Source organism: Phascolarctos cinereus, unplaced genomic scaffold (assembly GCF_003287225.1).
Source record: "Phascolarctos cinereus isolate Bilbo 61053 unplaced genomic scaffold, phaCin_HiC Scaffold_726;HRSCAF=1367, whole genome shotgun sequence".
Lineage (NCBI taxonomy): Eukaryota > Metazoa > Chordata > Mammalia > Diprotodontia > Phascolarctidae > Phascolarctos > Phascolarctos cinereus.
The window spans coordinates 305,902,718-306,479,433 of record NW_027556098.1 but is presented as its reverse complement, the minus strand read 5'-3'; the positions used below and the strand labels follow the sequence as shown (position 1 = coordinate 306,479,433).

Genomic DNA, 576,716 nt, shown 5'->3' with positions numbered 1-576,716 from the left:
GTCAGTTTGCTGGAAATATATTCCCTAATCTATTGTTAAATCTGGTGCTACTTCTAGGTGAAATTTGCTTTTTGATTCTTCCTACACATAGTAGAAATAATACTGTTTGTATAACATGGCATTAGAATAATAATGTTTGTATATAATAAATGTTGTATAACATGACATTGGAGGCCAGTGTATGTTGGCAGGGAGGAAATCTCCATCATTTTCCTCCTAGACTCCCTGAGAATTGTCCCTGACCCTATGACTGGGGCAAAACATTGACTGACAAACTATTTTCCTTCTCCTAAAAGAGAGGAAAGGCAGAATTCATGTTAATGATATGATGGTATGAATGGTCTGAGCAGGTAGATAAGTCAATAAATCAATTGGTAAACATTTATTAAGCTCTTGCTATGTGCCAGGCACTCTTCTAAGTTCTGAGGATGCAAAAATAGAAAGGTGGAACTGGATCTTTCAAGACAAATGAGTAGGAAGCTTTGGTTCAAGACAGTTGTGATGAGTTGGGACTAGTCTGACAAATGGACCTTGGGCCTTTTCTCTTCCCATTTTTTCTTTTTCCCCATGGCCGGTTTGAAAGGAAAACCAAGCCTGATGGGTAGAGCCAGAGTGTGGGAGGCTCTGAGGAGTAGCTGAGTCCATGAGGTTTGGGACTAGAAAGCAGTGATGATCCCTGCCCACCAACATAGTACCATATCTCCATCTGTGCTACCAGATATTCAACATATATCTAACATTAAGAAACTACTGCTAGATCTAGGGCCCTGGATCTAGAGAGACCTCAGCTCTAGATCCACAGGTCTCATCTAGACAGGGCTCCGTCCTGGGAGACACTGGCCTGTAATAAGAAGGGGGATTTGTCTCCCTTTTATCACACTCTTCAGTTCATTCATCCTTCACCCTGCTACCCCAAGGACAAACTATTTAAAGGTTAGGTTTCTACTCATGTCTAGAACTTCCCCAAAGGAGACAGTAGAAGGTATCCTCTAAATCAGATATGGGACATAGATTTAATTCTTATATAAAAAATGCTAAAACACAAAAGACTCTCATAAGTACATATCGGCAGTAGGACAAACTAAACAAGCAGGAGTGTACATTAGTGTTGTATCTGGCTAGAGAGATACTTAAAATCACACAAACATGAAATAGTGTGATTATCAGTTTTATATTTCATCTCTGCTCTGCACTGCCTTCCTCAAAATCCATGTCTTCTGTCAAGTCAAACCAGGAGTTGGGGATCTTTCTCTTCTTAGTGGTCATCTCTAGTGGAGAAACTCCCCATGTCAGCCAGTCAACTTTAATGAACTGGAAAACTGAGTGCCTTGAACAAGCTTGTCTCCAGCCTGGACATGTTCACTTTGGGGTTGATTATTTGGTCATCTATTTAGGAAACACAAATCAGAAAAGGGAGCCAGGGGGCCCAGTCCAAGTTCATCTGGTTGAGCACCCCTATTGCATGGGAGAAGTTGTGGGATAGGAGAAAAGAGCATTGCTATCCTTCTTACTTCTAACCCACTCCCCTATCCCTGGGAGGCCTTTGTGACGGAAAACACTACTTGCCTCACTAGAGAGTTGAGGAGACAATCCAGAATCTACCCTCGCCTTTTAACTGATGCAGGACCCTGCCCCTCCTGCCACTGTCATGGGTGAGGGGAGGATGATGCAGGGTTTGCATCATCATACCAAAATACCAAGGCCTTTCAGCACTGGGTCACTATACAGAGGGAAGAAGCCAGAAAGTTCATCATCTCTGACACACCCAATGTTGAATCCCACATGTTTCTGGTTCCCTGGAAGTTTCCAGGGGTGCTCCAGGTGCCCCTAGGATGGTCCTAAATATCTTCTGTAGACAGTTGGATGACATTGAAAGTTTTTGGTTGAATAGGTGAATGGCAAGATGAAAACGATGCTTGGGAAAGATTAGTTTAGTAGTTGTGTGACTGAAGTATGGAAGGACCAGAGAACAGATAGGAAATGCTTATAATAATCCAGGGTAACCAATTAAGTTTGTGGTTCATACCAAAAGGGTGGATTTATAGTCAGAGAACCTGTGTTCCACAACAGTGTGACATTAATTAAGCTACTTATCGGGCCTCATTTTCTTCATTTGTAAAAATGAGGCCATTGGACTAGATGACATTCTAAGGTCCCTTCTAGCTCTACATCTCTGAACCTTTTCCTGTTTTTCATCTGCTTTTTTTTTTTTTTGTCCATTTAACTGCTAATTAGCTAAGGAGAAGGGAAACTTAAACTCTCACTGATACATAGTGTTCTTGGCCATTAGTTCTGAAGGAAGGCTGAAATGGCTGGTAAAATGCAGTGGGAAATTACCTGTAAGCTTTAGTTCATGTACACCTGACCAAAATCCCTCCAAAAGAATGTGAGCTCCAGGAGCTGCTAGGTGGTGCAGTGGATGGAACACCGGCCCTGGATTCAGGAGGACCTGAGTTCAAATCTGGCCTCAGACACATAACACTTACTAGCTGTGTGACCCTGGGCAAGTCATTTAACCCCATTGCCTAACCAAAAAAAAAAAAAAAGAATGTGAGCTCCTTCCGGTCAGAAACTGATTTCTTTTTGTCTTTGTATCTTCAATTCCTAGCACAGTGCTTGGCATATGAGCGGTATTTAATTATTGCTTATTTCATTGAATTATTGCTTGTTTCATTGAAATGAGACTTACCAATGTAATGTACACTAGAAGTCCTCAAATACATAATACACTAGAAAATCCTTATTTCCCTCCTTTTGAGTTGACCTTTCCTGGAGGTTCAGAACACAGAAAACCAAGCTATCTACCCTTTTGTCTACCAAACCCTCTAGGCAGAGCCACACCTAAGTCATCCCAAACAGTTACAGGACACCATGCAAAGATTGGCTACAATTAGTCTTCTTTCTCTCATTTCAACACCTTTCACTTACTGGAAGATCTTTTAATCTAGGTTAAATGACCTCTGTCATTGGTTATGTAAATTCATTTCTCTGCTGCAGAAGTTGATGGGGTGGGGGAAGAAGGGCATGCCTTCTTGTGATTTGAGGGAGCGGAAGAGTAAATGAGAAGAGGGTTGTGGACACATGAAGCTTGAATATAAAGGTAGAGACAGGTGGCAGGAGCAGGAGATGACTATGCTTTAGAGGAAAACCTATCATTCAGCCCACGCTTGCTACATAGAATAAACCACGAGACCAACAGGGACCCAACTCCAGAGCTTGAGGGAGGCACAGGGGCTGACTCTGGGAGACAGAATGCCAGGCATCAGCTCCCTTTGCCCTGGTGAGCTGGTTCCCTTAGCCTTTATCTTCCTGAAGACACATTCAGCTTTGGGCACAGTTTCATTACAGCTGGGCAGCAGGGGGAGCTGACTAAAGCAGATTCAGGTCCATGGGGGAAGATGATGAACAAAATACCTTAGAGAAGAGTTGATTCAAGGGGCAGCTAGGTGGCACAGTGGATAGAGATCCAGCCTTGGAGTCAGGAGGACCTGAGTTCAGACACTTGACACTTACCAGCTGTGTGTCTCTGGGCAAGTCACTTAATCCTGATTGCCTCACCAAAAACAAATAAATAAATAAATAAAGATTAAAAAAATTGATTCTTCATCTTTCCTTCTTGAAATTGATATCAAATTAGTTATCTTGATGGAGGAAAAAAATCCTACAGGCTTCAAGCTCTTCATCTTTGCACCCATTTCAGATATTCCTTCCTGCCCATGACCAGTTGGAGCTGGGAGCTGCCAATCTGTTTATGCATAACTGGGCATCATGGGCCAGTCTAACTGGGGAAGCACAATTTCTTTCCCACAACCTTTCCCCTAGGGCTTTGCACTATGAATTGAAATCAAAGTAGAATCCTAAATTAGTTTAGATTCACAGAACATTCAGGCTAGAAGGGATCTTAATTTATAGGTCAGTCAGTCATCAAGCATCTATTAAACACCTCCTAGGTGCCAGGTACTGTACTATGTATTTGGAATACAAATGAAGAAAAGAAAGAAAGAAAGAAAGAAAGAAAGAAAGAAAGAAAGAAAGAAAGAAAGAAAGAAAGAAAGAAAGAAAGAAAGAAAGAAAGAAAGAAAGAAAGAAAGAAAGAAAGAAAGAAAGAAAGGAAGGAAGGAAGGAAGGAAGGAAGGAAGGAAGGAAGGAAGGAAGGAAGGAAGGAAGGAAGGAAGGAAGGAAGGGAAGGTAGTCCTTATTTTCAGTGAGTTCATAGGTGGGGAGGGGAAAGCAAAACATAAAAGGAAACTAGAAATGAGGAGGAGAAGGTGCCCACATAGGGTCGTGGTGGAGGGAAGAGTCCAAAGAGTCAGGAGCGGACCCAGACAAGAATGAAAGAGTAAACATAGCTGGCTTAGGCACTTCCTTAAAATCGAACCTTACCAATCAGATGAGGAAACTAATGCCCAGAAAGCCTAAATCCTTGCTAAAGGAGATCCAGCTAGAACTAGAACCCAGGAGTCCTGATTCTCCAGTGCTTTTCAATAGAATAGGATTCTTGGGCTTGTTCTTATTCTCCCTGTAGAATCTCTCCTGGGGGTATTTGCTTCTGCTTTACCACTGAATTCCTCCTGGGCACTCATCCTGTCTTCTTCTGTTCCTGCATGTTCCTCCATCCACCCATCCATGCTGAATCTCATACTTAGAATGGAATATCTCCTTTTCTTCTAGAAGCAACTCAGGACCTACCTCTTCCATAAACCCTTCCTTGGCTTGTAACCCTTGTGAAAGAACTTTCTTACTCCTCAGACTTATCATGGCACTCACTCTTTTGCACTTATTCTAATAGCTAGAAATTATATAGTGCTTCAAAGGTTGCAAAGTGCTTCACAAATTTGTCTCATTTAATCCTCACAACAACCCTGGAGGTAGGTGCTATTATTATCACATTTTGTGAATGAGGAAACTGAGGCAGAAAGGTTAAATGACTTGCCCAGATTACATAGCTAGTAAGTTTGAACACTGGGTCTTTCTGACTCCAGATCCAGCACTTTATCCATGTACTGACTGATAACATCCTAACCTGTACTTGTGCTATTAGATTGTAACTTCCTTGAGGACAAAGCCTGAGACTTAGTTATCTTGGTTCATTAACTGATCAATTAACAGTCATTCATTAAACATAGTATGTGGCTGCTTCTGTGTTTTACATGGTTTGTCAAATGTCATATCCGGTTGGTAAATGTTGGTTGAATTGAACTGACCCATAGAAGTTTTGGGGGAAAGGGGTTTGGCATGTCCAGGTTAAGTTGCAGCTAATTCGATTTAAATTAATGGATTTAGAATATGGACATTAAAAAAATCAACAAGCTGCCAGTAACCACTGACTATATTTAGAGGAGTCCTTAAGAGTCTTCCTGGGACCCCAGTGGTCTTTGCTGTGCGAGGGTTTATAGCCCACTGCTCATCAGAGTTATTTAACATTCATTTGCCCCAGGTAGCTTTTAAGGAGTACTTTACTTCAGCGAACTATGGGTAAAGCACAGATTCTAAGCTTAAATACTTCAGGGCCACTAGCTGGCTATCTTGGCTCCTGCTAAGGCCCTGTGATTAGATTTTCCCTGATAAGGTCAGGCTTATCCCTCTTTAGAGGTAGGTAGGTGGTACAATGCATAGAGTGCTGGACCTGGAGTCAGGAATATATAAGCTCAAATCCAGCTTCAGACACTTATTAGTCGTGTGGCCTTAAGCTCTGTTCAGTTTACTCAGCTTTAAAGTGGGGATAATAACGATACCTATCTCTCAAGGTTGCTGCAAGGATCTAATCAGAAATTTGTAAAGCAACTTAGCACAGTGTGGCACATAGTAGGTGATGTGTGTGTGTATGTGTATATATACACACACATATGTTTATATGTATGTATATGTATATACACTGATTCTCTTCTCACCCTTCTTCATTAGTTATGACTGAAACTACAAGCCTAGTCATTCTATTGAACCTAGTCAAAGGCCTGAACAAGACAGGCACTGTGCTCTCAGACTAATATAAAGTCTATTCTTTACTTCTCTCTATCTGAGGTTGAATTGTGGTCTATTATGTGAGATATTTTCTTTTACTTGAGGCTAAAATTTATGTAATTCCTTTCTAGACCCTTTCTGGGATGCCTGTGTTCCCCAAAACCCATCTCAGGTCTCTACCAAAGAAAGAACATGGGAGTTGAATGGGTCTGAGGCACTGCAGTTGAGGCCCCCAAGATCCTTTGGGTTTCGGTATGCAAATGAACAGTTGGGAGAAAGGCAAGAACAAAAGGCCAGGGAAGGGTCACTGGGAGGCTATAGCCTAGTACCTAGAATTCTTTTGTCCCAAAGCCTTTAACATGCAAGTGTGGCTAGCAACTCACTTCCCAAGGCTTTAAGCTGCCCTATAGTTACATAAAGACTTGAAACCCTTCTTTTCCTTCCCATATGAGATGCTACCCCATTCATGAAACCTGTCTTGATTCTCTCCATGAAAGGCAGATTACAAGCTTTGGAGGTAGGAAGGACCTTGGAGGTCCAACTCCCTTATTTTTAAGAGTTAAATGTTATCCATTTAACTTTAAGAAATCTATTTTCTCTTCCTCCCATGCCTACCCTCGTTGGGGAAAAAATAAAAACAAAATCCTTGTAATAAATATACATAGTCCAGGAAAACAAATTCCCTCATTGGCTATATCATGCATACACACACACACACACACATACCCACACACATATGTATATATCTGTATATGTATGTCTATATGTATATGTATATATGTACACACACATATACATATACATATATATGTACATACACACATATATGCACACAATACACATACTACACACATACACACACACACACGCACATATGCCTCATTCTGCCCCCTAAGTCCATCACCTCTGTGTCAGGGGATGAACAGTATGCTTCATCATCTCACTTCTGGAATCATGGATAGTCATTTCATTATTCGGAGTTCTTACAGCTTTCCAAGGTGTTTGTTTTTTTACAATGTTTTTAATGCATAAATTATTCTCCTTGTTCTGCTTATCCCATTCTTACTCAGGTTATATGTGTTCAAAATCGTTCCTTTTTCTAATAGTGATGCTATGGTATCAATTATTCTTCTCATTCTGCTCACTTCACTCTGGATCACTTCATGCAAGTTTTTCCATGTCTCTGACATCATTTGCTTCCTCATTTCTTACAACATAACAATAGTATTCCATCACATTCGTATACCACCATTATTTCTTCCAGCCATTCCCCAGGTGATGGGTGTACTTTTAGTTTCATTTTACAGATGAGGGAATGGAGGCCAGGTGGGATGAAGTGACTTTTCCAAGGTTACATAGATGGTGACAGAGCCAGGATTCACACCTCAACTATCTGACTTCCAAGCTATTTCTCATTCTACTACATAATTTGACCTCATATTATACTTACTTTTTGTACAAATTATATACAGAGATTATATTGTACTTATTTTTTGTGTGCCTAGAACAACGCCTAAACACAGTAATCTTTGCCTAATGAATATTGATTTGAGGCCACTCTATGCCTCTCTCTATACAAAGTAGATCTTGTTTGGAGTAAGAAAGAAAACCATATATTTTAAGAAAATATCAACATTTGGTCTCATGCTCATATTTATTGCAGAGAAGTAATATGGCTTTAATTAGTGGCTGAGCCACCCAGGGACACAAAAGCTGGTCTACTGATTGCATTTTTTCTGAATTACTAAAGTATTTTAAAAGTCAATTCTGGTAGGTGACATTACCTAGTTATGCTCTGAGCCTATAACATCTGGCAAAAATGAATAGATACCAAGCCTCACCTCAGTTCCTCCTCCCACCCTTCTTTCCCACAAAGTCCCAGGACAACATTATTCTGTTGTCTAAAGAGTTTTGATTTTCTTCCTGAAGGGCTAAAAACTCTTCTTTGTAAAGAAAGGTCCTAGAAAAGCCATTTAGAAGTGAAGGAGAATAACGGGGAATCTTAGCTCCTAATTTCGTTTCAGTATCCCCAGTGACCCTTGCTCCTTTTCCATTGACAAATGAAGAAATTGAGGTCCAAAGAAAAGAGCTACAGCCAAGCTCTTTTGATTCTAGATTGAATGTTCTTTTCCTTACACCACCACTGCCTTTGAGCTGGCAGGAGACCTATGTTTGTCATGGCTGTAGGGCTCAGTTGTTGAATCTGTATTTAAAAATAGAACCATCTCCGCTTTTCAAAGCCCAAGGAAAGGTTCCACCAAATGGGCTGGGTCTAATTATTTTCCTGCTAACTAAACCCCTTTTTAAATTAAATTAAAAAAAAATTAACAAGCATTTTTCTCTTCCACCAGCTCTTGTAACAAATATTGAAACCAGTCCAGTATCTTTGCCAAGAAAATCCCATGGACAGCATTGACGTGCCGTGGTCCAGAAAGTCATGAAAAGTAAGATATGACCGAACGACTGAACAACAAATGTGCCAGGTACCATACTGAGTGTCAGTATGCTATTTATTGCCCATCCCAAGGCTAAAACATCAGTGCAATACAGGAAGTAGATCTGAGTAAAGCATTTACCCACCCTGACCTCATGGAGCTTCTCACAAAGAGAAGACAACAGAAAAAAGGGAACTGAAAGAGGAGATGGGAGAAAAAACTGTATCAGTCTAGGGGCATGGTAGAGAAAGTTCTGTGAAGATGAGTCAGCAGCACAGCCTGTAGAGGGATAAAGACATCTTTGGCCCTGGCCAAGCTTGAAGACCTGCGAATTCTTTTGCAGGTTAAATGATCCCAGTTTCCTAGTGTCCACAAATTCAGATGCTAAGCTGTGCCCTGGACCTCTGCCAGCAGCCTTTGTTCTGCCTAAAATGAAGCTATGTTCCAGGGCTCAGTCTGAGGTCAACTTAATGAGGAGTATGACATCAGTTCCTGGTTCAGCAAAACAAAGTTATTTCTTAAATACCTGATTGATTTTTTCCCCATCCCACCTGAAAGCCCTGCACCATAGTGTACTTTAGAGATAACAAGATTAAGAAGAGGAGGCCCAGCTCTCTCTGCACTGTGAAAATGGAGTGCACTGGATACATAATCTATCCTCTCACACCAGCACAATGGAAAGAAAACTCTTCAGATGTGGAAACAGATCCTTCCTCTGAAGCATAGAAGATTACTGCTCTCAGTAGGCACTCTGAAGCAAAGATAATGATATAATTTGACATTCCCTACTCTTCAGGGAAGAGATTACGTATATAATAACCACCCACAAACGTCTAAGGGGACAAGTGAAGCCAAAAGGCTGGCGGAGCGGGTTCCACTTTAAATCGAAGGAGGCAAGCCTCTCGGTTAGGGACACACGATGCCTTTTGTATCTTACAGACAGTGAAGATGACAAAGTCAACCACCGATTTTTTTCTCTTCTATGACCTGCATCAAACATGGCCTCTCTTTTCCATTCAATGATCTCTTAGATGCTGGCTTGGCAAGACACTAGATAGAAAGGATTGTGGCATGTGTTTACCTTATGGGAGGGATACAGGCAGGTTTACAGACTCTCAGCCCAGGATTTGCTTCTCACTATGCTGGATGGGAGCTGCATAATTATTTTGCATAATGAAAATCCAGGCTGCTTCACCCACAGCTCAGCATGGCTCATCTGGTTTCAGGTGGGGATGACAATCTTGTGAGCCTCCTTTAGTCATGAATCATTTATCTTTGCTTAAGATGAGAGTGAATGCCTTTTCAGAAAACCTTCATCAGGTGTGTTAGGAGAGAGAGGCTCTGGGTTTTCATCTTCTTAATTAGATAGATGATTCTGGGCTCTGATTCATGGGTGGGTAAATGCTTTACTCAAATCTACTTCCTGTATTGCACTGATGGTTTAGCCTTGGGACAGGCAATAAATAGCAAAACACTCAAAACCTCTCAAGAGTTCAAGCTGTTCTTAATAAAGGCTCCTAGTAATGGGCCTTGTTGGCTGTTTCCTTCAGGAACCCTAAAGTCTCCAGCGCTGACTCATCGTGTCACCTGAGGTAACAGAAGAGCAGTCATGCCTGACGGATGGGAAGGCAGTGTTTATTCATACTCAATGTAATTTCCACACTTTGGTTGCTAGTTAAAATTCAAGGGGGAGAATTCTGAAAATAAATATCTAATACCTGGATATATATTAAAATAATAACTTTATTACCATGAGACCAAGATCAACAGTATAGAGTGAACATCACTGTAAGATACAGGCAGAATGTGCCGCCTCTCAAGTTTTTTTGATGTATTTCATAGTTGAGTTGAGGATCTCTATCCCATGAAGCTCTTCGAGCTGAACAGTGTGCCTGTAACAACCAGAATGCAAAAGTTCAGTTCCTGACCCAGGAAACCCTAGCCATTGTTCAGGCCAACTCCTGGCCCTCAAGAAGTTCAGCTACTACTGGACATCAGTGTATGAGGAAGAGGAATGGCCCTGTCATATTGAGAGTTCCAATGCTTTGAAAGGGAATGGAGCTTTCAGAGACTCAGTATTAAAAACAATCATGATGCCATTTCTGATTGACAGGGCCAGATGTGTCTGGCTGGTCAGAAGGGCACAGACAGAGACTGTCCCTCTCAGGAACCCCCAGCATGTGGCCACTTCTTAGTGGCCCTCCTCCTCCACTCTACTTGAGCTACACATCTTTGATCTTACCAAGACTTTGAAATTCCACTCCTTCATACAACTTCCTATTAATCCATTTCTTTCTCTAGAACTATTCTTTTTTTTTTTTTTGGCTGGGCAATGGGGTTAAATGACTTGCCCAGGTTCACACAGCTAGTAAGCATTATGTGTCTGAGGCCAGATTTGAACTCAAGTCCTCCTGAATCCAGGGCCGGTGCTCTATTCACTGTGCCACCTAGCTGCCCCTCTCTAGATTTATTCTTAGCCCTAATTGTAGCCTGTGACCCCTAGAGCCATTCCCTGTCTATACCACCCATACTAACTTCACTTGCTTCTCCATCTGACCTCCACCATATGATCTGTCCCTTTAGCATTTCACTAACCATTGTCCTAGAAGCCTGTGCCCCCTTGACTTTCTACTGTTCCTGACCTGCTAATCACCATTTTTGGCAGACTGATAACTTACCTAAAATTTATAGTCTTTGAGAGTTTCCTAGGACTCTGAGAGATTAAATGATTGCTTTTGGTTAAGTATGTGTCAGGGGCATGATTTGAATCCAGGTTTCCCTGACTCCAAGGCTAGCTCATGCTCTATTATGCCCCAAGGCCTCTCCGGGCTGTTTTCACTTACTCTACATTTATGGTGTAAAACATAACCTAGACCCTCACTGTTGCTCAATAACCTTCTATTCTTTTGTACCGACGTTCTTCCATTTTCCATGTTGCCTAATTTAAATTCAATTGAACACGTATTTATTAATGTGAAAAGGCATTGTCCAATTTTTTTTTCTTCTCTTCCCAAGTCCCATCTACTTCACCATCTTGAACATTGCTCAACCTGATATTTCTACTCCTTACCACCAATTCTCTCTTCAATCCTTTGTAACCTGGCTTCTATACCTACTACTAACTGTGTTCTCTTAGAGATTACCAATGACCTTATCACCCAGACCCAATGACCTGCTTCCATCCTCGACCATCTTGACTCTTCTGCAGCACTACTGACTACCCCTCTTTCTTTCTGCCGGTCATCTCCTACAATTCTGACCCATCTAAACTTTGCCTCTTTTCTGATTCCTTCTTCCCCTCTCAACCCCTCAACATGGTGTTGTTCCCTAATGTTCTGTCCTTGGCTCTTTTCTTTCTTTACATTCTCTCTTCTTTAGCAACTTCATTCCTTCCCATAGGATTTAGCCACCATCCCAGACTGCTAACTCCCCACATCTTTATTTATAGCCCTGACTTCTCTTCTGAATGTTGGATTCATATCTTCAAGTAACTACAGGCCTCTCTATTTGGATGGTCCACTGGAATCTGGCTCAAAGTATCCAAAAACCAAACTTATAATTCTTTATCCTAAACAAGCTCCTCCTTCTGACTTTACTCTTTATCTCTTAGTATTATCACCATTTACCCAGTCTCTTGTGTTAGAAACTTTCACGTTATATTTGCCTCTTCCTAACCTCCTATATCCTGTAATTTGCTATTTGCTCTTTGCAATATCTCTTGACTCCTCCACCCACTTTTCCCACTGCATTATCCTCCTGCAGGCCCTCATTACCACCCACCAGGAGTACTGCAATAGTCTTCCTACCTTCTCTCTGTCTCTCTGTCTGTCTCTCCTATCTACCTTTCATAATGCTGCCAAAATAATCATCCTGAAGCATAGATCTTATCATGTCAATTCTCTGGTCAAAGATCTTCAGTGGCTTCTTGCTGCCTACTGATTAAGATTTTTTCCCTTTGCTTGGCATTCAGTGCCCTCCATAATTTGGTACCATCCTATATTTCCAGGTTTCTCTCTATTATTCCCCATAAACACTTAATGCTCTAAGAAAACTGGATCATTTTCTGCCCCTTCCCTCCAGCCCCCAAATACACTTTCTTGCTCCCCTTGCTCCTGTTATTTTCCCATGCCTAGAATAATGTCTCTTGCCTTTCACTTCCAAGTCCCACTCATGCATTAAAGCCCCACTCAAATTTCATCTTCTTCATGAAACTATTGATGGTTCTCCCTATTTGTAATGATTTTTTCCAGCTCAAAACTCACAAAACACTTTACTTTGCTTCTCTCTGATACACTTACCATGTATTAGTATATTACAGTTATCTCTGTAAGAATCATTTGTTCCAAATGGACTAAGTCCCATGAGAACAGGGACCCCAACATGAATTCTGCAGCTCCCTTAATGTCTACTATGGTGCTCTGCACATAATAGATGCTTAGTAAGTGTTTGTTGAATTAAGTTGGCAAAAGAATTGAACTTTTATAAAAAAAAATCCCTATCTATATTTATACCTAATTAGTCAGGATCCCACACGACCCCCACATTCTCCGTGAAAGCAGTGCACTGCCACATATTCCCTTTGCCTCGGTGACCTGACGTTAATCTGGCTGGCTTATCTTGATACCTCTCAGACACCTGGTACCTTGGTTCAGCCGTGCACAGTTTTCCCAGAGCAATCCCCGCATTCAGCTGCACAGAAGCTTCCTTGGCATCCCCACCTGCGAGTTTTAACAAGATCTTTACGATATCAGACTTTAGCAGGGCAGAAGCGGCTCCAGGCACCTCTACACAATTACCAATGCAGAGAGCTGCATTCCCCACAATAATCTCATCTTCTGCCTCAAGCAGCTTGATCAAAAGACTAAACCCTATGGGAAAAGAAAAGAAAACAATGCCACCAATTTTCTTAATTTCCAAGGTTCCTTGAAGCACTACAATTCAATTGAGTTTTCTAGCTGTCTAAAGTTTAAAGTCTAAAGTCAGATGGAGAAATGGAGAACTACACAGCTAGGAGGACAGCAAAACAGGGAAGAGGCAGTAAACCCTCCACTCCATTAGTGCTAGGGAATCGGAAACAAGAACCCAAAGAAGGTACAACCATACAATGAATGGTACAGAAGAAATGAAGCGAGTAGTTTTGCTCAGCTTACAGAGCAAGACTTCAAATGTCAAAAGGACAGACCAGAACTCTGGAACTGGAAAGTGCTATTCTGCCTTCGAAATTAGACAGTAACTATTCCCCCAAGACACCTGAGTCAGGTACTCTGGGCACCTGCCCAATGAGCTGTTTGAGAGTAGGGACTATCTGGTTTTTGTTTTCATATTTACAAAGCCTGTGGCAGCGCTTTATACACAGCAGACACTTAATAAATGTTTGTTTAGCTGTATTGAGGTTATCAGTCTGGGAAATGTCACCCAGTGCTAGCCAAGAGAGAAAAGATCCTCTCTCTCATCCTGGACGTGTTACTCTGAACAGCAGCAATGACACAGACACAGCCAAGACAGACTCAACACTAACAGAAGTGCTTGTTTTTGCACCATTATTGGGTCCACGAATTAAAACAGGATATTTCAATTCTCCTGTGGAGCCAATCAGAATGTGCTTCAGAGACCTTTTCAGAAGACCCTATTCCCCTAGAATAAACATCCAAAAATCAATCAACAAGGATTTGAGTGCCTGCTAGGACTTAGGCACTGTCCTAGGTGGTAGAGATATAAAGACAAAAGGAAGCAGGCCCTGTCCTCAAGGAGCTTACCTTCTATTAGGGAAGACAACCTATGCCTATAGAATCATATACAAAACAGACAGGATTAAGTGTATGGGAAGGGGTCACAGCCAGCAGGGATGGGAAAAGGCTTTGTGTTAGAGGGCAGGTTCTGAGGATTAGCAAGAAGCACAGTTGAGCTGGACATTCAAGAAGAGGAATGTTTTAACAAGACTGGAAAAGGAGTTCAGGCTTAGGGTTGTGAAAAGTTTTAAAAACAAACAAAGGAGCTTATATTTAATCCTAGGGCCAAAAGGACACCAAATTTACTGAGTAGGAGAGTGACATGTTCGGGCCTGAATTAAAAAAATCCTTTTGGCAGCAGTGTGTAGGCTGGATTGGAGAGAGGGGATAATTTGAGGCAGCTGGTCCAATAGGAGGAGGCTATTGCCACAGTCTAGGGGAGAGGGGATGAAAGCCTGAGTTAGGGTAGTAGCTTGTGAGTAGCGAGAAGGGGACAGATGCAAGGGATGTTGCGGAAGAAGGAAGGACAAGATTTGACAGCTGACTGTACATGGGTGGTGGTGGTGGTGGTGGTAGTAAGGAGTCAAGGATAACACTGAAGATGCCAGCCTGTGCCCTCACCAGATACATAGAAGCTCAGAAGTTGGGTAGGTTGTCATCAGGGTAAACAAACATCTAACCATTGTTCCCTTCTCTGCTCTTATCATCTTCAACCTTGAATGGAGATATTCGGTAAAAATATTTGGAACACTATCTTTGCCAACAAGGATGAGCTGGAGGTGGGAAAGGTCCAATTTTGGAACAAATTTCCAGATGCAATCAGTGTAGGTGACTTTGGCATGAGTGATATGCAAATATCCCACACAGACTGCCACCACACCTTCTGGCAGCAGAGCCCACACAATGCTGTCTTTGGACTCTGGCCTTAACACGACTCTACAATTTGACTCAATCAGAAGACTGAGAAGCTGAAAACTGGAAAGTTCCAGTACAGGGAGGCACCACAGCAACTGTGTCCCAGAAGCATAGATGGCCCAACACAGAAATGTGCTGTTGGGATGGTTAGGCTAGAAGACACTACAGTGAATAGCTGTACCCAAGCATCCTGGGTAAGTAAGCAGCGTGCCCATCCTGACACACACGGGGCAAGTAAGAGGAACTGGAAGCAGAGTCCTCGCCTACAGCAGGGGCCTTCCTGGGTTTACATTCTATCAGCACAAATATGCTGAGAGTTACTATGGATGCCATCATGAGGTTGTCTCAGCTAGAGACCCCCTGCTATCAACAACCAGTCTGAAAAACCGTTACAAAGTTAAGGCCCGTCTCTTATCCGAGAGGATTTTCTCATTTACTGCATGCTGGATTATATTTTCCAAAGGCAAAGAAAGAATCTGTGTTAGGCCAATACAGTGAAATACTTCACAAACTATGCCAATGACAATTGGTGAAAAGACATTGTTTCTCAAATAAGAACTTGTCATTTCTGCTTTTTGCTTTGTGTCTCTCAGAGGAAGGAGGATCCCCAGCTCATTCTCCAGCACATATGTTCCACCTGTTTGTAGCTGAAGGACTAAATGCTCTCGTAGCCAAAGACAAACTAATACATTGCTCTGAAAACACTACAGAGTCCTGGGGAAGGTCTAAGGACATCACTGCTAGGTTTTTAACCACCCTTTAACTACAGTCCTCTTTAGGCTCCAATCCAAAGCAGCCTATGCCTATTACATATAAGGCACTGTGCTAGACTCCAGAGCTAGACCAACCTCTGAGACTCAGCCCCTCTCTATTTAAATTGTCACTTACTTTTATCCAGTCTTGTTACTTCTTCCCGAGCCTGGTAATAAATATTAGTACAGACAGCTAGGATCTTTATGGCATAGCGTGATGCAGTTTGGCCTCCAGCCTAGATTTTAGATTTTTTAAAAAAGCAGAAATAAGAATTTTTAAAAATACACATACAGCCCTATCATCTGATACTCACATAGTTTAACCTTGCCTGGAAATCCGAGTCAGCCAGACAGACTGCAGCAGCGGTTTACTGATATTTTATAAATGAGTGTTCTATGAGGTTCACATCCTCTAAAGAACAAAGCTTAGATGACTGACTGAATGAAACGTTCATTAAGTGCTTACTGGGTGCAAAGCATTGTACTAAGCAGTGGGGACACAAACAGAAAGTCAGTCTGACCCTGGTCTGAGGAGCTCCCATTCCAGTGGAGGAGATAACACACATGGAAGGCCTCATCTGCAAGTCACATGGAAAGGTCTTATGGTCCTAAGGTTGCACTGGCAAAAACAATGTTAATACCTCTTCCTTAATGGCATTTCCAAGGATAAAATCATCAGTTTTTGACACTGAAACACTTGACAGTCCCAAGGATTTTGGTGGCAAGACATTTCTTTTCTGGGTCTTGAGTTGCTGTGGCTTCTGCAGGAGCAGTGGTCAAGCCAGGCTGGAAGATTCGGGGTCTGAGGAGAGTTACATCATGGTGGTAGTGGTCATCTGACCTGCTTGGCACCTGCTGGCTCCTCTCTCTCCCTCAGGGTGCCCTGCTACCTTAGATCTGGTCAGTTTTAAAGTTCTCACCATCATCAACTCTAATATTCAAACCCAACCCTCTGAAATAGACATATGCCTGTTACGCAATGTTCACCCTGGCTAATTATCCCTGGGGAGGCTTCATAAGTGAACTGTTGAGAATAGAAGGAAGTTACCAAAGTGGCAGCCATATCTTACCCTAAAGAGAAAAATGACAAAGCCTTTCCCTGTAACATCCCCACTTGAGAGTGGCTGCTGTCTTACTAAGACTGTCAAGCTGACAGCTCTGCAGGGAGAACACCATGAACTTAAATCATTCCAAGAGGTGAAAACTGTCAAATCATCATCTCTCAAATTACAAAGCACAGCTTTTTAAAAAAGTGAGTGTGCATGCATGCACATGTGTGTATGTGTGTGTGTGTGTGTGTGTGTGTGTGTGTGTGTGTGTGTGTGTGAGAGAGAGAGAGAGAGAAAGAGACAAGGGGAAAGGGAGGAGGAAGGAGACAGGGAGGGAAGAAAGGGGGTAAGGAGAGAGAGGGAAGACAGTGGGGAAAAAAGTAGAGAGAAGAGAAAGAGGGGAGGTAAGAAGGGGGAAGTGTGTGTGTATACATATGTGTGTATGTATATATATAATACACACACATATATACATATATATGTAGAGAGATGCAAGATAGAAAGAAAGAAAGAGAGAGAGAGAGACAAGGAGAAAGAGGGAGGAGGGAGACAGGGAGGGGAGAAAGAGGGGGAAGGAAATAGAGGGAAGAGAATAGTGAAAAAAGTAGAGAGAGAGAAGAGAAAGAGGGGAGGGAGAAAAGAGAGAAGGGAGAAGTGTGTGTGTGTATACATATATATATATTTATATACACATATATACATAGAGAGATACAAGATAGAGAGAAAGAGAGAGACAGAGAGAAACAGGAGGAAGAGAAAGGGGGGAATATCTATATCTAGATATATTGAAAGAAGAGAGTAGAAGGTGGGGAGAAGAGAGAGAGAGAGAGAGAGACAGAGACAGAGAGAGACAGACAGAGACAGAAGACTGAGAGAAGAGAGAAGCTAAAAAGAGAGAGAGACTGAGAGCAAGATCAGGAGCTTCTGGAACATTCATAACAGATATATGGGAGTTAACATCTAAAAGTCAAAACTCAGCTTTCAAGAGTGGGGAAGAGAAAAGGAAATAGAATAAGCATTTATTAAGTACCTACTAGGGCAGCTAGATGATGCAGTGGCCAGAGCTCTGGGCCTGGAGTCAAGAAGACTCATGTTCCTGAGTTCAAATATGGCCTCAGACACTTATTAGCTGGGTAACCCTGGGCAAGTCACTCAATCCTGCTTGCTTCAGTTTCCTCATCTATAAAATGAGCTGGAGAAGGAAATGGCAAACCATTCTAGTATCTTTGACAAGAAAACCCCTGATGGGGCCATGAAGAGTCAAACATGACTGAAAAACAACAAGCACCTACTATGTGCCAGGCATAGTGCTAAGGACTTTACAAATATTTTTTCATTTGATCATTTGAGTGGTGGTCTACATTCAAAATCTGCCTTAATCTTCCCTTCCCTATACCCAAGAACAGCTCTTCTTCAATCTAATCCGCATCACCCAGAGATTTTTTATCAAACTTCTCACCTCAGTTGAGTGAGTAGGCTAGTACGACCAAAGACAGAATAGAAAGGGATATGGTACTAATTCATTGTGCTACCCTTTCAGTGCTAGCCCATGAATTACCCCAACTTCCCTTCTCATTTTCTCTTCCCTAGATTTACAATCTCAAGCATAAGAGTCCAGTATTGCCTCTGTCCTAAGGCATCCCTCTGCAGAGCAAATAATCTTTCAAAATAGTAAGTTGCTGGATATCATAATTTAATACTCTTCAAATGAGTAATAAGAAATATTTGTAAGGAAAAGTTATCAGCAGAACAGTACTGTGGCTATGAAGCACTGCTGAAGCTGATGGGAACCACCTTTTTAAAAGAGAGAGGCCACAGGATAACAGACGTAGATCTGGGAGGGGCCCGAGAGCTTATCCAGTATATTCCCTTCATTTTAATAATGAGAAAACTGATTGCTCAGGGTCACACAGGTAGTAAGTGGCAGGGCTGGTGATATACGCACCCAGGGTTTCCCACTGCACCGTGCTGTCACCCATTGCCTCTAGTTTAGGCTTGAGTGAAAAGTGGTTGCCAAGAGGGTCCACTGAATTGGCAGAGGGGTGTAGTGGATAGAGTGCTCAGTTTGGCCTCAGGAAGATGAGTTCAAATCCTGCTACTGACACTTACTAGCTGTAGGACCCAGGGCAAGTCATTTAACTTCCAAATGCTTCAGGTAACTCCACAACATGGATCTACTAAGTCACAGAGTTACATTGGTGGAGGGAGTTCCCACATTCAGGGTCTCCTCCACTGATGAATCAGAGAGCATTCATGTATAGAAGTGTGGGAGTTCCCAATTCCATTCATTCATTCATTCATTCAAGAAGCTTTTAATGAATATCTGCTTTCACAAGACACTGCACAGGACTGGGCAATATGGGAAGAATAGAGAATTAGTAGAAGACACCCTCAAGAAGTTCAGAACCTAAGAGTCGTGAAAAAGTAATGGCAAATTCACTGAAAAAAACCTATTGAAAAACAAAATGCTGCTACTAGTGCTAATGATAATAATAATTTTAGACTCCTAAAATAACATTTACAATAATAAAAACACAAATTATAACAATTAGACTCCATGAACTACAGGAAGTTTCAAACTAGTATTACCTTTAGAAACTTAATCATCGTCTTCATCACACCTGCTTTCACCGTCTCCTCAATGGCGGTCACAGAGGCTGAGAGGACCCGGCTCAGAACTCCAGCAGCTCTCTTAGGGAAAGAGAAAATGAAGCATGAGCAAGGGTTTTCTAGAAAAAAACCAGTGATGGCTTTTAAGAGTTAATGAAGCTCTGACTTCTTTCATTTGGCAGATAGTTCGGTAATGAAAAAGCAATCATTAGTGTTGGAATCAAAATATGCACCTATAAAAATCTAATAGCCACGTAATAGTTGGAGAATGCTATTCTTTTTAATAAAGCTGTAGGGAGGCAATTCCAAGACCTCAAAGATGCTTCCCAGCAGAGAGAAGCCCAGCATGGGCCACGGCTGGTAGCTGCTCAGCAGTTCCTAGTGTAGTTTTGCACATAGCCAGGGAGTCCAGTCCTGCAGAGAGGAAGACAAACTGTAGAGGGCATCACGAGGCTCCAGGGTCTATTAGTTATCATGCAACAGAATGGACTGCCATCCATTCTAGCAGAGGAAGAACATTACATGGGCAAAAACAGGGCCAAAAGTCATTAGTAAGTACATGTTTGGGAAGCTAGATGGTCTAGATGACGTTATAACCTCAAATCCTTAATCAGAATTTAGAGGAGGCAGCTCTCATTAAGGGATGCAAGCCAAAAGAGTTGTAGTTAGCAGTTTTGGTGTCTGGGGCAGGGACCGTGAAAACAATCTCAACTAAATGTTTAAGACAAATTCAGTTGGTGAGGGAGGAGAGACCATGAGACTTAAGGCTCCAATGGGAGAGATACCCTGGAACACTGTACCATGTAGCAGAGACAAGAGACTTTGAAACATCATGAGGTGACAACCGGGAAGGCAGTGGAGGGTTCTGGGCTCAGAAGGGACTCATCTGGGATGTGGCTGCTACTGTGGGGAAGAAACATGACATCTAGTTGTTGCCTAGTCTATCCAGTTACTGTAGCTACTAGCTGCTAAGCTCACTTAAGTGTTTCTGCATCTTAGAGTACAAATGGAAGGATCCTCTAAATTTCAGTGCCCAGAGACAGAGCCCTGGTTGCCCTGCCCTGTATGGCTCTATGTGCTAATTAGAGCCCCTTGGTAAAATTCCTGTTCAACTCTATGTGTGCCCAGAGCTGTTGGATTTTAGGCACTATATGCTCATATGTAGTGATTACTCAGTGATTCTCAGCGAGAAATCTAGAGAAACTTGAAAGACTCCCAGGACCATCTGAGAAGTGAATTGTCTGCTTGGGATAGCCCCGGATTTGGATGGTGGGCGTTTTGTTCTGTTCTCTGGGTCCCCTGGCTAGTGGCGCAGTTCTGAAGAGCCCCTGGAATTGCTGAGTTCTCCCAAGGTGAGTTTGAAGGAGCTAATCTTAACTGAAGGCTGAGAAGTTCCAGTGAAAACCTGGAAACAGCCAGCTTTCCTGGAAGGGTACCCTTGGTCAAGTCACTTAATTCCCTCCCCTCCCCTCCCCCCAGGCCTTAAGTTCTTTGCCTATAAAATGATGGAGCCTGGATTAGATGGCTTCTGAGCCCCCTTCCTAATGTCACATCAAGTCTCCTAAATGTATTTAGCCTGAGATATGATAAGAACACTTTGAAGTGACAACGTACAAGGCCCAGCCAAGTGTTTACTACACCCATGAAGCTGTCTAGAGATTGGGATACAGGGTGGCAAACATGCTCCTATTCTGTTCAGTGTGAGAAGATGACATGCTCTTGTGTGGTAGTAACATTCCTTTCCTGCTGAACTGTGTTAATTACAGGCCCATTCGAGCTTTCTTTTCCAAATCAGAACCAGTGGAAAAGGAAACTGAAACCATCCTACATAAACTGCTGCATATCACCCAAGCTAAACTGAGGTGAACGTACAAGCTTATGGAAGATGGGATTCCAGATCAGAAGAGTTAGCTAATCCACTAAGCCTGTCTCCATACCATACAAGGTAGACAGAACATTTTTAGAAGAGCCAGGACTAGCACCTACCTACTGGGGAATACAAAGGCCTTTAAAATAGTATGTTTTACTAATACAAATATTTTAATGCTAGAAAATTCTACTCTTCATAGCACAAATATATTGACATCATAGGGGACATGGTTTTTCAAAGTCTGTAACTGAGTTACACACAGGATACAAAAATGCCTAGACTAGGAATCCAATTCTGACTTGTCCCACACAGCCCAGGTATGGATACACACACACACACACACACACACACACACACACACACGTCAGATGTGCTTATTTTTATAATCTGGCTCATTTCCAAATCATACTAAAGCCTTTTATGGATTTCCTTAGGACAAACTTACTGTCAGGATTCCACCATCTTCACTGTTCAGCAGAGACACACACCTCCTGCTCACCTCTTCTGCTAAGACCTGGTATAACAAAGAGGATTCAATTGGTTTATTGATGCCATGGGTAAAAATAGAGACAATGCCTATCAGATCCGCCAGTAAAACAAAGCAGGGTGTGTGGGGGGATCACTAACGCTTTGGATGACAGAATTGGGATGCAAAAGGATCTCAATAGGTTAGAATGATAGGTTAAGTCAAATAGGATAAAATTTTAATATGGAAAAATACAAAGTCCTTAATTTAGGTTCATTTCAACAATATAGGGTGGTGGGAAGATGGCACAACAAGAATTCACTCAAAAAGATGAAGGAGTTTTAGTGGAGTGGAAGATCAACATTAGTCAACAGTGCGACACTTTAATCCTGCAGTGAATCTGTGGGGGCCCAGTGGCCCAGGTTACAACTCATCCCTACCTTCTTACTCCATGTCTTCCCATAAGTCCTCTGCAGAAGGTGCACCAAAAATGTGGAAGGCCTTCCTCTATGTATCTTGACACTGTGTGGACATCAGTCATCCCCTTCCTTCACTACATGACTGACTCACCTCCTTTACCAGGCCTACATGTCTCTGATGATGTTCTTTTCATTGCTTCTCCTGTTCTATTCGTGGGTAATACATTACAGCCTACTCACACCCGCCGTGAACCTCTCCACTGTCCCTTGTATGACCCCACAACTTCCATTCTTTGGAGACTAGTATTCCATGACATGGAGGAAGCATCAATGGAAGAACAGTCAAGTGGATTTATGAGTTCAGCAATACAGTTGTTCCCTCCAATAATGCAGACCACAGCCCACCTTTGCCTGCCCAGCCTCTGGGACTTTTACCCATGTCCTCCCATAAGTTTATAACGGGCTCCACCCAACTTGCTGGTTCCTTCTTCACTTTCCTCTGATATTGCAAAGATGCCAGCGGACAATGTTCCCTCTAAGCTGTGTAGGTACACAACTGTATGGTGACTGAGATGGTCCTATGAACACTGAATTATTATCACACAAGTGAAATTTTCTTTTAAATACCCTGCTGGTTCTAAGACACCATTTACATGACCATTTTTGTTTTCCTCTCCTGACACTCTACATACTCTAATTGGTTAATCAACTGCTATTGTATTGATACAGTTAGGTCACGTGATCCTGGCTGGCTGGGGGAAAGGGGCCTCTTAAGAATGAAATAATTGACTTTCCTATTTTCGAAGAGATGGGAAGGCCATGACTAGCTGGAACAATTGCTTTACTAAACTCATTTAGAGTAGGAAACCCAATATTATGTGAGGTAGACTCAAAGTCCTGTGTAGAGTGACGTCACCAACAGTACAAGAAAGGAAAAACATCCTTGTAAATAGTGACCACTGATGTGAATATTCTGATAAAATTGTACTAAATTTTACTGTATTATTTAGTTAATAAATAAAATCAATAGCATGCAGATTTTCAATTTTCATTAGAAATATTAGAATCATATATACTTAGAACCAAAACTTTTAAAATGCCATGAAATCATGAGCTTGTATAGAAATTTTCTGCTCCAAGCAATAACAGGTCCATGTGACTGTAAAAAAAATAAATAAATTAGAAGGAACATTGCCATGGGAGCACATGCCACATGGCTGGACTATATGCTTTTTGATCACACATTTCTTTGATGATATCCTTTACTCAAGTTCTTCTTTGCAGTTCCTCATTTATTGTGTACTGTAGCCTGCTCACATCCATCCTGTGCCTCCCCACTGTCCTCTTAATGATACTCACTCTTCAGTTTTTTTGGAGAAGATAGTAAACCATAACTTAGTGCCATTCAACGTGACCAAAAAATGTTGATTTTAAGAATATGGGCTTTCCATCAGATGGGGAATAGCTAAAAATGAGGTACATGACTATAATGGAATATTACTGTGCCATCAGAAATAAGGGATGTGAAGATTTTAGAGACACATAGGAGGCTTCATATGAAAAGAAATAAGAAGCCTGAAACAAGCAGAACAAGGACAACGATATAACATATAGCATGACTACAACAATCTGAATGGAAAGCACAAACACAGGCACAGAATCATTTATTGTGTATCAAAGCACTGTGCCAATGACCAAAGGTGGCCCCAGAGAAGAGGTACAGCCCTCCAGCCTTGGCAGAGGGAGGCAGCTATGGGCACAGACATCACACAGACTGTCAGACTCAGCTAATTTGTTAGTTTTGCTGAACTTTTTTTTTCTTTCTGTTTTATTTTGTGTTGCTGAGCAGAGGAAGAGGAAAGGATATATTTAGAAATAATGGTAATATAAAGGCAAAAGGTATTAACTTTTATAAAAAAAAAGATGAGTCTTTGTTTCTGAAAGAAATCTGGGGTCGATAAAATTCTGCAATTTCCTTAAGGCCATCTAGTCCACTCTCTTTTTGTCCTTTTGTTTAATTCTGGGCCAGGCTCATTATCTATTTTCACTATCTGGTGTGTGTGTGTGTGTTTGCACACACATGCGTGTGTGTGTGTGTGTGTGTGTGTGTGTGTGTATGTATACTCAGATTGTGAAGCAGCATGGCGGAGTTCATAAAGACCTAGCTTTGAAGTTAAGCTTTGGATTCCAGCTCTACCTTTGACATACACTGCTGTGCGACCCTGGACAAATCATTTAACCTCTCACTGCTCTAGGCAACTCTCGCAGACTATAAATTGCAGAGAAGGTGACAACTTGAGTTGTAGAGGGATTTTCCTCATCCAAAACTTCCTTATACGAATGAAATTATAGATCCAGTCCCTATCTCTGTCTATACTCATGCATAGACACACTGATGAACAGGATATGTAGATTGTCAATCTAAGTACATGTCATAATCTGAGCAATAAGGAATTTTTCACCCATTGTTTATTTCTTGTGTGGAAGATTAGGTCAAATACTGTTGTGCAGATGGCTTCCAGAAGGATCTGTCATGTTTCTGGACTTCATGCAGCCAGTAAAATGTTACCTACAACAAGAACTTCTGGAGGACCTTGGCATTCATAGGGATTCTCTCTTCAACTTGAGCATCTGTGCTGGCTTTTCATATCAGTGGTAAAAACTGTGTTGAACACTCATCTCCCCATTTTGTTTTGCTTGACATTAATGATCAGAGTTTACTGAATGAGCTTCTGTCTGTTATAGCTTTCAAGGAACCTTGAATAATTTTGGTATATAAATGGGGGATGCCTTGTTGGATGAGAGGCTGCATCTTGCTCTGCCAAATCAAATGTTTTGTGATCAAGAAACAACAGGCAGGATTGGCTATTGTATTCTCTACATCTTCAGGTGTCAAGCATTAAGCACTGACTACATGCCAGCCACTGTGTTAAGTGCTGGGCAATGGGAAAAGGATGGTCTGCTGTGCAACACCGCTTGAGAAAGCCTGACTACACCCTAACTACAGTCTCGTCAAGGATACTCTTGATGTAGATTATTTTCATAAAAACTTCATGTAAGTGGTAAAGCAGGCAGCACATAGGCCAGTGGTTCTTGGTGTTCTCTCATCTGCGTTTCTTTGGTATTAATAAAGTTCAGGTCTCTTCCATACCTCTTCATCTCCAGGCCCTGGGTGTTTTCATTGGCTGGCTCTTTGTTTGGAAGACTCTCCACCCTTAATTCCGCTAACTGACTTTCTTCACTACTCAGTTCAAATCCCACTTTCTCCATGAGACCTTTCTTGACTCTCTCATTTACACTGTTTATATCTTGTATATATTCAGTTGTTCATGTTGTCTCGCTCATTAGAATGTGAGGTACTTGAGGATGGGGACCATGTTTTTGCCATTCATCACATCCCCAGCTCCTAACACAGTACCTGGCACATAGAAAATGCTTAAGAAGTGCTTGCTGACTGACAGGCCATCTTGAAGAGCCTCGGTTTTCTTATTTGTAAAATGAGGGGGTCCCTTCTAGTTAGTTCTATGATTTCATGATTCATGTACCGGTAGACTGGATGACCTCTAACATCACTTCCAACTCAAATTTAATTTCTTAGTGAATCTAAATACAAATAAAAATATCATACCATATCTCAGTGAGGTGAGATATGGAGAGCTAGCATAACTTTCAATCAAATTCCCAATTTCCATTGCCAATACTAGATCAATTAATGGACAGTCACATAACATTCTTCTTCTGTCTTAGGAAACAAAAGAGACCTAATGTAATGGTATGTGTCTCAGGGACTGTATCTAGCTAATCTGGACAGAAGAATACTGTACCTCAGTTATAGATAGAGATTCCAGAGACAAATTCATCATGAGACCTAGGGTTGCATATATGGTTTCCCGAAACAGTTCATCTTTATTCTCATTCTCCTCACACTTCACCTTTAGAAAAAAAATAATTAAGATATGACCATTGTGCATTGTGCCTTCAGAGTCAATCTATACTCTTTTTAAAGTTTACATTTCTTAAGTGACTGGAATTGAGCACTTTTCCCCTAGAGCTAACAAATGATTTACCTAAATCTGTCCAGTGCCTTTTAAATTTAAGCTGCAAAATGAGATGTTTATATTTAAGGAGAATGATTGACAAGTGAATGGATGTTGAAGAGAAATTTATCTGGAAACCTTTTAAAAAAGAGATTCTAATAGAATAGACCCACTTAGCTTAGGTGACACATGGCTTAGGGGTAGAGGTGGGAAAGAAGGGGTGACCTTTTAAAGTTACATCAGCCCTTCACTAAGTCCATAAAAGACAATGAGATGCTTACGCCAAGACTTTCAGAGCTAGAGTACCAGGAAATTCCAGAGAAGGAAGAGGTAAATGGCCCCCACAGAGTTAACAGATTAGCTCCAAATAACAAACTTAATTTACCATGAGACCCAAGCATGCATCCCAGCATTCTCCACAATCAGACATCTGTTTCCTGATGACAGCATCAGTACTGAGGTTTCCCATGATGGCAATGCACTGGCGAAGAGTTGATGGATAGGCAATCTCAGGATTTTGCTTTAAGAAAAAAAAGAAGGAAGGAGAGAGAGAGTGACTTCTCAAAGATAAAGATAAGGATGCCACAGCAAACTATGATGGTCAATTTTCACATACTGATGAAAGGCCCAGGATTCAGAATGGATTCTGATTCTGCCTGAGGCCCTTCAGCAGAGTAGTAGCAGGAAGGTATGCATTTGTTGGGGAAGGAGGACAAATTTCCAAATGCTCTTTTAGGAAACAGCTGCTGTTACTCTATCCTCTGCCTCATCAACCCAAATGTGGTACAACTGTCCTACTGATGGGGCAGATTATTCAAATGAATTCAACAAATACTAAGTATACTGTATGCAGACTATTGTGTTAAATTCTGGAAGAAAATACAAAGTTTAAAAAAAAAACAAAGTTCCTGACCTCCTGAAACTTACAACCTATTAACACACACAGAGAGAAATACACATTACAGATAACTGTAACACACACAAAGATATCATGCAGGTATCAGAGATGTGCAAATCAAAGGGAGAAGTCCAAGGGGAAGGGCTGTTAGGGAAAGAGGACATCAGAGAGAGCTGGCTTTATGAAGGAGATGGCATTCAAACTGGGATTTAGGAGACAGGGAAGAATTCAACAGGTAAGAGACAGATGGAGAGATTCCAAGCATAGGGTAGAGCGCAAACCAAAATGGAGAGATGAAAAAGCAGGGGGCACATTTGGAGGGACAGAGAATAATCTGCTTGGGCTAGAGCAAAAATGTGAGGAGGAAACATGGATGTAGCAAGTAGGGTGGCCCCAGATTGTGGAAGGCACTGAATGAAAGCAAACAAGTTGAAACCTGTTTGAAACTTGTTGAAACTCAGGGGCAAGAGGAAGCCACTAAAGATTTTTGAAAACAGAAGAGATATGATTGGCTATCCACATAAGAAAGATTATTCTGGCAGGAGTGTAAAGGATGGAATGGAAGGGAAAACGCACAGAGATTGAAAGATCTATTATGAGTCCAAACAATGAGCTTAGCTTCGGGCATTCTGAATTTCAACTGTTGGTGGGATATCTAGGTGGAGATGTAGGCCTGGACAGTGGAAGATAACTTAGGGCTAGAGACAGAGATTTGGGAGTTATTCACATAGTGGGATTAATGAGGTTGCAAAGTAAGGGCATGCAGAGGGTAAAGGGAAGATAGAGTCTAGGACAGAAATCTTGAGGAATACACATTTAAAGGGGTGAGGAAGAGACCCAGGCACCACCACATCAGGCAGAGAAGAATCAGAGAAGTGAGCAACCAGGGAAGTTTGTCTTAAAGGAGTAAAGAATGGGTATTCAACAGCATCATAAAGGTCAAAGAGGCTTTTGGTGGCATGCTTTGCACGCTGCATTGATAGAGGTGTGTGAACAAGAGACTGATGGAAGCTGCTACATTCTCTCCACCTGCTACTTGAGAGGTATCCTCAGACCAGCTTTCTCTGCCCTGAGCTAACAAAACATGTCCATATGCCTCCTCCACCTGTCCCAACTGGAGCTGTTTTACCAAGGAAGGACTTGTGTAAATTCCAGCTGTGCACAAATCATTAATCAACTTGAGAGATAACAGGTCTCTGTTTGACAGTATAAATCATTTCTAAACAACTACTTTCATCCTTCTGTGTATGTTTGCTACCAGCAATAAAGATGAGACCTTGCTTACCAGTATGCTTATGAGTGTGAGAAGAGCACGTAGGTTGGTTTGTATCCAGGTTTTGAATCTGTTGGGAAAAATCAATTATTACTCTTATTTACACAATGTAAACTTCAAGATAAATCAATGTGGTCGATAACAGAACAACCAATTTTATCTTCTGACTCTATGCAATGGTATGCATTTTGCACATATCCTGTATACACTGGCAAAATACATCTCGTTTAGAATGTGCTTTTACATTTGTAAGTCTGGAAAACTGCCTTTGATATTAAACCACAGATCTTGGATGGAGGCTGTCCTAAGTAAAAGTTGCCAGAATGCTTACCCTCTGCAAGCTGCTTTATCCAATCTCTCACTGAGTCTATATGCTATGTGCAATGCAAACACAAGATGAAGTCCAAAGATGTTTACTCATCACAAGCCATTAGGGTAGCCCATGATGCAAATACCCTTCTGCTGTGATAGAACAGCTATTACACATTCCACACCTGTACCATCTAACCATCCTGTCTGCCACACTTCCTCCCAAGACAAGGGCTCAACTGTTTTGCATAAAGTGGGCATTTGAACTATCCATTCTAAGGTTCTCCTTAAAAAAAAAAAACAAAAAAAAAACCATGATAACAATGACAAGTTAGGGAAAATGCCATGAAAACCGAGGCCTAAGATCTGCATAATTTCCCATATTCCTCTAATCCTATTCAGGTAAAGGATATTTAAGTAAATGATGATGATTGTTACCATCTATTCCAGAGGTAGCAACAATCACTATTATTGCAGAGAAAGTGATTTTCTGAAGCCTACTGGTCTATCCTGAGTGACAGACATTACCTCAAGAACATTACAGTTACCTGTTCCCTTCTTTGAGGACCAAGCCACTGTGGTTTGAGGAAACTGGCCATCTGCCATGGAGATGTGTGTAGTTCACTACTGCAGGAAACTCCTAGAAGGAGTCATCACTTCCACTGACACTGTGATTATGAGAGTTTGCAGCCTGGTCCAACCTACCTGTTCTTACTGCTGGCTTAAAAATCATACAAAGACCAGAAATGAAAGAGAAAGGAATGGTCATTTGCAGAAGTAAAAATTACCTTTCCTCCAGGGCTAAATCAGTTAGCAGTTGCATTGCAGTTTGGGCCTCTTTCTCTTCTGAAATACTGACAAATGCCACAAAGGCTTGCAGCAACCTGTAAAAACCCACACATATTGTTGGCTCCTTGACCAATCTGTACCCCCAGAAACATGAACTGTTTGAGAGCAACCATGAAGGATGTAATTCATTTAGATTGTAGATATGTTACACTGAAATTTCTCTTATTTCTAGGCAGGTGAGCTTCTTACATAGCTTAAAGACACAAGACATGGTCCCATTTTTATTAATCTCCAGAGGATAAGAGCCCACTATTTCCTCGGAGTGGATTTCATGTTTCCTTAAAGGTCTTACTTAGTTATCTAAAATTCTTCTGCAATCTCTGGTACAGAAGATGGAAGTCAACGGATGTAACCAGCACAGGAGATGTGATTGCAACAGGAAGGGGAAACTAAGTTAGGGCACAATGTGAGGGCACACAGTTGATTCAAAGTGTTAACTTTTACCAAGCTTGGGTCCAGAGAAAATATAAGAAAATGGACCTCTCTTTTTTTTTTTTTGGGTGAGATGGGAGACTATGGGCAGAGAATGTTGTATCATCTGGTTTTGATGAACTATTTAAAAAAAAATCTTTGTTACCATGACAGGAAGCTCTCTGGATGGGGAAGCATATTCAAAAGTGGGTGTGATATTAAATCAAATGGGAAAAAAAGAAAAAGTAAGCAAGTATGCATGCAAGCAAAACATAATTCATCTACTATATTTTATAATTATATCTTGGTATTTTCTCAGAAGGTCTAGGTAATCAAGACAATTCATACATGTGATATTCATTTTTTAAAAAAATTATTTGTTAAGTGCTTCCTATGTGCCAGGCACAAAGGATGAAATAATCCTATAGACAGAAATCTTACATTTTAGTGAGGGAAACAAGTATATCTAAAATATAGAGCATAAATATAATGTGAATGAATACAAATACAGTTTTGTTGTTGAACCGTTTCAGTTGTGTTTGACTCTTTGTGACCCCATCTGGGGTTTTCTTGGCAAAGATACTGGAGCGGTTTGCCATTTCCTTCTCCAGCTCATTTCATAGATGAAGAAACTGAAGCAATAGGGTAAGTGACTTGCTCAGGATCACACAGCTAGCAAGTATCTCAGGACAGATTTGAACTCATGAGGATGAGTCTTCTTGATTCCAAGCCCAGTGTTCTACCCACTGTGCCAGCCAGCTGCCTATACAAATATATACCAAGTAATTTTTAAGAGAAGGTAACTTAGGAAGGAAGGCATTAACAGTTGCGAATCAGGAGAGGCTTCACGCAGAAAATGGTGCCTAAGGTTGCGCACTAATGGTGGAGAAAAGGAAAGCATGCATTCCAGGCACGTGGCACAGCTTGTGCAGCAGAGATGGGACATGGAGTTGTCATAGAGAGGAAGAGAGAAGACCAGTTAGGCCAAGCTGCAGTGTGTGGGAGGGGAGTAATGGCGAGTAAGGTTGGAAAGATAGGTAGGGATAATGAAAGTCATGAAGGGCTTTAAAATCTAAAGAGAGGAGTTTAAATGTAGGCTTTCTAAGTTCTGGGGGTCCAACCACTTAGATCTCTTTATAGGATTCATAATGCTCCCACCTCCAGAGTCCCACTTGTTTTCCAACCTGGAGCTATTCCCAAACAGTTTCATAAAGATGCCATGCTGTGAGTGTATATTATATTGCAGCAGCTGTCTTTGGGTCATAGTGGGGCAAATAGAAAGCTGATGCGAATATTCCAGTATGCCTTGAATTTGTCCAACACCCCAGGGCTCTGAACAATATAGCCTCCTGAGATGAAATGATAAGAATGCTACTCTAGTTTCTGTTGGCTCCTACTTCTCTCTTCAACCTCCCAAGTGAGGAAAAAGGTTTAGTGGATGGCATATCCTTCCCAAAGAGTGTCATCCACAGCGCAGAGTCTTGCCCTCTTTCTAAAAGTCTCATTTCATTATAGAGGTTCCATCACGTCTTTCCCTCGCTCTCTTTTTAATTGCACAACATTAAAAAGTAGAGCGGGCATAAAGGCAATAGACTGAGGTTTCTTTCACTAGCTAATGAGATGGTGGAGAACTCATGGGGTGATCATAGACTTCATTTTCCCCAACTCACTGGAAAAATTCAAATTGGAACTCAAGCAATGCTACAATTAATTAGGAGAGGGAAGTCTATGATAACTATTTATACATTTCCTGAAATTAAAAATGTGTTTTTGGAAATTTTATCAAATGGATCTGTGATTGCCTCGATCTGAGAGCTGCCTCCATTGGTGCAGAAACCAACCCTTCTTTGCCTGACCACCCTATGTGACTCTCCTCCATATCTTTCCATAATACATTCTTCAGTGACAATTTAAGAGTGAAGAAACAGGGCTCCTTTCCTTCTTCCTTCCACTATAATGTGGAATAGGAACTAGAAGCCCACCTCTTCACTTTGAAAGCTGTTCTCAGAAGGCACTGTGCTGTGAAGGGTCCTACAGCTGGATGCCAGGCTCAGGGTGGGGCTGAGCTCTCCCCTGTAAACTATATAAGCCAGGCCTGGGAGTTGAGGGTAAGAAGACCCACACTAACCTACTCTAAGCAACTTTGGTCTTTGCTTTCAGAGATCATTCAACCCAATCAAGTGAAAAGAAAATTAGACTTGAAGTCAGATGATCTAGCTCTAAATACTGGTTCTGATGCTTATTTAGGGATACAACTAAGAACACATACGTTATGGTGGCCCAGAAAGCTTATGAGTCCATGCAGTAACAGAAGCATGGTATTCAGAAATAAGGAAGTGATGCCCCCCTGAATTCTGCCTTGGTCAGATCACAGTCAATGGGATGTATTCAGTTCTGGCCACCACATTTTAGGAAGGGCACTTATTAGCCAAAGGCTGTCCAGGGGCAGGTAAGCAGGATGATAAAGGACAATGAGATCTTGCCATGAGCTGAAAGGAATTTGGGATGTTCATTCTGGAGAAGATTTGGGGGTGAGATAGGCATGACAGATATATTCAAATATCTGAAGGGTTGTCACACAGAAGACGTTAGATTTGTTTTGCTTGGTCCTTGTTCTGCTATGACATACACACAAATAAGTGTAATATGAGGTAGAATGTAATAAGGTAAAGACAATTTGAGGAGAGATGGAGAGAGAAAGAGAGGGAGAGAGAGAAACAGAGAGACAGATAAAGACACACACAGGGGGAGAGACAGAGACAGAGACAGAGACAGGTAGGGAGACAGATCATGAGACTAACAAGAGTCCAGGTAAAAGGTCTAAACTATAGTGATGGCTGTGCAGCAGTGAAAGGTGGACAGATGCAGGAGAGATTCTGGAGGCAGCCTTGACAAAGACAGGGGGAAAGTCAGATTCCTCTAAGGTTTTCTGTCTTGATGAATAGAAAGATTACGGTGCCATTAATAGAAATAGGGAGGGTGTGACAAGGGACAGGTTTTGAAGGGAAGATGAATTCAGTTTGGGAATACTGAGCGTGAGATGCCAGTAGGATATCCAGGTGGAGACGATGATGACATTTGTATAACATTTTTAAGATTTACAAATGGTGCACATGTATCATTTCATTTGAGCCTCCCAATCCAAATGTAGGACTAAAGCATAAGGGAGAGCTCAGGGGTAGAAACAGAAATCTGGGAGCAGTCTGTACAGAGATGACTGTGACCATGGGCATGGCTAAGCGCCAGGACAGAGCACATATAGAGAGAAGAAGAAGGGCTGAGTCTTGTGGAACACCTGCCCCAAGAAGCCAGGGAGGGGGGAGATGGACTAGAGAAGGAGACTGGAAAGGGCTGGCAGATGGGGAGACATGCAAAGCAATGTCCTAGTAGCTGTGGAAGTGAAGGGTGATAGGAGCAGCAGATGGTAAAGAAAAGTTGCAGACGAGGACTGAGAAAAGGGAACCATCATGGACTGGTAACCTGGGTGGGTTAGTTTTATGAAATATGCCCTGTCTGCCTCACAAGGCAGCTGGCCCCTCAAAGGTGAAGCAGTTCTATGTTGTCAATGACAAGGCAGAGCCTGGCCCCTTCCTCCCTTTCCAGTCTTCTTATGCATTATTTCTCTAGTCCAACTCTGAGCTCCCATCCTACTAGCCCACTCATAGTTCCACAGACACAACCCTGCATCTCTCATCTCCCTGCCTTTGCACTGGCCATGCCCCATGCCTGGCATGCTCTACCTCATCCCCTCCACCTCTTGTGATCCCTGCTTTCTTCCAAAACTTTGTTTAAGAGTCACTTCCCCAATACAAAGTTGTACTGATTGTGTACCTATTCCGTATGTACCCACAAGTTATGCTAGATAGAACATAACCTCCTTGGGGACAAGAAGTCCCATTTTCACTGCTGTCCTTATCTTAACATCTCTCAGCACAAGGCCTCACATGTAAAAAGTGCTTAATAAATGTTTAATGATTGCTAAGAGTTTAAAAGTAAGTTATTATTATTGTTACTGATATTTTTGTTGAGAAAACCCTCAGGACAGATTAAGTACGGTTTAAAGAATAACTCCTCACATATCTAGGGAAACTAAGGCTCTGGTGCTTTATTCTGGCCAGCAGAAAGTCTCTATCTCCTTACATGATGCCATGTGTGGAAGGGCCACATGTATGCTTTGTGTTAAAGAGTTTTCTTGGGAAAAATGACATAAAATGGTCTCTTCACTGAGGACTCTGGAGACACCCATGAGCATCAGAAATAAGACAGGGGCTACTCAGCACCCCAAACTCTAACTGTAGAGCCTCTATTCCAAAAGGATAAAAGTCAGCTATGGCTAGAGACCTTAGGAGGCCACTTATGTTCCCAGGGAGATGGAACAGATTGCATGATCTTACCTGGTCAGGTCTACATGGCTCAAGACTAAGATTCTTCCATTCTGAGTCTGGCATAACAGGAGCAGAAGTGACAAGCTGTGCTTCTGGATGGATGACACTTTTGAAGTGAGGAGGAAAGGCAGCAGGACATCCACGTCAGAATGGCTTAGTAAGAGGCGCTGATTCTCTTCTGTAAAACACAAAGTACAGCCTCATGCTCCAGATTTATATAAATCTAACCAACATTCCTGACACAGGAAGTCACCCCAAAGTACAGACTGCAGGAATGCCCCTTTTGCCCCTCCTCTGGCTGACTGTTGCCTAGGGCTAACTCCCAGCCTGCCTCAGGGCTGGTCCTGAGTGGGGTCAGCGGTAGTAGGACAACCAGGGACAGGGGGCAAGGGGCAGGAAGGAGGAGGAGGGAAGCCCACAGAGCTGCTCTTCTTTCAAACCCTCACTGTCATGGTGAGGCAATGGGCAAGGTTTTCCTGGAAGGGTCCCTAGTTCCACACTCCTTTTTTTATGCTTCTATCCCATGAGCAATGACCAAATCATGCATCAGTCCTAAATGGCAAAGCTTTATACTGGGACCGATGTAAGATGCATCTATATTCGGAGGAAAACCAAACTCAGGCCATCCTGAGCATTGTCCCAGGTGCTAAGGTAGAACTAGGAAGCCCTGGGGTGAAAAGCCAGGCAGTGTCTCTGAGTGTAGGGTTGAATGGGGCTAGGGACACTTCCCTTAAGCATGCATATTTTTGCTCCCTGACTGCCCTTTGTAAATGTTAAACTTCCTTAGGATACTTGAAAGGTCTGTGTGTTAAAGATTATATTCTCATAATTAATTAATCAACAAAGGATTCTGATGGAAACCTTCAAGAAGTGACTGAAATTATACTGTGATATTAATAGCTACTAAGTAAATCTAGAATTTTGGATTGATGTTTATGATTACATTTTAAATAAAATATTAATGTTTTATTGAATTAATGAATTAAATGGGGGAAAAGGTATCTACAATGCATTCTGCATGTGCTTGAGAGGTTATTTAGCCTTTGCTTAAAGATGTCCAGTGATGGTGAACTCACTTATCTTCCCTCCACCAACCACCATAAGATTCTAGAAATGGCCTTGTGGACACCATCCAACTTATTAATGTCCTTTCTAAAATGTGGCACCAGAACAGGGAATAACACCTCAGATATAATCTGGTCAGGGCACTATGTGGAGCAAGACCATCATTCTCCCTTTTTCCAGAAAACTTTTTTTTCTCCTTATATTGTCCTCACAGAATCTCAAAATTGGAAGGAATCTCAGGGACCCTCCAGATCAACCTGTCCTGAAGCATGCCCTCTATAACCCATCTGACTCTTCTCTTTTCCAGGTTAAACATTCCCAGTTCCTTCAATCTGTTCTCATATGGCATGATCTGGAGACCCTTAACCTTCCAGGGCACCCACTTCTGGATGCTTTCTAGTTAATCAATATGCTTCCTAAGATGTGGCATTCCAAACTAAACACAGTAATCTAGATATCACCTGAGCAGAGCCCCAATCCAAGGAACTCTCTCTCGCCCAACTTCTTTGGAATATTATGCTTCTTCTAACATAGTCTAATATCATCTCTGCACTCTCCAGGTTATTAGAGAATGGTGTTCTTTGAAAACACACACACACACACACACACACACACACACACACACACACACACGCGCGCAAACTTCAATCTGGAAACAAACAAGAAAAGAATTTGAAGAGGTAGAGCAGACTCCTGACCTGGGTTAGGAGGCCGAAGGGTGGGAAAATGTTACAAAGAGGAGGAAGGGGGGGATGACTTAAAACTTGGAGCTAGGTAACAAATCTGAGGCTCTTCTGGGAAAGCAGGGAGCTGGACCCTCCAAAGAGAAAGCGACTGCTCATCCTTCAAGGCATACTCACACAGATTCCCAGGTGTAGCAAGAGAAATATGACCCAGCAGTCAGAGGAGAAGAGACAAGGAGGGGACATTGGTGAATCCACTATATTCTACCCTGATCAGACCACATTTAGAATACACATGTATATTCAGGTCTGAGTACTGAAGAAATAAAAACATACAAGATAAATGAAAACATCCAAAAGAGGAGGAAAGCAAGTGGAGGAAGGCAAGGTCATTTTGATTTTCAAAGGAAGAGAATGGAGTCTACAAGCTAAGCAAGTTAGCTTAGCTTCTATTCTTGGGGAAATTACTGAATGTCTCATTAAAGTAATGGATAACGGAAATTTAGAAACCGAAGCTGTGTTTACAAAACAAGCTAGCCTGGCTATACCAAGAACACATTATTTCAGACTAGCCTCATTTCCTTTATTGACAGGGTTTCTGGATGGGTACAGGAGAATTTCCCCAGGTTTGAGCAAAGCATTTGAAAAAGTCTTGATAGTTGTGTAGAAGAGATGGGCAGATGTTGGGCCAGTATGCAATAAAAGAGTTAGATTCAGAACTGGATGAATGGCTGGACTGAATGGAATGAATTAGTCCTTAATGGTTCAGAGTCAGCTTGAGCGAACATCTCAAGTATAACATTCCAGAGCTCTGTGCTTGATCCTATGCTGTTTTACATTTTTTGCCAATGACTTGGATGATGGATAGAGGCCATGCTGATTGTATCTGCAGATGTCACATAGCTAGGAGGGACAGCTAATGCGATGGATGAGAGAGTTGGATCAAAAAGAGCTTGACAGGCTACATATACTACTGAGCCAGACTTACTAAGATGAAATTTAATAGGAGTAAATGTAAAATCCTGAATTCTGTAAGTCAGTGATGGCACAAGTACAAGATTGCCAAAGAGCAGTTCATTTGAAAAATATCTGAGATTGAGGCAGCATGAGTGAAATGCAAACTCCATTTAAGTCAATAGCATGATGTGGGGGAGAAAAAAGGCTTAGCGCCAGGAAAAAGGCAGAAGATAGATAGCCTCTCTGTTTTCAGCTCTGGTCAGATTGTGTCTAAAGCACTGGATTCAAGTCTACTGTTACATTTCAGGAAGCAAATTGTTAAGCTACAGGGCATCCAGAGGTGGCTAGAATGGAGCAGGGCCTTAAGATCATCAACTGGAACTGGAGATATTTAGCCCAGTGGAGAGAAGACTTAGGGGAAATTTCTGTTTGAAAGGTATCATGTAGAATAAGAAACAGACTTAATCGCTTGGCCCTAGAGGATAAACTAAGAGCAATAGGTAGAAATTACAAAGAGGCAAATTTGGGCTCAGTTAAGGAAAACTCTCTGACAATTACAACCATCACAAACTGGAATACTGGTGATTGTGATTCATATTCACTTTTATATATTAAATGTTTTTACACATTCAATATTCATCTAGTGGTCTAAGTAATAGGGAGAGGGGACAAGGAGGGAAGGGAATAAGCCTTTATTAAGTGCCTGCTATGTGCCAGGCCCTGTGCTAAGCGCTTTACAAATATTACCTCAGGTAGGCTGTAGGGGAAAATTTTTTTCAAAGTTCCCTTTCAACTCAACAAAAATAAAAACTGGTATCCAATGACTATGCCAGGCCCTAAAGAGTCAGTGTTATGGGTTCCTGGTGAGGCAGAGCCATTATAAGAAACGCAGCCCTCAGGCAGCATCATCACTTGCACAGAATTGGTGTTCCATAAATGTTTGCTGATACTAGTAATAATGATGATGACAATGGCATAATTCCTTTTAGGAAAGGATCTTCCTGTTTTTCTAGCTTTCCAGGACACCAAGTTCTACCCCTGAAGCTGCTTACTTAACCTTGACTCAGGAGCTAACTCTACTTTCAACAAGAATGTGACTTCCTGAGAGTAACCCAAAATAGGCAAAAAAAGAGAAAGAAATATGGAGAAATAGTTATGAACATTACTTAGATTTGTTGTATTTACATTATTAAATCCACTAATTTGGTAATGATACATTACTGAGACACAAAGAAATTCACCTCCCAAATTCTAATATGGAGAAGTGTAGCAAAACCAGGAAGGTTAATCAAATAACCTAATTGCTCAATTTTATTCATTAAATAGCATGTGAAGACCCTGGGGGGATGACCATACATCTAAGACAGCTGAAAATATACTGTGATTGTCAGTAAAAAGACACACTAGTCTTGAGAGATGGAAAAGGTCCCTAGCCCTGGAGCATGATGGGAAGACACTAATATAAAAGGACCAGAAGCATCTCCTAGATGACCAAAGCCATGAGGCCCTGAAAACAATCATATACATCATTCCGCCACACAGCTAGCTCCATGGCTGCCTTCTTTAGGGACCCCAAATGAACAGTGAGGCTACCACTGATTCTTGCTGCTTATCAGAACTGCAACTGAGCTCAACACTCAGACCTCTGAAGCACGGTCTGGTCTAGACACTTACCCTCCAGGTAGCAATTCTGCCAGACGCAGTCCTGGCCACATTCATGGCACTTTAGAAATAATTAAGGGTAATTATGTGGTCTTACCATTCCCATTGCATACTGCTTGCCAGAGTTTGAGAACAGCAGTACAAAGAACTTCTTCAATTTCATCTTTTCCTTCTGTGACAAAGCACCTGAATTAGGAAAATAAGGGAAATTAAAAGATTAAATCTGGAAACAGGCATTGTTTTCCTTTTCATCTGGTTCTTTTACCTCCAGGCTTCCTAAGTACAATGATTTGATGATCCAGAGTCAGCTCTGCTTTGACTAATCAGGTAACTTTTCCCAAAAATACTCTCAGAAATGAAGTAAGGAAAATGAAGATCAAAAAGTTGTTAACGTTACTTAGAAATGTTAGATTCTGACTAAAGTCACTAACTTGGTAAGAAAGCATTAAAAAAAAGACCATGGATTCTCGAGGCCTCATGGCCCAGCCTTAATAATGACTGAACTGAGAACCCCAACTTAGTGTTTCTCAAATTAGAAAGTAAAATTTATGGAAGAATTTGAGCTGGGATGGGGAAAAACTATTCTCCCAAGTGATGAGGAAGCTGCACATGGACCTATCAGTATATCCAGGCTGTCACAGAGTCCTATTCAGGTCAAATGGGATCTTCTGGTGCTTCTGAGATATATGGCTATGATTCTGCCTACAGCAGATGGCTAAGTCTAAAGAATAAACCGTACTGCATCAAGTTGTATAGGGCACAATTTCTCAAATAAAATACAACTGAAAAGAAGGTTGTGTCATTAATTAAAAGGCATTAACTCCTTCTTTTCAAGAAGAAATTACAATGGGACCAATCTAGACAATGTTGACATGACCATCTCATTGATTTCATCAATACTATTTGAGAGGTAAATAGTAATTGATATATAGATCAGAAATCTACAAATCTAATTATCTTTAAATATTGCAAATTAACTCTGCAAGAGAGAGAAGTGCCAATGCTCCTAAAACTCAGATTCTTTCCCATTTTGGGAGAAATTATTCTGTTTCTCTCTTCTGAAAGCAATTACTAGAGACCAAAGTACGAGAGGCACTCACTTCTCTGCTTAACAAAGATCCCAATATGGTTTGCTAGATAGCAAATTAAAGGCAATCCGATCCTCACATCAAGTTGCCGTGTGGTTATATTTTTTACTACTTTCTATGAAATTCACAAGTGATGATTTCTTTGCAAATAACAGCGTGCGTGTATTTTCATGCCCTGCTGTCCTTTCCACAAGTGAGTGCCCTTACCGCTTTATGACTCGTTGTCATTGATGATACTGAATCCATTGTGTGTTCTAAATAAAGTTTGTTCTGTGCCTAAAACAAATAAAAGATAATTGGGTCAGTTCTCTGAACATCTGGCTGATGGGTTGCTTCAAACATAGTCATGTGAATATGAATCAAAGTCACCAATGTAACACGTTTGGAATAAAAAAAGTACCTTCACATTGGTTAAAGAAAAGAAAAATTTATAGGAATCATATTATAGTAACATTATTTGTTAAAGAAAAACTGGAGATGAGTATTACAGATTTTCTGTACAATCTACCATTTCATAATCTTTAAAGGGTTTCCTGAAATCACTTAATAAAAAGTATCCAAGAAAAATTGGCAAATCCATCTGTTTTAAAAATATTTATTTAATAGGTGTTCTAAAAGTCTAGAGAACTCATACTCTTCATGGAGCTGAGTGGCAGGACAAGAAGGGATGCTAGAACATATTCAACACTGTATGCTAAAAGTAGGTCAAACACTCCATCTAGTTGAACAAATAGCTCTAGTTGGGAAGTGAAAACCATTTCAGCCTTCACACTAGCATTCACCATCCTGACGATAACACCTAAGCAGAAGTATAAGTCATGTCTACTTCTAACTGATTTCAGGCAACAACTGGAAAAACCTCAAACTTGGTGCTACAAACTCCTATACACTTTGGGCTCTGTCTTCTGTTATTCAACATTTTAGATATTTCTCCTTGATTAAATTTTTAAGTTCCTGGAGGGTAAGAGCTAAGTTTTATATATTTTTTATCATTTTCTACAGCAATTATAATCATTGAAAAAACAAATGAATTCACATCAAGTGAGCGAGGCAAGCCTGTGATAAAAGCTCTATTTTCCTGATATGTTTTCATATTATATAGGAGAGACAATGTGGTCTTGTGGAAATAGCACTGGAATTGGAGTTGTAAGGTCTGAGTTCAAATCCTGGATCTATCATTTATTACCTTGGTAAAATACTTAATCTCTCTAACTTGACCTGTAAGATGAGAATGTGGGGCAGCTAGATGGCTTAGTGGATATGGTGCTAGGCCTGGAGTCAGGTGCTGGGCCTCAGACCCTTACTAGCTGTGTGACCCTGAGTAAGTCACATAACCCTGTTTGCCTCAGTTTCCTCATCTGTAAAATGAGCTGGAGAAGGAAATGGCAAACCACTTTAGCATCTTTGCCAAGAAAAGCCCAAGTATGGTCATAGACTTGACCGAATAATACCAACAAAGATAAAAATAACAATTTTTATAATACCTTTTTTCCCAAAGAAAATTTTGTATATAATAAAAACAAGACAGAACACTAGAAACATAAGCTAACATAACATTTACGATGACACCTAAGATAGAAATCAGTCAAAAGAAAAGACTAAAAGAATATGTATCTTAAACTCACAATCTTTCATGAGTTCTGTAAGGAGCTGCATACCCCCTGTATAGAACAAAGGGATCTGATCAGGTTTAGAGAGGGCCTGGAGCAAGTTCTTGGTAGTCACTGCTGCTTCTTTTCCTGACTCCAGCTCTTGCAGGGCTAGCCTCTCTTGTAATTCTGCTTTTTCTCGTTGGTCTACTTTATTGATTGAGTCTTGGGAAAAACAATAACAAAAAAACTTTTTTTTTCCATTGGATCTTCTCCCATCCCTTCCTCCTACTCCCACAAGTGAGAAAGTCAGAAATAAAAAGAATACACATTTCTTTTCAATGAGAAGAATGGTTATTCCAAGAGAAGAAAAGTGAGACGAGGTGTATGCAATCAGAGGCTAAAGACATTGGAGAGGTTTCAAAGTAAAATTCAAGGTGACAAAGGGGAGACCAGAGAAGATTTTGATGGAGGATGGTGCAGTACAGGAAAGAAGATGATTCAACCACAAAGAACAGAGAGATGAACACAAGAGGAGCTGAATGTGTGAAACAGGTGAAATGGGCACACAGAGTTGATGCTACATCAAAAGATAAGACCAAACACAGGAAATAATAAAACACAAGGGGACGGGGCCATTGGGAACATTCTCACCCTTCACTTGTGTTTGCAATTTGGGATTTATTTCTAAGATCTTCTGGTAGCACTGCCTGGACTGGAAACAAGAAACAAGAACTTGCAGTGATGGGTAACGGTGATCACATGAAAGACCCGACTGAGGCCTCCCAGAGTTTCTTAATTATTTGCTTCTAGGCCCCTGCCCTCCCTCAGCCCAGGAGGCAGTCAGAGTATGCTCAGCATGGATTTGATATAACAGCCTATTTGTCTGCACTTCTGTGGAAGCTCTCCCCCAATCTGTGTGGTTCTGAGGATGCCTCGAGTAACTGAAGCAGAAACAATTACAAAATACACCAAAGGATGATGTGTAAAGGTCAGAGACACACGGGACCTCAGGGGCTATATGGGCCAGCCCTCTCATTTTACAGATAAGGCGACTGAGGCTAGGAGGGGGGAAGTGACTTTTCTGAGGGCACATGAGCAGTAAGTGGTAGAGCCAGGGTTCAAAGCTAGGTGACGTTTGTATAATTACCATAATAACAGTTCACATTTATATAGCATTGTTTGCACAGTGATTTTCCTACACTAACCCTATGAGATAGGAGGTGCATCATCTCCAATACGCAGTAAGGGAACTGACTCTCAGGGAGTTTAGATCAGTTGCCTAAGGCCATACACCTGGTAATCACCAGTTCTTCTGACTGCAAGCCTATTGCTGCTCCACTGCACCACCATGATGCCCTGGGGTTACATATAAGTCTAAGACATTAGCATTAGCCATGCTGATGTTTGTGCTAAGTGAGAAGGTACCTGGGTGCCTGAAACATTGAAGAATGTGCAAGCAGCAGGACAAAAAGAGCTGGAAGAATTACAAGCTTTCTTCTACAACTCCTCTAGGGGGCAATTATTTTCAATCCTATTATTCCCATTTCACATATGAGGAAAAGAGGAGGGAAATGACTTGCCCAGGGTCACCATGTTCATTTTTACCAGACCCAGGTCTCTTCTGATGCCTAAGTCAGTCCTCCTGTCGTGGCCTGACACCTTGCACTGTGCTAAGCAGCTGCTGAGAGAGCCTGGGAGACCAGCTACTAGGATGGTGTGCGATCGGGGCAAGAGCATTTTTGTAGCAGACTGGCAGATCTCCAGAGTAATCAAGAAAAGGCTACAAGGAGGGTAGTGGTCACTGCAGGCAATGTGTCCACAGTGATAGCAAGTGTGCAGGACAAGGAAAAGCACTAGTTTAGGGGGACTGCAGTTATTAGGAATAATTACCGCAAGGGGCTGCTTGAAGCAAAGTCCAGCCTGGGCCTGAGGGTAAAGCCTGAATAAACGAAGGAGAAAGGGCTCCAATTTCTTAGGGATTAAGAGAGCTGACACAGTATGCTAGTTCCAGCAGCATCACCAAAATGTCAGGGTCAAGAAATGAGCCAGCACATGTGGAGGTGCTGGCCAGGCACATAAGAACAAGGAGGAGAAGAGCTGTCCCCAGCGGAGACACAAGAGCAGCACTCCCAGGAGATACTGCAGAACAGCCCTGGCTTGCCTCATCCCTGACCCCTATCCAATGGACGTCAGTGCACCCCCGCCCCACCTTGACACACCTGGTCTAGTCCATGACTTCCTTTAGACTTTATTGTGTCTAAGATGCCCTGGCTCCTGACCTGGCTCGGCCTCTGGTTGATACTTTGGTTTGATCCCAGTGTGAACACTGCCCCATTCTCCCAAAGGTGTGTGTGGGGGGGAAGGGTGGTGATGGTGGTGGTGGTAGAGAGTCCCTCAGGCCCTGTGACTGCCCACTCCAGAAGTATTCTGTCAGCACCCCAAAAGGGGATAAAATGAAGATGACCCTATGGCCAGCTCCTGAGGAAAGCAGAGACTGGACCTATGATAACTTCATTGAGATAAGGAACTCAAAGGTCAAAAAACATCTGCCAACATAGGTTGCTACCTTCTCTTTAACTTAGAGTCTCAAAAAGTTACTGAGAGAACTGAGAGGTTAAGTAACTTGGTCAGGGTCACATCATCAGGATGTATCAGGCAGGACTTGAATTCTGGTCTTTTTGGCTCCAAAGCTGGCTCTCTATCTACCATGCCACACAATAGGTAGAAATAAGAATAATAATGAGAAATAAAACTGGAGGTGATTCTAAGAGCACAGTTATCATGCTAAGTCCTGGCAAAATGAGAAAACTAGGTGGTACAGCAGATAGAGCCCTGAGCCTGGAGCCAGGAAGACCTGAATTCAAATCTAGCCTCTGACACTTACTAGTTGTGTGACTCTAGGCAAGTCACTTCACTTCTGTTTGCCTCAGTTTCCTCAATGACAAAATGAAAATAATAATGGTACTTACCTTGCAAGATTGTTGTAGGATCAAATGAGATAATAATTGTAAAGTGCCTAGCACCATGCCTGGCACCATACATAAAGGCTTATTCCCTTCCCTCCAGAATGGAATTGAGTCATGAAGCTATGCACCTGTAGTTTTATCCGTCTGTATGTCTGTGTCCCAAAGTCTCTATAGAATGTGATGAAGGCTTTTAAAGCCTAACCATTCGACTACGTATCTGTTGTGCTGAACACCTTACTGGGAAAGAGTACAAGAGAGGAGTAATGGAGAAAGATCAAGGTTCTGAGGCCTTCAGAGGAAAAAGAGCTGAGTCCTTGGGTGGTATCAATAGAAAATAACCAGTGATAGAACCCTAGGAGGCCTGCTATTTGGGGATCCTCTGAGCTCATTTCCTTAGACAGCCAAATCCATAAACAGTCCCACAGCAGGAGATGAACTCAAGAAAGAACTCATAAAAGGAAGGAGCAAACATTTTTTTTTCTGTCCAAAAAGCAAGAGAGTTATTTACAAAGGGCGGTATTAAACGTCTGTCTGACATCTAAGTCACTTGGGTGGAACGTTGCCTATTTCATCCACTACCTTCTCTAAGAAGGACAGGCTTATGACCCCGGACTGAATGCATCACGTGCAAGCTCCTAGAACTTACCATGTTGTAGTTCTTCAGGGCCAGGTGGGCTTTCCCCATGTGGAAATAGGCTTTGGTGGAGTTTTCATCACACTGTACAAAAAAGAATGCTCAAATATGCTTCAGGATCCCCTAAGCCGTCACACAAGATATGAATAAGGACTGGACGTGTGATTTTGTCGATACAGGGAACCCCCAGACGAGCAAACCGTCTTTGTCAATGCATCTTTTCCTTGATTTGAGAGTGCTGGTGTTGCTCAGAGCACTGAAAGGTTGGATGTCACACAAGGTCAGGCAATTACTGAACGTCAGAAATATGGCTAAAACTCAGGTCTTTCAAGTTTTGGGGCCCTCCCGGGGCTCCTTAAACAGAGTTTAGGAAGTGCTGAAGGGGTCTCGAGTGGACAAAGTGTCAGAAGTCCTGCTCTATCCAACACTGCGTGCTGGCCCTCCAGCTATCTACTGCTGCTCAGTTGTGTCGTGTCCGACTCTTGATGATCCCGTGGACCACAGAATGCCGATACTGCCCACGGGGTCTTCTTGGCAAAGATGCTGGAGTGGTTTGCCATTTCCTTCTCCGTTGGAGTAAGACAAACAGGTTAAGTGACTTGCCCAGGGTCACATGGCTATTAAGTGTCTGGGGCAAGATTTGAACTCAGGACTTCCTGACTCCAGGCCTACTGCTCTATTCACTGAGCTATCTAGCTGACTCTTAAGCCATTAATTAACTTCTGATAATTGTCTGGCTTTTGCATAACTAAGATAAGTCAGTTTTTCAGTTCTATGGATAGCTACACTAAATCCAACAATTAAAGCTTATCTCGGTGTCTATAATCAGATTAGAGGCAGCTGGGTGGCACCTTGGATCTAGGCCTAGAGTCAGGAAGACTCTTCCTTTTCCTGAGTTCAAATCTGGCCTCAGACTCTTACTAGCTGTGTGACCCTAAGCAAGTCACTTAACCCTGTTTGCCACAGTTTCCTCATCTGTAGAATAAGCTGGAGAAAATGCCAAATCACTCCAGTATCTTTGTCAAGAAAACCCCAACTGGAGTCACAAAAAGTCAGACATGATTGAAATGACTGAGCAACAAGTGACCAAATTAACAATAATCAAATAATAGTTACAATTATTTTTGTAACTGAAATTTCTATGGCACCTGTGGGCTTACAGAGAACACTTCACATTCATAATGCCTGTATTTATCTTCGAACACAATGGCTCCCCCTAGTGTAGCTCCTGTGCAATGAGAATTGTCTCACTGGTATCAGAATCCTCAGCACCTAGCTGGATGCCTAACATATAGGAGGTGGGTTTCAAACCCAGGACTTCCTAGATTCCACATTCAGCACTCTTTACCCAAAACTACTCTGCTTCCAAATGCTGCCAGCAAGGAGCTCAGCCACACTGGGTAGCTCTCCACATTTAACAACATACCATTTTTCACTTTCAGGGCTTGGGACGACGCAAATGAGAAGCCTTTCTCTTAGAACAGAGCTGAAGTAGGGGTAGCAAAGTAAACAACCATCCAGGGCACAGAATCCAGGGAAAACAATGTGAGGCTGACCTTGGCTAAATGAAATCAGATTATCTGGTTTTGCCATCTTTAATTAGATCTCTGTCATCTGTGCTCTGGATTTCATACTATGCAGACATGCTTCATTGTCTCTTTTGTTGTGTTTTTAATTTGGTGATTTTAAAGAATGGATATTACTCCAAGGGAACATGCAAAAGCTGCTCTTAAAGAGCATACATAACATCAGTTACTGTTAGAGATATCACAGCACCTGTTAGTGTGGGGAAGTCAAGTGTTTTAAGAAGCATTCAAGCCCAAAGTGAAACAAGATTAGTATCACTGAAGAGGAAACTGGAAATGAAAACCGAAAAAAAAAAGGTGAATAACTGAGAAACTATTGCTGAAAAACAGTCTAATTAATCCTCAGAAAGTAAACAAAGACATTCAGAGGGACCTGGCAGCTGGAGGGGTTCTTACTGATTCCTCTACAACGCAGCAAGGAACAGGTAGGTGGTAAAGTGGATAGAGGGATGGGCCTGGAGTCAGTCAATCTAGCCTCAGACACTTACTAGCTGTGTGACTATGGGCAAGTCACATAACCTTGCTTGCCTCAGTTTCCTCACCTGTAAAATGAGGTAGAGAAGAAAATGGCAAACCACTCCAGAATCTTTGCCAAGAAAGATCCAGAGAAATCACAAAGAGTCAGACACAACTGAAATGACCAAACAATAACAGTGCAGCACAAGCTTCTTGAAGTTGGAAGAACAGTGGGAAGACCAATAAAAAACAAACACAAAAAAAAAATCTGCTGCTGATCACTGCTATGAAGAAAAAGTTTGTCATGGGCAAGACAATACAAAGACTGTACTTTAGATCACCTCCTCCTCTCTCTAATCTTCAACTCTTCCCTATCTATTGGTTCCTTCCCTACTGCCAAATATACCCAAGGCCCCCTCATCCTTTAAACTTAACTAGATCTGACCATCCCTTCAAGCTATTATCCTAAGTCTCTCCAAGCTTTCTCAGCTAAATTCTTAGAAAAAGTTAACCACACATATTGGTTCCACTTCTCTCCTCACCTCACTCACTCATGGTAGGTACTTAATAAATACTTGTTGATTAACTGCTAGATTAAAGATTTAGACCTTAATCTCTCTTAAGAATTAAATTTTTATCTTCTTAACCTCTCTACTGTATTGATAGTACTGACCACCCTCTCCTCCTGGATATTCTCTCTTCTCTTAGCTTTCATGTACTCCTCTTTCCAGGCTAACTACTCCTTCTCAGCCACACCCCCTGACCATGGGTTTTCCTCTAACTCTAGGGTCACTACTCTTACCTCTCATCTAGTCCTAGGCTTTCTACTGTTCTTTCTCTATGATCATTCTCTTAGTGCCCTCATCAGCTCCCACAGACTTAATTAGCATCTCTAGGTCAATGATTCCCATTGAGTCCCTCCCCTGAGCTTCTGTTATCACCAAATGTCTGTTGGATATGTCAAATTTTGTCCAAGAGTTATCTCAAACTCAACATGTCTGAAATAGGATTCATTATCTTTCCCCCAAACCCAATTCTCTTCCAAGTTTCTCTATTTCTTTCAAAGTCACACCATTCTTCCAATCCCCCAGGTTTATAACCATGACATATCCAACCAGTTGCCAAATCTTGCTGTTTCTATCTCTACATCATCTCTTTCATCTGACCCCTTCTATCTACTAAAAAAAGCCACCGCCTTAGTCCCAGCCTTCATCACCTCTCACCTAAGATTACTGAAACAGTCTCCTAATTGGTTTCTTTACCTCAAGTCTCCCTCCCCCCCACTTTAATCTATCCTCCACTCTTATGCCAAAGTGATTTTTCTTAAGTGTGGATCTAGCCACATGATTCCCCTACTCACTCAGTTTCATCAGTTTCCTACTGCCTCTAGAATCTAATATAAATTCTCTCTTCAGCTTTCAGAACCTTTCATAACTTGGCCCCAATCTTTCTTTCCAGGCTCATTACTCTTCCTCCCAGACAGACTGGGCTCTTCCAAGCTGCTCCTCGATTCTAGCCCTCCATGTCTTGTCTTTGTGTCCCTGTACTAGCCCCACGCCTGGCATGCACTCCCTCTTCACCTCCATCTGAAAGAATTCCTCTCTTCCATCAAAATGTGGATCCAATACCACCGTGTGTGTGTGTGTGTGTGTGTGTGTGTACACTAGCGTGCCCATGCGTGCACATGTGCACTCGCACATGTTTACTCTTGGAGAATATAGTAAGCTCCTTGCAAATAGGGATTGTTTCATTCATAGTATTTGTATCTCCAGCACCAAGTACAGTGCCTAGCACATACTAAGTACTTAATAAATACTTGTTGACTGATTATATTCTTTATAATTTCCTTTTTATCCTCCAAAAGTTTTCAAATGGCTTGAAAGCCTCTGAGGCATTTAACAAATTTAACTGCTATACTGTTTCAACCATCAGGCCTGGTTTGCCTTGGTCTCACCATTAATTATCCTGCATTTTAATTAACTATTTGGAAACAGGCCAATATATTCCATAGAATCAGCATGAAAATGAGATCCAAATAGAGAGAGAGGCCTGCTGGCCCAGAAAGAGTGCCTAGCCAAGAGAGAGTTCCCTAGAGGGAATGAAATCCATTCTGGCAAAAGTTGAATAGAACTCAGACTTTGAGGTTTGGTAATAGAATAGCCCAGGAAGGTTTCTTTACCTTCTTTCTTCTTATTTGGAAAAAAAAGAACCTATGACTTCAAAAAAGCAAGGGAATAGGTCAAAACTGAAGATGAGCTGCATTTGACAGTCCACCTTGGACAATTCTTATAACTCAACTACTGCACTTCAAAATATGAAAAAATCAAGCATTTTTATAGAATATATTATTTTTTTTTGAGGGAGTACCTTATATAAGCCACATCATCAAGGTTCTAATTTGCCCCCTTTGTTTGATTAACCAATCATCAAGTATTTGTTGAAACCTTAAGATGTGCCCAAAACTGTGCCAAGAATGTAAAAGTCTTATGCTGGGATCTGGAGTGGATATAATTTATTATCCTGTTGTTTCAGGATAAAATATAAATGCCTCTGTTCCTAAAGCCCTTCACAAGCTGGCCCCAGCCTACCCTTCCAGTGTCATTGAACATTACTCTCCTACTCACACTGTGATTCATACAAGCCCACCTAGTCCCTACTTTTTTCACAAACAGCAGCCCACCTCCCATCTCTACCCCTTGGCATTGCCCATCCCACATGCCTGGAATCACTCCCTCTTCCCTTCCCCTTCCAGAACCTCTTTTTATCTTCAAGGTCCAAATGAAAAAAAAAAACTTTAACATAAAGCCTTTCCTGATTCCCCCACTACTAAAGGCCTCTCTCCTCAACTATCTTATACTTTCCTACTTTGTATTTATTTGAATTTATTACTTTTATATTTATTCTGTATGTATTTATACATTTATTTGTTGTCTCCCCTATTCGAATGAAGGCTCCTTGAGAGTAAGGATTGCTTTATTCTTTCTATTTGTATCCTCAGTACCTAGGACAGGGCCTGGCACATGGCAGGTACTTAATAAATACTTGTTGATTGAATGATTGATTAAAGATTATTTAAATACCAAGTCACTTGAAATAAAATAACAGCAGGTGGGCATATCATTTCTTTATTAAAGGACCTTTTCAATTTCATCCTTCACTGCCTATTATGATAAATTCAGGATGATAAAAGAATTATAGAATTTCAGAATAAGAAAATACCACATACAGCAGCATTACGCCTAAAGCATGACAGGCAGAAGGGCTGAACAAAAGAAATTCTTTCTCCTGATTATTCTCCCCAAAACAGGGGGGTGGTATAGTAAATTTACAAATGATTAGGGCTAGAGAAAAAACACAGTCTTGTGGGGGAGAATGATACATGTGACATTTCAGAACACAACTGGGCTGGGCGCCCACAAAGGATTAGAGGGCCCACCTCCACAAACCCCACCCTGATAAGCTGGTTTCTTTCAGGTCAGCACAGGGCTGCCTAAACCAGATCTTGTCCAGGAATATTGCCATCTGGTAGAAGAGAGAGCATCCTCTTACCTTCAGAGCCCAATCACAATCCACCAGCGCTTTTTCGTATTCTTCCAGCTTTATGTAAGCCTGCAATGACATGAAGCTTGTGAGAGGCAGCACTGGGCAGTGCAGAATGAGCAGAGTATCTTTGAGACACAAATAGCCACTGAACCTCCGCAAAGAAAGGGCCCATCTCAAGGCCACCTCTGGACTGATTTCTACTGAATGGGACCAGAGAGTAGCAAAGGAAGCTAGAGCACAATTGTTTATCCTCTCCTCCAGAAAGCCTGAACCAAAATCGCAGAAACCAAGAGCTCCAGAAAGCTCAGTGGCCCCTATATGGAAGAGGACATCATCACCACCATGCTGGGATGCCAGGCCTCTTTAAGGATGCAGTAGCACTCATGAGTAAGGCTCCACTGTGGCAGGAATGCCCCCAACAGGAGAGACTCCTGGCTTCACTTTGTGGTGTTCTGGCTTACGGGGTTTCTTGGGAATAAAAATATGTTTTGCATTTCGATCCTCATCAGCATTTTAGGAACACTTAAGATTTCTGTGTATTTATTTAGTTCAAAGGAGCCATTGCCCTTCTCTCAGACTCCATTTCCTCATCTCTAAAAATGACAGGGTTGGATTAGAATTCAGTGGTGGGGAACCTGTGGCCTTGAGGCCACATGTGGCCCTCTAGGTCCTGAAGTGCAGCCCTTTGACTGAATCCAAACATCATAGAACAAATCCTCATAATAAAAGGATTTATTCTATAAAAATTGGACTCAGTCAAAAGGCCACACTTGAGGACCTAGAGGGCCACATGTGGCCTCAAGGCCACAGGTTCCCCAAACCTGGATTAGATAACCTCTAAATCATATTTTTTAGAATTTAATATACTGTCATTCTGTGACATTCCCCTCACTCTACCCCAAACACATCCCTCCCCAAACCACCAGGATGTAAGTAAAGCTTGGGCTGTGCAGCAACAGGATTGGGAAACACAACCTCACTGCTATCATTGCTATGATATGATTGTGCTCTCTAACATGTACATACATATGTTTGACACTTTTTCTTTGAAGAGTTCTCTATGAGCAGAGGAAATCAGAAATTATCCTTTTTTTCAAAGAAGGGGAGACTGAAGTATAAAGAGGTTAAGTGACTACTCTAGGGTCTGCCAGCAGGAGAATCAATACCAGAAGCCAGGTCTGCTGATAATTCAAATCACATGTAAAACATTTTGGAAACAGAAAGTGTATAAAGGGCAGCAAACATGAAAAAAGATAACCCCACAGATCATCCTAGCATGAACTAAGGGCAGGGTGTAGTGGAGGGGTGTTAAACAGTCAAGAACACTGATCAAGAATTGAGCACCAGCTTGCACTAATGAATTTCTGCAGTGCAGCTCTTTGGTCTGATGAAAAGGAAACTGAGATGCGGTGCTTCCATTCAGTTGGTTTATGGTCTAATTGAAGAAGCTGAATCTAGAGCTCTCTGTTCCATAAAGCACCCTCCATTTCTTCTGGTGTCTGCTGTTTCATTTAAAAGTCAGGGTACTCGAGGAAGAGGGGAGCATCTATCAGACACAGTGGTTATTATTCAGGATAGGGATTCTGAAAAAGCTCAATATAGGTTTTCCCAATATCATGACATGGTCTTTTCCTTTTCTATGCTTAGATTTTCTCATTCTGCACTGCTTCCTACATCTTAAATAGACATGTATTTTCCAAATGGCAATTAAACTCCAAATTTAAATTACACTAGCAATCTATTGATCATAACATTAGCACTAAAAGAAAAACAAAGTGATGAAAGGGTAAGTTTTCTCTTCAGCACAGAGCAACATAATTCAAAGGGCCCTTATTAAATGTTCTATAACACTGCGTGCACATTGGCAAGGAATTTTAAAAATAGTCAATGGTTCAAACAATTCCTAACACCAGGCTGTACAGTGTGTGTGTTTTATTTCTCTCTGAAGAAACGCTTCTTAGGATAAAATGGAAAAGGAGTTGTTTCCTCAAAGCTTTTCACCATTTTTCCTTATGTACATCATAATTTCAGAACATTTTTACACTTGATGAGATTCTTCAGTTATAAAAATTAAAGTACAGTACAGTAGTATCTCAATAATTTAATCAGAACTGATATTAGTCTACAATTGATGAATGGTCTGAATTAATTTTTTTAAACAATTGCAGTTTTGTTATTTTCTAATATCTGGCTTATGACACAGCACCCCTAGGCTTTAGTCTTATGTTACCTAGGTACACTCTCAGGGATGCTCCCCCAAATCAGCCTCTTTGGCTGTTGTCAGCCCAGGGAAATACTAGAATGGAACTTAAACAGCTCATCTGTAGGGCTTCCCAGATGTGGATTAAAAAGGTTCCCTGAAAGTTCAAAACCCTGGTGTCTTGAGGCCTCACTCTTGCTCCATATATCCAATCAGCACTAAAATCTTGTTGTTTCATCACCACAACATCTCTCTTCTACTTCCCCTTTTCTCCGACCCTACTCAAGGCCCTCGTCCCTTCCTACCCCACCTACTACAACAGCATCCTGATTGCTTTCTGCTTCCAGTCTCTTCCCATTTCAAACCATCCTCCACAAAGGAGCCAAAGTGAGTTTATCTACTCAATAAATTCCAGTGGCTCCCTATAGCCTGTAGGACCACAAATAAACTCCTCTGTTTGGCATTTCAAACTCTTTGCAACTAGCCTTTTCCTACCATCCCAGTCTTCCTCTTATTCTCTCCTCCTTTCCACACACATTATTTATTATTTACAGATGACAATTCCTCTATGATCTCCAGTCTCTTTCCACTGGCTGACCCCTATATAGAGAATGTTCTCTCTCTCTCTCTCTCTCTCTCTCTCCTCACCTCCACTTCTTGGAATCCCATATTTCTTTTAAGACTAAACTTAAAACTGATGTCCTGCAGGAGGCCTTTCCTGGTCTTCCTAGCTGTTGGTGCCTTCCCAAGTTTACTATGCCTCTACTTGGCATGAGTTTTTAATACACCTATGTATATACATATGTATACATATATATGTATGTACATACACACACACACACACACATATATACACATATATATGTATATGTATAGAGATATAAATATAGATATATATACACAAGTTGTCTCTACTATTAGAATGTAAATTTCTTGAGGGAAAGGACTATTTCAAATTTTGCCTTTATATCCCCAGTACTTAACAGTGAGTAGCACATAGTAAGAACTTAATACATGATTACTGATTGATTGAATTCACAAATCTGTTCCAGGACTGCCTTTATTTTACCACATGGAAAATGAAGAAAACACGTAATAGACTCATAGTGGCCTATAAACAGTCACTGTCATTTTTCTTCCTCTGTGGTTAGTTCCATCTTTCCTTAGGGTCCTAAAGCCTTCCAAATTCATAGCATTGCATGGTAGTTTAGACTCCTTTCAGAAAGAAAACAAACTTGGGGATACCAGAAAGACAACCCCTTTGCCACTCTAGTAAGTCAAACTTTTTTTGCCCCAGAGACTCCTACGGGTTCCCAACACTTTACTACTATTCTGTCACTTGAATTCTCCTCACTAGAAAAAAGAATTTGGGGTTGATAGCTAGGTTCTCCTCTTCCCCCTTCTTTCTGTTCTGTAAGGCAAAATTCACATCTGTTACTTCCCCATATCATGACTTTACTCCTTTGCAGTCTATCTAGCTATAGCTCAGAAAGGATGGGGGAAGGGACATGAGTTTGATTCTCTTTTCTCTCCAGGTGATATCCAGGAAATCTCTCACTAGAGGACTGGATTCCAGGATTCCTGAATTTTAGGTCACACTTAAATGGTGACTCCTGATGCTAGGGCAGGAAATTCCCCTTCTTTTGATAAAAAGCTACATTTGAGAATCACACTGTGCTAGAACTCTCTTCTCTGTCTAGGAAGCCAAGGTCTAGCAATTCTTACCACTAGGCAATATCATTCCCCTTTCCACAGCTGCCATATCTTGAGCTGACAGATTATGCCATTAGCTCTCTAAAACTGGAGCCAGGAACTTGGATCAAAGGAGGTGAAGACCATATATTAGACCTGAAAGAGAACTTAGAGGCCATTGAGTCCAACATCTTCTTTTTACAGGCAAGGAAACTGAGGCACAGAGTGGCTAAGGACTTGCTCAGGGTCACAGATCTAGTAAATTTACGAGGTGGAATTTGAGCCTAGGTTTTTATGACTCCCAAGTCCAGTGCTCCACCACTATGCCATGCTGGAGGCCAAGAACTGTCTTCTTGGCTTATGTGGGTGAAATGCACATATTTCTCATTCACCTCTGCTTCAAAGCAATAAATCAATCAAGAAGCATTTATGAATCATTTTTTATGGTCTAGGTGCTAGAGAGACACAAAGATGAAAATGAAACAGTCCCTGTCCTCAAGATGCTTAAATTCTACTGGAGGCGATAACATATAGATATATAAGTATATACTTTACAAAATTTATATAAAGTAACTTTGGGAGAAGGTACTAGTTGATAGGGAAATCAAAAAAGGCCTTAATGTAGGAAGTGGTATGTGAGCCAAACTTTGAATAAAATTAGGGATTCTAAGAGGCAGAGATGTGAATGGAGTGAATTCTAGGCATCAGGGAAAATCTTTGCAAAAGGCATGGTGGGAAGAAATAGAGAGTCACATGGGAGGAATGGCAAGGAAGGCAAATTTTGCTGGGATGAAGAGTGTGTGAAGGGGAGTAATTTATAATGAGGCTAGAAAAGCAGGCTGAAGTCAGGTTGTGAAGAACTCTAAAAGCTAAACTGAAGATTTGCATTTGATCCTAGAAGTAACAGGGAACAGAGGATGGTGGTACTCTCAAGAGAAACAGGGAAGTTCAAAGGAAGGATAGGTTTTTGGGGAAAGATAATGAGTTTTGGACACAATGAGTTTGAGATGCTTAAGGGACATTCAATAATAAATCTACAGTGGTAAGTACTTAATAGATAATTTTCATTTATTCATTCATTAATAATATGAGGTTGGAGCTCAGGAGAGAGTCTAGGAGTCATCTGCACAGAGGGACTGAATGCACTGGAGCTGATGAAGTCAAGGAAAGGAAAGGAAAGAGAGAGAGTAAGAGAGAGAGAAAGAGAGAGAGAGAGAGAAGAAAGCCTAAGATAAAGCCTTGTGGTAGACCCATAGCTAAGGATTGAGATGAAAACCCAGAAAAGGCAACTGAGAAGTAGCAACCAGACAAGTTGGGAAAGGAACAAGAGAAGGGAGTGCAATGAAAACTCAGAGCAAAAAGGGTTATCAATAATGTGAAATGCTGTAGAAAGAACAAGAGGGAAGCAGTATGGGAAAAGATCACTGGAGCTTGCTAGACTTGGGGTCATGAAGACCTACCTTAGAATCCTACCTTAGATACTCACCCAGCTATGTGACATTGGACAAGTCTTAATCTCTTTGGGTCTCATTTTCTTTATCTGTAAAAGGAAGGTGTTGGACTAGGTCCAAAGTTCTTTCCAGCACTAAATTTATGACTCTATGACTTGGCAACTAAGAGGTTACTGAAAACTGTTTCAGTTCAGTAATGGGATTGAAAACCAAGATGCAATCAGCCATTAATGAATGGAAGAGGAGAGGTATCTCCACCCACTCAGGTCTGTTCCTGCCTCTGTTGCTTTTTCAGGATCTCTCCAGGAAATACTGATGATAATAATAATAATAACAATGATAAGGGCTGAGTATAAAATGAAGTCTCCTTTCATAGGACAGTATGAAAAGGTTGCTCTTCTCTAAAGCCTATCCCATAAAAATCTGAGCCAGCCAATTCAACACTCATCAAGAAATATTCTCAGTCCTCCGAAGGAGGTGCCAGTGGACACACTCTCAACTTCCAAAGGAAGATACTTCCAAAGTTCCACATAAAAGTTTACCACACTATAAGATCATCTGGGAACTCCTCTGATCAACCCTCAATTAAAACAAAACAAAACAAAACAAAACCTAGGCTAAGAAAATGTTGGCAATTCTTTATAGATCTGCCTTAATGGTACATAAGAAAGTTTTGTAATTAGCACAGTAGTTATTTATAGACCAATAATACTTCAAAAGTACTTTAATATTTGAATTGAATTCTCTAGAGGTGGCTAGCCATTCCCCAACTGATTCAAATCAACAAGTATTTATTGTCAAACTACAACGTACCTAATTATTGTGCTAATTCAGCTATAAAAATATGCTGCCCTCTTTACATGATCCTCTCCAGGCAAAAAGTAGTTGGTTTCAAAGCACTTATAATTTCTTTGGGGAGGCAACCAGACACCACATCAGGGAGCAGGCTTCTGCTGTGCTGTCTCCATCCTTCATTTGCTTAAAAAACCCTTTGTTCAGAGATAAAGCAAAGGTAAATTTTAACCAAGCCTGTCTCTGAATTACTAAGGACATCTGAACTAATGAGATTATATTGTACTTTATATGGTTTCATTTATCATTGTCACTATAATATCGGTCTTTTCTACTTTCAGTATTTCCATCTCTTGTTTTCAGTGCTTTCCCCGTCTACTATATCAATTCCTTAGAGGGATTATTGAAGTGAGTGGAGGGGAGGAGGAAAAAGTGAGGAGGAGGGAAAGAGGAAGGGCTCCAGAAACTAAATCTCTGAGTAATTAGCTGCAGTCCCACTGGGTACAAGGTGATTCAGGATCTTAAACTAACAGGCAAGTGATCCTCTACAAGGTTAGGCTTCTTCCAAAAGCAGGCTTCTCATGATCACAGAATTCTTAGAAGGTAGAAGTCCCTTTCACCCTCCTCCTTATGATAGAAAAAAATACCAATTACTGCATAGGTCATCAGATAAATATATGCCTCACTGCCCTGATCTTCAGAAGATAAGTCTCAATTCTGTTGTCCATTCAGTGTCTTGCTCTCTTTCTAGAATCCATGCCTCTGAATATTAAGGCATGACCTTCTTTCCTATATCTCTTGGGAATTTTCTTTCCACTTTTCAACTTTATAAAATCCTCTATTTGCATCTTTCTGACTCATTTATTATGTATTATTTTATATTTTAGTTAGTATTGCATGTCTTATCCACGTAACAAACTGTAAGTTCCATGAAGTCAGGGACCATGTGCTATCTAAATTTTGTATCTTGCCTAGCACTTAGTAGTATTCAGCACACAGTAAGCATTTAAAAAAATACTTGCTGGATTGTTGTTTTGCTTTGTTTTGTTTTTTAAGGAGTGTGCTTTGCAGAACCCATTTCTATGACACACACAGCGCATCAAATAAAGAGGCCAGGTAGAGAGGCTGATCCTGGAGTTCTGGTTAACGCCCAAGTCACCAAACAAAAGGGCATGGGAGAGAGGGGGGATGGCATTACTTTGGCCTCTAGAGGAGGTTTCAATTTCTTGAATTCCCTGGAGTTAACTGACCTGGGCCCGGTTGGTGTAGAGCACTTTCATGTCCTTGAGCTTCTTCAGCCCCTCACTGTAGTGCTGGACAGCCATCCTATAATCACCTTTCAGAAAAGCTTCATTCCCTTTTTCTTTCAAGGCTATGAAAGCAAAGATCACAGACATAAGTTCTCATTTCAAACGGGAAAATCCTCCAGAACCTCACAACCTGCTGCCTAAACATACCTTCCTTCACAGGGAATAAAAGAGACTTGTCATTTCTTCCAACTCCTCTATGATTACATTATAATCTTATTTTATGCTCAAGGGTAATTTTCCTATACCCAACCCCAATTCGCTGGTTCCTCCCTATAAGGGTAAGTGTTCTTTTTGCTTCCACCCTGAGCATGCCACAAAGACCAAGTCTCCATCATCGAAAATGTTGAGGATTGTGGCGGCAGCTGGTAAATATGAGGCCATCGATACCTATGCCATGCAGCCACTGAGGACTTGGGATGACACTGAGTAGTGCCCTCCCACTAGATTCACATTTGTTTGCTCTACTCTCTCCCCTTCTCCCAAATCACTTCTTCTTTTATGGATTTTTTTTTTCTTTGCCTCTTCCTTCTTCTCTCCTCATGTCTTATGGCTGCTGGTGGTACCTGCTGGCATCATTTAGCTCTACTGATGGCATTTGGGATTAAACAAATTGCTGAGCCTTCCGGTTAACTCCAATGCCAACCTAGATGCTTTAGGGCTAAAGCTTTTGTTGTGGAGATGTGATCTAGGACAACAACGTCTTCTCACTCAGAGTAAGAAGGGCTCCTAGGGGCCAGCTCACCCCAACTGTCATCCCCACAAGATCCCCAGTAAACAAGTCATCTAGCTTTGGCTCAAAGACTTCAGGTAGGGAACCTACTACCTCCTGAAGCAGTCCATTTCATTTTTGGACAGCTTTAATTGTTAGGAAGTTTTTTCTCATATTGAATTTAAATCTGCCTCTCTGCCCCTTATACTCACTGCTCCTGGAGATCCGTTTGGGGGTGTCAAGCAGAGCTAGTGTACACCCTCTCCCACGTCACAACTCTGGAAGTCCTTGCAGGCAGGCATGAGGGGCCGCAAATATCTACTCTTCTTTGGGATTGAAGGAATGTTATACCTTCAACCAATCCTCTCACAATGGGATTACTCTCAATTTGTTAAGTGGGAGAAGAAAGTACCCTAAAAATGGGTTTTGCTGAGCAGCATCTTCTCCCATGAGCTTATTATAAGCCAGCACCTTCATGTTTGGGCCACACTTTGGTTTTCTGAAACTCTTTCTAATCTAACGATGCCCATCTCATGATGGCAAACCTCAACAACCATTACCATTTGCTAGGCTTTTGTTTTCTTTTCTTCTCTTGGCTCGTTCTCTGGCATCCTTCTCTAATACTTCCATGAAGCCATCTGACAGCAGAGGAGAGGGGTTTAAATGATTAAACTAAAAATGAGAACTCTATAATCACCCCTGTAGTTCAGAAAGAGAAGAAAGCTTCTGTGTAGCCAAGCTTTTTATGCAAAGACACGTGCACACACGCACACACACACACACACACACACACACACACACACACACACACACAGAGGCTTCTGAAGCCACCAAGCTGACATCTTCTTAATTTGACATTAAATGGTAAAGTATGTGATGTATTATTATACATGATGGCTATGACTGTGTGTCAGATTTGAATTATGCCTTTTAAAATAGTTTTTCTTTGGGGGAGAGACTTTTTTATTTCTTGCAGAATAATGAGCCTCTGAGCTGAGCAGCAAAAAGAAAGCCTAGATCCCTTGGGTAGCGAAGAAGTGGCACAAGAGGTGATATGCTAACAGGGTTCATTTTACAGAGGGCTGGCAAGGAAATAAGGGAAGAAAATTTCAGAGAGCTGGTAGGTCAATGTAAAATAGGCTGGAAGGTCACGAAATTAAGGCTAGGAGGGACCTCCAAGTCACTTAGTCCAACCTGACACTGAACAGCAATCACCTCGATGCTTACAACCAGTGTCTTCTTGAAGACATCTAGTGATGGTGATCCTACTAACAATGGGAAAGATTTTTGCCCACTCATAATTCCTGAGCTCATAAGGCTGTGATTTACAGTTCTTGAAGCTAGGTGAGACCAATAAAACTGTTGTGAATAAAACAAAACCTATTAGGAAGAGAGATACTGCTTTACCTGGGGTTGTGTCATCCACATTCTGCTTTGCCGGGTGGTTACATAGGTCACCAAAAAATGAAATAAAATAAAATAAAATTTCATGAGCTATATATGTAGCATAACAAAAAGGGAAGTCAAATCAGTTATGTAAACAGGACTACTTTGGGCCAAATTCAGTTTCCTGATTTGTGAAGGCTACTATCAAATATTGATGTGTCCACAATTTGCTTGGGATGACACAACTTATGAGATCAAATTATGAATTTGATTTCTATGAAAGAATTTTCTCCCAAGTAACAGCTCCAAGTTGTGGTCTGTTTGTAAGAGTTAAAGTCTCCCAAAAGTGAACCAAACCCAAATCACTAGTGGAATCAAGTTGATAAACAAAACACTGTGGCTTTAAGTATGGTTCCCAAGCACTATGTAGTCATAAAAAAACGAGCTAAATATTTACGCTTATTAAAATGAACCCAACATTCTTGTTAAAGATGAACAAAAAGATCAAAAAACCAAACCTCAGGGCTCAGACTTCCTTACTGTCAGGTCCATCTTGAGTTTGAGTGACATGAATAATTTTTTAGCTTCATCAGTGTTTGTGTCTCAGATCTATTATCTACCACTATTTATTTAATTTCATAATAGAAAGGAAACCTTCGTAGGGACTTGTGGAGGACTAATCACTGTTTTGTTCAAAGTGGTCCTGCATTCATCTTCCTTTTGGTCCTCCAGATGCTGCAGTCTCTTCTCTGCCTCATCCATGGCCCTCTCACGCACACTGAGGTCATCAGAATTCAGCTCCTGAACCAAAGTAGCTTAAGAGAAATTAGACACAAACCAATCAAACCAGGCACAACCAAATGGAAGAGAGCCTTCTCTATTAATAAAATGTTCTAGGGAGAGGGAATTCATAAAGACAAATTGAAAAGAATTCACAAGAGAAAAATAAGAATGAGTAAGTAATTCCAATAAGGAAAGAACAGGGGTTATTTAGCCTAGAGAAAGCTACAGGGGGGACCTAATTATGGTCTTTAAGGAAATAGTTATAATCTCTTATGAACCCATTCATACTTTTGGCTTATATCTCCTCTTGGAGGAAACTGTTTTTCCTCTTTTGTGTAGATTTCCTTTATTAAGTCTAAAAAGGACTTTCTCAAGCTTGAAGAAGTGACTGCTAGTTCTAAGAGAATGCAGAATAGCTTTGGCGCTTTGCACAATCAGTAGAGACTCTTAATAATCTTAATTGAGCTAAGTTGGGGGTATTTTGCCTGGAGGGTATTCTGTCCTTAGAATGGACAAGAATACCTGTTTAAGCCGTGACAGCCACATGAGTCCATGAGATAACTGTACATTTAATCTTCTGGCTCATGAGGGGAAAGTGTAGCCTATACTTTTATAGAAGTAAAAAGGAAATGAACATTCTCTCAAATAGCAGAATGCAAGATGTCAACAGCTGCAATCTTTGGATGACGTCCCCTAACAGGGTAATAGTCTTCTATCGTATAAGGTAGAGTGGGAAACCACGTATTCTTCTTGCCCTATTCTAGGTAGAAGGATCTTAAATATAGACAGAGCTAACATTAGAAGCCCAGTCACAGAATTAACAGCTTCTCTTGTACCAATTAACAGCCAGAAAATATTGCTCCCAAGCTACAATATCACTCAATTTCTCAATATCCCTTCAGTTTAAATTCAATTACAGGTTTTTTTTAAGTCATGAACCTGTCAGACAGCATAGTAACTAAGTCCAAGTAAACATTCCTTTTTAGCCACAACCACTCCCCAAAATAGAACTCAATTTGGTTATGATTTTCTAGTACTTACAGATTTCATCCACATTCTTGAGAAATTTCTCCCAGTCTCTTTCTTCTTCCTCTTTAGCCATTTTAGATCACAGTCCCTGAGGGGGCCAGCAACAAATGATGGAAATTAATAACAATAAAATGCTAAATGGAATCTGTCAGCCTTATTAGCTCTGAAAACTAAGAAGGGTCAAGTAGTTAGTAACACACCTTTGTGTCTATAAATGTCATGCATTACAGGAGGGTAATCTATTTCTTTTCAGCTGATGTTTAAGGCCAACCCGTACTCATCAATTGTGGATGCATCCAAAGAGCTATGAGTTCTCCCCTTGCTGGCAAAATTGCCACTGCTATAAGACCCCTGAAGGACCTCCAATCCACACTCCTTCAAAACCAACATGCCAAAGTAGTCTGTTCCATGTCAGGAACAAGAGACTCAGGTAGAAAGGCATGACAGAGAGGAGCTGATGGAGAGCCCTAGATGGAATAGAATTAGTGTGGAGGCCAGGCTCTGAGTCTGTCAGTTGAAGCATCTCTCTCAGTGGTGGCCTCCAGGAGGCAGGATGAGGTGGGGCTTCTATGGTAATGAGACTGGTATTCAGAAGCTGTTGACAATTTGCATCTAACTACTTACATGTACTAATAATAACTAAATGCAACCTGTGGTTTAGCTTGTTTCTAGGAGGGACAGAGAAGCTGCTAATTGAATGAAATGATCAGCATTTGCTGAAATAATTAATAATAACCCCCTTAATTCCAGTCTATATTTCTTAGGAGGCAGTATGTCAAGAAACCCGAATTTAGCTTGTCTCCTGGCTGTCACTAGTTCAAGATATGTGACCTTAGACAAATCACTTAACTTACCTACACTTCAAATACCTCATGTATAAAATGGGGATAATACATTCATTCCCAATTTCCATTCAGCTATCAAATTGATCTTCCTAAAGCACAGATCGGATCATGTTACCCTCCCCCCATAAACTTGAGTAGCTTCCTATCATTGTCAAGATCAAAAAAGCCCTTCATCACCTGGCTGCCTCCTACCATCCCAGACTGCTTACACTTTACCCCCCCCCCCCAAGTCATGAACTCTGGGATCTAGTGATATTGGCCTCCTGGTTGTTTGTCCTTCAGACAAAACTCTCTATCTCTCAACACTGAGTTTTCCCTTGGCTGTCCCTTGTGCCTGAAATTCTCTTCCTCCTCATCCTGGCTACCCTGAAGTCCCAACTAAAATGCCACCTTCCAGAAGCTTTTCCTTACCAATGCCTTTTAATGCCAGTCCTTTCCCTCTGTTGATTATCGCCACTTTACCCTGTATATAAATTGTTTGTACATAATTGCTTGCTTGTTGTCTCCCTTTGTATCCCCAGCGTTTAGCACGGTGCGTGGTATATAGCAGGTGCTTACTAAATGCTTGTTGGCTTGACTTTTGTGAGGAAAGCACTTTGTAAGTTTTAAAATGCTACATAAAAGATTAGCTAATAGGACAAAAAAGAAAAATGATAAATGTTGGAGGAGATGTGGGAAAACTAAGAAGATAATACACTGTTGGTGAACTGATCCAACCATTCTGGAGAGCAATTTGGAACTATGCCCAAAGGGCTATACAACTGTGCATACCCTTTGACACAGCAATACCACTGATAGGTCTATATCCTAAAGACATCCAAAAAAGGGAAAAGGGCCTATTTGTACAAAAATATTTATAGCAGCTTTTTGTGGTGATTAAGAATTGGAAATTGAGGAGATGCCCATCGACTGGGGAACGGATAAACAAACTGTGGTATATGGTTGTGATGGAAATCATTGTGCTATAAGAAATGATTAGCAGGATGATTTCAGAAAAACCTGGAAAAACTTACATGAACTGATGCAAAGTGAAGTGAGCAGAACCAGGAGAATGTTGTATACAGTAACAGCAATATCATATGATGAAGAACTGTGAATGACTTAGCTATTATCAACAATGCAATGATAGAAGACAATCCCAAAGGACTTATGATGAAGTATGCTATCTGCCTTCAGAACTGATACTGTCTGAATACAGACTGATGCATGCTATTTTTCTCTTTCTTTTAATTTGAGTCTTCTTGTACAAAATGACTAATGGAAATGTTTTACATGATTGCACATATATAAACTATATTGGATTGTTTACTGTCTCAGGGAGGGGGGAGGGGAAGGAGGGATAGAATTTAGAACTCAAAACTTTTTAAAAATGTTAAAAATTTGTTTTAATATATAATTTGGGAAAAATAAAATAACATTCTATATATGTTAGTGTCATATATCTTAGTTCAAAACACCAACACCAACCACTGATCAACTACCACCTATGAGCAAGTACACCCAGAAGCCTTGGAAACAGCAATAGTGTCTCCAACCACTGGTCCTCAGTCTGGGAACCAACCTCATTGGAGATGCAACCTGGCAACTGCTTCTGCTGGTGCTGAAGCTATGCCCTCTGCAAAAGGTGTACCTACTAAAGAATCAGAAAAGTAAGTCCTGGACACAAAGACCTAGGCACTGTTAGATGTCAAACAGTCCAATGTCAAAATCATATATGATTTCATAAGTTGAAACAATATTAAACTGGCAAAACCATCTGTTTGGCTACTGCTCCCTAAAGGCCATGGGACCTTTCCATCTGTCTTGAAGCTGAACTTTCCTATATGTGTTGTTTCTCCTGATAGGATATGAGCTCTTTGAGAGTATTCCCAGCTTTTAGCACTTTGCAGATAGTAAATGCTTTTTTCATTCATTCACTAACTGACTTTCTTAAATGTTACCTTCATTTGATCCTCACAACAATTCTCTGTAGTGAAATAGGTATGGCAGATAGAGAAGGTGAAGAGAACACACATTTGTATGACACCTACTATGTGTCAGTCACTGTGCTGTGCTTTTTACAGATATTATCTCATCTGACTCATAGATGGTGAAACTTTAAATGGAGAGTTGGACTTAGTGAATGAAGGTCAGATACAGCTGTGTGCGGCAGAGGCTTTACTGGCAAAGACTCAGTTACAAGGGCTCTCTCTGCCTAAGATATGGCATAAAGAACAAGAAAGGCAGACATTAGAATTTTATCTGCTGGCATGTCTGGATGGAAGGGGGCTTTGCTGGAGGCCCTTCTGACCCAGAAGTTCTCAAACAGTGTTCTTAACCTTTGTGTTATGGCCCCCCCAGACAGTCAATGGACAATCCCTTCTCATAATAATGTTTTTAAATGCATAAAGTAAAATGCAAAGGAAACTACTTAAGCACTTTTACACATGTAATCATATTTAAACCTCACAGGAAACTGAAGCTAAGAGGTTAAGAAACACATAGCTAGTAACTGCCTGAAGCAGGATTCGAACACAGGTCTTCCTAACTCCAAGTCCACCATTGTATCCACTGTGCCACAAAGCAGACTAAATTATATTGGAATAGTTATAAAAATATTTTTTTAAAAAACAAGTTCATGAAATCCAGGCTCAGACACTTAACACTTACTAGCTGTGAGATCCTGGGCAAGTCACTTAACCTCAACTGCCTCACCAAAAAAAAAAAGTTCATATTTTTAGCAATAATGTAATGATGATCAACTATGACTTTGCTACTTTAATCAAAACAATGATCCAAGACAATTAATTCCAAAATACCTATGAGCAAAAACGCTATGTATATCCAGAGAACTGATGATCTCTGAGTGCAGACTGAAGCATACTTTTTTCACTTCCTTTATTTTCCTTGCTTTTTTTTTCAACATGGCTAAGATGGAAATATATTTTGTATGACTTCACTTATACAATTAATATATTGCTTGTTTTCTCAATGGGTGGAGGAGGGGCTGGGGGAGAGAATTTGGAACTCCAAATTTTAAAAAAAAATCAATGTTAAAAATAAACAAAACCTTTTATTTTTAAAAGTTAATAGGCTCTCAGGTTAGGAATCCCTGCTCTATTACAAAGGTTATCCCTCTAGGTGACTTCCAAAAGTAGATCCCAGTCGAGCACACCTGGCTAGGTACCAAGTTTACGAGGTGAGGGCAGATGTGGGCCCCTGCACCCGCCGATGAGTTTTTTTTCCTACCCCAGGGCATTTCCAGATGTTTCAGCATAGTTTAGGCAGCAGCATCCCCAAGTTTCCAACTTAGCCAAACAAGGCCCTGGGAAGGCCCGGGCTGGAGGCTCAAAATCCCCGCCCCCATCCGCGTCCCTGTTGCCCCAGAAACCACTGGGCCGCTTTCCTCTCCCCTCCTCCCTCCCCACTCCCAAGTCCAAGCAACTGCCCAGGGGCCGGCCCCAGAGTCAGTGGCGGTCCCGTAGTATCCCACCTGTCTCAACCTGACCTCTGATGCTTTATCCTCTTGCCGTTCAACCCCAGGGTTCGGCACCTAGGAAGATGCCCGCCTACCCCTCTCCACAGACCTGAGGTGCCCACTACTCGGGCTAGAAATGGCGGTCGCCGGGTGGGAGAGCCGGGCAGCGATTGGCCAGCTGGAGGGAGGAAGGGGGGGGCCACAAGGGGACGGGGCGGGGATTGGTTAATGAGAAGGACGGGGTGGGGTGATTGGCCTTCGAGGGGGCGGGGTCAAACACTCAGGTGTGCTTTAGGCCCGGCACCGGAAAGGTGTACGGGCTGGCGGTGTTGAGGTTATGGGGCTTCCCCTCTAGCCGCGTGGCAGTGCCCTGAGGGGGTGGTGGTCGAAATATAGAGGAACCTGACGACGGGGGGGGGGGTGGGCAGGACACTAGCTGTGTGATCTTGGGCAAGTCAACCTGTGAGTGATGTTTGGGTGGAGGAATGAGAGGCAACTCTCAGAGAAGCACGAGGAAGGACACGAGAACAGGGTGGGAGAGGGGCAGCCTCTTCCCCCTCCTCCAAAAATGGCAGTCTCTATTCTTAAGGAGCTCCTTCGAACCAACCTCCCCCCTTCCCCCAGCAAGCCAACCTCCCTGGTTTTGTCCTAGATGTTGTCTAAGCATACTGAAATTGTTCTTTCCGAGATTATCAGTGATCTCTTTAAGAGTCAAATCTGATGGCCTCTTATCAATCATCATTCTTCACCTCTCTACAACATTTGACATTGTTGGTTATTCTCTCGGGGCTTTCCTGACACTCTCCTCTTTTGGGTCTCCTTTTGCCTGTCTGACCTACCTGAAGTCTCCTCTGCTGGATCATCACTTGTGTCGTCACACACATCCCCTTCCAAAAAAAAATTTAGGTATATCCTAATATTCTGTCTGGACCCTTTATTTGCATACACTTTCATTTATTGACCCCATTATCTCCTATGGGTTTAAATATTATCTCTAAGCAGATGACTTCCAGATTTATATATGTAAACGCAGTCTCTCCTCTGAGCTCCAGTTCTGCATCATTTTTGCTTTTCGGATACCTCAGATATGTCAGGTGTACTAAGTGCTTTTTAGGAATATCATCTCATTTGATACATTTTATAGGCGGTGAAGCTTGAAGCTGCTCCACTGACCTGGATATTTGAATGGGCATCTGGGTGTCCCGTAGGCATCCCAAACTCAACAGGTCAAAAACTAAACTTAAGTTTCCCCTCAACCCAAACCTTCTTGGAACTTTGATATTTCTGTTGAGGGCACCAGTATCCTTCTAGTCATCCACGTTCAAAACCTTAGCTTTGACTCCTCACTAACTCTCACCCCACATATTCAATCAGTTCCCAAGTCTTGTTGATTTTACATGAATGAATGAATGAGGGGGAAATTTTTGTCAAGTATTTACTATATGCAAAGTGCTGGGGAAGCAAAGAAAAAAAGCAAAGACACTTCTTGCCTGCAGAGAGCTTACATTCTAATGGGGGAGACTACATACAGGGGAGTAGTAGGCAAGGAGAGAATCTTTAGTTCTGAAAGTTACAGGGTTGGTGAGTGTGGGCATAGAGGAGTAGATCCATACCTGGACAGCTTTTCTCTTATGCATCCCCTGCTTTCTACTCTTGCAGCCATTGTCTCTCTCCCCGTTGCTGTAGCTTCTAATTAATATACCTTCTTCATATCGCTCTCCACCCCTTTGGATACCATCCTCCACACAGCTGCTAAAGTGCTAGGTCTGACTATGTCGTTCAGATGCTAATAGTTCTTTGCTGCCTTTAGGATCAGATTTTAACTCCTCTGTTAATATGGAAAGGCCTTCCAAACTGGACTCATGCCAGCCTTATTATCAGTCATTTAATTTCTCTAACTCTCTGGTTTGAGAACAGAAATTGTAAGAACAAATGAGGCCCTTCCTTTATCTGTTTTAATGGAGTGGAGGCACCCACTGTAGTTCGAAAGAAGGTGATAACTGATCATTTAATCCTCTAACCATAAAGAATGTGAACCAAGAGGTGGAGGGTACAGACTGAAGGAAGCGGCAGGTAGCCCAAAATAAAATGCTATATAAATGTCAGTTGTTGTTGGTATTATTGTGGTGGCATGATGGATAGAGAGTTGGTTTTGAGAGTCAGGAATATCTGAATTCAAATCCAGCCTCAGACACTTAACAAAACTGTCTGACCCTGGGCAAGTCACTTAACCTCTGTTTGCCTTGGTTTGCTCATCTGTAAAATGGGGATAATCATGGCACCTACCTCCCATGGTTGCTGAGAGGATCAAATGAGATAGCAATTTTAAAGTTCTTAGCACATAGCACTACACAGATGTTAGTTATTATTGTTATTATTATTCTGACATATGCTGTCTGTATGACCTTGGGCAAGTCACACCCTCTCAGGTGTTTACCCCAGGGGTGTCAAACTCAGAAATGGTGCCCCTAGATCATACATAAGGATCCCTGCTGGGCTTCATGTTGACTTAAAAAACCATATTAAAATTATCTCTGTTCTATTGTATTTTTATTAATTTTGTTAAATATTTCCCAATTTACATTTTAATATGTAATATTAAATATTGTTAAATTATTTATTAATTAAATATTACATCTCTAATACTATAAGCTGCAGAGAAGGTACATTGGAAAGGAGAATTTTCCTCACCAGGTAGTTCTCTGTACCGGTTCCATTTTCACTCCATCCCTGAGTGAAATTACTCTGAGATAGACATATACTCTAGCTATATTGAAAAAAGCTTTCTTGGAATGGGAGGCAGTCTGATCTGGGGTCCCTCTCCCTCACTAACAGGGGAGTTTGGGGAGGTCAAACCTTCATGTCAGCATATAGTAGGGGGGTTGTTCTGTTTTGTTTTGTTTTTTAAGACCATGGGTGTTGGGAGAGAACAGATATGATGTTTTATAATGTTCTCTTCACAAATGGACAGAAAACTGTAAGCTCCGTTTTGTAGCCCTCCAACCTATTCTTTGAAGATATTTTCTAAATCTGAAGGCCGTGGTTGCTACAAGAAATGGAATTCTAAGACCTAGGAAGCATGTTTCTGTTGGGTTGGGCAATCTTCTTGGGCTGAACAATTACCTAAGAGTTACCCGTCTCTATCTATACCCATTAAAACAGCTAGGTGGCACAGTGGATAAAGCTCCAGCCTTAGAGTCAGGAGGACCAGAGTTCAAAACCCGCCTCAGACACATGACACTTAACCCCAACTGCCTCACAAAAAAAGAAAAAAAAAAGATAATAATAAAAACTAATTAAAAAAATAGCACACAGGCAGCCCAGTCCCTTTCTTCCTCATGCTATAGTCTGATATACATTTATCTTTTTTCTCCAATACTTTGTCACTGTTACCTTCTCAAAATAAAACTGATGGGAAAAGATAAAGTGAGCCTAGGGGTATTTGTGTAGGCGGTTAATCACTGCTACTAGAGAGGCTTAGCCTGGTGGATCAGAGGTAGGACTAAAGCAATAGGTATCCATGCTCATTTCAGCACGAATAGGGTAAATCCCTGAAAGCAGAGTACCACCCGATTGCTTAAGGAAGGATGTACTGGATCAGATTGGAAAAACGGAGCAGGTTAAAGCTTCTGAACAAATCTGCACTGGGATCAGGCTGCTGCCTTTCTAGCCAGGAAAGATAGGGGGATTGTCTCAGAAACAAAACAAAAGACCACAAACTATGACCAGGGGTATTTGCAGGGGAATGTGATGTGGAAAGAACATTAGATTTTGACTTAAGTTACCTGGATTCAAATTACTTTTCTGACACTTCCTAGACGTGAGACTTTGGCCAAATCACTAAATAGCTTTAAACCTTCTTTCCATCACTTGTAAAATGTAGTCATCCTTGAACAGCTGACTTCCCAGGATTGCTATAATGAAAGGACATTTTATGCAGAGAACAAGAAAACCAAGTAAGCAGAGTAAGGAGAGAACATTCATAATGGTTTCCAAGATTCAGAATAGATGTTATGCAACAGAAGGCAAAGAATAAACAGCCCATTCTTTATCTGTATAGGCATACCTTGGAGATATTGCAGGCTCAGTTCCAGGCCACCGCAGGTAAGTGAGTATTGCAATAAAGTAAGTCACATGAAGTTTTTGGCTTCCCAATATATATAAAGGTTATGTTTATAATATACTGTAGTCTGTTAAGTGTACAATAATATTATATCTATAAAAACAATGTACATACCTTAGTTAAAAAATACTTTATTGATAAAAAAAAAATCTAACCATCAGCTGAGCCTTCAGTGAGCCATAATCTCTTTGCTGGTGGAGGGTTTTGCCTCCATGTTAATGGCTGCTAACTGCTCAGGGTCGCTATTGCTGAAGGTTTGGGGTGTCTGTGGCAATTTCTTAAAATTAGACAACAATGAGGTTTGCTGCATCAGTTCATTCTTCTTTTCACTCGAACACTTAGAAGCCATGGTAGGGTTATTAATTGGCCTAATTTCAATGTTGTTTTGTCTCAGGGTATAGGGAGGCCTGAGGAGAAAGAGATGTAGACATCACTAGGTACAATCAGAACACACACAACACTTATGGATTAAGTTCGATGTCTTATATAGGAGCAGTTAATGGTGCTCCAAAATAGTTAACAACAGCAACATCAAAGATCCATGATTACAGGTCACTATAACACATGTAATAATAATGACAAAGTTTGAAATATTGCAAGAATTACCAAAATGTGACAGAGACAAAATGTGAGCACATGCTATTGAAATATGACACCAATAGACTTGCTTGATATAGGGTTTTTGTTGAAAGGAAAATTCTTCATTTGGGCTTTCACCCTGATTAATGAGGCAAAACTCAGGACAAAGAGAATTAAAAGGATTTCATTATAAGTATGTCAAGGTAGCCACAAGTTGACAGGATGATCACTGGAGATCAATAGTGGCTTCAAGGTAGGGACAGCTTTTGTAGGTAACTTTAAGACAATTTGGAAAGATCCACCTCAGCAAAAGAGGTTGGGCTTTTCCATCTCAGTTCTTCACCAAGGTAGCAAGAATGTGACAATTTTCAGGTAGAGGTACATGACAACAAGCAGGTAATATGAAAGCTGCAGACTTGGTGTCTCTCCTTCCCCACCAGATCCTCCCCCAATTCTGGTTGATAAGCAGGGCTAGAAACAATGGGTAACTAAATCAATACAACTTTCAACAGTTGCCACAAACTTTCAATTTTTAAAAAATGCAATATTTGGGAAGAGCAAAAATGCAAAGCACAGTACAACAAGGTATGCCTGTACTGAGGATATAAAAGAAAACTGACTAAATTGTAATACGTGGGACTTCGGTTGGAGTCAGAAAGCAGTAGTTCTGAATGTGGTTCGTGAGGGTTCATTTGCCAGGACATCTGTGAAATGGTCCAAACTATAAGTCATAATAGGCAGCAAGATGCTGCGGTAGATACAAGACTGGGCCTGGAGTCAGACCAGAGTTTGAATTTGGCTTCAGACACTTACTAGCTGTGTGACCCTAGACAAGTCTTTCTTTTTGCCTCAGTTTCCATGACTGCAAAATGGGGGTAATAATAGCACTTACCTCTCAGGGTTTTGAGACTCTTAACAAGATAATGTTTGTAAAGCGCATAGTACAGTAGTGCCTGGCACACAGTAGATGTTTATTAAATGCTCACATCCTTCTTATGTGTATTTCTCGCTACAGATTTTAAATTTGTTGAAAGCAAAGAAAAATAAATACATTTAGGAGTCTGTTCTCATAATAATTTACCCATACAAAGGCTTCATAAGATTTTTTGTATTGTAATTAGCAGAGGCAAGTGGGATTGGAGGTCCATGAAGCCTTTTGACACGCTAAGTGGTCCACAAATCGAAAGGTTTGAAGATCCCTGACATAAGGAAGAACCCTGAAATAATTATATGACAGCAAAGGAATAGAGCAAAGTAACTTAGGAGAGAACTTAGGCATAAGTCTTATAGCATGAGGAGATAGAGATAGGTTACAAACTCCCACAAATAGATGGCATGAGATCACAGTATCTAAAGCATGAATTCGTAACCTGTTGTTTGTGAATTTGTTTTTAAATTATATTTTGATTACTATGTTTCCATATAATTGGTTTATTTTGTAATTCTAGGTCTGTTATTTAGTTCATTAAACAAGATTATAAGAAAAGGTCCATCCATAAGCTTTGCCAGACCAGCAAAGGTGTCCATGACACAAAAAAGCTTGAGAACATTAGATCTAAAGGAATAGGGAATCAGGGGAGCCTGTGAAATAGTATTATCTAGTAGTCTTAAACAAAGAAACTTCTGCTTCTCATCTAATTTTGTTGTTCTTTAGTTGTTTCAGTCATGTCTGACTCTTCATGTCCCCAGTTGGGGTTTTCTTGACGAAAATAATGGAGTAGTTTGCCATTTCTTTCTCCCATTCATTTTACAGATGAAGAAACTGAGGCAAACAGTTAAGTGATTTGCCCAGGGTCAGAAAGCTAGTAAGTGTCTGAGGCTGAATTTGAGCTCAAGAAGATGAATCTTCCAGAATCCAGGCCCAGTGCTCTATCTACTGCACCACCTAACTGCCTCTCATCTAACTAGAGAAGTTTGAATAGTCCTCCTGGAAGGCAAGGACTTTGAGACTAAATTATTCCCCAAACTATGGGGACTGATATTATTTCAAGACATTTTCACAGATACTTGACCACTGATGGATGTGTGATTTCCTCAAAGTGCGCACATTCTTCCAACAGTTGTCAAAATGTCTAATGTTTCCTCATTTACTTCAATCAAAACAATATATCTCAGCTGACTAAAGGCAGAAACAGAATCTGTCTTTTAGTAGGCCAGACATTAAAGAGATTTGCAAAAACATGTAAAACAATGCTACTCTTCTCACTATTTTTCTTTTGTTTTGGAAAGAATAGTTATTTTTCATAAACATACTATTCCTGTCCATATGGGATGAGTTTAGTATTATCTTTAAGTAAAGTAATGAATAAATATTTTAAAATTTTATCAGTTTTAATTTCTAATACAGTAAATATTGATAGATACGTAACCCATATAAACAAAATCACTTTGGGGTTCTCAATAATTTTTAAGAGTGTAAAAGGCTGGAAGGGACATCCTGAGACCAAAAAGTTTGAGAACTGATCTAGTCAAATCCCTTATTTTACAAATGAAGAAAATGAATTAAGGAAACACAGGTAATAAGTAACAGAGCTGCAATTTGAACCCAAGTCCTTTGCCTCCAGGTGCATTACTCTGTTCACTGCACCACAGATGCAGAGACCATGATTGCTGAGATCATCTCCAAGGCTCCAGAGGCTTCTTTCCTAGAAGAGAAGAGGAAGGGAAGCCAGAAAATTTTTATGGCCGGATGAAATCTCATTAGTATAAACCTACTTCATGATGGAGTAGTACTGCCACCCTGTGTACAGAATAACTATTGCATCTACAACTTAGCTAAATGAGAAACGTCGGGCCTTTTAAGAAAGGAAGAAAATATTATGCTTTTGTAATCTCTGGGGTAGGGTTTTGAGTGTTCCACATTCATTCACTTATTGTCACCCTGGATTTTTTTAATAATGAGCAAAATGATCCTAAACTGAGTTATGGCCTCTTGGAACTTCTAAAGAAGGGCCATAACTTAGGGGATCTTCAGTAAAATCCTTTTGTTTCTCAATGCCACCATCAAATTTATAGATAGAAAGTATACTACTTCACCAATCCTCCCAGAGTGTTAATGGAGAATAGCTAGTATTCACCTTTGTATCCCAGAATAATATAAATAATTCTACCCATTTATACTGGAGACAGGCTTTGAGATTTACGAGATATCATTAAGGAGGAATTATGATGCTTGGTCAGTTCTGAACAAGTAGGTAGTGATTACTTACTTGGAAGACAAGAACACAACCATCTAAGAAAAAGACCATATGAGTTCAAATCCAGCCTCAGACACTTGACACTTACTAGCTGTGTGACCCTGGGCAAGTCACTTAACCCTGACTGCCTCATCAAAAAGCAAAAAAAAACCACAACAAAACAAAACATGAAGATTTGTGGTCCTCATAGTTCAACCACCATGATGCCAGTGATGACAGCCAGGAATGGCAGACATTTGTGTTTGATGGACAAGGTTCTATGAGGCTAGGATTAGCAGGGATAAATAGCAAAGCAGAAAAGGCCAAGAAAGGAAATTCTGAAGGCCGTCTGAAGCCTTTTGGGAGCACCCTATCCAGAGTCATTCTCCTTTACAATGGATTCAATGATACAATGATACGTGGGATATTTGCTCAGTGTTGAATAACTACTTTAGGAGGAGACATCTGTTGAAAGCAATTAGTTGTCACCAACCTTTGGGAGGCAGTTCCTTATTGGAAGGTTGTTTTATTTTCAGAGACCTTTCTTGTGAATTCCTGTTTGTTTTTTCCAGCCATTCAATACAACTTTCTTTCAATTAATTGCGTGCTTATTTAGATATCAAGGTGTACTGATGCTTAGTTACCTGACCCATTTGTTGATGAGGGCCAGGGGTCGGCAATCACATGATCACTCATGAGGATGGTTATATGTTCTACCTAGTACCAAAGTGTCTTTTGGAGAACCCCACAGCTAGGTATCTCTATCCCTTAGCTGCACTGTTTAATGGGTAGTCTGAATGGATTTATTCTATTAATCTCTTGACTTGGTCCCCACTTGAGAGTCCCCATTGGAAGATTTACTCTCTTTCCTTCCCTGCATAGGGGTAGGGAACCTGCATCCTTGAGGCCACATATGGCCTTCTAGGTCCTTGGGTGTGGCCTTTTGACTGAGCCCAAGTTTTACAGAACAGATCCTGTTTTTTAAGCAGATTTTGTTCTGTGAAGTGTGGATTCAGTCAGAAGGCTGAACTTGAGGATCTAGAGGTCTACATGTGGCCTCGAGGCAACAGGTTCCCCTCCTGTGCTAGACCTTAATCATATAAGCATAGCATAATGAAGCTAACCACACAAGAATGGCTTGATTTTATATGTAGCAGGTTCTTAAACTTTTTGTGTATGTGTGTGCCATGTACCTCTTTGATAGTTCTGTAAAGCCAATGGACCTCTTCTTAGAATGCATAAAATAAAACACATAGAATTGCAAATAAAACCAATTATATTGAAATAAAGATATAACATTTTCCTATACAAGTCCAAGGACCTTTCAAAATCCATCCATGGAACAAAAGAATAAGATAGAATATATTAAAACAGTGACTAGGTAGAGCCAGATGATGAAGCAGGAAGAAGTATAGCCACACCCAGAGCAGCATAGCAATAGCCAGGAACTCAAAGAGGATGAAGATTTGCACCTGGGTAAGAGGAGATCCCAGACTCATATGAGGCATATTACTCATGGTTCAGGAGCAGGTACCAACTGGCAGCTTTGTTGTTTACTACTCAGTTCTAAGTCAGATCTAGGGTGGACTGATGAAGGGACCTTGCCTCAGGAGTGACATTTCCAGGTAGACAGCTGTCATAAGCCCTAGGCTGTTTACTGAGTAATAAGTTCAAAATCAAGCAGCAGCTGTGTGACTCTGACCCCCTGAATAAAGGTGGGCATCAGTTCCAACCTAGTCTCCAGACTAGTCTCAAGCCTCAATAGAATAACCAGAACAGACCAAAAGGGAGCCTACTGTTCTGTCACTCTGAACCTATAGAGCTTCCCAGCTGACTGACAGTTGTTGAGCCAAACGGTAGTTTATTGGAACTTCTAACCAGGGATAAGGTCACAGTAGTATTACTCAGACCCAAACCCAGGTCAGGAAGTTGGTGAGCTCAGACCAGGCGGGCAGTGATCAGGCTTTGTCCTGGTTCATACCACTTTAGGAGCACTGGAAGCTTGCAGATCCCAGCCTGACCTGTCCCTGAGATCCTGGAGTAACACAAGACTCAATACTCTAAAAAATCAGCAAAAGAACCCACACCCTACCCGTAAAAGTATGCAGAGCCCAGCCTTTACATATAGTCCAAATTTAATAAGTCGGCTGGAAAAATGAGGAAATACAAAAAGAATTCCACCATAAAGAACTATTACACTGATGTGGATGCCCAAGATACATACCCAAAATAACATGACTCCAAAATATCTATAGACAAGTGTTGGGGATCTTTAAGGATGTAGAGGGCCACAGGCTGTTCATGAGGTCTCACTGATGGGCGGAGGCCCCTCTCAGGTGACTGATCTATGGGCAAGTTGCCTGGTTCGGTGCTCCATTCTATGCATCTCTAACTTCCCTAGTTACTCATTAGTCATTAACAGTGTATTTGTGATTGGTAGTAGGTAAGTAGTAAGTAAGACTGTGCATGCACTGTCCTTGAGCACAGCATGGGTTATACGTTGCTGTAACTTGAGAAAGAGTTCCTGTTATTTTACTATATAAGTAAGTGCTTTGCTAAAAATAAATGGAGTTGCTGCCATCTTTTCTCCCGCCTCATTAATACGTGCTCAGAGTGAAAGATCAAGCTGGTCTTGATTCTTCAGGTGATTGGGAAATCCTAGGTCCTAGGTAGGCTCTGTAGCCGAGTGAACTAGTTGTGCACAACAGACAAGGCCTCATAAAACCCCCCCAAAACTCCACAGCTTATGTACAAGTCTAACCAGAATTTGTGAAAGAGATGAAGAGTTTTTAAAAAGAGGTAGAAATGGTTCTAAAAACCAAATGAGAGTGCTAGAGGAAAAAAATGGGAAAAGAGAGCTATGGAAGAAAGATTTGGAGAGGGATTTAGCAGGTTGGGACAGAGTACAAAGTCTTACCCAAGAAGATAACACAGTGAAAATTAGAATTGACCAAATAGAAGCTAATAATTTTATGAAACAAAAATATTAAGACAAAGTTAAAAGTGTGAAAAATAGAAGAAAGTGTAAAGTATCTTATAGCAAAAAAAAAAAATTCACCTGGAAAACAGATTGAGGTAAAAAAAAATTTAAGAATTATTAGGCTGTATGAAAACCATGAACAGAAAAAGAGACTAGACATCATACTCAAGAAATCACCAAAGGAAAATGCCTTGATCTCTTAGAACCAGTGCACAAAGTAAAAATAGAAAGAGTCCACTGGTCTCCTCTTGAAGTTGTTGTTCAATCATTTTTCATTTGTGTCTGACTCTTCCTGACCCCATTTGGGGTTTTCTTGGCAAAGATACTAGAATGGTTTGCCATTTCCTTCTCCAGCTCATTTTACGGAAGAGGAACTAAGGCAAACAGGGTTAAGAGACTTACCCAGGGTCACACAGCTAGTAAGTATCTGAGGCCAGATTTGAACTCAGAAGAACCATCTTCTTTTTTTTATTAGTATTAATTTATTTATTTTTAGTTTTCAACATTCACTTCCACAAGATTTTGAGTTCCAAATTTTCTCCCCATCTCACCTCTCCCCTCACCTGAAGATGGTGTGCATTCTGAATACTCCTTCCCCTAATCTGCCCTCCTTTCTATCACTCTCCCCTTCCCCTTCTATTTTCTTGTAGGGCAGTATAGATTTTTATACCCATTGCCTGTATATCTTATTTCCCAGTTGCATATGAAAAACAATTTTTAGCATTTGTTTTTAAAATTTTGGGTTCCAAATTTTCTCTCTTCCTTCCTCCCCACCCACCCTCATTGAGAAGGCAAGCAACTTGATACAGATTATACATGTGTAGTCATGCAAAACACTTCCATAGTAGTTATGTTGTGAAAAGCTAACCATATTTCCCTTCATCTTATCCTGCCCCCCCATTTATTCTATTCTCTCTTTTGACCCTGTCCCTCCTCAGAAGTGTTTGCTTCTGATTCCACCTCCCCCAATCTGCCCTCCCTTCTATCATCTCCCTGCTCCCTTATCTCCTTCCCCCCTATTTCCCTGTAGGGTAAGATAGATTTCCAAACCCATTTGAGTATGTATGTTATTCCCTCCTTAAACAAAATCCCATGAGAATAAGATTCACTCATTCCCTCTCACCTTCCCCCACTTTCCCTCCACTGTAAAAGCCTTTTCTTGTCTATTTTATGTGAGATAATTTACCCCATTCTACTTCTCCCTTTCTCCTTCTCCCAATATAATCCTCTCTCACCTCTTAATTTTATTCTCCAGATATCACCCCCTTTATCTTCAACTCACTCTGTGCCAGCTATCCATCTATCTATCCATCCATATAATTTTTTCCCTCCGACTACCCTAATGCTAACAAAGGTCTCATGAGTTATGAATGTCATCTTTCCATGTAGGAGTGTAACAGTTCTGTTCACCTTTTCATGCTTCTCTTGAGTCTTGTATTTGAAAGTCAAATTTTCTATTCAGCTCTGGTCTTTTCATCAAGAATGTTCAAAAGTCCTCTATTTTACTGAATGTCCAATTTTCCCCCTGAAGGATTACACTCAGTTTTGCTGGGTAGGTGATTCTTGGTTGTAATCCCATCTCCTTTGACCTCTGGAATATTATATTCCAAGACCTCCAGTCCCTTAATGTAGAAGCTGCTAAATCTTGTGTTAGTCTGATTGTTTCCACAATACTTGAATTGTTTCTTTCCAGTGGCTTGCAATATTTTCTTCTTGACCTGGAAACTCTGGAATTTGGCTATAATGTTCCTAGGAGTTTTCCTTTGGAGATCTTTTTTTTTTTTCCAGCCAAAGACAAGGTTTAGTAGAACATCATCAGGTCAGTTGTTTTTCCAATGAGATATCTCACATTGTCTTCTAGTTTTTCATTCTTTTGGTTGTGATTTATAGTGTCTTGATTTCTCATGTAGTAATTAGCTTCCATTTGTTCCATTCTAATTTTTAAAAAATTATTTTCCTCAGTGAGCTTTTGGACTTCCTTTTCCATTTGGCCAGTTCTGCTTTTTAAGGCATTCTTCTCCTCATTGGCTTTTTGGACCTCTTTTACCATTTGGGTTAGGCTATTTTGTAAGGTGTTATTTTCTTCAGTATTTTTTGCATCTCCTTTAGCAAGTTGTTGACTTGTTTTCATGATTTTCTTGCATCACTCTCATTCTCTCTTCCTAGTTTTTCCTCTACTTCTCTTACTTGCTTCTCAAAATCCTTTTTGAGCTCTTCCATGGCTTGAGACTGATTCATATTTTTCTTGGAGGCTTTGGATGTAGGAGCTTTGACTTTGTTGTCTTCTTCTGGTTGTATATTTTGATCTTTTTTGTCACCAAATTAAGATTCTATGGTCTGATTTTTTGCACTGTTTTCTTATGATCCCAGCCAGTTACTTGAGTCTTAAACTCTGCTCAGCTGTGGTCTTTTCATCGAGAATGCTTGGAGGAAAAAGTACTGAAAGCAGACAGACAGAAATAATTCAAGAACTGAAGAGCCATAGTTAGGATCTTTAGCAGCTTTAGCAGTCACCACTACAGAGAAATAGAGAATTTGGGGTATGATATTACAGAAAGCAAAATATCTAGGCTTACAACCAAGAATAACACCCAGTAAAACTGCATATAATCCTACAGGTGAAAATAGATCTTTAATGAAATAAGAACTCCCAAACATTCTCGATGAAAAGACCACAGCTGAGTAGAAATTTTGAGATGCAAATACATGACTCTAATGAAGCTTGAAATGATAAACATGAGTGAGCAATCAGAAGGAACTAAAAAAGGATAAACTAGTTGCATTCTAATATTGTCAGTCAGTCAAAAAGCATTTATTAAGTGCTTACTGTGTGTAAGGCACTTGTGCTAAGTGTTGGGAATACAAATAAATAAAAAAAAAAGTCTCTGCCCCCCACAGGATTTATATTCTAATGAAGAAAGATAACACATAAAAGAAAGCTAAAGGGGGAGTGTGGGGGAAATGCAGGGAAATGACTTGAGAAGTCTGGAGGAGTACAGCCTAATAACAAATAAAGATTTGGGGAGATTATACAGGCATTCCCTCAGAACTCTATCATCAAAGGTCATAGAGGATATCTAATTAAACAGAACCTGTGAGTGGTTCTGTTATGCTTGATGATTTTGAAAGAAGAATGGAAAAGAGAATGGTAGAAGAATACTAGTGGGAGGAGAAGAGAAAAGAAGGATGGGAAAAATTATATCACATAATTGGGGGTATGTAAGTAGAAGTCTATAAATAAAAAGGAAAGGGTGGGGGACATTTTGACGCTTGATCCTTAGTCTAATCTGAGCTCATCAAAGAAGGGGAGAATACCAGGAAGAATACATAGACAGAGTTGGGCACAGAAATACATTTTACTCAACAGAGAGACAGGAGGCAAAGGGGGAAAAGGAAAAGAAAGGATAAGAAGCAAGACAAATTAAGGGAGGGATTAGTCTTAAGCAAAACAAACTCATAAAGAGGGGATGAGAAACAGAGAAGGAAAAGTATAAGAAAATAGAATGGAGGGGAATACACAACGAATAACTGTGAATGCGAATGAGATGAACTCACCCAGAAAATGCAAGAGGATAGCAGAATACATCAGAAACCAGAATCCAACAATATGTTGTTTACAAGAAGCATACTTGAGACAGACATTTGTATACAGTGTGAAAATAAGCTAAAGCAGAATCTATTATACTTCAGCTGAAATTAAAGGAAAAAAAGATAGAGGCAGCAATTATGACCTCAGAGAAAGCAATAGCAAAAATTGGCCTAGATGAAAGAGAAAGAATAAAATATTTTGCTGGAAGGTACCTTAAACAATGAATTAATAGCAATACTAAACAAGCCATACATGATCTATCAAAAGAAAAAAAAAACCCAGGATCAGATGGATTTGCAAGTAAATTCTATCAAACATTTAAAGAATAATTAATTCAATAATACATAAACTTCGAAAAAAAATAATAAAAGGAAAACCCCTACCAAATTTGTTCGGTAAGCAAATATAGTTGTTCAGTCATTTCAGTCATATCCAACTCTTCATGATCCCATCTGGGGTTTTCTTGGCAAAGATACTGGAGCTGTTTCCATTTCCTTTTCCATCTCATTTTTATATATGAGGAACTGAGGCAAACAAGATTAAATGACTTGCCCAGGGTCACACAGCTAATAAGTATCCAAGGCCAGATTTGAATGCAAGAAGATGAGTATTCCTGACTTCAGGCCCAGCACTTTATCCACTGTGCCACCTTGCTATCTCCACAAAGCATTGCTGCCTAAACCATTGGGGGGAAAAAAACCTATAAAAATAAATTGTAGAGGAAAAAACACAGAAATAAACTATTAACCAATATGTTTAATAAATATTGAAGCAAAAATTTTAAGTAAAATATTAGCACTAAGACTACAGTAATATAAAGATTATACACTTTGACCAGGCTGAATTATACCAGGAATATAGGACTAGTTTAATATTAGGAAAATTACAAACATAATTGACCACATTAATAGTAAGAACAACAAAAATTATAACAATAGATGTGAAAAAAGCATTTGATAAGATACAACAATTCCTGTCAAAAACACTAGAAAGCATAGGAATAAATGTATCTTTCTTTACTACAATTAGCATCTATCTAAAAATAAGAGCCAGAATTATGTGTAATGTCAATAAACTAATAGCTTCTCCAATAAAATTAGGGATAAAAGAAAGATGTCCATTATTATCATTACTATTCAATATAGTGCTATAAATGCTAGCTATAGCAATAAGAAAAAGAAATTGAAGGAATAAGCATAGGCAAAGAGAAAACAATTATCATATTTTTGCTGATGACATGATTTCCTTAGAGAATCCTAGTAATTAAAAAACCCTAGTCAACTAAAACCCTAAAATAATGAACAATTTCAACAAAGTTGTAGAACATAAAATAAATACACATACATAAGTATTTTTGTATGTTATCCAAAAAAAAATCCACCAAGAAAAGATGAAAAGGGAAATTGCATCTGAAATTACTACAAAAAACATGAAATACTTGGGAGTCTACCTGCCAAGAGACACACAGGAACTATGTGAATACAATTATAAAATAGTCTTTATACAAATAAAGACATCTAATAATTGGAAAAAATATGAATTGCTCATTGGTAGGTTGAACCAACATAATAAAAATGACTACATTACTTAATTTACTTAATTTAGTTTTACTGAGTTCAGTTTACAATTAATTTCCTTATTGGGTGCCATCCCAATTAAACTACCAAAGGATTGCTATATAGAGCTAGAAAAAAAAACAACAAAATTCACCTGGAGGAATAGAAGATGAAAAATTTCGAGGAAATTAGTTTAAAAAGGCAGGGAGGGGAGAAGGCAATCTGACAGTACCAAATCTTGAACTATATTACAAAGCAATAATTGTCAGAACAATTAGGTGCTGGTTAAGAAACAGGTTGATCAGTGAAACAAATTAGACATGCAATATACAGAAGCACAGTAGCCTAATGTTATAAGCATACAGATCCAAGCTATTGTGACAAAAACTCATTATTCAACAAAAATTTTTGATAAAATTGGAAAACGGTCTGATAAAAACCATGTATAGATCAATATCTCAACACACTCCAAATGGGTACGTGACTTAGATATAAAGGGTGTCATCATAAACAAATTAAAGGATCAGGAAAGAAATTACCTGTCAGATCTATGGATGAAGAATAGTTCATGACTGAATAAGAAATGGAGAAGATCACAGAAGGTAAAATAGATAATTTTATTGCATAAATTATCAATTATTATTATTGTTGCATGCATTATATAACCAAAATTAGAAGAGAAGCAGGTAAATGGGGGAAAATCTTTCTAGCAAATTTTTCTGATACAAGTTTCAGGTCTAAGATATATAGAGAAATGATTGTAATTTACAGTGATAAGAGCTGTTCTCCAATTGATAAATGATTAAAGAATGTGAATAGGCAGTTTTTAGAGGAAAAAAATCCAAGCTATCAATAGCCATATAATAAAACACTCCAAATCATCAATAATTTGAGAAATATAAATTAAAACAACTCCAGGGTTCCATTTCCTACCTGTCAGATTGGAAAAGTTATCAAAAAAGGAGACAAATGGTAGAGGGTATGTGAGAAAGCACGCACCTTAACATACTGTTGGAGGAGCCATGCACTGGTCTAGTCATTCTGGATAGCAATTTGGAACTGTGCTTGAAAAGTTACTAGCCTGTGCATAATACCACTACTAGGTCTATGCTCCGAAAAGATCAATGAAAGAGGAAAACAATCCATAAACACAAAAATGCGCAAAAATGTTTAAACAGCTCTTTTGTGGTAACAAAGAATTAGAAACTGAGGGAGTGGCTAAACAAGTTACAGTATATGTATGTGATGCAATACTATTTTGTTGTAAGAAATGCGAAGGGAATGGTTTCAGAAAAACCTGAGAAGACTTATATGACCGGATACAGAGTGACGTGGATGGCACTAAGAGAGTGATTTATTCAATTAGCAACAAGATTGTAAAGACAAACAACTTTGAAAGACTTAAGAACTCTGATCAACAGAGTGACCTACCGCAGTTCCAGAGGATTCAAGACCAAACATGTTACCCATGTCCTCATGGAGAAGTGACAGACTCAGAGGATAATTTTGAAGCATTTGGTGGGGAAGGGCTTGGCCAATGTGTGAATTTGTTTTGCTGGACTATACGTCTTTGTGAAAAGGGTTTTGTTTTTATTGTTTTCTCCATTGGGATGTGGAAGTGGGAGGGAGGAATTGTTCACAAGCTTCCATGGCTTCAATGATCATTTCTATGCAGATGATGCTCATGTCTCTTGTTTCAGCCCTAGTCTCTTTCCTAAACTCTAGCCCTGCACTGCCACTTACTGTTGGTCAATTCTATCTGGGTGTCCCATGGTAGTTTCAAATTCAACATGTCCAAAATAGAACTAATTTATCCCTGAAACTTACCCCTTTTCCAAATTTCCCTATTTCTGTCAAGGGTATCATCATTCTTCTAGTTACCTGGTTTTACAACCTTTGTGTCATTCCTAATTCCTCAGTCTCACCCCACGTATCCAGTCAGTTACCAAATCCCATCAATTCTATCTCTAAAGTATCTAATGTATATGTCCTTTTTTCTCCACTCATATCCCCACCACACCAGCGGTCCCTCATTGCCTCTCACTGAGAATGTAGCATATTATAGGGGCATATGGGTCTCAGGGAAGACTAGTACCTCTGCTGTGAGGACTGCCAAGTCCTTTTCAGGGCTGCATTCTACCTTTGGTGTCCACTGGCCACCCAACTCTCACCTGTGGCTCTAAGCAAGCTGTAGCATGCTCAGTGGCCACACTCCAGCAAACCATCTCAGTCAATGGGCTAAACCAGGTTGAGAGCAACCAATGGGTCTCAAACCTGTCATTGAGTTAGGGAGGTGTTTAAGTTGGGAGGGGTGTTTACTCCAAGCATGTGAGGAATTCCCCAATGGAATAGGTGGATACGAATAATTTGCTCCATTGGCCATGAAGGCATTGGAAGCAGGCGCTATGGAGCACTTAGAGCTTGGTTAGACACTGAAGCCACCATGGTCATCCACTGCATCCCAAGTCATTGTCAGCTGTCCTGACTTTTGTCTTACCACTGGACTCTGATGACTCTAGAAGACAGAGCAAGACCAACAACTTGGTGCAACTCTGCCTCATTTAAATACAATTTATGTGTGATTCAAAAGACATCATTAAGGCAGCTAGGTGGCATAGGGGATAGAGCACCGGCCCTGGAGTCAGGAGGACCTGAGTTCAAATCTGGTCTCAAACACATAACACTTACTAGCTATGTGACTCTAGGCAAGTCACTTAACCCCAATTGCCTCACCAAAAAAGCAAAAAAAAAAATCATCCATACCATTTTACAATTTTTACCTTACTCAAAATCCTGTGGCAACAGTCAAGTGATGAAGCAGCAGGTGCAGATACACCAGAAGCTACAGTCACAACCCTGCACACAGGAGGTCCAGGCCATAGGGTCATCTTCTCACTAGACTGAAGCAGCAGTGGGATTTGGCAGCCCCCTGGATATCTGAACAGCCTTTTTAAAGGACTGCATTGCTCACCTCTTGCCATGAGGAAAGGGTGAGAAAAGGTGCCCTAAAAATCACTTTACCATGGCCAGCTTACCATGGCAGGTGGGATCCTACCCTGCAGTCAAAACACAAAAAAAGGTACAAAACTTTTGCAAAGATGATTACACTCACCATTGGTACCTAGAATGTGTGCACACTTATGGACAGCAAAAAATTCAGTAGACCTGCAAGACAGACATCTCTTGTTTTAAGAGAACTCAGCAGGTATCGCATCCAAATACTGAGTGAAATAAGGCTGACAAATGAAGGATAGCTTACTGAAGTGGGAGCTGAATACATGTTTTTCTGGAGTGACTACAGTGATGGGGAGCACTGTTAAACTGACATAGGTTTTGCAATCAAAACAATAAGGCAACAAGCTTGTATGCCTCCCAAAAGGAGCGAATGACAGATTAATGAAAATGCAATTGTCACTTGCAGGAAAGCACCATGCCACCATCATCAATGTATATACTCCCATCAAGACAAACCCTGATGACGTCAAAGAAAATTCTTTTGAAGACCTAAAGAACCTCATCATTACGTTCCAAAAGAGGACTAGCTTATAATTCTGGGTAACTTTAATGCCAGAGGAGGCATAGATTATCCGACGTGGCAGGGAGTCCTTGAGACGAATGGAGTTGGAAACAGCAACAGCAACAGTCACTTACTACTGGAGACTTGTGTGTCTCATGACCTCATCACCAACACTGTCTTCTGGTTGCCTAAACAGAATGTTTGTGGATATACTCTCACAGAAAACATTGGCATTTAATAGACCATGTCATCGTAAGAAGAAGAGACAGACAGGATGTGAGTGTGTTGAAGGTAATGTGTGGCACAGAGTGCTGGACCAATCATAGACTTATCCTCTCCAAGCCAAACATTTGAATTCAACAAAAGTGGTGGCTGCAAGCCAAAACAACTACTGGAAAACTTAATGTCAACAGATTAGAACACTTCTCTGAGCATGAACAGTTTGTTGCTAACTTGGAAGGAAAGCTGAGCCAACAGATGGCTGGCAACAACGGAGCAGAAAAGGAGTGGGCAGCTTTCAGAGATTTGATTACAGCACTGCATTTACTCATCTGGGCTGGAATATTCACAAACATCAAGATTGGTTTGATGAAAATGATGGGGAAATTAAGAAGCTGCTAAATGAAAAATGAGAACTCTACAGGGTTTACCAGCAGGATAGTTCATCCATCTCTAAGAAAGCAGTATTTAATTCCATCAACAGCAAAGTGCAAACAAAGCCTTAGGCAGATGCAGGATTCTTGGCTCAGTAAGAAGGCAGATGAAATTCAGTTTTAAGTTGATAGTAACAAGCCTTTTATGATGCCCTGAAGGCTACTTACGGCCCAAAGACCTATGGTGCATCTCAACAGCTCAGTGCTGATGGAGCCACATTAATTAGTGATAAGGACATGATCCTGGAGAGATGGGCCAAACATTTCCACAGTGTTCTCAATAGACCATCATCAACCAATGCTGAAGCCTGTGAACATCTTCCTCAGGTTGAAGCCAGTCCTCCTTTAGCCAAACTTCCAAATGAAGAAGAAGTTTTGAATGTCATTAGTCTCCTCTCTGATGGCAAAACACCTGGTGCTGACTCTATTCCAGCTCACATTTAAAAGGCAGGGGGTCCACTGATCATACAAAAGCTTACTGAAATCTTTCAGATTATATAGCAAGAGGAGGTTATTCCCTAAGAGTTCAAGGATGCTTCCATTATCCATCATTTTGAAGGAAAAGGAAATAGGCTGTCCTGTGACAATCATGGTGGGAGAAGGGGGGGTTCTTTCTCTTAATCATTGCTGTTAAGATTCTTGCCAGAGTCCTCCTTAATAGGCTGATCCTTCACCTGCTCATCTACCTGAGAGCCATAAAGGGTCAAGGAATAGTTGATGTGGTATTTGCTGCCCAACAATTCTAGGAGAAATGGCAGGAGCAGAACAGAGGTCTGTACACAATATTCCTCAATCCAACCAAAGCCCTTGATACTGTTGGTCATGAGGGCTTATGGAAGATCATGACAAGATTTGGTTGCCTGGAGTTCATCAGTATCATCCATTAGTTTCATGATGGCATGATGGCAAGAATTTTGGATAATGGACAATGCTCTAGCATTTTTCCAGTAACCAATGGAGTGACTGATAGTAACAATTCAAAGCACTTTTATGATGCTTTGAAGGCTATTTATGGGTCAAAGACCTATGGTGCCTCTCAGCTACTCAGTGTTGATGGAGCCATATTGATTAGTGATAAGGATATGATCCTAGATAGATGGGCTAAACACTTCAATAGTGTTCTCAACAGACCATCCTCAATCAATGCTTAAGCCATTGACTGTATACCTCAGGTTGAAGTCAATACCCCTCTGGCCAAACTTCCAACTGAAGAAGAGGTTTTGCAGCCTCTAAGACTGAGATGCAACAAAGTATGGATTGATTCTCTGCTGCTTGTACTAATTTTGGCTTAACAATTAACACCAAGAAAACACAGGCTCTCCACCAGCCAGCACCAGAGCATCCATTCATAGAATGATAGGTTACAGCAAATGGAGAAATTTTGAATACTGTGGATAAGTTCACTTACCTTGGCAGTATACTTTCCAGGGATATACACATAGATGATGAGGTTGATTCATGCATTGCTAGAACTAGCTCAGTTTTTGGGAGGCTCTGAAGGAAAGTGTGGAAGAGGAGAGGTATTAGACTGCCTAGCAAACTGAAGGTCTACAGAGCCATTGTGCTAACTTCACTGTTGTATGCCTGTGAAACCTGGACAATATACAAGCACCATTCCAGGAAATTGAACTGCTTACATTTGAATTGTCTTAGGAGGATTCTGATGTTCACCTGGTAAGATAAGGTACCAGGCACTGAGGTTCTTTCTTGAGCTAAACTGCCAGGCATTCAAACTCTAGTGCAGAAAGCACAACTTTGATGGGCTGGCCATGTTATTTGAATGCCAAATATATGTTTGCCTAAAAGACTATTTTACAGAGTACTCACACAAGGCAAGCACTGACACGGAGTTAAAAAGAAGTGATACAAGGACAGTCTCAAGTTCTCTCTGAAGAACTTTGGTATTGATTATGAGACATGGGAGGCACTGGCACAGGACCCAGTATGGCATGTCCACATCAAAGAAGGTGGTACGCTCTGTGGGCAAAGCAGAATTGCTGAAAAGAAACATGAGATTGGGCCAGCTAGGTGGTGCAATGGATAGAGCACCAGCCCTGGAGTCAGGAGGACCTGAGTTCAAATCTGGCCTCAGACACATAACACTTACTAGCTGTGTGGCCCTGGGCAAGTCACTTAACCCCACTGTGTAGCCAAAAAAAAAAAAGAAAGAAAAAAAAGAAACACGAGATGCACACGTTTAGAGCCATTTCCACTCCAAATGTTCACATGGACTATTTGTGCCCAACCTGTGGGAGCAGAGCCTTCCAAGCTCATATTGGTCTGATCAGCCACAATGGGGCACAATATACCTTGACCCCAAAGAGTGATGTCATTTTGGTCCTCTTTGAGCAGGAAGGAAAACCAACCAGCATACTATAGTGGACTGGACTTCTGAGTTAGAATCAGAAAGGCCTAGGTTCAAATCCTACCAAAGACATTAAGTACTCAATTTCTTTGTGCCTTAGTTTCATCACCTAAAAATGAGGAGGAATGAACTAGATGGCTTCTAAGGTACCGTCTAGATCTTGATCTATGATCCTATTTCAATAGCCTTCTAATTGGTCTCCCTGACTCAGTTCTTTCCCCATTCCAATCCATCTTACACACAGCTACCAACATGATTTTTTCCCTTAAGTACAGGTCTGAACATATAACTCCCCACTCAATAAAACTCATGACTCTATTACTTCTAGGATCAGACATAAATTCCTCTGGCTTTTAAAATTCTTTACCACCTGGCCCCTTTCTATCTTTCCCATTTTATAACACATTACTCACTTCCATTGATATCATACTCCGGCCATATTGGCCTAGCTTTACTGTAACTTTACCTAACACCTGATGCTCCATCTCTCACCTCCATGACTTTGTATTGCCTATACCTTATGCCTAGAATTCTCACTTGTCCTCACTTCCTTCTTTTAGAATCCTTGGCTTCTTTTTTTTAGGACTCCATTCAAAAGCCAAAGAGGCCTTTCCTAGTCCCATCAGCTACTTATACTTTCCCCTCTAGGGTTATGTTTTATTTACTCTATGTATCTTATCTATGCTTACTTATGTATATGTTGTCTCTCCCACAAGAATGTAAACTTCTTGAGGGCAAGGATGATTTTAAATTTTTCTTTGTATCACCAATACTTAGCATAGCACCTGGCATGTAATAAATGCTTAGTCAGTTGATCTATAGAATTAAGGAGTTGAACTAGATGACCTTTTAGGTCCCCTGTAGGTCTTAATCTGTGAACCTATGGTCCCAAACCCAGGCATTCCATGAATATGGGTCAGGTGCTCTGATCTCCTTACCTTCCATTGGGACCTAACAAATGTTCCCAAATACTGTTTCATTCCTGGGTTCCTAGAGGATTAATGCATAGTCGACTGAGGGACCCAAGGGCACTGATTTCTCCTGTGGTCGCTTTTCTCATTTCATTGTTCTGTTATTATCTGGCAATTCTGATCCTCCCCTCCAATTGCGTCCTGGTGCACCTATTTTATTGACTGTGTTATGTGGAGCCTTATCCATTCTTTACGGTTTGTTCATTGTAGTAGTTGATTCCCTGGGAGGCCCAGATGTGGAGAGATGACTATTTCCATGCCTTCCATTGCTCTTCCTAGCTCTTCATTCCTTGAATGTCTGCACAGTTGTACCATGCATAATTTTTACCCCAGACCTTTGATTCTTTTTGTAGTTTCTCTTGGTGGCCAAGCCAACCTTCAGAAGTCTGATGGGTAGGATTGACAAAACATAGTGCTCATGATGAGCCACCTGGGACTTAGACATAATCCCTGCTACCCTCGCTAGTTGAATTGTCATCAACACCCTGCCTGGAATAAAGTAACAATGAGGAATCAGGCAGATAAGAAATTCTCCAAAGTGAACCTAGGTCTTCATTGTCTTGTGACCTTGAACAAGCGACTTTTCCCCTTTATGCCTATTTTCCTCATCTGTTAGATGAAGGGAATTTGATGAAATGACCTGAAGTGGCCTCCAAGTCTCAGACTGTGAGCCCACGATCTTGGGAGAATCTTTGGCACGTAGGTTTTGTTCTGGGGGCTTTTTTGCCCCAGTCCTCTTTTCCTTGGCCTCGTTGTTTAGTCTTGGGATGTTTCTGCTTTATTTATTCTTTTTCTAACCCAAGCACTGTTTTCAAGTGTATACCTAATTTTTGGTAACCCCCAAAAGACTGCCTGTGTCAGGGAAGTTCAAGCAGAGAGTGGCACAGTGTCCTTCCTTATATTCAACATGTATGCTGCTCTTTTTGGGGGGGTAGGGCTAGGCAGTGGGGTTAAGTGACTTGCCCAGGGTCGCACAGTGTCAGGTGTTTGAGGCCAGATTTGAACTCAGGTCTTCCTGACTCCAAGGCCGGTGCTCTATCTATCGCACCACCTAGCTGCCACATGTGTGCTGCTCTTGAAGACTTAGTTGCCTCGGGTCTTTGTTAACCCATCCCCTCCCAGCTGGAATGATTTTGTAGGTAACCAAGTGCTTACAAGGTGCAGAATAGTCACCGGCCCTTTCATCTTTGCCTCAGGGATTCAGAGGACTGTCCTCTCCATCCCTTCTTCCTCCTTGCCCTGTCCCTCAATTTTTCCTTTTATAAGTAGAAAGTGAATTTCCAGGACTGGAAATTATCTATCTGGCATTTCCCCCCCCTCATTTCTTTTGGAGCTTGGCAGAGATAAGAGGCAAAACTCATTCCAAAATAGTAAGGAAAGGAAGGTCCCTTGTTTTCTGGAGCCCAAAGGGTAGGATTGCGTCAGGAAACCTGGTGCCATGCTTGCCCCCTCTTTCAGAATTGTTATACAGGCAGCCAGTAATGGAGGGCAACAGGGAGGGACTGCCCTTGTCACTTTTCTGCACTGCTCAGAACTGACCACTTGATGGCACCCTCAGATCACACTATGTGCTACCCAACTCCGCCCTCTGCCAGGTACACGTACCCTCTGATCGGAAAGAAAGCCCAGCATCTTTTTCCCCCTTTAAATTCTCCTTGCTTGCCTTTGGCCCCAGAGGAAACAGGATTGTAATAAGTAGAATAAAGGGTAGAATTCCGGGACTGGAACTAAGGATTGGACTACAACAATACACATTTTTTAAAATGTCAACAGGCCCACTTTTCACAGGCTATTCATTTTGTGACATCCCATATCATGTGTAATGTTGAAACCTCAGTTTTTTGCATAGAGATGGGCAATAGAAATGGAAGCAGAGGTGGGGATTTGGGGCACTTTGGAATAATTTTAGTTCTGAATGTGACCCCATGGGATTCAAATGACTGGCAGGGGGGCTGACCAGTTCGTTACAGAATAGAAGAACATCAGACGTGGGAGATTTCAGAGATCATACAATTAAACCTACACCAGAAATTGTCGCTGTTGTTCATTTGTCAGACTCTTCGTGATCCCATTTGGCATTTTCTTGGTAAAGATACTGGAGTGGTTTACCATTTCCTTCTCCAGCTTATTTTACAGATGTGGGTTAAGTGACTTGTCCAAGATCACACAGTTAGTAAGTATCTGAGGCCTAATCTGAACTCAGGTCTTCCTGACACCATGCCTGGTGCGCTACCCACTGCATTACCTAGCTGCCCCACATCTGAAAAGGAATTCCCTTATTACATTTCTCGTATGTACTCACCCAGACTCTGCTGGAAGACCTCCCAGTCTTGGGAAAATCACTATGGCTACCCTAGTTTCATCACCATGTAGGTTGCCTTCTTCCTCTGGATGTATTCCAACTTGTCAATATATTCCCTGATGTTCGATACCAAGAGCTGAATACAACACTCCAGATATGGTCTGGCCAGACCAGAGTTCCTTGGGATCTTTCTAATTCTGGGCTATATGTTTTCATTAAGACAGCATTCACTTTTTGCCTGCTATGTTACCCTATTGACTCACATTAAGCCTGTAGGCTACTAAAAACCCAAACCTTTAAAAAATGAACTGTTTAAGCACATCTCCTTTATCTTTTACTTGGGTAATTGGTTTTCTCGAACTCAGGTTTCAGATATTACATATATGCTTGCTATATTTTATTTTGTTAGATGTGGACCATCATTTTAACCTGTCAAGATCACTTTAAATTCTCATCCTGCCATCTAATGTTAACTTAGTTTTATCTGCAAATTCAATAAGTGTGCTTTCACCTAAATCATTCATAAAAATATTGCTCAGAATTCTACCCTGAAGAATATAAGCTCTGAAAAAAATAATTATGTTCTTATTATATTAAGAACCAGTTTTATATATAGGACCTACTTCCCCTCATTCAAAGCCAAGTCTCTCAAGGACATTTCTGACCCTGCCCAAAGAATTCACCCCCCACCCTCCATCCCACCCCCAACCATCTTATCTAGGTGGAATTCTTATCCCACCATCATTCTTTGTTCATTGCCTGGGTGGTGGTGGATTCCTTTTTATAGATTGCTGGAGGAAGAATGATCTAAGAGTAGGGATGTGATCAGTGTCGCCCAGTCCCTCATTAGAAAAAGCACACCCCTCATTATCATATTCTTTCTCTATTAATTGTTAACCAATCAGAGTTGATTTTCACTCTCAGGAATGCCCCCTTTTCCAAATCTATTTAAGCATTCAATATTCTCCAGGGGAAGTCTTTGATTGTCAAGAGAAATCACTGACCTCAATTTATTGATTATTTGCTAGCCATAATTAATAAATTGATTATTAATTACTCAGAAATGTTCTCTTGGACTTTTCATTCATCTCAGCTTCTTTAGGTTATTCACCTTCCTGTCCCACCTTTCACCCCCCATGTATCCAATCAGTTACCAATATTTGTCTATTTTACCTACACAACATGTTACCTTCTCTCCACTGCCCTTGGCCACCAACCTGGTTCTGTCCCTCATCACCTTTCATATGGAGTATTACAATAGCTTCCTAATTAGATTCCTGGGTTCCAGCTTTCTCTTCACCCATTTGTCTTCCTCACAAGTTCCAAAATGATGTTGCAAAAGTACAAGCCTGACCATGTCACTTTCTTAGGCAATATCATTTTCTATACATTCCATTTTTTACCTCATCACAATAATTGATGGTTATATCATCAGAATTTCCTTCTTCAGTGTTTCCTACCCTTTGCAGGCCTACTTCCCTTATATAATTCATGAAATGAATCCCTGACCAAAGGAGCTTATATTTTTGTGAGAAGAAAAAATACATACACATAAAAAGTAATTTCACTGAGGAGGTGCGTTATAGCAAAGACAAGAGGCAGGGAGGGGGGATGTCAGGAAAGGCCTCATGTAGGAGGTGCACTTGAATTAGACTTTAACTGAAGTTAGGGACTCTTAAGAGGTAGAAGTGAATCCTTTGGAGTCAGTCAGTAAACACTTATTAATTACCTAACTATGTGTCAGTCGTAGGGCTAAAGGGTAAGGATATAAAGAAAGGCAAAAGACAGACCCTGCCCTCGGGGAGCTCACAATCTAATCTAATTCTAGCTACAATGGACAGCCTGTGCAAAGTCCTGGAGGTGGCAGATGGAATGTTAGGTTTGAAGAACAACAAATAGGCCAATTTGATCTGAATGCAGAGTGGTTGATGGGAAGTATTGTGAAGTCAGTCTGGAAAATTAGGTTGGAGCCATAATTCGAAGAGCTTTCAGTGCAAAACAGAGGTTTTTTTTTTATTTTACCACAGAGACCAAAGGGTCCAATAGCAGTTTCTTGAGTGCAGTGGCTGATTTGGTCAGACCTGGGCTTTAGAAATATCAATTTGGCAGCTGTATACACGGAGGATGGATTGGAGAGGAGAGAGCTCGGTAGTAGGGAGACCAGTTCAATAGTCTTGGTAAGAGATGATGAAGTTAGACAGTGTCTGTGTGAATGGAGGGAAGGGGTTGAGATGCTGTGAAGGTAGAATGGGCAATAACACACAGCTTAATGAATGTCAGGGGCAGGGTTGAGGGAGCGATGTTCATCCCTCCTAACTCCCTACTTTCCACACCTCACTGATCCAGATATCACTGATATTGAAGTCAAATACGGATGAACTGAGGCAGAATTCAACTAGCACACTTTCTAGACTGGACTGACTCACCATAATACAGCAGTTTCTGTGCATTTTTACCAGGAAGTTAGCAACGTAAATGAGCTGAAAAGGAAGACAAAAATGAAGATTTTTTTTTTTGTGGTGGTCACCAACACAGACCCTTTCTGTAGATGGACTGCTGGCTTGTTCAGCCATGGTGGGAGATATCACAGCATTAGTGGGAGGCCTAGAGGTAATGGGCAGCTGTAGTTGGCATTTTAGAGTAAGTACAAAGTCCCTCAGCTCTTACCTGAGCAGGACTAGGAGCTCTACAAGGCTTACACTGGGGACAACTCCAGGGTATATTCTGTAAAGATGAAGTCTGCTGCAGGTAAATCCCTCCCTGGTTACCCTTCCTCAAACTTTCCTTCGCAGTCAGTCCTGGGGGGCAACATTAAGGGACAAGGAGGAAAGTGGTTTGCCAAGCAAAGCTGAGCTGCATAGGTACTCCAGATGGCTGAAAAGTATAATTATCCCTTTAATTGCCTCATTGAGTGGGCTTGGAGGAAGAGAGGCTAGGATGGATGGCAAATCTGTTACAGCTCTTGGCTCTCAGGCCTCCCCTTCACCTCTGTCTTTGGCAGGTGAATTTCTCCTGGCCTCAAAGTTTACCCGAGTCAGGGCTCATTCACAAAGACTTCTGCTTCTGGCCCTGTTCCCCTTGAGGTCACTGGGAATCTCACCTGCTCACAGCTGCTATTCTTTCAGGCTGGCTCATCACCAAGTAGCCTGGGAGGCTCCTCTGACCTTGTTTCAGTTTGTTCACCTTCATGGACTTTACATCCCAATTAATGCTGCTGTATGGACTCCACATACTGTCTCCCATCTTTATGAATTCACACAAACCGATATGTGAGCCACAATCCATCTTGCTGTTCCCATCTCTTTGTCCCATTCGTTCTTAACCTTCAGGACCTGTCACCAGTAAGGCATGGCGGCAGAGAATGGGAGTGGGAGTCGCGCCCTTCCCAGAAGCCATAGCGCGCAGGAACAGTGCTCAGAGCACCTCCTCCTTTTCTTATACAGGGACATTAATCTATTTAAATTTAAATTTAAATGAAGCAGGTTGTATTGACATTAAGTTTATAATAGGTAATCAGGAAAAAAGAAAATAGGAAGAAGGCTACAAGAATAAATGAGCACTGGGAAGGAGGTTTGGTTTATTCTGCTCATCTGAAGTCAGAGGCCACTATTAAATCAACTTTGAAAGTCAGGGGCACATGCCCTGAGTTTCTTCATTGAGGTCATAACCCCTGGAATGTGTATCCTCATGTAATGGAGTAATATCTAATAGTCAGTAGGCAGATATTGGGAGCTTATGGCTTTTTTTTTTCTGCCATGGTTTGCCTTGTTGACACTGCCCTACATTGAATTCTGATTCTGCCTCCCCTAGGATACAAAAATATAAGTAATGACTGTATCTCCCCTCCCCCTTCCCAGTTTGAGGGTTTTGCCCCAATTCATGTTTTCCTCAAAGGGCTAGACATTATGATTTCTGGGGTGCTCAGAGCCTCCCCTGCAAGGAACTCCTGCAAAAGAAGGGAGCAGAGAAGTTTAATTCCTGAGGCCAGAACTTCTTTACTAATTTAGCCTTTGAAATCACTTAAGAGTCCAGAGAAACTAAGAGGAATTTGTGAGTTCAGTCTTAGCATGTGCTTGTGCCCATGGTATGTATATGTGTATACGTGTGTGGAATAGACAGCTTTCTTCATGATATGGCTTTATCTGAGGGAGACTGAAGTCTCTCTCCTTCCCCTCTTCCCAGATACATATCTTTCCTGCTAGTCTGCCGTAGCCCATGAAATGCTGACCATTAGTCATTTCTTTGGGTCCGAAAGACCTCTGTTAAAATGCCAACATGTTTATATTTTTAAAAATATGTACATTTATATGTATTTAAAAGGAATAGCAAGTTGTACGTGATAGATTTGCAATTTCATGTGTAATTATCTTTTTTATTATATTATGCAAATGAAAATGCTTGTTTTACTCCATAACTTAAAAATAAAATAAATAAAAAATGCAGATGTGTTCTGGGGGAGGTATTGCACATTGAAGTAACATATGGCTGAGGCTTTCCAATTACCTAGTTATCATCTTAGAAAGGGAGCATGACACAAGGCAGCTATATGTCGGTGGAATAAGTCTGGAGCACAGGGTGCTGCCTGAGCACTATAAAAGAGGGAGAGGGTCGCTGACGACCGGGCCAGCAGGTGGTTAGAGGAACAAACAGGGAGGTGAAAGTGAGATGCCCCTAATGAATACCTGGGTCAGGCTGGCCGAGTTCCAGCTGAACACCTGGGCACAGCTTCTGCAAATGAGTTCCCTAGAACAGTCAGTTAATCATCAACTCAGCAGAGCACTCACTATTCTAGGTTATAGGGAGATAAAGATACAGTTGCTGCCTTTGAGGAGAAAATTCCTGTGTTTTTGAGGATATGTGCTCCTATTTCTCTGACAGCAGCAGTGGCAGCGGCGGCGGCAATAATAACCGACCTTTGGAAAAGGTAGGTGGAGCAGCAGATAGAGCGTCTGCTCTGGAATCAGGAGGACCTGAGTTCAAATTCCACCTCAGCCGCTTACTAACTGTGTGACCTTGAGCAAGTCACTTAACTCTAATTGCCTCCAACAAACAAAACAAAAAAGTAATGACTGACCTTCAACTTCACTGCCTTCCAGGTTCTAAGAAACTTTAAGCTCTATTATTCAGTTAGTGACACTTGAACTCTGATGTACTATGTTGCCAAAGTTGTTCTTTGAGCAAGCACAGCGTTTGACAAACATGCCCAGCAAACTTCAAACTGCTTCCCATCAGTACTTCAAGTACCCCCTTCCCCCTACGTTCCTTGGCCTTATATGCTCCCTTTTCCTCTGCCCCAGACTTGCCCTGTTCTCCCCATTTAGCTGGGGTTTCTGGTGCCACATGCAGGAGTCACATCTGTAAGCTGCCTCTTTTGCTATTGCTGGAAACCTGGGGCTTTGGGTTTAGTCTCTGGCCAGACTGCTCCTGATGCCTGACTATGTGAAGTGTCAGCATTAAATAATCTTTCCTCTTGGCCTCCACTGTCCAATTCCCCTTGCCTGTGTAAGACTGTTTCTTGGTATTCCTGGACAGGAGCTACAGGCAAAAGTTTGAAATAGGTTTGTTTTTGGATGCTTCTCATCTCCTTTTCCACAGCCTTTGTCCCATCTTGGACCCTTGCCATTCATCCCCTTAAGTTCCTATCTTCAATTAAATTCAATTCAACAAATATTTATTAAATATCTGCTATGTTCCCAGCACCATGACAGGTATTGAGGCTACAACGACAGAAATGGCATTCCTGTCTTCAAGAAGCTTACATTCTATAGGAGAGATATTAGGAGGCTATAGATGAGTATGAGAAAGGTAAGGAAAGGAGGGAGTGAAGGGGCCAAAGGAGCTGTCCAACCAGCCAGCCTGCTAGTGAATAAGCATTTATTAAATCCTACTGTGTGCCAGGCCTATTATGTGCTCTAGGAATATTTGAAGGAGAGAGTACTAATAGAGCTGGGAGGGGAGCAAGAATTAGGGAAGGCTTCATGGAGGACATAGTACGAGCTGAACATTGATGAAACATAAGGAATCTATATGTATGTATACACACACACACACACACACACACATAAGAATATATAAGAAATCTAAGAAGAAATGAGGAAAAGGTATAATGCATAGATTGAAGGCAGGAGACCAAAGGTTCACAGAATTTCAGAGGTTATCTACTCCAACCTGAATCTGAATGAGAAGTCCTCTCTAAAATATACCCAACAAATACAGCCTCTATTTGAATACCTCCAGCTCAAATTCTGGGGGATAGCGGCTTGGGTTGGAAGGTAGAGTGCCTAAAAGAGAATGTCTTTGTATCTTGTGCCTGTACTCCAGGCCTTGTTCTGCTGCTATTTTCATGTCTTTTCTGTGCCTGGAAAGGTATAATTCGATAGTAAATGCTAATGAGTGCTTATAGACTGAGTTATAGACTTATAAAATGCCTCTCCAGGGATATTTTCATTTTACAAGGGGATTCTTAGAGACTCAAAAGCCTTCCCAAAGATCCAGAGAAGAGATTCTCTAATGGTGGAATTTCTGGACCTTTGACAGGCTTACAGAGGAATGTTTTTAGAGGGTGCCCTTTAAATTATAACACAAAAGTCGAGATCCTTGCAGCTGATGTTTTCCTTCATCACTAACTGCTGGTGTGCCTACAGATGAAGCTGACTGAAGCCCTTCTCTCTGAATATCCCAGGTCAGTGGGGTGAACCTAGGCCTGGTCTTCATAGGCCTCCCCCGGACCTATGATTTTTTTGGTGTGGGAAACTCCTCTTTCAATTCAGATCACCCATTCTGCCACTTAGAAAGATTCCCAGGGGCACTGAGAGGTTAGGTGACTGGCCAGGAACATCCATTTATTGTGTGTTAGAAGCAGACTAGACCCTGGTCTTTAAACTCTCTGTTTATTTATATCAGACTGCCTCTCAATCTACAAGTTATACTGGAAAACTGATGTCTCTACATCCTGGGCATTCCTGGATCATCCTACCCTGAATGGCAACAGGCACATGGTTGAGATTCAAAGAACACGGTTAAATCCACAGTTGTGACCAAATTTGGTGTCTTCAGGCATCATTTTAATAGGGCCTTAGGGCAGGTACAGACCTATGGGTGTGCAATCACTCCTTGGGTGGTTTGGTTGAGGGCTAGAGGAAGGATGACCCAGAGTGGAAGAGCCCAGGAAATCCTATCCCAAACACAAAGCAAATCTTGTTGCAGAGAGAAGGTCTGTTCTGTCTGCCAGCAAAGGAGTGCATTTTACTCGCAGGATAAGGACCAGGGAGACACAGTAACAGAGAAACCCCAGACATAGTGCTTGAAAAGGAATCTTCTTCTGTTCCCCTGGAACTATCACGTGGGTACCTTCCTTTCTATAGGTAAGAGAACCATGGCTGGACCTTGAAACACAAAGACTCTGATTGTTGAATGAAGTTTTGCTGTCTGAGGGGATAAATGTTACCACCACCAGAAAGCTTGGGCATTTATGGTACAAAAATCTTTGCTGATGTAGGTACCCTCTTATCAATCCATATATTCAGTGGGGGTGGTGTCAGAACATATCCCAGGGACAACTGGAGTACATATCTAGGAAGATTTGCTGGCTTCTGCAGAAATCTTCACCTTTCACAACAGATGGAAATCAGCTGTTTCTGCCAAAGAGAGCCATATTTCAGACTTCATTCATGCAGAATTTCAAGCTAAAACAATTTTTTTTTCTTTTCTCTAAGTCCAGTTGGGTAAATGGGGATAAGCTTTGGGTAGTCAAAATAGGATTTGGGGTTGAGAGCTAGCTGACAGAGAGAGAGACTCTTTCATCTAACTCACTGTTAAAATTAAAAATTTTTAAATTAAATTAAAATTCACTTCAAGTACAGATCATTATTCTAATTAGCAGTAATGACTTTCTGCTTTCTTTTGTGGATGGGGAGGAAGTCAACTGATAGTACTATCAAGGAGTGGGAGAAGAATTAGAAACTATTATCCAGAGAAAAATGTATCTAACTTGTAAGAAAAATTCCTGTAAAACATTGGGTCTCACTAAGCCCCCTCATAAATACCTGAGCTGTTTCTTCATTTCATACATGAGAGAAAAAAATCAGGGTTTGACTGCAAAGACTTTTTTTTTTAATTTTTATTGAACACAAGTATTCTGACAGAATGCAAAGTCAAAATTCTCAGTTAGTACTCAGTATTTACACCAGTGAGAATGGAAATAAAGGTGGTGTCAATGTTTCACTTGGTAAAAAGTTTTATAACAAGAGAGAAGGCCCCAAAGTAGGGAATGCTGGGTAGGGATGTTAATGGAGTTCTGAAAACGACTATCCAAACAGCCTAGGGCGAAAACCTGGGATCTGGAAGGCTCCATAGAAAAGTGTGAAAATATAGTTCCACTTTGCAAGCTGCACACTCCAATACACCATGGTCCTTTCTGGATTTGTGTGGCCTGGGGTGTTGAGTGATTGCTCCACTGGTAGCATTTGACCACTGATGAGTGTTTATGTAAATACGTATGCATACACATACACATGTATAAACACACACATTGAAAAATGGATAAAGTTGGTCCCTCCTTCAAAGGATTAAGAAAAATTAAGACTAAGTTCATCCATTTAAAAAAAAATGGATAGCGTGGAAGTAAAGTAACTCCCTCTGACTTTAGAAGAATTAAAAAGGAACAGGAAAACAAAAACAAAAAAAGAAACTTTGAGAGGTGAGACATACTTATGTGTAACGGGAGAAGTAGATAATGACTGCTGTCATTTATGGGGCTGATGATAGGTAGATTCAGGGCCCCTGGTACCTCAGTTCTCCTGTATCAGAGGTCATTCTGAAAGCCAGCTGAGTGCTAAATATGCCTCCACCTGTTCCTAGCCATCAGAATGTGACTTCCACTTGCTCACTTTAATTAATAATCACCCTTTGAGGTATAGAATGGTGTTGGTCAAGTGGGCTAAAGCCTCAGCATCATAAGATGAGGGAATTGGTTCCCCTGGACAATTCTGATGTTGCAACATATTCCTCTGTGATCTCAGGGCAGGTCTGGGTCCTTCCTTCTTGACTCATAAGCCCTACTCTCTCAATCTGCTGGACATCTTATGCCTCTTTTACTACTGTTATTGTTTTCTGAAGGCCAGTGTATTTAAAATGTATATTTATGCAAGCCCTAGTGACAGGAACAGGCCAGGGTTGTGCATACAGGGGCCTCCATTTCCATCCCCAGGAGCTGAAAAAATGCAAAAAAATCCCACAACCCAACTGAAAAAAATAAAGAGCACCCCACATTTAGCAAATGATGAGAGCATTGTTTTTCACAGTTTGAAATCATAATCTAGCATTGCCACTGTTTAGACTACAGAATTGTATGTATACTGGAGAGTGTGGCTTTAATGGAACAGGCTCAGATGACAGTCTCACCACCCTAACCTCTTCCCTTATCATACCTTAGGAAAGGAATGCATGCCGGAGTATTGGTTTTTGTTTACTTATAATCACCATCATCATTATTATTTAATTTTCTTTGTTTAAAGGCTTCTGTTCCTTTTAAGAGTTATTTTATTTCCTGAATAATTTTCTGAACTATCTTCTACACCTTCCACAACCAAACTATGTTGAAGTTTTATTTCAATACTATGACAAAAACACGTTTCACACTAAAATATTCACGCATCCACAGTGCACAAGCTTGCAGTTCTAAAGTAGAATGAGAAAAAAAAAAAAGAAAAATTTCTATACAAAGGGCTGGTCTTACCCTTCTCCCCTCCCACCCCCTTTTAAAGTTCCTGTATGTCCCCCCCACTCAGTTCCTAATCCAGGAGAGTTGTATTATGAATCAAGACAGCAGATCTCACAGGTGCTGTCCAAGTGAACAGAAGGCCAATGTTGCTTTACTTCGACAGATTTCCAAAAAAAAGACAACAATTCCCTGAAGCACACATGCTCTTCCGCTCAAATCTAGATTTATGGGCTGAAAAGTAATTGTTTGCATATACCTTTTCATTTGGCTTTCTAAAAAAAAGGGGGGATGGTTGGGGTTAAAATGTGTTTGCCAAGACCAGCCCCAACTGTACAATCTCCGCCTCACTTAGCAAAACCTAGGGAGAGTCATCCAAGGAAAGGGCCAGAATGCCTGGAAAAGCAGTGTCTGTTTCTTGGATGTAGCTAGTGAGTAATCAGCAAGCAGCTTGGCCCCCCCAAAACCAAAAGCAAAGAGCCAGAGAAAATCTTGTTTGTACCCAGGTTAGCCAAAGGTAGAGAAAGAAAACAGAAGAAGTGGGGAACAGTTACTGTCTACATTCAGATTTTGAAAAGTCTCCCTGTGTCAAGCAAGTGTGCGAAGAACTTACTACCTCTAGACTGTATCCATTATGTTTAAAAAAAAAAGGTAGCTTTTTATGTGGACATTGAAACGCAAATCAAAATAAAACATTTCTTGATTTGTAAACACTGGAAAATAATGTTGGCAGAAAAAAAAAAGAAAAAAAGAAAGAAAAGAAAAGAAGTCTGAATACTGCAAATTGAAATCTACCCCCCAGAAGCTGCAATTTGGCATCCTTCCTACAAAACGAGTCTACGTGGGAACTGAATTCAGCTAGAAAGGGTGACACACTTTGCATACTGAACAAATACAAAGTGAACAGAAATTATAACTTATTTATGAGGCTTTACATAGTTCAAACTCGACTGAAAAGTATAAAAATAAATTGTGGACTTTGTTCATTCGGTTAGTCATCGTGCCTGAAGAAAGTACTTCTCTGAAGCTGCTCGGGTGCTAAATCCGAGAAAGCAAAGTATTGTCTTCCTAAACCTAGATTTGTTCTGAGCTTCCTAGATTCTTAACTCGGTGGGGTTTTTTGTCGTCTGTTGGATTGTTTTTGTTAATGATTTCAGGGAACGGAGTGTCCTAGTTTGGCTGTGGGTTCAACCTTTTTTTTTCTTTTTCTTTTAAATTTCCTTACAAGTGAATGCACAACAAAGGGATCCTTTTAACAAACCTACAAAAAGGAGATCCCAATTTGTTTACTTATTTGTCTGATTTTTTGATTTTTTTTAAAGGCAAAAGACACTAGAGGAATGAGATATGTGTGAGTGTGAGTGTGAGCGTGTGTGTGTGTGTGTGTGTGTGTGCGCGTGCACATGCACGCGAGTGTGATGCTAGAAATGTTCCGGGGAAGTGGTTCTGTCACTTTTTAATGTGATGTTTGCTTTTTAATTTCCCGTCACTGATCACGCTTTGCTCTCATTTCCGTTTGTTTGTGTGGCTTCGTTGGGGACCGTCTTGACTTCTGCTGGAGCTGGCTGGGTTTCTGTCTCCTGGGGTGCGGACTTTCCTTCTACTGGGGCTTTCCTGCAGAATGTTAAGAAAACAGAAGCAGTCAGTGGATGCTCAGGCAGCCCCCTTTCCCATTAGTAGGCAGCCAGGTCTCCCTAGGAAGTTCCAATTTGAGGACCAGCCCCTGTCCTGTTGAGGCTCTTAAGCTTAATGCCAAGGGTTCTTTCATCAGAAGGGATAGGCTAAAAAGGGGGGAAAATGCAGCCCATTTCTTAGACTGTTTATGTGGTCCCAAACAGCTGCCAACCCTGTGCCTTAGGGCTGGTGATGGTGCAATAATTCCTGGCCCTGAACCCATAGGTAGGAAGGAAGGGCTGAGTAATCAAAATGAAGACTCCTGCAGACTGACTTGAGGACACTGTGTTTGCCAGGAATCCTAGCACAGTTAACAATGCTGTGATGACCTTCCCACCCTTGGGAAAATACCCCTGTATCTCTGGGTAAGGACTGTTTGAGGGCTTTCCTGGGCCACCTGGCACCTGTGGTGCTGCTGTGTGTTCCTGGGAGGGCCTCATCAAAGGTCCTGGTTTGGCACGAGTGCACAGGGCCATTTGGTTCCTGTACACTAAGACGCTAAGCTCTTATGAACTGGTTTGCAGGGCTCACAGCTGCAGCCTGTGTTCACAACACTCGCTGCTCACCATAGGGACCTCTCCAAGGGCTAAGGCGGGGGGAATGAAAGTTCCCATGCTCCCCATCTCCAGGGCAAAGAAGATATACAAAGCATGAAGTTTGCAGACCTCAGGAGATCTCACAGGCACAAGAAGCAGAAGGGAGAGGCTTAAACATATTCCTGGGGCAAGATTCCACCACGGCCTAAGCTTGACCAACTATCCAGCACTTAAGCTGCATGTGGGGAAGAAAGCTCTCCCTGGCACACAATAGTACCACTGCAGCATCACAGTTACCTAACATTCTGTCCCACCCCCAAAGAACCAGGCATGGGAGGAAGAGCTCAGCCTGACAGTGATGAGATTAGGCTCTTGGGGGAAAAATGGAGATATCTGAATCTCTCTTTCTTGGCCTTTTTCCTTTCATAAGTGTGGCTTCTGGTCAGTTACCCAGGAGATGATAACCTCTTGTTGCCTGCTAGAGCCATGGGTGACCTGTTGGAGCACCTCATTCTGCTTCCCCAGAAGGCAGAAAAGAATTTGGAAACTTCTTGCTAGGATATCCCTTCCCCATCCAGGAAAAAGAGAAGCTACTTCCAAATAAAACATGATCAATGTGGCCTAATCAGTGATCAAGTGGCTGCCTTCCGGGGCCTCCCCATCTTTTCTCCAAACCCTTTGCCTCAGTCCGCTCTCTACGAGCTAGCTGACTGTTTCCTTCTCCCCTCCTCCCATAATGGACCGAGAAAATGCCAAGGTTAGTGGGAAGGCACATCTAACAGGAGGACACAGTACAGCACCGACGCACAACACCACAGGATATAATCGACAGCAGATTAAGAGAGGCCATACTCGGTCTTTGTTGGTGCAGGCGACACAGAGCTGTCTGCAGGGGAAGAAGCAAGCTCTGGGGCTTGCCCGCTCGCTGCGGGGGCGGGAGGAGCAGAACCCAGGGCTGCAAAGACATCCTTTGCAAGGTCAATCTCTGGGGTCTTGAAGGTCCCTTCGTCCATTTTAAAGTCCTCGCCCTGGGCGGGTTTTGCAGTGCTGACGGGGGCAGCTTCACTCTTCGGGCTAGTGAGGGTCGTGGCTGCCTCTGTCGGGCTCTTCACCGTGCTGGGCGGAGTGGGCTCCTGGTCTGGGCCTTTGGTGGCGGCTGGCTCCTGTTTGGCCTCGGAGGGCTCTGAAACAGCAGCCAGGGGACTAGTGGAATTGGTAGGGGTTGGAGCGGGGACTGCCTTATTCCCAGGTGGAGTCTTGGAGGCCTCTACCACATTGGTGGGGGCACTGGGGCTGAGGACAGCCCCCTGGGTGGCCAGAACACTAGAAGACAAATTGCTAGCTGCAGGAGTTGAGGTCGGGGTATCACTCAGGTCAACAAGGGGGGCAACTTTGGGGGCTGATGCAGGTGGTGGGGAGGAGGCAGACACTCCCGGGCCCTTAGAGGGAGTGGCCTGGCCAGCTGGCACTGAATTTGAATCCGGAATGGCTGTGGCCGGAGGGGCAATGCTAGAAGTCAGGGTTGTGGTCTCACTGGTGGGGCTGTTCTGAGCAGTGGCAAAAGTTTCGGTGATAGTGTCAGAGTTAGTGGTGATGGTGGTGACAGAAGGCAGCATGTCCTCAACAGTGGCTGTGGTGTCAGCTGGCAGCCTGTGGGGAGGACAGGAAGTAGAAGAGAATAGACAATGAAGCTGAGACATGACAGAAGAGCAGGCAGAGCAGAGCAGAGCCAAAGCCGAGGAGAGAGGGACATGAGTGGTAGGGCATGCTGTTATACACGCACACGCACACACACGCACACGGAAACAAGGAGAGCTGAGAGAGAGAGGAAGCACACCCCCAGGAGGGCGGGAGAGAAACAAGGAAGAGACGACAGGTGGCCGGAGAAAACGGGACCTACTTTTCCCCCACTAGGAGGAGAGGTAGTATTTCTTCTGCTCTGCCTTTCATCTCATCCTGCCGGCTCCCACTCCAGTAGACTAGGCTGGCTCCTGCTACTTTCTACATCAGGGTTTGGCTCATGGGGTGTCTGGGTTTTTCTTGATCTGCTTAGCTCTAAGAATGCTCCTCAAGTTACTAGCCAAGGCAGGCCCTGGAAGCTAGGTTTACCAGAGTGAGTAGGGGTCTGGCTGAGAACAGGGGAGGGGAAGACAGGGAGGAGGTAGCACAGCAGCACATCAGATACCTCTACTTATTGATTAGAAAAAACAAATCAGACACAGTCAGGTGTTGGAATCAAAGTAAACCAGGAAAACCCCTAACTGGCCCATGGCACCGACAGTTTTACAGCCCTGGAAACCAAATTCCATTTAGCCTCATGGCATCCCACACACCCACCAGGCAGCCACATGTATTAGCGTCTTGAGCGTTCCTTCCTGGAGGCTGTAATGGGGTCTCCAACTGTCTCAGTCCAGAAAAGCAGAAGAAATTTCCTCCAAGATTCAAATCAAGTGCTACCTTTGTCAGAAATGCCTTCCCATACCAAATTACCTTGTATTCATTTCAAATATGCTTGTTTATTCATGTGTTGTCTCCACCAATAGAATGTAAGTTCTTTGAATTCTCTCTTTTTTTTTTTTGAGAGCATTGACAAGGGTTTAACAGATCATTTCAAGCTACATTGTTAATTTGGACTCCTGAGTCAGACAGGCAGCTCTTGAGAAATCTAAATTATTAGTATATTCATTACACATATCATATTGATTAATGTGAAAATTGTAATGCCCTTCATACCTTTGTGCCCCTTTATCTCCTCTGACATTACCATCAGAAGGCAGGAATTATTTCACTTTTGCCTTTGTATCTCCAGGCTCAATGAATGTTTGATTGATTGGTGTAGCATTGGAGGGGTGCCTCAGATTCCTCATTGGGCAGCTGCTGGCAAACCAGCTCTCTCTACCCATCCAGAGCAACCCGCAGCTGACCTGAATTAACCTTCTCACACTTTCCTCTCTAAGGAGATTCAGGGGGTCACATTTAACATATTTAGGTAGGTGGTTTCTCAACCAAACTGCTCTTGAAGTTAAAAGTGTTTAACTTCCATCCTACTGAGAATTGCTGTTTTTAGTGTGCCTAGGAGTTGTCGTGGCAGATGGGTGAAGAGCAGGAAATCAGGAAGATTTTGGTCCTGTATTGGAACTCCAGACCCCACCCATGTTCCCCAGGTGCCCAGCCCACATACTCTGGCTCTGTCAGTGGTGTGGTCTCATTTGGCTCTGTGTGTTTCCCTCCATCATGGTTTGGGGTCCGCTCCTCTTCTGTCCGCACCTCTACTATGGGCTCCTTGGACTCATCCTTCCTGTAGAGAGAGATTGCCTGCTAGATCCCAAGGCACCCAGCATTTAGGGCTGGGTGAGAGGATTTTGATCCAGAGACTTGTTAGAGCTAGGGGGAACTGAGTTTCTCTCCTAGCTAGCTGAATTAGGTAATGATATTCTGAAAATGGGCTAGTGGGATCCCAATTTCCCTCTTTCTTTGCCCCTAGTCTAATCCAATGTATCTTTCTAACTTTGTGGGTGGACGGGCGGCATGGAGTTTCTGCTGACTGAAAAAGAGATTCTGTCTCTCCAGACCTTAGAGACAGGTGCTCCCTAGCCATGACTGATAAAGGCTATTCTCTCTTTCATCTTGGTTTCTCTACAATCTTTTCTCCTTATGCCTCTTCCTCAGAGTAGGGTAGTCTCTTCCATGTACTAGCTGTATGACCTTAGGCATACTTAACTTCTCTGGGGCTCAGTTTCCTCATCTGATAAATGGGGAAGGTCATTTCCATTTTAATGTTCCAAGACGGATCTGGAACAGGCCTTATTCACTCCACTTTCCAAAGAGGAAAATCTGAGGCTAGGAGAGGGTACATGACCTGTTCTCAGCTAAAGGAAAGCCCTTGTTAAGCCAGAGCCCTCTGGCAAGGTGGGTGTGGGTACTTACGAGAATGCAGCTTTGCCTTCCTCCATGTCTTTTCCTTTGGCTCCTGGGCCAGCTTTTCCACACAGGTTGACAGCAATGCACATAAGCAAGCCACACTTGTTCAGGAAGTAGCAGGTGATGTCCACAGCCACCAAGAGGAGGACAAAGATGACAATGAGGATGCCCACAATGGCACCGGTGCCCAGGCTGGTGGTGGGGCTGCCATTGGCTTGAGAGACCAATTGAGAGGTGGAAAAAGAAAAAAAAAATGGCTGATGGTTAATGGATGGTGAAAGCCAGAAGCCCCCCAACCCTGAAAATTAGTCCTGGTAGGGTCCATGTGACACATACAGGATACCAACTTTCAATGGTACCTTTGTCCTCTATTAGGTATTAGGTAGACATTATGACCTCCTTCTTATCATGTGTTAGGGAGGTCAGAATGGCATGACCTTATTTCACAAGGGCAAGGCTCAGATTCAGTGGGACCTAGCTATTTGGGAGTAGAGCTGAGATCAAAAGCCATATCTCCTGATTTGTTCTGTTTCCACCAACCAATTTTACTCAGCTTATTCCACTGTTAACTGTGGTTAAGACTGTTCTATCAATAACCCCTCAGACAGAGCCCTTACTCTACCACAGTTCAGTAGCCTTAGACTGGACTGTGTGACTGGGGGTGTAACGTTGAGCCTGTTGACTTAATCTCCGAGGCATCTGCTTGCTCACCCTGTGGGAACAGAGAGTGGACAAGGTGGAATCTGCTGAGCGCTACACAGTGCATTTCTTTGACTTCTTCCTGTGGGTACCGTTCAACACCTCGGGTATAACTAGGTCCCACAATAAGTTGTCCTTCTCCTGTTTAGGAAGAGCCCGTAGGATTTAGTAGCAGTAGCTTCTCCAGACCCTATGGTTTCCAAGGTTCCAAGGCTCTGAAGGTTTGAGGGGACAGGGGAGAGGCAGTGAGGGTTCTGTGAATACTCACCATTTGTGAACTCAGGCTTGGCTTGGCTCAGATTCCAGTGAAAGTGAATATGCTCACACACAGATGGAAGCACATGCTCCCATCAGGCAAAATACACATGCCTCAGTGGATGAACCCTCACTCACACACCTCATTCATTCCCAGGCACTCCTAGATTTGGCTAGGCTTGCCTCCAATGAGTCTGCTTCCCAAAGGCCTTTCACACTACTTGCCATTCATCCCTCTCCTCATCTTTGTAATCCCTTAAAAGCACAGATCAAATCCTATCTCCTACAGTCTGTCTTTTATCGCCCTGCTTGTTATCTCTTTAAATTACTTTGTATTATTCTTCATTTTATTTTTGATTAGACCCATTCACTTCATCAGTGTAGGTAGCACCTAGGGAGCCCTTTCTCTTCCCAAGCAGACTGATATCTGCTCTGCAATGTGTAGTATTAGGGAGGTGCCTGGAGTCCTTGAAGGTGGAGGGACTTGCCCAGGGAGGGTCACACAGTCAGCGTCAGAGGCACAAATATGTATGTGTGTGTGTGTGTGTGTGTATATATATATATATATATATATATATATATATATATATATATATATATATATATATATATATAGCGCACATATATACACACACACATACATATACACATATATACATACATATACACATACATACATATACATACATATATACATACATACATATATACACACACACGTATGTGTGTATGTGTTTTATATTTGCTTATCTTTGCACATGTAGAAAGAAAAACTCCAATAGAAAGAAAACTTTCAGGATTAGGACTTTTGTTTTTGCTTTTGTGCCCCCTATACCTAGCCAGATACTTCTTTGCATATATTAAGTGCTTAATGAATGTTTGGTGCATTGAATTCTAAACTCCTCAGGGCTTTGGTATCATACGTGTCATCAGAGAAATCCCCATCATTTACCTCTGAGGTCTTCTCTCTCCTGACTTCCTCACACTCTTCATTTTGACAATGTCAATATTTCGGTGCCTGGGAAAGCCTTGCCATCATGCCCAATTTCAACCTGACCTATTTGGGGAATGAGTCAATCAAGGAAGGAATAAAGACCATATAAGTTGACTCTGAATAAATGGTGATGGGTAGAAAAAGACAATGGAATTCAGAGAAGTAGAAAATACTTTCTAAGGAGGAAATTTTTTTTTTCTGGAAAAATTGTGGCTACAAACTTGCCTTCCTTGTCCCTACTGATCCATAGCTTCAAAGAATATGAGAGTTGGAAGTTTACTTGGAGTATATCCATTCAACCTGGTGTCTGAAGGAATCCATCCCCTCTATAACACCTATCCTTTATGTGAAGATTTCCAATGGTGGGGAACCCACTACTTCCCAAGTCACTTCATTTCATTTTTGGACAGCTCTAATCATAATTCCTGATATTAAATTGAAATCTGCCTCTCTCTGCCATTATTTATTTCTTCCCACAGGGCCAAGCAGAACACATTTTAAAAATCCTCTTCCATTTGATATACCTTCACATATCTGAAGAAACCTGCCCAGGTCAAGCCTGCTCCTTGGAAGGTGAGAGCGAGGCAGGGGCCAGGTCAGGAACTTCCTAGCAGCTGCAAATATTGCCATGGCCCTGCCTCAATCAACATTCCCAGCCCATTATACCTCTTCACACCTGTGCCAATATGCCCAGCGGTATTCCAGCCATCCATCACATAGGATAATGAAATGAACACATAGCCCATGGTACTTGGCACCAGAGGTGGGGGCATATATCTTCCCCTTTTAATGTGGTCAGAGGTCCTGTGGGGACTATTCAGTTCACAGCAGACTCCTCCACTCTGACTCTATAAGTGGTTTATCTGTGGACAGTCACATTACTTTCTCTCAGCTCAAAAATTTAACTTGTATATGAGCCACAAGCTCATTTCCCTAGAAATATGTCTCAGGGATATTGGCAAGAAACCCAACAGGACCTCCAGACACAACCTGCTTCTTAACCTCATAGCTGTAGGCAAATGTGTGTGGTCTTTGGAAATACATCCAGTGTGGCTGGGCTTTTTGCTGGGCATAACAGTGAAACCTGCCTTTCTCTTTACTTCCAGATGTTTCTTCTCTTCCCCTGAGTTTTCTCTATTTACCCAGTTCTTAAGACACCTCCCTCCCCACTACACACACTCCCACTCTTTCCCCTTACATGCCAGAGAAAGACTAGTTAAAGACCTTTCAGAGGCCTTCAGGGCCAAGAGTACAACTGTTGACACTCCTTATGACTCCTGCTACAGATAAGAGGGCATTCCTGGCTTTTTATCCTCTTTAACACCTATTACTGAAGATGCTTTTTAAGTAGTGTTAAGAATATTTGCAATTATTTCTTCTATGCCTTTATTTCCCATTTATTCTCAACTCCATTTTGAACCTGAATAAGAGAATGAAGTTGTGTAACCTACCTCACTGGCACTTAGGTAGGCCCTGGGACGGTTCTCTGTATGTGCAAATCACCCTGAGCTTGGGCCATTTTTCCATTAGCAGGGGGAATTTAGGGCATGGAGCTCTAAGTGACTGGCTGCTGTTAATGCCAAACACCCAGCTCAGACATCAGCCCCAGATGCCAGACACCAGTACAGACATCATTTTTTGAGAGAGACAAATAAAAGCTACTTTGGAAGGTGAGGGGTTGGTGTATTTTTTTTTCCTGTCCCCCCCACCCCCCGTGGTTGTTGGGGAAGTAAGGAGAGGATGTCTATTTTCTGCATTTGCTTGTGAAAACCATCAGCTCCAAAACTCAAAAATGAACACCATTTTAACTGGGTTGTATAACTTTGAAAACAGATTATTTGAAAAGTTATATTCTGAAACACTAAATGCCATTCACATCCCATGTGTAATGGCCCCCTGAGGTCAGTCTCTGATACGATGGCTGTTTGGAGGGGAATTTCCCTGTTGATATTAGAAAAGAGATAAGGACTGGCTTTGAGATGTCACTGATTTGAAAATTCTACTAGTGCAGGCTAGCCCTTGCTCTGTAGCTTATGGTCGAGAGCAGTGATATCTAACTCAAAATAGAAACAGGAACCACTAAACCCTACCTACTTAAGGATCCTTGAAAGCTACATATTGACTTAGATTTCAATTTTAACATTATTTATATTTTATTGTATGTTTACTCATTTTGTTAAATATTTTCCAATTCCATATTAATGTGGTTAAGCCAAACCAGAGAGTGTTACTGGTCCATGTTGGATACCTCTGGGCCGCAGCAGTGAGAGCTTAAGACCTGTCCAGAGCCACATAGCCAGTATGTGTAACAGGCAGGACTTGAACCTGGGTCTTCCTGGCTTTGAGGCCAACTCTCTATTCATTACCTATACTACCTTTCAAAATTTAAAAAAAAAAGCTATCTAATTTCTAGTAACTGTTGTCAACAGACCCCCATATCACTCCTCTTCCTTCCTCAATGAGTTCACGGTTTCAATTTTTTTCTGTTTCCCAACTACTGTCATACTAGGGGCTTCGACATACATATTAACTCTCCCTCCAACACCCTAGCCACTCAGTTCCTTGAGTTATTCAGTTCTCATCTTCCTCCAACCTACCTCAGCCACACACAAAGATGGTCATATCTTTGATCTTTCTAACACCTACAAATGTACCACCTCCATGTTCAAGAATTCTGAAATCCCCTTATCCAACCACAATCTACTGGCTTTTCACTCTCCTTTTGCTTTCCCTTACAAAACCCTACTCTTCATCCACAGTGTGACCTGCAATCCCTTGAGCCTTCAATTCTCTCCCAGGCCACCTTCCCTGCACCAGCCAATCTCTCTTCTTTTCTCTATCTTGACCCCTTGGAGAACCAATTCAATTCTATACTGTCCTCTTCTCTTAAATCCCCAGCCCACTTATCATATCACTGATTATGCCCTGCCAAGCTTCAGCCTTGGATTATTCCCACCATTCTCTTCCTTTCCCCCTACACATGTGCTGCTGAATAAAGGTGGAGAAAATCACACGACCCTTCTGACTGGGACCATTACAAAGTTATGGTACACAACCTCAGATGGGCCCCCACTGATGCTAGGCAATCCTACTATACTTACCTTATCAACTCACTATCCCACTGTCCACAGTGGATCTTCCAAACCTTTTCATCTCTCTTCAAACCTGTAGCTCCCTTTCCCTTGGTCCGCCCATCTAAAAATCTTGCCTTATATTTTACCAACATAAAACAAAAGAGTTGAAGTCGTTTGCCATGAGCTCCCTCTTCTCTCCCCTTTTCATCTCCTATTACTCAGATGCTTTTGCCACTATCTTCTCCTCCACTCCTGACTCATATAATGATGTGGTCTTACTCCTTACCAAGGCTAAACCCTCTATTTGTTCAAGTGATCCTATCCCATCTCATCTCCTCCAACAGATTTCCCCCCCTCGCTGTCATCTCCACTCTTTCACTTATTTTAAACCTTTCATTGTCTATTGGTTCATTCCCTAGTACCTACAAATATGCCCACGTCTTCCCCATCCTGAAAAAAACCCCCTCAATTGTTCCTTCAATCCCTATTAACTACCATCTTATTTCTCTTTGGCTCTTTGTAGCTAAGATCCCCCCAAAAGCCAACTATAAAGGGTATCTCCACTTTCTCTCTTCTTAACCCCTTACAGTCTGAACTTACAAACTTATTATTCACTAAAACAAAATTGCCAATGACCTCTTAGTTGCCAAATCCAACGGCCTTTTCTCAGTCCTCATTCTTCTTCATCTCTTTGCAGCCTTTGGCACTGTTGATCACTCCCTCCTCCTTAATATTCTCTTCTCTTTAGGTTTTCAGGACACCATTCTCTCCTGGTTTTCTTCCTACCTATCTGACCGATCCTTCTCTGTCTCCTTTATTATCCATGTCATGTCCTCTAACCATAGGTATCTCAAAAGGTTTTGTCCTGAGCCCTCTTCTCTTCTCCCTCTATAATATCTCACTTGGTGATCTCATCAGCATTCATGGATTTAATTACCATTTCTATCCTGACAAGTCTCAAATCTAGTTTTCCTGTCCCAATCTCTCTGCCTTCCTCCAGTCTTACATCTGCAACTGCCTTTCGGTCATCTCAAACTGGATGTCCATATATATCTTTAACTCAGTAATGTCCAAAACAGAACTCATTGTCTTTCTTCCTATACTCTCCCCAACTCCTATCTTCCCTGTTCCTGTATAGGGCAACACCATCCTCCCAGTCCCTTAGGCTGTCAATCTAGGAGTTGTCCTGGACTCCTCAACATCTCTCACTTTCCCACCCCATATCCAATCTGTTGCCAAGGACTGTTGATCTTGCCTTTTCAACATCTCTCAAATATTCCCCTTTCTCTCTTCTGACACTGCCCCCATTCACTCTGGTACCCGCCCTTATCACCTCATACCTTGACTACTGAAATAGCCTGCTGGTGGGTCTATCTACTTAATGCTTCTCCCCTCTCCAATCCAGTTTCTACTTAGCCACTAAAGTGGTTTTCCTAAAGCACAAGTTCAATCATGTCACCCCCCTACTCAACAAATTCCAATGGGTCTGTATTGCCTTCAGGATGAAACACAAAATGCTGCCTGGTGGTCAAAACTCTTCTCCTCCTACATTTCCAGTCTTCTTACACTTTACTCCTTGCCACATACTCTTTCATCTAGTGATACTGGTCTCCTGGCTCCATGGTACTCTACTCTCAGCTTTGGGCATTTTCTCTGGCTGTCCCCCAGGCCAGGAATGCTCTCCCTTCTCAAATTTGCCTACTGACTTCCCTGGCTTCCTTTAAGTTCCAACTAAAATGCTACATTCTCCAGGAAGTCTACCCCTACACTTTTAATTCTAGTGCCTTCCCCCTTAACTCTTATTTATCTTGTATATACCTTGCTTTGTATGTATTTGTTTGCATACTGTCTCTCCCTTTAGATTGTAAGCTCCTTGAAGGCAGAGAATGTCTTTTGCCTCTTTTTTTATCTGCAGTGCTTAGCTTGATGCCTGACACATAGTAGGTGCTTAATAAATTGTTACTGATTAATTAATTCCAAAAGTCCTGTCTCTGCCTATTCTTTTCCAAGTCCCAAAGGATTTCTGACACTACCTCCAGACCTCCCCTGCTCTCTAGGCCTGAGGCTGGGGCCCAAGGTGAGGTCTGGTGGCCTCTTTTGTCCTCTAAAAGATGGAGAATAATTGTTTCTATGGCATGAAGCTCGACCCTCACATATGTGCTCCTCTTAATGAGAACTGTTCTTTTTCTGAAGTGAAGCCCATACGGAGACAGAACTGGACACAGATGGATGAGGAGCACAGAGTGTTAAGAGAGAAGATGCCACTTGAGTTGAGTGCAGCAAGTCTGGCGGTTTAAAGGAGGTGCTAAGTTCCTCCAGCTGGAGAGAGAAAGCACTTGTGAAGGTCTGGCAATGAGAAGAGCTAGGTATAGAAGGCATCAGGCTGCAGATGAAACACCTAAAGGTCAGGATCTCAGGAGAATGTTGAGTCTACGAATGCTAGGTAGAAGAAAGCTTGTCCTATGTAAGATCTTACAAAAGGATGAAAATAATAGACCCATCTCCCTGTAGTGTCCCCTTCTAAGTATGACTTTGTGAAGCTTTGTGAGGTCTAAGTATTAAGGGAATCTAAGGGATCCTTTCTTTTATGAATTCCCTACTAATTGGAGAGTTTAGAATTGTACTCCAGAGTCAGGATTTCATGGGCCAGGACATCCTATCCTCTAGAAGTTGTTGCCTAGAGGAAACCAGTGTTTTCCTCCTTGAAATTAATTCAAAAAGACATCTACTTCTCTAAGTCATCAGGGCTTTAAAATGGAACCTGAAGGTGCACTTATTTAGTTTATGACTCCTTCCTTAGAGTCAGGGTGCTGTAGGTTTGTGACATTAGGGCAGGCAATACAACTGCTAGCAGCTGGGTGAAGGGCTGTGAAGAGCAGTCCCAGTCAACACAGGCAGAATGACTTCAGCCAGAAGCCTGGAACCTGGGAGTTGTTGTTTTAGCTCCATCTTAAATTCCTTCTGCTAATTTGGCTACTTTCCCTTGGACCTTTAAATGGAAATCATACTGATTGACCTGCAGGGTCAGAATGGAGGAGTCAGTAACAGTGGTGGGGAAGAGGGCTTGGTCTGCCAAAGAGAATACGTTAGACTTCCCTCTGAGCAATATCACTCCGTTAGGCTTCCATCATGGTGGGAAAACGGTCTAAGAAGTTTTGAAATTTGGTCTTCTAGGTCACCAGGAGCTTTTGCTCTGACACTGGGTGTTGCAAAGGCATTTAAAAAATTCTTTCCCATCAGGAACTAGAAGAGGCCCAGGAAACCATCAGTCCATACTAGCCATTAATTGACAGTGTTTTTGTTGGCTGTCCCTTTGGCCAGAACTTCACCCAGGTTACAAATGAGGTTCAATTTAAACAACAATCTTGGTATTATCTAGTGATCCAGAAATGCAGTTATACATGAGGAGAACCAGGGAACTAATGAAACTCTGTAGAAGACACAGCTCCAAAATAAACTCAAAACACACTGGGCAGTTCACATGAATTATTATTTCTTTTTAATAATGCAAGGGTGTAAACTTTATAAAGGCCTCACTGATTATCTACACAACAACATTAGCATTTCTTGTTAGTAGAAAAACATGATCCAAACCTGCCGTATAAATATTCCAAGAGTGAGCATGGGGGGCCTGGGGTTTGCCCAGTGTATTCAGCCCTGCTATAGAAAGCAAAGGCAGGGGCTGCATAGCCAGAAGGAAAGCACCCATTACTACAGGGCTCCCTTGGAGACAGTGATCCTAAGGACTCCTTGCAGGGTAGGTGGCAGGTGTGCTAATGTGGGGAAGCTAGAGCCTTCACCAAGGGGGTATATGTGTTTGAGGGGCTTGCTGAATGTGCTCTAAAGACGACAGCTTCTGGTGAAGGGTTCCAGTGAGATTACATATGCTGGTTAGAGTAGGCTTATAGGCTTGACCCTGAAGTCATTTCTGACAAGGTTCTGCCTGGCTCCAGGGGAATCCTGAGGAGCCATGGTGGCAATGGGAGCTAAGTTCTCCTCCCAACACTTAATTTACTTAAATGAACCAAAGAATCTTTACTGTCAGAGGTACCTGGAGAGACAGATGCACACATAACTCCCACAGCCAAGCAGGCAACTGGTTTTGAAATAAACATCTCCCTCCATGCCCATAATAGAAGAAATGACTCTTTCTTTCCCTGCTGGAAGGTATCTCTGGATTGCGTGCAACTAACAGCTCACCCCGCAAAATTCAGCATGTGCATGTATGGCGATGGGCCTGTTCAGATGGTTTTAGGTTTGTTGTTGGCCTAGAACACGCTGAAATCCATGTGGATTAAGCAGCAGCTAATTGTCTGAAGGGATAGTGAACGTGTGCCTGTGCACGTTTGCAAATAGCACCCACGGGTAGGGCTGGCCTAGCAGTAATTGGTGTGTGAGCTCTTACACGTGCACATCTGTTTCTGCAAACATGAGTTTGTACTGCAAATAGACAGAGGTGTGCTGGTAAATGTTTAACAAGCAGATGTCCCAAATCAAGACACACTTTGAAAGTTTAATCTGCATTTTGAACATTTTCTCCATGACTTTGTTAAGTCTGGACAATCAACGAAACAATAAATCAAGACCTGTTTTATAACATTTGCTGATTCCTGATGTGTAAATGCTCACACTGAAGATTTAACAACCAGCTCTTGTCTTGCTGGTTGGTATGGGCTAGCTCCAACACACCCTTGACTGCAGGCTGGCTATCTTTTTACATTTCTGTCTGCAAGTCTGCCTGCACTCTGAGTAATAATCCATGATCTCACATGGAGATGTTTAGAGATGGCTAAACAAACATGTAGGGGTCTGGCCACACTGGGGTGAATTTTATTAATCAAAAGTGCTGAGAATACTGAACAAGCCTTCATTTCAGGGGTTCATTTCTACAGTTTAACAGGCAGGCATCACTTGCCTTGTCCCTTGCCTTCTCCCCAGGGTATTGGGAGAAAGCACACTTCCCAGCAGGAGGGAGGGCCAAGGTAGACACACTCCCTGGGATACTACTCTGTGACAGAACATTAGAAATAAAAAAAAACCCCAAGACTTACTGGAGTAGCTCTGCTTAAAGGCAGTTTGAATAGCACGGGTTTGCTCAGGAAAGCCTGGCTGGCTACTAATCTGTTCATAGGTGATGATCACACTTGGGTTGAAGGGTCTTGGAGTCAGGGTTCTTCCTGGTTCTCTACCTTGCTTAGGGAAGCAGGGTGCTTCACTGTCTGGTTAGAACAGCTGTCTCTAGCCTGGGATACGGAGGTCTGCACTGAAAGCCATGGGTCACCGGAGGACAATAATGCCCAAACCACCGCTGCTCTCTGTTAATCTGTGATGTGCAGTGGGGGAGAGTCACCCAGCACATCAGGCTTTACAAAACTTTACAAAACTTCTGTGAAAATATCACAGCGGGGGCCCTGTCTTTAGTTCTAGTTCTACACTCCAGGCCTGGGGAGCTTCTCTGAGTGTTTCATGAGCTCCCTTCCATGTCTGGTCAGTTCAATCCAGTCTTTGCTGCATGATCAGAGAGATGACTTAATTGAGCTCATCAAGTTAGCAGGATGCTCAGGTGACCTCCCCCCCCCAAAGGCCTGTTCTCTTATTACTGGCACTTAAAGAAAAGCAAAGCCAAACTACTTGTTGTGGAAAGGGGCTAGGGATCGAATGAGAAACAAGAAGGGAAGCTATGGTGGTTCAAAAAAAGGTCTGTTGCACGTTTTAGGAAGACCTCAGAAAACTTCTCTTTGCAACATTATTTGTGTGAGAAAAATGTGGAATCAGTAACAGATATGCAAAAAATATATATAGACCAGCACAAAGTGGTTTTAAATATTGTACTTTCATATGATTTCTTTTTAGAAGGGTCAATGATGGATTTTTCTTTACATATATTAAGAAGGGGCAGATTCATTATAAGCAACACAAAACAATCTATTAATGGTAAAATTCCTTGAAATAAACCTTTTTCCTCATTGCAAAGCCTTCATCTTCCAAACAGAATGCTTGTTTGTGTTTATCGTGAGTGCTGTCCTGACATGGTCTTCCAAAGAGGGTATTATCCATTTTCATGCCTTGGTAGGAATTGAGCTTTTAAGCCAATTTGATTCCCCATCTGCCCCCCACCCCACCCCAAGTTTCTAACAGAGCAAAAGAAGAGTCACTGCAGAGAGAAGCAATGAGACAAAGGTATACGAGGCTGAGGAGCCACCCAAGGTTGCTGCAGGTGTCAAACAATGATTCCCCAGGGGGAGGTGGTTGTTTTTAAAACAAATGTTGGTGCATGTGGCAGTGGGGATGTCCAGTGACGTCCAGGGTGACATGTATGACGACAGACACAGGAAGGGAAGAGGGAAGAAGGAGGAGAGAGAGGGCAGAGACAGAAAGAGAAAAAATAGATAAAAAAGAAAAAAAAATTAGGTCAAATATAGAAAACATAAGAATTAAAGGTTAATATAACTTAGTAAATTAAAATGACAAAGGTTAGAGAAGAGTTCAGTGCAGTAACCACAACAAAAGGCCAGTTCAGAAGCTCAGCAAGGCCGGAAGCAGCACAGCAGGGTTAATTTGAGGGATTAGGGGTTAGCGAGCAAATGAAATTAAAATGATGAAACAGAAGGCTCCAAATGTAAAATGTAAGAATGTGATCAGCTGGTACTTTCATGGGCAGTGTTGTGTTTTATGGAGTTAAAGGCCTTTAGATATAGACAGTGCAACTACCAAGGCTCATAGCCTGTACTTAATACTTTCCACCTCCATGTGGCTGATTCAGGTAGAGATGCATTTTGGGTTTTGCATCGCATGTCATCACAAAATGCAGGTAGTACAGGTAAGGTGCTGTTTTACCTGGAAATCAACTCTTCCTATTGCAATAAACAAGTACTCTGGGAGACTCTAGAACTGTGAACTTCATCTGAGACTATTAAATTTGATCCAGATGAACCCTAGAACTCCCTTAAATGTTTCAATTGTCATTATCATACCATGAAGCAATAGGGCAACCAGAAAACTCAAATCCAGGAGCTAAGCTTCATTAAGGGTCCTCCTAGCACAGGAGAGGGAGATTATCAGAAGATGACTTAGTTGAGATATGGATCCCCACAACATCATCCAGGACCTATGAGGGTTGAGCTCAGCACAGTCAAGACTTGCCATCTGTGGAATCCATCTCACCAGGAAACACTTACATATTGAGTTACTGATTTTGTCTTAGATCCTCACTGTCAGATATATTTTCATTTCCCTGGGCACCCTGGTTTTGACAGAAGCCAAAGCTTCTCTACGATCCCAGAGCTGACACTGAACACCAAAACACTCTTCCAGCCCACCAATTTTACTAGTGACAGGGAAGATTCTACCCCCTGGCAATGTCTCTCACACAGAAATATGCCTTTCTGTTGTCAATTTTGGCTTCTGATGTTTCCACAGAATTTCACCATTCTGACTACCCAAATGCCTAGCAAAAGTCCAGCCAGAACATAGCTTCAGCATGGTTGAAACCTTAGACACTCATCCCAGGCTAGTGATTTCAAGGAAAGATCAACAAAGGAACCACAGAGAGAGAAGGGACTAAAGAAAAAAGTAGGATCAGATTCTGATCACTGTCCCATGCAGTTTTTTTTGGAAAATGTAACAAGAAGGCAATAAGAAAGCTATGCTGAAGTGTACCCTTATGACAAGTCTCTCAGAGTCTGGTTACCTTAGCACAGTCTGCAGAATTGTTACCACCCTGTTGTGCTTATATAAGCCCTCTTGTCTGGGTAGAGGTGAAGGCAATACATACAATGGAGGTCCACACACATTCTCCTGACACACACATTCATGCCACAAGCCATCTGTAGAAAACACTTGCCCAGCTGTTGAATCTGCCTGACCAGAGCTCCATTTACCCAGGTGGAGCCTCTTACCTCAGGCTGCCCAGATTTCAACTAGTCCTCCTCTCTCCAAGAGGGGGAGTCAAACCAACCAGGCCAACTGCCTCAATAAGCACCATGGACAGGGCAAGGAAGAAGAAGGATCAGATTTCTACAAAGAGAAAGATCAATTTGCTCTTGCATAAGAGAAATGAGGCAGAGCCTTGCTGGAACCCCTCTGCCTTGTCTTGTATGCCTCTCATCTGCCTCCCTTTTGTATCTGCGTGATCAATAAGTGATTGAAGTGATTTCTGAAATAGCCTTTCTGTTCTGTTGGAGTTTGGTCAAGGGGAGAGCGTTTGCCGCCTGAAAAAAAAAAAGGTAGCTAGGCCAGAGATCATAACTACTCTACTTCTCTATTTAGGCTTGTTTCTGGCTTCCTGGAGATAGGTCTGTCAGGTCTACAGAGCCAAATAAGGTTTCCTGGGAGAAGTGCTTCCACCCGGATATATTAGACCTGATTTAATTATTTTGAATTGACAGGGTTTGTGATGCAAATGTCTTATTCTTTGCTCTGTTTCCAATAGTTCAATTTTATCTTTTCTCCCCCTACATAACAACCATGGCAAAGGGAATTTTAATTATGTAAGCCATCTCTTTTTTCCCTTCATGCCATCAAAATAAATAATGCTTTGATCAAGATCGTGCAGGAAAAGGAAGTATCAAATAATTTCTGAAAACAGTCATGTGATCTTGGGACAGAACATCAGATGATGCATGACTGCACTTCTTCTGACCTGATTTTCACAAAGGATCCCACCTTTATTGACTTTCAAGCCTACAATGAAGCTACGGTTTTTTCTCATTTGAAAAGTCTCTTGGGTTATTTTGTTATAAACTCCTTGCATGCAAGGATTTTGTATTATTTCAAGTTTTTATCCCTAGGACCTATCATAGTGCCTAACACAGTAGGTATTTAATGAATATTTGTTGATTGACTTTGCATCAGATTGAGCAGTGAGACTGAAGTCAATCCTTCCACTCAGGATGAAACCATTCTCCCCAGGATGCCTAGACAAGCTTATCGGGAGGGCACTCAATGTATTTATTATATAGCTATGTACAAGGCAAAACTAAGCTTTGCATGGGCAACCGATTATGAGAATGGCTTTAAGCAAGCAAGTTGTCAGGGTTTGTTCAGGCACATTAGGGGATGCAGCACTTTTGCATTAATTCAAAGCAGGTCAAGAAGGGAAGCAGTGTTTTATACCTGGGATAGCTGTTGGCTGGGCAGAGGTCCTAAATACAAAATGGGCTGCCTTGGATTTCCCCTGCTGGTTCTCGGCCACCACAAAGACCTCATATTCCGCATTCCATTCCAGGGCTTTCAACATGACGTGATCACTGCCTGAGGGGAGTCTGATCTCAGGTTTCCACTCTGAAGACAGCTTCTGGGAGAAATGGGCAAAAAAGATGCAAGACAGTAGATAGCTTTAGTACTAGAAAGACAAACAGACAAGTGCAACTTTTAATTAGGTGGTACCTATTGGAACAAAAGAGTTAAAAAGGAGTGTGGTCTTTATTCTTTAAATTCTAAATATTGTTTGCAAATAAAATTAGCATCATGTGGCCAGCATCTGTGTTTTGACACCTACTCCCCTTCCATTCCTGCCACACACATACATACCGAGCTGTACTCTGGAATGCTGAGTGGGTACATGTAATGAGCATTGCGGGGAATGAAACAAATACCTTATTTCTCACTGAGTTTCTTTAGGCATATTCCTAGTCCTTGTCCAGGCTCACTATGATCCTTAAGTCACTTTGTGACTGACACATAAAAGTGTCTAGATTTCAAATATTTGAGATATAGAAACAAAACAATAACTCCACATTTCTCCCCAAAGAGATCCTTGATGGAAATGTTCCAATCTCTAGAAGTAAAATGGGGCAGAAAGGGCCCGCTTTTGATAAATTTTGTTTATAGGTTCTAGGACAGAGTTGCTCAGCATCTTCATGGAAAGGCTAGCCCCAGCTTAACAGAATTCATGGAACCCTTTTTCATTTGCCAACTAGGAGGTAATGATAGGTAGTTATATTCCCTTTCTCTTGGTGAATACTCTCCCTAGCCACATCCTATGGAACCACCAGTGGGTTCTGTGCTTGGGCAGGAAACTACGTGATCAGAATTGGTAAATATATTCCTCACACATCACAGTGCTGAAACAAGATTTGATGGTACGCAGAAGGGAATAGACACTTTACTCCATTGTATCATCTACCTCCTCAGAATTTTTTATTCTTAATAATGCATATTTCCCAGAAGGTATCATAATTTTATTTGCCCCACAGTACAGTAGTGGACACATAGTGTCTGATGAATACTCAAGGAGTAGACAAGTACTATTATTATGACCTGAAAACTGAAATTCAGGCAGGTTGACCTTTACCCTATAGCTCAGAGGTGTCACATATGAGATTGAACCAGATTAAAATGTAATTGGGAAATATTTAACAAAAATAAATAAAAACGTATAACATTATGCTTTAAAACTAAGTCATCATGCAGCCCATAGGGATCCTGATGTATGGATGAACGGCCCAATTTTACTTTGAGCTTGATACCACTCCTGAAGGTGTTAAGTAGAGAGGGACTTCATCTTACCACGAAACCATTTCTGTGAAACGATATCTTTGGAAATTCAGTGGCAGGCATTTTGTGTCTTTTGTTGTAGGAGATGACATGAAGAGAACACTAATTTTATTAGGGGCTAGTGAAGAAGAGCTTCAGCTAATTCCTTTTGTCAGCCAGACTTTGAATATGTCATTACACATTACACTGTCTTGCTTTAACATTGAATAAAACAGATTCATATCTACCTACCTACCTATCTATCTATCTATCTATCTATCTATCTATCTATCTATTTATCTGTCTATCTATCTAGATATGCCCATATATACCTGTATATTTTTTCTCTAGTAAACACCATTAATGTGCTGCCATGCCAAGACATGAAACATGACAATAAATGCAAATATGTGAGGAGCAGCTAGAATGGCAGACTCTTTCACTAAAGATGGAATTACACAGCAGAAATACCGGAATATCTCTGGGTTTCATGCAAATCTACTCAGCATGGCTATTATTTTGATGCCTTAAATAAGTGGACATCATCTTGAAAGAGACCCCAGAAGTCATTTAGTCTAATGTCCTCATTTGACAAATAAGAAGTGTCAAGTGACTTAGAATCATAGCTTTAGAGCTGGAAGGGACCTTAAGAGGTCATCTAGTCCAGGGATTCTTAAACTTTTCCCACCCCTTACCCTTTTCCTCTTTCAGCAGTGTTTGTTTGTGTTGTGTGGCCTGCGGGCAAGGTTGCTTGATGCAACAAGGGAGAGTGCTGCCAGAAACACCTTGGATTCCTTACGAGTTTGCTTTTTAATTACTTTTTGGTCATTGCATGTTCAGAAACCTTTTACTGTTGCCAGATAAGAAGATCTGATCTAGTTCCAACACCTCATTTTACATAAGAGGAAAGTGAGACCTTAGAGAGGTTAGGTGACTTGTCTGAGGCCACACAGGTGGTGTGTAGCCAAGCAGAGGTTGAAATCAGAAGTTCCAACTCCAAATCCTGCATTCTCGATCACCACATTGCTTTTGCTTAACAACATACAGTTAGCAATTAGAAGAGCTAGGATCCAAACCCGGCTTCTCTACCTCCAAATCTGATGCTTTTCTAACTGCATTAATGGTTCCTGATTCATCAGAGGATAAGGGATCAATGCTGACCAAATTCCCATTCTGTGGAAGATATGGGGTCGTTTAACCATTCTCAATCAGGAAGCAATAAGGAACTGTCAGCTTGCTATACTGTAGCTCTACACAATGCTTATAAGAGTGGCTTGCTAAGGTGGGGGGTGGGGTGGTGTTTCCTAGTTAAGGCTTAGATTGTTTAGCGGCTCACAGCCTACACTTCTTAACTCAGAAAACTGGAGTGACAGTCCACTTCCACATGCACTCCTCTTAGCTGAGAAGCACAAACACAGAGTTGCCTATTCTCTGTTCTCTTCCCAACCAGTTATGGGTTTCCTCAGTGATGTCTCAAAAGGCAAGGAAATCAGAAAATCCATTTTTGCTGCTCTAAAATCAATTAATCAATAGGCATTTATTAAGCACCTGTTACATACATGTCAGGCACTGGGCTTGGTGCTGGGGTACAAAGGCAAAAATGAAAAAGTCCCTGCCTTCAAGGCGCTTATATTTTATTGACATTCTATCAACACCTACTCTACTTCTTTACTCCTCCCTATACAAAGAAACCATAGGAAGAAGATACCTCTACTTTTCAAAGGCTGGCAGTTACCTAAGACTCAGTTATAGTTTGGGGCTAGGGATAGCCAGTACTACTATGCTGAAGCCAGAGTAAAAGCAGGAGGGTGGACTTCTAGTTGGCTAAGAAGTGGACAGATGTCTAGGATAGAGGGTAAACGAATGGGGGAAGGTGAAATTTGTGGCTATGTTCCATGATCCAAGGGAGACCAATTGGGGGCATCCTAAATAACAGAGTTCAGGCTATTTACATTATCTTAATAAATCTTAATAAATTATTGATAAAATAAACTATATTGCATAAAAAGAAAATAAAAATTTTGCTAAAAGTTTTGGGAGACGGTTTGAGTATTAAGATAACACATTTTGTAAAACAACCCTAACAGCTTTCTTGTCATTAAAGTTTCAAACTACGTAATCAACTAACTGATCAATCAATATTTATTAGACATTCATGATGTACTAGGCACATACAAAACACCGCAGGTATGAAGACAAAAACAACCCCTTTCTTCAAGAAGCTCGAGACATAGTCTAAAAATTTTAAATGCCTTAGAAATCCAAACCCACCCTATGATTCTTCCCCAATCCCCTGCATCTCCAGCAAGTCCTTTCCTAAAGCAAAACAAAAAAAAAAACCCTGTTTTATCTAAGGAGAGTATAACTTACTGATAAAGAAATCAGGAAAAGATGAAGGGAGAACACTCACCGCTCTGTACTTGACCAGATAGTGTCTGATAGGGGATCCTCCGTCGTCCTGTTTGATCAAGTTCACTTTAATAGAGTTCCCATCTTCTCCCATCTGCCCTTCCAGCTTGGGTGCACTGGGCTCTCCTGTATTAACCATTCAAATCAAATATAATTTGCAACCATGTAAGGGACATAAGACCCAGGCAAAGTGCACTGTAGCAACAGAGATGTTTCTGAGATTGAGTTGATTCCCCTCCCTGCCACCCTGTTTCTCAGAAATTCAAAAGGTTAAAAAACAATAGCTCCAAAAGCTCAAGTGCTATTGTAAATGCCACAGACTCAATCCAAAGAGAGGGTGAATTCTGGAAATGTTAGAGGGGACACTTGACTCTCTCAAGGATGTTTCCATTTGCTTGGGGTTGCTCTGCTGATTCAATTTCTACATATTTACATATTTTCAGAATCTGATTGTCCAAACAGCTTATTAAATTTCCAAATTTAATGTCCAAATACACTCCGGTAACTCCTAGAAGATACTGCTCCCCAGGGGGCCAGCTGGTTTGGTGCATCAAAAGGGAGGTCTATGGCTCTCAGCAGCCATAAGATTCAAGAACATAACAGCCTTGTTTCAACTCTACTTGGCAAAAGAAGCTGCATTCAGGGTATCACCTTTTCACTAAATGAATTTATGTTTTTAATTAATTTTACTAAAACCTAAGTTCCAAAATGGAAGAAACAGCTTATTTTGTCCTTCTTCCTTGGCCCAGACAAAAGAGTGATAATTCATGGTGTCTTATTTTAAGTGCTTATCATTAATGCCATTTGCTTTATAAGGATTGAGGGGAAAATACATTTGTCTTCTGCTCTTCTAAACAGAAAAAAATCAATGTGAATCTTTATTTGTAGTTAAAAGTTCAGTCTGTAGCCCTGTGAATCCCAGGTCTAGAAGAAATATAAGCTTGTATATAACAAATAAGAGGCTAAGGCATTGCTTCAGTGTATTTTTTTTTTGTTAAGATGTTAGTTTAGTCGAATAGAAACTATTTGATTAGTGAATACTGAAAGAAAAGAGGCAGGATAGCATCTGATGAAAGGTATCAAAATCAAGGTATGAAGCACCCGAGTTTTTTTTTTTGTCTTCCCAGAGAAAATTATTATGTTGCCCTTTACTTTCTGTCATTAACAGCACACTGATAGGCTCTGCACAAAGTGGGTATCCTTCAAGCAGGGTCATAACCATAAAAACCAAAGAGAAGTGCAAAGAATTAGACAGTTATCTAGCGGTGGACATCACTAGTGACATAATTAAGCCTTCCTACAATGTGTCTTCTCCCTATGTATGAAGTGACTGTTGGGCAGAGACATCACAAAAATGGTTCACCCAGTTTTAGCATGTCAAAAGGGTGGTTTTTGTTTTCGTTTTTACAATCTCTCTTTGCAGTATACTACACTCTCTCCTTAGGCTGATGGAAAGGAAATGAAAGAGAAGAATACATTGGAGAAGGGAAATAAAAGATAGAACAGAGGGAAAAAAACACAACTTAGAAGTCTGAGGCATGAGATACTTTGGAAAAGGCAATGCTTATTGTTTTAAATTTCCTTAATGGAAGCAGAAATTAAGAATTAAGTGGAAAAGTATAATGGATCTTTAGACAAAAGAAGGAAAAAAAACCTATGCTCTATTTCATCCACTATCTGGAAAACAGCCACAACTTTCTGGGGGAAAATATTTGGAAATTTTGGCTTGGACAGTACCAAATTGTGCTTGCTTATTTTGGGTGTATTCAGCAAGATTACTGGGTTCTATAGCACTGTTACAAAAATTTTATGCCAAACTGATGTAGTTTGGCACGAGTGACAAAGTACCTTTTAGAAATATAAAAGGGGGGTAGTGTAGACATACAGAATTTGTACATGCTAGAAGTGTAAAGAGTACAAAGTTGAGATCTGAAAGTCCTTTCATTTTCTTACAGAATGGAAATCATTCAATTCATCCACCCTCCTGAACTTAAAATCTCAACATTGACCATAATGAACAGGTCTTTGTTATAGGGGGGAGGATATTTTTAGCAGATGACTCCTGTGTTCCCTCATAATACACATCAAATAACCCCACACTGAAGAGTTTCTTCAGTTCTACCTTGATAAGGTGGATAGATATCAATCCATAGAGGCTGATCTTGCTACTCCTCTCTCATCATTTTCAATACTAACACTAACAGTGCAGGAATGCCAAGGTGGCTAAATCAATAAATGACAAGAAATCTTCCTCTGTGTTCTACCCTTTCAGGCTGGAACTAATATGTCTGCTTGGAAAATGCCTTTCTTGCAGAATTTTCTATTGATACTTTGCCTTTGCCTCCTGAGGGTGATAGGGGTAGGGGTGTACATAAATAGACCATTTACGGCCATTTACCTTCAGTAACTTACACTTACTATGTGCTGCCAATTACATCCAAATCACTATTCAACACACTGGGAAGGCAGTACAAAAATAATAAATCACGCAATCAATTTTGATGCCGTGTATACTAACTTCAACATGGCAAAAAGACCACCACCTTGATCTTTAATCCTCTACTTTCCACAGGGAAATTGACAATGGATTAAAATAAGCAGACATACAAATAAATGCCCTTGGATTGGTTACTGAAAAAGCTTTGAAGTGGCCCTATTCCATCCCCAAAGTTTCCTCTAAGATGCCTGTGAAAAACTTCCTCCAAAGCCCTTGATGGGAGGTGTTCCTTCATCTTCACTTATTGCAACAAAAATAAGACAAAAATAAAAAGATAAAACCGTTATGCAATATATTGATTTCATGTCATATTCATATAATTCTATATAACTGGTTATTGCATTACTGTTTAAATAATTTATATACAATTTAGAAAATTGTGTATACTAAACAAATAAATATTATTTAAAGTGAGTTAGGATTAGGTTTGAATATGAGGAATGGAAGTTCCCTGAGGGCAGGGGTTATTCTCATTCTTGTCTTTTCATCACCAGTGTCTGGCACATATAATGCTTGTTGGATTTAATTGACTTTGCTGTCGCCTCTATAGAAAGTCGAGCATTACGTCAGTAACGCAACACTCTATTATAAGAATATTTTTTTCAATGTGGAAATCAGATTATTCACTTGGTTTTTTCCAGACATTTAGACCTGTTTTTAAGAGCAGAGTCTTCCCATATGAAGGCTTGGGGGACAACAGGAAGCAAATTTTGATTTAGGTTTGTCCATCTCCAAATATTTATTTTGAATTTTTTTCTGTATATTATCATAATTGACCTCAAAGTACCTGTAGGCCCCTCCTTTGTGTTATAGACTAAATTCTCCTCTAAGCTCTGGGGATCAGTCAAGGGCTTGCATTTGAGGGCACAAGCCATAGCAAAATTTAGCACTTAGCATTCAGGAGGCAACTTACTGCTTTATTGCACACATTAGGAGGGGAAATTATTTAAAGGGGCCTAGGCATGCCATTCTCAGTCAACTACTCTGATTGAATTCATTATGGGTAATTTTAGAAAAACCAATATTATAATTATTTGTAAATGGAGGTTTGTGGTTCAGCTGCAATAGGCAGGTTGCTCCAAGAAAACCCCTGGGGTTAATTACACCCTCTGATTTAGCTTTAGCCATAGTCATAATTTTTCCCCAAAATATTGTATGTAAAGTGTTGTACCTCAAAAAATAAATGTTGTCACCAACAATTATATAGGTACCAGGCAATTCTAGTGTATTTTAACTTAATGTGAATCATGTACTGAAGGCAAAAAATACCAAGCAACCAATTACAGTGGCTAGTGGCAGGAATAACTGAAGGTAGGTCTTATGCAATTTTCTCTATAAACCATGATTTAGATTGACGTTATTTGTTCCCTAGGGTCTTAGGACTGGTCTTCCTCCTCAATTATGGTGCTTCTGTTACTTGAATAATCAACAAGGAAACTTATAGTGGAAAAAAAGACAACCCTTTCTCTTGCTTCTGTTCATTGAGGCTGTAGTGTCTAAAGATTATGAAATGTTGGAATCTTTTAATAAAAATTCCAGAATATGTGGAAGTTTCTGAGTGGCACGTGAAAATTTATGGAGAAATAAATGCTCAAAATTCTGGAAAAATGCCACACACTAAGAGCTAACTCTTCTTAATGAAGTATCACCAAGGTATCTAAGGACAATCTTTGCCCTTTCTTCCTCCATCTCTTTAATATTCTCTGTTGCCTCTGAAGGTTTTCTCTTAAAGTCGTTGGGTACAATTGTAGCTTCTGCTCAATTGTTATTGCTAAATTCTGTCAGACCATATCAATTCTGGCCCTCTGCTTGCTTTCATATTGTGAAAGCTCTCTCCTAGAAGACCAAATGTGAAGCAAAGCTGTGGACGGGGCCTCTATCATCTGTGTTTTTCTTTTTAAAAATGTATGATACTATAGGATTATCTGTATTTAAAATTCTATATGTTTTGTATAGCTGAAACTCAACCACTTCTTATGCATTACTTCTTGAGACTGGTTTAGATCTTGTGTACATATATTAGTATACACACATACATGTTTGGATATAAGTTATTAATTATGTACATATATACACATATCATTAAAAAGGTCAGTTTTGTTTCTCGAGGGTCAGATGTTATTCTGTTTCTTTTAAATGTATTACATCAAAGACCTTTCATTTCATCAATGGGAATTCCCTGAAAGGGTAAGTGATTTATACTTGGGGTCACACAACCACTCAAAGTCGATTTGTATCCAGGTCTTCTTAATGTAGACCCATCACTATATCCACTACACCATGATGCCTCTCCTTTCCCACATTTATTACTCTTCTCAATTTCCTCCCAGACCTGAAAGGTTGGATGGTCTTTACATGGGTCATCAACCTCTGCATGTGAGGCTCCGTCCCCACATCTCCCATTCTGACCTCAGATTTAACACTGACTTTGAACACCTCCTACTTTATTCTAATTCTTGGCCTCCCCAAAATCTCCCTAACATCTCCATACAGCTCCCTAATTTTTATATCTTGGGGATCAATGCAAAAGAGCATAGTGGTTATATAATCTAAGAATAGAGCAACAATTTCTTGTCTTCCAAATCAAATTTCTATGGTTTCTTTCTACCAAATGCCATGGATCTTGGCAATGCAGCCATTCTATTTTTTTAGAGGAGGCCAGAGACAAAATCAGAAAGTATGAGATTGGCATGGCCTCCCATTTAAAAAAAAAACACAACTAAGTAGAGATGCTTATCATCTCTGTGGACAACTTATTGAAGTGGTACAATCCACAAGCTCATTTCAATGCCAGCTTCTCTAGGAATTATGATGTGTGTGGGGAGAAAGGCAGCACAGAGTGCAAATTAAATGGAAACAAATGAACTCCGACAGACAGAACCGCAAAATACCAACTCTCTTCTCCTGGGTGTCATGAAAACACCAACAGATTAATTGATCAATTATCTTTGTTTCATCACCCTAAAAAGAAAATATGACCAGGAAGGTATGGCTTGCGGTTGTGGGGCTCATCCAAGCCGAGGAAGCTTTGACAGAAATAACCTCTATTCACCAACAATTAGCTCAGCTTCTGCTACCGAGCCAAGTTGTCTCTTAAGGAAGATTTGTGCACATTTTCAACAGTTTCATGGAAGTCAGATTAGTTATCAAGAAGCATAAGGCTCATGGGAAGCTAATTTTTAGTCATTACATTGAAGACCCCAGGGAAACTAGCAGAGCTTCCAAAAGCAGCTAGCAGCCCCAAGGATTCAGGATGTCTATTGCTGCTTTTTTTAATACTCCTTCATATTAACCTTACTACTAACCTACTAACCACTATTAGAGAGGTCCTTAGAAACAAAGAAATCATAACATAAGCCCTGGTGAAAAATATATGTTGGTCTGTCAGAGACTGTTGCAATCCAGACACACAGCTGTAAAGGGAAAAAAAGGAGGGTGGGATGGTTAGTGATGTTTCAATCTAAGAAGGAAGATTGGGTGTTAAGGCATTTAGGCGACCAGAACCAGAATTCCTAGCAAGAGTCAGTGTCAGTAACTGAAGAGAAAAAAATCATTATGAAGGGTTTGGAATGAATACATGCCCAGACATGCAGCTCACTTACAGGAAGAGTTCTGGAAAATTGAGAAGGTACATTACAACTACTTGTTACACACATGCTGGGGGAAATCCCATTTACACAGAGTCCTGGGGGGCTGCTTCATGCCCAGTCATTAGGAGGAACCAGATAGCAGATCCTCACCACTCTGACACTAGCTTCAGCACTTGAAGGATATATGACAGCATGAAGGGTAGGTATTTTCTGTGCAGATGTGGCCTGTGATCCTTGTATGCTATAATTTAGTAGATGGTCTTCATGAATTGTTGTTGTCTTCTGCCCCCGACAAATTTATTGCCGGGGGGTGGGGAGGAAGGCTTTGGCGATAAGGCCTCTTTGAATTTAGCTAAATTGATCCTCAGAAAATAAAAATAATAGTCCATGATGAGGCCTGCACACAAAACCTTTCCATCTTGGCAGAACCTGTAAGAGTTTGGCGTCCACCACCGTAGCCCTCAGGAAGCCAGGGCTGTCTAGCTACTACAGTGAGAAACTGGAGTACTCCTGTAGTGGAAGGGGCAGATGGGATATTGGGAGTAGGAATGCCCTGACCTAATAAAGGGAAATACCTATTTGCACTGTTTGGTTTTCTAATGCAAGCTTCTTTCTGTAGTCATATAGCATATGCTGAATATCTTTGACTTTAGGATATGACAAACCAGAAACCTTCAAAGTGTCAAACTTGTAGAATCAGGGACAAAGTGCCTGTGCCACTGACTATTCCCTGTCAGATTATAAATTGTGAGGGTAGGAATAAGGTGGCTTGGTGGATAGAGTGCTGGGCCTGGAGTGGGAAGACTTGAGTTCAAAACCAGCCTTAAACACTTCCTAGCTGTGTGATGCTGGGCAAGTCGCTTAACTGCTATCTGCCTCAGTTTCCTTAACCATAAAATGGAGATAATTACAGTCCCTACTCAGGGTTGTTGTGATGATGAGTTTTTTGTAAAGTATTTAGTAGCGTCCCTGATACATATTAAGTGCTATATAAATGCTAGTTATTATTTTTGCACTTTACCCAGACCTTAGCACAATACTTAGTAAGAAGTAGACACTTAACAGATACTTACTGAATGAATGATTTTTTTCCTATTTTAAATTTCTTTTTTTGCTCTGACAAGGCTAGGCAGTTTATTTGTTCCTTCTTGGTTCAAATCCTGCCCCTGACATATATTGGCTCTATGCTTCCTGGTTACACTCCTGGTCACTCAGCCTTTCTGTTCTCTGAGGAATTCTCAAGATTATAAGTTATAGAAAAGGTGCTAACCTGCACAGGTAATGAGTTCCCTATACCAATGAAATTATTGATCTAGTCCCTATTTACATCCCTTCTTTCATGAGTTTCTTCATTCATTCAACACATATTTCTTAAACATCAGCTTAAGGAACTCTGGGCACTGCTAAAGAGTCTGATGTATTTTAAGGAGAAAGCTTTTCCTTTTTTTTTTTTTTGACAGATTTAGGTAGGACTTTTCCTAAATTTTCATCAATGCTTAGCTGAAAAAGGGGAATTACTAGATTTACTAAGGTTTGTTTTTCCTCTTCTATAAATTATATGTTCTCCCTCAAATTTTCTATAAATTAATTGTTAAGGGCTACCTCACTACTCTGATACCAAACTGGATTTCAGATGACTGTTATAATTATTTAGTTTAATTGACTCCCTAAATTGCTATCAGGGCCCTTCCAAAACTTTTCTTCTGTACAACTTGGGCACATCCCCAACTCATCTCTTAAAGCACATGACTTTGCTTTCTATTTTCCAGAGGAGATGATAATCCGACCTTGTCATTGCTACATTCAAAAATATTCTATGGCTCCCTATTACTTCTAGGACAAAAATAAAACATTCTCAGACCTTCACAATTTGATTCCAATCCAATGTTTCCAGTCTTATTTTATATCCCCACCCTTTCACGTACTGTATTTTTCAAATAGAATACGAGCTGTTCCCTGAACTCTCTGTCTCCCACCTTCACACCTAAGCTGTTTTCCATGACTGGAATGCATTCTCTTCTGATTTTCACCTCTCCAAGTTCTTCTATTCCTTCAAGGTTCAGCTCAAGCAGAATCTCCTTCAAGAACGTTTTCCTGTCTCATTCTCAATGTTTGTCCTCCCTTATTCATGTTGGCACCTACCTCAGCTCTAATATAGGGCGCTTCACGTAGCAGGTGTTTGTTTAACACATGCTTCTTGAGTGAATGAATGCCATCCCCTGGAAGACAGCTGAAAAGATAGCTGCTCTCTCAAAGACAAGAGCAGGATCTGACGAGGACCAGGTAATCAAAGCTCTTGGTTTTTCCACAGAGTTCTCTATGTCTTTTAAAGTACTGGCTCAATTTTTTTAGATGGCTAATGCCAACTCTACTTCATGTTTCCAGGGTAACTTGCACATAGAACTTATCGAGCTTCCAAGATCTGGAACGAATTTCTCTTTAGGTACTATGGTACTTTTTTTCTCCTACAATATTCTTTGCTTTTTGCTGAATAATAGAGTGATACAGAAATAACAAAGGGGAAAAATACAAATGGCTTGCACAGTCTATTATTTAACAGCCTCTGGTCATGGCTAACACTCAAGGAAAAGGTCTAAGGCTTTTCACTGAGTACACCAGTCAGTAAGTAGAGGTGAACATAGGGGCCTAGGGAACTTCTGGTATAACTGATGATCAGTTTGTGGATAGAGAGTTATTGCAAAAGGTTTTGGCACAAGATTACAAAACTGCATGTGTGATTTCAGAATTTTGAAAATTTTAGGTTCATGGTATTTGTACTCTACAATGGTTTCACAGGTAGATCATATAGATCAGTGCTGAAAAGAATTCTTACAATGGCTTTTAAAATGGATTAGCTTAAATCCAATTGGATTTTCTCCTTACTGTTTGTTGGGAACATTTTATTTCTAAACACAATATAAATAACAAGTGTCTTCTCTATGGGAAATTAGATCAGTACCTATCCAAGTCCACCCAGTCAGGAATCTTGTAAATGGGATCAAATTAGGGCAAAGTCTTACACTATTTGGACAATACATTCACTATGTCTACAAAGCTGAAGCCATCACAGGAAAAAACACAATGGAGAGTTTTGTAACACACAGGGAATACAAAACACAGCACAACAAAACAAAACAGGAACAAAGACCACGTGAGACATGATGTCCATGCTTTTGTTCCTTGCAGATGTCGCCCAATCAGCTCTCAGAGAAGTGAGGTCAAACAGGGACCACTTTCATGCATGCAGCAATGCTGGGGGTTATTTGTGTTAGTTTTCTTTTGGTGACACACCCAGGCAACTTGCTTCCCAAGTTGCTGTTCAAGGCAAAGACTCTGTAGACACAGAGAGGGATGGAAACACCTGTGGATCTTCAGGGCAGGTCTGAAATTGGTGAATGCCAGGGAAAGCAATGGGGGGAGATTTTTCTTCTTCTTTCTTTTGGCGTTTCTACTGAAAATGTTTAATAAGGCTGCTATCGTAACAATATCAACTGATTATCTTGTGGCTGCTCAAAGCTTCATCAGGCTGTCCTTTTATTTCCTGTGATATCTGGTTAAATCATTTGCTTCTTGGTTAGACAGAGATCTCCACTAAAGGTAACTGCTAAGTGGGCTAGGCTAATTCTTTTCTCTGCCTAGGAGAGGCACACTTTTGAAAAGTGATACCTCCAGAGGGACAATCAAGTTGCTTTGAATTCCCTATACTTATATCTTAAGATGTTTTAGAAAATTAAAAAAAAAAGAGCCAGAATTTAATCTGCATGTGTTTCATGCTCAAATCATTCTTTCCGTCCTAGACAAAGTCCTCTTTTGGATCAGGGGAGTTTGAGGTGTAAGGGCCCTCAGAGGTCATCTAGTCCAACCTTTTAATTTTACAAATGAGGAAATGAAAACCTAAAGAGGTAATGTGGCTTTCATATAGTCTTGGAGGTAGAAATAGAGCCAGGGTTGGGACCCAAATCCAGGGCTCTTTCCAGTGCTGTACTGCCATTTCCTAAAATTTCCTGCTGATATGAGGTCGATTTTCAATTTTCAACAAAAAAAAATGCACAAATGTAGTTACTTTTAAAGTAATACCTGATCTTTTAGTACCTCCAGACAGAAACAATGATGATGATGATGATGAAGAGAATAATAATAAAATTATGGATATGAAACCAGGTAGTGAAAGTAAGAGCTTTTTACTATGTGCCTGGGACACTGTAAGGGCTTAATAAATGCTTGTTAAGACTGACTCGCTTGGTGGAGATCTTTTTATTCCAGAAGTGGGGTCACTCAAGCTTGGGTTCTAGGTTGTGGGTTATACCTGCCCTACCGTGAGTAGGAGTTGATGGTATCCAAATTCACTGGAATAGGGTGTAAGCCAAAGGCATCATGGCAGCAAGGAGAAATTCTGAATTCTGCATGCAGATTGAGGGCAGGGATGATGCCATCTTTGGGGAATTTGAGAGAGTGACCATCCCCAGGCCCCCAGTGGTGAGGGTCTGGTCCCAGGTTTATATTCCACGAATCAGAACAAAGAATTTTACCTTCTGTTCACCACCGTGGACGACATCGTCAGCACCATGCAAGCCACATGACAAAGTCACATGATACGCACGTACATGATTTGGTTGAAAGGAAAGTAGAGGAGGTCACATGGAAAATACAAAAAAATTAAAAAACTGATGTAAACAATGGGCAGGGAAAAATCAACCACAAAAATCACACACTGAATAAAAGGGGAAACCAAATTAAATCAGCAGCATATATCATATACATCCAGAAAGACAGTAAAAATTGCCTGGAAAGAGAAGAAAACTGTAAAACTATGGAAAGCGTTAATGGTTAAGGACATCACTAGGGGTTAGGCACAGCAGAAACACTGCTTATGGACACCACATCAAGGAAGAGCGAGTGAACTTTTATTGGGATGGAGAGATGTATTCCCACCAGGGTACGGATGTCAAGAGGCATTCCAGGAGACTGTTAAAGGAAAAGAGAGAAGCAAGACATTATTCAGAGATTTCAGCAGCATCCTCAACATCCTGGAGAAGAAACAGTCATGGGGACCATTCATTATTTATCAGTTTGGGAGAGGGGAACTCAAAACCTTTTAAGAAGTGGTTTACATTTCTCTTGATTCAAGTGGAGAATGGGGAAGAAGAATGTTTAATTTTACCTTGGTGATAACGGATGGTATGCTTGGAGAACCAGGAACAGGCCTGAAGTAAGGAGGGGAAGCTTTGCTTAGAATTCTAAATGGTTTTTAAAGTACCCTTGGTTCACTCTTTGCTCCCAAGATGGCGGATAGGCCATACTCCATGAGCTCCATAGGTTAGATCACGGGATCATAGAAAAGTGTTAGATCAAAAGCTTTAAGGCTGGAAGGCACTTCTGAGTACATCTAATCTCATCCCCTCTCTCATTGTACTGTGTGCTAAGTGATTTGTCCAAAGTCATATGTATAGTAATCAGTCATCGCAAGATTTGAACCCAGCTCATCTGACTCAGTCATCTGACCAAGCCAGTGTTCTTTTCACTGCACTGCATTTGTGAAAGTTAATGCACCAGGAACACATGGCTAAACATATTGGGTTTTATCAATAAGTAAAGCCCTTTAAATCTTTGTTCTTTGTCAGATTTTTTTTTCCTTTTTATTATCCACTAGCTTTATTGCCAGGGCTTTTCTTTGTATCTATAGTGCTCAGCACAGCGTCTGGCATACAGTAAATGTTTAATAAATCCTTCTTGACTGATCCCTTTCACCTTTTCATCTCTGCTGAAAAGACATCCATTTCTTTCTTTTCTATTTATACTTCCTTCTACTCTAGCAATCACTGGTCATTCTTTTGGTTGGCCTTCATAGTTTAGTATAGAGATGAAGGCCCTTCCATGCTTTTTTTAAAGAAACAATTTTGTGACTGTCTTCTTTGTATACAGACAACTAATATACATGTTTCTCACTTATAATCCTAAGATCCTAGGTTCCAAGACCCACATCAGACATAAAATGAAGTGGAAAGAAGGGAGTGGGTTCTTCCTCAAGGGTTCAAACTACAGCTTCTGTCAACACTCACTGTGAAAGGCTAGTAAGACAAAAATGCATTGTTCTTGTGTACTCTGTAAAGCAGAAATTTTACCCTCAGCTCAACTGAGTTGGCTGAGAATTTATTTAAACAAATACATGTGACTGTAGATAAAATGTTTGATATATGTTTTTAGATGAATGGCTATGTTGTCAAGTTCCCAATTCAATATTTATAATATGGAGGATGAAGGGAATGGATAGTTGCCCTTGGCTGAATTTATCCACATTCCACTATGTTCTGCTTATGAAGTGAAGCTGACATTTCCAAACACATTTCAAGCCTCAATTCCCTTCAGCATATACAGGCCATGGACAGTTTTTGCAATTTTATTTTGTAATGTGATGGCCATGGAAGAGAAGTATCCAAGTGGGTGGGGAGTTAGGCAGTCTAGGATAGAATTCTTGGTAAGTAGCATACTACCATTTTTAATTTAGATCAAAAGAGGAGACTTGAGTAAAGACATAGGCATAGTGACCATATTTCCCAACATGGTCTGATAAAAGGTATTCCAATGAAATAGTATCCTTAAAAGCACTCTTTCTTTACTTTGAAATCAAGACTTTTTAGGGAAGTCCAGTATGAATGGTTGCCACAGACCTAGGTCTGCTCCCTACTCCAATATTCTGTGACTCTGAGGGTCTCTGAGCTGAAGAAGATAGTTCCATTCATTCCCTGGTTCTCAGGAGCCAGGACTTATTAGAATACACAGTAAGACTGTCCTGAAAATTCAAATCACATTAGAGGACTGGAGGAGGGTACATCAAACTATTTGTGTCATCTTCTTTCATTTGGGTAACTACTAATTATAAAAGGTACCAAAGTATATATAAAAAAAGCAACAGAAAATAGCTTATCTATTCTCAAATCCCATTTTCTTCTATGTTTGCCTACAAGTATCCTTCTCTTCATTCCTAATAACTTCCTGTTGTTTGTTTGTTTTTAAATTTGTCTTCCCACCAGTGGCTATCATCATGTTAAGCTGTGATCTCTTTATTTTGGTACAATGTCTACCAGGAGTTACAATTCTGCGGGTCAAGTTGCTATAAAACATAAAAACGAGGAAGGTTACATTCATACAAAGTCTTGATACTACAAATATTTATCTTAGAACAGAAAAGGATGATTTGAACTTCTCCCTTCCCCCTAAAATGAAGGAAAAGCAGCAAATAAAATCAAGGCATTCCTTCTAAAAGGAAAATCTGGGTGCATTTCTTTTCTTCTAAGGAGAAAACATTTAACCTAAAATGATTCAGTATGTAATATGTAAAACAACTTGTACAAACTCAAGTGTAACATCTAGACTTCTATTACTTCATGACAGACACACATATTGAACTCAAATTAGAAAAGGACAGGAACAAAATCCTTTGCTGTAAGAAATGAAGGCTCTGTTAGTTGTATTCTTTACCCAAATGCAAAAAGCCATAGCCTGAATTCAGCAGAGATATAAACACACACACACACACACACACACACACACACACACACACACACTCATTGCTACTCTCTGCTCTGCTCTCTAGCAAAATGAAACATTTCTACTTCAAAAGCATCAGGAATTAAAATTCTGTGTAGTGCACACACAAGGAAAATGCTGAGAAAGGAGGCCGTAAGCCATGTTCTTGAGCAGAAAAGGAACAATTTCATGCAACACATCAAACCACAGAAATCTTCTTATTCTCTGTTCACATGGAATGGAAATCTTGAGGGTGAGGAGAGGGAAAGATACGTGCTTTATACCTCTAATTTTTTTGGCTTTTCACACTCAAGCATAAAACATATAGTCATATAAGAATGAATATGGTTTAATTTCACTCCACATTCACAGTTAATTTTTAAAACCACAGGTCTGCTATTTTTCTTATAGCTTATTCACTGCAATGCACACCCATGCTATCCTGTCAAGGAACCTACGTCCTCAACATCCAGGATCCTTTTATCATGTCATTATGAATAAATATGAGCTTGGAATAGAACATCACCAGTAAGACTTAGTCCCTACTAAAAGCTCAGCTGAAAGTTAAGGGATATGATCTGTGTATGCAAATACAAAAAGGTTTTTTAAAGTGTGGGGAATTCATGGTACTAAGATACATTATGATCCATCTATCTACTAAGATATCTACATCTTACTTACTAAGATAAGCCTTAGGGGAATTTCTTTAGAGACTTACTGGAGGTTAGTTACTTAGCTAGTGAACGTCAGAGGCTGGATTTGAACTCAGCTCTTCTTGACTCCAAGTCCAGCATTTTATCTACTATGGCCCAGTTGCCTCTATAATTTATATATACTTCAAATGCTAGCTATAATGACGATGAGGAGGAGGACATAAAATACTGTTCTTCTGTAAATATGAATATAGAGTTATTTCTACTTGTCCTCTGGACGTCCAAGTAGCTCGTGATCTTTGTGATGGTAAATAATATGAAAGCTCAAGAGGAGACGAAATATTTCTCCTGACCAATGTGAGGCTCCTTCCGAGCTCTGTTCCCATGCCCTGGACACAAAGAGACAACATGTCACCAGAAAGCAGCTATTCCTCGCTCCGTCCCGATTCTCACGTCACTTTCCACAAGATCTCATTTCTCCCCGATGCTTCCTTCCTTCCCTCTCATTTTAAAAACATTTTGCACTTGTTTTGGGGAGAAAACACCCCAGGAGGTGCTCTTCTTTTATCTCATCCCTTCTCTTGGGCCCTTCCTCTGTTCAGCCTGACAGTAAACATGGAATTGACATTTCATAGACAGGACATCCTTGTAATGATCAATCCATGCATTCCTTGCTTAAGGAGTGTTTGCCCCCTTGACAAAGGAGACAGAGCAGCATGCTTAGGTGACCATGCCAGGCTTAGAGTCTTCATGCAGTTATAACTTGCTGCTTAATGAATGAGTAAATTGGGGTGGGGTCTGCTCTCTGTCAAGTGACACTCAGAGGTCTGGTTGAGAGCAGCTATTTTGCGTACTCACTAGTTGGTTCAGCTGGAAGGGCAGGAGAAGGCCAGGTTGCTATGGGAACATGAAGGATAGATAGGACATAGAAAGGTGAAGCAAAGCATGGAGATAAATTATAGATTTGTTTACATATGCATATATGTGTGTGTGTGTTATGTGTTTAAAGGTATTGTAACAAGGTAAAGATGGTGACAGTTAAGGATAATTTTTCTTTCTTCTCCACAGGGAAGGATTTATAAATGTTGAATGGGTATTTTTTTTTTAATGGAAATTATTTAGGTATTTTAATGAAAAGGCCTGGAAGTGATAAGAAGAAAGTGTGAGGTGGTGGGATGAACCTAGCCAGGGGTGGGGCACCTGCGACCTCAAGTCCAAATGTGGCCTTCTAGGTCCTCAGGGCCACATCTGGCCTGGAGGCCATCTGTACCTAGACCAAGGTGAGAAGGGAAGAGGGGTTCCAAAGCAAGCCCTCCATTGTCTTCCCGTTCCTAAGCCCCCTACACGGTAGCAGACGAGCCAGTTTCTAACAGTCAAATGGTGGCCCCTTCCCTGGCACATCTGTGGCCTTCTGCAGTGGTACCAGGACACTACCATTATTGTGTACCTACCCTAATGGTCTGCTAACTTCTGCTTTTGCCCGAGGTGACACTTCAGAAATCACCGTGGTGGGAGCTCTAAAGTTAGCAGAGCAGTCTGCCCTTGATTCCCATGCTCTCAAGAGTAGCTGAACGAAAGCAATCATGATCATAAGATGCAGTGGAATCAGAGATGGGCAAGGCTCAGCTCGAGTGACTAGGAAATACTATTGATAGGTCTATTGGAACTCAGCTCAGGGTAGGCAAAATGGGGTTTGAAATCTTTAGACTCAACCATTACCACCACAGCATAACTCAGGAAGGAGCCGTTACTCCCATTTTACAGAAGAGGAAACTGATGCACACAGAAAGTAACTGGGGTGACTTATTTCTAAGTAACCTTATTGCCAGGCACAACTGTGTTCAAACACGAGGCCAGGTTCTCCTCTCCTACGCCACTGACACAAATATTACTGAGAATAGATGCATTTTTAGGTAAGACAAAACCTTTTTGACTCATTATCTACTTTTAAATTCTGTACCCAACAATGTTAATTAAAATACTGTATAAAAAAGCCACCCCCAAATGATTTTTTTTTCTGTTCTTCCTCTCCCCCCTACACCTCAGTACACGTTTTTCTTGGCTATTTTTTGGGGAGGGGAGGAAGTATTAGGCCAAGTTTCTCCTCCACATGTCAGTTCTGGCCTTACTCCACTGAGGATATGCTAAATACTACAATACAGTGGTGGTGTTAGAAACAGTGCAAGGGCTTCCTGCACAGAGCAGTGCATTTTAATTACTCTCTTCCTGAGAAAGCTCATTTCCTGTGACTCGGAGAAGCCTGATTCCTCTTTGTCACGAGGTTTGTTTCCCTCCAGCCCAACTTGTGGTATCTACCATCCAGATACCAACTGAGTTGAATCATTACCTGGCTAAGGAGATTACATGAGGCAGACTATTCTGCAGCTGGTGGAAAGCAACATGCAGAGAGACGGATGGGGGAAAACGATACTCACTGTCTGAGGCAGACAATGTAGCATGGAAGGAAGGACTAGCAGGAGTCACTACAGAAAGAGAGATGAAGGTAAAAAAGGGATGTCATTTCACCAGAATACACAGCTACAGTATGGAAGCCAGAAAGGCAAAACCCAGGGATGCCAGAATGAGCTAGGGAGGGGAAAAGAATAAGGATGTGCAGGAAAATAAAGCTAGTAACAACAAAAAGCGAGGGCCACAGTCTCACCGTCTTTAAACCAGAAAACCATGAGGGTGCCAGATCCTGTCACTTAGGTAAGAGGTTTCATTTGGGAACATCTGCTGGGGCCATAAGAATTCACCTAAACAAGAAGCCAACTTCATAGGAGCAGCTGTCACTGTAACAATATCGGGTTGAGGGGGAGGGAGGCGTACAGAAAATTACTTCAAAGCCAGTCTAGGATAGGTAGGGTTAAGGGGAAACAAGTTTTCAACAATTTGGTTCCTTGTTCGGGGTCAGGTCTTACATTCCTACTGAACTGAACTATAGGTTTCCTTCCTTTACATTTAAGGATTTGACTGATATAGCATTTGAAAAAGTTAAGCTATTTAATTTTTTTTTTTTATCATCAACTGGTAGACATTTAATGCCTATTTATTTTATTTCTTTATTTTTGGCTAGGCAATGGGGTTAAGTGACTTGCCCAGGGTCACATAGCTAGTAAGTGTCAAGTGTCTGAGGACAAATTTGAACTCAGGTCCTCCTGACTCCAGGGCCAGTGCTCTGTCCACTGCGCCACCTAGCTGCCCCTAATGTTTATTTTTTAATGGAATCATTGACAATGGACCACTTAGGTGTACACACATACCTCCACCTCCCCACTCTCTTAATAAACATCCCCATGCCAAACTTTGAATACTTGAATCGCCATGGGGTATATGACTTGTGATCTAAAAGATATTTCCCTAAACTTTCCCATAGAAAAAGAAGGTTGAGAAAGGTGGGAGGAAAGACAATCAACCTTGTGGTTTTTTTTTTTTTTGTTTTGTTTTTTAATGTGAGCAGTGTTCAGTAGCTTCCACATTTCAATGCTGAATATGTAAAGGATGTCCCACAAAATAACAAGTGGCTGAGCTCACTCTGGAAACTGGGTTTCAACTTGGACCAGGTAGAAGGAAAGGCCCATTAACATATAACCAACACATCTCACTGCTTTGATTAGATCAAGAAACTCATGATTTGGTCTTCATTGTACTTCCAGAGGTGGGCACCTCAACCATGAAATTAAAAATCCATTCAAATCAAAATAAGAAAAACAATTACCACAGTGTGGAATTTGAGATTTAGAAAACTCAGGCAAAAGTAAAAATTTTGGCTTCAATTACTGAGATAATTGCCTAAATGCTTGACTTAGGCGACATGCTAGATTTTTATGTGCTTTTACCACAACACCTTGCTCCGCATTTTGTTCTTATTTAAAACCATGCAATCTTGAGGGTACCATGTAAAGAGAAAACACTAAATTACAGTCATCCTGGATCTCCATCTCCATTATAGGAAACCATTTTTCCTGTTTTGGTCCTTAGCATAGCAGCAAGTGATGAGGTAGTATCCAGGCAATTAAATTCTAAAGGTTAGTGACTCAATCATGGGGGAAGACTTATTGACAAATTTTAACACCATCTCTTTAGTCCTGCTTTCTCTTTGCAACTCCAAAAAAGTAATTAGCCTCTTCTTAATCAAGGCTGGATCATGTGCTTTCAATCTAGAAAGAATTTGTTGGCACACAGATACTTGCTAAACACAAAACACAAACAGTACTCACAAAATGAGGCCCACTCCCAAAGCCAACGCTTTATTTAAGTGTTTGGAATGACCACCCCTTCTTCCCCCCACAGGTAAGAAATGTCTAGTAAACTGGTATTTCAGGAGGAGGATGGGTCTTGTTTAAGTATTTGTGGCCCTGGTAAATTTGATTTACCGGTATCCTGCAGAAGCTTCATTACTTTCTCATGGTAATGGAACAGAGGATTACAACAGAGAAGCCAAAATCAGTCACCTTGCTGAAGAACGTAGAATTAAAGCTGGAGACTTTAAAAGTCTTCTGTTCCAAGTGATTGGCTCAAGGTCACAAGAGTGACAAATCTGTGATTCAAACCCTAGTCCCTCATACTCAAAAAAGTTATTTGTGTGGCCAGGTCATCTTATGAATAGCAAAGACATTTGAAATCAATATTTTCTCATGAGACACGAAAATGCAAAAGGGTTATAGATTTAGAGTTGGTCATAATGTCCAACTCCATCATTTCACAGATTAGGAAAATGAGGCCAGAGAGATTAAAATATTTGCCCAAGCTCACACAGCACTGGCTTTAATAGAACATCTCCTAACCTACTGAATTCTGAGGTATCAGACAGAAAATTGGACCCTAGTCAAGATGTTAGACCCCACTTTTTTCTCTCAGAAAAATCCTGAGGCTTGGGTCCTGCCAGAGACTAATACCTTTACTGTAGAAAGGAATTATGCATCTGTATCTGTTTTTACTTTATCCTTTGGAGGACAGGTATGCCAGTGCTGTAATCTGGGTTAGTGTTCTATATTAAAGTCATTAGTGAAGTGGGCTCCTTGTGAGCGCCTCACCATCTTCTAAAGATGGCCTATGCATATATGATTTTGCTCACACTAGCTCACACAACCCTCTTGTTTTCCAAAAGAACTGAATTCAGTATGGTTCAGCCATTACTGAAATTCATTACTCCCTCCTAGAAAAAATATGTAGGGTTTCATTACAGTTAGGGGAACAATTACTTGTCTAATTTATTCTTCTTCAAGATAAGTGTGGATGGCAGCAGAATATTCCAGGGGTTAAGTTTTCTCCTAAGCTGAGTGTGAAAGGTAAGACACCTCCCTAAAGCACATCTTTAGTCCTGTTTTTCAGATATATCTCCTTTTTTCCACTCTGCCCCTCTTCAGGCCACTCCTTGCTCTGCTGACATGAAAAAGCATTCTCTTATCTCTATGACTGTGACTCTTGCAGTTTTCCTTTTAACTCTTTAGCCATAATTTTAAGATATGATTGAGGGAGATCCACTTTTATTACTCAGCTAATGGCCCTGAATCTAAAAGATATTTAATTCCTGCTGCCTCATCAATTTCATGGTCAACATGGACTGGGCAGCTGACCCCAACATTTTCTAAATCAGATTTTTGAAGACTTGAGCTATCAATGATCCATTTTCAACCCACTAGAAAAACTAAGAATTTAAATGTCTCTCCTTTTTATTTAAGAGTCTTTTAAAATTTAGTAAGTTATTTAAGAGTTTCACTTAATCAAGAACTGGACTAATTTTGGTTGGCATTTTTGTTTAAGATGGAAAATCAGACACAGTAAGTGATTTGGTATTAAGCCATGAACTACTGAACTAGTGATTCAGAAGAAGGTCTTACTCCTTTTTTGACATATCTGAGCCAGCATTCAGCCAAGAAGATGAAACCTAGGAATTTCATTTTAGGAACAGCCAACTCACCTGTCTATTTAGGAAAGATGGTTGCTGTCTGCCTCCCTCCCTCCCTCTCTCTCTGTCCCCCAAAAGTTGCTCTTAGACCCACTAATAGAATAAAATACCAATCTACAACCATTGTCAGTCAAATTTGACACCTCCTTCTCTTCCACTCTGGCTTCTTTCATATCTCTTTGTCTTAGGATCCACCCTGATGAGAGAGTGAATTTAACATTCACTAGAAATCTGAGGACATTCACACTTGCTACTGAGTTTTTGCTGTTGCTGCAATACTTTGGAATAAATGAAGACAGACTGGTCTGAAATCTTTAGGAGCACTAGCTTTAGCACCAGAGCTCGAGGTGTTTTTTGACGGTATTTCCTTTGGTATAGTTTTGTACTGAACTTCCTTCCTCTACTCTCTGGCATTCTGCTTCTATAGAAAGGGTAAACTCAACCTAGAGAGCAAGAGTGGGTTTATCTACATTACAGATTTCCCTCCTCAAGGTTTTCATTATAATTCTGGCATCTTGAAGAATAGGATGCCTTTCTCTTCCCTTGTCACCCTATGTGTTCTCTACTTAAATCTCACAGCATTAATAGGGATGGCCTTTCATTCCTGGTTGACCAGTGCTACCTAGATTGTAAAACACTGATGGCCATTTATTGCACAGCAGAAAGTCCTGGGATGACTAGAAACCAGAGAATAAAATTATTTGGAGCTGACAGTCCAAATTCCTAAATAACCACTTTCATAATGCTGTCCCCGTATCTTATGTTCTGTAATACACCATGCCCATAAAGTCAGGGCTGTATGCAGACAATTACACCTTTACAAATCCAGGTGTTGCATAAGCAGCTTCTCTTCCAACTGGATTTCTATTACCTTGAGTTGATGCCTCTTGGCTGCCATGAGATGGTCTATAGTAAATGATGTCACAACAAGTTCATTTTTCTCTCCTACAAGTGAACATGGAAATCTCCCCAGATCGCTATGACCTTTGGGTGACATACCAGGACAGGGCAAGAGAGAAGAAAAAACTGTGTTCTCTTTTCTGGACAATTAACTAACATTAGAAAGGGTAAAGATATGCTATTTGGTTATTCCTTATATTTTAAGACATCCTTCTGCAACACACGGCAGGTAAGCAGTGATTTTTGCCATAGAGAAACTCACGAGCAAAAAAAAAATACACATTAAAATACTGCATGCTCTAAAATGGGAATTGTTAGCCTCCTGGTATAACCAAGACAGTCACATTAACAGGAACACGATGGCTACACTAGTGTCAGTTTTGTTAGGACCTGGACAATATAATCTACTTCAGTTCCTACAGGGCAAAAAATGAAGTTTCGAGCTAAATTAAAAACTATGACAAACATATGTTAACATAATACTATGGAAACAGGCAGAGAGGTATGAAGAGGCACTTACGTGAAGGAGGGGTGTCTGCAATTTCCCACGGATGGAACACAGAAGAAAAGAAAAGACAAAAGACAGACCCAAGGGGAAAAAAAATAAAAGATGTAAAAGAGATGAATAGAATTGGCAGAGTGCATGGAGCTGGAAATCAAACTCATATCTGTGTTCAGTGGAAATCCAGCTAAAGATACAATTCTTGCAGAAAGAAGATATGGCAGGCTTTCTATTACTGTGCAGGGATGAGGTTGATTACTTCTGCAGTCTCAGGTATCAATCTAACGTAACTTCTGGCTTCACAGGAAAAGGACTTGACAGATTCCAATGGGTGTTCTCTAATTATAGCAGTCAGAGGGGGTGTCCTGGGAACTCTGAGACCATTCAAGAAAGGTCCAATTGGCAAGGAACATTTCCAGAGCTTGGGAGACCTCCAAGGCAAGGGTCTTTGTGTGAGGGAAAGGATACTATTCCAGTAGGATATTACCATAGCAAAGTGAGAAAATGTTTGGTGTTGAGGAAAAGAATAGTATATGGGTTTGTTTGTTTGTTTTTCTTTCTGTATTCCCTTGGGGAAACGAATAGAAGGAAATGCTAAAAGGAAACACTTAGTGAAGCCAGGAAGAATTAGGGATCCTAAGTCTTTGATGAAGGCTAAATGGAAGGAATATTGCACTAAATTATATTCCACTATTTATGGTCAGGTACAGGAGGGGAAGCTATTAAGGAGCAAGAGGGGGATACAACCATATCTTTTTTATTTGGCCATGACACTTTTTTTTTGCCCTTGTTCATATATGCCTCAAGGGTGTTTATTTTTGGGGCAAATTAGTATCCAGGTTGTATTTCAAAAACCTGAGAACTGATGGAGTCAGGTGGTAAGAACAATTTCTGGATAGCACTTAAATTTAATTGTGACTATGTTCACTCTTCAAATGGCAGGATATTTGAGATACATGTGATGTGTTAAGTTATAACTAGCAAACCCCAATGTGATGAGCTGTTTAATTTTTGTTTGTTTGTTTTACTGCTATGCTGCTGGATTTCCTCCCTGTCTGGCATTCAAACAAACTATACTAGCTAACATGACAACATTCCCTTGAGAGAGGGAGAAAATTACAGTAAGATGTGCATCCACAATCAATGTGGGCCAGAGAATTGAGAGGTGGGCCGCCATGAACAGGGAGATCTGAAAAAGAAACAGCTGTGGTCTTCACTGCCAATCAGGGTAGCTATTGCTCATAAGACAGCAAGTGTAACAGTGGGGAGGGAAGTGGGTGAGCTGGCTTTACTTACGGACTGGCTGTGTTTTGAACTCGGAGACCCCACTGATCTCCCCCAATCCCTTTCCATTGAGAGCAGACAGTCGGATGGCATAAGTTGTCTCAGGCTTCAGGCCCATGATGGTGATGATACCTTCCATGTTTGCTGTTGGGAGCACACGAGAGAAAAAAGGGGAGAAGGAAAGGATCACAAATGAACCAAGAGACATTTAACCAAATCATAACCCAGAGGAACAGGCCACAATATCACAGAAAACTCAGAGGAGAGTTTGAAAGTCTTAGCACTGTGGTTTGTTTTTTACTCTAACCCTGAGGTCATTCCAAATATGAAACTGAAAAAGGTTGATGAAGGTATCCGGGGTGGAATTATTCTTCTGTACAAAGTGGTTCGTAGTCTCTGGCTATTGACCTTATGCTTCCAAACTGTCTCACTTTCTTCTAAAGCCACTCTGATCCCACCCTGGGACTGCACATTCTTATAGGAAACAAAACTCACTTTACTATATATTAAGATGGAATCTGAAAGACATTAGAATTAGGAAGAGGTTTTATATATATGTATATACTTATACCCACATAAATGTATACATATATACATACACATACATGCATATATATATACTTTCCTCAATCATGCTAGCAGAGGACAGTGCTATCCTAAACAGATTATCTATCAATCAATTCATCAACATACATTTATGAAGTACCTACTATATGTTAGGCACTATGCTAAGTGCTAGGGATACAAAAAGAGGCAAAAGACAGTCTCTGCCCTCATGGAGTTTGCAATCTAATTGTACAATCTAAATGTGAAACAACATGCAAACAAATACATACAAGGCAAGCTATATACAGGATAAAGAGAAAATAATTAACACAGGGAATTAAGAGGGGCTGGGAAAGACTTCCTGCAGAAGGTGGGATTTTAGTTGGGACTTAAAGGAAGCCAGGGAGGTCAGTAGTCAAAGCAGTGGAAGGAAACCATTCCAGTAATAGGGGATAGCCAGAGAAAATGCCCAGGGCTGAGAGAGGGAGTGTGTTGTTTGTGGAACATCCAGGAGGTCAGTGTCACTGGACTGAAGAATACGTGCTGTGGAGTAAGGTGTAGGAAGACTGGAAAGGTAGGAGAGGGATAGGTTATGGAGGTTATGCCAAACAGAGCATTTTGCATTTGATCCTAGAGGCAATAGGAAGCCATTGGAGTTTATTGAGTAGGGGGGTAACATGATTAGACCTGAGCTTCAGGAAAATCACTTCAGTGGCTGAATGGAGGATGGATTGGAGTGGGAAGAGAATTGAAGCAGGCAGATCCACCATCAGGCTATTGAAACAATCCAGGGTGAGGTGATGAAGGCCTGCACCAGAGTGGTGGCAGTGTCAGAAGAGAGATGGGAGAGTATACTAGAGATGTTGCGAAGGTGAAACCTATAGGCCTTGTCAAGAGATTGGATATGAGAAGTTGGACAGTGAGGAATCCAGAATCCAAGGTTGTGAGCCTGAGAAACTGGGAGGATGGTGTTGTCCTCTACAGTAACAGAGAAAGTAGGAAGGAGGAGAGGGTTTAGGGGGAAAGTTCACCTAAAAAGTCATTTGGAAAACTTTATAGGACTGTATGTATGCTAGCCTCAGCAGATTTATCTTCTGCTGTGTGTGTGTCTAATATTAAAATAAAATTGCATTTGCTAAACTCATTATCTGATAATTGGATAATTGGTGGTAGCTGTGACTGTGCAGGACAGAAAGGGTTATGAATTTGTACCAGATATTTCACAAAGTAAACCCACAAGCATTGATCAAGCACCTATTCTGTGCCAGGCACTGGGGATACAAATACAAAAAATGGAACAATCTCTCCTTTCTAGGACCCTATGATATGAGGCAGGTAATGGAGAATGGGAAATAAGGCCAAGACTGTTTTGTTGCTGCCCTTGTATCTGGTGCCCAGCATACAGTAGGTTCTTTAAAAATGCTTGTGGGATTGAATGGTAATTACTTTTATAATTCCCATTTTACAAATGAAGAAACTGAAGCTTAGAAAATGAAGCAACTTGGAGGCGGAGCCAAGATGGTGGAGTGAAAGCAGTGACTTGCTTGAACTCTCCTCCAAACCCCTACAAATACTCATAAAAAATGGCTCTAAACAAATCCTGAAGCAGCAGAACCCACAAAAAGACAGAGTGAAACAAATTTCCAGCCCAAGACAACCTGGATGATTGATCAGAAAGGTGTATCGCGCCGGGCTGGGAGCGCAGCGCAGTGTGGGAGCGCAGGCCGCCGGGGAACCTGGAGCAGGCCTCAGAGGACTGAATCTCGGGAAGCTGTGGCGGTTTCCAGACTCCTCAATCTGCCAATGCTAAAGACAACTTAGAAGGTCAGTGGGAAAAGTCTGTTTCTGTTGGTGCTGAGAAAGGAAGGCGGGGTTTCAGCTCCATTCCCCAAAAGCCTGGCGCTGGGGGGGCAGCTGCTTCCCGAACTTCCAGCCCACAGACTGAGGGGGAATCCAGTGGCTGATCAGAGAGGGATCGCAGGGATCTCTTTGCCAGTGCTGAGGCAGGAATCTCTTACTTTGCCCGTGTTTGGATCTGGGCCACAGTTCTGGGCGGAGGTACTGGGGTGAGGAGGAGCGCTGGCTTGGTGGAGCTTGTAGTGATTGTGGAGAGGAGCCCCTCCTCACAGTTACAGGACAGAAAGGAGTACTTGTAGTCGCAGGCCAGGAAAGGAGTAAACACCTCGCCCCTTATCATACCACCTTGGAAGAACTGAAAATTTACAGGTCCCTACAAGTATCTCTGAAAACAGCTGCACAAAACCCCTGAAGCTTGGGACAGTATATTCTCCACATTGGAAGCAGACTCTTACCTTAACAAGAGTTTAAAACTCAAGTAATTGGCTGGGATCATGAGCAAGCAGCGCAAAAAGAGTCAGACTATATTATCTTACTTTGGTGAAAAAGAAGATCAAAATATACAACCAGAAGAAGACAACAAAGTCAAAGCTCCTACATCCAAAGCCTCCAAGAAAAATATGAATCAGTCCCAGGCCTTGGAAGAGCTCAAAAGGGATTTTGAGAAGCAAGTAAGGGAAGTAGAGGAAAAACTGTGAAAAGAAATGAGTTTGACGCAAGAAAATCATGAAAAACAAGTCAACAGCTTGCTAAAGGAGACCCAAAAAAATACTGAAGAAAATAACACCTTAAAAAATAGCCTAACCCAAATGGCAAAAGAGGTCCAAAAAGCCAATGAGGAGAAAAATGCCCTAAAAAGAAAAATTGGCCAAATGGAAAAGGAAGTCCAAAAGATTACTGAAGAAAATACTTCCTTAAAAATTAGAATAGAGCAATTGGAAGATAGTGACTTTATGAGAAATCAGACACAGTAGAACAAATCCAAAAGAATGAAAAATTAGAAAACAATGTGAAATATCTCATTGGAAAAACAACTGACCTGGAAAATAGATCCAGGAGAGAGAATTTAAAAATTATTGGACTATCTGAAAGCCATGATCAAAAAAAGAGCCTAGACATCATCTTTCAAGAAATTATCAAGGAAAACTGCCCTGATATAGTAGAACCAGAGGGCAAAATAGAAATTGAAAGAATCCACAGATCTCCTCCTGAAAGAGATCCCCAAAGGAAAACTCCTAGGATATTGATAGCAAATTCCAGAGTTCCCAGGTCAAGGAGAAAATATTACAAGCTGCCAGAAGGAAACAGTTCAAGTACTGTGGAAACACAATCAGGATAACACAAGATTTAGCAGCTTCTACATTAAAGGACTGCAGGGCATGGAATATAATATTCCAGAGGCAAAGGAGATAGGATTACAACCAAGAATCACCTACCCAGCAAAACTGAGTATAATCCTTCAGGGGAAAAAATGGTCATTCAGTGAAATAGAGGACTTTCAAGCATTCTTGATGAAAAGACCAGAGCTGAATAGAAAATTTGACTTTCAAATACAGGACTCAAGTGGAACATGAAGAGGTAAACAGGAAAGAGAAATCATAAGAGACTTATTAAGATTGAACTGTTTACATTCCTGCATGGAAAGATGATATTTATAACTCATGAGACCTTTGTCAGTATTAGGGTAGTTGGAGGAAAAAATTATATGTATGTATATGTAGATAGATAGATAGAGGGCACAGGGTGAGCTGAAGATTAAGGGGTCATATCTGGAGAATAAAATTAAGGGATGAGAGAGGATTATACTTGGAGAAGAAGAAAGGGAGAGGTAGAATGGGGTAAATTATCTCAAAAAAAACAGCAAAGAAAATTCTCTTGCAGTGGAAGGGGAAACAGGGGAAGGTGAGAGGGAATGAGGGAATCTTATTCTCATAGGATTTGGCTTAAGGAGGGAATAACATACACATTCAATTGGGTATGGAAATCTGTCTTACCCTACAGGAAAATAGGGGGAGAAGGGGACAAGAGAGCAGGGGGATGATAGAGAGGAGGGCAGATTGGGAAAGGGGGTAATCAGAAGTAAATACTTCTGAGGAGGACAGGGTCAAAAGAAAGAATAGAATAAATGGGAGGGCAGGATAGGATTAAGGGAAATAGAGTTAGTTTTTCACAACATGTCTGCTATGGACGTGTTTTGCATAACTGCACATGTACAACCTATATTGAGTTGCTTGCCTTTTCAATGAGGGTGGGTGGGGAGGGAGGAAGACAGAAAATTTGAAACCTAAAGTTTTAAAAACATGTTTTAAAAAAAATATTTTCACATGCTACTGGGAAATAAGAAATATAGGAAATGGGGTACAGAAGTCTATCCTGCCCTACAGGAAAACAGAAGGGGAAGGGGATAAGAGAAGGGGAGAGAGATAGAAGAGAGGACAGACTAGGGGAAGGGATATTCAGAATGCATGACATCTTGGGGTGGGGGAGGGGGGAGATGGGGTGAAAATTTGGAACTCAAAAACTTGTGGAAGTGAATGTTGAAAACTAAAAATAAACAAATTCATATTAAAAATAAATAAATAAATGAATGAAATATTAGAAAAAAAAAAAGAAAGAAAATGAAGCAACTCACCCAAGGTTACACAGGAAATGTCAGGGCCAGCTATGAACATGGATCTCCTAACCTCAAGGCTAATGCCTCCCAGGGCCTCTACTTATTGGCTTTCTATGTGCTTGAAGTGGGATCATAAAGGCCTGGTCCTGAGCACTGAAGCACTGTGAGGTATAGACCTGCATCAGGTTAGGCTTGTAACATCACTCTGATAGTATTCTGGAGAAAGTTACGGGGCTCCAAAGCAGAAGAACACAGGTTACGGCTATGGGGCAGTGGCATGGGTAACAAACAGCTCTAAGTGCTCTTCTGTCTGCATTGGGAATTAGGGACTAATCATCTGAGCAAGCCGCTGGGGCCTGGTGACTACAGAGAACATTTAAAGACTTGCCTCTCCCTTGACCGACATAGTATATAAAATTCTAGAAGCAGCAAATGATCTTACCTTCCTTGGCATCATACCACTTGAAATGCCACATCTCCTCACCCACAACTCTCCACTCAGCTTTGTATTTGAGGATGGGCACTCCACCTGTGGCCTCAGGCTCATCAAAGTGAACCTGTGCCGTGCTGGAATATGGCTCCACTTCGTCAATGGATGGTGAAGATGGAGTATCTGAGGAGAGGACAGAGCTGGTGTTATGGAGGACTCAGATTCCAACGAGATGCCAGGCCTGCATTGTACTACTGCCCATGGCTTCCATTAATCTGAGCTTTTCTTCTTACAGAATATTTTCTCCTTAAAGAGTGTGTTCCTCCTGACTTCATTACCAAGCCATTTTAAAAGCTAGCAACCCTCATGGTATGCAAACTCTGCCCCAACTTCTATAATACTCCATCCCTACTATCCCAAGGGTTCTAAAGCTTTACCTTCTCCTCTTAGGACCTCAGGGCTCTGCTTCTACTCCTAGCAAAAAGAGATCCTTCCTCCCCATTTCTAGTCATTTACCTTTCCTATCTTATTCATCCAAATAGCTCAAATACCTTTAAGATACAAGAGGGATCCTGTGATACTCACCTGCTTGGACAAGGATGAACTCTAAGGACTCTTGACCAATACGATTCACTGCAGTGCAATTGTAGTTTCCAAAGTCATTCTCAGAGTCAGGGGTCACCTTCAGAAGGAGGAAGGAAGGATCTGGGTTATCAGTGTATCATGGTACTGGCTACAGGCATTGCTGGTAATTGATTAGTTTTACCCTATATGGGGTCAGTTTTTTATAAAGCAAAATGCATTGGCTCCAGACTTAAATTAGAGCAGGGTAAAGAAAAGAGCCTGAGGGAGTCAGGACTTCTTTCCATATACATAGGGCTTGGGCCAGGTACCCCAGCCTTGACTGTGTGGCAGAGCTGACTCCAGAAATAGGATCCCTGTGGCTGACGTGGGTCATTTGGGGTCAAGCTCAGGCTTTTCTCTAACCTTACACTGGATGAGCAAGAGTGAGAATTTTTAGTTAGGCTGCATGTCTTCTTCTCCCTCCCTGACTCTTACCTCTAGATAGCTAGCGGAGGGGCTGTTGTATATCTTGATATTGCTGTAGTTGGAGCTTGGCAGCAGCTGCCCATCTCGGAACCAGGAGATGGTGGCGCTGGGATAGGCAAACACCTCACACGTGATGTTGACCTGGTTCCCTTCCCAGGTGTACACAGCCACGGGGCCCTGAAGCTTGGGGGCATCTGCAACAAATGAAGACGTCAACAGCCTGGCAAGTGACTCTCTCTTGGGGTAGTGGGGATAACTACTTGATAGCACCTAACATGAGAGCTGGGGCTTAATAAAAAGGCTTGGATTCAGGGCAGAACTGTCCATCTGAAGAGCGTGATTATTACTTATGTGACCATGAGAAGCAGCATAAACAGACTCAAAGGGAAGAGGGGTTAGTCAGGTATTTGTTTAGGGCTGGCAAAGAGCAAGCATCCTTCTATAACAGCCTGGACAATACATCCAGTCTCCTCCCCAGGATATCAGGAATGTCACCCAGAGATTAAAATGAACATGGTGTCAAAATCCTAGCAATGCTGAATTGTCCATTGCCTCTACGTCCTTGCCCGTCCCAAGCAGTTTCTCACATTGTACTTCGAGGTACATAGCCTGGGAATCCTGGCCAATGGTGTTGCTGGCTGTGCAGATATACTCTCCAGCGTCCGTGTACTGAATGCTCTTCAGTGTCATGATGACACCCGCACGTGGCTGCTTACCACAATATGCCCGTCCAGAGTCTGAGGGGAGGATAAGGGAGAGAGGGTCAGAAAGTGAACTGCATGAGGTGAGTGATAGTAAGAGGGGGGAAGGAAGGGAGAAGGGAGGGAGCAGTCTAAGAGGGTGGAGATTTCCCTCATTTTGATAAATTTTAGATCCTCTGACCCTCCCCCTGCTATCCCTATCCTAGTATGTCTGAGCTGCACATTAAGAAGTTATGGGACACTCAAGATGGCACAGTGTTTTGGGGAATCAGTGAGTATCAATCAGACTAAAACTGGGGATGGGAAGAGCTTCAGGAGAAGGAAAGGAAAAAGAGTCCTATGATCTGTCAATTTGGGTAAATAATGCTCAAGGCATTATAATTATAATAATAAGGTATTATAATACTCGAAAACATACCTCCCACTCTTCTCCCCTTTTTTGAGCGACTGTAAGCTCAATGAGGGCAAGGATTACTTTAGTTTTTCTCTTGGTATCCCCAGGGTATAGCACAGTGCCTAGCCCATAGTAAACAACAAATGCTTGTGGACTGATTTTCCAGTAGTATGCTCATCAATTTCAGTTCCAAAGCATCCTTCAATAGAAAATTATGACATGCCTAAAACTGCTAGGGAAAACCCCATCTTCACAAGATATTTCTGTTTTCTGTCCCCTTCATTTTTCTATCAAAATATTCATTTAGAATTTTTTTAAATGCTGAATGTAGGGCCTAGAGTGTAAGCAGCTCATCATAATATTCATAAGTAGCACATAGTCTTGGGCAAAGAACTGAAAATCCTAATCATCACCATACTCCTCCTTGGAAATGAGATGCTGCAATTAGTTTCTTAAGGTTCCGCAATTATAATTACAAGCCAATAAGAAAAAAAAAAGAGAATTATGCTCAGTCAGAGGATAGTGGGATAGTCCTGAGGGCTTTCTTCTTAAAGGTGTAAAAGGTCAAAATTATTTGGCACAAGTGGGTTTCTGGACATGCCACCTAAGTCTACATCATTAAAGAGGCTGGTATTCCGAAGTGGTGCTATTCTTGGGGTTAAGACAGCTTTCTGATTGGCTGTTACAATGTTTTGTTTGGAGCTTCTAGGAATGAAAGACTGTCCTGACTTTGGGGTCCCTTTGGTCTGCTTGCTTGAGAATGAGGGGGGTGGAGGTTTGGCCTTCAGCAGTTCAGTGTCACAGACTGTCTGCTATTCCCTTGAGCACAAAGGTTCAATGTAGCATACTGGCTTCAATTAGTGATTGAAACAGGAGTCTGATTCGGGGCCAGGATCCATTTTAGGGTTTCATATTCTCTTTGTAAAGAGAATGTCTCTAAAAGATACTGCAGTCAAAGAGATAAAGTATCTTCCACAGAAAAATGGAACATGGGGGTAAAACAATATAAAGAAAATCAGGGGATAAAGTTCAGGCTATCTGGTAAAAAAAAAAAAGGTTAAAAGTAACTTAAAATATAGTCTACTTGGCCTTCTTTCCTTTTCCCAACTTTCTCTGTATAAAAATTTCTTTAATTTCCTACCAACAGATCTTCTGGGTGTACCATATGAGGCAATTCTTAACAGGTAATAGTGATGAAAAAAAAAAAACCCAAGAGAGAAATGGCTATGAGGATTTGTATCCAATGCTTTCAGGTCTCCCTCAGAGAGGATACACAAAGATTTCAGTGCTTCTAGGTTTGTTTCCTGATGAAATGTTTTACTTGGACACCAGGACTAAGCCAGAGGTATATTATTATCCAAATATTTGGATGAGAAGGGAGGGAGAAGGATACGTCAAGGACATGGGAGGAAGGGTTATAACTATTCCTTCTCTCAAACCACTTTCCCATCTCACTTCCTACAAAGCATATGAAAACAAAGCATTCTAGGACCCCACATTATGGGAAAAAAATAGTTTTCTTCTACATTTTGGCCTCTGTCTTTAAACGAAACAAAATGGAGGGGAAGGGAAGAAGCAACACCCAAGTCCCTGGGGAATCATTCACCTGGAACACAATTATGCAAAGAATGAAATATGCTACCTAAGGGCTCTTCTGGAAAACCAAGGGTTCTGCTTTCTTTGGGGTTAAGAGACTGCCATTTATTTAAAATAATAATGCTTTTAGTCCCTCCCCCTCCCTTCACATCTCTACTCCCTTTCCCCCTTCCCCACCAGGCTCAGGAAAAAATGTCCAGGGTCAGGCAGAAGGAGATTTGTAGCTGTCCATAAGTGGCTAACAACTAACAACTCATTTTTCTTCTTTCCCATAATCCCAATAATTTCATGATTGAGGTAATAAATCATCCTGCATATGACAGCACTAAGCAATTCCTGTGGTCAAAGAGGGGAAGCATTTTAGAGAGGAAGTGCACTTAACCACACTCCTTTTGACAGAAAAGAAGGTATGATACAAAAAGAGGACACAACGAATTAGATACAACTATTGCAGCATGTACAAGTGCAGAAATGAATGTTAGTGCCTGGGAGAAGGCAGTAGATTCTAAATATTAAACAGCATTAAATATTTATTTTACCTATGATCTGAACAGGTCAGTCATGTGTCTGTATAGTTATCAATACATCTGAAAATCTAGGAGGATGAATGCGTGCAATTTAGCAAAGACAAGATTTAGAGTTTCCATAGACTGCATTCATAGGGGCTGAAATATCAAGAATATTCTGAAAAAAATGCCAGGGTTCTTTTTGTCATACATGGGTGAAATGGTAGCTGTTATAAAACCTTGACCCTCATTTGAAGCAATCGCCTTTTAGCCTGTACTGCATTAAGATAACAGTACCAATGAGAATGATAGATGTGCTCACAAGTTGGAACTTGGGGATGCAGCATTTGGAATATAATAACTAATACTTGTGTTCACTTTTAGAGCTGTCACAAAGGTCTCTCATAATAATAATGGGAATTTAATAGACATATTTGATTTTAGTATTGGAACTATATACCACATTTCCCCAATAGAAGTAAGAAGCTTCTTTGTGAATCACACATCAAAGCAAAGTAATTTTTTAAAAAAAAGTACACTTGTGTGAAAAATACAAAATTGGTAGCATCAAATTACCCTAGGTTCATGGATTTAATTTTTAAAAAAATAAGATAAATTTGTTGGTTTGGAAACACTTATATGGGTAAATACCTACCAAGATATGCCATTGCACTGTTTGGGGGATGAAATGTGATGCAATCGTTTTAATAAAAGATTTCTGGTAATAAGGGATATGAGCAACGAGATGAGTTGAGCTGGAAGGAACAAGGATAAGCCATCAGGTGACTGAACCATTATACTTTAAGATCCAAAGCCATCTCAGCCAGGAAAGAAGCAAAATGTTCTGTGATTTTAAAAGTGCTGGATCATGAATTGGGGAAATTAGTTTTTGTAAACTTGATTACTAGGATATAATTTCCCTGGCACACCAGGGGGATATGATAGTTTCAAAAATCATAGTCAGCTTTGGAAAACAAACCTTCTCCATCCACTTCCAACACAGCTTGCTTGCTCAACTCCAAATGACACTATTGTCAAGGAATTATCTAAGCTATTGACCTATTCTTTAATCAAACTAAATCACTAATTAGTTGAGTATATCTAATTATTGTAGTAATGTTGGGTTAAGTTATAATGCTTTCAAATGCTAAGAACTGGCTAGTGGTCAGATAAGCTATACCTCTTGCTTCTCTGGTCGAGTCCACGAAGCCTGGAGAGAACAGATATAAAACACAACAAGAAAGCAGTAAAATTTTACAACATGTTGCTTTAGGTAGTAGATGCATCACACTGCATTCCGTGCACATGCAGCTTCCTTTCAATTCAGGACTTTTTTTTTTTTTTGCCAAGGGCCCATTTTCAGTAGTGTGTTCACTTCCCGCTTTGTTTTTTAAGATTTTCTCATTCATTTAAAATTGAATAATCTTTGGAAAGCTAAAAAAATTCCATGATATGCTCTGCTCTTTTGAATTTTGTATCCACATATATGTATGTATGTATGTGGATAGGCACATAACACATTAAACTGCACATTCAGAACATCTATAAATATATCTTAGGGGTGCCATTAGACTGTGTCCAATAGTCCTGAACACACAATCCTGAGATATTTATAGAGTAGGTTTCCTCTCTTTTATTTTATTATATGATGTCACACAGACACAATAATAGTGTTGTGTGCTCATGTGTTGTACAACTTCTTGCATGCATTCTATCAAAAAAATTAAATTAATCCCATCTTATTATAAAAAAGGCAAGAACCAAAGAGAAGAGACATAGGAATGGGAATTATGTCATTCCTAAGACTGTGGGTCAGGATGCTTTGCAGATACCAATTAATGCTACAAAGAGGCTGTTAGGTTTTTCCTGGTGTCGCATGAATGGTAGACAGGCTCACAACAAGACTGTCTTTGGCAAGAAATGCTGGTTTCCATTTTGGAGTGAGCTGTTATCCCTAACAATGCCAACTCAGAAACACTAATGTTTGTATGTGGACTTCTATTCTACCAATATCTAAGTTCTTTGATTAATTTAGAACTTGGGGATCCACTTCACTTAGCCAGGAATCAAAAGTCACCTGCTAATATCACAGCAGCAGTGCTCTTTTTACTGGGTGGTATGGATGAATGAGTACCACTGATGTTCATACAGCAAAAAAAAAAAAAAAAGGAAAGAGATGAGAAACACAGAGATGGAGTCTGTGGAACGTCAGTTAGCAAATGTATTGAAAGCCCACTCTAGACAAGGAAGGCATTGTAGGCAGAATGAGAATGCTAATGTTGTGTTATTTTACATGATCTTGAAATGAAGCAGAAAAGGTGACCAGAGGAACATGCAGAGCCTGAAAAAACACACAATATAGTGTGTGAAAATATCAAACAAAATCACCAGTTCCACATCATTTGGAAGCTTATCTGTCACATGCTAGGGCTGGCTTTCTCAAAAACCTGTGTCTTAGTGCTATCTTTATGTGAGGTAGGCTTTCTATCTGATTCTCCTTGCACTGTTCTGCATCTTTACGAACTAGTGGCCACTAATTGTTTTTTTTTTTGAGGTAATTGGGTTTAAGTGACTTGAACTCAGGTCCTCCTGACTTCAGGGTCAGTACTGTATCCATTGTGCCATCTAGCTGCCCCAGTGGCCATTAATTGTAATAGTATCGTCTGATTTCTGCAGCTTGACCTACTCCCCACATACCTATATGGGATAATAGGCTATGCCTTGGTCTTGGTAAGACAATTGCAATATAGATGTGACCCATTTTAAGAAAATTTAAGTTGCAAATAGCCAAACTCACACATTTCGGTGTGAATTGTTTTATAATTGACATTGTAAAGGAATACATCTATGTGAGGTGACAAATTTAGGAAGAGACATACCATAATGTACCAGACCAAGACTGCTGAATAAATCAGCTCAGGTTGCTACAGGTAGTTCTTCCATGGTTTAAGAAAAAATATATAGTAAATTGGGCTGTTTTTTTATAATCATAGCTAGTTCATTTGTATTATTCAGATATAACCTTTTTTCCACCTAAATATTCAATTCATTAGAACAGTTTGGCTTCTGTCTTTTTTTTTTTCTTGCTCTATCCCTTCAGGAAAATTTTCTTTCCTGGTCTTGTTTCCCCACCTTTGTAATCCTTTTTAAGCAATGCAAATGATCAAGTAGGCTCTTAATGACAAAACTAATGACTTATTTTGAGATTCAGTTCAACTCTTCTGAGTGTTTGAAAAGACAATCAATCATTATTTGAACTCATCTTTGGTATCCTCCACTTTGGTTTTACTTCAGTGCCTCATCCTGGCATGGAGGTGATCCTGGCTCCACGAATGTTACTTACATTAGTGAAGGAAGTGCTAGCTCCTGTAGGTCCTACTAACCTGCAAAGGTTTTGACTATGGCTTGGGACCGCTTAGCTATGTCTGGAGAAGCTCATCAACAGGAAACTGGCCACCAGATGTTGAATGTTTTTTTTTCCATGAAAACTGGAACCCATGAAGACTATCCATTAGGCATTTTGCTTTAGGTAGACTTGAGTATCAGCACTGATTAAATCACTGATATTTCTAGATAATGAAGAAATCTGGCATGTAACACCATATATATTTCGAAACGTGGCAAAATTACAAATGGATCTGGATAGAAGGGGGTGTTATGAAGATGGTATGGAAACATCAACTTACAATGGAACTGAATTGTTGCAAAGGACCCCCTTTCTATACATGACCAGACTAACCATTATGAATATCAATTTAAACTGTGAGAGGTTGTCAGCGTGATCACTGAGGAATCAATTGCTAAACAGTGGATTCTGATCCAATAATCTTGATGATCCAAAACAAACTAATTGGTCTGTTATTTCAACTATTCTGATAAAAAAATCAACTTAATTAGTTGCAATTTGACTAAGTGACTGTCTGGAGATCAATCTGTAAACAAATCAATATACTAGAACCATTTATATGAAAAAAGATTGGGGCTTGCTTAATTCCAGGCTTGTGGCACTTCCATTAAGAAGGCATGAAGTATTTGATTAGGAAGTCATGGACTGCATGATTGTAACCTTAGCTTTTACTATCACTTAAGCTTGATAATAATTATGAGGCTTAACTCAGATGTGAAGCAACAAGACAAAGTTGGTCAGGATCTGGTGTGAAAAAGACTTGTGAGTCAAAGATTATTTCAACTGGCTCATACTGTAATTCACTTTATTAAAGAAAATATTTAATATTCCACTGAAGCAATCAGAATATTTAAAATCGCTATATGTATTAAACTCTTGTTTTTGCTATGTAATTTTTCCTTCTGGGAGAAACACTGGGTAAACTCATTTAAATGGTTTGGCTATATGTATATGTATATGTATATGTATATGTATATGTATATGTATATGTATATGTATATGTATATGTATATGTATATGTATATGTATATGTATATGTATATAGGTGTGTATACAAACATAGATGCGTATACATTACATACACATGTGTTTGCATTGGGATATATGGTATATATTATGTATATGTGTGTGCGTGCATATGTACACACATATACATAACAGAAATATGTGTATATGTGTTATATAACACATATATGTATACACACACATATACATATTCAGACTCAGTTTTCTCCTAGAGGGTCGAATTAGATGAACTTGGCTCCTTCTAAATATGAAATCCTATGATTTTATGATTCTTTCTCTTTCAGAAAAACTGTTTTTGTTTGTTGTCTTTAATACTTCTTTCCTTCTGACTTTTTTTCTTGTCTTTCTTCTTTCATCCATAGCTACATGGCTTTATTTCAAACACTGTTTAAGCCAGCTGTGTAGCTGTTGAAACCAATCTGGGAAAGGTAGAAGATACTTTGTTTAAGATGGGATTGAAGCCCATGAGTAGTAAGGAGATAGTAAGAGTATCCAGTTCCTTTAAATAAATCTATCTGTAGGCCTTCATGAATTCCATCCTGGGCTGCTGAAGAGTATAGGGATTACTGTCTACAATCTTTGAGAAATCATAAAGGATGAAAAAGATTTTGTAAAACAAAATTATGGTTTTTAAGAATTGAAAAATGGGAGACAATCTGAACTATAAACCGGCAAATTTGGTAATAAACTTAGCAAAATTTTAGAAAAAGATTATTATTGTTGTTGTTATTGTTATTATTTTATTTTATTTTTCGAGACTGGGTCTCCCTATCTCACCCAGGCTGGAAGTGAAGTGTAGATGCCAGATTTTGTATAGTCCTATTGAGATTCAGAACTCCTGAGCTCAAGTGATTCACCAGCCTCAGCCTCTTCAGTAGCAAGGATTATAGATATGCACCACCAGTCCTGGTTTAGAACAGATTGTTAAACAGATGGTTTGTGAGCATTTGGAAAATAAGGCAGTACTCATCAGGAGGCAGCACGGGTTCACTATGAACAAATCATGCCAAACTCATCTCATTTTCTTTTTTGATAGATCAGACAAATTCTGTATAAATATTGTATTTGAATTTCAGAAATGCATTAAGGAAAATTTGTCAAAATATCCTTGTAGACAAGATATAGAAAAGTGGGCCAGATGATAGTACAATTAGGTGGATGAGTGGCAGGTTAAATGACTGTACCTTAAAAGTGTTAATTAAAGGTATGCTATCAGCTTACGGAAGATCTCCAGGGATATGCCGTGCAATTTTATACTTGGTTCTGTCCTGTTCAACACTTTTATAAATTATTTAGTTGAAATTAGAGACATGTTTATCAAATTGACAAAATGCTGAAAGGGATAACTGTTATGGTGGATGTCAGAATCAAAATTTTAAAAGATGCTGACAATCTGTAATGATGGGCAGAAGCCAACAACACATGTAATAGGAATGAATATAAAGCCATACATCTGCATTGAAAAAAATCATCTGTACTAGCAGAGGAGGTAGAAAACTTGTCTTGATAGGACTTTATAAGAAAAAGATCATAAGCTCAATATAATCCTGTAGGGTGACTTGACAACTGAAAAAAAAAACCAAACAACAAAACTCATTCAATATTAAGTGTAGTGTCCAGAGTAATATAACAGTATTTCACTATACTATGCATTATACAAACACATTGGAAGTATTTTGTTCAGTTCAGGGCATCACATAATGCCCAGAAATATTAATGGGGAACTGTTGTTTTATCATGTCAGCTGTACCTGACTCTTTATGACCTCATTTACGGTTTTCTTGGCATTGATACTGGAGTGGCTTCTCATTTCCTTCTCCAGCTCATTTGACAGATGAGGAAACGGAGGCAAACAGGGTTAAGTGACTTGCCCAGGGTCACACAGCTAGTAAGCATCTGAGGGCCACATCAAGATGAGTCTCCCTGACTACAGTCCCAGCCCTCTATGCACTATGGCGCCACCTATCTGCTGCAATGGGGATGTTAGTCTGGAATACTTGAGACAATGGGGATATTAGAGTTGTTTTCAAACATCTCAAGGGATGAAACATTGTGACGACAAGTGGATTTATTCTGAGTTGCCTCAGAGGGGCATGGTAGAAGTGACAGGAAGGCAGATTTCAACTCAACCAGTAGGCTGCCTGATGACAGAATGTAAAGTAAATGTGAAGTAAGCTTATGAAGTTTCCATCGAAACTCTTCAAGGAGAGGCTGCGTGGTTATTTGATAGGAGCAATGAAGAAAGGATTCCTTATTTGTGCAAGATGTGAAACTAGTTGCTCTCTATGGTCCCTTCCAGTTTTTACTATTCTAAGGGGAGCTAGGTGGCATGGTTGCTAGGGTGCTGGGCCTAGAGTCAGAAAACCTTGCATTCAAATCCATCCTCAGACACTGAACTAGCTGTGTGGCCCTGGGTAAGTCACTTAAACCTGTTTGCCTCAGTTTCCTCATCAGTAAAATGAGCTGGAGAAGGAAATGAAAAACCACTCCAGTATTTTTGCCAAGAAACCCCAATCGGGGTCACGAAGAGTCCAACACGACTGAAATAGCTCAACAACAACAAATGCGCATAGCATTCTGTCTGATCCAGTCCTTAGTATGTTTCCAAGAAGCCTTCCTTGCTTACATAATGAGTAAAAATTAGGTCTTTTCATCTGCTTGGAACATGCCCCTGAATTTAATGAGGAAAACGTATCATCTTTTATAGAAACTCGAAAGACTACCAGTATTTGGTAATGTTTATATTATGTGGATAAAAGTAAAAAAAAATGAACTTTCACTTTGTCTGGAATTAAATCTGCTTAGACCATTCCTATTACAAGCAGAGACATGATAGCCCATATTTGAATTTTTTTAAATGTCGTCCATAAACAAGATTAAGCATCTTTCATCTGTGTCATTACTATATCATGTAAGGAATCTGACACTCTTCTCAAAGGTAGACATGTTAACAATACTATGTCATGATATTTAGGGGTTTAGAGAACTTCTAACAGTTACTAGTGTTACTTCCCATAAAAGTTAAGGCAATACATATTCAAATAAACTATCATAAAACTAGTGTTATTAGGGTACTCCTAATTATTCAACAGTAAGGAAGACTGGTAATATAAAATGATGAAATATGCTAAGTCACATCAAAAATGATTCCATACTATGCTCAAGGCATATATATGTGTCTCTCTATATTTTTTCATATTTAATGTTTACCCACCATGCTCACGGTTCTATATTGGGTACATGGTTTCTTGTCTCCACTCTACAGAAAACAGATTTACGTTTTTAATCCAGGACTGTCAGCTCATTAAATCAGGCAGCATGGACACAAATCTTAATGATTTTTCTGGTATGTCTTGGCCTATTAATGTATCTCTGACCTAAGACCCAGAGAGTTTTGAAATTAATTAGTTTATGATTTTTCACCTGGGACAGAGATACATTTCAGTGTCCTACTATGTGTGATGACCTAGATCAAAGACACACATTTCCTTGGTCATTTTGGACATATCTATTTACTTTTTTTTGCCTTTTTTTTTCTTTTGGGAGGTGGTGGTGAGGCAATTGGGGTTAAGTGACTTGCCCAGGGTCACACAGGTAGTAAGTGTCACGTGTCTGAGACTGGATTTGAACTCAGGTCCTCCTGACTCCAAAGCCAGAGCTTTATCCATTGTGCCACCTAGCTGCCCCGACATATCTATTTACTAAGCAGCAGACCCTTCAGTTTAAGCCCTGAAACAGACACTCAATCCATATAACAAACATGCTTACAGGTGACATCTGAGATAGAGAGTTAAAAACTACAATTTGAATGAAGGAATTTCTCAAAATAAATACCAAACTTCCTTAATATCATTTCTATGATACCAAATAGCACATGTGAAAGTCCCAAAAATACTTAGCAGTTTTTCAGAGGAGAGTCTAAGTGAAAAGGGCTCTTTGGAACAGTGGGTGTTCTCTTAGGCTATCTGTTGGCAAAGCAGGAGATTCCTTCAAAAGTATACGTGTCAAATGGACATTCCTGACACCATGATTCTACACTATGTTCCCCTCTTTTTTGGTTTTAACTTGGTCCTAGCCTACTCCTTCTAAAGAGTTACCAGCAGTCAGGAAGGCCAGTGAAATTCTATAATTCATGGTTTTCTAGTCACTAAGAAATCCATTACCAATGTTTTACACAGCTAAGATGATTGCTCCTGAGTTGATGACACTATTCTGACTAATTAATAATGATAGCTAGTATTAATATAGTGCTTTAAGGTTTGCAAAGTACTTCACATGTTATCACATTTGATACTCAAAAATTTTGGGAGGTAGGTGCTATTATTATCCCCATTTTACAGATGGGACTGAGACAGTTTGGCTCATACAAAGTCACTCCCCTAAGAAGTATCAATCTGAACTCATTTTCCTGACTCCAAGTCCAGCACTCTACCTAGCCACTGCACTATCTCACTGCCTGGCTAAGAAAAATGGAGCCCCAAAGGACGCGTGAGATGAAACTTGCTAAATAGCATAGAAGCAGTAACATTTTGCTTCAAAATTACATCTTTACTTTAAAATTACATGTCTACATTTGGCCTCATTAAACCAGTAAAGGTCAGATAAAAACGGGGTTACTTTATTTTGGGGGGAGGGGCAGATTACTGATAACAAAAAGTAACTTTCCAGTGGCATACAAGTTTACATCCCCAGAGGTAAATTTTGCCAACTGTTTTCAACCACCTTTTCCATTAAGTGGTAAAGGGGGTTGAAATGTTCCCTAAACCTCCACCGAATACAGTAAAGAAGACTGTGTAACAAATTACGTGGGGAGAAAAATACTATTTTGAAACTGCTAATTATTTTTGCCTTTAGAACAAAATGATATTGATATGTGACCAACAATACAGGCAGACAAAAAGGCGACCAAGGTTTTATGCATACAGTACAGAGACAGCATGAGCATATAATATATAAGGAATAGAATTAGCAGGCTCATTTTGGTCCCTGTGATGAGAGAGAGAAGCAACCTGACACAGTTACTCGGAATGTCAGCTTCTCGGCTTTTCCTCATCTCTCATAGCTTCATAACCTTTGACATTGAAACTGCCCAACCCTCCTCCTCCCAAAGTCTTTCACTTTGTGACTCTGTATCCAGAAGCTGCCTACCTCTTTGCTTATGCAAGGAAGGTTTTGCCCCATTCTGTTGTGCCTGGATTTCAAGGAGGTGACATACTGATAAAGTGGGTTCGGGAAGGCTCTGGGACTACTCTGTGTGCCCTGGTGACAATAATTATGTCTTCCTGCTCACCAGAGAGGCCCAGGCACTGTGGCTGACTTGAGCTGTTTCAAGTCTAGCTTCCAAGGCTCTGATGGCCTGGGAGACATTATACCTTTTCTTCACTGCTGATGTTTCTTGTGGAAGTTCTCCAGGTGATGGAGGGAATGGGGTCTCCTGAGGCCTCACAGGTAAGAGTAATCTGCTCTTCCAATTCCATGGCAGTTTTGTTCTCCACATAGTTAATTTTGGGTTTTGCTGTAAAGAGTAAAACATTTCTGTAAGTTAATCTGAGTTTCATCTTTGCTGCAGTGAACATCATAAAGTACACAAAATGCAGAGACACGTTTCCCATCTTTAATGAACTTACAACCTAGTAAAGGAGACAGTGTGTGCACAGATAACTATAATAGGAGGCAATATTTGGTAAGCATCACATGAGTGGGATAGAAGATAAATATTATGGGGAACTCACAAATGAGAGATCACTTTCTGCTGGGAAGGCATCATGGAGAAGATGACATTTGAAGAATGAGTAAGACCTCAATAGGTAGTGATATACTAGAGGGAGGGCATTTTATGTAGAAATAAAAGTATAAACAAAGAGAAAAGAACAAGGAAAGTTTGGGGGATATAAAGGAGACCAGTTTGTCAAGTGTGAAGGGGTCATGTAGGAAAGTAATATGAAATATCGTTGGAAAGATAGGTAGGGCCAAATTGGGAAGGGTGCCTTGAATTCCAGGCTAAGACTTTAGGATTTTGTCTTCTAATCACTGGGGAATCATGGATGGTTTATAAGCAAGGGAATAACATGGTAAAGGCATTATTTAGGGAATATTAATTTGTGACTGATGTGTATAGGGAAATTGGGAGAGAATGTTTGAGAGACCATTGCAAAAATCTTGGTATGAGATAGTAAGAGACAGAACCAGGTTTGTGTCAGGTAGAATAGAAATGATAGACGCATATAATAGACTACAAAGGAAGAAATGGAAGAATTTGGAAAATGATAAGGGAAGCATCAAAGGTGATTCTGATGTTTTAAATCTATGTGACTGCGAGGATGTTGCCAACATTAATGAAAACAGGAGTTAGAGGACAGACCTGATTTAGTGGGGAAGATGAGTTCATTTCCTAAATGTTTCAGGTGTATACACAGGAATACAAACATTTAAAAGCCAAATTAAACATTAGAGAAAATTGAATTTTCTCAGTTTAAAACAATCATAGCCCGAAAGCACTGAACCTTTCTCATAAGAACGTGATAATACTGGAAAACCTGACTAGTTTCACTCATCAGAGAGGGGAGGGGATTAATGAAAACTCTGACTTCCAAACTGAAGTAGTGAAATGAAGGTGAGATTTGAAGTCAGGAGAGAACTTGATTTGAATATTTGTTTTAGCACTTACTAGTTGTGTGACCATAGAAAGCCACTTTTACAAAGCACTTTTCAAATCTTAAGAGTGCTGTAGACATGCCTTATTAGATTACTTTTCAACAATGATTTTTTCAAATTTAATTACTTTCAAGTTCATATAGTATCTCAAACTAAGCTAAAGTATCCTGCCAGAGTGGATTTTGGTAAGGAGAGGTTTTGAGATCATCTTTTTATTTGTACTAAGATGGTGCTTGTAAAATGCATAAAGGTTTGTTTCCAAAAGTAGTTTAAATATGTATCCATGATTTTATTGACAATAATTTGCTTAGAAAATCATGTTTTGGTAGGTAGTAAAAATATAGCTGTCAATCCAGTGTGATGAAATGGTCACAAATTCCAAACTAAAGAGGTTTTAGTATGGCAAGATTATGTTTTTAGCTTGATAAATTCTCGGTACAGTTGATAGTACGCTGGGTTCACAGAAGACTTGGGTTTAAATCCTGGTTCTGTTGCTTACTACCTCTGAGACCTGAGGCAAGAGACCTTAGGCTCTCTCTGCCTCAGTTTCCTCTAAGGTCCCATCCAGTTCTATATCTACATTTTTATGAAAGATTCATTCCAAGAAGGTGGTAGCTCCTTACTAATATTTTCTCACTGATCTTCACAATCCCAGAAAGATCACTTAGAGGGTAATATTATTTCTATGCCTGTCTAGGCCAAGACCAGCAGTTGTCAAGTTTAAAATCTAGTCAGCCATCCAGTTATTTAAGTGTCTAGTGTGCCAAACACCTAGTTTGATTTTTTTCTATGTTGTTTTGGTGTCTGGAGATAATCAGAGGTAGCCACCAGAAGAACATGAAACTTGGAGTTAGAGGCCTAGGTTTTAGTCCTTACCTCTGAAACAAACTAGTTTTGTTAACTCAGGAAAGTCACTTCAACTTTCTGGGACTCAGTTTCCTTATCTGGAGAAAGAAGGGGGTCAACTAGATGCTATTTAAGGTTGCTTTCTTTTTCTCTTTCCCTAACATTCTTTAATTCTGTATGAGATACAGAATTATAAAACATGATCTACTGTGGATCTGATTTAGACAGACAAGGATGCCTTGGTTTTTAAAATAGAAACAATGGGAAACATGGAGAGGAAATGATCATGACATTTTAGAGCTCATGATAAGATAAGAAGGGGATACCAGGAAGAGTTTAACATGTATCCTAGACATTAAGAAGACAGATTTCATAAAAGTCAAGGAGAAGATACGTGTGATCCTTTGACCTTAAACGGAGGTCTACTGAAGAAAGATGAAAACCTTTCATAAACAAAATGCTAAAGGTGTAGTTGCAAATGATTCCTATAAAAAAGAAAAAAAGATGTCTAAAGAGATGACTGTAAGGAGGATTCTGCACTAGACTTGGATTTTAAAAACAGGATAAATATCAAAGATGGAAATGAGGCCAAATTATAGAAACAAATACAAAAGACTGCTGCATTCCTAAAACACATGTCAATCTTATGAAAAATACAAAGGATGAAAAGAAGGGCTTTTAATACAAGACTATGGGCAAGAAGGGATAGGCTTGCTGCTTGGGGTAGATAGGATGACGGTAAAAAGAAAGACACAAAAAAGCAGAAATTAATTCCTATTTTGTTTTTACTTTATCCATCTACAGAATTATCTTCAAATAAAGAAGGATAAAACAAAAAAATAGTTAAGGAAAAATTGAAATCCAAGGAAATTGAGCTGATGGTAAGACAGCACCTGTCCTAAATGAGCTCAGCCCATCTGGCCTAAATGAATTACATTCTCAGGTACTGAAATAACTTGTTTATGAAGCATGTAGAGCATGGGAGAAGTGCTTTGGAACTTGAGAGAGGCACATGGCCCAATTTTTAAAAGGGAAAGAAAATAGAGTCTTCAAACTAACAGCTAGGGGGCATCTAATGCTTTGGAGGAAAATATTCTGGAAAAACTTTAGAATGGATGAATAAACGCAACATTTCTCAAACTTTGCTTTGCGGAATTCTGAAGTTACAAAAAGTAGCCAGGGGCTCCATAAAGAAAAAAAAAAGCTGCACTGGTATAAAATCATACCCAGCAAACCAGTGTAATTTGCTGGATCTGTTGGAAGTACACAATTTGGGTGTTGATGCAGTATGGAAATTCAATTAATCAACCAATCAACAAGTATTTTTTAAGTGTGTACTGGGTGCCTGGTACTGGAAATACAAAGAAAAATTCATTTTTTTTTTTCCCAGAGGGCCCAGCTGTTAAACATTTACCAACCCAACCCTCTATTGCTCTATAAATATTGCTTGGACTCCATAGGAATGCAGTTATCAGCAGACTGGAGATCTGGTACCCGTAGGTAAATAATAACAATAATAGGCATTTATATACTACTTTAAGACTTGTGAAGTGCTTTACACCTCTTCCCAACACCTGTGGATGTTGCTGGAGGATGCCTGCATTGCAGGTATGGGGACAGCCTCACAAAGGGACACAAAGAAAGAAGGGATAATGTCATGTGTGCAGAACAGCAAGGAGACCAGTTTGTCAAACACAGAAGGCACAAAGAGCAATAATATTAAATAAGTGTGGAAGGGCAATCTGGTTCCAGATTCTCTGTGAAGGGACTGAAACACCAAAGTGAGGCATTCACATTTGATCTTAAAGATAATAGTAAGCTACTGAAGCTTTTTGTACAAGGCAGCAACCTAGTCAGACCTTTTGCTTTAGGAATACTGCTGTAGCAGGGAAAATATATTGCTACTGCAATAGGTCAGGCATGATGTGATAAAAGCTTGAACTAGGGTGGGAGACATATGAGTTGAGAAAAGAGGCTATGAGAGTGATGTAGCTCTAGAAGGAATCACACGTGATAGGATATTTTGGGTTGGGGAAGAGGTGTCGAAGATGATTCTGAGGTTCAAAACCTATGTGACTATTAGAGAAGGACTGGTAACAATTGACCAAACATTTTCTTTCCTGAGTCAATTACAGAACAGTTTCCAAAATGCAGAATGCAAAAATACAATTAGTTGTTGGCGTGTTTCAGCAGAGTGCTTGTAAAATAACCAGTGTGCATTTATGTTATTAGAGATATTTTTGACTCTAATTTTTTTGTACCAATGTCTATATTGAGGATAATTGGGTAAAATCAGGAAGTCTGAAGAGACAGGAAAGCAAAAGTGTTAATAATCAAGGCTCTGATGATGAAATAAACATCTGTAATCGTAGCTCGAGTAACATATCCCGAATTGAAGAGAAATGCAAATATGATAATAGGTCCCTTCCCGAGTAGGTTTATTTCTAGTTATTCCAATGTCGAGAACCCACAGAAGGCAAATGCTCACACAGAGGTCAGAAGAAGCAGTACAAGGACACTCTCTAGGTCTCTCTGAATAATTCTGGAATTGACTGTGTGACTTGGGAGACACTGGCACAGAACCACTCAGCATGGCACACCTGTATCAAAGAAAGCCCTGTGCTCTATGAGCAAAGCAGAATCACAGTAGCTCAAAAGAAATGTGAGATGCACACATTTAGAGCCTTCTCCACTCCAAATGTTCATATGGATTATTTGAGTCCAATCTATAGTAGAGCCTTCTGAGCTTGTATTGCTCTGATCAGCCACAGTTGGGCACACTGTACATTGACCCTGATGCAGTGATGTCATTGTGGTCTTCTTTGAAAATTAAGGATGACAAACATGTGTTATTTTACCCATTTAAAAATGATTTCTGGAGTATTACAAAAACATTCACAGACAAAGCACAGTAAATTTATAAAGAAAAATCTCAAGTTTTTAAAAATCAAAGTATGATAAACTGAGATAATCTCAAGGTAACACTGGCTTAGAAAGTAAAGAACAAAATGAAAAGTAATTGTGTAACATCTTAGGTGATTATCTAATTTTCCCAATTAAAAAAGGCTTATTGGTAGCAAATAAACATATCCTTCATGGTAAGGGATTTGTAATGTTATTTGATCTGGGAAAATTGATCTGAAAAATTAAAGTGTTTTGATGCTTCAAAAAGTCCTTGTTATTTGATGTCAAAACTAATACACACTAAAACAATAATCTAGATTCTGAGTTGGAAGGAAGCTTAGAGGCTATGTCGTCCAACCCCCTCATCTTACAGCTGAGGAAACTGAGGTCCAAGGAAGTTAAGTGATATGCCTAAGATCACATGGGTAACAAGTAGAAGAACTGAGATTTGAATTGAGGCTCTCTGACTCCAAAGACAATGCTTTGATTAAGAGAGTTCTGTACAAGTTTTGTTTGAGCTGAACGGTTCTACCACCACAGAGGTCTGAGAATAAGTGGTTAATCTTTGTGAGCACTCAGGAAGGGGAATGGCCATCATTAAAAGGTAGTAGGGGTTCATTAAGAAGTCATGCCAGACTGAACCCACTTCCTTTTTTTTTTCTGACAGGGTTATTAGACTGATTGAGAAGAATAATGTAGATACAGCATATCTGATTTTGGCAATGTATTCAGCAAAGTATCTTATGATACTTCTGCAGGCAAGATGGCGGGATGTAAGCTAGCTGAGAATATTTAATTAAATTCTAAACTTACTGAATGACCAGACCTAGAGAGTCTCAGTTCCATAAGGTTCTGTGCTTGGTATTTTTCAGTTCAACATTTTTTATTAATAACTTGGAGGAAGATGTAGCTGGTAGATTCTATGAAATTGGGAGAATTCTTAATATGGTAGGTGACAGATTCAGGATTCAAAAGGAGATCAATGGTTTAGAATGATGGTACAAATTTAGTAAGATGAAATTTATAGGGAAAAATGTAAAGCCCTATTTTGGGGCTTAAACAACAACTGTACAAGTACAGGATGGTTCAGACATCAGTTCACATAAAAAGAGACTGATGGAATGCAAGGTCAGTAAGAGTCAAGTGTAGGGGCAGATAGAGCACTGGCTCTGGATTCAGGAAGACCTGACTTCAAATCCAGCCTCACACACATAGCACTTATTAGCTGTGTGATCCTGGGCAAGTCACTTAACCCCATTGCCCAGCCCCCCCCAAAAGAGTTAAGTGTATGAATGTGAAAAAAGATAATTGAAAATTAAACTGAAAAAGAGAATTCAACCTGAGATTAGATTAATAGAAAAATAGTGTCCATAATGAGGAAGAATGATGGAAATCCTACAGCAGTCTGGCCTGACTAGACCTTGTCTAGAGTATGATGTTCAGTTGGGGGTATTACACGTAGTGTGGCCATTTACAATCTGGAGTTTGCCCAGAGAAGAAGAACCAGAATGACGAGGGGATTTGATATCATAACATGTGAAGATGTCTTGAAGGACTTTGGGATGTTAGCCTGGAGAAAAGAAGAGTTAAGGGTTATATGACTATGGTATTCCAATGGAAGGCTGTCTAGAGGTGTTCTGTTTGGGCTCTGAGTGGAGAGCCAGGATCCAAACTACAAAGAAGTTACAAAGGACTCAGATGAAGGGTCGACATGATGAGGAATTCAAAAATTTAATGGGCTGTCCTTGGAAAGAGGGAGATGTTATGAAACTCTTTGATCAGAGGCTAGATGATCCCTCATTGGAAGAAAGCTCATAGATGATAGGGAAGGGAAGTGGGGAAAGGGAACAAGCATTTATATACTGCCTACCATTTGCTAGGTAAATTTGCTAGGCAGGCACTGTATTAAGTGCTTTTACAAATATTATCTCATTTGAGCCTCACAGTAACCCTGAGAGGTAGGTGCCATTATTATCTCCATTTTACAGTTGAGGAAACTGAGGCAAAGTGACTTGACCAGGGTCACACAGCTAGTGAATGCCTGAGGCCAGATTTGGACTCAGGTCTTTGTACCATGACAAGGGCCATCAGGTTATAGAGGGAGCAGGTAGACTAGATTTCTGAAGCTGAATTTCTATGATTCTAGCATCTGAAAACTGAGTTCTATATAGCAGTCTTGGCAGTTTCAAAACGTGTAGACCAAGGACAAGTTCACAGGTTATTTGTTCTTTGGAGCTCCATTTACTAAGAGCACACAAACAAGGGGATGGAAAGGGCAACACCAAAAAATAGCTACCTCTACTGCTACTGAGTCTGAATGGAAGCACATTCTTATGGCCTTCCCTCTGCCTCATGGGCCTGTACCAGAACTATGCAAGGTAGAGGAAGGAAGAGGGAAGCTGTCTCACTGGCAAACATGACTCTGGTCTGAGTACTATGTGGTCACTTACACACAAGTGACAGAAACCCAGGGAGGTTGCAATACCTCATGAGAAGGATGCAAAGAAAGCTCATTCCTTATTTTGAATGCCGGCTACAATTACTCAGAAAGCACTGCTATCTGCTAACGAGGCTGTATCTACACTATATGCTAGAAACATCTTTCAGAAATAATGGCAGCTTCTAACAACTAAAGACAGTTCCCAACTCACTGTATTCCGTGAACCCAGACACTCCTCTTCCCTCCCCAGTGCCATTGTTAGAGATTTTTCTTCAGTCTTTTCCTTATGCACCATGAATTTGACTACTTTCCTGGATCCTCTCCTAACTCTAACTTAAGCTCTTCTCCCAATACTGGAACCTGATGCAGAGAAGCAGTTGGGGATTTAGTGGCAGAGAAAAAGTGAGAGGTTTAACCTTGTCCTGCTATCATCCTGTCCTCTGTCTACCAGATTCACTGACAGTTGAAAATCATGAGAGAAAGAATCACAGAATCTCAGGGTTGGAAAGGATCTCAGAGGCTACCTAGCCCAACCAATATCTGAACAAGAATCCTCTCTACACAATATGCCTGAAAAGTGGTTGTCCACCCTTTAATTCATGATCTCCAGTTAAGTGGGACATAGTACCTCCTGAGGCATCTCATAAGTTTTCCATCATGTGAAGCCTAAATCTGTCTTCAATCCAGTGTACATCTGTTGTTCCTCATTCTGCCTTCTGGAGCCAAGCAGAACCAGCACAATCCTTCTTCCACATGACACTTCTACTCCAAATGATACATATGAAGACAACTCATGTCCTTGGAATAGCGTCTTTTCTCCAGGGTGTTCCTTCCAGCCAGTATCGTATGACATGATCTCAAGGTTCTTCCATCTTCTTCCTTGCCTTCCTTTTGTCACTGTCTAGCTTACTGACATCCTTCCTAAAATGTGGGGCCCAGAACTGAACACAATACTCTGGATGGATCCTGACTCCCATGGACACAGGGCAATGAGACTACTGACTACCTGGTGCTGAACATTATCTTCTTTTATCATAGACTAAGACTGCCTTGGCCCTTTTAGCTTCCACATCATACTCCTGTTAACTTATATTGAAACACAAGTCCACTAAAATCCCTAGACCTTTTATGGAAAATCTTTGGCTTAGTTACTCCTCCCACATTTTGACCTTGTAAAGTTGAGTTTTTGGAACTAAGATATTATATTTGTCCCTAATAAATTTCATCTTATTAGATTCATTCCAATGTTCTTAGATCATAGGGTTAGGGCTAGAAGAAACCTTAGAGATCATCTATCGTCTTTTATTTTGTGGACGGGGAAAGTGAGGAGGTCTAGATGGGCAAATTACTATGCCCACATCAGACAGCTAGCAAGTGGCAAAGTTGGGATTTGAACACAAATTCTACAGCACCAAATAAAGTATTATTTCTGCATGATCAAGGGAGATAATACTTATAACAGTGCTTGGCACAGTAGTAGATGCTAAATACATCTTATTTCCTTTCCCTTCCTTCTTCCTTCCCTTTCTACTACACCACATACTTGCCTGATGTGTCTTTCAGCATATTAGCAAATCTTTATAACTTCACATGAGTTACAAACTCGATAAGCATGCTGTGTACAACTTTATCTAAGTCATTAATAAAACTGTTAAACAGTATAGGATCAAATGCAGATCCCTGGGACATTCCATTAAAAACTTCCTTCTTAGTCCCTAATTACAGGGTCATGATTGGATGTGAAAGGAGGTCAGAGCAGGGATGATGACCTGAGGAAATACTAATGGGTGAAGGCATTACAGGTCTTGAGAGCAAAGATTGTGTTTCAAAGGAGGATATCATGAGATCCAGACTGTGTGGCTGAATTTGAATGAAGGGTTCAAGGAGACCAATACATTAGAAAGTGAGGGATTTAGAATGACCAACATGGATGGAGAGGAGTAACCAGTGAGGAGGAGAGGAGATAGTGAGCCAGGTGCTGTACTCCTTGGAAATGAGGAAGCTGTGCAGCTCTTTTTTTTCTTTTGGTCATCTCTTATCATTATCATTCACTCCAGGCAGAGGTCCTATCCAACTTTTGATCCTCTTTTATTTGTTCCCCAATATGCAAAACAAACAAAAATCACCCAAACTGTGTTGTTATCTCTAGCTTCCTTCTCCAGCTTTGGATCATTCTGAGTTTTGACGACCTTGATGTTACTTTTTGTTTTTTTCAATTCTTTAACATTTTTATTTAAAGTTTCCAGTTCCAAATTCTGTCCCTCCCTCCCCTCTCCACATGTTATGTATGTACAATTACGTAAAACATTTCTATATTGGTCATTTTGTACAAGACTGAAAAAAAAAGAAAAAACTGAAGAAAGTGAAAAATAGTACTCTTCAGTCTGTATTCAAACAATATCAGCTCTTTCTCTGGAGGTGGAGAGTATGTTTCATTATTAGCCTCTGGGATTGTCTTGTCACTGTGTTGCTGAGAATAGCTAATTCATTCACAATTCTTCATCAAACAATACTGCTGTTACTGTGTGTAGCATTCTTCTGGTTCTCTTCATTTCACTATGCATCGGTTCATATATGTGTTTCCAAGTTTTTCTGATATCATACTATTTGTAGCATCTTATAGCATAATAATATTACATTACAATCATATTCCACAGCTTGTTGAGCCATTCCCCAATTGATGGTCATCCTTTCCATTTCCAATTCTTAGCCACTGCAAAAAAGCTGCTATAAATATTTTTGTACAAATAGGTCCTTCAGCCACTGGCCCCTGTTTTGATGTCTTTGTGATACAGACCTAGTAGTAGTATTGCTGGATCCAAGGGTATGCAGTTTGATTGCCCTTTGGGTATAGTTCCAAATAGTGCTCCAGAATGGTTGGATCAGTTCAAAACTCCACCAATGTGCCTTAGTGTCCCAGTTTTCCCATATCCCCTCCAACATCCAACATTTTCCTTTTTTGTCATATTAGCCAATCTGATAGGTATGAGGAGGCACCTCAGAGTTGTTTTAATTTGCATTTCTCTAATCAACAGTGATTTAGAGCATTCTTTTTCATATGACTACAGATAGCTTTGATTCCTTTGTCTGAAAACTGCCTGTTTATATACTTTGACCATTTATTATTTTAGGAATGACTTACACTTTTATAAATTTGACTCAGTTCTCTATATATTGGAGAAATGAGGCCTTTATCAGAGATACTTATTGCAAATTTCCCCCCAGTTTTCTGCTTTCCTTATAATTTTGGTTGCATTGATTTCATCTATGCAAACAGTTTTTAATTTTATATAATCAAAATTATATATTTTATATTTCATAATGCTCTTTGTATCTTATTTGGTCCTAAATTGTTCCCTTATCCATAAATCTGACAGATAAACTATTCCATGCTCTCTTAATTTGCTTACAATATCACTCTTTATGTGTAAATCATTTTGGCTTTATCTTGGAATATGGTATGAGATGTTGGTGTATACCTAGTTTCTGCCATACTGTTTTCCAGTATTCCCAGCAGTTTTTGTCAAATAATGAGTTTTTGTTTCAAAAGCTTGAATCCTTAGGTTTATCAGATACTAGATCGCTACAGTCATATATAATATAATACTGTAATGTAATTTGTACCTATTCTATTCCACTGATCCACCACTCTGTTTCTCAGCTAGTACCAGATTGTTTTGAAAATCACCACTTTATAATACAGTCTTAGTTCGGGTATAGCTAGACCACCTTCTTTCCCATTTTTTTTCCCATTGATTCCGTTGATATCCTTCAGGTTTTGTTCTTCCAGATGAATTTCATTATATTTTTTCTAGCTCTAAAAATAATTTTTGATATTTTGATTGGTATGGCACTGAATAAACACATTAAATTAGATAGAATCGTCATTTTTATTATATTGACTTGGCCTACCCATGAGCAACTGATATTTTCCCAATTGTTTAGATCTGCCTTTATTTGTTTGAAAAGTGTTTTATAGTTGTGTTCATAGAGCTCTTGTGTTTGCCTTGGCAAGTCGATCCCAAGTATTTTATATTGTCTTCAGTTATCTTAAATGGAATTTCTCTTTCTATCTCTTGCTGCTGGACTTTATTGGTAATATATAGAAATGCCAATGATTTATGTGGGTTTATTTTGTATCTTGCAACTTTGCTAGAGTTGTTAATAATTTCAAGTAGTTTGATTCTCTAGGATTTTCTAAGTATAATCTTGTTACTCCTATAAGACCATGCTTTTCTATTCATTTTCCACTACCTGACCCTGCCTCTATTTTCTGTATATAACTTCAAAAACAAAATCTAAGTTGACTGATGAATTCTTGTTAAAATATTATTAGTCTAAGGAGTTTGCTCATCAGAAATATGTCTCCTCACTATGCCAAAAGGGCTATAAACTTGTGCATACCCTTTGATCCAGCAATACCACTTTTATGTCTGTATCCCAAAGAGATCATAAAAAAGGGAAAAGGACCCACATGTACAAAAATACAGCAGCTCTTTTCATGGTAGCAAAGAATTGGAAATTGAGGGGATGCCCATTAATTGGGGAATGTCTGAACAAGTTGTGGTATGTGAATGTAATGGAATACTATTGTTCCATAAGAAATGATGAGCAGGCAGAATTCAGAAAAACCTGGAAAGACTTACATGAACTGATGCTGAGTGAAGTGAGCAGAACCAGGAAAACATTGTGCAGAGCAATAGCAACATTGTGCAATGATTAACTGTGATAGACTTTCCTCTTCTCAGCAATTCAATGATCTAAGACAATTCCAAAAGCCTGAAGATGGAAAATGCTATCCACATCCAGAGAAAGAACTATCAGGTCAGAATGCAGATTGAAGCATACTATTTTCTCTTTCTCTCTTTTTTGTTTGTTTTTTTCTTGTGGTTTTTCCCTTTAGTTCTGATTCTTCTTTACAACACAATTCATGTGGAAATATGTTTAATATGATTGTACATGTATAGCCTATATCAGATACATGTCATCTTGGGGAGGGGGGAAGGGAGGGAGAGGGAAAATTTAGAACTCAAAATCTTATAAAAGTGAATACTGAAAACTAAAAATAGATAGTTTTTTGAAAAACAAATTACTGTTTTAACACACACACACACATACACATATATATATACACACACAAGAAATATGTCTCCTGGTGATTACAGAATTAATTCATGACCTCCTCTCATATCTCTGGGCTGACTTTCCCTGTAGAATTTTAGTCCATGGGATCCTATGATCCAAGACCATCTTTGAACCTTCAAATATCTGCTCTCCCCAAATCTAGGTATATGGAAGATTATGTCTGGCTTTCTGCTCTTTTTCTCTCACAAATTCTAAGAAGAAAAAAGTAATTTTACCCCAGGGTTCCCCTCATTTCTATTTTAGCAACCAGTTCTTTGTGGTGAGAATTACTAGTAGAAATAGAATCACCAGTAAAAGAAATATCAGTAGAAGTTTCCCTCTTTGGTTATTTCATCTTCTGAAGGAGGAAATTATTTTAAGCCAAGTGAAAAGATTGTTAACTATTCTGCTTCTGTCAGTGAGTGAGAGAAAATCGCAGCTCCAGATCTTTAAGATGTCTATTACTATTATACCATGTCTCTGCTCTTGGCTTGTGCCCTATTTCCAAATCATCTTTTCTATTTCCCCTTTCTGTCTATGTGCTTTATAACATACTCCAATAGCAAGTTTCTGCTTCCAAAGAGTTCCACATAAACTCCCTTCATCTTGATCCCCATTGGGGTAACTAGATTTTGTCACATAGATGTGTCTTCCAGATGAAGTGTTGCTCTACTCCCCTCCTTTAACTATATTGTCCATTTTGAATAAGGTACGCCCCTTCTAGATCCATATTCAAACAATGGCTTTCATTCCACTGAAACTTAGTGATATCTATTGGGTCAAATGAGGTCACTGCATTGGGATTTTTGGTAGATCTTGTTTGTCACACATTTATCGTTGTTTAGTTGTTTCAGTTGCATCCAACTCTTCTTGACCCCATTTTGGGGTGTTCTTGGCAAAGATACTAGAATGGTTTGCCATTTCCTTCTCCAGCTCATTTTACAAGAGGAAGCCAAGGCAAACAGGGTTAAGTGACTTGCCCGGGGTCACATAGCTAGTAAATATCTGAGGCCAGATTGGAACTCACAAAGATGAGTCTTCCTGATTCCAAGCCCAATGCTCTATCTTGTGCCACCTGGCTGTCCTTCATTGCACATACTTTATTATTAACCCATGATCTTACTGAAAGGTCCTGAACTTTTGTTGTGGTAGATCACTGGGCCTGGATTCAAAAAGACTTGGTTTCAAATCCAGTCTCAGACACGTAGTAGCCCTGTGACCCTGGATAAGTCACTTGACCTCTGCCTGCCTCAGTTTCTTCATCTATAAAATGGGGACAATAACAACCCCTGCCTCCCAGGGTTGTTGTGAGGATCAAATAAAATAATATTCATCAAGTGTTTTGCAAAGCCCAAAGCTCCACATAAGTGCTAGCTATCATTAGCTAGGCAGAGCTCATGCACAGTAGGCATTTAATGAATGTTTATTGCTTGATTGATTATCGTTGTTGTCACTGGCTCCTTTCTTAGAATTTCTCTTCTGTGGTGAGGGCCTCTACGGCTACTGTTCTTCCTACCCTCAGCAGAGACATTTAGCCTGGTGTTTATTGGTTGCTAACCTTCTCTAGCTCCCTTTCTTTCAGTGTTAAGAGTTGCAAAACTCTAAGCATTTTAATAAGAGTTTTGTAGAGGCCCTCCATTCCTGGCTAGGAAGCCACTAGTGCTACATTTTAAGCTGTAGTGTAGAATTCCAAATCCTATTTTCAGATGCTTTCTTAACTAGCTATTTACTTCTCCAATTTGCCTTTCTCTTCTGAAGCCCCTGTCTTTCGCTGGCAGCAGGGGAGAAAATAGCACCTGTGGTCTTAAGGGCTTCAGTTTCTTACCCCAAACTTCATAATCTTCAGCAATGCTTCCTAGACTCCCTCTGGCAGTATCATTTACACCCTTGAGAATGCACCAGAAGTCAGTAGTAGTCATTTGGTTTGATGTGTCTTGGAAGGCTTTCCAGCACTTCCTGGATATGTGCCCTGGGAAAATGGCAGACCCCTCTACTGTTAATATCGAGTTGACAAATAGCTGCCTCATTATCTCTCAACAGGGAGTCTCCAATCACCACAACTTGTTTTTTCCGCCTCTGAACACTTAGCGGATGCTGTCTCATGGGATGGCACCTGTAGATCCACATCGTCATATTCTTGGAGAATAAGCAGCTGTTTCATTCTCAGAAGGTCTGGCTCCTTCATCTTTCAGAAGAGACTCAGATTTATTACTTTGCTTCACATCAGATGGATCTCTTTAAAGCATAGGTCTGAACATGAATATCATTCTGTTCTTCTCCTTCTTCTCCTTCTCCTTCTCCTTCTCCTTCTCCTTCTCCTTCTCCTTCTCCTTCTCCTTCTCCTTCTCCTTCTCCTTCTTCTTCCATATACTCCAGTGGCTCCCTATTTTAACCTCCAGGATCAAATACAAAATCCTCTACTTGACTTTTAAAGCATTTCATAACTGAAGCCCTTTATGTCTTTCCAGTCCTGTTATTCCTTATGCCCCTCAAGCTACTCTGAGATCCAGTGATGGAGGTCTCTGCTGTTCCTGAAACAACCCATCTCCTGACCGGGAATTTTTGCTGGCCGTCACATATATGGAATGCTCTCCCACTTTATTTCTGCCTCCTGACTTCCTTGATATCTCAGCTAGTGTCCTACTTTCTCCAGGAAGCCTTTCTTAGTCATCCTTAATCTTAGTGCTTCCCCTCTGAGATTGTCTCCAATTTATCCCATGTGTAACTTGTTTGCATATTAATTATTTGAATGTTGGCTCCCCAACTAGTATATGAGCTCCTTGAGAGCAAAGACTCCTTTCTTTGTATTCCCAGAGCTTAGCACAGTGCTTGACATACAACAGGTGCTTAATAAATGCTTGTTGACTTGATATACGTTCATTTCTTCTCCTTCTCTTCTTGGACATATTCTTCCAACCTCCAACCTCCAACCTCCTGTCACGGGTCAGGGTTGCTTTCTGACTCTTCAGATCCCTTTTCTTTATTTTCACATTGAAGCCCTTTTATTTCTGTTTTTTTAAAGGACATTTCATTCAACCATGATAATCTGAAGAGTGGGCAGATAGTCTTCAAACCCTGTCACCTTCTTTCCTAGTAGAAAACTAGTCTTCACTTTGCAAATAACTTACAGTTACTTGACTGTGACAAAAAAGGTAAACTTCGTGCAGGCCAACACTCCATTCCCACTCATCTCTATAGTCTCTGGAAAGAAAATGCAGGAAGGGAAAATAAACTTTGTCCTTTCCTTCTGTGGAAGCCTCACAGATAGACTTCCCTCCCCAAAAGATCAGAAAGTAACCATTCTACTCACTGAGTGATTCTTTCTTTTGGGTCACACAGCTAGTAGGTGTCTAAAGCTGGATTTGAACTCAGGTTCTCCTGACTCCAGGACCGGTGCTCTATCCATTGCACCACCTTAACACCTGCCCCAAAGTCCCTTTTACCTGTTAATCCTCCTTGTTTAGTATCCACTCATTTCTTCCCTTGCCCACCTGGCTCCTCATCACTGGGCTGTGGCCCTGACCCTAACCCTATTGAAGTCTGTGATCTAGAAATAGGACAGGCTATGAACAGGGAGAACCTCCCAACTCCCCTGACAGGACAGGTATGAGAAAACAGGGGCTCCTGACACGCCATCTTGGAAATCTGAACCCAACAGAATCAGTATCTGTGGTGGTTATGTTCTGGAGAACCATTACTGCAGCCGTGGTGCTACGTTTTGGGTTAAATAAGCTATTGTGGGCTGGCCAGGGAAACCAACTGCCATGTATGACACTGTTTCTATGGGGAAATGCATTCAGAATTCCAAACAGCTGATTCCCTTTGTCAGCTGGGGACTGCCTGAATATAGTCCTGCCAAATGCCCAAAACAACATGGCAAGAGAGATAAAGTCCTGGATGAGGAGTGAGGGAATAAGGGTTACGTTTCTATTCGGCTTGATGTTCTAAGCAAATCACTTATCTTCTCTGAAAATCAGTTTTGTGATCTGTAAAATAAGGATTTTATTGCTTCCCTTTCTCACTGCATGGTGGTCCTGTGCCCAGAAAAAAATTGGAAAAATTCCACAGATCAAGTGTCATCTGAACGACGGTGGTTATTGTGTGTTTTCCTCCTATGTATCCTAATGTTGTGGATAGACTACTTTTGAATATAAGTAATAGCTGTAAAAGGAGATCTCTTTGAAATATTCATGTTTTCACTTAATCTTTCTGTGCCTCAGTTTCCTCATATGTAATATGGGGATGACACTTAATAGCAGCTAGCATTCATACAGCACTTTAAGATGTGCAAATATTCTCTCATTTTGTTCTTAGAATAACCCTGAGAAGTGGGTGGTATTGTTATCCCTATTTTACAGATGAGAAAAATGAGGCAGACATTGGCTAAATGACTTGCCCAGGGTCATACATCTAGTATGTGTTTGAAGCCAGGTTTGAACTCAGGTTTTCCTGATGCCAGAAAGTGCTCTATCTACTGCACCATTTAAATGCCATATAAATAATACTATACGGCCTTTTGGGGGGTTATTGTGAGAGAAGAACATTTTAAATCACATAAGTTTGAGTTATTATTATTAGCAATAGTAATTAAGTAGACTAGTATGAATTATAGACTTTTTTTCAAGCCTTAATGTAATAGACTATAATTTTCTTGAGAGCGAGGGCTGTTTAATTTTTGTCTTTGTACTCTCAGCACCTAGTGTAGTGTTTGGTACACAGAAGGTGCTTAATAAATGTTTGTTGACTGATTGATTTCAAGTTCATATACTACCTTGAACTGAAGATGTTTCTGAGTCCAGCTTGACACGTCTCATTTGTCATTAGTAGCAAATACTTACATAGGAACAATGGATGTGAAAAGTCCCTAAAAAAGGTTTATTTTCATGCAGGAACTAATTACAATATAGCTGTGAAGTGCTTGTTGTTTCCCCGTTCAAATAAAATTTTTTTATTGTTGTTGTTGTTTTTCAACTAAACTTATCTGTTTTGTTATAGGTCATCCAGCCAGGTACCCTTGATCTCACATAGTATTTAAATGGACTAAAACCTTGAACAAGATCTGGCTAAGACTGTTAATAAGCTCATTGGTTTTTCTTCTCCCCCCATTCACAAGTACGGTGATGTGGTGAGAGATGAATAAAGCAGCTAATTTAATAGTAAATGTTAACACTATTAGAAAAAAATCAAGGTACTAGGATTTAGAAAAAAAATTTAAGGGTTTTTTCCTTAAACATTCCCTTTCAAAATTGTATTTACTACTCCTTTACTTAGTAAATCTTTTTTTTTTCACAAAAAGTAAAGAAAAGATGTATATGCTGTAAAAATTAGCGTACGCACTTGTCTCCCTCAGGCCAGGGCAAAATTCAGTCCCTAGATTAATGAAGTTTTCCCACAGTTATGAATACAAGGTGATACCGTCACCACATCTTTGCCTACTTACAGTTTACAAAGCATTTTCCCATACATCATCTAATTAAATCTCCCATTTGGCAGACAAAAAAACTAAGTCACAAAGTTTCCGTGGCTTGCTCCACATTAAGCAGTTGGTGGGCTGCAGACCCAGGTGCAGAGCCAAAGTTTCCTAACTCAATCTGATCCCCTTAATGACAGAGGAGCTTCTTTCATTCCTTCCCATGGTATTATTCCATATGTAGTGGAGAGACAAGAGTGGGAAGAAACCACAAAGTTATAAGAGGGGCAGGGTGGGGAAGGTGGGGACAGATAATAATAATTAGGGTAGCAAACATTTATATAGAGCTTACTATGTGCCAGGCACTGTTCTAAGCACTTTACAATTGGTATCTCATTCATCCTCACAACAACCCTATGAGGTAGGTGCTATTATTATTTCCATTTTGCAGATGGAAAAGGTGAGACAAACAAGGCTTAAGTGACTTGCCCAGGGTCACACAGGTAGCGAGTTTCTAAGGCTGCATTTGAACTCAGGTCTTCCTGACTCTAGGACCAGCACTCTATCCATTGTGCCACTGTGCCTCTCAGAGCAGTGAAAATAAAACCCTGTCTACACTTACCAAAGACTTTCAGTTGGATGGAAGCATCTTGCTCTCCTGCTTTGTTCTCAGCAATGCAGACATACTCCGCTTCATCACTCTTGTCCACTCTCCTGATGGTCAGTTCAGAGCTATCTTCACTGAAGCCATACTTGTCATCTTCTTCTATTTCAATCTGTTCTCCATCCCTATAAGACCCCAAAACATACAGATTTTTATTATTTTTTGCAACAAACTTAAGATTTTAAATTTTCCCATTCATCTTTATACAATGTAGCCTGAGCCAGGGAGGCTGTGCACCTTTCTAGTTTCAAGAGACTGAGTTGTATTTCCTCTTATATTCTTGTTTCTATTCCTATGATCCCCTGATTTTTCCCAGTAGATGGTGGGAGTGACTCTTTTACCATCCCTATGCTTACAGGATTCAATTTCCTTCTAAGTCATGAAATTTAAGGAACCCACTGACTGCGTATAGGAAGATGGCTTCATCTTCTGCATGAAGCCTTTCTGGAGCCCCTGAACTGCTCATCCCCTCTCCTGCCTAGCTACCTTGAATTTAAGTATTCTTGTATATGTTGATTTATTTGTTCACTTCATGTTTCTGCTGTATAAATATGGGTATGTATTTGTTGCCTCCCTCATTAGAATATAACTTCATTGCAAGTAGAGATGGTTCCATTTTCGTTGTATATCCCTAGCTAGTGCCTGGCACACAGTAAGCTGACATTCTTCAGATACCCATTACTCTCCAGTGCCCTAATCTTCAATGTTACATTCCTCCTGCTAAAATGCACAAATGGAGTGGGTTCTGTAACACTATCGTCTTTACCTTTCTTCCATAAACCCCAAGCAACATGACTCGACACACGCTCTTACTTTGTCCAACTCATCGTGGGCTCCGGAAAACCTTTCGCCTCACACATCAGTATGACCGACTGGCCAAGGTTTGCCGTTGCATTCACTGTGCTCTGCCTGGCCTGAACAGTGGGTGGTACTGAAAAGGAGTGAGATCATTTTAGGGTTAGTTGGGAAAGAAATGGAAGGACTAATAAAATGGGCACAGAGATTTCCCATTTTTCCCATTAGTTGGTTACATACATGGTCAATATATCCTGCATTCCAGTCGTGAGAGAAGAGTGTGGCTTAGTGGACAGTCAGCATTAGATGCAGAAAGATCTGAATTCAAGTCCCACTTCTGACACATACTGACTGTGTGACCCTGGGGAGGTTGGTTAACATTTCAGTGCTCTAGCCAACTCTCTTAAGACCTTAGGCTGCAGAGAGGGTGCTAACCTACGTTAGTACAGGGAATCATCCATCCAGGAGTTCCCTATACCAGTGGAATCACAGGTACAGTCCCTATTCTAGCCACACTCTACTCTTTTCCATTTCTTGATTTTACCCTGCTCCCTCCCACACACATACTTCTTCTGTTCATGCTCTCTCCCTTTCCTGCAATGGATTATTTCTTGTCCCCCACTCACTGTCTCTGTCTGCTGAAGTATCCTGTCCTTCAAAGCTCTATGGATGGGTACCCTTCTTTGTGAACTTTTCCTGATCCTCTGCCCCTGACTGAAAGAGACTTCTCATTTCAAATTTCTCATAGCACTCTGGCTAGCCAGGTTTCTTTGTACTTATCAGATCTCTCTTGTCTGATCTTTTGTACTCATTCCATTTCCCCTACTCTGTCCCTCCCTTCCCACTGGATTGATTCCTTGAGATCAAACTCTGTGTTGTATTTATCTTCACATCATCAGTGCCTGACACAGTACCTTGGACATAGTGGGTTCTTAATGAATATTTGTTAAAATAATAACAATAGCTAATATTCATATAGTATTTACTATGTGCCAGGCACTGTGTTAAAAAGTGTACTTTACAATTATTATCTCATTTGATCCTCACAAAAATCCTGGGAGGTAAGTGTTATTTTTATTATTATTATTGTTGTTATTCCCATTTTTACAGATAAGGAAGCTAAGGCAAATGGGTTAAATGACATGCCCAGGGTCACACAGCTAGATGTATCAAAGGCTGGATTTGAACTCAGGTCTTCCTGATTCCAAGCATAACTCTCTATTCAGTGCACCACCTACCTGCCTAGCAAATAACAATAGCCAAAAATACATTTACCCAGCCAGAGATGGTTGGCTAAATTCCCCTGGAATTTTTCACAAATCATACTGTGTAGAAGCATCCCTTACCAAAGAAAAAAGTATGATAGGGAGAAGGTTTAGAGAAAAATAGATTACAAGCCAAAATAATTCAAGCACGATTTACTTATTTCCTTAGTACTGACATTATAATTTCCTGTAAACATCTTGTAAATGTCAGATCGATTCTACTGGTCTGTTTGTTTGACACTGCAAATTAAGATTAATAAGCCCATGAGCCATGATTCTGACAATTCTGGAACCTGAATTGATTGAAATATTTCCTCTGAACCTAGAACCAAGGGGACTGATTCACCATTATTGTAACAGTAAGAGTAACAATGACTAAAAATTTGTGATTTACCACAAGCAAAGCTTCCAAGACTCGAGGACAAGAAAGGAAATATAATTATTGCACAATAGCTCTGTAATTTAGGCAAGACACAAAAAAATGAGTGTAGCTGTGGAAAGCATTGAAGTTTACGATAGAAACACTCTGGATGAGCTATATGTGGGAGAGTGCGGGGAGTTTTTGTTTTGGTTTTTACAGGTAACTAAAGGAGATATAGGAGTTAAGGTGAGACATAGCTAGGGATCTAGGGAAGAAGAGCAGCTCTTCTCACCATTTACAACGACTTGAATGTCCTTGAAGTTGATCTCCCCACGGGCCAAGATCCGGCCCTCACAGCGGTATGTCCCCTCATCCGATTTCTTGATGCTGCGGATCTGCAGGTAGTTGTTGGACAGAACTATGAACCTGGCTACAAGAGACAAAAGGCCGGTTCACCCAAGGATAACTCAGAGAGCTCTGTCATCTTCAGGCACTTACCTGACCCTTTCCTTTCCCCTTGTTGGATATTCTCAGGGCAGGATAATTAATTTGACTTAAGGAAATGTGTCTCTTTCCATTCTGCATTAAGAAATAGCAGCAACAATAAAATCTTTTGTTTCTGGGGAAAGTAAGGGTCTTTCAAATATAAATCTGCACAGGCTTTGGTAATGTGATGTTTAGAAAGTTGGAGAGACATCATTTCTGGGTAATTAATCATTTTATTAATAATATTAGCATATTATTAATAAAAGGAATCAGTGACACTCTCAAATGCCAAAGACCCCATGTGGAACTCACTCAACATTTATATGTCCTTGGAAGGGTGGTGTTCCTGAGGGTGGCAACAGATTCTGATTGGTTAACTGGTAATAAGAGAGAATGAATATTATAATGAAAGGTAGGACTGCAGGACATGACTTTGATCATGTCATTTAGTTCCAAATCACCCACGCCTTGGGGAAATTTAATCAAAGAATTTATCCCTACTCAAACCTGAGAAGAACACTATGGGCAGGAATTCATTTCCTAGCTAAGATGGTCTAGGTGGGGTAAATTTTTGGCAGAGGTCAGTAGTGTCCTTCAAAGGCTGGTCTTTGAACAAGGAAATAGGATGGGTCTTCCCTATAAGTGATTATTAGTAATTCTTTCTCTCAGGTAGCCATATGGCCATGGAGCTATGGACTCAACATTCGGCCAGTATAACTCGGAGACTGAGCACAGTTGACAAAATGTAGGACGCTTAAGGGTCCATTGGGAGATGTAGCTGCTGGGGAACAGAACTCTCACCGTCTTTTTTCAGGATAACATCTCGGCCTTTATGTTTCCAGATGATGGTAGGGGGCAGTGAGCTGACCACATCACACACGATCACGGCATCTTCTCCCTCCCTGAACTCCTGAGGAGTTGGTGCATTCTTGAACATGAGTTTCTCTGAAAATTAGCAGAGACAGGAAAATAGCTGTGTCCCCCACTTGCCACTGTAAGAAGAGAACTTTTGCGAGAACTCTCTGGTAACAAGGGCTATGATGTATGACCTGTACCCCTTGAAAAAAATTACAATCCCCAAATATATTCCGAGTGGAACTCACACCACAGACAAGAGACTACATGCCTACATGGCAACATCTGCCTGTGTAGAATACAGAACAAGTCTGGAAACTTTGCCTTCAATTCATGGCAGTCTAGGGACTAATGAGGCATGAGGAACCGATCTGGGCTCAGAAGCAATCTCTCAATATGTACTTGTTCACTGACTGATTGATCTACTTGGACTCTGAAAGGAGAGATCTTGGGAGGGAAAATAAAATTTTTCAGAAAGAGAATTCGGGAACACCAAAAAAGCCCCAGCCTTGGTGGAGAATGACAAAGAGGTTTAATACATTGTGTCTCTCTTTTTGTCTATTAAAGGTTTCATTGTATGCCTCAACTGATAGAAGTAATCAATTCTCTCTTCTTCCCTGCCACTCACTGCCCTCTGATTTCCCACAGCAGAGAATTCTGATGAAGGAACAGAGAAAAAGCAGACTCAATGGAACCAATACTGGTAACAAGTACTGTGGCAACTAATGCTGTTCCATTAATTGTCACCCGCCATTAGACAGGTCAGTGGGACAGATGTACCAATAACTAGATAATGAGATGACAGCCCCAAACAAGGTTTCACATGGAATGAGAATTGTCCCCTCTGAATAACAGAATTCCAAAGTCATCTTCTACTTTAAAGAGTTCATCAGGACCTGGGAGAGTAAAGTGAGAAGGGTCTAACCTGAATTATGGAACATTGATTAGGCCACATGAGGCAAAATCCTGGAGACAATGGCTGAGATGCCCTTAATATTTTGGAGGGGAACTAATTTGTTGAATTGAGGGATATAGAGTAATTAGGAATTAATTCTAATTAGTGCCCACCAGTACAGGTTATTTAGGCCACCCACACAGCCCTGGGATAAGGGAAAGGAGAGAGGGCTGTTAAATCCCTGATGCATGCTGAGACCTGGAGGTATAGAACTCAGTTGGTTCTTTCATTACCATCCTGAACCTCTTCACTACCGGCCTACTACCTCCTACTTTCCTGTTCCAAAGAAAAGGACTTGAGGTGGAGAAGATGGAGGCCCTTACGGAAGATCTTCACATTGACGGTGGCCTCTGATTCACTGCCGTCCTCTCCTGAAACAATGCACTTGTAGATGCCGGCATCATCAATGTTGGCATTGTAGATGGTAAGAGTGGAGGAAAAATTATCATTCCGTACCACTGAGATCCGCTGCTGGTTTGGGGTCAGCTTTTCTCCATTGGGGGAGAACCAGGAAATGTCTTTATCCTTGGCTTCCCCAGCCACTGAGAGAGAGAGAGAGAGAACAATATTTTCAAAGGGTTTAGGCCTGGAACCTCCAGATAAAGAAAGAAAGGACCAAGCTGGATGCTCCGCATAGAGTGACCTCTAACCAAATGCTGTTAGCTGAGAGAGCAACCAAAGTATGTATGTCAGAAGAGCACATGAGACATTTTTCTAGTCTGATTTCTGTACGATAGCATGGAATACTAGCCTTTCCCTTAACAGATGAGAAAATGAAAAACCAAACAGTAAAAGGACTTACCTAGACTTGACCCAACAGGGATTAGAGTTTTGAACCTGCTTCTCTTTTGAAGGCTAATTCTAATTGTCTCCTCTAGAACTGAGGATAAGATTTTGGACTAGGTAGAGGAGTTTGGGGCCTAAACTCTTTCACTTTAGTGACTTTATTGTATGGCTACAAAAAGCTTTCATGTTGGCACTCATCTCCACAAACACATTTTCATTTCCTACGCTGTAGCAAAGCCAGGATCCATTCCCAGGTGACCATCTCAGAAAGAGAGCAACACTTTTCCTTCTATCTGCCTCTAAAAAAGACATGTTTTTCCCACTTGATGAGTGTTTCTCTTGGAAGTGGAAATGAACCAGAGTGGATGGTCTCTGAGAACAGGTGGAAAGACCTTCACAATGGACCCTGTATGTCTCTGTCTCCATACCACCTCTCAACCCTGCACAGCTGCTAAGCATGGAAATGGAGCATTCCTTCTATTCAAGGCCCATCATGTTTTCAATAAATATCGCTATTTGCAAGATGTGCTGTGGGCTTTGTTGCTGCATCTCCAGATCATTTAAATTGTTGTAATGAAGGCAAAGCTGAGTCTAAAAAAATTCACCAGCTACAAGTCACCGCATTCAATGCAAATCAGATTGATTTTTGAAGCCCTTTTCCTCATTTATTCCCCTTCCCCAAACAAAAAGATAGATAAAAACAAAACCCCTTCTCTTCCTAAACAATTTCGGTGCTCTTTTTTTTTTTTGGTATGTCTTAAAATTAACATCACCCAAAGGTTGTGAATATGCTAAAACAAACCTGCTGCTTACCCTGGACATTGCTTGAGAATCAATCAATCAACAAGGATTTATTTGGTGCCTCCTAGGTACTAGGTATTGTCCTTATCACTGGGGATATGAATAGAAAAGTGAAACCCATTTTTGCCCTCAAAGAATTTATATTCTAATGGGGGAAACAATATGTACGTAGAGGAGAATGACAATAAACTGTCATCACCTCTGACTGAGAGATCCTGGAACCCAGAAGTCTTTAAATGAACTTTTGGAGGCTCCTGGATATTAAAAATCTTGGCAAAAGTCTAAAATACAAATCTAAATACAAGTATCTTGGCATTATTTTTGAAACAGTGCTGTCCTTATTAAGAGAGCCAGTGAAAAGGCAGGGAGCAATGATATGTACATAAAAAAGTATTTAATATATGTTTGTTGAAATGAAAACCTTAATTTATGAGCACTTAGAATGTACATAGAAAAGATAAAAGTCCAGGGAGGGAGGAGACCTGATTCAGACTTCTTGTTCATCCTTTGTTCTCAAAGAAGAATTGTTTGGACTGCAGTAAATTGTCTCCCTCAGATTACCTCTAGATAGTAGAGGTTCAGAAGACATATATTTTGGTATAGTTTGAGGGAGATAGATGGGAGGATACTGGAGAATTTAGAAAGAGTTTCTAATTGTCTAGCTTCCCCAAGCATTATGACACCTGGAGTGACATGACCCACACGGATCCATGAGCCATTAGCCCCTGCTCTGGCTAATTGATAGAAATGTCACCAGAACAACTTTGGCTCCACCTGTAGCCGGGGGGACACAGACTACTTACCTTGACATAAGAAGAATTTGGATTCTCCAACACTGATCTCCCCTTGGCTGGGAACAATATCCACCTGTAGAGAAACTGGAAAAAGGGGAATCCACATTAAATTTCTGAGTGTGGACTGATATTTCTGAGAAAAGAGTTATGCTTTGGTGTTATAGTACTAGAATAAATAGGAAAAAAAAAAGGAGAGGACCTGGGTCTTACTATTATTATTAAGATAATATGCCCATCATTTCATAACCACAAAGTCTAAGCCCTGGTTTTGAGGAACTCTGACCCTCTGCCAGACTGTGAAAAGCTTTGATAAGAAGTTGGATGTCCTTCGCCCTGACTGCTTCTGACCTCTTAAAATGGCTCATGGGGCTGTATCAAACTACAACGCTTTGGGGATTCATGGTAACAGCAGCTTCACAAATTCTTCCAAGCCACAATCCTGAAAGATCCCTCAGGCCTGATATGATGAGACATGTCTAAATCAGTTAAATAGATATAGCAGGAGATCAGCTACTCCAGAGTTATGGGGAAAATAATCTTTATCTGATTCTTTAAGCTTAGGAACCCTCAGAGGACAGTCTACTATGCTTTTAAAAATTCCTTAAAACTAGTCCTAAAACAAGAAATGTCAAATAAATGTTCTCTTGGTCTTCTAATAAAATCGACTATGATGCATATAGCTAGATAAAATTATCAAGCTTCACTGCCTTGCCAACCCCTCTGAGCTAGATACCCCCATAAAAGCCTGTAGAGTCTACTAAGAGTTTTGTTTCTTGTCAGATGTCTTTGAATAACAATTTTAAAAATCCCCAAATATCTTTTCCTCTGTGACATATGAGATGGTTAAGTTGAAGGCAGGGCATGTGTTTAATTATTATTTTTTTTAAATAAAAATTCTTCAGCAACTAGCAAGAAGACTTAAAAATAGTAGGTGCTCTACAAAATATCTGGTAAATTGAATTTCTACTTGTTTTTTATAAAATAAAAATTCATATACAAAACAAAATGGTCTTTCTTCCTTTGCAGACCCATTCCATTTTTATTTATGTCAGAGTTGTGGAAAAGGAGCAAAGATTGAATTGTTAAGCCCATTTTTAAACTTTAATATAGGTGCTGGCACCCTAAATGTGTGATCCTTGTCTAATGATCGGCTAGTAGCCATGTTACTGGGGCAAATGAATCATATCACCCTTAACACTGAACTATAAATGAAACCAGAAGAAAGAAGAAATTACAAGTATAGGAGAGCGGTTCACACGTTCTCCCTGGAGAGGCAAACAGAGGAATGGACAGAGTTTTATTGTGTGTGTAAAGGCAGTAAGAAGCATCATTTCATGGGACATTTAGTCATCTTTTTGCAGTATGTACGATAAATATTTGCAAAAAGGCATAAAAATCATTACAGCTTATGCGTCAACATCTGTTACAGAGAATGAAGGTAGATTGATTCTATGAAGAGCTAGGTGAGAACCTCCAAATTAAATCTTCACATACTTTGAAATTTGGTGACTTCAATGCAAAGGTGGAATGGATGGCAGGAAATAGATTGGAAATTGCTAATGGGGAAAAGTAAGAAGAGAAATCAAAAACTCATGGACTACACACAGGGCTCACACCTGTAAACCATTCCTACTCTTGAGAAAAGAACTGGAGAACGTTGGAGAAATGACACCCCTAAAATCAAACTGATTATATTTTAAACAGATGGGAAACATCTTGTTACAGATATGGGAGTCATTCTTGAATTAAGTTATCTGTGTACAGTTAGATAACCAACCCATTGGAAGAAAGTTCAGATTTGTTACAAAGCTAAAAGAAAGAATCCATGTAAGAAAAATACGGAATATAATTAAAACAACTTCATCCTGACCTATATAAACAAATAATTGATGGTGAAAAGTTGGGTATGGATGGAAGACATTATGTAGATAGATACAAACTACAGTAATTCATCCATGAATTTAACTGTTGTAAATCAATTATCAGAACAGGAAGACCAACAGATCCTAAAAACACTCCTTAACTCCTTATCCAGTCAATATGACTTTAGAATAAGACTTTTTTATAAAATATTTTTAAGAAGTATGGTAGACAGAAGATTATGAGTGGTCTCTTCACATTAAACAGAGAAGCAGTGGATGATAAAATCAGATTTAAGAAAACTTAGTGAGAGATCCAATGAAGTCAAGTCATGCTGAGGGCATTTAAGGATAAAAATGAAATTTCAACAAGCAGAAGGGACAAAAAAAATCTGCCAAGATTTTTATAACAAACTTTTCCACCATCAGGGACAGTAGAACCATCACATTTGGACACAAGCATCACAATCCTAGATGTGTTTATACAGAAAATAGAGATGTCACTAAGGAGAACAAAGATGGGAAAAGGAACACTACACAGAGAAAATACATGTATGAAACAACATAAATGGGGTGGAATTATGGGTTCAATTTATAAGGCAGGGAAACATATCAAAGATGTAGAAAAAAATGTGTACCTTATTAACACTTTAGAATGGGTAGCTAGATGGTGCAGCAGATAGAGTGCTGGCCCTGGAGTCAGGAGGACTTGAGTTCAAATTTGGCCTCAGACACTTACTAGCTGTGTGACACTGAGCACATCACTTAACCCTGTTCACCTCAGTTTCCTCATCTCTAAAATGAGCTGGAGAAGGAAATGGCAAACCCACTCCAGTATTTTTGCCAAGAAAACCCCAAAGGAGGTCATAGAGAATTAGTCAAGACTGAAATGACTCAACAACAACAATAGATACTTTAAAAAGCAAGCAGAGAGGATTGTATCTACTGACAAAAATAAATGCCTATTTTTTCATCTATACAAATTCTTATGAGAATAATCTACATACATATCTAGAGCAACCTTGACAAACCTTTTATTGGGGAAACAGGAAGCCTTCTACCTGAGTGATCCTGGGCAAATTTTCACAAACAAATCTTGGCCCAAACTTCGTTGGGCCTCCATTTCCTCATCTATAACATGAAGGGCTTGGACTCTGAGATCCCTTCTATCTCTGAGCCCGCTATGTAGAGAATACAAGATTCCACTGCATTTATTGTTCATTGGTTCTAAAAACACATCTGATTTGGTAGAGTAAAAGAGTGTCCTCAAGGCTCCTTTCCAAGAAGATATATCTCATCCACACATGAAAACTATTCAGGATTCCCTGAGAAATATAACAGCAGAGATAATCTTGTTCAACAACCTTCTATTCATCAATATCAGGTGACACATAAAACAGGAAGATGTACGCTCACTAAAGATGTTCACCACTGTCATGGAGAAGAGCCAGAATGTAGCTCAGATTGAAGAGGGATTCCCTAAGAATAATATGGTTCTGCAGATACTCCCATTTCTGGATGACATTATTTTGATTGCATCAAGTATCTGAACACTGTAGAGCTTGTTTCAGTAACTACTCAAAAGAGTTTGACCTCACCATCCATCCAGGAAAAAACACATGGATGAGGAATGGCCAGTTGAATGGACAAGCCTACAGACTTTATCTGTCAGACCTAGACAGAGAATTTAACAGGAAAGGGAAAAAAGCTGCATTACTTTCCAGAAATTATACAAAGCTCTTCTAATGAATCTAAATTCTAGTAGAAACAAAGGCCCATCAGAAAATCAGTATTCAACTGGTGTTGTTATAGGGGCTATATGACATGAATCTAATAGTCTCTGAGCAACTTAAAATGAATATTACACAAAGGTCAATGGAGAGACTTGTGAGAGGAGTGAGCTAGCTTCAACATACACAGACTCCAAACCACTGTGTACCCCAGTGTATTATTGTCTGTGCAAACTCTGTTTCTTCCCATTTGATGGCTAGTGCGTGCTAGGGAATAGATTGGTCATGCTGTCCAGGGAATATTTCACACCCAGAACTCGAGCTCTCTGGGGGAGAACGATGGGGAGAAAGTGGTCACATTCAGTCACAAATAGAGATAAAAATCACAACTGCCCTCACAGGCTGTCCTGAAAAGTCTTTGTTTTGCAGTAAGTTGGTCTGGGGATGGCTAAAATTTTAAGAAAAGCAAAATTCTCTGTATATAATATGAAGAACAGGAATATAGGATATCATTACCACAACATACACTCAAAGAACAAGGTGAGCTTTTATTATGGTGAACAGGAAAGATGACCCTTGAACAGACCTCCTACTCTAACAGTATCTTTGGGATATTGGAGTAAAGCAAGGATGGTCCTCAATACATTGAATGCACCTTTTAAGGATGATAGCATCAAGAACCTAGGGCTGGAAAAGGCCTCAGAGACCATCTATCCCAACCAACTCATTTTATACATGAAGAAACGGAGGCTCTGGGAAATTAAGTGATCTGCCCAAGGTCAGAGGTAGGATATGAACCAGGGTCAGTGTGCCTCTCACTAGACCATACTGATATCCCCCCTCCTACTCCCTACAAACTTAAGGAAGGATAGGGACAAGCATTTCACAAGATGGGCAGGCAAGGATGGAAGGATGGGTAGTTTTCTGCATTATCAGAGGGGTAGAAAAGGAGCATCTATTTCACAGAGATGACAGGACCATCTGACCTGTAGTATCCTAGAGGATACTAAAGTACTCCTTGAATAAGGACAGATCTGCTCTGCTCTCATAGATCCCTGCATTCATTCTGTCCCCAACTACAGCATTTCCATATCGACCTTACAGGAACATAGATTTAAGGCAGAGAAATGCTTTATTAAGTCAGACTTAATCCCTTTCTGCCTTTCCTCCTCTTTCTTTCAGCAGTTTAAAACCAAAATGTTGTAAAAGAGCAAAACTCCAACTGGGAATCCAGGTTTACTGAAGGCAATTTGCCAGGACGGGGGGACCAGTAAGGAGAGATCTGGACAGAGAGCCTGGGCAATGGAGATTTGGTGAGCTCCTTAGAGGAACAGCCATTTTCTTTTCACAGTAGGATGGGAGTAGTGTTGGTTGCCATGGCGACAGCCTTAGAAGTCAGAGCTGTGGCAGGCCATGGGTCTAAGCTCATTTCTGTGGAAGGACCACAGTTGTGCCGTAGCAGAGGGCAGGGATCAAAGATGCCTGCTCGGCCTTGGCACAGTGAGGGGGTTTAGGGGCAACCCAGTAGCTACTAGCAATAGCTTTCTCCACTATTCAGCCAGTGGGGAAACCCAGCAGAGCTGGCAAGGTTTTAGAGAAGGCTGTGAAATGCAGGGTGGGAGGGGAGGCATTGAAAAATAAGGTCTCAGGGGCGACAGAACGGAGGTGGTTGAGCTCTTGGGGTGACGGTGAGGGCAAACTGCCATTACTCAGTTAGATCTGAGATGGAAGAAATAAATGAAACCATGTCTCTCCTGTAATTGCTCCCCTACTGAACAGTGCAAGTTTTCAGGGCCTTAGAACATTCACATCCAAAAGTTGATGTGTGGATGACATTTCTTAGGCAGACTGCTCCCCCAGTCAGCAGGGTGTCAGGAGGCCTTCCTTTAGAATTTACAGGGAATTTTGCTTTTCTTAAAATTTTAACCATCCCCAGACCAACGTACTACAAAACAAAGACTTGTCAGGATAGCCTGTGAGGGCAGTTGTGATTCTATCTTTATCTGTGACCAAATGTGACCACTTTCTTCCCAAGGTTTAGTTGGAGTGCTCGAGTTCTGGGTGTGAAATATTCCCTGGACAGCATGACCAATCTATTCCCTAGCACACACTAGCCATCAAATGGGAAGAAACAGAGTTTGCATGGACAATAATACACTGGGGTACACAGTGGTTTGGAGTCTGTACAACCTCCCAGGGTCTGTTTTGGGAAATATAGTTCAGCTCCCTTGATCTTAATGCCCATGGGGCTGGATTCCTAACAACCACACCCATACCTGCCATTCCTTATATTATAGATTATATTGCAGGTCCCTGTTCTCTGTGAACCAAATAATCTATAAAACAAAGAAGTCTGCATCTAAGCAATGGATTACAAGAGCAACCTTGCTCTCATAAGGTTTATTGGTTGTTTTTTTTCTTTTCTTGAGAATTAGAAGCACATTTTTACTTGAAAAGTTCACTGGACCATATGCTGAGCATTAGCAGTCAGCTTAAGCATATGGATTGTGTTACTTTCACTGAGCTCTTGCCTCTCTGTGAAGAATATTCTTATCCCAAGTGAAACAACAATCTTCCTTCTCTCAGCTCCTTTCAAACAGGGCATGGCTCTCAGGGGGTAAGGAGAGCACTGTGAGGGCAGAAGGGTTTTCAGATTTAACTGAGGCCAATTGCCGTTCCAGGGCCAATAAAGAAAAATACAGAGCCAAAGGAATTCCCAACTCCACTGATCCCAGTTCCACATTTTAAATCTAAGAAACTTTAAAAATAAAGGAATTTCCATCTTAGATTTCTGACAGTTCTGTACATATGGATAATGATTCTGAGGATAATGGCAAAAATTGGCCAGGGTCAGGCTTTATGGGAAATCAACACTTGGATGCGTGCCATGATCGCACATTTATTATTGCTTATTACTCTTCCCTCAACATTAAACCTTGAAATATTTGGTTTGAGACTAATAAATGGAAATCCTGGTATGGACTAGCAACAGGCTGCCAGCCCTCTCATGTCTATCCTTCTTCTTTCAGGCCTTTCTTTCCCACGCGCTTTTTGCACTTTCAGAGTTCTCTCTAAAACTTATACCTTAAGCTTTCCCTTCTCTAATTCTTTAAGGGGGTTAGGTGGTACAGTGCACCATGCCAGGCTGGAGTCAGAAAGACCTGAGATCAAATCTGGCCTTAGACACTTACTAGCTGTGTGACCCTGGGCAAGTCCCTTAACCCTGATTGCCTCAGTTTCCTCATCTGTTAAATGAGCCGGAGAAGGAAATGACAAACCACACCAGTATCTTTGCCAAGAAAACCCCAGTCACAAAGAGTCAGACACAACTACAATGACTAAACAGCGGCAACAGTTCTTTTAAGGGAAGAGGAGGTATTTCCTGAATAGAAAGCTGAATCAAAGTGAAAGACATGACTCTTCAGAGGTGTGCGAGCTTATCTAAAAGGAAATGTGTCATCTCCTGCTTACCTCTAATAATTATGATGATAAAAATTATAATAATAATAATAATGATAGCTAGCATTTGTGTAGAACTTAGTATTTACTATTCCTTTGCAGAAATATTTTTAAATTGCTACCTCTTACTTCTCAACTATATCCAAAAAAGAAATTCAGGAAATGTTCAGGTCTTGAATATGAAATTCTAGGTCCCAAACTATAAGACGAATAAGTGTTGTCTGTGCTAGTTACTAAGGTTACACTATTACTTTGGGGAAGGCACTAAAAAAGAACATGGGACCATGGGTGAGACTCCACATGATAAGAAAAAGAGTACTGCACTTGGACTTAGGAGTTGTTGTTCACTCATTTTTCAGTCACATTGGACTCTTTGTGACTCCAGTTGGGGTTTTCTTGGAAAAGATACTAGAGTGGTTTGCCATTTCCTTCTCCAGTTGATTTTATAGATGTGGAAACTGAGGCAAATAGGATTAAATGATTTGTCCAAGGCCATAAGGCTAGTAAGCATCTGAGGCCACAATTTGAACTCAGAAAGATGAGTCTTCCTGACTCCAGGCTCAGCAGCCTATCCACTGAGCCACCTAGCTACTAAGGAGGTATGAGACCTGGGTTCAAGTCCCAGTTGCTCACTGTATGACCACTGGCAAGTTACTTAACTGCTGAGACTGTTTCTTCCTCTTTAAAATGAAGTGAGGATACCTACCTCATAAGAGTGTTGTAATGAGAGCACTTCAGACACCTTAAAATGCTGTATAAACATAGCTACAGTTATGGGTCAAAAGATCTGAGTTCTAGTCTCTATCATCAACTTGCTATTTCAACCACTCTGGCCCTCAGTTTCCTAATCTGACAAATGACAAATGTGCAATGTCTCTTACACTTTTTAAGTTCTATGAGCTTTTGCCCTGGGCCCAGAGTGTACTTAAGTTTCTTTCCCATTCTTCTCCTCCTTCCCTCTGTTTTCTTTCTTCTCTCTATCACTTTCATTGGGCAAGAAATCATTCTATTCTATAATATTTTTCTGCTAAGTTGAAATTTTACTTAAATCTGTTTAGATTTTCTTTTTTTTAAAGTTTCATTGAAGTGTTCTGTTTTTACGTTACAAATATTTTAAGATAATTCCCACCCTGGGGCAGCTAGGTGGTGCAGTGGATAGAGCACCGACCCTGGACTCAGAAGGACCCGAGTTCAAATCCAGCCTCAGACACATAACACTTACTAGGTGTCTGACCCTGGGCAAGTCACTTAACCCCGTTGCCTAGACAAAAAAAAAAAAAAAGAAGAAGAAGATTATTCCCACCCTCTGATAGCTCTCTTGTTATAAGGTAGAATGATTAAGCAAAACTAACAATACAATGATCTCATCTGAAAGGGCATGAAACATTCCATGCCCATGGCTCTCAATATTTCTTTTTTAAGGTATTTTTTAATGAACAGAAATCTATTTTCTTTTCTTTCTATCTTTACCCATTGGGGAAAAATAATATGCATAGGTCAAGCAAAACAAATTCTGTCATTGGTTCAGTTCAAACATATGTCTCACCCTACACCCTAAATCTATCACCTGTCTATCAGGAGGTGGAGAGCATTTTCATCATGCCCTCTGGAATCATGGATGGTTATTGCACTGATCATAGTTCTTATAGATTTCAAAGCTGTATGCTCTTATTATAATTATTAATATTTTGTTACCAGTTGCTTTCTTTCAAAACCAAAGATTAGGAAAAAACAAATAGATTTTGCATTCACAAATCTTACAGTATATATGTACACTGCTTTTTTGCTTTATTGGTGGCAGCCAAGAAGCCGTGTCTACTCACTGAGAGTCCCCAGTTCTACAACCCAGTTGACCGGTTCTCAGAGCTTGATTTCAGCATTTTTAAAGGGGAAGTTGGAGAACAGAATCTGTGCTTCTTGAATTTTTTTATGATAATGATGGCAATAGTGGCAATTTAGACATATATTTCTTTTTTATAAATCATATTTCTTATGATTCATTGTAGATGTTTCTGATGTCAATTCTTCCTTTTTATTCAAATAAAATCTTGTGTTACAATGTCTAGAGTAACTCAGAGCTAGGTAGAGTTAATGGAACATGGCCAGTATGCACATGACTGTGTACCCAATCTAGGAAACATCTAGGGGTCAAAAGAGCTGTAAGCAATTCTTGAAAAAGGCAACGATACACAGAATCCTAAGATCAAGAGCTATATAGGACATTAGTACTTTATTTCAACCTCCTTTTTTTTTTTTTTAAACAGATGAGGAAACTAAGGCCCAACTATTTCAAGTTTATACAGGTAAGTAAAATAACTGATTCAAAGCCCTCTTACTCCAAATCCAGTTGCCCCAGTAACTTTCAGGCTGTAGTAGAATAAAATAAATTGCTAAAAGAATTCAATGATTATCCCTATTTACTTAAAATATGTATATTTTTTCTGATAGTGAAACTACTTTTTTATCTATTTCAAAATCCTGTTAGTTTTCCATTTAAATGTTGTTTTAAAAATGGCAAAGGAACATATCTTATTTATCTTTGTTATTTCTTCTTTCACCTAGAACAGCATATTATACATAATAGGCACTTAATTTGAATGAATGAATAAGCTAAGATTCTCATAACCCAAAAGTGAAGCAGGAATAGGCGTTCTACTGCTGGTTGCTAAGGGACAACCAAATTAAAATTTCACTTCAGTTAAGACAACACTTCCTACATTTTGATCCTGGCGTTTCATATGATATGATTAGGTTGTCTGTAAGAAACTTTCAATGCTAGTCATGTCTCCTCCCCTAAAATATAAAATATAATATGATGAAAATACCTCCTTCAAATTGGAAATTGAGAGAATGTCCATCAGTTGGGGAATGGCTGAGCAAGTTGTGGTATATGAATGCAATGGAATGCTATTGTGCTATAAGAAATGATGAACAGGCTGATTTCAGAAAAACCTGGAAAGACTTGTATGGTCTGACACTGAGTGAAGTGAGCAGAACCAAGAGAATGTTGTACACAATAACAGACATGTTGTGCAATGACTTAATATTGATAAACTTAACCCTTCTCAGCAATACAAGGATCTAAGACATCTCCAGAGGCCTTGTGATGGAAAATGCTATCCACATCCAAAGAAAGAACTATGGAAATTGAATCGCTATCTTTTTTTTTCTCTTCTGTTGAGTTTTGTTTCCTCTTTCTGATGGTTCCTTCTATTGGTTTTAATTTTTACTTGCAACATCACTACAACATCACTATGAAAATATGTTTAATAGGACTGCAAATGCATAGCCTATATCAGATCATAGGCCGTCTTGGGGAGGGTGGTGGGGAGGAAGGGGGAGAAAAATTTTAAACTCAAAAGCATAAGGAAGTGATTGTTGATAAATCAAAATAAATTAACAAAATAAATTTAAAAAAAATACCTCCTTCATAAAGTCCTACTCTGTTACCTTAAGATGGAATAGAAAGGACCCAGGAACTAGAAGACTATATCAGGGAATCAGTCAGTCATTAAACAACTATGAATTAAACAATTATGAAGCCTAATATATACCAGACACTCTGTTAAGCTCTGGGGATACAAAGAAAGATAAAAGACAGTCCCTGCTTTCAAAGAATTCATAGTTGAATCAGGGAGAAAATATGAAAACAGTTACGTGGGAGAGGCAGGATAAATCAGAGGGAATCAGTACAGAGAAGGTAGTAGTATTATGGTGATCAGGAAAACCTCCTGGTAGATGAGATTTTAGCTGGGACTTGCAGGCAGCCAGGTAGTGGAGATGAAGAGAGAAGATATTCAAAGCATGTGAAAAATCCAGTGAAAACGTCTGGGGTCTGAAGATGGAGTGTCATATGTGAAAAACAGCAAGGAGGCCAGTGTCACTGGAATCTGGAGTACATGATCAGGCAGAAGGAAGGTAAGGTGCAAATGAAGACTGGAAAGGTAGGAAGACACCAGGTCATGAAGGGTTTTGAATACCAAACAGAATTTTATACTGGATCCTGGAGACGATAGGAGCCCCTGGAGTTTACTGAATGTGGGAGCAACACAATCAGCTCTGTGCTTTAGGAAGATTAATTTGACAGTTGAGTGGAGTATGGACTGAAGTTGGGAGAGACCACATAAGTGATACATACACTCTAGCAGGCTGGAAAGTATGGGTCCAACCCACGAGACAATCTGTTTGCTGTTCAAGGACACAACTAAGTACAGGTGGATTATCACTGGAGGTTTGACTAGCAAGGAATGATTGTTTTTGAACCACACCAACATATGAAACATACAAAAACACATACAAAACAGAAGTCTTTGTTCCCATATGGTCATTTCCACTGTGAAGGTGGTAGAATAGGAATCATAGGAATTAGTTGATAGGATTTAGAGTGTGTGTGAATATGTTTATAGATATAAATTACATATATATATATATGTGTGTGTATATACACATGTATACATACATACATATGTATACATGTGTATATATGTGTGTGTGTATATATATATACGCACACACATACACACACACAATAGGTAGTATAGTGGATAGAGTCAAGAGGACTCATCTTTGTGAGTTCAAAACTGGCCTCAGACACTTATTAGCGATGTGATCCTGGGCAAATCAGTTAACCCTGTTTGCCGCAGTTTCCTCATTTGTAAAATGAGCTGGAGAAGGAAATGACAAACCACTTTAGTATCTTTGCCAAGAAAACCCCAAATGGGGTCACAAAGAGTTGGATATGACTGAAAAACAACAAATACACACACATATACACACATACATACATACATATATATATATATATACATATATATATACATATATATATATATATACATATATATATATACATATATATATATATATATATATATATATATGTATATATATATATATATATAGTACAAATCTCCTCACTTTAGAGGATTATAAAAAGTCCTGAAGAGGCAAAATTACTTTCCTGAAATCATATACACACACTTATGTACATATGTGTATGTATATACAAATACATACATACACACAGATTTGTATATATGTGAGTATATGTGTGTATATTATATATATATATATAATCTATCTGTGTGTGTGCATGTGTGTGCACGTGTATACACACACACACACACACACACACACACACCATTTGAATTTGGGAATTATAGACCTCTAAATCCAGGGTTCCTTCAAATATACAAGACTAGAAACAGAAAGCTGTAGGATCACTCAATTCTCAGTTGGTTTCTACACTTGAATTTAACTGTTGGTAGTAAATGGGAAATCTTGATTCAGACACCAAAGAATTGACCCATGACTGCAGGAGCTCAGCCATGTCCACATTTGTCATCCTCACCATAAATGAAATGAGCACAAAAGGTGCTGTTGCATGAAAGAAGGGCTTACAGGGTCTCTGTCAAGAGATAAATACAGGAGTTGTTTTCACTGCATTCCCCAAAGGAAACCAGAAATATAATTTCATGGAATACTCTTGGTCATACCGCCTTGTAGTGCTTGCAGTGGCTGTAAGCAAACAAAGCTGCTGAAGATAATTACAGCTTCTGTGCCAACATCTGCTGCAGAGAATGAGGAAGTCGAAAATTTATATGAAGAACTTGACAAGTCCCTCCAAACGAAGTTAATATGTACCTTGATACTAGGCACTTCAGTGCAAAAGCAGGCATAGGTGAAAAAAGCAAAATCAATGCTGGAAAATATAGTTTGGGATCAAAAAATTTTTAAAAAAGGTGAAAGGCTTATAATGACTCAGATGTCTTACACCTGTACATCATTAACACTCTCTTTAAGAAGAGTGGTGGAAATAGCCTTGAATGAGATCACAACATATGAAAATGACTTTATCTTTACATATAAGAAACAACTGGTTACAGGCAGAGTGGCCATTCAGAAACAACTGTTTGTATGCAGGGGGAATCAATAAAAAAGCATTTATTAAGCCACTATTGTGTATTAGGCACTAGAGATACAAAAACAAACATGAAATAATTCCTGTACTTAATTATATTCTATCAAGTGAGATATGTATGTAAATGGTTACATATAAAACATAAAATTAATTCAAGGTAAATTATTGGGATTGGGAAGAGGGTTCTGTCAGCAAGGAGGATCAGGAAGGGCTTTGTGTAGAAGGTATCTCTGGAAGAGAGTTTTGAAGAAAACAAAGCGTTGTAAGAGATAGAGATAAGGAGTGAGTGAATTCCAGGCAAGACAGTCAACCAGTGCAAAGGCATGGAGGTGGTAGATCTGTGTGTGAAGAACAGAGAGAAGTCTAATTTGGCAGGATCATAGAGTGTGAGAAAAGGAGTAATGTATATAATAAGATTGTAAAGATAGTTTGGGTCTGCATCGTGAAAGACTTTAAAAGTCAAGCAAAGGAGTTTATATTTGACCCAAGAGGCAATAGAGAAACATTGGAGTTATTGGTAGGTGATCAGATCTATACTTTTAGAAAATCACTGCAGTAGCTTTACAAAATCTCCACTTTGAAAAGTGGAACTGTGCAGAAGACATTTAATATTCTGACTGCCACTATTTTCTAGAGATATTTAACCAATGCAGGGCAGTTGTCACAATGAGGATACCCTAAGAACCCAGAAACAGCTCAGTTAAGTGAACACTTAAATCTTATCAAGGAGAGAGAAATAGCCAAGGGAAGATTGTTTTGGAGTGCAAATACATGTGCTGAAATAATTGAAATATTATTGATTTTTTCTACTGTGTTCTCAAATTTGGTGGATTCAGCACTATAATGAGAGTAAAAGATGAAATAGACAGTCTAAGAAATACATTGATTTACCCCCCCAAAAAAAAACTACAAGAACAAGAGGATTTTTAATTGGCCTAATTAGGTGGACTCAAATTTTTGTCATTGACTGTTGGATGCCATTTTGGAAGAAAGTCTCTAATGGAGTTCTCTAGGGATCTGTGCTTGGCCTTGTATTGTTTAACATTTTCAGCACTAAACTGAATAAAAGTATATATGGTATGCTTATCAAACTTGTAGATAACACAAAGTTAAATAGATAGCTAATATTCAATGACAGAGCCAGGATCTAAAAAAAAGTCTTGGCAAGCTAGAACTTTATACTCATTCTGATTAAGTTTCATTTCATTGGACTTGGCCCAGAGTCTTAAAATTAGGTTCAAAAGATCAGCTTCACAAATATATGATAGGAGAGGGCAATTGGTCTGAAAAGAATTCACGTACTTTAGTGTCCTTCAAGCTCAGTATGATTCAAAGGCAGCCAAAAAGCTAATGCAATCTTAGGCTACATTATGAGATGCACAGTTTCTAAGACTATGAAAGTGATGATGTCTCACTGTATTCTGTTCTAGTTGGGCCATATCTGGAGTGCTGAATTTAGTTCTGGGTACCATGTTTTAGGAAAGATATTGATAAGCTGGGCAGAATCCAGAGAAGGGCAACTAGGGCTGGAAGTACTCAAGATCAGGTCATTTGAAGATGTTTTGAAGGAAATGGTAATGTTTAGCTTTGAGCAGAGAAGACTTATGATCGATGTATTCAAGTACGTTAGGTCCTGCAATATGGAAGATAGATTAGGATTGTTTGGTTTGGTCCTAAAAGGCAGAATTTGTTTTTGAAAACGTAGTATATTTGGAGATGGTGTAAAAGGGGGCATTCTAGACCTATGCTTTCATTAGGTAGGAGCCTTCTGGCATGGAAACTCCCTCTGCCACTGAAGATTAGAAACTGGTTTGTAAAGTGCCTAGAATACTGAAAGGTCAAGAGGCTTGTCAAAGGTTACACAGCTTTTGCGTCAAAGACACTATGGTGTCCTCTTGACACCAAACCTGATCCTCTAGTGATCTATGCCATGCATGCCATGCTACTTCCTTCCTCTTAGCACCAGAAGCAATGGGTAGAAAGGTAGATTTAAGCTTAAGATAAGGAAAAACTTCCAAAACAATTAAAGGTATCCAAAAGAGAGCTTAGAAGATAATGAAGGCCCACTGTTCCCAATGGGTCTTTAAGCACTTATTGGGTACAATGGAGAGGGAATTCTTGTTCAGGTTGCACTAGATAGTCTCTGAGGTACCACCCAATCTTGAAATTCTGTGATTCTGAGGAAGACCTGTTCTGGTTATAGGATTACAGGTCCACAGATTTAGAGCTATAAGGGACCTCAAAGCCTATCTAGGCCAAGTCCCTCAAGTTCCAGCCCTTTACAAATGAGGTGAACACATAGACTCCCCAGGATCAAAAACACTTAATAAGTACCTTTGGGGGGGTTGTATAAACAGATGGAATTAATTTTATCTACTTCTGCTACAAAGTTTCTCTGATCCCCCTTAGTCCCAATTGTATTACAGATCTTTAATCCTCCAGACCAACATTTATGAGCTCCATCAATACATTTGAATCCCCAAAGTGTTCCATTGCCAAAACCATTTGGAAAATGCTGAGCTAAGGCCCAGCTCAAAGCCTAGCAGGGAAGCTGACTGAACAGTTGTAGGCACACTGGGAACATATTTTGCCTCCCAGTCACAAGAATCTGGGTGAGTTACAGGGACATGATCTGAGAGAAGGAGACAAATGTGATTAGAAATTAGACTAGAATGCAAACAGCTAATTATTTGCAAAAATAAAAATTATCCACTTATACTTGGGTTTTTATTTATTTAAATCAGCCTTATAGATGTATAGTCAAGATATATTGCTCCTTAATGACATAATGCTTATTACAAACCTTTAAGGGCTATATAAATGCCAGCTAGTATCACTCTTATCATTAATGCTAGGATGCTTAGCTGTCAATAGAAAGTTATTTTTTTTATTTAAAAAGTATCAGAGGAGAAAAAGAACATTAATCTTTCTTTTTTAATGTCAATCAACCCCCTCTACAAGCACCTACAAGAAACCAAATAATTTATTCTATACCATAAGGCTAAAACCAGGATAAAAACCTGATGGCAGCTTCCAATTTGAACCAAGTACTCAAGGCGGGGGTGGGGAGAAAGGATCTTTTCTTTCCTGTGCTGAGCTAACAAAGTTAAACCTGTAGATCGATAGAAGCTATGCCACACTGTGAAGAATTACTCTTTTACTTGCTATTTCAGAGGACATCACAATCTTTATTATTTTTAAGAAAAAGATTATTTTTGCACCTAATCTGTTAATTGTTCATGTGGTCTGATTCTGCTACCTGAACTGCATTAAAATAGCCCAGTTCTCAGTCAGAACCTTGCAAGTATAAAGAGATAGATTCAACCAGGGGCTAACAATCTGTTATGTTTGACAATGAGAAAGAGGCAACAGGAAATCCACTTATGTTCTAAGGATGGTCTGGTAGTTGTAAACATGCTTGAGAAAGCACACATAAGGAGAGAGAGAAACATAGGGGGAGAAACACTGTAGAGAGGAACGAAGCTTTGAGACAAGAACGGCCTAGTATTCCTGAAATGGGCTCTGAGATTTTCTTCCCTACAATACATGCAAGAATAAATAAATGAATGAATGGATAGGCAAATAAACGAGTGAATGAACACATACATGTATGTATGCATGTATATAAGTGCCTATACACACAGATGTCTATGTATATATACATTACACATATTGGATTAGGAGAGATAATAGAAACTCATCAAGTCCTAAGGATGGTGTGGTAGTTGTAAACATACTTGAGAAAGCACACATAAGGAAAGAGATAAACATAAGGGGATTTATGCCTATATCTATATCTCTACAAACAAACATATACGTGTGTGTACACACACACACACACACAGACAAACATCTCTATGTTTGTATAGTGCAGGCACACATATAAAATATATTTATGTGTATACACAAATAGATGTGTATACATACACACATATCTCTATCTATGTGTGTTTGTATAGTGCAGGCACATGTATAAAATATATTTATGTGTACACACAAATAGAGGAAAAATGATTAATCAGCTTCCAGGAGATCCCCCTGAAAACCTCCAAAGTATGCCACCATTTTATAAAACCACTAAAATAAGGCCAGAATTGAAGCACAAAAGCTAATACAGTCTTACAGGCCTAGGGGAGGGCTCTTCAGCCTTACGGCCAACATGACTTTCACAAACAGGTTGAGCTTTAGGGGGAAGAAAAAAAATGTGGATTCAGGATTCTATTATGTAGTAATAATAACACACATAATGACAGTATGACAACATCATAACAAAGAAAAATAATTAATATTTATTCATAGAAAAATAAGGCTTAGTCTTTGTAATCCTGCTGCTATTCCATGACCCCCAATTTTCTGCTCCGTGCAATCCTGAGAGCCAGTGGACAGGAAAGGACTTTCCAGAAGAGAGGAGGCTCTATTTCTTAGCATAATAAATTATATAAGCTGCTGGGAATCAGGAATAATTGGTTACTGGCTCCCTTCCATCAGACTGGCTTAAAATCTGAACAAAGAGCCAAGCTAGATAACGGCCTCAGTTCTCTTGGCCTCCTGAGTTCCCCAGGTCAGATTATCATTTCATTCAGTCTGACCTAACAAGACAGTTCTAAAAGAAAATGCATTTGTGTAGAAGGCAGGCGATTGTTTCAACCCTAACTTCTCCATTCCATTGACAGGCACCAGGCCATGCTTATTTCACGTTTGAGTGGGTTGCTAGTCTCCTGTCTGGTTTTCAACTAGGATGAGCCTGCCCATCATATCTTAGTTTGCTTGGTCTCTGACCCCTCCATTCTCTCCATCTACCTGAGGAGGTAAATAGCTCCTACCAGGATCTGTTCTGGTATATGGATCATAGGGGCATAAAAAAGGACTCAAGGGGGTGCCAGGTGAAGGGAGGTGCCAAAATGGTTACATACAACATACCTAAAGACTGAACAAAATGCAATCTGTGATGGAGAAAAAAGAAGAGCACACTAGGGCTTAGTACACTGCCCACCACACAATAGTTGCTTAAATACTTGTTGCCTTGACTGCCTTTCGTACAGAAAGGGGGTATTCATATTCTGTCTACATTCCTTCATTCCTCTCTACAGTGTTTCTCCCCGTATGTTTATCTTTCTCCCTATGCTTGCTTTCTCAAGCATATTTGCAACTACCAACCATCCTTAGGACGCAAGTGAGTTCCTATTCTCTCTTTCTCAATGTCAAACATAACAGATTGTTAGCCCCTGGTTGAATCTATCTCTTTATACTTGCAAGGTTCTAACTGAGAGCTGGGCTATTTAAATTGCAGTATAGTTAGTAGAATCAGACCACATGAACAATTAACAGATTAGATGCAAGAAGAATCATTTTCTTAAAAGTAATCAATTAAGATTGTGATGTCTGAAACAGCAACTAAAAGTTTTTATTTTTTTTTTCTGAGTCTGGACCAAATCAGGAAAATATGGGGACAAGGTACCTTTGAAGAAGGTAAGAAGTGACCTAATGCTAAGTTCATCAGTGATATATTTCTAGGTCAGGTATTAGCCCAACAGCATACACTCCCACAGAGGAGGAGCTGGCAGAATGATTGCTATCCCAGCCCTAGAGAGCACACAGCTGTGTGCCTGAGGATACACAAAAATGAAATAAACACAGTCTATTTATAACCTGGTTTTTCAGTTTTCTAAATTTGATTTATTTCTGCCAGGTTTCTGATGTCATTTAAGATTCAACTCTCTTAATAACCATATGAAAAATGGATAGGTAATTTTTCTTTTTGCTCTCATGCCTCAGAAGAAAGAGAATGGTTTGGCTTGGGTGAGTCAAGAAAATTTCCAAATCAGCCATCGCTCAGTAAAATAGCATGTCACTTTATTTGACTGGGCAAATAAAGGGCAGTTTGTCACAATCTGATTAAAGTGCCCCAAAATTGTAATGCCAAGGTCACTTACAAAAGGAAGTCCAAGTCTATACCTGTCCAAGAAACTTATGATTCTTTCCTCTGAGCAAGCGATCTGACTGCAGACCTGAGCTTTGTATGGAATTGACAAGGACACAAATGGATGCTTTGGAAGTTACCCAGGGTCCTTCAGATCAACAATATAAGATCTACAAATCTATTCTCATAAAACAAAACCCTCTCATAAATTGCAGAGGATTATCTGATTGCTCCTAGGATGTCTCTGCCATGTTTTTTTCAGGTGTGAGCTCTGAAAATCTTGTCTTAGAAAAATGGGTTTCATTAAGGTTCTTTGTTTCTCCTATCAAAAAGGTGCTGGCACAAGGAGAATATTGCTCCCTCCCTCCATGTAGCTTCTGCCAACATGACAAGAACTCAGAATATTATGTTCCATTATAGTTCCAGCTGTTTGTTCTGCAGATGTTTTATTCTTTACATCCAGAAATTATAGAAACTTTTGAAGAATACCATTTCCAAATATGCACTCTTCCCTTACCCAGCAAGCCATTCCTTGCAGCAAAGATAAAAAAGGTGAAAGGCCACGAACAAATAATTCTCCAAAGAAGAATTACAAACTATTAACAACCATGTGAAACAATGCTTCAAATCATTGACAATAAGAGAAATGCACATTAAGGTTTTACCTAACACCTACCTAGCAAATCAGCAGATGAAAAAAGACGGGAACAGACAATGTTGGAGAGATTGTGGAAAGATGGGCGCACTGATGTACTAATAGCAGAGCTATGAACTCATCCAACAATTTTGTAAAGCAATTTGTATTTATGCAAAGAAAATGACTATAATGCCTATAAACTTTGACCTAGAGGTTCCACTGCTATGAATTTACCTGAACAAAGTAAATGATACAAAGAAAAAGCCTAGATACACCAGAATATATTTAACAGCCCTTTTTACAGTAGGAAGAATTGAAAACAAAGTGCATACCCAATAATTGGGGAATGGCTAAGGAAGTGTTGATACATGAATGTAATATAATATGCCTGTGTTATAAGAAACAATGAATATGATGAATACAGAGAAGCATGGGAAGACATATGGACTGATGTAAAGTGACAAGCAGAACCAATGAAGAAACACTTATTAAGTGCCTCCTATGTATGCACTGAGATAGATGCTGGGGTATACAAAGAAATGTGATAGCCATTGCTCTCAAGGAGCTCATAGTATAATGAGGGAGAAAACATGAAGACAACTCTGTACAAATAAGATGTAGACAGGATAAAGTGGTGATAATCAATAGAGAGATGGCACTAGCATTAAAGAGGATTGGGAAATGCTTCCTGTAGAAGGTGGGCTTTTAGCTGGAACTTTAAGGAAGCCAGGAGATGGAGAAGAGGAGGGACATAATTCTAGGCATAAGGGACAGCCAATGAAAATGCTTGGAGTAGGGAGATGGGAATGTCTCTGATTGCTCTCTGTGTGTGTGTGTGTGTGTGTGTGGGAACATTAGAGTTTTTTGAATAGGGAGTAGGAGCGGGGTAAGTGACATGGTTAGACTTCATCTAACTTGACTATGCTTTAGGAAGAACAATTTGACAGCCGAGTGGAGAATGGATAGTGTGGGGAAAGACTTGTGGCAGAGGATACAAGCAGAAGCTGTTTCAATAGTCTAGGCATGAAGCAATGAGGGCCTGCACCACAGTAATGGCAGAACCAGGAAAACTATATATACAACAACTACCCCATGCAAAAATGGGAAAAAAAGGTAAAACAAAGCAAATGGAGCTGAATCCTGCAAAATTATAATTGTGAGCCTAGCGTGGCTTGAAAGAGGATATGAAGAAGGCACCTCTCTCCTTTCTTTAGAGAAAATGAACGGAAAAAAAAATTAAACACTCACTATGTGCAAAATTCTGTGCTAATTGCTGGGGATAAGACAGAAAAGCTCCTACTCGACAGGAGCTCCTATTTTAATCGGGTAAGACAAATAGGGAGCTCCAGTTGCAATCAGATAGGAAGGTCTCATGGTCCTTAGGAAACGGTGGCAAAGCACCTGAAACACCTTCTTTAATGTAATTTCCACTGATGAGAAACCACATCTATTTCTGATACTGAACCATTTAACAGTTCGAAGGCCTTTGGTGATGAGGACTTTCCTCTTCCAAGTCTTCAGCAGCTGTGGGTGCTGAGGAGTCAGGGGCTGTAGCTCCTGTAGATCCGGGAGTGGTAGATACAGCCCCATCTGCCAGGTCCAGTTGTTTTCCTGGATGATGGCTGTGAGGCTGGCTTCTGAAGACAAGTGGAACAGGTGGTGCCATCCTGCCTTGAATTTTACTTGTTCATTACTCGCAGGTGGTCAATGATTGGTGTTGGTCATGGTGAGGCTATTAGGTACCATCTTCACAAAGGTTGTTCCCTTTAGTGATAGCTTAGTGGTTGGTTGAGAGCAGGAATGGTGGTCTGGAGGGAGAGGGCACTGAGAATCCCAGGGATGTTGGACTTAGGGTCTGGGGCTATCTCCATCAGGGTCCGAAGGAAAGTGGTTGCTGTGGGGCTGGTGGCAGCTTGATTCATATTGCACATGGTGCCTCCTACCTATTTCTTAGGGTGCCTCACTGCTATGGTTAAACTGGCTTTTCTGTTGGCAACAGTTGGTCTGCAGTTGGAGCAGATTCCTTTTTACGCGGGGATAGCTCCTATCTTGCTGCCTAAGTACTATCTGGCAAATTTTCCATCTGCCATGATACAAACATAAGCAAGAACTGTCCTTTATGTGCTGTTTCCCCCCAGTCAGAAGGTGAGTGAGCTTCTTGGGAGCACAGACTGTCTTCATCTTCTATTCTCACTGCTTAGCATAGTGTTTGGCACACAGTAAGCACTTAATAAGTGCTTTTCTATCCCACTGCATGGCTCTCTGGGAAGGCAAGGAGGGATGCACTGAGAAATGTAGTTGATGTAAAAAACCAAAGATATCAATAGACATTTATGTAAAAACCACCAAAGAATTTTTTTTTTGGCTAGGCAATGGGATTAAGTGACTTGCCCAGGGTCACACAGCTAGGAAGTGTTATGTGTCTGAGGCCGAATTTGAACTCAGGTCCTCCTGAATCCAGGGCTGGTGCTCTATCCACTATGCCACCTCGCTGCCCCTCAAAGAATTTTTTAAAAAGGGAAAAAACATCAGTTTAGCAGGACTAAACAACACATCCACAATGTGTGATAATATATATAATATTCTATACCCATAGTTTCTCATCTCTGCAAAGAGGTTAGTGCATTTCTTCATTTCTTCTCCATGTCTAAGCTCTGGCCTAATAAACTTTCAGAAGTCTGGACAAAAAAACAAAACAAAACAAAACAAAAACCAACCAAAGTTCCTAAAAACACCTGATTCCTCTGAATCTGCTTTCATTTTATATACAATCCTCTTTCTCTATTCTTCTTTGCATACTAAAATGTTCCTATTTGTTAAGTTCATAATAAGATAAATTTATCCCTTCCCCAAACACTGTACATTGTCTATATTTCCTGTCTTTAAAAATGAGATTAATGTAAAATATAGCAAAATTTGGAAGGAAAAATGTTGATTTTCAGTTTCAAACTAGAATGACAACTGAAAAGCCAACAGTCCTGAAGGCTAAAATGATCACAACTTGCTTTGGCAGGGCTGAGAATTTCTGTGTTGAGAAATTCAACTTTCAGGAACTCCCTCTCAAAGGTCTGTAAAATGAAATCCAAGCTGACAAAGCTCTTACGAGATAACTGAAACCTTAAATGCTAGTGATGCATGACTGTTAACGTGTCCGCCTCCTATAAGACCTCAACTCTTAGTCAGAATGATTATGTACTCATGAGAATAACTAAGCATATTTTCACTTAAGCCTTAATATTCAGTCATATCCCCACGAGTCTGGGCAGGAAGGTCAGCTGACAATATTTGTCTCATGGATCTCCGAGACCTGTCTGTCTGCTTGTGCATCTAACAAGGTCCTGCATCTTCTCTTTTGCCTCTCAAAATCATTTTTCCGAGCCTGGTGTCTTTATAGTTGGCTCTCTTTTCCCCAATGAGTCCTTTTGTAAGAAGAAGTGACTAAAAAAATTTGGTCAAGAAGAAGAGAAAGTGCTGATGCACATGAACATGTCTCCATTTCCCATGATTTGCATTATTTCAGAGCAACCAAACAAGCTGTCTTTATTTCTATGAACAGGTTATTTCTGCATGCACTTCTCATTCGGCCTTTAAAGATGTGAGAGCCTCTTATAGAGAGCTGCTATTAAACAGTACCAACCTAAGAGACAAACCTACTATGGGTGATCATCATAGGATGTGGCCATGGGAAGGAAGATGAAGGACTCAGAAATACCTGTTACACTGACCACGTAAAGCAAATTCTGTCACAGACCCTATATCTTGGGAGAGCAATTAAAAATTGGGGTGGCAAATTTTCTTTATTATGAACTGTACAGGTGTCAAATATGAACATTCTAATATACAAATAAGAGCAGAAAAAAGAAGATTGAATATGAAACAATAAAGAAAGCAGATTTCAAAGAGATGAGGGAAAGGATTGGTAGAGGATGACGGTTAACATTCTACAGAGGACATCAGTCCATAGGGATGGGAACTCTCAAAATTAAAAATTTAAAGACATAAATTAAATAATTCCTCTGAAGTGAAAGGTGAGGGGATTCCACAAAAAGACTGATGTGGACGCACAGGGAACTCATTCACTAATTCAGATTTTTAAAAAGATATTTATGGATGATAGAAGCAAGGGCAGGTAATTGAGTATAATAGCTGAATATAAAAGATTAGCACGGTCCTATAAGATAAGGTCAGAATACAGAATGAGCTGAAGCTGGCAATGAATTCTAAGTAAGGAGAAAAGGGGTCTCTTTAGCTGGGAATCAGAGGATCAAAGAACGGGATAGGAATAGCATTGCTGATTAGGGCAGAAGGGATGATGATAATGGATAACAGTGAGAAGGTTAAACTATCCAAACGAATGTGCTTCCACTTTCTCTTCCAATGGGAATACTCTTTTTTATTTATAAGACTAGAATAACAAAAGTTTTAACCAGGAGTTGAAGCTCAAGGTTAGGTCACTAAGCCCAGCTGAATTACACCTTAAGGCTGTGTCTCTGTCAGATGTTTTTAGTATGAAGACACCTTCTCAACACCAAACATTTCAAAGACTCCCTCCTCCGTGTAATACTAATTGGATTAGTATCCGCTGCACTCATAAAATGGAGGAATAAAGCTACGATGAATTCAGTAATGATTTTGAATAAATTCAAATTTCACAACAGCATCTATAAACATTTGAAAATATGAGACATTGATTCAGTCTAAAGAAGGCCTATTTGCTAAATAAACGACTATGTGGTACATGTGAATTCTCAGACCTCCTTGCAATAACTCAATGGCCATCCTTCCAGGTAGAAGCCATTGTCCTAGAAATGAAAACGAACAGATAATATTTCTGAGCCATTGTCAGTGATCTTTGAAAGACTACAAAAATAGGAAAAGAGAGGACATACTAATTTTTTTAAAAGGGGCAACAGTGATGTTTCCATGCTAGATAAAATTTGAGAACCCTTTATCTAAGGGATGTTTATTTAGAAAGGCAAACAAGGATCACTGAAAGACAGCATGCCTGAAAACAGGTCACGCCAGCTTTGTGTCATTTCATTCTCTTCATGGAGTAACTAGATTAGTAGAGTATTGTAGACACAAAGTATTTGACTAAATCATCTTCGTGAGTAAAGATAAGTGGACTGCATCAGAGATGTCAAGCACAGGGCCTACAAGTGACTGCTTGAGCCCTTGGCTAGAACCAAATTAAAATGCAAGTGGGAAATCTTTAACAAAAATGAATAAAATAGAATAGAACACAGATAATGTTAATAAGTGATTTTCTTAGTCAGTATTCAGCTTGCAGTAATCATTATGTATGGTTTAGTGGTCCCCATTTCTATCTGAGTTTGACTCTGCTGGGCTGCATGATAGAGACAAGTGGATTTAGAATGAAAGATCAGAGGCACAGAGTAGTAATTAATATGCTGATGACAAATTGGAGGGGGTGTCTTAGAATCTTTCCTTGGCTTTGTTTTTCTTTCCTTTTTATTCTCTTTTAATTCATTCTTGGCTTTGTTTTAATCAACATTTTTTAGCTACTTGGGTGAAACCATATATGGCATGCTGGTCCAATTTGCCGATGATATAAAGCCGGGAGGGATAGCTAAAACATGATGAAAGAATCTAGATCCAAATGATGTATTTCAATATGCTAGAAAATAGACCAAATCTAATAAGAAAAAAATTAATAGGGATAAATATAAAGGTCTAAGCATGAGTTCAAAAAAATAAACTTCCAAGTCTCAGCTTGGGGAATCATAGTTATTTAAAGTTCCTGTGGAAAAAATATCTGGAGTTTTTATTGAAGTTCAATATGAGTCAAAATTGATATGATAGTTTTAAAAAAAAAGCTAATGTGGTCTTAGGTCACATTAAGGGAATTAGAGTGCCTGAGTGAGAGTCCTACTTGTACTTGAGCTTGGCCAGAACTTCTAGGGACTATTAGGATCAGTTCTAGACACCTTATTTTAAAAAAGACTTTGTTACACTGGGCAATGATCAGGATATTGAAGGTCTCTAGGTCATGTCTGATGAGGGCTGTTTGATGGGAATGGTTAGCCTGGAGAAGACTTGGTATGAAGGCACGATTTTAGTCTTAAAGTCTTTAAAGAGCTGTCACGGGGAAGAAGACTTAGAGATCTCTTCTGCTTAGCCCCAGAAGGCAGAAGGAACTAAGAGCAATAGGGAGAGGCTAAGAGATTTTGCCTTGGTGTGTGATAAAACTTCCTAAGAATGAGAGCTCTCCCGCAGTGGGATAGGCTTCATGAGGCACTGCCACTTCATCTGGGTTCTTCAGGCAGAGACTGCATGGACCACAGGTTCACATATTTAAAGCCGGAAGGGGCCCTAGCAGTCATCCAGTCCAACCTCTTTATTTAAAGGTGAGGCAACGGGGGACCAGAAAAGTTCAGTGAATTGCCCAAGGCCACGCAGACAGTAAGCTCATCTCTTAGTGGAGGGAGAAGGTTCTTTTCAATCTGGCACAGATGGAATAATCAGGGTATTTAGAAGAACTCCCTGGATTGGTAGGACCGCCCTTGAATTTCCCTATAGATGACCCTCCCCCCCCAGATGGCTACTGATACAAAGGTCTCTACCTATGCTCTCTCCTGAGTGCAGCCCAAATCAAATTAACATGTAGTCCATATATGATTTTAATGTATTGATGTATTAATAAAAAAGAAAAATAAACATGATTTTCTACATCAATATGCAGCCCATACAGACCTTTATGGATGGTTTAGTGGTACCCGTTTCTATTTGAGTTTGATATCACTGCTCCAGATCACCGATGTAGGGGCATCTCACCATCACCTCATGCCTGCTGCACCATGTTTGTCCATGGCATAATTCTAATCTACCGCAAAGTGACAGATCCAGGACTAGAACCCAGATCTTTTGATACCAAATACAGAGTTCTTTCTATGGTATTACCTTGTAGTAGGTATTCTTAGTTAGTGGTGGATTTAACTAGACAGCCTTTGAAGGACCTTTCAACTCTTATTATTATTATTATTTTATTATTATTATTATTATTTTGTCCTACTGTTCCTCTCTTTTCTATACAGGGTACTAGACATAGTTTTGAATTTCATGGTGCAATTATTTCTCATTAAGAACTTATATACATAGAGGACATTTCTTTGATACCTGAATAGATCTATGATCTCATCAGTGTAGATATATCCCCAACCATTTAGACTGTAATTTATCTATTCCTTCTAATCCTGTGGACTCTTATTCACATCTTCCTCCATAAGGCAGCCATCTAACTTGTTGGTGCTTGACATCAGAGGTGCCAAGCACCTAGCCTGCACTGCCACCTGCAACAGTCCTGAGTGCTACAGAATCAGATTAAAATGTAATTGGGACATATTTAACAAAATAAAATTATTTAACAAATTAAAATTAAAAATACAATAGAACATAGATAATGTTAGTATGTGGTTTCTTGATTCACTATGGGACCCACAGGAATCCTTATGTTAGTGGTTTTGTTTTTATTTGAGTTTGACACAAGATCTCTTGACATTATCTGGCTGATCACATCTATCACTCCTCATGCTTGTGACCCAATGGGCCCACCTCCCTTTCTGGTTGTACATCTCTTTGATGACACATTTTATTCCACTTGTGGTGCAACTTATTAACTTATGGGATAACCTGTTTACTTTCACCATATATCCTTCTGTTGCCTTTTTGGACAACTTTCATTCTTTTGAGTCTTGCATGATTGCATTGATGATTGCATGATCTTCAGCAACTAAAGGGATTCCCCTTCCAAACTGTTTCCCAAGCTATCTGCATCCAAATGGAACAAAAAGGACTGTTCCATGCCCCTACAATGTGAGCCTCCAGTTACTGATAGTCTTGTCAGAAGCTAGTCCTTACACAATGAGGAATAAAGAGAGAATCCAAGAATTTTACTGGAACTGCTGGATAGCAAGGCTTAAATGGCAAGGATTATTAGAGCTCAACATCATCTCACCACAAGTGTATATGGAACAGAAACCACATTTTCCTTTTTTTATCAGCTCTGCAATTTGTTCCTCACAACAGTCAAAATCATGTCACACAGAGCCCCAGCCTTGACATACACCTCCTCCCAACTTTGGTGCATGGGCATCAACTGAACAAATTCAGACCAAGCCAAAGGGTTCTTTTACTTTAGATAAAGATCTTCTGTAGTGCCAGGGCTCTAAACCATCAGGGATTCTCACTCATCCACTCATTCAATAACATTCACTAGGCTACAGTGCCAGATGTTAGTGATGCAAAGAAAAAAAATTAAACCGTACTTGCCCTCAGGGAGCTTATGTTCAACTGGGACAAAAGAACATGTACACAGATTAATCAATATAAAACACAGGTTTAATGCAAAGTGTTCATTAATTATTTAATGTAATATAAGTTCTTTGAAGCCAGGGATTATTTTATTTTTGTATTTGTATCTTGAGCACCTAGCACAGTGTCTGATATGTAGTGGTAGTAGTAGTAGTGTTGGTAATGGTGGTGGTGGTGGTAGTGGTAACCACTTTTATAGTTGTAGTAATTAACTTTTATACACTGCCTACAATGAGCCAGGTGTAATAGTATAACATTTAAAATTAAGGTGAACTGAGACATAAAGTTCATGGAATGATCATTTTATTAGTAAAACATGAATTTTGAATTTACCAATAAATAAGATCTCAGCTTCCTTAGCAAAGCTAAGACCCCAAATGAGGGAGACAGCTCTCTTTCATAGTTTTGGGGAGTACAGAATAAAGAACAGGACTTTACAGGCAGGGAACAATTTATGATTGGTTAAAAGAACTTGACATAGTGAATGGTGAAATCAATATGATTGGTTAGGGAGCTGAAGTATGTGGGGGACAATATAATTGGTTGGAAATTGGGAATGAGGGGTTAGCAACTACCCCCTCCTTCCCTCAAGAAATGTTCATTGTATGAGTCCACCTGCAAGGTTAGAGATAACTGATCAGACTTCTTTGGACAGCAAACCAGACATCCTTGATGAAGGACAGCTTGGCATGTAATGATACTAGATCAGACTCCCTTCTGTCCACCCAAAACCCCCCAAGGATAACAGATTTCCTTGATGCAAGTATAGAAGAGTGATTAGCAAGAGAACTAGATTTCTAAACTTAATTCATTATGGGCCAGCTGAATTTCTGAACCAATTTCAAAGACAAAGTACCATGATTTAGGCAGTTACAGGACAAAATCAATTAAGTGAAAATATGATCAATTAAAAAAAGACATAGACTTGTTCTGATTATTTCAGTAGTAGTAGTTGTTGTCATTATATTTGTAGTAGCAGTAACTTTTATATGAGACTTGTGATACTCCAGACACCGTGCGAAGCACTTTATAATTACAGGTGCTGAACAAATGTTTGTTGAACAAATGAAAAAATTTTGGGAGGCAAGAAGAGACCACTAATAACTGGAAGGACTACGAATGGCACTGTCCAAAAGATGGTTGACCCAGGGGCAGGTACAAAACAAAACTTAAAATTCATTCTAGTAGAAGCTAATTCCTGGGCTAACCCTCTTCTTCATTGCCTAGGTCAGTTTTTCTTAACCCAAGCAAGGGCAAACAACCCTGCTGTTTAGCACAATGCCTTCAGTGGGATATCAGGATTTTGCCTGCTGTTCTCAAAGCTGATGGGTCTAGGTGCAGATAGAGCACAAAGATTCCCTTATAGACCTGGAAGATTTGGGAGTGAGAAGAAGAGAGGAACTAGGGGAGGCTAAGAAAATGACCTTGCATATTAGAAGGGAGATGTCCTTCCTTTGATTCAACAAAGAAGTTAATGCATAGATAAAAGATGGATAGGAGACACAGTCTAGCTAAAGTACCAAGTTGGGTGTCAAATTAATGTGACATTCCTGTTGCCACAGAAGTCTCAATGAAGTGTCACCAGATGTGCTAATTCTGGTACGTTCCTCACAGACTGACAGAAACCACCAACTGTGATTACACACACACAGTGTGCTCCAGCTTCTCTCCAGCCCCTTCCCCCTTGTTGCCAGCTCTGATCTCAGAGACTAATCACCAGGGTCCTTCCTCATGGAGACCTCTTTCTATCAAGGGCTGGCAGTAACTAGACTGGATGAAGCAGCTGATATTTCCCCTGTGGTTTCTGAAAGACACAGCTCTTGAATTCTTTCACTGCCAGATAACCCAGGGTAGCCAGAGACCACATCTCTGTCTGTCCCCTTCTTATATCTGCTTTGGTTTCTTACCATGGCCTGGAAATCTTAACTGGAGGGGCACTTTATGTGTGACTCTCTCTCCCTCTCTCCCCCCCCACTCTCACTTTCTCTGTCTCTCTGTCTCTCTCTCTCTCTATCTCCCTCCTTCCTTCTCCCCTCCCCCCCTCTCTCCCAGCTCTCACTTTCTCTCTATCTCTCATTCTCTCTCCCTTTCCTTCTCCTACCCCCTGCCAACTTCCGATGTGGTTATAAATGATAGGCTGGGAGAACTGTCAACCCCATTTAAATTGTTCAGACCTCCGTCTGAGCTTCTGGTATTTTATAATCAATATTCTGTGGTCTTTATTGCTTATGTCATTATTATATTAAGTAACAGTGAAGTAGCTCTAAGAAATCTCTATTTTATGGATACATTTCCAAAACCGTCCTATTAGCTCATTAGGGAATCTAATCCAAATTCTTGAAAATCAACATGTTTTTAAAAGTGTGTTTCCTCAGGGAAGCTAGGTGGGGCAGGGGATAGAACTGGCCTTGGAGTCAGGAGGACCTGAATCCAGCCTCAGACACTTGACACTTACTAGCTATGTGACCTCGGGCAAGTCACTTAATCCCAACTGCCTCACCAAAAAAAGCCCCAAAAAGTGTATTTCCTTTTTAGAAAACTTATGTACCTATCCACGCAAATAGGGCAGGAAGCAACAGATTAGTATTACTTTTAGAGAAAGTATGGGCTGTCTTGCCCATGGGTTGGCTCATTACAGCAGTTTGTATGCTTCAGAGTAGAACACTAAACAAGCCTCTCAAATAACATATACTCAATAAATGCCTGCTGATCGATCTGGCAATCTCTCTCTTACTTTGCTAATGCAGATGAGTCCATAACGTTCCCTGAATAAATCAGGGTATTGTACACAGCTCCAAAACAGGTACCAGAGAAGCAACATGCCAATGACCAGATATCATAGTTCGGCTGACGATTACTAGAAATAAAATGCAAAATGGAAATCTCAGAACTATCCTCTATTTTTGGTAAAAGAAAAGACAGCGGAACAAGGGGAAGGCAGAATACAAGAGAATGATAAAGGAATCTTTTTCATCAGAGACTCTGAAATTGAATACATGCATATGTTCTATAACACACACACACACACACACACACACACACACACACACACACACATTCTAAATTAGCAGCCAACCCATAGCAAGGAGTTAATTACAGCTATATTTATTCGGCATAGGAAAGCTCTGTGTCCCACAGGATATAATTCCATGTTTACACAGCACTTCAAGGTTGACAAAGCGCTTTCCCCACAACAGTCTATGAGGAAGGTAATGTTTTGTAGATAAAGAAAATGAGGCTAAGGAAATTAGGTGACTTAATTTCACATAAACTAATAAACATTTGATTCCACATCTACACGGCCAGAATGCTTTCCATTATATCAATCTTCCACTCAGCATGCCTCTCCTCTTTCCTTTACAGTGTCTTTTGTTGATAAATTTCAAAGTTCTTCCTAAACACTAATTGGATTGCACAATTCCCTGAAGAATAGGGTGAAAAAAAAACTTTAATTATTCCAAAAAATCCATGGCTGAATCTATCTTGCTTTCAAAGTGGGATAGAATCTCAAGGACAAATACCCCTCTAAAATGTGAAAGATTATTATTTATTCTTAATCATCTCACAAATTCCCATGGATTTTTCTATCTTTCCTACAACATATGCCTCATTTTTTAAGTAGAAGCAATCCAATTGGTTATTCGTTAATTCTCTCCCCCAGTGTGGGAATTCATAACTACTATTTGGATGCAGATGGCCATCAGTTATAATTCTTTCTGACCTTCTGGTTTCTCTCCCACTTTACATGTGCCCCACAAATAACTAAGTTTTAAGAAAGGTAATTTAAATACATTTTCTTCAAACTTTTTTTTTAAAGCTATCAAAAGAAAAGTCTCCTCAGAACATCAGTCCTCTCCACTATGTTTTTTTTCAAGGCAATTGGGGTTAAGTGACTTGCCCCGGGTTACACAGCTAGTAAGTGTCATGTGTTTTGTCTGAGACCAGATTTGAACTCAGGTCCTCCTGATTCCAGGGCCAGTGCTCTATCCACTGCACCACCTAGCTGCCCCTCCACTATGTTTTTAGACAGCTAAACCAAATGATCACACCTTATTCAAATGTACTGCCCTCATGGCAGCTGTGCCCTTTTGTTGCACATTCATTAAGTGGAAAGTTTCATAACTTCATAAGAAAGCCCTCAAAGACCAGATTCTGTGATGTTTAGTAATTACCAGCTATTTGGTCACTGGATTAAGAAACTGACATTAATATTTGGTAGCTACTTCATTTAATAAAATGGAAAAAAATATTGGAAAATGAACTGTACATTAAGCAACTAAATTGTAAGCTCCTCAAGGGTAGGGTCAGGCCTTTATATAGTCCCAGGGAGCCTGGTGATCAGTTTTGCATACAGTAAAGACTCAGAAGCTAATGCTGAATGACTAACAAGGAGCAGCTACTTTTTTTTTTTTAGGCAATTGGGGTTAAGTGACTTGCCCAGGGTCACACAGCTAGTAAGTGTCAAGTGTTTGGTCTGAGGCCAGATTTGAACTCAAGTCCTCCTGACTTCAGGGGCGGTGCTCTACCCACTGTGCCACCGAGATGTCCCTAACTACTTCTTAAACTGTGTAGTGATTCTTGTCATGATTGGGATTTGCATGTAATGAAAAAAACAAACAACGAAAAAAACCACTGCAGCAGACAAGAGATTTGTTTTCTAGTTTCCACTCTACTATTAAGAACTGTGCAGTCTTGGAGAAATCATTTAACATGCTCTGGACATTACCTCATCTGTAAAATTAAGATAATATCTTATTTGACTGAAGAAACAGGGGTAGGAGCAGGACCAGTGTATCTCTTGAGGACCCTTCCAGCTGAAAAGTCTTTATACATTATGATGATAATTTTGGGGCCAAAGCTAACAACCCAACTAGGAAGTTTGTATCCTCTATGTCTCTTTCTTGGCCATAACAAGATGGTAAGAAAGCTACGCTTGGACTTGGGAACCTTGTTGCAATGACCTTTATTATATACCATCCTTAGGCTTATCTATGTCCCTTTAGGGACCAAGCTCTGTGAATAACACTGAAATGAATCCACAGCAAGGATCTACAGAACCTTCTATTTTACTGTAAATAACAACTCTGGCAAGATACACGTGGAGTCATCATTAGGCAGGGGATTCCTAACAGTTCCTGGACATTATTCCCATTTAGTATGAAGTTAGTCTGATGGCACTACATTTTCTTTCAAAGTTTTTACCTTTTTCGGGGGGAGAAGACTTAAAAAACAAAAAACAATTTTCCTTCACATGATAAGTAATTTTTGTGGTAGTCTAAAGAGACATGATATCATAAATTGAATATCAAATACAATCACAAGTTGTAAACCAACATGATTAGAGATACTACTAGTGTCTCTTTCTTTCTCAAGAATGGGTGTGTGGTTACAAACTGCACAGACACTGGAATTTGGGCTGCCTTGTACTATTTAGGGGAGATATTTATACTTAGAAGAGTAAAAACACCCCCATTGAAAATATAAAAATAATTTAAACACCAGAGGCCAGTGTGTCCAAACTAAGAAGCCTGATCAGCTCAATCTCTGGTGGATACTTGTCAATGTAATGAAACAGTCACATGAAGTTAGCTAAGTCTGGCAGGCAATGTGCCCCCTGAAAGATACCCATTTACTTATAAGGAACAACTGCAATTCTTGGTCCAAGCCCATTTTTGGTGCAAGAAGGTAATTGGGATGGAAGTCACACTTCAAACTTCTTTCCAAGGGAGACTTCAGTTCCATCACTGAAGATGTTCATGAATAGAAGACAGGTCCTTTCTCCTTGGGATCTAAACTTTCACTGTGGTCAGACAGCCTAAATATCACCAAATAAAACTCAGGACACTGAGCTCTCTTGAGCAGCAGGAAAGTGGGCAGCTTATAACTGCATAATCTGTACAGAAAATTAATGCCAGAGAGGCCTGCCCAAGACTCTCCCACACCACATATGCTCTGGCCAGATATAACAGCCTGCTGTTTTCATTAGCCTGAGTTTCTTAAATATTGTACATAATAAATTCTTTCTCTACTTAAGTCTCTACTTGTGTTCCCCTAAGCTCAAGGGCCTCATTCCAATGGTTCTAGACCAAATGAGGGAGTGACGGCTCAGTCTACCAATAAGAAGAATGATCAATAAGAAGACATCCCAGTGCCAATACCTATATTCACCACATCGGCTTTCTCTTTATGTTCCAGTCTATCAACTTCCTATCCAGAGCCAGGAGGAGCAGCATAATATAGTAGAAAAAAATGCTAGCTTTAGAGTCAATGGACCCAGGTTCAAATCTCTTCTTTGCCACTTATCTGCTATGTGACGTTGCGTAAGTCACTTAACTGCTCTGGGATATGCTTTCCTCATCTGTAAAATAAGGAATTAGAATAGGTGACTTCTAAGGTCCCTTTCAGGACCTAGATCTATGATCTACTTTTGGTGTCATAACAAATGAGATGAATGACTGGAAACAAAGGTAGGCTGGTCCTGCGGCAAGAGTAAGGGATGGTCAATGGACATGTCACATGCTCAAAAGATGGAGAGGAAGCCCCATCTCTGCCCCCCTCTCCCTCAGGATGCTGGCTAGCCCGCTGTTAAGGATGTATTAGCACACAAGGACACAGCTGCACAAGGTGGGAAGCCTTGGATGAATAGTCATCTGTACTGTTAGAGGCAACATCTACATTAACAAGATCATAGACCCCAGTCAGTCAGTCAACTAGCATTTATTAGGCCGTTATTATGCTCCAGATACTGTGCTAAGCGCAGAGGAAACAGAGAAAAAACAAACTGAACCAACCAACCAAATCTAACCAAATCAAATAAAAAATAAAAACCTGTCCCTTGATCTCAAGGAGCTCATAGTCTAATGGGGGAGGAAACATGCAAATGAGTATGTGCAAAAAACATATGCTGATCAATTGGGGGTGGTCTTAGAGGGAAGGCACTAGGAGTAAGGAGGCCTGGGAAAGACTTCTTATAGAAGGTGGAACTTTAGCTGAGACTTGAAGGAAGACAGAAGTCAGGAGGTGGAGGGGGGGGAAGGGAGGGAGAGAGAGAGAGACAGGGGGAGAGAGAGAGAGAGAGAGAGAGAGAGAGAGAGAGAGAGAGAGAGAGAGAGAGAGAGAGAGAGAGAGAGAGAGAGAATGAGAGAGAGAGAGAGAGAGAGAGAGAGAGAGAAGAGAGAGAGAGAGAGAGAGAGAGAAAGTGTGTGTGTGTGTGTTCTGGGCAGGGAGGAATGGCAGGTAAAATGCTCAAAGATGGGAGATAGAGTATCTTGTTCAAGGCATGGAGGCCAGCATCATTGGGCTGCAGAGTATGTGGAGGAGGTAAGGTTTAAGAAAATCAGAAATATAGGAAGGAGATGGATTAAGAAGAGCTTTAAAAGTCAAACAGTATTTGTATTTGTTCTGGAAGGCCATTTGAGTTTACTGAATAAAAGAGGAGATGGGGAGAGAGGACAGACATGGTCTAAGCTACACTTAAGAAAATCATTTTGACATCTTAGTGGATGGACTGGAGTGGGGAGAGACTTGAGGCAGAGAAACCAACTGGACAACTCTTGCAACAGTGCAGGCATGATATGATGAGAGCTTGAACCAGGGTACAAGCAATTATCTGAGAAGAGAAGAGGGTGTGTGTGTGTGTGTGTATGTGTGTATGTATGTATGTATACACACATATATATGACTTCTGAAATTTATAATACATATATGTGAGTATATACATATACATGTTTACATACATACATACACACTCTCTATTTACAAAATGGAGGGTAAGAGAGAAGGGGAGTTGACGGTGGCACCTAGAATGTGAGACTGGGTAACGGATGGTGGTACTCTCAACAGTAACAGGAAAGTTAGGAAGAAGTGAGGATTTGGGGAGAAAGATATCGAATTCAGCTTTGGCTGTGTGGCATATAAGATATCTATGTGAAGGGAAAAATGAAGAAAAATTACAAGGGAAGATGCTATTAGGAAGACTCCATGAATCATCTCTAAACTCATTGCCAGTTCCGAAATTCCACAATTCCATGAAAAAGGCAGTAGCATCTCAGGTACCAGACTGAGTTCTTGTGCTCTTTTCCCCCCTTCTTCCTCTTACTACAAATTCTTGGTAAGAATTGTATTTTGCTGCTTATATTTAGAAACCATAAAGATTTGGATGCTACAAGTAGGCAGAGAGGTCCATCACCTATAATAATGCAGTCACACTTCACTCCCACACCTAGTGAAGAAAAAAAAAAACACAAACAAAACAACAACACACCATTTCCCTGCTACTCCACAATTTCATATTACCTCAGCTTAGGATAAGTAAAGCTTCCTTTTAGAGAATTCTACTGTAATTTTAGCACTTTTCAAAGTCTGATGCTAAGTTAAATCTCACCTTTAAACCCTTTTACTGTCAGGGTTACATTTTTACCATTCAACTAATGCATACCTATGCAAGAGTCAGGGCTATGATTTATCCCCCTTCCCCCAAGTCCCAGTCCCATCCCCACCTTCCAAGGTAAGAGAAAGGATATCCAGGCAACAGTTATATGCTACAAACAATAGTCTACCAATCACTGCCAGCAGGAACTGATTTCCCTTCTTCTCTATCACCTCTCTATACAGGGACATTATTACTTTTATAAAACAGATGGATATAGCAAATCATGTTTCTAGTTCTACATGCATTATAAAAAATGAGATTAAAAAGCAAAGGAGATAAGCATTTCACATGTAGGGGGTTATCAAACATTTTTATCTTTCCAGTCCCTTCATGTGGTTTAATTACAAAGCAGGGTCAGCTTCTACATGGATATTTCCAAACCCGTTCTCCATCCTAAGACCCTGACAGTAGGAATAGTCAAAGTGTTGATATCAGAGCAGCACAAGGGCTGCTTGGCAGTTATCATTCATTAAGTGAAGCAGACAGATTGGGAGATGGCTAAATCATACACCCACTTCTCCCCTGGCCACTATTCAGCTGAGTTCCACACAATAGGCATTTGGAAGCAGCCTAGTTTTCAGCCTCATTCCCTAGCACAGTGGGTGAGCTGAGGCAAAGATAATTTTCCAGTCTGTTTGGCTATCAACAGACACCAAATTGCTTAGCTGCGCAGACATGATTTCCTTCAACTTGTTGCAAAATTCTTAAACAGATTCTTGCAAATGGAAACGTGCATTTATTTTACTTCTTAGCTAAAGGATGGTGAGCCCTTTGCTTAGGCGTCATCAACAAATGGTAATAAAAAACCCCCAGATTTTAAAAATAACTTTGTAATAATTAGTTTTTATGACATATAGAATTAATTTTTTCCATCCTTTCTGGAAGCCACGCCCACTCACCCTGAGCCTAGGCCATGGTCTTTATTAAACAGGTCACGACCATTTAGCTAATGGAGGATTTGTCTGTTCCAATATGTGATCCGCAGCAGGTAAGTGGGATGACACAAATCAGCCATGAGACTCAAGCTGTTTAAAGACAAAATGACCACAGAATAGTAATCCCTGCATAATCTCTGACATGTTTTTATTTAATCGTTCAGTTGTGTTCAACCTGTAGTGACCCCATTTGGGATTTTCTTGGCAAAGATCCTGGAGTGGTTTGCCATTTCCTCCTCCAGCTCATTGTGCAGATGAGGAAACTGAAGCAAACAGGATTAAGTGACTTGCCCAGGGTCACACAGCTGGAACATGCTTGAGGCCATATTTGAACTCAGGAAGAGGAGTCTTCTGACTCCAGGCCAAGAACTCTATGCATTACACCACTTAGGGGCGTGTGTATGTGTGTGTGTGTGTGTGTGTGTGTGTGTGTGTGTGTGTGTGTGTGTGTGTAGACAGAGATAGATACACACATATACCTACACACATATACATGCATATATAAAATATACATATATGATATAAGATATTAGATATGTTAGCCTCAATACCCTGACATTTTTAAAGTAATCTGGTTCATGTCCACACGCTTAGTCTCCCTTTTAGAGAAATTTATATTTAATTCCCAAAACATTGCCAAGGATAAGAACCTATCAGTAAAAAGAGCCTTCTAGCCTTGGGCAAAATGACAGTAGCATAGGAATATTACAGAGGGGAGAAGGGCACAGCACAGCAGCAACCTGTTTAGCGTCTTCAACCTTGCACTCCTCCAGCCTGACCCTCACTACCCCCCACCTCAATCCATGGGCCATTCATATTTTAAAGAGAATTAGTTATCAATGATTTTTTAAGATCTTCATCTATGGTTTCCTTTATTTTTTTTAATTCACCAGACACATGTACTATCAATAGTTCTCTCTTCCTCTTCAGAAATCCTTTCTCTTCTTCTCATGTGTCTTCTATCCTCTGCTTTTTTCTCACTTTTTTAAAATCTCCCTACTCCCTCTTTCCCTTCGTCTACCCCATTGTCATTCCTCTCTCTGACCTACTTTTTATCCTGGACCCTTCTTTTCCCTCTTTTGAGACAGAGAAGAAGAGAGAGATGAAAGGGGTGAGGACGGAAACACAGCGCCAGATCAAGTTTGTCTTTATTCTGCTTTTACAGTAGTGCTCATATTAGTTGATTTATGTTAGATTTTAAAAAATGACATGGATGTCATTTGTAATGGATGTCTTTCATTAGGGAATACAGACATCCCATTTGTTGGAATTTCCTTAATTTTTCTTTCATTTAAAAAAATGTGGCTCTAATTGTAGTAAATTCTCAGAGAAGAAAAGGGAAAGAGAACGAGAATGATGAGTAGAAATGGGGTTGGGGTTCTGGGGCCCAGTGACTCTGGGGCACAGCAACCTCTCATTCTTCTGGTGCTCTTTCTCAACTCTGGTTCTGTTGTGTCTTGCTAGAACTTTAAGGGAGATTCTCATTTTCCCAGGAAGGCTCCATACTCCATCTGTGTGCCTTTGTTCTGACTGTCCCCTGTTTCTCATCTTTGCCTGTTATAATCCCAGGCTTCCTTCAAGATTCAGCTCAAACATCACCTTCTGCAGGAGCTGTTCCTAGTCTCCCCCATTTCTAGCACTTTCCCCTCTGTGATTACCTTGCATCTTCTTTTTATGTATCTCATGTATACCTTAACAGGCAGTTTAAGGAGTGCAGTTGATAGAGTGCTTGGCCTGGAGTCATGAAGATTCATCTTTGTGAGTACAAATCTGGCTTCAGAAAATAATCATCTGTGTGACTCTGGGCAAGTAACTTAATCCTGTTTGCCACAGTTTCCTCCTCTGCAAAATGAGCTGATAAAAGAATGGCAAACCACTCCAATATCTTTGCCAAGAAAACCCCAAATGGGGTCATGAAGAGTCCAACATGACAGAAAAATAATCCAAACAAAACAAATACACATTTATATGTACACCTTTTCTCCCCCATTAGAACGTCAGCTCCTTGAGGGCAGGGACTGTGTTTGCAGTGTTTGGGTTTTTTTTTTTTTTGCTTTTTGTTGCTTTGTATCTATAGTATTTAACACAATTCCTGGCACTTAGCAAATATTTGATGATTGATTAACTTACCATTGTGGTACCATACCTGATGCTGCATGATTCCTGGTTTCCTATCCTCCTCTCCTTTCTCTCCCATTTCTATTTAAGACAACTTGTATTATTTCCAACCTTTCATGGCTCACAACAACTTGCAAGATAATAACTAGCTAAATTTATTAAGTAAATTGTGCTAATGGGGGAAAGAGAGACAGTCTCACACTATTCTCAAGTAGGTTGTAAATTTTCAAAGAGACCTTCTGCAGACAACACAGTCCTTTTGTTTTCTAACCCAGGACTCTTTCTAAGGATAGACATTTCAAGCCAAATATGAGGAGAAGGACATTTCTTTAAAGGGTAGTAGGGGAGCAGATGCAGTCTTATGGAGGTGATCTCTTTTAAGTTATAACATGGGATAGCTGTTAATGCAAGTTGACCCTTCCTACTAGTCACTAGTGTTAGAACCACGCACATATGAATTATGTTTAAATATACAATCTGAGACAGAATATAGTATAGCTGACATACTAAAGATGACAGGGTCACATTACCAACAGTCTAAATGTTGGTGTTGATGGCAGGCATGTATTGGGCATCCTGCTGAAAAAATTTGAGAAGAGAGACAGGACAGAACATTTTGAGTCTTGGCCCTTTGAGGAAATAAGTTTATCATTACTGACAAGTTCAATGCAAAATCCCCTTCACTTTTCTAGCCTGTTAATTCCTCATCTGAGAAACAACCCTTACAAAGAGACTAGCTCTCCTGCAACAGTCTGGGACATTAATGTTATTTCTCATGGTATGATGAAAACATTTGGAAAACATTTTCTGTATCTGCCTTTAGGAATCTGTTAAGCTAAATCTGGCCCACTTCCAATTACCACAGAGAAAGCCACAGAAATTAAATACATGAAAACAAACAATGGTTTTGGCTAAGCTAATCAGAGGGATTTACAGATGTATTACATCCAAAAAATGTCACTTGGTATTAAAACTCATCTCGGAAAACCCCCCCACCTCTGGAAAGAGAAAATATTTCCCATTTACCTAGTGCAGCTAGTAGAAGCTCCCAGGTAAGGTAACTTTCTGAGAGAAGGTCAGGAAATATTTTAAGATGCCAGAGCACTAAATAAGTAAGGGGAAATTGGGCAGGGGTTGAGGAAGTAAGAGGAAGAAGAGGAGGAGGAAGAAGAAGAAGAAGAAGAAGAAGAAGAAGAAGAAGAAGAAAGAAGAAGAAGAAGAAGAAGAAGAAGAAGAAGAAGAAAGATGGTCTATTCAAGAAATGATCAACATCTCTTATACAAAGGTGCTTTGAAGTAATCTAAGCACCTAATATATATGGGGTTGGGGGACATGGTTGGAAGAGATTACTGCCTTATTCCCTTGACTAGAAAATTCTAAGAGTCCAATGGCTAGATAAATCAGGCCTCCAGGATTCCAGATCCCATTCTACTCCTCATTCCCCTATGCCTTTTTTACTCAGTTGAAACATTAATAAGTGAATATAAGGTGCTAATTTAGTTTCACCCTTTGTGGCTTTTCCACATATGAAGTATGACACCCTATTCACATAGGCCCATGAATTCCCAGCCCCAAGCTCTATTTTCATAGTGTCATGATTACATTGTACTACACCAAGATTTGTTAACCACATATTACATTAACCTCTAAAGCCTAGTGGCTGTTTCACTGACCGTACTCTCTCTTTCTGACCATTCTTTGTTATTTACTTCCCATCTCCTCACCTCAGCCTCTTAAAATCCCTGTATGCCTTCATATCTCAGCTCAAGTCCTTTCTGTGGGAAGACTTTTCTATTCTCTACCCTCTCTTCCATTATTAGTGTCCTATTCTTGGATGCTATACTATAATGAAAAAGTGGGGCTAATGCTTACTATTCCTAGAGGCAATGCCTCTCAATGCAGCTTACGATCACATTTGATTTTTTTGGGGGAGCTGTTTATCATACTATTGACTCATGTTAAGACTGAAGTCCCCCAGAAGCCCCAGATATTTTTCAGATGAATTGCTGCCTGGCAATGCCTTTGCCATCTTATATTCATGCAGTCAAATTTTTGAACTCAACTATAGGCTATCCTAAGCTCTTGGTGCAGTGTTAAAGAATTAAGGCTTAACACTGCACTGAGACTTTAAGGTACCTTATATAAGAATTTATATTGATCTCTATTAAATTTCATCTTATTCAATTTAGCCTTATGTTCTAGTTTGCAAACTTTTTTTTGAATACTAACTATATTTTCAGGGGTGTGTTGGTATATTTAACAACTAGTTCTTTGAAAAAAATGTAAGTATGACACACTGCATTATTAATAATTTCTCCATCACTTTCTAGGTAATCAATAAAACAATAAATCATGCCGTGTTTGCTGATTTCCAAATATAAATATTCACACTGACAATTTAACTCCCAACTCTTCAATTTGAGTGGGCTCTAGCACTCTCTCATCTGCCTTTCAGTGTATTAACCCTTCCTGATTTGTGTCATCTGCACATTGTATAAGCATGTAATCTATATTATCAATGATTTGGATAATGGCAAACTAGATAGGGTCAAGTACAGGTGGAGATCTCATTCCCAGATGATAATGAACCATTAATGACTACTCTTTGGGTGTGTTTGCAAGCTGGTAATTATCAAAATATTTGGGAATGGATAACAAATCAGTGGAATAAACCTAGAAACAAAATAAGGCCTAGGAACAATTATGGAAAATTGTATTCTATTCAATAAAATTAAGAAGACAAACTATTGGTGGAAGCACTGTACTCAATAAGCATTGCTGGGAAAATTGGAAATTATTTCTGCAAAAAGTACATTTAGATCAGAATCTTACAGCTTATACCACAAAATTTTCAAGTGGACAATGTGAATAGGAAACATCACATCATGAAAAAATTAAAACAGAATAGAAGGTTGTACCTTTATGACGAACTGGGGAAAATATTTAGCTAGAGATAGGATAAAACAGATTGTAAAAAAGACTATTTTGATTATATAAAGTTAAAAACTTATCCACAAATAAAATAATTGTAGCTTCAAATCCAAAGAAAATGTATAATTTGGGGAAAGGTATTTGAATTAAATATCTGTAATAAAAGTCTGAAATTCAAAACCTATAGGGAATTTACAGAAGTAAGAATAAAGGCCAATATACAAGTGGTCAAAGAATATGAAGGATTTTAAAAAGAAGAAACACAAGCTATCAGGAATCAATTAACAAAAGTTTAAGGTCACTAATAATCAGTGAAATGAAAGTTAAACAAACAAAAACAAACAACTGAAGTATTACCTCACCCATCAAACCAGCACAGAGCTAAAAGACAGGAAACATTGTTTGAGGGACTATGAGAAGATGAGTGCGCTAATTCACTGCTGGCAGAGCTGAGATTTGGTTCAACCATTCTAGAAAATAAATATTGCATCATTCAAAAACTATTTATACCCTATGGCCTAGAGATTTTACTACTTAGATTATATCCCAAAGAGGTTGACAGCAAGAAATGTCCATCTATATAAAAATGTTCATAGCAACATTATTTGCGATAACAAAAAGCTGGGAACAAAATATGTGCCCAACGACTGGGAAATGATTGAACAAATTTTATCATATGAATATAATAGAATCAATCAATCAATCAACAAGTATTTCTTAAGCATCTACTATGTCAAGCACTGTGCTAGTCACTGGAGATACAAGTAAAAAAAATGAAACAATCTCTACTTTTAGTGAGCTTGCATTCTAATAAGGGAGATAAAAATATATGTGAGTATAAATAGCATACATATATAGTACTTAATATAAATGTATACAAAGTAGTTAAATACAATGCAATTTGAAAGAGAGGGCACTAACAGTTAAGGAGAACAGGAGAGGCTTTGTACAGAAAATGATGACAAAGAAAGAAAGGGACTCTGAGGTGAGGGGAAGGAGGAAGTGCATTCCAATGATTACAGTTTTAGATATGTTGAATTTAAAATATCTCCAGGACAGACAGTTTGAAATGTCTGTTAGAAACTGGTGATTTATGAGTGAAGCCAGGGAGAGAGACTGGGGTTAGATTATGTAGACTTGGGACTCATGAGGGTTAAAGCCAGTGCACCATAAGGAATCACAAATATGAAAGACTCCGAGAAATATGTGAACACCTGCATGGAGTAATGCAGGGCAAAGAAAGCTGACACAAATGAACAACATGCACAATGATTCCAATGATGTAAATAAAGTCAACGTGGAGAAGCAACAAAACTCCGGCCAGCTCAGTGGCATGGTGGATAGAGCCCCAGGTCTGGAATCATAAAGACTTGAGTTCAAATCAGACCTTAGACTGGGCAAGTAATTTAACCTGTGGCAGTCTCAGTTTCCTCATGAGTAAAATGGGGATAACAAGGGCACCTACTTCCCAGGGTTGTTGTGAGGATTGAGTGAGAAGTTTGTAAAGTGCTTAGCACAGTGCTCGGCACATAGTAGGCACTTAATAAATGCTTATTTCCTTTCTTCCAAATCTAATGATGAGTCTAAGTATTGTATCATATTGTCAAAATGAAAGGATGCCTCTCTCTCCCTCCTACAAACTCATAAATTAATTGTTTATTGAGGAATGTGCTTTGGGGGTTTTAAGGGAGTGTTTTAGGGAAGTAGGCTTAGTGTCCAAATAAAATGCATTAATAATTAAAAAAACTAAATAACCCTGGGTCTAACTTCTTTGTACATATTGCATTCTGCTAGTAATGTAAATTCCTTGACAGCAGGGGAATTTTGTCTTTGTCTAAGTGTCTAGGACCTAGTATAGTGCCATAGAAATTTGGCACTCAGGTCAGGAAACCCACTATCCAAAGACCGGTACTGTCCTCACTCAGAAAAGAAATGAGTGGAAAGAAGGAAACACGTATTTGCTATTTATTTGTTTGTTTGTTTGTTTGTTTATTTATTTTGCTAGGCAATCAGGGTGAAATGTCTGAGTCTGGATTTGAACTCAGGACCTGTGCTCTATTCCACTGAGCCACCTAGCTGCCCCCATACAAGCATTTAATAAGCATCTACTGTTTGCTAGGCACGATGCAAACACTTTACAAATTTCCTTATGGCAACCTTGGGAGATAAGTGCTATTATTATCCTCATTTTATAGTTGAGGAAACATAGGGTAAGTGACTTGCCCAGGATCACACAGCTAGTATGTGTCTGAGGCCAGATCTGACCTCAGGTCTTCCTGACTCTAGGACCAGCACTAAACTAGAGCAGGCAGGACAATTCTGATGTCCAATAACATCCTTCATCTATAACAATGCATAGTTGCAGATCTAGTTAATAGATTCATAGGTTGTGAGGGCTGGAAAGAACCTTGGGAATTAGCTAGTCTAAACTTCTCATTTTATACATAAAGAACTCAAAGGCCTGGAATGGTTTAAAGATGTGCCCAAAGTCCCATAGTTAATTAGTGACATTACCTGGGAACCCACTAGTTAAACCTAGGATGGAGAGAGAGGTTCAAAATTCCTGACTCATGAGCATTTTCTGCAAACATATCAGTGATTTACATTGGACCAACTAGGCATGTTTTCCTAATAGGGGTTGATGTACACAGTCCAAGGTATTTCAAAACAGCAAGAAAATTCATGGAGTCAGACTCTTCTCCTTCATTCAATCAATGCACAACAGCCAATTCTCAGGGCAAAGGTTACTGTGGTGTTGATCTTCACCAATCAGTGCCACTGGTGAACTCTATTAAACTTCCTTCAATTTCTCATGTTTCATTAGAGACCTTGGTTGCTCTTTGACAATCACCTTACATGTGTCCATGTAGTTAGGGTAGCACATCTAGGCATGCTGAAGGCTGTCATTCAATCCATCAAACACCATGGCATTTGTAAACAATCATAGGTTCCAGCTCATCACTGCAGAGTGCTTTTTGAGGGGGAGATTAGAAGGAAGAACTGGGGAGCTTCTATTATAGAAGTTCTACCTTCCCTGTAAGGTGCACATATGCACTCACATACATACACACACAATAAAGCAGCAGAGTGTCAAATTAAATAGTTTATATGAATTAACCAAATAGATGAAATAGTTCATAAAGTCTATCCTCCCTGGACCCTTTACTCTTCTGTCCCTATACACTCTCTTAGTGATCTCATCAGTGTCCATGGACTCAATTATTATCTCTATTCAGATGACTCCCAGGTCTACAATTCTAACCATAGTCTCTCTTCTGAGCTCCAGTGCCCACATCACCAACTGCTTACTGGGAAGTATTTTCAATTGGATTTCCAACAGACATCTCAAATTCAGTATTTTCAAAAGAGAACTCATTTCCCTCTAAACTCTCCCCTCTTTTTAATTTCCCTATTTCTGCTAAGGGTACAGCCAGCATTCAAATTACCCAGGTCTACAACCTCAGAGTCACCCTTATCTTTTTTCTTTCTCTCACTCCCATCCATATCCAATCATTTGCTAAACCTCTTCCCTCCACATTTCTCACACCCATCTCCTTTACATGATTCGCTACCTATTATTGCAACAGCCTTCTAATGGATCTCCCTGTCTCCAGGCTGTCTACTCTCCCGAACTATCTTCCACAGCACTGCAAAACAGGTATTTTTAAAGTACGGATCTGACTCTTATCATTTTCTTGGTCAAGAAGCTCCAGTTGCCTCAAGGATAAAATGCACACTCCTCTATTGAGTTTTTGAAGCCCCTCACAATCGGCCTACAGCCTATCCGACCAGGATTACTGTACATTATTCCCATGGATACCTCTGCATAACACCCTAATGGTCCTACTTGCTATTTCATCTCTGTCCTAGTCTGTGAACTCCATGAGGGCAGGGACCATGCAGGGGTGGGGAGCCTGCAGCCTCGAGGCCATGTGTGGCCCTCTAGTTGCTCAAGTACGGCCCTTTGACTGAATCCAAACTGCGAATTCAGAGGTTGCTGGTTCCCCACCCCCAAAACCTTGGATCTCCCCAAGCACCTAGGACAGAGAACATCACTCTGCACATAAGAGATACTTAATAACTGGTTAAACGTAGTAACGTTTAACTAATGTAAGTAGTAAAGTAATGTCTTCGTCATGTTTTTTCTCATTTCCACAAAAGCTTTGAAATTGTATTTTGCCACATGCAAGGCCCATTTCTATACAAATTGCATTCCTTTGCACAAACAGCTACCACACTAAATTGGGATTGCGTAGAAACATCTGATATTTGATGCAAAAATAGAGTCTTGCCCCTATAACAAATTTTAGTAAGTCATAAACACAGCAGTCAGGGAGCCCTGAAGGGGCCGTGATGCTGTAAAGTTGTTGCAGGGTGAAATAAATTCCCCTTTAGGCCTTCTCAGCTGCTGCTTATGCTTTATTGAAAAGGATGGGCCTGCCAGGAAATCTTCAGAAGGGACCATAAATTCAGGATTTTTGAAGTCTGATCTGTAGATTAGAAGAGGCCATGATAATGACATCATCTTCCATCTACAGGGAATAGTTTTTGACTGTACCACATACACAATGTTTATACCAAACACATACTAACAGTTAACAGCTGCTTGGTAACATTTTAACATTAAGGTCATTCAACTGTGCTATGCCATGATTTAGACAGAGCAGTCACTGGCGTTTCAGGTAGAGGCATCAGAGAGCAAAGTTCAGAGATTTAGCATTCTGAGCATTCACCGAGTTCTACCTTCCAGACACACAAGGATAAAAATACAAGCTCCACAAAATAAATCACGGAAGAAAGGACAGACTCTCTACAGGTTGGCTAGTCATCCTTTATCCTCCCCAACTCAGACCATTTGGATGCACATTTCTCTGAAGAGTAGAAGGCATTCCTCTGGAAGGAAAAGCTGGGATGTTCCCAACTAACATGCTAATACTTTAGTGCCCATTTCCCAGCACCTAAACTAAATGGTAACAAGCTTGATAAATATATCTTGACAAACTACTATCATTAAACAGGGGAGGTTTCTAGAGGCAGACAGCAGGATTACACACTTAACAGCTTCTTCTGTCCAGATTCTCGTTCTAACCCACCATGCCTATAATTTACTCTATAGCTCTGTCCCCTTCTCACTGTACTTCTAGGGCTGAAGTCCAGGGAAGTAATTCAAATAAGACTCCAGGTTTGCGAAGATCCTTAACATGGCTATAAATATTCAAATCAGAGCCAGATCTTGGCAGAAATTTTCTAATTAAAACTTCATTCAAATTAAATCAACTGCCCTTTGACAGATAAGGGAGACAAAAAGCTTTGTGGTTTCAAGGGCTTTTTTGCCCAACTAATCAAAAACATGGTTAATGTAATAACAGCAAGGAGCTGCCTCTGCCCAGGCGTGACAGCAGCATCGACGGAAGTTGTATATGAACATCCAAGGAAAAATGCGACCAGGAACCATTACTTTCTCAAGTTAACAACACTTTGAAATTGCCTATTACGTAAAATCTAAAACTCAATAGACCCTGTATAGGCTCTGGAGCTGCCACAAGCAGTATTTTTAAAAAGCAAAACTTGACAACATCACGGAGGAATCTATTCACTACCATTTGCATCTCCACTAACTCCCAGATTAAGCCTTTAAAACACAGCTGCCAGGCTCAAATTTGCAAATACACATACGAATTTCCTTTTTATAACAGTCAGACTTGTAAAAGGCAAACAAAAGAGACAATGCAGCATTTAGTGCAATTCCAGCAAAGAAGAGGGGGGAAAAACCAAGCCTATTCAAGAAACATGGCAAAATACCTACTTTTCATGGTAAAATAGCTTTATTCATTTCCACTTCCTTCACAGCACACAATTTTAACTCCACATAATTTTTTTTGCCATGAATCCCTCTCCTACAGACAGTAACAGATAAAATGCCAGTCTGTCTCCAACATAATTAAACAAAATGTGCAATCTTCTAAAATCTGTGAATAAACAATATAAAGCAAAATAAAAGACCAGACAAAAGAATGACTGTGGATCAATCCTCATGCTAAGATATCTTGACATGTAGCCAAAAAATACTTAGAGAATCTATAGTCCCATACAAAAATAATAACTGCAGAGTACAGCAGGTATTGGTTAGCCTGATCGTGGCTAGACAGAGGACGAGGTGAGGAAAGGTATTATATTACAAAGCAATTCCCTGTATAATGAGGTGCAATGGTCCAATCAGGGGTTATAGGAGGACAACGTCTGCATACAGTCCACAGGACTGATGACAAAGAAGCAAGGACACCTGAAACAGAGTCTCATAGTCCATCTGGAATTTAACTAAGGGTCAGCTGTGAAGAAGGATAGATATAAGTGAGGTGGTACAAGGATTAGCTCAAATGCCATATCTTCCCCGCAGCTAGGAAATATCGCTCTCTCTTTTGAACTAAGATTCTAGTTTGGACATCTTTTACCATGCTTTCATAATTCCTAATAATTTTATTAGACTAATTTGTGTGCATGGCATATTCAAGACCACAAGTTCCTTGAGGTCAGGGATGGTTGTTTTATTCTTATACATTCCTCAAGATGGAGCACTCAATACGTTTTGTTGAATGGCTGACTCAGAGTTCTAACTAGGAATTCTCTGGGTGAATTTCAGTTCATGGCAGGAGGCAGATCCTGGAAGCATGGTGTCAAGATGATGGGCTCCTCAGGGTTGTGGTCAGTCTATGGAGAAGAGGAAGTTGGCTAGCACTGGTTCAGTGGATGACTGAGAGGCACAGATGCAGAGAGTCGGAGGACTACCTACCATGGGGAAGAAGCATGAAAAAAAGTGTCCCTTGGACCAAGATTGCTCTCAATGTCCTGGGACAAAGCCCCAATTGCCTTGCCTTATTTATGTCCCCAAAATGAATAATGAAGAATAAGCAACAGGTTGTATACACTAAATAATAAATGAAAGTCAGTGAGTAACTGAAGACAATTCCAAGAACCTTGGCTTGAGATGGTTGAGTTATGAGCAGATGATACAGTGATGAGCTTTGACCTGACAACAGAAAACAAGATAGGAAAGAGATATCCTTTTCAAGAGGCCTTAAAGACAGCATGACAAAGTCTAAAATACAGGAAGCTTTTATAACTCCTTGAACTCTAAACACCATGCATAAAACAAGACATCTTAAAATGAAGCCACTATATTTGTTTTTTAATTAGGCTGTTACAAATTTCTTAAACACAAACACAATGAAGCAAGAAAAACAACAATAACCTCACCTGGCCCTTACTTATAAGAGGCATACTTAATTAAGTGCAATTAGCTTTCAACAGTATTGAAAGATGAGCTTAATAAATCCTTTCTCCTCAAGAAAGTTGACTCCTGCTTTTTATCTCATATCCAAATGCTGAGAGAAAAAGATACAGATTTTTTTTTTATACTATCTTTCACCTCTCAGTCCCACTAGATTGATGTGCAGGCAAGGAGACCCTGGACCACCGACACACTTAAGAATCATTTATTTACTGCTATGTGCATTGTAAGCTGCGCACTGGAGAAGATGTGAGGATAAATAGGATGTGGAGCATGCCTTCAGGAAGCTAAATGTTTAGGAAAAACATGTTATGAATTAAGATGGGTCAGAAATTACACTACTGACTGATAAAACATGGAAGACCATGAGGATGTAGAGTTTGAGGTGAATAATTAAGGATGAGGATGATGTTAACAAGCAGAAAGGAGATGGCACGAGGGAAGAGCTCTTTAGGCTTAGGAAATGGTATGTAGCAAAGATGTAAAAGGGGGCTGGGAAAGATACTTAGAAAAAGAACATACAACTCTCATTCTAGAGATCAGGTCATCAGGTGAGTGGAAAGAGTGTTAATTGTGCAAATCATTCAATCTCTCTGAGTCCCAGCCTCCAGGACAATTGTAAAAATAATAATTTCAATACCTATCCCACTGAGTTGGGAAAGAAGTACTTAGAGAAAGTCAATCTGTGGGTATTTATAAAATATTTATTATACAGAAGTAGCTAGGTGGCACAATGCAGAGTGTAGGACTTGGAATCAGAAAGATCTCAGTTCAAATCCTGCCTCAGACACTTACTAGCTGTGTGACCCTGGGCCTCTCTGTGCTTCAGTTTCCTCATTTGTAAAATGGGCATAACAGCACCTACCTCCTAGGGCTGTTGTCAGGATCAAGTGAGTTAATGCATATGAAGTACCTGGCCAACCTTTAAGAGCTAGCTATAATGATGATGATGATGATGATGATGATGATGATGATGATGGTTGCGGACCAAACGATGTGCTTATGAATAACGCCAAAAATCATCCTTGCCCTCAAGAAACTCAAGTTCTAATAGGAGAGACAACATGTAATTGTATCTATGTGTGGTCAATATATATGCAGAGTATATAAAGTTATCTGAAAGTAGAAGGCATTTGCAACTGGTAGAACCAGAAAAGGCCTAGTAAAGAAGGTGGATTTGAGCTGTGTCTTGAAGTAAATTGCATTCTGTAAAGCCCCTGCTCTTAGGTGAGACCCTAGGTGTGCATATGCTGAAGAAAAGGAGCTATAAATCCAGAGCACTTGGGTTGGTCTTGAAAGATGAGGAGGTTGAAAATAGGTGGGTTTGAAAGGGGAATACAGAAGGGCATAGAGTAGCAAAGATAGTGACATAAACCTGATATGCTGAAATCTTTGGCAGAGCACCTCATTGGTAACTAGAGCTCTGAACTCTGGAAGTAAGAGCCACAACCATTAGCCGGGTCAACGAATGCTTAGGCTTCCCTTCGAGCACCAGGGAGCACTATACAACGAGCATACTTTTATATCTGAAAAATCAAACCAGATAGGAGAATATGGAAACTGAAGAGCTGACAGCTACCTGGAATGGCTGTTGAAGATTTGCAGGGCAGGACTCACAGAGGAGCCCAGGAGCAGAAAGCCCTTCTTATTATACCTGTGACACTGAGAGTTCTCACCAGGGGACCTTTCTGGATTTGAAGTTATTGCAATTCACTTGTTGCAGAAAAAAATAAGCACTTATTGAACATCTGCTATGGACCACACTCGTGCTAGCCTCGGGGGACACAAAACACATAGAACAAACAATCCCTACTCTCAAGGAATTTATACATAATTCCTACTGGCTTTTCTTTTTTCTTTTGTTAATAAATTATTTGTTTTGTTTTGGTTTTGGTTTTTGGAGGCAATTGGGGTTAAGTGCCTTGCCCAGGGTCACAAAGCTACTAAATGTCTGAAGCTGGATTTGAATTCAAGTCCTCCTGACTCCAGTGTTGGTACTTTATCCACTTCACCACCTACTGCCCCAAGACAGTATTCTTTTTGAAGCACAGGGACAACATGTTTGTGAAGAGATGCTGAGTGTAAATTCATGGAGGTCTACTATTGGGCAGTCCCATGGAGAGATTTCCTAAGAGGGTTCCCAAGATTTCTCAAGGACACTTGAGACGAGTAAAATGTAGCTTCTACTTCCCAAGATAAACACAATTCAAAGATCATACGAAGGCCTGAAAACTTCTCTATGCTCCATTTTAATATGGTCAATTGAAATGTCCAGAAAGAAAGAAACAACTTATTCTAACAGAAAGACGAAAACTGTGGAGGTCTGAAAATCTAAATGAGATGTGCCCTTGTGTGAGACAAGGCTCAGACAGCCCATATCTGAAGAGCTTCGGTGGGGAGACGGGAAGCAGCAAATGCCACCCATTCTAGATCCAGCATTTTCTAAACAATAGCTTTTCTTTCTGCATTATTAATGTGGAACCAATCTGCCCTAGTGATTTTACACTAGAGAGAGTTCAACCCTAATTGTTCTACCAATAAAGGCAAGTTGAAATCATCTGCCAACATCGTAACTTGGGTAAACAGGTCTGTCTGGCTGCCCATTAAACTACATAAACAATTGTCCCCAGTTTCTAGGCTTGGTATATGGTAGATATCAACTAGGTCAATCTCTTCATGGATTTCCCATGTTGATGCTTATTCCTGCAAAGAAATGGGTATGAGTAGGAACTGGGTAAAAGACAAAGACGGAAATCTTTCCTCTTCTCTTTAATAAGCACACAAGCACATTTACATTCTGCCTCCAAGTTCATGCAATAAAGGCCTCTTTAGTATCCCATAATAACTCCATTAAAAAGCTTATGCTTAATCACACAGTAACATTTTCTTGTTGAATTGGTTCCCTGCCCCCCCCCGCCCAATCTGGATGAACAGCTCCACACCCCACACAAGTTAAACATTTCCCATTGATTAAAAAATGCTGTTAGTGCAACTTTTCTATCATCTGTGGTTAAATATAATTAACTCAGCACTTCAACAAAAGAAACTGGATCAAATCGCTCTGCAATTTCTGGTAAGAAACAGGATTTCTTCCTACTGCGTCAGGACTAAACCAGAAGCAGCAGGATAGACCTGAGAAGTTAATAACACATCACTAGCAGAAGTAGAAGAAAGTACATTAATTACTAGGTAATGGATATCAACACTGCCGCTAACTACAATTACGCGTGCTGAAGAGATGCTGAGTGTAAATTAATCTTGGAGAATACACAGTTTCCCTTCTTTTTTTCAAAAGAAGGTATGTTGGGTCAGGATGCATTGAGCCTTCAGAGAGATCAGCTGCCATAATTGCATCTACCAGCAAATCATCCTCTGTTAGGTCAGGGGAGTGTGAAGCTTCTTCCCAAGTAGCCATGGCGAGTGGTAATACCCAGGCTATGTTCACAGAAGCCATAGGAGCGTGACAGGCCAACCACCCAACAGGATCTAAATACAAATGGAATCCAGACTGTACCATTTCAGTTCTCCCATGGATTGAGAGCTGGAGTAATGTTTGAATAGCACCTTCCCACAAAATGGGATCTTTCTGGTGAAACTGCTGCAGATATATCCAAATCCACTTTATGATCTGGACTGACCTGAAAGGAGTATGACTCTTCCAAGTCACAGAATCACAGGATTGGGGAGCTAGACAGGACCTCCAGCAGCCATCTAGTTCAACCTGTATACAAAAGGAATCCTAGAACCAAAGCACAGCCAGGAAGTGAAGACTCTGAGAAGAGGATACACCATCTCTCAAGGCAGGGCCTTCCACTTCTAAACAACTCTAATTTTGAGCACGTTTTCACCATATTGAGCCTAAATAAGCATCTCTAGAACGCCTATCAGTTGCTCCTGCTTTGGCCCTCTGATGCCAAAGAAAATAAGTCTAATTTCTCCTCCATATGAAAACATTCAAAGACAGTGCCCCATCTTGAATCTTTTTTTTTTCCAGGCTAACCATACCCAGTCCTTTCAATCAATCATCATCTATCATGGCCTTAAAGCCCTTTACCCTGCTGGTTGCCCACCTCTGTACACTCCCAGTTTATCACTTTTTAAAAAATTCTTATTTATTTAATTTCTAATTTATGGAATAAAATAAGCATTTCCATAATACAGTATAAAAAAAAAGATGATTGCACATGAAACTGCAAATCTATTATATACAACTTGCTAGTTCTTTTAAATATATAATGAAGTTAACATGTACATTTCTTTTTTTTCTTTCTTTTTTTCTTCTCCCCTCCCCGTCCTAGAGATAGATGGCTACCATTAAACACAAATATGAATGTGTGTATGTAAAATCATTCTATATATATACTTCTATTTATTGGTTCTTTCTCTGGATGCAGATACTGTCTTCCTTCACATGTCCTCTGTAGTTAATTTGGGTATTTATAATAGTCAAAATAACTTATTCACTCAAAGTTGTTCTTAAAACAATATTGCTGTTACTGTTTACAATGTCTTTGCCCAGATAAGGTCTGACAAGAGCACAGTACAGTGAGACTATCACCTTATTACTGGATGCCATGCCCAAGATGGCGTTAGCTTTTGTGGCTGCCATGTCACCATTGCTGACTCATACTGAGTATGCAATACACTTAAAAAAAAAACCCCAAACCCTCAGAGATCTTTTCGAGAACAATGGCTGTCTGTCTGTGCCTTCCCTATCTTCTAACTCTGAAGTTGATTTTTTCTTCCTAAGTCCAAGACTCCACATTTATCTGTACCGGATTTCCTTTTATTAGATTCAGCCCAATATTTAAGCCTGTTAACATCCTTTTGGATCTGTCATTCCCTCTATTAGTTCTGTGCCATCAGCAGATTTGATGAACATGCCTTCAATGCTTCTGTCCAAGTCATTGGTTAGAAAATGTTTAACACCCCCTTCCAAGTATGCTTGAAACAATCAACTCCTTTCAGATGTGGGTGAATGTATCCTAATGATGTTCTAACATCATGGAGAAGGCACAGCCCAAACTCTCTAGGTTTTCCAAATGGTGGTTATTATTGAGATAAAGTAGGTGATGGATATCAACACCACCACTAACAAAGTACTAACTGAAGTTTTTGCTCAAACTTTTAGGTGAGAGTACAAAAGAAGGAGGACTATAAGACTAAAACACAAGGTACAAGGCCTAGCTTAGCTAAGTTTGGAGAGAACTAGATATTCTAATGAGTAAGGCAATCAACTGCATAGGTGGAGGAAGGACCACCAATATGAATAAAAGTACTATGACATGTGTATGTGGGTGTACATATAAATATATATATATATATATATATGTATATACACATACATATTACTATATATATATGTATATGTAAGGCAGTGTGGCATAATGGATAGAGAGCTAACTTTGGGGTCAGGAAGACCTGGGTTCAAGTCCTACTTCTAACATGTACTGGCTAGTCAATTTACTTCTCAGTGCCTTAGGTAACTCTTGAAGGCTATATATTGTACAGCAAGTGCTGTTCTGCATTAGAAGAGAAATTATCATAACCAGGAGTTTCCTGTATCAATGAAATATTAGGTTTCCCCAAAAAATATTTATGGCACTCCATCTAGTCTATAAGAGAGAACAGAGATTGCTTCATTCTTCAAATTTGTATCCCAAGAGCCTGGAATGTAGTAGGCACTTAATAAATGCTTATTAACGAATGATAATGATAGTAATGACAGTAATATGTTAGTATAGAATAGTAATAGCAAACATATTAGCATAGTATATAGTAATGATACTACTATTATAATAATAGCATTTATATAGTGCTTTGAGGCTTGCAAAGTGTTTTATATTTGTTAACTGACTTGATCCTCACAATAACCCTGTGAGGTACATGCTATTATTATCCTCATTTTCCAGATGAGGAAACTGAGGCAGTTGAATGACTTGCACAGGGTAAGAAGACAGGAATTGCCCGAGGCAGGATTTAAATTCAGGCCTTGCTGACTCCAGAGCCAGCATCCTATCCACTGTACCACCTAGCTGCCTACTAGAACTCAGCATTGGTGCTGACAAACACATGTATGTACACAAATACTTTATTATTGTGAACTGGAACTAGGTTTGGATCCCTTTCAAATAACACTGCCAAGAATTAAGCCCTCTGCATGCTTCACACTCCACAGCAGCATTCATTCTGGGCAGTTACTCCACACATGGTGAGAACAAATACCTACTGTCCCCTGGAAACAGATCCCAGGCCTTGCAAATCAGAACACTGGCCAGCACTCAGGCTACCTAATTCCAACAGTTAAATTCCAAGACAGTTTCATGGCCTCCCCTTCCCACTCTCAACCCCCCCTGCTGAAGTTTTAAATTAACTGCACTTTGGAAACATGACATTTCCTTTCCAAGCACTAAAGCTATGAACCATAAAATGACATGAAACATAGAGGACACATGAGCCTTCTCTAAAAGTTCGATGATTCAGAGGCCACTGATCAACAAAGAATCTTCAGACATTCTTCTTTTTTTTTGGCAATTGGGGTTAAGTGACTTGCCCAGGGTCATACAGCTAGTAAGTGTCAAGTGTTTGGTCTGAGGCTGGATTTGAACTCAGGTCCTCCTGACTTCAGGGCCAGTGCTCTATCCACTGCACCATCTAGCTGCCCCCAGACTCTTGTTTATTGAAACTGATAGATCTATAATTCTCCCCAACTCCTCTGTCATTGATAAGGAAAGATACTTGTCTACATAGTGGTCAGTTATCATGGTAGTGTATCCTTTATGTTGTACTGAGAGATTTATGAAGCCTAGCTCAATGGCTCTCAATTTAGAAACCTTGTATACAGCTCAAATCCCATTACAACCAACTGAAAGGAGCTGTCCAACTTCTGTTGTTGGATTTTTTCTGTTTCTGAATACTGCTTGAAATTAAATAATTGGCTGTTTTGTTATACAATGGTTTGGATTAGCACGAGATCTAATTTTTAAGTAAGATTAAATTGCTGATTATGTGAATACTGGTTATTACAGATCAGTGGTAGATCTCAAGATTTCTGGTCCTGTTACGAATATGAAAACACTGGAGGAAGAGGAACGTTGAGGAGTATTATCCTGGATTCAGGGCCAGATCTGGTCATTCTGAAAGCTGGAGGTTTCCTCCCTCTCTACCACCACCAAGTCGAATGGCTAAGTCCCTACTATGTAATGCCTAGAATTTGAGATTTCCTTTAGTATATGGTCTTCTGAGCCATGGATAATACTCCTATCTCCTATAGCTGTATAAACACTGGTACTGTGAGGGGAAAGGAACAGTGTTCACACCCTTACCCCCACAAGTAGTAACATGGTCCCAGGCTTGACTTGTGGGCAGAAAGGATAAAATAGTGAAAAAACTGATCTTGCCACATGCTGATTAGGAATAGGGGCCTCTTTCATCATATGATCTTCCTGACCACCATTACCATTGACCTTCCCTTTCTCCATTCAGATCAATGGAGTTGGGACTGGGAGACATCATCAGCAATAGGTTCTTCATAGGATAATTCTTATTAGACCTTGGGACAATTTAATCTACCAGCTTCCCTGGAATTGATACTTCTTCTGTCCTGTGACTAGTTAATTTATACCTCCTTAGTCCCTAATCCTTGTGAATCAGAATTTTTAAAGTTTAAAAGAAAGGCCTTCTTCTCTGCTCCTTCTATCCATGTTCTCATCTCTAACCTTTTCTGCTTCCCCCTCCACCAGGTCCCCTGCAATCCTCCTATATTCTTAGCAAATTCTCCATCATCCCAGTTTTCTTCTCATCTAACATTTACAAAAATGGGTTCTCTTCCGAAGACAACTTATCCCTTGCCACTCTATACAGTGTTGGTCTCTCCTGTCATATTCCCCCAAACACTGGGTCAGAAATGAGCATACTCCTTGTTTCTTATTTCCAAATCATTCCCACCACCATATGCCAGCATCACTAAACAGATTTTCCTCCACTATAATTCATTTTATTGGTCTATACTATCTATATTCTCCTGTTCTTGGATTCACTTTCTCTCTAGGATTGAAAGTTCTCTACTTTAATTCCTGCCCTCAATACTCAGTGATTTCAACATTCAATGCTGATGTCAAGTCAAACTCTCTGGTATCACAGTTCACCAGTTCACTCAACTCCAATGAGGCATGCAGGTGACACAGTAAATAAAGTGGTTGGCCTGGCATCAGGAAGACCAGAGTTCAAATCCAGCCTTAGACACTTACTAACTTTGAAATGCTAGGCAAGAAGCTTAACCTCTATCTGTCTTAGTTTTGCCAACTATAAAATGGGGGTGATGATAGATTGTTGTGATGATCAAAAGAGATATTTACAGCTCTTTGCGCATAAAAGGCACTTCATAAATGCTTCCTTCTTTCTTAGATCTACTTTTCCATTCTACTTTAATCACCTTAGACCTTAGCGGTACCCTAAACTGTTCTATTGCCCTGGTCCTGAATGCTAAAACTTCCCTTCATGTCCTTCCACTAGTCCATCTGCTTCAGTCCTCCTAAACCTCCTCTTTGTCCTCATTGCACAGTTAGTCCTTCCACCACCCAGTTCTGGTCTCACTTTCCTTTTTCCCCCAAAGCATATTCCCTTAGTCAATTCCACAGGGCATTTTCCATCTTTCCTCTTATTCTTCCACTATGTATATCCTTCCCAGTCCTCAATCCTGAATCACCTTCTTCCCTTTGCTTTCTTCATTCTTACCTCTGAGATGCTGAGAACTGCTGCACGAAGTTATGAAACTGGAATTCCTGGGTCCAGTATAAACTCATAGCCTCCCCTGGCTCTAATGGCTCCTTGGCAAGCCCTTCATTTATCTCAGATTTAATCTCGATCACACTCCTCACAGAAGCTGTTCCAAACTTCTCTTTTCTCCTCAATACCATCTTGACTACTTCTTCCACTTTCTCAGCAGACATCTTCTACTTTACTGAGAAAACTGAGGCTATCCATATGAGTGTCTCCATCTCCCCTGCTACACATTCAAAACCCACCTAAATCTTCAACTGTTCTCTCCTCCTCCACTCTAGTCTCAGAGCATGAGTTGGCCATTGTCACAGTCAAAGCTATCATATCACTCGTACCTTTTATCCCATCCCCTCCCATCTTGGTCATTCTGCCTTTAATCTTTAGTCTCTCCATATCTACTTATTCCATTCACACTGTGTATGAAAGTGCTCAAATATCCTTATTAAAAAAAAGAAAGTCCTGCTGCCTTTTCAAAGCTATGCCTCTTATAGCTCTCATTTTCTCTTCTAAACTAGAAATATGAATCTATACCAGCTGCCTCATTCCTCTAATCCTTTTTAATTTGCCGTCAGACCCTACTACTCTACTGAAAACTGGTCTCTCAAAGATTACCAGTAATTTCTTAATTGCTAAATCCTACACCTTTTCTCAATCCCTAATCCTTCTTTACCTCTCTGTAGCTTCTGACGCAGGGGACTATTCCTTTCTCCTAGACAGCATTTTTTCCATGGCTTTCTTCTTACCTGTCTAAACACTCCTGCTGAATCTCCTCTATTGGTTCATCATCCACTTTCTGTTCCTTATGCATGTCTGTTATCTAAGGTTCTGTCCTGGGCCCTTTTCTCTTCTCTATCGACATATTCACCTTTGATGATCTCATTTACTCCTATTATTGTTGTTGTTGGTCAGTCATTTTCAGTCCTGTTCGACTTTTCATGACCCCGTTTGGGGTTTTCTTGGCAAAGATAATGGAGTGATTTGTCATTTCCTTCTCCAGCTCATTTTACAGATGAGGAAACTGAGGTCACACAGCTAGTAAACATCTGAGGCTGGATTTGAACTTAGATCTTCTTGACTCCAGGCCCAGCACTCTATCCACTGCACCACTACCTAGCTGCCCCATTTACTCCTCTAGGTTCCACTATTATCTCTATGCAGATAACTCTCAAATCCATAAATCCATCACAATCTCTCCTTTTAATTCTAGTCTCATATATCCATTTCCCTTTTGGAAATCTCTATTTGTACATTCCCAACCACCTCAAACTCAACATGTCTAAAAGCAAACTATGTTTAAAACTCTCCCTCCTCTGAACTATCTCTATACTATCTCTGTGGAGGGCAGCAACATTCTCCTAATCATACAGATTGGAAGGCTAAAAATAACCCCGGACTCGTCTATATTCCTCACCTCCTTTAGTCAGTAAGTTGCTAAGTGATCAATTTAATCTCCACATCTCTCTCATCTGTGCCCTAATCTCTATTTGTATTAGTTACAAACCCTGGTTTAGACCTAAATTGATCTCTCTGCCTCTAGTCCCTCTCCTCTCTGCTTTCCAATCTATCTTTCTCCTGCAGTTAGCAAAACAATATTCCTAAGGCCCAGGTCTGATCATGACATTTCCCTGTTCATTTCCCTGCCTTTAATACATCCCTATTGCTCTGGGGAAAAAAAAATCACTAATTCCTTTTCCTAGCAATTAACACACTTCATAAAGTGGATCTCACTTATCTTTCCTCTTATTTCATACTACACCCCTTCAACACATGCTATATTCCAGCTGGACTGGCCTACCAGCAGTTCTCTAAGCTGAATATGCAATCTCAGGTTTCTGTGAATCTGTATACTCACTCCCATTCCCATATGTGTAATGTACTGCCTCCTCATTTCCATCTTTCAAAATTCTTGTCTTCCCTTAAATCAAGGCTTGGTTGAGTTGGTACCTTCTTTTTGTTTTTTTTTTCTTCTGATTCTCCTAATTGGTCATGTTCTCTTCCTCCTTAAATTCTATAAGCAACTTTTCTTGGCCCAAGCTTATATTATACCTATCTGCATATATATTGTATTCCCCTCTTCCAAAGACTGTCAGACTGTCAGCTCCTTATGGAAAGGAATGATTTCACTCTATCTTTGTATTAATCAATCATTCAATCAATTGATAAAAGTGTATTAAGTACCTACTGTGTGCCAGACCTTGTACTAAGTGCTAGAGAATAGATACATAAATAACAGGAAGTTCTGCATATATTAGCTGCCTAATGAATGTTTTGAGTTGAAGTACAAGATATGGACATAGGATAGGATAGAGAGGCACCACGGGATAGTGGACAGAGAGCCAGCCAGGCTCAGAGTCAGGAAGACCTACTACATTCAAATCCTGCCTCAGATCTATCCTTTCTGGATCTAGATGAGTGATCTTATGATCCCAGAACACAGTGACAAGACAACTTGGGCAAGTCACAATCTCTCAAGACCCCATCCACCCACTCCCACCCCGACAACTGTCTAAGACTGACTATAGAATGCTAACTTGCATTGGTAGTTTCTCACACAGATGAAATCATAGGTTGAGTCAAAAAAAATCATTGAATCTGTCATGTATATACCAAGGTTATAAATTGGTACATTCACACTGTGATATAGAACCCAATGCCGTTAGCACTATATTTCGTATACCCTCCTCCCAACAGCCCTGTCGTAGGCTGTGCAGGGTCACAACTGTGGCTCTGTTTCTACCTCCCTTTGCTGGACTTTTGCCATGCTCTGCTCATTAACAGCTCCCCCAGAGTGGGGGCAAAGGAAATAAAGACATGAAATCCAAATCTGTCAGTCTTGCTACATGTGAGCAGCTGAAGCATGGAGACAGGCAAGAAGCCAACATAGCTAATGGTGGCTTCCCTGCCATCTGGGGCTCTGAAACCAGTAAGGATTCACAGGACTTTGTGTACCTTCCCATGCCATGCAGATCATTGTCGCTAGGGAAAGCTTTGCCCCTCAAAAAGCAAGAAGTCACCTCCACATTGTGGTTTGGGTGTTGTTGGGGATACGGAAAACCATCCTCATCAGAGGCAGGATGATGCATTTTGACAGCCTCAGAGCCCAATTCTGCCCGTGGCCATTGGTTTTTTAATATGGTGTTTACCTTTCCTTCTGATTTGCCCTGGTTCATTATATAGTGAGGCCAGTATTTCTGGGACTTCAATGTTAAGGTGGCATGCAAGAACAATGGAATCTTTTGGTCAAGCCAGATCCTAGTGGGCACTGAGCAATTTATCTGAGCCTTCTTAGAACTCTGCATTCTGACCTGGAACTATTCTCCCTAAGCAAACTAGTCTAAGGTGAATGTAGATGTTCTGCGGTACTCTTTTTGTGTTTTGACTACACACTTACCTGGTGTCCCTTTCTGCCTTCCCTGAAGTGAAACAACAGTTATCAAGTTTGTGTTGTCACCGAAAGGACAGTGAGGTCTCTCTCCATGATCAGCCTATAGTCCCCACACTAACTGCACAGACTGTAAACTTGAGCTGTAACTGGCATTTACTTTATTTTATTTGTTTTGGTAAGTGGCATTTAATATACAGAGGAGATACTGATTGGCATGCAAATGCCACACTAGCCAAAAGGCATTCTACACAAGTGAAGGTGTTCCCTGACAGATTATGAAACAATCCCTTTCAATCCCTTCCATTGTGTTACCATCTTGTTGTCTCTGTAATACAGTTTACACTTGTAGGAACTGATATCCAAATAGCATTAAATCAGAGGTATGAAATATGTTGCCTGTGGCTCATGAGTGCATCACAAACACGATTAAACTGTAACTGGGAAATACTTCACAAAATAAATACAAATAAAATAAAGCATAGGTAATGTTAATTTGTCATTTTCTAAGTCAAAATGCAACCTATAGGGACCCTTATGTACAGTTTAGTGGTCCCTTTTTCTATATGAGTTTGATACCACCGGTACAGTGGATAGATACCTGGAATTGGAATCAGGTGAGACCAGTTCAAATTCCACCTCTGACACTTATGAACTGTGACCATGGCCTAGTCATTTATTTTTTCTGAGCCTCAGTTTCCTCATTGGTAAAAGCTGTATGAGCCTAGGCAAGTCACTTAATCCTGTCTGCCTCAGTTTCCCACCAACAATAAACAGAGCGCAGAGAAACATTTGCTTTAGTTTAATATTTTTTTCTCCTGAAAATTTTGTTTAGGTTTGGGAAAAAATTTAACTCACCTCTTTCACTCCAGATCTTCACTGATAATCTGTTTAAATTCTAGTTACCCTAAGCATTTACTAATAGCAGATGGCACACCCAAGTCTATACTTGGCCGAGGCTTATCAGCATACAGGGTACAAAGGCTGTCTTCTACTATCTAGAACTGAAGGCAATGTGTTCATGTGGTTCCCTTTTACATTTTCTACCTGCCGAAATCCTGGAAGGCTGGGACTCCGATATTACCTACACTGTGAAGCCCTCAGCCTAAGGAAGCTTTCTCCCACTACCACTTCAAGCACTCAGTGCACTTTAAATTTCTCTCATGGCACCTAACACATTCTACTCAGTATTGCTATAGTTACATGCATACTTATTGTATGCTCTCACTTTCACCTCCTATGAAATGGAAACTTCTCTGAGAAGAGGGCCCATAATTTGTTCACTTATTGCAACCCCTGACATTACGAGTATGAGGTCTTGTAGACTATAAGTGCTTAATACCCATACATATTTGGGCGTGTGTATATACATATGTGTGTGTGTGTGTGTGTTTGTGTGTGTATATGTGCATGTGTATACGTCTTCCTACTTGCATTAAATTGAGGCTTTTTGGCTTTGATATACAGTTTAATGCAGAAACCTACAGGTCAGATTTAACATCCTATTCTTATGGAGAGAGACAAAAAAAAAAGGTTTACTTTCACAACCAGATTAGGCCAGAAGGTGACTGAACCAAAACTGATGTGAGACAAGTTATTTATTTTGTTCTCTCTCTCTCTTTCTTTTCCTTCCTTCCTTTCTTTCTCTTCCTTTCTTTCCTTCTTTCTCTTCCTTCCTTTTCTTTCTTCTATTTTCTTTTCCTTCCTTCCTTCCTTCCTTCCTTCCTTCCTTCCTTCCTTCCTTCCTTCCTTCCTTCCTTCCTTCCTTCCTTCCTTCCTTCCAACTCGCTCTTTAGTTATTATTTGTCAACATGGGGAGGGCAGATTAACTAAAGACAAAAGACAATTCTGACCCCAAACTCAGCCTTAGAGGGTTCCACTCTAGGAGGTGCACAGACTGTGCTCTGAGTAGCTGCCATCAGAGAGGAGGAGGGTCCAGAGGGAAAGGCGGAGTGAAGAAGACTCATTCTGTCTGTCTGAGCCAGCTCCCTCAGAACTTGGGGAAAGCAGCCTTCCTTTCTTCTCTGTGCGGACTATGTGCACTGTGGCCACTAGGGGAGTGTGTTGAAACAGTAATGAGATTCTGTCTCCCTCACCCCTGCTTTGTGTGCCCTCCCGCTGCGTAGATGCCCTGTGACTACACAAACAAAAGAGAGAGGTGGCAAGCATCCAATAACGTCTCTGACTACTGCAAACATTTGGACTGTCCCACATTCATTTTCCTCTCATTATCTCGTATCTAGCCTGTGCAATAATTTCTATTTGTTGATGAAAAGCCATTAGGAGATTTATTACCATTATTTTTGTTATTATTACTTTTCAGGGACAGTGACATAATGAGATCTCTTCACACATGTTATCGGAGTAGGAAAAATGGATCCTTCGACATTCATCTCCCAGGCTATTTCTTAGGCCAGGAGCCTAGGACCAGGGAACAATCTGTGTAGATAACAGCAGGTTTCTCTCTCTCTCCTCACTCACATCTGAACAGCCAGCTCTGGCTGCTTATTATGCATGTGTTACAACCCCAACGCTGCAGTATTCAGTCAAAGATTGAGCTGTTTTTTACAAACCAGTGACAAGACAAGGGACTTGCCTCAAGTGAACAGGAAGCAAGCAGACAAAGGGATTGCTGAAATATCTTGTTTTGATATTTTTAGCTACATTTTCAAAGGATAAATTGTGGAAGAAATCTGGACTGATTCCTTTTGCAATGACATTACAATACACCATAACCATCCTGAGCCTCCCCCTTCCCCAAAGACCTTCAATTTAAAATTGCAGATTGTACTTAAAGGAAACCCCAGAATTGCTTGTTTGTTGGTTTTACTTAAATAATTCAACTCTTCCTAGCATAACACCCCTGGATTCTTAAAATGTCCTGAACCGCAGCTCTGGTGCACTAGGAGGATTTCACATCATTTGCAGCAAACAATCCAATCCAATGTTCCAGAGAAAAATCATCTCAGGGAATAGACAAATATCTAATAGCTGCTCCCAGGAATAGAATACTCAAATACAGGGTCCTGAATAGAGCCTGACCACAATGATGTTTACCATTCTCCCCACTCCTTTCAGCAGTTATTACCTCAAACCACCTCAAAGCCAAACCACTCCAATTTGTGTTGAATGAAGGTAAAACAAAGAAAAAAAAACATCTAGGAGTTTCTATTAGGATATCATCTTTGCTATAGATTTGGAGTCAGGGGTCCTACAGTTCAATCTACCATATGACCTTGGGCAAGTCACTTGATGCTCTTTTTAGGCCTCAGTTTCCTCATTTGTGGCATGGGGGGGGTAGGACACAGTGATTTCCAAAGTCCCTCTGAACTCTAAATTCTAATGTTTAGAACAATGTAACCGACCCTCCTTAGCTTCCTAAGACATTGCCTGTGGGTGATCTGGGCATGCTCCAAAGGCATCATTATATACACAATCACTCAACAGATAAAAACTAGAAGAAGGCAGCAGGGAGGTTACTGGAAATACACTAGGTTTATTTGTGGACAAATGCACTAGAGCTTTTTTCATTAGAGTTTTAACCTGATTGCAAGATTGATCCATCTCATGTTTAAGCTGGCTAGAGCAAGATAACAGTCTCAAGGTGAGGAGGCCCAATTATCTTTGATAAATCAGCAACAGGATGTTTTTCAGCAACAAATCCTTCAGCAGCTTCTATGAATTTTTGATATCACCTCCTTTCAATATTACAACATGAGAAGGTTTAGCTGTAAATGAAAATGTGGGGTTCTAAGTCCAAGGTATTAGACACACTAACTAAAAAATCATCAACATTCAGTATTAGTACTCCTGTTTTCTGTTTCTTTCATATTTTTCTGTCTTAAAGGAGTTAGCGAAAGTATTAGCATGCTGAGGCAGGTTAGACAAAGGAGTCTAAACCAAGATATTTTTGTTAAAATAGAAAAAGAAGGAAGCCATTTGAAAGTGTCAGTTTGGAGCACACTGGCATCATTTGGATAATTCAGGTCTCCTTAAGCACTTCTCCCCAGTTATTGTCATAAATAGGAATTTTTCTGTTTGGAGCTAACACTAGAAACTACACCCAAGGCAAGTAACCTAACCCTAACCCTAACTCTAACCCTAGGTAGGAAGCTACTGTGGTGTTCCATGAAAGGACCTCAAGCAAGTCACCTGACTTTATTTTAGGCCTCAGTTTCCTCATTGGTAGCATGAGGAGGTAGAACTAGATTGTATCCAAGGTAGCTTTGCACTATAAATTATAAGAACAATGATGCTGGGAACTATGTGAGTGGCCCTCCCATTGCCTGTGGGCGATCTGAGGCATACACCAAAGACATCATTACACCCATGGTCACTCAACCAATGGACAAAACCTGGAAGAAGGTGGCACGGGGGTTACTGGAGGGTTATTAGGACTACTGAATGTAGCCCCAGGATCTGCTCAAGGAGCATCTGAGGAGGCCCGGATGGATAAAGAATAGAGGAAGCAGAGCAGGGTCGGGGAGGAATTCACACTAGCCCAACACTTGGTAGAATCCTATTTTAACTAATTCTTCTTGATAACTAGGTACTAAGCTCTGTGACTTCAATTCTGCTCAAGGAAAAAAAAATTATATCAGTAACTTCTACATTCACTGGTTAGGATAAAGCCCCGGTTACCACAATGTAGTTAAGACTCTACCTGCCCCTCCCAGTTGCTATAGAATTGTCTTTTCCTGAATAATCTGGATACCTGTCTGTGTGGACTAGTTGCTGTGTGATTTATTATCACCTGATCTCAATTTTCTCATTTGTGAAACAGAGATGGAGGACTAGCAAACTTGTCAAAAAAAAAAAAACAAACCCAAAAACCCGGTGTCAGAATGACAGGTGTTATATGCTCACATACATTTGAAGCAAAAGTTGCATACCTCAGCAGATGTGAATATATAGCTTAATCCCAACTCTCATAGAAATGCTAGTGGAACTCTTAAGGCAAAGAGTCAAGACAAAAACAGAATTTATGGTTGATTTATCCTAGTAAAAATTCCTGTGGTTCAGCATGGCCCAATAGACTTCCTTGTTACATTATGCAGTGAATTTCTTCCAGAAACCACACTATATAAGCAACACCCTCTCTGACCCACTTTGCTTATAACTAACACAGACAACTGTGACTGTGAAAGCGATCATTTTAAGTTCTTATGATGGATACTGAGGGCAATTACAGCCACAGTGAAGCAAACAGTTTTCTGACTAATGATGTTAGATGCCAATTAGATTCTGGACTTCATACAGGCCATTGGGATATGGGCATATACCTTGTCCAGTAGGGGAAAAAAAAGTTCTAGTGTTTCTTTTAATTGAATATCGCGGGTCATAAATTCACAATCCCTGTTCTCCCTGCTTCATGATAAATAAACAGAAATGAAATTAGGAGCACTGATTGTGTAGAATTCTTTCCCAACACTTATACAGTCCTATAGGAACAAGGGCCACCACAAAATCCTTTAGACTCTGAACCAAAGCCAAAGAAACCTGGCAACATGTAAAGGACCATGGACGTCATGTTTTGAAATGGGGATAGTTAGTAATGGGGATTGAAGTAGAACTAAACAGGAAAGCACTCTAATTCTTTGAAATGCCATTCAGCTACATGATCACATTCATGCTGTCAACTTCAATCTGGTGAAAGATTGTCCGATTTGGCATTCCTAAGTTCAGAGTTCAAAGACTTCCCTAGGAAGCTCAGCATGATCTTCTCCCATACAGGATAAAGGGGGCCTGGCAAGAATCACAGATGCTCCAAACCGGAGCATGCCTAGGGCAGACTATTTTCAGTCTTTATGGCAGTTGGAGGGCATGGCAACATGATGCCTGCCATTAAGCTGAGAATCCTCTGTCAGATTTACAATTTGGTGCACTTGGTGTGATTTACACATCTTTGGTGCGGTGGACAGAGTGCCAGGCCTGAGGTCAGGAAGAGCTGATTTCAGATAAGCTGTCAGATACTTACTAGCCATGTGACCCTACGCAAGTCACATAACCCTCTTTCCCTCAGTTTCCTTATCTGTAAAATGAGCTGGGGAAGGAAATGGGAAACTACTCCAGTATTTTAGCCAAGAAAATTCCAAATGGGGTCATGAATAGTCAGACATGATGGAAAAACAACCGAATAAAAAACAGCAATAAACAAAAGGATCAACTGAAGTTAAGTTGAAAGTTAAAGGGGCAGCTAGGTGGCCCACTGGATAGAGCACCGGCCCTAGATTCAGGAGGATCTGAGTTCAAATCTGGCCTCAGACACATAACACTTACTAGCTGTGTGACCCTGGGCAAGTCACTTAACTCCATTTCCTAGCCAAACAAAAGTTTAAAAAATCAGATTTAAAAAGTTAATTGTTTTTGGTTTTAAGATTTTTATTTAAAAACATAACAGAACCCTTTAATAATAACTAACATTAAAAAATAATAACTAACACTTCTAGAGTTCTTCAAAATTTGCAAAGAATTTTACCTACATTATTCCTTGAGTCTCACAATAATCTTAAGGAGTAGGTATGTATATGATAATCCCCCTTTTACAGAGAAAACTGAGGCTCACTCGGAGAACTATGGCTTTTTTTGTTCAAATTCCACAAATAGGAAAAAAACAGAAGCAAGATTAAAACTCTGGTCTTCCTAACTCCAAATCTGGCAATTCCTTTTATCTAGGAAGAGAGGAAGGGAACAAGCATTTATTAAGTGCCTACAATTTGCACGGCACTGTGCAGGTACACCATGACACCATATCTCTAACATACTGCTTAGCTAAATACCATCTAGATGAAGGTTAAAACTATAATCGTGACCAATGGATTATAACTTCTGATTCTAGAAAAAACATTGTGTAGTGAATAGAGAAACTAACCTCAATCAGGAAAACCTGGGGTTTTCAAGCTCTGCTTCTGAACCATACTAGCTGCGTGACCCTAGGCAAGTCCCTGAGGCTATAAGTGGCAGAAAAGATGCTGATGTCCCTCCATTGGTAGAGTGAGCTTTCTGACTTGTGAGTTCCCTATACCAATGAAAGAACAAGTCTCTGTACCTAATATATAGACTTAAGTGAAGTTTTTATAGAACACAAGATTTGAAGCAACATTCATGTAAATTTTAAAAATTGTACAAATAGGTTGCAACAAAGCATTGATTGTATTAAAGTCATTATCTTATGGTGTTTCCAGAGGTTTCTACATATTATTTTGAAGGATTAAAGAAACCATTCCATCCAATGAGTTAGTGCTCAATTGATTCAGAAAATCCTAATACAAATAAATGTTTCCTTTCAGGTCTTAATTGGTGGACTGGTGTTTATAGATACAACCTGTTTGTGAGCAGTGCTCTATTACGATTAATTGTTGGAAAATAATGCTTGTAACACACTTAGCCCAAGTAATTTAAATGTCTTATTTTACTAAACCTCTTCAAGTGGTAAAAATTTTTTACAAATAACCATAATTAACCCACGGAAATAGCTATTTCTTTATTCCATTCCCTCTTTATTCCAACTGCCTCCACCGTCATAAGGCTCTCATTATCACCTGTCTAGACTACCGAAGTATCCTCTTTTCCGGTAGTCCTGCTTTCCTTTCCCTTTTGCTCTGATGCATCCTTCATATACTGCCAGGATAACTTTTGTGATTGTAAACATCTGCTCACATCAATCTTCTGCTCAAACACTGTCAGTGGCTCCCTATTGCCTTCCATACTTCTTAATTTAGAATATAAGGAGTTATAAACTTGGTACCATCCTACTATTCCAAAATTATCTCATATTACATTCCTTCTACAAACTCTCTGTCTGCATTCAACAAATATTCATTAAGCATAATTTATCTGCAAAGTAACATCAACAATGTAATGGTCCCCACTTTCCTGATTAGTGAGTACTTAGCTGGTTCCACCAAGCTCACTTCGCTATCAGCTCACTCACACTCTCTGTTTCTCTACCTCTTAAGTCAAGTAGAATAGGGGACAGAATGCTGAAGTCAAGAGTCAAGAAAACCTTGGTTCAAGTCAGGCTTCTAATACTTATTGTCTGTGTGACTATGGGCAAATCACTTAACCTCTCTGAACTTCAGGTATCTCTCTCTCTCTCTCTCTCTCTCTCTCTCTCTCTCTCTCTCTCTCTCCTCTCTCTCTCTCTCTCTCTCTCCCTCTCCCTCTCCCTGTCTGTTTCTGTCTGTCTCTCCCCACACACTTTCAAGTTAGAGATTCTACATAGGTGTTAAAGAGCACTGAGTATGTCTTTCACATTATGTCTTTCAATTTACTGCTATTATTCTTTTGCAGTTAGCAGTGTTTTAAGTTAATTTTCTGTATTTATTTATTGATCTTTGTTCAGAACATATAGAAAGATACAATCTTTGTTCTCAAGGAATTTATCATTAAAAGGAGAAAATGCATACATAGGCTAGAATATGAATCAATCTGCCAAGTAGCTATGTTAATTGTCTGTAGCAAGAACAACAAGGGAAGAGCAGAAGAAAGATGAGTGGTTTGGCATCGGCTCCAATCGTAAAATAATGTGAATATTTTAAAATGTATTTTTGTTGTTTGAAATCTGCCATTCTCTTAACTCGATGCTACCACTTCGACATTTTTTTTTATTTTTGTGTACATTTTGCATTGTTTGAATTAGCCTGATTTTCATGAGCTTTAGACATATTACCATTATTAGTCCAGCTTTAGTATAAAGGACTCAATTCCTAACATAAAAATAGAATTAAAAACCTTCAGAAACAAATATGTCAGGGTAGTGTGCATTTTGTCAGTTTTGGAAGCAGTCAGTTTCTAATTAACTCGGTATGCTTTGTGTTTTCAAGATAAAAGGATTGCCACCAAAGGTGCCTGACAAAATCACAACAGAAAGCAATTCACGAAGCCTATCCACTGAATTTCTCAAATAACAATTTTTGTATGTAGCAGAGGTCAGATTGGATCATGTCCTTTGCAGCTGAGCATATGGTCTGGCCCTTGCTGGTGGGATACATGCTCTTTGGTAAAGGACATGAGCGACAGCTTTTGGGTGATGACTTAGTCCCCAGGACTGGAAGAGTACCTCAAAGATGCTTGGTGACCAAGCCAGGAAGAGCCATCCATTATAAAGAAGGAAGAAGAAACGCTCTTTCCTCTTTTAAATCTGAACTCTCTAAGTCAACTTCTCCATTGGACTTCTAGCAAGGGGGATGGGAATTCCATTACTCCACCTCCCCCAGCAGCAACTGCTGAATAAACAGATAAGAACAGGTGTTTACTGTCTAGGCGAGCCTGAGACTGGACCTCAAGTCCTTGAGATGCCTGTTCTGTTCTGTGTTTCCTTCCGTGAGTACAGATGTCCTAACTGTGATCTTGAGAGGTGGTTGTTTCTATCATTGGCCCTGCCTCAGGATTCTGAGAGTTCCCGGCTTCTCAAGCTTGTGTCTCCTGCTCAATGGGAATTGTTTCCTTCCTCTTTAATGCTTCTCAGAGGAGTGGATCACCACTACCAGGAAGACATGGCAATTGAAACGACTAAGGAGGTGCAGGCCATGCCCTAGCTGACTGAGAGACCCAGACGTTGAGAATTGTTCAGGATAGGTCTGAGATGAAAGTGAGATTTGTACTCTGCAGGACTACAAAGTGCCTTTAGCCTTTCAGGAGAGTATAACTGGTGCGATGAGCTATTTGTTTGGTTTTTAAGTATTTGTTAACATGTGCTTTAGGAAAAAGTTGGATCTCTTTTGTACTAGAGGAAATTGCTATCCTATGCTTGATTTCCAATTTGAACGTTAAGTACTCATTCTAAAAAGAAACATTTAAGTTCTTATACAAGAAATCCTAGACATAAGACATATCCAACCTTTATTTTAAAAAAATTCCTAGAATTCCAGGGTAAAGGCATATAACTCTGTTAGAGAGTTGGAGGAAAACTGAATCTTTTCTATTTGAGGTCAGGCTCCCCCAGATCTGAATTAGTCCTCTTGAGCCAAGAGCTGAAGTCCCTTAAGGAATGTTCCTCATTACCTTCCCTTTACTGTTTCCTTTCCATGATATCTAATGATGGGAAAATTTATAGATCAGTTTTCTGTACCCTCCACTTAGAACAGCAAGTCGGAATGGGGTGGATGAAAGAATCTTTATAAAGATGATGCGTACACTATCTTGTATTCAACAAGCTGAATGATCTAAAGAAATGTTATAAATTTGGCAGTTGTTGCCATGGAAGCTGGTTTGCATTTTCTAAACTAAGGATGCTTTTCTGAGATATGAAACGTAGAAGGAAAAACAAACAAAACAAAAACTTACTAACAGGATCACAGGATCACAGATTATAAAGAGAAGGGCCTTAGAGGTCAAATAGTTTAACCTCTTCATTTTAGAAATAAGAAAACTGGAGGCCAGAAAGGTAAACAATTTGACAAGGTCCTGGTTCTCTGATTCCGGATCTAGAATTCCTTTTGTTGCATCACCTCTGACCATTAAATTATGCCTGACCTGAGCCTTTAGATACAATATTTGTCCTTGGGTTACAACAGAAAGTTCACCTTTCCCTTTGATTTGTAATCAATGACTTTATAGACTTTGAGCTGCATGAGGGCAGGGGTAATTTTTTTTCTCTCTCTCTTAGAGCCAGTGTTGTGCACACAGTGAGCACTTAATGAATGTTTACTTAAGTTAACTGAATATTAGTAATATATAATATTCACCCACCCAGTGTATGCAAGTCAATGGCAAAGCTCAAAGGTTTGGGAAAAAAGAACAAAAGCAAAATCAATTTTATTAAGAATGTGACTTGGGTATTAAGTGCAGAAGTATATAAGAGCAATTATTGCTTTCCAAGATTAAGTGCTTTGAAGCAAAACTGTTGTAAGTAATTTTGAGTATCTTATGACTATGTAGCCCAGTCTTTCTCAGAGTGGTATGGGGTATCCAAGAGCTTTTCAGGGGTCTAGTATTGCTAAGTTGTTTTAATTTCCAATATGGTAAATATTGATAGATATAATACACACAAATAAAAGCTCTTTGAGAGGGGACTATGATAATTTTTGAGACTAGAAAGTTTGAGAACTGTGGAAATAATAATAATTAACAACTACATGCCAGGCACTTTACAATTATTGTCTCATTTGATTCTCATCAGAACGCTGGGAGATAGGTGCTATTATTTTCCCCATTTTACAGAAGAGGAAACTGAGTGAGACATAGGTTAAATGACTTGCCCAGCTAGTAAGTCTCTGAGGCCAGGTTTGACCTCAAATCTTCCTGACTTTAGGCTGGGCACTCTATCCAATGTACCACCTAGATGCCTTATTTAGACTACAGAATTACAGATTTTGATCTGGAAGGGAATTTAGAGTCCATCTAATCCTGTCTCCTCATTTTATAAATAAGGAAACTAAAGCCCAAAGAGCTTAAATGACTTGCCCAGGGACATACAGAAAGCAAGGAGCAGAGCTTGGCTTTGGACCTTGTTCGTCTGACTCCAGTCCAGGGCTGTTTTCACGATTCCAAGATGCTATATTGGACCAAGTCGCTTCACATTCCCCTTAGTTGAGAGGATCCCTGAAGGGGTTGGTAGTAGTGCATCTTCTCATTTTGTCCCAAATAAACAACCAACTGACATCATACTTTAGGATATGTGACCAGCATACGAATGTGATGCTTTTTGCAGCCCTTTGTGAGTCGACACAGGAAATGTTAAAAATGTTTGTTCAAATAAATTGAATCATGTCTTCAGGAAATGGCCTTGGGATCAAGAGCTGACTCTGGGGGCTCTTGGGCAGGAAGGTGCCTGCCCGGTGTTACCTGGGATGGGTCACTGGAGCTGGCGCTGAGGTAGCTTCTGTGATGCGCTCCAAGCATTTGAGGGAGAGGTGGAAGGCCCCGCCTGCAGTTCATTAACAAGCTTCTGAAATGGAAAGCTGCTTCCTAAGAGATGCTTTAAGCCACTTCCTATTTTTCCCCAGAGCCTACTCCAAACCTGTAGCCTCTCACTTAAACAGCTTCTCCCCCACCCCCACCCCAGTATCTCTCTAGAAGTCAGGCTGGATGCGGTTCTATCAGGATGCAGAAATGAAGGTGAGATAAGTTCCTATTCCCAGTTTTGTGGGCTGCTACCTCTTCCTGAAGCCCCTCCCTCCTTTCTCAATGGGTATTGTATGGCTTGTTACCAACATGCCCTTCTCATGTATTTCCCAGACTAGCTTTATCAGTCAGTCAGTAAGTCAATAAACATTTATTAAGCAGCTATCATACGCCAGGAATTGTACTAAGCACTGGGGATACTGCCAAAAGACAGTCCTTGCCCTCACAGAACTTATAATCTAATGGGGGAAATCCAAGCAGGAGCTCCTAACAAGATGGGCAGGTGGAAGACACAGGGACTGAGGTGGGCACTAGACTCACTCTGACTCTAAGGATATTAATGGATGAGCACAGATTGTTGTTTTTCATAGTGGGAATGAATAAATAAACCTGAAAGCCAAAGCCTTGGTGGACAGGCACCTCCAGGGAAGTCATGTCCTATATTGCACATAATAAAAGCTGACATTCATATAGTGTTTTAAGGTTCTTCAGAGAACTTATTTTATTTGAGCTTCAAAACCACCACATGAGATAGGTACTATAGGTATTATTATCTTGAGTTTACAGATGAGGGCACTGAGGCTGGGAGAGTGACTATCCCTAGGTTACTCAAGTGTCACAGGCAAGATCTGAATCTAGATCTTGCCTGACTCCAAGTGTATTCCTTTATATCATACTTCCTCTCATGTGGAGTATCCTTAGTGATAGCTGGTGAAAAGGTAAATATATGAAGATTTTTTTCTGCCATTTCACTTCTGTATATATATATATACATATATATATACATATATATATACATATATATGTATATATATATACATATATATATACATATATATATACATATATATATATATACATATATGTATATATATAATCCAGCTCGGTATTATTCCTCAGCAAATGTTTATTACATATTATACAATCTAGTGGCTATGTCTACAAAACACTTGACAACTGGAAACACAGCACTGTTTAAGACTCTGCTTTGTAGTGGGGGTTTTAGGGGGGTAAGGGAAGGAGAAGGGAGGAGAAAGAAGACCTGTAATTTCATTAGTTGAATAACTCCCAGCCAGGAAATTCCCTCCACCAATGCAGATAAGAAACTTAAAAAGCTGCCTGAAGGCATTGTGAAGTTAAACAAAGTTCTCAGAATCATATGGCCAGAAGCAGTTGAAGGTGGGCCTAGAACATGGTACTTCTTAACAACAAGGGCAACTCTATTTTCTACCCATGCTTAGAATGATATATGTGTGTGTTTTTGTATGTGTACACACACACACACACACATACATGTGATGTATATATACGTGCACATACACATATGTATGTATGTATGTATATGTGTATCTTATGCCTCTACTTGACTATAAAATCCAGGAAGGCAGAGATAATGCTTCATCTAAACATTTTGTCCTCTCCCTCCCCACCAATGTAGAATAGCATTCTGCACACAGTAGGTATTTAGTAAGTGTTTAGTAAATTGAAATCAACCAGCTGAAGAGAAACGCTTATTTATATTGGCCAGGGAATGGATCATGTCATGACTATATCAAACTGACCAGTCAGTTTCAGTTTCGCAGAACTGGGTCCATTTTTACTTATATGGAATGATTTCAACCTCAAGGAGTCAAGAAATTAATATTTCTTATTGTTCTTTTCATTCATATATTCATATACACACATATACATAGATACACACATGCATATACACATGTGCACGTGTGTATATATACACATATATACGTGCACATACACACATGCGTACATACATACATATTGTGAGTTTATTAAGTCACACAATCCCTCTTCCCCTCACCCCTGGAACATTCCCAGAACTTAAAAAGATGTGAAAACATCATATTACCATGTTTTCACGTTATTGAGTTCACATTGTCTAATTGGACTTCTCCTTTGACAGACTCTGTAGCTTCAGGCTCTGTCTCATAAAGACATCTTATCTCATTTTGTTTTTTTTTTCAAATTTGATTTCACCTTGTACATTTGGGTTAAGGTGCTTTCCATTACAATCTTCAGATTTGATTCTAGGACTTAAGATCCTAGATTACATATTAATATTCCTGAGATGATTCACTGAGGCCATTATTGAAATTTTCTTACAACAGGGGAAAGGAATATGCATTTATAAAGTACCTACTATGTGCCAGGCACTGTGCTAAGAACTTTACAGATATCTCATTTGATCCTCATGATATCCCTGGGAGGTAGGTGCTATTATTATTATTTTCCTTTTACAGTTGAGGAAACTGAGGCAGACAAATTTCATCGATATGACCATAAATGAGAAAATACCTGCCACTAAAGCTGATTTGCAATTCCTCTATGATGAGATGTTGCCTGGGTCATGGTGAATGGCCTCTGGTCTCACAACCAGTATGTATCAGAAGTTTGTAGTAGGAGGAGACTAAGACTGTGGCGAGAACCAGCATGTTATTTCACTGATTCATTAATGACAGCTTTCCTATGACATCCTCTCATTGTCTGTTGGATCAAGTACAAGCCCTAGCATTGAGCACGTACCATAATCTGGAGGGTTTACCCCACAATTATAATCGACTGCTATCTCATGTGGCCCCTCTAACTCCAGGTAAAATTTTTTACCTATTGACTCCCCACCAACAGGAAATGGCTAGAGCAGTCAGAAGAGAATTGGCCTGCTCATGGTCACATCAATGAAATCATAGGTCTGGACCAAAAAAGAGGGAAAAAAATGTATAGCTACACAGCTTTATATATATATATATATATATATATATATATATATATATATATATATATACACAACATATATATATATATACACATATATATATAACACATATATATTATATATGTGTATATAATATGTATATTATACACACACACATATATATATATACACATATATATATTATATATGTGTATATAATATGTATATTATACACACACACATATATATATATTACATAGGTCAGAACCTCAAACACTGTTTCCCTATTATTCAACAACGTTTTCTCCTCTTATTGAGGCAACTGCTTAAAGCATCTTCTTCCAGCGTGAGCTCAGAGACAAGAGGTTCTCGCGGAATGTTCCAGTCTCCCTTCTCCCCCAGTACTCTCCCTAAGGTGGAGCCTTGTGGTGAAAAGAAAAGCGCAAGCATTGTCTAAGCATTTATGAGGAAGATGCATTCAGGAACTAATATGACAGAAAGTCCAAACAAGATACTGAATCTGTTCTGGTTAATTAAAAAGAAAAAAAAAATAGTCCAGTGCTCAGCAGACGGGGTAAGATCTTAGCGAGCTCACAGATCTAAGGCAGTTGCTGTTGTCATGGTAACCCCCTTATAGTAATCCCAGGACGGGGACTGGAGGAGAGAAGAGTTTATATCTCTGGGTAAGACACAACAGAGAGATTCAGAATGCACGAGCCCCAGCTAGCCACACCGACGTGCCATAAATGAAGTAAATATGGACAAAAGCTAAGATCTAGGCTGGGTGCAAGAAATTCGGGCAACATGCATCAGAAGTTTAAGGGGAAATAAATGCCTTGCCTCCACAAAGAAAAAAAAAAAGCCAGAATATCCCTGGGCATGACAGCCCTCAATTTCTAGAACAGTGAGAGTAGATCTTCCTTCTGTTTTTTTCAGTGTGGACAGTTACCATCTTACCAAAGCTATCAGCTAGACCTTTGTTTAACACTTTCACATTCGTTATTTTGTCTTCACAGGGAGTCTTAGCCTCCTTTTGCAGATGAGAAGATATAGCTCAAATAGGTTGAGTGAGTCGTCTGTGATCGCGGCATACACTGGTGCAATCTGGATTAGGGTTCGGGTATGTTCATTGTTACTTGGTCTGATGTGCCTTCGCTACATAGAATCTCCTATGCGTCTGTTATTTTATAAGAGAAGCACCTATGTAGGAGAAAGGTTCCATATGGGAGTTGTCCTCATTTCTAGCTCTGCTGTTATCCCCTAAGGAGGGAGTGGGGACTGGGGGGGGGGCGGGGAGGAGGTCTGGAAACAAAGATTTTAATTGCAACCAGTATTTCAGAATCTCCCATTAGCAGAGCCTTCCCACCTACTGTGCTGGGACGTGACCTCATTAGGGATACTGAAAGCATCAGTGGGGAACATAAAACCTCACGGCTCCTTTGACAACTAGCTCAGTCCGCGCCAGGAAAGCAGCATAGTGATAGCCTCTGACAATGGATGGTAGTATTCCACTTCTTCCAAAACAGTGACAACGCCTACCCATCCCTCCCTCCACCATCGTCCCCCACCCCTACCCTCATCGCCACCCCCGCCCAAGATGCTGATATCAACAGACTGGAAAAAGCCAGAAAGTCATTAAAAATTCATTTTCAAATGTACTGCACAGTTTAGCGTCTACCATGAGCAGACTGGTGAGGTAAATAAGCTAGCTTTGTCATTAATAAATCCAGAAGGAAACTAATGTGGGCACTTTGTTGTAGCCAACCTAGGAAAAGCTGCTGGAGGTAAACCAAAGAATTCTGATGTGAAAGAAATCTGCATGGATTTGGGGGTTGTTTTTCTTTTTTCTGAAAACTGTGGTTGGACCTACCATGCAAATGTACTCAGAAGGAAAGAAAAAAATTTCAGAGAATCTGGTTGTTTCCTTACTGCCCATTCAGGGAATGCATATGCATTCAGGAATCATTCGAATAATGTATCCTAGGTTTGCAGAAGTCATTCTCTTAAGATGGAGAATAAGGGTAGTGATTAAAGGTTCATTGTCAGTTATTACAATTTTTTTTTCCCCAAGGGCTGCATGTCCCATCTTTTTCCATCTTCACCAGTTAGTAAAGCATAAGGTAATTTGCTTTGCTTTGTCTGGGGCAGTGAGTGGAGGGGTGCCAGGTGGTACAGACCTGTGATTTCATCAGGGTGAGGATCTCTCTGGTGTTTTAGGATCTGCAACTCATCAGTAACTGAAAGTCTTAGAGACCATTATTCTGTATGTTACTAACACTGTCACAAAGATGTTCCCAGTGAATCAACAGAAATATGAGCTTGCATTCCCATTTGGGAATTTGGTTGCAAAAATAAATTATTTTTTCCACCTATGCATTACCTTGCCAAACATTAAAACATAAATAACAATAATAGGATAGCAAAATAGGGCCATTTCTAGCTGAAATCCATTGAACATAAAAATGAGAATGAAATAATTAATAATAATAACTTGCATTTATAGAGTATGTTAAAGTTTGATATCTGATACTTACAAAAACCCTACCCATGTGAGAGGTACTATATCACCTTCTTATTCCAAGGGGCAGGACTCTTTGTCAAGCAGATTTCATATTGTTGTACAGGGAGAAGAGTAGGTTTCACAGCTGTCGATGCCCCTAAGAAGACACTTTAAAAGTAGGATCTGCAGGATCACTCTCTGTCCTCTCATCTCACCTTTCTGAGACATTACCACTCAGATTCAGCCTCATGCAGAGAAAATTGGTATACTCTAGTGATCCTACAAAATCTTTTCTCAGGTTAACTCTTGACCTGACTTAGTCTCCAGGTTTGAAATCACCAGAACATACTGAAAGATGAAACTATGGCATCTGGACTAAAAATAAAACCTGCTTTAAAAAAAATCTAAAATTTCCATTATTTGGTATGGGACCCAACTCACTTTCCTCTGGTAACAAACTGACTTCTTGCTGTGTTAAGTTTTATCAGGTCAGGTCCATCTCCAGTCATCCTGATCTCCATCTGGCCACTGAACCCAGATGGCTCTGGAGGAGAAAGCCAGGCTGGTGACTTTGCACAGCCCTCCTTCACTTAAATCCGATTTGCTTGCAAGTCATGGCATCACCTTCCTGATGTCACGGTCTCCTTAGAGAACAAAGGACAAACAACAGCAACTTTTATCAGGGAAAGGTATCCTTGTGTCCTTAACATCTGGATAGGAGGTTAGGTGAGAAACAAACAGTTCATCCAGTATCCCATACTGAAACTCCCTACACGACTGCAATCAACAACTTCAAGAAATGGAAATCTTAGAATGCTGATTCTCATACTTTTCAAAATATTACTCTTTGTGGCAGGGAATCCCAGCAGAGTGCCATCTTTAAATACTATGGACAGCTCTAGTAATAAAGGAAGTATCTCCAGTCGTCCTGATCTATATCTTGCCACTGGATGGCTCTGGAAGAGGAAGTGAGGCTGGTGACTGCACAGCCCTCCCTCACTTAAATCCAAGTCACATGCATGTCACGACATTGCCTCCCTGATATCATGGTCCTCTTTGAGAACAAAGGACAAACAATAACAACAACAAAAAGCACTTGACCTGTGTTATCTAATTTATCCTCAGTTACCCTACCTATGAGGTAGGTATTATTATTATCTGCATTTTACAGCTGAGGAAACTGAGGCTGGGGTTAAGTGACTTGTTCAGATTCACACAGTTTGGAAAGGGTCTGAAGCAGGATGCTAACTTAGGTCTTCTGACTCCATATCCAACACTCTGTTTACTCTACCCCTAGCCAGTCAGCTAGTGAGAACTCTAGGCACATTATTATGCCCCAATATCTCCTTTGAAAAGCACTGTCTTACAGAATGGCCTAATGTTCCAAGAGGTGAAGTCATTTTCCTCTGGTTTTTTCTGAATCCAGGCCCATCACTCCTATTTACTAGACCAGGCTGCCTCTAGAAGATAATGCATATTAAATAATGTTAAGGGATACAAGGAGTTGATTGGGGATAGCTTTCCAAAACTGGTAAAACTAAACTTTGCCTTAAAGAATTTAATGAATGGGCTGAGAACGCATCCTAATTTGAATTCTTCCCTAATGACAAATAAGCTTTTTTTCCTGCCACATTCCAAGCATGGCTAAATCTAGAGGTAAGCTTCATACAACTGGAGAGATAGCCTTTGGAAGACGTCACTATCCATCTTGTTGGCAAATGACAAGATACAATGGGACAGCTTTGAATATGGGGTCAGAGAACCTGGATTCAAATGCTGGATTTATCATTTACTATCTTTGCGATGTTGGGTACATTATAACATCTCTTGGTCTTAGGTGTTTCACCTGTAAAGTGAAGGTGTGGACTCTGAAATCTCTTCCAGCTTTAAATCTGCAAGCTATGATCTGTGGGCATGGCCTGTGATGTGGTGGTTCCTGTGTTCAGTTTTATAGAAGAGATTGCTGGTTGACTTGATGATAGTAAAAACCAGATGAAGAATGCAATAAATCAGGATCATTTAGCGTGTCAACTTATATTACTATTATCACCACATTACCCATTTTTATTCCTAAATTTATATTCCTTTTCAGAATTAACAAATTATTTTGTTCAGATAGTATGTTTTATGTACAAAATAACTCTTGCCTCAACTTAGGAAAGACTACATTATCACTTCACTTTCTTCCTCTTCTCCATCACTGGAAGTAAATGTCAGGCATTATAAAGTTTCTCAATGCTGTCAATAATTTTGTTGAAAGTAGAATTTTTAATGTTTTCTTTATATATTCTTGGGAGAAAAGAACATTTTGATGCATTGGAGTAAGCCCATAGAGTTACAAATTTTGTTGTTGAGTTGTGTCCAAATGACGTTGGGGTTTTCTTGGGAGAGATACTGGATTAGTTTGCCATTTCCTCATCCAGCTCATTTTACAGATGAGGAGCCGAGTCAAATGGGGTTAAGTGACTTGCCCAGGGTCACACAGATAGAAAATATCTGAGGTTGGATTTGAACTCAAGCAGATGAGTCTTTCCTGATTCCAAGCCCAGTGCTCTATCCACTACGCTACCTAGCTGCCTACAAATACCCTTAGTATTTTTCCAAGCAAATTTTTTTTTATTCATCTAAGGTAGAGTAAACCAGTTTTCTTTGTAGTGTTATTATGCAGAGCACTGATGATTTAAATGAAAAGCTAAAGGTAGCTCCATTTCCCAGCTAAAATGGAATATGACAAGATGAAATCATCCATGTCAATACAGGCTGTCGAGATGAATATCGAGGCTGGGAACACAGATCGAACTACCTTCAGAAATCCTTTGTCATCTTGTGTATATGGTATCAATTAGACCCAAGTTATGACAGCCCAGTCTCACTTCTTAATTTTCCAATAAGAGGAAAAAATAATCTCTATATTTTCAAACATATAACACCAGTATAATCCTGACTTTAATTAACGTAAACAAGATTCAATAACATTAAAAACAATTCTTTTTTTTTGGCTAGAGAATTAAGAAAACATTCCCCCCCCCAGCTGAGAAGTATTTCAGTTAACTAGATAGGTAATATATTACACACACACACACACACACACACACACACACACACACACACTCAATGGGTTTTAGAAGACTTTTACTCTCCTCACAGATATCAATTATTATATTTCTTAATTCAATAGGATGCTTTAAAATCTCTAAGGTCAAATATTGTATTCTGGGGGATCCACATTTTAGGAAAGAAAGGGACTAGCTGGAGAACATCAAGAGGAGAGGATAAGGGGAGAAAAGGACCTAGCCACCACGCCACAAAAGGAGAAGCTGGCAGAACTGAGGATATTCAGCCTATAGAAGAGATGACTTAGCAAGGACATGATAGCTTTGACTCAACTCTCATCACTGAAGGATCCTCATGTGGAAAAGACAGCATACTTGTTATATTTGCCTTGAGACAGAAAAATTAGTGGCAATGCATACGAATTATGGAGAAGCAGATTTCAGCTGAAATAAGGGGAAATTTCCTACTAATTAGATATGTACAAAAGTGGAATAGGATGTCTTGGCAGGTGACTGAGTTCTCTATCATTGTAGGTCTTCAAGCAAAGGCTGAATAGCCATAGCTTGTTATCTCTAAGATCCCATTCCATCTCTAAAATTCTATGATTGAATTTGCCTAAAAGTCCTGACCTTTATTCTCATAGCTAGCTGTTGTAGTCCTGATCATTGATTAATTTATGACAGTAATAACATTTTATCTAATAGGCTATAAATGAATGTATTATAATTCTGGGGGTGGGGGAAAGGCCTAAAATTCACCTTATAGGCTGCAGGTACCATATCCAGCCTTTACTACATATTCTCATTATATTTGGAGAAATATAATCTGGCCCAAAGTAGTTTCCAAATTGTCCAATAATAAAGTTATGTTACAGCACAGTCCAGTTTATGCTTCCTTTATTCCTAGAGTTATCTTTAGTATTTAAAGATGAAGCTGGCTACTACCCACATATTCAGGGAAGTTAAAAAAAGGTTAATGCATAAGGTTACAGTTCTTTTAGCAATAAGTGCTTGGGTAGGCTGAATTGACCTCACAATTCTGACATTAAACACTTTGTGAATCTAATGGAATTTCAGATCCATCTTCAGGGTGAACAAATAAAAGCTAACCTGTGAATTAAGGTACATTTCGGCATAACTCAGCACAGCCTCAAAAGAAAAGGGTTCAGGCTGTGGATATGAAATTCATAAGGGAAAACCTAAGTAATGTATTCCCTAAGAAACTCCTTTACCCCAGGGATCCTCCAACTTGGGGGCAGAACTTGTTCCATTTTTGTCTCTTTACCCCCACCTCAGCTCCTAACACAGTGTCTGGCACAAGGCAGGTGCTTAAGAATTGTTTGTTGATTGATTTAATCAAATTTTGTCCAAATAGATGATTGAATTGGTTACCTCTTACCAATCTCATCATTTTGGTTCATAATAATAGAGTTTTATTAAGGAGCTCAGCAGAGTGCTCTGCATATAGTAGGTGCTTTTTAAAAAACTGTTTGTTGGATTGGTGTGATCTGGCAAATTCATCTCTGGCAAATTCCTATAGTTAGGAATCTTTCTAATTAAAATTCATCATAGCAGAGACTTGGGTAATAGTGGAGTCAAATTCTTTCTTTGCTTTGCTGAATTGTTGCAACTTAAGGACTTTTAAATAGTAAGCTAATTAGTTATTATTCCAAAAAGATAGTGAGAAAGGGATGGGGCCAGTGATTTCATTGGTTTATGGAGCTCCTGCTGAGGAATTTTCCTCCATTATTGCAACAATATCTCCGTGACTTATGATCCTAATGAGTTTTCTAGAGCACTGTGAAATGAAATGACTTTCCCAGGATCAGACAGCCAGTATGTGTCAGAGGTCTTCCCCCAATTCCAAAGCTGGTTTGCTCTCAGCAGCTCCACACTATAGGCAGTCCTAGGTTCAAGCCCTTCCTCTATCCATTTACACCATGTTGTCTCTCCTGTTGTTCCAAATGTTACATAAAATTTCTTGGCAGATACAGTAAAGGCAGTGTGGTGCAGCAGAATCCTTTGGTCTCTGGAGTCAAAGGAACTAGGTTTTTAAGTTCTAACTCTGGCATTACCTATGTGACCTTGGCCAAGTCAATCTTCTTTAGCTTCAGTTCCCTTAACTGTAAAATGGTGGTGCTGGACTAAATGTCCTCTAAGGTCCCTTCTAGCTCTTCGTCGATGCTCTCATTTTCTGTTTTCCAGCATGGTTCAGGTTTTGTGGCTTATCAAAACTTTGGGCTATTAGAATCACCAAATATGCTATAAACAGATTGCTGATTTTTGATGAATTAGAATACTACAAATGCACTTAGTATTAGAAGTAACTTTAAATCTTTCTTTGCTGCCTTAAGAAGTCTTCTGGTCATCATCTAGGACATAGACCCCATTCGAATAGAGAAGCATAGGAATGCTGTTTCAGAGATATTTCTAGTTGGAGAGAAAACTGGATGAACTATTCTAAGCAAGGATCAACAGTTATCATCACATCCTCTTTCTTCATCTTATATACCTAGGAAAACTGTAAGATGGGTATTAGACAAGAAATGCACTATTTGTTTATTCTTCTAACTTATTTTTTCTAAACGACAATGGATCTGCTTGCTCATATTTTCCTATGGCAGCTCAATTTTCTAGTTCTTTTTTTATTGATATTATTTCCACAGTGCTATTAATATACATGGTGTCATGCCACAAATAAGACCCAGTAAGAGACAGACCCTTTCTCATTTTCTTTTTCTTTTTAAATACAGTTTCATTAGGGCTAAAACAAGAGAGTAGCTTATGCCAAGCATTCAATTCTAACATCACAATATAACTTGCCAGGTTTAACTGTGGGATGATGAATCAATTATTTACTTAGCTAGCACCATTTTCCTGTCACCTAAATCATATTTAATATCAATCTATTATTCTCCATTATCAGCACTGAGCCAAAACCCTTTATGCATTGTTTGCCTATGAGATGGTTTCACACTTAGAGCATCAAAGTAGTAAGTGGTCCATGTACATTTATAAATGATGTACTGTCTCTGAGAAGATGTGGTTCACAAACACTTTGGAGGTTTCTATGTTTTACAAGTTTGACATATCCGGAGCCATTTACTACCAAGGAAAAACCACCAGAACAGTTAAATCAATACTCTATTTAATCTACAAATTAATCTTTCATGTAAAATGAGGCTTAAGCATTTTCTGATAACCATCCAAATATCTTCTCTCCCTTCCTCCACACTAAAATTCATAAACTTTAAAGACTCATCTTATTACACCTGTAACTGGCATTTTTTTGGAGGAAGATACTTAGTTTATACTTATTGGTGTTTCTCAAAATGCCAGGCCTAGAGTCAAGAAGACTCATCTTCCTGAGTTCAAATCCAGCCTCAGACACTTACTCACTGTGCGACTCTGGGCAAGTCATTAAACTCTGTTTGCCTCAGTTTCCTCATCAACAAAATGAGCTGGAGAAAGAAATGACAAACCACTCCAGTATCTCTGCCAAAAAAAACCCCAAACAGCATCTAGAAGTGTTGGACACAATTGAAAACGACTGAACAACAAAAACATAGGTGGAGATCAGTGCTTCCCGTATCAAATTATGACCAAATTATAAAAGTCTGGACCTCTTCACTGATTCCTACTTAAGTATTTCATGGATCTTAAGGTGCTATGCAGTCTATATTGGTTGTGGTTTCCTTTTTAAAGAGTTCGGGTTTCTATCTTCCATTACAATCTTTATTAAGTCTCTACTGCATAGTCAGTGGATTGGTAAGGATGGTAGCTCAATTGACTACCCTTTCTGGCTCAGGGGTTCTTAATCTTTTTGCATGTGTCATGGACCCCTCTGGCAATCTACTAAAGCCTATGGACCTCTTCTCAGAAAAAAAAATGTGTTTAAATGAATAAAATAAAATATAAAGGATTACAAAGGAAACCAGTTCTATTGGTCCATTAGGTCATGAGCCGCTGGAGGGCTGGAACTGTCTTTTGCCTTTCTTTAGGTAGTTATTAAATGTTTCTTGATTGACTAACAGTTATTAAAATATTGTTTTTAGGTTCATAGACACCAGGTTAAGAAAACTGCTCCAGATGTTTAGGTTTTCTTTTCCTGTGTCCAGGTATAAGTGTACTTTATGATAGAGGAGAAGAGGATTACAGGGAGATTTTTTTGTTACAAGGCTTAGTACAATTGGGATTTAAAGGCAAAAAGAAAATAGCTTGTCTCTTTTTCTTTGGGGAGTTGAGGAAGGGTGATGAGATAGAGGGGAGTGGAAAAGGGAGAAGGGATTAAGAAGGAGAGAGAATTCATCCAGTAAGGTTCAAGGGGATACCCAAAACAAGTAGGCAGAATACAAAGGTCAATATTTAAATTAATACAATAAAGCAGGAGAGTGGCAGAAAATGATCTGGAGGGAGTATCAGCGCCAGTGGAAGTTACTTTAGTTGGCTGGCTTTTAGGATAGCAGAGAAAATCACTAACATCATATCTCAGGTTTATATAATGCTTACAGTTCACACACACACACACACACACACACACACACACACACACACACAGCTTTCCTTACAAGATCCTCATGAAGTAGGCAATACAGCTAGTATTATTTCCCCGTTTTACATATTAAGAAACTGAGATTATAAGAAATTAAGCATTTTTATCAATGATCACTGTGTCTGAGGTGGGATTTCACTATAGGTCTCCTGACTCACATTGGATGACAGGATCAGCCTCTAAACTCAAAGGCCAAATTTAACCAGAGCAAATGGAAAGTGCTATATTCAGGTTAAAAAATATAAACTTCACCAGTACAAATGGAGTGGGTATATAAGGCTAGACAGCATTTGCGAGGTTGTTGGTGGATTGCAAGCTTAATTTACAACAGAGTCACATGGCAGTTTAAATAGCTAGTAGGAGTTTCAGCTGCAATAAGAAAGACAGTTTCCAGGATGAAGAAGTTGATAGCCCTACTGTATTCAGACCTAGCCCGAAAGACATCTAGAGCAATTTGTTTACTTCTAAACACTGCATATGAAGGAGTACATTGATGGAGTGTCCAAAAGAGGAAGATCAAGATGGCAAAGGGCACTGTGATCATGTAAAATGGGGATGAGTAGAAGCAACAGGGATGCTTAGCCTTAGAAGTGAAGACTTAGGAGGGACATAATAGCTAGTGTCAAGTATTTGAAGGGCTGTCACATGGAAGAGAGGCTTGGACTTGGGTTTGGGCCCAGGGGGTAGAACTAGGAGCAGTAAGAAAGAATGTCCTCTCAATCAGAACTATCCCCAATGGGAAGGTCTGTCTTGGGAAGTAGAGAGCTGCCTTTCACCAGGGCAAGGGTTGGGAATGGGGTGAGGGTGGGTCTTCATGTGAAAGCTCAATGACCATGGGCTAGATAGATCACAGAGGAGATTTGTTGGGGCTGGATGGCCTGTGAGTTCCCTTCTGAATCCAAGATTCTTTGATTTATATTGGCATTACTGATGTAAATCCTGTTGGGAATTTGAAAGTCATTGTGTTTTGCCTCATCTACCTCCTCTAAAGAAAATGTATGATAAATAAATAATAAATAAGCATACATTTAAAACAAATAGATAATGAAAATAAAGAAATAAAAACACATTTAACAAACAAAATACTAAAACACATTAGTTAAGACCCAAGACCAGGAAAATGTGATTAAGGGTAGAGGAAAAAGTTAACTCTCACATCCTGATTTTTACTTTTGTGGATGTTCTGAAGGGAAAGGAAAGAGGATTAGTACATTCACTGAGAGATAAGGAGTTTTTGATCAAATGAATAATAATAGTAATAGCTAGCATAACAGATCTGTGAAGTGTTTTACAAATATTATTTCATTTTATTCTTGCAAAATCCCGGGAGGTAAATGCTATTATTATCCCAATTTTACAGATTAGTAAACTGAGACAGAAAGACGCTAGTGCCTTGCCTAAGGTTACACAGCTAGTAAGTATCTGTGGCTGAATTTGAACTCAGTTTTTCTTGACTCCAGGTCCAGGGTTCTATCCACTGCACCACCTAATCTATGAAACACAACTCCTCACTGCCTGGATGCCATCTTTGATGTGCTCTGTCCCATTCCCCAATCAGCATTGCACTTAATTGAGTACTTACAAGCAGACAAGGGCTGGGGAGAAAAAAGGGAGAGAGTCACAGACTTGAGACAAGAACTGAGCGGCCTTTCCCAGTGTGTCAGTAGCCAGGGTAAACACAGAAGGAAACTAAGAGGGCGAAACACCAGATCACGGAGGATGAGCCCTGGCAAGTTACCAGCTACCTTAGAACTCAATCTGATCATTCCTGCACTCCCTTACTCTTCCAAATACTATACTGTGAATCTCACAAATGATGGGGCTCTGACAATCTTATAGTCATACTGACCAAGAACCTTACCTAAATTTCTTCTCTTTTTTTGGATCTAGGTGTGGGTGGGGCTTCTGCACTATATCTTCCATTCAGCCCTACTTATATTCTTTAGCTCCTGTAATAACTGCTAATGGTATGTGTGCATAAAGGTAGGTAGCAGCTGCCACTTAATAAATAGACAGCATTCTGACAACACTACAGGACCATCCTTTTATGATGACCACTTCAACTTGAAAGGGCAAAACTTGGGGACAAAAAAATCCTTCGATGTAGCTAAACTGGCTCTTTGAAATGAAATCTTAAGGATTCCACCTAGGTTTCACAGTGAGTAGTGTGTTAAAGTTAGAAAAAGGAAGATCTGAATTCAAATATTGTCTGTGGGGCTCTAAGCAAATAAGTCACTTAACCTGTCTCAAAAGTCTCAGCTTTTTCCTCTGGTGGATGGTGGCGGGGGAGTGGGAGGACTGGACTGTATTCAATGGTCTCCGTGGAAAGTCTCTTCCAACTCTAAATCTGTGATCCTACAGGTAAATCATATATCTAGGTAGCACATCCTACAGAGTACTGGAGTCAGGAAGATCTGAGTTCAAATACAGCCTCAGACACTTACTAGCTGTGTGACCCTGGGCAAGTCACTTAACCTTGTTTGCCTCAGTTTCCTCATCTGTCAAATGAGCCGGAAAAGGAAATGGCAAACCATTCCAGTATATTTGCCAAGAAAACCCCAAATAGGGTCGTGAAGAGTCAGGCACAACTCAAATGACTGAACAATAATAATCATATATACATAATTTAAAAAATAACCATAAGGGAAGCAGTTTATCAATAATACCCCCAAGTAGCATTTAACACATCTTGCATTGAAACTCTCACATGAAATTGTATCTCTAATTTCTTTAAACATAAATATTACACAAAGGGTCTGATTTCTGTCTGCCAGTAGTAACCAGATGGCAATGATGTGTGCAAGGTATTTCTACATGACTTTAACAACTATAACTCCAGTTAAGAGAATAGCTTTTTTCCCCCCAAGATCTCCTCTATGAGCAGTTATACTATCAAAAAAAAAATCCCTGGAAGAAACAGAAAATCTTACCATTACCTACATGAGTTATGCTGATGCATAGTGTGTGTTTGGCATGCCTGGGAAAATTGGTCAGGTCTTACTTGGAATTTGCCAGGATACCCTGATAGATACCAGCAAGAACCACAAAAGTAGCAGAGGACAGATGGCCACCTGTCTGAGATATCAGAGAGCTCATTCCTGCACTAGAAGGAGAGGTGGATTGGGTGATCTCTCAGAATCCTTCCAACTTTTAAGGTTCTATGACTCTGGCAGATTCTGAGATGGATAGTGTGCTATGTCTAAGAGCTTGGATTAAGTTTTATAGAGGCTTCTAGAGCAGCAGAAGCTTTTAAACATTTTTGTTTTGTTTTGGTCATGGACTCTTTTGGCAGTCTGGTGAAATCTATGGACCTACCTCACAATGTTTTTAAATGCAGAAAATAAAACACACAGGATTCTAAAGGAAACCAACTGAAGTATAATTATAAAAATATGTATTTTTAAAGTTCACTGACCTCGCCCCCACCCCTTCCCAGGTTAAGAATCCCTAATCCAAAGAGTGTAAAAAAATATAATTCTTGTACTCAAAGGGTTTATAAACCGTAGGACAAATAAGCAGACGTTCTTTTCCCTCTCTTATTTAGCATCACCAGGGCAAATTGAAAGAAAAAAAAACCACGAAGACTTAAGCCCCTGGAAACCCAAGTGAGTAATTTAAGCAGGTGTACAGACTAAAAAAAGGCAGCAACGGAGTGGTTTGGAAGGCGGCAGAGCATGCTAACCTACACGTCAATATGCAGCCCGAAAGAGCCCCCTTGACAATCTGCCCATTCCTGCCAGCAGCAGTGAGGCTGCCATCCCATTGTACCCCCTTCTAAAGAGTCATGTAGTAGGGAAAGACACAGACAGCGCTATGGATCCCCATGCAGCCAAAACAACAGAAGCCTCTTAGCCCTGCTTACTGACAGATGCTGGACTGAGATAAGCGGAAAGAATGGGAAACACACAGAATAGCAGCTGGGCCAAACAAATTCAACTTCCCACCTGCTGTTGATTTACACAATCATCTTTCAAAACCGATGCCTGTCCATATAAAAAAAAATCTGCTAGCAAGTCTAGAAATTAATCAATTTTGGGAAAGAGAGGGAGTTATCCATGCTCAATTTTATATTCTTTCAGTAAACACGTTTGGGTAGCACAGCGGCAGCTGATCCGAACAGCAGTGGCTTTTTTCTGCTCTCTGCTGTAATCACCCATACACCTGGGACACTCATAGTTCTCACTGCTGTTTTCTTAGATGAGAATTTTTTTTTTCCTGGAGTAAAGCTGGCTTTAGAAACTAATTAGATTGTGTGTCTGCGGGTTTTTTTGTTCAACTACAGAGGGCAATATGGACATTTCATTTGCATTTTTGTCTTGTCCCTTTTTGCTGCCTTTGTTACTGTTCTTTTTTGTCTATATAAAGGAGGACAAGAAGCATTCCCAAATACAACAGGTCAAACACATTATTTAGGTTGTGTCCATACGCACATTCTGTGTATAAGTTGTGCATGTGCATGTATACACACACACATACACATTACTGACACATATATAGTGCTTTAAAGTTTTCCAAAGAGCTTTACATACATATCTATGTATATGCAATATGTGTAATATTCAAGTGCCTCATTTGCTGCAAAACAAGCTTTATTCTAAAGAACATTTCAGATTAAGAAGATGCTCTTTAAAATGTCTAATTCCCTACTGTGATTGCCTTTAAAGTTCTAATTAGTTGTGCACAGTAATGAATTCTGAAAATTACAGTGTTCATTTAAAGCTTTTAAGGTACAGAAGGATCTAATAATGAGTTTGCCACAATCCAATGTCTTTGAGGAAAGTCATTTTGAAATGTAGGTTCCATATTTTTTGGAGATTTCATACCTCTCAGAAACAATCACAATGTTGAGTCTCAAATTAATATTTGTTGTTTAATGCCATCAAAATGTCAGATTAATGAGTAATTAAGGTTCGTACATAGTGTTATTTCTCTCATTATGCAAAGGCCAAAAACATAATGCAGAATTCATCACATGAAACATCTTTCAACAAAAATATGCTCAGTTTTAATTTAAAAAGAAGTCATCATTGCCAGTTCTGTAAACTGTCTTCTTTAATGGTCAGCAAACAGCTGGTTTTTCAGATAACACAATGAACAGCTAATATAAGTGGTGTTTAATTTAATTCTGTAATTTATTAGCATCCTCATTAGCTAACCTAGAGAAGGTTTATTTTCTAATTTGTCTTTTTTGAAAACAGGGAAGAGAATAAGCTCTCCTTACCATCACCCCCCACATCCCCTTTTAGGGCAAGAGTTTGTTCCTGCCTACAGTCAGCTTCCATTCTAACCCTTGGAACTCATGCTCTGTAGTGGGCAGGCTAGTTTTCCTTTATCCCAAACCTACCAGCATTGGTTCCTTTGAAGACTCTGCCTTGGCATACCCTTCTTGACTCAACAGGAGTGAAGAGGCAGGAGTGTTAGCCATCTCCTCACTTCCCAGTGTTACTTCCAGACTATTAAATCCCTCCCTTCTCTTCAAATCATTTAAAATCCAACCTGTCCATCTACATCATCCTCTTCAAACAATCACTGCTGTTATCTACCATCCATGAAGAGTCACTTCTACCTTCCTAGATGACTTTAGTACCTAGGCTCATTCTTTTGTCTTTTTTTAAATCCCATTGCACATCCATGTTGAGGGTTCTTTTGACTCTATTAAGACTTCTATCTCTGCTCCACTACAGATGAGAATCTGTATGACAGTCCTGTGGACCTCGTCATCATAAGGTACTACTCAGCCTTTGGGATCCACTCTTACTTACCAATTACTGAACTTCTCTTATTTTATCAAGTTCACTACTGTATTCCCTCCTAGAAAAATTCTTCACTGCTTCAAAGACATCTTCTCTAGTACTCTGGTCTTTTTTACCCATATTTTGTCACCAGATGGCTCAATCCTAAAATATGCTCACTGACAACTTTCTCCATTCTTGCTCTTGGACCACAGAGTATGATTGGTCTAAGAACAGCATAGACTTGACCCATTACAAATAGCTAATATTCAACTTTCACCTAGTCCTAAATGCTTCTTATCAACCCATTTTTCATGATTCACCATTCCTTTATAATTATTATTACCATATTTACCAGCCTCTCCCTCCCCCCACCAAAAAAAAAAATTAAAGTTTTTGGTCCAACAAAGGGTATTTACTACTTAAAGGCCAATTAAAAGTATACTGTCTAACTTTGAAATCAAGATTGCCACAGAAGACCAAGGATTTAGGTCCACAGATGCCATGACCTCTTTCTTCTACTCTTCCACCACCACTAATGCCAACCCCCACTAAGTGACTACTCAGATGAAGACTTATACATAGATCAAAATCTTGCCGAGTATTATATGTATTGTCTCTACTATAATAAAAATCCAGAAATGTTAATGGTTTGATGTCCACTTTCATCTGCTTTCAAATTGAATAATTAAAAGGAGAATGGATTCATTTATAATAAATTTCCATTCATGATATTATGCTCCAAAAAAGATGTATTCTCTAGACTCTTATAACTTGAAGGAGATGTGCTTTTAGGAAGTCATCTCATCTCTGAACTCAAGGAATACTTATCCCTGGGGCACTTATCAAATATTTTGGTTATTAAATTAATTTGTAAAGCTTAATGGCATCATCTTGCTTTCAGTGTTCAGCACATAGAGTTGGGTGCTTTTTATAGTCAGCACAGCCCTTAGTTTTCTGTGAAGATCACAGAGCAAAGGCTATGCAGTAAGAGAAGTACTTTGAACTTTCTCCACAGGTTCAAAGTATTACCCACACTAACCATGCTGGGAAAGGAGCTGAAGTTAATGACTGGAGACTCAAGAAATATATTGTACCAGTCTATATAATATCCAAATATGTATTTTATTTATTTAACAGAGGTGGAATAGCAGAGTATCATAGAAATACCAATCTAGAGTTGGAAGGATACTCAGTTGAGGGAACTGAGGCCCCAAGAGCTAAGCAACTTGTTCAAGGTTACAGAAGCAGTAGAACTAGAATATGTGAGATTTTAATTATATCCCAATTTGCTTCTCTGAGTATTACAAAAGTCATGAGAACTTCACCCCAAAGTGTCAAATTTCATATAAAGCAATATTATGTTCATTGCTTAAAGGTATTTACAATGCTTTCCTATGAAGTATATTTAGAGCACAATATAGTATAAAAGACTGGATGCTTTCTAGTAGGTAAACCTGGGTTCTAACCAGAGTTAGTGCTGGTTATTCCACTAACTAGTTATATTACTGAAGGAAGGTGTCATGAACTCTCTAAGCCTCCATTTTTCCTCATCTGTCAAAATGGGGATTGGGCTAGCTCTCTAAGATCTCTTTTAGTTCTAAAATTTTTTGATTATCTGTTTTAAAAAAATTCATGTGACAATTTTTCATTTCAGAAACACTTGTAAATTTGTCTATTCAGAGGAGAATCCTGTAGTTTTTTTCCCAATTCATTACGTAGGGGATTCTGGCAAAATACCACATTAAAGTTGTTATGGATTAATCCAAATGGGAGACATCATCCCTGAAATCTCCCCCTAATTTGATGACTTTCTATCTCATCTCATCCAATACTCTTGACAATGGCCTTGGTTTCAGGACCCAGTACAGATTCTAGTAACCAATTCTTTTCTCTAGCAGAAATTCCAGTTAAAGGTCCTAACACTAAAAAAAAGAGGTGACACTGTCATAAGACACCCTTTGCCAAGGCCTGGCCCAAGATAAAAAGCACTGTACAAGTCCACAAGTAATAATACTCCAAAAATGCTTTTCCATTCCTAGCATCAGATAAAAACAAAATGTCTCAGATAACTGAGAATCAACAGTAGTTATTTCGAAGGTATAAGAACTTTAGCTAACTCTATGGTTATAACAATTACACGAATAGATATATTGCACGTATATCTCTTTGTTAATAAAATAAAATCTCCACCAAGTCTAGCATTTTTGGACAATGTATAATTTTTGTTGGTATGGGAGTCCATCATCCCATGATTTCAAATTTCCATCATTTACAACTGCTATCTTTGGAGGAATGGAAGTATTGAAAATATAACTATATGACAATACACCTACAGACACAATTGTAGAATCAAGAGAATCAAAATATATGATAGGTTTGATTCTCTGCCTCAAAATTATACATCTCCATCAGAGAGAATTTTAACATAAAGGTGTTGTATGGGAGCAGGAGCAGGAGGAGGGCTTGAGCTGAAGATGGAGAAAAAGTTGTAAAGGCAATTGGAGACCTCTGAAATTGTGAAGTAGGCCAGAAATTAAGTCTGAGGAGGGGGCATTTAGGAGGTCTTGAAGAGAGAGACTCAAGCTTAAGCAGAAAGGCCTAAAGAGTGGAATAAGAAAGGGAAGGCTTGAGAAGTGGAAAAAAAGGAGGAAAAAAGAAAGAAGGAAAACTCAACAAGGAGGAGAAGAAGAAATAGAGGAAGAGACAAGATATGTAAGACAAGCTATAGGACACAAGTTTAAAATAAGCTAAGAGGCAAGATGGGGAAATGAAGTAGGGTATATTTGTCAAGATATTAATGTGGTGAGAAAAGTGATAACTATGGATTTGAAGACAAGCACTTTGCTATAGGATTCCTCCAAGGAATTACTAGCAACAATGATAAAGACCTGAGAATCTCACTTGCAGAAAACATAGAGAGCTAAGTGAATTCTGTGGTGAGTTGCATCAAGTGTGTGCTATTTGTGTCATGGCCAAGAGACTGTTATCTATGCTCTAAGTGCAGGCTGACTTTCTTCTGAAAAGAGAAAGTAAAAAGAGCTCAAAGAATATTCCTATGTTCTTATGATTATCGGGGAGAATAAAGTGCTCTCATTTTAAAAAAAGGGAAAAATAAGCTTTAATGTAAAAACAAAGAAGAAAAAATAGCTAAAGAGACATACAGGAATCCTGGTCTTTGTCAGGGGGGTTAGAGGATGGTTCAATGTCACGTAGAGGAGAAAGGAAACAACAAGGTCCACTGGATAGGACACCTATAACTTTGGAAGAGGAGGAAGCAGAGGCCTTTGAGGAAGCAGAGGCTTGTCCTCCAAGAAATGATAATGTGGATCCACAGGGTTGCCAACTAAAAAATAAACCAATAAGGACAGAGAAAAAAGAGATGAATAGTTGTAGTTGGTGACTATTTGCTGAAGGGTACTGAGGCAGCTGGTTATCTGATGACCTGATAACAAGAAAAAAGTTCTGCTGCCTTTGTGGAGCATATGTCCAAGATAAGAAAGGAAAACGCCCAAGGATTGTCCAATCAGATGACTATTACCCACTTCTGATAACTTACATGGACCCAAATGATTTTTCCAGAAGGAATTCAGAAAACATCACTCATGATTGTGAAGTCCCTGGGCAAGAAACTAAAGGCTTTATGGACACAGGTGGTGTTTTCATCACTATGGCTCATGATAAATCAGGAGCTTCAAAAGGGAAAGAATGATGTAGGACATGAACAGCTGATTAAGAAGATGGCATCTGAGAATGTGATTTAGATATCTGAATCAGAGTTTAAAATATAGGAATGATGTGCTCCGAGCCAGGGATAGAGTATAACACGAGCTGGTAAGAACGTATTTTCCAGGAGTCTCAAAAACCTAATCGAAATAGCTTTTAACTTAAAAAGGAAAGAGGAAGAAGAGAACTATAGATACCTATATATATATATGTACATATACACACACACACACACACATATACATATATATATATACACACATACACATACATGCATACATTTAATTCATACATACATGTATATGTATATGTGTGTGTATGTGTATGTAATGTCAAAGTTAGATACTATAGAGAGTAGCTACAGTGTAGGAAGAAAAGAATAGCAGTAGAGATGCCCAGGAGTTCAAAGGAAGCAAAATCCAAAAACAGAACTAGCAGTAACACTCATGGCTCCACATGTCTATACAGAAATACACCTAGTATGGGTAGAGTAAGTTCAGCCCGGGGATTAAAATTGTCATTGTTCAGAAGTTTCAGTCATGTCTCACTCTTTATGATCCCATTTGGGATTTTCTTGGCAAAGAAACTGGAGTAGTTCACCATTTCCTTCTCCAGCTTATTTTACTGAGGCAAACAAGGTTAAGCGACGTGCCCAGGGTTACACAGTCTCAAAGTGTCAAAGGCTGGATTTGAACTCATCCTGATTCCAAGCCCAATGCTCTATCCACTGCCACCTAGCTGCCCTCAGAGATTAAAATATGAGGAGCTAAACTTGATGTCACAGGTACCGCTGAAAAAACTGGTTGCTTGAGGCCCATGGACTAGTTGTTATGAAAGAGTATACCTCATACAGAAGGAACAGAATAGGTAAAAGGGGAGTGAATAGAATAGCATTAATGGTTCAATGTTAGCTTTGAAGCATGTCTCCAGTAGAGTGTCCTAGAGATCTCTGCTTGGGCCTGTACTTTAAATATTTTTTTCAATGACTTGGGTAAAAGTGTAGATGAAATGCTTATCAGATTTGTGAGGTGATGTCAATGTGGGAGAAACAGATATCACACTAGATGACCATCAGAATCTGAAAAGATCTTAACAGATAGAACATTGGGCTGAATTAAATAAGATAAAATGTGTGATAAAGATAAAATTGCAGCTTTATATTTACATTCAAAAATCAATTGCAAAAGCACAAGACAGGGGGAGACACGACTAGAGAATAGTTTGTCTGAAAAAGATCTGGGGTTCTTAGCAGACTGCAAGCTTGATGAGCCAATACTGTGATAGGAGTTTAAAAACAGGCTAATGTGATATTAGGCTGCAGTAAAAGAGGTACAGTATCTAAAACAAAGGAGGTAATGTTCCTGTTGTACTTTTGCACGATCAGTTTTCATGTGCAATGTTGTTTTCTTTTATGGGTACCACATTTTAAGAAAGGCTAGTAAAATGGAGCATGTCTAGTGGCAGGCAGGAAAGAAGGTTTGGAGAAATATTATTGTATATAAAGATTGTTTGAAGGAACTTAGTCTGGAGAAGAGAAGAACGAGAGAGGACACTGTAACTGCTGTCTGGTATCTGAAGGGTTGTTTTATGGAAGTAGGGACTAAATATGTTCTATCTGGTCCCAGAGAGTAGAACAAGGAATGATGGATGAATGTTGCAAAAAGGCAAACTTAGGATTGGTTATAAGGAAAACAAACAAATAAACAAACAAGCTTTCTGAATAGCAAGAGGCATGGTCTTCCTTGGAACATGATTACTGTTGTCTTTAAGAAAAAGCCAGATGATCACTCACCAAGTAAATTCTAAAGATAATTCTCTCTCAGGATCAAGTTGGACTCTGGAGCCTCCATGGGTCCCTCTTAACATTGAGATTCTTTTCTCAGAGTTTGTGCCATTATGCCAAGAAAATGTAAAGGTTTAAATGTCAACCAGTCTTTAACATAAGACTCACAGTAAATATGAACTAAAGTAATCAACAGTGGTTCTGCGATTAATCATAAATAATTTTTCTTTCCACTCAACAAAATTCCAGCACATCATAATGGCTCTATTCGTGCATGATTGAGTTAGTTTTTGTTCCTCCTTGGCATGTTAACATTTTGATGGATCTGTGATCTCACCTGTGCAGACACTCATTCAGTTGGTGTGGATCTCAACTCTCATGACTCCTCATTTTGTGAGATTCTTATCAATTTCTTTCTGTGAGTGTCACAAAGAAGCTCTACCCCACGCACAGAAGAAATCCCTCTGGTTCATTTGCAGAGACTATATTGAGGTGAACGGAATTTGGATTTGAATCCTGGTTCTGCTGCTTACTACCTATGACTGACTTTAGGCAAGTTACTGAAAGGCTCTGAGCCTCAGTTTCCTCATCTATAAAAAGAGAGGGTTGGACTAGGTTGCCTCTAAGTCCCTTCCAGCTCTAAATCTCTAATCCTTTGATTCATATCCTTAAATAGGGCATCAAATCTGTTGGTCACTGGACAAAGATTGCCTATTAAAAATACTGATGACAGTTAACGTCTATAGACAGTTGTTAGATTATCTAGAGATGCAGACTGTGAGACTTAACACCCTCTGCTTAAAATCATTTCGCTCTTTTGTCTGTTTCATGAATCTCTGTGGCCAAAATACTCTCCCCATAGTGGCCAACATTTGAGCAACAAATCTCTCATCTTTTGCTTCCAGTTTGGTGGAACTTGCTAAAGCTTGCTTCCCTTATCGTTATAGTCTTAGAGAACCTACCATTCCTTCCCTCCATGACAAGACAAGGCACTGGAGAGAAACTAATAGAGTCTGGTCTGTTAAAAATTATATATAATTCCTTACCTTTGTGTTGTAATGTGGAATAGAAGCAGGTAATTTTATTGCAGCAGGAGACAAAAGAAGATAGGCCCCATTTGAAAGCAAAACAGAAGAGAAAAGGGGAAAAGACAATTGTTAGTTTATGTCCTTTGGAAAGAAGGACACAGATATTCACAAGTGGCCCATTTCACACGGAAAATTAATGCAAAAAGAAAGCAATATAAGGCATCTGAAACAGACATAGTTTAGTGCTTCACAATAGTAATGTTCCACCTCTCATAATTAGAAACCTATAGTTTCTGGCACAAGGTACCAAAAAACAGAAGCTTAAATACCTACCTAAGGACTCTCTGGGCTTTTCATGTTCATAAATGTTGATTCCATTACTAAACCCACATATGGCTCAACTCTCTCCTCAATAATGTAGAACACATGCTCCTTGTACATGGATGAGAGAAGCTTCACTCTCCTGCCACCCATATTCTCTCCAAGACCTAGATTCATCGGCATTTCAAAAAATTGCTCTTTCTGATCTGGCAGCCTAAATTTCCATTAACTTTAACAATTTTAGGCCCTGCTAAAACCACACAGAAAACTTTTACACAGAGCTGCCCCTGTGCACCCAGGTAAATGTGAAGAAATCCACATACACATATACATGTGCACAGCTCTGTTTTGATACATAAAAGGTGTGCCATTTTCCACAGCTACTGTTAACATGTGCAATAGAAATTGATCAGCAAGTATTTATTAAGCAACCACTGCATTCCAGGCAATGTGACAGAGTGCTGGGCACACAAATATGAAGAATAAAACAGTTTCTATTCCCCAGGACACAAGTCCATATATAAGTATATACAGAATTAAAAATAAAGAGCATAGACACAAGGCAGTTGAATACTCAGCAGTTCAGTAGGGAAGGGATTAACAGTTGTGAGGATAAGAATTCCAGAAATAGAATTATCCTCTGTCTTGCAGAACCCTGCATATATGGAGTTCCTTCAAGAAAATCTTGTTGAGGTTGAATTAGAGACATTCTCTCTGCAGTGGATTACAATATGTGATTGGTTCAGCTTATATAATGAGCTGAATAAATAGAGGGCATCCAGGTGGCATGGTGGATGGGACACTGGGCTTGGAGTCAGGAAGACCTAAGTTAAAATATTACTCCAGTCACTTACTAGCTGTGTGACCCTGGGAAAATCACTTAAGCTCTGTCTGCCTCAGTTGCCTCAACTGTGAAATGGAAATCATTAACAGCATTTATCTCACAGAATGGCTGTGAGATAATATTTGTAAGGCACTTAGCACAGTGTTTTACACAGAGCAGGTATTTAATAAATACTTATTTCCTTCCTTATGGTAGGTGGTGATTGCTCTGAGGTAATTTCCTATGTGACCCAAAGACATTGTACATGCCTGATCCAAAATTCTTTTTGTAGCATTTGTACTTTTGTACCATTCTTAGAAGTATATGATAAAGTGTGAGAGATGGGAGCTGTGTTAGTGCTTCACTTAGTGAGGAAAACCTAATTTCAGGAGAGAAGGAGGGCAGATGAAGGTCCTTTTCCCTCAGGAATCAGTGAACATGCACTCCCCTGGGCTGAAGGGAAAACAAAAAGACAGAGCGGTATGGTTTAATGAAAATCAATTTCCTTCATTTTTACAAATTTTCCCCTTCAAAAGGGCAAATCTCTCATGCTGCACAGCTGAAAATTCAGGCCAGAGTTTCTTGGGAAAATTGGCCTATATTTTATACATATGATTTCTATACTCACTGCCCATCACATGTGGCAAAGCCATGCTCATACTTGTATATGACACACATAGGGACACAACCACATCTTGACACAGATATTCTACAGTCTGAAAATGGTGTCTACACAGGAGCAACCAGAGTGGCTGGCCGATGATGGAGCATTTCTTTCCTGCCTCACAAAGAACGACATCTTTTCTACGTCTCATCTTAACAGCACCTCACCAACCAAGCACAGAGGGGGACTGTTTTTTCTTCAGGGCTAGATCACTCTCCAGACCATTTTTTTTCCTGAATGGTATTTAAACTGAATTCTGGGACACAACAAGAGCTTTAGGAGAAAGAGTCTTACAAGGCTTCTAAGTGAAACTGGGTCAGACTTTGAGTGTTTCTCCATCAATTCTGGGGTTCATTAATGAAGAGAGATGTAGAGAAATTGGAGAGTGCTTGGAAATAATCACAGAATTATTAAAGTTTGGAAACTCATACCTATGAGTGAAGAATAAAGTTGGGATGTCTCAGTGCTAAAAAAGAAAAGGAGGATATAATTTGAAAATAGCCTTAAGTCTAGGAAGAGTTAGGGAAGACAGGGTTCCTGTTAGGAAGTCTCACGGGGCTTCCTGCTACAACAGGCGCAGCTCTCCCTCACAGCTTGACACTAATGCATGAGGCAATAGTTGCAATTCCTGGACCCATTTTGGGGAATGCAGTGGGTTATTCTAAGGGTCATCTCTGATCTGCCTGAATGCTTCTGCAGGAAGTAAAAGCTGGCCCTTGGGCTGCTTTCAAATGTCCTGCAGCAGACCCTCAGACTAGCCTAGAGAAGCAGGCCAGAAGAAGCTCTAGGCATGGCTGGAAGGGACATTCAAAGTGCCTGCTGATTTAGACATATGGTGTTTGATGATAGGCCACAGTAGGGTGGTACTGTCTAGTTATTTTCCAATCTCCCTGAAGACTGAACAATAGGAAACAGGCTAATTTAAGTTTAGCATGAAGAAGAATTTTTGAGAGCAAACTGCAAAACATTTGCAAACACTGCAAAATATAAATCCATCAGTCAATAAACATTTATTAAGTACCTACTATGTGCCAGGAACTATGCTAAGCACTGGTGATTCAAAAAGAGGCAAAAGACAGTCCCTGCCCTCGAGGAGTTTTCAATCACTGGGATGTCACTTTTCTTCAGTATATTTAGGGCCAAGGGAGTCAAATGCAACCTCAGTTGGCCAAGGCCAAGTCCTTCCTGGAAATTCCTGCTTGCTCTACATTTCTAAAGGCTCAATATTTCTCTGCTTGTGTGGTGACACATTTCCTAAGGACAAAAGAAGGAGGTATTTTCTGGCTTTCTTTCTCACTTAGCTGTAGCAAGAGAATCACTAGAAGAATAGCCAAGAGATGTAGACAGGGACCACACTGTGTGGGGAAAAGGCCTGCAAGCATTTATAGACCTCTCATCACAAGCAGAGAAGTAATCTCAGCTCACGGTCCCCATCCGTGTGTTGTTAACCTAGTTGTGCAGACAAGATACATAAATGTTAAAGAGCAATAAAGACCATAACAACAATAATTAGGTAACTAGGTGGTACAGTGCATAGAGCTCTGGACCTTGAGTCAGGAAGACTTGAATTGGAATCCTGCCTCAGACTATTATTGGTTGTGTGACTTTGGGCAAGTTACTTAAGCTCTGTCAGCCTCTGTTTCCATCATAAAGTGGGGATAATAATAGCACTTACCTATAAGGGTTGTTGTGAAGATCAAAAGATAATATTTGAAAAGCACTTTGCAAGCCTTAAAGCACCAAAAAAATATTAACGATATTGACGATGAATTATAAAGGTATCCTAAGTCATCAGATTAAGTGTCAAATGAATGGCACTATATATGCTAGATAAATGCTATAAAGTCTAATAATATGTAACATGAACAATAAATGCTATAAATTGTAAGCTTTTCTCTCCCCTCCAGACCTGAACTCCACAGTATTCCTCACATTCACAACAAAAGATGTAGCTTCTTATTATACTGACATGATCCAGAACTATCAGAAAAGAGATATCTTAACTTTCCTCCTCTATGACTCAGACCTTTGGTATTTTCACATATTCTCTCATTTCCTTTTACTTCAGACAGTAAGATATCCTGACTAATTATAGCAAGTGGGGCTAATCCTTCCACCTTTGCCCTTGATTATCTGTCTCCAGCTCTACCATGCATCTTCAATCTCTAAGCATTCCCCATTCACCTCAGTTAAAAAAAAAAAGCTTCCCCTAACCCTTTCCCATAAATTCAATTTAACAAGCTGGCATTAGGCATGTTCTATGAGATTCTCCTGTTCTTTTTTCCCCATCCTCCTCAACTGTACCCCACCCACATTTACTTATTTCCTACCCACTCTTTCTCTACTGCGCCTCTGTGATTCTCACTCCATAGTAAATAAACTTCCCTTCATCCTGAACCTTTTTCTCTCACATTCCTTCTATCTACTATCTCTCACTGAGACCCAGTTCCCCCTTGAAGACTACATTTCTGGCCCTCTTCTCTACCACTGGCTGTTCCTCTATCCAATATCCTGGTCGAGAAAAGGGAGACAGAATACTTCTTGTTCCCCAGGGCCACTTCTAGACTCTACTTGCAGCACCATATTTTAGCAATCTTTCTTCCTCTGCAGTTCTCAGGATCAAATTTTTCCAATCAATACAGGTAACTGACCCTCAGGTCATTCTTCCTCCTTTCTCCAGGAGGTTAGCACCTGGTTCACCTTCTTCCTCACCTCCTCAACTTTTACTCTTATGCCAACAGACTTCAGAATATACCTTGATGTGCCATCAAACTCCCTAACCTTCCCATTTCTTAGTCTCTTTAAATCATTTTACGACTTCAGTCATACCTAGAGACAATAATATATCAGATCCCACCAATACTTTAACATGTCTCTATCTGACCATTACTCCCTATCATTTCCTCTGTCCCTATGCCTCATCCCACCTAAGCTCATCATCTGTCCATGCTGAAGCCTCCAATCTCTTCACTGTCTCAGGACATTCTCAGGTCATTGTCCCTTCTCTGACTTCCGTTCCTCTCCAATGTTGACCTAAAGTTAGCCAATCCCAATCTGCACTTGAATTTCTTGCCTCTTTTTCTATATTTCTACCATGAAAATGACTGACCATAGGTTCTTTGCTAACTCCTATTGCATAAAAAGAGAAGACAGAGATATTCTACAAAGAACTTGATAACAATGTCTACATTCAATCAACACACATTTTAATACTCAGTGACTTCAATGCAAAGGTGGGGATAGGTGACAAGAATGAAAAACATATCAGTAAATCACAGAGTAAAATAAGGAGTGAGAATTAAGAGAAATGTCAAAGGCTTGTAGATTACATAGAAGCTTCATCCCTATATATCATTAAAGACAAGAAGCAATGTCAGGAATGAAGAGAAGTTCACAAGAAGCCTTACCAGAGCTTCAACTAAGTCAAGCATTTAAAGATAAAACTGGAAATGAACAGACAACAAATGGAAAATATCTGTAAAGTCTTCCATAACAAACTCTTTTCTTTATCAAAGATAGAAAGCCACCCCATTTGGACTCTGATATTTAATTCTTGATGTACTGCAAGAGAAAGCAGAAATGACAGCACAGCACAGAAGAAAGATCGAACGGATTTGTAGTCAGAGGTCCCAAGTCCAAAACCTACCTTTGACATTCACTAAATGTATGACTACGGGCAAATCACTTAACCTCTCTGAGCCTCAGTTTCCTCATCTGCATAATGAGGAGACTGGATTACATGGTCACTAAGGGCTCTTCTAGTTCTGAATCTATACACTATGAAATGGCACTGATGAAAATAAATATGAGAGAAGCAACTGAACTATGCCAAATGTGTGCAAAGGACTTTGCAGGAAAAAAACTCAGTTTTCAATGATTTGGTGGGTCTGACGGGCTGATTCTCAAGATATCCAAAAGAGAAAAGGATAACAAGTTCTCTGGAAAAAAATCATTACCAAAAGAAAGGTAACTAAGACAATATACAGAAGCCTATTGTCTCATCTTTATAAAATTTTCATTAAAATGATCCATATGGTTATAAAGGTCAATCTTGATTGAGAAGGAAATAAACAAGCACTCACAAATGATAATCTACAGAAAATCACATCTTTACAGTAATATGATTGAAAGCTGCAGAGAATACTAAATCCCATCGTACTTCTTTTTTGTTGACTATAAAATAGCATTTGATTAATGAGAACAAAATATCAACCTTAAGGTCTCTTCCTATAAAGTGTCTCTCATGCAGATGTCAACATGATGCAAGATTCCTTGAAATATAATGAGATAACTTTGTTCAATGACCTTTGCTTACTAATGTCAAAGTGAGGCATGATAGGGAGGCAGATGCTTGCCAAAGTTTTTTGCCACTGTCATGAAGATTTCCTGTGCAGAATCCAAATGAAATAAAGACTCCCTATAGAGAGTAAGGTGCTCTAAATGCCTCCCTATATGGATGATAGGGCTCTAACTGCATCATGTGCTACAACGCTGCTGAGCTTCCTAAATGAAATATATAACTATTTGAAAGAGTTCAGTCTAATGTGCCATCAGAAAAAAAATGGATGAAGAATTACTTTTCAATCAATCAATAAGAATTTATTAAGTATCTATTATATGCCAAGTACTCTGCTATGAATGTCTATCGTCCAGACTACGATTAACAGTTCATGGACAACTAATAAAGATGATCCATCTGTACTTGTATCTTGGACAAACACTGCAGATCCCCAATGACCTGGGGGTTCTGAATAGGGGTAATTGAATAGGAAGGCAGAGACAGATTGCCTTTGGGAAACTGTGCAATGCTTTCAAAGACCCCAAGTTTCTCTTTGGAACATAGCTTTAAACTATTTACATTACTATTTCTTGATGATTCTGGCTACATGTCTTTGAATCATGGAATAGCATTGTTTTTGAAACTAAGTAAGTTTCAGGACATCCAAAAGGCAACAGGGAGGTGCAAGATGTTAAATAGAGGATTTCAGCATATTACCCAGGAAAAATTATACATAATTGGCATTAAGGATATGATCAGACAGGTATGTTATTGGAAAAGGTATATTGGTCATGGAGCAAGAGCCAGGGCTAACTAATGGATAGTCCCTGTGTTAATGGATACAATCTTAGTATTAAGAGATCTAGAAGCCCCACAGTCTCACAATCAACTAACTGCCCCTGCATTCTTTTAAAGAAGGCAGAATGAGATAACCAATCGCTACTTCTCACAGGCTCTTGTTGAACTTTTTTAGCATGTGGTCACATGGGTAGCAAAGTAAAAGAAACTCTTGGTGCACTGGATAAAGTACTGGTCCTGGAGTCAGGAGGGCCTGAGTTCAAATCTGGTCTCAGATGCTTACTAGCTGTGTGACCCTGAGCAAGTCACTTAACCCCAATTGCCTCAAAAAAAAAAAGAATGCATAGCTTAGGAGAATTATTAAAACTATATTCTCAATTCATACACATTTGCTACAAATTAATATGCTTTTAAGCAACCCATAAATTCACTCCCCAAGTCTATGTGCTTTCAAATCTTCATTAAACATTTGCTTCCTCTCCAGAAGATGGTATCGTTTTTATTGATCGACATTCATCCAGTATTATGCTGGAACCAGCTCATAGTGGCTCATGAGAACCATTTATTAAATTTTCAATGTATTAACATCCTGGAAATGGCTAAAAGCTATAAATCATGGCTTGATTTACTTTGTAAAAGTAAATTTCTGGACTTAAGACCATGAGGGAGGAAATGGTGGAAAAACAGATTAAATTTAAAAGTACATTGCACATACTTTTTTTTTTTTTTTGGAGGAGGACCGATAAGTATTTACCAGAATTATTGCTGTTCTGTCATTGTGTCTGACTTTTTGGGGCCCAATTTGGGATTTTCTTGGCAAAGATAGTGGAGAGGTTTGCCCTTTCCTTCTCCAGGTCATTTTACTGAGGAGGAACTGAGGCAATTAGGGTTAAGTTACTTGCCCAGGGTCACAAAGCTTCTAAGTGTCTATGGCCAGATTTGAACTCAGGAAGATGAGTCTTCCTGACTTCAGGCACAGCACTCTATCCACTGTACCACCTAGCTGCCCATTCGCCAGCATACCCCTGATTGATCCCAACATAATATTCTATGGGCCACTTGCTTCAAGATTCCAACAACAACTGTTTGGGAAAGGGGAATCCATTACAGAGTAAAGTTCATAACGATTGGCAGAGAATGCAGAATAATTTTCACAATGCCATTACCAAGAATACCTAGAAGGAAAGAGCTTTGAATTCATGATGATGCCAGAGTGTTGATCACTAAGTGTTAATATTTAGTAGCTGTGCTAAGCAAAGTACATCTTCTAAAATACCGATTGTTCACTGGATTAGAAATGCTATAACAAGAAGGCAGTTCTGGGACTACTCCAAAATTTCCCTAGGACCATTAAAGACCATTAGTGTCACAAAAATTGAAAATCTTTGCCCTGAGTAAAATATACATACTAATGCAACCCAAAGTGAAGCTACAAGAGTAGCTAGGCACTTTTTGCTAATTCACTGGCCTATTTACTTAACAAGCCTGGGACTAGAAAGTACCTGAAGGCCAAAAGGAAATGAGGTTGTTTTCCACCTTTACATATTAGCTTTAGTCAGTGTTTCCAACTGTGCTCCTCATGGAGTTTCTCAAGGGATCTTGAAAGTTAAATTCCTGCCTTCTTCCTAGCAACCACAGTGCCACATTTATTTTATGTTTTGTGGTTATTATAGAACACTCATGGAAAGATCAGTTTGAAAAGCTTCATCCAAAACAATCCCTTGTTTAATCACCAGAAGAGATGAACAAATCTTGGCCTGGCTGAACTTCTTGTATATTCACATCACAGCTGCTGTGACTGGGTGGGCATTTCATAAAGTAAATGCCAAATGCGGCACATGCCTCCACCCGAGTATAAGAATGTCATATACAGATCTTTGTAAAGTGTCCAGGAAACCAAAAAAAAAAAAAAGATTCCTATCACAGTGGATAATAAAACCAAGTCTATGGGCAGGGACAAGGCACGGCAGTTCCGCACAACACTATACATGGAAAACTATGCAGAAACCAATCCACTGGAAGACCACAGCCTGATTTATGAAATGACCACTTGGCTTTCACTAATACCCAGCTAATAATAGGTTTCTCCTGGAAAATTCTTAATACATCAGGCAAGAAGGCTCCTCATGGGAAATAGGAAACATCTAGGTAAGACAAAACCCAAAGGAGCAAGTCAGCAGCCTTGAGATCTTCCCACCAAAATTCTCTGCAGTGTGAAAATCTCATTGTCTGCACTTTACATCTTTGTGAAGATTAAAAACAAAACAAAACAAAAACTATTTCAAAAGTTAAGGGCTGTTCTGGGTTTGCCCTCTGCTAATCTGATAAAGGGTTAGTTGAATTTTTAATAATTTCTACACATAAGACAGGCCTTACTTCATTAACTTTCCAAAGATCCTTAATGACAGTCAAAGGCCCTTCAAGTAGAATTGCTCCTAGTTATTAGCCACTCAGTCTTGACTTACAACCAACCCATATATACAGATGCTGCTGTCCCTCCTTGATGACCTTGCTGTCCCCTATGGACACATGGTTTCCCATGGCTAAGGAAATCCCAAAGCTAAGAAAGCAAGGCTAGAAAAGAAAAGCAACACCCCAAAAACAAAAACAAGGAGTTTTTAGAGCAGAAGTTCTTAGCGTGGGATTCATGGGCCCCCAAAGCTCATGTGGATAATTTCAGGGGTTTGATGAACTTGGATAGGAAAAAAAAATACACCTTTATTTTCACTAATCTATAACTCAAGGGTTCCTAACCTGGGGACCATGAACTTGGTGGGGTTTTTTTAATCCTTGGATAACTTTTTCAATATAATTGGGTTCCTTGGTAATCCTATGTATTTTATTTTATACATTTAAAAACATCATTCTGAGAAAAGGTCTATGGAAATAACCAGACTGTCAATGGGGTCCATGGTAGAAAATAAAGTTAAGACTCAGCTAACTGAAATTTAGTATCTCCTTCAATTGGGAATGTAGACAACAAGCCACAATAGTATGAATGGTACCTGTGATTTTGTCATCAATAGATATCATAGATATTTTTCTCAGCACACTACAAGTATTTTTTACATCCCAAATGGTATACACACACACACACACACACACACATATGCATACATATATATAGATACATGTATAGATGTGTATAGATATGCATATACATGTGGGTGTGTATATACATACACACACATATATTTGAAATGACCGTAGCTATTAGACTTGCTGTCAGATTGCAGATAACTACAGTCTTTCTGTCTACAGATTGCATTTCATTGATTTTCTTTGTAATCCTATTATTTATTTAATTTTATGTATTTAAAAACCTTGTGAGGAGTCCATAGGCTTCATCAGGCTGATGAAAAGTTCATGACATGTTAAGAATCTCTGTTTTAGAAAATATGAAGTTTCAAAAGTAGAGGAAGGGAAGAAGTTGTGAAAGGCATAAATGTTGGAAGGAACTGATCCTGAGGACAGCCTCCCAGGTGCGTCTATTTGGTGGCCCTCCTGTCCTGAAGCAACTTCTTTCATATGATCTAAATTTTTTCTGTTCATTCAGTTATGCTGCCTTAAATTTCACTAATTAAAGATCTGCATCCTTTTAAAATGCAAATACCTATGGGAAAGTTAAGGGGACAAAACTCCTCTTTGTGCCTCCAGAGAAAAGTTAAATCTAGGGCTCTTGGTCCAAAGGTGCTCTTTTGTCCTTCCCCATTTGCATGGCCCTTTTTATCATATAGATAGATAGATGGATAGATGGATAGAGAGATAGATAGATAGATATATAGATAGATAGATAGATATACATATATATAGATATAGGTATATAGATAGTATATATGTATGTAAATATGTATATATCATTTATATATTTATATAACATATTTATTATATATATAAATTTTAAAACTGACTCAGAATATAATAAAAATAAAAGTATCTTTGTCTGGAGACTAAACCCATTATGAAATTACATACCACAAATAAACAAGGTTTAAATGAAGAGAACAGGAAACTCCAAAGGGCAGCAACACTGACTCATCACATAATGATATGGCAGTGGGGAGAGGAAATGGGGTAGGGATAAATTCACCAGATCCCAATAGCAGACAGACAGGAAAAATCACAAAAGTCTGCCCAAGAAGATCACCCCTTAATTAAGTATGCCAGCGAGACAAACAAAGCTCCAACCGCTCATGATTATATTATGTTTGGGGAAGTGAGGTGACCTTCACTCTCAGTTGGCAGGCTGCTAGTACTGGCTTTGGGTGCATCAGAGCCCACTGGGCCCCTCTACTCTCCTAGTGCTCCAAAATTTCTCAGTCTTCCCTGGCCTGCAAAGCTTCAGAAGTCCATTCTTTCACCTGGGAAAAAGCTACACTTCACATCAGATCCATTGACAATAAGAGGCTAGAAGGCCATCAGTCATTCACACAGTGCTGTGAACAAGTTGATTCTGGGCTGCCCTTCAATAATTAGTTGAAGACCCAGATCCACTGAATGAACGGGATTTTTGATCAGAGATGGGAGAGAGAGGTAACTTTGAAGCACACGAGCACTTGGGGTCACAAAATTCCCAGACAGTTCACAGCATGGAACACAGGGCTACTTGTTTACATGAAAAAAAAAAATAATATATATATATGTATATATTCAGGATTTCAAACAACTACCTTCCACACCAACTTTTGGAATATGACCCATTCCTAAGTCGGGGCCTTGCTTGCATTTGAAGAGAACACTTTCATTTCCTGATGTGCTCGGTCTGTGTACTCCATTTGCTAGTTATCTTGGATTACTGCACTGTGTGAAAGTTTGAACTAAATGCCTTCTAAGCACTTTCCCCACTCTTCTAATTCTGTGACCTCTCTCTCCTTAGTCTCCCTTCAAATGCTGCTGTCTGCCAAAAAATAAATCAGCAACTTAGTAAGCACCCACCATTTCCAAGGCACTGTGCTAGGTGACGGTGATACAAAGACAAAAATGAAAGAGTTCCTACCCTCAAGGAGCTTATATTCTATCAGAGAGGACAACATGAATATACATATTTAAGCATATATAGAATATACAAAATAGATACAAGGTAACTTAGGGAGAAGTGTACTAAGAGATTAGGGGATCAGAAGAGCTTTTAAGTAGTAGTTACCAACTACAGTACTGCCAATAAGAGGGCAAATCACTGAGCCTTACTAGATTTACCATTTACCTTTTGACTGTTCCTTAAGGGTCCCTCGGCTTTGCCATCCACTGCTCCTCCTATATGCAATGTCTGACCCATTTAGAGTCTGCGTTCTTTAAAAAGAGGGCTTATCTCAATTTTCTACTTGTATGCCCATTGCCCAACACAGAGTTAGGTACACTGTATACACTTAATATATGCTTTTTTCATTCATCCATTCATCCATCTATCCATTCATTCATGTAGAAAGTAGTGTTTTAAAAATAATCCCTGCCTAAAAGAGCTTACAATTAACTTTTGGTATCACCTCTTATTTGGTATCACTCTCAGTAGAACACATATCATTTTAAATATCTGCTAGACAGAAAACAAGGGTTCCTAGGGCCAGGGGCATCTCCTGTTTGGAAGGAGCAGCTGACAGAACTATATAGCCTGCTATTGAAGGCAGAAGACAAACTGTTGGCTCCTTAGCAGCACAGATAGAGCCTTGTTCAGTGTTAATGCCAAGTTATTCTAATGGATAAGAGCCAGCGCAATAAATAAAGTAAATGCCTCAGGCCGGCTGCAGATATCACCAAGTATACTGCTGAAGAAAACTGGGCCATTCATCCGCCCCACAAATATTTATTGAAGTCTACTATGTAAAAGGCACTGTACTAGGTCGGTGTGGGGAAGATGAATGACATGATCCTTGCCTTCAAGTAGCTGGTGGTCTTTTACCCCCATGGAGGCTAATCTGGCCTGATACAAAGTGAGCTATAACTAAAACAAAAAACCCTTACATTAGTATGTCTTTTACAGTTTAAAAATCACAGTCAAACAACAAATTTATTTGATCCTCAAAACAACACTGTGAGGTACTACTTGCCTTACCTTTCTAGTCTTCTTACATCTTGCACCCCCATCATGAACTCTTGTGATCCAATGACTCTGGCCTCCATGCTTTTACCTGCTCTTGGCATTTTCACTGGCTATCCCCTATGACTGGAATTGCTCTCCCTCCTCATCTCTGCCTCCTGGCTTTCCTGGCTTCCTTCAAGTCCCAGCTAAAATTCCACCTTCTACAAGAATCTTCCTGATTCCCCCTTAAATCTAATATTTTCCCTCTGTCAATTAGTTCTAATTTGTCCTGTATATGGTTTGTGTGTACAGAATTGTTTAAATGCCATATCTCCCATTAGATTATGAGATCCCTGAGAGCAGGGATTGTCTTTTGTCTTTTGTATCTCCAAGGCTTAGGCCAGTTACTGGCATATGTTTTTCACCCTTCCTTCTCTTTTCTTTGCCTTTTTTTTGGGGGGGGGAAGGCAATAGTGGTTAGGTGACTTGCCCAGAGTCATACAGTTAGTAAGTGTTATGTGTCTAAGGTCACATTTGAACTCAGGTCCTCCTGACTCCAAGGCTAGAGCTTATCCACTGTGCCACCTAGCCGCCCCCACCCTTCCTTTTCAAAGGAGATCAATGACATCACTCTTGAGTGAAGTCTTGACTTGTTTGTGAATTGGATCTAAGTGAGGCAAGGTTGTTCAAAGTCGTCAGCCTCACTCTCTCTTCCAGAGTCATCAAAGTCCAGTGGCAGGACCAGAGTTAAGACAACTAACGATGGCTTGGGATGCTGTGGATGACCTTTGCATCTCTGACATCTAACCAAGCTCTAAGCACCCCACAGCACTTGCTCCATGGCCGATGGAACAAATTGTTTTCATCTGCTCATTCTACCCGGGAAGTCTTCATGTGCTTGGAGTAGGCATCCCCAATTCACCAGCTTTAAGGCCTGGTTTAGCCCATCTGTCAAGATGGTTTTACTGGGATGTAGCTGCTATGCATGCTATAGTTTCTTGGAGTCACAGGTGAAAGTTGAGTGATAGGTGGACACCAAAGGTGGTTGAGCAGCTCTGAAAGGTGCTCAGCAAGCCCTCTCCCCAGAGGTGCTAGTTCTCCCTGAATACCCCCATATACTCTGGCACATAGTAGGCAATTAACAAATGTTTATTGACTAAGTTGGGGGGGCAGGTTATATTAACCTCATTTTACAGCTGAGGAAGGCAAATTCACAAAGGTGACTACTGCTGCTCAATGTCAGATCAAGTTTTGCATCCTGCTCAGCATTCCTTCCACTGCATCACACTGCCCCATAATTTTGATGACATTATCAGATTAGTTTGTATCACTTAAAGCCTAAGAACAAAAGTAGAAGAGCAGTAAACATAAGGAAATAAGGAATATAAATGTATGTGAATTTGCTTTACGGGAATATAAGGGACATATTTCTGAGCGCCATGTTCTGAGTTTCAGAAATATAAATCCATAAAGTCATGGACCTCACTTAAGAAAACACATGAGCAGCACTAGACTGTGAAAGAAGGGAGAATCCAAAGAAGATTTTAATTTCAAAAGATAGAGTGAAGCTATCTTCTGTTCCAGCCTAGAAGCCCTGCTTAAAGGCTTCATATCTTGAAATCTTTCTGGTTTGCTACAAAGAGACTCTCATTCTTCCTGAACCAGACCTCAATCTACAAAGGGAACCTCTTAGTTTCTGCATTGGGAGACAAGTGGGTGTTTCCTGAAACGGAAAAAAAAAGTCATCACAGAAACTCTCTCTTCCCTCAACTTGGAAGCTAACATTAGGTAGCTGAACTCCTGCTATTTTGATACAATGAACAAAGTGGATTCACAGAGTTATGAAAAATGACAGAAATGAAACCAAGGGAGGTAAGTTTATTGAGTTAATCCCTTCCAGGAATATGTGGTTCATTAGAAGAAAGATGCTGAGATTTTCCCCAATTTATTAAACAATGTGTTCTTTTTCCCCTTTTTGCTAAAATGGCAACACACTGCAATTTTTCAGCAGGAGAACGCTGGCAGAAATTAGAATTCCTCTGCCACTGCACTGACCATTCCAGAAGAGATACAGTCAATTAGTTAGTAGATATAACAATGAAAATCAAAGTGTGCCTGTAGTCCTCAGGGACACTTAAGGAAAAACCAGCTTAATGTGGATCCTTGGGAAAGGATTCTAGCTCTTCTTTATTTAAATGGTAAATTAGATGCTTCCAGAATAAGGTCATTTTTTACTAGCTCACATTTAAACAAGGATTTAGAGTTAACGAAGTGCTTTCTCTACAACAACCCCATGAGGTAGGTAGTGAAAGTTTGGAGCAGAGGGTATGGGGAGGACTGGGTGCTCCTGGACCTGTGATTTTACTGGTAGAGGGTCCTCAAAGGGAGGAAATTTCCTCTACCAATGTAGGGCAGCATCTATTCTGTAACTTATTCAATTAGAGAGTTAGGGGACAGTGAGAGGTCAAGTAACTTGTCTAGGGTTAAAAAGCTATTTCTGACTTACAGGTCAGTGTCCTCCACCCATTATTTCAGGTTGCCTCTCTAGTGCAAGTATTAATGCTTCAATTTTACAAATCAGGAAACTAAGAGCACATAGAAGAACTTAGTAAGTGCTTGTTGATTGATTTAAGAGTTGAAGTAATTGCCCACAGTCAATACCAATGAGCCAGAACTCAAACCCATATGCTTTGGCTACAAGTCCACTAAACCAGGCTGTTTCTAATAAAATCAGGTTAGATTACTATACAATATATTTGTCAGGAAATTTACTGCTGATGTCTATTTCTACTCCTAGCCATATCGTTTAAGAATTTTTCTAAGTAGCCTGATTTTTTAAAAGGCTGATTTGATTAGGAGGCTTTTAAGAGATATAAAAAGCATTAGATATGCTTAAATGCTGCTGAACCTGCATCAGGTATAAACCAAATACCAGAGGAGTGATGCTTCACATACAGTTAGGAATTAAGTCACAATAATAACAGGAAGTTTTAGACAATTGACATAATTCATTTGGTCATCTTAGAAAAGCATCAGAAGAGTCAACTTCTATTCAAATCAATCAGTCTATAAGCTTTGATTCAAACCACGGTCTTGGATGGCTATGCTACTGCTAACATGCTCTATCAATAATATACCATGCTGCCTTTAATAACATCAGTGGACATGCAACACTAATGGAAATTTTATGTTTCAAAGGTACTAGTCCCCACTAATTTGCAACATCAGATAAAACAATACCTGAAGAAAGCTTTCTAAAAATCACTTGTGATCATCACAAGATTGTGTTGTGGAATAAAATAAACCTTGGTTTCTTGTATGAAGTAATTTGTCAGGCAACATTAGGGCTGTAACACAAAAGGAATTTTGAAATAGCTCATGGTTCTGCTATGAAAGAAAGAAAGGAGTAATCTTGTCCTACCATTTGGAGAAAATACAACACCTGTTCCATTTGGGCACAAACTTATCTATTCCTCACCCAGTCCCAGCCCTTTAAATGCACTGAACAGAAATTTAAATGCATATATGTGTGTGTGTGTGTGTGTGTGTGTGTGTGTGTGTGTGTGTATAGGTCATATATAGATGTCCACACAGAGACATATGTGTATACACAAATTAGAGGTAGCCTGGTATAGTAGACAGTCTGCCTCAGAGCCAGAAAGATTTGAATTCATGTCTTGTTCCTCTGACACATACTGTGTGATCCTGAGCATGTCGCAGTATCGAAGAAAAATAAATTACAGAGAAGGAAGAGACTTACATAAGTAGCAGGATTTTCCTCATCTAGAAGGTTCTTATGCAAATAAGATTACAGGTCTAGTCCCTAACCCTTCTTGCGCACACACACACATACAGACAGACAGATAGATAGGGAGACAGATAGATTGATAGATAGCAAAGAATAAAGGGGTATTTTCCTAAAATTTTTGATTATGGGTCACATATACCCTTTAGATAAGGGAAAATACCAGACTGGTGTTAAAGGCAGAGGTAGACAAGGAAATAAAATTATGTATATGATAACAGCACTTATATGGTGTGTTAAAATTTTCAAAGATCATATACATGTGTATATACATATATGTGTGCATGGACATGCACACATATTATACATATAGAAGGAAACAGCAAACCACCCCTGTATCTTTGCCAAGAAAAACCCTAAATGGGGTCATGAAGAGTCAGATGTGACTGAACAACAATAAGTGTGTGTGTGTGTGTGTGTGTGTGTGAAGGAACTATTATTAATCCCATTTAACAAATAAGGACAGCATGGCTGAGAGTGGTTAAATGATTTGCCTACAATCATACAGCTAGTAAGTGTCTGGGGCAGGATTTGAATTCAGGTCTTCCAGATGCTATATAATCTTCAATATTTTTTTTTTTAGGCAATTGGGGTTAAGTGCCTTGCCCAGGGTCACACAGCTAGTAAGTGTCAAGTGTTTGGTCTAAGGCTGGACTTGAACTCAGGTCGTCCTGACTTCAGTGCTCTATCCACTGCGCCACCTAGCTGCCCCTAATCTTCAGTATTTTAAATGTCATTGGGGTGAGGGGGAACCAAGCTGGAGTTTACCAGGGCAGGGTTTGGCTTTCTTTACTATACTCTTGTGAATGTTTCTGAGAAGGGACTTTGATGACTCTGGGGAGGGGAATAGGACCCCAGAGCTTTGAGGTTCTTTAGACTGAGTTGAAAGAAGAAATAAACAGGTTTTGATTTCATTTTGTTTTGGAAATTGTGGGGAAGTGGTGAGTGAAGGGAACCCAGAACTAATACAGAATAGAGAGTTTGGGACAAAAGTTTCTTTTTTTTTAAATGTAGCTTCAAATATTATTGTTCTTTTTAGACATTGCTCCTTCCAACATATGGCATTATTTATACTATAAATAAGCTTAGTCACTTTTATGGTCAATACAGAAAGAAACCTCAGGAAGTACACTAACTTTCTCTTTTCCTAACTGTGCCCACTCTTTTTTTCTTTCCTTCTCTCCCTGTTTTCCCATTGTAGCTCTGCATTATCTGGGACTGATATCTGATCCTCCACAATTAATATCTGAAGGCTGTAATTTCTGACAGCTGTGGTTTGAGAATCCTAGAGACCAACAAAGACAATGCTTTGGCCTCTCGGTGTCTTTTGGGATGGAGCCTCCAAGCCCACAGTAAATTTCCCTCATTCTTCTCCCCTCTGAGGTAAGCCATTGTTATTTTCTCCTTGAAAGACCCTTTTTCTAGAGTGTAGAGTTTGTTTCCATAGTAATATGGGTACTTCCTTCACTGATTTTGACCAAGGAATATCTTTGACTTAGTTCAACTTTATCTCCTCAGGATAATAAAATCAGTGTGAGGAGTGAGTCAGTAAATATCCTGACTGCTGCAATGATGCAGGAGGCCTGTGGTGTTCTTAATGAGTCTGGGTTATAGTTTTATTTAATAGCTGGTTATTACATCTGAATAAAGCTAAATCCCTCTTTCAAGGACAACTCTTGGCTTCTTCCAAGGTATCGAGGTATACATGATTACAGTTACATTTAATTGGCTGGGTCCTACAAAGGATATAGGCACTGCTGCCAGGCAACCATCCAACTTTCCAAAATGAGTTCACTCCTACCACAGTCCACAGATAATGCCAACCCACAGGGAGTTAATAGTGATGTGAAGCCACTTAAAGTAAACAGTATTAATACTGCAAGTTGTTCGAAGAGGGAACTAGCACAGCTCAAAATCTTTCCTGTGACTTCTTCCAAAACAACTTTTTTTTTCTTAATAACCTGGTAACTTTTCCAACCTGGGTAAGTCAAGGCTCTTTGAGGCGCCATAATTCTTTTAGACAACTAAGAGAAAACTTTTTGATTCAATTCTTTCGTGAAATTGTGGAACCTAATTAAGCCCAGCAGCCTGAGCAGTAAATGCAAATCTTCCTTCTCAAGCAATTTAGTTTAAGTAGCAAAGCAACTTTTATTTTCCTGTGTTCTGACTAAGTATTTTGTCATTATGAATTGAGAAGCATAGTAATGAAGCCTGCCCTGGTAAATGTAACCAAGATAAGCTACTGGACTGGAGATCTATGGGGCTGACATTAATAAAATTCTGTTTATCTCCAATACATTAAAATAGTATTTTATAGGAAATTTTCAGTATGTGGCAGACAGGAGACATGCTGAACCCATTGACATTTAGCTAAGAGAATTTTTAATAGAATTGAGCTGGCCCAGTAAAAAGGAAAAATAGGAAAGAAATGCCAGACAGATGAGTCCCCAGAGGAAAATTCATTTTGGTTTTATGTGATATTAAATATCACTTCCTCCACCAAGGTTAGCACCTGTATTAGTCTTAACAAAGCAAATTTCTAGACTTATTTCACCCATCCAAAATTTTTCACAGTAGCAGCACACCATTCACAGGCTTAGAACTCTAATACTAGAAATCCAAGAAAACCAAGACAAAGGATATTAGTGATGTCTTGTCTATTTCCTTGTACACAATTTCACTAGACCAGAAAAATGAAGGGCCTCCTAAATAAAAACTCCCTGAGGCTTGTAGAGAATAGGGTTTAGGAACCTCTAGCCTAGCAGTGAGATCTCCATCTTTTCATATATAAAATGAGGGATTTGGACTACATGACCTCTAACGTTCTTGCCAGCTCAAAATTCTATGACTCTATGACTTTGGTGTTGACTTGATTTTTACCAGGCTCATGGTAAGTCTCCTGTAATTAGATATTCCCTTGGTCTAAATTTCTGCAGTCCAGATAATTCCTTCCCTCCTTTCCTCTTTTCAAATCCTTCTCTGGTGGACTATTGAGATTAACCTTTTCAGTGAGAAGCTCTGAGTATGAACTCTGATTAATCTGATAAAGAGAATTGCAAAGGGCAGGGATAATAGGTGGTAACTTATTCCTCCCCCATAGATCAAGTTAAGAGAAGTGATATCCCTAACGCTCAACTCAGATTCTACTAAGTTACTTCTCCTCACCTTGAGTCTCTTCTTCCCTTCTACTGGTTCTCTCCCCATCCTCCTACCATCCTCCTTTCTTTTTTTCTTTGCTTTTCTTATATGAATTTCATTTTTATTGTCTTCTTTAAAGTCTCCCTCTATCCCCTTTAATATGGCCATGATATGCAACTGAAATATATGTAACATATATACACATATAATTATATTTGATAGTTTTCAATAAAGATGTAAGTTCCTGTTCATAATTTTTAAATGAGAGATAAATATTTTACATTTTTCTCAAATAATTAAAAATACAAAGTTGCTTTACTTTTTTACTTAGGACCAACAACCTTTTTTCCTTTATAATGTAAGCACCTTGAGGGAAGGGAATGTTTCATTTTTGTCCTTGTATCCCTAACCTCAGTGGAGTACCTGTAGACTTGCTGATTTAATGATTAACTTCATTACCATGAGCCAGTGGCCTTTGATAGGAAACAAGCCTGCCATTCCTTCTGTAATGAGAAAAAAATGTAGCTATATTCTGCTTTCATGTCTTAGCAGAGAAATGTTCACAAGAAATCTACTGTCTCTTGAAAGCTAGTCACCCCCTTTCAGAACAGCCTGCAGAAACTATGTCAATAAATAATCCTCTACCCAAGTAACACTTCAGGGCATTCTTGCAATGTTTCTCTCAAACTTAAATCTGGTTCTATATTCTTTGAAGCAATAACTAATCACAGCTAGTCCTTTTATGTATATGGGACAGCTCAAGGGCCGGTGAGTTATGGTATAAAACAGCTTAGCTAAGCCAAACATCCTTGTGCCTGTCTATTAGGCAAGAAAGAGGGAAATCAGGGAAGGAAATGGATTAAATAAAAAACAGCAAAGTGAAGACTGTAACAATATGCTTTGGTATGTGTTCTGCTGGAGAAAAGCTCAGTCCCATGCTGAAAAGGCCAACTACAAATTTACACTAACTTTAAATGGGCTCTCAATGCTTCTTAACTATCTCTGTATTAATTTCTTGTTGATTCTCCTACTGTATTCCTTATAGTAGATATTCTCAACCTTCTCCATACTCACTTAGTAGAAAAAGCATGGATGCCTCTGATTTTCCCAACTAGTAAGCCCTTTGATAAAAAACAGCAGAGGAGTCTCTGACCTGTTTAGTTCCTATCAATACAGTGGTTTAGCTTGCACAGATCTAATAGCATGAGTCCTACCCTTTGTAATGTTGAGACTGCTTCTGCCTTCATCCAACTTGTCTGTAGAAAATGGATGAGTAGGATAGGACAAGTAGGATAGCAGAAAGTAACCTGTGAGATGGGGGTAGGGTTAAGGGGGTCAGTGGGAGCTGCTGGTTGCCAGAAATCCCAGGGTGAGAGTTTTCTCTAGAAACTGGGTCCAGGTGTGTTTGAAGCACTAGTAGCCAAAATCTTCTCTGAAAGAACTGATGAGTCTGGCATGAGCTCTGTATGAATAATGGCCATAGAAAACCCCTATGTTTCACTGGTATTTATAGCCCTCATTGGACTTCGAAAACTTGGAGGAGGTGAGGATTGTAGGTATCACTGACTGCAGTAAACAGCTGCCACTCTCATTGTTGAGCAGGTATGATTTTCAGCAGCTGGACAGCACTCAATGCTTTTACCTGACTAAGAAACTCGTCCTCCTTGCCAAATGAGCTGAGAAAAATAAAACCCAGATTTTAGATTTAGTTCTGTCACTAATGAGTTGCACAGTACAGCTTAGGGGAAAACACTCCATTTTTCCAGGCCTCAGTTTCTTCTTGCATAAAATGAAGGAATTAGGTCAGATGGTGTCGACAGTCCTTTACAGATCTAGCATCCCATGATTCTGATTTCAGAAATACTTCTCCCTACTCTTGTTCGGTGACATTTTTTCTTAATTCTATTCTTACTACTGCATCCAGGGCCATCTCCAGTTGTCCTGATCTTTATCGCACCACTAGACTCAGACAGCTCCAAAGGAGAAAGTGAGGCTGGTGTCTTTGCACAGCCCTCCCTCACTTAAATCAAATCCATGTCACAGCATCACCTCCCTGATGTCATGGTCCTCTTTGAAAACAAAGGACAAACAACAACAATAACAACACGGTCAACAGAAGTAAGCTTCCTCATTTACCATTATCCCAAAGTCAAAATGTTTTCTGTCTGTGCTCATCCTTCCTCTCTTCATGGGGAGCAAGGAAAAATAGCACTGTCTCAAAATTCGGAGGATCTGAGTTCAAATATTGCCTCTTGTCCATTGCTACCTATGTGACCCTGGGCAAGTTATTTAACCACCTTAGGCCATTCTCATCAGTAAAAGAGGGGGTTGAATGAGATAAATACTGAGGTCTCTGTCAGCTCAAGATCTACGATCCCATACCTTCAGTGTCATCCTAAAAAACAGTACTTTTCTTCTTTTCAAAGGCTAAGTCCTCCACCGGAGTTCTTGATCCCATCCCTTTCAAGATATCGTTCAACAATTACACTATCTTTCACTATCACCAATTTTCCTCTCTTCATTGGCTCTTTTCCCTTGCCTCTGAACATCCTAAGTGTTCTCTACCTTGGAAAAACCCTTTATTTGATCAACTGAACAGTCTAGCTTCTACTGTTCTTTTAATAATAATTACAGTTATTATTATGATATGAATAGCAATTGTAATAACTAATATTTTAATAATTATTGGCATTTATACAGTACCTTAAGATTTACAAAGTTCTTTCTTTGTAACAGCTTGTAAATACGTATATTCCAAAAGTCTTAGTGCAAGGAGCTTAGAAACTTGAAACTGCACTGGTACTTTTGGGACACCCTGTATATTATCCTCATTTCTCAGATGAGGAAATCAAGACTCAACTAGGTTAAATATTTGCTCATAGTCACAGATCTTTTTTGTATCAGTTTGGATTTAAATCCAAGCATCTTTTGACTCCAAATCCTGAACTATTTCCACTTTACTCATCTGCCACAATTTTCTAATAAACAATCTATACCTGTGGTCTCCATTTCCTCACTACCCACTCACTTTATTCTTTGCAATCTGGTCCCCAGTCTTGGGAAGTTCATTAAGGAAAACTTCATCACTCAGCATGATCCCATCAATCTTGGTATGCCACCTTATCACTATCTTCTGCCCATGTGACGGAAGGATGGAGCCATGAACTCCAAAACTTCCATTTAAGGTGGCAACCCCATTCAATACTTCTCCCCATTTGTTACCTGGTGGCACTACTCTGGAGTATCTTTGACTACCAACCCTCTGTATCAGGTATCTCTCCTCTTCCTTCCCCCGTCACTTCCCCCTACCCTTTTCTCTGCCTTTCAGCTTCCTTTTGTGTCACCTTCCTACAGTAGATTATAAGCACCTCAAGGGCAGGAACTCTCTTCATTTTTTCCCTAGTTGTATCTCCAGCACTTAGCACAGTCACTGGAACGTAATAGGCACTTACTACATGTATACTGACTCTTCTACTACAGCTATTCTCTCCAAGTATCTCCTAATCAACATATCATGGGCCCACAGAATGTTGGAGTTAGAAGAGATCTAGGGATTGTTCCTCTAGTTCAATCCACAGTTTTAAAATATGATGTAACTGAGGCCCCAAGAAGTGAATTGTCCAATGTCATACAGTTAGTGGTAGAGCTGCAACTAGACCTGATGGGTCTAGGTTCAGTCAAATGCTCTTTCTATTACAACATTAGTCATGGGGAAAACAAGTTTTACCCAGAACTATGAAGTCATCTAGGTAGCGCATGGCTTCTTTTGTCTGTGCTCTCCCCATCCCTCCCACTGATGCTTCCTAGCTCCTTCCTCCTATATTCCAAGGGTTTTCATCTTCCTTTTCCCAGTGCCTATCAAAATGTTCCCATAAAATTCATTCACACTAAAGTGTCAAATACTTAGATGGCGTAATGACCCATTCTAGGGCATGCGTATTTAGCCAGAACAAAGTAATATGTTTCTAATTATTAGGCATCCTTGAAGGTATAAATAGAGACCACAGAATGGTCCCTTACAGTTCAGAAGAAGTGAAGAAGGTATTTGGGAAGCAATATGGTAGAATGCAGACAGCATTAAACTATGCATCAGGAGAGACATGAGTTCAAGTCTAAACTGTGACATTCACTAATTATATGAAATTGGGTAAGTCATTTCATTTCTCTGACCTTAGTTTCCTCATCTGTAAAATGGGAATGATAATGTTTTTAATACTGATCTTGCAATGCTATGATGAAAGTGTTTCATAAATCTAAAAGTGCTATATAAATGAGTTATTATTATTGGGTAAGGGAGCTTTTTCCCTTCACTCACATGGGTGGCTATTTTCTAGATGGCTCTGGCTAAAAATCAAAGGCCTGGTTTCTGTGCAATAAACTGAGCTGTTTCATGACAAATTTTTAAAAAAATCAGTGGGGATGTCTAGGAACTTTTCTCACTTTTCATTCTCCTTGAACACCAGTTCCCACATGAACTTTCCCTTCTGTAGGATTCTGTGATAATGCGCAATCCTGGATGTCAGGTCTGAGTTCTTTACTGTCTTCTTAATGACACCAATTTTTCTTGCTATCTGCCCAAATGTGAATCTCACAATCACAGAATTTCAGAGTCAGAAGAGACCACAGCAAACCATCTACTTCAACACATGCCAGAAAAACAATCCTTTATAACACACAATAAAAATAGTTAACATTTATATAGTGCCAGGCATATGTGCTAAGTGCTTTAAAACTGTTATCTCATTTGCTATTCACAACAATACTGGGAGGTAGGTGCTATTATTTCCCCCATTTTTCAGTTGAGGAAACTGAGGCAAATAGATGTTAAATGACCTGCCCTGGAGTCATATGTTAATTCAGATCTTTCTAACCCCAGGTCCAGCATTCTATCCATTGCACCATATATCCCATAAGTGTTCATTCAACCTTTGCTTAAAGACTTCTAGAAAGGGATAGCTACTACTTCCTAAGAAGGCCCATTTCACTTTTAGATGCCTCTAATTTTCAGGAAATTTATCTTTACACAAAGCCTGGATTTATCTATTTGAACTATCCCACCTATTGCCCCCAGTTCTGGCCTTGAGGGCAAAAGAGGGCAACTCTAACCCCTATTCTATATAATGACTTTTAAAATACTTAAGGGCAGCTATCATGTCTCATCTGAGCCTTCTCTTCTCCAGATTAAACATTCTTATATCCTTCAATTAAGCTTGATATGGGATGGATTTGAAGCCCTTTTGCATTTGGTTGCTCTCTTCTGGACACTCTCTAGTGTATAAATGTCCTCCTTAAAATGCACTACCAAGAACTGAACATAACATTTCAGATGTAGTTTAATCAAGGCAGAGTACAGAAGGACCATAACGTCCTTATTCCCAGAGGTTATATTTCTTTTAATGCAGGAAAAGTTCACATTAGGTTTTTTGGTGGTCATATCACACAACTCAAATTTAGCTTTCTTATCCCCCAGGTCTTTTTTCATACAAATTGCTGTGTAACTACGTTTTCCCTACCTTGTGTTAAGGAAGCCAAGTTTTTTGTTTCTTTGTTTGTTTTTAATGACATTTCTTACAAAATGTCATCTTATTAGATTCAATATAATGTTCTACCTTGACAAGACCTTGTTGGATCATTACTCTGCCATCCAGTGTGTTTTTGTCTGTCCCTCCTAGTTTCATGTCATCTGAAGGATGCTTTTACACTTTTATCTAAGTCAACAAAAATATTAAAATAACTCCAAGCACAGATCAATGGGGCACTTCACTAGAGACCTTTTCCCAAGCTTCTATGGAATAATTAATCAAGATTCTTTGAGTCTGGCCATTCAACCAATGCTGAATCCATGTATCTGCATTACTAACTCTTTTTTCTCCTTTTCAATAAGAAAAAAAAACAAGGTAACTGCTATGAAACATTTGGTTAAAATCTAGCTTTACTGTGTTAACAGCATTTTCATGATCTACTAGCTTAGTATCTCTGTCAGAAAAGAAAATTAAGTTTGTCTGATATGAATTCTTGATGAAGCAATTCTGATTTCTTTTCTGCTCACTTCACTTCCTTCATATTTAGCTCTTTAATTCCAGAATTCTTTTTTTCCAAGAATAGAAGGAAGTCAGCCTTAGTAGTTCATAGTTTGCATACATTCTCTTCCTCTACTGCCTTATAGTTGGCAGACATTATTCTCTTCCCTTTTTTGAAGATCAAGACAATATGTATTTTTCCTCAGTCCTTTAGTACCCCCATGATTGTTCCAATATTACATCTCAAAGTCACCTTTGGAGAAATATTTGACTCCTCTCTTCTGGGAGAGAAATTTAAGACTTTAGGAGTACAAATGATATTTTTGTTACAATTGCTCATTAAAGGTAGGGTATTTCAGAAGAGAAATACCTATATGGGAAGTGAAAATCTGGTTAAGATGGTACTGGAGAATGGGATTTGGATTTCTGGCTCAGTGATTCAGGTTTTACAATAATTATTTCCTAGAAAGGGAGGTGATACATCTAAAATGGGTTGGCAAAATACATTTGCCTAAAGACTTGCAGATCTTATCAAGGAGGCTTTAAAATTGAAAACTGAAGGGGGGAGAGAAAATTGCCCATAGATACTGGCCAAGCCAGATGCCACAGGGAGTTGCAAGTATTACACAGGATGAATATTTTAATATAAAAAAAAAGATCCAGTAACTAAATCAGTAGCTTAAAGTCTATATACAGATATTTAAATATGATTAATAAAGAGACCAGAAACCTTAATGAAATTAGGTAACTGACCTCATAGATATTACTGAGACTTTATGAAATGTTATTTATGATCAGAATATGGCAATGGGAAAAGGAAGCCTTTTTCAAATGCAACAGTTAGATAAAAGTGAGAGTGAAATAATATTGTGTATCTTGAGAATATAATTCAAATTGATGAACTGGATACAGGAAACACAGTGGAGAGCATCTGGATGGAGATAAGTGGAGGAAGAAATAAAATAATTACTGTGTTAGAGTATACTGCAGATCATCCATCCAGATGGAGGAAGTAGATGGCAATTCTGGTAGAGCAATGATACATTACAATGTGAGACTTTAAATATTCAGATATCTGCTGGAGTTCTCTTTCTTTTAAAACTAGAGCAGATGATCAATTCTTAACTTCCTTTGACAATTTTGTTCTTCAAAAGATAGAAAGATCAACAGAAATGATGAAAAGCATTGTTATTTCACACCTGATTCTCAATAATGAACTGGCTACTTAAAGTAAAAATGTTAAGAACCTTGGGAGAAAATGACCATGACATCACAGAATTCATGAAAGATGAGGGGGAAATTTAAGAAAGGAAGATTTTAAAAAATGATTTGGGATCTCTTGGTCTAAAATTCTACAGAAAAGTCAGTTCAAAGGATGGGATATTTTCAAGAATGAAACACTAATGATGCAAATATAAATGATTCCCATGAAAAAGAAAAGGGGAGCTGTCCAAAGAGATGGTTTGGGATTCATAAGAAAATCATTAAAAAGACACCAACAGAAAATGTAAGCAAAAAGCTGAGAATGAATACAGAGTCAATTAACAAATCAACAAGTATTTATTAAGTAGCTGCTATATACCAAGCACTATGCTAGGGTTGGTGATGCAAAGATAAGAATGAAACAATCCTTGACTTTAAGAAACATACATACCATCAGAGAAGATGACATGTATACATAGAAGTATGTGCCAAATAAAGGGATAGATACTAGCCCTGTGATTACATTGATGTACTAATGCAGGTTGGAACTTTCTCTGCAAGTTACAGTCTTAGATTGTTGCTTAGAACACTGAGAAATAAAAGGAATTACTTTAATTCTTCCACCAATAGGCAGGTGAGCTTTGCTTTGATTTCCACCCATTCTGATATGTTATTAGTTGAAAGCATGTGGGCACCATAAAGATCCTTCAGGAAATCATCAGTAACAGGTTATTCCAGATTATTTAATTTCATTTTGGGGAAAAATATTACTAAACAGGTAGTTTGGGGAAGGTCACAGATTAAGTGTACCTAGCAAAGTATTTGATAAAGTCTCTCACAATACCTTTTGGACAAGATGGAGATATGAAGTATTAATGATGTATAGTTAGGTAGATTAGGAACTAGAAGTCGAATGATCAAACTCAAAGAGCAGCTGATAATTAATGGATTGGTGTCTATTTGAAAGAGTGCTTTCCAGTAGAGTGACTCAGAAGCTTGTCTTTTGAACTATTCTGTTCAAAATCTTTATAAATTACCTGGATGAAGACATAGATGGCTTCTCAGATTTGCAGATGACACTAAGCTACTATGCTGGAAGACAGAATCTAGATCCAGAAAGAACCCAGCAGGACCAAGCAATGCATGGAATTTAACAAGCTGAAGTTTAATAGCAATAAATGTGAACTCCTATGCTTGGGTTAAAAGAAAAAAATCAACTCTACAAATGCAGAATGGGAGAGATGTAGCTATACAATAGATTGGGGTGGGGGAGTGAAGACCTGGGGGTTTTAATGGACTTGAAAATTAAACCAAGTCAATAGTGAGATGAAGCATCTCCAAACACTAATTTAGTCTTAGGCTACATTAACAGAAGTCTAGCATAACCCCAGGTCCTGTCCTGAAGGGGTCTCATCTTCATAAGATTACTAACTGTATGACCTTGGGCTAGTAACTTAATCTATTTGTCTCAGTTTCCTCATCTATAAAACTGGGATAATAACAGCATGTACCTCTAAGGATTATTGTGAGAATTAAATGATATATCTATAAATCACTTAGCACAGTGTGTGGCACACAATAGCAATTATTTATCACCATCATTATCATCATCATCATCATCATCATTATAATCGTCTCAAGCTTCAATGAACAGGAGAAGAATTGTACTCAAAAGGAACTCAAATCCATCAGTGGCCCAGAGAAAGGAAATTCAGTATACATGGTAATACCCTCAAACAACCTGACCTTCCAGATCAACCTTTTCATCATCCATATCCTCCATCTTGATTTGACCTCAGCCATCCACAGGGATGGTCACATTTCAGTTTGACCAGTCACTCATAATTGTGCCACCTCCTTGATTTTAAACTAGTAATTTCTCTCTCTAATCATAATCTAACCACCTAATCATTTCTCCCTCTGCCTTACTTTTCTTAAATTTATTCTTCATCCTCATTGTGGTCTTTAGACCTTCCATCTCTTTTTGTAGTATCAATCTATCATCTTTGCTCTGATCTCACTTTCTTCTCTTTACTGTCTTGACCATAGAATTCACTGTTTAGTTATATATTGTTCCTTTCTCTTGACCTACTGACATTTTAGTCCCTTTTTTTTCTAGTGACATTCATACCCCACTGATCTTTGATATTGGATCATTCCCACTATTACCTTCTCCCACTCACATGTTGTTGAACACTGCTAGAGGAAGCCATGGGACCATGCTGATTGAGTGTACTATACATTCACATTTGAACTGGCATCTACCTCTTTGTTGTAAAGCAATACTATTCTTTCTCCTTGAATGACTCTCTCTACCCAAGTTCCTTCAGTGGCCATTCCAAATCTTTTTCAGGCTCCTTTTAGTTCCCAAATATTACATTCTCAAATGATAATTTCACTTCCCTGTTTACTGAAGAAATTGTACTGAGCTTCACTTTTCCTATTACATAGCTCAGAACCTCTATAATTCTCCCCTCACCTTATGCTATCTTCATTTCCTCTAGAGAAAGAGATGGTCCTTCCTCTTATAAATGTTAACCCATCTATTCATACCTTTGATCTAATTCATCCCATCCCATCTGACGTGAACTGTGGATGGGCAAGGGGGAGAGTTGTAGAATAATAGTCTTACGTTTAGAAGGAAATTCAGAGACTCTGTCTGACTTAACATGTATTTGTAATGGAAGGCCCTCTGGAATATCCCACAAGGGGCCATCCATCCTTCACTTAAAGACCGTAAGTAACAGGAAGCTTCAGCCATCTAAAGGAATATTTTGATACAGGGCTTGCTCCAGGAATCATTCCCTCTTGTTGATCTTCAGTTTTCCCCTTTTTGCTCCTTTCCTAGTGTTTACAAATATGTCTAGGGTTTCAAAATGCTTAAAAGATGTTTGAGTCATTTACCAAGACAAAAATGCTTCTTCACTTCACTTATGCTCATAGCTCTCCTCCTTCTCTCTGACAAGCACACAGTAAGAGCTGTCTATTCTCACTGCCCTTCTCCTTTACCACCTGCACACTTCTCAACCACTTACAATCAAGCTTTTGACCTTACCACCCTTCAGCTCTTGACAAGGTTACTAAACAATCTCTTACCTACTAAATTTGATGGTCTTTTTTTTTAGTCCTTATCCTCTTTGATTTCTTTGAACCTTTTATTACTGTTGATTAACTTTGTCCTGGGTATTCTCTCTCCCTTGACTTCAATGACACTTCCTCGTGCTCCTCCCACCTATCTGATTGCTACTTGTCAGTCTTCTTGGCAGCTACCCCTAGTTAGTGGGAGTTCTCACAGCTATGACCCGGGGTCTTTTCTTCAATTTTAATCTCTGATGAAGATGAACTCCCAAATCTATCCCTAATCTTTCTCCTGAATTCTAGTCCTTTATCAACTTCCAGTTGACCATATACAAGAACTCAACCTTGACATATTAAAAACAGATCTCATCTTTCTCTCTAAACTTGTATTCAGAAATGTCCTATTTCTGTTAAGGGAACCACTATATTCTCAATTACCCAGGTTAATTATAGTCATCCTTGACTCCTCCCTCTTCCTAATCCCCTATATCCAATCACTTGCCATATCTTGTCATAAGTTGCTCAAATATATTTCTTTTTTTTTTTTCAAATCCACCCCTCTCCCCATCCCTTTAACTTATAGCCTCTACCCTAGTTCAAACCCTCCTTACCTCTCATTTGGATTGCAGTATTAATTACCAGATAGATTTTTCTGCTTCCAGTTTCACCCCTTTATAATACCATCCTTCATCCAGCTGCCAAAATAACCTTCTTAAATCAGGGACCTGTCCATGTAACTTTCTTATTCCAAAGTGTCTGCCTTAAGGGTAAAATACTAATGTCCTCAGCCTGGCATTTAAAGCCCTCTACAACATGGATCCATCATCGCTTCCTCACCTTCTTTCAAAGTACTCTCCTTCACATGCTACTTTCTAGTCAAACTTGTCAATAATTTGTTTCCAGAACTGAATATTCTATTTCCTCCCTTAATACATTTGGACAAGCCATTTTACAGGTCCAAATTGTGCTTTCTCCTTACCTCCTAACTTCTTTTAAGGTTCAATGCAGGTATCACCTCCCCTAGGAAGTCTTCCCTGGTGCCTCCAGTATTAGTTATCCCTTCTTCCTTAAATTATTTTGTATTCACTTACGTGTATATATATTATTTTTCTCAGTAGAATGTAAGCTTCTTGAGGGCAGAGGCTTGCAGTCTGCTTCTCTTTGTGTACCCAGTACCTAGAACTGAGCCTTGCATATGCTAAGTGCTTAACAAACGTCTACTGAATTAAATTGAATTTAACAAGGGAATTGATAGTCCCCTGTCCTGGTACAGACTACATTTGGAGTATTTTGTTCAAATCTGGGCACTGAGTTTCAAGAAGGACACTATAAAACCAGAAAGTATGCAAAAGAAGACAAACAGTGTGACATAAGAATTGGAAACTATGACATGGAAGCTACTGGTGATGTTTAGTATGGAAAAGACCAAATTTAGAGGGAGATGATAGTTGTCCTAAAGTATAGAAAGGCCTCCCTAACACTCAGAACTGTACCAAAATATTCCTTTAGATGGCTGAAGCTGCCTGTTACTTACGGTCTTTAAGTGAAGGATGGATGGCCCCTTGTGGGATATTCCAGAGGGCCTTCCATTACAAATACAGGTTAAGTCAGACAGAGTCTCTGAGTTTCCTTCTAAATGTAAGACTATTATTCTACAACTCTCCCCCTTGCCCATCCACAGTTCATGTCATCAAGCCCTCTGTAATGTCTTCTGACATTAATGTCTTAAATCCTTACTTTTGGCTCAGACCTCAACATCTAATACCAATACAATTCTAATAATTTCTTTACTGGTTTCCCTGCCTCTAGATTATCTCTACTCCAGAACATCTCCAGTTTAATTCATCCTTCAAAACACAATTGCACTAATCTTCTTAAAATAATTCCCATATTATTTATCCAACCTTATTTCCCACTAACCTTCAACACATAACATCCTGCTGTAATTAGGCTAGTCTCATCACGCTTATTCCTATCCCTTTTATCTTCATTCACATTATTTCTACCCTCCAGACATTCTTCCCTTTCCTCTTCTATTCTCCAAATTCTACCTACCCTCCAAGGCCTAATATGTCATACCTCTTCCATGAAGCCCCCACTGACTACTCAAGGATAGGAGAATGACACTATGATTTCATTCATGTAGGGAACTTTCAAGTAAAGAAACTCTCTCTACCAATGCTGGCCAGCACTTCCTCTGCAATGTATAATCTTAAGGAATTCCCCAGATATGAGAGATCAAGTGACTTGCTTAGGTCAACAGAGGGACTCAGTACATGTCAGACTTGACTTGAACTCAGGTTTTTCTGGCTTCAAAACCTGCTCTCTAGTTATTAAGCCAAGGGGCCTTAACGCCTTCATAATTTCTCCTGGGAACTTCTTCAACCATATATATCATATCATTATAGAATTATTATTAAATTACAAAAAATATCAAAATGTAAATGGTCAAAGGATATGAGCAGGAAGTTTTCAGATGAAGAAATTAAAGCTATCTATGGTCATATGAAAAAATGCTCCTTAAATCAGTATTGATTAGAGAAATGCAAATCAAAACAACTCACACCATCAGACTGGCTAACATGACAAAACAGGAAAATGATAAATGTTAGAGAAGATGTGGGAAAATTGGAATATTAATGCATTGTTGGTAGAGTTGTGAACTGATCCAACCATTTTGGAGAGCAACTTGGAACTATGCCCAAAGGACTATAAAAAGATGCATACCCTTTGACCCAGCAATTGTGCTTCTAGGGCTGTATCCCACAGAGATCATAAAAATGGGAAAAGGACCCACATGTACAAAAACATTTATAGAAGCTCTTTCTGTGGTGGCTAAGAATTGGAAACTGAGGGGATGCCCATCAGTTGGGGAATGGCTGAACAAGTTGTGGTATATGAATGTAATAGAATACTATTGTGCCATAAGAAATGATGAGCAAGTGGACTTCAGAAAAACCTGGAAAGACTTATATGGACTAATGCTAAGCGAAGTGAGCAGAAACAGGAGAACGTTGTACACAATAATAGTCACATTGTGCAATGACTAACTTTGACAAACTTAGCTCTTCTTAACAACGCAAGGATCTTCTTATATCTCCAAAAGTCTCATGATAGAAAATGCTATCCACATCCAGAGAAAGAACTGTGGAGTTTGAATGCAGAACAAAGCATACTATTTGCTCTTTTTTTTCTTCTGTTTTGTTTCTTCTTTCTTGTGGCTCCTGCTATTGGTTCTAATTCTTGTTTATGACATGACTAAGGTGAAAATGTGTTTAATAGGAATATATATGTAGAGCCTATATCAGATTGCACACCATGGGGGGGGGAGGCAGGGAAGGAGGGAGAGAAAATTTAAAACTCAAAAGCTTATAGAAATAATTGTTGAAAACTAAAAATATATAAATTAATTAAAAATATCAAAAATAATTTTAAAAACAAATTGAATTATTAAAATAATTATTAAGTTGTATTTACACAGTTAATTATTATACAATTACTAAAAATAATTAACTCTTGCTTTGTTGCTTTGCATGTATTAATTTTGGGTGCCAAACAAGGCTATACAGTTCTTAACAGCAGGGTCATGTTTAGTACTTTTATATCCCTGGCAGTGCTAAGTTTATAGTATATGCTGAATAAATACTAAATTATTAATGTGCTCATGAAAATTTTGTTAATTGACTTTCTATAACCTAACTAACAATTGAAGTCTACTGGAGACTTCCATTTTTAAGGAAATCTTGATGTTGGGCTTTTTGTAAAGCAAAAAAGATTCTTTAAAAGATTGCTTAAAGCAATTTAAGCATACAGATTGCCCAGAAGATTGAGTATTAAGAAATGCAGCTCCAGATACTTATTAGCTGTGCGATGCTGGACAGGTCACTTTCACCTCTGTCTGCCTCAATTTTCTCATCTCTAAAATCTGGATAGCAATAGCACTTACCTCTAAAGGTTGTCATGAGGATAACATGAGGAGATATTTGTAAAGTGGAATGCAAACCTTAAAGTACCATATAAATACTAGCTATTATTATTGTTGTTACTATTATTAGCCCCTTAGCAAATAGTTTCTTCTGGCCAATAATTAGTTTATAAAGTCAAATCTGTGATTCCACTCTTGTATTCACTAAATAACACATTTGACAAGAAATAAAATTGGTTTATAAAACAAAACAATAAAACACTTTTTTTAAATCAACAGACAGTTCTAGAAGTATCTAATTAATAGCACTGAATTCATGAAGGTCTCAGATGCCAAGAAAATTTCACTTAAAATGGAAAATTATCCATTTATAGACAAAGCTGCTAAGAAACACGTGATAAGATATGAACTACAGAAACAATAAGGTGAATAATGATGACGGTCAATGCTCCCTGGGGGTGAAGCCTGTTAACTTGTTAGGAAGTAGGAAATCTGGTAGCCATTTGCAGGGGTGGAAGATGGAACAAGAACTCTGATCTCAACTCCTTTTCCTCTATTTTTATCCTGACAAATTACTTCAATTCTTCAGGGACCTCTGATTTCACCCAAATAAGTACTTACTCACCTGATATAGATATGACCCCTTCTACACTTTAGTAGAAAGTCTTTATGAATTTCTGTAGTTTAAAAAAAAATCATCACAGTAGACAGTCCTCTGGGGATGAGTCTCTCCAAACTTAATTCTCTGAATGACCAACACATAGTTCCTCCATGGTAGAAGGCTTTCCAGCCTCGAAAGACCTGGTATGATAGTCTTTCAAGAACTCGGGTTTACTTCTACCCCAGAGCTGGACTTCAGTGAAGAATGGAGGAAACAGACAGCCAAGACACCATGCTCTCATTCCTATGGCACAGCCTTAGAAAGCAGTGCCTCGGGGTCTTTGACTCAGATATCAATCAATTGACAAGCACTTATTAAGAATTTACCTTGCATCAGGCATTGTGCTAAGCACTGGTGATATAAAGGCAAAAAACAGACCCTGTTCTCAAGGATTTTACATTCCATTGGGGAAAGATATGTAAATAAGTAGGTACCTAGACACAAGATCCATATAGTACAAGATACACACAGAGTAGAAGGAAAGTCACTTTGGAAGGTAAGGCTACATACATCTTTCATTCTCCCTTGCTGCCTAAGTCTTTCTTGAACAGAGACAGAACACCTCCTTTTGTTGGTTTAGTGCCAGTCTTCTGTGGCCCCTGATATTCCCTAGGTTCTCCTTTGGAATGCACCAAGAGAACCCAATTTCACCTTCACATCTTTAAAAGGAGAGTCCTATCTGTGACAGAACGAGTGAGATAAACGTACCAATTTGATCATAGAAAGGGCTTGGCTTCACTTAAAAAGTCTGCTTAAGTCTAAAAACATCTACCAAACACGGCAAGATGGCCTTTTCTGATGCAGACAAGAGAGAACAATTGCTAATTATGGGAGAATCATTTGGACTGATTTAGGTTCTTCATCAAACAATCTCACTGAGCACAAAAGCACAACTTTCCAACAAGGAGACCGCAAAAGAACAAATGCTTAAGCAATAAGATTAACGTCCTCTGAGAGCACAAGGAGACTGAAAAGATTCTAAAAGTCTTTTTTCCTTAAGATTTTTAGACCTAGATACTGTGCCTGAGAGACGGGAAGATTAAATTGGAAAAATATGACAGTCATCACTGTGGGTTATTTAAAGAGTAACACTAAGTATCATGGCAATGCCAGAATTGAAAAAATACAGGGCAGAGGATTGTGTACTAGTATTGGGGAAAAGATCCTCTTAGAATCACTGCTATTAATCACTCAAAGGTCTAAGGTGTCCCAAGGGGATACTAAAAATTCAATTCAGAGCAGGCACTTATCTGAAATGCAAAATGATAACATTCTGCTTTGTTTTTTAATCTCTCATCATTAAAAAATTATATTAGGGGTTGTTGGTTTTTTTCTCCCAGTAGTGTCACAGTATTTTACCTTTGAGCTTTAACTAGAATCGTAGTGATATGAGCAAAGTCCTCATTTAATTGCTCACAGATTTTCACGATTTGGTTTCCTCCCATTCACTATCTCTATTCACTTCAATCTGAAGAATAGTGGTAAATTCAATACACAAAAAGGCCTCATGGATTTGAATCTGATGTGCAACAACCCAGTTTTTCTGTTTTTTACAACCTGAACTTGGTACAAAATTTAGTTTTCACTCTGTGCCATCTCTGCAAAGGGACTAAAGGTGAATTGATAATTTTCATTATCTCTCAAGACTACAATCCACAGAGAAAAATCTTGGATGTGGACAAAAAAAATTCACTCACTCTGGTTGGTGACAAAGTGAAAATGCCAAGAAAAAGTGGAATTTGTTCACACTGCCCTTCACGAAGAATAATGGAAGGTACTTTATTAATTTAGAAGAGCATTCTCACTTATTATGTGACCACCTATAGGCAGCATCTTACATTCATCTATCACCCTTCCCAGAATACTATCTTAGGAAAACCTACCATGTAAGGTGACCCACTCTCCTGGATTTCAAGAAACCAGAGTTCTAGCTCTAGTTTTGTTTTTTCCCATTAGCACATTGGGCTGTGGCTCAATTTCTATTGAGCATTATGGGGAAAACTTTTTTTTTTTTTTTGAGAAAGAGGGAAGAACTGTATCTGTGATTAGAAGACTCCTGATTATGAACGTCCCTCTACCAATGCAGGCCAACACATGTTCTGCAACTCATACAATTAGAGAGAGCTACCTGGGGGCACTGAGAGGTTAAGTGAACCTGATCCAGAGTCACACATGCAGCAAATGTCAAAAGTGGAATCTGAAGGAATTTGAAGGAATTTGCCTCCAAGGCAAGCTCTCTATCAATTACCCCATACTGCCTCAAAAAGAAAAAGAATAGTACGAAAATACATAGATATAGCAAATGACAGCAGGATCATTAGTAGATTTCTCCTGAGGACTTCCTAAGCATTTTTGTCTTTTGTTTATGAAAAGACTAAACAATGCAAAATGCTTAGAGGTCTCCAGGAAAAATAATTCTAGAGTAATGTACTATTCTTCACAATAATTAAACTGGATGTCAATACGCAAGAGGAAATGGTTCATTTTGCAGGAAGTAGCCCCACAAGAATCAAGAAATCTAATTTCCTTTATTTGTAAATGTGAAGAGCAGAATTTTATAAGTAATTTCCTATAAAATGCCACACTGCCAAAATCATGCTAATCATATACTATTCCTCTTTGCCTAATTTTGCCGTGATTTTCTTTTAGGTGTGTGTCCCCTTCCCAAATGCAGTGAAATCTTTTTCAAAGGGCAAAGACAAACATAACAAGAACCCTAAATAAAGACAAAAAAATGTTGCTACAAAATATTGAGTTCACAGTAAAGAGCTACTTTTTTTTTTTTTACAAACCATCTTGTTTGGGTCCAGCTACTGTTAGACCTCTGTAAGTATTTGTCCCATTCTGAACTGAGGAGGTTAACATGAGGGATTAATGCAGAAGCTTTTCTCTCATTAAGCTGATAAGTTTTGATAACACTAGCCTGAGGAACCTCATTAGAAGATGGTCAGCAGGGATTGTTTCTTTGTACATGGTGCCTAGCCCATAGTAAGAGTCTGATAGAGTCATAGACCTAAGGCTGGAAGGTACCTGAGAAGCCATCTAGTTCAGTATCCTAATTTCACAGAGGTGGAATCTGATATCTAGGTATGTTGCCCAATGTCACACAGCAGTAAGCATCAGAGGTGGGCTCTGATTCCACTTCAGAGCCTCTGTATCACAATACTTGTTGATTAGTTGAATGAATCAGACATAAAATTCAATGGAAAACTAAAGTATTAGGTGTTTATTATAGGCCAAGTTGTGCTAAGCTCTAGGGGAAAAATAGAAGATTGAAACAAATAGAAGACTGAGTCTCTGATCTCAATGAGTTCACATTTTAAATGGGGGGACAGAACATAAAAACAAGGGTTCATGTTCACATCCAGCTCATGACATGTGGAAGTCCAGGTAGTACTCAAGTAGGGAAGGTAGCTGGGCAAATGGAAGGGTCCCCAGGGCCTTGAGTAGTGGCAGGGCAGAATGTCTCCTACCTAGATAATAGAGGGTCTAAGGGTTAGACAGGAAGAAATGAAACAATTTTGCAAAGGGTTGGGGGTGGGAGGCAGTGAAGTTAAGAATCTGGGCTGAATCTCACCTCCAAAAAATTAAACCTCTCTGAAGTACAAACCTATTGTTTTGGCTGTTTTTTTTTTAAACCCTCTTCCCCATGCTGCCTAATATGCAGTCTTAGTATAGGTGGAGGCAAGATGGAAAAATGGAGAGCGGTTGAATTTTGTTTTTGTTTTTGTTTTTTTAATAAGCTCCTTGAGGGCAGGAAATGTTGCAGCACCATTAACCCAGTACTTTGTTGCTAAATTAACGAATGAAAAAGTGGGGCATTTTGTTACTGAGTCTTTCGACAACATATGCTGGATTAGGGTGCTTTGTTTTAGAGTGAATGCTATCTAATTCTGTAATGAAACACTGAGTTCAAACTGATCTGCTTTTACTCTGATTGTGTCTACCTCTAGGGTAACCTTGAAGGTGCTCATTGGGGTCATTACTTGGAAATATAACTTTATACCTTTGATTCTCACTGCTTCTATGCTTCCATAGAGACTGGGTAATAGGAACAGCAACACATTCTCATATCATTTATGAAGAGTGCAAAATAATTGTCCACCAAGAAATATTTACTGCATGCCTCATGAGTGTGCAAGGAATCACACACACACACACACACACACACACACACACACACACAGACTGTGGCTGTCCTCGAGGTACTTAGAATCTTCCAACCCTGGACATTTTCTCTGGCAGTTCCCCATGCTCTCCCTCCTCATCTCTACCAAGTCCCAACTAAAATCCCACCTTCTACAGAAAGCCTTTCCTGATCCCCTCTCAATACTAGTGCCTTCACTTTGTTGTTTATTTCCAATTTTTCCTGTACATAGCTTGTGTGTCCTGAGTTGTCTGCATGTTGTCTCACATTAGACTGGGAGCTACTTGAGAACAGGGACTGTTTTTCTCTTCTTTTTAACCCTGGTGCTTAGCACAATACTCAGCAACACAGTACAAAATCAATAAATATTTATTGATTACCTGAAGGAGATTTTCAGGATACAAATTACATACAAGTGGACAATTGCAGTTGCCAAGACAACTACAAGAGCCAGAGGTTTGTTCTATTAAGCATCAGCAAAAAGTCTGGGAGATTTCTCTGTCTAGGTCCTTAAGTTTGAAACTTTTTAGGCCTTTTTTTGGATAAAGTTCTGACTTAATTTTACTTTTCTTACTAGAGGGATCCTAAGCTCCCTTACCAGCAGAATATGTAGGTCTCTTCTGCCTGGTTCCTCAGTTTTTATCTAACCCAAACACTATCACAAGACTCCAGATTTAGCTGGTTCTCAGTCCCTGCCACTTCCTGACTTCTCATATCTACCCTCTTGTACTAATAAATATATTTCTCATGCAATTTTCCACTTGTCTTGACACCTCCATCTTTGTCTTTGCCCTTTGGTGGAGGGGCCAGAATCCTTGAGTCTGAGGACTATCTACTCTTTGCCCAGTACCTCTCAGCTTTCCAATTAATGCTTATATCCAGTGAGTACATATAATAATAGTCCTTTGTAGAATATTCATAGACTGTAACATAAAAATATGAATAAACCAAATCCATATACCACAAGGGAACTTTTATTAGTTTCTGAATTCATAATTTTTAACATATTTTTCTTTCTCTCTTTTTCCCTCCTTCCCTCCCTCTTTTCTCTTCCCTTATTCCTCTTTCTCTCCTTCCCCTCCCTTCCTTCCTCCCTCCCTCCCTCCTTTCTTTCTTCCCTTCTTCCTTCCTTCCTTTCTTTCCTATCTCTCCACCTCTGTCAGGCTGGAAATTCAGGAGCTATTCATGGGCCTGATTCCTCACTGATTGGAGCTTTGACCTTGCTCTGTTTCAGATCTAAGCCAGTTTGTCCCTCCTTAGGCAACCTCGTGGGCCCCTGATCCCAAGAGCTTACCACATTAATGTCTGACATCCAATCAACATAACCAGCTGAAGCTTGGAACTCCTCAGCTGGAGACCCTCCTTGCCTTTACCTGTGATTATAGCTGTACCATCACTGCCGGCGCCTTAGTGTTTCTAAAGCATTTTTAAAAATTCTTAGAAAATATAATCCCTTTTGTTAGATACAAATTAAGCATTCAACAAGTATTTATGATGCATCTCTGCCAGGAACTGAGAATACAAAGTCAAAAGTAAAACAGTCTTTGCTCTCAAGAGGCTTCCATACTATCAAGAGAGACTATATGTGTGTGTAAGTATATATGTATATATGCACAAACAACATATGTATATGTACATGTATGTATGTGTGTATATGTTACATATGTGCATTTGTGTATAAATAGCTTAGTGTATAGTATATATTCACTTGTGTATGTATACATATATGTATGTATATATACAGTGAGAAAGACATAAGCAAACCTATAGATAAACAGGTGTGTATACAAAATAGATGCACTGTGCTTTGAGAGTAGGGCACTAGCAACTGGGAAGATCAAGAAAGGTTTCATGTAGAGGGTAGAGATTTAGCTGAGTCTTACAGGAGATTGAGGATTCTAAGAAGCAGAGGTGAGAAGGGAAGTGCATTCCAGGCAAGGGTAGTCAGTACAAGGGATTGGAGACTAGAAATTGAATATCTTGTATAAGCAATAGCAAGTAAGTCAGTTTGACTGGGCCACAGGGGGCTCAAAGGGGGTAATAAAAAATAAGGCTAGAAGAGTAGGTTGGGGCCAGGTTGTAAAGGTTTTCAAATGTCAATCAGAGGAATTTATATTTGATTCTAGAGGTCACAGGGTCAGTGGAGTTATAATGTTATAATGATTACTATTTCCCATAGCAGCCCAGCTGTGGAATCATTAGGTCTGTCACTAATCCAGTATATGTAGGAAAAAAATGGAATTAACAAGTTTCATTCAGTAAGATATTTCCAGGACTAGTGTTAGAATTGACTAGCTCTGAATTTCTGGTCCTTTCTGGTACAAAAAGCTTCAAATTTATTAGCTTGACATTAATTTGGTTCAGCCCTAACTTTCTAGCCTCAACTCACCCTACTCCCTCCTCATAGCTTGTATTTCAGAAAATCTGAGTTAGTCACTGTCTCTCTGTCATATCCTGTATTCTCATGCTTCCATCCATTATTTCTTCCACCCAGAATACTTTCCCTCAATCTCATCTACACTTATTGCAATACAAGCCATTTTTTAAGACCAAGTTCTAACACCACAATCTTCGTGAAATATTCCATGATACCTCAATTGGAAATGGCCTCCATTTCCTCTGTCTTCACATAGCATATAAGAAGGCAGTTTATGTTGCGGTGGGAAGAGCATGAACTGGAAGGAACAGAAAAATGGCTTCAAGTACTGCCTCTGCCATGGACTAGCTGTGTAATTGAGGACAAGCTGCTTCAATTCTCTGGGCCTGATTCCTCATTTGTAGAGGAGGAATGATACTAGAGGCCTTGCACAATCTTATAGAGTCATCATGAAGAAAGTGTACAGGGCTATATACATGTCAATGTATATTAAATATTAAACTTAGGATCCATGTTGCATTGGTCATTTATGAAGTATTATATCCCCTTCCTATACTATAAGCTTCATGAAGGCAGGGACCCCCGTCTTGTTAATCTCTCTCTCCCTTTGGACCAGCACAGTACCCTGCCCATAGTTGCTATTAAGTATCTATTAAATTTAAAGTCATAGCTGGTTTCCTTGGTGATGTATAAAAAAACAAGTCAACAAAAGCATATTATTTTTTCCTGGAATTATGTATGGATGTCTACACACCTATAAACCAAAACTATGAGTAGAGACACTAATGATGTGGAGGAGGTAATGATATTGCTCACCCTTGTCAAGCATAATCATTTGTATTTTGCTTCTTCAAAGGTAGGAAAAGGCACACTTGGGGTCCACATGTTTCCCAAAAGGGAAACTTTATTTTGCTTTTATTTGATTTGAAGAATTAAAATGAAATTTTATTTATGTAGTACTCATCTATAACCATGTAAAATGTTGTACAAGGTATTTGTAAGAAGAAAAAATACACTTTCTAATCCAGATTCCTGCCCATTCTAGTCCACCTTCTCCACTCTTCACCTCTTTCTACCCAAGGTAGAAACTATCTGAATCCAGTGGCTTTAAACAGCTCATAGGTTCATAGATTCAGATAAAAAATATAATCACTTTGTAATGGTTTGACTCCGGAATTAAAGGCAATTTATGGCAATACTGTCTGGCAAGTCCTCCCAAGATGTGAAGGCATTGAATGCGGGTCCAATGATAGGCTGTCTGGCATCTCATAGCCAGCTAAGCCAAGTCCAGAGAGGTTCATCAGTGGGTTGGCCTCAAGGTGATGAAGAGATGGAGACCATCTATTAAGTTAGGGAGGAGTGATAATCTGTACCAGCAGAGAGGAGGGATGACCAACACCAGTGGAACTGTAGATCTTTGAACTAGATTGCATCTCAACTATTCTGGATTATCTCTATTTAGCATGTCAGGAAAGAGGGGTGAGACTGACCTGTAGACTCTACTGGGTCACTTTACATCTTTTATTTGACTGACAGATTTCAAACTCCTTAAAGGACTGAATCTTATGCTCTTATCTTCCCCAGATCACCAAGTACAATGCCTTATACCTACTAGGCCCTCCATGTTTACTGATGGATTGATAGCACTCTCAATAGTGAGTTATCCTATTTGCCATTTCTTAAGATCTTGTCTTATGATTCCTGATTCTTTAGTTACTGCTACTGAGATATAATCATTACTTCAAAGGGAAAAATTATTCAACGGACTGCCACGTATGGTGGCAATATGACTAATGTTTTCCATAACTTTATTTCTGCTTCACAGAAGAAATATTGATCTTTCCTTTGCATTGCAGACCGAAGGATTCCACTAGGGGGAGCAGATAAACCACAACAATGCAGAAGAAGGCATTAGCACAGGTCAAGAGCTCCCAAGTATCTGGAGCCCTGAAGTCCATGGAAGGAGAAGAAAATAATGAAAAGCAGACCAGAGTGATGGAAGAACAAGTGTCAGCATGCTTTTAAGGAGGTAAAATGCACAAAACCCACTTCTTCAAATAGAACTTTCATTCCTAGCTCTGCTTCATAGCTTAAACACGTAGGGGATTTTATACATGTTGTTACATTCAAACTTCCCAGTACCATGAGGTAGGCAGAACAAGTATTATTATCATCATGTCTGTTTTACAGATGAGGAAACTGAGGTTGAGCATTTAAAGAGGTTGTGTATCCTTAGGCAAGTAGAATCCTGCTTGAACTTCAGTTTTCTTATCTATAAAGTTAAAAGGTGAAAACAGATAGCTTTTAAGGTCTTTTCTAGATCTATAAAACTTTTTCATTCAGTATATCTATGATGGCTTCAATCCACATAGATTCAAGGATTATGATTTTACATGTGCATTTACTTGCACTTTAGGTATGATTTTACCTGAGTTTATCACAAAACATCATTAAATCAAATAACAGCCCACATGAACCACTGCATAACATAATTTCTTCTTTACTTTTCCAAACTCAGCTTTAAAAGGCCACAGTCAGTGTTTGTATAGTAAGCTCAAAAACCCACCAGTGTCAAATCTCATCATCTGACAGGCTTTACAAACCATATCATAAGCCACGTTTTAAGGCTTTCAGGATATTGCCCAAATGAGCAGGGTCTGAAGTTGATAACATAGAACTGGTATACCCCAGAAGAGAGATGCAGGTGAGTGATGGCCACATGAATTGCCATGAATACCACATAAAATTCACTAAAATGAATTTCAAAGTACTTTCTCCTTAAGTTCTGGAGATCTTCATGAACTTTTATCTTCATAAATTCAAACTGTAAATATTAAATTTCACTTAGTTAATGAAACTTGGGAGGATAAATTATCCTTCCACAGTTGTTGAAACAAGGGAAAGGGAAAAAAGAAAATGGGAACCCTCACAATTTCCCTAAATGGTTTTACTTTATCAAATTCTACAAAGGATAGGGCAGACCTACTGACCTTTAATTTAGGAAGTTCCTGGGAAGCACACTAATCAAATACAATTGTTAGGCAACTGTGGAACAAAGTCCTTAGGGTGAGTGAGTTGATACATCATCCTTAGGAAAATCACAAGCTCCATGGACTTCCCTTCATATGCTCATCAATAAAGTGAAGGTTTTGGATTAGAAGGCCTATGATGTCCCTCTCAGCACTACATCTATGATCCTCTATTATCTTTGAAGTCAATGCCCAGAATGAGAGTAATTAATTAATTAGTAATTAATAATTAATCAGTAATTAATTAACAATTCAAGGATGAAAGAGAAAAACCTGTTGAGGGGAAAGATGTGTCATACTTTCTACCTTCCACAAAACCTAACATGGTACTGTCCACAAGGAAGTGCTTAATGAACACTCATTGAGCAATCAATGGGCTGCCATTGAGCAGAATCCCATTGGATAAGTAGACATGGACAGATTATATTTTAAATGAATGGAAAAGCATCTACTAAATGCTTACATTATGTTGTGCTAAACATTGGAGATATAAATACAAAAGAGAATAAAGTCCCTATTCTCCAAGATCTTAAATTCTAATAAGGGGAGACAATGTATATAAAGGAATAGTGAGTATTTTGATTTGGAAGGTTATCCATTTGGTGCCATAGAAGAGTACACTGACATGCCATCTCTAGGAGTAATGGCAATATTGATTTGATTATGGTTCCAGAACTGGAGAGAAGGGAGGATGCACAGGGAAGCCAGGGAGTCGGTGAGAAGTTGGCAGAGGAGTAGACTATACCATGACTGGGGTTTTCCTGAAACAGAGGACTCTGGAAGGCACTCACCCATCAGACCAATTTTGCATCATTGTAGGAAATACCCACACCAATGAGATAATCTAATTGAGTACCAAAAGATTCATCAATAAACAAAAGCTATCTACTTATCTAAAAACAGATTTAAATGGAAATCTGCCCCACACGCTGCATTGTTTTGGGTTTTTGTGTCTCCCCTCCCCGCAACCAAAGCAAAGCATCTGTACTGGACAAATAGTGATTTCAGATTTTTGGGGGGGGAAAGACAAAACAAAAAATAAACAAACAAAAAAAAGAAACAGCACATTTAACCTGAACTGCTTCAAGTCAAAGCAAGCACTTAATAATGTTTGTTGAATTGAACGGAATTGAATTAAAATACTCTTCAAAACTTGGGAGTTCCTGAATGTGAAACAGATTTTCTCCTCTTTCAATCTCCCCCTACCAGAGAAGAAAACACCATGGGGTTAATAGATACCAGACATAACTTTCTGGTTAAGGGGCTGGAGAGGAAAAGCATAAAATGTGTATTAGCTGCCTGGAAATAGGGGAAGATGGCCACATTCAACCAACAGTTTCATACTTTGTGGAAGGGGATTTATCTACATAATGGTAAACAATGAGACTTGTCAAATTTTTCTTATTTTTTATTACAGAAAACATTAGGTGTCACAATACTTCAAGAGCACTGCCTTGAATGGAAAACAGGATTTCATCGTGACTGCATGACAGGGCTAACTCAAGTGTTATGTTTGGCAGGTGGAATGTCATTAGCTCGCCTAGTGATCTCATTGATGTCATTTTGAAACAGAAACAGTTGCATCTGTTTGAATTTATAAGCAAGGCAATCTATTTCATTTTCTACCATTCGCTTTTAGCAGTCCAAAGAGAAATTTACTTGTCCCTATTAAAAGAAATAGACCCATGAAACAAAAGCATAACATTCATTACCCTTTCAATCAAGTGAGCCAGTTGTTTGAAAACAGGCAGAAAAGGGGGAGAAAGAGGGAGAGAGAGAGATAGAGGGTATGGGAATGAGCCTTCCTTCTGCCCTTCCATCCATGAAAGGCAAACAAAAAGAATGAATGGCCAGGCCAAGGTGAAGGACAAACAAATGTGAGAATATACTTCAAGAAATGAAATGGGTGCAACTTGGTATCTAAAACAGACTTGCCTTTTCCTGGTGTTTGAATGTCCTTGACCCTTTATTTAGAGATAAAAGACACTGTCACAGGGCTTGAATCTTTTCCCAAGTTGTTAATTTGGAAAGCTGGGCCCAAAATGAGTACTTTGTCTTGAAAACAGGTGGAACAGAATTACTATAACCAAGCTGTTCCAAAACTCCCTGTTGAAATACACTGAAGCTGCTAGGTAGTACTTTTCTATGCTAAACATCTTATGCTCCTGGGGAGAAGATTAGCTGTAAGGTCTCTTTATAGAGCTAATATTTCCATTGGTGAAACATGCAAAGTAGAAGTTCATTCTTAAAAGTCAGGCTATAGACATCTGCCATCTGCCAAAAATAGGTGCCACTTAGAGAACTAAGGTAAAAACAGCTTGTAGGTTCTATATTCCCTCTCATTAAGTTTGTGCCCTCTCTTATACTCAACACCAAGACTCCTAGAACTTCAGATTTGGACAGGATTTCAGAGTCATCTACTCCAGTGGTGTCACATTCAAATAGAAACAGATCCATGTGGGGCCACATATCGACATAGAAAAACCACAAATTAACATTATTTTTATTATTTTGTTAAACATTTATCAATTACATTTATCTAGTTCAGCTAAAAAAAATCCAGCTGCAAGTTTGACATCTCTGATCTAGACCAATAGCTATTCAAAGTAAGAATTCCATTTCAAGCATCATTGACAGCAACAAAATAATTCTGGTTTGTTTTTTGCTAAGTTGGGAACAAAAGAAGATCAGAGAAGGGACAGTCTTGTTGCTGGGGATTGATGAGATCATGTGGAACCTAAGAGGAACCTCTTGAGGAAGAAAATGCTACTCTTGAATAGCTCTAATTGTTGAAAGTTGGAGTTTTTCCCCTTTCCTATCAAGAATAAATCTTCCTCTCTGCAATTTCTACACAGTGCTCCTAGTTCTGCCCAATGGGGGCACACAGAGCTTGTTTAATCTTTCTTGTACATGATAGCCCAATAGTAAACATTCTCAGTTCCTTCAAATGGTTCATATATGGAATAATTGCCACTCTTCACCTTATCTGAATAACTCTCCATTGGAGGTGTTACAATTCGGCAATGTCCTTGCTAATGTGTAATACCTAGAACTAAAATTAATTATTTCATATGAGGTCTGTCCATTGTAGAGTATGGTGGGGTTATCATCTCCCTTGATCATGATGCCACATTTAGGCATGGAGCCTAATCTCATGGTGCCTATAGTGGTTACTGTGTCATGCTATTAATTTGAGTCTGTAATCTACAAAAATGTCCATATCATTATCAAACTATTATCTAGCCATGCCTACTCCAAAGTATATTGTGCAATATTTTTTAAAACCAAGGATGACCTTTCATTTATCTCTAATTATTTTTATTAAATTCAGCCTACTACTATAGATTGTCCAAATATCTTTGGATATTGACTACTGCATTCAACATATTCATTATCACTCTCAGTTTTCTGTCATTTACAAGTTTGATAGGCATTCAATCTATTCTTTCATGTGTCACTAATAAAAATGTTGAGCAGAACAAAGCCAAATACAAATCCCCGAGGCATTTTAAGAAAAACCTCCCTAAATGGTAACCATTGATCACTACGCTTTCAATCTCATTATTTAACCTGTTGTAAATCTACCCTCTGCACTGTTATCTAGCCCAAGCATATCAAACATGCAGCCCTAAGCATATCAAAATGTAGTTAGGAAATATTTAACAAGATAAATAAAATACATTAAGACATAAATAATGTTAATATGTGGTTTTCTAAGTCAATATGCGCCCACAGAGTTCCTTATTTATGGCTGAGTGGCTCCATAGTCTGAGTTTGACATGACTGCTCTAGCCCATCTCTGCATCTAGTCCACAAAAATATCATGACAGGCATTACCAAATGATTTTCTTGACTTATATCTATGGAATTCTCCTATTTTACCAGTAGATTAACCTTATTAAAAGAAAGAAAAAAGGAAATGAGGCTGGCCTGGGATGACCTTTTCTCAATGAAGTCATATGGATTTTAATTGCTTAGCTTTTTTCCTTCTAAATGCTGAATAGTTCAGCTTTCTTTCTGCTTCCTATTGTCACACACACACAACACACACATACACACACACACATACACACACACACATCCCATTAGTACTATTCCACTTTGTCTTCGTGCCCCAATCTAGCCAAAAAACCCCCCAAAACAAAAAAAAACACCATTATTTTGCCTTAACATTACATGACACTCTCAGCTTTTGACATTCAGGGCTCATGGTCCATTGTTATAGAACTACACCAATATTTCATATTTCTCCTCAGTTACCTAAAAACACTTCCATCTTTGTACATATTTTAAATACTGAAATGAGTTCTCCTTATATTGACATTGTTCTAGTCCAGCTTCATAAGAGGCAACATTTCTGATTAAAGAGGATATTTTCCTTGGGAGTCAAAAGACCCCAGGGTTCCTTTGTTTTCTATCTGTGTGACTATAAGCCAGGCATAACCTCTGTAAGTCTAATTTTCCTAATCTGTAAAAAAGGAGATAATAATATTTGTCCTCCCTATTAATGGGGGTTGTTGTGATGAAAGCATTGAAAATGTTCCCAAAAAATGTGAGCTATTATTATTCTGCATTGGAACCATTTAGGATCATAGGATCCTTGAAGTAGAAAGGGCTTCTGAAATCATTTAGCCCAACCTCTTCATTTTGTTGATGAGAAGTTAAGTGATTTGCCTACCCAAGAAAATAATTAGCAGAGTCAAGATTTGAACCCAGGTCCTTTGACTCAAAGCCCAGTGTTCTTTCCATTATATTATGCAACTTTATTTGTTAGACTTCTGTTCTTAAGAGTGTTTCATCTCTCTTGAATTCCTTTGAAGATTTTTAGGCCATGGAATCCTATCTTTCCCTGCTTTCCATTGAACTCCACCCTTGGGTGAAGTCTGATTTGGGATCTACAAGGATCATCACTGAACCAGGTCAGTGAGCTGGTTCTGATGAAGGCCTCCCTATTTGGAGAGTAAAAATGTCTCAGCAGAGGGAGACGTCTAGAATATGAAGCCCCAAGCCAATATTTAGAACCAAGAAGAGGTATCAATGAGCAGACTAGGTCTAGAAAGATGGAAGACAACATCAGAAGACAGAAGCAGAAAAACAGAAATGCACCACAAAATCCAAGAAAGCCATTACTGGGAGGAAAAGTCTAAGACTAGAGCTATAAGGGTTCATTAATGGATAACAGGCAAGGGGTATGTTAAACAGAGTGGGTTTTTAATTCGTGTCATGAAGAACCTCACATGTGAATGCAGGTTTTAGATCTAGCTATGCAAGGGTAGGCACTACTCTTCAGATGCTCTGAGTATTTCTTCAGATAGAGAGCTCCTTATGTGGTCATCATTAATATTAATAATCACGGACTCCACAAATTACCAGAGACCTTTCTCTCCACTCTGAAATCAGTTCCCATAATCTAGGGCAGCCAGATAGCACAATGGATAGAGTACTGGGCCTACAATCAGAATGACATTAGACGCTTACTAGTCGTTTGACCCTGGGCAAGTCACTTAACTGAAGGTGTCCCACGGGGTTCTGTTCTGGGCCCTCTTCTCTTCTTCCTCTATACCAATTCACTTGGTGATCTTATCAGCTCCCATGGATTTAGTTACCATCTTTATGCTGTCAGTTCTCAAACTTTGCATTCCTACCCTAACCTCTTCCCTGACCTCCAATTTCACATTTCCAACTGCCTTTTAGACACCTCAAACTGGATGTCCAGTAGACATCTTAAACTATGTCCAAAAGAGAATTTATTATTTTCCCTCCTAAATCCTCCCTCTCCTACCTTTCCAATTACTGTTGAAGGTAGCACCATCCTCCCAGTCCCCCAAACACACAACCTAGATGCCATCCTTGGTTCCTTTCTACCTCTCACTTCCCATATCCAGTCGGTTGCCAAGCCTGATGATTTCGCCTTTGCAATATCTCTTGAATATGCTGCCTTCTCTCCTCTGATAATTCCACTACTTTAGTGCAGGCCCTCATCGCCCCACACCTGGACTACTGTATGCCTGCTGGTGGGTCTAGTCTCTCCCCACTCCAGTTCACCTTCCATTCAGCCACTGAAGTGAATTTCCAACAGCACAGGTCCAACCATGTTATACCCCTACTCAAAAAACTCAAGTGGCTCCCTATTGCCTCCAGACCAAACACAAAATCCTCCGGCTTTCAAAGCCCTTCATAATCTAGCTCAAACCTACTTTCCAGTCTTCTTACACCTGACTCTTCACCACATACTCTTCGATCCAGTATCACTGGCCTCCTGGCTGTTTCCCAAACAAGCCTCTCTTCTATCTCACAGCTCCAGATATTTTTGTTGTCTGCTCCCCATGCCTGCAACACTCTCCCTCCTCATCTCCACCTCCTCCTTGCTTCCTTCAAATTCCAGTTAAAATCCCACCTTCTAGAGGAACCCTTTCCTGATCCCCCTTGATTCCAGGGTCTTCCCTATGTTGATTATTTACAATTTATCCTGTATATATATTATACATACATAGTTGTTTGCATGCTGTCTCCCCCATTAGACTGTAAGCTCCTGGAGAGCAAAGAATGTCTTTTCCCTTTCTTTATATCCTTAGTGCTTAACGCCATGACTGGCACACAGTAGTTCTTAATAAATGCTTACTGCCAGACTAACTGATTTCCTTCTACCTTTAAAAAATCATCATTAAGGCAAGTAATCAAGTATTAACTATTCTATTTTAGCAGAAAAAAGCATTCTGGAAGATGCATAAACAAAATCTACAACTGGTATTATCTCATGCTAATATGCCAGATTCATGATCTCTGCCCAGATCTCCTTCTTCTGGCCAGGTGGCCAGGTAGACTATCACAGTATTGCTTCTTCTTCTTCCTCTGTTGGCCATCATCCAAATGCTTTTCCACATGCTTTCTCCAACAAATAATCTAATATAAATGTTTAATCTTCATGTACAATGCTCTTCTAATGTCTATTTTATCCATTCCATTCTTTTTGAATAAGATACATCTTCAGCCCTGTTTCAGTGTTGAGTCATATCTGAATAATTCTCATTGATACTAACAAACCTGAATATATCCTCTTGTATTAAGATTTCTGGTTAACCTTGTATACCACCTATACTCTGTGCATTTGTATACAGAAATTTGATCAAGGCCATGGTTTTTATTATTGACTTTTTGATATTATTACCTTTAAATTGTTTTTCCTCTTTACTGACACTCTTTTTCTTATATCATACTTTTTATTCTCTGTGTTACCTGGCCTGGTAGATGAATATGGGCAGTTGTCTCTCTTCCCTTACATTTTTAATTTAAAGTAGTCTTGGTTGGCAGAATGTAGTTGTAGTGATAATTATTTTTATTTTTATTATTAAAACCATGTATAGTTTTAAAGTTTGAAAAACACTTTTCATGTAACAGTGAAGTAGGGAGCAAAAGTAGTATTATTCTCCCCCTCTAACCTCACCTTTTTTATTTTTTACCATTAATGAAACTGATCATCTGAGAGGTTAGATTGCATGTGCATAGTCACACTGAGTAAAATATCTGATTATGAGATCGTTAAGGGCAAAATAAATTTTTTTTCTTTGTATGCCCAGCACCTAGGACAGTACCTTCCAGGTTACAGGTGTTTTATAAATGTTCACTGAATTGAACTGAATCCAATTCCCAAGTCTCTAAACAAGTATATTTTTTACCAGCCCTCATTAGATATACTATATCCAAGACCAAGAACCCATCAGTCCTGTATCTTTTGTCATGGTACATGAATCCACATTCAACTCCCAGGAAATATCTTCGTAAAGAAACAGGTTAAGAGACTGCTTTTCTTCTTCTGATTATCTTCTCTCTATCTTTTCTTTGAAACATTCTTCCAGTCTTTCAGGCAACATTTCACTCTTTTTGATAACCTGAGAAGTCGAAAAATGTTTCTTGGCCCTTTCCCCAGTCGCTTCTGGAAGAGAGAACAACCTTTGTATACCTAGAGCTGTTGTTTGACTTAAGCCAAAACGCAAACATAGCACATTCTCTGCAGATCACTGGAAAATTCCCCTGACACTCATATTTGATGGAGCTGAGGTCCTCAGCATTCTGTTGGCCTTTCTACTAGCTCAGGTGACTGATTTTCATGGTTAATTCTTGTGGGGATTGCCTTTTTTGCTGTATAGAGACAGTCACAAAGGGGTCCTGAGCAAAGCTCCATCCATAATTATTTTCTTGACTTTTCAATGGGCTTTCCTACCTTTTTTCCAATGAAAACAGGTTCATTCAGCGCACAGAACTGAACACTGGGCTTTTAAACGATTTTTTGTGTGACATAGTCCATATTTGCAGTTTAGTATTAAAATAAAATCTAATCTACAGGGTTAAAAGGAAGGTAATTATATTGAAATAGTTATCAAAAATATTTCTAAAATCTGAAATATACAAAGATGTCTGTGGACCCCAGGTTAAGAACCCCTGTCCTAATTGAAGGAAGAGCTGGCATCAGTCATTGTCAAGTGAGGAGGCCTTATGTAGAGGATTGACAGTCAAGTTCCAAGAACAGCTGCTGATGGAATTGCAGCTAAATAACTACAGTAGCCATCTAACAAGAGGCAGTATTTCCCGAAAGCACTTACAAATACAGCTTGCCAAATACATTACTATTCAGTCTGCGGCATGACAAAAACAACAAAATCCCACAGATCTCTGATATTTGAGAAATAAATTTAAATATCTAAATAAATTTAAATAAAATTTTAAATAGAATTTTAGAAAATTTAAATAAATTTTTTAAATTTGAGAGACAGAATTAAGTTCTGCAAGTTCTAAACTTTCAATTCCAGAATCATGGTCTCGGCATTTTGTTGCAATTCAGAGTAGATTCAAACACCTGTGGCCTTATGATAGTAGTTTTAACATTGAAGCCCTTTTCATATGATCACCGATTTAAAACAGGAAGGGAGGGATTTCAGAGATCATTTAGTGATCATTTAGCCCAATCATTTCATTTCGGAGAAGCCCAGGGTGGCTAAGTGGCTTATTGAAGGTCACACAGGCAGTATGTGGAAAAATTAGGATTTGAACCCAAGTCTTTTAATTCTAAATTCTGTGCTCTCTGTACTATATTCTGCCACCTGCCTCTTTTCCCAAGGGGGTTTTGGAGAATATAATCATAAAACTGTAGAATAATAGAATCTCAGAGTCAGAGGGGAACATAGTACTTATCTAATCTATCTCATACTTAAACAAGAATAGCGCATGTAGAGCAGGCAGACTTCAGAAAAACCTGGAAAGACTTATACGAACTGATGCTGAGTGAAGTGAGAAGAACCAGGCGAACATTGTACACAGTAACAGCAACATTATATGATGATTAACTTTGACAGACATATCTCTTTTTAGCAATGCAAGGATCCAAGACAACTCCAAAGGACTCATGATGGAAAATGCTGTCCACATCCAGAAAAAGACTATGGAATCTGAAAGCAGATTGAAGTATATTGTTTGCTCTCTCTCTCTCTTTTTTTTGTTGTTTATTCCTTTTTTCTTGTGGTTTCTCCCACTGGTTCTAATTCTTCTTTACAACATGACTAATGTGAAAACAGGTTCAATATGAATGTATATGTAATGCCTGTATCAAATTGCATGCCATCTTGGGGTGGGGGGAAGCAGAAAATTTGTAACTCAAAATCTTATGGAAGTGAATATTGAAAACAAAAATAAATAAATATAAAAGAATAGCATGTATAAATGCTAAGGTTTCATACCACGTCTTTATGGCATCTAGATATCTATGGATTCTTTGGGGAAAATAAGGAGCATTAGCTTTCCCACCCCTAATCTGTCTCATTGCTTTTTACTGCCATTTCATCTGAGTTGATGGCAGTTTGTCACAAAGTTATGGTTCTAAAAATGAAGATTTCAGGTCCTGAGATTTAAAATCAACTGATGTTTAGTCCAAGAAATCTTGGATATTTTTTCCCTGCAGTCTTTCATGTGTCAGGGCCTCAGAGATGATTTTTGAGTCCATAAAAATACAAATATAATCCATCTTGATTTTCCTGAGGCTGGAGGACATGCCAAGAAGTTAGTAAATCTGTCTCTGTTCCTAAATGTTTTTTATTAAAATAGAATGTCTGATCTAGTTCTTATCCTCTGGGATAAATTCATAATTCACTGAACCAATCCTGGCTTTTACTACAGCTAGACTGGAAACAAGTTTCTTGACCTGCTGTCCTTTGGCCAAAGAGCAATCTTTAAAGACTTCACTATCACATTACTATTAAAACACATGTGTATATATTCATATATATGTATGTATACAAACATATATACACACACACACACACACATATATATATATATATATATATATCTATATATCTATCTCAGTACACATAATATACATGCTGCATATAGAAAAATCTCATTGAAATTTATTACAAAGAATTATACATTTTTCTGAGTCCAATATTCAAGATCCTTCACAATCCAGTCCAATCTGCCTTTAAAATTTCTCTCTTCCTACTACCTCTCATGAGACAGCCTGGCATTGCATGCTGACCTCAAAATCAGGAAGATGGGTTCATGTTCCTCCTTTAACACATACTGGCTTTATGACTCAAGGCAAATTCTCTGAAGAGTACAAATTGCTTAACAGTTGCAATCTGCATTAGTGAAGGGAGTTTCCTTATAGGGAGCTCTCTATATCAGTGAAATCACATATCTGGGCTCCTCTTCACTTATCCTATATTCAAAAACACACTGGATAGTTTGCTCTCTCCCAAACATGTCCCATGACTTCTCTCTTGTTCATTCTATTTCCTCTGCCTGGAAAACCCTTCTGAATATCCTCCTGCCTGTTCAAATCCCACCTATCTTTAAATGGTCATCTGAAATATCACTTATTCCACAAAGCTTTACTCAGAATCAGAATTACTGATTATCATTGAATCTCAGGATTGAGTTCAATGTGTACCTAAAGAAAACTCCCTTCTAAAGGCTATACAACAAGTGGTAACTCAGACTTTGCTCAAAAACTTAAATTACAGTGTTTGTCAAATTTGCTCCCTTCTTATTTGGGGGATATTTGTCTTTCTACCATCCTGTGCCACCTCTAACTTTAAAGAATACTGGTGATGACTAAACAATCATATATGCTAGCTCTTTGTGGTTGCAGTTCAGGAATTCAAGACAGGCAGGCATTAACAAGCAAACTGGATAACTGCTTAGGATACAATACAGTGTCAGAGGAATAAGGAGCATTTACATTAAAAAATAAATGCACATATATTAATGGCAGAAAACCATGTTTTCTGTGGCACACATGTATTTTTTTCTTATGCATGCTAAGTCAGGTGGGTTACCATAAGGCAGCTAGGTGGCCCAGTGGATAGAGTGCCAGGCCTGGAGTCAGGAAGACTCATCCTCCTAAGTTCAAATCTAGCCTCAGACAGTTATTAGCTGTGTGATTCTGGGCAAGTCACTTAACCGTGTTTGCCTCAGTTTCCTAATCTGTAAAATGAGCTGGAGAAGAAAATAGCAAACCGCTGCAGTATCTCTTCCAAGAAAACTCCAAATGGGGTCACAAAGAGTTAGACGTGACTGAAACAACTAAACAACAACATGGGTTAACAGTAAAGGCTCAAAGCCTCTGCTGGATAGTAGTATTTTAGGGGAGGAGCAGTGTTCAAATGTTGAGGGTGTGGTTTTTCAAATCTTGAAGAGGCAGAAAGGTGCAGTAGAAAGAAGAGTCAGAGGGCATGGAGTCAGAGGACCTGAGCTCAAAACCTGCCTCTGATGTTTATTCCTGTGTGACCTGCGGCAAGTTGCATAACCTCCCTTGACCTTAATTTTACTCATGTGAAGAATGAGGGGGGTGGATGTGATGATACCTGGGGTCCCTTCCAGCTTTATACTTTTGATCTATGAGACAATACCTAATCCCAGATCTGGTCTTTTTTTGATCAGAAAAATATAATCTTTCCTTATTTTAATGTCCCTGTCATATCCTACACTTCTTATTGTACTTTCACATTTTGGATTATATATTTCTATGATACTACATACCGTAGCATGTATTACCTCCTTTTCAGGATTGTAAACTCCTTAGGGGCAGAAATTATATTTTACTTCGCATCCTCCGCAGTACCTCGTCTATTCTCTTATACAAAGCAGGTATTTCATAAACATTAAATGCATTAATGAATTCATCTTTTTCTTCCGTACCCTGTCCCTGGATATGCTACAAAACACTATTCTGGGGAAGGGTTTTGTCAAGGATTGAATATCTAATTTGTAGCATTTTCTGGGTCTCTTTGCAGAACTCCAAGTAGATAGGACACAGAATCTAACCCTCCATGGCCCCAGTCTGATGGGGCCATGATAGTGTGAGTGGTAAAGGATTAGAGAGGAAGTTGATGTAGCTGGGAAAGGGATGACTTTTGAGAGATTCTTCCCAGTGGTTTAAAGTTGAGCCATTTCTTCACTAAGGTGGATTTTTCTCTATATCAAGACAGCCTAATACTAGGGATCAAGGAGAGCTTCTAAGTCATGATTGATTAAAAGAACTTGTAAGGACTGAGAGAGTACATGTATACCCATTTGAGCTACATCAAGATCATTCTTCAGGGATTATTTCTCTCCAATCTCAGGGAAACACATTAAAGAAACCCCATAGAGATTTGCAGAATATTCACTGGGATCGCTTTTTTTTTTTTACAGATTTAAAAACTGAACATGAATTGTTCCAAAGTCAGAGAACAACTATAGGCTATAATCTGTAACATCCAGTCCCTACATAAAACTTCTGACTAATTTAATTAACTTCATTCCATATTTATGCCTATCCTTCCCTTGTAGCCAAACCATTTACCTCCACCTCTTGAAACCCTTCTCCTTCAAGGATAGGCTCAACAAATATCTATTCCTCTTTCAATCAGTCACCAGTCTTTATTAAGTGTGTATTATGTGTCAGGTACTCTACTAGGAGCTGGAGATACAGCGATAGAAAGAGAGAAATCATCCTTCATTATTCAGGTGAAGAAACTACTCCTCCAAGTTAAGTGACTTGTCCAAAGTCAAACAGCTAGAAACAGGATTAGAATCCTGACCCCTCGCACCTATTCTACTGGAAAGGAATCCTACAAACTAAATTAATTTAGGAAGGTTTTTAAGCTAGAGCAGATATCTTATTCATCAATTTATATTGAAGAGGTACCCTCTGAATTGGGAAGCCCCTTCTTATACAAGCTCAGTCACTCTGGACAGCACTGTACAAAGTCTCCGAAGAATAACACTAAGAGGGGCAGCTAGGTGAATAGTGGATACAGCACCGGCCCTGAAGTCAGAAGGACCTGAGTTCAAATACGACCTCAGACCAAACACTTGACACTTACTACCTGTGTGACCCTGGGCAAGTCACTTAACCCCAATTGCCTAAAAAAAAAGAAAGAAAGAAAGAAAGAAAACTTAGGGAAATTTCAGATTCATATATCCTTGAATTGTCGAATCATAGAATTTGAGTTGAAAGGAACCCTCAGGATTAATTTAGTCCAACTCATTCCTAAGTAGAAATCTCTAAAAAATATCCTTAATAAGTGGTCACCTAGCTTCTATTTTATAAGACTTCCAGTGGGAGGTAGAATTCACCAACCCTCAAGACAGTCCATTCTACTTATGAACAGCCCTATCGTTAGAAACTTTTCCTTTAATCAAACTGAAATCCACTTCTTCGACTCCTGCCCAGTTGCCTTGCTTACTCAAGTGTACCCTTCACTCTCTCCTTTATATCTTGACTTCCTACAATAGAATGTAAACTTCTTGAGAGTAGAGACTGTCTTTTTTGCTTGTATTTGCATCTCCAACACTTAGGATCGTGCCTGCAAAATAGTGAGCATTTAATAAGTGTTCGTTTTTTCCTCTCTCTCTGTCTCTGTTTCTTTCTCTCTTTTCTGTCTCTTCCTCCTCCTCCTCCTGGCTCTCTCTACTTTCTCCTTTTTCTACCCCCCTTCTTCTTTCTCTCTCCCCCTCTCTATCTTTGTCTCTCCTCTCTGTCTCTCTCTGTGCCTCTCTCCTCTCTCTCTCTCTTTCTCCCTCCCTCCCTCTCTCCCCTTCAATTCTTTTTCACTACATCATACATCCTCAATCAGTCAGTCAGTTGACAAGCATTAATAAAGACCTTACTATACGCCAGGCACTGTGCTAAGGCTGGGGATAAAAAGAAAGGCGAAAAACAGTCCCTACTTGGAAGAATCGCAGAGTAATGGGCAAAACGACATGCAAAAAACTATGTAAAAACAAGATATATACTAACATATTGAGATAATCTCAGCGAGAAGGCACTAGCATTTAAGAGGGATCAAAAAAGGCTTTGTGTAGAAGGTGGGATTTTAGATGGGACCAGAAGGAAGCCAGGAGGCAGCAATGAAGAGGACTAGAATTCCAGGGGATTAGCCAGTGAAAAGGCCTGGAGTTAGAAGAGGCAGTTTCTTATTCTAGGAACAGCAAGGAGGCCCCTTTGGTATCACAGAGTACAAGTTGGGGACAAAGAGTGAAGGGGAAGGTGGTAGGGTGTAAGAAGACTAGAAAAGTAAGGGGATCTTTACTCTTGTAGTGTTGGTAATTGATTAGATTTGTGGAGATGAAGGAGAATGGCAAATTGAGGATGATTACAAGGTTGCAAATCTGTATGATTACAAAAAGATGGAGTCAATGACAGGAAGTGGAAAGTCTGACAGAGTAATGGGTTTCAGGAAAAGGCATTGTTTGTTGTGGACATGCTGAATCTGTTGTATCTGCAGGAGACCCACTGTGAGGGCCACTATAAGCACTTTTCCAAGTACAAGCAAAAAGAAGTTCAATCAATAATTGAAGCCAGCATCTCAATTGGCTCAGATATCTGGATAGAATGAATTGCAAAGAAGGAGAGTTTGCTGAGTAATGGTGGTAAAGGGAATGTTTAGAAGGAATGTGCAAAATCTCTGCCTAGGTCTCTCTCCACTCCAATCTATCTTCCTTTCAGCTGTCAAACTGATCTTCCCAAAGTAAAAATCTGACTATGTCACCCCTCCTATTCCATAAATTCCAGTATTTCCCTACCACCTCCAGGATCAAACATATAATCCTCTGATTGGTGTTCAAAGACTTTCATAACCTGGCTCCTTCCTACCTTTCTAGTCTTATATTTTACTCTACCCAGCATACAACATTCCACCTCTGAATGTTCATATTCAAAAATCATAACCTAAGTCTATAATTCTCTCCCTCCTCATCTCTATCTCCTGGCCACTCTGGTTTCCTTCAAGTCCAAGCTAAAAAGCCCACCTTCTACAGGAAGTTTCTCCTAAACTCTTTTGATGCTAATCTTCTCTGACGATCTCCAGTGTATCCAGTGTGTATCTTGTTTGTACATTGTTGTTTGTTTGTTGTCTCCTTTGGTAGACTCTGAGCTTCTTGAGAGAAAGGAGTGTTGTTTTGTTTTGTTTTTAAATCCTTAGGGCTTAGCATGGTGCTCTGCACCCAGAAAGCACTCAACAGATGCTTGTTGACTTGACTTGTTGACTCTAGGGCTATAGTGTATGGAAGTGGGGCATGATAAATAGTATAACTGCTTGGCTGGATAGGAATTTAATGTCTTCTGAGAAAAGCCATTCTCTATTTGTGGCAGAGGATGGAGGAAGATGTCCAGAAAATGGTCAATTCTATCTAGTTATTGTTCAAGATAAAACTCATTGTTCAGAACTGAGGACCCTAGTTCAAACTTGCAATGTGGACTCCACCAATAAAATTCTCCTTCCAATAACTACTTAGGAAAGTATAAGAAAATCGAGAGAGGGAAACCACAAGCAGCTGGTGAGTATGTATTTTTGTCTCCACCCCACAATAGCCCTTGGCAGCCACTCTTGCATTTTTTCTACAGGCTTCTCAGGAACAGATGGGTTCTTGACAAGAGTATTATCAGCTCAAGTCTACACAGCTTGGAGCATCCTAGAATTGAAGAAATATCAATTGCCTTAATAATTCCCCTGGCCATATACAACTGCTGCTTCTAGAGTAAGAATCCCTTCACTGGATTTGGAGAACATTCTTCCAATTCCCAAAACCCTGGTCTTCTGTGGTCCACTATGAAATGCTTCAAATGTGGGAGTTCCCTGATTTTTTTTTCTCCTTCGTGTGTAAACAGCATGATAAGTACTCAGGCCAAAAGATACTTCATTCTGGGCTGTCACAAAGAAAGAAACAGAGGCAGACTTATCACACTGTTTCTTTTCTCTTATACTTCAAAACTAACAATCCTCAACTTTAGGGTGTCATTTTACATTGCCCATTGTAATGTAAGAGGGTTCTATTACAACTACAAGTGTTTATGCAAATTTGTACCTATCCAAAAAGTGACAAAAGACTGAAGTGAGAGACCAGAATGAAACAAAACAAAAGATGTTCTAACACAATGGCAAAACTTACAGAGGAAGATGGAAGAAGGAAATTCAATCAATCGCACGGCCTAACACTGGTAACTTAATGGTCATGTTCCCTGCAGCCACAAGAGAGATCTCTGTTTGGTTCCCTGCCAATAAATTATCCCTTTCTTTCTTCAGAGTACCTAGCACAGTGTTATACACCCCGTTGGTGTTCAATAACTATTTATTGAATGAATGAATAAATACCAGACATTCAGATGTTTTTAGATACCAGTATATCTGTTACTGTGAAAATGATTGACTGAATGTTTGCCTTTTCATCTGAGTACTTGGGATTATGTAGACAAAACCAGAGTAAAGTAAAGGGTGACAGTAATCTGGCACACACACAGGCAATCTTGATAATTATGGGAAATAAAAGAAATCTCAGTACATAGGAGTAATGAATGTTGCTTAGCTCCTTGGGGATGGGAATTTTATTTTCTAAATCCTTTATGTTTAGGATACTGTCAGGGCTCTAAGTTTTTTGTGTGTGTGCGTGCGTGTTTCTTTTAAAAAGCATGTTATAGCCCATGTAACATAAGGGAATCATTTTTATTGACAGCAAATGTCACAATAAGAAATATTTCATTTTTCTACTTTTAGAATTTCCTTATTAAATAAACTATATTTGAATTAAAACCCAAATCATTTTTATTCTATCAAAAAGCATATACCACCAACTATGACTGTGAGGGGAAAAGTCTGACAATATCAAGTGTTGAACGGTCTGTGTAAATATGATCCAGGCAAATCCAGACACGTGACTGAAGCTTTTGTCCCATCCCTACCTCTGTGTCAGCCTGGCCAGTGTCTCAGTAGCAACGGTAGCATACATGAGTTGCTACCGAAATAGACATCAACTAGAGCAAATTGTTGGAGGGAGTGTTTTGGTTCTTTCAGTTCAGCTACAAACTGCCCTGGTTTGGGCAAAGTGTTCTTACGTGATGCCTAAAATCCTCAAAATCTAGACTCAGTCCCTGGATTGTGAAGTGGGAATGGGTGCCAGAGCCAAATGCTAGGATTTTCTGAAATGGCTACTAACAAGGACTGAAGTGAATTCCAAACGCATGACTGTCATAAGGACCCATAGAAGGCACCTTTTCTACACGAGGAGGTGAGCAAATAAAACAACTACCTGACCTCGTTTTATGAAAGTGCACCTTACAAAGGATCCATAAAGTTGAAATGTATTTTGTTGCTTTGTAGATTAAACATCAAAGGTACTTTCCAAATGTCTGAAGCATAGTCAAAGAAGCTTTGTATTAACTCCCTCACCCTCAAGTAAAATAACATTACCGATTTTAAGTGCATAAAACTCAATTTGTTCCAAAACTAGAGGTTCAGAAGAACCTAATTATAAGGCCCTGGAGCAAAGAGAAATGTTTCTCATGCTCCCAATAACTAAAGACAGGTTGCTATTGTGTCTGCAGCCATGGAAATGTCACTCCTAATGTAATTCTGTTCCCCCTAAAAGGACCCCAATCGGCAGAAAGCAATCCTGCAGCCATCTTCTGTTGCCTTTTTATAAAACCTCTACCACACAAATACTTGATCCCCAATTTGGAAACAAATATAAAATCAAGAATGGGATATTCACACATGAAGGATTCAAAGGTGGTTAAAACATGTATATTCATACACATATATGTGTCTATACATACCCACACATATATATCTGCATTGAGAACCTATGAATTTATTATTATAGAAAAAATAAACAGCACAATAAAGGTCATATGATGACCTAGTGACTTGAGTTAGAAAGACTTTAGTAATAATAATAAATATTTCAAAGTTTATTTTGCATGTAATATCTCATTTGATCCTATTCCAATTTTTTTTTTTGCTTTTGCTAGGCAATGGGGGTTAAGTGACTTGCCCAGGGTCACACAGTTAGTAAGTATCAAGTGTCTGAGGCCAGATTTGAACTCAGGTCCTTTTGACTCCAGGGCTGGTACTCTAATCTCCTGTACCACCTAGCTGCCCCATCCTATCCCAATTTCACAGATGAGGAAACTGAGGCTGAGAAAGGTTAAATGACTTGCCCAGGATTACACTACTACCAAGTAGGACTGGAACTAAGTCTTAGTGACTCCAAATCTAGTGCTCATTCTCAACTATACCACCTAGCTACTCAAGGACAGTATAAGGAAATTACTTTTTTCCTGAAACCCAGATATGAAAAAAGAATAGAAGTCATCTAGCCAGGGCTTCAAAAGTCACTGGGTTACAGGAGGAGCACCATAACCAACAGATGGGTGGGAAAGGCTGACAACAGAAGGAGACAGTCTCTTCACCAGGACTGATATAAAAGTATACAAATTGAAATGCTATTCTCACCTAACCAGGAATCTCTCGAGAAAAAAAAATGCATGTCATCCCAAATATCTTAAAACTGAATCAAAAACACTGAAACACTAAGGGGAAAATCATTTTGAAGTGACTTGAACAGAATTTTTTTGCCCTGAAAAAGCAAAAAAAAAAAAAACCAACAAATGACAAGTTTCCTGGGTTGAGAGTTTTTGTCAGATCAAGACCTGCCTCTTTCAAAATTTGTTTCAAACAACATAGGCTTATCAGTAAAAACAGAAACACATTTGCTGCATGCAAATTAGCATTTAGCACAATTATCTACAAAAAGGACAAGATAGCCATTTACATTCCAAATTTTCTTCACTTCATTTAGCCTGCAACTTCTTCAAATAATAAACATACCCAGGACTGATAGATAGCTGTGCTTCATCATCCATTGAGACTCACCATCATAATCCTTTTTGTTTGCTTGCTTGTTTTTTAACAAGAGGTTTCTCAGTTAGTGGAAGGGGATACTCTAGCCAAGAGAATGTCATAACCAATGAATACTATGAAGGGAAGACCCAATGAATAACATAATTCGACAATCCGGAATGTGATAGAGTGCACAGTCATTATGTATGGTGGAATAAGCACTAATCTTGGGAGTTAGGACACTTGCTACAGAGTTCTGGTTCTCCCACTTAGTAATGCCATGACCCTGGGCTAATTACCTAATTTCTCAGGGTTCCCTTTTTCCTCCCAAAATTACAGCCCCACCACTTCTCCTTGGCTAGTTGTAAGGAAAGTTCTTGGTAAGCCTTAAAGTGATTATAGTATGAAAAACAAATGCACTATTCCAAATGGGTTCAGGTTCCATTCTACTCAATGATTGAAAACTGAAGTTTTCATCCATGACTAAATTCCATAGTCTAACTTTCTTTCATTTATGTTTATGTTCCACAATCAAGCAAATGAAAGATTTAGTAGATTTGGCACTAGATTTGGATTCAGAGGATGTGGGTTTGAAGCCTAAAATTATCATCTGCCTGTGTGACCTGGGGCAAATTACTTCATCTTTCAGGTCCTCAGTTTCCTCACCCGAAAAAAATGAACTTGGTTTAAGGTGATTTCTAAGGTCCCTTCCAGTTCTAAATCATAGGATCTTGTGACATGTATTTTTCTCTGATGGACTAAAGGAAATAGCCAGATATAAAATCCTGAAAACTTTTGAAATTAATTAAAATAATTATACTTATATATTAATTAAAGTATACAAATATATGATATATAAATTATATAAATTAAATTTATTGATATATTAAATATTTGATAACTGACTTTCTCTCTAATACATATAAATTTTTAAATTCTGCCCCCCTCACAATGGCTACCATCTATGATTTGGTTTTAGTGAACAATTTAAGCAAAATGGATTGATGACTGATTTTTAATCAAAACTGTTAGTATTTTAAAAAGTCTTCTGCTATTTTTTTAAACCATTAAAAGTAAATACTGAGTTTCAAAACCGCACAGATGGCTAAAAAGATCTGTGAGAAGTACAACTAGTCAGAGTCATCCCACTGAAAGCTTCTAGACACATGCTAAAATCAGCACCAGTATCCACCACACTCTCCTGCCAACTGAGGTAGTTCTCCAGAGCTAGATGGTCTAACTAGGAAGGATGCTGACTGGCTGGACCCCTGGCTCATTTCATAGCAGATGACCAATCTGATTTGAAATTTACTATGGACCTGAAAGGATGTTTGAAATATCATCCCTGTTACTCAAAGCCAACCATTCCTCCAACAATTTATTTGTTGATTTCATAATCTTGAGTTTTCTTTAAGAAAATAATCTTGACATCTGTGAAATTCCTCAAAGCAGAAGACCTTCTCTCTTGAACTATTAAACAATACAATAAGGGATTTTTTCCACCCTTTTTGATAGAACACATGATTGAAAATACAATCTCCGCACCTAAAATCACATAGCATTTATAATAATGTTTGGCCAGACAATGAGATGTGTAGGATTAGGAAATGAACAGATTTCCTTACATTTTATCAAATAGCATGAAGTTTACACTTTATTTTGGAAAAAAAAATAAAACATGAAAAAGACAATATATAGGAATGGAAATAAAACAAAACCAAACCGCATGTACTCTCATCCCAATAGGAAAATAAAATACCATATTAAAAACTGACACAAGAAATTCTTGTTAACCAATGTGAACACATCAGCTTTACACAGCTCATTATTAACATTATCAATTGACAATTTTTTTCCAGGAGTATGTCTTGGAAAAATTGAGAGGAAAATTTTTTTTTTCTAGAATTTCACAGTCATAGCTATTCTGAAGGATCTTACCTTCATGATGCAGAAGGGGGCAGGCAGAGAATCCATGGTTCATTTAATTAAAGTAAATCCACACAAACAGAGGAGGATATTCAGGTAACCAGATGAACAAAACCACAAAGAAAAACAGAGAAGTGTTTCATTAGTATACTAATTAAGTAGCAATACACAAAGCAGCCATCATTTAGAACAGATTACAGGGGAGCAAAGTTAAATATGGAAAAGAAACAGACTCCAAAAGTAACCAAGGAAAATAATGACGCCATTAAAAAGAAGGTCAGACATTCAACAGTGCTAACAACTAACATGGGAATTCAGGCCATTATGGGAGAATTTGCTGGCTCTTTTATATTCTACTTTTAGGGATTTGATAATTATTCAACCTTCCTGGCACCAATACTACTACAGTGGAAGCCATTTGTACTTTGGAAAGTTTACCAAAAAGAAGACTCCTTAAGTAGATTAGTGCCAATACATTAAAAAATTCCACAGTAACACATAAAAACGCCACTGAAACTTCTGGTTTATAAGCAAATTGGGGAATGATTTGCTTATTTCCCCAACAGCCACAAATGTGATCTCTCCCTCTAAGCAAAATTACAATATCAAAGTAGAATTCTATTCATGTGAATACAATCAAGTGCATGGTCTTGTCAGGAAGAAATAAGGACAGACAAGGAAAAAAAAAAGTGACCTCCTTTAGCTTGTCACCTCTGTTTGCCTTTTAGCAATGTATTCAGGGCCAAGAATTCCAACGTTCCAAAGGGGGCATCCCAAGGGTCTCTATGGCAACTCCCCAGAGCTGTGTTCTAGACTGGGATGCTGACAGTTAAAATGGGAGGATCAGAATGGCCTCTATTACCAAGGAGGCTGAACAAATTTCAAGACAGAAAAAAGTTGGGATATTAGAAGCAGGTAGTAGTGGACAGCTTACATTATTGATTCTCCTCTATAAAAATTAAAATTCCTTTTTGAAGCAAAAAGCCTCAAGTACCTAATGCTTGTAGCATGTGGCTTACAGGTTTGGGTGGAGCTGCTTTGGCTCCACTTCCCTTCCAAAATAGTGCTCTTTTCTGGTTCTCCTCCAACTTCTCTCACCGTGCCTTCTTTCTATCCTTCCCTGGTTCCTCTTCCTTCTCCCTAAAGGTTCTGTCCCAGGCCCTGTTCTCTCTTTATACTCTCTCCCTTGACAATTTCATCCACATTCATGCCTTCAATTATAATTCTCATGGGGATGATTTTAAATATGCATATCTAATCCTAATATCATCGCTGAATTCTGTTCTCCATATTTCCAAACGTCTGCCATTTCTCCGACCTATACTTCTAACTTAACATGCTCTAAGCTGATTCCTGATCTCTCTCCTTGGTGCTACATATCACTTCTTTCATGCACAGATTTGGATAAAATGTCCTCCTTTTTCCCATATCTCTGCTTATGAAAGTCCTCTTTTTTTCAAGAACTCATATTCAAGTGACTCCTCTCCTTTCTCTCAAAGACTTTTTTGATTTCTTTAGATAGAAGCAGTCTCCTCCACTCATTGAATCTTTGAGGCCAATGCTACCTCTCCTATGAAATTAATCATTTTCTAATTTGTATTTCAGCCATTTGTACGAACATTTCATCCTTCTATTAGATTATAAATTCACCAAGGGCAATGCTTGTGTCTTTTAAAACCTCTTTCTGTCTAGACACATTCTATAGCCTGGGAGGAGGAGCAGAGAGATGGGAGATGACAGTGAGAGTTAATCAGGGCAGAGGGTTAGGAAGGTGTGATGATATGATGGGATTGGACTAGATGCTTCTAAGTTCCCTTCCAACCCTAACTCTATGTTCCTATGGCACATAGACAAGGAATAATGTAGGGTTGAAATAGTCAACTTCAAGGTCAAGATTGTGAAGGGAAGAAAGCGAGCATAAACTAGGAGTCATGTACTATGAGATCAGAAAGACAGCATCTATCACATTGAGACAAATAATGGATTTTCGAAGAGAGAGGCAGAGGGAGAGATGGAAGGATAGGAGTTTGTGATCAAAGAGGAAAATTTTAGGGTTCATGGTAATGGCACAGTTATAGGTAATGGTAAGATTTAAATTATGACCACCCCTGTTGGTGGCTTAGGTAGTGAAGACTATTACCCCGGGTGCCGAGGAGGTTTATGAACCAGAAAGGTAGGATGTTAGAAGAGACATTAAGTATATATTGAGATCATTTTTAGGAGGGCAATGTTTAAAATGGAGGGGAAGATTGTGACCCAGGTATTAAACCAGAAGAAGTGATTTGGAGGCCAGCAGATGTCAGAAACAACAGATAAAGTGGTATAGATGAATAGAGTGAACATTGAGGAAGGAAAGATTGCTTGAATGGCAGCAGTGCAAAGGTCTTCAAGTTGCAGGGAGGAAAAATGGACATGTCTACTCCTATTCTCAGGCCAGAATGTCTGAGGGTGTGAGGGAAGGAGTGTCCTATACTGGAAAGCATGGCATTCTTATGGGACCACACCCCTTTTTTTAAGCCACCCTCAGTCATACAACCTTGTTTCAATCTTCTCTTCTTTAGGTGGTGGTTATGCCTGGACTATTGTAAAAGTCTGCTGGTTGGTCTCCTAGCCTCAAGCCCTTCCCTACTCCATGTTATCCTCTACTCAGCTATCAAACTGATATTTCCAAAATACAAGTGTGATCATATCACCTCTCTATCCAATAAACTCTAGTGTCTGTTATTACCAGGATCAAATATAAATTCTTCTGTTTTGCTATCAAAGCCCTTTATAAACTTGACCTCCCTACCTTTCCAGACTTCTTCACTTTATTCTTTTCCAAGTACTCTGCAATCCAAATCCTTTTCAACATTGGCCACCTTAGTGTTCCTCACACATGACACTCTATCTCCCTAGTTTTTTTCATTAAGTGGCACAGTGGATACAGTGCCAGGCCTGGAGTCAGGAAGACCTGAGTACAAATTTGTCCTCAGATACTTAATAGCTGTGTGACCCTGGAAGAGTTATTTGACCCTGTTTGCCTCCGTTTCTTCATCTGTAAAAATGATCTGGAGAAGGACATGGCAAACCACTCCAGTATCTCTGCCAAGAAAAACCCAAATAGAGTCATAAAGAGTCAGACATGAATGAAAACAACAACACAGATATAACTAAAGACAGTAAATAAAAACAGTATATTCATGGGGAGGATGATTAAGGGAGTGGAGAAGATCACTAGTACCTAAAAGGATGAAAAATGGCTTCATGTAGGAAGTAGGGCCTCAGCTAAACTCCAAAGGACCTAGGGATTCTAAGAGGTAGAGGCAAGGTAGGTATTAATTCCATGGACAGGAAATTTCCTGTGCAGAAGGACAATGACAAGACATGGAATGTCATGTGTAAAGGACAGAAGTAGGCCAATCTTGCTGGACCTTGGGATGCATGAAGTGGAGTAAGATGTAATAAATTGGGAAACATAAAATGAAAGTAGATTGCGCGGGACTTTAAAAGACAAATAGGGAAGTTTGAAATGGTACCAGAGGCAATAGGGAGCCACTGCAACTTTCTGATTAGGCCAGCGACATGGTCAGACCTGGCCTTAAGGAATACATCATTAGAAACCTATTAGGAGGTGATTGCAATAGCCCAGGCAAGAAGTGGTAAGGGCCTGAATCTGAGTAATAGCTATATAAGTGATGAAACAGATACAAGAGATTCTATGGAGGCACAGCTAAATAAAACTGGAATAACTGATTTGCTATAGATTCTATTTATCCACCTACATATATAGGCCAAATCTCTCCACTTTGTTCACAAGGAGAAGTAAATATGAGTAAGCTTCAATTATCTGAACAATCTGGAATATGCCAATGGCGGCAGATAAATGATGTGTTACTGTATTTCTCTTCTTAAAATGCCTAATGGCAGACACATGTGCAATTAGGTGCTTAATGCTTCCCAGTGATGATAATGCTGACGATACCACTGCTGCTGTTAAGGTACATACGTTAGGGCTAATGTCCAGGAACAATCAACAAATGAGTAGATGGTGCTTATGAGGATTCTCCTATACTCTTCTCAAAGAATTCTTTGTTAAACTGTTTTCAATGGAACATGTCGAAAGAATGTATAAGCAAACAATATTAGTCTTGGAGATCAAAGAGTAAACACAAGTACAACTTATTACTTTGACAAGCTCAGAAAATGCCACTTTGCTATGCTTAGAAGGACCTAATGAAGCAGTCTGATAAAGAATAGATTATTATGGTAAGAACAGGACACAGACACAGTATCTACTTTGACAATCATTAAAGAACACTGCAAAAAACAAAAAAGAATCTCAGCATTTTGGAGCAGAAAGAGCCTTAAAGATCATTTAATCTAATACCTTCGTTTTAGAAATGAGAACAAAGGTTTCTTCCCAAGGTCCCACAATGACTTAGTGGCAAAGGACTAGATTCCAGACCTCTCGACATCTTGTTCAGGACTTTTTCAAGTACATCACATAAATGTTTATGCATTCAGTACACATTAACACTATCCAATTCAACAAATGTTTATTACAAATAACTACCATGTATAAAATTAAACAAGGCAGATTCAGCCCTCAAGAAACTTATAACCTGTGTTAATATGCATATTGTGAATTTGTTTATAAGCATGCATGCTGGGGTGTGTGTGTATGTGTGTGTGTGCATGTGTGTTTTACAAGGTGTCTTAAAAGTCTTATTGCAGTTTTAAGTTTTAATAGCTTGAAACTATTATTTGTACTTGTGCTTGAAGGTTTAATAGCTTGAAACTGCACTAAATATTTTAGTGTTCTCTCTCACTCTCTTTTTTCTCTCCATACACACAACACACACACACACACACACACACACACATACACACATGTGCATAATCTATAGTTACTATACACGTATTTCTCCTTTGAGACGGAGGAATATAAGAACATATCAGGTAGACTGAGATCAGCTGACCTTGAAGCATAATAAGAAAGGTGCCCTGTCTAGAAAAGGTAATTGATGTCTTCCCTTACTCTGACCTGATCAGACTACATCTACAGTATTGTATTTAGTTCTGGGTTCCGCATTTTAAGAGAGACACTAAGAAGCTGGAAAACCTTAAGACATGTGTGAAGACTTGTAGTAGACACAATAATTGGGTTTAAGCATTAAAGACCTTTCATATAAAAAAAGAGACTGAGTTTGTACTGCTTAGCTCCAGAGGGCAGAATTAAAAAGAATGGGAAGAAGCTGCAAGAAGGCAAATCCCATCATTAAGATTACATTAACCAATATATGTAATTACAATAAATAAGGGAAAACATCCTAATGGAATGATCCTGAAGTGTAATGGGCTGCCTTGTGAGGTGGGTAGTTACCTCTCACTGAAGCACAGGCTGAATTGCCACTTTTTGGGGCACAAGGTAGAAGGGATTTTTATTTAGACTAACGGCCTCTGAGATTCCTTGCACCTCTGCGATGCTGTGGTTCAGGTGAGGCAAGGGGACAAACGGAGGCAAAGATGGACACACTGAGGAACAGCAACTGGAAGGCATATAAAGTAGTTATTGCTACTGCTGGGATGACTTCATTCCCTGGAAACCTCCTATCAGCTGCTGCGCCGTGCTGTGCCATACCATGCCATGACAGCTGGACCAGAAACCAAGCCCTCAAGGACTTCAATCTTTTCAAGCCCAGAACTCTCACCCTGCTGCCACTGGAGGTTTCTTAAGTCACCCACTTTCCTGCCATGTTTTATTTCATACCTTGGCAACCTCCTCCCATCCTATCCTCCTCCATCCCAACTGTAGATATGGAACCGTAATTAAATCGACTCTTTCCTTTCTCCTGAAAGGGTGTGTCTGTTGGTTCCCTTATAGCTTCACTCTATTCCTTTCACATTTCAACTCAAAATACTCCTTCCTGGCCACTGCTCCCCTATATGTGTCATCTCTCACTATTAGAATGTAAGCTCCCTGGTTGGGATTCCTATAATGCAGCCACCGCTTAGATTCTTATAATCTAGCCACAGCTGAGATTCTTATAATCTAGCCACTGCTCAGATTCTTAAAATCTAGCCACTGGTCAGATTCTTATAATCTAGCCAATAGCTTACTAATGTTCAGACTTCTTAAAAGTCTGCCCAAAATGATGGATGTTCTAATAAACCTTGTCTTTGTCTGGGGAAAAAAAAAAGAATGTAAGCTCCCTGAAGGCAGAGACTCTCTGCCACTTTTATATTTGTATTCACAGAGTTTGGCACAAAGTAAGCATTTAACAAATACTTTCTTTTTCCTTCATTCCTTTTTTCCTTTCCTTCCTTCCTTCTTTCCTCCTTTACTTCCTTTCCCCTTCCTTTACTTCCTTCCTTTCTACTTTCCTTCCTTCCTTGTCCATATGAGAAATGCCTAAAGTGGTTGGTGATTACATCCCCTTTCGTGAACTCTACATTCTATCCAAATTGGACAACTCTCTTCTCATACACCTTGCTCACATCCTGCACTATCCTAGCACCATGTTTTTTCTCATGCTATTCTCTCAGACCTAGAATAGATTGCTTCCCCCTCTACCTAGTAAAGTCCCATCTGAGACACCATCTCCTCCATGAAACCTGCCCTGATATACTCCCCATCGCCAGTAAATGTAATCAATTGTGCCTTAAAATTCTCATCTAGACAAATATTTCCATCTGGTCTTGCCCTTCACACAAGCCTGACTTTTTGATATATAATAGCTGTCTAAGTGTGAGTCTTTTCCACATATTAGATTGCAAACACCTTAAGAATAAAATCTGTCTTTGTCTTTTTCTTCCAGTACTAGCATAGTGTCTGTACATAGTAGCCACATCATAAATGTGTTGAATTAAATCATTAAGATTGGCAAATGACTAGTAATATAGACTGATTGAATATAGAGTACCCAAAGGTGGATAATAAAAAATTATGAAGGTAGTTTGGCACCACATTGTGGAGGGCCTTTGATGCCATAATAAGAAATTTATATTTTATCTTACAGGCAAAGAGACATGAAGGGCTGTGAACAAGAGATGGACATTTCCAATCATGGCCATTAGTAAGATTATTTTGGCAGGTTTGCAGGACACATTAGAGAAAGGAAAGACTGCAAGTTTCACCTGCAGCCGCCTCTCTTGCCCAACTCCTGTTACTGATGGGCAGTGAGAGAGATCACAACAATCTATGGAGTCAGAGGCTTCTGTGGTAGCCCTAACACCTGGAGCAGCAGCAGAATCAGAGATCGATAACTGAAGGAGGAACTTAAGGGGCCACCTAGCCAAATACTAGAGGCAGCTGGGTGGCTCAGTGGATAGAGCACTGGGACTGAAATCAGAAAGACTTGAGTTCAACTCTGGTCTTAGATACTAAGTAGATGTGTTGCCCTGGGCAAATCACTTAATCTCAGTGTCTTCAACTATAAAATGGGGATAATAATAGCACTTACCTCCTAGGGTTATTGTGAGGCTCAAATTGGTGAAGCATCCAGTCCACTGCCTGGCATTATTATTATTAGCATCATTAATACACATCTGAATAACAATTCCCTCAAGAATATCCCCCAACAAATGATTAACCAGCTTTCACTTTGGTGAAGGGAAACACACTATCTCTCAAAGCAACCCAGACACCCAGGAATAATTTTGCTAGGAAGTTTTTCCTTTCATTAAGGTTAAAATCTGCCTTTATGCACCTTCTATTCCCATCATCATCATCATCATCATCATCATCACAATAAGTAACATTTATATAGTGTTTTAAGGTATGCAAATGTTTTACAAATATTATCTTATTTAATCCTCACATCCCCTGGGAAGTAGCTATTGTTATTATCCCCATTTACATATGAGGAAACTGAGGCAGGTACCTGCCCAGAATCACACAGCTAAATAAATGTCTAAGGCTGAATTTGAACTCAGGTGCAGCACTCTATCTGCTGTGCCACCTACCTACATTCTAGTTCTGCCTTCCAGGAACAATCTGAACAAGTAAAAATCTTCTGTCTGGGACCCCTTCAAATACTGTGTTTCCTAATCTTCATTTCTCCAGATGCAACAGCCGCAGTTCCTTTAAGCAATCCTTGTGTGACTTTAATTTTGAGGTCTTTGGCGCTCCTGGTCACTCCCTTCTGAGTATTTTCTGCTTATTAATGTCTTTAAACCCAGAATTGAGCATGATACTGTAGATATGGCCTGAAGACAGGAAGGAAGAACAGCCCTATCACTCCCTCAGTCCTGGTAATGCTCCCTCTTTCTTAGAATAGGCTTGGATCGGATTGCATTACCGTTTTTGGCCTTGGAATCACACCACTGACTTACATTGAACTTGAAGTCAATACACTCTCAATATCTTTTCCAGATGAACTCTTATTCACCCATTCCTCCTCCACTTTGTACTCTGAAGCCAGTTTGCTCAAATGTAAGACTTTACATTTATCCCTATTATATTTCATTTTATTTGATTAGTCTCAATGTTCTGTGCTGTTGGAATTATTTTGGATCCTGACTGTGTCATCTGCTGCATTAGTCATTCCTCTCAGCTTTGTGTCATTTGTAAATTTGATAAGCCTACTCATGCCTCCATCTAAGTCACTGATAAAAATGTTAAACGGTACAGGGCCAAGCACAGATGCTAAGGGCTAAAAGGTTCACTAAAGACCACTCCACTGACATTTTGCACTCAGAATTTTTCTTTGAATAAAATCAAGGAGAAAGGAAGAAGACAAGTTTGATTCAGGATTCTCTGTCGTGTCGTCATCAATCAGCATCAAAACTGAAAAGTGGAATTTAGATCTTTTAAAAGTTTCAGAATTTTAGAAAAAATGAATTATTATAATTTTCTAAAATCATTAAAACAATAAACTTTGAGACACACTGTGTATGCACGGATATATTTTTGTATCTGTGTAAGCAGCTTAGCACATGAAAGGGAACTCTGGAGTTGGAGGTTTTGGATTCAAATCCTATCTCAAGTGCTTACTGAATGTATGCTCTTGATCAAATTGCTTAGTGTCCCTGGCCTCAGTCTCCTTATCTGTAATATAAAGGTCTCTGAAGTCCCTCCCAGCTCTAGGTCTATAATTCTACTACCATGTTACCAAACTTCAGCGTTCTACTCCCTTGCCTTTTATGGCACGTACCGCTGTCTGTCTGTTCCTCATGTGTAAATGACACAATTGGATTAGACAATCCATAATGTGACCTTTAGCATTAACATGTGATAGTTCTAGGACATATTTTCCTTTGAAGGAAGTCAGGGATGACCTGGTTGATGTGACTTCAAATAATCTCCTGAATTAGGAGTGATTAAGAAGCAATAAGAGAAACAATATATATTCTTCCTCAATTCTGTTTCCAATACCTTTAAATACTCATGCTGCCTTTATCAGTTACTATCTCATCAGTCATTTATGCTGTGAAATATTTCCAAAACTACATCTCACAGAAAAAAAGATACACAAAAAAGAGCAGTAAACAAGAGCTCCCAGGTCATTTTAGTCAACCACAGCCTCTTATCTCATGTGAAACAAGAGGAACATTATACAAATGAGCTTCAAAGAAGCCTTTGTTGTTTGAGAATGGGTTGTACACAAGAAGAGGGTAGCAGATCACTCTGAAAGCCCTGTCTTTTCGTGTTTACCTTCTCTGCATTTCTGTATGTGTGGTGTGCATGTGTGTGAGACAGAGAGAGAGACAGAGACAGAGACAGAGAGACAGAGAAAGAAATGTGTATATACAGATGATAAATAAATAAAAATATAGATTAGATGTAGATGGATAGATTATACACACAAATATAACGCCCACAGATTTTGAAGAAAATAGACTGTACATCAGTGTTCTTAACCTTTTGTGTTATGGACCCCTTTGCAGTTTGAATTATATGGGTATCTTCTCAGAAAAAAATATGTTGTTAAATGAATAAAATAAAGTAAATAGAATTATAAGAAAAACAACTATACTGAAATAGTTATTAAAATATTTTTAATGTATACAAATCTCATGTTAAGAACCTCTGCTCTAGGTAATAAAAAAACAAAAAGATCATAAATGAAAATTTCTCCATTTAAATAGAAACAGAGAAATTTTAAAAAAATGAAATAATTTAAATGTACACAATACTAAAGAATTGAAAACACCAAAAATGAAATGGTCTGAGGTTCAGTCTGGTCAAAATGATGTCAAGGGATAACATTTACTATTTTTTTCTCTATCTGGACAGGTCAACCAAAACAATTCATTTAACTTTTTATCTTTGTTTCTCTGACCTGTTACAGGCTTCCTGATTGGTTCTCTGATTAATAAAAGACAGGTTGCTGTTATCGAAAAGACTTTTCTACTAGAAAATCAGCCTATTTTTGTTATGTTCTCAAATGATCTGATCCTTGACTCCTCATTCTCACAAAGTTCACCTATATAATTAGTTGCCAAGTCTTACAAATTTTTTTGTTGTCTATAATTTCGTTAGCATAATTTCATTCCTCTCTGTTCATATAGTCAACACTGTTATTCAGGCCCTCATCTCCTTTAGCTGGAACTACTTTAATAGGATATTATTTGCTCTTCCTGCCTCAAGCCTCTCCCCATTCCAATCCAATTTCCACACAACAGCCTAAGTGGTTTTTCTAAAACTTAGGTGTGACCTAGTCTCTTTCTTCCCATTAATAATTTCAAGGGCTCCCTATCACCTACAGGATCAAATAAAAGCTCTTATACTTGGCATTTAAATCTCTTCATAACCAGTCCTCACTCTACCTGTCTAGTCATCCTACATATTACTCTCCACACACTCTTCAGTCCAGATATACCAGCTTTACTACGTCCCAAACACAAGATACTACATTTCCTTTCTCCATCCCTTTGCCTTGGCTGTCCCTCATGCCTGTTAGGTACTCCCTTCTCACCTCCAGCTTTCAGAAATCCTAGTTTCTTTCAAGACTCAGCTCACGCTTCACCTTCTACAGAAGCCTTTTCTGCTTCCCCAGAGCTGCTAGTACATCCCTCCCGAAACTACCTAGTATCCATTTTGTACATAATTAGTGTATCTTTATCTATGTGTCTTTATCTGATGGGGAGTCTTCCCATAAGAAACTCAAGCTATGTGAGTGCTACTTGTCTTTCCTAGTGCTTATCACAGACGCTCACACATAGCAAGTGCTTTATAAAGCTTATTCATTGATGGATTTAGAGTCAGAAGGCTGAAGCTGTATCCATAGTCTAGTTTTTACTATGTTACTTCAGGCAAGTTGCTTTATTTGCCTATTTTACTTTTTCTGGGCCTTAGAGAAAACCACTAGTGGTACAGTGGATAGACCACTGGACTTGGAGTCAGGAAGACTCCTCACATACTTATTAGCTGTGTGACCCTGGGAAGGTGACTTAAGCTCTATCTGCTTCAGTTTCCTCATCTGTAAAATGGGGATCATAATAGTATCTACCTCCCAGAGTATTTTAAGATAAGATTTGTAAAGAGCTTTGCAGATCTTAAAGTACTATACAGATGTTAGTGGCTAGTAGTAGTAGTAGCTGTAGTAGTAGTAGTAGTAGTAGTAGTAGTAGTAATAGTAGTAGTAGTAGAAGCAGTAGCAGTAGCAGTAGGAGGAGGAGGAGGAGGAGTGGTAGTAGTAGTAGTAGTTTTTTCATTTTCATAACGACAAGGTTAAACTACATGAACTTTAATATTCCTTCCAGTTCCAAATCTATAAATAATGATTTTTTTTAATTAATGTTGAAAGAAGCCTGAGAGTACTTATTTGCTATTAGTGGGCTATTTTTTTCCCTAGAAGCAATCCCCTCAGGTAGCATTGGCCAGCAACTAGAGATGATAGGGTTTAGGAAGATGCTTGCAGCACAACCAAGAAGCAAGAGTTTCCCAAAAGTTACTCCTGATGGCCTTTAGTACCAAATAACCACTCCTCTGATTGGCATTATGAACTCTTCACAAGCTGGCCCCTCCTCACCCTTATCACACTTTGCACAGCTGAGGCACATTGGCCTTCTGGCCATTCCTCACATACGACACTCCATCCCACATCTGCACACTTTTGCACGGGCTTCCTCCCATTCTACCCCTCCAGCTCTTTGATCACACAACATCTTCGACTCGGCCTAAAGCCCTCTAATTTAGAAGTCCCTTCCTCTCTGCCCCCATTGCTATGGAGTTAGATGGACAGTTTCAACTGTTAGAAGGATCTTTGCTTTGTTGTTGTTTTCTCGTCACGTCCGATTCTTCCTGACTCTGGGTTTTCTTGGCAGAGATACTGGAGTGGTTTGCCATTTCCTCCTCCAGATCACTTTACAGATGAGGAAACTGAGGCAGACAGAGTTAAGCGACTTGACCAGGGTCACACACCTAGGGAGTGTCTGAGGCCAAATTTGAACTCAGGTCCTCTTGATTCAAGACCTGGTGCTCTATCTACTGTGCCATGCAGTTACTGAGTCAAAAACCCACTTTCCTTCATCCTTCACTCAAGAGCCTCAGCACTATCCACAGGGTTACATAGAACATTGGCCCTCTAGCATGCCTGGTATCCTATGATCCCTTCCATATGACTGCCCCCTTCAAATAGCTAAAAAGTCATCATGTTATGCTCCCCCCCAGGTCCTACTTTTTTCCAGGTTTCAAGATCCTAATTGTCGACACTATTCCTTATGACATCCTTTCCAAACGCCTCACAATCGTAATCATTTTCCTCTGGACTTGGTGCTATTGGTCAACATTTATCTCAAATGTGGTACCCAAAATGGAGAACAACACTGTTGGCAGCATTTAACCAGAAGGAAGGATAGTGAAACCACTGCCCCCTTTGTTCTGAATATTAGACTAAATTAGCTTTTTGGCTCTGACATCATACTGGTGATTCATATTGAGTAAGTGATTCTGTAAAATTGAACAAAGAGCATTCCTCCCTCCAAGGTTTTGCACAAACCTGCCCTCTGATATGAGGGTGGAGAATTGGGCTCAGACATAAACGAGACAAATGCAGATTGCATAAATAACATGAGCAAGCATTTCATATTAGGCGACAACAACTACAGGAGGTCTTCCTATTATGAGGGCAACATTTTTCATGTAACCACGGTTATTACACATTAACTAAAAACTAGACTACATGGTCTTCATTAAAAAAAAAAAAAACAACAACAACTGTTACCATTTCCACAAGATGAATATATTCACTTAAAATCATTCCTCCTTTAAGGAAAGCAGCTAACATGATTAGGTTTGGAATGCTTTACACTAAAACCTCACTGACTAGGACTAAATAGTGTCAAAACCAGTTTAAATTGGTTTCACTTTTTTTTCAAATACATACAGTTTCTCAAATTAGCTTAATACAATATTACCCATACTTAGATCCTTCGAATACTATGACCAGTCAATCAATCTTCAATCAACAAGCATTTATTAAATGCTTACTGTGTGCTAGGTCCTGAGGATACAAAACCAAAAATGAAGCAATCTCTATTCTCAAGCTAACATTCTATTAAATAACAGGAAACTGTTTACAATTAGGGCATCAGTCACTTACCTATAAATGAGTATCTCCAACAGGAGTCTTTGAAAACAAAGAATATGGAACAAAATCTTTTTCAAAGGTGAAGGGTCCTTAAAGCCTATTTGTTGCAATCTCCTCATTCCACAGATAAAGAAAACCATGACTTCTCATCACATAGGTGGCAAAGGCAGAATCAGTATTTGAATCCAGATCTTCCTACTCTTAACTTACTTAACTGTCATTCCTACTATCCATTTATGTGTGATGTTCAAGTGCCCATGGAGATTAGGGTTGAATGTTAAATACTACAACGAATTCCTGGAAGAACAAAGAGCTGTGGTACAATGGAAGAAAGACACACCTTTCCCTTGCATGGATGTATGCCAAATGGAGAACTCTGTAGAAGAAATTAAACACCACCTCAATTCCAGGGCCAATAGAGACCACTATTACCATCAACATTATTATAATTTCATCGCATTGTTACTCATTCAGCTATCACAGAACATAATTAATTCACTACCAATTTTGATTTTTTTTTCTGCCTGAGAATTAAAGGCTTTCTAGATTATGCATGTTAAATTTTTAATTCCAGGCTAACTGCTACCCTCAGTCATTCAGCACAGGACAATTCCAGGATACTCTCTCCCTCTCATCAGCAGTTATTCAGGGACTGAAAACTAACTTTAATATTTTATATTTAAAATGAAATTCTAAAATCTTACTCTCATCCCTCATCTTGAGGGGGGAGGTGACCCTGAGACCTTGAGAACCAAGCCAGTTGGGCATAAGATCTGGCAAATTCTAGCAAGATAAAAAGGGTATGAGAGTGGTCCTGGAAAGAAAAAAAAAAGAATGTTTATTGTCTGATGACCAGCTGAACTAAGAGGGGAAAGGCTTATCAATAGAAATTAGGTAACTAAATGGTGGGCAGTATGAGATGGGAAGGCGTTTGGTGACACATGAATAATACACAAACACAAAATAGAATTTAACAGGACAAAGTCAGGAAAGAATAGACAGACCTGACCAAATTACACAAAGAAGTCATCTATATTAGAGGTAAAAAAATACACATTTTAAGGTACTTGTAATCAATTTTCAATTTCATGGACAGGAAGAATAAAAAATAATGGAAAAGATTATGGATAGTCCTGTTAGCTCCTCCCACCCCAAATGACCTTGAAGATATCAACTATAGACTCAAATACTTACTGTCTCATGTCAATAAAATATTTATTTAACTAGTCTATGAATGCATAAAGTATATCATTCATAAAAATATGAGAAGGGAATAAATAGGCTTTTGAAGACAACATTTCATAGAAGATCATATCTTTAGAGTTATACAATAGACTGGAATATATTTTTTTAAAAAGTAAGATTCTACCTTGTTTATTAGAAAAACCAAAGCACTGCTTCTGAATTTGTTAAGAGCATATAAGATTCCATGATGGCTGTGACAATGAAGGTATATCCAATAATCTGCTAAATATCAACATCAAAAGGGATATTAAAAAAGGGGACATATGCTCATCAAAGGTGTGCGTAAATTTCATGAGACACCCTGTGTGAAGTTCAAATAGAAGAGTGATTCCCTATTGAAAGCAAGGGTCTATAGATGGTTCTTTGAATTGATAAATACCTGACAAATGATAAATGACGTGTGTATACATATGCATATATTATGTATATATACATTTATATGAATAGCTGATTCTATTATACCCTGAAATGCTTTGGTGCCTTCTCAGTGAGATTCATGTTAACTTGAATGAATTCCATCTAGCCATTCACTGTGAAAAATACAATAAATTGTCAGTGACATACAGTTGGGTAAGCAAATGACTGGGTTAATCTATCTGTATCTTTAAGAATCTTGGATAAGAACTATAAATGATCAATGAGTTGGACCTGGAATTTAAACAAGAAAGGTAGTGTTATACATTGGAAAGATCACAGGGTTTAGAGTAAAAGGTTCTCCATTAAAATATTAACTTTTGGTCCCTGTGTGACACTTTGCCTTTGCCTCAGTTTCCTGAGTAAAATGGTAGATGGGGTTGGATGAGATGATCTCTAAGGCTTATTATAGAAATGGATAGGACCTTAACAGTCATTCTCATTTTACAGATAAGGGAATAAGATACAGAGAGCTCAAGTGATTTGTCCTAAGTCATAAAAAAAAAAAGTGGTAGAGCTGGGAAATCTATGATCCTAAGAAAAATTTGAGCTGAATTGCATTTTAGAAATTGGGCAGCATTTTCAATGATCCCATGTTGCTCAATGCTACAAAGTCCCAAGTTATGTATTCTCTCAGGAATTCCATATGAAGGCAAATTATAGAATACTACAACGTCACAGGCATTTTAATTTCAGGCAACATAAGAGGCAATATGAAAGGAAGACCCCAGAAAAGTGAATGCCCATAATGAGCAGATACCAAAGTGGGTAAAGTTCTGTCTGCATGGGCAACAAGAGATGACGTGTCCCTTGGGAAAGACCCAGTAGTGATCAGTAAACCAGAGAGTGGAGATGTGATAAGCCCTGGGGTGTAGCAGCAGGTAGAACCAGTATGGTGGTTACCAACATGGTGCCACAGTGGTCAGACCATGATAGCCTAGGCCCAAGGACTCTGAGGTCTCTAAAACTCTATCCTGAGACACCAGAGAGGGTTCCTGAAGATAATATGATCTATACCTCAAAAGTCCAGGCAGGTCAAACACCCGGAGTTAACATTAGCACAAGAATGAAGGGGACCAGGGCAAGACCAAGTATTGAAAAGTACATTGAAGGGTAGAGATTGCCCCTGGGAAAAAAGTCTAAATCCATGAACTAAAGCTGGAGAGAGAAATAACTTTTAAAAAACACCAACCAGTATTAAAACTTATTCCAAATTTAATTCCAATAACGGTAGGCAGAGAGTTAAAGGGGAAAAAGGCATGTTCCACAAGGACTACCATGAATATATAGAGGAAATGAAGCAAGATAAAAACTTTGAAGGAAAGCACTGGAAGAAGAGTAAGTGGCTTAGAAGAAAAAGTGGTAAACCTCACTCACAAAATGGACTGCCTGAAAGCTGGAATAGACCAAACAGAAGTCCATTACTCCATGAGATAGTGAGATAGGAGACAAAGTCAAAAGACTGAAAAAGTAGAAGAAAATATAAGATATGTGACATAAAAAACTGATATGGAAAATGGGTCAAAGAGAGATAATTTAGGAATCATTGGACTCCCTGGAAACCATGATTTTTTAAAAAAAGCCTAGACATTATATTTTAAGAAGTCACGAAAGAAAACTGTCCAAATCTATCAGAAGCAGAGAACAAAATAAAATGAGAAAGAATCCATCAATTGCCTCCTAAAAAGAGCCCTGAGGCAAAAGCTCCAGGTTTGTCATAGCCTACATCTAAGAAAAAATATGGCAAGCACCCAGAAACAGTTTAAATTCCAAGGAAATACAGCCAGAATCACATAACATTTGGCAGCTTCTTCTAAAAATGAGAGAAAATGTTAGAATAAAATATTTGCCCAAAAGTAAAAGATACAGGGGCAGCTAGGTGGCACAGAGGATAGACTACTGGGCCTAAAGTCAGGAAGACTCTTCTCCCCAAGTTCAAATCTGACCTCAGACAATTACTAGCTGTGTGACCCTGGGCAAGTCACTTAACCATGTCTGCCTCAGTTTCCTCACCTGTAAAATGAGCTGGAGAAGGAAATGGCAAAACATTCCAGTATCTTTGCCAAGAAAACCCCAAATAGGGTCAAGAAGAGTCAGACATTAGGGCAGCTAAGTGGCTCAGTGGATAGAGCTCCTGCCTTGGAGTCAGGAGGACGTGAGTTCAAATCTGGCCTCAGACACTTGACACTTACTAGTTGTGTGACCCTGGGCAAGTCAATTAACCCCAACTGCCTCACCAAAAAAAAAAAAAAAAAGAATCAGACATGACTGAAAAATGACTGCACAACAATAACAACAAAAAGATATAGGTTTACAAAATAAATTAGCCTGAAAAGCTAAGTATAATCCTATTGGGGGAGGCAGGGAGAAGAGTCCTTTTTATTTATTTTTGGTGAGGCAATTGCGGTTAAGTGACTGGCTCAGGGTCACACAGCTAGTTAGTGTCAAGTGTCTGAGGCCAGATTTGAACTCAGGTCCTCCTGACTCCAAGGCTGGTGCTCTATCTACTGTACTACCTAGCTGCCCCCAAAATAGTCTTTTAATAAAATTGAAGCTTCTCAAAAATTTCTGATGAAGATCAGAACAAAATGGGAACTCTGAAATGTAAATACAATAATATAAGGAAATTAGAGACATAATTTATTGGAACAATCAGAAGGGGCTGTAAGATGATATAGTGATAATATTTAACAGGAGAGCAGAAATAAAGTCCCTTCAACTGAGGGCGTTAAACAACAACAACAAAAAAGAGGTCCTAGAGGTAGACTGAGTCTGTTTCAAGCATTTGAAGAGGGGGAAGAGAAGGAGGGGTAAAAGGAGAAATACACTGGTATAGAAGGAGGAGGAAGGGGCATGGAACTGACTTGGGATGTATGAGAAAAAGACTATACAAACATGGAGGAATGAGTAGGAGGGACTTAGCATAAGATGTACCTCACTCTTATATGAAACAGACAAATAAGGATTGAACACACATACACAGAGTTTGGTATAGAAATACATCAAATTAAACAAGAAAACAAGTGAATTTGGGGGAAATGGGTAAGAAGGAGGATAATACTGAGGAGAGAAGGAATGGTTCTGAGTTTAAAAAAAAACAACTTCCTGATATTGAAGGGGAGACTAAAATGATGGGGGAGAAAATAACTAGAATCTAAGGGTTGGCTAAGATCAGGGCTTACACCACGGGGGAATGGTAGAACAAGTTGTGGTATACGAACGCAATGGAATATTAGTTTTAATTAAGAACTGCTGGAATAAGAGATTTCAGAAAATCCTGGGTAGTATGAATTGATGGAAGTGAAGTAAGTAGAAACAGGAGAATAATTTCTATAAGAACAACAACATTGTAAAGAAAAACAAATTTGAAAGGCTTAAGGACCCTGATGAAAGCAATGACCAACAATGTCTCCAAAGTATTTCCAATAAAGCATACCATCTGCTTCCTGACAGACAGGTGAAGGACAGGCAAAAGGAACAAGGACACTATATGGATCCATTTTGCTTGCCTATGTGCATTTGTTATAAGGGTTCCCTCCCCCAACCAACACACACCCACTGCTTTTCTTTCATTCAATTAAGGAGGGAAAGGGGAGTCAGGAAGGACAGAAAGGGGGATGACTTTGCAACAGCGATGCAAAAAGTGGCAATTAAAACATTTCTTGTTAATGCACATAAGAGAGCAGATAGATGTTCAAGAGAAAGCACAGATCAAGAGAAGAATTTTGAAAGTAACATCTAGAATTCATTTACAAACTCCTTAAAACTCAACTGGCATGAAATACATATTCATGGTTTCATGTAGAATCCTCTTTTTTGTCCTTTGTTGTGTGCATGTAAATACTCATTTTTTTTGAGGATAAGTTTATGGTATATAATTAATAACTGAAATGTGGGAAGGCAAAAGGATAAATTTCATTATGTCTCTTCTTTTGATTGTTTCCATTAAATTCCTTTCATCCTTGGTCCATATTGTATTTATTATTAATTCCTTACTCTCATTCCTCATAAATAACTCTAAATACGATTCACCACCACATTTCTGCTTTTTCTCAGTCTTTTTCTCATAGTGTCTGAAGGGAAGGGAAAAGGTTTTCCTTTGTGCTCTACAAAACCTTCATTCAAAAAAAAAAGCTCTCATTCCTGCTTCTTCTCACACTTTATTTTCCAGCCCTTATTAAAATCAAATGTATCAAATCTTCTATAATGTGAATAACATTATAACTTTATAGCAATCTCATTTGGAATGGGCTATCTCCAGGGGCCAATATTGGTTTTGAGGTAAAAACTTCTACTCTGTACCAAATTGTTGAGTTTGAGAACAAGTAAATATCAGAATGTTGTACATAACATGAAAAGGAAAGAATGGGAAGAAGCTGAAGCTGCCTCAGGCACACTGGAAGGCACAAAATGGCCCTGGATGAATGTATGGTAAATATGTTCTTGGCTATACACTGAGTGGTACTCATCTGACTACCATCTAACCCATAGTATTTGATTCAGCTCTGGTCTTCATCATAGTGTCCCCAACTCCAAATGCATGTATATACACACACACACACACACACACACACACACACACACACATATATATATATACACACACACACATATATATATATCATGCGTATGTGATATATACATATCACATACACACATTTACATATGTACTAGACATGGCCACCATTTCACAAAGATGATAGATATAGATACATACACACACATGACATAGTGTGGGGTGGGGAGAGAGAGGGAGACAGTTTAGAACTCAAAATGTAACAAAAAAATAAATTTAACTTAGTTTAAAAAAGAAAGAACTAGGGATGTTAAGCCTGATGGGGAGGGGGGATATGATGGCTTTTCAAGAATCTGAAAGGCTTTTATGTAGAAGGAAGAATTAGACCCTGAAGGCAGAACAACGAACAAGGTACAGACGCTGAAAAGAGGTAATTTAGGTTTGATGTCAGGAAAAATTTCCCAACAGTTCAAGCTACTGTAAAGTGAAATGGACTGCCTAGAGAGAAAGTACATTTCCCTTCACTGGAGGCTGTATGACCATTTATTAGGTTGGACTACATGGCTGCTAGAGTTTTTTCCATGTCTAAAAGTCTGGGACTTTTTAATATTGATCTAAATACCTTAAATTTGAGGCCCAACAGAAAGGATAATACTGATTATTTTTTTTTGGAAATGCCATCCTCAAGTGTTCTTCCTCCATCTTACCCCATACTCCCCTAAAACACCACATCGTTATTATTTCTTATGAAAGCAGGCTGTTTTCTTTCCCAGATTGCTCACTGCTGTCTGGTTACGAGATAAGAAAAAAATCCTACATCAGAGGGGAGAGAGGAAATCGCTATGGTCCTCAGAGATCCACATTTCAGAATAAAGATCCAAGCACACCTCAGGAACTATGATCTCGATACCCCAAAATGTAAAATGTTAGTGTAATACAATGTTAATGTAAATATTAAAATGTAGACTTGTATTTGGAAAACAAAAATGGTCTAAAAAAAAATTAGAAAAATCTGTTTGGAGTAGCAAGAAAAGAGGTAACTAATCACCAAATATAAGTGGAGGCCATTGCCGATACTGAAATATTTCTGTTTAGCCCAATAGTGGTGATTCTTCCATAAAATCAAACCTGGGCCAGCTACAGTAAGACACAGGTAAATATAATTCACTAACCTTGTTCTGCCTTCCAAGAGACTTTTCTTGCATTTTGTTTTGAGGGCCATTTGTTTCCTACAAAGAGCTGAATTTTCGACTTTAAGCCCAGACTGTGAAGGACTTCCTTTCCCTTTATCAGGGCACTTGGAAGCTCAAGCGTAATGGCCCTATGTATAGCTTAACAAGCAAGACATGTAGACTAAACAGTGCAGTTGTCTTTTCTCCCCATGCTTTCCTCTCTGCAGTTAGTTGGGGTGTGATAGTTTGCGGCAGCTAGTTGAGGGACAGTGGGAAAAAAGAGGCCAAATCAGCATCCTCAGGACCACAGCCTCCCTAGCCACCATGTTTCACAATGCACCAAGAGTTCAAGAGTTCGGGCATCACTTTTCCCTTGGAAAACTTACAAATTTATGTTGCAGCGAGTGAAATAAAGAATGTGCCTATGCAGTCCAAAACCCCTTTTCCGCAAGCTGTTCTGCGCTGCCTTGTTGTTCAGTTATGCGCAGCTTCCTCTTTACAGAAGATGTATTGTTCTTGATCCCATTGATATGGGTCAGTAATACTATAAGTAATAATCCATGCTAGGCAGAGCAACATGAATGTTAACTAAAACATACTACCAACCACATAAAAAGCCTTTCATAACTGAACATTCTAATTTATCGAGTAATAATCCATAGAAAAATGTGATATTAAGGAGGTCAAAGAGGTTGGTTGGAATTATTTTCATGAAAAAAAATGTATTGAGATTCAGAAACTGAACATTTCTAAACCACTCTTCCCAGGGAACCAGTTGAAAAAATGGTTTAAAGAGACATTATTCAACAGGTTTATGTTAAAATAACACATTGCATTTAAATTTTAAGGATCTTACTTCCACTGACATATATATAATTATTCTACTTAATAAGGTGCTATGTATTCTAAAAATCAATTAAAATGATACCACTCCTCCTTATACTGTTTGCATAAAGTATGATATGGAAGACAATTTTTTGAGTCAAAATATTTGGAAAGCATTCATCCTCAAAATTCTAGGCTGTTGCTTTTTTGATCAGTTCATCAAAATAATAACTCTTTTTAGAAAAAAATCCTTTGAAATATGTTTTAGACCTTTTATCTTGTACACTTCTTATATTTTCATTTCATCACTCTATCCTTCCCTCTTTTATCTCTTGATCCCCCATGGCTCAGAATCTCATCTTTAGCCATTATTTTATTCCTACCTTATAACTTTTTAATTTCTCCACTCCCCTCCAGGTCTAACTCTATAGACAGCTGAATTCTGAAGATAGCCTAGACCTAGGATTTCACTGATATAGTAAACTCCCAGATGAGAAAATTCCATCTACCTCTAGAATAGTTCCCTCATTTTACAGAAGAGGAAACTGAGTCTCTGGGAAGTTAAGTGACTTGCCCAAGATTACACAGATAGTGTCAGAGGCTGATGGTTTCTGTGTAATTTATACCCAGTCTTAGAAAGTAGTCTAGAACCCTGATATGTTAAGTAACTTTCCCAGGGTAAGTCAGTATGTGTCAGAGGCAAGATTTCAACCCCAGATCTTTCTAGTTTCAAGGTCAGCTCTCCATTCATGATGTCATGCCACCTCTCTGAATGAGGCTGAATTCTTTATTATCCCCACCCCTGCTGCAAAGAAGGACAGAAGACAGCTACTATCACTACTCATACTACTGCCATCTTACACTATTAACTCAGTTATAATTAAACTTAATTAATATATTTTTTGCACTGATGAAATGTATTTATTCTAAAAACTAAAAGCAAACCTATTTTTAGAAGTCTTCTGACTAAGTCCTGTGCTCTTTATCACACTGAATAGAAAATATATTTTTAAAAGGAAGACAGAGGAGGGAGGAGGAGGAAGAGAAAGAGAAAGAGGAGAGGAAAGAGGAGAAGAGGAAAAAAGGAGACAGAGAGACAGACAGAGACAGAGAGAGACAGAAAGAAATCGATCACTTCTAGCTAGAGAGATCAGGGAAAATTTTGTGGAAGAGGTGGCATCTGAGCTAGATCCTGAGAAGAATTTCCATAGGTAAATGTAAGAGTATGGAGTGAGGAGAGGATAGTCAATTTCGGGCTGAAGTACACATTGAGGAGTATCCAGAGGAGGAGAGAAGGCAGGGCAAGATGGGGAAATACGTAGTCCAATTTGACTAGATCACAGATTACCCAAAGGAGAGTTCTATGAAAATAAGATTTGAAAGTGAGACTGGGGACACATTGTGGGGTTCCTTGAATGTCAGGATTTATATTTTACCCTACAGGCAATGGGGAGCCATTAACATTTCTTGAGCAGATAAATGATGTTCACCAGGAAGATTACTTTGGAGGCACTGTGAAGGATGGACTCATTTCCTTTCCCTCCCCACCTCCCCCAGATACTGTCATAATTTTACTTAATAGAACATAGGCAGTTTTTAACTAAAGGCTTCTTCCAATATTTTATCGAATTGTGAAGGGGAAACTTGGCAAGGTCTGGAAGATCTTACCAAGATGGAAAGACTAGGAATAAATGCCTAATGATGGACTGTATGTCTAGTATCTGAGGACCAGCTGGGTTACATTCAGCCAGTTTCATCCCAAGGTTGGCCAAAGGATGATAAATCTTTAGGTCAAAGCAACTCTCAAAGAACATTTGCAGAGTCATGAAGGTAATCCACTGGAGGTAGTACCCAAACTGACAAAATCCCAGACCCTCCAAGCATTAAGCTATTGTATATAACATACATTAAAGCTCACATCAATCCAGAGAAACCAAATGAAGAACAGAAAAACAAAATAAAGAAGCAAAAACTTAATCCTGGCAAAATGTACCAGTGATAGGCAGTAGAGAAAGAACATCAGTTCTGAAATCAGAGGATGTGGGTTCAAATTCAGCCTCTGACACTATCTGTGTAATCTTGGGCAAGTCACTTAACTTCCCAGAGACTCAGTTTCCTCTTCTGTAAAATGAGGGAACTATTCTAGATTACCTCTGAGTTACCTTCTAGTTCTAAATCTATAATTGTGTCATCCATGCTTAATTTGATTTTTAAAAAAAATTGGTGGTATTATTAGACATGGTACCAAAAGAAACTGTTCTTTGGGCAGGCGATTCATTAACACACAGGGAGGCACCCAGGATATTGCTAAAGTTCTGTGGTTTTAGTCCTATGAGCCTGGTCAGGAGTTTACTCCGTGAGGTCAGTTCCTATCAGAAGCCACTCTGTTTCACCCACATCTTACAGCTGGCCCAAAATACTGACATTAGAAGACAGGCCCAGCAGGTTTCAGCTTTGTAACAAACAGGGGCACCCATTGGATGGCTTTTATTATATTATTACTCCCTTTTCCCACTGACTCAGGCCATCTTTTCATCACACCAAAACAGTCAGAACAAAAAATAAAACAGTGCTATGAGGTTGTCATGCCCAAGCCAATCTCACTCTTTGAATTGAGCACTAATTAAAGGAATGCCAGTCAAACAGAGTGACTATTTTTCCCTGTAACCATTATGTAACTGCCTGTTAAAGACAAACTGAAATTTCACAACCATTGGCCTAACTGGGCAAATTGATTTGCACTTACTCCCACTCTGTTTCTGTCATTTGCTCATCCTTGATTAACACACAGGTGCTTTTCTCGCATGAGTTAGGATCATTGGACCATCTAGTGAGAGCTGGAAGGAACCTTAGAGGCCATTTACTCTAACTTCTTCGTTTTACAAAGGAGGAAACTGAAGCACAGAGGACAAGTGACTCGTCCAGCACCACTTCACTCTCCGTTAGCCCTTATTTATTATTAAGAGTAGGGTGGCGTATCTTTCTGACTATTTTTTTTAACATTGGTATGCTCTGTCCTTTGTTTATTTTTAAGGAGTTTCAAATACAACTAGGATTGATTTCTGATTCCTCTTTGGGTAAGATCACCCCCAGGACAATTCTTTTTCTTAAGCTGGTTGCCATGCATAATGCTGTTCAGTTGTTTCAGTTGTATATGACTCTTTGTGACCCCATTTGGGGTTTTCTTGGCAAGAATACTGGAGGGGTTTGCTGTTTCGTTCTTCAGCTCATTTTACAGATGAGGAAACTGAGGCAAACAGGGTTAAGTGATCTGTCCAGGGTCACATAACTAGTAAATGTCTAAGGTTGGATTTGAATTCAGGTGCTCTTAACTCCAGGTCCAGTATTCTATCCACCGAACCACCTAGCTGTACGTATTTAGGAACAAAAATCATCATTTGTGATGGGAAATGAAATTTCATTATGAAAATACTGTGCAAGCACTATAATAATACATGGGGGGAAACAAAGAAACATGTTGAAAGGGTAGCATAGAAACTTACTCATTTTCATGACAATATGATAATCATGTCCATTATAGCACTAGCACCTCTAGCCAAACAGTAGCCAAGCGATAACTTTAGGAGACTCTGAAAGGCACTGCTTTCCACAATGTTACTAATCCAAGTCTTGCCCATCTCAAAACAAAACAAAATCCTCACTAGATCCTACCATCCCATTAGCTAATGTCCTCTATTCATCCTCTCCTTTTTAGTCAAACTTAAAAAAGCTATCTAAATTTGGTAACTCCACTTCTTTTTCTCTTTGCAATCTGGCTTCCTCGTGACTCACCTGAAACTCTTCTGTCCAGAGTTAACAATGATCTCTTAATTTCCAAATCACATGGTCTTTTCTGGTACATCTCCTTCCTGACCTTTCAGCAGATTTTGTTACTGATGACCACTCTACCCTCTCTTCCTGTATGTTTTCTCTTCCGGGTTTTTTAACCCTAGTTTATCTTGTTTTTTTCCTTCTACCTAACTACTCAGTCTCAGTCTCCTATGCTCAATCTTCATTCATGCCATATTTCCTGTGACTTTACTCTAAAGCTTTGTCCTAGGTGCCATTCTCTTCTATTTCTTTACTCTTTCTTACTATGACTGACCCCAATCCTGGAATGCTTCCCCTTCTAACATCAACCTTCTAGAATCTCGTTTCCTTCAAGACTCAACTTAGACACCATCTTGTATAAGAAGTCTTTCCTGGTCACCTAGATGTTAGTATCATCTGCTCTCAGGCTAACTTGTATCCACTTTATATATGTGTGAACCTAATATATGTACCTACTTATATATGTACGTGTTGTCTCCCCCTAAAATGTAAGCCCTTTAGAGATAAGGACTGCTTCATTTTTTTTCTTTGTGGTACCGTACTTAGTATATTACCTGATATATAGTAAGAGCTTAATAAATGCATGTTGATTGATAGAGTTAGGGTGTAGCATGTAATATCTTTGAAAGTTGGGACATATTACTTTCTGAAAAGAGCTCAATATAGTTATAATCTACAAAAAATTCTAAATAAATATTATTATGATTGTAAACCCTTGGAGGGTCGGGCCTGTCATTTTTGTTTTAGTATCCCTAAGGTCTAGAATGGTGCCTGGCACATAGCAGGTGCTTAAAAATGATGATAATGATGGTCTAAAAAGCTACAATGTGAAGAGCTTGAAAAAGCCACCCACAAGGATGAGAACCAATCACGAACAACATTCAAAGAGGCATTCACCGCCTTTACTCTACTAGGTGAGCTTTTTACTTATCTGCCAACATCTCCTATTAACATGGAACAGTATGCCCTGTTATTCACTGAATTGCTACAGGCAGTGTGTGCTGCTTATGAGGTCACTAATGTTTGTATTAACGTCAGAAAAGGGTTAAGGCAACACATGGCTAGATGAAAAAAATGCTGCAGTAAGGGAGAGCAGGAAGATGAACAACTGTGAGTCAGAAGAAATATGAATCATGCACTTATGGCAAAGTCTGGATATGCTTAATTATATTAATATAAAATACATGAGGCTTGGGCATTTACAAATAGTATTTGATGAAAGAACAATGATAAAGAAGATGGGTCACACACTGACCAAAAGTATTTATAGCAGCCCTTTTTATAGTAACAAAGAACTAAAAATGAAGTTGATAACCATTGACTGGGGAATGGCTAAGCAAGTTGTACTATGTGAATTAATGGAAACAATGTAAGAATCAATTATTTATGAACTGATGTAAAATGAAGAAATCACAAATAGGAAAATAATATGTACAATGATACAATGGTGTAAATGGATGGAACAACAATCAGATAATCAAAAATGAATGCTGTCAAATTATACTTATCATGCTTGGCCCCAAAGAAGAGCCATGAGACAAAACTGCCTATTTTTCTTTGCAGAGAGGAGGACTATGGGTGTGGAACACTATATATCATTTTGGACTTGGAAGACACATTGGTTAGTTTTGTTGAACCTTTTCACCCCCTTTTGTATTTGCTGTTAAAAAGGATGGCTGTGTGGGGACAGTAAAAGAAAAATATGTTGGGAAATAATGTAAAAATTATGTAAAAACAAAAGATATAAATAAAAAAATTAATTGCATTGGGATAGCTTTTGTTTTTTTAATGTATGGAAATTTCCTATCATTGACTCAGAAGTTAGAAAATATAATCACTTTTACTAAAAAGTATAAATATAAAGGAAGCATGGTGAGCAGTGGCACAGATAATTTCTAGAGGTCTACCAGGTTCCCAAGCATACCTACCACACTGTCAATGACAGTTACAAATATTATTTTCAAAACAAAAATTAAGGAACACAGAAATGGAGATATGTACTTTATTTTTAATTCAATTAAAATTATTACTTGCTTGAAGCCCAGTGTTAAATAAGCAAAGTTAGATCTCACTAATCTACCTGGCTATGCCTATCTATGTCACTATTAAAATATGCAGGTAAATAATTCAGTTTTTCATGAAAAGGCAAGAAAAGTTAGTACAGACAGTCCAAAATTACTTATAATTCGTAGATCATACACACTAAATGTTAAGTCATTTCAGTCATGTCCAACTCTTCATGGTCCCATTTGGGAATTTCTTGGATGAAATATTGGAGTGGTTTTTCCATTTCCTTCTCCAGCTCATTTTACAAATGAGGAACTGAGGCAAGCAGGGTTAAGTCACTTGCCCAGGGTGACACTGAAGCCAGGTTTGAACTCGGGAAGATGAGTATTCCTGACTCCAGGCCCCGCATTTCATCCACTGTGCCTCCCAGCTGTCCCACAGTAATTAGGCTTATGATATTTTGTGGGTTTTGGTATGGAGTAGTGACAAAGAGCCAGTCTTGGAGCCAAGAAGTCCAGGGTTCAATTTCTGCCTCTGATACATTCTGTGTGACCCTGGGCAAGTCGCTTAACTGCTCAAAGGTTTTAGGCAAATATTTAAGTTGTAGCAAAAGGGATGATCTGAAATGATAGAGTTCATTCATGAGTTTCTTATGTCAATGAAATCATAGGTCCCCTCCTTTTACGCTACAATAAGAATTATATCTGATATTTCAGGAATTCTTTTTAGCCTTGACTTTATGATTTTACCTCTCTCTGTAGGCAGCTCCTGAGGAGGAATTCCTTCAACAAAAGCAGATATACATATGCTCTGCAACCTTAAGTCTCCCAGAGTCACCTGACGCACTGAGAGGAGTAACCTGACAAGGTCAGGCAGCAAGTCCATGTCAGAGACTTCCAGGCTGTACAGTCCTGCCTCTAATTCTGGGAATCCTTGAATCAAAATTATTTTTAATTCATTCGGTCAACACTTGGCCCAGGATAAGCTGAATCTCTCTAATTTCTTCATTCTTCATCCTTACTCAGAACTCTACTCTTCCCTGCTCCTTTGAACATGATGGAGATTAATTAGCAAGGTCACTTTTCAGAAAGACATGGAAGTACCAGCTGTATATTTCACACCTTCTCTGATATGAAAAAGGTAATGGCATTAATGATGGATTTTCATGTGTATTCTGCTTAATCGTGTTAATAAAATTTCAAAAAAAAGACTTTGAATAACCTAAAATTGAATAATTTCCTTGCAAATAACAAGTTGACTATAACTTTATAATGTCATACTGTATACAAATCCACTCTACCCCAGCCATATGGTGTTAAAAAAGCACCTATGGTTTTGGTAGCGTGGAGAAGTTCCAGTATGGGAATTTCCCCTCACTACACAGACTACAACCCTTCTTAATGCAGTTGATAAATGATTCATGTAATCCTTAGTTTTTCTTGCTAAACTTTAGCACTTTTTTGGGCTTTTCTGGCAGGATAATGTCACTTTTGTATTCATTCTCTTGTTTCCACGTTCTGTGTATTCCTTTCAAAAATCTAAGTTGGTTGGTGAATATACTACCTGCAGCTGTATCAAACCCTTCTGAAAACTCCCATTTTTTCCTTCTCATTGGAATTGTTCCTTTTTGTGTTTTCATATTTAATCCTTGAGAGTTTCCCACAGCTGCTAGGTTGATGACCTATGTACCATCTAATCCATGGGATTCTACAATTCTTCCTCTGAACTCTTTGAAATTTATACTCTCCCAAATCTAGGGAACATGACATAGCATGTTTAGCTTTCCTATCCTTTCTCACAAACTCTAAAACATAGTGGTCACTTCCCTTTGAGGTTCCCATCATCCCCACCCTAGCAGTTATTTCCTCTCTGTTAGTAAGACCCACATGCAAGATAGAATTTGCCCCTTGTAGGTTCTTTCTACTTTTCTGAAGGATAAAGTTATCATTAAGACAAATCGTAATATCAACTGCTCTGCTTTTGGCACAGAGAGAGTTCTAGCAGACACCTGGAAGATGAAGTCTCCCTCATATATCTGTGCTGGACTTCTGACCTCTTCTGAATTTCTAATCTATTTTTTTTCTTTTTGTCCAAGTGGCCCTATATCAGAAGCATCAAACTCGAAGCTCTGGGATGGGCCAAAAAATGGCAGCACTGGGACAGAGGGAACCAGATTAAAACATAATTGGGAAATGTTTAATAAAATAAATAAAATACAAGACATAGATAATGTTAATGTATAATTCTTTCAAATCAATAAAAGCCCACAGGAAATATTTCTATTTGACTTTGACAGTACTGGTCAATACTATATTCTGAGGACAAAGTTACTTTTCTTTCTCTGATACTGAATGAAGTGATCAGAAGTGAAAGACCAATGTATACTACAATAGCAATATTACAAAAGCAAACAATTATGAAAGACTTAAGAATTTAATCAATCAACTAAATGATCAACCATGCCTCTAGAGGACTCATAAAGAAGAGCACTACCCCCTGGATGGCAGAGAGATAATGGACTAATACTCACCCACTGATCTTCAGCCATATGCTCTCCACCATGTTTTGGTGAAACATGAATAACTTGAAATAATGTGGAGAGGGCTAGGGCTAGGGATGAGACCTGTGATTTCATTGGTATAGAGGATTCCTAGATGAAGAAATTATTTTTACTAATACAGGATAGACCTTTCTCTGCAATTTATAGTCTTAGAGAATTACCTAGAACAACAGGCTGTGATTTGCCCGTGGTCATAAAGGCAGAATTTTTTAGAAATAAAAACAACAAAAACAACAACAATAACAGCTAACATTATAAAGACTTCATGGTTACGTAGCACTTTCAGTATTTTAGCTCACAATTATTATGCCCATTTTATAAATGAGAAAAATTATGGTGGGAGAGGTAAAGTAACTTGGCCAGGATCATGTAGAATATAAGTATATGAAGACTTAAACTCAGGTCTTCCTGATTCCGGGCCTAGTGTGCTCTATCCAACATGCCAAGATACACACATAGCCTATGTCCCTATGCACTGGGTGAAATGATTCTACCCCATATCTGTTTAGAAATCGGAAGTGAACTAATAAAACGTAACAGCCCCTTCGGCAGTGCTTTAAAAACAGCCCTGTGTTGTGTGTTCCATACCTGCCATAAGGGACTCATTTCATTTGGTTACAGACACTCTCTGAGAGAGGACTACCATGGAGGCAGTGGAGAAAAACTTTTCAATGGCTCTAACTTCTGAATGACAGACTGGAGCCCTCAGAGCGCTGCATATGGTTGTTCATGCTCAGCATTCTACAGAGCTGCAAGCCCTGGGGGTCAAGGAGCATGATAAGGGAGGCTTCCTGTCCACATCGATAGCTCCAAGGTTCCCGATCTGCCACATAAAAGCTTAAGCCATTAAAAGCCAATCTCTCTCAGCTGCCTCCCTAAAGGTCCCCTCTTGAAATGTGTCTACAACCAAGTGAAGTAAATCCCTTCAAGTAGGGAAGCAGCATCACACTCAGCATTGTCTGATAGCACAAGGCTGTCATTCAAGGCAATGTTTAGGTGTTACAAATATTCCTGGCACTTACAGTTTTTATATTCATCATCATATCACACAGGCATATAACTGTCTTATATGCTCAGTACAAATAAATTCCTCAAAATTCCTTAGTATTAAACCTAAGTGAGAAATAATGACCACAGATACATCCCACAGGTTGTCAGAATTGCATACACATACAAATTACGAAAACTAAAAGGACTGGTTAAAACCGTATGGAGAACTATATTATTGACCTGTGATCTTGATCTGTTTATAGGACAGGCATGTACCATTCTTTCCTGGGCACTCTCTACATTCTACTCTAGGCAGTCACATATAAAACAATATAAATTTTCTATTTCCCAGGCATCAGCTTCTTCCGGCTCCTGTCCTACCTACTCCATCTTCCAATGTCTCATGCAAGGCTAGTCTGGGAGGATATTGTCTTGAGATAGTGATAAAACTCACAGCCAGGGTCACAGACTAGGCTGTGTTTTTCCAGCTTGTGGGAGCTTCCGTATCTCATAGGTCTCAGTGGAAAAACCCCAGATGGACAGTATTTTTCCACTTAGCTCCAGAAGGTTATTAAATCCCCTCAGACTCAGGGGAAGGTGGGTGCGTTCAGCAGACAGTGGTGCCCTCCTGACTGCTACATTGTATTTCCAGTCTTATAGGGCTTGCTGAGTACCACAAAAGGGGGAACCTGGGATCTGGGATGCACTAAATGACTAACTGTACTCTCCATACCAGTACCTACAGTGACTATATTCAATAGTCACCAAATCAGATTTTATATGTATGTGTATATCTCTCTATATATGTACATAGGGAAGCTAGATGATATAATAGATAGAGTCCTGGGCCTGAAGTCAGGAAGGCTTATCTTCCTGAGTTCAAATCTGACTTAGTAGCTGTGTGACCTTGGGAAAGTCACTTAACCCTGTTTGCCTCAGTTTCTTCATCTGCAAAATGAGCTGAAGAAGGAAATGGCAAACCACTTCAGTATCTTTGCCAAGAAATCCCCAAATGGGGTCATGCAGAGTCGATCATGACTGAAGTGAGTGGACCACAAAATTTATGTGTGTGTGTATATATGCATGCACACATCTATCTATCTATCTATATATATATACACCCTATACACACACCCCCTATATGTGTGTGTGTGTGTATCTGTGTATGTATATATGTATGTAAATACATGGGGTATAGACAGGCATGTATGTATACATCTGCCATATGTATGGAGTGTACACACTTAACAAAGATTCATAGAAGGTACACATAGATACAAACACACACATACATATACATACTTTGACAACTTTAAAGCATGATATAAATGTTAGCTATTTATTATTGCTGCTATTAGCAACAGAAAATTGACTTCCCATCTGTTCCTTTACAGACTTTGAACAAACCACCCTTTGTTTTGCAGTCTTAAGTCTCAATTAAGCACCTGCTTTGCACAAAAGGACTATACTAGATGCTAGAGATACAAATGAGAAGGGAATGGAGATCTTTCCTTGTGTGAGCCATTTCTTAAACTCCATGATTCTAATCTAAACTAGCTGGTCCATCAGATTACCACAATTACTCTAAAAAATAGAAGAAAAAGAAAATAATCTTCATTAGGAAAAAAAGGATTTTGTGATAGACATTTAGAGGAGAGAAGCAAAATCACTTGAGGTGCAAAGGTTCCCCCTCACCTCCCAGTCAATTAGAATATAATTTTCATCAAAAGTATTTCACAAATCTGAGCTAAAAAGTAGCAATGTCAGAGCAGGTATTAATTTGACTTCATTTTAACTTGATGAGAAATGGAAAAGCGCCAGAGAGAGTGGGCAAGTATGATGACGTTTTTATTTGTTATTATATCATAATGTTGAGATCTATACAATATTGTTCTCAAAATGGGATATTCCCAAATATAGACCACCTACCTAGAATGGAATCTCTTAAAAAAATACAAACACAGACTTTAAAAAGATACCATTAACTTCAAGTCAGGTTTTATACAAGTCCGATTTAGGACCATAATTAGACCAATATTCAGACAAATATGCATATTTTCCAAGGCTCCTTCACATCTAAAAGCTTTCCATTTAGGGAGGGCCAAATGTTATAAAAATAGAATATATTTTAAAAGTAAATTTTACATAAGTTAGAAAAATAATTTATTTAAAACATAACTATTTTTAATAGGTAGTAGGTGATTTTTAAAATCCAAACTTTTTAAAATTCAAAGACATATAACATTCTCCATCTTCTACTAATGGAACTGAAATAACCAACTCTTTACTATAATTATTCCAGTTCATGCTAATGCTTCTTTTGAAGAGGTTTAGAAAGAGCTAATGGACAATTGTCATTCATTTCAAAGTATAAGAAATGCACTTAATTTTTTTTCAAACTTCATCAAATCGATAATTTAATTTGAATATTATTTTAAACCAACAATTACCCCCCAAAAAATGTTTTTATTATTACCTCTTTACCTCCTCTCATCAAATAGTTAAGCTTCTTGCCAGGAGTGATTGTTTCATTTTTGTACTTGTGTCTTTAGCACCTTGCACGGTACCTTGTACTTATTAAGTGCCTGTCGATTGATTGCTTGGTTTTATTAACCTAAATTCCTTATTCACTGGAGTATAACAATGACCAAAATGGATGAAAGAAAAAGAAAGAATCAAGTGGGAAACTAATACATTATGTATATTCACTACACTCAGGACAAATATATTCATTAGATAATTGTAGTGTGATTATCATGGTAGATTATTAAAAAATATGAAAAATAATTACATGCGAAGAGAAAAAAAAGGCATAGTTGTAACATAGTCATGATGAGAGAACTCTTGCTTAAATACCCAGGCTGTAAAAATGTATACTACCAAAATGATGATTTGATCCTAATGAGAGAATTCAAAAAAATGTAAGTGATCACAAAAGGCGACCTGGTCTGCCTCCCAGCCAGTCCAATATTGACATTACCCAAGCACGGTCTTTGTGAATTTTACTTCTGGAAATCTTTAATGTGAGAAGGGAAAGGTGAGACCCACACTGGCAGAGGAAAGCCACAAATGCTGAATTTCCAACTGAGAAAGTTTTCTTTCTGTTCGTGTAAACTCTTTAGATTAAATGTAAACATAGTTTTTCTCTCTGGAGGCTTTTAAGGTGCTAGAGGACAATAAACCTATGTCTTCTTTATAATAACCCTTCATTTGCTTAAAGTTACATCGACTACACATTCCCAGTTCCTTTCCTATTCTATCCTGGTAAGCATTTTTGTTCCTTAATTTGTTCCCTTTCTAACCACTCCAAAGAACTTCTGATATATCTGTGTCTGATTGGTTCATCTGGTTCTGTACTAATAATAGTTCACATTCATATAGTCCTTTAAGGGAATGCAGACTAGCATTGAAACTAGCCTCTTAAATATAAACCAATGGTCACAAAGACACTTAGATAATAGTATGTGGGCGGATCAATGCAAATTCATCACCAGTACAAGAAACATGCCTTATTGCTAGTAGTGTCCTCTTCACAAATGATGAGCAACATTATTAAAATATATTGAAGATCCAAGTAGAATATAGGAGAACGTTCTGAATGGAAGCCCAGGCACCATTTTAAGGCAATAAGAGTTTATTTAAAATCCTCTTCTAAGAAACTAACTGGCATTGGTTCAATTGAACAAATATTTATTTTAAGTGCCCTATATGAACTAGGCTCTATACAAGGGGAAATGGTAAGAAAGAGACAATCCTGGCTTCAAAGAGCTAACAACCTAATGGGAGAAAATTTAGAGGAGATATAAATGGATAAAAATAAGCACAATACAAAGCCAAATGGAGTGAGTCTAATGAATGGAGAGCTAAAGAATTTAGGAAGAAAGGATTTCATCTTTGTTATTACTCTCACCTAGCCCAGGGTCTAGCATTTTTTAAAATCTGGTTTCACTGTTAAAGGAAACTCCCTTTTACCAATGCAGATCTGCAACTTGTGATCTTAGAGAGTTTCCTGGGTTCTGAAAAGTTAAATCCACACAGCCAAGAATATGTCAGAGACAGGACTTGAACCCTAGCATTCTTGATTTGGAAGCAATAATAATCTGCAACAATGCAAAGTGCCTGGAAAATACTACATGGTAAAATAAATTCATGTTGAAATGAATCACAGGAAATTAGGGGAAATCACTTAGGCATCTATGTGGTTTGATCTGGAATCAGGAAGATCTGAATTCAAATTTGGCCTCAGGTACTGACTAGGTATGTGACTTGGGCAAGTCATTCAACCATTATCTGCCTCAGTTTCCTCATCTGTAAAATAAAGATAATGACAGCAACAACTTCCTAGGGTTGTTGTGACGATCAAACAAGATGCTATTAGGAAGGCACTCTGCAAACCTTTAAGTGCTACATAAATGTTAGTAATCATCAGTATTATTATTATTATCAGAACATACTTAATGAAAGTAACAGCATTTAACATCGGCCTTCACTTTGCATATGCTGCCCTACCATGTTTCAACTCCACAAAACAAAATGCCGCTCCTGGGTGATGCTTATCACTTTTAAACTCAAGCTCTGATTGACTCCACCTCATTCAGTCTCCTCCACCCTTTGATTAGAGGGCTGGAGAGAAGAGTACCAAACTCCTCCCAAGGCCTTCCTTTGTAGAGGTTAGAAACTGCACTCTCAGATCACTCCACTTTCCACCTGCTGCCTATTTGGTATTAACTCCAGGAACAAAATGTGCCCACGCTAGGTGGGGAAGACAGTTTGGCATCCCACCCCACATTTTTCCTGCCTCCTCCTGTGTGTTATCTCCTCCTTTAGATTGTAAGCTCCTGGAGGGCAGGAACTCTCTTTTTATTAACTGTGTCTCCAGCACTTAGCACAATTCCTGGCACTAGTAGGAACATAATAAATGTTCATTGGAGTACTGGATTAGATTATTGGATTGGAAGATTGCTGAGATTTCAGTAGGCAGAATCAGAGGAGAAAATATTGTAAGAGAAGGGGGCAACATTTGTAAAGGCACAGAAATGGGAAAGCACAGGAAGTTTTAAAAGAATACGAAGTAGGGCAGCTAGGTGGCACAGTGAATAGAACACCAGCCCTGGAGTCAAGAGGACTTGAGTTCAAATGCGGTCTTAGACCAGACACTTGACACTTACTAGCTGTGTGACCCTGGGCAAGTCACTTAAACCCCAATTGCCTCGCCAAGGAAAAAAAAATACTAAGTAATCCAGTTTGGCTGTGTTATGTATATGTATGTGGAAACATTGGGAGATAATAAGAGAAAGACAGTTTGGTGCATGTCACTGAAAGGGCTCTGAAAGTCAGGTTGATGAGTTTGAACTTAATTGAATGAAGCAATGGAGAGTTGTTGAAGGTTTTTGAGAATGGAAAAAGTACAATTAGGGACGTATTTTAAGAAAATAAATCTTGCAGCAGTGTCTGAGATGGACCTGAGCAGAGAGAGACTAGAAGTAGGGAAACCAATGCTAGGTTATCACAAGACATAATAAGGGCTTGGTTAAATTGGTAGCAGTGAAAAATGTAAAGGAAAAGGTGAATAAAAAGAGACACTGCAGGAGTAAAATGGAAACCTTAGGGCAACTAATTGAATGTGCATGGGGTGGGGACAGAGGGAGGCATGGGGGAGTGCTTAGAGTGAGGGGTCAAAGATAAATCCAAGGTTTCACGCTTCAATGACTAGGAGAATAGTGGTACCATTAAATGAAATAAGAAAGTCAGGAAGAGGTGTTGATTTGGGAGAGAAGATTACAAGTTTGACTCTGGGCATGCTAAGTTCAGGGTACCAACAGGATATCTGGATGGAAGTATACTTGGGGAAGTATAAATGCAGGTCTGGAACTAAGGGAGTAAACTGGGCCTGGAGATATGTATTTGGGAATTATCTACATTGGATGGGTGAAGGCATAAGGATGAGTAAGGTCACCAAGGAAGAAAAGTGGAGAGACAAGCACTAAAGACAGAATATTGGGGAATATCTGCATTTAGGGAGTCAAAAGAGGAGTCATCAGGAAAAATAAGAGTGATCAGAGGTGAGAGAAGGCTCAGAATACTGAGGTGTCAAAGAGGCTAAGAGAGTTTCAACAAGTGGGTAGTCAACAGCATCAAGTCCTACAGATATTAGAAAGATGAAGATGGAGAAAAGGCTGCTAGATTTGGCAAAAAGTAATACTTTCAGCCAAGTAGCATGAGTTAAAAGACAAATGGACAGGAATTAAGAGGTGACTGGATGGAGAGAAAGAAATCAATGAACATAGTAGACTTCTTTGTTGAGAAGCTTGGCAATGAATGGTAGGAGCGAAATAAGGTTGTAATATGAGGACAGTTGAAGGAAATTTCTTTTAGGGTGGGAAGGGGGAGGGAAGGAGTTGACTGGTAAATATTTAACAACCAGCTTTCTGAGGTGGGGAAGTCAGAAATAAACACAAGGTATATTTTTAAGTTTAATCTCCATACCCCTGGAAATACATTTTTTTCCATAGGCTAAGTGACAATAGTCAGTAGAAACTGAGAAAGAGGAAAGGACCAGTGGAAACAGAGATTAAAAATAAAAGAGAGAAAGGAGATAATTAATGGAGTGAGATTCTGAAGGAGCAAACATAACATCATCAGGGAGTTAGACTTGGAAAAAATAAAAATTTCTTCTGGGACAGTAATGGAAGAAAAGTATGAAGATATAAAGAGATTCTAGGGATACATAGTAATGAAAAAACTCATGTTATATAGTATTGACGTTTTCAGAACACTATGAGATGATCTGTGAGCTAAAGGGAGTGAAGGTCCAGATGAGGATGGAGGAGGGGGGAGGGAGACAGGGTTGAGCAGAATGCAGAAAAAATTGAAATAGCAGTTCCAAGAAGATAAGAATAAAAGAATTCCTGAAAAGCAGAGAGGACAAAGAATAAATCATGTACCATGGATATGTAGTGCACTCAATCAGAAAAATAATACATTCTCCAGCAAAGTTTGGCAATTTGGGACCAAGAGAACAAGATGGTAGTGGTTACAAAAGATTGCAGATTAACAAGATGGGAATGTATAAAGCCAGGTAGGGTAGGAATTCTGGGATGGTACCGAGCACATCATTAACTGACTTAGGGGTCTAATCCCCTAAACTGGATAGGGAAACAGGTGAAGCCAGAATAAAAGAATATGGAATAGGAAAAGAGGAGAAGAGTGACAGTGACTGGATTAAGGGTAACAACACTGAAGCAGGTTAATGAGCAGGTAACTAGCAGAAGAGATTAAAGACAGAATATTCTAGTTAGCAGAATTTCAGAGTTCAATATTTTTTTCTGGTTAGAATGGACTTTTTTTTCCTAGATGATAAAAGGAGAACATGTAGATAGAAACAGCTAGAATGTCAGAGATGTCTATGAAGTATAGCCTTCAACATTAAAGGAAATTTACCAACCCAGGTATTTATCTTTTTTCAAATTTACTCATAATTAGTATATTCAAAGATGGCCATAACCTGCTTATCCTACACTGCGGCATTTTTAAAAGGCTCCAGGTCCCTCTGTTTTTCAGAACATAAAACAATACTAGTCCTATCTCGAGTGACTCGGAATGAACCAGCAGTTTTGAGATGGGGCCTATGTTTGCTTCTCTCAAAACCAGGACCAAAATTGAGATCTGTGTTCTACCGTCTTCTTGTTCATTAAGGCAGGCAGATGGTACAGTGGATAAATCACGGGACTTGGAGTCACAATGACCTGGGTTCAAATCCCTCTTCAGACACTTCCTAGCTGTGTGACCATGGGTAATTCATTTAAATCTGTTTTCTCATCAAAATAGGAACATAATAATGCCAACCTCACAGAGCTGTTGTGAGAACTAAATAATATCATATATGTAAAGAGTTTTTGCAAACTTTAAAGTGCTATATAAATATTACTATTATTTAATAAAAACTAGTCTGAATATAAATAAGTGTGGGGTTCTCTCTCTCTTCTCTCTCTCTCTCTCTCTCTCTCTCTCTCTCTCTCTCTCTCTCTCCCCCCCCCTTTTTAAATCTAGGACCATCTGGGCACAAACATTTTAGTGATGGGCAGGTTCTAAATGATGGTGGGAGCTGGGAATGGCTTCACTAAGTAAATGGCTGAGCCAGAAGGAAGATATTCATTCATTTATTCAATAAATACTTATTTGGACGGCCTGCCACATGCAGAGAAATATGCTAGGCAAGAAGGTACAATGTCAAAAATGAAATCATGGAGTACAAAGGTAGATTACTGAACTCACAAGGAGATGATGAGGGGAGATACATGTGCCTAAAAGACTCTAGATGCGGTATATCTGAATTTTAGCAGAACACTGGATGAAGTTTTTTATGCTACTCTTGTGGACAGTCTAGACAGATGTGGGCTAGATGATAATACATTTAAGCACATTCAGAGCTAGCTAAATGACAAGACTCAAAGAAAGACATTTATGGGTTGATGTCAGTTTGGAGGGCAGTCTTTCTTTACTGGATTGCCTCAGGGATCTGTCCTGGGCCCTGTGATATTTGATATTTTTGGCAACAACTTACACAATGAAGGCACAGGTGATATATCTATCAAATGCAGTCTTAGAGAGGTAGCTGATGTACTAAAGGGAGTCAGAAATGCAAAGAGATTTCTACAAATCAGGATAATAGGATGAATTCGCCATCATGTAATTTAATAGAAATAATCTGCAAAGTCCTATATTTAGATTTTTAAAAATCGATGTATAAGTAAGGTTAGACAATAACCCATGTTTAAAAAAAATGAGCAAAACCTGTGGGGTTTCACGAACATGTAGCTCAAGATGAGTCAACAGTGTGACATGTTGGTCAAAAATGCAAATGTGAACTCGGGCTCATTAAGGGTCTCCTCCGTGTTCAGAACGAAGGAGATGATAATCCCAACTGACCATATTTGTTCTTAGGCCACAGCTGGATCATTTTGTTGAGTTCTGATTGCCAACAGAGGGCCACATAGAAGAGGATCAATAACACAGTAAGAGAACTCAAGCCATATAAGGGAGAGTGAAAAGAATTAAAGGCCAGAACTAGGGAAAATGATGAAAAGCTGCAGAGACAGATTTAGGCTCCATGTCAGGAAATTCTTTTTAAAATTAGAACCATCCCAAAATGGAATGGGTGGCTTCAGCCAGCAGTAGGCCCCCTAACCCTAGGGTCTTAAAAGGGAACAAAAACGATCACTTATTAGAGATTTGATTCAGTTGTGGGTAGGAATAGATGAACTTTGAATTCCTCTCTAAATCTGAGATTCTGTAAACCCCCAGAGTATGTGAAAAAAAGAACGCAGGAACCTAGATGTATAGCTTTAAAGGACCTTAGAGTCCATCTAGAATTCAACCCTCTCATTTTACAGGTGAGAAACTTTAGAGAGGTTAAATAACTTACACATACACATACATATACAGCCAATAAGAGCACAACACAAGAATGAGTCCAGCACTCCATCCACTATCCAGTGCTTCCTCTTAAAGGGGAGCTGGGAGTATTATGAATAAAACTAAAAAGGTTGGAGTTCAATTATGACAATTATGCCTTGAATGCCAGCATGAGATATTTGTATTTAATATGGCAGGCAACAATGGCCCACTAAAGGTTTCTCAGTAGAAGAAATTAGTGCTGTACAAAGAAGTGGAAATGGAATTAAAGATCAGATTCACATGGCAGTGTGAAAGAGGGACTCAAAGACAGAATTAAATGGAAGGAGAAAGACTAATTAAGAGGCTACTGCAATCATCCTGATGAGAAAAGACAAGCAGCTAAAAAAAAAATTGCAACAAGATTTTAAAAGAGGTATTGAGTACAAGAGATAATGGCAGATCATATTGGTTACTGAAATAGAAAGGGGAAGGAAATAGCTATGGTTGCAATGAGCCTGTGTGATAGGGCAGATAGTAGTGTAATTCTTTTAAAAAACAAATCAGAAGAAATGGTAAACTTAGGAGGGAAAGATAACGAACTCCATTTTGGATTTGTTGAATGTGAGTTCTCAGTGGGACAACTGGACAGGTCTTTGGACTTGATTAGGTCAGAGATCTATAGAGTCAGTGTGATAGAAGGGTCATCAACACAGATGTCTGGGACAACTTCTTTCTATTTATGAATTTCAGGATGATAGGATTTTATGCTACAAAGCAAAGGTGTCATACTCACTGCTCGTGAAGCCTCCACAACTAAGCAGGGAAGGAATCAGATTAAAATGTAATTGGGAAATGTTTAAGCCATAGCTGGGAAATACACAAGTCTTTAAAAATTAGCAATTTTATCTTTTAGCATTTAAACAATAATAATGTAACTCCACATATAGCCATAAACTTGAGTCATAGTTACTGTTTAAATAATATATAAATTGAGTATTTATTAATATATTATAACATAATGTAATATTAATAGATAACAAATTATATAGTCATATATACAGAATATCCCCAAAGTCTTAGTGTAGTTTCAAACTATTAAAGCTATTTAAGCTTTATGTTAAATATTATTATATTTAATAGCTTATTAAAGCTATTTAAGCCTTAATAGATTAAAACTTCATTAAGACTTCTGGGATTCTTAGTATGTGATTTAGCTATCCCTCATACTACATCATAGCACCTAGGAGCCATGTTGATAGTAATTAAAATGGCTAACATTTCTATAGTGCCTACAATACATCAGGCACTGTGCTAAGTACTTTACAAATATTCTATCATTTGATTCTCACAGTAACCATGAGAGGTAGGTGTTATTATTATCCACGTTTTACAGATGAGGAAACTGAGGTATATAAATTAAGTGACTTACCTAGGGCCACACAGCTAGTAAGTATCTGGGCTCATATTTAAACTCAGGTCTTCCTGACTCTAGGCCTGATACTCTAATACCCTTCCCCCCATACCCATATACATCTATACGAGATATATTGAGTTGGGCTACTTGTTGCAACTTTAATAGTCCTTGAAAACACAAGCTATAAACAATGACTTTTCTACATGGCTACATATACTTATAATCTAGCACAACAGCCACCTTGCTTATTTACTGAACACCCAGAAATAGAGAACAGTTGCTTTTGACAGATCAGTTTAAGAAATAAAAGCACTCATGGCTGCTGAATAATTGAGGCTATTTTTATTCGACCTTGCCAAAATAGGTTTTAGTGACCGACATGATCCAGCATTGTTCTGTGGTCATTTGTATGAGGTGTCAGGCGCGTTCATTGTGTTGGGTACTTTCTTGCCTTTGTTGCTTACATAAAAGGTTTCATTCATTTGCTTATTAAAACTGCTGCATATAAAACTACTCCTTTTAGAGATTTCTCTGTCTTGCATTCAGATCTATTAGCAAGACTCCTTTCAGATGATGAAAAGTAACAGTCAATATCAGATTGTAAGTAACAGTCATTCAAAAGAGAAATTGAATTAGCTCTTGGCAACTCTGGTTATACAACAAAAATTTCCTGTTTTCCTGTGAGTCATAGCTGTTCATTAAATTATGACAAAACTTTCCTCAAGAACCTATCCAAGTATCAGGAAATATATACCGTTTCACATGCTTTTAAAAACAATTAATAACCAATAATTACTCAGTTTAAATATTAATTAGTCACAAAGCCGATTAGGCACAATTTACTAGGTCTTGATTGGTCCTGTCCAGTATTTCCTTATTGAATTAGTAATTGTTAATGACTACAGCCAAAGTTAAATCCCCGTTTCCTTGCCATCAATTAGTCCAACAAATTTACTGTTAGTCAGTCAACAACATGTATTGAATACCCACATCAGGCTAGAGTCTCATATCAAATGGGAACAAAAGAAATGGAAGACTCAGTTACAGCTATAAGAGAGTCTATAATCAAAATTTAAATGTGATATTTACAAGTGTCATGTACAAATATATGTAAGTCAGTGTAGTATAAACTGAGTGTGTGAATGGGAAGGAATGAGAGGTGTTAGTGAATAAAGAGGCAAAAGATGTTGGCTTAGGTTAAAGAAAGGCTTCCTCCAAGAGTTTTAACAAGGCACTTGAAAGACATCATTTGGCAGGGTGAAAAGGAAGAAGAGGTTGGAAGAATGGGACTCTGAGGAAGAAGAGAAAAGGACTAATGAAAACCTGAAGCTAAAAGCAGGCACGAGAATTGTTTTGTGGAGAGGATTCTTCCTTTGAGGAAACTGAGCTTACTGTGTTTTAAGAAATGATGAGGTGGCTCCAGAGGTAACACCTAAAGAGAGTTCATCAAGTGAGGTCAAAGGAACAAAAGCTAACGGGGCTTTCGTTGAGGCATATTTCAGTCGTCTCCGACTCTTTTGTAACTCTATTTGAGCTTTTCTTGGCAAAGATACTGGAGTGGTTTGCGTTTTCAGCTCATTTTTGTCAATAAGGAATTGAAGGCAAACAGGATTAAGTAACTTTCCCTGTCACAGGGCTAGTAAGTGTCTGAGGCCAGATTTGAACTCATGAAGATGAGTCTTGCCGATTCCAGGCCCAATTGTCTATCCACTGTGCCACCTGGCTGCCCAGTGATGGGGCTTAGTGATTCACTACTGATGGGTAATAAGGAAGCTAAGTATCAACATGACATTAACAGTAGAGAGGTCTGCTGTCTTCCTGGGGCATGCACTTAGATATGACAGATAGCCTCCCAAGGTTCATCAAGCCTGATGACCACTGCCACTTTCTGGTAATTCATCTAAGAGAAATGATGCTTCTAGAAGGAATCCAAAAGGCAACGTTAGGACTTATGGAATCCTGGACAAAAACAAACGAAAAAACAAAATTTAGGAGAAAAGAGATTCCACTAATATTGTCAATTAAAGGGGAAAACTTTAGGAAAAAGAGGTAGATTTAGGAAGTATAGCATTGACTAAGAAGATGTTTTCTGAAGACAGTAAGGCATTCCCATCCTATGCTTGGGAAGTTGATTTTTTGCACCCAACCCTTCTTTAAATTTCATCTCATTAAATTCAGACCATTGTCCTAATCTTTGTCAAGGATCCTTTTAAACCCTTACCTTGTCATCTAAATGTGTTAGCTATACTTCTCAGCTTCTTGTTATCTGAAAACTTGTTTCCTTTTTTTTATGGCTTCGCTCAGATTATTAATTTAAAAAGTTAAAAAAAAAAACACAAGGATAAGAAAAGATGCCTGGGGCACTTGACCAGACACCTACCTACACACTGACATCACTTAACAATTATTTTCTCTGTCTGATCATTCAATCATTTGTGAATCCACTGAACTGTATTATTCTCTGCCTCACATCTCTCCATCTGATTCACACAATAGTTTGAGAAATTTTTTCAAATGCTTTGTTAAAATAGAGGTAAACAATATCCAACAGCATTCCCCTGATATAATAACAAGGGCAAAAAAAATGAGTTTTAGCTGATAGAGCCCTGCTGGCTTTAGAGGATCATCTTTCCCCCTTTCCTAGATGTTCACTAGGCCCACCTTTCACAATGTATGATGTGTCAGGCCACTTCTATTCCTCTACTACCCACTATTCTGCTTAGCAAAGTAACTGCATCCACAAGCCTTTCAGTCAACCAGCAAAAGACGAAGGAACAGTAATATTCTACTTGTGTTTGATCTCAGCTGTTCAGCAATGGGTAGACATAGCCTGAGTACTAAGATCTCTTCCTATAGCCAAATTTCTGTTATGTGATGAAGAGCTTTAGAAATCACATCAGTAATATCTTCCAATCAAATAATTTGCTTAATAACCCATGCTTACCAATTAGATGCTCAATTGGGCAGCTGCTTACTCTTCTGTACAAAAGCAATGGGGTATGAGAGTATAGCAGGCATCAAATTCTACTGACACTCAGAAAAAAGGAAAAGAACCTTTTCAGAGTACTTAATGTTCAAGTTTTTGTGTGTCTGCTTTGACAGACTTTATTGAAATACAATCCTTTGTATTTTCACTTTTTTTTAACCAAAAATTTGAAAGGAAACAGTGTTTCTTTAGAGATACCAGTGTCTAGGTTAACCTGTATAGTTATCCAAAAGAACTATTTCAATTATCAGGTAAATCAATTTTCCCCAGAGGGCTTTTTTAAAAATCACACCCTATATTACTAATTCAATAGGGTGTAAATCTTCTGACAGTTACCCTTTTCATTATTTCATAAACTAATGATAACCCATAATTCAAATACTTCACTCCACATTCAACCCAAATCTATTTATTCTTCCAAGAACACAATCAGAATTGCAAATCTATTTATGCAGAATCATAGATGCTGAAAACTTAGTACAAATGATTGAATCTCCCTTAAAAGTGGAAAATTTGAAGTTACACAACATCGCACAGCATCTTATTTCCACATACTTGTTTGTATGTTATCTCCCCTCAGGTAGATTCCTTGAGGGGAGGGACTGCTTTTTGCTGTTCTTTGTATCCCCAGAACTTTGTCCAATGCCTAGCACATAGTAGGTGCTCAACAAATAGCTGCTGACTGGCTTGATGATGAGGCTCACCTACTTTTTAGCACAGTACCTGACACTTAATAATTGCTTATTGGTATGAAACATCCACTCACTGCTTCTGCCCTGTGGGGCCAAGCAAAACAGTGCTAACCCTACAACCACAAAACAGTCTTTCAAATATTTGAATGCTGCTATGACGAGTTCCCATGGTTGCCTCTTCTCCAGGCTAAACAGACTTAGCTCCTTCAATTAGTCCTCATATGGTATGATCTTGAGGCCATCCACCATTCTGGTCAGTGTTCTGTGTGAAATTCATATTTTGAACTCAAGTCTACCACTTTACAGCCATCTCCATTAAACTTTGCATTAATAGATTTCATCCAACAGTCTAACTTGTAGAAATAATTTTTGGAGACCTACTCTCATCCAGTCTGTTAGCTATCATGCCCCATTTCCTGTATTTGGTGTTATTGTGATTTCAACAGGGAAAAGAGATTTGGAAACAGATGATCTGGGTTCAAATTGCACCTCTGTGAAAATCCATGTGGTCTGAATGATTTCTCAGGCCTCAGCTGGACTAGATGGCCTACTGTCCTTTCCGGATCTAAAGGATCTGTAATTTAATTATTTAATTATTAAATTAAATTAAATTTAAATTTAATCACTTCTGTGTCTTCACACAGCCTCTCCCCATTCCTGGAATATACTCTCCTCACCACTGCCTCTTAGAAGTCATAGCTTCCTTCAAGTTTTATTACAAAAACTACCTCCTGCAGAAAGTTATTTCTAATTCTCTTAGTGATTTGTGTTCTTTCCTACCTCAAACTGTCTTCTGTGTGCTGTGTGCTGTATCTCTCTCTTTAGTGGAATATAAGGTTCCTGAAGGCAGGAACTTTAAAAAAAAGCCATTCTTTATAGCCTCAGGACCTAGAACACTGCTTTGTACATAATACTTGCTTAATAAATGCTCATTGGGTACAACCCAAATAACCTTGGCCAAAAAGGAAATAAGGTTAATCTATCACTACCTTTCTGTCTAAGGAAACTGATGAAGTCATGATAGCTCTTGTCTTATTGCTTCATTTCCTAGACATTTATTAATTAATAATACAATCTAGAATTTTTACCAAGAATTGAAGTAAAAGTTAATGGCCTACTGTTTTTTGGATTCCAATCATTTTCTTAAAAAAAAAAAAGGACAATATTTGCCCCTCTCCAGTCCCGTGGACCCTCTTCTATTTTCTTTCTATCTTTCAATATTCACTAAATCCCTGACAAAAGCTCAGCCATCACAACATCCAGTTAATTCTTTCACTATCTTTAACCTAGTTCTTCTGGGCCTGGCACCTAGAAATCATCAAGAGCAGCTACCTTATCTCTTAATTTCCTCCTTTTTTCTTAGGTATCAACTTCCTATAAACCATTTTTGTTCTGTCATTTCCAATCCAACAATCACTCTCGAATGAAGAAAAAGAAAATGAGGGTTGTCTTCTTTGGTCACTATATATAACTCCATCTCATCCAATAAAAGCCAATATCCTATCTCTTCTCTGATCTTCTCTTTTTTAATATACCCAAAACACTTCTGATTGCCCTTATCTTTCATTACAATTCAGAGCTTTAGTAGGTCTCATGTAATCCTCATGGGACTCTGCCAGACATTTATATTCATCCTTCATTATTTGCCAATGGTTGCATTTTTTGGACATGTTTTTTTAAAAATCCTAATTATCGATGAGTTCCTCATGCATCCACATCAGTCTCTTTACATACATCTCCCCTTCTCTCCTCAATGGAATTGTTTCTTTTTATGTCTCCAGAATTTAATTATAATTACTGGCACCATAAGGACAAAGATTATTTTTTAACTTTTATATTGAAGAAATAAAAGCATTTTGTAAAATCCACAGAAGTTACAATATAGTTGGGTAATCAATAAGTGAATATTTATTGAGAACCTACACAGCCTAAGAGAGCTAATGTGATGAAGGCCTTGCCTTAAAATGTGTCTGGATTTCAGAGAAGAATGAAATATAGTGAAATTTCCTTAAAACCATCTTCCCTTGAACCCTATCATATTGTTATGGAAACGATATTTGAGAGAAGCTGTCTCATATAGCACCCTGCACAGTTCCTGGCTAAGACCCTTTAAAATTAACATCTGTGTTGCATAAAACATGAAATAAGTACATTCAACAAGCAGATTTTGCAGCAGAAATGTGAGGAGTCATCATGCAATCTTTTTTCGCAATGTCACGCTCTTCTGTCTAAGTACAGGAAAAGACTGGAACAAACAAAGCATATATCTACATAAAATAGTAAAGAGAGACATTTTGTGACCAGGCCTTTGTTGCTATACAGATACCCCTTTCCCCCTAAAAGAACAACAACAAAAAAAGAAAATACTTCAACATGTGCCTAGGACAGCGCCTCATATATATATATACATATATAATATATATATATATCATATATATATATCATATATATATATATATATATATATCATATATATATAATATATATATATGATATATATATATATATTTATATATGTAGCAGGCATTTAACAAATGCTTATTAGTTGATAAAAACAGATGTGTATACTTACACAATCATACAAATTTAATAAAGTGAGAAGTTTAATTACTTTTATGAACAGAACTCTGTGTGTGCGTCTGTGTGTGTGTGTGTGTGTGTGTGTGTGTGTGTGTGTTGAGACAATTGGGGTCTAAGTGACTTGCCCAGGGTCACACAGCCAGTAAATGTCAACCATCTGCTCTGAGGTCAGGTTTGAACTCAGATGCTCCTGACTCCAGGGCCGGTGCTTTATCCACTGCACCACCTATTTGCCCCATATGAACAGAATTCTTTAGGTTAGATATCTTCTGACAGGCTGAACCAAATTCTAAGATCCAAACAGTATGAGTTCTTAGTCATTCTCAAGCTATTGTAATGCCAAAGTTATACTTCCCTTCAGTATCCAAACAAGAAAAATTAAATAAATGAAGTGGTCTGGACAAGCTGTAGCAAAAGGTAATGGAATAATTTATCAATTTTAATTTGGCTGAAAAGAGTTCTCTAATATGCAAGAAACTAATGTCTTATACTTTTCTCCTGAAGAAAAAATGTACATATAGGTGTCACTCCCTATTTTGTATTTGCATGGAGGAAATGGTTTGGATCCAACAGCTGTCTAAGCAGCCTAGCATCAGGAGAAAATAATTTGGAACAGAGGATTCAAATTAAAGAAAAATGTACTCAGCAAGTTGGTTTTGTCAGATTCTGTTCTGGTCAATTCTTTCCTCCTGTGTTCCAGGAAACGTCATCACTTATTGGAGGCGAGGGAGGGGGAAAGACTCCCTTGCTTCCTGCTTTGTTTTCTCTTTTGAGAGGTGCTCTAACTATGTCACTTCCCTATTCAATAAACACCAGTGGCTACCGATTACTTCTATGATCAAATATAAAACTCCTCTCTTCAGCCTTTAAAGCTCTGCACAATCTGGCCCGTTCCTGACTTCCAGTCTGCTTACGCATTACTCCCTTAGCACACTCTATGGTCTAACCACACCTCCTCTGTCTGTGTGCTTCTGCACCAGCCATCTCTCTTAATAAGAATGTTCTCCTTTCTCTACCTCCCCCTTAATATACCTGGCTTCCTTTAAGACTTAGCTTAAGTACCAACTTCTACAGGAGGCAATTCCCAGTCTTCTTAGTTGTTAGTATAATCTGTCTGTCTCTCTGTCTCTCTTCTCTCTGTCTCTGCGTCTCTCTCTTCTCTGTCTCTCACCCCCTCCATGTATGCATATATACACCTATAAGTATTCATATGTATACACATATATGTACATATATACATGTATATATTATGCATTTAGCCAACCACTACAATGTAAATTCCTTGAAAGTAGAGATTGTTTCCACTTTTTCTTTGTATCTCTAATGCTTAGTAAGCTAGCACTTAGCACAATGTCTGGCATATGTGTAGGCACATAATAAACATTTGTTGATGGACAGACTTTTTCAGGTAAAAGGTTCCATACTAGGGTAGTTGACTATTTGAGTAGAGAGAACGAAATGGATGTTAGAGGTTTGAGGTGCTAGAATTAAGGAGATTTGGCTTGGTAAAAGAGATAGTAAGGAATTCAGGATGATTTTGAGATTTTTGCATGTAAGTGACTGGAAGGCTGGCAGAAGCCACAAAAGGAACAGTGTAGTTAGGAAGAGGAGAAAGGAGAATTCTGTTGTGGACATGTCGAAATTTATATGCCTACAAGATATCCAGCTCAAAATGTCTAACAGGCAGTTTATAATACAACACTGGAGCTCAGGAGATAGACCTCTCAGCATACTGTCTCCACATACAGACAATAATTGAACCCATGGGAGATGAGATCACTAAAAAACAACAGAATATATTGAACAAACGGGGAACCATGAGAGAACCTTTGAAAACATGGTTAAAAGGGTATAGCATAGAGGATGGCCCATCAAAAGAAAGAGAAGGTGGGGTCAGGCGGTTGGGAGAGCCAAGAGAGAGCTCAGGCACGAAAACCCAGAAAGAAGAGAGTTAAGTGTGGTCAACAGTGTTAAGTGTTATAAATAAATCAAGAATGATGAAAACTGAGAAAAAGTCATGAAATTAGCAATTAAATGATTATATGTGACATTGAAGCGAGCAGTTTCAGTTGTGTGAGTATGGAAGCAAGATTTTAAGGGATTGAGACATGAGTAAGAGAAAAGAAAATGGAAATAATAAATGTAGACAGCTTTCCCCATGCCCAAGAAGTTTGGCTGTGAAATGGAGAGACAGATTATGTGGAGTTCTTTTTTTTAAGGATGGGAGAAACCTCAGTGTGATTTCAGACAGCAGAGAAGGAACTGATAGATAGTGAGAGATTGAAGACCAGAGGTGGTGGTGGTGGGAAAATGATTGTTGGGACAACTTGCTGGAAGAAATGGACAGGATTGGATCAAGAGTACATGAAGCAGGAATAATAATTGTCTTAGTGAGGAGAAGGGTCACCTTCTCATCCCAGACTAGAGTAATGGAGAAATGAATATCAAGGGTTTGGAAATTTGGAGTAGAAGAGAAGATGGAGCTCATGGACAATCAGGGGGAAAGGCCTCCATTTTCTCAGCAGAGTATGAGATAAAGTTCTTTGCTGAGAGAGTAGAGAAAGACATAGTAAAGGAGGGCTGAGGAAGAACAGAAGACTTGGAAGAATTTTACTTTCTTCCCTTTGAGGCTTATTAATAATCAGCAGGAAAAAAAAGTAAGATTTTAAAAGCAGGGCAAGATATAATAAAGGGAAACAAAATCAAAGCTAAACACTAAGTAGTCAGCATTAGAGAAGAAAAATCCAGGAAAGAATTTACTTCAACCATTGATGAAGGATAAAGGAAGACTACTCAAGCAAATTGATGACTTACTTGGTAAATGTACCAGGTGCACCTACTGAATCACCTAATATGTAAAGTGATTCATCATTTAACATAATTAAAGGCAATGAATATGCACATAGTGAGCATGTACTAAATGAGGTTGAACTAAAATAAAATGTAGGCTACATGTTGAGATGTTTCATGAGCAACACAAACACACTACTGAGTTGCTATTTTCACAAATAAAGCAATGATAATATATTCTTTACTGGAAGAGGAAAACATACATTAAGGTATATGCTTCTTACTCAGTACAACTTGTCATCAGTGACCCAATAAAGTCTATAGGAAATACGTTATCCCTTACTGCCCAGCCTGTTGACATGGCAACACTAATAGATAGAGCAACGTGACTGTAACACACTTAACTGAGGCTAACGTTTCATTGATGAAAATTCTAAAATATGGTGATGCCCTTTTCCTTCCAAAAGAATGATTACCTCTAATTTATCCTTCACTTTCACCTCTTTATTAAAAAGCTAAATCAGAACTAATGCAACCATAGGTCAAAACAACATAAAATCCAACATTCTTAATGGTAACTTGTGGAAAATAGTAATTGATTACCAACAATGAAACTTTACCAAATAACTGACAGATTCATCTTCTATAAAAGCCTTTGGCATTAAACTCTTCAACTCAAGAAAATTTATAAATTGAAAATGAATCCCACAGCCTGTCTGCTTCTACTAAAGCATTACAGGCTGGTCATAAAAAAATCCAGGCTCTGTAAGAACAATCCATACTGACAGCAATAAACCACCGAACATAGTAAAGAAAAGCAATGTTAAAGTGAAAGGTCTTGTGGGACAATAACTTCCTTTGCTCCATTCATTCATTTATTCATTCAAAAAATATTTCGGAGACTACTGTGTGTGGAATGCATGTTCTTATTCAAATATGTACCTCAAATGTGAATTGAAGCACAAATACCAAGTTTATACTTTGCTTACCTGTCCCTCCCCAGTTAAGAATTGTTCTATTAACACAGTTTTTCTATAAATATTTATTAAGTATTCCTTAAGTACAAGGTACCAAGCCAAGAACTGCAAGATCAAACAAAAAAACAAACAAACAAACAAAAAACAATTCTCTGACCTTGAAGTCAAGTTAAGGGGAAAGAGAGATGTATACAAATAATTATGATCCAATATAGAAAATGATTAAATGCCAAAGAAAGGTCAAGCAGAATGATCTTCAAGAGCTTTATGGAGGAAGGAATCACAAGTAGCCAGAGGCATTGGTGAAAATTTCTTGAAGAAGATGCCCATTGAACTGAGACCTAAAAAGGAAGAAAGCTGTTAATAGGTAGGGGATTGAGAGGTGAGTCCATTACAGGCATGGGGAGTATCCTGAATGAGAGCATCCAGTCAGAAAAGGACAGAACAAGATGAAGGAATGAACAGCCCAGATTGGCTACAGCCTAGAGTTTGTGAAGGCAGAATATCATGAAATAAGCCCAGACAAATGGGTTTGAGCAGAATTGGGAAGGAACTTGAATGCCAGGCTAAGGAATTTAGATTTTATCCTATAAAGCAATGAAGAAATATTGAAGGTGTTAGAGAGCAGGGAAGCAACATGACCTGTGCTTTAAAGAGATTGGAAGAGTCAAGGATATTGCCTCTAAGGCTGGTACAGTAACATAATTCAAGAAAGAGAGAATGGAGATCTAACCTAGAGAGGTAGCAAAAGAGTAGAAAGGCAAGATGTGTGTGGGACATGTCAGTCTTAGAACTACAAGATCTTAGCAATTGATCAGATATGCTAATTAGATTAGATATTAAAGTGAAGACTGACTCTATGTCAGAGATTATGAACCCTTTTTAGGTCATGGACCTCTATGGAAGTCTAATGAAGTCTATGACCCCATCTCGGAATGTTTTTAAAAGTATAAAACACATAGGAATATGAAGGGAAAGAACTATGTTAAAATACAATTATCAAGATTTTTTCCTTTAAAAAAAAGTTAATGGACCCCAGGTTAAGAGCCTCTGCTTCAAATTTTCAAGTATAGACAAATGGGAGAAAGGTGGTACCAGTAACACAAATGAAAAAATAAGGAGAAAAGACATGTTTAGTTTTTGTTTGTTTGTTTGAGGGAAAGATTATGAAATTTTCATTTTCAAATTCAATTCTGAAAATGTTGAATTTGAAGTTAACAGTGGCGGAACTAGATGGAGATATCCAGGGTACCTTTGGTGATGTGAGACTGGAACTCAAGCCAAAGTTTGAGGATGGAGATGTTAAGTTTTGGAGTCATGTGCATGAAGGTGATCACTGAAGCATTGGGAATAGACAAAGACAATGAGAAGGAATATAGAAAGGGAAGAAGTGGTTAACAAAATAGTATTGTAGCACAGTCACACACGAAGCAGGAGGAGCTAGCAGAATGAGAAAGATCATTTTGTGAAACAGGCAGAAGAGCATGAGACAGCAGTGTCAAAGAAGCCAGGGGAAGATGCTCCAGAAATGCCTGAGAATGAGGATTCCAGAGCCAAAGAATCTTAGAGTAGGAAGAGATCTCAGAGGAAGTGTGATCTATTCCATAACTGGATAAGAATTTCCTCCACACTTACTCAATACTTACTTCATTGGGTCATATTTCCTTTGAAGGAAGACTTCTAATAATGCAAAACCTACCAACTCCAAAAACATTCCATTCCACATTTGAACATCTCAAATTGCTAGGAAGTTTTGCCTAACTTTGTCCTTCGGTAACATATGCACATTGCTGCTCATTCCGTTTCTGTGTTAAGGTCCTTCTACTACTTAAATATAATTACCATGTTACTGTCTTCTAAGTCTTTTCTTCTACAGGCTAAAATGTCCCCTAGTTCTCAAAATGAAACCTCATGTGGCATAATCTACAGGCCTTGCCTCTCCTGGTTGCCTTCCTCTATATACTTTTCAACTTTTAAATGTCCTTCCTAAAATTTGGCACATAGAATTGAAAACAATAGTCTTAATGTAGTCTGAATAGGACATAATACACAGGGACTGGCCTATACCTAGTCCTGAATGCTATATTTCTCTTAACCATGAATCCTAAGGTTCTATTAGTTTTTTTGGTTGCTAAATGTTGACTCTAATTGAACTCACAGGCCACTAAAACCCTCTAATTTTTTTTCAGACAAACTGCTGTCTAATATGCTTCTACTTTCTCATATGTGTGAGACTGTTTTTGAGCCCAAGTACAAGACTTTGCATATAATCCCATTAAATTTCATCTTGACAGAATCGCCCCAGCCTATTAAAGTATTTTTGCTTCTTAGCTCTGTCATCCAATGCTAGTCCTCCCAAGCTTTTGTGTTGTCTATAAACCTGATAAGTATTCATATGCCATCATCCAAATAATTAATCAAAATTTTTCCAAGAGTCAAGCATAGATCCCTCAGGGTATTCTATTAGAGATGTTATTCCGAACTGGCATCAAATCATTAATGACTACTCTTTGGGTCCACCCATTGAGCTAGTTTTAAATCCTATTAATGACCATATTCTAGTATATATTTCTCCATCTTATCCACAAATACAGCATGAGAATTTCTGTCAAATGGTTTGCTAAACCCTGGGTAAACCGAATCTAGAGTATTCCCCTAAAAGGACTGAAAAAGGGGGGTACTGGATTTTAAAATTAGGTTATAGGTGATATCAGTTTCACTAAAGCAGGAATGGAGGGGGTAGGGTGAGAAATGAATGAGTATTGAGAAGCTGTTCTTATACTGCTTTTTCTAGAAATTTAGCAATAAAGAAGAAAGGAGAGAAGATAATAGCTTGAGGGGTTATGCTGGGTTAAGGGAAGGGTGTGTGTGTGTGTTGTGTGCATGTGTGTATGTGTGTGCATGTTATTTTATGATAGGGGAAAGCTAATTTGTTAGCAGACATAGGGGATGAAGCCAGGAAAAAAAAGGAATGTCTGAGAATGATGGGGAAGGTGGAAAGGACAGACATGGAAAAAGACATAAGGAAGTGATATAGTAAGGTTCTGTAAGAAATATGAAGGTATAGGACAAATGGTAGAGATGGAATGATTACCTACAGAGCATGCACATATATTATATCCATACTATACCTACTGCAACTGTGTTTACTGAATCAAAAATTGGATCTGACAAAGAATATTCCTTTTGCAAATCCTCGTTAAAAATAGACTTTCTTTCCTTGAAATCAGGAGTGTCACAGAAAATCTTGGCTACACAGCCACCATAATTATACCATTCTGACAGGAAAACACGTACAGCACCATGCACAGCTCACAGTACAGTAAACACTATTTAAAAGTGATAATTATGTGACTAGAAAGATTAACAGAGACAGTGTAGACAATGGTAAAGAACTAGACTCGGAATATGGAAGACCTGGAGTCGAATTCCAGCTCAGACAGGTCATGTCACCTCTGCCTGCCTCAGTTTTCTCCTTCTATACTCAACAGGGGAAAATGCTAATAATAGTGTATAATTAAAAAAAAAACTTGGAGGTTTTTGTTTGTTTGTTTGCTTGCTGGCTTTGAATATAAACCTTTTGAAAAGCAGATATGCTTTCAGGGATAAAACAGTAGGTGGAATTTAGCCTATGAGTCTTAGAAATTCCTTTCTCAGTTTTCTCATCTGTAAAATGGGATAAAGAACACCTACAATCCATTGAAGTTGTTCTGCACACGATTAGGCCAGAAAGCAGAGCTCAGCAGACTGTAGTTTCATTGCAGGGAGTAGCAGGGCCAGCTTAATATGTGATGTTCTCATTATGCTCTCACACAAATGTCAGGCCACACATCAAAGCTGACATTTTTTGTGAGCATAATGAAAAATAATTCCCATCCATGGAAAACAAACAAAAGTATCCTTGAGCCAATCCCATAAATAACATTTAGGAAGCCCATTTGCAGTGAAGGCTGTAGGAAGCAGTCTTGCTGAAAGCCACATCTCTCTAACTTTTGAGGCTATAGAGCCTTTCATAGTCTTTTTTCATGAGCCTTTCATAGTCTTTTTTCATGACCTGCAATGCCATCCTTGGTGATGCGGATCATTTTTTTCTTTCACAGGACCCTCCACAAATGCTTAAACTAACAATAGCCTAGCGAATGAGCAATGAGTGGACATAAAGAAGCTTGTCTGCCTCCTCCCAACCCTAAAATGATATGATCAACACGTAATGGAGCAACACAAAGCTAATTAAAAAGAGATGGAACATATTTGTTTTTAAAGCCCATGAACAGATGTGTCTAGAAAGTTTTGACACTAGCAGACAGCATAGGACATAGTAATTAGAGGCTTATGAGATCACTTGCCTTTACGTCTATGTAAACAAAGATTATCCTGCTCTGGTCCATATGTATACTATAAAGGATGAACTGACATAAATGCAATAATTAGGGTGAAAAGCATTATGCAATTACTAATCCATATAAGAGATGGGAAAGAAATTGACTTGAAAAACAATAAAAACAACCATCTCAACCAGGCAGCATGGTATTCGAAAGAGATAATCTTAAAGACAATTAGACCTGAGTTCAAGTCCACCTTTGACATTTACTGGCTGTGTGGCCCTGAGCAAGAGCTGTGCCCTCTTAGTGCCGCAGTCAAATCTCTAAGAACATAAACAGAACAAGTACCAAATGGCACTAGTCAAAGGAATTTTCTCATCAGGAGTTCCTTACGTCAATGAAATCACAGGTCCAATACCCCACCAAAACAGAAAAGGAACAATCGTCCAGGCAAAAATGCTAAGATTCTTCCACACACATGTAGCCTGAAGAGTTTCAGATAAATTGAACAAAATTTAGAATTATTGTATCTAATCTATGGAGACCATCCAAAGATCGATAATGGAATTTATTTTGGTACTTCTTTCACCAACCCCATCCCTTCACATGTTAGTACACAATTTGGATGATTTAACCAAGGTGTGGCTGCTGCACAGGCTACAGCTTCTTGGAGCCACCAGTGAGAATTGGGTAAATCAAGTCAACACTAAAGGTGGAAAGCAGCCTCAAAGGGCTCAGCAGGCCTCACACCAGAGATACTAGCCTTTCCTGTGTATGATACATGAGTATGAGGGTGTATATACATATATGTGTGTGTATCTATCTAGAGAGACAGATAGATAGAAAGATAGATAGATAGATAGATAGATAGATAGATAGATAGATAGATAGATTGATAGACAGACAGATAGACAGATGGACAGATAGATAGACAGACAGACAGACAGACAGACAGACAGACAGACAGACAGACAGACAGATAGATAGATAGATAGATAGATAGATAGATAGACAGACAGATTTTTCCTTCCCCCCACCACTCCCAAACCTCAGAGTCCTCTAGTTCAATGACAAGCCTCTCCAAACTTACCCAGACTGGTTTTTGAACAATGTATATAGAATCCATTATTGTTGAGTCAATACTCAAAGCCTTCCCAAGTCGGTTGGAACTTCCAGGGCTGCCTTTGAGAATCCATAATCACCACAATATCACAGTATCAGAAGTATGTATAAGAAGCTGTTACCAATGAAATACTGAAAATGAATAGGAATTATTCCAACACTATGACCATAATTCTGCTAAGTAAGGAGAGTGGGAACTTGCTAATGAAACCAGTGTGGATGTGGATGTACGTTGGACTAAGTAACTGGATGACAGGCTGGAGAGTGTGTTGGACAACTCAGAAAGATCTGAGTGCAAATTTACTTCTGATACTTTTTAGTATGTGACTCTAGTCAATTCATCTTCTCAGTTCCAGTTTTCTCATTTGAAAAAATGGGGAAAATAAGACTCTCTACCCCACAGGGCTGTTGAAGAGATCAAGAGATAATTATGTAAAAGTGTTTTGTCAATGTTAACCATTATTTATATACATATATTCACATAATACATACCTGCATTAGTCTCTTTAGATTATATACATATGTATGTGTATATATACATAAAACTATAACTATCTGTGCTTGTATATGATCATAGATTTAGAGTTAGTAGGGATATTAGACACTATGTAATGTAAGTACCTTACTCTACAGATAAACTGAGGCCCAGGGAGTTATGTAGACATGCAGACACGTAGATACCCGTGCACATAAACACAAAAAGATAAATTTCAAATAAACATTCTTCCCATATGAACTTTTCAAGTAGTTTTTAAAAAGCTGACTTTTAATAGCAGTTACTTGCAAAAGTATCTGCAATGAAATAAAACCTAATCCTACACTTTTCTACCCCCTGTTCACAGTAGGAATGAGACAAAGGCACTGAGTAAACAAAAAGTGAAGACAAACCAGCTGATACTACCAACATGACTCACTTACAGGGTTGTTCAAACACTCCTATCTTCTCCCCCTCAATAGGTTTCAAACCCTCTAAATATTTCCATACAACTTGTTTCACAGAAAAATACCTTATCTACCTTTATATCACCTGTGACAACTAGCATAATGCCTGCTGCAGGTGTTCAAAAAAATTGTTGAATGAAATAAAGGGTGTTACATAAAAAGGCTTAAAGTATCTGTTATTCTTTTAATCAACTCATTTTGAGCTTCACGTTCTTAGACGATGGTGTCACCCTTCTGTAGTCATCCTTAGTAATCTGTCCTTGCTTTCACATTTATAAATTTTATATAGGTCAACGGAGTCCTTATATATCTATATTGGTTTGTCTATACAGTTAGTGTCCTTTTGTATTCTACATCAGAATAATTTCTGTTTGAGTCTTCAGAATCCATACTAGAAAACCTCCCATCCCTCTTGTTATAATTTCCCCTGTAGAATTTCAGGTCATGGATTCTACCACCCCTTTCTCTCTACGTTGTATTCACAAATTTCCTCTTCTTCATCAATTATAAGATGGAAAAGTCATTTCCTCCAAAGGTTCTCATTATATATACGTCAGCAACTGGCTTCTCATTATTGTCAGAATTGGAAGAGGAAGGGCATATTCTGGAAAGCACCGACCGATCAACTGCGCACTGATACTTTAGGATCATCAATTTAGAGTCCATCTAATCCAACCCCATCATTTTACATATTAGAAAACTGAGGCCCACAATGATTAAGTCGAGGTCACACAGATTAAGCAGGTGGCACAGCCAGGATTCCTGGCACAATTCTACAGGTTAATAACTAGATGATTTCAAAACAGTTGAAAAAGAGTGTCTTGATCACTAGGTATTAATATGGATTCATGAAGAGCTAGTCAAATCAGACTAATATATTTTCTCCCCTTTTCTTTTTAAATAAAGTCACTAGGTCTACAGATCAGGTACACACAATAGAACAGTAGGCCTCAATGTCATCAACGCACGTCAAATTTTTCTTGATAATTTAGTCTATAAGAAGATCAGATGTAGACTAGATGATAGACCTGTCGTGTAGACTCACTATTAGATGAACAATCCAAAGAGCGTTGATTAAAGACCCTCTAATATGTTGGCAAAAAATCTGAGTCACTGGTTCTTTCCTTGACCACATCCTTATTATTCAGTTGTTTCAGTCAAATCTGACTTCTTGTGACTCTGTGTGGAATTTTCTTGGCAAAGATACTACAGTAGCTTGCCATTTCCTTCTCTAGCTCATTTTACAGACGAAGAAACTGAGACAAACAGGGTTAAGTGGCTTCCCCAGGGTCACGAAGCTAGGAAGTATCTGAGGCCAGATTTGAACTCGGGAAGGATGAGTCTTCCTCACTCTAAGCCCAACACTCCATTCACTTCACCACCTAGCTACCTCTGTCGGCCTCCTACTAGATCAATTACTTAGATAAAGACAAAGAAGGAAAGTTTATTAAATAAATATGCAGATTAGACAATGCTAGAAGGGACAACCACTATGTTAGATGACAGAACAAAGATTAAAAAAGATCAAAAGGGGAATGCTAGGCTGAAATCAGCAACATGACATTTAACAGAGATAAATGTAAAATCCTACATTTAGGTTTAAAAAAATTAACAGTACAAATTCCTTAGCAGCATTTCATATGTGGAAAAGATCTGGACGTTAATTTCAAGTACACCATGACATGGATTCTAAACAAGCTTTGGGATTATTAAGAAAGTATGAGTAGAAGTACCTAAAGAGATTAAAAATCCTTGTACTAATCTGTATTAATTTATTTGTAAACATATTGTATTCCATCCCCACTTACATTATGATTAAATTTCTTGAGGGCAGAGGCTATGTCATGTTTGTCTTTGTATTTCTAGGGCCTAGCGTAGTGCCTTGAATGTAATTAAAACTCAAGAACTGTTTGTGAGTTTAATGAAAATAGGCTTCATTGGGCATACCCAAGTATTTCTGTCACTAGAATGCTAAAGTAGAATAAAGAAAATTCTTAGGCAATGGCATAGCCTAGATTTAATATTGCATAGGGCTACCAATTCCCTTTTAATTCCATGCTCAACAAGCAATCTTATTTAGACAAATTCATCTTTCCAAGTAACTGGATAACTGGACAAGTGGCCTGGAAATAGTGAATACAAATATATAATCTCCCATTGTAAATTAACACACTGTCATTCTATTGCTTATGAATAAGACTCATGAATTTGATTGGTGGAATCCATTCCCCTAAGTCTGACTACTAAGTTTTGCCATTTTACAAATATCATTATCATGATAGAAAAGTTCTGTAGGGTAAGGCATGCCAGCATTTCAAAACTCTCAAAATACATTTTCCTGGGATGACTTTTGTTCTCAATTTAAGATCTACTCTTTTTTTTAAATTAATTTATTTTAATTTATCAACAATCACTTCCATAAGCTTTTGAGTTTTAAATTTTTCTCCCCCCCTTCTCCCTCCCCAAGACAGTGGGTCATCAGATATAGGCTATACATATACATTTCTATTAAACATATTTTCACATTAGTGATGTTATAAGGAAGAATTAGAACCATAGGAGGAACCACAAGAAAGAGAAAAAAAAAAACAAAGCAGAAGAAAAAAAGAGCAAACAAGGCTTCGATCTGCATTCAAACTCCATAGTTCTTTCTTTGGATGTGGATAGCATTTTCCATCATGAGACCTTTGGAGATGTCTTAGATCCTTGCATTGCTGAGAAGGGCTAAGTCTATCGACGTTAGTCATCGTACAACGTGACTGTTACCATGTACAGCATTCTCTTGGTTCTGTCTGCTTCACTCAGCATCAGTCCACATAAGTCTTTCCAAGTTTTTCTAACATCCACCATGTCTTATCATCATTCCTTATAGCACAATAATATTCTACTACATTCTCTTTACAAATATTACTAAAAACAAAAATTAAATGTCAGCTGTGTACAGGACATACTATTGTGTGGCTAGGTATTGAGAATTAAAGACAAACATAACATGGCTCAGCATACAAGAGCTTGTATTCTCCTGGCGGGAGATGACACATACCCTAACAACAACAACAACAACAACAACAACAATACAAATTACGGGAAGTAGGAGGGTCATCCAGACTAAGTGCTTCAGGAATATCTGAGGAGGAAGGGACCACCTTCAGGCAGGGGGTAGTGGTTGTTGTGGCAGGGGAATCAGGGAGGACCCTGAGAGGAGGTAGTGTTTGAGCTAGGTCTTGAAAGAAGAAAGATTCTGAAAGGGAGAGATATGAAGGAGCGACAGCTTCTCTGGCCACTAAACTTAGGAAATCAGTTCACAGCTGCCCTTCCATTAGCTTTCCTTAAGATTTCAGTTTTATGCTCAACTTAAATTAAAACAAAATTATACAAATAAAAATGTCAAGTAAAACAGACAGAACAAAATGAAGCAGATGTAAATAGATTAAAGAAAACCATTTCACAGCTATGGGTAGCATGCCCTTTCCTCTTTAGGACTTTAAAGCAGTATTAAAAATTGCTATCAACAATTTACCAACCTACAAATAGCAACTGATCTGGAGAGAATAAGAAAATTGGATGGGGCAACTCAAGTGTGTTTCAGTCCAGCTCAGGCAGAGCCAGCCTAAGCATGGCTGTTTATGCCTTTCCAGCATGACTGCCTGAAGTCATGAGCTTCAGCCAATTATAAATATAAATAATTTTTTTTCTATATGATTATTCCTAAACCTTCCTCATGTACACATTAAAAATATCTACATTGCCTGGCATGGTCAGAGGACTGGACATTCTGATGAATAAAACAGCTTAATTAACTATTCACCTAAAATACCTCCTGTCTAAAAAACCCTCTTACTAGAGCCTGGAGCCCTAAATTGGAAATTGTAATACATTTTCCCATAGAAACAATGTTATAAAAGATTATTAGATTCTATATGGTCACATAGTTCAGCTACAGTACAGAGTAAATAGGTTTTTGTTGGATTGCCTGGGAACTTAGCCATTTATAACATTGTTCCTATAGAAATGTCTTCTGAATTCTAAGCAACTAATTTAGAATGAACTTTAAGAACAAAACCCATATCTAAAAGTAGGAAGCTCGTATACCACAAAAGACATTTAACACTAAGGCTATTGATTCAGAGGCAAGTCAGCATCTTGTACTGCAGCGTTTCCCAAAGTAATTTGACCACAGGACATTTTGGGGCTTAGGTTGGAGCCTGTAAATGCTGGTCCTTGGAGTTCAAGAGTATGGAATAACCTTGAGAATAAAGAGGGGTCAGGGAAATTCTAAAACATAGTAAAGGAAAAACAAGTCCATTCTCATGACAAAAAAAAAGGCTGAACATCATAAGCATTTTGATACACAGAATTTCATAATTATGTAAACTGTAAAATGTTTGGGGGACTGGAGGAATCATCTGCAATGATGTCTCACAGACCCTATTTGAAGATTATCCAACGTTGGGAGCTTATAGAATACAGTTTGAAAAATGCCACATTACTGAATCTTCTTCAGAATCAACTCCCAACTCTCCACCATGCAATAGCAGTCTTCTCACCCTTAAAAAGGTCATTCTTCCTTTGTGGCCTTCTCACAGTGGATGGTCACTCTGCCAGGCCAATGTTCTATTCACCATACTCCACTGCCTGGCCACGTACTTATTAACATCCAAGGCTGTCCCATTAGCCACTGTGCCAGGCTACATCTCACAAAAAAGAGGAAAGCGAATTTTTCTTCTCAGATGTCAGTCCTTTACCAATTGTGGAGAAAAAACCTTAATAAGCAGTGATTTAAAGGCCATTATAAGTGATAAAATAGATTTTTTAAAAAAAACTTTACTCCCCACCACAACAAAAAGCAATGTACTCAGAGCAGAAAGGGAAAAAATGAGGAAGAAACCTAGCATTAAATACTTCCAAAAACAACAAAATCTTAAGGAAGTGACTCAAGTTTATCAGAGCAAGAATAAATTTCCAACTGATAAGTGCTACAGGATATAAATAGGAAATTCTAAAAAAAAAAAGGAAAGAAACACAAACTATCAAGCAATCAATGTTAAATTAACATTTAAATGTTAAAAGTTTCTAATAAAAAAGAAATACCAATTTGAAAACTGAAAATCTGGAATCATGTCAAATTGGCAAAGAAAACAAAATATGCAAAAGTCAGTGCTGGCGAAATAAAGACACTATTATTAAACTGCTAGTGGAATTTTTATTTGGTCCAACCTTTAGGGAACTGATACAAAATCATGCAAAAAAATTACAAAAATGTGCATACCTTTCGATCATTACTGGGACTATATCCCAAGTGATTATTGATGGGGGAAAAACACCTATTTTCAGAAAAATGTTGTTAGCAGTACTATTTGTAATAACAAGAAATTAAAAAAAACTAGATATCCATTGACCATGAAATAATTATGGTATGATACACAATGACATGTTATTACACTATAAGAAACTATAAATAATTCAAGGAAAAGTTTTAAGATGTATGAAATGATGCCAACTTAATAAAACAAAAGTAAAAGGGCAACAGCCACGTTGACTACAACCAGTTGAAGACAATAATTTCATGTCACACACATAGAAAAAGGTCAAAACTGATGAGGAAGACAAGAACAAAGTGGATAATGTGATATTAAAGTCAATATACATCCCACCATCCAGTTCCCCTTCCTTCTTTCCAGTGCCACAGAAACCCAGGCTCTAGGCTATGAAATTTGCCCTTTCCACAACAGACAGCTGGGGCAGCCAGAGGAGCCAAAGCTTGCCAGGGGCCATACTCCATAGCACTAGCACTGCAAAGCTCTGAAAAAACAGAGTCCGGCCAAAGCACTAAAGAATAGAGGGAACAGGACAGGACACAAGGACAAAATATCATATGTATGAGGGGATGCGCAGCATTCCACTAAGCTTGAGGAAAAGAGCACAGCATGCTGCTTGGGCCAGTTCTGACCACCCAAAAATCACCTGGGACAGAGACCTAAGCTGCTGAATCATGAATTGCCCGGCATAGGAAGCTATGATGCTTAGACATACAATCCTAAAAAGGAAAAAATAAAAGGTAAGGAATCAGAAAAGAATGATAAGGGAAAATAAGGGGGGAGAAAAGACTGAAATTAGCAAAGATTTCAGGTAAAAGAAAACTCAAAGAACTTGAACATAAACAAACAAATCAGGGAAAACAGTGACAACAAAAGGAAATATGGCCTCCAGATCTGGTAAAAGAGTTCACACATCTATGAATAATCACTTTAAAACAAAGGAAAACGATCCAATTCTTGATGAGTTGTAGAATGTAAAGAAAACAAGGGAACACAACACACTGTTCCTGAGTGGTTCAGAAGAGAAATTAAAATTATGAGAATAGAATTTATGACCTACTCAGCAAAAATAATGGGCTGAATAGAAAAACTTGAATCTTCAATGGCAGACCTCACTAAAGAAACAAAAGAAATAACAATAGATGTGGAATGCAAATACATAGAGGTAAAGAAAAAATGCAATAATAATAATAATAATAACATTAAACAAAAATATACTCACTATGAAAGCAAAATATGCTGATCTCAAAGATAAGACACAGAAGATCAACCTAGAGATCACAGGTCTCTCAAAGAACACAACAGGACAAAAAACATTAACACTATAATGAAAGCAATAATTGAAGTGAACTGGCCAGAACTTCTGAACATTCTTCTCTGTTTTTTTTTCCCCTTTTTTTATGAACTTTGGATACATATACTATCAACAGAAATTAAAATAAAATGTATGGATACAAAAAATATTAGATTTACAGGTAGACAAGATCTTAGAATCATTCTAATTCAACACATTCCTTTCATTGACTATAGATTCCCAGATCTATACCTTGAAGGGACTTCAAAAGCCTTCTGATGCAATCCTTTCATTTTACAAATAAAGAAACTGAGGCCCAGGGAGGTTAATCAACTAGATCATGGTTACAAAGGTATTGTAAGTGGAGCTAGGAGTCGAATCTATGTCCTCTGATTCTGAATCTACTTTTTTTCTTAGAATGAAGTTTTTCTAACCATGTTGCCTCTCTGGCTTGATAGAATTCATACTTTTTGATCAGAAAGGAGGTTAGGTTAAATAATCTTTCTTTATATTGTGAGAGTCAAAGTTTGATGCCCCCAACAGATCTGATTATTGTGGTATATTGGATAAAGGGGTGGCCTTGGAGTCGGAGAGAAGAATGTCCAAGTTTTACTTCTGACACACACAAAGTGAACATCAGCAAATCTTCTAACCTGGCAGTACCCCTAAGGGACTTTCAATAAATTTCAAATAAGTTGCTGATCTTCACTGGTGATCCTGACCCAAATGAAATCACAGATAAGGTCCCTAAAATGTAAAATAAATGGGATTAGTTTACTGAAATTCTTTCAACTAGGTCAATTTGCTGGTTTCCTTTGTCTGAAGGCTTCTGCAGAGTTTATTCTGTTAGAATCTGAATGGAAATATGGGGAGCTGAGTCCTTATAATACCTAAAATCCCATGAGGATATGTTAATTTCCTGAGATAAAATAGTAGTGGAATAAATAATGTTATAGTCGCCTCCTGCAATTTAATTTCTGTTATTGTTCTGTACCTTTTATTCTTCTTAAAGTTAGTTTTCTAATCTAGTCAAGCCCTAGAAGGGATAATAAACAGAAAAATATAAAAAGAAAAAGCCCACTTAAGATGATTTAACCATAAGCATAACTAGTTTAAAAACAGGGACTCTCTCACTTTCACTGGCTATCTTTGATAAAGCACTCTTTGTTTCCTGCCAAGTTTTTGGCTTTATCTTCCTTACTTCATTGTGTGAGATGCCCTTTTGGAATGCAACCCCATTATAAAGAATTGTTTATATGGGAAATTAGGCTTTGAGAAATGCTGTTTTGAATAAAGCTCACATTTCTAGGGATAGAGCCAGATTGTTATTCAAATAAGTGGTGTACTTACTGCTTCCATTTCCATCTTTGATGTTAATTTGTTTGCGTGTCATCTTTGCACAGGTTCATAACTTTGGCACTTTCATAATTGGTGAATTATATACCACCCATATTTTTTTTCTAGATTCAACTCACAGAGCATACGTAAGTATATAAAGAACACTGAGAGTCAATCCAACCATCCAAAGCTCAACGCTAAAAGGAATAATTTCACCATATGGTGAGGCAGAATCAGAGATTAAATAAATGGGTCTTAGGTGTGTCTGGAATAAGGGGAAATAATTTCAACAGAAAAAGAATATAGTTCTATACCTTTTGTATTTTTTATACTGCTCACTTGTAGATTTAAGATTCTTTGTATAAAAAAAGTCTGGGACTACTAGAATTGCTGACAATGATTCTGGTGATTTTCCAAGTATGTCATTTCATGACAAATACATACTTCAACCTACTCACTAATAAGTTAAACTAAGGGGTAGAAAGGAGTAGGTAGGGACAGGGAACAGAGAGATGGGAATGGAATCTCTGAATTTTTCAGCCACATCAATATGTGGATCATTTAACATCCTATGTGTAATTTAAAAACTTGCATTTATATAGGGGTTTTATAGTTCCAAAGCACTTTACACACATTATCTCATCTGAGACTCACAACAACTCTCTCAGGTAGGCAGTACAAGTATTATCTGTCACATTTTGCAGAAGAAGAAATTTAAAAGTAAAAGACGTTGAGACTTACCCAAAGTCATAAAGATGATAAGGGGTATAGCTAGGACCTGAATTCAGGAGTTGAGGGTTCTTTCTATAATAACTATGATTTAGTCAGGCTTCTCATAGGGTGCTAGAGCCACCTTACTTGCTTATCAGAACCCTTCAATACTTTAAAAAAAATAAAGTGAAATATGTTCAGAAATGCCTGGCATTTCCCATAGGAAGCATATTTACAGTAGGCCAAAAAATGGCATTATCTGTAAAAGAAATACTAAATTAGCTAGAATTTAAATACATTCCCACTCATACTGACAGATTTCTATATGCAACTTGAGCTTTAAGAGTTAATACACAAACTTTTCATGTTTATTTTTGTTTTCATATAATCAAAATTGATTACCTTAAGTATTAAGATAATACTTAAGTGTTCACTTAAGAAAATATTCTTCAGTCTGTAAGTGATAAAATTAGGCCCATCAGGGTCATAGAATCATGAACTTGGAGCTGGAAGGGACCTTAGAAGCCATCTAGCCCAACCCTCTCATTTTACAGATCAGGAAACTGAGGAGACTGAGGGTGAGTGACTTGCCAGGATCGCACCACTAGTAAGTATCTAAGGTAGGATTGGAACTCAGGTCTTCCTAACTCCAAATCCAGCATTCTGCCTCCTACACCAAGCTGCTACCCATCTGTCTGACAGTTACCAAAAAAGCTCCTTTCAACCACAGGTCACTCACATAGTTATACTATACAGTATAGACGAGAAAACAATTCCAACACCTTATATGAAGATAGCCCTGTGTACTGTTAAAGAAACAAGAAACACCAAACCAAAAAAAAAAAAACCAGGCCAACAACTATTTGAGCTTCACGTCTAATTCATCCCCACCATAAAGGTCCTCCCACATACTTACGTAGCAGCAAGTCACCTAGATAATGGCAATTATGCCATTATTTTAAGTAGCGAGGAATAGCCAACTGAGATTATCCAGATTCTTTCTCCAGTAGTTGTAGAATAAGAGGACAGGCTTTGGAGTGTGTTTTTGAGAATGGTTATTAACCAGAACTGGTAGCTGGTATCACTACTATCAGGGGGAAAGTGAAAGTTTAGCAGAGCAAGGAGGCAAAAGATACAATACATGGGGCAGCTAGGTGGTGGGTGCAGTGGATAGCATACTGGGCCTAGAGTCAGGAAGATCTGAGTTCAAATACCACCTCAGACATTTACTAGCTGTGTGACCCCGGGCAAGTTACTTATCCTCTGCCTTCCTCAGTTTCCTCATCTGTAAAAGGGATCATAATAGCACCTACCTTCCCAGGATTATTGTGAAGATCAAATGAAGAAGCACTTAGCATAGTGTCTGGCAAACAGTGTTATAGAAATGTTAACTATTATGATTATTATGCTGTAGAGGAGTCTAGACTGTGGGGCAGCTGCCTGACCCACCGATTCTGTCCAAGGCTTGACAACCACCTGACTTAAGCCCATCAGAGTCATAGGATCATGAATTTGGAGCTGAAAGGGACCTTAGAAGCCATCTAGCCCAGCCCTCTCATTTTACAGATCAGGAAACTGAGGCAGACTGAGGGTGAGTGACTTGCCAGGATCACACCACTAATAAGTATCTAAGGTAGGATTGGAACCCAGGAGAATCTGGCAGAGAGGAGTCATGTAAGCTTTGGGGGACTGGCTGTAATTTCTTTCAAACTGAGAAAATTTAAGCATACAGATGGAGTGAGGGAGGCACTAGGTGAAGTTTACTAGCAAGGCCAGGGTCTTGGCTCCCTTCTGTGTGCACTTAGGGGCTTTCCAGACTGCTCTTCTTTGAAGAAAGCACCAAGGGTTCTGGGGCTCTTATATGAGTTTCAATGTCTGTGCTGCCTGCTGATGGCCATGCTTATATCATCACCTTGGAGAAGGGATCGAGATAAACATATATGGTCTGGGTCACTGGAGGCTGCTTTCTGCAGTCACTCCCCAACAACTTCAGGGCAAATTTGGGCTAATATTCACAAACCCTAATATTATAAACACTGTTCCAATAAGGGATTTCAGAATACATCTAACTCCTCTTCAAAGACAGCCACTCTGAGGATTATTATAAATTTCTTTTTTATTTGTAACTTAACAAATATGTGCACATGCACACACACACACACACACACACACACACACACACACACACAGAAAGAGAATTATAGCTGAGACCACGAAATTATTTTTAGGTATATCTTTTTCAATGTGGTATTTATTTTATTTTTAATTTATGGAATAAAGCAAGCATTTCCATAACAGTATAATAAAAAAAATGATTGCACATGAAACTACAAATCTATTATGTACAGCTTGCTATTCCTTTTAAATATATATTAAAGTTATCATGTAAATTTCTTTTTTTTTTTCTTTTTTCTCTTCCTCCCTCACTTGCCCTAGAAATTGTTTCTTCTTCTCTCAGGTTGTTAAATAGGCATTAATCGAATGCTATAGTAGGCTGAACCTCGCTCAATAAACAGACAACTTTGTTCATACAATAAGGAGACATGCACACACATATGGCTCAGTACAGATGTTTCAAACTCATAAAAAAAGATATGAACTAAGTATATAATTTGAACATTATCCTACACAAATAGCATTTCTACAAGCAAAATGAAATGTGATTACACATCAATACTACTCCTAGTTCTAAATGGTGTCCCTGTATATGAGACAACATAGCACCTTTAAGAGAAATGACAGCCCCTTGGTGTTCTGCTGACCAGAGGGCAGATATGTTTCCTCTAAAGTGGCTATGATCATCTGAGGAGAGATGGAGGCAAAAATGACTTCCTGTGTGACCTTAGGTAGGTCCCGTCACCTCTCTGGGCTTAGTTTCCTCATCTGTGAATGCCAATGGATTGGATGATCTCTAGCATGACTTCCAACTCTGAACCTGAACCCATCATCATATGATCTCTACATTATTCTACTTCCAGAATCCTTTCCTCATGCTACAGCCTATGTACCCTGATCCTCAGTTGCAAATGAAGCAAAATCGCAAATTGTGCATTACAAGATCTATGTCTAATTTGAAGGTCAGGTGGAGGGTGCCCCTATCCCCAACCCAGAAGCAGCATAGAAAAGAGTATCACACTTTGGTCTGCTTCATTCTCTTTAATGATGTCCAGTCAGTGCTTGTGGTAGCAGCTGTGTTGAAAAGAAATGTGGATTAATCCACATCAGCCTAAAAATGACTGACAATTAATGGAAAGGATTAATACGAAGCCCTGCATGAAGTTAAAAGAATCCATAAGTGAGGTGTGAGAAAAAAACTAATGAGCCCAAAATGTTGTTGAGAGAAAGTTTTATTTAATATCTTAATGATGCAACCACTGCAACCCCTTGCACTCTCTGGACTGAACCCTCCTTTGTGATGAAGAAAAATAAATAAGCAAAAACATCTGATACGGTGATTGTATCTGAAAATATGTGACTGTCTGTTCTAGTGGTCACCATCCTCTTTGTCTTGGAAGGGATGCATGTTTCTTTATCTGTTCTATAGGACCTTCATTTTTTAAAATTGCTCAAAATTCAGGTTCTTTTAATGATCATTTATTACTTTGTTGTAGCCATGGGATATCGGGTTCTCTTCATTCTGCCTAATTTGTTCTGTTATCAGGTCATTAAAAAAAACTTTCTATATGTCCCGGAATTCTTCATATTTATGATCTGTAACATGAAAATATTCTGTTACATTCATATACCATATTTGTTTATCCATTCCCCAAATGAAGGACACTCACATTGTTTCTACTCTCTAGAACTGATTTCTGCAAGGTTCTAGAGGCTGCTAGATGGCACTGTGGGAAAATTGCCAAGCCTGGAATGTGGAAGACCTGAGGTCAAATCCTGCCTCAGACACTATCTGTGTGACCTTGGGCAAGTCATTTAATCTCTGTTTGCCTCAGTTTCCTCAGCTGCAAAATGAGCTGGAGAAGGAAATGGTAAAGTACTCCAGTATCCTTGCCAAGAAAACCCCAAAAGGAGTCACAAAGAGTCGGACACAACTGAAACCACTGAACAACAACAAAAATCTCCCCTCTTCCAAATTTCCCTACTTCTGTTGAAGGTACCACAATCTCATTTCTCTCCTAGATTCATAACCTCAGAATCATTCTAAACTCCTCCTTCTCCCTCTTCCCTCACCCCATTTATTCAAATCTTATCATTTCTACCTTTACAACATTTCTCACCTCCAAGCCTATCTCCAAACTCACACAGCTACACACTTAAGGCTCTCGTCATCTTTCACCTAGATTACTACAACAGTCTTGTAATTAATCTCCCTGCCTCAAGTCTCTCATCACTCCAGGCCATCCTATGCATTGTTGTCAAACCATCAACTACAGCAGCTTCTTCTCATTGCCTTTAAGATCAAATATAATTTCCTCTCTTTGGCTTTTAAATCCCTACTCAGCCTGACCCCAATCTATCTTTCCTTTCTCATTAAACATTGCACTTTCTCTCACATACACTCTGTGTGATCCAGACAAACTGAGATTCACTAGTCCTCCTCTGTTTCTTCATTTCCTTCTCCCTGATTTTGTACCGTTTGTCCCACATCCTGAAGTGCATCCCCTCCTTACATCTGCCTTATGTAGTCTATCTCTTCCTAGAAGATGCAGCTCAGGCATCATCCTCTAAATGAAGCCTTTTCCAGTTCTTCCAACTAGTGATGCTCACCCTCCTCAACGACTTTGTTTGTAAGCATGGATGTACTTATTCATTTTATATTTATACTGCATAGATAGCTATATCCTTTTTTTCTCCTCCAACAGGACATAAGGTCCTTTTGAGTATGAATTGTATCATCTGTACTGATATCCACAGTACCTGGTAGCACAGTGGCTAGCCCAGTAGGCACTTAAATACTTGTTGACTGCTGCCCACTAGTGGTATTGCCAGGTCAAAGTGTATGCACAGTAGGTACTTTTCTCAAATAATTTCATATTAATAGCTGGAATTACAGCAATCTACTACCACCAATAATGTATCATTTATCCTCTCCTCTCACATTGACTATCCTTTGTCATTTTTGCCAATTTGCACGGCGTGAGATAAAAAAATCGGAGTCTTTTAAAATTTTTGTTTCCATCATCATCATGATTTGAATGTCAACATTTCTGATTTGCAATTTTTTTTTTTGGAAAACTGTTTATATCTATCACCATTTATTTAATGAGGAATGACTTGGTCATATATGTTTACATGTCTTTTCATGTAATATGTGCATATGTGTGTATGTGGGCACATATATATATTCACGTACATATATATGCTGGATATTTTACTTGTGGCAAAGTATTTTGTGCAAATATTTTCCTCCTCTCTAAATTTTACCTTCATTAATTTTATGTATGTGAAAGCTTTAAATTTTAAGTCAAAATTTTTTATTTTATCTTTAAAGATCTGTCCTTTCTCATATTTAGTTAAAAATTTATCCCCTAGCCATAGCTGTTAAAGACACCTGATATCATCTTATATTTAAATGATGTGATCTTTTACATTAATCAACCGACAAGCATTTATTAAGCACTTACTATATGTCCAGCACAGTGCTAGGCACTGGGGATTTAGAAACCAAAGCAAAATAATCCCTACTCTCTTGGAGCTTATATTGTAATGAAGGTAATATGCACAAATAAAGTAAAAATACTTGCAAAACAGATGGGTTCATCGAACGATGGACTACTGTTTTTAACTCCTCTCTCTTGTTAATTTAGTCTACTTCAATGACTTATTTTTTTAAAGCAAGACTGAATAGTTTTGATGACTTTTCCTTTATTACACGTAATCTAAGACCTGGTAATGTTGTGGCCCCTTCATTTGAACTTTTCTTATTATTTCCTTTGAGATTCTACACCTTTTACTTTGCCATATGAATTATTTTTGTCTAGTTCCAAAATATTATTTCTTCAATAATTTGGTTAGTATAGGACTAAATCTATACAGTAATTTAGTCAGTATTGTAATGCCATTATATTTACATGGAAAAACCATGAGTCTCCATTTATTTCTGTAAAAAGCATTTTATACATGAATTGTCAGATATCTAGTTTATATTTATTAAAGTCCTTTTGAACTGAATATCTTGTTATTATTTCTCCTTGATTTTTTGGGTGCTATATAGAAGTGCTAATGATTACATGTTGCTACCTTGCTTAAGCTACTACTTACTATAATTAGTTTCTTCACCATTCTCTGTATTTTGTTAAACACATTGTAATGTTATCTGCAAGTAGGCATAATCTTACTTTTGTGCCAATATTTATAACTTTAATTCTCTTCTCTAGTTTTGTTTTGATTTGATTGTTTTTGCTATAGCTGGCATTTCTAAAATTATGTCAAACAATAACAAGAGTGGACATACTTGTTTTATCCCTGTTTGTAATGGGAAAATTTCTAATGTAAGCAAGAGTTAAGTATTAACAAAGATTTGAAGACGGTGGTGAAGACATAAATTAAGCAGTCACCTAATTACCTATAGGACCAATGAACATTTTGAAAAAAGATCTAGTTTACTCAAATTGATGACTAATTATGGGAATGTTGGCTACAATTTTAAAGTTATGCAAACACAAATATTCTAGGGGAGGGGGGAAACAGATCAGTGTGTGATTTGCAGCAAGCTTTTTCAATCCCATAGCCCTCAATTCCTTCACATATGAAAATGAGGGTAGGGAGTTGGACTAAATCATTTCTACCATCACTTCCACATCTACAATTCAATAATTATTTGATTCTGAAGTGCAACTCTGTTAGCAGCAGAACTCCATCACCTCAATCCACTCTTAATGAGTGACCTATTGCTGCTTTAATACTTCCTCAAAATGTACTGTTCTGGTGAGACCTGAGTGTATGTTTCCTTCAGAGAGATTACAACATTATCATATAAAGAGAGGTGACATTACAGGATACAAGGTTAGATTTGGATTCAAGAAGACCCTAACTCAGATTTTGGCTCTGACATTGCCTCAATGACATAGGCAAGTCACTGAATGTCTGCTGAGCTTCAGTTTCCAAGTCTTAAAAAAGGTAGATAATAGGATATGGAGTACCTACTGCATAGGGTTATTGTGAAATACAAATAAGGATATAAAACATTTTGGAAATGTTTAAGAACTCTGAATGTCAATTATTATTACACCCCATGTTACAAATAAATAGTTTATCACAGGATAATGGGATTGATCTGAAAGGGACCTCAGAAACCTTTTTTTGCAGATTTTTGCAGATAAGGACACTGAGACCCAGGACAGTTAATTAACTTGCCCAAGGTCACAAAGCTAGTAAGCATGAGAACTACAATCTGAATGGAGGTCCACTGACTCCAGAACCAAGGCTTTTTGTAATATTCCATCCAATTTCATGGCCAGTGACAGGCTGATAATGAATAGTTAGATCATTAACAATGCTGGCAAGGATAGCTAAGTAGGCAGTCTCTTAACACTGGCTAGGAAATAGGGCAGGGTTAACAGGAAGAAAAGCTAATGTAAGACAAAACTCAGAAATCGTGGCCAGGGAAGATGTTCCATCTAGAAAACAGGTGTGCAGTAACTGCAAATTCTGATACAAAAGTAAAATTTAGGTGTATAGCTACGTGGTGAAGTGGAGAGAATGCTGGGCCTGGAGTCTGTAAGACTCGAGTTCAAATCTAGCCTCAGACACTTACTAGCTGTGTCACCCTAGGCAAGTCATTTAACCCTGTTTCAGTTTTCTCATCTGTCAAATGAGAATGGAAAAGAAAATGGCAAACCACTCCAGTATCTTTGCCAAGAAAACCCCAAATGGGGTCATGAAGAGTCGAACATGACTGAAAATGACTCAACAACAAAAACAAACAAAACAAAATAAAAACACCACTGGAAGATGTCGCTAAGGTTCAGAATTTATATAGGTATGGCAGATTTGGCATTCAGAGGTCCAGGTCAAGCAGGGAAACAGACACAGGAGTAGAGTTTGAATGCACAGGTATAGTCTTGGGTTCAAACCAATCACAAGAAGAAAATGAGACCCAGATAGTACAAAGAACATTTCAAGATCTAGAAGAGGTATGTTCAGCATATGGGGTATGACTAATAATCCCAGGGCAGGGACTTTCTGCCCTCTGCCATGATTTTATGCAGCTTTCATGGTGTGGGTGGATAAGGGTAAGCAAGCATATATGGTGCCCCAGAGTGAAACCCAGTTCTCCAGATGCTAATGATTGTAACAGAGAGTCAGGTCCTCTGGGGAGTCCTCAAAGTTCTCCCGGAGATAATTCAGGCCAAGTGTTCCACTGAATCATCAAGATGAGCTGTCTGCTCTGATCAAATTAACTAATCCAATAATAATAATTGAATCTCCACTTTGGTTATGGGCAGAACATTTCCTAATAGAGAAACCTCAGTCTGTGTCTTACGCTGAGGCCAAGTCAGATGACAGTATAGCCCATCGTTTCATTTAGACCTGCTTCACAATTAATACTAATCACTGCAGACAAATTAATTGTAAGACAATCTTCACTGATTGCTAGGGAGGACAAAATGAATAGATTACTTGTATTATAGTCAATTCATTTCACACATGTAACAAGAGCTGAATTTTCATGTATTTGTCTCATAATCTGCCCAATCACACAAACTCTTAAGGAGCCAAGAAAAGTAGTGAAAGCCCCAAGCAGCAGCCGAATAAAGTGATCCGAGGAAGGTGCTAGGTAGATTAAATACTTTCCTCTTCACCTACCCCATTTCCATTCACAGGTTATTTCAATCCCCGTGCAAATAATGATGGATCAGCCAAGCATAACTGATTTGTATAATACTTCCTCTTTTCATCAGATGACTAAAAAGAGAAGTGGGGAAATTATCCACATAAATTCCAGCTACAGATACGAAGTGATAAGACATATAGGCAGGTTTGGTCACCCAACTAACTACAGCTAACACCTCTTTATGACCATTCTTCCAAACAGGTCCCTTTTTATTGCTTCATAATGTTATATCCACGCTTTCGAAATAACTACTTTAAACAACCACAGCCCAGTTCGCTAAAGAGGAAAAAAGTGATGGGGTTGGGAGTGGGAGAAATTACTTATTCTTTCTCAAAATTAAGAAGAGAAGGAGGTAACATATGCATCTATCAGTTTCAGAATATTTTAGGACATACTCCTTTGAAAAATAAAATCATAAACAATAGCTTGAGTACAAGAAACCATTCAAAGAGAAGTTATCTCCAACTCCTATTTCCTTGCTTTACAATTACAAAGCCCTTTTAGAATGATGAAAAAGAAAAACCGGTTTTGTAGGCCTTTCTCCCCCCCTCACCAATATTTAGAACTGGAATTATTTGACAAACAAGACTTTTATACTTTGTCAAACATTTTTTACACAAAAATCTTGCAAATAATCTCTTAAATGACTTAATTCTTTTAAATGGAGATGGTTAGATGAACATAAAACATACAAGTTTATTTCATAAAGTCAGAAACAGGGTATGTTGCTTCTCTGCAATGATCTGGAAAAAATGCACAAAATAAGATTATGTGGAATGGTCAAAGATGATACATCCAACAGGAAAAAAAATATCATTACATGGGAAAATATCTTGTGTCTGGAATATTTTAAAACTAAGGCAGCCACAATTGCAGAAGAACCAACCTTACACTGCCATTCAAGGGCAATGTAAAAAGTTGTCCTTCAAACACAATGTACCTATTAGAATCAAACTGTTTCAGAGGCATCAGGATCTACAGCAAATGTGCTCCTACTTCTTAACTCTCAGTGTATCCTAAGCTGTAAGATATAATCTATATTTTCTGCTCAACCATACTTTCTGCAGCATCAAAAGGAAAAGAAATTATTTCTCCTGATCATGACTTTGCATTTTCCTTCCTGAGAGTTTTTACTCAAATCAGACACGTTCCTGGTTTGCAGAGATTCTTAACACGGTATCTGTGAACTTTTTTTTTAAAGGTACCTTTTGGTAACTATATTTTAATTTAAATGGTTTCCTTTGTAATTCTACGAATTCTGTTTTACGAATTTAAGAACACTGTTCTGAAAAAAGGGTCCATAGACTCTGCCAAACTTCCCAAGAGGTCTATGACACAAAAAACATTCTGAACTCTCATTTTAGAAGAAAAAAAAATCACTCTTAACAGAAGCATAGATTTTATAACTGGAGACATTTAAAAGACCATCTTATCTAATGCCTTGCCTTTAAGGAGGTCAAATATCTTAAACTCATTTTACAGAAAGGGCAATTGAGTCTCAGAAAAGTAAAGTGACTTGTTCAAGATCACAGGGCTGATTAGGAGCAAAAGTTGACTAGTCTTCTGATTGATCAGGATGTTCTGCTGTGTCTGACTTTGGGTTAGGCCTTTAACCTTCTATAGATGTTAGTTAAATAGCCAGATAAAATAATTATATGATCCAGCATAGGAAAACCCTGTCCTCCCGTTTCCCAATGCAATATTCTGTCCGTGATAGCCAAGTGCATGATTAATTGATACCAGCTCTGATGCTTTTCTTTACTGACTCTAAAATGCAGCATGAAAATGCAGCTAGCCAAAAGATGTAGGATCTGTGCAGCGTCATCAGGAGAATGCCCAGTAACAAAATGGGTATAGCCTCTTACCCATCAGAACTCAACATTTTAGAATTAAAAAAAAAATTTCCAAAATTACGTTGTTGGTTTTTATCTTGACAGCTGAGCCTTACCCCAACCCTGCTCTCACAGCTACAGATCAGAACAGCTTTCCCCTAACCTGCTGCAAAAACAGCTGCTAATGGGATCAGGGGTAATGAAAGGGAAATGGATGGGAAGAATCAGAATCAGGATGGTCTTGACTATTAGCAGCTGCTTTAAAAAGCTTGTAAGGGAAGATCTGAAACAGGTGCTGCTCAGAACAACCACAAGAGGAGGATAAACTTAGATAGGAAATACTGGGAAAAGCCTGAATCTCTATATAGACACATTCAAATTGACTTGCAGAGCAGATAAGCACCAAAGGCCTCTGAACAGGCTGCCTGTTCCCCGGGCCAGTAATGCACTTCGACCTTACCTTTGCCTTAGAGGGTCCCTCTCTTCCTTTAACACTAAAGCACCCTTTTCTGCACCTGTTCTCCCCAGCTGCTAAGTTCTCTCTCTCCCAAACTGCTTCATATTCAGTACGTGCTGCTAACGTGATTTCATGGTGAGCATGCACTCCTCAGAAACTGGCAAATTCTGATTTATTGTTTTGTTGATTGTCTAGACTTAAGAAAGGAATGGAGAAAATAGAGATAAAGCTTAAAAGTGTATCATGCATGCACTTTCCCTCTTCCCTATATCTTGTTATTAAACATTTACCAGTACAACTTAACTACTTTTTTATGCATTTGTATTTATTTGGCTTATATTTATCCATATATATTCAGATATATGCTTGTCTTCCCCTTATAATAATGATAATGATAACTAACATTTATACAGTCCTTTAAGTTCTGCAAAGAGATTTAGAAATGTTACCTCATTTGATCCTTACAACAACCCCACAAGGTAGGTGTTGTTATCATCATCATCATATTTATTTTATCAATGAAGAAACTGAGGCTGGGGACAGCTAGGTGGCGCAATGGATAGAGCACCGGCCCTGAAGGCAGGAGGACCAGAGTTCAAATCCAGCTTCAAACCAAGCACTTGACATTTACTAGCTGTGTGACCCTGGGCAAGTCACTTAACCCCAACTGCCTAAAAAAAAAAAATAAAAGAAAAAAAGAAACTGAGGCTGAGGGAGGTTGAGTGACTTGCCTAGCATCACACAGCCAGCAAGTGTTTGAGCCTGGATTTGAACTTAGTCCTCCTGGGTTCCAATCCCCCCTGCAGCATCTAGAAGGTAAGCTTCTTCTGGGCAGGGATTGTTTCATTCATTGACCTTATATCTCTAGCACCTAGCTCAGTGCCTGGCACATAGTATGCTCTTAATAAATAGTTGCTGATTGGCTGAGTGATTAAAAGGGTTCCATAAAAACCTATATCTTGCCACTGGACTCCTGTGACTCTGGAGGAGAGAGTGGGGTTGATGACTTTGCACAGCCCTCTTTCACTGAAATCCAACTCACGTGCAAGTCGAGACATCACCCTCCTGATGTCATTGGTCCTCTTTTTTTAGCTCCACTCTATAATCCAGATCAGGCATGCACAAGACTGCTCCTCCCCGAGGAAAGAAGACACCACCCAATAAGAAAGACGCCCACAAGGAAGGCCCCAAAGCACAGACGAGTGTTTGTCCCAGAAATGCCATTCCTGATGTGAGCAAATGATATGGTAAGGTGGTAAATATGGCAAAGGATTCCTTCCCCCCTCCTTCCTTGTCCCTGTCTATGTTTGGAAAATGCATATTCTCTGCAGAGTGGTGGACAGATCACTGGGCTTAGAATCACAAACACCTGAGTTTGAAGCCCTCCTCAGACACTCATTAGCTGCGTGATGCTGAGCAAGTCACTAACTCTATCTCAAACTCAGTTTCCTCATAAGTAAAATGGGGATAATAGTACCTGATTCTCAGGGTTGTCATGAAGATCAAAGGAGATAATATGTAAAGCACTTTGCAAATCATAAAGTGATATATATGTGTGTATATACACACACACACACACACTCCACATACATACACACCACACTACACACACACACACACACACACACACACACACACACACACACACACACACACATATTTGTTATTGCTTAGTCATGTGAAACTTTTCATGACCCTATTTGGGGTTCTCTCGGCAAAGATACTGCAGTGATTCGACATTTCCTTTTCTAACTCATTCTGCAGATGAGGAAACTGAGAAAAACAGGATTAAGTGATTTGCCAAAGACCACACAACTAGTATGTGTCAGAGACCAGATTTGAACTCAGAAAGATGAGCTGTCCTGACTTTAGAACCGGCACTATATCCACTGAAGCATTAGCTGCCATACTGTCTGTCTATCTATCTATCTATCTATCTATCTATCTATCTATCTATCTATCTATCTATCTATCTGTCTGTCTGTCTGTCTGTCTGTCTGTCTGTCTGTCTGTCTGTCTGTCTGTCTACCTATCTATCTATCTATCTATCTATCTGTCTGTCTGTCTGTCTGTCTGTCTGTCTGTCTGTCTGTCTGTCTATCTATCTATCTATCTATCTATCTATCTATCTATCTATCTATCTATCTGTCTGTCTGTCTGTCTGTCTGTCTGTCTGTCTGTCTGTCTGTCTACCTACCTATCTATCTATCTATCTATCTATCTATCTATCTATCTATCTATCTGCCTATCTATTAGCTATTATTATTATTAAATTAGCTAAATATTAGCTATTATTACTTGGGTGAGAACTGGCAATTATATAAGCTTATAGATATTTAATTTATTGTACTACATTAAAGGCTTTTTTTTCCTCTTATAAACAAATAATTTTAGAGTACTAAAAATTCTTTGGTTGATAAAAATTTCTATAATGTACACTCCACATTTTAGTGCAGGCACCCATTTTAAAACACTGAAAACTTTCCACTTATATATTTCTTTGAGCATTATTACTTTTGTAACCTACTGTTTTAGAACCAGCTAGTACCAGCTTAAATCATTTATTTTTCATCTATTTCACGTGGTGCTCTAGGCTTAGAAGGCAAGGTTCTATTTAATATATCTCAATAATTTATAGCCAAAAAGAATACACTAAGGAAAATGTCAACATCGTAAACTTGGAAATTTGGAATGTGAAAAATGTTCAAATTTCCTTTAGAGTAAGTAAAATTTATGAAAACACAGCAAAAAAAGGGAAGTGAATTAAAACATTTCAAAGCACAAAGAATTAGCTTAATGCTTCAGTAGTCTTTTAGATATGTTCACGTTGAATATGTCACATCTATAATAAATATGGCAGTGCTGTAGCTAAGTTATGACTGAGTCTGTCATTCTCCTGACAAATCATTATTGAATGCAGCAACAGCAGAGAGGTCATTACAAGACATAACTATGTCCCTAAGGCCTTCATCTATTCCCCCCTCAAAATGTTTCACTGCTTTTCACAAAAGATTCGGCTCTTATGCTGCCTCAAACTTGGGTTTAATCAGTGTCCATCAGCAACCACAGCAAAAGGCCAGAGGCTCCTTTCAAGGATGTTTGTGGAAAATCAAAAAAAAAAATCTTTCCCATTTTCTTCATTTCTTTATTGGAAGCCAAAAACATGGGTTTTTTATTTGTTTGTTTTTGTTTTTTGCCACCTTCAGAGATGAAAAGCAATAATCAATACAAAAGTAGTAATTTAAAGAACATTTTTAAACCAAGTAAACCTGGTCAAAACCAGAAGTTCCACTGAGGAACATTTCCTCAACAAATTGAGTCTTTCAGGGTTTCATTGCTGTTTTTTTATTCTGTTTTTCTAATTTTTTTCTAATTTTCCAGAAAACCAATGTAATATGGGAGAATTCTTCATAGAAGTGCTTGGTACTTTATAGCATTTGTTATAAAGACCTGATCTGGCAATTATATTTCCTGAGTAAGGGGAGCTAGGTGGTATGGTGGATAGAGTGAGTGCTGGGCCTGGAGTCAGGAAGACCTGAGTTCAAATTCAGCCCCTGACACTATCTATGTGACCTTGACCTCAGATACTTTAGCTATGTGTTTTAAGCAAGTTACTTAACTTCTAATTTGCCTCAGTTTCCTCAATTATAAAATCCAGATAACAATAGTATTTACCTCCTTGAGTTTGTGGCAAGGATCAAATAAGATAATATTTATAAAGCATTTAGCTTTCCACATAGTAGGTTTCCTACTTCATATAAAAATGTGTCTGTAGGGTCTGGAGTGTAGGGGATATAGCTCTAACAACAAGCTAAGTCACCAGGGCTTAAGGGGAATTAATTGCTGGGGTTTGGGGACTTGTGTAGCCCATGTAATTAGGCTTCTTTTACTGTCAGCTCAAAACAATGCTCATAAACTCACTGGCCCAAGCACCAAGTATCTAATGCCAAGATGAAACACAGAAAGTAAATTCTCCTTCTGTGTGTGAAATTTCATTGTTCTTAACCTCTTATCCAGAATCCTTTCATGATTCCCACTGCTAAAATTAAAATTGCATGTTATAAAAGATGACTTTGCAAGAATATAAAAATCGGCTTTCTACAGTGAAAGAATTCTTTAAATTCTGTTGCCAGTAACAATGATTGAAAGGTCATTCAGTCTCACTCTCCTAATTTTATCAATGAGATTACTGGTGGCTAGAATCGTTTGGGACAAATATCAAGGTCACACAAGTAGTGTTAATCAAGGGCAGGATTCCAACCCAGGTCTTCTGACTACAAAATCAGGGCCCTTTCCTTTCTAGCTCAGATTGTCTCCTTTGTCTTCCTTTAAAAATCAACAGGGCAGGTTTTCCTCCATTTTAAATTGCTTTATTGACTCTACTTGCAGCTATTCCCTAAGGTAGGCACTGCTGCCACATCCGATCCAGCAAGGTAGGGGATTCGATTACTTTCAGGTAAACAACTTACTATCCACATAGATTTGGTCCCAAATGAAATTTGTTGGTTATTAAATTGAGCAGTTTCCCATGAAGGAAAACACAAAAAGCTCTGCTATTAAAAGCAGCACACTCCATGCTCTGCCATACAAAGCAGTAGCACAGTACAGACTTTTAGAGATGGTGTTAGAGAGGTCACAAGCTAGCTAACTGCGGTCTAAAGATTTGTGCTGAGGAAAAAACACCACAACTCAACTGTATAATCTTTGGGTCACTGGTTCTTGAAGTGTGGTCTGGGGTCTCCTTGCAATCCCTGAGACCCTTTTAGGGACTTATGAGGTCAGAACTATTTTCATAATAACATTAGGATGTTTTAATTTCTTATTGAGTAAATCTAAGTAGATATAATCATCACAAACAAAAGCTTTTTAGGGGGAGTCCTCAATAAATTTTAAGAGTGTAATGGTGTCCCATGTCCAAAATGTTTGAAAACCGTTGCTTTAGATTGTTAATATCGAAAGGGATTTATTTGTGTTGAAGGTAGAGAAAGTGACAACTGGAAATGTAAACTTTATACTTAATTTTCACTACTGAGGAGAAATGGGTTGTAGAAACAGAGATTATCAGTGACCATAGAGTTCAGATTCAGACAGATGATAGACGATCATGAAAAAGGAAATATTATGCAGAGTATGACACCCCAAATTTCAGAAGATTAGATTCCAAAGAAATTAGAAAAGGAAATACAGTCTCCCATAGCCTAAAATATGACAAGTAAATTGTTCAAGGACACTGGGAAATTATCAAAGGAAAAATTCTGACAATACAAACGGTTCTAATGAGGAAGGAAAAAAAAAAGAAACCGATATTGCACAGGAAAATTAAGGACCAAATGACATTTTAGAAAGACAGGTATGGAAGATAGAATCAAGAGCAAATATAACCAAGGGGCACAGTACTCCTTAAGAAAAATGCCAGGATCATCAAAGTCCTAAACGAGCTGAGTCTTGCAAATGAATGCAACAAAAGGAAAGACATTAAAAAAAAAATTCTTTTTAGCTATGCCAAGGAAAAGGCTGATCAAAAAAGGGTGCTTCAGCTTGGGATAGCTAGGATGGTGATAGCGAATGACAGAAAGAAGGCAGAACCAGGACACTGTAGATAGAGGACTTGAAAGCGGAACACCTAGGTTTGTCAATATCTGTGGGATGATCAAGGGCGTATAAATTATGTCATCCCCCTCAGAGACTCAGTTTCCTCAGTTATCAAATGGGGATAAGACTTATACTACCTAACTCATCAAAGGTTATTTTGAGGAAAGTGATCTACAAGCCTGAAAATATTACACATATAACAGTTGTTATTATTTCTACTGAGGTTACTACTCAACTTGGATCTTCTCTCTCTCTCTCTCTCTCTCTCTCTCTCTCTCTCTCTCTCTCTCTCTCTCTCCTCCTCCTCCTCCCCCCGTGTATATGTGTGTATTTTTACTGAGCCAATCAAAATTCATTAATTAAGTGCCTACTATGTGTCAGGCACTGTTCCAGATGCTAGGACACAACTATAAAGAGCTAACAGTCTCTACATGCAAGAGGTTTATATTCTAGTCTCTTGAAGATACCAAAAATAGACATAAATTCAAACAGCATGACTATAAAGTAAATTAATATAAAGTAGTTAAAATGCAAAGTAGTTTGAGAGAAAGAGGGTATTAATGGATGGAAGGACCAGGAAGGGCTTCACAATGCACAAGGTAGTATTTGAGTCCTAAAGCAAGAAAAAGACTCTGGGAAGCAGCAGTGAGGAAGGAGTACTTTTCAGGCATGTGGCAAGACCAGTGCAAAAGCATATGCAGTGCAGGAGAGAAGGCCAGGTGGGCTGCATTACAAAATGTGGAAGAGAGAGTAACAACAAAACAATTGTAAGATAGGTCAGGGTCAGGTTGTGTAGTTTTCAAACCTAAACAGAGGTTGTTTTTTATCATACAAGGGCAACAGAAAAACCTCAAAGTTGATTGAGTAGGGAAGTCGCATGGTCAGATCTGCATTTAAGGAAAATTACTTTGGCAACATCATGTAGAACAAACTGTAGTGGTGGGAGAAGAGGCAGGGAGATCAATAGGGCCTGAATTAAAGTGGCAGCTGCATGCATAGGGACAAAGGGTTGGATGTAAGAGACATTGTGAAGGTGGAAATGGCAAGATTTGGCAACCAATCAGATTATGTGGGGTAAAGGAGTGAGGAGACCAGGATCATGCTGAGGTTAAAGACATGGGAGACTGGAAGGATGATGGTGGGGCTTAAAATATTAGATAGATTGAATGGATCAGGGCATCATTTAGCTGCCTTCAATGAATGAAATCACAAAAGAATTTGTCAATATGATTCCTGAACTGCTGTTCATATTTTTTTTTAAAAGTAAAAACTTTGAAGAGGCCCCAAAGAACTGATGATGAACAAATGCCCTGGTTTTTGAAGGGGGCAATATTACTGAAATTAAGCAAATGAACTTGACTTCAATTCCTGTCAAAATTCTATAATAACTTTATTTAAAAGCATGACCTGTGAACATATGGAAAGGTTACCAGTAATAACAGAAAGCTAGCACAGTTTCTTGAAGAACAAACTATGCCATATTAACTCTATTTTCTTTTTTGACAGGGTTATTATTCTTTTAAACCACAGGAATGTTTATTCATATCATACAGATCTGAATTGCAAAAAGGCACATAATGATAGGGAGAGAAGTAAGGTGAATGGTAATACCACAAGTGACTCAGCAGTGGCTGAACAACTGGACCCAAAGAATGGCAATTTTTGGAGCTATGTCAGCATGGACATAGTTCTGCCCTTAGCTCCACAGTTTTATCAGTCATTTAGATAAGGGCAACAGTTACATGACTATAAAATTTTCTGATGCCACAAAGGCAGGAAGGAACTAGGATACTCTCAAACCTCTTGACAGGCCAGAATGATAAATCAAATTTAATAAGATGAAATTTAATCAGGGAGAATGTAAAAGTACTGCATTGAGCTAAAAAGGAAAAAAAATTCAACAGTAAAAGATGGATGAGAGGTGTGTGGGGTAGGGAAAGGGGCCTACACGGTAATTTATATGTAAAAGACTCAATGGTTTCAATAGACTCTAAGTTAAAGATATTTAAGTCAACTGTGTGTCATGGCAACCAAAATAACTTAATGTGAACTTAAGTTCTATGAACAGAAGCTGAATACCAGATCATTTCACAACTCCACCAACAATGCATTAGTGTTCCAATTTACCCACACTTTCTCCCGCATTTATCATTTTCCCATTTTGTCATGTTAACCAATCTGATAGGTGTGATGTGGTACCTCAGAATTGTTTTGATTTGCATTTCTCTAATCAATAGTGATTTAAAGCATTTTTCATATGACTATAGATAGCTTTAATTTCTTCATCTGAAAACTTCCTGTTCATATCCTTTGACCATTTATCAATTGGGGAATGACTTGTATTCTTATAAATTTGACTTAGTTCTCTATATATTTTAGAAATGAGGCATTTATTGGAGATTCTGGTTGTAAAAATTCTTTCCCAGTTTTCTGTTTCCCTCTTAATGTTGGTTGCACTGGCTTTGTTTGTGCAAAAACTTTTCAACTTAATGTAATCAAAATTATCCATTTTGCATTTTATAATATTCTCTATCTTTTGTTTGGTCAGAAATTCTTCCATTCTCCATAAATCTGACAGGTAAACTATTCCTTGCTCTTCCAGTTTGCTTATAGTATCAGCCTTTATATCTAAATTGTGTACCCATTTTGACTTTATTTTGGTATATGGTGTAAGATGTTGGTCTATATCTAGTTGAGAAAAGATAATTTGGGAATTATTGGATTACCTGAAAACTATGACCAAAAAAAGAGCCTACACTTCATCTTTCAAGAAATTATCAAGGAAACCTGCCCTGATATCTTACATCTAGAAACTGAAAGAATCTGCTGATGATCACCTGAAAGAGACCCCAAAATAAAAATTCCCAGGAATATTAAAACCTAATTCCAGAGCTCCCAGGTTAAAGAGAAAATACTTCAAGCACCAGAAAGAAACAATTCAAATATCATGGTGCCACAGTTGGGATCACACAAGATTTACCAGCTTCCATGTTAAAGGAGCAGAGGTTTTGGAATATGATATTCCAGAAGGCAAAGGAGCTAGGATCCCAAACAAGAATCATATATCCAGAAAAAAATGAGCATAATCCTTCAGGAATAAAAAAAATGGACATTTTATGAAATTGAGAATTTTCAAACATTCCTGATGAAAAGTCCAGAGCTGAATAGAAAATTTAACATTCAAACAGAAGATTCAAGAGAAGCATAAAAAGGTAAACATGAAAGAGTAATCATAAGGGCTTCAATGAAGTTAAATTGTTTACGTTCCTATATGGGAAGATGATACATGCAACATCTAAGAACTTTATCATTATTATGGAAGCTTAAAGGAGTTTATATAGATAGGAGCATGGATGCAAATCATTTACGTTGGAATGGTCTCCAAAAAAGAAAATGAAGGGGCAAGAATGAGGGAGGAAGGGGGAAGGGATTGGTAGAATAGGGAAATTTTTCTCACATGAAAGAGGCATAGAAGGAAAAGCTTTTACAATGGAGGGGGAAATAGGGGAGTGGGAAATGCTTGAACCTCACTCTCATCAGGATTGACTCAAAGATGGCAGGTTGTATATTCACACTCATTTGTATATAGAAAGGTAACTTACCCATTAGGGAAATAGCAGAAGTGGTTAAGAGAATAGAGGGAGGAGGTGATAAAAGGGAGGGTGGATTAAGGGAGGCAATGGTTAGAGGCAAACTAGACTTTTGAGGAAGGACAGGGAATAATGGGATGGAGGAAAATACACAGTAATCATGACTGTAAATGTGAGTTGGATGGGCTCAACTATACAACGGAAGCAGATAGGAGAATGGATTAGAAACTAGAATCCAACAATATGTTGTTTACAAGAGAAACACAAAGACATACACAGTTAAAATAAAGGGCTGGAACAGAATCTAATATGCTTCAGCTGAAGTAAAAAAAAGCCAGGGTAGCAATCATGATCTCAGACAAAGCAAAATCAAGAAATAGACCTAATTAAAAGCAATAATCAGGGAAACTACATTATGCTGAAAGGTACCACTACTAAGTCTGTATCCCAAAGACACCAAAGGAAAAAGAAAAGGACCTAGATGTCAAAAAATATTTACAGCAGCTCTTTTTGCTGTGGCAAAGAATTGGAAACTGAAGGCATGCTTATCAATGGGGAAATAGCTAAACAAGTTGTGGCATATGATTGTGATGGAGCACTATTGTGCTGTAAGAAATGACAAGAAGGGGTTGGTTTCAGAAAATAACATGGCAAGACCTATATTAACTGATGCAAAGTAAAGTGAGAAGAACTGGGAGATCACTGTGGACAGTAACAGCAATGTTGTAATGATGTTCAAGACTTGGCTACTCTGACCAATTCAGTGACCCAAGACAATTCCAAAGAACTCATGATGAAAAAATGCTATCCACCTCCAGAAAGAGAACTGATGAAATCTGAGCGCAAATTGAAGTATAACTTTCTCACTTTCTTTATTTTTCTTGCTTTTTAAAAAATATGGCTAATATAGAAATAAGTTCTGTATGATTTCACAGGTATGATTGATATCATATTACTTGCCTTCTCAGTGAGTGTGGAAGAGTGTGGGAGGGGGAGGGAGAGAATTTGGAACTCAAAATTTAAATAGAATAGGATGTTAAAATAAATAATAAATAATAAATTTAAATGTTAGGGAGAAAGAAGGAAGAAAGAAAGGAAAGAAGAATGAAAGGAAGAAAGAAAAACATTAACAAGGTGGAGCACGTCCAGAATGGAGTGACCAAAATAGTGAAAGGACTCTGGGGCATGTTATATGAGGATGAGTTGAAGAAAATAAGAATGCTTAGCTTGAAGAAAAGATAATTTAAAGTATTGTATGATAGCAGTAATTTATGTGTCTGGGCTCTTGTGTGGTCACAGAGGGTCAAAGATCAATGGGATGGGAGTCAAAGAACAACTTTAATACAAGGAAATATTTGAATATAACATTGAATATTTCAAATTCAATATAAGGAAAATTTTAAATTAAATGAACAAGTATTTATTAAAAATCTATTATGTATAAGGAAGGCATTGTGTTAGGCTGAGAGAACAAGAGAACAAACATGAGTGTGAAGCTATCGTCTGAAGGAGACTAGAGGGGATGGGATCAATGGCAGAAGTAAAAAGGGTCGGTCTTAGCAGGGACAAGGATAACTGGATACCCTCTTCAGAGACTGCAGTGAAGGAGAAGGAAAAGAGGGATGTATGATAAGAGGGGGTTTTGAGATACAGAGTTTAGAAGAAGTAGCCCACAGTGAAAAGCTTTTATTTTCTCCATAAAAGATGGAGATCTTTATGATCACTAACGGATATGCACTATTCATCAATCTAGATCTTCAGCAACAAGAAAGTATCTTACATACAATGCAGTGAATAAACACTTCTATACAAAGAGACTGCACCTGTACAACACCTGACAAGTAGATAGAAATGAATAAAGTCAGAAGAATTGGGGCAACCTTAACAATTAGACTGGAAGTTATTTGATTTCAGTTTCTTCTTGAACATATGCCAACTGACCAAATCAAACAAAACTTTCAAGCAGAAAGGGTGATTTGTAGTCCATTAGGGCAAAAAATTAAATTCAATTTGCACTGAGTTCCTACTTATTAACCAGATTCTTACTCATCAAGTTAACTTTTTTAGAAGACATCCTAACTCGGTTTTAAGCAACCAGTAGAACTCTTGATATCTCTTATATCTTCCAGAGTATGGTCTTGCATGCTAAGGTATTCACAAACATTTTTGTTGTTCAGTTGTTTTATCGAAGTCCAACTCTTCATGAGCCCATTTGGGGTTTTCTTGGCAAAAATACTGGAGTGGTTTGCTATTTCCTTCTCCAGATCATTTTACAGATGAGGAAACTGAGGCAAACAGGGTTAAGTGATTTGCCCAGGGTCACCCAGCTAGTAAGTGTCTGAGACCAGATTTGAACTTAGGAAGATGAGTCTTCATGATTCCAAGCCCAGTGCTCCATCCATGTACCACCTAGCTGCCCTTCACACATTTAAGAAAGCCCATAAAATGCTCTTAAATTAAGTCAGATAGTGAAGTAGACCAAACTTGTCTCTAGCACTGTCCTTTAGGTTCTCTCCTCTGCCACACTTAATTGGGGAACTCTCTGCCCAAGGGTCCCAAGACCAGCTACCAGTTCTCCAAAGTCCTTTGGAAAGTGAAATTACATATTCCCGTTAAAAGGTTAGGGATTGGGGCAGCTAAGTGATACAGTGGATAGAGTACTGGCCCCGGAGTCAGGAGGACCTGAGACGCTTGACACTAGCTGTGTGCCCCTGGGCAAGTCACTTAACCTCATTGCCTAGCAAAAAAACAAACAAACAAACAAAAAGGTTAGGGATTAAAAGTTTCTCCTATCAGGAACATTTATATTTTAAAGGAGTCAGAAAAAAAATAAAGGCAATAATTAATATAAAGCAAAGAATTGGTAACTGTGGAATTCTAAAAAATGCATGAGTGAATGCTTCATTCATTTAAATTCATACACATCCATCACCTAGTAAGTGTAAGACACCTCTTAAATATGAAGAAGACCTCCTCCTTGGAAAGGCACCCCTGCTCAGATATTTCAAAGGCAGAATCCCAGCAAACCCTAAGTAAACAAAAGGACAGATGAAGGGAAAAGTAAAAGGGGGAGGGACACAGTGGCCTAGAATAGGTTAGGAAAAAGAAAGCAAGAACAAAAAATTCCGGGCTAATCTTCAAGGTCCAGTGAAGTCAGGATCTGAACATGGAAATCTAAGGATGAGTAATTCCATGGATTAACCCATAAGGGTAAGAGTCCCAAAGTTGGCCTTAAACAAGGATACAAGTTAAGAAAAGCAAAAAGGCAGGAGTGACATTACCAATGTCCAGATACATCCAAGAGTCAGGGAATCTATCCAAACAGGAGCAAGGGAGGTGATCAGCACAAGTCTAAGAACCAAAGGTGGTGAAATAGTTCAGAAAATTACATCAGGGACACAGTCACAGAAAGACTGGCGGTTAAGAAACAGGGAATGTGGTCAGTGAGAGGAACGAGGGATGAGACAGTAACCCCTTCGCTGAGGAAATGGGGTATGAGGTAGGAACATAGTTATTGGGGTGACAAAAATCACCCCAAAAACAACCTAATGCTGAGTCAATGAGCTCCCTCTTTTCTACTCTACCTAGGGGCAGAATTGATACCTGTGTCGAGGGTAATACTGAACCTGCAGGTGCTTTAAATGGGTCCAACTAGAAGAAATTGAGATTATCAAGGTAAAGAGGAGAGTTGGTCATTACAGTGCCTATTGCCACTTCTATACAAGAGACTACAGGACTTGGCATGTTCCTGGACCTCATAATCCTTTCATTTAAAAATTCATGCTATACACTGTCATGCTATATACATTGTCCATTACATTTGGTTTTTCACCTCAGAAGGAGGCATCTAGGTGGTTCAGTGGATAAAGCGCTGGGGCTGGAATTAGAAAGAACTGGGTTCAAAACCAGCTTCAGATGCTTACTAGCTGTGTGACCCTGGGCAAGTCACTTAAGCTCTGTTTGCCTTACTCTACTGGAGAAGGAAATGGCAAACCACTCCTGAATCCTTGCCAAGGAAACATCATTGACATTATGGTCCATGGGGTCATGACAAGTCTGACACAACTGAATGACTGAGCAACAAATTTCACCTCGGAGTCTAAATAGGTGACCTTATTAACTCTTTAGCCATCCAACCAGCCTGAGACTGTGGACAGTAGTGCCATCCATTTAACCTTTTTTCCTTAAGTCAATATGTTGATTGCTATACTTTATCTGGCATAATGCCATGAATCTTGTGTCAACCTATAGTCATCTACATCTCTCATAAAATTAAAAAAAAAAAAGATGTTGAATGGGATTGTAGTTTAAAAGGTGAATTTTAACATAGCTTTTCCCCCTGTAAAATTTACCTAGTTTCGTGTTTTATTTACTTTTTCCTTAATATATTTCCTTTTAAGTTAGCCTAGATAACTTCTAAGTCCCCTTCTTCCAACTCTGAGATTTTGAATTCATCAGGTTATGTCACTTTTGTAAACATATTTGTTTTGTTTTGTTCTTAAGTGTCGATTTTCTATAAATCTGTAGCACAGGTCAAGTGGTAGCTGTGGAAAGGCTGTAGCTGCTATGATGACTTAGAGTAAGAGCATGTTCATCATACTGAGAAAAGGAGACATTTTTCATTCTAACAACTACAGAACATTTTACATCTGAATTTTAAACAGTCAGCACATTTGTATAGATTAATAATAATTCACTTGATAAATAATAAGCAGACTTCTCTGTCCTTCCCACATTATTTCCTCCAAATACCATTAGCAGTCATTCTGTGGAAACTCAGCATGGTACATATTTTTTCATAATTCACTTTCAGTTCTCTAATTTTATTCATCTTACTCCAGAGCCACACATGACAGAATTTCTACGAACAGTGGCTACGTTGATTGGCACATAATATAGCCCAGTTAAAAAAGACAAAAAAAAAATTTAAGGCCTTTTTTTTCTTTTTTTAAGACAAAGATTTTCCTTGAGTTGAGTCATTTTTCTCACTTCAAAGAGAACAGCCTATTCTCTTTCATGCTGGCTCTATTTTAACAGACAAGATAAAATAAAATAAAGGGGTTTATTCAGTCTGAATCTGTCATCAGGGAAAAGGAGAAATAATTTATCCCTCTCATTTAAATTCATTTGAGATATATTTTTGAATCAAGAGATATAAATAATGCATGATGGCATTTTGGAATCTCAGATTAGAGCTTCAATATACTCTAGTACCTGATACTTTGCGGTCACAATGAGCATGATCCTAACCAAGGTAAGCAGAGTGAATACAGCTCCAAGAAGGTTCCATTTGAGGGGGCAATGTAAGAAGCCCACTGCCTCACCCCAACAGCTCAGTGTATATGGGTGGCCCTTCTTATCTCTTGGGGCTTTGACTTTCCTGGAGGTTGTTCCTTCTCCTATTGGCTAATTTTGTAGAGCCTTGCCTTGTTGACCACCATAATGGCCCAGATGAAAGCTTTTTAATAGCTTATTTGTTAATGAATTAAGGAATTAGTCATCTGTCACTGAAAATAATAGCCTTTTTGTCCAAAGAGTAAAGGCCATTTTATTGTCAGATCTCTCCCCTTCAAAGGTTTACAAATGGCCCATTTTCCAATATGGCTTTTATCTTCATTTTAAGTAAAAGTTAGGTAAACCCTATCATGTAAAGAATTCTACCATGATAATTGTTTCAGGAATGGACTCCTCAGAACTCAAACTCTTTGCTCCAAAATTTCATTATCACAGATTACTCCCTTTCCTTCCCCACCCCCCTTTTTTTGCTGCTTAGACAGGCATTTATGCCCAGAAGTCAGCGATGCTCAATGTTGTTTGATGTCCCCCATCACCATCACCCCAAAGGCTTTTGTAAAGAAAAGGACTGGCAGTGAAGCTGGACAATCAAGAGTATAGTATGATGAAAATATAAAAATGAAGCATTGTTTTAAAAAGCGGCATCGTAGTATAGTGAGCAGATACCTAACTTCTGCATCAAGAAGACATATTTTGAAATCCTACCCCTAACACACACTGGGGAATCACAGCTTCTTGGTGTCTCAGGCAATTCTCCAATTCTCCAGGGTCCTTCCTGTGAACCAGATCTGGGCTCTGTAAGACCCTATGAGCTAAGAATGGTTTTTAAAATAGATTGTAAACAAAGTTGTATTGTATTTTAAACTTGTAAAAACTGTTCTTAGGTCGAAGGCCTTACAAAACACAGGTTGGGGGAAGAGGGGACATTTAGCCCTGGGAACAGTTTGATCCCTTAGCTAAGACTACAATAAGACTAAAAATTAAGGTACAGATGCTGATTATGCTGATAAAGGGAATTTCCTCAGAGGGTTCCCTACATCAATGACAGACCCAATAAAGAAAAATTATGAAAGTTGATTTGAAGCACACTGCTTTTCCAGGCCATCGCCTCTGCAATGGCTTTTTTGGTGTTGGGGCAGCTAGGTGGTGCAGTGGATAAAGTGACTGATCTTCCTGAGTTCAAATCTGGCCTCAGACACTTCTAGCTGTGTGACCTCAGGCAAGTAACTTAACCCTGTTTGCCTCAGTTTCCTCATCTGGAAAAGGAAATGGCACACTACTCCAGCATCTTTACCAAGAAAACTCCAAATGGGGGCAATAAAGAGTCAGACACGACTGAACCACAAAACCAAACATTTTTCTGGGCCATCAGCCCCGCAGTGGCTACCCTCCATGCCTCCCTTCCCTACCTCTCTACTCTTTGGTGAATCGGCACAACTCTACACTACCTCCTACACTGGAATCCCATACCCCCTTCTCCCATCCCTGAACACATCTTGTCAAAGCCATCCTTGAACTACTCTCTTCCACTCATTCTAGTTCCTGTTTGCTGATTTGTTTGTTTGTTTTATTTTGTCTCTTACAGCTGAGACTCTGCATAATTCCTCCAAATACCATTAGGTGTCATTCTATGAAAACTCAGCACAGAACATATGCATGGTACAGTCTCCAGACTCCACATATTTGCACTTTTTCCTCCTATCTGAATGTTCGCCCTCCTCACTTCCAAATCCTAGCTTCCTTGGCTTCCTTCAAGATGCAGCTCAAATTCCAATTTGTAGGAAGCTTTTCCAGGTTTTGCTCTGCCATTTCTGTGTTCCTTCCTTGTGAGGTTTATCTTCCATTTCCACAGTACATATCTCATATATACATAGTTATCTGCATGTTGTCTCCTCCATTAGAAAACAAGCTCCTTTATATCCCAAAGAGATCATACAAATGGGAAAAGGACCCACATGTACAAAAATATTCATAGCAGCTCCTTTTGTGGTGGCAAAAATTGGAAATTGAGAGGATGCCCATCAATTGGAGAATAGCTGAGCAAGTTGTGGTATGTGAATGTAATGGAATACTACTGTGCTAGAAGAAATGATGAACAGGCTGACTTCAGAAAAACCTGGAAAGACTTGTATGTTCTGATGCTGAGCGAATTAAGCAGAACCAAGAGAACATTGTACACAATAACAGCCATGTTGTGCAATGACTAATATTGATAAACTTCACCCTTGCCAGCAATACAGGGATCTAAGACATCTCCAAAGGCCTCGTGATGGAAAATGCTATCCACATCCAAAGAAAGAACTATGGAACTTGAATGCAGATCTAAGCATGCTATTTGCTATTTTTTTCTCTTCTGTTGAGTTTTGTTTCCTCTTTCCTGCAGTTCCTACTATTGGTTCTAATTCTTAGTTATAACATCACTAATGTGAAAATATGTTTGATAGGAATGTAGATATATAGCCTATAAAAGACTGTGCTCTATCTGGGGAGGGTGGTGGGGAGGAAGGGGGAGAAAAATTTTAAACTCAAAAGCATATGGAAGTGATGGTTGATAAACCAAAATAAATTAATTTTTTAAAAAAAGAATATAAGCTCCTTGAAGGCAGGGGTTGCGTTTTTTCCTTTCTTTGTCTTCCTTGAACAGTCCTTGTACATGTGAAGCAAGAAATGGATGCAAACTGACTGACTAACTGCCAAGGAGTCCTTTTTGCATTTGTGGACTATCTAGCGGGATTTAGTAGGTCAAAATCAGTTGTGACTGAAAGCAGAGATAGCAGAGGTTGGATCAGAAAGGGCTGAAAGAGGTAACTCAGGATCTTTTCATCCTGCTTGGACTTATGCTCCATAGAAACTAATCAGAAATGATGGAGTAAGAATAGCTCTTCTATGATTCTGTTTTCTTTATTTAAATATCATAAGCATCAGAATGCACAATTTATTCTAGCACTAAACATTAGCAATGAAAATCCAAAACTTAAAAAAAAGATATCTGAATTGTCAATGAATTATATATATATATATATATATATATATATATATATATATATATATATATATATATGTACATATGAAGATGAACACACACACACACATACATATATATATATTTATATATATATATATGTACATATGAAGATGAACACACACACACACATACATATATATACATAGATAGATATATATACAACCATATATCTTTAGAAGAAGAATCAGTCAAGATTTACCCTTTAAATTTAAATTTAATTTGAAAAAACTTTAAGGGTTCCAAGATTGAAAACCAGGGTTATATATAAGTATTAATATATCGATTTCAATGGACTGAATGTCTCAAGGGATGGCATCCTATAACCTTCATTCCGCTTTCAATACTATTCATTTTTCCATTGAGGTTATATACAGTTTTACAACAGGTTTATACAAAATATTCATAAAAAACATCCTCGTGATAGGATTACCCATTACATAACTGAATTGTCATTCTATAATACAGTAATTAAAAAGCTACATATTTACTGAATTCATGCTTCACCTAGGACATCAATACAAGTTCTAAGACCTCAGAGCAAAGAATACTTCCTACTAATGCTTCTGCTAGGAGACGAGGGAGGCAGATTCTTTCCTAGTAACAAACCCTCAGAAGTATTCCCTCATGGGTTAATGACAACCAAACCTCCTTAATATAAGTCAGAATTTTCCATTCAAATCAATTCAACAAACAGTCATTATTCTTAACAAAAGTAACTCCCATTTTTACACCGTGCTCTAAGGCTGCCTCTGTGAGGCAAAACATAGGAGTATTATTATCCTCCTTTTACAGATGGCTGAGAACTAAGGCTCAGAAAGCTTGTCTTGATCAAGGTCAGCAAGAACCGGATCTCAAATGTATATCTCCTAACTCCCACTCCAGTGTTCTCCTGCTTTAAGCCCACTGTGTACAGGACACAGTACTAGGCTGAGGATACAATGAAAAACAACAAAAAGAAACAATTTCTGACCACAAGGAGCTTTTAGTAAGTATAATACAAATTAGAGCATGATTAGCACATGGCAAAGGTCCAGATTGCTATAACAGATTTGAGAAAGGAGAAAAATCTTCTTCATAAACAGGAGATTGGGGAGATTTTCATGAATAAATCTGAATAATTCTTTATTAATTCATTTTACTAATTATGCAGTAATTATAAAAAAAAACTTCATAAAATATTTTAAGACAAAGCACATTTACTCAGCAACTGGCTTGGCCATGTCCCACTGAATGTTCTATATCTATTTATTGATAGTTGACAATGAGATGAATCATTTAAAATACATTTCTGGATTTTTTGCTCCTACATTCTCTTTTCGAAAAAAAATGTAAAATTAAAACAAGTCTTTGTAATATGCCACACAAACTTTATGAATTCATTAGACGTAGCAATTCACAATGGAATAAAACATTCTTACCTTTGATAGTACACAATCATGAATACCATGTAAATGTCACAGCCAAGGACAGGCAATGATCAATGGGAAGAGAAAAAAAAAAGACAAGAAAAAACTGAGATCAGTCTTGGGCTCATCACAATGCTTTCAATTTCAAAAAGGGAGAGGAGGGGAGACAATCAACAAAAATAATACTACCGTTATTATTTTAAGAAAAGAGAAACAAACTATAATGATGTTAATATTTGTTTTCCTGAATTTTATAGTTGTTAAATAAGAACAGTATCATAAAACATATAAATAAAAGCGCCAAACAAGGATTGATTTCCTACTTATAAGATGGAATAAATTATATTTTCACTGATTAATAAAACATGACAGCTTCTTTTCCTTTGTCCTCCCCCACACAGGCATCCTCAAAATCGATTCGAGCAAAAAGCGCTTTGTAAAAATGGAACCTTATGTAGTGACTGATCCTTCAGTATGAAGAGCTAAAATCCTTCTATGTCTAAAGTTATAACTATATGACAAAAGGTAACGTAGAGAAAAGTAGCTGACCCTGTATTTTGGGCTGTTTTAATAACCGAAACAGGTTACCTGTTTGACCAACTCGTTCCTTAAGATGATCCTTAAGATATGCAAGTAATTTGACCCCAGTGGGTCTCAGTTTCCTCATCTGTGAAATGAAAAGGGCGAACTAGATATCTGAAGGTCCCTTCCAGCTCTAAGATTCAATGAGTCTCTGAATTTCTGATGTGAGTTGCCAGGGTCAGTCACGCTGTCTATGGGTAATAAACCTTGATGAGCACCAATTACATTCTTCCATCTTCCCTCATTAGATGGCTGAATGTAATGCAGGCTCTCACCTGCAGTGAGCATGCTACCGCATATAAATAAGTAAAGGAAGGAAAAAGCAGAAATAACTCACAGCCAAAAATAAAGTCCATTTTAGTATAAACTTGCCTAGTGCAGAAATAAATCAGAGATGCCACCCAGTGTATACCCACTCACGTTAATTATTAATGCAAAATCGCACATTGTACTCAATATTTACCTCACTTCTGATCAAACTGCATACCCATGATCCACAAATAAAGAGTGCAAATACAACAGTGGCACCATCGGTTGATCATATTATTTACATGTAAAACTCTGCATCACAATTACAACTAATTAGTCCAAAATTATAGAAATTATGAGAGTTTTGCAAGACTATTTTAATGACTGTATTTTGGGCATATCAAAAATAATAGGCATTTCCTTTATTTACGTGTGTGTGTGTGTGTGTGTGTGTGTGTGTGTGTGTGTGTGTATTTCTTCTAAGGAGTAAAAAAAAACAACTGACATAAAAATTGAATGTAAACTATGCAATCTCATACTTCAAATATTTCCTATCTTCTCAGTATTTCTACAATGGGCAATAACATGGTACAGTGGATAGAATTCCATGCCTGATGTTGGGAAGATCTTGGTTCAAATCTTACCTCAGACCATTACTTTCCGAGACAGGCCACTTAACCATAGCTTGTCTCAGTGTCCTCAAATATAAAATGGGAATAATAATAGCACCTACCTAACAGGGTTCTTGTGAGGATGAAGTAATATTTGTAAAAAGCAGTGTACCTGTCACATGGTAGGCCCTATATAAATGCCTATTCCTTCCCCCATTCCCTTCCTTTAACTTTCCATAAGAAATGAAGGAACAGATTACAACCTAGATCACTCAAGGTCTTCACCAACTTTTGGTGAAGACCAAAATAGATTCTAGGATTCCTACTAATCCTTCCTAATACGTTTTTATTTTATTTATTTATTTTTTTATAATTGTGCCCATTCACTTAAAATGTCTTAAGCATCTCCTATAATGTGTAAGATGGATTGCTATGGGAAATACTAAGAGATAGTATCTGCCTTCAGGCAAACTTGCAAAAGAGATGATATGAAGGTGGGGAGAGGTAAGCTTAGGAACTGAACAAGTCTAGGACCATCATTTAAGGGACAATTTATTGATAGATTGTCAAGGAAAGATGAATAAAGAAATTAGACTACTGAACATTAAAGCCTGAAGGATCTTTAGAAATCTGGGGTCCACAGACAGTGTAACTTTTCTATGGTCCCCTGATGTAATCAGAGTCAGAAACTAGAATCCAGTTCTCCTGATGTCTTAGACACCACTCTTTTCAGAACAACACAGCTACCTGGTAGACTAATCATTTTAGTTCAGCTTTGTTTAGAAGGCATAAGTTTGTAATGGACCCTTCACGGTCTTCAGCAAGACTTGGAAACATAAGAATGAAAGATGAGTGAATGTGTACAAAGGGCTAAGGACTTTTAACAAAGGAATTTGAAAGGGAATCTTTCCCACTCTGGCCTCAACTTCTTGAAGTATGGCTAATCTCAGTGCTTCAAACTGCTTCAGCCAAGGTCAATCAGTCAGTCCATAGAGATTTATTAAGGGCTTACACTGTGTCAGGCACTGTGTTAAGTAAGCACTGGGAGAACAAATTCTAAAAAAGGAAGACAGTCCTCCACAAACTCATAATCTAATGAGGGAATTTTTTTTTGGCAATATTCACTTAAGAGGTACAGCAGTAGAAAATTATGCTTATGCAGCCAGAGCAGAGGAGGGAAATACTACACAAAAGGCAGGAGAACATAAAAAAGGAAGCTGAAAAGGGATGGAGGTGGGAGGGAAGAGAAAGACACTCTTCATGGGGGGGAAGGGGAGAGGAAGGGATGACAGAGAGGTCCAAAAGAGTATAGCTGGGTGGGAAATGAAGAGATGGCAGCCGTGAATATCCTCCTTAAATGGAGGTGCTCTCAGCTCCATCCTCCAATCAGAGGCGCCTCAGGGGCACAGAGCATTGATGAGGTATATGTTTCCAGGGCGGATGTAATCTTGCAGGATGAAAAGGTTCCTGGGCACAGCACGATGGACAAGTCCAAAGGAGTGCAGCCAGGTGGGAAATGAAAGGGCACAAATGACCTGCAAATCACCAAAGACAATGGCCTCTTCCATTATACTGTGCTGAAATTCAGGGACTTCTCTCAGTTGTCCGTTTCCAGTGTGAAAGTTTCTAGTCCCCTCCTCTGCACTGGCTGCCTATAATCCTACAGCTGTGCCTCCCTAGAAGTGAAGGAAATTCTATGATCTTTCTTTCCCTTTACCAACTCTTCATCCTCTACTGTCAGTATTTCCTCTAAAATCTTGCCCTCTTATTTTCTTTTCCCCACATTACCTCCTTTGGCAACATCATTTATGGCTTCAATGACCATCCCCACCCAGATGAGTTCTTAATCCCTACCTCAGGTCTTGACTTCTCTTTTAAGTCTAGACCCTTATCTCTAGCTATCTATGGAACATCTTTACATGGATGTCCCTTCAGCAACTCAAACCCCATGTGTTCAAAACTGTTTATTTTTCTTCCTTAATCTTCTCTGCATTCTAACATTCTTTCATTAAACAGATATTTATTAAGCTCCTGTAATGGGTAGGTGGTACAGTGGATAGAGTGCCAGTCCTGTAGTCAGGAAGACTGATGTCCACCTGGGCAAGTCACTTAACCCTGTTTGCCTCAGTTTCCTTATTTGTAAAATGAGCTGGAGAAGGAAATAGCAAACCACTCTATTATCTTTGTTATGAAAATCCCAAAAGGAGTCTTAAAGGGTCAGACAGAACTGAAATGAATAAACAACAACAGACTACTTTAGGAGATTGATTATTCCCATTAATCAGGACCTAGCTGTATAAACTTTAATTAAGATATGGTTCAGGGGGCAGCTAGGTGATGCAGTGAATAGAAATCTGGCCTTGGAGTCAGGAGGACCTGAGTTCAAATCCAGCCTCAGATACTTAACACTTACTAGCTGTGTGACCCTGAGCAAGTCACTTAACCCCAATCACCTCACCAAAAAGCCAAAAAAAAAAAAGCCATGGTCCCTATCCTCATAGATCTTACATTTGCAATTGGACTGTGTCAAACACTGTCTAAGAATTCACGATGTCTGTTAGTAATATAACAAATTCAACTCATCTCCCATTTTTCAAACTCTGGGGTTATTTTTGACTCACAGATCATGGGAGGGCCTTAAGTGCCCAAAATTTTGGACTTTGTTCACTAAACAATAGAGAATTACAGAGCTATAGTTAGATACAATTTCCGAGGTCATCTAGCCCAAGAATCACTGAACAGAAATCTCTTCTACAACATTCTCAACTGTACCTACAGACTGCCAGTAATGAAGATCCCACTCCCTCCTGATAGTCCATTCCACATTTTTCCCTGTGTCAAGCCACATTCTATCTTCCTGCAATCTCCATCTATTGTCTGTATTTCTGCCCTGTAGGGTAACTCAGGACCAGACTAACCCCACCTTTCACATGACAATCCATTAAATATTTGAAGACCTCTATCATGCCTCCCCCTGAGTTTTCTCCATTTCCTTCAATTAATCCTTGCATAGTGTGGTTTCCAGTTTTCAGTCTCCTCCCTTTGGATGTGCTCCAGTTTGTCAATGCCCTTGTTAATAAATGAAGTTCAGGACTGAACACGGTATTCCAGATGGATTCCGACCATGGCAAAATACAGTGAGCAGTTACCTCCCACCATGCTATTCCAAATGCAGACTGAGAAGGTGTTAGTTTTTTGGTCTTCCATACCATATTGTTGATTAGTATCAAGCTTGCAGCAAACTAAATCCCTGGGATTTTTTTTTCACATCAGTTTTGAAATAGGAGGGTTTTGTTTGGGTGTGGGTTTTTTTTTTTAATTGACTGTAAAAGAGAAAAAGGAAATTTTAGATGGGGTACAAAGCCTTGTACAGACAGAGTGGTAACATGAGGGCACTAGGTACTCTGGGGATGGGTAGGAGGGTTTGGATGGAGGAGAAATGAGACAGTAGGCAGAAGAGAAATCCAGAAAGTGACAGGAGGACAAGAACAAAGTGACTTTGTTGTTATTTTTATTAAGGCTTGGATAAACAGTTAAGATACCAAGGTAAGTTGGGGAAGCAACAAACCTCAGTTTCTCCCAAATCAGCCTGAACTCTGTCTAGTCTAGTCCAATAAAATGCCTCCACTTTAATTCACTATTGTCTCGAAGAATTTCCTACCCACTTATTGCATGGTTAAGAAGGAAGGAAAGAGAAAACATGGGGAGGAAGAAATGACCTTCCACAATTCCTTCATCCTCTTTTATTAATGGCAGACAGGTGATATAGTGAATAGTATGCTGGACTTGGAGTCATGAAAACATGAGTTCTAATTCTGAGTTGGACACTTAACTAGCTGTGTGACCCTGAGCAAACCACTTCACCTCTCAGCTTCAGATTTCCTCATCTGTATACAAAGATAAGGCCAGCTAAGTGACATAGTAGATAGAGTGCCTGACTGGAGTCAAGAAGACTGACCTTCCTGAGTTCAAACCTGGCCTCAGACATGTGCTAGCTGGGTGACCCTAGGCAAGTCACTTACCCCTGTTTGCCTCAGTTTCCTCATCTGTAAAATGAACTGGAGAAGTTAATGGCAAACCACTCCAGTATCTTTGCCGGGGAAACCCAAATAGGGTCACAAGGAGTCAGACACAACTGAAAATGACCCAACAACAAATAATAAAGATAAAAATAGTACCTACCTCACAGCACTGTCCTAAGGACCAAATGAATTAATGAATGTAAAATGCTTTGCAAACCTTAAAGTGCTAAATAAATGCCGTTATTGTTATTACTATACTGTCCTCATGGGATTTCCCTATAGGCAATCTTTAGACTCCCCTTCCCTCTTGCACATCTGTCATATCATAAAAAGAGTTTGTGGTTTAAAGACCAGTGGAAAGGAATTTGATATACTTGATGCTAAATGTTAAATACCCTTTCTTTTTTTGTGAAAGATATTTTTAATTAATTTATTTTGATTTATCAACAATCATTTCCATAAGCTTTTGAGTTTTAAATTTTTTCTCCTCCTCCCTCCCCAAGATGGCACACATAAGTACTCTTTCTAAAAAGCACACTTCTCACAGCTAGTTATGAAAGTCTAGTCATTTCTCCCTCTACATTCTCACATTCATCCCTTCTCCATCCCCGGGGCCACTACTCTAATGCAGGCCCTCAACACTGACCACTTCAGTTTGTTCTCAACTCTGTTCTTTCCCTCCTCCAATCTAGCCTTCCTATTGCTGCCAAAAAATGATATCTTTAAAGCATAGATCTGGTCATGTCACTCCATTAAAAAGTATAGTGGCTCCCTATTGCCTACCAAATAAAGTTATTCTTGTTGCTGATGATGGTAATAATAAATATGTACGTTATCAAAATTCAAACTCCTTTTTCTGAAATTCAAGGACCTCTACAAGGTGTATATGGTACGACCCTATCAATCCTTTTGGTTATAGAGAATGTCTCAAAAGTCTTAGGGTAGTTGTAAGCTTTAATGGCTTTAAGGACACCCTTTATACTGATATGATTTTATTCTCTTCTGGGAATTTAATGCTAACTAACTTACCTACTTGGTGAGCACCAAATAAACCCTGGAAAATTCATGTCGGTATCTTTGTTCTTACTTTTTCTCTTTGTCCAGAGTATCATCTGTCCTCATCTTTGCCTTTTCATTTGCTATCTTCCTTCAATGCCCAAGTCAAATGCCACCTCCTCTAAATGCCAATGCCTATCTATGCTGTTAACAACATTCTCCTTGGTACCCCACCTAACACCTTTACCATTGTCTAATGGAATCATCTTTAAAAATTTTTATTATAAATATTATATTTATATAAAACACATCAGATACAAATTAATTTTGTTATACATATATTATTATGTCAAAATATTTTATTAAATAATTATTTATTTATATGTTATTATATATTGTGAATATCATGATCCCTCAAGGGTAGGTGAAATGGGGCTGGGGGTGGGGGGAATGTATTCAGTCTTGAGGATAAACCACTGAGAAAAAAAATGTTTCTCAGGATCATGACCTTGGCACCTAAGCTAACAGTACCTAGGGTACAATTATTATATACTAATAATACCATTATTATGATATTACACAATACTATTTGTTACATTTATTGTAATAAATATTTTGTTATATTTATTACTTGAAGAGTTCCAAATTTTCTCTCTTAATCTACCCATTTTTTACCCATTAAGAAGGTAAGAAATCTGAAACCCCTCTAATGCAATTATCATGTATTATTATAGTATTATAGTTACTTACATTTGTTTTGTTTTCCCCCCTCCCTCACTAAACCGTATGAAACCAAGGGCCACATATTAGCTAAACCTGGTATTAGCTAAACTTGGTATCTCCCCCAGCACCATGAATAACTGGGCTTATTAAATTAGCTACTTTCATTTTACATACCTGAGGGCTTAAAAGTGGCTCCATATTAATCCTTTATTAGCTACCTGTGATATTCAAAGACTTCTGTTTGCTTTTAATTTTTTTTGATATTTTGTTTTTCTATCACCTTCATTTCCAAAAATATTCTTTTTCTCTATCCTTCCCAAAGAGAAATCCCTTGTAACAAGTAATAAAAAAGAGACTAAAAAAAAAGCAATTCAGCAAAATTAACCAATATATCAATCAAACCTAACAATATATGCCATGTTCCACACCCATAGACTTGCAATGAAAAGAGAAAGGTATATTTTCTCTTCTGTTCTTTGCTCCAAGCCTGAACACAGAGCGAGAGACAAGAGAGAGAGACAGAAACAGAAAGACAAACGCAGACAGACAGAGACAGAAACAGAGAAAGAAAGGTTTGAGCTTGTGGCTGTGTTCTGGATGAGGCTGCTACAAGGTTAACTGCCTAATAGATATGACATTACATCATCATGAAAATAAATGTTAGAGGGTTTCAATTGTTAACATTTATTATCAGCATCCTTGGGTCATAGACCCCACAATATTTTATTAGTTCGATGGAAAATTGTTCCATGGCTTCTCAGTGTCTAAGATAAAAAGAAAGGTCTTTTCAGCCTTGAATGCCTTATCCAAAATGGCATCCAGATAAGCTAAAAGTCATGGATTCAGGGTTTGGCTAATCATGCTGATGCTTTCCAATAATGCATCCTTTATTTAATATTTATAAACCACATTCTATTTGCAAAACCCTAAAGCTGCTGACAACTAAGAAAGAGAATATTACAACAATATTTCATCTTTATCTATTGTCCTACACTCCATCATTGAGCTGTTAACAAATTCTAACAGTCACTAAGTCTCCCATATTCTAGGCCCACAGCCAGCTTGGATTATAGAAAAAAGCAACAATCACAACACCCTCTTTATCAATTCCCATATATAAATAAATGACCTTACTGCTGGAAGAGTTTCCTAAGTGTTCAGTTCCTAGAATGCAATTTAAAAAAAAGAACTTCCTTTCTCAATAAAGAAAAGAGCTTTGGTAAAGACCACAGGTCCCTTCAACCCATCCATTAGTACCTTTTTTTCCCTCCAACAGACACCTAGGCTACAAACAAGGCCTTTGGGGTTTTCATTTCAATTGATTTTCCAAATTCACAATCCTTCAAGGGTAAGTGAAAGGGGGGGGAAATCCATTTGGTCTCAAGGACAAACCATTGACTAAGAAAAGTTTCCTAGGGTCATTACCTTAGCATCTTAGCTAATACTATTTAAGTGGGCAGACATTAAGAGATATTGGTTTCTAGGAGGGCTGTAATTATCAATACTGTGGGGGGGGCAGTAATTTTCCTCTCTCACCAACAACAAAGAACTAAAATTGGCTCATCAGTCATGTAAATTAAATTAATATGATCCACAGGCCTATAGCTTCAAAGAAACTGCACCAAATCTAAAAGGAATATGACTGCAGGCCAGAAAGAATCTTGACAACACTGAAACTATAAGCCATGGTACTGTTATTCCTCCAGGTTACATGTCTGTTGTCAAATGCATCATCTCTAGATCATGAGAGTAGGAAAGAGTTATGAAAACTTTTCTACATAATAGATTTTGTTAATCTCCTTTCAAGGTAGGTTTATAATCAATCAATCAATCAATAAGCATTTATTAATCACCTATTATATGCCAAAAGCTATGCTAATTTAATCACATAAGTTATTTTAGTCTCATGTCCAACTCTTCACAACCCCTTTTTGAGTTTTCTTGGCAAAGATACTGGAATGGTTTGCCATTTCCTTCTCCAGTTCATTTTACAGATGAGGAAACTGAAGCAAACAGAGCTAAGTGACTTGCCTAGAGTCACACAGCTAGTGTCTGAGGCTGAATCTGAACTCAAGAGGATGAGTGGTCCTGACTCCAGGCCCAGTCCTCTATGCACTATGGTGCCACTCAGCTGTTCATTTTAGTCTACAAATAACCTCTGGGGGGATAAAAAGAGTGAACTAGGTAGACACAGTGGACAGAGTTATGGACTTTGCTTCTTGTATTCCAAGTGCTTAGCCCAGTGACTGACACACAGCAGGCACTTAAAAAATACTGATTGACTGACTCAGAGTCAGGAAAACCTGAGTTCAAACTCTTCCCCAGACACTGAACTAGTTGTATGATCCTGGACAAATCACTTAACCTCCCTCAGTTTTATCATCTATAAAATAATAATAGCACCAGCGTTGCTGTGAAGATAAAATTAGATGTTTGTGAAGCACTCTGCAAACCTTAAGGCCCTATATAAATACTAGCTATTGCTAGCTAGTCTGCATCCCATATTAGTAACTTACAGTAGGTGTTCAATAAATGTTTATTAACTAAGTATAGAAAAGTGAAGGAGATGAAATGCTTATTTTTCTAGAATGGCAAAACCCAAAATTTAGAAGCCAGCAGGATCCAGGACGTTATTTAATAGTCTTAAGGAACGCTACACATCCAAATCCATTACCCTACTTTTATTAGGAAGTGGAAAGGAGAGGGAGTACATCTTGCGGAGGAGAGGAGAAAACTGTTCATCATGGAAAACAGGAGTCGACAAAATGTATCAAGGAGACTGTTTTATTTAAACAGTAGAAAATGTGGTTTATAGGTCACTTGAGAATACTAAACAGTTCAGTCTACTGTGAATACCCACTGAAGGTCCAATACCCAATATGGGCTTAACTTTCTCAGAGGTGCCTTTGGGGACACATTCTTTCCCGATACATACGTAAGAATCGCTAAAATGGCCCTTAATGATAGTTCCTGCAGGAAGAACAGATCAATAGCTATGTAGCTTGTTTGTCTGCTGCTGCTGCACGCAGGAATATGGTTATGGCTCATGGTGCAGATGGGGAAAGGAGAGATGCTCTCTGCAGTACAGAAAGAAACACTATGGCAGAAGTAATAAAACTGAATGAAGCAAACTGTTTGTGCTTGTCAACATTAAATAATTTTTGCCTAGATGCTGCTCTATGCACACTGCCTTGACCTCATCCTTTGGACCTAGTACCAGATTTAAGCCCAAGCCTTCACCAGATGCTGCTTGCTACCTCCGTTAAAATCCACTGCCATAGTTCTCAAATAAATCTCTTCCTCTTGATAGCTGGTCGCTGGTTGATGGGTTACCTGGTAACAGAACTTTTTAACTTTGGTTCAAAGGTATTTTTTTATTCATACGGGTCAACCTACATTTTTTATGAAGAGAGAAGGGATGGAAACATTTTCCTATAGAAGGGAAAATTACCACTTCAGTAACAAAGAGATGACTTTTGAGAGGAAAAGAAAGGAAGCCCTAAGAAAGCATTTCCCAAACTCATTTGGTCACAGAACACTTTGGGGCTTGAAGTACATCAACATAACCCGTAATTGCTCATCTTGGGATAAGGAACAACTTTGGGGAAAAGAAGAATTGGAGAAACCAAGAAAAAGGAAAAACCAAATAGAAGAAATTAAACCCATATTCATGCCAAAAAATGGCTGCGCACCACAAGTACTTTTATCTGTGTATAAATCAGCAACTCCTGTACTGTGTAGGACCTAACATTAATGATTTAGCCTCCTGGAACTGGGGGGGGGGGGAGGAATACCAACAGAAATGTTATGTGTCAAAACTGACAAGAAAATCCAGAAAGAGAAGCAGCCATTTACCAATGGATGGTTCTAGTTCACAACTTTTAAAGGATCCTTGCCTCCAATCTGGTTACCTGGACGTAGTCTTGGTACTTATCCTAACTTGACACAGAGAATATCAAGCAGAGATACACATGGAAAATCAACTTAGGAAGTTTCTGTGCCTCAACTTGAAAGCTGACTAAACATAAACTGGGTGAAGAGGGTTGGAGAGGACTTCAAAAGGAAGGAGTGGGACTTATGCTTCTTGGTAGACATATGGGTACCCAGGGTCCTCTACTACCATCTGACCAACACACATGTCAGGACCCTGATGGCCCCAGCTATAAAAAAGTCATATATCTAGAGAAAATGACTCTAGAGAGATGGGAAAAGTTGAATCCCCAAATTAGCCTGGTTTCAAGAAATGAAAAGCCCAAACATCAATGAAATATTTTACAGGTAACATAGCACCAGCACTGACAACTTCTCATCAACTCCTATCACATGTCATGGGACGCACCAGGGTACCAAGGACCACAGTTTTGGAAGCATGAGCCTCTGCATCTTCCTGACCCTCCCTTTACAATCTCCAACAGAAAAATATACTTGAGGAAGCAATAAAAGATAGCTACTTGCCTGGTTTTATCTAAGAAAGTCTGCTAGTAGACCTCAACGTTCCCATGGAATGGATTTCACTTGATTTCACTTTATCTGACAGTTACCAATACTGGTCCTAATTTGTGAGGCCATAAGCAGAACGTGTCTGGGTTTTAAGGAGCCTACTGAACTAAAATTCTCATATCCAATCACCACACACATCTAAATTACTGTGGCTGCCAATCCTTGCAATTATCTCAAAAGTCAATGTAAAAGCAGTGCAATCAAATGTGTTATTATGTTTGTGCTTAATTATAGGAGTTAAGAGCCTGGCTGTGGAACATTATGTAGGAACAGGGCATATAGGTAACTGTTTTAATTTTGGATCAAACCATTTCACTTGATAAGATATTTCATCTCTCCTAGAGAAGAAGATCTGTTAAGTACACAGTGAAGTAAGAACACCATCTGCTCCATCTTCCCCCATATACACACAAAGCTCTCCATGCCGGAGAAAATTAACTTAACTCTCACTTCTATCTTTTATTCAGTCTAGTAGTCAGAAGCTACTGTTTATAATGTCGGTGATCAAAAGAGGATAAAAAAAAAGAAAACTTCACTGTGATTCTTAGAAAAATCTGATCTGTGAACTACAACCCACACGCTTCAGCACTTGGGATGGCTAGATGATGTAATAAACAGAACACTGGCCTTGGAATTAGGAAGACCTGAGTTCAAACACCACCACAGACTAGCTGTGTGACTCTGGACAAGTCACTGAACCTGCTTAAGTTTCTTCATTTATAAAATGTGGATAGCACCTATCTCCTGGGGTATGGTAGGAAACAACTAGTTTTAGGGGCGTGGGGAGGGATATAGTACACACAACACACTAAGTTTAACGTGCACTTTTAACATTTTCTCTATCACTTTCTTAAATCTAGACTGGCCACAAAACAATAAACAAGCCCTGATTTGTAGTATTTGACAATTTTTAAAATGTGAATGTTCATAAATGTAAATATGTAAAATGTAAATATTAGTAGTTGGCTCTGGCAAGCTGGTACAGGTTGGTTCCAGTATGCCCCTACCTATGTCTCAGGGTTGTGGTAAGGATCAAATGAAGTAATGTATTTAAAGTAATTTTCAAAACTTTAAGTACTATATCAGGGCAAGCTATTATTACTATTATTATTATTACTTCCTAAAAGTTATTATGGGCAGCTAGGTGGTACAGTGGATACAGTGCCAAGCCTGGAGTCAGGAAGATTCATTTTCCTGAGTTCAAATCTGGCCTCAGGCACTTCCTAGCTGTGTGACCCTGGGCAAGTCATTTAACCTTTTTTGCCTCAGTTTCCTCATCTGTAAAATGAGTGGGAGAATGAAATGGTGAACCACTCTAGTATCTTTGCAAAAAAACAAAACAAAACAGGGTCATGCAGAGTTGCATGTACCTGAAATGATTGAACGTATGTTATCCCTCTTTTTTTCCAAATATTTCATTTTTTTTTCAAATTACATATAAAATGTTTTAACATTCTTTTTTTTAATTTTTGAGTTCCAAATTCACTCTCCCTCCTTCCCCTCCTTCCATTGAGAAGGCAAGCAATTTGAAATAGGTTATACATGTGCAGGCATGCATATATCTTTTCCTTCTTTAACAGATGCAAATGAAAGAGAAGATGCTTTTATTCCACGAGAGGCTTCATTTTGGAAGGAATGCCGCCATCATGAAAACTGCCCCAACCCTGTCTCCCACAGTTGAGAATGTTCTCTACGTCTTCAAATTTGTCTTGTATTTTACTCATCAGTGAATATGTTTTATTTGCTCCTCCCCTCAGTAAAATACTAAATTTTCAAAGGGAAGGACTGTTTCATTTTTGTCTTTGTACCACAGGAACCTAGAACAATGTCTTATACAAGAAAATGTTTTGATAAATGTTTGCTTAATTGAAAGGCAAGGGTTGTGCCATCTTTATCTTTGTATTCTAGAGTACTGGGCCTGGAGTCAGGAAGCCCTGAGTTTAAACTCAACCTTCCACACTGACTAGCTGTGTGCATTTCTAACTTACTACCTAGGCAAGTCACTTAACCTCTACCTGTCTCAATTTCCTCAACTGTAAAAAAAAAAATCTGAATAATAATAGCTAATACACTCCTAGGGTTGGTGTGAAGATCAAATAAGACCATATTTGCAAAGGCAGTGCCTGGCATATGGCAGGTGCTTAATAAATGCTTATTCTTCCCCTCTCTACTTCCTCAAGAAGTTATTAAGAATTCATTATGGGCCAGACACTGTGCTAAAAAGCTGGGGATATAGTGAAAGCTAAAAACAATTCCTGCCCTCAAGGGGTTCACATTTTAATGGACATCACACAGGGCACAGAAGAGAGGAGATGGAAGGTACTCTCTCAGAGGAGAAGGTACTATCAGCTGTAGGGCCCAGGAAAGGCCTCCTGTAGAAGATGAGGTTGGAGCTAGGTCTCAAAGAAAGCCAGGGAAATGAAGACACTGAGGAGAAAGAATATTCTAGGTATGGGGGACCACCAGTGCCAAGACACAGAGATGCGGGATAGAGTCTTATGTCTGAGGAACAGTAGGTAAGCTAGTATCACCAGGTCATAGAGTGTATAAGAAGACTGGAAAGGGAGGAAATGGGTCCAATTATGGAGAGCTTTAAATGCCATGGGACTTTATATTGAATCCAGGAGGTAACAGGAAGCCGCTAGAATTTGTTGAGTAGAATGGTGACATGGTCAGAATTATAGTTTAGAAAAATCACTTTCACAGCTGAGTGGAGGGGAGGTTGGAATAGAGATAAGGCAGGCAGACTCACCAGCAGGATACTGCAATGGTCCATGGGTGAGGTGATAAGGACCTACATCTCCAGATGCCTGTGTGAGTGGAGAGAGGACCATGTCTGCAAAAGATGTTGTGAAGGCAACAATGATAAGATTTGTAAATGAATCAGCTAGGTGGGGTGAGTGAGATAGGAAGAGTCTTGAGTGGTGTCCTTTACCTTGAGTAACAGGGAAGCAAAGAAAAGGTGAGGGTGTGAGCGGAAACTACCCCAATACCCTGCCCACAGTATTCTTAACAGACACTTGCTGAATTAATGAATCTTCACATCAATGCTCTATAACACATATGGTTCTCCTCACTTTTCTGATAGGAGAACCAAATCAGAGACTAGGACATGACTTTCCTGAGACTACAAAGCAAGACAATGGATGAAACAGGTCTAAAATCCAAGCCTCCAAAAGTCTATCTCTATGTTTTCCTCTAAGACTGTAAAGTTTTTGTGATACAACCTACAAGAATAATTTAAGTTATAAAGCTGCCTTACTTTAGCTCATCACTTTACTCAAAGTTATTAGTGATCAAACAATTTCCAGTAGTTAGGGTGATGAGAAACACAAGTACTTTAAATGATGCCATTTGATATTAATTGCCCCCTAAGCCCTCAATTTCTATTACATGAATTTTTCAATATTAAACTAAAAAACACTCATCGCTGAAGTTTACATTGAATCAAAGAGCATAAGCTATAATGGCAATGGAAATAGTTTGAGATGAGTTTATTTTCATCTCAATTCCTTATATGGTTAATTAGAATTAATATCACAAGGCTAAAATCTCAAGATTATTAAAGAAGACATCATAAAAATAATTTGCAAAATAATTTAGAGCTAAAGACAGGACTATATCCTGTTTGTGGAAAAGTACAAATACTACTTCATGTAAATAAAATATCCAAAGAAAATGAAGAATGATATTAATAAACAGACACAAGTTATTTATCTATAGTCTAACTTTAATTTGTTTTGTATGCTTCTACGCTGACAAAATATGGTGTAGATGGTCAAGGGAAACCATGTAAATATTTTTTGGGGGTGGGGAGGAATCTTCTCATTGTAAGAAAAGTGATACTTGAATCTTAATTGTGCAAACTGATGATATACACTAATTGGATTCACCTGAAGAACATTTCATTTGGCCTTTATAGACACGGTCCTTATGCTATTTCACTGCAATTACAATGGGAATTAAAATGCATATTTTAAAATCTATTCTGGAATGTGCCATTTTGCCAGAGATTTGGTCTATCTATGCCAGATAGTAGGACATGATTATTCCACCTCTTCCTTTAAATACAGTATGAAAATCCTATCATCTGGGTGTTATAATTGTCATCTGACACTATTATTTCAATAAGTTTCTAGTGCTAAATAATTCAGATAGATTTTTTTAAAGTATTTAGTACTTTCCTATGTACTAGACACGCTACTTTATATGTATATTATTCCTGATAAGTGTTAGCATATTTTCAATAAGTTATATCAATGTCAAAATCAGAAATGTAGACAAGAAGTTTAGATACATATTTATATATATACATATACGTATATATATATATATATATATATATATATATATATATATATATAAAATCTCATTTGATTCTCATAACAACTGTAAAACAGTTGATATTATTAGCCTCAGTTTTCAGATGAGGTTAACTTACTGCGTCACGTATGAGTCAGGCTTTGAATTCAGATCTTTACAACTGCAAATCTAGCCCTCTTGCCTAACTGATTATTATTTCATATAAACTGAAATGATCTGGTTAAAGAACTCCAGCAAGTCTTCTCAAAACAGGCTTTCCTTCTGGCTAGAAAATTCAGGTCACTGCTTTTCTTAGAAATCCATTCTAAATAACTGCCTCACTTTTAACAGTATTCACCAGAGAGTTCTACATTCATAACAGAGCTCAGAGCTCACTACTGATCTTTAGGTGACAACTGAAATGAAGCTGGTTGAGATCATCCTATTGTGCCAAGTACATTCTGCTATCCAGGAAGATTTACAATGATCTTTTGTCACTGGCATTGATCCTGGAAGCTAAAATCTGGTAGTCTTTTTTTTAAGGATCTTATTAAAGACAAATCACTTCACCTACAGCAGAATCTGTCACACTTATATAAAACAAGATACGTGTCTGAAGAGGCTTCACTTGTTGACCATTGTTGATCTAAAATTTAATGGACAGTTGAACAGATATTGATTTTTAGAAGTATGTATATGACTATATATATGTACATATACATATGAAGACAGAGAGAAGAGAGACAAGTGTGTGTGTATATATATGTGTGTGTGTATATATAAGAGGCATGTGTGTCTACATATTACATATAGAAGCATATGTGTATATACACATACATAATACATATGTATGTCTATATGTATGTCTATATGTGTCTATGTGATTTTGAGTTGTTGGGCACTCACAACTTTCAGTAACTTCCACATACCTTATTAATTAAACATATTTTATGCATTGTTTAATAGACTAGTTTCTTCCACTAGGAAGCAATTAAGACAAGCCCATAACGATTCTTGAGGTAGGAGGAGGATATACTTTTAAATTTCACGTTTATGCCCTTAAAATTAATTTTTCACCATACTGAATGGCTCCTTGGTGCACGTCAAGCATTACAAAATAAAAAATTTTAGCCAAGTTCCTTGGATGAGTGAAGATGAAACAGTAATGAAACAAGGTTTGTCTTTGTGCTTTGTGATCCCCACACCAGAATCATTCTTCCCATATGGTCACTAATTACTAGTTTATGAACTCTGAATAAAAATGAACTGAAGAAGTCCTTCCTTCTAGAACAGAACTTCGAAGTATGGAGCTCATAAGAAATACTGGCCAAAAGGAAATGAAAGGAAATTAAATTAGGTGGTAGCCAACAAACTGTCAAATAATAAAAAGCTCTCTCTGCTCTTACACTGGTTCCCTTCCTTAAGTTAAATGCTTAGTTACTAAGCATTTTTAATGGATCTATTATATGCAAAACCCTATACTCCATCCAATGGGAAAATAGCAAAAAAATCAGAAGAGACAGTCTCATCCCTTGAGGAGTTAAAATCTATTGGGGGAAAGAGGGGCAAAAATATACTATCACAGGGTGAAGGGAGTGAGTTGGGAACATTCTCAGATCAAAAAATGAATGTAACATTAGTTGAAAGTGTTGAAAGGGATGCAAACTAATGGAATAAATAGAACCAGATGTAGCTAATCCAAGAACCCATAATGGAAGAGGTAAATTCTTAGATAGGTCTTAATTATAAAAGCCATGCCATTCAGAGGTTAAATTCATAATGGTAAAGAAAACAATAATAATTTCTCTGAATACCACTACCACTTCTGAGATAGACAAAGTAAAAAAAAAAAGGCTTCAACCATTCTCAGTATTTTTTGCCATAAATACCCTTCACTTCATAAATCCAAATAAAAGAATCAGTGATATCATTACTATCCCTTCCTCTCCATTGCGTCTTTTACTTCCACAACTGCACACATGATCTGTTTAAAGCACAGGCCTAAGCAGATCACTCCTTATGCTTCAAAGTCTTCCAGCCTTATTTCATTCTATTATCCTTCACTTACTGCATTTTCCACCAGGCCTGGACTCTAGTGTTCCTCAATTTCACCCCTCACTTTCCTACCTCCAAGCATTCACGAAGGCTTTCTTACATTCTCCTTCTTCACATCAAACTGAATGTGTCCAAAACACGTCCCCATGCCCAAACATCTTCCCAACTTAAAGTCACCAAGCCCTGGTTTCAGGTTCTGCATCAGACTCTTACTAGCTGCCTAACCCTAGGTAAATCACTTAAAATTTCTCAGCCTTATTTTCCTCACCTGTAAAATGGTGATAGCAGCATCCTCTACCTCAGAGTTGTTGTGAAGATCAAATGAGATAACATCGGAGAGTACTCCGCAATCCTTTAAGTGCTATATAAATATTAGTTTTCATTATTATTATTCTTGTCATCACGATTTGTCAAGGGGACAATTCTACTTCCAGTCACTCAGATTCGCAATATCACAGTCATTCTCACTTTCTCACTCTCCCTTACTCACATATCCAAACCACTGCCATCTTGTCGATTATACCTCCATAAAATCTCTCTCCTCGGTCCCTTCCCCTCCACTCACATGGACTCTTCTCTAGTTCATGCCCCACTTAACTCTCCCCTAGATTACTGCAATAGCCTCCTTCACTGGTCTCCTGCTTCCATCTTCCCCCTCTCCACTCTAGCCTCCACACGGCTGCCAAAGTCCTATTCCTGAAGTTCTGGTCTCCTGAAATCGCTCCCCTGTGCCTTGAAAAGCCCACGCAGCGTTAGGATAAAATACAAACCTTCCTGTTGGACATTTATCTCTTAACACTCTAATCTTCCAGTTTTATTACACATTATTCCTCTTCACAGTCCGATCAAACTGGCTAACCAAAATGTGCTTAGCACACCCCGTGGTACACAATAGATGCTTAATAAATGTTTGATCTCCTACCCTTTCTCCCCCTCCCCCTTCTTCCTTATCCCACCTAGATTAGTACAAAATCTTAATAAATGCTTGTTCTCCTATCCTTTCTTCCCCCTCTCCTTTTCTCTGGATCCCATACCTAAACTACCACTTCTGGTTCTTGGATTCTCTGGATCCCTTCAAAGCTCAGGTTAAGCACCATCTCCTCCAAAGGCTTTGTCTGATTCCCAATAGCTACTAGTGCCCTATCAGAAACAAAAGCAAAACCCTTTGAATTTATTTGGATGTGTAGACAGTGTTTCACTCATAAACTACAAGTTTCTTGCGAGTAGGAAGTTTTGTCTACAACACATAATAGAGTGCTACATAAATGAATCGCAGAATCATAGATTTAGAGCTCTAGAGAAGACCTTAAAGTTCACTGAGTCCAACTTCATCATTTTAGAGACAAGGAATGAAGCCCCAAATTTGCCCAAGGTCACACAAGGAAGTCTAAGTGCCTAAGACAATATTCAAACCCAGAACCCAACTCTAGCACTCTCTCTACCTACCATATTGACTATCTATCTCTCTGCTTATTGATGAGATTGATCTACCTATCAATAGACTTTCTCTTCCTTGAAGGACCAAGTGAGGTGTTTTCCCCTCTGTGTGGCCCTTCTCTGATCCCCATAACCCCAGCTAAAGAAAGCAAGCTCTCTTCAGATTTCCTAGAGGGCAGAAACTGGACTTAGCTCACTACACTCTGCATCTGCTTCTCCACCTGGTTTCAATTCCATGGAACAAGATACCCCCTGGTATCATTCCACCCCCACCCCCATCTCTGCCTTACCTTCCTGCCTCCTTTGGTGTGGTTTCCCCCTTTAGATTGTAAGCTCCCTGAGAGCAAGGATTGTCTTTCTTTATATTAATTGAATCCCTAGCACTTAGCACAGTGCCCGGCACATAGCAGCATTCAATAAATGTTTATTGAATTCCACTGGCACATCATTCCTATCCTATAATATCAGAAGGGCTTCCACGTGGAAAAGAGATCAGACCTGTTTTTGGCTGGACTCAGAACGCAGAAGTAGGAATGATGAGTGTAAGCTGCTTGTTCAGCTGTGTCTGACCCTTCGTGACCCCGTTTGGGGTTTACTTGGCAAAGATATTGGACTGGTTTTCCATTTCCTTCTCCAGCTCATTTTATAGATGAGAAAACTGAAGCAAACAGGACTAAGTGACTTGCCCAAAGTCACCCTGCTAGTAAGTGTCTGAGGCTGGATTTGAACTCAGGAAAATCAGTCTACCTGACTCCAGACCCAGCACTTCACCACCTAGCTGCCCTGACCGCAAGCTGCAAAGACACTCATTTAGGGTAACTGTAAGGAAAGATGTTTTAACTATTAGAACTCCTCACCAAATGGAAGAAGCTGCTCTAAAAAGCACTAGGCTCTCACTTACTGGAGGTCTCACGGTAAAGGTTGAATCGACCACTTGTCCAGGAAGCTGTTAACGTATTCTTGTTCATGTCTGGGTAGGACTGGATGGCCCCTCTTCTAACCGTGATTGTATTTGATCTTCACAATGATCCTATAAAACAGGGTCACTATGGATATAGGATCACAGATTTAAAAGTGAAAGGGACCTTAGAGACCTTTGAGCTAAACTCTCTTGTTTTATAAATGAGAAACCTGAGGCTCGGAAGGCTAAGTGCCTTGCCCAGAGTTGCATAGCTAGCGAGTATCTGAGGACTGGATTTGAACCCAGGTTTTTCTGACTCCAGATCCAAGCCACTCTCATGGGTAGTGGAGTATCTTTATTCCCAGTTTTCCAGATGAGATAAATGAGACAAAGCTAAAGTGACTTTCCAAGGTTATATACCTAATTTATGGTACAGCTATACCCTGAAGGTTTTCTACAATCCAGGCCCGTAATCATAATTAACACTGCAGTTTCAAGTTGTGTTTCTACAAAAAGTATTAATATTCCAAAACCTCATTTCCTGTTTAACTAAGCTTTTTCATTCTCTCTAGTGGCCTCCTTCAAAAGAAAACAAACAAAAATGACATATAAGTGAATACTGAATGCTTTTCTAGTTCTTTGTCATATTGCTATATTAAATTGATAAATTAAATAATTATGGCTCCTAATTAATTTCTTGTCATTACCTTAAATCTATACACCGAAAAGCAATTGGCAAATTCTTATAAAACACAGGTGATTCTGAATAGGTATTAATAAAAGAACATTCTTCACGCTCCCCAAGAGCCATGAATAGGTGTCCTTTGTTCAGGGTGTTTTCTCCTGGAGATTCTGGTCACCGAAATGAATGAAAAATGGACAACTCCAGCCAAGTGAACTCTTGGCTCTAACTTACTTGGGAAGTGTTTTGTGGGTAGGCAGCTGAATGAACTGCTATAAAAGTCATGGTTTGGGCCTTTAATTATTTCCGTTTTTCTGTTCTCTGGCTACATCATCCCATTTCAGTTGCACCAGAAATGTCAGACTGCAAAAAGGGAAGTGAAGTTTTAATGTCCATTTTCAGCTAAACTCAAAATCTTTCTTTTCTTACAAAAGAAAACAAAACTATTTTTCCCCTAAACATCTTCCTGTAGCTTTCCTTTTCCCTAGTGGGGAAAAATGGTTTAATACCTTTATATCAAAGTTTACTGTAACCCTCATTTTAGTAAATATAAAATATTAATATAAAGCAATATACACAATGACCATAACAATGTAAGTACAACAATAGTAATATAAGAACAACAACAATAAAATAACTGAAATTGAATGCTATGAAATGAAATTATAATGACCAAGCTTGGCTCCAAAGAAAAGCTATGAAAAGGCAGCATCTCCACCCTCTTCCTACTCCCCCCCTCCCATCTCCCATCACTGCCTTCTTGGCAGATATCAATGGGTATGAGAACACATTTTTGTCAGACTTTTTCAATGTGTTACTAAGTTTTACAGAACTTCCCCCCCCTTTTTATTTTCTGTTATAAGCGATGACTTTCTGTGAATGGGAGTGGAAAGACTATTGGGAAATGCGGGTGTTGTAAAGCAAAAGAAATCAACTTTTAAAAATAGTCATACATAATATACCTGAATTTTCCCTGTACATGTTGGAATGTATATAAGCTACTCATAGAAAGGAGAAAATCCACCCCCATCAGTCTATTTTCAGGTCCAGCTTATCCCCAGTTCAAAAATAGAATCATTAAATGCTAGTTAACAGCCTTAAGTAAAACCACCAGCTAAGTTGATTCAGTAAATAACTCTGAGAGACACACACAGAAACATCACAGGATGGGGTTAGGTCCATCTGTGGATATGCAAAAGACTCTGAAGGGCACAGAAGGTTGTCTGGGCCCCTAACTTCTATCCCCCTCCCCACAAAGGGAAAAGAGCAAAGACAGGAGAACAGCTTTGTTCTGGTAGTGAAGTCACAACTATTTCTTCTCCCTTTAACTCCCTATAAATCCATAAAAGATTTACATGCCTTTCTCTCCATCCACCTATTGGCTAAAGAATTGTGTTAACTGTCAAATGAAAATATTTGTGCATTAAAAGAATTATAGTAAAGGAAACCAAAAAAAAAAAAAAGAGAGAGAGGAAGAAGAGAGGAAGGGAGGGAGACAGAGTCAGAGAGACAGAAAGAAATAGAAAGGAAGGAAGGAAGGAAGGAAGGAAGGAAGATAGAAAAAGGAAGGAAGGAAGGAAGATAGAAAAAGGAAGAAAGGAAGGAAGGAAAAGAAAGGAAGAAAGAAAGAAAGGAAGAAAGAAAGAGAAAGAAAGGAAGGAAGGAAGGAAGGAAGGAAGGAAGGAAAAAAAAGAAAGAAAGAAAAAAGAAAGAAAGAAAAGAAAGAAAGAAAAAAAAAGAAAGAAAGAAAGAAAGGAAGAAAGGAAGGAAGAAGGAAGGAAGGAAGGAAGGAAGGAAGGAAGGAAGGAAGGAAGGAAGAAAGAAAGAAAGAAAGAAAGAAAGAAAGAAAGAAAGAAAGAAAGAAAGAAAGAAAGAAAAAGGGGGTACTGGATTGTTCATTTTGATCAATCCTCAACATATACTCCATGCTCATTCACACATTTCACACTCAAGTTTCAGGTCACTGGATTAATAACATCAGAGCTTAGATTTAATTTGAATGACTTCATGAACTCTAACAAACTCCTGTTACACCATACTTTAAAAAAAATCACTCTCTGCATCTCAATAATGAGTTGGTTGTTTCAACCCATTATCAGTCAGCCTTTCTCATCTATACAGCCATAGAAACGATCATTGTGGTAGCTACTGGATTGGCTTAATTCTTTACCTATGCTATTCCAGAAGTGAAGTACAATATAGAAAATGACACTATTACCCCTAAGGCTAGCCAAGCAAAGCAAGGCTCTAGCAGGCTGGTGGTGTTTTGGTTTTTTTTGTTTTGTTTTTTTTCAAATCATAAAAATTTCTGATAATACTATGCTATACAGAATTACAATTGGCTTTAAACAACTACATGAGTTAACTGGGAGTTACAGTAATTAGAAAATAACACCATCAGCAGCACTTTGCATGAAACAAATTTTCAAAGCTTTAATTAACATACTGTATATATGAAAAAATACATTTTCCCCATGATCAGAAACACAGAAAAGTCTGAAAAGGATTTTCTTGAAGCTTATTCAAGGAATTACAAATGATCAAAATACCTATGGAAAGCAATCCAAACAATAGAACAACAGCTAGGCCATTAAGAAGAAAAACAACAATGGAAGAAGTCAAGTAATTCAGGCAAGCAAACAACCTGACAGAGAAACAATAGTCATGGCATCAGAAACCAACATGCTTAGTACAAGTAAGAAACAAAGTTCAGGAGACACTTCATTGTAAAGAGGTAAATGTGAGGTAAATTCAATTCGTGACTGGAATAAACCAAGAAAAGATTATTTTAAATGACCTTATTTAAGGTTATTTTAAATTATCTTATTTTTTTAAAAAATAAGAAAAGATAGCAGTTTCACTGCATGTCAAGGGGGGGGAAAACTCATAGTTATACAGGATTTCGTTGTTTTTTAAAAGCATTTTCATCACAATAATGCTGTGAGGGAACTAGTGACAATAGTAACATCCCCATTTTCAGACGAGAAAACTGAGGTTCAGAGGTATAATGCCTCTCCTAGGGTCACCACAATTAATAGGTATCAGAGCGAGACCTTCTGATTCCAAGTCTAGTGTGCTGTGCTATGTTGTTGGGGGCTCAGTGATGACAAGACCTCTGCTAGAGGCTTTTCTCTCTGCTCAAAGCAGATGAACTCCAATAAACTTTACTCTTCTAATTTTCTAGATTACTTCTTATATTCTAGATATCCTGCTATTGTTATTTTCTAATTATAGTAGCTCTAAATTAGCTTATGTAGTTATGTAAAGTAAATTATAATTCCATGTAGGGCAATATTACAAGAAATCTTTGTGATTAAAGAAAATACCACTCTGCTATAGACTCTTTTACCTTAGCTTTCTAAGCCTTCTGGAAAATTAATGTCATTTTTCTAGATTGTACATAGGTTCTGGAATAGCATGGGTAAATAACATATTATATTAATAAAAATAATTAATAAAATTACATTATCATTAATTAATTTTTTCTAAAACAGTGGCAAGGTCATGGACCTGTAAGAACAAATCCTCAGTTCTTAAATTCCTCTACCTCCTCAAACTTTTCTCCAATACTCTTTCAGCCTTTTCAATTTTTAACTAAAACCTGGCTGTCCCTCGAAGAAGATATCAATCCTGTGGAAGAAATGTCTGCTACTTCTCCCGGACTCACAGTGCCACAAAGAAGATGTGGTAGACTCCTTGGCTATCCCCACCCACTTCCAGACCATTCCTTTTCCCCTGTCCCTCATTAAACTTCTATCCTTTGAAATCCTGGCAATTGGTTTATGGTTCCCTCTTTTCATCCTTGTTTCTGTCCCTTACAACCTTCTGGTCTTTATTCCCAACTTTCTAACAGTTTTAGCATTTCAAGTAAGTTCTTCCTCACTATCTATCCTTCCTCTGATACTCTAGGACCCCTACAACCTGGCTTCAAACCTACTTTTCAGCCTGATCATAAATTATTTCCCTTGAAGTACTCCAGTGAGACTACAACACTTACTATCCTTTGTCCTCATCTCTCACCCCACTGTCTTACCGATTCCATGCCTTGGCTGTTCCCCATCTTGACCCACTGAAATCCCTTCAACACATCTGCTATTTCCTTCATGAAGTCTTTCCTGATCCCCCCCCCCCAGCTCAAGTGAGCTCTCCTTTCTCAGGTTTCTTAAAATAATTCATCTGCATCTCTCCTTTTCATTGCAGACAATTTCCCATGCATTAAGGACACATGTCTTATTCTCCTATTCTAGTAGGAGAGGTCAGGAACCTCTTCTTTTTGTATCCCCAGTATCTAGCACCAAACCAGATAGTTCATGCTGATTTTAAGTTAAAACCCACCAAGGCTGCTAGCAGAACTGCTGCCTGTAAATAGTACCCATTTTTTTAAAAATACAACAAAGAAATCAAAACCATAACAAATCCAATTAAAATTTCCAGAGAACCTGATCAAACTGTGGCATACATTCAGCATTATGAGCTTTCAATAACGTAAGAAAAACATACCATCCTTATTTTATAAGCAGAAGCTTGTTATCAAAAACTTATATGGGGAAGTTAAAAAGAAATAGCAACTTTTTAGAAAGGGCAAGAGGGCGTAAATGATAACATGATCTTATTGGTATCTTTATATGTATCCTATTATGGACGTAATCAATCATTCTCTCCAGCTGCCTCCACAGGTGCAACAAAAGACCCTCTAGATAATGGAGCCAACACTCTCCAGGGTTCTTTGAGTGTCTGCCACAGACTTGGTCTGCTGGGACTTAATTTTAATTTTAATGATCTGGATTAGCTCCACACTTTGGTATAAATCAAATGAGAGACAACAGTGGGTGTGAGTGGTACTACAATTTATCAGATTATTCAAAAAAGCACTGAGCAGTGTTGTGAATATCATGGTAGCAGTGTAGATCACAGTACTTCCTAGGGATGACCAAAGGATATTCTGGAATATTTAAAGTTGCTGAGTGCTTACGATCTCACCCTTTGATCTCATCTGGTTCCTCTATGGAAATGAGAAAATCTTCCTCTGCTGCTCCTATATGGGTAAAGAAAGTAAAATCTTCTACTTCTATGTAAATATGTGGGAGGTAGGGGGGCTTCCCTTTATGCACTTGCAATAGGCCAGTCTCCAAGAGAGGAAGCCTGGCATGGAGTCAGCCCCATACTTGGGGGGTTCAATCCTGCCTAAGACACCTACTAGATGTGTGTTCCTAGATAAGTCACTTAACTTCTCAATGCCCCAGGTAATTTTACACTGCAAAGCAGGAGCAGTCCTGCATTGGTTGCGAGGGAGTTCTTGCAATGGCTGTTCCCCACACCAAAGGAATAACAGGTCTGGTGAAACAAAAACAATAAACAAAGGAAAACTCCAACTAGCAGACTCAGTTTTGTACAGTGAATTATGCCCACCAAAAATACTGCTTCAATAAAACAAAAACTACACATTTAATAACTTATAATGACTCCATCATAACTGTGTTCTTTCAAGTCACTCCAACATATAAGGTTATGATCGTTAGGGAAATACACCACACACACACACACACACACACACACACACACACATACACACAGATAAACCAGTATTTTTAAAAGGTCAAGTCAACTGATCAAGTACCCCACAGTCAATCTACAACACTGGGTAAAATTCCATACTGGTGAGGCTGTAGATGGTCTGATCATTTTGGGTAGCCATAGCCTAGGACTGCATGCCTAAAACTGGAAGGTTTTTATCATAATATACTATTTCACTTATCTATCAAACAGATAAATTGCCTGGAGGGATTCAGCAGCCTCACCTGAAATCTCTGATGTGTTCACCAATAGGAGCAGAATCCAAGTCTATCAGATTACCACGATTACAATTAAATAATTACATTTTGGTCCCAAATGTTATTTTAAGCCCATCTACAAGGCAACAAATATATCCTCTTAAAGAAAAACAAACAATAAAAAACATACCAAAGTTTGGGTGGATCCATTTCCATAAGCCAAATGGTCCTATCACAAATGATTTTTGAAATAAATATTTGTTTAAAAATCAAACAAACTCAAGGCAAGCCCTGCCTAAACACACACACCTACTCTCTCTCTCTCTGTCTCTCTGTCTCTCTCTCTCTCTGAATCTGTCTCCCTCTTACACACACATACACACACACACACACACACACACACACACACACAGATTCCCCTCCAAACTTAGATACATTCCAGTTATTAGGGATCCAGGCTAGATGTCTTAAATCCAGTAGTTAGTTAAATACTGGTAACTAGATGTCTTCTTAAAGATTCTGGAAAATTGGAGAAATACATTGACACTGTTTAGACTCCTTGGTGCTGGGGACAGGGAAGTGGTCAATTCTCATTCTTCAGAAATCTTTCTAACAGTATGTGGACAGTATGTTATCAGAGACAAAGGCAGGGGGTTGGGAGGGTGGGGGGCCCAGAGTAAGGGGAATGTCACTTATTTGCTCTTTGCACATTCCTTCCAACCCTTAGATCAGCTGTTTCTCCTATGCACGTCGCCAAGCTTAAGCACTGAGGTATTATCTTACTCAGAAAACTAGACAGGGAGCCTGGCTCTTCACTAAGCATACAAGGTCTGAACTCCAAACTATGCATGGCTGATATTTTCTTTAGCATCAGCACACAGTTCCAATAACCATGTATTTTTAAAACACAAGTCAAGAATGGTGGTGTTTATTCCTCCAATTTGCTGATGAAGTCAGCATAGCTCTGGGAATTACTCACTGGGTTAGATAATTCTGCCGTCACACCTGGGGAGTATAAAACATTGTTTTTGTTAAGGCACAATAATATGAGTTATTTTTATTTATTCTGATTTTTAAGATATTGCACTAATACCTGGTGAAGTCTCAGTGATAGGGTAAGGGTACAACAAATGCTCATTTAAAAAAATATCACTGGGGTAACAGTCATAGTCAACCAGTTTATTCAATATGGTACAAAAAACTGATTGGTAGTATCGAAATGAAATCTGATGTTAATTCTTATTCATTTTTTATTATAAAATTATTCTTTAATCTACTTCACTCTTTCTTACTACAAAGTGAAATCTTTGGGAGCTGCTATGCTTAGGAAAAACTCTCTGCATCTCTTTTCCAGAAGAGAAGTACGGAATTCTTCTCTAGTATTCCTCCTCATCCCTTCCACAGAGAGCTTTCATAAGCCTTCCTAATGTAGATCACAAATAGTCAACCTTTTCTCACCTATAGACCAGGTAGTCATTTCATGTTATATAGAGATGCTCAGAACTATACACTAATTGATGTAACTACATTATTTCTGCAATGGGAAAAAAGTTAACTAAATATCTGGATGACCTTAACAAAGTCACTTCTCTCTCTAGGCCTCAGTTTCCTCATCTGTAAAAAGAAGAAGCTGTATTAGTCAAACTCCAAAGCCCCCTCCAGCTCTAAAACTACAATTCTAAATCCTTTGCTTTGATAAAGCAGTTGAAATTCGACCCTCTCCCAGACATACCTTAACCAGGTGTCCACCGACAAAGGAGGAAAGCAGAGTGAGTGGAATCAATCTCTAATGAACTGCCTCCAGGCCTCAAGGCCACAGGTTCCCCACCCCTGCCCTAGACTCATTTAAACCAAACAATTTTGAATTTGGAAGAGTTTGTTTTCTTCTCTTTCTTCCAGGACCCTCCTAAATATTTCTCTATTTCACCTCGAATTTCTTAACTATTAGTTCTTCCCTATTGTTTTTAATGTTAAAGGAGTGATCCCAGTCTCTACTATGGTTCTGCGGGGTACATACCTGCTAGAGCTGCACAGGGGGGAAAACAACAGCAATCCTCTCTTTGACACACTCCTTCAACCTCTTATTGCCAACAACTGTCTATTAGGTAGAAATCTATCTGCAGGACCACAAACTAAACTTTGTTCCTAAGCAGCTCAGGAAAGCTGATTAGAAAATTAGATCAGGAGCAGTTGGATGTTGAATGTGCTTCCAGAGCTGTGGAAAGAACATTAGACCCAGAGTCAGAAAACCTGGGCTTGAGTCCTGGCTCAGGAAGTTAGTAGTATGCAGCCATGGACAAATCAGTGGACTTCTCTGAGATTCAGCTTGCTCATTTGTAAGATGGGGTTGATAATACGTGCATTATTTATCTCACATGACTGCGGCAAAGAAAGTGCTTTGTAAACTATGTTGTTCAGTCATGTCTGAATCTTCATGATCTCGTGGACCATACTGTTCATGGGGTTTTCTTGGCAAAGATACTGGAGTGGTTTGCCATTTCCTTCGCCAGTGGATTAAGGCATAGGGAGGTTAAGTGACTTGCCCAGAGTTACACAACAAGTAAATTTCTGATGCTGCATTTGAATTCAGGTCTCCCTGACTCCAGGCCCATTGCTCTATCCAACTGAGCCACCTAGCTGCCTACTTTGGGTTATTAACTACACAGTGCTTTATAAGCGGGAGCTGTTATTATTGCACAAAGATGGTATAATATATTAGTATGCTAGAACTAGATCCCCAGAAAAGTAGGTAGAAGAGGAGTCCCACCTTACCCCAAACCCTCATGACACCTAGTCTGTAAACCTGGGCAAGTCACTGAATCGTTGTGCCTTAAGCAACTCAACACTTACCTACTATCTCAAGGGCAGTTCTTAACCTGCTTCAGGGAAGCTGTTCCCATTCACAGGACCTTTGTGATTTATTTAGCTATTACCATTATCCTAATGATATCATTATATTATCCCACTCTAGGATAGAGTTTTCAATACACCATATGCTGTGGATTGAGCAATGTCTTTATCTTATTATATAAAACCATTAAAGGAAAGAATATAGCATAAGCTCCCTCCCTATGTAAACTTTTTAGGAATTATTCTCTCCATGTCAAAAGGAATGTCAATTCCAACCCATGGGCTAGAACTAGACTGGAGCTTTTTCTGGACTGCACCTTGAGCCTTTCTAGGGAAAACAGCCACAAAAAACCAATCAATAAAATCTTTAAAGCTTGGCACACGACCAACTCCCCTCCTCCATCCAGTTTTCAATGGAACCTGTCAAGGGGTTGTTAACTTTGAGCTAAGTCAAAACTTTTCATCTAAAAGGAAGGTTTTTTTCCAAATACAAATAGAAAAATCCTTTACTGCACCCTCATATTTGGCGACACATAATTTAACAATGCAATTGTCTAACTATATACTCATCTTCATTAGGGGCCTAGATTTATTAGCTCAGTAATAGCTTAAATCGATTGCCTTAGGAAATCACAAAACTGGAGAACAGCAGGTAGGATATTTCTCAATACCTGAGATGCTTCTTATCTATTCAAGCTAATCATCTGCTTCTATTACTTGTTCCACAAAATACTTTATAAGGCACATATATATAAGGCATATATACATATATATGTATGAAAATTCACCCCAACATCTTCCATGACATATTTTGTACTATATTGTTTGGTAGTTCATTAAAGTATTTTAAACGTCACATTTTCCATTACCATTCAATGCAATTACTTTAACACCAATAGACATTTATCTTAAAGAAATGAAGAAATGACAGGTCTGTTTTGTTCACGTCAGAGGTGACTCCAGGCAGAAGTGAACCAGCCCTACAGGGAATAACTTTACAAGCTGGCTCTCTTGCCATTAAACTAAGGCTCTGGCTACAAACAAGTCCCACTGGTCCTATGCAGGACAATATGGAGCCAGAGCCATCTGCTTGGAGAGAATGTTATTTCCATCTAATAGCCTAGCCCTCAGCAAAGAAGTCCCTATCTTTCAAAGTGATTGCACCGTATTTATACCTTAGACAAAACAGCTTTGTTTTATATATTTCAGGCAGTAGAGATGTACTAACTTTTACTTTAAAGATAATCCCAAACATATTTTTACAACTCTTTCCTAGGGGCTATATCATAGTCTGTGTAAATATCCTAAATAAGTGGGGAAAATTGAAATATATAAAAAAAAACCATGTCTTGTTCTGTAAAGCTACTTTTGTTTTCAAGAAGAGAATACCAAGTGATGGTCTATAGCACTATTTGTTTTTCTTGTGAAACTTTTCTTCAACAGCTTAAAAAAAAAAGTACAATGCTTATTTGAAAAGCCCAAAGGAGTTGTTAGGACAGCTATTGATTACTTGGATTACTGGTTCAATATTAGAAATATTTTGTGTAACAAACAGAATTTGGAAGATCACTAATCCCAAATGTTATACAGGGAATTCATGCTTCAATTAGGGATTAGATTAAGTAACTTCTGAGGTCCCTTCCAACTCTTAGGTTCTATGAGTTCTATGAAATTCAATCTTTAAAATTCTGTTTAAAATTTTCAAGTCTTTTATATTTACAGATACAAAAGACAGATGCTAAAGTGGTTTTCTTGGCATCCAGCAACAAATATTACCCTCTGTTACATATGCTTTCATTCAAACCTTGTTCAATTCTGCGTACAAGGTCATCTAAGTTGTGAGATTCAATCACTCAAGTAAAATTATAGCTTTTAACCTGGAAGGACCTTAGAAATCACCTCGCATACCTTCCCCATTGCACAAAGCAGGAAAATGAGGCCTATATAGGTGAAATGACTTGCCCAATGTTCAGATGAAAGTGTCTCATCAACAAGATTTGCAAGCTTCTTCCCCTGCACTAAGCACAATGTTAGGCACTTACACACTGGAATATTTGTTGAAAATTCATTAACAGAGAAAAAAGAAAGCTCATTAAAATTTTAAAAAATTTATTGCACAATTTAACACTTGGCAAACATTCATTTGGCTTCCTCTGATTCAACTATAAGAAAAAAAAAGAACAAATAAAGAGTATCAGGAATTAGTCACCATTCTACAAATCCATAATTATTTTTTGTAAAGAACAATTATTCTTCCTGGTATACAGCTGATGTACGCTCATTAGTAGAATCTACCCTGGAGAACAAATTCTGACTCATAATAACAAGGAAGGTGATTTTGTTATTGGCTGTTTCCTCAGGGGAATAGCTGAACCTTTTACTTCAACTGAATAAAGATAATGCAATGTGATTATAGCCCCAGTCTCACTAATTCACACTCAGTGAAGGCCTATCTGAATTAGTGAAAAGTCTCAATGATAGAATATAGTTTAAAAAATGCAGAATTACTGCTTTTAAACAAATTTTTAAAAACCAACCTAAAATAGGCTTAAAGTATTACTCAGGACTATTGGAACAGTTAGAGGGATAGAGTGACCAAGCCTGGCAGGAAGACTCATCTTCCTGAGTTCAAATCTGGCCTAATAGAAGCTTACTGGCTGTGTGTCCCTGGGCAAGTCACTTAACCCTGTTTGCCTCAGTTTCCTCATCTGTAAAATTATCTGGAGAAGGAAATGGCAAACCACTCCAGTATCTTTGTTAAGAAAACCACAAATGGGATTGCAAAGATCCAGACACACCTCAACAACAAAATCAAATTGCTCAGGACTTGATCCTGTCACTGAAAAGATTCAATATATTTGTAATTAGCCTATCAAAGTTTTAGGTTCAGCGGATGAACATTCCAATACCCAGCTTTGTTCTGGTTCAATAATTTTGGAAACTTTATCGTTTGGTTCAGATCTGAAGGAGTTTCTAAGTGACTAAAAGAAAAAAATAGCAGCTTAATTTTTTTAGTGTTAAAAATCTAGGTTGAACACTCAGCAAATGAGTTCAACTTGTTCAATCATGGAAATTCCAAATGGGTTTGAATCCAGTTTTCTAATCAAAGCCAAAGCCTCTCCTTAAGCTAATTCTAGTCTCTGTTTACATGGCCTTTCATAATGTATATGTAATGGATACCTCAGCAGTGTTAGCTTTCTCTCCTAAAAGGACAAACATTCAATCTCTTCTAAAGTTTTATTTAAATTGTTTACCTTCCAAAGCAAGGTCCTTTGCTCATGCATATTATGAATATAAACCTCAGGACAGTTCTCATCTCTTTTATCACAAGAATTGGTAAAGTCCAAATTCATGAAACTGTAGGCTGTAACAGTACTGGAGGGAGAGGGGGAAAGAGAGGCATTTATACAGCACCTGCTGTGTGCCAGACACTGTCCTAAGTAGTTCAGAAATATCTCATTTGATTTTCACAACTCCAAGAGACAGGTGCTGTTGTTATCCATGACTTTCAGTTGAGAAAACTGAGGCAAACAGGGTTGAAATGGTTTGCCCAAGGTCACACAATAAGTAGCTGAGCCTGGATTTGAACTTAGGTCTTACTGATTCCAAGACCAGTGCTCTATCCACTGTGCCACTTAACCGCCAAACTTTTGGTGAGAAAACCTCCTTTGAAAATGCCAATTAGCACCTCCTTTCAATTTATAGAATTATAAAGACGCCTGATGGGCAATACAATGAACAATCTGACTTGACTTTTACATGGCAGAGACAGCATTGGAATCCAGGTCTCCCTAGTTCTAAGTCTGGCCATTTATCCATCACTCCACGACTGCCAGTAGTTTCTCTGCAAAAACTTTAAGCAATCGTCTCTGAATGATAAAACCACAGAATTATGGAGCAAGAAGATACATGAGAAAGAAGGTATAGCATGTTGGTTTTAATATATAGCTGGAGAGAACCAAAGACCAAGGTTTCACAGATGTTGTGGGGATCAAAATCCTTTGTAATCCCCAAATTAAGCAAAGTCCACTGTCATTTGTCAGAGACCACAGTGGTTTCATTCATCAGTCCATGGAGAAAAGGGTTAAAGATGGAAGAAAGAGCTTCCTGAATGAATGACTATTCTAAAATTTCACGAGCGTAGTATTTTCAAAGCACTACACATTAATCTGTGGCATTTTGTTAGTTGTGATATATCACAAGATTGCAAATCTTAACATTGGCCCTGTGCTAAGATTCACATACTATAATCTTATGATAGCATTCATCTAGAATACACAAAAAATTCATCACACATGCCCAATATACTACTAGTATGAACCAAGATACATGCTAGTATTCTAGCTAGTATTTGTAACATGTAAATATTGTATCTCAAGTTGATGTATTTGTATCATAAGTATCTTTTAAAAAAAAACTTGGAAATAACATTAGGATTTATGACACTATTTTTAAAATTCTAATTTATTTGTATCACGTCCATGAAAGGGAAGTTCTCTTCCATGAGACACATGAAAAGAAAGGTTTCTCTTCAATGGAAATTTTTTGTATTAAATAAAGTATGAGAAGAATCCTTTCTCTTAGGAGCCCATAATCTCAATCATTATATAGTGATCTGGGCCCTTAAAAATTTAATAACGCTTTCTTGGATTTATGCCCTGGATATATAGCTAACCATCAAAGCAGTAAAGTCAAAAATAATAAATCATCTTTCTATCACAAGGTTCATATTTTCATATGATTTAGAATTTAAGATGGCCTTAGAGATCCTCTAACTCATCCCCCTTTATTATGGTGGCCCAGTGACTTTCCCAAGTTTACACGAGTAATAAAGTAGAAGACTTGATATTCAAATCCAGTTCTTCTGCCTCCAAACCTAGCGCTCTCTCTACTATCCTACAAATCCCTACATACAAGAGCTAGGCTGGTTAAGTTGAAAGACATTCATCACCGGATTAAAGGCAAGGTGTTAAATTGTTGGGTCATATAACAGTTCTCCAAAAAAAAAGCAAACCTGCCTTCTGAATTGTATCAGTGAAGGGCAAAATTGTGTCTCTTCAAACCACAAAAGTGATAAAGACCTATACTCAGCTGTTCACCACCTATATTTGTTCATTCACCTGCCTCTTACCCCTCTACAAACAAAGGCAACGTCTCAGGATCCAGCGAGTAAACAGAGAGGGATTTGCCTTATTGCAATCTGCTTTAAGAGGCTGTCACTAATACTGAGTTTTGTCTAAAAGGAAGACTGACCACCTGTGCCAATATGGAAAATTATTAGAATGTATTCTACTGGATTCTCCCTGATGCCCTAGAAAAATACACAGTCTCCACTTAACAGATGGGAAAACACTCTCTTCGTGTCCTACTCCAAAAATTTATTCATGAATCTAAGATACACACAGAACAGTAACATAAGAATCACTTGGGAGCCTGCCCTCCACACACACACACACACACACACACACACACACACACACACACACACAGAGTGCTTCCATATTCTTGCTGGGGGTCTCTAGAACAAAGCTGGTAGTATGTGAACACTTCCCTGGGAAAAGTTAAGGGTGGAGGGGAAAGAAAAATGATAAGATCACCTACCCTATCCTAAAATGAAATTCCATAAGGGTTACAGAACTAACCAGGAAATGTCCTCTGAAGATAAATCCTAATTGTGAATAAATTTGCTATCCATATCTATCTTTGCTGGCTATGGACAGTATATGCAAAAACTGTCTGCATCCAGAGAAAGAACTGACAAATAGAAGTACATATAGAATAATTTTACATATATATATACACCTATTTGTGTCTAATAGTAGCCATCTCTGGGGAGGGAGGGAAGAAAAAAAATAAATTTACATGATAATTTTGTTGTATATTGTACATTTGAAAGGAAGAGCAAGTTGAGCATAGTAGATTTGCAGTTTCATGTGTAATCATCTTTTTTTACTGTATTAGGTTATGGAAATGTTTGTTTTATTCCATAAATTAAAAATAAAACTTTTAAAAATTGTCATGATGGGTCCCCTCACTCTAGGCTAGCTTCCAGGTTAAGACCAGACTATCAAGACATTTGCTCTCGTGCCTTGTTTCACCTGTGTGTAAAGTCACAGGCAGTCTCTCTATTCAGGCATACAACAGCTTGTTCTCCAGTCTACAGTCTGAAATTTGGGAAGGTTACTTGCCTTCCATAACCACAAGCTAAGCGTGCAGATTCTATGGGGAGAGACACAGTACAAATATATAAATTGGAGTCCCATAGGTTCAGGGCCAGAGCAACAAGGAGCTTAATGCAGAAGCATAGTTATAAATAAAATAAACCATTGTAAACAGCCTTCCTTTTCCTCTCCCTTCGCACCTCTGCCCTCTCAGCTTGCCAAGAGCAGTGACTGAAGCAATATAGGTAACATGCTTACTTCATGGATTCTGTGGAAATCATAATCTTTTACCTCAAGGGGGAAAAAATAAAGATAGATCAGGAGTATAGACAATCCGTGGTCCCACTTAAATCCACACAGTCATGCTTCATACTTCCCCAGATTGAATGCACTATCCCTAGATACTTGTTTTATAATTGGCAGGGCAACCAGAATCTGAACCGTCACTGTACCAACTTGGGCACAGTACTGGTATGGAAATAGATAAAGTATTTTTTCCTCCTCAGTAATTTAATTTTATTCTAAGCAAGCTTGTCCTGGTGACTAATTGCTACTGTGATAAGTATTATGTATATGGAGGGGCTTTTAATTTTTTTTTTCATTTCTCATAGTGAGCAGTATAGAAAATATAGACAAAAATATACAGTTAAAATACATTTCAATAGCAGCTTTGAATTCACTTCCCCAAACCCCACCCCCACTTTCCCTTCACTGCCCATGACACAGCTGCTTGTGATGGGCACCCTCTCAAGGGAGACCAGAAATCCCTTGTCTGAATATGATTAGTGGGAAATGACATCAAGATTTATGACACTATTTTCTAAATTCTAAAGCTGTAATTTATAATGAATTAGACAAAGCTCATTTGGGACCTGCTTAGCTTCTAATTGGCAATAACTGCATTATCCACTTTCTTCCACTTTTTTTTAAGCAAAAAGGAGAAAGAGCCAACTCTCCTTCCAAACTAAGAATAGAAAAGCAGACATTCAAGAACTTCAAAATCAATACTCAAAGTAAGAAAAAGAAAAACTAAGACACGATTTTAAATGGTTTATCCATATTTCACAAAGAATGTACACAGTCAAAATTTTCCAAGGTACACGACCCATTCTTTTGCCTCCAACTTTATTTTTTGGTTTTGGTCTCAGTAAAAAGGACTAAAAAAAAAAAATCAACCTGAACAAAGATTATGTTCAGTAAACAGCTTTACAAGCAATGTATAGTTATTTTTCACCAAAAGGTAATTTAAAAAACCCTTTGGTGGATCCCTTTTTATATGATTAGGATAGACAACTTAATCAGTATTCCACAAAAAAAAAGTCAGGAGTTGTAAAAAACAACCCACAACATATTTTTTTCATTTTAAAATATCTGCTTCATTTCACCCTAGTTTATCTTTGAAAGGATATGAGGTTTCAAGACCTAACCTAAAGATCCTATATAAATCCCTGAAAAAAAAAATGGGATGGATATGATGCTTAGTTACCAAGAATTATTTTCTAAACCAAAAATTCTGATACTGTGAACAAACTCAGCATTGTTTAAGAAACACATAATTTTATTTGGTGTTCTGAAAAGGTTTGGAAGGAATAAAGGCCTAGTCCCTTTAAAAGGTCAGGTGATAAAATGAAGAAATTGTTCACCAAAGGAGGGGCTCTCAGTGAATTGCAAACAGTTGGTGGCAGACAGTTATATTATTGTGGGTATCTTTTCAATAGGCAATTCAAAGTCACTTGGAGAGAGAAATGGGGAGAAAAAAAGGTGCAGAAGTCTGAAACTCAGGCTGGCAAGAGAAATGGTTTATGTCAGAAGAAATTAAGAAGAGTTGGGACATTTAGTACTCAAAGGGAGTAGCAGAGAAGTGTTAAGAAGGTAATTAAGGCCTGGGTTACCCATAGCAGCTGAGTACAAGCTAAAACAGAGGAGGAAGGTGAAAAATTAAGCAAATATTTGGAGGATGGAATTAACAACAGTTGTTCATCAGGTTATAAGTAGGTACTTAATATATGATTGGGGAGGGGTTGCTTCTTTTAATATTTGGTCCAAGTAGAATTTTTCACTGTTTATAATAAGAGGGAGCCTGCTGTAGTACAGAACCTATCTCGAAGCCAGGAAGATCTGGGTTCAAGTTTTACTTTTGATAAATACAAGTTGGGTGACTATGAGTATCTCACCAAACTTCTCAGTTGCCCAGGCAACTAAGACTTTAAATTGTAGCTGAGGTGCTACCTTACATTGGAAGAGAGTGTTTTCTTGTTTTCTCCTCTACTAATGAAGTCCCAGGCCTAGTCCCTATCCCCTACAATCAGAAAGTAGAAGTTAACAATGTTATAATATTTGTTAAAAGCCTAAATAAATTTAAGAAGTAGATGAGCATGTTGAGAGGTATATCACTCTCTAATTTATACTTGAAATAACTCTAATCACCAAGGCCATTAGCACCCTAATCATTCACCACCAATCACTGGTAGCATAAATCCTTAGAGTATTAAGAAAACTTCTCTGGGACATGTCTGGTAGTCTTCATCCTTTTTGTGTGTGAAAGAAACAACATAGCAAGAACCCTCATTCCAGGGCCTGCACTGATTCTCAGATTCACCAAATCTCTGGCCACATCCTCCAGCACTGGCTGAACGCTCCCTCATGGCCCACGATGTACTAGGCAAGGCATGAGAACCAGGAGGCTTCTTCCCTCTTCACCATCATTTCCAGCCATTCCCACTACTACCTTAATTCAAGAACCTGTCCCCTTTTGAGGCTCACTCCATCTAGATTGATTATTCTATCCAGAACCTGGTAGCTTTTTTCCACTAGGTTATCGTATCACACATTTAGAGCTGGAAGAGGTATTAGAGGACATCTAACCTAATCCCCTCATTTTGTGGATGATGATTTCCAACACTGTATCCACCATGACACAATGCCTCTCCCTACTTTCTCAAAGAGTTCATTCAGTATAGGGCTCGCAGTCTTCCTCACCACCCCAAATCCTGCTTTCAAACTTGAGGCTACATCATATACATAGACATAGACATGTGTACACACATATGTATGTAAATACACACATATGTACACATATACATATAAATGTATATTATCCAATATAAGAAGTATATTATACTTTTACTTACATGTTGATTTTCCCTCAAATACTCTTGTTTTCTAGTCTATCACCCTCATCAGTTTCCATCACCTGTACCTTCACTCTATTTTAGTCATGCAAAGTGGTGGTCAGCTGATCTTTTCATCAGTTACAAGTGATCCATCTTCATAGTCCATAATATTGAAATTCCTCTCACTGGTAATAACTTGACATTCTTCCAGTTTTATCTGTGCATCACCCCTCCTAAACCCATTCTCCCTTCTTAACCTATCCATAATCTGCAAGTCACTCCTCTTGCTTGAAGTCAATCAATTAACATTCAGCATCTACTACGCACCAGGCACTGTGTTAAGCACTGGGGATACAAAAAGAGGCAAAAGACAGTCCCTGCCCCCAAGGACCTTACAGGCTAATGGGGGAGACAACAAGGGAACAAACATGTACAAACAAGCTATATACAGGACAAATAAGAAATAATGAAGAGAGGGAAGGCACTAGAATTAGAAGACTGGGAAAGGCTTCCTGTAGAAGATGAGATTTCAGCAGAGACTTAAAGGAAGCCAGGGAAGGCAGAAAGTCGAGGTAAGGAGGAAGAGCACCCCACACATCGGGGACAATCAGAGGCCAGTGTCACTGGTTGGAAGAGTATGGGACAAGGCGCAAGGTTTAAGAAGACCTGAAAGGTAGGAGAGAGTCAAGTTATAGAGGGTTTTGTATTTGATCCCGGCGGTGACTAGAAATCACTGAAGTTTACTGAGGAGGGGCATGACGTGGCTATTTTCCCTGCTCTGGCCTCCCTTTCCTCTCTTCCTCATCTCCCTACCCTTGATTTGAGTTGAGGATAGGAGAGGAGCCACGAGAATGCCTTCAACTCTATCCTCAATCATGCTTAACTCTTGAATAGCGTTTCATCTTATTTTATTGCTGCTCATTCCTTTCAGGACTCCAACTCTGGATCACTACCACCATCAACCTTCACCGTCCCTGCTCACATGCTACTGGGCAGAGATGGAGGAAGTCATATAATCATATGGATTAGGTCAATTGCAAACTGATATTATCTAATATCAACTGGGTCTTCACTGCTGCACACCAAACCTTCTTACTTTCCCCAGGTCGACTCTCTATTGAAATTCCCAGAGGTTGCTCCAAACATTCTTTTCTCAAGCCACCTAACTACCACTTTCCTTTGTCACTCTGAGCAGAGGACCTTTCCAGGCCTCCTAAACTCTTTCTCGTTTTCAATTCTATGCTTCAAACAGTCTTAACATCATTCCCCATCTTCTCATTTCCTCAGAGGAGAGCTCAGAAAAAGAGGTGGTCCTTTTCTTTGCCAAGGCCAACTTTTCTACTTGTGTACTTTATCTCAACACCTCCTGTCTCATTCAGCAACTTGCCCTTTCAATCATCCCTTCTCTCCATAATATTAATTTCTATTTGGGACTCCTTCTGCTTTACAAACATGCCCAGCTCTTTCCCACACTTTAACAAACCCAATCCCCTCAAGTTAATATCTAAGATGCTGTCTCCTTTTCATAGCTAAACTTCTAAAAATCCAGAGAATCTATAAGGGTTGCCTCTACTTTTTTACTTCCCACTCACTTCTCAATCCTTGCAATCTGGCTTCTCTCCACTACTAAAGGAAAACAGTTCTCATCAAGGTCTCTGAGGATCTCTTTATGGCTGAGTCTAATTACTTTTAATCAGTCCTCACCCTTCTAGACACTTCTATGTAGTTTGATACCTTTAATCACTTCCTAATTCTGGATACTCTTTCCTCCCCAAGTTTTTACAACAGGAGGTACTGATACGTAGCTAGAAAGGACAGTGACTTTGATCAGAGGACCCAGATTCAAATACTCCCTCTGACAATTAGTACCTGGGTAATCGTGGGCAATTCAACCTCCCTAAGCCTCAGTTTTCTCATATGTAAAATGAGAGATTTGGAATAAATGAACTCTGAAGTTTCACCCAGAGCTAGATCTAGGCTCCTATAATTCTCTTCCTATCAGACTGATCCTTCTCAGTCTTTTTTGCAGATCTAGATCCTACCACCTATTTATGAGCATATACCAAAGCTCTGATCTAGGTCCTCTTTTGGTATTCTCTTCAGCTCCCATTGATAGGACTATCTTCTCTAAGAGGATGACTCTCAAATCTACATATCCAACCCTCATCTCTTTCCTGAGTTCTCATTGCCTGTTAGACAGCTCTACCTAGTGCCTCACAGGTAGATAAACTTAGCTTCTCAAAAAAGAACTTAATATCTTTCCCCTTGAAACTACACTTCCTTCTAACCATCCTAATTTCTGTCAAGGACATGACCATTCTTCCTGCATCTCAGGATCACAACCTACAAGTCATTCTTCATTCACTTTTACCTCCCTATTCAAACAGTTTTTATATTTCATAGTTTATATCCCTATCAGCTGACAACTCTTGTCAATTTCACACACACCCTCCTCCCCGTTCAATATCTCTCACATCCATCCCCTTCTCTCAGTTACCCTAATCCAGGCCCACATCACACTTTTTGGGTGGACACTACACTAACCTCCTAACAGGTGTCTTTGCCTCAATTCTTTTCTTTCTCCATTTTATCTTCTCCATTGCTACCAAAATCACATGCTTGAAGCACAAGTTTCATCGTGAACCTCCTCTGTTCAAGAGGTTGGGTTAAAATACAAATGTCTCTGTTTGGCATTTAAAGCCCTTCACAATCTGGCTCTGTCTTGGTATTTCAGGATCATTACACATCACACTCCCCTCACAAATTCTTTGCTCCAGGACTGGACTGTTTGCTGTTCCTCATATCTCCTATCTTCAGACATTTGTACAGGCTGTCCCTCACGTTTTCCCTTCTCTCTGCCTCTAGGAACCCCTCCCTCCCTTCAAGTTTCAGCTCAAAGACAATTCAGTTGTTAGTTCTTCCTCTGAACACACACCCCCAAACACACCCCCACATCCCCCCCCACACACACACATACACACGACTGAAAATGGAGAGAAGGCAAAACTATCCAATTCTTATTTTACTAATCTTTTTTCTACCAAACTGAGACCTAAAAGCTTTATCTATGTCTCTTGAAAAAAAGCCCTTCAATGGCTCCCTATTACCCCCCAAAATAAAATGAAAACTTCTGTGTCTGCTTGAAGCTCTCCACAACTTGGTGGTCATCTCCTTTTTTGTTCTTATTCCATAATATCCCTCTTCTTGGGCATCTTCTATTCTGTCAAACTAGCCTGCTGGCTGCTCCCTGCAAATGCATGAAATTCTATCACCAATTTCCATACTATTAGACAAGTGGATCCCTGTGTCTAAAATACCATCTTTGTTCTTTTCTACCTCATATAATCCATATTATCCTTTAAAGTGTAGCTCAGACACCCCTTGTTTCAGGCTTTGTCCAAGTCTTACAATTCTTACCTCTCTCTTCCTCTTGAAATTACTTTGTACATACTTCATATGACTTATTTCTATACATATATAAGGCAGTTAGGCGGCACAGCCCATAGAGCGCTGGGTTTGGAACCAGGAAGACTCATCTTCCTGAGTTCATATCTGGCCTCAAACAATTACTAGCTGTGTGACTCTGGATAAGTCACTCAACCCTGTTTCCCTTATTTTCCTCCTAAAATGAGCTGGAGATGGAAATGGCAAACCACTCCAGTATCTTTACCAAGAAAATCCCAAATGGGGTCATGAAGAGTTGTACACGACTGAAGAAGGAGGATGGGGAGGAGGAGGAGGAGGAGGAGGGGCAGCAGGAGCAATAAGTACATAAATCCCCCAATAGATAGAAACTCTTTTTGAATCCAAAACATCTGACACAGTGTCTTACATACAGTAGGTGCTTAATAAATGTTTAGCTGAATTGAACAATTGCATCCTTCAAAAACTGGAGAAAATAATGAGGACAATTGCTACTCTGCATACAATTCTCATCAACAAGGAAGAAACTGTTGCTGAAAGAGAAATTATAGGAAATCTGGGGAAAATTGACTTCTGTTTTAGAATTTGTAATAGAAAAGGAAAGGTAAATCAAGTATAGTTTTAACATGCATCCTAAAATTTGATGAGTAGAATTCAAAGTCTTTAGAGAAAAGACAGCACCCCTATGTTGCAGGGTAATGTGCTAAGAACTGGGGACACAAAGGAAGACAAAAACACAAAAATAGTCATTGCCTTCAAGATGCTTATGGGCAAAATAATATGGAAATAAATAGGTACATACAGGATACAGACAGAGGAGATGGGAAATAACCTTATGGAAGGATTAAGCAACTGAGGGAAATGAAGAAGGAGGTATTTGAGCTGAGTCTTGAAAAGAAGCCAGGAATATTATGATGTGGAGTTGAGAATGGAGAAAACCCCAGCTGAGGAAGGATAGAAAATTTTCAAGAGTTGAATTTTAAGTTACAAAAAGAAATAATGCTGTTCAGGAGGGAAAATAGGGGTTTTCTAAAGAAGTCAGCATGGATATGTAGAGAACTCATTCAATGATGTGTGTGTGTGTGTGTGTGTGTGTGTGTGTGTGTGGGTGGGTGTGGGTGTGTGTGCATGTGTATATAAAGGCACAAAAGATGCAAGAGCAACGAAGGATGTCCTTATATCGTGAAGGATGAATAGAGAAGAGTATCTTGATTCTGTGAGAAAAGTGTCAGGAGTGCTAATGCTCACAGAAAGGGATACTAAGGACAACTAAAAGAGTCTTCTATGTTATGCTGGAGAAAAGAGGAATAAATGCATTCTTCCAAGTAGATGGGACGTTGACAATGGAGAGAAACCAGAACAATTCAACTCTTACTTTACTCTTCTTTCTACTGCCAAGGATAATGATCTTTGCTCTGCAAAGGATAAAATAAAAATGGCTAGTATGAGTTGAAACTCAAGATAAGTAGAGAGATAGTAAAATAATACCTAATTGTCCTCGATGAGTTCAGGTCATTAGACACAGATGAACTAAATCACTAAGCACCATAAGAACTGGCAGTTGTGATTTCTAGTACCCTATCAATGACCTCTAACTGTGAAAGACAAGAGAGGGGCCATAGGAATGCCCTGATTTTCAAAAAAGAGAAGAGGATGGAGTTTGAAACTATAGACCTGCAACCTTGACTTCAGCAAAGACAAAGTTCAACAAATTAAAAATTCTCAAATTCATTATTAAAAGAATAGTTTGTGAACACTTAGAAAAGGAAGTGATGCGTATAAAGAATCAAATCAACCTTTACAAAGAACAGGTCATGCCAGACTAGCCTCATTTGCTTTTTGCACAGGATTACCAGCCTGGTAGAACAGGGGAATTCTATAAAATATCATTTACCTGGGTATTATTAAAGTCTTTGATTATGTCTTATATTATTCTTGTCGACCAGGTGAATTAATTTGGTCTAAATAAGGGTACAGCCAAGTGGATTAAGAACTACTGTACAATTAACAGTTTCATGTCAACTTGAAAGGAGGTCTCTTGGTGGAATGTCCAGGAGTCTGTGCATGCCCTTGTGCTATTCAATATTTGATCAATGGCTTTCACAAATATATCAGTAGCATGCTTATCAAATTTACAGATGACACAAAGCTAGGAGGGATAGTTAATTTATTGGAGAGCAGAATCAGGATCCAAAGGATCTTGACTGGGTCGAATCTAATTGGTGAAGTATAAAAGGGAATAAATGTTACTTGGGTTCCAAAGATCAGCTTCACAAACATTAAATAAGAGAAGCATGCCTAGACAACAGTTTATCTGGGAAAAGTCTGGGAGCTTCAATGAAGGACAAATTTAGCATGAGTTTTAGGCTAATAAAACTAAAATTTGCACTAAGACATTTGGGATACCCTCTATTAGATTTGTTCAGCCAGGCCCCCCACGGCAGAACTAAGAGGAATAGGTAGACGTTACAAAAGAGGCAGATTTAGGTTTGATGTAAGGAAAAGCTTTCTAACAACAAGAAGTATTCTAAAATGGAATGGGTTATCTCAGGAGATGGCAGAATCCTCCTCACTAGAGTTCTTCAAGCAAAGGCAGGATGACCATTGGTTGGGTATGTCTCAGAGGTATATTCAGGGTATATTGGGTATGTTCAGGACAGATTAGACTAGAGAGCTTTGAATCTGTGAACATTTTTGGGTAGAGTTTGATGTGATCAGAACTGTGGTTTTGGCAAATGAATCCTGCACAATGTATAGTATAGATTAGAGGGAGAGAGACAAAAGAAGGCTAATGCAATTATCTAAGCCAGGATAATATGCACATGAATTGAGGGAAAAAAGTGGTAATGGAAACAAAGGGATAGATTGGAGAAATAGTGTGTTCTGGAGGCAATATTTATTGGACTTGGCAACTGAAAAGATATGAGGGGTTAGGGGAAGAAGAAAGTCAAAGATATTTCTCAGTGTGTGATTAATAAATTAATGATATTATTAACATCTAAGATACTAGCCTCCCTGCCACTCTAATTGTATTCATACCTTTTCTATAAAATAATTAGCTAGATGTAATGAATGTAATGTATTGCCCATATCATGACCCCAAGTATTAACATTTTTTCTCATTATAATTTATCCTAAAGGAAAGTGGAGGAGGACTTAAAATACGGGGATTCAAGTAAACCTGCTACTCCAAACTTCCACTTGAAAACTGGAAAGAAGAGTTTCCAAAGACTGCTCAATAATAAATTAATGCCCCATATTCTATTCTATTCAGTCCCTACTACACATCTACATAACTCAGCAGTCTATGTACCTGATTAGTCCAACAGCTAGTCAAGGCTTTATATGATTTGGCATATCTTTGGAAATGAGTTATATTTACATTTGTTGTATGCCCAAAGATCTTAACAGAAAGTATTTGTCTCCCTTACGTTGCCTGAAATCTGTCTGCACCATCCAAGCAAATCATAAAATACCCAAATCTTGAGGTATTTTATTACAGTGTACTTTAGTTATTCAAGGTTCACAATCGTAAATTACAAAATAATTTCATCTCCTTTCAATCAGTATAGGATATGAGATTTCAGGATCACATGAAAAACCCTGTAACACCAACATGGCTAGTCGATGTTTTAACACAATGTTTATGCTATTCAGAAAAATAATTCTGTCTGCTTCTATGCCACCACATACCACCTGGCTGTTTTTCTTATTTAATATTCTGATAAAAGCACAATTAAAACAGAGTAACAAGTTCAGGCTGCTTTCAAATTCCAAGAAAAACAAAGAACAAATAGAAGCAACTCTAAGGAGTGCGATACTTTCAACAGCTTTCACTGAGCAGTTGGATGATCGTACTCTGGAATCCAGCAGCCCTCTGTGGGATTTTAAGAGGACCCACAACAGCCAAAATTTGGACTATAAAAGTCTCAAGTTGTCTTTACAGAAATCCGAGACTACAACTAAGAATTGTGGGGAGTCTACCAGGCTGGCCCAGGTGAGCCCACTTGCATTTGTAACCTTAAACACCAAATCTTCGCCAGGATCCCTGAAGTCTGTAGTTGGTGGGGAGCTAATGAAGAATTGGGGGTGGTCAGCGCTTCTTAAACCGTGGGTCTCAACTCCATATGGGTTGCCCACATTGGCAACGGTAAAAGGTTTCGGAATGCCCAGCGACCAGAAATTAATTAAAAAACAAACGCATAATGAATCCAAGGTGTTTCTGGCAGCACTTTGCTTTTGCTGCATTCCATAACTTCATTGCAGTCTTGGTTCTGAAGACAAAGCGTGTGCACTTTGCACTGTGCATGCCCTCAGGCCACATATTGCCAAAGATGCTGCCAAAACAATATGGAATGGAGAGTAGAAAAAGTTTAAGACCTGAATTCTAGATGGTAGGAAGCATGGGGATAATAGATGATGGACACAGCTGACTAGAAGAAAAGTCATAAATGGGGTCTTTACAGAAAAGCATTTGTAAAAACTGAATTGAGGAAGCTAAAGAGACCTGTGATACCCAGAAGGGGAAATGGGAAAGGGGGACTAACTCTTTTCTCTTTAGGAACCCCTTAACTTCTGGTTTAAGAACTAGATTAAGAAGAAGATTCCCAGATGACTCTGGATATTGTTTCACAAACTTTCTCTCTCTCTCTCTCTCTCTCTCTCTCTCTCTCTCTCTCTCTCTCTCTCTCTCTCTCTCTCTCTCCTCTCTCTCTCTCTCTCTGTCTCTCTGTCTCTCTCTGTCTCTCTCTCTCTCTCTCTCTCTCTCTCTCTCTCTTTCCTCCACTACTGAGAGAAGTACTAGCCATCTTCTCACAGGAATTGAGCAATGGAGAAGTGTTAAGTACCATGACAACTTCTGGGAGAAGAAAATGGTAACTGAGTTGAGACTGAGTCTAGCTAAGGCTTTAAGAGTCCAAGCAATGGTTTGAACTTACTAAAGTTGGGATAAAACGCTTTATGTGTAGTAATTAACTTAATGTCTCTTTGTTGTGACTAAGGCTGCGACTGCTAAAAATCATGGGATCTTAGCAATGAATTGTTTCTGCAAGGAGTTTGACATATCTCTGTGATATTTAACTGCAACAAAGAGGAAAGAATCAGACTGGATACCAAAGATAAACTGGACTAGTGAATGGGGATAAGCAAAAGGATGCAATCAGCAGATAACCCCTGACTTCAGAGTAGGTTTGGTTATGATGAAGTTCTTATGAACAACTCAGAGAAACAGGAAAAGCCTGCTGCAAAGTTTTTTTTAAAAAAAAAACAAAAGAAGAACCATCCTCAAGAAAGCAGATGCTAGTCTTTGGAATGAGGGCTGTTAAGAAAGTCTAACAGATAGCTATATATTTAGACTTTCCAGAAAGTTAAATTACAGGTCCTAAAGAAAAAATAAACTTCAGAGCTTCCTAACCTTTTATCGCTTTGCTTATTTATTACCAGTACCTAAAGATAAAATCCAAACAGTAAAATCCCATGACCTGAATATAAATTTCTAGAAAAAACTAGCTAACACGAACTACCAAAAACAAAGGTAAGAATTCAAAGCAGGGGCATGATTTTAAAATAATTTCTTCTGGTTTAAATTTATTGAGAACATTCAAAGTACTAGTTTTTAAGCAGCTCTGTGGTCATTTTTACTAATCATATTACATAGAAAAACTCTTCCCCCTAAATATGTTCATTTGCTGTTATTCACTTATGTCTGACTCTTCATTCTTCTTTTAGAGAGCTCTCAGGAAGTTCCACCCATCTGCAACTTTTGTCTATTGCTTCTAATTCCAACCTCTTGAGCCAAGTTGATGTTGTTCAGTTGTTTTTTAGCTGTGTCTGATTCTTCATGATCACATTTGGTGTTTTCTTGGCAGAGATACTGGAGTGGCTTGCCATTTCCTTCTCCAGTTCATTTTACAGATGAGGAAACTGGGGTAAAAAGGATTAAGTGACTTGTCCAGGGTCACATAGCTAGTCAATATCTGAAGCCAGATTTGAACCCAGGTTTTCCTGTCTCTACACCTAGCATTCTATCCACTGAGCCACCTAGCTGCCTAATAGGGGGAAGACAATATGCAATAACCATGATATAGCAGATAGAGATGATATAAATGGACTGCAGAGCTAATAAGTGTCTCAAGCAAGACACTGAATCCAGGTCTTTCTGATTCCAGTCCCATTTGTTCTATCCAGTGAGCAACCTACCTAGCTATCTGTACAACCCAGATGACAAAGCATAGGCAGCCTCTCCCTCCCCTCCCACTCCCACTACACTAACATTCACAAGGTGTCACCTTCTCCCAATCCCCAGCTCTGCCTAAATTTGTTTGCATTATGTTGATACACTAAATGAAATTCTAAAGACTAATCTGAGTTAGCAAATATCATCAATTGAGAATGAAAATACTTCTTAAGGAGAAGGGACCAACAGTCAATCATGCATTAATATAAATTAATTTAATCAATGATTTCTTCTTAACACTTAACTAAGATAAGCTACACTGTAGAAATAAGAATTTTGATGGGGGGTAAGAAGGTAGGCAAGTACCAACTATGTAACTTTAGGCAACTCATTTAACTTTTCTATGCCTTAGACGCCTCATCCACAAAATGAGGGGGCTATTTAGGCCCAACTCTAGCCCTATAATTCCACAAAATTAGGGGTATGGATCACATTGAGAGCCTGGAGGAGGGTCTGCTGGAGTTAGGAGAAGGTAAAGAAAAGTCCGGCTGATGTCCATTCAATGTCAGAGCCAGGAGGCATCTTAAAGACCATATGGTTCCTAAAGTTTACAGATGAATACACTAGGGTCAAGAGAAGTTAAATAACATTGTCAAGGTCACACAGAAGGTAGTGACCAAACTAGAAGTAGAACAAGGACCATCAAATTCCCATTTATTGTTCTTCCCAATACACCATGTCAGCCTCTCAAAGACAAGTTGTGCTTAGTTCAAATTTTTACCTACGGGCCAATTCAGTTCATCAAATATTTATTAAGCAACAGTTCTTTGCAAAAAGCTGGAGATCAGAGAATCAAATGAGACACATGCCCTGCCCTAAGAGGATTTGTTTGCTTCTTTCTCCTCACTGTTTCCTCACTTCCAGCAAAAAGCTCCCTGCTTCCCCATGAAAAAGTCAGGCTACACCATGGGCTGCAAAGTATTTTGTGGGTGATGCTGGGTATCCAACCACTATTTGTAATGTGGTTTCTTTGTAAACATGCATTTTTCATTTTTAATATTTTATTTTTTCCCAATTACATGTAAAAACAATTTTTAACATGTGGTGTTTTTTTTTAAGTTTTGAGTTCCAAATTCAATGTTTCCCAAATCCCATGTCCATTCTTGTTCTCTCTCTTGGATTTCAATCTTCCCCTCCCCACTTCCTGAGATAGTAAGCAATCTGTTGTAGGTTATAAATGTGCAATCATATAAAACACTTCCACATTAGTCATTTTGTGGTGAAAGAAAGAAAGAAAGAAGAAGAAGAAGAAGAAGAAGAAGAAGAAGAAGAAGAAGAAGAAGAAGAAGAAGAAGAAGGAAGGAAGGAAGGAAGGAAGGAAGGAAGGAAGGAAGGAAGGAAGGAAGGAAGGAAGGAGGAAAGAAGGAAGGAAGAGGGAAGGAAGAAAGGAAGGAAGCGGGAAGGAAGGAAGGAAGAAAGAGGGAAGGAAGGAAAGAAACAAGAGGGAAGGAAGGAAGGAAGGAAGGAAGGAAGGAAGGAAGGAAGGAAGGAAGGAGGAAAGAAGGAAGGAAGAGGGAAGGAAGAAAGGAAGGAAGCGGGAAGGAAGGAAGGAAGAAAGAGGGAAGGAAGGAAAGAAACAAGAGGGAAGGAAGGAAGGAAGGAAGGAAGGAAGGAAGGAAGGAAGGAAGGAAGGAAGGAAGGAAGGAAGGAAGGAAGCTTTAGTCTGTGTTCAGATGCAATTAGCTCTTTGTCTGGAGGTAGATAGCATTTTTCATCATGAGTCCTTTGGGACTGTCTTGGATCACTGTACTGCTGAGAACAGCATAGACAATAAGACATTCACAGTTGTTCATCATAACAATATTGTTGTTACTGTGTACAGTGTTCTCCTGGTTCTGCTCATTTCACTCTGTATCAGTTTATATAAGTCTTTCCAGGTTTTTCTGAAATCATCCTGCTCGTCATTTCTTATAAGCACAATAATATTCCATCATAATAATATACCACCACTTGTTCAGCCATTCCCCAATTGATTGACATCCTCTCAATTCCCAATTCTTTGCCACAACAAAAAGAGCTGCTATAAATATTTTTGTACAAATAGGTTCTCCCACATCTTTTTAAAAGTCTCTTTGGGATACAGACCTAGTAGTGGTATTGCTGGATCAAAGGGTATGCACAGTTTTATAGCCCTTTGGGCATAGGGAAACATGCATTTTAAGTTCCAAACAATTAAACTTTGTTTAATCACTCCCATTTTCAGATGAGGGCAGCCTATATAATAAAATTCACATATCTAAACTAAAATTTATTATTTGTTTATTATTGTTTCTTCAATAAACCACAATGCTAAATTCCTTATAACAAATGAGTACCATTTAGTAGGATTTAGCCAATTTCATTTACAACATAACTTTTGACCTGAATATGTTTGTTCAGAATCTCTCTTAAAAAATAAAAAGAATCTTATCTGAGAAGCTTCAAGGAGAGTCTTGTCCTATGAGAGGAATAAAGAGGCAAAAGGGACTTAATGGGTCTTTTCAAGATTCCCTCAAATTTTTTTGTTCTAAAAAGGATTGCTACCTAGAAAGACAATTCCTTCAGCCAAGATTCAGGAAAAACTGTGGACCCAACCAGAATAAAAATTAAATCTTGCACTATATTAAGAAGTATGCTAAAGAAAAATCCTTTTTGGTCACCAGGCCAGTACTCCCACTTGGCACAGGGCCACTGAAAAGAAATCCAACACCTTTTTAGAGACAACCAATTCATCAGAGATTCCCTACCAGCTTTCTGGAAAGGTACTATAGACTTTGCCAAGTACAACAAATGTCGACTAAGAATTATCTGTTTGGCAACTTCCGTATTAATCACCAATGACACATCACTGCCTTATCTAATATTTATTCAGAATCACTGATGAATTCCTAGACTGGATGAAAGATAGTATCTAATTTCTAACATAGGTTTATGTTCTTGTGATCCTAAATTCATCTGGACGTGATTTTAAAAAGGCAACAATACTTACATTGCTCTGAACTGTGAATAAACATTTTTGAGCTTATGATAGGACCAAAGAGTACTGAATTTGGAGGACGTAGGCCCTCTGGGTTCTAATCTTACTCTACCACTTACCACAATGTAGTACAGCTTACCTCTTTGGACCTCTTCCTTTAGGTGATGTCTAAAGTTGCTACCAGCTCTAAATCTATTATCTACAAGTATCTATCATCTGTAAGTATCTAATGACCATTTTTTCATAAATCAAGGTTTCTTAAATACATGGAAGACCTATTCTGCCCTTCTCCATACGCACAATGGAAATAATCTTTTTAAAATATCAAAGAGGGAAAATTATCTACCCTTTATGTAAAGCATAAGGTTAAGTGTCTTGGAAAAATTGCCTGAAAAGTAGCAGAGATGGTTCATGCAGGCTCCTGCTATATTCTCACTTGGTTTCATAGAAGGGAAAAAAATTCCCCTGTTGAAGTAAGCATGACAAATTTATATATTACTTTAAGGTTTAACAAGTGATTTCCTTCCAATAACCAAGTGAGGTCAGCAGTGAAGCTTTCATCACCATTCCTACTTTACGCATCAGTCTCAGAGAAGTTAAGTGATTTGCCCACGGCCCCACAACTATGAAGCGTCCAACCTTTGACTAGAATCCAGGTTTCCTGACCCCAAGTCCAGGGCCCTATCTTTTGCTCTACCAAGCTGCCTCATTTGCATTTTTCTTCTCTTCTCCAATTAAATACCTAACAAGAGTTGGAAGCCTCCTCATTCTGGATATTTTCTTCTCCAGCCAGCTTCAATGGCAGTATATGACCATACTGAAGTAGTTCTTTCAAGGAAATCAAAGGAAATTATTTTTATTTTGAATCATGAGGATGTGAAGAACACAATTTCAACACTAATGGGAATTAGAAATAAATTAGAGGGTACTGACTAAGATTAAAATAAAACTTTAATGTTTACAACCAAATGGTTAATGCAATTTAGGCTTTAATGTGAATGAAAAGCCAAATTAGACATACTGTAGACCTTTAATAATTGTCATATTGTGTATTTCTACTAATACAGTCACAGTCACAGGTCTTTGTTTTTAGATTGATACAGTCCAGTACTGCAAAAATAAAAATTTAAAAAAAGATATAAGTATGTTTCCCTTACTTACCAAAACATTATTTAAACTAAATGCATAAATACAATGTGATATGATAAATCATAACATATAGCCAACTTTCAATTTCTCATGCCAATGGAGGTCAGATAATTGAAATTACAACAATAATTCAAAAACCCTGTTAACTTCTAATTTGTACCTTTTCACCAACCAAATATATAATGTATCTATACACACATATATAAGTATATGTGTGTATATATAGGCACACACAAACATGCTTACATATAAATTATATAGATAGATCAAAAGACATAGTCATAATCAACTATTTTCAGTTCGAATGGAGTTTTTTGGTTGTCCAATGACTTCTGCACAATACATCTGACTTGTTAACAAGTTGATCCAATTCAGTTGCTAGCCAGTTTGAAAAGAAACACAACAAACCCTTTTCAATAGGCAAAAATCCAATACGGTATTCAACACAGAAAGAGAAAGTGCTTTTCTTTAAGATAAAGACCCACATTCTTGTTCCAGTTTTCCTGTCAACTTTCACCTTGTCTTTCAAGCATAAATCTTAGCTACTACTTGCAGTAAAAATAAATTACAGAGGTATTTTTCACTGAATGTGTGTGTGTGTTTCATCCTTATTTCCCTGAATAATCTCTTCTGGAAATCCCAAAGGGCAGGATGAAATGCCCAAAAGGAAGAGAAATAGAAGGAAGAAGATTATACAAATGGCCTAACTGTCCACCAACTGTAAAACAGACCCTGAATAATCAATTGTTGATTGCAATAATCTTTTAGGATGTGTACAGAACTGGGACCATGGCAGGTTGGGCTATTTTTAGTTGTGATTGATTTACAGCACTAAATATCAAAGGAATCAAGAGCTCTGCCTCCCATCACTTCTGCTAAATCCTTATGTGTCCTCCAATTCACAGAATTCAACACTGAAAGAAAAGAAATTAGGAAAAAAGAGTAGAAGAAAATTTTGTACAATCAACCAATAAACACTTATTAAGCACCTGCCATGCGCCAGGCACTGTGTCCAGACAAGAGATGGACAGTTTTCCTCACAACTTCAACCTTGTGTCATCACCATAAATCTTGAATATGCCTGCTAATCAAAAGTAGTTTCAGACATGAACCACTCCTCATTACTGATTCCCCTTCTTAGCTTCTAACGCCATGGCTTTCTCCCTCTCCAACCAGCATTGCCCCAATCACCTTATATCCATTTTGTATATACCTGTATATGTTGTAATCCCAGGCTAGACTCTAAGCCTCTTGAGGGCAGAGACTTTTCACTTTTGTAAAACAGAAGTAACCCCAGAGCCTAGCCTAGTGTGTAGCCCATAGTAGGTGCTTAATAGATGCTTATTGATTGATACATCCTTTACACAAGTATTTATATGTACGCTTTAGGATCTTAGGAATTAACTTGGCAAAGATTCAGTACAAGCGGGAGATATAGACAGGAGTAGCCAAACTCCCAACTATGGCTCAGAACTACCTAAACCAGACCTGAGATACTATAGGGCCAACTAAGGGTCAGTTTGGCATAAATGGGGGGAAGGGGGGTGAGAGACAGAGACAGAGACAGAGACAGAGACAGAGAGACAGACACAGACAGACAGAGACAGAGAGAAATGAAAGGCAAAATCCACCTAATATGCATTCTAACTTTTCTAAAATGCTTTCTCAGAAGGATAACTCCATAACCATATGTACCAAATTTTTTTTCACTCACCACTCATCTCCAAAGTATATTTTTCCATGATTAATGTGACTTCATGAAACTTCATGCCCAAGAGGTATGAGAGTCCTCATGTTACTTAATGAGGAAGGTCCCAAACACACTCCTCTGTCTCTAGGGCTTTGTTCTGGCTACTCCCTAACCTTCAAGCGCCCCCCCCATCTTTTTTTGCCTATTGAATTTTTAATCATCCTTTAAAATCTAACTTAGCTGTCATCTCTTCCAGAAAATATTCCCTGAAACCCCAGGCCTGGTAATGACACTTCTCCTTAGAAATGACAGTATTTTCTGTAACTCCAATGCATTTTTCATGTAATATTATGTAATAGAGATATTTATATATACATATTATTGTGTATAATGTGTGTATGCCCTATAGTTTGTAAGCTCCTTGAGGACAGAGACCATATTTTATCTCCCCTAGTGCCCACTGCAGTGGTCATCCCTTAATAGGTGCTTAACACATGTTTGTTGTATTTCCTGTATTTGTATCATTTATCAACAAGCATCTTTTTTGTTTGTTTGTTTTTTGCTTTTTTGCTGAGGCAATCCGGGTTACGTGACTTAACCAAGGTCATACATCTAGTAAGTGTCAAGTGTCTGAGTCCACATTTGAACTCAGGCCCTCCTGACTCCAAGGCTGGAGCTCTATCCACTGCACCACCTAGCTGCCCCTATCAACAAGCATCTTAAGTAGCCTTCTATGATCATAATCTACTTGGAATTAACAGGTTCCACAATAAAAAGCCTTTGTTTTTCATAGGCAAGGTAAAATAGAGAATTTAAGGGAGTTTTACTGGTGTAGACAACTCTCAAAATGAAGCTTTTTGACCATATCTGCATTAATTCTGAAATATACCAAATACAAGTTCCGAAAGGGGAAAAAGTATTCACATAATACAAACAAGAGCTAAATTCCATTCAGTCAGTCCTTTTTCCTTACCTCTAAGTTAAAAAATTAATGGATTATTCTTTGTTACAGAAGCCAGGTAAGAGACATGATGTTGAGGAAAAGTACACCCCCACCCCCCACTCTGGTTTGTTGTCCACATTGTATCAATTTTAAGCACATCTAGCATTGCCTAAAAAAGAGAAAAATAGAGAGTACCTATTTGCATTTAAATAAAATAGGTACAAAGAAGTCATGTTAGATTTCTTTAAATGATATCTCCCCCTGCCAAAAAAAAAAAACAATACTGAAAGCTGTGTAATTATAATGACCAAGCTTGGCCATTAAGGAGAAATGATAAAATGTATCTTCACTTCTCTGTCAACATGGGACAGACTAAAGATGTTGGACACTCTACTTACTGTGAAGGCTCAGCTGATGAGCTGGGTAGTTTACCAGAACACTTTTATTCCCCCCTCCTTTTTTTTTTTAATTCTAGGTTACAACAGATAGTCCACTATATAGAGGAGGAAGGAGAATGTATTAGGAAATGAAGCTTACATTAAAAAAAAGACAATAATTTTTTGAAAAATGAAAATAACTTTGTTCATATAAAATCCACAAAAAATTAGATCCTTAGCTTGCTAGAATGTAATTGTCAGCTAAAACAGTAAGACTGGTCATTGTCAGATCCAAAAGAAATAAACAGTGGATGCTTTTTCAATCAATTTTAAAAGCAAACATTCCCCAAGGCCTTAATACTATATTTTCATTTACATGCAGTTTTTCAGTTGAAAACAAACAAACAAACAAGCACAACATCAGACAAAGTAGTAAATTTGTGCCAAATGAGAGCATTGAGAGTATAGACTATTTTAATTTTGCCTTTATACATGCCTAAAGCCTGACACTGGGCCTGGTACATTGTAGTACATAGTAGGTACTTAAATTCTTGTTGTTCAACTGCCTATTGTGAGGCGTCAGACTCAGAGCCCACACTCAAGTGAGGCTTGAAGTGGATTAAAGTGTAATTGGGAAATATTTAACAAAATAAACAAAAATATAGAAAATTCTAATTTGCGATTTTCTAAGTCATTATGCAGGGATCTATTCTACTTGAGTTTGACATCACTGGCCTATTGGACATGTCAAACTGGATGTTCTGAAGACATCTCCATCTCAACATGCCAAAAACACAAATCTTTACCTTTTCCCCAAAACACAACACTCTGACAAATGAACCTATTTCTGTTGAAAGCACCACAACTCTGACACTATTCTAGGTTCCTAACATTAGTGTTATCAACTTCCTCTTTCTCACCCAACACATCCAGTCAGTTGCCAAATCTTGCCATTTCCACTTCTACATTCACCTCTGTCCTTTCTACTCATAAAGCTATTGCCTAAATTCTGACCATCATCACCTCTCACCTAGATTACTGTCATAGCCTCCTAATTGTTCTCTCTAATTCAAGTTTCTTCCCACTGCAGTTCAACCTTTGGAACATGGCTGCCAAACAACATCCTTATACACGGATATGACCATATTATTGCCTTACTCAATAAACTCCATAGGCCTACTATTGCTTCTAGGGTGAGCTCCTCCCTGTGGTTTTTAGAGTTCTTCACAATCTACCCCCCACCTTCCTTTACAGCGACACTGTACATTATTCTCTCGTCACTGCCGTTCCCAAACTCTGCAATCCAGCCGAATTGGCTTTTCTCTGCTTCTCACATGTGGTAGTACATCTTTCTTCTCTTCACCTCACCTTTGCAATGGGCATTCTCCATCCCTGAAATGAACTCCCTTCTCAACCTCATTACTTCCCTCAAGACACAGCTTAAGCACCACTTTTCTACACAAGTCTTTCCAAATCTTATCATCCTCCCTCCCAGACTACCTTGGATTTAACTACTTTGTATTTGTTCCTTATACACTTCTACACATTCTTCTTGTCTCCACATTAGAACATAAGCTACTTGCAGAAAGTAAGCATTGTTTCATTCTTCTCACTTGTATCCTCAGCAGCTAACATAGTCTGGGCCAGTAGTCTTGACTTACGTCTTGCCACCGGACTCCAATGACTCTAGGGGAGAGAGCTCATGACTGTGCAGCTCTGGCTCATTTAAAATCAATTTACTTGCAAGTCAAGACATTGCCCTCCTGATATCATTGGTCCTCTTCCAAAACAAAGGATGAACACCACGACCAACAACAAACAACTAACATAGTGCCTATGGTGCCTGGAATATCTTGAGTTGAAATGGATGGCTTTTGTCTCAATTACTTGGGCTTATTTCCTTGAATTTTTCTTGAAAAAAACCTTCCAGTGTCTACCCCATCAAAGAAATTCCCTTAGGTAGATAAACTACCATCTATACTTTCTAACCTCTTAGAGTACTTGCAGAGTTGGACAGATGCCTCCAGTCTCTAGTTCACTTTGTCTATTTAGGTGGGCAGATTTATAAAATGAAAATTCTCTAATTTGTTCTCTTCCATCATTTTATCAGTTCAGTTATTTAAAAAAATGCACATGCTTCAGGCAATAATTCATCATAACTGTAACCTTTTAGTGTTTAAAGTCTGAGCTTTTTCTACATCAAGTATTATCACCCAATCAAAGCTTAAAAGAAAATATGGGTTCAATCTATGAATGTCCGTATTGATTATTAGATTTTGTCTTCTGACATAAAGTGAACATAATTACCACACAATTGCACCATTTCTTTATTTTGCTTATTTACATAAATGCTATGGTAGATGATATGCCTGAGTGAATAAGATCTTCAACTAATATTGCTCATAAATATTTCCATCACCCATTGTCATACATAGACATAACCTTGCTTCTTCATTCGAAAATTACCTGATATTTTATATAAAGCTTCAGAGTTTGCAAAGCCCTTTACACACATTACCTCATTTGATCCTTATAACCACCTTTCCAAGTAGGTGCCGCAGGCATTTTACTGATAAGAAAACTGAGACTAGGAATTACCAACCTGGACACTTGACTCAGGTCTTTCTTGCCTTTAAAGTTCAGTACTCAATGCTGTATACGTCACTGCCTCCAAAATATCAATACTCAGTAAATCTGAAAACTCCTGCTATCTTTATAAATAATACCAGCTAGATATTATATTCATTGAAATAATACATTGATGCAAATCTTCCTTGGCTTCCAAAATTAATAAGTGAGCCTATTAGTAAATTTCATAGGGTTTTAGGTCAAATGAGGCCTCAGTTTCCTTATCTATAAAATGAGTACCTAATTCTCAGAAAATAAAATTAAATGAAATCTTCAAAGTACTGTATAGCTATTAATAAAGTAGGTATTATTATAAAATACTACATACCTGTTACTATGAGGTAGCACAGCAGCACAGTGGAGGAAAGTGCTGGATTTGGAGTCAGGAACACCTGAATTTGAATCCTGCCTCAGACACTTACTAGCTGTGTTACCCTAGGCAAATCAATTAACCTCTATTTGCTTCAGTTTCCTTCTCTGTAAAAGGATAATTATAACGTCTGCCTCCCAAGGTTATTGTAGGGATAAATAGGAAAAAAAAACTATTTGTAAAGTGCTGTGTAATTCTTAAAATGTTATATAAATACTAGTGATTACTATTATTATCAAATTTTAATGATTATTTTTAACTTTAATTTTTAATTTTTTAATTTTTTTTTCTTAAGAGAAGGTGCAAAGGAAAATGATGGACTTTCCTCCTATGCCTGATTCCAGGAGGCTCTACTTTTTTGGCTTGTCTTTGAAAGATGCACAGAAATCAATAAACAAATCTTTAGGAATCAATGAGCTAATGTGGGAAAACAAAGCACCTAATATAACCACCTGGACAAAATAACTGAAATTCTACATGCTCTATGCAAATAGAAGTGAACTTCTAAAACATTTGCTTCCCTGGCACTAGAAATCTACCTGTTCTATCTCTCACTCCCCACATTTAATTGTATTGAGTCCAATTCTAGAATGTCTCTCAACATCTACTCTCCTTTTCAATTACTACTGTCACAAAACTGACTAAAGTCATCTATAGATTTCTTTTTTTTTCTTTTGTTTTTTTTTAAGGCAATTGGGGTTAACTGACTTGCCCAGAGTCACACAGCTAGTAAGTGTCAAGTGTTTGGTCTGAGGCCAGATTTGAACTCAGGTCATCCTGACTTCAGGGCCAGTGCTCTATCCACTGCACCATCTAGCTGCCCCTATAGACTTTCACATACCATTGCAAATCTCCTTACAGTAGACTACCTTCAGCCTTCACTTCCTACAAATCATCCTAACCCTTCTAGAGGTAATGATGCACCTAAAGTATAGATTATATAATCCTCTTCCTCCTGCACTAATCCTACCACCACCACCACCACCACCACCACCACTACCAATGCCCCATGTCCTAACACCCAAAATCCATAATAGCTTAGCTCTGCCTAATGAATAAAATCCAACTTTTTGGTATTCCTGGTCTCTTCTCTCTGGGTCTACCTTTCCAGGTGGATTTCCCATTACTACCATTCATATACCCCCAATTCCAACCAAACTGGACTATTCTAAAAACTCCCTATATGTTTTCCCCACTCTTGTTCCATTCTGCTCTTCCCTCTGCCTGGCTACCCTTTTCTGCTCATTTCCACCTGTACAAACTCTGCCTATTATTCAAAATCCAACTCTTCTCTCCAGCAAGGTTATGTTGAAAAAGTTCTCATTTGAAGTTAGAAGAGACCTGGGTTAGTGGGCTGACTCTGACACACACTATCTGTGAAATTCTGGGCAAATCATTTAACCTCTGAGACTGTTTCCTCATCTAAAAATGGGGATTATATATTTGCACAATCTATCTCACAGAATTGTGAAGAAAGAATTTGGCAAAATGTAAGGGAAATAGCAATGTTAGTTATAAGCCCTTAGCTGGAAGTAATCTCTCTTCTGAACTCCCAAAGTCCTTAAAGTCTCTCTTAAGGTACTTATGAAAATCTTTGTTGTGGTTGTTGTTATTTATATACTTGCCTTATCTCCCCTACTGAGCAGTAAGCTCCTTGAGGGAAAGGACTAAGGCTTATTGTCTTTGTATCTCACTATAGCCCCAAATAGGTTTACAGCAGAATAGGCACTCAAAAATGCTTAAGTAGTGAATACCAAAATGGAACTACTCCTTCCCATAAATCCAGAGGCAGAGAAGAGATTCCCCACTGAGTATTTTAGGATATTATACTCAAGAGAATGAGCAGAAATGGAATTTGTAGACACTAGAGAACTAATAAATTTTATTACAACATAGGCATTTTAAGTGCTTTAAACTCAGAGCATAATTTTGAAATCAAGTTCTTATTAAGCACTTCATCAGAAAAAAAGTTATAGAGAAAATATTTCATGAACCTTATCAGAATTATATGCACATTTTAAAATCACTGTGAAAAATCTTATTTGAAGATCAACCAAATACAAATAGTATCATGATAGCTAGATGTGTAAAATGAGAAATACACAAAATGCAGGGAAGAGCAGTTTGCTTCACTGGACAGAGAGAATGTTCTAAGATGGTCTTCTTGGTTAGTATGTCCAAGAATGTATGTCTGAATAACACATGTTTATTAAAAACCATATATGTATACACACACACACACACACACACACACACACACACACACACACGTTGAGGTTCAGGGAACCACACGTTGAGGCTTAGGGGTTCTGGAATCTCGAAATAGCAACACACCAGTCCTGCCCAAATGAATTCCACCCAAGTCTTCTTTCAGCAAAAACAAAGTTTATTAAAGATCCACCATATTGCCCAGACTCTTAAAAAATCTAAACATTTGTGACGCTCCTATTGACAAGCGGGCTAGAAAAAAACTCAGCCATTGGCTAGATTTGAAAAATCTGAGGACTTGGCTAGACTCTTAAAGGATCTGAGCACCTTAATGGAGACAAGATAGACCTTATATAAAGAAAGACTATGGGTGGGATCTAGGAGTGGCCAAGTAGTTTGGGGTGACTGTGAGGAGGGTGGGAAGTGGCCAGAGGCCATCTGGAGCTAACAGACAATGGAGGGCTGGGCTAGGGTAATGGTAGCTGAGAATTGGAAGATGGGGTGTAGGTGATAAGGAAAGGCAGTTGATAGGATTAGAGCCTCAGGTGAAACCTAGAGACATCCTTGATCAAGTGGAAGTTCAAGGAGAGTCCAAGGTAGGATTTTTCTAGGGCTCATAGACAAACAGTACCCAAATTCTTGGCGGTAAGGTGCAAAGGTCTCAGCTTGGGCCTATACCCTATCATATATACACATGCATACATATGTACACATACACACATATGCACATATGTATATGTATATATGTGTGTATGTATGTGTGTATATGTATGCATATATATGCGTGTGTGTGTGTGTGTGTGTGTGTGTGTGTGTGTGTGTGTGTGTGTAAAACATATGTGGGTACCCTAACTGTTAAATCCAATTGGCTTCTCTTGGTCCTCACACTTCACTTTTTTGATCTCTCTGCAGTTTTGATCCTGTTAACAACTTTTTCCTTCTATATATTCTCACTTTCTTGGGTTTTTATTTCCCCTTAACCATATGACCTACATGTCTAACCATTACCTGTCAATATCTTCTGCTGAATATAATTGATACACTTCCCCCTTTGCATAGGTATATACCAGGACTCTATCCTGGTACCAACACTAGAAATTAAAATAGAAGTTCTCTCTCTAAGAACTCTTTTGGTGATCTCATCTCATCAGTCACTGTAGATTCAACTACCATCTTCATGCAAAGGACTCTCATACCTGGTCATCATCTCTCTCCAGAGCTGCAGTTTCCCATTACCAATGGACTGCTGGACATCTTTACCTAGATTTCATTTAGGCATCTCAAATTCAATATGTCTAAAACAGAACTCATTATCCTCCTTCTCCAAACTAAGCATTTTCCCCCTACCATCCATTTCTGCTGAGTACCATCATCCTTTTATTCCCTCAAGTCCCCAATATGATTCATCCTTGACTCTCCCCCTTCCCTCACCACCAATATCCAATCAATTGCCAAATCCCATCCAATCTACCTCAACTTCATCTCTCACATCCATGCTCTTTGCTGCACTTAGTCTACAACCACTCTAATTTAGGTCATTATCACCACTACATTTTTAACAGCCCCCTACTTAGTATTCCAGCCAATAGTCTATCCACTCTCCAATCTATTACCTATTCTTCACCAAGTTGCCAAATGGGTCTTCCTAAAGCACAGATCTGATCATGTCACTCCCCTGCTCAAGCAGCTTCAGTGGCTATTTACTGTCTTTAGGATAAAATAAAAATTCCTCCTCCTTGTTGCTAACTTACTTCATAATCTGGCTCCAAATAATATTTCTGGTTTGATTGTATATTACTCCTTATTACAGTTCTGCCAAACTTGTTTACTTGCAGTTCGTAGCACAACATATTTCATCTCCACCTCCACACTTGTCCACAAGTTGCCCTCCATACCTAGAATGCTCTTCCTCCTCAGGTTCATGTTATAACATCCCTAGCTTCCTTCCAGGGAAGCCTGAGTGCCCCCTACAAAATACCTTTCCTGACACCTCTTTCCAGTAGTTAACATTCTGTACCTCAAAGTTATTCTGTGTTTACTTTGTGTATACGTGTGCCTCTGTGTGTCTTCATTCTTAGGACTATCCTACCACCAATCACAATCCCACCTAGTAACTAGTTACAGCATCTTACATATCAATTAAATGAAAATTTATTGAGCACCTACTGTATGCCAGGTACTCTGCTGGTTCCTCAGAATACAAAGATAAAACATAAAAAATAGTCTATGTCCTCAAGAAGCTTCCTATCAGGGGAATTTGTGTGGGTGTACATGTATATGTGTATATATAGACATATGTGTATGTGCATCTGTGTGTGTGTGTGTGTGTGTGTGTGCGCGCAAATGGGAGCTGAGTTTTAGACACTGAGGGACTGGCATTACACCCAAGTAGAAATGTGCACCAGACATTTGGAGGGGCAAGATTGGACCTCAAGAGACAGGTCAGGACTAGAAATCTAGATCTGAGAGTCACCTCCACAAAGATGATAGTTGAAAGAATAAAATCTCCAAGAGTAATAGAATAGCCAAGACCCTCCATAATTAGGCCATGACTTACCTTTTCTGCTTTATCTTCCACTGCACTCCTTCACACACAGTACTACATTACTTCCTAACCATGCTAAAACTATCTCCCTGCTTTGGTGCCTTTGACTGTGCTATCCCCATTACCATAAGTAATAAAAGTAATAATTCACATTTATATAGCATTTTGAGATTTACAAAGCACTTTATTCACAACAGCCCTGTGAGACAATTAATACTGTCATTATTTCCCCCTAGCCCCCTTCTCTTCTCTTCTCTTTTACAAATGAGGAAACTAGAGCTAGGGAGCTTCAGCAATTTCCTGGTGGTGATACTGTGTGATTATACCATGGAAGGAGTGCTGGCTCTAAAGTCAGAAGAGCTGTGGTCCAAATCCATCATGGAGGGGCAGCCAGGTGGTGTAGAGAAGAGCGCATCAGGCCTGGAATCAGGAGGACTGGAGCTCAAAACTGACCTTAGACACTTACTAGCTGTATGATCCTGGGCAAGTCACTGAACCCCAACTGCCTCCTAAAACAAATCCACCTTGGATGTATGTCACTTCACCTGCCTGCATCTTGATTCTAAAAAGCACCTATACACTGAGAGAGTTGAACCAGATGCTCTGTAAGGTCCCTTCCAGCTACAGATTCAGCCAAATAAGACTTTCAAACCAAGTTTCCTGACTCTGTACCCATCTCCCTTTTTACTACACCAGCTATGGCTATGGGGGAATATCCTTCTCTGCCAGCTCCATTTATCTAACGCCTACCCTTCGTTCAAAGCCCAGCCAAAATGTCCATCTCTTCCAAGAAGCTTTCTCTGAGCCCCTAGAGGAAAAACAAAAACAAAAACAAAAACAACCCAATCTCACCTAAAGTATCTTAGTTTACATTTTACATCTATTATTGAACTTTGTCCATACACACAATTTTAATATCAGTGAAGGAAACTCCCAATGTGGGAATTCCCTCCACTACCGTGGATGGTCCACCCACCTGTAACTCACAGCTTTGGAGGGTTTCCTTGGGCCCTGAGAGGTTTAAGTGACTTGTTCATGGTCATACAGCCAATATGTGTCAAAGTCAGTATTTCCGACTTCAGTGTGGGTCTTCCATGCACTATGCCATGCTGTATCTCATGTTCTATCTTGAATTATGGCTCTTTTCCTAGTAAACTAAAACTTCCATAAGAGCAAGAGCTTCCACTCTTCTTGGTATTCTCAACAACACCTAGCATAGTACTTTACCCATGCAGATCTTCATAGATACTAAATGAATGAATGAGTGTATATTAGAGAAGAAAAGAGGGTAAAGAACAAAGCTGTGGGAAGGAGGAAAGAAAGGAAGGAAGGAAGGAAGGAAGGAAGGAAGGAAGGAAGGAAGGAAGGAAGGAAGGAAGGAAGGAAGGAAGGAAGGAAGAAGGAAGGAAGGAAGGAAAGCACTTTTTAAGTGCCAGCTATGTGCCAGGAACCATGGTGAGTGCTTTGCAAATGTTATCTCATTTGATCCTCACAACAGCCCTGGGAGGGATGTACAAAATTTATATGATGAAAACCAATCTTATCCTCTCAGCTCATGGCCCAGACCCATCAACTAATCCTACAGTCTGAATAAATATTTTAAAAATAAAACCTGAGATCTAAATTGTTTTGTTTTATCTTGCTTTTCCTGCCTTCATCAGCAGATTTGGCTGAAAAAATCCTCTATATCCATTCAGTTCAGTTCCATAAAGACATACTAAATGTCCAATCTTGTGCAGGGCACCATGTTTTAATAAAAATATTAAAATGAAAGAGGATGGAAAATATATGTATATACACACACATATGTGTGTGTGTGTGTGTGTGTGTGTGTGTGTGTGTGTGTGTGTGTATGTATATATATATATATATATATAAACAATGGCTTCTCCAAAGACCATTTTATTTAATATTTAATTTAGACCATAGGTTTCCAAAATGAAGACATGTCATCCATCATTAAGACATGTTTTTAAAAATTCTGTAACTTCACTGGTATAGGTATTCATTCCAAAGCCACATCCCTCTATGCCTCAGCAGATTGTTTTATTAGTTGCTATGGAACATATTTTTTTAATTACCTGGTGTCCTAAGGGCTAATAATTAGCCCTTCCAAATTTAGCTAAGTTTATCCTTGGATGACAAGAAGTCTTATAAACATATTATTTCTTTAAAATGAAGTGCATTTTATTACAACCACTAACAGCAGGATGGTATAATGTGACAGATCATATGGTATAATGGAAAGAACACTGAAGACAAGGCTGAGAGACGTGACTTTAAATCCTAGAGCTAGCCTTTAGGGCTATGCAACCATGGGCAAATCAATTAACCTCTCAAAGCCTAATGAGAATAATTCCTGGAGTACTTATCTCATCAGGTTGTTATGAGCATAGTGCTTTGAAAACCATAAGACATTATACAAATGTGAATTATTATCATTACTCTGTATAAAAAAATGATACATCTTGCTTTCATTGACCCAAACAGAAAATAAAAAGTAAATCCAACTAGTAAAAATCCAAGTTATAATCAAAGGAAATTTAAAATATTTACTTGTTAAATGATCACTGGTAATGAAATCTATACCAGTACTAAAGAAGATTATGAAAAACACAGCCATATTTATGTCAAACAGTACTAAAATATGTATATTTCAAAAGTTCTTCCTAAAAGAAGGCCAAAGAGTAAATAAATATAATAATCAATCTTGGTCCTGGAGGGCAGAAAATAAAACATACTTCTTTCTTCTCAGTAGAGAAATGGGGAAATGAGGGGGCAGAATGGTGCATGCATTTTCAGAGGAGGCTGATCTTGGCTCTTTTTGCTTAATTTTTTTTTCTTTGTTACAGAGAAGGGTTCAATTTTTAGGAGGTGGGGTATGGAGTTCATCCAAGTATAATTAAGTAAAGGTAAGAAGCCTTATTTAAACTTATTTATTCATATTTTACATTCTGGTGTCTCGTTGTGATATAGAGGTGTTCTGTGTTCTCAAAGGCTATGCCAGTAATGCACAAGTCCTAATGCTGAAATAGCTTCATGGTATGATCTCAGAAAAAGACTGAGTCTGTTATCTAACCTAGCTAAGTACAGAAGGGCTTATCACCAGTAGATTGCCAATGAGGTAATGAATTCTCTGGTCACTGCAACCCATAAAATGGAAAAAAACTTAAAATGGCCCTCAGTTCTCTGTAACCCCCTTCTGACAGTAGATAAGTGACATAAAGATGTTGAGAATCAAGTCGTATTTAGACCATCTATAAACATTAACTTTACTACAGGTACTCTCAAAATAAGATCTTTGCCCAACGGCAAATTGACTTAATATTGGAAGATACAAACCACATCAATGCTGATAGTCTACCAACAAACTAAACAAAAAGACAAAAGGAAGTTGCCATGAAATTAAAGGCTGCTTCACAAGTTCTTTATAAGAAAATAAAGAAATTGTCAAAGTGGTTTTCATCATCATGAAACAATCCAAAGACAATAAGAAACACATTTCATGGGCCACTTGGTTATTTTTTCTTGAAGTATCAATAGTGAACATAAGAGACCTTCATGATAATAATAATAGTAACAATAATAATTGCTAGCATTTGTATAGTATTTTTAAGGTTTACAAGGCTTTTCATGTTTGTCAACTCACATTGAAGCATAAGAATCCTTGAGGATGTGGAGGTGGAAGACGCAAAAGGTAAAAAAGAATTCTACAAAAATATTTTAAACCTGTTTAACATATGCTTTGATACTCTGCTACCTCCTTGCAGAAGGGGACAGATAGGAGAATGTCAAAATGTATAATGAAAAACATGACTCAGGTTTGAACAAAGAGGCCAGCGGCCTGAAGACAACTTAGTTGTTTCATGCCTATGTGTCATGAATACTTTCTTGCAAAAGAAAATTTTAAGGTACATATACTTAACAAAACATATACAAAACAAAATTGACCACCTTAAGAGATAGGAAACAATTGCTTACTGATGTGAGAGTCATACCAGCATCAGCTGTAAGGTTAGACCAATAATTAAATCAAAAATCAAAATCAATATCAAATCAGGAAAAAAAAAAGATAAAGATGAAATGAAAACACTGAAAAGCCACAAAAGCTTCAACCTGCCTGTTCAAATGAGTTGCTGATGATGAAAAATGAAAAATGCAAAAGGCATTAAAATTTAAACAATGTAAAGCCGTTATTAAAACAAAAATGCCAAAAGAATCCTAAAACTAACTGCCTTAGCCAGCATACAGTTAAATCTACTTGGTGAGATGGGAGTCATGGTAGCTAAGGGCAACACCAGTTTAGAATACAAAGTCATTTGTAAAAGATTATACAGAGGAAAATGCTGGAAGATTATAAGCAAAATCACGTCTTAACACAGTAAAAAAGCAACATAAAACAAAACTATTTTACAGAAAGCTTGGCATAAGCCACACTGTTCCAAGAGCATTCACAAATGAAACTGGCAGAAAGACAATAAATAAGATATAAAATTTACCAAAAGTGTCCGTATTTCTGTAATGATCTATTTTCATTATCAGTGGTAATGGAATCACCATATTTGCAACGTAAAATCTTGGTCCCAGGTGTGCTATACCAGTAATAGGAAATGGCGCTCAAGAAGATAAAGTTGAGAGAAGTGGCCAGACCAGCCCAGATATGAATGCAAAGAAGTAGATGCTGGAGGCAATATAGTTTTGAAAGTACTGCAGAATCATTTTTCAAGATATCTCAAGATACAAAAATGGGAAAAAATGATATTATTACCCTAAAAAGAATAATCTAGAGGACGGTAAGTACTAACTCATATATGTACTTCCTCATCTTCATAAAATCTTTATAAGAATGATCTATAGATATACTGGGTATATTTTTTATGAAAATATAAAAAAGAAAGGCAGGTCTTTGCTAGTCTACCACATAACATATATGTACGGCCGTAATTGATGGGCATGTACAGACAATATGAGATCCCACTGTGTGGGTGATTTGTTATAAAAAAAGTATTTGACTCATATAAAAACATAGCTTTAAAAGTTCTCCTCCAACAAGGAGTTTCTCATGAATATTTTATGATCAAAAACAATTCTTTAAATGAAACCACAGAGTTAAATCTATTCAAAGACCACCTGGTTATTAACATCAAGCTACTTATAAAACAGATGGATCTATTCTTAACAAAGTCTATCGCTATTATGTTGGAAGACATATAAGGTCCAAAGGAAAGAGAGAATCCTAATAGATCATAAAGTCCTCTGATGAATCTGTTTTCTTATTATAATAGGGTTTACTATGTATTACATCAATCCTGAAAATATGACTGAGCCTCCAATATGAGATCCGTGATTATTTGTGCAATAATCCTTACATGATAAACCAAGCAGATGAAAAAAATGTTTATTGTCCAGACTGGGATTTGCAATTGGATAGTCAATGAGTTAGTAATCTGTGTGTGTGTGTGTGTGTGTGTGTGTGTGTGTGTGTGTGTGTGTGTGTGTAAGACAGATTCAGTGGGATAAATAGCTGTCCTTAAAGTGAGAAAGATCTGGGTCTAAGCCCTGCCTCTGACACATATGGTATGTGACCCTGGTAAAGATGCTTCATGTCTCAGTGTTCTACACAACTCTCAGGTACAAAGAAGGCACCAATCTGCAGAGGAAGTTACTCACTCAGAGTTATTTACACTGATGAAATTACAGGCCTGATTTCATAGCGTTTTGCCATTTCCTTCTCCAGCTCATTTTACAGATGAGGAAACTGAGGTAAAAGTTAGGTGACTTGCTCAGGGTCACAAACACTTGCTAATAAGTGTTTATGGCTGGATTTGAACTCATGAAGATAAGTCTTCCTGATTTCAGCCCCAATACTATCCATCATGTCACCTATATATAATATACACATATATTTTGCAAATGTGTGTGTGTGTCTGTGTGTGTGTGTGGGGGGGCACTAAAGATGGACAATGAATTGGATACCAAATTGCAAAGTGAGAAGAAGAACTGCTGAATTTTATCTGGGATACTATCCATACAGTGATTTCAGAGATCCTAAATTGTTAATCAGTTCAAACACTCATCTTTTTCTCCCAGTGATTCTTTGTGGTTGCAAATCTTAGAACAACACAATCTTTTCCATGACCTAAGGAAAAATGTAGACACCTATGGTGGGAATAAATTAGCTATAGCCTCCTTTCAGCAGTGCCCTACAAACAAGAAATACCACAAGGGATATCATCTGTGAAATGCATACTCAAAAAGAAGGAGAAAGTCCAATCCCGTCTCACAAGCAAGGGATACCAGAGAAAGGAGCTGACTACTACACCAATACCCATAAAATGTGAAATAAACAAATAGAAGACGTCTTCTCCAGTAGGTTTGGTAGGTCCTCTGTGAAAGAATGAAAGGAGGCCATGGACTAGAATTGTGTAAAATGAGAAGGCACAGATGGGTTGTGATCTGCATTAGTGGAGAGAAACCCCCATTGATAAGATCATAAATCCACTCAAGTAACAAAGAATGAAAAAGGTTTTATAACTAACACTTCCAAACAACCTCAAATGAATGCAGACGGGAAAGGAAGTTGTACTGGCCATGGAGACAAGGAATACAGAGCCAGGTGTAGGGATAAAAAAGTGGGCAGTCTAGGTGGGAGAAAGTATATGAATGAAGACTTTGAGTCAAAAGCAAATGAGAATTCTTGCCTGACAACTTCATGAAATGTATTCACTAACAATGGTAATAAAATGAACTTTAAATAGACTTCATCTTAAACGAGTTTTTTAATTAGAAGAATGAAAAAATATCCAAGTTGAAAGTACAGTTACTTTGCACTGTCTGATTAGAAGAAATCCATACCATTAGCCTTGATTCACCTTTTCTTTTTTGTTTATTTTATTGCTGCATCACTACCTAATAACAAAATTAAATATTTCTTTTTCCTCCTTAAGATATCTAATACTATACCATCCATAGAATTTAATTTTTAAATCCTATTTTGCATTATACAAAAAACAGAATTTGGATATAAAATTACAAATTATCTACAAGGATGAAGATTACATCATACAAGGATGAGTCACTCCCCTCAACTCAAGACCCAGCATTTGGGCTCCTTACCAGTAAGGATTGCACCACATGAAATGCTTGGGCCCAAAGGAACTCTTCTTCCACAAAACACTGCACTAATTCTCCAGTATTCAGCTTTTCCACTTGAATGGAATAAAACCCCTTTTCAGAACAACAATTACAATTCCCCCTTTTTTTTTCTCAGGCACACTATTGGACTTCGTAGTGCATGCACAATGCAAATAAGGCAAGCTTCTTTTCATAGAGTGATTAATATGCAAAGACAGCCTGCTTTTTTGGGTTAGCATGTGAAGAACCACCACCAAGCTTTTCTAAACCCAGAGGTTTCTTCAATTATTTTGACTGTTTATTTTTAAACATAAGATTAGACAATAACACCAACCACTTTGGCTCTAATTTGACAATATTTTATAAACAATGCAAATTTAGATTTTTTTTTTACAAAAACCTTTTGTATCATCTTAAAATCTACAGCCAGTTACAGGAATTTTTATAAACCTGGAATTTCATTCTTAAGCTAGTCTTTGGAAAACTGTCTGTATGTAATTAGGTAATATCTCTACAATTATCTTATTAAAATTATACACCTAGTTACAAAATAATTAAATATCTGGGTCATGATTTAGAAAAATCATGTTAAACATTATACACACACACAAAAACACACATTTAAGGCAAACCTGTTGAGAGGTAAACCCAGAACAAAAAGAAAATATATAAAGTATTGCCATATGAAATTTATGTAAGCATATTTCACTTCATGGAAATACTTTATTGAAATGTTTTAAAAATCAGGATATATACATATATAATACATATTGGCAGAATATATATAGGCTGAGGCTTCTGCTAAAATATCTCAAAGGTGCAATTCTTATTGAAAAAGCAGTTAGCATTCTTATACTTAGGTTTATGGAAATTTTACTTGTAGCAATGCCTATTAATATCTCTTAATCTATAAAGTCACTCTGGGATGATCTAACAACATGAACTTTCCTCACAAAGTTCCAATAAAACAAATACTTTGCTCAAAATCAGGTAGATAAAAAGTAGCATTTGAAGACAGATTTTTTACATTTTAATTAGATTTTGAAAATGAAAAAAATGTGCAGTTTAAAATAACTTCTGAAAAGATGATTTAATCTGTATCAAAGACAATTTAATTTAATCTATATTAAACATCATAAACCATAACAAGTCTATGCCAAAATATGGAACAGTTGTTGTGAAATAATATTCTGTTGAAAAAAAGTACAAAATGGTAACAATGCACATTGTATTTTAAGATTTACAAAGCACTTTCCTTACAACTCTGTGAAATGGAAGGAAATGGATATCAGGAACACACATACACAGGATATAAGTATTATTATCTATATTTTGCAGATAAGGAGAGTGAAGCTTGGAGACATTAAATGACTGTCATTGGTCATATAGAGTTAATGAGAGGGGGAGGAAAAGGTAAAGGTGCAGGAGGTAAGCATTCAAAACTAGGCTTCTTTATTCCACATCCTGTATTCTTTCCACTATATTAGAGATTCTTGACCTAGGGTCCACAGACCTTAGGTGTCTATGGGTATATTTCATTAGGTTCCTGTTCTTGGATGGGAAAAATTTTGTCTTTATTTTTATTACCTTCTAACCTCCTTTGTAAAGAGGTTATTTTATGCACGTAAAATATGATTCCCAAAATGGGTCCATAGTTTTCACCAAATTGCCAAAAGGGTCTGTGGCACAAGAAAGCTTATGAACTCCTGCACTATACCAGGGTTACAACCATGCAGCCTCTGCCACTTATTAGCAGTAGTACTTTGGTGAAGTCACTTATCCTATTTGAGCCTCAGTTTCCTTAAAGCTAAAATGGGCTGGTCTAAATAAATAATTAATAAATAATAAATAAGGAAGGGACTAAATGTAAGAGGCTTTGAGCTGTCTGAGTAGAGTCAAGTAAACAAGCACTTGTTAAACACATGCTGTATGCTAAGAACTGGTCTAAGCACTGAAAAACTAATGTGATCAGAAGATTTGATTTAACATAGCTTCAAAAGCTGGACTGGAGAAGAGAGGGTGTAGAAGCAGGAAAATCCAAGTGTCAATTATGATAGCACAGACAATGTATTTTCTTTTGCAAGATGGCTAATGTGGAAATATGTTTTGCATGACTTCACTTGTAAAATCAATACAAAACTGCTTGCCTTCTCTAGGAGGGGAGAGGGCTGGGAGGTAAGGAGAGAATTTGGAACTCGAAATTTTAAAAAATGAATGTTAAAATTTTTACATGTAATTATGAAATAGTTAACAACATAAATGAAAATATATTAAAATAAAAATAATAGCACAAATGAAAAAGTGATGGGATGAGTTTCTGTACTGGGGTATTTGCATTGGGAAAAACAAAAGAGGGATATGAGAGATATTTACGGAAGTAGAATTGATAGGACTTTGCACCTGTTTGGATGTAGGCGAGTGGGATCTGGGCACCTACTAGTATGGTACTGGTGTCATCAAAAGTTGGGGGAAAGGAAAGGATAGGATATTTTTGGGAGGGAGGAGGCAGTGAATGTAAAGGTGATGAGTTCAGTTTCAGACATGTTGAGTTTGAACTACTGGCACGATTTTTACATGAAAATATTCAGGAAGCAGCTGGAAATAAAGAACTGGAGCTCTATGAGATTTCAAGGTTAGATATACAGATTTGGGTAAACCTACATAGAAATAATCCAAGTGTTTGAAATCTTGAAATTGGCTAGTAAAACTACAGGTCTTTGATAAGACACAAGACTTATACATACATATAGATACATGTTATGAATACATATATACATTATATATATACACAAACTATATATGTAAAAGGTCTGAAAGGCAAAGTGGGGTAGGGGAGATATAGATAGATAGATAGATAGATAGATAGATAGATAGATAGATAGACAGACAGATGGACATATCTCCTTCCCCATTTTGATATATGTACATGTATACATATATATTTGCTTTATATATTTTTCTTTTATATACACATACATATTTGTGTATGCGTGTGTGAGTGTGTGTGTGTGTGTGTGTGTGTGTGTGTGTGTGTGTATCTCATAGTGTGGTACTTGGTAGCATTCAAATATTCGATCTGTCTAATGGTACTGGCTACCCAGGAATTCCCTCTTTTCCACCCTTCTCAGTGGGTCAGGCAGGTCAAATACCCAGAGCTTATCTATTTGTTCAGCATTGCGCTTATAAGTATATTCTGCAACCATGGAATAAGCTATGTCAACAAATGAGTCAAACACAATGTTTGAAAGGATCAGTGGTGTGGTGCCACAGCCTCAAAAAAAACTAGAAATCCACGCCAATCTAATGAAGCTGTTATGCCAGTGGTCCAATTGACCTCTGAGGCAATTGGCCTTCCAGCCCAACCAATCCAAATCTAAATGGGTTTCCAAAGTCCACTACACATGAATTTTCAACTGAGAATCATTTGAGATACATAGACCATCAGTCTGGAGGTAAAAGCACCCACATTAAAAGACCACAAGCTAGTACCATTAGCTTTCCAACTAGTAATGAAGGTGGGAGGAGAGAAAAGGGAAGGGAAGGGAATAAGCACTTCTATAGCAGCTACTATGTGCCAGGCACTGTACTAAGCACTGTTACATACATTATCTCCTCTGACCAATGAGTTTTACACACATATCATTCAAGTCACTAATAAACTCTTTTGAGACCCAAAGGTGAATCTACTTGTTACTTTTGATATCAGGAATCTAAATACGAGTTACCAAATTGAGATAATCACCAATGAGAGAGTTTAGGAAGAGAAAAGATAGCCCCTTGAATAAAGGAAGAAGAAACAGAAAAGGAGACCAAAAAAGGCACAGAGAGGGTAGAAGGAGAACTATGAAACATACTGTGACAGAAGCCAAGAGAAAAGAGTGTATTCAAGAAGGAAAGAGTGGTCAACCTGATCAAATGCTGCAGAAAGGTCAAGGAGAATGAGGGCTGAGAAAAGGCCACTGGATCAGTAATAATGAAGTCATTAGTTCCCTTAGAGAGAAGAATTCAGTAAAGTAGAAAATGCTGAAGCCAGATTACAAAGGATTGAGGAATGGGTGAGGAGGAAAATAGATGGAGCAAGTGAGGATTATTATTTCTAGAAACTTGGTAGTAAAGAGAAAGCGAAAGATAACACAATGGTTTGAAAGGGGTAGGAGAGTCCGTAATAGAAGGAATTTTTAGCATAGTGAAACATAAGCATGTTTGTAGGATGCAAGCAAGAAACCAGTACTTAAGGAGAAACTGATGCTTCATAAAAGAGAGGGGACTGACTGATGGAGCATGGTTCAGGATTCAATCAATCAACAAGTATTTATTAAATGCTTATTATATGCCTTGTAGATACAAAGAATGAAAAAAAAACTCTATTAACAATGAGCTTACATTAAAATAGAGGAGACAACCAGGACATGTAAAATAGATATGCAACCTAAATAAAAAGTTAATAAATACAAATACATACAAAGTAGTTAAATATAAGATAGTCTCAGAAGGAGAACACAAGCAGTTGAAGAAATCAGGAAAGGTTTCATGTAGAAGATGGTCCTTGATCTGCATTTTAAAGGAAAAGAGTGTCTCTGTAAGGCAGAAAGAAGAGTACATTTTAGGGATATGGGATAGCCAATAAACAGGATGAAGGCAGGAAATGAAATGTATTAGGAACAGAGTTCAGTTTAGCTAGATCATACAGTGTAGGAAGGAGAAGTAATATCCAGTGAAGTTGGAAAGCTAGGTGATGGCCAAGTTGTTTAGGGCTTAAAAGTTAAATAGGCTACCTTTTTCCACTAAGAAGCCCAATATCCTTATCCAGACATTCAAGGTCATCTACAATATGGTCTCATCCAACATTTTCAACCATATCTCAAACTATATCTATATTCAGTAGCCCAAACAGACTACCTCTTGAGCATCACAAGCTTCATCTTCCCTTTGCTCACATTACTCCTAGGATCTGAGATGCTTTCTCAAAACACAAGATCATGAATCAATCAATAGCCTTCACTTGATCATATCATCCCTTTACAGCTATTGTTCTATGCTTCTCCCCTTTCCAGGTAAACTGCTTGAGAAAGCCATCTAACCTGCACCACGTCTCTTCTCACTTTCCTCTAAACCCCCTGTAATCTGACTCCTGACCTCATCATTCAACTGAAAGTGCTCTCTTCAAAGATACTAAATGATTTTTTAATTTCCAAATCTAATGGAGTTTTTCCAAGCCTCATCCTTCTTGGCCTTTCCACAGTTTCTGACACTGCAGATCCCCTTCTTCCAGATACATCCTCCTCTCTAGTTCTTCTATCAGTCTAACCATTCCTTCTCAGGCTCTTCTGTTGTTGTTGCTGCTGCTGTTTTTATCTATAACATGCCCATTAAGGGTGTTTCCCAAGGCTCTGTGCTAGACCCTCCTTTTTCCAATATGCTATCTCACTTGGGGCTGTCATCAGCTCCCAAGAGTTTAATTATCCTCTCTATGCAGATGACTCCCAGATCCACATATCCAGCCCCAATCCCTTTATTTAACTACAATCCCACATCACCAACTGCCCTTTGAGAATCTCAAATTCACCATGTCCAAAAGAGAGCCCCTCCCCTCTTCCGAACTTAGCTATAGCTCTCAAGGACACTACCATTCTCCCAGTCGCCCAGAGTCACGATCTCAGTGTCATCCTTGACTCTCCACTCTCTACCACCCCATATAACCAATCAGCTGCCAAATCATATTGTTTCTACCTTCACAAAATATCTTATTGATCTCCTTTTCCCTCTTACACAGTTACCACCCTAATAGGGCCCTCCTTACCTCTTGACTGGACTATTCTAACAGCCTTCTAATTGGTCTCCCTGTCTCAAGGCTCTTCCCACTCCAATCCACATTCAACTCAGCTGCCAAAGTAATTTTTCTAAAGCACAGACTGAACCATCTTCCCCCCCCCTCCTACTCCCATTCAATAAACTCCAGTGGATGGATCCCTATTACCTTTAGTATCAAATAGAAGGTCTTTTGTCATTTAAACCTCTATATAACCTGCCCACTTCCTACTTTTCCAGCCTTCTTACACTTCACATACCCTACAGTCTTACAGTCTTTTTATACCCTATGACAGGAGTGAGAAGCCTACAGCCTCAAGACCACGGATAGCCCTTTCGGTCCTCAGATGCAGCCCTTTGACTGAATCCAAACTTCACGGAACACCCCATCCTGTGATATAGCTACAGTGGCCTCCTTGCCATTCTTCCCCCACAACAATCCATCTCCCCTCTCTGTGACTTTTAACTCACTATCCCACATACCTTGAATGTTCTCCTTCTACATCATCATCTCTGAACAAAACCGAACCCTTCCCTCTCCTGAATTTCCTGTCCTCCTTCAAGATTCAACATAAACTCTAGCTGCTAAAGAGACCTTTCCCAGTTCATCTAACTGCTAGTGCCTTCCCTCAGAAGCAGCTAGGTGACACAGTAGATAGAGTGCTAGGCCTGGGGTTAGGAAAACCTGGGTTCAAATCCAGCCTCAGGCACTTACTAGCTGTGTGACCCTGGGCAAGTCACATTAATCTATCTCAGTTTCTTTAACTGTAAAAATGGGGATGATAATAATAGCACCTACCTCAAGGTTTTTGTGAGGATCGAATTACATAATAAAAAAGCACTTAGCATAGTATGTGGCACACAGTAAGCATTATATAAATGTTAGCTATTTTTATTATTGTATTATATGTATTGTAGAATATATTGTATTATATGTAAAGTGCTTAGTGTACTAAGTGTCTGGCATATAGTAGCTGCTTAATAAATGCTTATTTCCTTCCTTCATTTCCTCCTTCCTTTGAGAATGCCTTCTAATTACTCTGTATAATCTTGTAGGTACCTAATTATTTACATGTCTCCCCCTATGGAATGTGAGATCTTTGAGGCCAAGAACTTTTTGTTTTTCTCTGTCCTTAGTACTTAGGATAGTACTTAGTACTTAGCCTATCAGTAGTCATGTGTTGACTGAAGAAGCATTTATTAAGTACCTATTATGTCCTAAGCACTATGCTAAGGATTAGGGATACAAAGGCAAATGTGAAGAGAAATAAGACAGGCACAACTGATTTGTAGAAAATAAATATAAGGGACCTTTACGGGAGGAGGTTTTGCATGTGTGTATGCGTGTGTGTGTGTGTGTGTGTGTGTGTGTGTGTGTGTGTGTGTGTGGTGTGTAGGGTGAGGAAACAGAAAAATCCTCATGAAGAAGGTGGTGCTTGGGTTGAGCTTTTAAGGAAAATTGGGTCTAAGAAGAAGAGGTGAGGAGGGCATCCTAGGCATCTGGGATGGTTGGGAGATTCCTGTATGTGGAATAGCAAGAACTTGATGGAATCATAAATTTAGAGCTAGAAGAGGCCTTGGAAGCCATGTGATCAAATCCCTTCATTTTATATGAAGGAAACTGAGGCCCAGAGAGGTGACACAGGTAGTAAGAAGAGAGCTGAGATTCAAACTCAAACCTTCTTACTTTAGGCAGTGCCCCCCTTTCACTGTATGGGCTCTACTATGCGCTGTATCAACCCTCACCTACTGAATTCCTACCTATCTTTTTAAAACTCAAACTCAAAAACCATTGCCTTTATAAAGCCTTCCCGGATCTTCTCCAGCTAGTAACCAACTCTCCTAGAAACTCTTAGACTTCATATAGCCCTCTGCACCTCTGCTCTGCATTCATGTATTATCTGTGTTATAATAGTTAATTATGCATATCGCATACCTTCAACTAGATTATAAATTCTATTAGGATGGAAACTGTCTTTTCTAAACATTAAATCTCCCCTAGCGGACAGCCCAGTCGTGATTAATAAAAGTTTGCTGAAGTGAACTTAATTCATAGTAAAAAGTACTATGCAAATATGCATGAATGTTTACTTCCCGAAAGACTTTACAGATAGTCTGCTTCATTTAACTGTGGTCAGCAAATAACCATATCATTACTTGGTTTTCAAATATAACTAAAACTAACAAGAAAAGTAACTTTGTAAAAATGTGTATCTTCTAAAAATAAGGCCAATGCCTGTCTCTGAGTTATAAATAATATATTAAAATTTAGAAACAAAGCCTATTTTTATGGGAAAAAAGATGATTTACCTAAATCTTCAATCTAGTTGCTTAAATCTGCTGGACTGAAAGCTCTTATTTAAATAAGAATGTATAGGGGCCGCTATGAGGTACAGTGGATAGAACACCCGCCCTGAAGTCAGGAGGACCTGGTTCAAATACAGCCTCAGACCAAACACTTGCCACTTAACTAGCTGTGTGACCCTGGGCAAGTCACTTAACCCCAATTGCCTAAATAAATAAATAAATAAGAATGTATAGTATAGAATCACAGAGTACTGGAATATGAAGAGGTCTTAGAAATCATCTAATGCCCAGAGAAACATTCCAAGTTCAACAATCCAGCCAATGGTAGACCTGGGTCTGGAGGGCAAAGGTCTCCAGACCTTTACCCCAGTTTAAATGAAGTAGATTCCAATCAAAACCACCATAAGTCAAGGTAGCACGGTTTAATTAAAAGAATGCATGGGCAATCCATAGCCTCCCAGAGCTTCAGTTTCCCCATTTGCAAAATGGAGAAAATAATACTTTATGCACTTCATATGGATTGTTGTGAGTATCTAATGAGAAAATGTACAATAAGCACATTGTAAAGTGTTATGTCAATGTAGGCTCTTATTAAGGTCAGCTAAAATAAAATTAACTCACTTTAGTCTCATATCTTATCATCGTGCTACATGTTGTCCTTTTAAAGCTTCATTTAGACAGCTCATTTTTCTTTGGTGAAAATTTTAAACTTCTGATGAGTAATGCCAAGAAGAGCAAAAATATATATCTGGGTAAGGAATCTTACCAGTTGTCTCTGACATTTTTCAAGGATGACTTGGGCGTCATTCAACATAAGTAAAAACTACAACGTAACCAAACATTTTGAACAACTTTCTAGTATTTGTATTGTTTGGGCTACTGGATACAAAAATAAATAATTAATATAGGAGAATATTTCAAAATACATGAGTGAAAATGAGTTCTTCAGTTCTGTAGCGATGATAGGATGTGATTCTCACTGCCCAATGTCTCATTATTACGAACAAAGTGGAGAGAAATAAACACACGCTTGCTAGGAGCAGAGCAACTTTTAAGTTGGGACGAACCTATACCTATGTTCTCTCTGAGAGGCATGCGCTTTAGTGTAAGGGCCAGGTACTGCACAACAATGATACTTCATATTTGTACACTTTATAGTTTAAAAAAAAATTGCATCAATCGTCTCATCTGAGCCTCACACTGATAGACTTTGTGAGATACACAGAACAAATACTATCCTACTTTGGAGATGATGGAGGGGAGGCTCAGATAGATTCAAGCATCACATAACCAGGAAGTGGTATACCAGGATGTCTGGCTATTTGTCTGCTACAATTTCAGATGTATCATGATTAAAGCTGGACTCTTTTATAAGTAGATTGCTGAATATACTTGTATGGTCATGTGGTGGGGGAGGAAAAGAAAGGGAGGCGGGATTTGGTCCAGTTATTGTGTTGGGAGTCATCAGCTTCTGCATTTTACTTTTTTTGCTTGACCAAATAGGTAAATGTTGCAGTTTCCACATTTATTAGGAGACAGACTTCTTAAACACTTTGTATAATGGTTTGAAAACTAGAAGTAAAAAGTAGTACAAAAAATCTTTTCTAAAGTAAATAACTATAGCTTAAGAAGTCTAACCAAAATCAGACGTAATAGTTTCTTTTATCTCAAAATACAGCTCTCAATTTCTCCTCTCTGTCTTTCTCTTTGTTGTTGAATTTTTCTCCATCTATTTGTCTTCCTGGTTATGTCTCTTTCCCAGTCTTATTCTCCTGATCTCCTCTTCATTCACATACCATATGCTGCTCCTATTACCTCCAAACCTATAAATAACCCTCTTCTACCCCTCCTTTCCTAAACTTTCACACATAGACCTGCCCACAGCCACACAATCCCTGCTCTCTCCTTGACACTGTCTTCTTCCCTCCTCTAGTTGCTAGAGCTACCACCCTTACTCAGGTGAGGCAAGGGGTCAGTGGGATACTGGCACTCACTTGCTGTCTGCCTGTGCCGAGCATCAGGATCTGGTTGGAATAAGTCAGGAGCAGCTTCAAGCCCTAGGGGAACCTAATCTATGAGGCAGCATGATACAGTGAAAATACAGAGCACCAGACTTAAGAGTCAGAAAGACCTGGTTTCAAATTCTCAGACACCAAGGTGCAGCTAGGTGGTGCAGTGAATAGAGCTCTGGCCTTGGAGTCAGAAGGACCTGAGTTCAAATCCAGCCTCAGACAGTTAACACTTAAGCTGTGTGACCTTGGGCAAGTCACTTAACCCTGATTGCCTCACCAAAAAGCAAAAAAAAAAAATCTCAGACTCTAGCTGTGTGACCCTAGCCAAGTCTTTAACTTCTATGTTTTAGTCCTCTGATCTGTAAAACCAAGGTTTTGGACTCAATGACCTAGACAAGTCTATTCTAGCCCTAAATCTATGCTATGATGATCTTAGTCCCTAAACTCCTGCACAGGCTTGAGGTCTATGTTTTACATTTCACCCCAGCTCTCTTCCTACTATCCTCTCTGTCACAGCTTTTGTACTTACTTCCCCCAACCCCCTCCACTTCATTCCCTGCCAGCCCCCTCCCCCCAGGTCTTCCCCATTCATCAGATCTATATTGTCAATGATGCTATACAATATGGATCACTCAACCAGCTCTCCACTAGTCCCACTCATCAGTACTGTGACTTCCCAATACAAAACACCCCTCCTGGGCTACTATTTTCCTAATATGTATGTGATGTCACTCTTACTATAATACCTCTCCAAGGCAGGGACTGTTGTATTTGCATACAACAAATATATATGCAACAACAAATACAGTGTGGGACACACAGTTAGCACTTAATAAATCCTTATTCATTCATCAGTAAGTGGGAGGTGACTCCTGAACAAGAGCTTTAATAAATGCATTCATTTAACCAATTAATGAGTGCCTCCATAGGGTGTTAGAGAAAAAGGAATACAAAATAAATATAAGACATGGTCCTTACCTTCCAGAAATGTACATTCTATTTCAGACTTAAACAGAAACAATTAAATAGCACGAGGCAACATATGATTAAGTGCCCAAATAAGTGACACGTGCTGCAGAAATTTTAGAAAAGGAAGCCATTCTTAGGTGTTGAAATGGTTGTGGAAGGACTAAGACAGCTTTGATTTGGGACTTAAATGATAAGTAGAACTTAGAGAGTCAAAGGGAAAAGGGAAAGAGGTCATGTCTGAGAGACAGAGGACTGGATTGTCTAGAATGGAGGGACAATTCATATTGGAGATTAAGAGGGAAATTAGATTAAATAGGGTGGGGTTAAGTTATGGAGAACCCAGAATGCCAGGCTGAGGAGACAGAGACTTTATAAGAAACGGGGAAATAGTGGAGGTTTTTCAGACATCAAATTTAAGAATATTAGGGATATGGTGTAGCCTTCTGAGAAGTAAAGTGACTTTCAAAATGAGGATTCAGGAAAAGGACTTTCCCCTCTGCATATGAGACTGTGTAGATGTGGGAAGATTAGAAGTAAGGTCACTGGTAATTTAGCTGGCTAGGAAACTGATTCAGTAAAGTGACCCAGACTGAGCCAGAAAACAGATGGAACTTGCTTTACAGAAGAGATATGTTTCTGAAAACTTACAGAATGGAAATAGTTTAGATTCAGAAGGGAACTTAAAGATAACAGTTTAGAGACCAACAGTAGAGCCAAGGATCCAGGTTTCTTAACTCTGAATCCAGTGCTTTTTTCCCCTATATTACTCATATTCAAAATAGATGTGTCCCACCATAAGAAATTGCCAAGAATGTCATAGGTACAGAAAAGAGAAAGTAAGGGATAATTATTTCTATATACAAAGATAGCCTGCTGTTAAATAGGGTCTATTAAATGAACCAGGTTCCCTTGTGTACTTGACTATAAGGAGAGATGTGAGAGCAACATAGAGGACATTAAAACTAACTTAAAAGCTTAAGTGCCTTGGCCAACTAAGAGACAATCAGAAATGGAGAAAAAATGTGTCAGAAATTTTCAAAGGAGTCACATATGGAGAAATACTTGTTTTCATAAATTTGATTTTCATACCTCAGAAATTATTCTTTTGCATAAAGTAAGGACAGCCATAATCTTCCCTATGTACACCTCTCAGCTTAGCATATACATAAAATTTTGGTAAATCAAAATATAATTTACATGTACTAGTGGAGTTTATTTTTAAAGCTATTTTTAAAAGCTGAAATTCCTTTTGCAAAGTGAATAATCAGCTAGTAAATTTTACTATTTGTAAATCAGAATATTGATATACTGCTTGCAGTTAAGATAAACCCATAATGACTGTGTATATGAATAGAAAGGAGGAATCTTAAAAGTATAATACATGAGTTGAATCTGTAGAACTTGGTGGATGTGAGGGGTAAAAGAGAGAGAAATTTAAAATTTCACACTGCTGAAAAAATGAAAAAGTGAAAGGGGCATTATTTTATAGTGAAATTGAGAATAGTAATTAATGTTAACAACAACTATAATCATAATAATAAAAATGACGTCAGGTCACATAGCTGGTAAATGATAAGAGTTAGGATTCAAATTCAGGACTTTGGACCATCAGGTCAAGTTAACAAAATCATCTTCCTAAAACATAGTTTTGCCCATAACACTCTATGCTTAAAAGCTTTAATTAGCTCCCAACTGCTTCTAAAATAAGGCACAGACTCTTCTACCTGACATTTATAAATTTCTACTGGCTTCAACCCATTTTTCCAGCCTTACTTTGTATTGTTCCATCTCATTCACTCACTTTTGCTCCAGACAAGCCAAGGCTATTCCCTGAGCTAGGCACTCTGCCTGCCACCTCTCAGAGCTTCACACACAGCTCTCCCCTTTCCATAGAACACCCTTCCACCTCATTTTTGCTTCTCAGAATCCATATCTTCCTTCAAGATTGAACAAAAGGTCTGTTTCCTCCAGAAAACCTTCTATTATCCTCTCAACTGTTAATCCTCTTCTTCCCAAATACTTTGTATTTTCCTATCTGTGTATATATTGCTTCCTTCCTCTTAGGATTAACCGCTTTGAGGGGAGGCAATGTCTAATCTTTACCTTGTTACCTTCACTTCCTGACGTCTAATAGGTACTTAGTTTATGTTTCTTGAATTGAATTGTCCTGTTCTCTATCTCTAGCCATACAATTCTTGTCCCTTCTTTAACACTGTTTTCTCCTTCTTACTCCCAACTACCTGAGAGGTTAAGTTTGATGCAGTCATTTACCTGCTGGTAATGTACTTTTTGTACTAAATCAGGAGCAGATTAATGCCCTGGGGAACTTAACCCTCTCTGATTTGGAACTCCTCCTAGTCCTAGTGTCCTGCACTAGATTGATTGGTGAATGTCATACAGCCTACCACATCTAGTTGATTACAGCCATGCTTTACATAATCCCCAGAGACCTTCTTGCCATCTACCTCCCACCTCCACACTGTAACCCTAATAAACTCAAGATTGCCGCTGCAGTATAGATGATAAGTCAAGAAACACACATACCCAGGCAAACACTCAAAACTATGAACGGTAGACATCAGGCACAAAAGGAGTTCAGGAGAGGTTACTATGAAATAGAGGTCTTTGAAAAGGGAGGTAAGATTTGATCTGGGATTTAAAAGTGTAGGCTTTATATAAATACTGAGGATGAGAGAGAGACTGGCAGGAAGGGAACACTTAGATAGCTTTTTTGGAGATGATGAATAGATTTTCTTCTTAGTGTCTTTTGAAGGCTCAATCCAGCCAGTCAGAGGGATGAAGAGAACAGTTATAACATATTTATATAACATTTTGCTTAATATATAGTTATCATATTTGAATCTCACAATGACCCTATGGGGTAGATACCACAGTTTTTGTTATCCCCATTTTAAAAAGCTAAACTGAGATCAGAGTGGTTAACAGCATGCCTACAGTCATATGTCAGAATGTTATAGAAGGGAATCTTCTGGACTCCAAGTCTAGCACCTTATCCATTATACCACCCTGTCTGTCCAAAGAAGCCAAGAGAACTTGACAATACCAAAGCCAAAGTTACCAAAGAATATTAAGGAGATCAATGCTATATCACAGTGGGTTAAAATGGTTGAAAGTTCAAGGAGAACACAAAAGCTATTGGGTTTGTCCCAGAGGACAGCATTGTTGATTTTGAAGAGTCATGTCAACGGAGTGCTCATCATTAAATCAGGTGAGAAAAATAAATGAGACATTAGATAATAAGAAAGTGAAGGCAATATTTGTAAACTAATCATTCAGGTATTTGGACAAAAAGGAACGTGGTAACTAAAATCTCTGCGAACACTTTTAAAACGGCAGGGGGAGGGCAAAGGAAATATCTTGAGGGCTGAGGACTAATAACTATGTCGTTGGTTTGAAAATAAGTAAATTATCTATCATTCTTTAATTATGAAAACAGTATCCATTTTGATTTCTGAGGCTCACAGTAGGGAGATATGGTATTACTCCTGGATTCTTACTACTGATTAGGCCAAGACCTAGGTTTTCCATTTAGTTTTTAAACTATAATATTATATGACCAACATCATTACTGCACTGCACGAAGCTGGGAACACCAATGCTGATTGTTCAGATGTTTCACCAAATAATAGTGTAAAGGATTGTAAAAATAGTGTAAAGTAGTATAAAAAATAGGCACAGTAAAGTGGAGAGTTAAGGTTATTTAGATGAATAATGATTTAAAATCTTACTATTAAAGAAAATTCTCTTTTTCAAAAAATCCTGACTCATGCAGTTTTTTCTTTTGCTACTCTGAATTTACCTAGTTTGGTGGAATTAAGGATAATTTATTCAACTACCCAATTTGCTGGAATAGATACAGCCAAAGTAATTTTTTTTGAATAAGACTTATATATGACTTCTTTATTGACATAGAGATTAAGCACTGGTCAAAATCAATTATATAAAACCAGAAAATAATGCAAAAATAGACTTAAAAAATGTCAGAGAGTTCATACATTTTATTATTAATGACTACAATTTAATCTCACAATAATACAGTTTTTTTACAGTTTACTAAGCACTTTATACACACAATGCTGTGAAATAGATTTCACTTATATAAGAACATACAGATTCAACATCACTTTTGGCTTATAAAATTCTAACAAGCTCAGTCTTTTGATTTCCCAGTTCATGACTGCTTTAAACCTGCAAATGAGAAGGTGAGGAGAATGGCTGAAAACATTACTGAATCAACAGAACATAAATGAATATACAGGCTTATTCGACTTAACATCATTGCATAAGAAAGTTGTTAATACACTATAAGTTGCGGAACATGATGTGCCTACTATATATATGTACACATATATACATATACAGGTATATGTGTGCATATACATATATGTGTGTGTGTGTGTCTCTCTCTATATATTTATATGTATATATGTTGCAGTGCAAATACTGAACTGCACTGATAGAGGGAGTTTTTCATAAAATACATCAGTAACCAAACCCAAAATCTGAAGTCTGTGGCTAGCTTCTGGACTTCCTTCTAAACAGTCTAAGGCTCTGGAATAACTTGGTTTAGCCCTTGTTCCAAGCTTATGTCTTTGTTCTTCCCTTGAGTTCTTAAATACCTCAGAGATATGGTTAAGAAAAAAAACAGTCCTAATGCCTTTATCAGTGGCAACCCTATTCACTAACAAAAAAACCATCAAGTCAATTGCCACTAGATTGCTTCTGGAACTTTTATGAAAAAGAAAACTGGAACATCTTCCCAATTGCATTCTCCTTCATTGCTTTGCTCCCACTTGGCCTAATCCAAGTAGATCTTACATGTTGGGTGTGTCATCTTTGCCAGATTTGTGGTCATGGAGCTCTCTCTGCTTACAGCTTTTAGCTTCATCTAGAGTCCAAAGATGTCTCTACCATCTCTCCTTTAACTTAGAGTTAATTTTGAGAATTAAGTCTTTCACAATATGTATCAGGAAAAACCTTCAGTGGATTCTCTCCCCATAATGAGGTAGACCTGTTGGATCCCAGAGCCCTGGTAGTGAGCAATTTTTCTCTACAAAAAGGAGAGTTCCTTAGTACCAGAGGTTACCTAATGAACTGCTAGGTAGAAGCTTCCTCTTTCTCCATCTGATAAGGGCAAAGTCTCTATTCAATCTTCTATCTGAGTTATGTTAGAAAGTTCTTATAACTCCTGTTGAATTTTCTTGTTTAATTGGGATTCCTAGACCCTAAATTCATCTTAAAGGGGGCTCTGCCAAATAAGCCCCATGGTTTATGTAGGTCTCAGGCCCCAAAGTTGTTTTCAGCCCCCAAATTCCTTAGTCTGTCATGCAAATTTAAGGGAAAGAGGAAGACAAAGAACAAATCACCCATGGAAAAATTCTTGGTTAAAATATACCTTAATCTTTTGTTCAAAATTCCAGCCTTATTTATGTACATGTGGCCCCGTAATAAACTTCCCAAAATTTGAACGCCCTACAATAATGAGTCTTTTTTTATAATGATGCTTTCAGCTAAAGTATGGAAGAGTATTTTAAGTGTGGTATAATAGCAGAGGCCTAATTCTGAAACCAGAAAGATCTGTATTCAAATCCAGCCTCTGACACAGTAGCTGTTTGACCATAGGCAAGTAACTTAGTCTTTCAGCATCCCAGGTAACTCACTAAGACTACAAGTTATTGGTAAATTGCAAATCCACATCAGTGCATTGAGTTTTTACACTTGGGAGTCCCCTTTAGTTGTCACAGGTTCAAGAATTATTGATCTCTACCTACTCCTTTTTTTTTTAATACTGTGAGCTCCTTTGCCATTGGTCAATGTTATCTTTAACATTTAACCCAATTCATACAGTAGGTGCTAGATAAATGTTTATTGAATCGAACTAGACGTACTTAATTTCATAACTTATCCCACACCCTAAATCACAAAGCAAATACTCAGTAAATGGTTCTGTTAAACTACTTGGGAGGTATCTCTTGAAAACAATTCCAGTATCATTTTCAGTGGACTCCAACTGTCCTACCTAAGGCAGTGGTGTTTTCCCCCTCACTTGAGATCTTCAAAGGAAAACTGAACAATTGTTAGGGATGCTATAGACTCTTGAGGAAATTCTTGGTCAGGTATGCTTTGGACTAGATTTTTTTTCTGAGCTTATTTACAACTCTTTAATTCTACGACCTTTCGTATTTTATCTTTCTCTCTCCTTGCATCCAACAAAGAGACAGATACTTTAATAAATGTTTGTTGAATGGATTAACAAAAATGAATTTAGGCAAAACAGTCAAAGGGGTAGGATGGGGTTGGCTTTCAGGAAAATGGGTAAAAAAGAGAAAACAAAACCAAATGCTGCAAAGGACAAACAACCATAGTTCAAACACAATCATTAAGCATGTGCCCTGTGAAACTGACTAATAGTTATTTTAGTCACACCAAAATACAAGGAAAGCACTCACCTTTAGCAAGGAATAACCTAGTACAAAAGGACAACATTCACATGGGTTGCCATGTGTACGTAATGCACAAAGAAAAATAATATGTAACATTTTTCCATCTGAAAATCTATTTTCAAAAATAGGTAATTGCTTTCTAGAGCCATGTATGGACAATCAAAAACATCAGATGAGGAAATCATTCATCTGTTCATTTTAACCATTTTAAGAACTTAATCTGAACTAATCAATTGTTATTATAGCTGGAAAAAAAAATGCCACACTGTATCAACTTGGCTTGAAAAACATTTGATTCAGTGGCTGCATGTAGACATAGACTAAGACAGTTTATAAGTATAATGTATTGAACTGCCTGAAAGCCCGCCATTTGGCTCTCAGACTAACATCAAAAGGCGATACTCTTAATGAGCATCTGCAGCTGAGAGGCAGCATTTCAACATCATGAACTGAAAGGCCATAATGGCACTACTGCCAAACTCAAATAATTTACATCCCTTTACATCAGCAATGGTTTTAAGGTTTGGCATTGAGAGTTCCTAAACAAAAGGGACTAGAGCTAGCACAAATCTGACCTTCAAAAGTGTTTCTGTGATTTTCCTGTCCAACAGTAGGCAATGTGTCTAAACTGTATTTTTTAATCACAGCTTCATTACTTGGTTCTTTTAATATCCAGAAGTCCATACCACACATTATTCTTCAGGGAGGTATATGGCAAACTATAGTCCCCTTTCTACATCTCATTTTCTTACAAGGCTGCTCTCAGACTTGTTGAATATTTTAAAAGAGCTATCAAACTGTCTCATACCAAAATTCACTCAGAAATTCCTGCCTTTTAAGAAAAGCAATCTTAGTCTTCGTTATTCAAATTCAGATCGCCATCATAACCCACAATGGAGACAACTGATACAGCTTTTCAGTTTTGCTTAACTTGGAAACACTTTATTAGCAATAATAAAAGTCTTTCAACAATCTGTTCCAAGGAATAGCACAGATAGGCTCTTCTTTACAAAGTAGCAGGCATTTCTTAAGTCTATAAATTGGTTAGATCACTCAACTGAAAAACTGTCAGCTATAAAATTCACACTAAAACTTTTTTTTTCTTGAAAACATATAACAGTTGTGTACTCAATGACTGAAAGGTACAGGAAAGCCTTTTAAAAAATGCATTTGTGTCTTGCTAGCTTTTCCCTATAGACTGATTATAGCAGGTGAAATACTTCCTCCTTCCTCCGTTTCAATTGGCTCTCTTTTTCAATAATTCACTCACCAGAAAGTTCAGACCTTTTAAAAATAAGGAATTCTAAAAATTAATCTTTTATTTTATACTAAGGCACAAAGGCCTATCCAAAAAAGTACATATAGATACATATCTATACATACACATGTACATGGGTATGTGTGTGCATATATATCTATATCTATCTATATAGATAGATAGATATAGATATCTGTGCACACACATATATATACTATCACATATACATATAAGCAGTTATACTTTAATACTCAACACATATGGGAAATGTATTGAGTTAATATTAAATTAAATGTTTCTTTTCTTTTCAAAAAAATCAAGTAGCTATGTCAGGAATCTCAAAGTTCAAATATCAAGTAATTTAAGTTTCCAAAATGTTCACTATAATTTAATAAGGTTTTCAGTAAGAAAAGGAGAGAAACCATCTGTCTTGTCCATACTAGCCTGAGTTACAAAAAAAAGTTATTTTAATTTGAAGGGAATATCATACATTAATTTTAGAGCCAAACTAAACCAACTTTACAATGTCTAATTCATTTGGTCCCTGATACGTCTAAGTGCTCATCTGATTTATTTTATATATTTATACACACAAACCTTTCCGAGTTCAATAAACATTTTGATGTGGCAATAATCTCTAGGAAGGAAACTTGCTACCAATCTTTGCCAGTCAATGTAGAACCTTAGCCTGTTGCAAGCAGACATTGGGATAAACTCCTGCCATTGGACATTTGAGTACTTAGCTCTTAGTTTGAGTTCTTAACATGCTGTTTGTTTTTTGTTTTTCTTTGTTTTTTTTGTTTGTTTGTTTTTTCCTATCCAATGATTGTATGACAATCATAGAGGATTCCTGGACAAAGAAATCTGAAAAAAGGCCAATGAGTTCCATTAATATTCCCATTACCAAAAAAAAAAAAAGTTAAAATAATTTGGATGTAAAGTTCAAAATACTGAGGAAGTTTTAGGCTAGTACGAAACTTATGCAAATTTTCAGAGCCTGCTATATAAGCAGATATGGTGAGCCAGTTTCTGGACTATATTTTTTCTTTCCATATTTTGATATATTTTATTTTGTTATATTTGGAATATAGCACTGTATTATAGCATCTATTTTGAAAATACCATTAGTATTTTAAATATTGTTATTAAGACTTCTTTTAAGTATGGGGATGTACAGGGTTTACAGCATTCCTAAGAGTAATTTTCTCAAAATCAGGGCCAACAATTTTTATAAAGGCTTTATATTCAATTCTATAATGAAAACCAACAAGAAAAATGATTCACAACAAAAATTTGCTGAAATGACTATTATGTCGTATACACTTTGTAAGTTAGGTATAACTAGATGTGTAACTATTTGTAAAAGATAGTAAGGGGACTGCTTTCCAACCACCGCTATGTTCCTATAACAAAACCTCCTGTGTTTTCCAGATTCACATTAAAATGAACAGCTAGTACTCACAGCAGAGTATTGCATAATTATAGGTGAACATACGATCCACTGGTCCAGATCACTTAATTAAGCAAAGGCATTTTTAAACTACAAAATTCGGAATCCCAGCTAGAACATTAATCCAAATTCCAGAGAAAACTGATAAACCTTTCATTTTTATCTTAAACAAGTACACCTAAAATGAACATGGTATTGTGGCTGAGTTTGTGTATCTAATAAAAGTCAACGACTTAATTTTCATGTATATATAGAATATATTTTCCAAAACCTAGGAGTTACGTGTGGCTCAGCATGTACACAATGACAGAAAAATCAATAGACTTTGATTCTGTTCTGTCAATTTCATCAAAGTCCCCTTGACTTTTTAAGTCTTGTGTATTCCTTTTGAGAACTTGATCAGTAAAACCTGGGGTTAAACCTCTTTTGTTAAGCAACCTGCCAGGTAGGCACTTCCATGCTCGACGCTCTTCTGTCTACCGGCGAGCTAGAGCTACTTCTCCAGAACAGCGAGCGACGCTTCTCTCAGCCCGCACGACAGCTGCAAGCACGGGTGAGGGAAGAGACGGCTGCAAGCACGGGTTAGAGGGGAGGTGCCTCCCCCAGGGTCAGTAAAGGTCGCGCCCCGGTGACTCCCGGGCGGCGCACCCCTCACCAGGCTCCCTCCAGGCTGGCGCTACGCCTATCCTGACGGGGTGGGGAGCATCCACGCTCTGTCGAACTATGCCCAGGGGGACGTCCCGGCTCTCGCTACGTCGCCCAGCGCAGCCCGTGGCCAAGTCACAGCGACCCCGCTTGCCCCGCACTCGAAGTGATACAGCTGGATAAGCCCTGCAACGCCTTCCTCGCAAGATCACCTCGCTGTGGGGCCAGGGAGGTGGCCCCGGCTCGTGACACGCCCACTGCCTCCGCCAGCCACCCCCCACTCCCCACCCCGAGCTGCGGTCCCCGCGGACCCGAGCCTCTAGCCCATCGCGGCGGCGGCGGCCGGCGGTCCGAGCGCGATGGTGCGCACGCGCGGCTCGGCGGCTTGGGAGGGCGGGGGCTCGGAGCCAGCTCCCCTCAGCCCCAGCCTCGTCCTCGTCCAGGTCCCGGGGCCGGCGGGGGATGGAGGGGGTGGGGGTGCGCCCGGGCCAAAGTGGAGCGGCAGCCGGGGCACGGAGAGAGTCGGGCGGGGGATTCGTGGGATAACGACCTAGTCTCCATTTTATTTTCTCCTAAGTTGACAGAGTGAGGAAGGAAGGGGGTGTGGGGGGGTTCGCCTGCAGGGCGGGGTTTCTTCTCCAGACCGTTAGGCTCGAGAATCGGGCGACAACCGTGGCAGCTCCCCGCCGCCGCCGCCACCCGCGCCGCAATAAAAATCCTCTCGTTGCTTCCCGCCCAGCCAGCTTCTTTCTGATTGGTCGCTAGGGGAGAGTGGCCGGGGGGTGGGGGGTGGGGTTCGCGGGGGATATGGGGGGGGGGAGGCGTGCCTTGGCTCTCGCTTACCCTGGGGAAGGGGCTCGTGTTGGATCTTCCCCCAGACCGGGCTCCTCCCTTTGCACTCGGGTAGCATTTCCACCCCTGCTCTGAAAGCCCCCCGAAAGCAGATCTAACCGCAGCAACTGAGCCGACAGGAGCGCCTCTGCTTTTTGCCCTGGCCTCCTTCAGCTTCCCTACCCCACCCACCCCCTGAAACTTGCAGCAGCCCTTTCTGCAGGCAGCCCCGCGTTCTCCACGACCACCCCCTCCACCCCGATCTTCTGTCAACAAACGCGCGGGGAGGGGGAGTACTGGGTGGGTGGGGGGGAACCCAAAGCTTCCTCCAAGGAGACTGGGTTGGAAATAAACCAAAATGAACCTCCCACCTCCACTCCGCCAGGACTCACTCGGCGGCACGTTAACACACATGTAACATCACTTCGGTCTTCTTGCTCCTTCTCTATTGTTTCCACTTTGTAATGATGGGGAACCTCGCCCAAAGCAAAGAAGATAGGGGGCGAGGTGTTCCATACGAATACCTGCAATTATTTTCTCTTGCACCAAACAATATTAACATCAACGTGCAGAGAAGGGGGAAAAACAGACCTGGCAGCCCCCAGCTCACGCCCTCTTTGCCCTCCGCCCCTCTCTGCACTTCCTCCTGTCAAATCACAGCGCCTATATCATTCCATCCCTTTTGGTTTTCAGGGCACCGCGAGCAGGATTTCCAACTAACCAGCAATTTGGCAAATGAAAAACTCACGTCATACCGATGGGGGGGGGGGGAGAGAAATACAACATCCACACAACCCCTCTTTTCTTCTCATTTAGCTCCAATTTTGCAAACCGTTATTCTGACCATTGGGGGAAGGGAGGAACAAGAAAGCAAGAGGGTTCACTTTATTAGATATGAGGAAAATCATAGAAATGGGGGAAAGTGGTGGAGAAAAGGTCCCCAAGGCCTCATTGTTCGCTCTTCAAGAAGCTGGTGCTGATGGTTTAGATCCGTCCGATCATCTGGGAAAGGCTGTGCTTTCCCCGGTTCATGTATGTTCGGCACCACCCCAAGCCCAGCGCTCCCCTCTCGCCAGTTCTCACAAGCCCCCTCCACCGAACCCTCTGCCTTCGCGGAGAAGGAAGGAAAGAGAGAGAAAGGGGGAGGGGGTGTAAATGCACAAGTGTAGCCCTCTGCCCATCACCACCAGTAGCCGAGCAAGGCTTCCCAGGAACCGTCAGCCCTGCTCCGACTGCAGCCGAGTACAACAAAGTGAAGACTGCAAAGGGAGGGGAAGCCCGGCTTTCACTACGTGGGGAGACAGCTCATCAATGGAAAACCCATCTGTATCCCAGAAGGGTGGGAAGGGAGGACGACAAGGCTCTTTTTGTATTTTTTGGGGGCGAAGGGGGCTTTTATTTAATTTCAAGCTTTAGCATTGAGCGCAAAACCGCCTAAAATAATAGTTTTCGCGGGAGGAAGGAATGGGGGAAAGGAAGCAACTAGCAAATCAGATTTAAAAAAAGATGTACCTGCAGTTCCCAGGAAAAACAAAGTCCAGATGAGATCCTTAGTTTGCAGCATTGTAATCTGCTGGTTGGGAAGGATGTTCTTGCAAAGGTAATTTTTTTGTGTTCCCCCCTTGCAATGAGTCTGGACGGCGACAGAGCAGAAGTCCTACAGGCAGACAATTGCCAGTCTTGGTATTATTATTTTTGCAGAATTGTTTCCTGCCAGCCGCTGCCGAGCTGCGTTCACGCGCTGATCAGAGAATGAGTGACAGTCCTAGCCGTAGCACACTCGGAACTCAGGGATCCTTGCGCTTCCCCGGTTTTGCTTTGATGGAAATGAGGATGGGAAAGAGGGGCGGGGGGCGGTGGGTGAGAACCTCACTGTGTCCTTCCACCACACCAGCTACAAATAGTGCCGAACATCAAGGAGGTAAGAGAGACAGGAGAGGCAGATGCAGCCGACTGCAAAACACGGCCTGGATTTTCCAGAAGAGTTGGAATCTTTCACACGCTGTCTCCAGTGCAGTGCTGGGATTTCTCCTTTTTCACACTTCTCCCCCGCCCTCCTTCACTATGTCTCCGCTGCCTATCCCTCTTTACCGGTGGGTTTGGTTACTTTAATAAACTAAAAGCGATGTGACATTGTAAGAAAGGCACCACAGAGGACTAATAATACCTCTCATTTGTATAGAGATTCAGTTTCAAAGCACTTTTCACATACATTAGGTCATTTGATCCTCACCATACGAGAGGCACCCTGAAGCAGAACTCACCCCCACCCCAGCCAAAAAAAAGTGCAGGAATGAGGATTCCTGTGTTTTGTCGTTGTTTAGTTTTGTCTTTTCATGAATGTGAAGTTGGTTCTCCCACAGAGAAGTAATACTACAGCAAGCAAACAGATCTCAGGGGATGAAGGTGGGAAGCATTTAAGTAGATGAAAAAGCAGATGTTTAGCAAGACTTTCGGGGAATCACTGGAAGAAAATAGGGATTTTTTTTGTATGTAAATGCTTAAGACTATGATCTCTAGTTATTAAGAAACCAAGCATTGTTTTTCAAAGGAAAAATCTTGTTTTACAGCAGGTTCATATGGTGACCAAGAAGATCAAATATGTTTTCAGATTAGACACTCAAAATATTTGAGGAAAATAACTTGGAAAATATATGGAATTCCAGTCACTGAGATATTAGCTTAGCTCTTCTAGCTGTCTCAGAAAAGAAGTATGGGGAGAATAACTATTTCTGGGAGTTAGAGCATAATGAAGCCTTGTCCCCACAGGATTTTACAGCACAAATATTTGGAGGAAACAATTCTAAGATATTTCAGATGTTACACTAAGATGTTCAAGGAGGTTGACAGTCAAACCATTCTTCCTGTAAAGAGGCTTGCGATGTTTGGCAACACAGAAAACACAATTCTCTTTCTTTAAAGGTTACAACTACCGTGTATGCTCTCTTTCCTCCTTCAGAATAGGCCCTGTACTAAGGAATCCAATTTCTAGTCATGTAATAGACTAACAAGATCAATTTTATGCAATTCAACAAACATTTATTAAGCCCCTACTCTGTGCAAAGCACTGCTGGGGAGACAAAAAGCAAAGGAAAATAGTCCTTGCCCTTGAAGAGCTTATATTCTTTGATATAGATTTTATACTACTAGGTCCCTATTATTTAGAATCTGTTTTCTCTTCTGTTCTCAAGAAAACAAAGGGATAACCTTTTGGACAGGCAGAGGATCCCTGACCTATCTGGACAATCTACAAAGAACTCTCTACCCACATTGAACCAACACATAGCACAGAACACTGGGTATGGAGTCAAAAGACCCTGTTTGGAATCCTGCTTCTGATACTTATTTTTCTATGGAGCCTGGGCAAATCTTTTCTCTTTTCTTGCCTTCAGTATCCTTATTACTGTAAGAGAAGTCAGAGAAAGAGATAAGGCTGTAATGTATCATATGGGGAAATGTTATAGTGTTTCTAAGACTCCTATAACCTTCAAAGTAGCAAGTATTTGTGTAAAATTCTGTAACTAACATGAAGTTGATGTGCTGCACGGAAGAGGGGCTCTTCTGGTGAGATTAAAAGTTTCCTTACCATATTGTCTGTCAATCCCTTGTCTATTTTGAAGAAGTAAAACCCTGGGGAGATATAACTCAGCTAGGGGTATTGTATGTCCTAAAACTGGTTTCTGACCATTTAGGTGATAGCTGAACTGAGAGACTCGGGCTAGGGCAGGTCAGTTCAGAAAAGAACAGGGGTGTGCTGGAACCAGCTCTAACAGGCTAACAGTGAGAGTTCATTGTTAAATTTTCAATGCAAAGACACCTCAGAAATCAGTCTTCTACTAATAGAGGTTCGGTTTATTGTTCTATTGATTGTCTAGATTTAAGAAAGTATTAATTCAGATTAAAGTTAAAAGTGTATGTGCATACATCCCTCCTTCCATCCCCCATAGACTAGTTGTTAAACATTTGTCACCATACTCCTGTATTGTTCTGCAAACATTGCTTCAGCTCGTCAGGAGTTTCGGTACTCCCTGGTGCAGCCTGGTTGAGGAAAAGAAAGCTTCATACAACTCTCATCATCATAACTAGCATTTATATAGCACCTACTATGTGCCAGGCACTTGCTAAATGCTTTTTTATTATCTCATTTCATCTCATTTGGTTGAGAGAAACCTATAGAGTGCTTCAGAGGTATTGACTCAGAATGCTAATTGAGGATAGCTAGGCTTTTGACTGAAAGAGCTGAAGCAAGATCTATTCAGAACTATTCACTAAGAATGCTGGCAGAGAAGTGCTCTGCTAGGGAAAGAATTCCTGAACACAACACCTACAGTAGATGAAAGACTGAATTGTAAGTGGCTGTGAAGATAACACTGCATCTGAGGACTACAGATAAGACACATAAAGGGGCTAAAGGAGCAGGCTGATAGAAGGAATTGAAATAAGCATAGCCTTACCTCTGCAGCAGAAGAGAGGCTTATTAACCACAGCACACCCTTCTCTTCTCTTCCCACCCTCCTACCAGTGATGAAGGTTGGTAAAAGAATTGGTGAAAGGGCTGCAAATGCAGAATCCCTATTGGATTAGGTGACTCTGAAAATTATAAAAAAATAATGACTAGCTGGAACGGAGATCAGCAGTGCCTGGCATGGAAGCAAAAGAGAGCATCACCTGGCAGAGAACACCAGAGACTAATGTGTGCTAGGGAATAACAGAGAACATCTCAGTGACTTCAGTAGAAGACATGGTCAGCTTTGCAATGGTTGAGGCATGAGCTGTCCCTCCATAAGTTTACCCTAGCTATGTGTGTTTCCTGGCTACGTGTGCTCTCATGTGTGGCTATGCCATATAATTCCTAGAAAGGTCCAGTCTTCCTACCACTAAGTGTCAAAAGAGCTCAAGATTTATGAGAAGAATGTTATATTACTTTATTTAATTCAAATGCCTTTGTAATGAACTGAATGTATCATCTAGCTGACTGGTAAAAAGTAAAATAGCAGCTGGAACTCATGAGCTATGGAAAGAAGAGAACTCTGAAGTGCAAAATACCTAGGATCTAGAGTAACTAACTAATGACCCAAAGCAAAAGGTACAGAGTGGATTGCAAAAGCTATATTGCTATAAAATAAAGAGGTTGGACACGGTGCTCTCTAAAGTCCCTTCTACGTTTAAATCCTGTGATTAGATGATCCCACTTCATGCTCAACATCATCTAAATGCTGTGAGGAATGCAGAAATGATAACAAATTAGTCAGGGGATTTCTGACTTTATACTACTTTTCTATTCAAAATACAGATACCTTTGGGAAGGGTAATATCAAATCTTACAATTCCAAATGATGATAGCACTGGAGCCTGAGCAAAGAAGATTAGAAAGAGAAACTGAGGACCCCCAGTACAAACTTTTCCCATTTCAAAATTTTGCCTAGGACAAACACACACCCTTTCCAAAAAAAAAAATTACTTTTTTAGTGCTTGTCAATGGAATTAAATTCCTTACTATCTTTTTCTCCAAATGTCCCTATTTATAGCTTTTCAATGTAGGCAGGTGTGGAAATCCTATCTCACTGCAGCATGACTGACATTCTTTTTTTCTCCCTTCAGCTCCTCCCTGTCCTATGTAACTGTTGATCCCTGTTGTAATGACTCATTCTAGAAATCTGCCCCACACAGCTATTCCAGTGTATACTCCCTGTCTCTTCTCCTTGCTATTTTAATAGGATTCATCATTTATCTCCAATTCTCAACCTCCCCACTTAGCAATGCCTGCATCTGTTAGTTTCGAGTTCCAGTCATTTCCTGCTTCTGTCTTGTAGATTGCACAAAACTAAAGCTTTCCTCACCCTTCTTCCCACATGGTATATATCCTATAAAAGAAATTAAATAAGTGCTCTTTTTTTACCTTAATTTCGTGAAGAGAAATTCAGACTGGGAAAGTGGATAAATGATGATTAGACTACAAACTTCTTAAGTACAGGGCTCTTTGTTTAATTCATCTTTGTATCTCCTCCAGTTCCTTATATAGAACTGATACTTGACAAATATCTGAAGAATAAATGAATAAAAGAAAAATTTCACCTCTTTTACTTGACAGGAATGGCTGAGTTGTCAACCTTGCTACACCTCACCCTCATGGGAAAATTCAGCCCATCCATGCAAAGCAAAATCAGCCTAAGATATAATGTCCATCATATTGAATATTTCCCCTTTATGATTTTATTTCTGTTAACATCACCCCCTAAGAAAAGGAATCCTATTGTACTGTGGACATCTTCCTTCCTCAGAAGCCCCTAGGGGACTTTATAGACACCCCAATCACTCATACACAGTCAGATTTAGAAATCCATTTTTATATATGCATCTGCTGAGGCATAAGAAAGTAAAGCAAAGTCAAGGTCAGATGATAAGTTGATGTGGAGTGTCATCCAAGAGGTTCTGTCAGAACTAACAAGGAAGGGATAGTGTCTGAGTAGTACTAGACTGAGACTGAGGCAGCTTGAAGCCAAGATCTAAACCTAGTTTGATTAACTTACTATGATGTACTTAAATAATTAAACAAAAATATTACCTAACAGTCTAATCCAGAGGTTCTTAACCTGAGGTCTGTGAACTTTTTCTTTATATATTTAGAAAACTGTATTTCTTTTAATTGGTTTTCTTTGTAATTCTATGTATTTAATTTTATGCATTTAAAAATGTTATTCTGAGAAGGGGTCCATAACACACAAAAAGCTTAAGACCTGAACTCATCTTTCCAGAATACATCAGGGTCTATAATTTTAGAAAACAGACATAGTCAAGATCTAAAACCACAAAGTATGATCTCACTAAGCCAACACAAAGGACAATATAACATCTTACTATCTTTCTCATGTATCACTGCTCCTCTCTACCTTTAACCTGGTCCTCCACCTCCTGCCCTGGAGCTCCATTTTCCTAAATGTTGAAAGTCATCAAATATAGCCAGCTCTAAACCCACCATTCTGCCCTCCACCCCTCTTTTTTGCCATGCCTCTTTGTCCCTCATCCTGTCTACTTCTTGCTCAAGGAATGGTAATCACATCAACATCACCATTCCCAGAAAGGGAATACCAATTGATTACCCTATATTTTACTCACCATCTCTGTGACTTTCTCACCAAAACATCCTTCCTAGGCCACCACTCTCTGATAAATGATGTCTTCCCATATCAGAATAGGATTTCCTTGAGGGCAGAGATTATTTTCCTTTCTGTAGTTTTGTCCCTATCGCTTAGAACACTACCTGCCCAGCACATAATAAGCATTTAATAAATTCTTTTTTAATTCATTCATTCATAATATTCTCATACACAAACCCAGAACTCCACTCATTTCTTCTTTGCACTGATATTTCTTGGTGAAAGATATTTTAGGAATCAGAGTAGTGGGGAGGAGCATCTATAGAATAACTACTGAGGAATCTGCTCCACTCAGCTGGAGAATGACATGGTCATATAGTGGACATTAGCCTCAAGACTTTGGCATTTTAAGTTGGGGACTAGACTGGGCAACAATGCCTTTCCTTGATATTTGGCTATACCAGATTCTAGAGGTTGATATTTTGGAAGATTCTGCTGTTTCAGGACCTGAGATTAAGAGGAAGAAAGGAAATATTTCTTCCCTTCCTCACTTCCCATAATTCAGCCTCAGCCAACTCTTTATTATTTCCATTCTCCTGGAAGAGCCATGTACCACAGTTAAACTAGGGGCCATTCTGGGTCCTATTTGTCCAAGAAAAATGATAGCTGCCCCAGGCACTAAGGTTTAGAATCTGAATAGAATAAATTTTGCTCCATCATGCCTATGGAGACAAAATGAAAGAGGGGGAAAAAAATCCACACTCTCACATACTCAAGCAAACAGATACCCTGAGAAGAAGGAAAAGAAAAAAGAACAGAAGGAGGCAAGGTGAGAAGCAAGCTATAATAATAATAATTAACATTATTATTATATGCTGTCTTGCATTTAGAAGAGCACTTTAAAGGTTACAAAGGAGGTGGAGCCATGATGGCAAAGTAAAGGCAGGGACTCACCTGAGCCCTCCTAAATTTCCTTCTAAAGAACTTTAAAATAATGCCTCAAAATGAATTCTGCAGTGGCAGAACCAACAAAAGGTCAGAGTGAAACAATTTTCAGCCCAAGACAACTTAAAAGGTCAGCAGGAAAGGTCTGTCTCACTGGGGTGAGAGTGGAGTATAGTCCAGAGCAGGCCATACTTGGCAGACCCTGTGAGTGACTAAATTAGTGTGTGTGTGGAGGAGGAGGGGTCTTTCAGAGATCTCAGCCCACAAACAGTAAGGAGATCTGACAACTGGTCAGAAAGAGTTTACAGGGAACCCTCTGCTGGCACTGTGTGCAGGATTCTGTTGCATTGTTCACATGGTTCCAAGTAGCAAACCCAGAGTGAGGAGCAGCACTAGCACACTATAGCATGTAGCAGTAGGTAGAGAGTGGGGACCCTGGTTACAGTTCCAAGATGGGAAAAAAAGTGCTCGTGGTCACTCACAGACCAGAGCACAGGCCAGGAGAGAAGTGACCACACCTCTCCTTTGGTTGTACAACCTTGGAAGAGCTAGAAACTTTACAGACTCCCAGAACTATCTCTGAAAACAGCAGCACAAAAAATCTGAAGCTTGGAACAGTGCCCCCACCCCCTAGGAGTAGAGCCCAGCATTAACATAAAGTTAAAAGTCAAGAAATAGGCTGAAAACAAATAAGCAAACAACTACAACAGCAACAAAATAACTTGACCATACTATGTTGACAGGGAATATCAAAACTCAGAAGAAGACAACAAAGTCAAAATAGCTATATCCAAAGCCTCAAAGGAAAATGTAAATTGACCTCAAGCCCAAAAAAGAATTCTTGGAAGAGCTCAAAAATGATTTTAAAAATCAAATAAGAGAGATAAAGGAAAGATTGGGAAAAGAAATGAGAGTGGTGCAAGAAAATAATGAAAAAAGAGTTAACAGCTTTGAAAAGGAGGCACCAAAAATACTGAAGAAAATAACACTTATAAAGAAGAATTGGGCAAGTGGAAGCTAATAACTCCATGAAACATCAAGAAACAATAAAACAAAACCAAAGAATAAAAAAAAGAAGAAAAAGACATATATCATTGGAAAAACAACTGACCTAGAAAATGGTTCTAGGAGAGATAATTTAAGAATTGTTGGACTACATGAAATCCATGATCAAAGCCTAGATATCATATTTCTAGAAATTATCAAGGAAAACTACTGTGATATTATAGAACCAGCAGGTAAACTAGAAGTCAAAAGAATCCACCAATCATCTCCTGAAAGATATCCCCAAATAAAAACTCCCAGGAAGATTATAGCCAAATTCCAGAGCATCTAGGTCAAGGAGAAAGTATTTTGAGTTGCCAGAAAGAAACAATTCAAGTATTATGGAGTCAGGATATAGTCAGGATAACACAAGATTTAGTAGTTTCTACATTTAAGGATCAGAGGGCTTTGAATGTGATCATTCCAGAGCAAAGGAGCTAGTATTATAACCAAGAATCACCTACCCAGCAAAACTGTGTATAATCCTTCAAGTGAAAAAAATGATATTCAGTGAAATAGAGGACTTTCAGTCAATACTGATAAAAAGACCAGAGCTGAATAGAAAATTTGACATTCAAACAGAAGACTCAGGAGAAGCATAAAAAGGCAATAGGAAATAAGGGATTCCACGAGGTTAAGCTGTTTACTTTCCTACATGGGAACATGATACTTATAACTCCTAAGAGCTTTATCCTTACAGCAGTTAAAAAGACTATACATAGACAGAAGGCACAGGTGTGAGTTCACTGTGAAGGGATGATAATCTAAAAAAATTAAATTAAGGGGTGACAAAGAGGAATAACTATGATGAGATGATATGTAAAAAAAAATTAAATCGTGAGTAAGAGGGATGCACTGGGAGAAGGGGAAAGTGAGAAATAGAATTGAGGTAAATTACCTCACATAAGAGAGACACAAAAGAACTTTTACAGTGGAGGGGAAGGGGCAGTGGAGATGGTGGACAGTGCTTGGACCTTACTTTCAACTGAATTGGCTCAAAGGAGGAATAACATACACACTCAATTGGATATAGAAATCTATCTTACTCTACAGGGAAGAAGTAGGGGAAAGAAATAAGAGAAGGGGGGAGTGATAGAAGGGAGGGTAGATTGGGGGAGATGATGGCCAGAAGCAAAACATTTCTGAGGAGAGACAGGGCCAAAGAAGAGAGAGAGAGAGAAAGAGAGAGAGAGAGAGAGAGAGAGAGGAGAGAGAAGAGAGAGAGAGAGAGAGAGAGAAGGATAAATGGGGGAAAATACTCAGTAACACACTATGAAAAAAATTTACAGTAAATTTTGCTGAAAAAGGCCTCATTTTTCAAGTATATAGAAAACTAAGTCAAATTTATAAGAATAGAAGTCATTCCTCAATTGATAAATAGTTAAAGGGTATAAACAGACAATTTTCAGATGGAGAAATCAAAGCTATCAATAGTCATATGAAAGAATGCTCTAAATCACTAGTGATTAGAGAAATGCAAATTAAAACAGTTCTGAGATACCACCTCACATTAGATTGGCTGACAGAAAAGGAAAATGACAAGTGTTGGAGGGGATGTGGGAAAATTGGGACACTAAAGCATTATTGTTGGAGTTGTAAACTGATTCAATCATTCTGCAGAGCATTTTGGAACTATGCCTAAAACTGTGCATACCCTTTGACCCAGCAATACCACTGCTAGGTCTGTATCCTAAAAAAATTTTTTTTAGGAAAAGGAAAAGGATTTATAGCAGCTCTTCTTGTGGTGGCAAAGAACTGGGAATTGAGAGGATGTCTATCAATTGGGGAATAGCTGAACAAGTTTGTTATATTATTGTGATAGAATATGATTTTGCCTTAAGAAATGGTGAGCAGGATGCTTTCAGAAAAAACATGGAAAGACTTACATGAACTGATGCCAAGCAAAGTGAGCAGAGCCAGGTAAATACTATATACAGTAATAGCAATATTGTATGATGATCAACTGTGAATGACTTAGCTATTCTCAGGATTACAATGAACCATGACAATTCAGAAGGACAAAATAAAAAGTCTACCTCCAAAGAAAGAACTGATGGACTTTGAATGGAGATCCTTTTTTTTTTTTACTTTATTTTTGGGGGGTTTTGGGGAGGCAGGGAGGCCTGTGTTTTCTTTATTAACATGACTAATATGGAAATATGTTTTGCATGACTGCACATGTGTAACCTATATCAAATTGCTCATCTTCTCAATAAGTAGGTAGAGGCTGGGGAAGCTAGGTAGTATGGTGGATAGAGCTTGGGCCTTGGAGTCAGGAGGGCCTAAGTTCAAATCCAGCCTCAGAAACTTGACACTTACTAGCTGTGTGACCCTGGGCAAATCACTTAATCCTGACTGCTTTACTAAAAAAAAAGCAAAAAAATAAAATAAGGGAGGAAAGGAGGAGGGAAGAAGAAAATGTGAAACTAAAAAGGTCAAAATTTGTTTTATGTGTGATTGGGAAAATAACTTTTTTTTTTAACAGTTTACAAAGTACTTTACATATATTATCTCACTCAAGGTATACAACAGTCATCTGAAGTAAGTACTACAGATTTTATTATCACAGTTTCACAGATGAGGAAACTGAGGTTTATGGCCACACAGCTAATAAATATGTAAGGTAGAATCTGAATCTGGGTTTTCCTGAATCCAAGTCCTACACTATCTGCTATGCCATCATTCCTCCTTTAGCAAGAGCTATGAAAGGCTTCCAAAAGAGAACTACATTAGAGAGGCGAGGTGTTATAGGCAAGACACAGGTTTGAATATGCCTCATGCACTTAATTTACATGCAGCTTTTAACCTCCTTGGTCCTCAGTTTCCTCATCTGAAAAATGAGGGGGTGGAATGACATGTCCTCCTAGATCCCGTCTAGCTCTGCCTCTATGATCTTATGAATCTGAACACTTCCAAATCCTCTGCTGCATCCTTCTTTAGAATCCTCTGGAAAACCAGTCCTAAAATATATATTGCCTAAGAGATCAATATTGCTGAATCAATACTGATCACCAGAGCCAGGAGACTTGTCAAGGAATGGATCTAAAATCTTAATTTGAAGTCGATATGTGCCTGAACTAATCCTTGTCCACATTTTCTAGTAATTTCATCTGCCAGCTTGATCCTTGTTCCCATGGGTGCCAAGTTTTCCACAGAACCTATGGGATCTCAGAGGAGATGCAGCCCTCATTCCAGCCAACCTCCTTAATATTTATATTTGCTCTTGCATCAGCAAGTGAGATTAAACGAGTTGGAATATTGTAATAAGAACAGCTCCAAGCCCAACTTCCACCTATCCTTGCATCAGCGCAGCTGAGAGCATGATCAGAAAGGAATAGCTCACTTTCTGCCTATACTGAGTGGGAGAACACGGCGACAAACTATGGACTCCTTACCCTTGACTGGCACTTCATTGTCACTCCCCAAGGAGCTGAGGCTCTTCCTTTATGGCTTAAGGATCCAAGCTCAGACTCACCTTAGGGAGTAAGTTACTCACAACAACTTACACTCAGACCAATTGTCTTTGTGTAATAATCTACTTTTCTAAAGAAGTGAGCATTTTTAAGGACTCAAAATATACATAAATGGCAATTACAGATACAAAGAATACATAACTGAATGAAGCTTTGTCCATCTTCAAGTAAATCCTACTTAGGGATTCTTAGTTCTTAATCCATCCTTGTCACTTGAATAAAGCCTATTTCTAGCCCAGGACTTTGTATCTTTCACTATCCATAAAGTTTTTATTATTACTAATATATTACTTTTACTAGACCCAACTGCACCAATCATTCATTAAGATAAAAAAAGACAAAAACTTTTTCCCACCAGTATTCTTCTGGTAATGTATGATTGCATACATATGGTATGCAAGTCTGTTTGGTTTCAGATATAGAAACAATATGATCTCCAAAGAATCAAAGTTGCAGGTGACCCAGGAGGCAGTGGAAAAATTAATGGTGGTAACAAGGAGATTGGCATATTTCCAACACAGTAAGTGTCCATTCTTCACTCAGCTGCCAAGATTATTTTTGTCCCCATACTTGACAGTCCATCTACTATTTATGGGCCATTGCCGAAGCTGTCCCCCGTGCCTGGAATGAACTACCTCTTTATCTCTAGCTCTTAGAATCCTCAAGTTCTTTTAAGGATGAACTCAGGCACCACCTGGTAGTTGAAACCTTTCCTGAATCCACCAATACTTAATGCTCTCTTTCTCCTCAAATGACCTGGTACTTATTTATCTAGGTACGTGTTCTCTTGCCTCAGTGGAATGAAAGTTCCTTCAAGTCAGGATCCGTTCATTTCTTTCTTAATATCTCTAGTGATTTAGGCACTTATGAAACATTTCTTGAATTTAATGAAATTATCATAAAGGGAAGCAAGAAAATTATTAGTTGCTCTGTTTTTGATAGAGAACGGTAAAAGGTAAAGCTGGGACTCAAACACAAGGCTTCTGATTCCAAGTGCATTGTTATTTCCATGTTTTCTCCCTATGATAGTGGAATAACAGTAAATAGTGTTAGTAATTACAGCCAAGAGAAAGCCCAGGATGCTGAGCCCCAGAGCCTTGGGGATAACAATGCTTATAGCACAGTGCCCTCAGTCAACATCTTGGGAAGCAAGCCCTGGAGAGATTGTTGTTGTGGAGTCCTTTCAGTAGTGTCTGACTCTCCATGACCTCATTTGGGGTTTTCTTGGCAAAAAAACTGGAGTGGTTTGTTATTTTACAGATGAGAAACTGAGGCAAATAGGGGTAAGTGACTTGCCTAAGGCCACACAGCTAGTAAGTATCTGAAGCCAGATTTGAACTCAGGTACTCCTGACTGCAACTGTTCCTGTGGGTATTATGGTCACATCTATTAGAGACTCTGAAAAAGAAAGTTCTTGTTACTAAAGTCCTTAGCACCATAAAATAGTTCAACATCAGAAACTGAAATTATTTCATTGGTGCAAAAGATGTTAAAGAAGAGGCATTACCATCTGCTTTGCTGCTGTACCTTGAGGGCCTTGGGACTTCTCCATCTTCACTTTCAGCTGAAACCTTCCACATATTGTCTCCCCCATTAGAATGTGACTTCCTGGTAAGCAAGGACTGTCTTACTTTTCTGCTTGTATTTCCCACACTAATCATGTGCTTGCATATAGCAAGCACTTAAAATGCTTTATTTATCCATTAACATATAAAGTAATTTTCTATTATTAATTACCTTATATTTGTATAGTGCCTTAGACTTTTCAAAGTACTTTCATACATGTGCTCTTATATGATCTCAAAAAAAGATAACCCCAACCCTTTGCGAAGTGGGCAAAATAGGTACTCAATCTACATTTTACAAAAAGAAAGTGTTCAGTGTTCATGTGCAGGCCTTCCCAATGGTTCAGCATAAGAGGGCACTCAGACAACACACAAGTAGATTATTTCTCCCTCCCTTGCCTCAGGTACATTACAGATAAAAGGATATGACCTGTAATATGCTCAAAAGTGGTTTTAAAAAATGGAAAAATGTCTCAGGTATGCTCTGACTCCCATCCTGCCTCAGGGAAACATCCCTCAACCAGATGTCTTCCTTCAGAATACTTAAATGATTTACTTTTTGATGATCATGTGATGTATTGAAACAGGATAACTGCAAAGGACCCACAGATACCTTTTTGATTCTACCTCCATCTTCATTACCTGAGTCATGAGGAGAAGGGCCAAGGAAGATGTGGATTCAGATTTCGACAAAATTGGCTCAGCTAGGACTCAGATAAAACTGAGGGGAAGCACTGGGGTTTGGAATCTTGTCCTACTGGTTTCACTATGGCTGTAGGAGTTTCATAACAGCTTCCAATTTTGTTCCAATGCCCACTATAATTTTTTTCCCTACTGATTTTACATTGATTAATTTCCCTGATGGCCGTGACATTTCTCTATCATCTTTTCATGAGATCATAGATTTGGAGCCACAAGGGAATTCAGAGGCCATTTAATCTATCCCTCCCATTTTGCAGATGAGGAAACTGAGGTCCAGGGAAGCTAAAGTACTTTTCGAGGTCATACAAGTAGTATTATAGGCAGGATTTGAACCCTAGTCTCCTGACTCTAGCCTCAGTACTCCAGAGAAGGTACCATGTTGTGTATCTTGGTTTCTTCTTTGTTATGCCGCGCTTTGACTGCAGCAGCGGCATGAATAGTATGGGGTGGGGGGAAGAAGAGGGAGGAAGACAACTTCCAGGCTACCTTGCCACATCAAGAGCTCACCGTTTCTCCTTTCCTGGTTAGATGGAAGGAAAAGTGTAGAATGATAATGGGAATCTGAATGGGAAGATGACAACTGGAAGTGCTTCTCCAAGGGCAAAGCCAGTGACTAGGGAAGGGAAGGGAAGGGAAAAGGGAAAGGGGAAAGAAAGGAAAGAGAAAGGGAAAAGAAGGAAAGATAGAGAAGAGAAAGGAAAAGGAAAGGAAAGGGAAGAGAAAGGAAAGAAAAAGAAAATGAAGACAAGGAGAAAGAAAATGGAAGAGAAGGAAAAGGGGAAGGAAAAATAAACGAAGGGAAGAAAACTTGCAATGACTTTGTTCCAGGCATTGTGTTAAGTGCTTTCAAATTATTATCTTATTTGATCCTCACAAAAACCTTGTGAGGTAGGTGCTATTATTACCTCAATTTTATAGTTGAGGAAACTGAGACAGTCATAGGTTAAGTCATTTACCCAGAGTCATAAAGCTAGTAAGTATCTGATGGTGGATTTGAACTCAGATCGCTCTGATTCCAGACCCATTGCTCTATCAACTCCTTCACCTAGCTGCTAGGACAAAAATGTACAGGGACTATAACCACCAGAAAAATCACTTCTCACTCTTTGAGTCTCTTACTATTCAACTTCTTGCACCCCCGCCCCAAGCCTGAACTCATGTGGTGGGCACTACTACCAAAACAAACAAACAAAAAATAATCTGAATTCACAAAACAGAGACATTTTAAAGTTACCTTTAAGTAGCTCCTGTTGTTTTAGTGTGTTCATGTGTTTTAAAGCTCACTCATTATTTGGCCAGGATAAGAGATGGCTGAGAAACTTAAAGCCAATGTTAGAAGCCATAGCCAATTGAAGATCATCATTCAGAAATGAAGACAAAGTATCTCTCAAATTAAAACGTCAGGCTGTGGGAAAATAAGATTGGATTTGATTTACAAAAACCAGACTTACAACTTTTCAGGAACACATTGATTACATAAAGTGATGTACGATGTCAGTGAACCCATGGGACACATGCCACATGACTGTGTAGCAGATAAGACTTACTATAATGAGGTCCCACCAGGACTTTCAATAACCTACTTCAGTTTTTTGAATTGGCCTATAGCTACTCCTGTTCTAGTGAGATTCCAGGGTAAAAAGAAGGAGCCTATTACTCTTCATAGGTTATTTCCTTGCTACTTTCTGTTGCAGATCAGAGCACTGAGGACTAGGGCTCATTTCCATTCATTTCTGAAATAATATCCAAGCAATTAGCTTTACATTTAAAAGTCACAAAATGCAAAAGAAAGCCAAGTTCCTTATAATGACATAGCCTCTCTCATGGAAAGAAAGATAAGGAATCAACAGATCTGCACATGGAAATCTTTGCAAGATACACAGCCTTAAAAAGACAGTATCACTGTTTCCCAAACACAAATGTTGACTCACAAGTGTTCTAAATTAGATCACATATCCTTTGCTCAACAGCATCACGCAAGGTCAGCTAAAGCCGACGTCAATGACAGCATGTCATGCAATAGCTTTCACATCACTTTATCTTTCTATTTCTCTGTGGGAAGGAAGAGAAATACATGATTACTGAAATAACCCATGACGTGGTTAGCTAGACCAAACCAACCTTTAACCTGTGGACGGCCACAGTGGAGCAGAGACAGGAGAGTCAGAAATCAAACGAAAGTTTAATTTCAAAGTGAGAGAAATGGCTTGCAAGCAAGGAGGGGATCTAAACACACATGCTGGGGCTCCACTCCTAGTGGGGGGGACCTGAGGCAGTTTGGGGAGCTCTCAGAACTTATACCTATGACTATGTAGTGAGCTGTAGCCCTGGCAATGAGGGATAACAGCAACAATGAGATAAGTTTGATTCCTAGCAGGGCTTCATGACCGTAGCATGGGTACTTGTCCGAGCTCAGAGAACAATTGGGGCTGGTCAAAGCAATATAGTAATTACATGATTTTGCCAGAGAGTGAGTGCAAAGGATTGTTGTTATGCCAAGCTCAGGGCACAGCTTGTTTGCTGGGGCTTAGCTCTGGAAAACAGGGAAAATAAAGTCAAGTATCAGGGCTGCAAAACTGATGGAACCACTTGGTAATTTGACCTGCTGCCTGGGCAACCTGATAGGGAAAGCCTGTTTGAAATAAAGCAACAGACTGGCCAGTCTTCCTCACTTCCACCCTCACTCTCATTTTCCAATATTTGCTTGCACAGGGTAGTTCAAGATTAAGGGCATGTGTTCACTTTTTGAAGAAATGTTACAGTCACTTCTTGATTATCTGCATAAAGATTACCAGCAGTCTTAATTATTGGCCATCCTTCTTCCACAAAGTAAATAGCTAAGCTCCTGGTGTCAGCTGATATAAGCAGACAGTTTTAATATTTGCTCACACTAAAGAAAATTTAGGAAGGCAAAACCTTCTAGAAATAACCAGCATTCTGAATCCAAACATATATGGATTTTTTTAGACCATCCTTTGCTTTAGATGATCTAGGCAACTGTTCCCCTCCATTAGTGTGAATAATCAGCAGTAAAGGCTTTACAATAGTGTACAAATGAGTGCCAGACACACGATAACCAGACTGTCTAGACTTCTTCAAGCTTAGTTTATGATAGAATTATTCATTGCTTTGATGAAGTTTATGATCCTAATTTATAAAATAATAAAATAAAAATGAGACTTTCCTACCTCAGAATAATCTAAATTTTACCTTTGTGTAAGTATTGAGTGATATAAAATAGAGGCAGGTTTATTAAGGACACATTGAGACAAAAAGCAAATGTGTCTCCTCTTTTGTTGTTCAGTCATGTCTGACTCTTTGTGGCCCCATTTGGGGTTTTCTTGGCATAGATACTGGAGCGGTTTGCCATTTCCTTCTCCAGCTCATTTTATACATGAGGAAACTGGGCAAATAGGGTTAAGTGACTTACTTGTCCAGGGTCACACAGCTAGTAAGTGAGTAAGATGAGTCTTCCTGACTCCAGGCCTAGCACTCTATCTACTGCACCACCTAGCTGTCTCCTCTATTCTCCTTTAATGAAAAGTTATTTTCAGACTAATCTTCCTAAAAATCTTCCCAAAAATGTCTGTGGGAAAAGGCCTCTACCTCAAAACAGGCAGAATCCTAAAAGAACAGTGAGGTGATTGAAAAGGAAGGGCCTCTGTGGCTTTTCAGGCCAACTAGACTGAATGAGGAATTCTTTGTAAAGGTTGTATTACAGAAAGCAGGCACTAGTCCAATTCCTAGGCTTCCTTATTTTAGGAGGTAGTCTTGGGTCCCAAATAGGAAAGAAATCTTTCACATTGGGAATGTCAAAGGAAGGAGGAACTAATCCCAGGATATAGCCAGTGGTTCAGAGTGAAACAAAGTGAAGGAAAGTGGGGAAACAATAGGTGAAAAGGATTTATCTAAACCCTAGAATTTAGGGTATCAAGCCAGAGGTTTGACCAGAGGCCAAACACATGGGCCCCACAACATACCCAGCTTAAAATTAATTGGGAAACACTCAGCAAAATTAATAAAGAAATATAACAAAATATAAATAATTTTAATAAATGGGTTTTCAAAGTTAATATGTGCCTACAGGTATCCTTATGTATGATTTAGTGGCCCCTGTTTCTATTTGAATTTTATATCACTGCTCTAAATTCTCACAATCTACAACTGAGAGCTGAAGAAGAAGATTCTGTAGCACCAGCCAAATTCATGTCTATGGAACTCTAACTAAGTTCATGCCAAGAACAAGACTCCAGAAAAGTTAGTCGGAGGTTGGAGGGCAGGGAGAGTCCAAGCTGAGTAAAACAAGCAATCCTGTACTTGTTGCTCTGGAAAAAGACTAAAATATAAGAATCTCTACAGCCTTCTGACCTCCTCACCCTTAAAAGACCTATGAGATTGGTGTATTGTTATGGGAAATAGGTGAAGGGGGTAGAGCGCACAAAGGAATGACCTTTTCTCAATCCTCATTCTTCTTGCCCTCTCTGGCTTTTGACACTGTTGATCACCTTCTCCTCCAGGACACTCTCATGGCTTGTGCTCTTTCTTTCTTTCTTCTTTCTTTCTTTCTAGGCATTTGGGGTTAAGTGACTTGCCCAGGGTCACACAGCTAGTAAGTGTCAAGGATTTGGTCTGAGGCCACATTTGAACCCAGGTCCTTCTGATTTCAGGGCCAGTGCTCTATCCACTGTGCCACCTAGCTGCCCCAGCTTGTGCTCTTTCTTGCTCTGCTCTGTCCTGTCTGATCTCTTAGTCTCCTTTCCCCATTCCTATGTTTCAACATCTTCCATTCTCCTTTCCAGAGACCTTATTGCCTTTGAAATAGTGACAAATTCAATTTCCGCCTCAAATAGTTGTGATCCTGGGCAAGTCACTTAACCTTGCTCAGCTCCAGTTTCTTCATCTGTAAAATGGAAACAACAGCATCTATTTCACAGGGTTGTTGTGAGGATCAGATAGCATACATACAGTGTTTTGTAAACCTTAAAGTGTTACATAAATGCTAGCTATTATTATTATTTAAGAGGTTTTTCTGTCATGTATGCTAAATTGCCAGCTCTCTTACTTATCTCAATGAGTTCTTTGATAGCTCTGATTTTTGTTCTGATTTAAGTTCTAAATCCCATTTTAAATTTCTCTTTTAATTTTCCTTTTGAAAAACTCTAGAATTCCTTGCTGTTAGCTTCTTTGTTTCCAGAGAAACTTTAGAATTTATTGTCTTAACTTTCTTTTTCATTTGTTATAGAATGGATTCTTAGCATAGCCCTCCAGGAGTGGGGAGCCTGTGGCCTTGAGGCCACCATGCCACCTTCTAGGTCCTTGGGTGCGTCCTTTTGACTGAGTCCACGTTTTACAGAACACATCCTTTTATTGAGGGGATTTGTTCTCTGAAGTTTGGAGTCAGTCAAAGGGCTGCACTTGAGGACCTAGAGGGCCACACGTGGCCTCGAGGCCCTAGGTTCCCCACCAGTATATCTATGCCATTATTTCAGATTAGACTTTCCATTTATGGAATTGCTTCCCATAGTTTTCTTTTCCTCCTGTGATTTTAATATCTCTATATCTGGCTTATTATTAATTTGAGGTGATGGGTTCTACAAGTTATGTTGGCACCTGACTGCCATCTTGGATCATGTGACCTCCCAGAGGCTAAAATTTAAAAGCCTTATTTTCTGAGATCTTTTCTCAACCCTTGTAAATGAGACCTGTCTTCCTCTTAGCAACTCCATTGTTAGTTGAAACCTATACCTGAGGGGCAGCTAGGAGGCGAAGTAGATAGAGCACCGGCCCTGAAGTCAGGAGGACCTGAGTTCAAATGCTGTCTCAGACCAAACCCTTGACATTTACTAGCTGTGTGACCCTGGGCAAGTCACTTAACCCCAATTGCCTAAAAAAAAATAGTTAGCTTGCCTCATGATTCTAATTATTTTGGAGGCTTTTAAGCATTGGTCCAATGGACAAAGTCCAGGGAAGGTGCATTGACTTCTGAGACAAGAGTTGTGCTACCTGAGCCATTGCAGCCCAAAGAGGACCCTGTGCCAGCTTGAGTGACTTGACTGCCAGGTGGAGAACTGTTTTCCTGCCAGATCAATTCATGTCCCACAGGCCTTTCTTCTACTGTAACCACTGCCTTCTCAGTCACCCTTCAGAGCAGCACATCCTACTACACCTGAGTTGCAGGTGATTTCATATTCTGAGGCCCCAGAATTAATCAGGGATTAATCAGGTTTGTCAGGTCTGCTCGGGCCCTGGGTAAACATTCCCTCAAATATGATCAAGTGTAATAATTGCCAACTGCCCGCTAGCAGGCCTTTTACCATTGGTGTGTGGTTACATAAATGAACCAGTGTTTGGGAGCTCCACATGTTAAATACCAGACCTAGGGAGGCTGGTATGGCTACAGTCTCTAAATTTGTCTCTCCTCGTCTAGTCTTGAGGCTCTCCCACTTTCTTAAGTATACTTCATTATAGTCCCCATTAGTACCACCAGCTCTAAAATCAGAAATGCCATTGGAACACAGATAGGGAAAAGTGGCAGCAGCCTCAGGAAGCAGCAGTGTTGCTGTGGCCAGGAACATTTGAACTGCCCTAGTGTCCTGCATGTGGTGCATCAGTGCCAGAAGCAAGTAGCTACCTCCGAAAGTTCTTAACTTTGGTTGTTCAACCGGTCCACCAGTCCTTCATTTTCAGAGGATCAATGACATCATAGGGTAAGTCTTTACTCATATTTGCATTGGAATTAAGATGGAGTTGCACAAAGTGGTCAGACTCACTCTCTCTTCCTGAGTCATTGATGTCCAATGACAAGACAAAAGTCAGGACAACTGGTTATGGCCAGGATGCAGTGGATAACCTTAGCATCTTTGATGTCTGACCAAGCTCTGAGTGCTCCACAGTGCCTGCTTTAGTCGTCTTCATGGCTGTTGGAACACACTCTTCTCATTCATCCATTGTTCTGGGGGAAGTCTTTGCATGTTTGGGATAGAAACCCCCTTATCTCACCAATGGGTTTGAGGCCTGTCAATTACCCTCAACCTGGTTTAACCTGTCTGCCAAGATGGCTTACCAGGGTGTGGCCATTGCATATGCTACAGCACAGGTAAGAGTTGGGTGAGAGGTGGACAGCAAAGTGGATGACCAGCCCTGAAAAGGGCTCAGCAAGTCCTCATACCAGAGGTGTTAGTCCTCCCTGAATACCCCATACACCCATTAAGGTCATCCATCAATGTCTCAGGTGTTATAGGGGAAAGAAGGTTTTTTTACTGCATACTAGAGTTACAGTTCTCTTCCAGAAACTTTGAATTCAAGTGTCCTTAGACATAGGTGCACCTGAGAGAACAGAGAAGAGCAGAGAAGAGCACAGAAGGCCTTGCTGAAGCTGTAGCTAGCTATATCTTTATGACACAGCATTATCACTACCCAAGCTGGAAGCTTATGCTGTGCCCTAAGACCATGATCAGCCTGTAATACAGCTAACTTCCCTTCATGAAATTCTCCCCTGAGACACAGAAAGAAGAGGATGAGACAAACACAGACACACAGGAAAGCCAACCAGGTAACCAGACTCCCTAGGGCTACACTGCTTGTTTGCTTTCCCTCCTGACACAGGGCTAGCTATGCAGTATGAAGCACAGTTTAGCAACATTAGTCTAAAAACCTAGGCCAGCTCAGATTTTGTAGGTTGGCTATAAATGAATGATAAAGCATTGATCAGGCATGTACTATATTTCAGGTACTATGCTAAGTGTTGGGGCTACAAACAGAAGAAAGCAAGACAGTTCCTGCCTTCAAGGAGCTCATATTATAATAGGGGAATACAACGTATAAAGGAGAATTGGCCCAGAAGTCTGGTTTTGAAATTATAGGTGGGAAGTGTCATGGAGGCCTGTTCATTGGACCAAGGCTTAAGAGCCTCCAAAATGATTAGAGTCAAGAGACAAATTAACCCAGGTATAGGGTTCAACTAATAACTGCCTTGTTATGAGGAAGATAGTCCTGGTTTACAAGGGTTGAGAGAAGATCTCAGAAAATAAGACTTGTAAATTCTATCACTGGATAAGATAGAGTGAAAGCTCACCTATAAGAGCCCAGGGTGTCTCCAGGAGCAGAGCCCAAGGTTCCAATGGGAGAGGGATGAGAAAGATAAGTATTGATGGAAGGAATAAAGGTGATATGGTTTAGAAATGGGGCTGGTACTGCCACTGAGCCTTGGTTATTGGAATCATAAAAATCACAGATTTGGAGTTAGAGGGTATCTCAGAGATCATCTAGTCTAACCCCTCCTATTACCAATGAGAAAAATGAGGACCAGAGACTTAAGAGACTTACTCAAGATTACTCCAAATAAGTGGCAGGATTGGGAAGGCAATAAGCATTTAATAAGTACCTACTATGTGTTACACACTGTGCTAAGCACTTTACAAATATTATTTCTTTTGATCCTTACAACAACCCTGGGAGGTAGGTGATATTATTATCCCAATTTATAGTTGATGAAACTGAGGCAGACAGAGATTAAGTTACTTGCCCAGGGTCACACAGCTAAATAAGTACCCAAGGCTAGATGTGAACTAAGATCTTTGTGGCTTCAGGCCCTGTGCTATATCCATTGCACCACCTAGCTGCCTCTGATTAAAGTTTGGATTGTGGTTGAAGTCATTGTTTTTATCTAATTTTATTTTATTTAACTGGGAATTAAAAAGTAATGAGGGCCCAAGACAATGTGACGGCAGAGGAAATAGAAATGAAGGGTTGAATCTGAGAGGCAAAGCAGAGGTAAAATCAGTAGAACTTGGGAATTGATTGAATATAAAAGGTAAGAGAATAGTCAAAAATGACACTGAGGTTTGGGCATGGGTCATTGAATTGATCAATCCATAAGTATGTATTGAGTACCTACTATGTGCCCAATATTGTGCTAAGCAAAGGATTGCTCATTTCTTTCAGTCTTTGGACTGAAAAAGGTAGAGCAAATATTGTTAAGAGAGATTTGGCATCAAAGATAAGTAAAAAGATAATAATAATAAGAGACTATCTCTGTCAATATATCAAAGAGCTGTGATTTCATAGGTAATAGAACTTCCTCCATAAATGAAAATTATAATTCATTTATAACTTAATGTATAAATCCTATCGAGTTGCTTTAGAGAGAACATAGTTGTTGAACTCAATGAATCACACCAGTTGGATGCCAAAACAACTCACAAATTTAATATAATTGTTGAAGTAGTGACAAGATCCTTGAAGAATCATGGAAAATAGAAAATGGGCAAATGAACTAATACTTAAAAGGTTGACTGAAAAAGTATAATTGATAAAAATCCAGGCAAAATTTTAGAATAAATTATTAGAAGGATGATTTGTAATCACTTTAAAAAAAAAGTAAGTAGAAGTCACTAAGAATAGCACGGTAGTACTAAGGACTAGTCATGACAGACTAACTTCATCTTTTTTGACAAGATTACAAGTCTGGTAGGTTAAAAGGAAATGCTATAGATAAATCCAGTAGTCTTAGATTTCAGCAAGACATTTGACAAATTCTGTGCCTGTCACTGGCTCTAACACAGTGAACACCCAAGTCAGCAAAGTCTGAAGTAAAGGCACATGAGAGGATTATGTGGTCAACAAGATTGAGGACCAGATATTTTCTCAGATCTCACAACCTCTCAAAACTCTTCAAAATAAGAATTATATGTGAGAGGTAAAGTAATTGCAACCATATCCATAGACTAAAATAAAAAAAAACCCTAATGAGGGTATGACTTGATGAATATAATGGCAGAGAAGGCTAATCCCTAATCTGCAGTGCTCACTCAGCACCCTTTCTGTCATTAGCACTCATACTCTGGTAAGGTGGTCCAACAGGACCCATGGGCTTGTGCTCTGGAATCTACTCAGTAATTCCCTTATTACTGCTGTAGTCTCTGATAACATACCCTGCTCCTGCCCTTACCCCACTGTTATGTGGCAAAAAGCCACAGCACTGAACTCTTTCCCCTTGTATCCCCGCCATAGAAGAAGTGGAAATAAAGAAAAGGTGAAATGCGCTCTTCCTGGGATGGCAGCATATTGTACCGCAGCTGTGCTCAGCCAGAGAAACAAAGAACTGAGGAAACTGAGGCAAGGAGTCAGCACATGTATGGGACTGCACCAGGCCTGAAAGTATACTGACATCCAATTGGTGCCACTTCTCCCAAAAGTCACTTGTGTCAGGGACTAAGTGTGTAGAAAAATGAATTCCCCAATATGGGCAGGGGCTAAAATGGCTCTGAGGTCCAGTTCTGAGGGAATCTTCCATCCAAAAGGAAGAAGTCAGAAAGTGAGTGGTAAAGGAGCATAAGGAAATAAGACTGAACTTACCAAAGATCTCAGGAGAAAGAAAACTAAGTTTGAAACCTTGAGCATAATCAGATAAAGCAACAGGGAAGAGAACAATAACGGAAGGGAAGGTGGACACAAGGACATCTAAATAAATCCAAATATGTCTGACTAAATATTGCAAGACAAAAGAAAATTAATCAAGATTTGATAAGAGAGAAGATGTTTTGGGTTCTCAAGAGAGCATGGAATGGTTCAAGAAATATATGAAGATCATGAAAACAGAATTTATGGCCAAACCAGGAGGAAAAAAAAATGGCAATAAAAAAACACCCCATATCCATGGTGGTATTTCCAAAGAAATGAAAGACAGAACTAATTGGGAATATATGAAAGTTAAACAAAATGTAGGAGAAACAAAAAAGTGATGATTTATGAGAAAGAGAAGGGATGCAACTCAGTATGCCTTGACTTAAAAGTCAATCAACAAGAATTGATTGTGTGCCAGGTAGCATATATTCACTCTTAACTAAATGAGTGCAATGAATTGCTCTATATTCTGTAACTTTTTTAGACTCCTTCTCTGAATATGCCTTGTTTCCTGTCCTGATCATTTACTGCTTAGTTCATGTCCCAAAGTTTCATCTCTGTTCCAGGATCCCACTATTATCCAGCTATTAAATGTACCCTTTTATGTTAAATCAACATAACTGTTCTTGGGCCTTTCAGGATATTTTGGCTAACCTGGTATAGAAAACTTCATTATAAAGATAAGCTCTGATTCCTTCCCCTCCCTAGACATGCTCTTCGTTTGCTGGTTTCAAGTCCAAAGCACCTCATTCCAAGGCACTTCAGTTAGCACCTTGGAAGACTGATAGCAACCTATTCTTGGGCTGGACCATGCTGTACAGGACACATTATCACAATATCCTGGTGGATAGGATGGAGAAATGCGGGCTAAATTAAAGCACAGGTGGGTAGATTTGGGGCTGGTTCAATTAAAAGACCCAAAGAATCCATCGAAAGACCTAAATCATTGATTGATGGATCAATGGCAAACTGGAGGGAAGACTCTAGTAAAGTGCCAGTGGATGGTTCTTTGTCCTGCTCCATTTATTGTACCAGTCATATGGGTGAAAAAAACAACATTAAAAATAATTTGTGAATATCATGATGCAAGAAGGATGATTAATACAATGAATGACAAAATTAAGATTCAAAAGATCTCAAAGGCCAAATCTTACAAAGTGAAATTTAGTAGTAATGTATGTAACATCCTGCACTTCCCTTGTTGTTCAGTCATTTCAGACATGTCCAACTCTTTGTGACCCTGTTTTGGGGTTTTCTTGGCAAAGATACTGCTGTGGTTTGCCATTTCCTTCTCTAGCTCATTTTACAGATGAGGAATTGAGGAAATCAGGGTTAAGTGTCTTGCCCAGGGTTACACAGCTGGTATGTGAGGCCAGATTTGAACTCAGAAAGATGAGTCTTATTGATTCTCTATCCACTGCACCATCTAGCTGACCACGTCCTGCACTAGATTCTAGTAAAAATTAACTTCAAAAAAGTTGTAGTTTGACAGTAGTGAAAAAGAACTGGGATTTTAAGTTGACTACAAACACCATAGGACATAATTATATAATATGGCTTCCAAAAAAAGAACAAATTAATGTGATCTTAGGTTACATTAAGACAAGAATAATTGCTAGAAAAAGTTTCAACACATCTAAAAATATTTTGTTTAATTCTGGGCAAAAGCTCACCTATCAAAACCTGGGGAATCAGGCAGAGTCCAACGTTCTGGATGGAAGGAGAGGAGGATGCTGGCAGAACATACAACAGAAGGCATTGTGTTGAGATTGCTGAGAAGCAATTAGGAATGTTTTGCCTGGAGAAGAGAAAGCTTAAATGGGATATTATTCTTCTTTTTAATCGTTTGAATAGTCATCATTTTGAAAGGGGATTAAGCTTATTCTTCATTTCTCTAGAGCAATGGTGTCAAACTCAAATAGAAATAAGGGCCCCTAATCCATACATAATAGTCTCTGATGGACTCATACTTAGTTTGTAATGCTATTTATGTTTTATTGGATTTTTATTTACTTTATTAAATATTTCACCAATTACATTTTAATCTGGTTGACTCCTTTGATTAAGGGAGCAAAACTAGGACCAGTTGGTGGAAATTACAGGAAAGCAGGAAGTTATAGGAATTCATTCTCAGAAAGAAATTTCTGATGATTAGGAATTTAAGAAATGAGGAAAATGAAATGAGTTGGATAATAAGGAAGTAGATTCTCTCTCATTGGAAGAATTCAATAAAAGGCTAGTGGACCACTTCTTGGGAGAAAGGGGTGCAATATTATAGAAAATATTCTTGCATTGGGGCTTATAGAGAAGGTTCATAGAATTATAGATTTGGAGCTGGAAGGGACCATAGACTCTATCAAGGTCCAACCTCATCATTTTAAAGATGAGGAAATTAAGGCACAGAGAGGTTAAGGGATTTGCCTGGGGTTACATGGCTAGGAAAATATCTGGGGGAAGATTTGAACCCTAGACTTCTTGATTCCAAATCTAGTGCCTTATGCATTGCTATGTTGCTTCTCATGGGTTAGAATAGAAAACCTGAACGCTAGAATTTTAAAACGATTTTTCATATTTCTATGGTCCTGTTCATCATCACTACTATTGAGGTAGTTGATTCATTTAAAAAGTTCTAATCCCATCGTCTTGACCTGACTCAAACTCAATAAGCATCTCCACAAAGATCTGAGTTACTCAAAGGTCATGATATTTAAACATTTAAAAAATGCATGATAGATTTAAGGAAAACTTGTCCCTTTAGATGAAGTGACCACCACAAATTCTAATCATCCCATCAGCATCATGGGAATTTTACCAAATAGTGTTCTTAAAAATAGATAGTAACATAAAAGGGTAGTTCTTTCAGGATTTATTGGCCAATGATTTCATATATCATATGCTATCTTGAACTGCAAAGGAAAATGTGAGCTGAATATTAATGTTCACATGATTTTTAAAAATTAGAAGAAAAGTGGATCAGTATCTTTCAAAGCTATGACTAGGGGAGTTCTTAACCAAATGAGGGATAGAAGCACTGAAAAAAACCATTTCAACTGCATGAAATTAAAAAGTTTGTGTGTGAACAAAATTGATGTAGCTAGTTGAGTAGGAGAAAAAAATCTTTGCATCGTATATTTCCAGGGGTATGCTGGAGCCAGCTCTAACTACTTTGTGAGAGTCATTATTAAATTTCTAGTGTGAGCATTTATACCTCAGAAATTCAGCTACAAATCAGGGTGTGATTTATTGTTTTATTGATTAACTAGACTTAAGAAAGTGTTAATATTGCAGATTAGGAGGAGGAAGGGAAGAACATTTATATGGTACCTAATGTTTTACAAATATCATCTCATTTGATTCTCAGGATGATTGTCTTTTACAGCTGAGGAAACTGCAGGAAACAGAGATTAAATGACTTCCCCAGGGTCACACATCTACTAAGTATTTAAGGGCAGATTTGAACTCAGGTCTTCATGACTCCAGGCCCAGCACTTTATCCACTGAGTCATCAACTGCCTCTTTAAGATTAAATTTAAAAGTATGGGAAATATATCCCCCATCCTTACCTTTTCCACCCTCCCCAATCCCAATTTGATTGTTAAAAGTTTATCAGGAGACTTCCGCTTATGGGAGCCAAGATGGTGGAGTGAAAAGGTAGATGCTCTCACCCTCCCCTATCAACCTCTGAAAACCCAAAAAATATCATCCCAGAAAAAACCCTGGAACAGCTGAACCAGAAGAAAGATGGGGAGCAGCAGAGCAGTAGCCCAGCCTCACTTTAGCACACCAGGAGGAGATCCTGGTAACTCAGCCTTCTACAGCAAACCAGTTTCCCAGTGCTTCAGCAGATCTAAGGAAGGCAGCACTGCAAGGGGCCCTGAGTGGATAAATACCCTGCAGCATTCATCTGAAAGGAGCTGAAGGAAGCAACCTAGAGTCCTGCTAAAGTCCCAGCCTTGCTGATTCCCACCCAACACCAGGTAAGCTATCAGAAC

General features: G+C 39.1%; 2 protein-coding genes across 2 annotated transcripts; both read right to left on the bottom strand.

The window, feature by feature from the left end:
- Nucleotides 1-10,121: 10,121 nt before the first annotated feature.
- Nucleotides 10,122-62,461, bottom strand: TTC12 (tetratricopeptide repeat domain 12). The gene is given in 23 exon segments (XM_078156860.1): nt 10,122-10,288; nt 13,039-13,264; nt 15,929-16,028; nt 19,431-19,532; nt 21,767-21,835; nt 26,031-26,138; nt 26,629-26,763; nt 28,427-28,484; nt 29,512-29,607; nt 34,378-34,546; nt 38,833-38,921; nt 40,031-40,043; nt 40,046-40,099; nt 41,449-41,637; nt 42,067-42,127; nt 45,028-45,099; nt 50,607-50,666; nt 57,986-58,107; nt 59,315-59,392; nt 60,162-60,183; nt 60,795-60,955; nt 61,965-62,040; nt 62,153-62,461. Coding segments are annotated over 22 exon segments (2,121 nt in total). The 5' UTR covers nt 62,026-62,040; nt 62,153-62,461; the 3' UTR covers nt 10,122-10,212.
- A 37,714-nt stretch (nt 62,462-100,175) lies between these two features.
- On the bottom strand, nt 100,176-549,423 carry NCAM1 (neural cell adhesion molecule 1). The gene is given in 21 exon segments (XM_078156859.1): nt 100,176-103,397; nt 104,846-105,643; nt 107,175-107,291; nt 107,921-108,128; nt 122,051-122,228; nt 125,823-125,947; nt 148,698-148,829; nt 154,145-154,315; nt 154,718-154,814; nt 155,192-155,376; nt 155,770-155,871; nt 155,874-155,919; nt 159,560-159,589; nt 168,184-168,326; nt 186,812-186,978; nt 187,667-187,784; nt 189,567-189,704; nt 190,562-190,705; nt 191,894-192,112; nt 193,961-194,035; nt 549,007-549,423. Coding segments are annotated over 21 exon segments (3,366 nt in total). The 5' UTR covers nt 549,059-549,423; the 3' UTR covers nt 100,176-103,276.
- Nucleotides 549,424-576,716: the final 27,293 nt, after the last annotated feature.